We start from the raw sequence: 448,630 nt of genomic DNA, 5'->3' as shown, positions 1-448,630 counted from the left end.
GTTCAGTGTTTTGCTGAATCAGGGCTCAGAGAATAATGCTGTTAGTGAATTGATCCCATTTAGGAATTTGCCAAATGTTACACTGTTGCATATACCTTCATTGCATCTGCCTGGTGTTTTCAGTAAAGACTGTATGTGAAACCTACTTTTTATACAAAAACATTGTTTTAGTTTCTTGGGTTTTTTGTTTGTTTGTTTGCTTGTTTTTTTAAAGATGTGAATGAATCGTAAGTGTAGGAGCCAGTTATGTATCTCGTATTGTGGGTGTTCTGGGTCCTTTCACTCCATATGCCATTTTTTTATAAGGGCAGCAATAGCTGACTTGCTAATGGAGGATGGAGCTGAATTATATTAATTTTATATTTGACTCAGGGGATCAGCTCTGTGAATTCCATTGCACGAGGGAAGCTAGTGTTTGCCTTGATTTTGAATGTACCTTTTTCATGTCTTTTTTAAAATATTTTGTTTAATGATGTGGATTTGTTTTACTTTTTTATAGCATTTTAGTAATTGTTACCTAGTGTGTTGGTTCTCTTTTTTTTCAGGGTTGTTTATATACTACCCCAAAGGTCATGCCAAAAATGAATAGAAGTTTAAATGCCAAATGTTTATGAAACTGCTGTCTAAATACTGATTGATTGCACAGTTTAAATAAAAGTTTTCCTTAGTAAAAGGGTTTCAAAAAATCTTTTTTTCCAGTTTCTGAAACGAATGGTTCAAAACACAAGATAATGCTGTAATTCATCTAGTGCCATAAATATGCACACAGTTTTACAAAATACAGCATTTTCTGCTGAAAAGAGGTTGCATTTAAGAAGATTAAACAAGCCAGAACAACAGATCAAGTAAAGGAAGCTGCAGACAGGTTGTTAGCAACTAGAACCATGGTAGGATGTGTTCCTCACAGAAATGAGGTTTTTAAAAGACGTTCCAGGTTCATTGCATAAGAACTGCATTTAATAGAACCTTTTGCCCTCTGGTTTGAATTGTATTTATATCATCTGAAGACTTCTCAGTGTCCTATCAGTCGGGACCTACCAAATTCATGGCAGAAGTAGAGTGTGCAGCGGCTCCTTTTAATCTTGCATGTTCACCTGCACCCCCCTCGCCCTTTGCCTCCCCCCCACTGCTGATTCGCAGAGGACCCAGCCCTCCATCCTGATCAGCAAGGAAGCTAAAACTAGGGTTTTAAACATGTCACTGTTTTTGCCTCCCCTACCAGCAGAGCTGTCTGCAACCCCTCAGCCAAACAGTGGCAGGAGGCAAAAATGGCACCTTATTTAAAACCGCAGCTTTTACCTCCCCGCTGATCAGGAGCAAGTTGCAAGCAGGGCCCTTTCCCAATCAATGGGGCGGGGGCAGGTGTTGCAGAGGAACCTGCATGATTAAAGAAGCCACAGCACGCCCCACTTCCATCATAAATTTGGTTGGTCCCTACCTGTCAGTAGTAAGTCAGTCTCTCAGGCCTTTCACAGCGGACAATGCTTATAGCACAAAACCAAGAGAACTGGTACCCTTGCCTGGAGAGATGAAGGACTGAAACAATTTAGAATTTGAACTCTGATCCTCCCACAATTCAGATTTGTAGCAAGTTGGCTGGGAAATTAGGTGAATCTTGAACAACCTTGCTTGTCCTTGAACCCCTTACACAGACCGAAAAAATGCTTCCAGTTCCAGTATTTTCAATACAGCTGCACACCTCAAATTACTTTTAATACAAAATACGGATTTTTAATTAACTAGAATACAAGGGGAATCATCATTTAGCTTAAGTCCTCATTAAGGATGGGTATAAGACAAGACACTGTATTTAAAAATTGTGTGCAAAGCCTTTTTCTTTGCTTATAACAAAATTGTATAAATCAATCAGCCTGAGTTTTCATAGGTCTCTCTTTGGGCGGAATATAACTTTTGTTTTATTCCATGTCATTTTGGTCATAAAGGCAAACATGACTCATATATAGCATAGAGCATATTACTTAGGATATCTCAGAAGTTTCCCAAGTACATGTTTATTCGTGTCTGTCAATATGGGATCATTGTTTGCAAGAATACCACATCTTTCTTTTTACCATGCAAGTGCTTTGTTTTGGAATGAGTTTCTCTGAGAGTAATAAAGGCACGTTGCTCACAGTAAGGCTGTTGTCACAACAATTTGAAAGCATGCCAACAAGCAATACAGCCTACCTTGTGTAGGTCTTGCCTACACTAGGGGACTGCTCCTGTCAGAACTTCTGACCGAAAGCATTGGCCACAAGAAAGCTAGCAGTTTTAAGTATGGGCACCCTCATAATTTAACTGGCAGAACTTGAGTTCTGCCAGCTCAGCTATGTAGTGACCAGCCCTTAGAGTATTTTAGATGCTTGTTTTCTATTGAACTTGCATGTCAATTTATGACTAAACTGTTACAATATCATTGTAGTTGCTTATAAGACAAACTGCTACTTCCATAGTTGAATATACTTCAGATGAGAGTAAATCAAGTTTAATTAGCAAGCACATTGTTTTCTTTCAGGATTAGATGTTTTGGATTGCTGTCAAGGTGACAGTCAATAAATCCATTAGCAGGGAAAATACATCCTGAGTTGTTTTGTGGCCTATTTGTATCAAGGTAGGAATAGGATGGTGGTTGCAGTTCAGTTCCTATACTACAAGTAACACAACTGTAATAATTGACTCCCTTGTTTACAGGGCCAGTAAAAAAGAGAGAAACAGAAAGGCCATGGAAATTGAACTTGTACAATATTCCAGGAGCTGCAAATCTTTGTGTTGCTCATATTGTATTTGTTCTTGGCTGAATGGCAGTAGGTATGGGCTATTAGACTGGTGCATTTCGCAGACAGTAAATTCACTTGTGGGGAAGAAACCAAAACTTCATAGACATTTAAAATCCTTGAAAATGGAGTTTTACAGTGAGAACTGCAATGTCTTTAAAACTTAATGTTCTCTTTTGTATATCTAGTAGATTCACGAGTCGTATACTTGTTTGCTTTTACTTCTTATTTTAATTTACCTTTCAGGAGAAGGAGAAAAACAATTATTTTATGAAATGACAGAAAAATACAGGTTTCATTAAACTGTTAAGATGATACTAAGCTGTTATGATTGTTCACACACCTGGAAAATAACTTCTTATTGAATTCAGTAGCCAGAGGACTAGCCATTCAGTGAAAATTGGATTACCCTTTCCCCCACTCATGTATAGTACAGGACACTTCCCTTCAAAATATTTTCTAGTTCAGTGGCTTTCAACCTGTGGTCCACAGACCCCTGTGGGTGTTCCAACTATAAATAAGGGGGTCTGCAAAAGAATACTATGATCAATCAAAGTTATGTGAATACTAAAACTTACCATTCAAAGGGGTCTGTGCTTCCATTTGACATTTCCAAAAGGGTCTGCACCTCCATGCAAAAATTTTTAAGCGTCTGCAAATGAAAAAAAGGTTGAAAACCACTGTTCTAGTGCATTTTACAGTTTAATATTTTTGCTAGTACTATTAGGAGGATATTCCACAGATTTTATTGCCAGTTTCTACTATTCAACTTTTTTGTTTTGTTAATTTCAGGCCATCACTCCTAGTTCAAATCCTTTGCACTCTCCTAAATAATTACTCTCCTGCCCTGGTGCTTATGAAAATGATCTACAAGTCTTTGCAGTTTGGCTTTCCTCTCCACCTGCATCTGAGTTATCTTTCAACTGTATACTTAGTTTCTTTAATTTCTCCTCTTAAGTCTCCATTTGACCATTTCTACTATTCCCAAACCGCTTCCAATTTTCTGGTAGCTCAGCAACCAGTATGTATGAAGCTTCGTACTGCAGGCTTCCTTCACCTAGGATTAGTGGGCTGCTTCTCATTCTTTTCTCCATGTAGTTCAACTGGCCTATTGACTGCCTGGAGGTTTAGCTCTCAGAACTGCCTACACCAAACACTTCCTTTTCCTTTCTGCCCAACATAATGTGAACTCTGCTCTTAAGAAATATCATTTTTTCCCCAAGACGAGAAAGAGAATGCCTGGATTGTGTCACCAGTCTTCTCTAATTAGTGGAGAGGCGATTCATCTTCCTGCATTCCCAGTCTCCTTCTGCAAACCTCAGGCCTTCTTGACAAGGAAACAAGAATATCTCTAAGAATCTGCATGTCATTGAGATGTCCTATGGGGCCCACCCCAAGATTGAGACAAAAATGATGCAGTTCTGTGGCTGCCCTCGTGGCCTTGAGAAATGCTGCTATTTCCTGGCAGCTACATTAGCACTAAATTAGAGGTTACAGGGGAACTGCACTTCATACCCATTCCAGGTTTTGAGTTCATTCCTCAGGAAGAAAACCTGGCTTCCTGTACCTTGCTCTGAGTGGAACTCATATGTGACCTGAAGATCCTTTGTTTAAATGTTGTGTTGATGCATCTCTAAACTGTTTCCTTTGAGGATCCGGTAACAGAGTAGGTTTGCAAGGACACAGAAGCAGCTTTCTCAGAACAAAGTAGCATGTGTTTGGCAGAGATAACACATCGTTTAGGAAAATGGGCTAAAGTAACAGAGCACCATCTTGTCTGTCTTCAATTTAACCTTTCTTTCCTGCCCAGGTAAGCTTATTCCAGATTCTTCCTCCATCCTGAGAGAACCTTTCCTTTTGACCTCATCGCAAAGCAAGCAAACACACACAGGTAGGCACATCATTCATAAGAAATAACACAACTTCTTCCCATGTTGTCACATTACATTTTACAAAACCAATTAATGAATTTTCATGACAAAACACTAAATAAAGAGTAGAATGCCAGTCTGTACTTCGGTGAAGTGAGATAGACTAAAGCAATCAGTGTAGGAATGGTGTCAGAACAAGGTGTAGAACAAATGAACCCCTTCTAATTGTTCCTACCTTTGGTCCTGTATATAAGGTCATCTCCTAAGCTGTCCCCCCTTCTCTCTTCAGGCCATAGGCCAGATGTAGATCCTGATATCCGTCTTGAAAACTTGAAAGCCTGAAGTGATTGTGAAGGCCTTAGCACCTTTTAAGTGACCCTTAGATTCCCGCTTAGGGGAATGCTTATATAGCTGCCTGCATAACTACTTGTATAGCTGACCTAGAAAAATGACAAACAATATGAATGACCAAAGTAATGGGGTGCTAGCTGTTGCAGAAGGGATGATTTGCTGTGAGAAGGGTGAATAGCAGAATAGTTGTGACAAGAGTAATTCATGGTGTAATTGCTGTGGGAGAGTGATTGGTGGAGAATAGTTGCTGGGTATGAGTGATTAGTTGAAGCCTGTGATATCATTGTATAGGGAGACTGTCAATGATGTGGATGTATGAAAGGTTATTGAAGCATTGAATGAAAATCAATGAAAAGTTATTGAAGCAACTTGACCTGTGTGGTGTGTGAGAGGAAACCCAGCAATAAAGAGAGAGAACATCTCACTGGTGGTGGTGGAGACCCCCACGGGAGAAGCCCAGCAGTGACAAAGAGAGAAGACATCTTACTGTTGGTGGTGAAGACCCTCATGCAGAAGCCTATCAGTGAAGAAGATCATCAGGTAAGAACAGAAGACACTGTGTTGAGAACGTCCTCCCCACCCCAGTGCTTGGAGGACCCTGACCAGCTGAACCCATGCTACTGAGTGGAAGGCCTATGTAAGATTCCTCCCATGTTTCTTATGTGTTTAACACATGTTTTTGAAACCAGCTTCACCAGTCAGTCAAATCCATCCATGGCACCCTTTTAATAAATAATTAATTAATTTTGGTGTAACATAGGGGTGACCAAGATATGACCTGCAGTCTGGATCTGGCCTGTGAAGCCCTGTCATCCAGGCTATGGGCTACCCTCAGGTCCAGAAATGTGGCAGTGTGATGAGTTATGGCAGCACTGATTACCGCAACTTGTGGAGGCCAAATGAGTTGGACGCTGCCGTCAGACTGCTCTGGATATTCAGTAGCATTGTGGGGGCCAATCTTTGGAGGTGTTCCAGAAGGTAAGCTCCACACATTCCCCAAGTGCCACCCTGATCTCCTGCCCTTGCCCAATCTGTTGTTCTGCTTCCTGCCATATCTGTCCCTTTTGTTCCCTACTCCCTTCCTGATTTGCTTCATGCCACATAAAAAGAGGCTGCCCAAGCTCCCTCTCATATGGCTGCCTGCAACTGGACCAGTTCTGCTACTGCTGGGTGGCCACCCTGAGCCACAGATGCCAAAATTGGCAAGTCTAAATCTGTCTAAGCAATCCCTTGCAGCGATCATTTGGTTTACAGTCTTTTCTTCCCAAAGCCCAAAAAAGGGACCTGCCTCCTTAATCCCACCAGATCTGAGCAGCTGGAAGGAGGACCATTAATATTACCACACTTCAGGAAAAAAATTAGAAACCAAACCTTCCAGTCTTATGATCAGTCACATTTGTTTCTCTTCAGCAAAAAAGTGAGCAGTGGAAATACATAGCTTAAACAAGAATAAATAACTACATTACTTTGGGGCCCAAGCCATGGCTTTTGCAGAGCTCAATATTTGACTCTGTGAATTCAGCCTTTTATGTGGGGAATGCTGCCTACAACTGCTGCAAAAGGCCCTTGTGTCAGACTTGAGTATTCCAGGAGACACTGTACTGGTAAAGTTGTCCCAACAGCTAATGAAACATTTCCCAGTGGAACTCATGCTGTTTGGAGGTGCCGGTGAGCAAACATTCCCTGCAGATTCACAAGTCAGAGGTGAAAGTGAGTATGATATTTCCCTTGTGAGAGAGCTGCTTGTAACCATAGAAGCAAGATTTTTAGGCAATGTATCTTAGAACTATATTCTGTGCTTTCTAATAGTGGTGAATCACACACTCCTAGTTCATTGGTTAATGAATGGCTTATATAGCCACTTCTTTCTTCCTTTGAAATTCTCAGGTGATGAGGAGCATCTGAGGAACCTCATGCTGTTTAACTATGGATTGGGCTGTTTTTACCCTCAGGGATCATTTCATACCATAATTCTCTCTACCTAGGTAATAATAAGGCACTTATCACTGTAGGATCTGAGCACCAATTCTGATTAAATATTTACAAAGTGAACTCCGAGGCAAAATGTAGTAGTTCTTTTGTGTGTGCACAAGCACACTAACATTAATGAAACCACTGCAAATTATTCCACGATGGCCCATGCTGCAAACAAATAATAAAAGATTTGGTTTTTAGTATTTGGGAAGGAAAGGAACAATATATGTACACCAGAAATAAATCAAGGGTTCTCTAACAATATAAATGCTGCTGTAACATAGACCAAAGGGCCTACAGGTCATCCTTGAAGGCAGTTTTATGTATTTTATTACTGCTTAGCTATGTTTCTGCAGTTGATTTAAATGACTACATAACTGTATTCCAGAATCACAATTTTTTAACTTATTTTTAACGATAGTTTAAATTTGTTATGATTGGAAAATTTGGTAACAATCGGTGCAATGATATTGGTGTCTGCAAACAGCTTGAACCTCAGGGCTCTGGAAATTTGTGGTGCCCAGACCTATAAACTTTCCCATTTATCTCAATGGCGTATTTCTGCTGAATGTCAACATTGAAATGGCAATGATCAGTTCAGCAGGCACATCAAGCTGGTAAGCTTATTTGCCTTTCCCTTTTTTTAATCAAAGTGGCAGATGTTTGGTTGAGGATAATAGGAAAGGTCACCTAGTTGTTGTTCATAGAGTAAGGAATTCCAGTCTCTGCCAGTTTTTACAAACTACCCTATTCCCCAATACATGCAAAAGAAGAGGGTAGTGATAGAGAGTCAATCACAAACTTCATAGCACAGCAGGACTGCAGTATGCAGGAACGTGGAACACACAGCCAGGGTTGGTAAGCAGCAAACTTTACAAGAGGAAAGAAATTTTGTGTGTGGAAGAATGAAACCTTTGTCAAAAATCAAGTCTATGAATTAATATTGACATTTTGGTACCATGGAGAGCTCTATGTGTGATGGCACCTGGTTCTCCAAATCCATGGGGAATGGGGTCCAGAAAGGGAACCAGAACAGTTCTGAGCTCTGTCTTGTGTTTTGAGGTGATGGTTGAGAACTATTTGATACTTGAAGCAAGATTCAATGTCCCTGTTACCTATGGAAAAATATAGCATATCCTCCCCAAATTTATAAAGCTTACTCTTGAGTAAAGAGAGTTTCTAATGCTTACAAGTAAATCTATTCATTAGTTTGAGTTTAAAATTAGTTATAAACTGAATCCAATAAAACTTTAGCATTGTTTTCTTTGTCCTCAATGATTTTAATAATAAAACATCATAGAGTCTTCAAAATTTCCATACAATTTTAGTCAATCTTATGCATAGGCTATATTTGAAATAATTAATCTATAATTAAAGCTGTTAGCACTTATTTTTTTCTAATTGTTAGGAATATATGGACTACTATAACACAGTCCAATCACCAGTTGAAATTACCCTGTAAGTGTGGAGTTGTTTTGGTGTTAGAGGAAATTCAACCAATTATTACTTCCCCTGCAACTAATTTTGCATGCAGCTATTCAGTTGCTTATAATAAGTCAGAGGAATGAAGGGGACTGTAAACCTGTGCTATGAGTTCTTACTGTCAACTTTTGTGCCACAGTTGTTGCTTCTCTTTCAAGATGCTATGGCTGAATGCTAGTTGGAAATCAATACTTGAAAGGCTCCCCACAGCACTACTGCCTTGGCTGCACTGTACAGCTTGGGTGTTTTTAAAGTATAGACCACTGGTTCTCAACTTTTGTAGATTCAAGGCACCCACTGGAAAATGACAGCTCTTAACTTTCACTCATTTCTTGACTACAGAAAAACAGAGTAATTATTCTCTTGCAAGGAACTCAGAAAGACCACAACAGGTCAGAACATTTTGGACACTATGGATTCCTATTTGAAATCTCTGGGTTTATCTTGAGAATCATGTGTAGGTGTTTGCACACCTAATGGTGCTAATAAGGTGCAGCACCCTGTGGCACCCTTTAAAAGATATAATGGCACCCAAGTTGAGAATCACTGGTAAAAACACATGAGGCCTTAGGGACTGGATGCCCCTATTCACATAAGGCCAGTGGGGCTGTGTGAAGCTTCAGGTGGTGATTTGATTCAGAGGAGATTTGGCCTGATTTGGTGGCTGAATCTCTGAATCCAAATTGAATCAGGAGACCAATTAAAAGGTCCAAATCTATTCAAAGTTCTCTGAATCCACTTGGAAAAGATTTGGAGAGCTTCAGCGATTGGGGCAGTCCCCGGTGGCTGCAGCAGGGAGCTGGACCTGGACTCCATGCTGATAAGTAGGGGGCTGGGGGAGGGGATGATGTGGGGACCCCCATCAGGCCCCATCCCCTGCCTGCTCCCCTAGCCCCCCATAGCATTTCCCCCCCCATTCCCCCAGGCCCCCCCCCCATGGCTGCCTTGCCTGGCCCAGCTCTTTAAAAAAAAAGCCCCTATTCAACGGCTGCTGCCAGGCATAGGGGTGATCTCCATTGCACCCCACTGCCCCACACCACGTGGGGGCTCTGCCATGAGCCTCCTGACCCTGCCCCACACTCTACCAGCCCCCCCATGGCTACCCTGCCCAGCACCAGCTCCTGGCCCTTTAAAAAAAAAAAAAAAAGCCCTTCACACACCAGCTAATGCAGCGACTTTGGGGCTTCTGGGTGCTTGTGGCAGATCCCCCCACACAGTGCAGGACAGTAGGGGGAGGTGGGGATTGCCCCCCGACCTGGCAGGAGTTGTTTAGTCAGAGCGTTTTTGTTTTTTTTTTTAAAGGGCCGGGAGCTGGGGCAGGTGGGGCAGCCATAGATGGGGGCTGGGAGAGTGGGTGGGATCAGGGGGCTCATGACAGAGCCCCCCATGGAGTGTGGGAGCAGTGGGGATTGCCACCCTGCCTGGCAGCAGCTGGTGAGTGCAGGCTTTTTTTCCCCCCCAAAGAGCTGGGAGAGCAGGTGCGGCAGCCATTGAAAGTGGGCAGGGGATGGGGCCGATTCAGAGAGAGCCAATTTGGCAGTGGCTGAATCTCCGAATCAGATTCGACCGACTCAATTGGGGACAGTGATTTGAATCACCGAATCAAATCACTGTGGTCCAAATTGGCCAAATCTGAAGCAAACGCTAGTCACTTTCCACAGGCCTAGAGGCCAGTGTGAAGTAACACCATGCTGAAAGACAATAAGCCAGAAGTTAGGACTAGATTTTCCATGCTACTTTGGCTATTTTGGACTGGTCAGATAACACAAAGCCACTATAAACCAAGTTTAGCTTGCCAGCATACTTTAGCTGCTTTATGCCACTCAAGTGTACCAGTGAATTTGAACTTAAAAGTTAAAATTATAAAATATAGAGTAAAAATCAGGCCTCTGTGATGGCAATGGGAGCTTTTCCTTTGGCTTACTTTGAGCCAGGAGTTCACTTTTCAAGTTGATGCAGTGTATCTTCAAGGATAGAAATATCAGAAAATGCATCTTCTTTAGGTTCCTTGTTTATGTGTTACCTAGAGAATTTTAAATAATTTTTAAAAGAAGTTTCCAAGACACAAACGGAGTTGAAGTAGAAAGTACAGATCAGTAATTTAAAAGGTAAAGAACATTATAGGGATGTTGCAAGAAAGCTCTAGAATATAAAGTGTTGTAGGATTCTTGGTTTTAACAAAATGATTGACCTAAAAACACATCTTATTCCTAATCCATTAGCATTGGCTCTCATTCTATGATTTTCTTTTCCTTCATGCATGCTATATACACAGGTCTGTGAAGTACAGATATGAGAGAATCTCATTTCAGTCTGGAAGCTTAGAGCTTTTCCTTTTTCCCTCCCTTAAAGCTTGATTTTTAACTGTAATGAGCATTGTTGTGCAGACCACAAGGCTGCACATTAAGCCATTTGGAAAATGCAGGCAATGCAGAATCCAGCTGTCTCTTAATAAGAGGTTTCTCATATGGAAAGAGTATTATAGTGGGCCTCTGGGATCTGCAATGGCTACTGATTGATTTCTGAGGGATATTTAAGGATTGATTTTGGTCTCTACAGCCTGACATATTTAAGTTCTCTCTAGCTGAGAGACTTCCTCTCTCCTTGCCTGTTGTAACAGCAGCAGAGGTAATTTGAGGTGTTCGTGCTAACATTTCTCCTGGTACAGATTAGAGGAGGCAGCCAGCAGGGTGTTTGCAGTGAACGGTAACGTGTTTCCCTATTGGTCCATCAGAACCAGTTGTCATGACCTCAGGACACGCTGCAAGATTTTTTTTTCCCTGGGAAGGATCAAATCAAAGGGATAATTAGAACCTGAGCAGGGTGCTGGCTGGGTATAAAGATGCAGGAAATGTTAGGTGCTGTGTTACCCTTCTGCAGTTTTGAAGTCTGAAAGCAGTTTGTGGGTGATTCAGGTTATGTTTCCTTTCTTTTGACTTATTAAACTGAATGTTTTTTATAGTTTGAGTACAGTTCACAGCACAGGATAGTATTTTATATGTAAAAATAAATAATATAAGTTCAAACTGAATTTTTAAAAAAATTATATTGGATCTCTGTGGGGCAAAAATCACTGGGTTGGGGGAGGGGGGTAGAAAAGCTATGAAATTGTTGTCAAAAACATTTATGAAGTCTGAGACTTCAGATTATTCAGGAGATCATAGCAAGGTTGCCAAGGTTGCTGAAGACAGCTGAAGACAGCAGAAATGGTGAGATCTCTGCAACTGACCTCTGATTTCCTTAAATACAGCAGAGGAAAGGCAGGTTTCAGAGGCCAGGAGGATGCAGAGATTGCAGAGAAGTGTATGTTAATCTGTGCTAACAGAATCACTTTTTCCCTATCAAGGAAATTAAACATTATATTAGTGAATGTTTTAACAGGGAGCCAGAAGCTCCTATTATTGTAAGGGGGAGAGTGCAACAGGCCATGTCTGAGGTGTAGGGCAGGCACCTGAGCAAAGGCCAGCTGCTGGAAGGCAAGCAGCCCAGAGGCAACAGGGCTAGAAGCTGCCACTGGCATGACTATCCTGGACCTAGCTGCACTGCATAAGCAGCAAAAGGGCAGAATCCAAGTAGGCCGGGACTAGAGGCTGTGAACAGCTAGTTTTGGCTGCTGCAGGGGAAGGCAAGGTGGCCATCAAGCAAAGGGGTGGCTGTGTGTGGCTGGGAAGCCATGTGACTGGAAGGGGTGCTTTAGGCCCACCTCCTGAGGCAAAGCAGGCTGTTTGGCCCTGCACTCTGCATAGTATTGCCAAACCTCCAGGATTGCCCTGGAGTCTCCAGGAATTGGATACAAATCTCCAGGAGACTGCCAAGAGTCACCTGGGAGATAAATGATAGGGCATTCATTAAAATAAATATTACATTTTGAATTGGATTGGGTTTTTAAAGCCTAGTAGTAATGTGCGTGTCACAGGGCAACTCGGTGCTCTGCTCCTAGAGAGGAGAAACTGCCAGGGAGAGAGAGAGCGCCCTGGCATGACATAAGGAGCCCAGCTGAGGGTTGCCAGGGTAACAAGCACAGCTGCAGGTTGCCGGGGCAACTAAGGAGAGCCAGCTGCCTGTAGGAGGCAGGGCCGGGCCCTTATAAAGCCCAGGGCTGAGGCTAGGCAAACAGTTCCCTGCCAGCAGGGGCAGGGGCAGGGGCAGGGGCAGGGGCAGGGGCAGGGGCAGGGGCAGGGGCAGGGGCAGGGGCAGGGGCTCGGGCTCGGGCTCGGGCTCGGGCTCGGGCTCCTGCAGTTAGGATGCGGAGAGAAGCCTAACAGCAAGTACCGATGTGACATGGAGCAATGTTGTTATAGCCATAGGGCGTGTGTTGAGTTATAGCCAGGAGGCTTGAGTTTGTTTGGTTGTGAGACTACACCGGTGGTTTGGGCGAGGCTGTAGGGGTTGGAGGAGGCCTCATAGGAGGGCTCACGGTAAAGTGGGGCCCCCGGTGCCAGTGAGGGTGCACTAGGCCCTGAGAGTTGCAGGGCAAAGTCGCGGGGTCAGTTAAGCTCAGAGAGGAGCGGCTGAACCTCATAGGGACCCACAGGGGGTGGGACCCTAGCGCCAGTAAGGGCGCAACTTACGGGGTGCGTAGACCCCAGCCCCAGAGAAGGGTGTTTTGAGAAGCCCCAGTGCGGGCACAACGAGCCCCAGGAGGGGGGCACTACTAGGAAGCCCTAGCGTGGGTGTGGCGAGCCCCAGGGAGGGGAGCGCACTTTAGAGAAGCCCCAGCGTGGGCACGACGAACCCCAGGAAGGGGGTGGCATTATTAGAAGTCCCAGAAAAGGGGGACCATTGAGAAGCTCGAGACGGGTGCAGCGAGCCCGGTTGGAGGCTAGTACGGCAACAGCCCTCAGATAGGGGCAGGGTGCTGTGGTGGACCCTGATGAAAGGGGTTAGTAGCACAACGCCCCAGGAGAAAGGCAAGGTGCTGCGGTTGTCCCCGGCAAAAGGGGATAGCAGCGCGGTGAGCCTGGATAAGAGAGGGTAGCCGTGCGGTGGGCCTAAAGGACCGGAGGCTCGGTATAGAGTCCCAAAGCGGGCAAGGGTCCCTGAGCAGGACAACACTTTTAGAGAAGGCCCAGAGTGGGCTCGACGAGAGTCCCAGTGAGGGGCTATGTATTAGAGAGAGTCCAGAGTGGGCTAGACTACAGGGGAGGCCCAGGAGTGGGCTAGAGTACAGAGGAGGCCCGGGAGAGCGGGCGTGTATTTTGACGGACCAACATCCGGTACATCTGCGAGGCTTGGGGCGTGGTATTAGGGGTTGGTAGGAGCCACGCGTAGCCCATAAGGCTAGGGTGCCTGGGGAGCACCCATCATACCGGGAGACCCCCAGGGGGTCCGGGAACACACGGGGACAGAGGTCCCAGCCAACCGTGCCCAGGGAGTCGTAAGGCAGCCTCCCAACTTTATCTAGTCATCAAAGACGTGGTGGGCAAGAATTTGAGGGTGCCCTTGGGCCGACTTGGCACGGTGAGGGGGCCGTAAGGAGATCACGGCCCTCCTGTGGGACCCCGCCATGACAGTGCATTTGCCTTCTTGATGTAAAATCTACATTGCATAGTGTATTAATGGCATTATATCATGTGATGAAACCTCCCAGAATAGTTTCAAACAGAATTGGCAACCTTACTGCAGGAAGAGGAGCTCTGTGGCAGACAGGCTGCAGGAAACCCACAGGCACTTCTAGCTACCCTCTAGAATTGGAAGGAGACTTGCTGTGAGGAAATGACCCAGTGTGGGGTCTGAATTTTTGTTTGAAGCTGTTTGCAGGGGTACCTGAGGGGCATCCAGTGTACAGAGCCATAGGGGACCTAGGACCTAGAACAGAGAGAGGGGAAGAGCAGCCTGGCCAGGGGGCTGGAGCAGAGAAGGGTAGCAGCCATATCTAAGTGAGAACCAGAGGGCTGAAACAGTGAGAGACATGCCTCTCGCTCTCCATAGCAGCATCCTGCCCTTCTTTTCCCTGTACAACTCTGAACTCCCCTGTCTCCATTACAGCGCGAAAGGGCACAGATTCTATCAGGTATGCCACTGGGGACAGGGATCAGAGTGGCACTTGGGGAAGGTCATGGTTTAACTTGTGGCATGCTTGCCAAAACCTGCTAAACCACCACTGTGCTAAGAATAAAAAGATGGTCCCTGAATAAAAAGATGGTCATGCCTGAAGAAGGGTGTTTGTACCCAAAAGCTTGCAAAGAACTATTTTTCCAGCTCTCTAGTTGGTCTAATAAAAGATATCATGTTTACCCAAAGAACTGTGTCTGCTTAGTCCCTGACTTCTAACACGTGTGCTCTTCTATTCTTGTCTCGCACCCAGTCAGAACTCTACCAGCTCACCTTATCCCTGGTCTCAGTGTCTGGGTTATTTTGTGGGGATGGACTTGTCCTCAGTCACATTTTTCTTTCCTGGTATAGATTACAGTCCTCCCCTTGAGGACCTGATCCCCCATCACTGAAGTCTGCAAGAACTTTGCCATTTCCAGAAACCAGCCCTAACCAGCCTAATATTTCAGGCTTTTTTTCAGAAATGATGGCTACCATGTGAAATTTTACATGCTTCTTTTGAAAATACCACAAGTAAGGTCCCCCCATGCTATTGTATATAATGGGAAGTGTCAGGCAACCTTAAAGATAGCTGCCATTATGAGCTCCTCTTATAATGAATTCCTCAAGTTCTCAAGTACCTCCCTTGTCTAACTGGCCTAATCCATTTTCTCTGTTTAGCTGATTCTCCTTGTAGGCTTTGGTATCGCATGCTTTGAAAGCTGAGATGAGATTCTTGCCCTCACTATCCTGGTTTGCTTTTATCTCAGGGCTCCTGTTTTAATGATATTTTACCCTCCATTACTTTTCTTTTCAATAGCAATTGTCCTGTGTTCACTTTTTTGTCCATCTCAGGTTGTATTTTGTTTTCTTATCAGGGTCTCTCCATAGCTGTACCTAGTGCTATATAAAGATCTGGACAATACACAGTGGGTGCATCTACATCTGCAAATTATTCTGGGAACAGTTTACTCTTGAGTAAACTACTTGAAAATAAACTCTCCTGGACACATGTCTACACATGCAGGGCCATGGGAGCAGATTTGCTGCTCCTAGCAGGAGATTGCTCCCACTTCCTGCAGCCCTGCAACCAGCCCCTACAGCAGCCAGGGGGAACTCTAGGTTCCCCCTGGGTGCTAGCCCAGGGGCCAGGAGTCCGATGTCTCATGGCAGGGGCTGGAATATTGCTCCCTGCCCTGGAGAACTGCCTGCTTTCCCAGCGCCAGCTTCACAGTTGCGGGGCCAGTGCTGGGAGATCGTTATCTCCCAGTATTGAGTCCTGTGGATCTCCCAGCACCAGCCCTGCCAGCCCCACGGAGCTGGGTCTGGAAGATAAGGATCTGTCAGCCCCAGGCCCACTAAGAGAAAATCTCCCAGCCCCGCAATTGTGGAGTGGAGGCTGGGAGCTCCCTGCTGCCAGGGCCAGGGGGACATCGTCCCCACCCAGGTTCCTGCCCCAGCAGTAGGCAGCTCCCCGGGGCAGGGAGCAATCTCCCTCCCCCTGCCGCCCAACTGAACAGGAGCACATTTGCTCCCTCCCAGTCAGGTGTCTACATGTGCACTACTGCACAGTTGCTAATCACAATTATATTTGCTTGCATTTGCAGGTAGCAAATTTACTCATGATTAGAGCCAATCACTGTGCAATAAGCATCTGCATATGTAGTGCCTGCACAGTAAAGCGTCTCGTATAGATGCGCCCAGTAGGCACATCTACACATGTGCTTTTATGTGCATTAGCCTATTTTAATGCCCATTAAAGCATCACAGGAAAAACATGCTCTTTAGCTAATGCACATTAAAATAGGCTAATGCGCATTTTTCTAGTACCTCACAATGGAGTTATTAGATTTAATGCAATTACCTAAAGCACATTAATGAATATGTAGACATACCCAAGTGATGTTTCTAATTCCAAACTTAGGCCCCACTTCATAGCTAGTGTCTCCAGCTGTCTAGATGCCAGGACTCCTCTACACATGGGAGTGCAGGTTCTAGAGGCACCCAGCAGTTAGCAGAGCATGCAGATTTTAGTTTGAGATGCTAAAATCTCTAATTTCCTACTTAGTAGGCATAACACAGGTAAGTACAAGGCAATTTCATCTGGGTCTAGTGTTTAAAGGCAGATAAAGTATATGCTTGAAATAACTGTTTTCATGTTTGTTTTCCAAATGCTGGCCAGCCCAGGAAGTTTAGGTAAGAGAATAGGGCCAAAGACTCTGGGTGAATATAGGAATATTGGGTGGAGGCAGGGGGAGAGGGGAAGAGGATCAACAAAGAACATCCCTCTGTTGCTCTCCTTCCTATCTCTGCCTCTCGTCATTAAGAAAGCAATTCTGCACCCTGCTTAGTAATGCCACGTGGGACAGTCCCAGGTGCCACAAAGCTGAAGGCAGTGGCATAGCCAATGCTGCTTCAGCAACAGTTATTTTTACACTCTCTTCCCAAGGCAGCTCCTGGGGATGCTGTCCTGGTCTCCTTCCTCAGTTACACTACTGGTCCTTGATCACACAAAGCCTAGCTCCACAGTACAAACTACTCTGCTTTCTTTTCCCTAGACCTAGAAGCAGCTGGGATGGGGTGGGCTGACACTTTGAGAAAGCATTTTCCCCAACACAATGTTCTTCTTTTTCCAGGAGAGATGAGATGAGAAGAGCCACCTTTCTGTATTGCCACTTCTAATGCAGCATTTGAATTGGATTCATGTAACTAGGTCACTGAGATGTCTATTCAAGGAGGTCACAGACAGTTACGCTACAGACAACCCAAGAGTCTGCTTGCTTCATGCATTCATCTTCTGTCAGGCCGGCTAATGAAAAAAGTGCTAAATTGTCACAATTCAAGTTATGACTTTTAATGAAGATACACTCCTCCTCCATAGAAGTAGTGGGTAAACATAACTGTTATGGAGGGTGAGGAAGTTGCACAGAGTGACTATCCCCAGCAGACCTGTCTTACCTATTTGAGGTACAGGTGTAGAAATAATCTCTCTTTTCATTCTGAATGGGTTTTCATATATGTATACCAGGTATAGTGTTTGCAATTGAGGCATGTGTGGCAAATGGTATTCTCTATTATCTCTTCTGTTGCAAACAAGTAGTTGCTCAAATGCAAGGGAGCTGTGAGATAAATCTGGTCCAATAAATATGACGCCATTAAATCATCAACTAGGACAGAATCCAGGATTCACCGTTCTAAAGCTCAGGCCTCTACCACTTAAACTGAAGGGGTAAGTGAATTAGTTAGTAGGCATGGCAGGCATTTAATCTGCTGTGAGTGAAAACTGTTTCTCTGTAAGAGTCAGCACAAGATGATGTACTACTTAAGCACCATTCAAGACTTCAAATTAGGGTTTAACTGAGACTGAAATTATGTATGGTTCTTGTTCTAGCACCTTGCAGATGGGTGATTTTCACCCTGTATGTACCAGTCCCATCTAAGACACAGGGCATGCTTGTCTCCTGGGCTGAGTACAGACAGTCAAAAAGCCCAAGGCTGAATTGATTAATCTTTGCAGGTTAGTCTAAACTGCATAGATTAAATTGAAACAGAAGTGAACAGACATTTACCTTTCATTCAGGAAATGAAGCCACATGCCTGCAGTCGTGGGTGACTGGTGCCTTTTGAGTCAGGGAGGGCATGTGCACTGGGTGGGGTCCCCCAGTGGCCGATCACGCTGACAGGGGGTCCCCGGTGACTGATCTCACTCACCAAAAAGCAGCTGCACCACTTCTGGAAGTCCCGCGGCCACTTCTGGAAGTGGCACAGCTGCTTTTGCTCCCGGCCCCACTCCTGTCAGCGCTTGCAGGGGGGGCACTGGTGCTCCTGCCTGCCCCCCTGCCTGCTGGCTAAACAGGGAGTGTGGCCGGACAGGGGGTGCACTGGTGCTCTCAGGGGGTGCATGTGCACCCCCATGCACCCCCTACACATCACCACTGCCTGCAGTGGCTCAGGCCAGAAGCAGGGGGGCACTAGAGCAGGCTTTCTGGCTGTGTGTTCACTTCCTCTTCCTGATGCTGTAATTGTGGACTGCAAATCCCAGAGACAATTACAGCAGCAGGACTCTACAGGGTTGTTCATCACTTTCTCTTTTTGCTTCCAGGTGCTTCTGGATTTGTAGTCCAGAGTTGCAGCCAACAGTAAATTTGAGTAGGGGAACGGTGTTTAACGCCCCCTCCCTGGCCCCAGACCCCAGCTGGGTTTTCCTGGAGGGGGCAGTCCCTTCTCCCCTGGAGACTGGGCTGCATCCCCAGCCAGGCTTGCCCCCACCCTCTTATCAGCCAGCCCTCATTGCTCCAGCTAGACAGTGGAGGGGCAGGGCCAGCCCTCCTCTCTGGAGCAGACAGCAAAGCCTATCCAGGGCTGCAAAGCATGCTGGGGGACTGTGATTTAACTTGAACCAGGAAGGGGTCTGGGACAGAAGTTTCATAAACCAGTTTGACCAAAGTCCATTAACTCTAACACTATATTCAACCAGGTTTTATCTTAATGCAGTTTCAGACATTTTGAAACTGGTTTATGTGCACTGAGCTTCTGTTCTATTACAGGTTTTAACCAGTTTCTGATCACTTAAACCAGTTTGTGTAACTTCTGTCCCTAGCCCTGAGATGCTGAACAGCTTTGGCTAGTATCAATGAGGATCAAAAATTTTAAACTTGTTTATTTTGGCGCATCAGGTTTGTGTTTGCACACCCAGGGCTTTCATATGAATTAAGCCTGGTGTGCAATTCCACATAAATTCCAGCAGGGGGAGCCAAATACCAATCGACCCTGATGCTGTCTTTCCTAATGAATTACAGCAGGAGGCACATGTACATCAGTAAACCAGTAAGTAACACCCCAGTATTACTAATTCCCTCCCTCCACAGTCCCTGCCCCACACTGGGAGCCTTGCACTAAACCCCCCACTCTCCTGCCCCTGCCAAGCTACGGTCACCCCAAAACCCTGCCACTTGCACCCCTTAGGTTCCATCCGGTCTCCAGCAGGCAATCCTGTCATGATCCTGATGCCAAGCTGTATGCATCATCCCCTCCCACACTCCCCATGTTAGAAAGTAATGTAAAAGTATATATGATCTTTTTTAAAACCATACATATCATATCAGAAATATACATAGATTCATAGGTTGTTAGGGGCTGGAAGGGACCTTGCAGATCATTGGGTCCAGTCCCCCCACCCCCCAGCTCTAGACAGGAAGAGAACTAGGGGTTAGGTGACCCCAGCAAGGTGACTGTCCAGTCTCCTCTTGAAAACCTCCAGGGTAGGTGACTGGATCACCTCTGGAGGGAGTTTATTCCATAGTCTGGACATTCTGACTATGAGGGAGTTTTTTCTGGTATTAAGCCTGAAGCGGCCTTCCAGGAGTTTACAATACAATCCATTGGTCCTGGTCTTCCCTGGGGGTGCCCTAGTAAGCAGTTGTTCACTGAGCTCCTGATGCACTCCTTTGATATAGCAGTAAGCTGCCATCAAGTCACCTCTCAACCTTCTCTTCTTTAGGCTAGAGAGGCCCAGGTCCCTCAGGCTTTCCTCGTATGGCTTGCCTTGCAAGTCCCTGATCACATGGATGGCTCTTTTTTTCTGGACCCTCTCAAGTTTTTCCACATTTCTAGGGAGTGAGAGGAGCGGGTGCTGCCCCAGGTCCTCATTCTCCTCCACATCACTGTTGGCGATTGCAGCTGTTTGTGGTGGCAGTGAGGTGGGCAGGTGGGTGTGTGGTTGGCATTGTGTTGCCAAAACAGATGTGTACCACGAACACTTATTACAAAACTTAACGGTGTAGTAATAGTCCAGTGTGTGTGTGAGGGGTGGGAAGGCAAATTCGGCAGTTGTTAGTTTTCTACATTTTAGGACTACATTTCCCAGCATTCCCCAGCTGTCTGGGCTTGGAACAGTTTCCATAGGCACCCCTAACGGGCTGCTTCCTCCCCTGCCCCTGCCCCTACCCAGTGGCATTGTGAGGCTCTGAATGCCTGCAGCCTTGTGTGTTTTGTGCGGCATATGACTTTCTGAAATGTTAAGGTGTTTGTGAAATGTTGGTGAAATGTTGGGGTTGGAGTTGAATGTTGGGGTTGAATATGGACTGCATACCCCCTATATCCCCCCCAATCTTTCTTTGTCTAGATCAGGGGTGGGCAATTATTTCAGGCAGAGGGCTGCTTACTGAGTTTTGGCAAGGCATTGAGGGCCGCATGACAGGCAGCCAGGGGCAGATTAACATTTAACTTCCTAAATTTTTTAGGGGCCCCATGGGCCAGATAGAATGGCTTGGTGGGCCGCATCCGGCCCGTGGGCCACATTTTGCCCACCCCTGGTCTAGGTGCATGTTAGCATCTCAGTAAGCAAGCACCTTGATAAACAATAATGGTGCAATAAACGGAGACCATTTCTTTACTCCAGAAAGCGTTCTTTGCAGTTTCATGTAGAAGTCAGGCAAGAAGCGGATGGACTCCTGTAGGAGGATTTTGGTCTTCCCAACAACCTAGGCAAATGAACCCTATTTCCCCCCCCCCCCCCCCCCCCCGGACGCACCAAAACTGGACTCCTGCAGGCTGCTCATACCACTCACTTTGCATCTGACCCCCCCTCCCCCCCGCCAAGGAGAGGTTTAATTAACCCTTTGCAGGACATAGTGGCTAGGCAGTGTCATGTAATGAGCCCTGCCTCCCCCCCCTTGGACCAATGCCAGCCTGCAAACAATAAACCCTACCCATTCCACCCCAGTCCACCTCCCCCCATGCCCTGCTCATCCTCCACACCCTCATCCCCACACACACCCCTGCAGACAGACATAGGTGGTTTATGTTGTAAATAGTAAAAAATATAATATATTTTAATCAAGAACAACCACTGCTAGTTGTTGTCAGTGTCCATAATATGTGCTGCCAGGCAATCCCATACAAGGGCCACCCAACCAGCTTCTCCTTGTGGATACGGGCTCAGCCCATGCACTGCTGCTTGCCCACATCTCTGTCTGGCTACTGCCTCTCACGCCTTGTCAGCTCACGACTGGCTGAAAACCTCTCTGCAGGTCTCATGGATGTTGTGCAGCATGCAGGCTACCACTATAAAGTCCGTGATGTTTTCTGGCTTCAGCTCAAGCCTGCAGTTAAGAACCCTCCACCATGCTTTCAGTCAGCCAAAGGCATTCAACAGCCATCCTACATTTGCCCAGATCGTAGTTGAAAGCCAGCTCCTGCAGGTCCGTAACATGCCCTCTGTAGCAGGGCACTAAGGTGCCTGCTACTGAGAGCAGGGAAGACTCCTCAGGTGCTGGTTGCTGAGGCAACTAGTGGGATAATGACCTGCACCTGCCTAGCCAGCTGAAGAAAGCGGCAGGGCCTGGCTCCTATATAAAGCACAGGCAGGAGGCCAGAGGTGGTTCCCTACCAGCAGCTAAAGATGAAGGAACTCCCTGCCAGAAAAGAGAGAAGCCTGAATGCTAGAGCAGTGTTGGTCACTGCGGTAGGATAGAAAACCCGGTAGGCCTGAGCATAGTTATAGCTAGTGGCTTATGTTTAAATTGTTGCCAAGAGGCTGGTGTTTATGTTACTGTTTATGTTTGTTATTGATTACACCAGTGGTTTGGGTGAGGCTAGAGGGCATGGAGGAGGCCTCATAGGGGACTCATGGTAGTGTGAGGACCCCAGCCCCAGTGAGGGCACAGTGTTCGGGGTGTACAGACCCCAGCTCCAGAGAGGGGCGGCTGAGAAGGCCCCGGAGAGGGCCGCGTTACAGAGAAGGCCCCAGAGAGAGACAGGGCCACGAAGGGCCCGAGTGCCAGAGGGGGTGTAGACCCAGACAGAACATTGTCTTTTCCATCTGCGAGGCTTGGGGCATGGTATTGGGGTGGAAGGAGCCACGCACAGCCCACAAGGCTTGGATACACGGAACACCCGAAGCAGAAGTGTGGCCAAGTAGAAGAAAGGTAGCCTCCCTATTAAAACACATATACAATTAAAGTTGTGGCAGGCGAGAATAGGAGGGTACGAGTCAGAAGCTTGGCACAGTAAAGGAGGTGACAGGGGATAGCACGGCGACCCTGATGTTGCTCCTGCCACACCCTCCATAAGGCTTCATGAGCTAGGGCTTGAGGGGGTAAGCAGCGTCCACTGTTATAAGCGGGGGAATGGCAACACCACGAATCACTGTCTTGGGGCCTTTGGGCGCAACACTCCATGATGCCAGGCAGCGGAGTGTTTCTGAACATGTATGTGTCATGCATGCTGCCAGCCCACCCAAGTTCTCTCATCTGCCATTGCGGAAGTCAGTGATAGCTGACAGTGCACATTGCATGTACAGTGGTTCTGTACTGCACAGGAATATCTCTTTAAGTAGTTTGTGGTGCTTTCTGTTTTCTGCGTGTCAGAAGCTACTGGAACTCAGACATTATCATGTGCTGGCCTTCCAAGTTGAGGTACATTTAGGAAATAGTAATTTGGGATCCAGCTGTGTCCATGTGGTTTCTCCTTGTCGCAGGGCATCTCCATGCTCTGCTCCTAGAGAGGAGAAACTGCCAGGGAGAGAGCCCTGGCAGAGCCTAATGAGCACAGCTGCGGGTTGCCAGGGTAACAAGTGCAGCTGCGGGTTGCCGGAGCAACTAAGCGGAGCCAGCTGCCAGTAGGGGGCAGGGCCTGGTCCTTATAAAGCCCAGGGCTAAGGCCAGGCTGGCAGTTCTCTGCCAGCAGCCGGAGAGGCAGGAGCTCCCTCAGCCGAGATATGGGGAGAAGCCCGACTTGCAAGTACAGCTCATGATAGCCCTGAGAGGATTGGGCACTATGGTTTAGCCAGGGGGCTTTATGTTTGCATTACAGCCAGGAGGCTTGAGTTTGTTTAGCTCTGTTATTACAACCAGAGGCTTGGGTGAGGCTGTAGGGGTTGGAGGAGGCCTCATAGGGACCCCATAGGGGTGGGGTGCTCTAGCGCCAGGAAGGCGTAGCTTGCACGCCAGTGCAGGAGCAACTGGCAGCAAGAAGCGCAACCAGTGGGTTGTGGGCGCAACCAGTAGGTTGCAGACGGGGGACATAGACCCCGGACTGTGTGCAGGGTACATAGACCCCAGCCCCAGAGTGAGGGGCGATTTCATTGAGAAGCCCAGGGTGGGCACGGCGAGCCCCAAAGAGGGGGAGCGCCACATTGCATTATTGAGAAGCCCCGTGTGGGCACGGCGAGCCCCGAAGAGGGAGAGCACCATATTAGGGAGCCCAGGATGGGCGCAGCAGATGCCAGCAAGGGCATCACTTGCGGGGTGCATAGACCCCAGCCCTAGAGCGGGGCCATATTGGGGAGCCCTAGAGCGGGGCCATATCGAGGAGCCCGAGACAGGCATAGCGAGCCTGGCCGCAGGCTAGTGCGGCAACACCCCTCAGACTGAGGCAGGGCGCTGCGGTTGCCCCCGAGAAGACAGGGAGTAGCAGCGCGGTGAGCCGGGGCCAGAGAGGGTACCCGCGCAGGTGGCCTGAAGGACCGGCGGCCTGCTAGAGAGCCCCTGAGCGGGACCACACCGTCAGGGAAGGCCCAGAGTGGGCTGGTTGAGAGTCCCAGTGAGAGGCTGGGTACTAGAGAGAGCCCAGAGTGGGCTAGATCATAGAGGAGGCCTGGGAAGCGGGTGTGCAGACATACCAACGTCTATTACATCTGCGAGGCTTGGGGCATGGTATTAGGGGCTGGTAGGAGCCACGCATAGCCCATAAGGCCAGGGTGTCCGGGGAACACCCACCATATCGGGAGACCCCCAGGGGGTCTGGAAGAACCGTGGGGACAGAGGTCCCAAGTAGCCGTGCCCAGGGAAGACACGAGGCAGCCTCCCAATCATATTTTCCAGCAAGACGTGGCGGGCAAGAATTAGAGGGTGCCCTTGGGCCAGCCTGACACGGAGCGAGGGACCTCGAGGAGATGACGGCCCTCCTGAAGGATCCCGCCGTGACACTCCTCATTGTTACATAAAGAACAAGAGAGGCTACAAATCTGATTTTTGGCTCCTTTTAATTAGTGACAAGAACTTCTGGAGGAGGTGTGAAATGGGTATTTTTACTGTGCTTGTCTGTAGCTGTCACATTTATGACATGACACTCTTTGTTTTGATACTTTTTTTCCCATTGATTTGCTAGTTGCCACAGTGCTGGGTCCTAAATAAATGTATATATTGAATCATAGAAAAGTAGAACTGGAGGAGACATCAGGAGGTCATGTAATTTTGCTCAGGACAGAACTATCCCTGACTAAACCATCCCAGTCAAGGATGGAAATTCCAGATCCTCTTTGCGTAGTCTGGTCCATGAGAGAACTTTTGTAGACAGAGAAAATTCTCACTAATTCTCCCTTTACTAGGCTAAAAACTTCCAAAATAAAACAAAACACACTAATCCAGTGATTCCCAAACTCTGACAGACTTCATGCCACCAATTTTAAATGATACAAACTTAAGTACCACCAGCAAATTTTTGTTATAATAAGTAATTATAATAAATCTGTTAATGCATACTACTGACAAGTTGTCTGTGTATCACTGACGGTACGTGAATAACAGTAGGAGCCACTGAACTAATCTGTCTGTCTCACTTCCAAGAAGATCTTGCCTTATTCGGATTTCATTACTTGTCCAAAACAATGCAGAGTGTTTACAACTACATAGTTGGAAGTATTATCTTAAGTAATTAAAACTAAACTACATTTGTCAAAACAAATGACAGAATAAATTCTGTGGTGCGGTAGCCCCCCTAACTATTTTTTTAATCATGTTCCTTCATGCATTTGCTAATCTAGAAAACTGTGGAAATACTCTAGGGATTTGCTAGTGTTGAATGCAAATGAGTGAAGTTCTACTGTAAGCATAAGCAGGGTGTAAAATTGCAATTTTGTTTCAAGATGCTGGCCTCAATTACTGCTCAGATGAGAAACTGATATCAGAGGAAAATGCTTTAATTCCTTCAAGGACATAAGCATAGCCCTAAAATGTAGCTTTCTGCTGAAGGAAAGGTCAGGTTATATCTTCCCTTTGCTGTGGCTGGGAGGTTGTTTGTTTGTTATGGACCAGCATTGCTGAACTCCTGGTGATGTTTCGAAAATCTCCCATGAAGGTGATTAGAGGTACCAGTCTATCTCTGAACCAGTAGAGGCTAAGAAGGAACCATCATGGTAGCAGCTGCTCCACGCAGAGAGAGGCATCCAGGCCTGGAATCTGAGGCACTCTGGGCCAGAAACTGCAGCTGGGTGATACTTTTTCACAAAGTATTCTGTTCTTTACCAAATATACAAAATTGTAACTCTTTCTTTAATAAGAGTTCATTCTCTGGCCTGCTCCCAGAACAGTGGCACAATGTATTAGCAGCTAGCCCATACTCAGTGCAAAATGAATGATTATTTACCTTGCAGTAACAGGGGCTCCTTAACATATATTGCCCATATGTTTTCCACTCAAGGCACAGGCTGCCCATACACTCAGACTGGAAATTTTTTGTCAGTGGACTTGAGTGGCCTCAAATCTCGCTCTTCTTACCAGTGGTCATAAGGGTAGAACTAAGCCAGACAGTCCACTTTCCTGCTTCAAATAATTCTCTCATTTTCCCAGGGGAAGGGCTGTGATTACCTTCCCTTGAGGGTTTTTGGTTGAGCTTCTTTGCTAGCTGATTCATCCTGAAGCAATAGAGTAACTGTCCACATCTGGGTTCACGACAAGGAAGCTTACACAGTTAACTTCCTGGCCAGAATATGCATGGGTCAACTTTTATTTTTGTTTTAATCTGATTGGGCTTGCTTATCTTTTAGATGAGCACAGCAACCCAGAGACAACAAACATCTTCTCTCTGAGCCTACTGTAACTCTCTGTAGGCTTAAGGTGCTGAACCACAAACAAAGGTGGATGCAACTGGTGGGTGAGGGGGTAGAGAAAGTGGGGGCTGTGTTAGCTTGTATCCTAGCCTTTCAGTAATGTAGACATCTCTGTAGCTGAATTTTTGTTACATGAATTCAACAGCTTGATAAATGAAGAGCTGGAGACCACATACACACCAAATGTGAAGTCTAAAATGAAAGAAAAAACTACTCCAGTAGTAAATTTTCTTTCATACAAAGACCATTAAATATCACCTTGCCTGATTTGCTGAGATGCATGAGATTAAGTGCTTTCCACGGCAGTGTGCAATTTACAGAGGGTTTTGGGATCATTATATAGGATTAGTGGACAGGTAGCCATTCATTCTCTTCCACATCAGGCTATTCTTATCTAGCACAAAGCATGTGGCACCTCTATAGCACACAAAAAAAGAGGAGGTCGCTTGTATTGCTATGCTCCAAGCATCCCATCTGGTCTTCAGGGATGATACTAGGCATAGTTGATATAGGAACTAGAAAATGGAGAACTCTGTCTGCAATAGAGACTGAACTGGCTGAAGTTTAGCACAGCTACTCCTTTGGCGTCATGGTGGAAAACTGACTTTGGCATTACTCCAAGTCAAGTCCCAACAGTGTCATCTCCCTATTATTAATTACTTGTGAGTGCTCTGATACATAGGGCAGTTCAGAGCAGGGTTTGTCAGTCTCTGCAACACAAAAAAATGCTATAACACTTACCAAAAGCATGTTGTGAGTCAGGAATTCAAGAGCACATTCACAACCAATTATTGCAAAGAACATACTGGCCTTTGCAGAAGACCAGAGAGGACTCTTGAGAAAACTAAGTGAAGGAATTAAATGTATGTCACTCTATTAAATAATTGCAAACAAGAAAGATGGAAAGGATTAAAGGAGATAACAATCCAGAAGGATTAAGAAATTGCATTTCTTCAATTTCCCCACAGAGTGTCCCCCTTATTCTATCTCTTGTTCAGCAGGGGAACACTTCTTTGAGTAGGAAAATTGCTTATTTAGAACAGTTGGCCTCAAACACGAATATCAACTTTGATTAAACATTTGCTTTTTTATACCACTACTGCTATCATTTGACTGTAATGATAAACTACACATGACAAGCTAAAAATTGCATTTTACTTCAGACTATCCAAGAGGAGAGAGGAATAAAACATTTCTTGATGACAAGATATTATCAGGGTAGTTTTTACTAATCTGCACCTTTTACTAATCTGTCTATTCAGACTTGGGTGTCTAAAATTAGGATAATATTTTTATAGGAAGGGACCTGATTTTTCAGAGATCCTTCTTCTGCTTTAAAATTGTTACTCTCTGTTTAATGTTACAATGCATATTGGATATAAAATCTGCAATTTAACACTATCAGACACATTTTCAACTTTGAATTTGCATACCTTATTTTTTACTCCAAAGTGCTAGCAAGCTTGCTGAATTGTATTTTTTTTTTATCATGCAAAATCTTTAATCCAGGATATGCGAGCGCCCAGGAAAGGAAGAATTATTATTTTAAACTCGTAAGTGTGCATTAATCCCTGTCAACATTTTTGTTCCATATATCAATTATTTTCCATCATAAATACAACACTCTAGTGTCCAAACATAAACTTCTGAAACATTTTTTGATTAATACTCTTATCAATTTGCCTTGTTACAAGTTGTTTAGAAAAATGGATTTGATCACGTGGTAATAATTTTTGTTATATGTTTGATAAAGTGTGATCATTTTGGAGGCACTTCAGAAGTATTTGCTTTGATTTCAAGCCATAGATTACCTGGTTATTTAGCTGCAGGGCAAAAGTTAATGCTTTACAAGATGGAGAAATCTTTGTTTCCTTTTACTACATATTGGCAAGATAATTTCTTTTATACTTTCCCTTACAAATTAGAGTGGAGGTTTTTATTATTTTTGGTATGAAAGTTTAAATATATGAGAGTGATTTACTTGGCTTTTTAATTTTTATTATTTATATTAGGCAAATAATTGCTTATAGTGAAAGTTTTAAACAACTAAAATTGAATGAACAAAACTCACATGAGGCTTGGAAGCCCTGATTTATATATACAGATAGATCACTTGCCAAGCTTCTACCAGCTGGCAGGGGAAATGCTACATGCCTAACATATCAGGAGAGAACTTGGTTGAATTACATTCACAGAAAGCTGAAGGATATATATAGAACTGGAACAGACATAAAAGGGGGCATCATCAGATATTCTGAAATACTTATGCACTTGTTTAATTTTACTAACATGAATAATCCCATTCAATAGAACTACACACAGTTGGAAAAAAAAAAAAAGACATATATGCTTTCAGGATTTAAATCCTAATATGTCCTAACATTTATACAGCCTCTCTGACAAGAAGTTTTTTTATAGCCATTAGATTTAAATTATTGCTTTTCTTTTTCCCCCCTGATGGGGCAACTAAAACCAATTCCCATCCCTCCTTCAATATTTTCTCCCCCCATGTTTTTCTTTTCCTTTTTCCCTTCCTTTTTTCCTTTTTAAGTATTTGGCCCAGTCTTTTATGATTCCTTGAAGCATCCATAAATATTTTATTTTAATTAACTTTACTCATCTGTCTCCTCTCATGTTCAGCCACTTGTTCACAGATGGGACACTTTTAAGTTACCCAGTTCATAAATGCAATATTGAAAGCTTTTCCCAGACTTCTCTGTTCAATCACTTGGATGCTGTTTGCTGGGTGAATGGAAAGATCCATTCAAGAGAGCTACTTGGACTGGTAATTAAGGTGCAGTGAAGGTGCAACAAGTTTGTAAGTGTGAACTTTAATAAGTTAGTTTGGTTTGGTACATAGGCCTAAAGTAGGTTTAATTTTCCACAACTGCTAACACAGAAGTATACAATCTAGCTAATAAATGCATTGCATTAGCAATACGGTGGGAGAAAATTGTATTGCTATGCAGAACGTGGAATTAAATCTTGTAATGGGAAAAGATTGGTATGAGTATGTGAGAGAAGTAACGTTTTGTTATTCTACCGAAACATCAGCTCTTCACAACCAAATAAAGTTTTGTGCACTACATATTATTTTAAATAAGTATAATTTACATGAGAAAAAGATATGAAAATTATTGACTCATAGCTGACTAGCAGCGTTGTATATTCCAGACAGCCAATGAAATGTTGTTCATCCTACCTTCCTTCCTGGTTTACTCCCCTACATCTTTTCTGTTAGAATTAAGTCTTGGCAACCATGGTTTCATCCTTTTCCATTTTGTATCTCTTTCAACTCCATTAAACTTCTCCAGCATGTAAATATTTTCTCGTTGTTTTTACTGTTATTTAAAAATAATGGACCTGGATGGGGAGGGGAGGAGAGGGAGAGAGATGGGGAGGGAGATAAAATGTAAAGTAGAAATCTTCATAATACACCCAGTCTCTCCTGGATGTGTCTCAAATGATGCATTTCAGTGTAAAGGTATTATTACTATTATTATGACTTCTCATTAGCATGAGGCAGTAGGGCATAATTGGCTCATGGGTGGGCCTGTAGTGATAGCCTCTTTTAGTACCATGATTTCACTTTGACAGGAGTCAGGAGAGAAACCTACAAAAACAATCCAAAATAGGTTTTTCCATATACCACAACATTTCAGTTTTAAGACCTGGTAAATCAGGGCTGACTGTGACTAAGAATCAAGTGGCATACATCTCTTCAAAGGTTAGAAAGAGTAAAAATCTATCTGTTCCAATAGTATGAAACTCTTGTTCTTGCCTGAATGAGCTATGACATTTTGGATTTTTTAAATCAAACTAGACTATGAGTAAGTTTTGCAATGGGAAGAATTTGTTTGTTATTCAAAAGAAGAAACCTAACTTAGTTAATGGGGATTACTTTTTAGTTAATGCTGATTACTCAGCAGTTGGGAAATGTTGAAATAGCTCTGGAATGGGCAAAGAGCAGATGAGGTAGTCAAAAGTGTATGATGCATGCAACATGTCATGGAAAATCTGTTAGAAACTCTTTGAGATGCCAGGCTTAACACCATTGTCCCCAACGTGGGAACTGATTAATCTCAGAAACACCTACTGGTACTTCAACCAGCTTCAAAGGCTAGGTTGAGGGAGAAAGTCAGTCTAATGACATTTTCATAGTTCACACATTGAAAATGTAAGCAAAACTTGAAGCTGAATTTGGATGATCAGCAAAACAGACTACCAGTTTTTGCAACTAAAGCATTGATTACAATCAAAATTCCCAACCTGTGTTCCTGATACAGATTGTCTTCCCCTAGGAATCTTTGTAGACTCAGGGACATCAATCTCCATATGCATAATTATAGCCTACACTGCTATTACAAATCAATTTTGCACAAAAGCTTGTTCAGTCCTGGGAGAGTCAGCAAGACTTAGAGCTAACATAAAATGCAAATCTTCTTGTGGATGAGGCACATTACAACCTCCACATACTTAATTTCTACCTGGCTACAAATGATCACTTTAACAGGATTATTCAAGATGGGTTACCCAAATTTAAGCAGGAAATCCCAAGAGGATGCTGGCAATAGGCTGCTCGTCATGACGCACATATTTTGGGACTGCTAAAAAGGTCAAAATAGACCAAAAATATTAAATTATATATGAGGAATGATATTTAAAATCCAATCCTCCTTTTCTGCTTTATTTAAAATAACAGTTCAGAATGATTAAACTCCTCACATTGGGACCTTATGCAAATGCTATTGTCTTTTGATTAAAACAATTATTCCAGATACTGGAAAACTATAAAGTCTTCGTCTAGTGATGTGCTTGGGCAAAGAAACAGCACCTTGCTGTATAATAGAAGAACAGGTCAATGTGAAAAGACAATCATATCGTCATATAGTGCTTAGGGTTGGAAGGGATCTAAACAGATCATCAGGTCCAACCCACCGCCCTGGGCAGGAACGAGTGCTGGGGTCAAAACACCCCAGCCAAATATCCATCCAGCCTCCTCTTGAAGACCCCCAAGGTAGGAGAGAGCACCGCCTCCCTTGTTAGTCCATTCCAGAGCCTGGCAGCCCTAACTGTAAAGTAACATCTCCTGATGTTCAGCCTGAACCTTCTCTCTAACAATTTGTGGCCAATATTCCTAGTAACCCCTGGTGGTGCCTGGAGGAACAGAGCCTCCCACAATTCCCTCTGGTCCCCCCTGGTGAGTTTGTAAACAGCCACCAGATCCCCTCCCAGCCTTCTTTTGTGGAGGCTGAATAGATTCAGCCCTTTAGCCTCTCTTCGTAGGGCCTGCCCCACTGCCCCTTGACCACTGGAGTGGCCCTCCTCTGGCAATGCTAGCCACATCCCTCTTGAAGTGTGGCACCCAGAACTGGACACAGTACTCCAACTGTGGCCTGACCAATGCCGCATAGAGGGGAAGGATCACCTCCCTGGACCTGCTTGTGATGCATCTGTAGATGCATGACAAGTTGCAGCTAGCTTTACTGACTGCTTCCTCGCATTGGTGGCTCATGTCCATCCTGGAGTCAACAATGACTCCAAGATCCCTTTCTGCCACCGTGTTGACAAGAAGGGTGTTCCCCAGCCTATAGGTGTGTTGCTGGTTCCTTCTCTGTAGACGCAGCACCTTGCACTTGTCTGTGTTGAATTCCATCCTATTCTCATCCACCCACCTCTGTAACTTGTCTAGACCTAGCTGATTCTGTTCCTCCCCTCCAGTGTGCCCACCTCGCCCCACATCTTGGTGTCACCAGCGAATCTGGACAGCGTGCTTTCCACACCCACATCCAGATCGCTGATAAAGATGTTGAACAGCACAGGCCCCAGGACTGAGCCCTGTGGGACTCTACTTTCCACATCCCTCCAGGTCAAAAACGACCCGTCCACCACCACTCTCTGGCTGCGACTGTCTAGCCAATTTGCCACCCATCTGACTGTGTAGGCATCAATGCTGCAGTCACCAAGGTTTTTTAAGAGAATGTGATGGGAAACTGTGTTAAAGGCCTTCTTAAAGTCCAGGAAGGTGACATCCACCCCGACACCCTTGTCCAGGAGGTTTGTAACCTGATCATAAAAATAAACCAGGTTAGTCAGGCAGGACGTACCCTCAATGAACCCATGTTGGTTGCCCCTGAGCATTACCTCCCCTGCTGAGCCTTTGCAGATGTGCTCCTTGATAATTTTCTCAAAGGTCTTCCCAAGGACCAAGGTAAGACTGACTGGCCTATAGTTACCCAGGTCCTCCTTTTCCCCCCTCTTGTAACATTTATATCTGGCACCTTTATTCACAGTAAATAGGGAAAAATATCCTTACCTAAACTTACCTAGATCCTACATAACTGATGAAGCTTACACACTTACAACTACCCGCTTTGTTAAAAAGAGAAATAGACAAGTAAATATTGTAAATAAAGCCACTGCCTTTTGAACTTAGCTTTTTAATTCAAACTGAGGACCTCTGATCCTGCTGTGCCCATGAAAGTCACCATGCAGATTCAGTGCCAAACAAATAAAATCTTTTCCAGCTACAAAACCAAATCTATACATTTACCACAGTTTCATAGTTTCATAGTTGATAGGGTCGGAAGGGACCTGAGCAGATCATCAAGTCCGACCCCCTGCCCTGGGCAGGGAAGACTACTGGGGTCAAATGACCCTGGCTAGGTGATTGTGTAGCCTCCTTTAAAGACCCCCAGGATAGGAGCAAGCACCACTTCCCTTGGAAGTTGGTTCCAGATCCTAGCTGCCCTGACTGTGAAGTAACGCCTCCTGATGTCTAGTCTGAATCTACTCTCCGTCAACTTATGGCCATTATTCCTTGTTACTCCCGGTAGTGCTTGGGGGAACAGGGACTCTCCCATTGCCTGCTGGTCCCCCCCTGACTAGTTTGTAAATGGCCACCAGATCCCCTCTCAGCCTTCTCTTGTGGAGGCTGAACAGGTACAGGTCTCACAGTCATTTTTGATAGGCTATATATTGATCAAGCACACAAAAAGTGATAAAGCTTTATTTTATCACAGGATGTAATTGTATCCAGGTATTTAGATATGCTTATACATACACATAGTATACCAGTATAATTTATATATAATGAATTACAAGCAAACCTTTTCATAATATAAGGCTGAAATTTTAAATGATCAGGTTCTAAGGTTTTCTTACAGACCCAATAGCTCTCACACTTTATCTAAACCTCCTAGAGCTTCAGAACTGGTTTGGGAAATGTTGCAAGGCAGTTTTCTCTAGAAAGCTTAATAATTCATGTTAACAGCCATCCCAAAGGATAGACTTTTTTGCCTTATCCAAATAATACAGAATTGCATTACACTGGAAAATAATATATAATGCTAGAACACATTAGAGATTGAAGACTTATGCCTTAGAATATAGGAAATTAAGCTCAGTTCTATTTTCTGTTGTATCCACACTTGCCTTTCCAGATCAGACTATTAGTCTGTCAAGAAGAATGTAACCAGCCATCAGGCTGCAGGGCTCTGCCATTCTTCTGACTCCCACTTATAGTCAAATCACAGTGGGCACATCCACACATGCAGGCATGTGCGCTTGCAGCAGCTCAAATAGGATTGGCATAAATTTGAGGTGGGCATTTTTGCCTCAGTGCACATGCCCAGACATTCACTTTGGTGTGGGGCAAATCATGCCAAAATAACCCTGCCCAGCTCCTCCCGGATCTGCAGCCAGGGGGAGCTAGAGGCTGGGGCCAGCAGTATAAAAACCTGCCCTATGCTGGCACTCAGGAGCTTCGGAGCCCCAGCAACTTGATGTCTGTGGACACTACCCGTTGTGCCAGCTGGACTGCTGAAGCAGCTCTGACCTAGAGTGGCCCCTGCACCCTCTACCCACTGCAGCAGTCTGGTGGTGGGGGCTGCTGCCTGGCTGTGACTGCTGCCACCTGTGACAGCATGCACCCCTTGAACCTGAGGCCCCATGACTGCATGCCTGCCAGACCTGGATGGGGTGCCTCCGCTCTGTCATGTGGGCAGCTATCGCCCAGAAGATGTGCTCCTTGCGGTGGCCCACTCTAAACTGTCCAAGTGTGTCCTTTTGGCCCCAGATGGCCAACAGGTCAGCCACCTCATCTGCTCTTGAGTTGGGTCCCCAGTGCTGGCCCTGGGCTGGCTGCTCTGCCCAGGTCTCGCCACTTGTCTCACCAGCAGAAATCCTGGTGCTCCCTGTTTATGAATTGCAAATTCTCTGATAAGCAACCCAAATTCTCTCATTAAAATACCCAAAATAGTGTTCATTTGCTATTAAAATGAAATGCCACTATATATAGAGAGGACAATGTTTTACTGATATATTTACAAGTATAAAGCAATTTGCAGGAGGTGGTTGGGGGAGCTTGTGGGTGGGTGTAGGATTTGTGGGGATAAAGTTTAGGGAGGGTGCGGGGGTTTGGAGTTTGTGGCTGGGTATGTGGGTGAGGGGTTGGGGGGTGGCTTGGGGTGGGTGTTGTGGGTGGATTGTGGCGGGGACTGGGTGTGGGGGTCTGTATGGAGGGACTGGTCAGGAGGGGTGGGTCCCCTGCCCCCCCCCCCCCACAGGGTGCATCCCCGCCTGTACAGCACATGGACTGCTCTGCCCGCAGGGCCCACAGCCCCGCCCCCCCACAGGGCACATGGCCCCTGCACAGCACATATCCCCACCACAGGGCCCACAGCCCCCCTCTAGGTCCCACAGTCCCCCCTGCAGCAGCAGCGGTCATAGGGTGCTTAGGCCCCACTGTGGCCAGAGCCCCCAGTGGTGTGGCACAGCCCTGATCCCCTCAGAGCCGGCGTGGCTTGGTGCAGCACGGGGCCATGCAACTTCAGGCAGCACCGGGGCCACTTGGGCTGTCACCCAAGGGCTGGTGCTGCTCGTGGGGACCATGCGTCATGCCAGGCTGGTTCCTGCCTCCACGGGCCCCTTGTGCTGCTGGGCCCGGCCGGTTCCATGAAGGCAGGACTCAGCCCAGCACAACACACGGTCCCTGTGAGTGGCATCTGCCCCTGGGTGACAGCCTGAGCAGCCCTGGTGCTGCCTGAAGCCACACGGCCCCATGCTGTGCCAGGCTGGTTCTGCAACAGGCAGCATAAGCTGCTTTGAGGTGATCAGGGCTGTGCCCTGCCACACTGCTGGGGGGCTGTTGCCACAGCAGGCCCTAAGTGCCCTATGGCCACTGCTGCTGTGGGGTGGGCTGTGAGCCTTATGGGGGACCCACACCCCTCAACCACTCCCCCCACCCTCACCTATGCACAGCCCCCCCTCCCCCCTTGCAATCCTCTGCACCCCCCAGTCCTTACTTACCAGGGACAATGCCCGGGTCAGCCTTGTGCTGCTTGTGCCTGTCCCAGCACATGAACACAGTGTACTAGGGCAGCAGGGGGCACCATAGAGACAAGCTGGCCAGATGTCAGAGCGTGTCTGGAGGTGCAAGCCCGGGCTTGCCTCATGGCATGGTGGGGAACTGTGCCCTGCGCTGCTTTTCCCTGTGGTGTTTTTATTTGATACCTGGAAATCCAGGTATCAAATTTTGAGCCTGCGTTGCAGATATGCTGCATGGGGAACATTTTTTTCTTCTCAGCGTGCCTCTTGCGGCATCTCAAACTGGACTGAGACGCCACAAGAAGCACGTGTGCTCTTGTTTGGACGTGCCCAGTGTTGCCAGTTCCTGCACTATCTGGTGCTTTTCGTGCCTCGGCTTCAGATGTAAATGACTGCATCCACTTTCAGTTATAAAAAAAATACGTCTTTCTGGCTTCATGGTTGAGGAAAAAGAGCTTGAAAACATGACCCACTTGCACCTTAAAGTTTTGGTTACCAGAAAGTAAAAAGTAAGAGTGCTACATGTATTGGAAAAGGGGATGAATAGTGAGGTGGCCAGATGTTACAGATGACACAAAAGTATTCAAAGTGGTAAAGACCAAGGCAACTATGAGGAACTACAGAAGGATCTTCCTCTACTGAGAGAATGGGCAACTAATTGGCAGATTTAACTTCAATGAGAATAAGTGATGTCCATGGGCAAAAATAACCCAAACTGTATCTATACCACAACAGGCTCTTCATTAGCTGTTACCACACAGAAAAGAGATGTGGGAGTCATTGTGGTCAGTTTGTTAAAAACATCAACTCAGTTCTCAGCACCTGTCAAAAAGGCAAAATGTTTGGAAGTATTAAGAAGGGAACTGTAAACAAAACAAGTAATATTATACCCCTATATACATCCATAGTGTGTCCACACCTTGAATACCATGCCCAGTTTTAATTTTCTTCTTTACTTATAAATCTCATTGTTTTTAACTCAAAATTGACTTTGGCTGCTGGAATATTTGGTGTTTAGCAATACCGAAGTCTACTGGGTATTATTCATGTCAATCGAGGTCACAGAAGTCTTAAGACAATATTTAGACCATAGACTTACCAGGCTTGACAGCACTGCTGAACACTTATGTCCATATGGTGCCAAGGGCGAGCTAACTGACTCTACCTCATAGAGTTAACAGCCTGCCCTAGGTGCTGCAGAGACATGATACTGCTTCTGGTCTGGGAGCTAGTGCACAGAGTTGTGCAGCATATTTGAGGGTGGCACAGCTGGGCATGGTGATTTGTGATCTGAGAGTCTGTTGAAGGCCAGAAGGAAGGGCAGAAGATCCTGTGAAAAATCCCAAAGATTTTGCTTGGGAAGGAGACAGGAACTAGGATTTCTGTAGTGTAGTCCTCTCTTATGTCTGTGCTCATTTAGTTGGATGAAAAGACAAACTCCATGAAAGAGGTGTGAGTAGGTAAGGTATTACTTTTTAGAAGAACAGTAGGGGAATGCCTCTACATTTAAAGAAAGCCCCTGAGGTACTTTATTGGTCAATACAATGTGACTGACAGTGGGTAAAAAAAATCCCTTGCTTGATGGCAGTGCTGGCAGCCGGACTCCCATTTCCCAGTAGCTCCTGCTGCATGGTTGGGGCTGGTCTGCGCTGTGATAGTGCAAAGCTAGGGTTGCCATGGAGACTGGCCCCAGCCACACTGGCTGAGCAGAGGGCTACTCTGGAGCTGCTGGGATCTTGAGTGAGGGCAGCTTGGTCCAGGGCCAGGGCAGAGCTGCAATCTGCAGCCTGCATGCTCTGGGCAGGGGCATGCAGGCAGTAGATCGCAGCTCTGCCCTGGCTCCTTGCAGCAGTGATGGCCTGGTCTGGAGCAGGGGCACAGCCAAGATCTGCTGTCTGTGCGCCCCTGCGTGGAGTGTGGAGGCTGCAGATTGCAGCTCTGTCCTGGCCCGAGACCAAGCTGCCCCCGCCACAAAATTCCAGAGTCTCTGGAACAGCCCCCTACCCTGCCACTTGCCCTGCCAGTGTGGCTGGGGCCAGTCTCCATGGCAACACTGGCCTTGTGCTATCAGTCTAGCAGTGGCTGGAGTCTCCATGGAGACCAGCCCCAGCCATGTGGGCAGGGGCTGCTGAGAAATGGAGTATACTGCCAGCCAGATCTGGCCTGCGGGCCAGACTTTGCCTGCCCTGAGCTAGACTGTTCTCAGTGGTGACATGACAGAAGAAGGAGCAATGGTCTCAGTTGTGGCAAGGGAAGTTTAGGTTGGATAGTAGGAAAAGCTCTCTCATGAGGAGGGTAGTAAAGCACTAGAACAGGTTACCCAGAGAGGTGGTGGACTCTCCATCCTTGGAGGTTTTTAAGACCTGGCTAGACAAAGCCTTGGCTGGGATGATCTAGTTGGGGCTGGTCCTGCTTTGAGCAGGGGGTTGGACTAGATGGCCTCCTAAGGTCCCTTCCAACCCTAAATTTCTATGATCTGAAATAATTTTCAGCACTTTATTCTGTGCTTTTAATCCTCCTTTTATCATCTCTCATTCCTATATGAGTCCCTCATATCTCTAACCATCTTCATTGCCCATCTTTGACCTATTCAGGCTCTGTAACACACGAAATCAGTGCAGCATGCTAGATGAGGGCATGTATTATTTAAATATGTATTAGTTGTCGATCCTCACATTCCCATGCTAAAACTGGGTGAGAGAAGATATTAGAGTGTGTATCTGTGTCACAGTATAAAGTATCTTTCAAGAGAGTGCTAGCCTGTGGGAACGATGATTTGATTTGTGACATTTCTTAGGAAAGGCCTGGACAATACACAAAAGCCTCAAAGCAACAAATCAGTTCATCTTCAGACTTCAGATATGTCTGGGATCCCAGTGTGAGGCATCAATATGATATCTAGAACACTACTGAAATGCAGCCACTTCTGTAACAAAATAGGAAAAATCTGTGGCATATTTTTAAGCAGATTGCAAAGAGATAAAATAATAATGGATGTACTGTACCCGTCTATTGTTTTTTTCTCTTCTTAGTGACTGCTAAATGCTGTTAAAGCAGTGTGTGAAATCCACTGCATACAGGAATTACCCCGAGGGCCGACTGAGGCCAGGTCAGCCACCTGAGCGGTAACAGCCCTCATTCCCCTGCCAGCTGCAGAGCTGATCACTTGCATCCAAGAGACCAGCTGGGGTGAGGAACCAGATGTGCGGAGAGAGACAAGCAGCGCGCGCTCGTGCGCGCACAGCGGCGGGAGTAAAAGGGGCGCCACGCTCCAAGAACAGGGGCCCATACCCTATTCCCCTTTGTGGGCAAGTCATGGCAGACAAGGGCAGCGCGCGCCGGGAGAGCGGCTGTGCCGGGGGCCGGCTCGGGTGGCTTCTTGCGTGCGGGTAACATGCCTGTAAGGGGATGCGGCCAGCCCGTGCCCGGCCTCCATCCCCGCCGGCTCTTGCTCTCCTGGGCGCAGGGGCAGCATTTTTTGCCAAGTGCCCAGAAATAACAGGGCGGAGGGGAGACGGGCTGGGACTGCGGGCGGTCGGAGCCCGGCCCCGCGCCGCTCTTTTCTCTTCTCTTCTCTCCTCTCCTCTCCTCTCCTCCGGGCTCGCCGCAGTTGGCGGCGGGGGTAGGGACGCGGGTTCGATCCCCGCGCCCGCGCGCTTTGTTCGGGGAGGCGGAGCGGGCCGGGCCGGGCCGGGCCGGGCCGGCGGGGCTTTGTGCGGCGGTGGCGGCGGCGGCGGGCGGGGCTGGCCCGGTCCAGTCCTGCAGAGGGCGCTGCGCGCAGCCCAGGGCCCTGCTCGGCTGACAGCCCCGGCGGCGGCGGCGGCGGCGCGACTCCGGCACATGCCGGCGCTATGCAGGGGGCCCGCCCGTCGCGGCGCTCGCGGAGCCCCCGCGCAGCCCCCCGGCCGCTCTGGCCGCCGCCCGCCCCGCGCCGCCGCTGATTGCCGCCCGCCCCGCGCCGCCCCCGGCCCCGGCGCTGCCCCTGCCCCCGGCCGCCGCGGCGCCCCCGCGCTCCCAAACTTTGCAAAGTGCGGCAGCGGCCCCCCGGCTCGGCGCGCGGCGGCGGCGGCGGCTGCAGCAGGAGGCGGCGGCGGAGGCGGAGGCGCGGGGGGGCCGCGGGCCGGAGGCGGCGGCGGCAGCAAAGAGCCTCGATTCGCGCGGCGCGGGGAGCCATGCGCTGCGGGCTGTGATGTCCGCGGAACAGGAGAAGGACCCCGTCGCGCTCAAGAGGTCCCGAGGTGCGGCGGGGCGCGGCGGAGGCTGCTCGGGGGGGGCTCCGGGCCTAAGACGGGGTGCGGGGGCCGGGCCGCGAGGAGCCCGCCTGCCGCTCGGCTCCGGGGCGGCCGCGCCGTGGCCCGCTAGTACCCAGAAGCCTTTGAAAGTAGCGCCGGGCGGCTCGGAAAGCCATGTTAAGTTTGCCCGCTTAGGCCCCGGTCCTGCGGGCCCCGCGCGGGGCGGGGGCCTTCCCCTTCCCGGGCAAAAGTTGGGAGTCCAGGAGCTCCGCTGCCTCGTCCGGGGGCCGCACCCGCGTGCGGGCCGGGGCAGTGCGGGCTGTGGCACCGGACCTCGCCTGGCCAGGCACTGGGGGCTCTCCCCTCAACGCGGCCCCCGCAGTCGTTTTCTCCTGGAAGAGGGGGAGGAAAAGCTGCCTCCTCTTGGCCAGGCTGGGCTGGGGAGATTGCAGTTCAGCCCCCGGCCGCGGGTGTGTTAGGAAAAGGGGTGGACACGGGCGTGCTACTCTCTCTGCTGTTTGCTGGGCACAGCCACCGCTGCCTCTTTACCAGGGCCAAAGAAAGAAACTTCCTTGGGAAGGAAATGCTGGGTGTCAGCAGGACAGCTGTCTGGGCTGAAGCTTGTGACATAATTCATTCTCTCTCTTATTTTTTGTCTTCCCTTCACATTTGTCTCTGAGAGCTGGGGTCCAGGGAGCCAGGCGAGGCTTTTGATGTGTGTCTTCCAGTCAGATGTTTACAATTCACTTGAAAGTTTTGTCCAGTAACACCTGGAGAGCAACAGCCCCAGTACTTATCAGATTAGCCAGAGCAAACCTGTCCTGACACCACACGTGGAGCTGGGATTCATTAAACAGACTGACCTCCTGAGCTGTGATCCCACAGATTCTCAAGTAGGCACATAACTTGAGTAACCAATTGAACTGGGTGAGATGATTGCTCCAGGGCATATGTTTTCAGTACCAGGAGCCACAGTGGATTCTCACGAAACAGTGCACATATTAATATATTATATCCTCTTCCCCCCATTGTTTGTCCATAAAAATCAAGCTTTTGGGCACAGTATCCTTCTTTAGAGCTGAATAAATGTTCCCAAAAAGATTGTCTTACCATCTCTTCCAACTGTACAGTTGATCCAATAAAAAGATATAGCCAAAAAACCTGTACCAACATGGCTACAACATTCCACCCCATAAAAGTCATATGTATATAACAGGTCTTGTCAAACCAACCTGGTGGCCTTCTATGACCAGGTCACCAAGTCCTTGGATGCAGGTGTTGCAGTGGATATAGTCTTTCCGAACTTCAGGCAGGCCTTTGACACAGTCTCTCACCCCATTCTCAGTAACAAACTAGGAGACAGTGCTGTTGATGCCTACATGGTCAGATGGGTCACTAACTGGCTGGTGGGCCGCACCCAGAGGGTGGTGTTAGACGGGTCTTATTCGACCTGGAGGGATGTGGGCAGTGGGGTTCCCCAGGGCTCCGTCCTTAGGCCCGTACTATTCAACATCTTCATCAGTGACTTGGGTGAGGGGGTAGAAAGCACCCTGTTCAAGTTTGCAGATGACACCAAGATGTGGGGTGAAGTGGGTATGCTAGTAGGAAGGAAAAGGCTGCAAGCGGATCTAGACAGGCTACAGGGGTGGGCCGAAGAGAACAGGGTGGGGTTCAACACTGACAAGTGCAGGGTACTGCACCTGGGGAGGAAGAACCAGCGGCACACCTACAGGCTGGGGAACTCCCTTCTTGTCAGTGCAGAGGCAGAAAAGGATCTTGGAGTCATCATCGATGCCAAAATGAACATGGGCCGACAGTGTGGGGACGTGGTCAGGAAGGCCAACCACACCTTGTCATGCATCCACAGATGCATCTCAAGCACGTCCGAGGAGGTGATCCTCCCCCTCTATGCGACACTGGTCAGGCTGGAGCTGGAGTACTGCGTCCAGTTCTGGGCGCCGCACTTCAGGAGGGATGTGGCCAATATGGAGAGGGTCCAAAGGAGGGCCACCCGCATGACTGGGGTCAGCAGGGCAGGCCTTACGAGGAGAGGGGATCTAGTGGCAGTCTACAAACTAGTCAAGGGGGACCAGCAGGCATTGGGAGAGTCCCTGTTCCCCCGAGGAATCCCAGGACTTACAAGAAACAATGGACACAAGCTAGCGGAGGGTAATTTCAGGCTAGACATTAGGAAGCGCTATTTCACTGTCAGGGCAGCTAGGACCTGGAGCCAACTTCCAAAAGAAGTGGTGCTGGCTCCTACCCTGGGGGTCTTTAAAAGGAGGCTGGATGAACATCTGGCCGGGGTCAATTGACCCCAGTACTCTTTCCTGCCACGGCAGGGGGTTGGACTAGATGATCTCCTCAGGTCCCCTCCGACCTTACCAACTATGAAACTGTGTCATAGATATATGACTTTTATACACACACTCACACACATATATATGTGTGCGTGTGTTACTTTACATATATGTGTATGTGTGTGTGACTTCAGACAGCCAAAATACAGTTTGTACATGTGTGTATACAAACATGTATATATATATCTTACTCATTAAGAACTGTGGCCGCAATCCTGTAAAAACCTGTGGGTGTTTTAATTACCATACTATAAATAAAGGATCATGTGCAACATATTAAGTTAAGCATGTGCATAATGTTCTTTGCCAATTCAGGGTTTGTTTATTAACATGGAAAGTTTTAAGTTTCAACTGTATTGATGAAAATTGCAATGAGTATGTACATAGCAATATAGATCTATAACATGGTGAAATAGCTATATGTACACCTCACTCTTCCCAAACTCAAAGAAGCTGGATGTTTTGTTTAAAATTTTAACAGAAAAAATAGCTCAGATGCAACAAGCAGCATCTCAGCTAAGAAGCATTTTTGTCTAGAAAAGTAAGAATGTCTGAGAATCCAGGGTTATCACAGACTTTTTGCAACCTTAGCTGAGATGTCTAGTATGGTATATCTCAACATACCAGTGTTCAGCACACACTAATGAGAATTCTGTGTGGGGGATACAAGAAGCAACTTTCAGGAAAGTTTATTTTGGCTACATTATAATGATGCTCATTCACTCTTTTTTTGGAGGCATGCTAGGACTAACATTCATTTTACTTTTATGTATAAATTAAATCCATATAAAATCCAACAGAAAAATATATAAATTAAGAGACCTAGTTTACATTAATGCCCTCACACAGTGAAAGATGTCACAAAAGCTTAGTACTTCTTTTTTCAAACCTAAGACATGGTTCTGCAAACCCTAGAGTGAATTAACTTTACTAATCCAAGTACTTCCATTTTTGGTGTATGGTATTACTCACGTGGCTAAGGTTACTCCTACGCATAATTTTTATAGGATCCAGTCCTTGAGTGCAAGATGACACTTAATGAACGTGCAGAGCTTTGAGCAGTCCACAGTACAGCAAACATTTGCTCTGGGTCCTTGGTGATGGAGCTGGTCACACGCTTACCAATTCTTGCTACCAGCTGCTGAATTTCATTGATACGAGCCAAGCATACAGTACAGTTTCCTAAGAAAACTGGCATATGGATGGAAAGTGAATATGAATGGGAGAATTGTGTAATTGTGAATGGAAGGGAGGTATCCACAAGACAGTATCCATATTACTTTGATATAAGGGTTTGAGAGTATGAGAGAATGTCTGGTTGTTGGAGAGCATAGGGCTAAATTAGAGCATGAAAAGTATTTAGGAATGGAATTTAGGGGACGTTTGTAATGAGCCTCCTCATAAAGAAATGTATATTTTGATACTAAATATGTACAATTCATGGGGTGCTCTATTTCACAGAGCAGTAGGGGTAGCACACAACATTTTACATTACAAACCTGTAAGAAATTGGATTTCTCTCTAAATCCCAAAGAGTTACTCTGACAGCAAATGATTTGCTGTGCTGTACAAATGCTTGAGCATGAATTTATTCAAACCCTTACATGACAAGCATTTCCTGTGGCCGGGTCTTTAAAATCTAGGACCTGAATGTACCAGTCTGTTTCCAGTAATGATTAACTGTTGATTTGAGAAGGACACTTTTCTTGTACGTAGTGTAATGTTTTAGAAATTGTGTGTATGAAAAATGAGATGGGATTTTAACTATGACAGCCAGAACAAGGAGGAAGTTATTTAAAGCAGGCACAGAATAGGATTCCTGTGCCAGGTCTGGTAATTCCCTCAAAAACCTTTGATGAGTTAACTCAAGTGGAAACTGTCCTCCTCTTGAGGGAAATATAAAGGAAATCTTTACCTTTTGGCAGAATAGTGGTTCTGAGGTGAAGGAACCCATCAAAAGTATCTGAATATCTGTTTATATTTTAGTTATTACAAAATAGGTCTTTCTCCCCTGTCTTGGTGCAGACTGCTGTAGCTGTCCACTGAGAGTATCTCCCTACTGCCAGGGGAATCCTTGAATGACACTGATCTGTTATGGTACCTGTGCTGTGCCTACTTTGGTGACCTGTCATCCATATGCCCTGGTGATACACAATTAGGTTCAGGTCACACTAATTTATGCCAGGGATCTTAACTGGCCAGACTTTTAGACATTTAGGCATCTACAGATGCAGGTAAGTGCCTATTGGGATTTTTAACAGCATGTGAACAGAAGTTAATGGGAGTTAAATGCTTACTTACTAGGCACTTTTATTAATCCTGGCATTTTTTTTTAGGTGAATATCTGGTTGCCTATCTAAGTTGGGGTGCGCAAAATGCGGCCCCAGGGTGGATACAGCCCACTAGGCTTGCCAAAACTCAGTAAGCAGCCCTCTGCCCAAAATAATTGCCCACCACTGAAATAAGTGATAGTGTTGTACGCTGTAATCCAAATGTGAAGCAGAACATTTTCACCTTCTGGGAAGTTGAAGTTTGTCAAGTTTCTAAATATAGATTATTTTAAACAACTAATAGTAGACATCTTAGCCATTGCACACTTTCCTCTATTTACCAAAGAATTATTTTTTGTCGTCATGCATAATAAAAGATGTAGGCAGGTGGATATTACAGCATGGAGAAGAACGAGCTTTGGTTCAGACTGCTCATATTGATGGCTCTAACGTCAAAAACTGCTGGTGTCAAGTCCTACATCTGTGGCTTTCCATGCTTTGTGATTTTTGGTTTAAGATTATTACTCTTCATATTTTTAAAACAAAATCGATTTGAATGCCAGAAAAGGGAAAATGGCTGGCCTAATGGACCATTTACCATTAATATTTCCTCTATCTGTGCAGGCTTTAAAGGATTTAAAAATAAAGTGCCATGTTTTCTTATTTAGGATCCTGTATAGCTTCGGAACCTTTTCACAATCATACAAAAGGTATACGTGAAGGTTGAATGAATCATGCGGTTTTCTTTATAGTAGACAAAATAAATAGCTTAAGAAGGTTAAACATCCCTGAGTTTCAGGAAACTGTGTCAGAATTGCTTTGGCTGATTGTACCAGGAGGCCTTTGGAAAGCAATCCTCTCATGCAGACTCTCGCTGATCGTAATTAGTTTTATGAGGTGACCTTTTGCTTGATCAAGATTCACAATGATGGCAGCTAGAATTGGTAAACTGGGAGGCCTGCCTAAACTGTATGCTATGTTTTCATTCATAGATTTGATTCTTCTTGCTTTTTTGTTGAGAAATACTGTAATTACCTATTGCCTCACTGGGGGCCTGAGCTGATGAATGCCAAGTGTGGGAAAGTTATGTAGGGGTTGAATCTTATAAGTGTTTTTTTTTATGGTTTATTTGAAAGTCGTGTTATATGTAAAAGAAAAGAAAAGCTTCCTTAGTGGTGAAGCACCTAAGACCTGATCTCAAACCCAATTAAATGAATGGCAGTCTTTCTACTGACTGTAATGGGCTTTTAATTGAACCCCTGGTGCTAATGGAGATGGATAGCTGTACATGTGGTGTGCTGCTTTTTACCTCCAGGTGTGTTGTGTGTGTGGCCACCGTTGTTTAAGTCTAAAATTGGGGATATTTTGCTACTCATAAGCTTTTTCTTATCTATGTGACAAAGGCACATATTTGTGTAACATCTACATGGAAACAAATGCAGAATTACATTGATTGAAATTTTGTAGGTGGTGATAGTGGATTGGATGGGTTAGGAGGACCAGGAGTACAACTTGGAAGCCCAGATAAGAAAAAGCGCAAGTCAAATACTCAGGTAAGTTCACTCTGGTTCTCTTGATTTTTTTGACTAAATAATGCACTCAAACGTTGTTTATTAATATGACTGTCTCTTCCATCTAGGAATACCAACCTTTTATCACAAGCAGAATGGTAGCCAAGATCTTATAAGTAAGTGCATAAGGTGAAATCTTAGATCCCTGGATATCCTCAGAGGATACTAGTAACTCCCATTGAAGTTATGGGGGTTGCTTGAATCCAGTGAGGGAAGACTAGATCTCTGCTAAGCAGCACTGCTAGAGTAAACAGGCTCTATTTAGTCATGGATTTGGTGATGAGCAGAATTTTGTTCCCAGGTTTTTAGTCTTTGGTGTAAATCTGCAGAGAATGAGGAATGGCTGTGAGATGCTTTCGCCTGCTCCCCTTGCTGCATGTATATGCAGCACAGGGCAGGGGGAGGGGAAGCATATATATGTATAGGCTTGTGAACTAATAGAGACTTATAGTTTATGAACCCATTGGCTGGACCTTTAGTCCACTCTCAATGATTTTTCAATGCAGAGAGCCCTGAGGCAAATATGGGACACGTCTGTACTGCTTTCATGATTTGTCTGAGAGCAGACTCTTCAACTTGCTCCTGCTTCAGATGTGCCAAACTTAGAAATGAGGTGGAGGGGAGACATTTTCAGGGAAGCTTCGTTGCCTTGTTTCTGTGTTTGGCTTATGTGGAGCTGAAGTGGTGGTAGTGGGGGGGAAGCAGACATGCTTCTTAGCAGTGCTTTCAGGAGCACTTTGAAAGTGGAGTAGGTGTTATCATCTGAATAAGTAAATGTGTATGATTTTGACCTTCCTGTTAACTGGAAATGCGTATTTTCCATTTCCTGCAACAGGGCTTTTGTAGAAGGACATTGGATATAGGCAGTAGTGAGGAATACCTATATTGAGCAATATGTCCTTTATTCAGAAATGTTCACTTGTGTGTCCACTCAGTATTGTGGCTGAGGATATCTAATAGTAGTTATAACTTGGAAAATTATTTATAGAAGTACTATAAACACTTTTATATATGTATGCCCAATCCCACTGGTTTTTTTTTCTGGTCTGTGTAGTTTTTTTATTCAAGCAATCATGGGGAAAATGCCAGCTTAAGGCACTGTCAGTTAATTTCAAGTTTTCCGGTTTCTCTTTCTCTTTCTGCTCCTTCTAGTTAATGACTCCTTCCTTCTGCTGTGGAATAAAGATAACTATAGTGGGTGTGCAAATCCAGTTTCCCCTGTTTTGTTACCAACTACAAGGTTTGCAGAGTAGTGGAAATATGAAAATTATTTCTGCAGGTGTATGCCACTAAATATTTGGGGCCATATTCTTTTCTGTGCACCAATGACCTACATAGGGTGACCACCTAGAATTTTCTTCCCAAGATGGACAAGAGTGAGGATTAGTTACATAACCATTATGTAGTCATTTTTGCACCCTTTGGGTTTCACTAAACACTCCATTATGTGCGGGTTTAGATTGTAGTTTGTTGACCGCCAGGCCTAAGGTCGGGGAGGACAGGGTTAGAGAGCTTCTGGAGGGGCTGGACATGTTCAGATCAGCAGGTCCAGATGCTCTCCACCCCAGGGTGTTGAGGGAATTGGCAGGGGTTATTGCGGGGCCCCTGGCACGGCTTTACAAACACTCGTGGTGCTCTGGCCAGGTGCCAGATGACTGGAAGAAAGCCAGCGTGGTCCCCATCTTCAAAAAGGGAAGAGGGAGGACCCAGGCAACTATAGGCCCATTAGTCTTACTTCAATTCTGGGGAAACTCTTTGAGAAGATCATCAAGGAGCACATCTGTGATAGGCCAGCAGCAGGGATGATGCTCAAGGGCAACCAGCATGGTTTCATTAGGGGCAGGTCCTGTCAGACCAACCTGATTGCCTTCTACAATCAGGTCACAAAAGCATTGGACGCAGGTGTTGCGGTGGATGTAGTCTTTCTGGACTTCAGCAAGGCCTTTGACACTGTCTCCCACCCCATTCTCATAAAAAAACTAGGTGACTGTGGCATTGATGCCTACACAATCAGATGGATTGCAAATTGGCTGAAGGATCGTATTCAGAGGGTAGTGGTGGATGGGTCTTTTTCGACCTGGAGGGAAGTGGGCAGTGGAGTCACCAGGGCTTGGTCCTTGGGCCCGCACTGTTCAATTTCTTTATTAGTGACTTGGACGACAAGGTAAAAAGCACCCTGTTCAAATTTGCTGATGATACCAAGATTTGGGGTGAGGTGGGCAAGCTAGCAGGGAAGGACAGATTACAGCAGGACCTGGACAGGTTTCAGGAGTGGGCTAATGAAAATAGGATGGGTTTCAGTACTGACAAGTGCAGGGTGCTGCACTTGGGCAGTGGGAACCAGCAGCACACTTATAAGCTGGGAAACTCCCTTCTCTAGAGCATGCTGGCAGAAAGAGATCTTGGAGTCATTATTGACTCCAAGATGAACATGGGCTGACAATGCGAGGTCACGGTCAGTAGGGCTAACTGTACCTTGTCGTGCATCCACAGATGCATCTCAGGCAGGGCCAAGGAGGTGATCCTCCCCCTCTATGCGACACTGGTCAGACTGCAGCTGGAGAACTGTGTTCAGTTCTGGGCACCGCACTTCAGGAGGGATGTGGACAGCATTGAGAGGGTCCAGAGGCGAGCCACCCACATGATCCAGGGACAGCAGGGCAGACCCTATGAAGAGAGGCTATGGGACTTGAACCTGTTCAGCCTTTGCAAGAGAAGGCCAAGAGGGGACCTGGTGGCCGTCTATAAACTCACCGGGGGGACCAGCAGGGTTTGGGAGAGACCCTGTTCCCCTGAGCACCCCCTGGGTAACAAGGAATAACGGCCACAATTTGTTAGAGAGTAGGTTTAGACTAGACATCTGAAGGCACTACTTCACAGTCTGGGCGGCTAGGATCTGGAACTAACTTCCAAGGGAAGTGGTGCTGGCTCTTACCCTGGGGGTCTTTAAGAGGAGGCTTGAAGTCTACCTGGCTGGGGTCATTTGAGCCCGGTTTTCTCTCCTGCCCGGGGCAGGGGGTCGGGCTTGATGATCTACAAGGTCCCTTCCGACCCTACTTCTATGAATCTGTGAATCTATGACCGCCTATCTACACTGTCACCTAATCTCCAGTTTTAAAGCCCTACCACAGAGGTCTCTCTGGCCACAGGAGATAGAGCCCCTTGAGCAGACACCTTACTACCTGTACAACTTTAAGCAGGGATACAGGATAATTACTACTTTCTAAAATCTTCATATCCTCACATGAAAACAAATGGATTAGAGGAAAGATTTACCCTCGATGTTAATAGATCAAATCTGAGATATAACCGGAAACACCCTATATCTACTTTTAAATATATTTAAATAGAAGTTTTTGTGTTTTAACTCTAAAATCTTGCTTCACTTAAATGAAAAAGAAAAGAAAACCATATGGTGAGTATTTTTCGCAGTATGTTGTGGAGCTGTTTAGTTTTCATAGATTGCTTTAATAGCTTGATGACTTTTATGAAATAGATTTTAAGATTAATTCAGAAAAAGGTTATAGGAGAAGGTAGTCTTCTGATACAAAACTTAACTGGCTTCCATAAAGTTCTGAATGGGAAGACACAGCACGAGGGATCCCTTCATAAAAAATAAAGGGAATAAGTAGTTGTGATAGTTTTATATATCTGCCAAGAGATGAGTTCTTCCAGGGACTGCCATATTATAACAGTCATTACTATAAATGGTGCCCTTAGTGGTAGTCTTTGTGAGAGGGACTAAGGATTGAATGAGCCTGGGTAAACTGTTTTCTTTCTTCCTTGTGGATGAGACTTAAGGTACATCTTCATGAGGCTTAAGCTTTCGATGGCTGTATAGCACTTGGATTCTGAATAAGTAGAAAGCTTTGGTTTTCTCACAAGGGTTGCCAGTTTTACAGCTTTATCGCTGAAAGCCTATGATTTATTGCAGGGAAGCTTACAGAAATTATCATTTTAATGTCATATTCTAAATATTTTCAGGGGTCATCTTTTCCTCCTCCATCTGAATATGCTCCACCACCGAATCCAAGCTCTGACCACCTTGTAGCTGCCAATCCCTTTGATGACAACTATAATACTGTCTCTTATAAACCACTATCTTCAGGAAGTCCTTATTTTAGCAATCCTGGTTATCCTGGCTTTGGAGGCTATAACACTTTCAGAATGCCCCCTCACATGCTGCCCAGAATGTCCTCACCATATGGCGGTTCCTACTCACTCAGAAATCAACCACACCCACTCCCTCAGAACCCCGTGGGAATGGGTTTTAATCGACCTCACTCTTTCAACTTTGGTCCCCATGATAATACAGGTTTTGGAAATCAGCCAGCTTATAATAGTGGTCAGATGCCTCAAAATGTCAATATACCCAGCCAACATTTCAGACCTAATCCTGGTGAGAACTTTGGTCACATTCCTCCACAAAATTCTAATCAAATACCACACCCTGACCTGCCATCTAACTTTGGGCCTGGAAATAGTCAAAATTTCCCAAATTCCCAGTTAGATTCAAACCATTCTTTTGTTCCACCCCCCAGCACATATAATCAAACAAAAACATCAGCACAAAAACAAGACTTTAGTCAAGGTGCAAACAAAACCTCCAGCCAGAACACTACTACTCATCAGCATCACCACAGAACGGATGATATTGTAAATCAAGGTAACACTGATTTAAAAACAGTTAATCGAAACAATGTAGTAAATCAAGACAACAACCATCCTAATAACGGTGATAACACTAACAGTCATACTAATGGGACTCAGAACAAGTCCCGTCAGGCTAGACCTGCAGCTGAAGGATGCAACTCTGAAAAGAGCAGCAAAACACCTCTCCATCCCAGTCGTCATGGTCATTCATCCTCTGAGCCAGTCTATCCATGTGGAATTTGTACACATGAAGTTAATGATGACCAGGATGCCATCTTGTGTGAAGCTTCTTGTCAAAAATGGTTTCATCGGATCTGTACAGGGATGACTGAATCAGCGTATGGCCTTCTTACTGCAGAAGCATCAGCAGTATGGGGCTGTGATACCTGCATGGCTGAAAAGGATGTCCAGTTGATGCGCACTAGAGAAACTGCTGGGCCACCTACATTGAATACTGATGGGTGAAGACATGCTTTGATGTGGTGAGCTATAGAAGTATAGCTGTTAATTACGTACTTCATCTTCTGCAGACAATCAAGCTTTGTTTGATTGGTTCTTTATGTAGTCTAATTATTTCCACTCATTAAATTCCATCTCAGTTTCTGTACTCTTAGTTTAGGCTTGCGAGTGTTGAAACTTTGATCAGAAACACTACAAAACATTTGAATCTGCAAAACATGACTGATGTTTATTTGATCACAAGCAGGTTTTGCATATTAAAAATGTATTTACTGAATTATTGATGTCAGAACTTACGACTCCATGAATACAAGGTAGCAGTAAGTTCTGAGCCTTGACAGTACTATATATTTGAAGCATTAATTTTGTGACTGTCCACTACTGTTTAGCTGATGTCAGTGCCATGCCCCCTTTAAAGGAAGTGGCATGAAGGAAGAGGAGTATTTATGATTTTTAATGGTTTTACAGTGAATGCTAAAGATTTGAAATGTGCTTTAATATTTCTGAAAGGATGACATATCCTGTTTATTTTAATATTTGTGACATTTACACTTAATACAATGAAACCTCAGCAATCCTCTCATATTCATATTTCCAAAAAAAGAAATGTTTCCTGATTTCTCAGCATGTATTTAGTTGCAAAGGACTTCCATGAGTTCTTGTGTTACTATGAATTCACAATATTTACAAAATATATGATAGAACTGCATTTAAAATTAAAAAATAAATATTTTTGTTAAGCTACCATTCAAAAGTTAGGGATGTCATAATTAAGGTTGTTCATTCAACCTTAATTTGGTCGTCTTGTGCGTATGCACTACGATACAGCCTGTACTTGCATTATCATGTTCTACCTCCTTTTAAAGCAGCATTAAGAAGAGCACAGGAAAGAGTATCTTTCTTTCCTCTTTCAGTGTCCCACACTACAGCAACCCAAGGAAGCTGGGGTGAGCAGTTACAGAGGAAGTCCTGCCTATCTCCTGCAGCTATCTGCTGGAGCATGCTTGGTCTCCCTTTGGGGATAACTTATGCATAGCCCATTTGGACTTGGTGAGGGGGTGGAGCATGTTCAGCACAGACCGAATCTTACAAGAATTTAGTGTTCCTTTTTTTTTTGGTTGTGTAATTTGTCAAAAAATGGGTGATTTTTTTTCACAGGTAGAGGAAAAGTTACAACCCTGACCCTACAGTGGCCTCTCTGCTGAACTTCCTCTATGTTCCAAAGTTCTGGATCGTCTCAACAAAACGGTTTTGAGATTTTTTTTTTTTAAATGGGCAAAGAAGCAATGTAATTTTCCCTAGTCTCATTCTCAGAGAGCAGAACCATTGCATTTTCCATGTTGGAGATGGCCAGCATGGAAAATTTCAACCTGAACAAGGTTATAAACCCCTGTTTTCAGTTGCTTACAATAAGTGTTGAGAAACCCTAATTATATGCGGTGCTAAAATGATAGGCGGTACCTATCATTCTTACTCTGTGCTGTGAGGTATTATTGTTATTGAAACCAGACACTTGCCAAACATCACAAATGTTATTATCATTGTTTAGACAGTGCTCAGATACTATGGTAATGAGCTGTATAAGAACCTGTATAGCAGTGGTTCTCAGCCTTTTTTGTACCAGGACCCATTTGTAAACATCAATGGCCAGAGGTCCTAACCCAGTGCCCTTCACTCCTGACCCGCTGCCCCGAGGCCCCAGCCCCACAGTGTATAGGGCAGGCACTCTGCCAGCCTGCAAGGGAAAAGCCACAGTATCCCGCATTTTTTTTGTTTAAAGGAGAACCCGTTTTTAAAGTCTGTTCATGACCCTTTCATATATTCTTGTGACCCACAGGTTGAAAACGCTGCTATATAGCATAGAAATGTCAAAATACAGATTATGTTATCCTTCCTATTCATTAAAGTTAATTGTTTGCCAATTTAGTACGTGACCGTGAGGTTCTGATGTAATTGTGCTTCTAAATGTTACTTGGACATGTGTCCTTTATATGTATGTGTGGACCCCCTTTAATTTTACAGGTTACACATGAATAGTTGCTAGAGAAAAGGCTAGTTGAGGAGAGAGGTTAAGTATGAATGCCCATCATCCATGGGTTTGTTTGCTCCCCATCTTGTGTACAGCTTGTTTACATTCAGAAGAGAGCTTCTGCAGAATCTGGGGGAAAAGAGATCATGTCCAGAGACGATGGTACTTCTAAACCTTTTTAGAGTCTAGCAAGGAGATGTGAAAGAGGCTTTTGGGAAAATTTGGACCTCTGTTGGTAGCTAATTATTTTTATCTGCTACTAAGACTAAACTTTAGTTGTTTTTTTAAATTATTTTACTGGCTTGATCACGTAGAGGAGAAATCTGTGCTTAAAAATGTATTTGTGTAATTTCTCAGCAGCTTACCTCCTTCAGTTCTAATTTGGTATTTGAAGTGGAAATTTAAAACCCAAACCTTGTTTGTATACAGCTTTTGTCCCTGGGGTGAGGATGCTGTCATTGCACATGTGTTGTTGGTGATACCATATTTTCTTCTAGCTTTCTAAACAAATAGAAGATTTTAATATTTTATTCTCCGACATCCACTTAGGATTTTACATTCTGGTGTAAGAGTCAGATGTTTTATTTAAAATTAACACTATATGTTCTGGCAACCTTTCCCTACCTATCCCAATATTTCAGATTAGTTAAGGGCTTCTTATCTGGTAAGTTATTTCATCAAGACTGCAGTATTCATACACATGTGGTTTGGTGTTTTTTTGGCCATTTTTGTAAATAATCTGTTATATACCTTGTTTTTGTAAGAACTTAGCTTGTGTATTTGTGAAACTTAATTCTTACAGCTGGTTCCAGTTTTCTAACTGGTAAGCAGTTTTTGAGGGAGATTAAAACTGGTGAGTTTTAATGAAAATATTCAGTTTGGCAAATAAAAGGTGTTAGCAGATGTTATCTTCAAAGTAGCAAAATTAAAAAGCTAGGATAGCATTGAACCAATGTGGTTTTGATACACCTGAGGGATATTTACAAAGAGAAAAGGTACTCTTTCTCTCTCTGTCTTTCCGGAATAAATTAACTCAGGGCTGTTCATCATCTACATGGCTGGGCCACATTCCTTGCGAGCTGCAGCAGTGAGGACAACACACTACCTGGGCCACACACCAGTGTGAGCTGCACCATGCAGGTGCCCAAGGCCGCAAACTACCCTAGCACTGTGATGTGTGCCATGTCACTATGCCCCCTGGGGTATAGTGCAGAAGGGAAGCAGAAGGGGAAAAGGGGCACCTGGAGCCCCTGGCTGATGCCAGGGGCTGCAAATTAACCTCTCATGGACTGCATGTGACCCCCAGGATGCCAGTTAGACAGCTCTAAATTGCAGTTCAAGGATGTACGGGAAAAAGAACAGTTATGTTTATAGTAGGGTAGTAGGAATGTGTCAGCTGTTTAGAATTAGAACCATGCTAGCTATGGGAAAGGGGGAGTTATAATATAGCTGACTTTTTTTATACTTTTCATGAAACCATTTATATTGAGGTACCATGTTAACCTTTCAATATTGATATTTTAGATTGTACTGGTGCTGTATGCCAAAATAGTGTATGGATTTTGTAAATCTGCAAACCTGAAGATTTTTTTTGTGGAAAATGGAGGATGCTGATCAATCCCACATCCTTTTTAAATGGCTCATAATGCTGTTGGATAGAATGATTTTGCAGTAGCATGGCTGTATTGCCCGAACTATTGAACTTTATTACAGGTAAAATAAATACCTGGAAACATGTTTAAACAGCCTTTACTACTAATATGCTTGTTTTTGCCTAAGAACATTTTAAATGTGCAGATATTTAATGTACCCTATTGTTTTGTAATTAGTGATGGGATAGGAAAATGGGTGTCAGAAATCCCATCCTTTTCTCTTACTGATCTCTCTGTAATCTCAGACAAATTCAATGTATGATCTACATTGTATATTGTCCATCTCACTCTTCATCCATAACATAGGAGTAATACTTACTTCATATGGGTGCTGAGAAGTTTAGTTATATGATAATTGCAGATGAAAGGGAGTAGAGAAGTTGAAAGTAGTGTTATAACATCTTTAGTGTTTGCTGTGTTTAAAATGTGTAATTTTCAGGGTTGCTCAAAGAAGAGCATAATTTTAAATCTGTATAAAATTGTTGCTTATATAACAATACTGTAAAATGCACTTTGAGATGTACTTAACCCTGAGCATGAGAGTCATTCTAATATAGTCTATGGAATTACATGCTTACAGTTAACACTCAGAGTGTTTGCAGGATCAGGGCCTTTGTTTGAACTTGATCATTTTTTTAGAGATTCTTAAATTGACTGCATTTTTCCGTTTGAGATTTTAAAAAAATCAATGGTGTTCACATTTAGCACCTTTTTTTAACATTGCTCTTTTTTCCAACTTGATAGAAATTAATAACTTCTGCATAAAATATCTTCTCATTTTATATATAATTGCCTGCCAGTAAAAGTAGCTGTGTAACATTTTATAAAAAAGAAAGTCATGCTTCTTATCATGTTGTATGTGACTTAAATGACTGTTTCATATTAAAACTAGTCCTTCCTTATGTACTGCTTACATATACCTGTTTTGGGATATCAGTTCAGTACTTTTATACAATCTTGAATGTGTTCCACATTGGTGACATGTATTTTTGCAACAACTTTTTTTTTTGGTTATAAATTAGAGCATGTCTGAAGTAATACATGCATTAGTGCTGTGGTGTGTGGCAAAGTTAATGTATGTAATTCAAATTGGAAAAAAGTTTCCAGACTTTGTCCAACATGAACCCTATAGCAAGGGATTAAATTACTATGTAATACAAATTATTTCATATCATGATGTGTTTTAAGCTACTCTATGAAGTATGTGAAACATTATTGTTTATGGATTGGTAGCTGGCCTGGTATTCTTGCTAGAATGCGGTGTGGTAGATGGTAGCAATTCATGATAACTAATACAGTGAATACTTTTCAAAACACAGCATTTATGTACAGTGTGATCTTTGCATTTTTGCTATTAAGTGTGTCTTGTTCTGATTTTCTTAATGTATCATTGACAAATGGGTGCACATTTGGTTGTATATAACAGGTGTGACAATCCAATTATATCACTTAGTTTGTGGTTTAAAAAACCTTTTTTTTTTTACCTACTGGACATAGACTTAAAAAGGCAGGAGGCAGTTGATGCTGATGTATTTTAAACTTATTCTTATAATGGTTTAATTCCAAGGTTTTTTCAGGATTTGCTATATTAGAATAGCTTATTCTTTAAAATTAGAGAGAATTAAGTGTACTTAAAGCAAACTCTAAAACAAGGCAATATAACTATGATGTGCTATGTTCTGAACGTGAGTGTTCTCTAGTTTACATAAGATGTATTTCTTGTAGGGTGGTGTTTTTGCTGTATGAAAATCATAATAAAGGGTCCTACTCAGGCCATAAGTACTTTTAGGATTTGATCCTGTGAAATTCTGAGTGTCCCAACCCTTAACTCAATGAACTGGGAGTGCTCAGCCCATAGCATAGGAAGTATTAATATGGTTCTGTATTTTGGCTAATCTAGGTGTACAATCCTGTACAGCCATCTGCAGAAATGACACATCCCAAGAGTTTAAGAAATACCTCTTTCTTGCATTTCTGAGTTTCGCCTATATCGTGTATTTCAGTTACTGTCTGGTATTGAAAAATGCTTTAACTCTTGGGGCTGACTCCATAATTATTTCATCTTCTTCTTTTTGAAGACTGTTTCATGAATTTCTGTGTCAGTGATAACTGAGGGTGAATGTTGAGTGGAAAAAAAGATTGAGATGTGACTGAAGTTTCAGAGAAAGGAGGTTTATATTCTTTTGGATTTTTAGTCACGGATAAGATTATTTTGGTGCAGAGAAACGTAATTTAAGCAATACTCAATGTTCAGTATTATAATTTATGAAGAATTAAACAAAAATATTGATAGTGCCAAGGAATGTCTTTTATATTTTCAGGCATTTGCCTTCTCTAGTATATCTGGATATCCAACAAAAATCATGTTAAAATTTGAACTTCCATGTAATATGCAGAGGATAATTGTACTTTTCAGCTTTGTTATATTTGTTTTTTCTTTCATTAGGTAATAGTGAATTTTTTTAGCTTTAAAATGCAAAATATGGTGATTGTGGATTTTTAAAATTTTACTAGCAATCATTTCTCACAACTTGCATGTGTAGACTTGGGTATTCTATGTCTTTCATGCTTTCTGACTTGTCCTTTGTTTGCCTTTTCCCTTTCAGTGTTAAAGTTGCATTAAAAAATTAAGGCAAACTACAGATCTACTGCCTTGCATAGGATGCATAACATGAGCTTATAAATATTGTTGACACCTTGTTTTTAAAACCAGAAAAAATGTTATAATTGTCATGTTTGTCTAGTAGGAGGTGTATGCTGCTTATCAGAATGTAGATCCTGCTTTGATAGAAAATGTATATGGCAGGTTTTCTCAAATGCTGCATGTAACTTTGTTGCTTTTCCTGTTGTTCGGCTTCAGTTTCTTTCAAAATAAAGCTAATTTCCGAGGGGAAAAAATCCTGTTGATTTTGTGCAGAGAATTAATTGTTCAAACTAAACTTAATTTGTTAAATTGGTTAAGGCCCAACCCTGAGCCAGGGTGAAATCTCATTACCCTGACAGTGCACAAGGCAGTATCTTTTTGGGAAGTTTAACTAATGTGGCACCATGCTAGAGAGCACCATTACCTCTTAGTTCTTTCTCCTCTTCTAGAGGTTACTCTTTTAGAGGAGGTGTTTCAAAGATACAGCCTGCAGGTGAAATCTGGCTTGCAAAGCCCTGTCATCTGGCCCCTGGTGTTGCTTCTGGGTCCATAGTTAACTCACACTCAGCATGTAGTGCATGCTGGACTAGCCCTGTGTGCAGGGCTTTAGATATGCACCATATACGTTGCCTACTCTCACCAGCCTAAGACCTGTGCAGCATGCGGTGCCTGCTTTGCCTGGTTCGAGATCTATGCAGCACGTGGCGCCTGCATTGGCTGGTTCAGGACCTGTGCTGCATGCAGCCCTCACTCCATCTGATCCCAGGCAGGTGCTGCATGCAGCACAGGACCCATACTGGCCAGAATAGGTGCCACATAAACTGCATCCAGCATTGGGGGGGCCATGGGACCAGCAATGTGCCATTCATTTGGCCCATAGACCAGTCCTGTACCGCTCATCTTGCCTGTGGGATCAGATGAGTTTGACACCCCTTTTCTAGATAGACACTAGTTCAAAACAACATCTGAGCAGATGTTATAATGCTGTAAGGCAGAGGTTTTCAACCTTTTTTGGTTAGTGTACCCCCTGTGGCTGGTTGAGAAGCAGGGAGTCCCCTGTGGTGAAACCGGTAGCACTGGCAGTGAAACCAAAAGTGCTGCCAGTAAAATTAAGTGTCTCCACTTCTCTGTGCCACTGCTGCGTACCTTCTGGGGCCTTCCCAGGTACCCCCAGGGGTATGCATGTGCCTGGTTGACAACCCTTGCTGTAAACTTTTCAGACCTGTATCTCGCTTTTATGGACATCAGACACTATCTGTCTCTAAGTAGTTGTAGAGTTCTTTGAGCATGTGAAGTGGCAAGAATTATTATTTTTATAAAGCTCCTGCACTTTGCTTGGTAAATGTGTCAATATAAAACATGAAAATAACAAAAGTAAAACCAATGATTCACCAATAACAGTGCTCAAAACCCTAGTATCATCATCCCAAGAAGCATCCTGGATCATACTCAAGAAAGCATTATTTAGAATAAAAAGCATCTCTGAAGCTTCCATCTTTCTTTTTCAAATGGACACTGTGGCTGGGTTGGATATTTAGGAGCCAGACCAAGGAACATGCTATGAAATAGAAAGGGTACACACTTAAAACCAACACAAGGAAATCCTTTTCACCTAGATACCTTGCCATAGGAAGTTAAGTTCTGGTAAAAGGATGGATATTTTGTTGGTAACTAGAAGATCCAGAATTGTAATAGTAAATAATTAAAAAGGTGGTAGGGATATAAATCCAAATCCTTTCAGGTAGAGAAAAGAATAGGAAAAAGGAATAAACTTTTATCATTGGCATATTGCCCTTTAACTGTTTACTACAGAGTTTTTTGTGCTTTCCTGTGATTCTAATGCAGGGGGAGGGGAGGAGTGGGAAGGAATACTGGCCTGCACGAGCATTAGTCTTGTCCAATCTGGCAAATCTTGTGCATTTTAATTTGGTGTGAACCACTGAGCCACAGCTAGGTCACCTATGCAAATAAGCTAGAAGGGTAGAAAACTGAAAGGCCAGTATCTATGACATACTGGCAGTTTGTGACTTGTGGAGATCTGCCACATAGCCCAGTTGCTCTCTGATTAAGGGTCTATAAAGTGGCAGTCCTTGGTTAATTTACTAAAATTTAAATCAGGATAGTTTATTGAAGGTCTCCTATGAATTATTTTCTTTTTCTTTTTTTTATTTAAAACCTCCAGTTCCCAAGTAAATGGGTTGTTTTTGTTAAATGTTATACATTGGAGATACTTGGTGTAACTAAATTACACAGAAGAAATGCATGTAATCATAATTAAAGCCTGTCCTTCTCAAAATTATACATATATTCCTTATGCAAGGAATAAGTAATGAGTATTTTATCTCTGGTATTTCTCTTTTGATTGTATGGATGTATGCTTTTTTATTTAAACCAGACTGTATCTTGGCAATCTAAAAAGAATGGCAGTGTTCAAGATAGAATTAGGACACTTTTCTTATGAATGAGCCCACCAAGCTCAAGCCATAGCTCTCCAGTGCATAGATTTGAATCGATACATATTTTATTTTTGCATATTTCAATATAAATTTCAGCATAAACACTGCTAGGCAACAAAACAAAGCAAAACCTCTTCATTTTTCCACTGCTCCAGGATACATAGGTAAGACTCTTTAAAAAATATTTTAATTTACCTCTCTTATACCCAGCTTGTTATATATTTGAACACATAACAAGAATCATTTTATTTTTCCCATATTGCTCTGTGGTAGGGAAGTATTTCCATTCCTGGTGTGAAGCTAGGGAGCAGAGGGCATAGACAGAATAAACATCTTATTTTGTTCCTGTTCATGTCAATGGGAAAACACCCAGTCAGTGTTATACTGTAATGCTATTAAGTGATGTGCCAAAGGCCATATGACAGAAACTTTCATGTGCGTCTAAATAACCTTTTTTTTTTAAAGAGTGACATAGGAGTTTAAGTCTTGTTGACTTACAATGAAAACTTTTACCTTTGCAGCACACTGATTATTATTTTATCCCAGAACCATTAATTTAAATCTGATCTCCCAGATTTCAGTCCACTGTCTTTTTCCAGGCAAGAATCTGCTGATGTTGACAAGTTGGGGGGCAGAGGAGATGGTTCCCAGAAAGTTCCCATTAAGATGTTCTTGCTCTTCAAAATTATTAGAACCCTTGCTATACCCGATTATGTCGCTAAAATAAACAACCATATGTAGCTTTCATAAGGTGTTTGCTATTTGAACAGTGCTTTGAAAAGATAAATGAGCAAAAATGCTAGAAAATGAAATCTGGTTATCCCCCACAGACACTAACTTAACATCTAAAGTGAAAAAAGAAGAAATTCAAGCTTGTGTGTGCAGGGCTGCTCAGTTTCTCTAGGTCACATTAGAAAGATGCATCAAAGAAAGACTTTTTGGGTTCTTTTCTATTTTTGTAACTAGTTCCAGATAACTGTATACTCCTAAAACATAGCCAAGTGGTGGCAAATCCACAGAGCATGAGTTTCTCTAACGTGTTTGGTTTGACTTCCAAGGGACATTGGCCGGATTTAGTTTTTCCTTCTGATTACCTTCCTTCCATTGTTTTGGCAGTGACCGTGTTGCTGTTTTGTTTGTATGTTTGAAGAAGCTCTAGCAACAGTTCACAAATTATCTCCTGAATTTATGAAAGACAGAATGCAAAATAGACTACTGAAGCCCATATCTGGAATTGCAAGTATGACCTAATTACCTTTAGAGGACATCTGGAAGTTTCAGTGTATCACTAGATCTATTCTAACTGCTTGATAGTTTTAGTCTCCCCCTTCCTTCCCCCACTCCTCAGTATTTATAAAACTAACAACAGTCTGTCTGTTATGGAAACATACTTGGGATAAGAAGAGCTGCATTCCATCTGATGCCGCTTAAAGTGCAAGTGATGAAAAGCAAAACTCTGCCTGATCTTATTATCTTTGTAAGCAAGTTAACCCACATCTGCTGTAGGATTGTATTTGTCAATTCACCTTGACTATAGTAGTATAGAAAGTATAAAAATAAAAATATAAACGTATTTATAAAAACAAAATATTTTCCATAGACTTTGTAACTAATATTGTAGTCTCATGGTAAGGTCTGGGGTTTTGTTACTGTATAATAGACTGTTTCCATATGGCATACGAGCTGAATAAGGCATTGTTTTTCAAACTTCCTAAAATCACCAGACTTGTATACAATTTCTTCTGCTATGGAACATGTAGCCCTCACTCCGCAGGCCACGTGAGCTGATGTGGAGCTAGGCAAAGGGGTCTCCCAGCCACAGGAGCCTGCTTCTTGCTGATACCAGCATCAAGGCCCCATTAGATCTACTGCACAATCCAACAGTCATGCCTCCTGGGGGGAGGTGTGATTGTGTGGATCACACATTAGATCCAATTATGCTTTTACCTGGTGTAGGGGGGTCCTCAGTTGCAACAATGGGGATCCAAGGCAGTGGTTCCCACCCTTCTTTTTCCATGCCATGCTGCTGGGAGTAGAGTGCAGCAGTGGCCTGGGGGCGGGAACTCGCAGCACTAGGCATTGCTAATCTTTTCTGTGTGGTGCTGCTGGCATTGCCCCCATGACCCTCATTTGGGTCATGATCTGGGGTTGTGAACAGCTGATTTAAGGCCTCAGTCTTTTAACTGGTCCTGCATGGGAACATGGATCCACCTGCATGAAGTTTATTGTAGGATTTGTTTAATCTAGACTCTAATCCTCAAAACACTTTTTATTTCCCTCACAATTATATGCTTTGAAAAGACACAAATCTCACTCTGCTGCAAGAGAGGCTTGAACAGAAGAATTGGAAAAAACATTGGGATGTCTTTAGATCAGTATTCTTACGTAATGTGTCCCAAAGCAATTTCCAGTTGCTTTCCAAGGACTGGCATATGTAGCTTTTGTACACATTTAAAACAAATACGAAATAAAATACGTTACCCCTAGTCAGCCCCTTCATGTGGTGTAGGGGGACCAAAGGGCAGGGGGACAAGGTGGATATTTCAGGTCCCTTTGCATTTTTTGCATGTAGATTCCTGCACAGCTGATCCAGTTTGTCCTTGGACTCATCAGCTGAGAAAAGCCGAGTCAGGCACGGCTCCAGCTCCTAGGGCACTGCGGAGGAAAACGGGCCGAGCTGGGCCGGGGAATGGAGCTGCCCTGGGAGCCGGGCTCCACCACAACCTGGAGGGAAGCGCTGCGGTGCGGCCCGAGCCCTGCTCCTGGGTGCTGCCGAGCCGGTCCGGACGCGGCAGCGGGGGCTGCAGTGCTTTCAAACGTGGCGCCTGGGGCTGGCTCTCCACAATTCTGCGCTCTGCCTCCAATCCAGCTCGGGCCGCGGGAGCTCTCAGAGAGAGAAGCGCGTCATGTGTGACCCGCCCCGTGCGCGGTGACGGGGACTACCGGGCAGCGCCGGCACCACGAGCCCCTTCGTGCGCGCGCTCCCAAGTGCCCCCGCCAGGCCCTGGAGACTGCGCGTCCTAGCATGCACCGCGCCCCAGGGGGCGGGGCTACGTGGAGCGATATCCCAGCATGCAGCGGCCCCGACAGGGAGCTCCGGCTGGGGACAGCCCCGGAAGTGTTCGTGGGAGCGTAGTGGAAGTTGGGGCCTCTCCTAGCAACGTGGAGAGCGCCCTTAGCAACGCCCGCGCGCCATGCCGGTGTGGCTGCGGGACTACAGCTGGCGGCAGACGGACGCCGCCGTGTACGTGTCGCTGTCGCTGCGCGGGGTCCGCGTCGCTCCGGCCAACATCTTCTGCACCGACCAATACCTGAAGGTGGGGCGGCCTGAGCGGGCCCTACCCTCCCGTCCCCTCGGCGGCCTCAGCGAGGTCTCCCGTCCCAACGCTGCCGGCCGGAGCCCCAGTGGGCCGCGTGCGGGAGGAGGCTGGACCCTCCCCGAGCTTCCCCGGGCGGTGCCTCGCGGAGCCCGCAGGCCCCGAGGCGACCGCGAGCTCCAGGCGCGGCCTGCCCGCCCGCCCTGTAAGGGGGAGCAGTGATGACTTGACGGGGGTCATGGGTAGATCTAGGATTTTGAAAAGGGGAGGGGGCAGATGGTGCCGTGCAACATCATCACGTATAAAACAACACATTTTTTTCTCTAGGTAAAAAGAAACGAGAAGCTTTATTAACCTGCTAGGTGTCTAGAGCTGTGTTGTTTTGTTTGAGGGAAGCAAAAATGAATGCAACTTAATTGGAACCTGCACTAATTTGCTAGAAGATACATCGGGTTTAAAAAACACAATGAAGTAGGCAAAAGATATTAGTCTCATTGTCCATTATAGTGAAATGGCAATCTCTTCATTCATAAAACAGAATCTAGCTTTCCCAAACATTTTGACAGTGCCTCCAACTCTTTACTGTCAATCGTTTCCACACGAGTTGATGTTCACCTGGTTAATGTTAATGTTATCACACCTAAGTTGAGGATTTTAGCTGGAACTGAAGTCAAGACAGGGCTCTGAAACGGAAGAGATTTTCCCAGGAATGGCTAATAGACTACAGGAGAAAGGGCAGTTTGATTAACAGAACATCAAAACCCTTAAAAAGGAGAGGGTCATGGGCACCTGAGATGAGCAGGAATTGGGTACACCTGGGAATTTCAACCTTTTTTACTAAGTGTACCCCCAGGGTACGAGTGGCAGAGCAGCGGCAGCTCAGTGTCTGTGCGGCCCTGCTCCTGTGAGGCAGCAGCATGGGATCTCTGCTTGGCCCTGTGTTCTCTTTGAGACTTGCAAAGTACCCCCAGGTGTATGTGTACCCCTGATTGACAGCCCCTGGGGTACACTATAATGATCCATGAAGTCAATTGACTACCTCAGCACTTCCTAAAGAGGAATGCTGCTTTTCCTCTCAGGGGGAAGGTTTTACAGTTTAAGCAGAGCAACTGCACCCCACCCCACATCTGCACCTGGAAGGGGAGTAATCTCTGACCCACATCAGGTGATTGGAGCCAGGAAATGAAGAGAGCAAGATATTTATTTTTCTTTTTATTATTGGCCTTGATCATATACAGGTTTAACTCGGGATTCTGGGCAAAATTAGATTAGCCAGTAATTTGTAATCCATTGGCCAAATTCTGTTCTTATTTGCAGCTGTAGTACTGAGGGACAGAATCTGGTGCCTAACGCACTATGTCCTTGAAAATCCCCTTTTCTTTACTACAAAGGTAAACCGATTACAATGTTGTCACATAATAATGCAAAACTATATACATAGTTTTATCTTCTGTTAAACATGTTTTTTTAAATGTATCTGACAGTGTCCCTATGGGGTTTTTATGCTTAGATGTATAGGTTTTGTGCATTATTGGCTGCAGTTTTTTATGACTAAAGTATGACTGGAATAAATTGTGAAGCAGTGACTCAGCCTATGTTTGTATAATAGTATACCTATAGTGTCATAGTAATACTACTAGTTGCTGGTGTTGATACCATGAGTATTTGCTGGCATATACTGATTTGTATTGTCACTGCAGCAATAATTTATCCGTTGTTACTCAGCATTTCCCATTGCACAATAAAAATATAGCATGTTTTAAATGCTAATCTTTGATACTTATATAATGAGTTAGATTAAGCTACTACAAACAATCTCTTTCAGAGAAAATTACATTCTTGTTAGTAGATTATCTTTCATGAGCTGTTGTGGTTTTCTTGGTACTTATGAGGAAACATTTGCTAAACATCTAAAATATTCAGTAGGGAGTTAGTTGTTTAATGAGTGTTTTAAGAAACTTTTACATATATATTTTATAAAAAACAAATACATGTTTATATTTATTTTATAGGTAAATGTCCCTCCATTTTTATTTGAAGCCATTCTATATGCTCCCATTGATGATACCAGTAGTACAGCAAAGATTGAGAATGGATCAGTTTTCTTCACTTTATATAAAAAAGAAGCAGCCACCTGGGAATCCCTGGTTATGGAAAATAGTAAGTTCTCTGCTGTGAAATGTAGCTCACACTACTTGTGTAATAGTGTTTGGGGGATTGTGGCATGGCAGTGGCAGATGTGGGGGTTTGTACTGGCTGTGAGAGAGGGTCCTTGGGAGCCCATGAGGTGTGCAGACCGTGTGACATGTGACCAGTGTGGCATGCAGCCCCTAGTGTCACTGAAGCTGGACAGCCCTGAGTTATGTAATAAATAAATAAAAATAAAGTACATCAAATCTTTTCTCCTCAAGAATTTATGTAAAATGATTTTATAGTTGGCTGTATATTACTACTGTTGGAGCCAAATTGGTTATTTCCAGTGTTATGTAAATTCCCCAGAAACAAAAAAAAGATGACAGCAGAAGATATAGTTATCCAAGTAAGCAGAGGCCAGAGTGACTTGTTCTTTTGCAGTGTCTTTTGTTGCAGCAGTAATTTTTGCAATAACATTGAACAGTCACAAAAATAGAAGTAAATATCTATGCAAAAATGTGTTAGGTTGGACTTAAGGAGAAAGATCTGTGCCTGCCATGTTAAATACATGGGTAATACATCCAAAGAGTACGTTATAGTTTTACGTTTTGTTTTTTAAAAAACATCCATACACAGCCAGTCTTGTGTGCTCCTTTCATGAACCTCAACCCTGAATGAACACATTAACAACACACAGCAACAAAATTCATATAACTTTTATGAGAAACAGATTGACCCAGACAACTAATTCTTGCCCTGTAGCAACATGTCGAGAACAACCAGAAATCCATGCAATGTAGTTATAGTAAATATCTGGAATATTCTCTGCCATTGTGAGAAAACATTTTATTAAGTTAACTTAAAAAAAAAAAAAAAAGTGTGGCTCTTCATTGCCAGCTTAATGAAAATGCATATTATTATCATCACTTCAGGTTTATTTATGGCTGTATAAAGCTCAAATAAATGGGTATATTTGAACAGAAAAGAATAAGTAATGGACAGTCATTCTACACTGATCATTAGACATGCATGGATTTCAAAAATAAATGTTTGTTGAACAGCTCTGGTTTGTTTTGAATGTTAGAATTATTTCATATCCATATTCATATATGTCTGAAGCCCATAAGCCTCCTTTATGTCGTCTATGTGGTAAAATTTATGGGTAGCACCAGTGTAAAAATTAACATTTGATGTGTGCAATATGTGAAATAAAGAACCTAGGTTTTTTGGGGGTTTTAGATTAGAAACCTTACTTCACTATTTTTTGTTACTTTTGATTTGTTTCCTCTTTTGTATTTCTGATATTTTGGACAATTAAGTTCACTTTGTATTTTCTGTTTCACTTTGTCGGTCTTGTTCTGTATACTGTTCAGGTACCCAGCTCTGTAGAATATATTTAATAGGGCTAAGAAAAACTAAACACTTCTACTGATCATAAGTCTTGTACACCTTACCCCTAAAAACATAAATGTAATGCCTATGTAAAGCCAATGTTGCTTCTTTTAAAAGTAAGTTTGAGAGAAGACTGCCTCTTGGGAATCTGCTGACTTACATTTTACCAGCCTGACTCAGATCCATTGATGAGAAAAATCCTGTCTTCCTAAACACAGTAAATAACATATAAATCTTAGTCCTAAATTACTACAAATGGTTTTCTTCCAGCTGACAAGGAAAAAATGCAGAAAATAAGAGAGAATGCTGTCCTAAAAGCCCAAGAGAAGGCAAAAAAGGAGATGAAAGCAAAAGCTGTTAAAAAACAAGAACATAAAAAATATGCGTTGGAGGCCACAATGAAGGTAAATTTATTTGTGACCTTAGATAAATAAATATAAGAAAAATAATTGTCAACCAGCCTCATAGTTGTTTGGTTAAATATGCTGCTTAAAATATCAAAACCACTATAATGTATTACTGGATGTGGAGAGGAGGAATTTCTGACTATAGTCCCCTTATCAAAAAAAAGATCCAAGATCCTCACTAGTGAAGCAGCTATTAGAGCTGGTGGGAATTATGTGGCTGATATCACATCTGTTTCTTCTTCTCCAGCCAAATTACTGCCAGCCTATTTGCAGCTGGGTTGACTGTGGGAAGCCCTTAATACAAGTGCAGAGTCAGGTTTCATCTCTTTCTTTTGAGGTGTAGTGAGCTGCATCACTCCTTTCCTTGTACATTTGTTATACTGCCAGTCATGGGGAGATCCAGGATTTTGTAAAGGGGTGTGTGGGAGCAGTGACAGGCACTGCAGGGATCCCTGCACCTTTGTTTCCAACCTTCTGACTTGGCAGCTGGGGCAGGTAGACCCCCCCCCCCAAGGGAGAAGCAACTGGTGACTTTTTTTTGCTTGTTTTTGGCTTTTTTTTTTTTTAAAGTCCATTAATCAGGTAAGAACCTTCCCTTCCTTACCTCTTCCCCTCTGTGCACAGCAGCACATCTCTTTTCCTCCCTTGCCCACTGCTGCTGTTCTCTCTCGCTGCTGTGGGGGTGAGGGTAGGGGAGGGAAGCTTCAGCACTGCTCCTGCCCTACTCCAGCCAGGCTTAAATCAGAAACAGCAGATGCAGATGGATTCCCTTCCCCATGTGTACCTGGGAAACTGAACAAGGAGGAAGAACTTGCCTGACACTGCCTCCATCCCTGGCTGAATCAGGCTCCCCACCTCTGTTCCCAGGGCAGCCAGGGACAGCGATGAATGGGGAAGAGGAAAGGAGATGCTGCTGAGGTGAGTGGAAAAGAGGAATGAGTTTTACCTTATTTGGGGACTTAAAAACATAAAGAGCCCCTGGCAGCTGCTCATGTGGCATTGTCAATTGAAAGAAGATGCTTCTGTGCCACTGCACCCTCTCTGGATCTGCAGCTGCTGCTAGACATGGGTATTGTACCCAAGAAGAAGTTGAAGTACAGATGTGGTTGTCAGCATTCTCAATATAAATTGATCTTTTTGTTGAGGAGATTCAGAGAAGAGGTTGGCAGTTGGAAGGGAATTGGGACTGCAGTCATTTGACACAGCATGAAAAAGCTAAAGCTACTTCTTTGTATTGATTAAGCAACATGGACTCTTGAAACATTTTATTCACATTTGTGTTGGAATATCATGCTGGCAATTTTCAAATATCACTTGTTTCCACTGCTAGTTGTTTACGTCCATTCCTGAACACCTCCATGTACAGAAAATGCTTATTTTATAAGCAAGATTTTTATTCGCTCATTTTTCTTTTGTGTGCCATGCTTGCTGACTACTTGAGATAACTTGAGTCAAGTAACAGTTCAGTCAGGGATGATTCTGGCACGGACCAGGGGGTTGGACTAGATCGGTGATACCTAGACTTTTTGCCCTGCAGGCTTAATGGGCAGTGCCAAGTCCAGCCATGGGCTGGATCTGGCACAGTGTTGACAGACAGAACTCCTTCCAGTCACGGGTGGGTGCACAGCCCAATCCTGATCCATCTGCTGGTGGGGGCAGGGAGCAGGCTGGTTCCCAGTTGGATGAGTGGAGAGGAGAGTGGGGGGAATGGGGCAGAGCAGAGTGGCCCTGATCCAGATGTGTAAGATGGAGATTGGGTCTGGGTTGTTCCTCCCCTATCTGGAAGCCTGTGGGATGGAGTGGGGGAGTAGCCTGGCTTGATCCTGATGTCCAGCTAACAGACCCAGCTCTGAGCCCACTTTGCTGCAATGGCCCAGGTTGGGTTGGACTTGGCTGCACAGAGCTTCTCCCACTTCAGCTGCCAATTCTTCTGATCTGCAGGGATTCCTGTCATGATGATCTGCAGGGATGTCATGATGCTGGATTTGGCCTGTGGGCCAAAAGTTGAGTGCCCCGGGCTAGATGAATGTCTGAGGTCCCTTCCAATTCCACTATTCCATGTATTTTGTTGTTAAGATTACTCATGAAATATAAGAGAACTCTATGGTGTTCCTTCTTCAAATTAATTATTCAGAGCGATGCTACATCTGGGTACTGTTTAATTTGTACAGTAGCTTTTAAAAATACCCTAAGAATGATGTTTACATCTTTTAAAATTGTAGGAATGGTTTTGGTAATGTGATAGCCATGCTACCTGTGTAATAAGGTGTTTTGTTTTTTTTAAATTGTAAGGAATAATTGACCCCAAAATTGTATTTTTTTTTTTTTTTTTTTTAACACTTTGTAAACTGGAATATAGCCAGGATAATGGGGCAAAATCCTTACTTGCATGAATGGTGATACAGAATTCTTTGTAATCATAAGTGACCAGGGCCTAATAGCTCTAGAAGCACAGAATTCCTGAATATCTTGCTAGAGCCATGGTCTCTTATTGAAACAAAGATGGAATTGGTGCTACTGTCAAAGAACAACCAGGTCCCATGATGCTTCCTTCCCAAACATGTCTGCTCTCTCATATTAGCAACAGTGTTATGCTCGGAATATAGGCTTGGAAACTAATGATGTCACTTATCTCTCTTCCTCTAATTTTCTCCAAGTATGATGTATGTTCACTCCTCTGTAATTCAAACAGCTAGAAGAAGCAGAGAGAAAAAGAATTGAAGAGCTGAAAGAAGAAGAGAGAAAAAAGGTTACTGAGGAGCTGGAGATCTGGAAAAATCAGAGAAATGAGAAACAGAGAGAAGAGAGAGTGCATCAAGAAAGGAAACAAACAGAAAAGAAAAACCAAAAAATAAATAAAAGTATGGCTCTGAGGGAAGGAACTCACAAGGATACAAGTTTACCTGCAAAAGGTAATATTAGAGGAGTAATGTTTTTGTCTCTATTTCCAGGCTAAATGTAATTCCTAAATGTTTCTAGGCATTTTTAGTGTATTTTGTCTTTGTTCCATGCTGAACCAGTTATTCTTCTTTTTGACTACAGATGTTTTTGTTTCTTGTTTACTTTCACTTAATATGTTGAGCTTATATATAAGACATCTTAGCTGCCATTGAAATCTTTTGAGAACTGTATGTATGACGAAGGGTAAATTATAGTTCTCAGTTCTCCCCCTTTCTTTTCCTTTTTTGGAGCTTTCTTTCTCTGTCAGCATAATGTGGTAAGAGGTTTTTTACCAAGAGAAAGTGTTGGCATTATCCTCCATTATTCTCTTCAGAAAAGTGAACTAAAACAGATTTATGAATATTTAAAATTTGAATACATAACTTTTATGCTTCTAGTTTTTACACCTAGAGCTCAGTTCAGTTTTTCTGGACACCTTATATTCAAGCTATTACCACTTATGAAATATGTCATTTTTGTAGTCTTGGGTGTTACAATGAGTGGCACAAGCAGTATTAGTTGCTTACAGCCAATAAGTTAAGAGATATATATAAAAATGTTCTTTATAATGTTTTTAGAGAACTTCAGCATCAAACACAGTATGCAAAACAATAACATGCTTTTTCTGTAATATTGATTTGTTGTTTCTCTCATTAACAGAGAAACAATTTCATGCTGAAGCACCTCAAGACCATTAAACGATATGCAGTTTAATGTGTGCTTCAAAATGATTGGGTAACTCTACAGATACCTTTCAGTGTAATCATAATTTTCCAAAGTTTTAATCTTTTCCTGTATCTGATATCCACATTAAAGCTAAAATACATTAATAGGAAATGCAGTATGTATAAAGGTTTTGTACCTTCTGGATTTACTTGTCTGATGATATCATTAGCAAACATCTTTAATAAAATTGCATGATTAAACGTTTTTAGAACTACTTTCTCAAAAAAAAACAACAAAAAAACCCAGGCAAACAAACAAAAGCCTGTAGGTATACATCTAACTTGTACTTCAAAATGTGATTAGAGAACAAGAAAGAGAACTTATCTTTACTTTTCTATATACCATTTCTGTTCTTGCAGTTACAGGAAATATATTTTCAGAGAAGTTGAAAGAGGAGTCTTTCCCTGCTCCTCGAACTGCTGGTGGTATTAAAATCAACTTTACACCTCGGGTCTTTCCTACAGCTCTCAGAGAATCCCGAGTAGCAGAAGAGGAGGAGGTATGGATGTTTTTAATTTTTTAGGGGTTTTTTTTTGTTGTTTTTTGTGCTATTCTTTCATGATGAGTGACTGAAATCTGTGGAATTCAGTCCTCTATTGTCTTATTAAACTGAGTAAAACTACCAAAATACGAGTAACGATATGGTTGGTGATGGAAGTTAAAATGGGAGAAATCTAGTTGTTCTTACTTCTCATTTAGATACACCTTGGGGAATTATGTAATTATGCAGCTGCACAATTGTGTGCATAAAACAAATGACTGTGCATAACTGCATAATTTAATCAGGGCAGGTTCTGCATCCAGCTCTTGTGGAGGCACCAAGTGTGGTGGTGTGTGAGTGGACAGCTAGGAAGTGGGGAGAGGAGCTCCTGCCTGCAGGAGACCAGGCAGGGCAGGGCGGTAGATTTATTTTGGAGGGGGGGACCTGCCACATGCCACTGTTTTCCCCCAGAGGCTATACTTGGTGGCACAGAAATGGCCTGGCCAGCCTGCTGGCATGAACTTTCAACACAAACCAGGCTGGCTCTGTGCCAGCATGTGGGGCTCATGGCACTAGGTGGGAGCCATGTACCATTGGGCCAGGCTGGTCGGCTGTGCGCCTCCATGTGGGGCTTCCAGCATTCCAGTGGGAAGCTGCACGTGGAGGCATGGAGCCAACCTGGCCCAATGATGCACACCTCCGTGCCTCCACATGTGGCTTCCCACTGGAGTGCTGGAAGCCTCACTTGGAGGCAGCAAGTCCTCTCAGCCTGATGATGCACAGCTCTTGTCTGCAGTGCTGTGAGCCACATATGCTGGCATGGAGCCTGCCTGGTTTGGTTCGAAGGTGCAGGCCAGGCTAGTCCAGGTTGACTGTGTATTGCCATATGTAGCCCCCGGGACTCGGTGCATAATTTTGAATTTTTCTGCACATAATTCCCTGGGGTGTATTTAGAAACAAAATATACAGGAAGTCTTGCAGCTTTTCTTTTCTTGAATTACTAACCACGCATGTCTACCAAATATGGGATAACTAAGTCATACTTGAAGGAGTGAGTGAAAGGATTGAAAACAAAATAAAAACAAACATGAAAAAGTAATTCTTATAGAAACCATGCTTACATGTTGTGTACACGTGTTATCATAGTGGCTGTATAAGCAAGCAGAGGCTCGAAGAGCAATGAACGCTGACTTTTCTGAGCTTGATGACTTAAAAGAAGAGGAGAAAAACCCAGACTGGTTAAAGGATAAAGGAAAGTGAGTTAGAACTCATTTCAAGATGTATTTTAAATCAAATAGGAAACATAATTGCATGCTCTTCTATTTTAAAAGTTAAGTAATGATTCTGTTTGCTAGAGCAAGCTGAACCTTTCCAGTTTCCCCTCTAACTTTCCAAGTAAAATGTTTTCTGTTACTGCTTTTCTGCTTATTTTACAAGTAACCAATATATGACCTTATTCAAGATATGAATAAAATTACTTAAAGTAGATGGGTCTTTAATTCTGGAGACATAAAAAAAGGAGTATATGAACTTCAGAAGCTGAAACTAGGCAGATGCAAACTGGACATAAGAAACTAGATCAGGGGTTAGCAATTCCCAGCATTCATACCAGAGCGTGGCATGTAAAGGCATTTTGCTTGGCATGCGTGCCTCCAGGAAGATGGTGGGGAAGAGGCCAGAGCTGCACTGCTACAAGGATTGGGCTTCTCAGAGCTTCTCCACCACCCACCCTGGCACACCAACATCTTACAAGTAGAGATTGCTGATGTGTTTGGCATTCTGTCCAAAAACATTGCCAACCTCTGAACTGGATCCTATTCCAGGTATTACAGGGGTGTAGGTTGTAGCTGTGTTGGTCTAAGGACATAGACAGACAAGGTTCTTTGGGTGAATCTGATATCTTTTATTAGACCAACTTAAATAGTTGGAAAACAAGCAAGTTTTTGGGTTCAAAAACCCTTTGTCAGGCTAGGGAAGCTTCTGCAGTTGGTGTGTGCTCTTCCTGGATGGAATGAATAGTAAAGAAGCCAGAGGCTGGGCTGGTATGCATACAAGATAGGCAGTCAGTGAAAATGTAGATTGTATGCGTACCAGCCCAGCCTCTGGCTTCTTTACTATTCATTCCATCGAGGAAGAGCACGCACCAACTGCAGAAACTTCCTTAGCCTGATGAAGGGTTTTTGAACCTGAAAGGTTGCTTAATAATTGTTTTCCAACTATTTAAGTTGATCTAATAAAAGGTATTAGATTCACCCAAAGAACCTTGTCATTCCAGGTATTAGGCATTTCTGTGATTTTTATTCCTGTCTGACCAAGGCCCTGAAAAACTGTTAAAGCAGAAGATGCTGGATCCTCTTCCTTCTCTTTGCTGCTTTATGAAATCTTTAGGGCTAAGATGAAAGCCTTTTACAAAAGTAGATATTACTTAGGAGCTTGTATGGTATGCAACAGGATTGCAGTTGGAGACTCGGATGCTTAAGTGGAGTGGGATCTAACTCAGTATTTGTTTTTTTCACTGAGGGAAATACTAATGCTAGAATAATATAGAGGTCATGGATTTCTCATTGGTTGTGTTTTTTAAATTAAGATTGGAAAACTGTTCAAAAAAAGGTGTGGGCTTGGTCTAGGAGTTAGCAGGTGAAATCCTATGCTGTCTCATGCAGAAAGGTCAGATTAGGTTGATCATAATTCAAGAAAATTCTGGTTTTAAGAATCTCTCATTGCATGTCTATGTAAATGTGTGCTATTTCTCCACTTCCTTGGTGTGAGTTGTTTTATTTTTATTTACTTTTTTTCCAGGTTGGCTGTTAGTGTGCTGTATTACCAGCATGAAATTACTGTAGAGTAGACTTCATCTCAGTTGCTTACTGTATATGCAAAAATGTCATAAATAATCAGTTTTTAGTGGAAAACTTTAAAAACTTGTTTTAAAATGGTTAATGCAAAATGTTTATATTAGGTAGCCATTTGTTTATCATTGTTTTAAAATCTTTTTTTACTTTTTGTTATGTTTATAGTAAGATGTTTTCAACAGGAAACTATCTTGCAGCTGTAAATGCATATAACTTGGCAATTCGATTAAATAATAAGATTCCAGTACTGTATCTAAATCGTGCTGCTTGCCACCTTAAATTGAGAAACTTGCACAAGAGCATTGAAGATTCATCAAAGGTATAAATAATGTTAAACAATCATGGCTTTCTGTAGTTATCCATTTTCTTATACATGGATAAGTTTTGTTGGTTTTTTTTTTTATACCAGCATGTAGCCAAGAATTAAAAAAAAAAAAAAAAATGGAAATGTAAATAGTCATGGATATTATACTAAGCTGTTAAATTCATACCACCAACATGTTTGAAACCATGTTTTTGATCTTTCAATCTTAGTGATAGTTTAAAACTAAACTGAATTTTAAAAGAGAAATGATTGCCTGATTGTTTCAAAATTTTGCATAATGCAATATAATTGCATAAGAAAGAACTTGATAGGTAGTTAGATCAGTAACTATAATAAAAAAGGAACTTATTCAGGAGTATTTACACTTTTAAAAGATTTTGTTTGCAAAGAATTGTAAAAGAATTGAAGGAATGGATGTTGCAAAAATGCAATATCTTTAAAAAAAATGCTAGAAGTTCTCAATATTTTAGCAACCACGATTTGTGCAAAAATAGAACATTTTTATAATGCTGTTATCTAATAGGGTAGAAGCCACTTTTGTTAAGCCACTATTTTTTCCTTAATATTTAAAAAAAACCCCATGATATGTGAATATTTTGAAAAATTATGTTCCCAAATCAGTATCCTTTTGAATTATTTCCTATATCAGGCTGGAAACTTCTCGTTCTTAGTAACTGTGGTAATACAGCAGAAAAACTGGTCAGTATTTTGTTTGTAGTATGACTTGTACTACTGACTCTCATAATGTATTTGTTGGCTACAAAAAACATGAACACATTGTATGTCTGAGTTCTAGTCTAGATAAGGTTCAGAAACCATACTGTGGCACAATTTATCACTTGTAAAACTATACTTACATTTTTGTTCCTACAAAAGAATGGTGGTGTGCATATCTCAGTGTGATTCTATTTATAACACATACTCACAAAAATAAGCAATAACTTTTAAGTGTATGATTCTATCTAGATATGGGAAATAAGGCTATCAAAAAGTCTAATGATGTATATCTTAAATATGTTTTTTTATTTGTAAAGGCTCTAGACTTGCTGACGCCACCTGTTTCAGACAATGCTAGTGCTAGAGTTAAAGCATATGTGAGACGTGGAACAGCCTTTTGTCAATTGGAATTGTATGCTGAAGGTAAGAATTAAGGTCATACTGCTTCAAAAGCTTATGCATATATTTAAAATTATTCCTTTGATTTGCTTTCTTGAGGACAATGGGGCCACTCTTAAATCTCTTAAGAGATTTATCCTATAGCTCTCATATCTAATATTTAAAGAATGTTTTTGTTTTTATTCTGTTCATGAACAGTGAATAATATAACTGTTGTTTACTCAGAATAATATTTTATCTCTAAAATATTTCGAGAGAGGTAAAAATACATTATATGTAAATATTTGTCACAAAGACCTCAGCAGTATTCTCTCTAAAATATTGCTTTTATTTTGAAATTATAAGGTTAATTTTCCCTGTATTATCTATGTGAAAATATCTGTGCAAGTGCTCATCCATTGAGTTCTCTATTAATACCAGTCTTGTCTTACAAGATACAAAGCAACGTCAGAAATTAAAGACAATACAATTTTAAGTAAACTTTCAAAACCCGACGTTAAAATTATATTATTTTTCTTTAATTCTGATAATGGCTTATCCCTTTGCACCTCTTTGGTCTTTCTCTTAGCACTTCATGTCCAATTGTGACCGTCTAAACTGCTTCCCATTTGCAACTTTTTGTCATCATTTAAAAAAAAAAAAAAATCCCTTTCTTATTAAATTTTAAACTACTCTATTTATGGTTCTCAATTTTCTTTTAATGTTCTCAACTACATGTCACTTTTCAAGCTATGCCTTATATTTTCCCTTTCTGCAAAACTCTGTTCTTCCAGAAACCTTTCCTATGTTGCCTGGATCAATAATTCCTGAATTCTTACATATCTGTCCTACTTGAGTCCCTAATCTGTAATTAAATCTGTAGGGTACAGTATAGATACAAGACTCCATGTACATTGAAGCCTGAAGCTATATACTCTTTAGATAAGGAATGTGTGTAATTGAACAGCATGCTAATGATTTATTAAGTCTTAATAATAATCTAAACTCTTTATCTAGCTGTGTGTGACTTACAAACACACAAATAAATATTTATGTGTAGTTCAGGCTTGTCCAACATGCGGCCCGCCAAGCCGTTTTCTGTGGCCCGCGGTGCTGTGACGGGAAACGAAAGTAAACACTGTTTACTTTCGTTCCCACCCCTTGTCCCTCCCCCGGCCCCTCAGCAGCTTCCCAATGGCTGCTGAAGGGCTGGGGAGGGGACAAGGTTCCCACACGCACCATGTCAGCTTGACGTTGCCAATGCGGTGCGTGTTGGAAGAGGAGTAGCCATGTGCCACTCGGGACAGGATGAGCCCAGCCAGAGCAGCAGGGGCTCAGCTGCACTTTCCCCCTACCTGCGCTGGTCAGTCCCGAGCAGCACACAGCTCCATTGCCGCCTCTGCTGCCTGGTGCCGATTTGGACAGGTCTGCCCCATCCAGAGCAGCACATGGCTGAAGCCGGATTCCCACATGCTGCTAGAGCTGGGAGGAGCCTGGCTGGGTCTGCACCAGCCAGCAGAAGCAGCGGCAGAGCCATGTGCCGCTCAGGACCAACTGGTGCAGGCAGGGGAAAAATGCAGCTGAGTCCCTGCTGCTCCGGCTGGGCTTGTCCTGTCCCGAGCGGCACACGGCTCCGCTGCTGCTTCTGCTGGCCGGTGCAGACCTGGCTGGGCTCCTCCCATCCCCAGCAGCTCATGGGAAGCTGGCTTCAGCCACATGCTGCTCCAGATGGGATGGACCCAGGTGGGTCAGCACCAGCCAGGAAAAGCGGCATGCAGCTGAAGCTGGCTTCCCATATGCTACTGGGAATGGGAGGAGCCTGGCTGGGTCAGCACTGGCCAGCAGAAGCGGCAGCGGAGCTATACGCTGCTTGGGACGGGATAAGCCGGGCTGGAGTGGCAGGGACTCAGCTGCATTTTTCCCCTGCCTGTGCTCATCAGTCTTGAGTGGCACACAGCTCCGCCTCCGCTTCTGCTGGCTGGTGCTCACCCGGCCGGGCTCCTCCCATCCCCAGTAGCATGTGGGAAGCCAGCTTCAGCTGCATGTTGCTTTGGATGGGACAGACCCACCTGGGTCAGCACCAGCTAGCAGAAGTGGCGGCGGAGCTGTGTGCCACTTGGGACTGACCAGTGCAGGTAGGGGGAAAGTGCAGCTGAGCCCCTGCTCCTCTCGCTGGGCTTATCCTGAGGCTCATTTCATGTTTGTAAAATGCTTGGAGAACCCACATAAATGCACTGCATAGAAATGCAAAATATATTTTGACTTATTTGGTTGGCACCTTGGGCTGAGATTTTCAAGGCTGAGTCAAAAGGCCAACTTCCATTAAAATAAATGGGATTTAAAGGGCTCCAAAACTTTTATGACAACTTTGTAACATGCCTATCTACCCCTTTTTGCAAATCTCAGCCATAGTTTGGAAGCTCAGCCAAAGAACATAAGAGCATAAGAAGTGCCATGCTTGATCAGCCCCACCGTCCATCTAGCTCAGTATCCTGTCCTGAACAGTGGCAGAGGTGGACACTATAGAGGGAGAGTGTTGAACTGGTTATTTAGACACATTTCATTGTCACTTCCTGCAACTTCATTGGTGTCAAAGGTCACATGACATCACTTCCTGATGTGATACCACTTCCTGTGAGGTCTTTGAATATGGCTCGCTGGGTGATAAAAAGTTTGTGATCTGGCCTCACATTCAAAAAGGTTGGACACCCCTGGTATAGTTGAAGTTAAAGGTAACATTTTGTTTTGATCCATATTGCCTTCTGAAATTGAACCCTTTACCTTGATGTGCATATATTTAAGATATAGTTTCTTTCAACTAGCTGGTAAAAACTATTAATACTCTAAGCAACAAAATGTATAATGTGCTTGCTCTATTACTGTTAGGTCTCCAGGATTATGAAGCTGCTCTCAAAATTGATCCTGCAAATGAGCTTGTAGCACAAGATGCTGAGAAGATTCGGCATATAATTCAAGGAACTCAACAACAACAAGATTCTTAAGCAAACCGTCATACTGATTCCAGACTTTATTATTAACCAGGACTAAGGAAAAATGGTGATTCAAATTCTGCTTGAGCCAGTGAAGGCAGAAACTGCTTTGTTGCTATATTTATCCCAATGATAAGACTGGGTAAAAAACAGGTACACTTCATAAGAGTTGCTATAAATTTAGTAAATATAGCAATAAGAGAAATGATAACATGCATTTAATTTTTCTTACCCGTTTTCCAGTACTGTATTTGTTTCCCTTTATGAAATACTGTCTGACCTGAATAACAGAACATAGTTTTCTGTAGTTAATTTTACACATATAGCTAACTAAATTAGGTATCTGTTGGGAAATTTCTAGCATGGGTAAAACAACTTCTGTAGTTACTCTTGGTCAGCATTGTTACCCGTGTTTATAGGAATGTGCTAATGTAAATAGAGTCATTAGAAAACTTATATTTTTCACTGGAAAGTTTCTCATTTTATTTTTCATAGGACTGGAAATTTGTTTTCACATTGTATATAAAATTACAAAAAAATTAAAAACATGCTATTAAAAAATGTTTTCTGACTTGGGTGCTGTGAAGTTAAGCCACAAAATAAATTGCCTGAATCTTTACAGCTGTCAAGCATTTGCATCTCCTACTAACATTGTCAGCGTGCCTGTCCTGGGTACCTGTTTCTCTTGTAGCTCCCCCAATTCCCGCCTGCCACGACTTGATCTAAATGCAAATTTGGGGGGGGAGGAAGAGGTGTTAGACACCGGTACCGCGGTAAGGAACACGCTAGCCAGATCTTAGTCCAGAGTGCTTTATTATTATTAGCCTGTGATGCGCTCTTTCTCTCGGAACAGTCAACAAGGAGATCGCCATGTGGGTCCTTGCTGTCTGTCTGTCTCCACCGGTAAGGACTACTGGTTAATTGGATGATCAGCTGCTAATTGCCTTGTTAGCAGCTGATTAACGCTGACACCGGGATTCCCCGGCTGCGGCGCGTGCCGGCATGTGAAGCGTGGCTTAGTCGGTTTCCCTTTCTCTTTCTTTTACTTTCTCTCCTCTCTGTCTCCCTTCACCGTCCGGTGAGGGATCGGGGTTACTGTGTCTGCACGGCAGGATCGGGTGCTCCCTCGCCCTCTGTCTCTCTACTCTTCTCCCCACGCTTGGGGAATCCTACCATGCTGAGTCCCAGGAGCTGCGGGGGTTTCTGTGCTGCTGCTCCATTTATGACTCACCACAGAGGCCGTCTCTCCAGGTAGGACATGATCCGGGAGGGGGGGGCGTATCGATTTTTTTCCCCTCCCCAAATCCCTTCGTTGTTGGGGAGTGCGTCCCTGTCTCCTGGACTCTCTCAGAATTCCTCGCCGTAGGTCTCTCTCTCGTTCCTCTCAATGGGTAAGTGCCCGAAGGCAACCTCGGGAAGTTTCCTCCCCCTCTTTATTTCTCATTCCTGGGTCCTCATTGGCTGCTTGGGGGATTACATTTCCCATTTCCTGGATGTTCTCATCTCCGGCAGCTGCTACCCCATCTTAGTAACCGAGTCGCAGCTGCAACACTGTTACAAACATCAATAAGATTTTGTTTAGTGTTTTGCATCCCTGAAAATCAGGTCATCTGTTTGGGTGCATGAGTTCAGGCATCCCATTTAAAAATCTTTGCTCTGGGGTATTAATGTAGTCCTTATAAAAGCAATATATTTTTTTTTAATGTTAAATAACATGCATTAAATGTCTCTAACCCATTTAAAAAGCTTTGTCATTTGTTAATTGACTTGACCAAAAATATCTGATATGGTTTTAATTTTAATGGAAATAATGTTATTTTAAATGGAAAAATAGCAAGTTGCTGTTTAAATATATCTGTATAGCTTGTAATTTTATTATGGTGTTAAATTCTATGATGTTCTTTATGATGGACTATTTGAGGAAATCAGAGTCCTAGATCCTGGCCCAAATTATTCCCTAATATAAATGCAGCTTTATACATTACTAATTTGAGGGTAAGCAGAAATGTATTGATTTTATTGGCAAGCATTCAGACAAGTTACATTTTGTAAGTAAAAAATGGGGAACTGGCTAAGGAAAAAGGATTGGTGACAAAGGCTTTAAAGTTAACAGTTAAAAAGTTGGGTAGCTACTGGTTCACACATTTTTCCATCATCCCACAGTTAGTAGTCTTGCAGTAAAATATCTACCATGGTTCCATTGCATCAGGATTCCTATGTGGACATACCAGTTTTTTGAGGGTTCTTTTGTCTTTTTTGGCTTGGAGCTAGTCACTGTGACATTCTTTCATTGGACACTGTTCAGGGGAAACTGGATCTTACAAAAGGTTTTGAAAAAGTATACTGTGGTCAAGCTAGAAGTGTTTCATTGTGAGGCTCACAAACCTATAATGAGCAAAGCACTCACTATAATAACAAAAGAGAGGTCGTCAATGGTGAGCACATGTTGGTCGTTAACACCTTGGTAAAGTAGGAGGAGTTTGAGTTAAATGTTTATCTTTACTTGAAATAATTCAGGAAAACACTTCATTTACGTGGTGAAGTCCTGGCCCCACTGGAATAGAAGAGACTTCTGCCCCTGGTTATATATATTGTTTTAATGGAGCCAGAATTGTGTATGTGGATTTCCAGACCTAAGTAAATGTGTTTCTCACCTCCTGACAATTTTGCCTGGTGAAACCAATATCTGTCTATTAGCCAGTGGATTAGTAGAGCATATTTTTAGAAAGAAATCCAATTTGAAAGAAAATAACTTTAAAATGCTACATTATTGCAAAGGAGTTCTTGTGGAAACTGTTAAGATCTCTCTTTGGGTACTAGTCTAATTTTGGGTTTGTACATGAAGTTTCCATTGTGATCAAGAGGAGATACACATGCATATCTCAGGGGAGGAATTGGCTCCCCCTATGGGCAGATTCAGATTTGTGGTGATGGGGATGCAGCCACATTCCTTTGGGAGGTGTGGCCATGTGCAGTGAAAAAAGCTCACTATACATGTACCACACTGTTGTTGGTGTATGGCTGCAGCCCCTCCCTGTGACCCTGGATGCTGCTGGCATATCACCAGGGGTTCTTCTGGGAACTCTGTATATGTTGTGAACTCCATGAATTGACTGGATAGCTGGCAGGGTCTGACCAGTCTCCCTGCATTCAAGCAGCTCTGGAGCCTGCTGCTGTTTGCTCTTTTTTGTCCTCATACCTCACAACAAATTGAGCAGCAACGGAAAGGAGGAAAGGGGACAAGGAGCAGTGGCATAGCGCCTCTGGAGCTGCATCAAAGCAGAGGTTGCTGGCTGCTCCTCCCTTCCTTTCACATGCTGCATTCAAGGTGTGGGGGAGCAAACTGCTCCTGAGCTGCTTGAAAGCAGGGACTCTGGGCAGACCAACTAGGGAAATTATGGAACCTACAAAACGTGTGGAGCTCCACTGCTATTCGTGAATTTCAAGAGCTCACTGCACATGTGGTGCACAGGAAAAGGGGGTTGCTACTGTGCCACCATACCCACTCTGGATCCACCCCTCCTTCCACCCTCTAATATGAATTTGGCTGCTAACATGGCACGGACATGTTTGCTTAAAATCTGTGTGTAGATAAGAGTACTGATAATCTAGTGGCAACATATATACTTTTCTTGTTACTTTTCTTCCTTGGTGTCTATCCTGAAGCCTCAAGAGCAACCTTTAAGAAAATTTGTACTTTGATTATACACATAAGTACTCTTTTAAGCAATTTTCTATAATTTTAAGATCATTTCTGTATGAGGATGCAGAGATGCTATTTCTCACTTCTCTCTTGAAGGTGCCCGTGTTGCATGCTTGACTTTATTTTGAGTTGCTAATTTACCTACCACATACCAGATCACAAGCAATCTACCAAAGACCTTATTTCTTTGTTATACGTGGCTGTGAAAAAGTGGTAAATAACCTTTCTTGAGTGCTTAATACTCAGCTAAGTGGCAACAGTTTTGAATTTTTGCGCTTGATAAATTTAGTGTTGGGGAACCGATGCGAGAAGGCCCAACCTGTCCTTAAATCTACCTCTGGAGCTGCTGGCCATGGAGCAGATGGTTCTGTCTTAAAGGATGGTGAAGCAGGTGTTGGTAGGATAAATAGTACCTCCCAGCATTCCTTGTGTCTATCATCTCTAATGAAGTGCTGTGAGTATGTGCCAAAGTTTATCCCAGTATTTGCAGTATTGACTCATTTTCCTTAAAAGTAGTATTATCTCAGTTTGAATACCACTTCTTTGGGACCTAATGATACAGATACTGTCATTCACAAGATATTATCTGGCTGAAATATAAAATTTATTGTAAGTTGTTTTTTTTCCCACCACATCATTTATTCCAGGTAGTGAATACTTTTATTTCCAGAGCCTGTTTTAGATGTAGTCTTTTAAACAGATTTTATTTCTAATCTGAGGAATAAATCAATCAATTCTAAACCAAACCATAAATCAAACCCATCTCTGTTTAAATACAGAAATTCAGTGCTTGTCATTTGCATAGTTAAACAATACTGTACTCTTCAACCTAATTTGTAGTTAGCATGGGAACTATATTGTAACAGTAACTGCAGGTTTAACATTTGTCTACTATAAAATCTCAAAGGATAGTTTGAGTAAAAACTTTGAGGTTAGATGGCATCTTCTCTCAAATAGCTAGGAAGCAGAATGCATAACTTGCCTCTGGACGCCTTATGCAAATTGCTCATTTCTCCCTACTCCTATATAGTATTCTGATAGATCAAAGCATCTACCCCTGACCTATGAGAAATCATCTTTCTGTGCTTTCTCTAAAATGTCAATGGAAATCTGCTGTATGAAGGGGGAACAACTTTTAAGTTTCAGCTTCCTTAATCATTGAACACGTGCAGAATTAAGTTCAGAGTAAGTAGCATAATATACTAAGACTGAAGGTGAAGAACCAACTTATTAAAGGACAACCTGTTTACACCAAAAGGATGTTGAGCCATATTCTGTATTTATACCATTGTCCTACAGGGGGTGCAGATCAAGTTAAATTCAAGAGTTTTTTATTTAACATTTGTATATTTCACTTGAATGCAGAAAAAATACTCGGAAATAGTCACTTACATTGTCTCCATCTTATCTGATACTATTAATAAAATAATTGGGTATAATAAAAATAACAAGCCAAATCTAGAAGGCTAGTCTTTCAGCAAATAAAGGAAAAATTCAGGAACACAATTTTACAGAGTATGCTGCAGGTTTGGGTAGTCACAGACCCTACTTTTGTCAATGGCAGTGTTGATAAAATTGTGTTGTCGCAATCCACAAGTTAATAGTTGTTTTGAAAATGTTTGAACTTTTGCATGGTATTTACAGGGTACCATCTGTGAGGTAGGTGGTATGGCACCATATTCACTTGAAGTTGTTTTAAATAATAAAAGCTGAGGTTTTGTCAAAAAATTATTGGTAGTTAATGTCTTCGGGTCCAACATGCAGGAGAACACAGGATTGCCAGGATTTGCACAGGGAGGCAGTGAAGCAACCTTGGCTTTCTCCATTTCAGAACTTGATGATAGCTTCTCAGCAGAAGTCATTTTCTTTTCCTAATTAAGAGATAATTTTAATGAGTTTCATTTCTGTATAAACACAGAACCAAATATTTCTGATTTATTATTAAGACACTGTTAAACAATCACAGATAACGTTCGATATGTCACAATACACTTAAGAATATTATTTTACTTTGGGAAGAAAATGTGCTTCTACAACAGAAAATTAGAATTTGTTTACTTAGTGCACTGAATCTAGTTTCTGTAGTGTTATCACTATTTAATATTTTGAAATATTTAAATAATATATTTAAAAGGCCATGAATAAGTAAGGTTATTCAAGTGAGTATCATAGCAAAAAGAGGGTTATGCAGCATGTATCATCCCATGCTTATATTCTGACTCATTCTTTGACTTTGATAAATATGTAAGACCTTTTCCTAGTGTATTTGATTTTGCGGTAACTGCTATGCATAGATGTCTACCAAACTCTTGTTAGTATTAGCCTTCTTGGTGACCGCAGCGGTGTATTATGGGTTCAGTAAAGTAATGCAAAGTTTCACTTGCACTGGGGGAAAGAGGTTGCTACCAGTCTAAATATGAGTGTTAATTATGTATATGGGAAAAAGGGGCAGGGCAGAATTTTGCAAAGCTCTGACCTAAGTTTTAAACTTGCTAGTAAGTGTCTTGACTCCAGCAAAGTATTTTAAATTAATCTAGGAAACCTTACTTGCTGAACTAGTTTCTTATTCCATGAACTAGAAAGGGTAGAGGAGGGCTTGCTTCAAGTTTCTTTCTCTGGAGATTCTTTTCTGCTAACACAATAGGGAGAGAGAGTAACGTTTTTTTTCAAAAGAAATTTTAGAGTGAGTGGAGGACTGCAAGCACCTTTTAAAATCCTGGAATTTTAAAAAATGTCATACCTTTCTTATTTTGTTCGATATAATTTGACTGGCAAAGACTCCATTCTAGTGTTAAGAGTATGCTATACAATCAAGGAATCGCAGTTCATTAACAATAACTAGTAGTAGCTTAGGAGATGGTGGCTGCTGTCCAAGGCACCTGTTAGCTTTAATTGCAGCATTTAATAAACTTTTATTTATTTCTAGTATTCATGTATTTTCCCTTCTCAAATAAGAAAATTGAAGAGGATAGGTTTAGTTATTGAACTCTGGAATGACTCTTTTCCTTTGAGAGAGAAGTTTAAGATGGAAGCTAAATTTTTCTATGTTGTCCATAAGTCCATAATAAGCTGGCCAATAAGCTTTTTATTAGGCATCTAGGAGACATACTGTAGATTAGGGGTGTCAAACCTTTGGCCATGCTGTCTGGCCCTCATGGCTTGTAGAGGGACTGGGAATTCAGGGGCAAGGTCATGGCCAAACTTGGGTACGCAGCCCTGCTGGAGATGCAAGTGAGGAGTGTGATAACTCCCACAGCTAGCATGGTGTCTGGATACATCCTGCTACGAGTCCTGCAGCTCAGATCTGGGCCAGGGAGCAGGTGAGCTTGACACCTGCTGTAGATCCTTTTTTATGGGAAGAAATATATTTCTATACAAGAAAATTAGAAGGAGTGTGTTTAGCTACTGGACTAGATCCAGAGTTCCAGTTTTGGATCAAGTTCAGAGCATGACAACTGCTGGAGGTACTAGTCCTTAAATGAGGTGTTTAAAGCAAGATTACATCTGGCTGTCATTGGTGGAAGTTTAAAGACCAGGCCATATTTGGGCAGGGGTGGGAGGAGTGTGTGGGCGGGGAGAACTACCTTGCAGCATGGGGATCTCCGGGGTGGTACACATGGCAACAGCACGCACTACTCAAAACCAGACTGTAGCTGTCCAGAGTCGCGTTCCAGCTGCTGACCAGGTTTCCTGCCTCAGCTGCAGCCCTGGAAGCCCCCCAGAACCACAGGGAAGGCTGCTGGGACCAGCATAGTTGCTGGGCCTAGCCTTCCCTACCGCAGCTGGGGCAACCTGCTGTGTTGCCAGAGTGTGCATGGCACGGGCATTCCCTGGGGACAAGTAGCAGCGGCACAAGGTGCGTCACTGTTACTCGTTTCTGTGGAAGCAAATGTCTGTGCCTGTCTGGTTGCACCCGATGTGTTGCTAAAACATCCAGCTTCATTAAAACAGTCTAAGTCAGTGGAGAAGTCATTAGTGTATATGGTCAAAACTGTTGTCTGGAAGAATGACCATAAAGTTGAGAGCCAGGACATGAAATGCTGTCTCTACTTTTGGCTTGTGATGTAGCTCAAGTCAGCTTCTTTGGCTAACTTTTGACTCTTTCTTCATCTGCAAAAAAGGATGTTAATATTACTCAATTAGTTCACAGTGCTGTTGCAAATATTAGGCCTTTTCTACACTCCCAAGTAGCTCTTTTTCTGCAATCTATAAATGGACTGGTGCTCATCCCTAAGTATAGAGACAGAAAAAATGAAGTTAGCATATTGCTTTATTAGTGCAGCCAACAGCCTGCAGGGCCTATAGTGCTAGTGCTAATTGTTGTTGTTATTAATGTTGTTTTGTCTCTTTTTATTACTATGTTGGGGCTAATTCTTGGTATAGACAAAACCTTCATTTCTATGCAGTGCTTTGAATATGTCAAACACTATACAAACTATTCAATTATAGGCCTAAGAGGTGGTCACCTTTTATTTCACAACATTGTTCACCATCAGTTTTTATGAAAAGTTCATTGGGAAAACAACACTAAGATGATTGTTTAAAAAACTGATACTTATGACAACCGGATAACTCTAGAGGAGAAAGCATTGCTGAAATGTTTAAAGTCCAAACATTTCTTATAATATTTATATAAGCAAGTCCAAAGAGGGATATTTCTTCTCCCTAAGTATGTGTGTTTTAAGGACTCATTGATCTTTTCTATTTGTATAATCACTTGTTCTAGGGAGTCTAAATAAGTTGATATCAAGAAGAATTCTGATAGATGGTTTAGTAACTTTAAAAATTAGCTGTATGCTGTTTGTCATTTCCATTATTTGACCTAAAAAATAGACAACATATTTTTTTTAATGTTTTGTCTAATTGCTCAAGGGTGGCAGAGAGAATATCTGACTTTCCCCTGCAAGGTTTAATTTTTGGTGTTCTAGTCCCTAACATCAATATGTATATTTGAAAGGGGTGGGGAGAGTAACAAAGCCCCACTACTCTTCCAAAACAAAACTTCACTGCACACACTTCTGTCTGTGGGAAGAGGGTGAGAAAATAGGCATCATGTGATAGACATTAGTTTTATCACTTAAAATGCAACTGGAAGGTGCTCAAATACTCTCTATATGCAATTGGCAATAAGCCCATAATAAAAACTATGAAGACTTTTGTTCGTAGTTTTGATTAGTGCACACCTAGAGGTCACTAGGTTGGTAATGTGCTGGTTTCAGATTGTCACTTAGTAACCTTAAAAAAACACCAAACCAAAGCTTTTAAGGCAAAATAAAAAAGGATGGATTTAAGTGGGATCCTGTAACTTAAAAATTGAAACCACATTATTACCCGTTACTTATAAAATGATTAAAACTGAATTCACTTTCAATATCCCATTGACTTATCCCTATTCTTGTTCCTTTTAGCATTTATTTCAGATCAGCCAATAAACTACAATGAAAGTTGTAGTTTATGTGGCCACCTTCTGTCAAATTCTCAGAGCTGCACTGGATGTTTAAGAATACCTGTTCTTCAATAATGAGTCCATCTGAATCCCATTGCTGGTTGGTATGCAACTGCAGAATCTTTTAGCCATCTCTCAGGCTGTGTCCGCCCCACATGCCCTCTTGCCTATTGTGAAGGTATAAAGTGTGGAATAATCCCATTTTCCTCTTAGTTCTCTGGTAATGAGTTAGATCTTCTTTGTTAATTTGTTGTTTGTAGTTACTGGTTAGGGTAGCTGTCAGCTTTTGGTAAGTGTTTAGCTTGCTAGCTACCACAAACTTGTTTTGCACTGGTGCCAAGACCTGGGTCCAGTAGTGCAGTTAAAATCTCCAGGCTTTACAACCTGTCCTGTTTACAAGACTGCTATGCCTGCTAGTGAGGCACGTCCTAAGTATTTGTTTTGCTGAGGGGGGGATCCCATGTCTCCTCTCACCGTTTTATCATTAATTCCTTTTTGAAGCACTTGGGGATTGTGATGGCTATCAAAACTGTTCAATGCTGCTCTGATGAATCTGATCAGGTTATTCCTTTGTAGTAATTTCCTTCTTTGAAGCTGGTTTCCTCAAGTGTTCTGGTAACAAGAAAGAATCCATTTGCTGGGAGAGAAGATCTGCTGGCTCCCATAGACTCATGCTCTAAGGTGGGCACTGAGCCCTGTTGTCCAACCCACTTCTGGATAGTTAGTGCAGGAGTGGGTAATTATTTTGGCCAAAGGGCCACTTAGGGAGCTTTAGTGAGCTGTTGCGGGCTGGCCCATCCCCTCTCCCCACAACAGCTCTCTAAAACTCCCTAAGTGGCTCTGCCCCAAGCTCAGCTGGGCAGATGCAATGGGTCTATGGCTGTGAGTGGGCAGCGAGTGACATCTAGGAGTGGGATGGGTAGGCATGGCCAGGATGGGGATTGCTCAGCCATGGTCTGCTCCTTTGTGCCCCTGCGATGGGTGCTGCTGGTTCCATGGGCAGGGGTATGCGGGGGTGGACTGTGGCTCTGCCCCAGGCCCCAGCCCTGTTGCTGTCGCTGCCCAATGATCCCAGGTTCTCCATGAAAACTGGCCAGGACCCGCATATGCAGGGGTGTGTGGTTGGGGCCGAGGTCAGGCGCGGAGCAGCATCCAGGCACGGGATGGGCTGGGACTGGGATTGTGAGATGGTGCCAGTGTGGGGCTGGGGCTTGGGGCAGACCTGTGATCCACTCCTGGTATACCCGTGCCACAGCTGGGGCTGCCCCTTCCCCTCCCCTTCCCGCTGGCTCTGAGAGCCCCCCATGGGCTGAACTAAATCCCTTGGCGGTTGGATTCAGCCCGTGGATGTGTTTTGCCCACCCATGAGTTAGTGGCTACTGCTGCCAAAGTCGGAGGCCGCTCCAGCCAGTACTGGTCACTTATCCTGGTATTGTTACTCTCTGCCCCTGCCCGATAGCGGGACTGCTGTCCGTCCGGACACTGCCCGTGGCACCCGAGGTGAAGGACGTGAAGCCGTTTCTCCGTCTAGTCACTGGCACAAGCGCGCCGTCTGGCACACGGGGCTCGGCCTGGCCTGTACCTCAGGGTTTCTATTCGCTCTGCTCCTCAGCTGCTCTTTCTCCTCGGGACAGCCTCCGCTTTGCGGACCGTCCTCTTGCTACACTTGAAGAAAAGGCCCTTTCTGGAGCACCAGCCTTCCCCGCGCAGCCCTACCTTTGCCCTTGGCTGCTCCGTCTCGGCCCGCAGAGCGACTCGCCGTAGTATCGGGGCCGCCTGACCCCGGTCCCGGGCGGCGCCGCCCGGCGCTCGGGCCCCGCGCGCGGCGTTGCCATGGCGACGGCGGCGGCGGGAGCCGATAACGGCCCTTTGTTGCCGCCCCCCCGCTGCTCGCCGGGACCTGTAGTCTGCCGCGGGCGCGGGCGGCGGCGGGGCGCGGGCACCGGACTACGCGGGCCAGGGTGCTCCGGGCACGGGGCCGGAATGCGCAGGCGCCGCCGCCTGCTTGTTGTTTTGTGAAGGCGTCACAAGCCGCCCGCGCCGGCGGACAGCGCCGGGCCCTCCGCCCAGGTACTGCCGCTCGGCCCGGGGCGGGCGCGGGGGGTCTCCGGCGGCGGGGGCGGAGGCGGTGATGAGGGGGCGGGGGTCTGGGTTTGCCCCGCGCGCTCGCTGGCGGGCCCGTGTCGGCGGGCGCCGGGCGGCGCAGTGCTCGGCCGAGGCGGGGGGCGGCCTGGCGGGAGAGGGACCGCTTTCCCAGCGTGGCCGGCAGCGGGCGAGGGACGGGCGTCGTCGGTCACCTGCCTATTGCCTCAGCCGCTCTGGCCCCGCGCCGCTTGATCCGCCGCCGGCCCCGGGGGAGGGGAAGGATCAATACTCCCAGAGCACAAAGCCTGGCGCAGATGCTGCTGGGCGCTGGGTGACTGGCGGTAGCGAAGCAGCCCTGTGTATTCATGTGGTGCCTTGCGTTTGGATCCCCGGAGCATCGCAGCACAACAAAACCCCCCAAAACAGCAGAGCCGGGTGAAGTGGGAGGCATCTCTACAGAGAACCTGATCCGAGAAAGCAGGAAATAATTGACATTTGCAATTCAAAACCTAGGAATGTCAGCACCCCCATAACTATGATTGCATTTGGACTCTTTTTTTGCATAACAGGAGTAGGATTATTGTAAAAGAGAAACCTTATGTCCTAATGAAAATAACTGTACAGCAATATTATAAATAAATCCCTCCATAGTCATTGCTTAGTAGCTGATTTTTTCTCTGTTAATGTTCATTCAGGTGATTCTGCTCTAACAGATCTCGCTTTACGATGGAAGAACGTTGGCGTTTTGTTTAGCCTGGGATTTGTGCGCTCTTGGAGGTTGGTATTTCCCATGGCTCGGGGCCAGAATTTTGCTAAACTAGATGTGGAATTGTATACCTAATAATATAATATACTTGTGCCTAAAAATCAGTTCTATATACACATTATAATATAAAACTAATAAAATCTACATGCATTAGTAGCTAAAATCTTTATGGGAGTGTCCTTATTGTATACATTGGTAAGAGAGTAAACTCCTCTAAAAAGAAGTCTTCCATTAAGAAAATACATATTTCAGAAAATTAATTTTCTGATCTGCATAACTGAATATACCCAAGGTTAAGATTAGAAAAATGTTAAAAAAAATAAAATGTTCTCAGTTTACAGTTCCCTTTGCTTAGCTTAGATTTAAAAAAAAAATGTTTAATTTCCTGATTTTCAGGCATAAGTACAATGCTTGAACTGCAATTGTAGCGGGTATATATTGTGGGTAGATAAGAATTTGTTGTGAAGCAGCGGTAAGTGTTCTTTGGACATGTCTAGTTTTGTAGAAGGAAATCATGTAAGGTGCAACTTTTCCTTTACAAATTATGGTGTTAAAAATGTCATCTTCTAATTCTAAATTGCACTTCTCCAGGTCTCTTTCCTTCAGTACCAAAGTTATTTATTATGCCTTTTGGATTCCACTCTAACTCGCACATTTCTGAAAGAATTGCTAATTATATTTTACCTGTAGAATTTTCTATTGATGATGATGATGACGCTTGAACAAAACAAACCAAGTTTGAATCTAAAAACCCAGTTAGATTTGTGGGCCGATTTTTTTTTTAATTTTTTTTAGAAACAAACTTGCAAAATGAACTGTATCTAGAAACAACACAGACAAATGAATTAGAACCAACACTGAACACTGGACTATAGTGTTTAAGTTCCCCTTTCAGAGCAGAACTTGATCTGAAGCTCTCTAACAGGCGGGGGGAGTGGAATGATGAAATCAGAAGATTCTGTGGTGTGAGATCATAACCTTAGTCAGAGGCATTAGAAATATAGTAGGAGTGAAATCATCTTTTGGTCCAGTGAAGAACCATCAGTGACATCTTTTTTTTTTTTTTTTTTTTAAATGGCAGTTTAGGGCTGAGCCCTAATTTAGAACCCAAACATTCCAAATGCATGGTAGATTTTTTTTCAGGGGTGTAGGTTGTAGCCATGTTGGTCTAAGGACATAGGCAGACAAGGTTCTTTGGGTGAATCTGATATCTTTTATTAGACCAACCCAAATAGTTGGAAAATAGTTATTAGGCAAGCTTTCGGGTTCAAAAACCCTTCATCAGGCTATGGAGTTTCAGTACTTGGTGTGTGCTCTTCCTGGATGGAATGAAAAGTAAAGAAGCCAGCGGCTGGACTGGTATGCATACAAGACAGGTAGTCAGTGAAAATGTAGATTGAGGAGTCAATGGGTGAGAGACAGGCTGGGGGTGTGGGAACAGGAATGAAAGTGGAGAGATACCTGGGGAATCAGATGTCAGGCAGATGATAATGTGTCATAAATCCAATGTCTATATTTATTCCATGATTTTTAGTATCCAGGAGGTTGATGAAGTGGAGTTCATAGGCTCGTCCCTGGGAAGTGTTTTGTAAGTTTCCTTTGAGGATCAGGACTGAGAGATTGTAGAGACAGTGGTTTTCTTGTGAGAAATGTGCCCCCGCAGGTAATTGGGTATTTCTGTCTTTGATAGATTTCCAGTGTGCGTTCATTCTGGTGCTCAGTTGTTGTTTGGTCTCTCCTACGTATTGTCCATCAGGGTATTTGGTGCATTGGATGAGGTATATTACATTTCTGGAGGTGCAGCTGTAAGATCCTGGGATGCTAATGGCTCTGTTGTGGGGTGTAGTAATAGTGGGGGTGGTAGAGATGTGTTGGCAGGTTTTGCATTTCTTGTCATGGTATGGTCTGGATCCTTTTGGTGTGTTCTGGGCTTGAGGAAGTTTGCTTCTGGTGATGAAGTTAGCGAGGTTTGGTGCTTGTTTGAAGGCTAGGATGGGTGGCTCTGGGAAGATCTTTTTAAGAATAGGGTCTCATTCTAATGTGGGTTGCAATTGTTTGAGGATTTTCCGTACAGGTTCAAGGGAGGGGTGATATGTCATAACCAGCGGTGTGCGGTTTGTGGGGGGGTTTCTTCTGTACTGCAGTAGTTCTTCACATGGTATCCGGGTGGCTCTTTCAAACGTGCGATCTCTCTCTCTGGAGGAGTGTCCTTGTTGGGTGAAAACCTTTTTAAGATTGAGGTGGCAATCCCGGGTGTTCTCTTCAGTGCAAATTCGGTGGTATCTGAGGGCTTGGCTGTATATCACAGATTTTTTTCATGCCTTTGATTTCTTAGAAGGTTGGTTTTAAACTATTGATTGATTGAGTTTCTTTTCCTCTCTAAGGTTGGTTGCCCCAACTTCTGAGTTTTTTCTCTTATTTAGGATCACAGGAAGGTAGGGCTGCAACAGACCTCATGAGCTCATCTAGTCCATCCCCCTGCTCAAGGCAGGAGCGTTGCTGACTAAACCATCCCAGTTAAGTGTCTGTCTTATCTACTCTTGACAATTTCCAACTTCTCTAGGTAGCCTGTTCCAGTGCTTGATGACCCTCATAGAAAGTTCTTCGTAATCTCCAATCTAAATTTCCTCTGCTGCAGCTTGAGTCCGTTGCTTCTAGTCCTGTTTCCTATGGCAACAGAGAATAGTCTATCTCAATGCTTGGTTTTCTGTGTACAGTACCCTATTTAATTTTGTATTGGATTTCATACTATTAGAGGAGCTGCATGTAGAGTGAGGTCCAGAATTACCTTGAATATAACTGTTCTATAGAGTTCCCTCCTCAACTGTACAATATAGAGGCATCTGCTAATAACATTATAGCTTCTGGTGTTGTAGATGAATCAAACTATTTTTAATTGTGTTCTGTCAGTATAAAGAAAACAAGACCCTGGCAGTAGCTAAACCAATTTTTACCTGATGGTAAAAAAATAAGCCGTAAGCTGTAATTACTGTTCAGTAGCTAAAAACTAGAGATGTGGGTTTTTTGGAAAATTTTGAATTGGAAATTTTTCCAGTGCCTTATATAGAGTGTGATCTGATTTTAGCATGTTTATTTAACTTATATTTAGTAAACAAAACTAAAAAAGTACCTAATGTTGATTTTGTGTCCCAATATTTGAACCGAAAAATTTTATTAGGAAACAAAATTAAATACAGCACAACTAATGTGGTTTAAATGTTATATTCAAACGAATGCAAAGCCTTATGTAGAAAGAAATGATTTTTATTGGAATACTTGTAAAAATGTAAAGATAATATACAATAGCATGTACTTCCCTTACGTTGTTTGTTTAAATTTAAGAAAAAAACTAAGGCACTGAAAACTGTTGACACACTAGTTTTAGCATACCCGAAGAACTGTGTATGATGTGCCACGCTTTGGCTTTGATTTGATATGCACAACCAATTAGGTAAATTCATAACTTGAGTTTTGGTTTGGATTATTATGCGAGTGTATTTACCCTCCTGTTTACAAATCAATAAAGCATGTATGTACTCTCTCTCGTACTTCCTAGGGATAATCGCCTGAAAAACATGAATTGCAACTTTGAAACTGCCAAGCTTGCTTTATATTGTATTGACATCCATTCATTGTTACTAATGAATTTTATGAAACAGTGAATTTTGAGAAATGGAAGAGTAAAGCACTGGAAAATTTTCCACCCCACATCTCTGCTAAAAACCAATTAAATAAACTACCTTTCAAGATAATCAGCAACCTTCCAGCGTAAGCAGCAGAATGTTTAAAAACAGTGGTGCTTAAGCTTCTGTCCTCATGAGCTAGATGAGTGACATGGATTGGTCCACCAGCCAGATCCAGTGTTGGGTCAGCCTGTGAGTGTGCTGGTCTAACCCTGCAGTCCCAGATCTGATGATGTTACTAGCCCATCCCCACACTACCAACTCTAGCTGCAGAGCAACCTGTGTACTAGCATCTGGCCATGTGCTAGCCCAACTCTGCTTCCAGTTGCAGCCATGTGGTGGCCTAACCTCATATGCCAAGAACTGGCTGCACACCAGCTCAGCCCCATATGCTTGGATCCAATGGAAGAACGATTCCACTCACCAGTGCTATTTAGTACACAGAACCATGTCATCTAGCCCTCGGGGATCCCTACAGGAATAATAATTTGGTAAGCAGTAATTAATACTGCCGCTGCTTCCCCGCCATCAACTTTCTAGACCCATGGGAAGATACATTGGCAGGATGACACAGCCCTGGAGGTTGATCACCCCCATTTAAAAAGAATTAAAGCACCATAAGCTTTGTTATGGTCAAGAAAAAGCTAATGTGAATGGAAATTAAGGAGTCTTCGTAAATATATCTTAATGTTAACCTTGGTGTTCTGGCAGGTTACTGTTACAAAGAGGAATAAAGTTACAGCAGAGATCCTGTGATCCAAGGTATCAACACCATCAGAATTGAGACACTGAACTCAGTGAGAAAATGCCTGTTTATTTTAGTGGCTTTGGAGAAGGCTTTCTATTGTAAGAGACTTTTCTGCATTATTTGTCCTATATTAATGTCATAGAGGCCCAGCCATGGACCAAAATGGAACTGTGTTAAGACTGACCAAGCATAGAACAAAAAGAGAGTTGCTTCCCCAAAGAGTATATAATATGTTTATAAGGCAGTGTTTCTCAACCAAGTTTCACAGCACCCTAGGGTGCCTTGAAATCTTTTTAAGGTTGCCTCAGGGTGCCAGTGCCATGCAGTGTTAGCACTATTAGGTGTGCAGACATAACTCACACAATAAACCCAGAAATTTCTAATGGGAATCCATGGTATTAAAACTATTCTGCCTCGTTGTAGGTGTCCTGAGTTCTTTGCAACAGAAGACTTGCTCTATTATTTTTCTGTAATCAAAGAAACAAGTCAAAAGGAAGAGTTAGCATTTTCTGAGGGGTGCCTTGAGTCTAAAAAGGTGAAGAACCAGCGGCATAATGGAAGAGGAAACAGATGGATACAGATGGGGAAGTGCAAGAAAACAGTTTGAATGGTTATAAGCTGGGTACATCTGCATTTTTACGGCTGAAGAAAAAGATATTTAGTTATTGATGCACAAGATGGTGGAAGCCTAGAAAAGAGTTTTATCTATGTGGGTGGATGGGGAAAGTCATATTTTTAGGTCAGCGTGACTGACCTGCAGCACATGTGCTGCAGATGGCATGGGCAGCCTGTGTGTAGATTTGAGGAGAGGATAGGCTATACAGTGGCAGACACAGCAGAAAACAGAGTATCAGATCAGCAGGGATCCTGGTTTTCCTTGATTTAAAAAATTGCAAATTCTCTGATAAAACCCTCCAAATCCACAATTTAAAATGAAAGGCCCCTCACTCCCTCCCGCAGCCCCCCTGGCCTTGTTGGTGCCCCTTGCCCCCCGACCCACAGGTGCCATGGCTATGGGGCTGGGGACACAGGTCTGCTGCCCCCGGCAGGAGGTAGCAGCAGCTGCAGCAGTGTGTGTGTACTGCCAGGGGGGCAGGGGAGATATGTGCCCCCCAGATCTATGCATGGGGCAGGTGTGGGCTGCCTGCTGTGGGCTCAGCCTCCTGCCCTCCCCCAGGGCTCCACAGCCTAGCAGGTGTGACCTGGTGCTGTGGGGCAGAGCGGGGCCACACAGGGATCTCCTTAATGCTGCAAGCTCTGCACTTCCTCGGCGATGTGTCCCCTTGGCACAACCCCACGCTGCCCCCCCCCCCCCCCCCCCCCCCCCCCGTAGCTGTGTGGAGCTCACAGCAGCGAGTTGCCCTGTATCGCCCTGCTCTGCCATGCATCCGTGGGTCACACCCACCAAGGTGCAGGGTGCAGAGGCTTCGGGGGAGGGCAGCAGGGTGGGAGTCCAAGCCTGTAGTGGGCAGCCTGTGCCTGCCCCCGCTCACAGATCTGATGGGCATGGGTCCCCTCTGCCCCCGGGAGTGCATGCAGTGGCCGGGAGCTGGCCTTGCCCTCCCAGACCTGCCACCCACAGCCCTGTCCCGCTCCCTGCCAGGGCCCTGCAGCCATGTATTATGACCCTGGGCCCCAGGCCCCAGCCCCATGCACCACTTGGCTGGGCAGCAGCCCCAGCTCTGCCCAACTCCCTCCCTATGGGGGCCTCAATTCCCACCCCCTCCTCCCCCACTTACCTTTAGGAGCTGATATCCAAACTGCCTGGTGGCCATGTGCATGTGTATGTTCGCACATGTATGTGCCCTCCTCCCACTCCCTCCCAGCCCCTTGCAGAGAGCTCTTTGCAAAACTGCAAAACCTGCGGGTTTCTCTGGTAAAATGACAAATCTCCGCTTTTTCTCTAGTAAAGGGTTAAATCAGTGGTTTTCTCGTTTTTTTCATGTGAAATGGAAAACCCAGCTCCCTGCAGATCAGACAGGGAGAATAGGGCAGGAAACAAAGCAGAGCAGCAAATTGGCCGGGGGAAAGGGTTTGGAGTGGCACTTTGGGAGGACACAGGGCTAATCTGTGGCATACCTGTCAAAAAAGTTGCCCCCCAACTGTTTTAGAATAATTCTATGTACGTTTTTCTCTAAGACTTAAATAGCTTGGGTATGAAGAATTGATGACACCCAGGTTATTGTGCCACCACATGACAGGCAGGACGATGGTAGTATTCACAGTGTTTTAAGAAAGAAGGCAGCAGCAATGATATTGGGAGGGTAAAGTTTACTATCTGTGATTTCAGTGTCTGCAGTGGATTTCCTATCTGGATATGACCCCTCAATGCCACTGCAATGTAAAGGTTAAATAATGATAATAATAGATTTCATATTAACTGGCTATGATGAATAAAAGCCTGGACTAGACAGGTTTCTTACATGTCCATAGGTTTGAATTGCTAAAATATATAATGTAAAATGTTGTAGTCTGTTTCTAAGAAGGGTATTTTATCTTAAGTTACACTGACATTTTACTGTTGTTACAGGTAATACTAGAAATTGCTGTAAATTAACTAGAAGGGGGGAAATACACGTGCATTAACTGAAAAAGAGTGTGTCACAGTACTCTGTATCAGTAGGTGAGAGGAGAGCACTTTTAAAATAGAAAAATACTGGTTTGACACCACAAGAAGACTGATGGGGTTGAAGATGAGCTGGTATATGATGTGAAAGTTTTCATTTCATTTTTTGAAATTTACTAAATGTTTCCCTTTTAAGTCCTTTTGTATCAAAAAGGACCCACTTGTGGGTGTGATAGATGGCCATCTGTTTGCTTCGGCTCAAGACCTCTAGTTTTATACAGACTGTATTTACTTGAATCCAGGACAAGGTTTTTCTCCTTAATAAATGTGGTGGTGGGGAGCCTCATTTTAGGTTCTAGTACTCTGGCTTTGGCCCTTGGCTCTGGGCTGAGCTGAGTCACTGCTTGCCCAGGCCAGAGTAGCTTATTTGACAGGTGAGGAGGGAATATGGCTGGAGGGAGGATGAGGTAGACTGCAGGCTTTGTGGATGGGAACCTGCAGCCTGTCCCCCCCACCTCCTCCATGCCTTGCCCCTGTTTCTGCCCCTTCCATCTTTACCTTCTGTTCCAGCTCTGGTCTCTCTGATCCCAACCAGCTCTGCTGGGAGCTGCTGCCACTTTTCCCTAGCTGGGCTGGGGCCACTCTGCTTCTGACTGCTTTGGAGGAGCTGAGTTGCAGCAGAAGATAAGGGGGGGAGGTGGGCAGGGAGTGGGAGGAGGCAGGAGTCAGGGGAGGCAGGCTGTAGTGGGGGCAAAGAGCGGGTGATAGGCTACAGGGGGAGCAGAGGGTTGGGGAGGCAGGGGGGTAGACAGGCACAGGGGCAAGGGGTGGGGGGCAGGCACAAACAGAGGGACAGGGTACAAGCATGGGGGGTACGTGGGTGGGGACAAGAGGTGAGGGAGCAAGTGGTAGGGGGATGAATTTAAGACAGCCTTCTACTAATTAGATTATATACATGGCAAATTATAACAAACACATTTATAATTTTCCATGTATAGAATCTAGTTTTTGAGGTGGTGTCTTAAAAATTCGAAGTTGTCTTGGATTTGGGTAGGTATGGTAAATACTTTTATAATGTAGGTTTCTCTTTAAAACACTTATTTTGAGAATAATATTCATAAAGTTGCAGAAATTAACTGATCTATTACTAGGTTATTTTGTTTGGTTTGCTTAACATATGGCAAGAGACAATCCGAGCAGGATGCGGGGCCCAGCGCAAATCAACCTGTGCGGGCCCCCGCCCCTGGACGCAAGAAAGCTGGTGGCAGATTTGATGTTAGGGGACAGGGAGTCCAGAGGGGGGCGGGGGGTGGACATGAAGCTGGCGGCAGTGTGGAGTTGCTGTGCCACTCTACCCGGCTATGCGTGGGCCCCCCAAAGCGAGGGGCCCAGGGCGGTCGCCCTGATTTCCCCCCCCCCCCCCCCCCGGGACAGCCCTGCATATGGCTCTTTCTTTAGACTTATTGTGCTGTTATAGCATGCTGTTTGTTAGTCAATAATTAAGATCTTGAACAGTACTGGACCCAGGACAGACTCCTGGAAAACCCCACTTTGATATTGCCTCCCAACTAGACATTTGAGGACTACTCACTGAATACAGTGACCCAACCAATTATCTGTCCACCTTATAGTATTTTGCCTAGCTTGTTAGTGAAAATATTATGGGAGACAATGTCAAAAGTCTTGCTGAAGTCAAGGTATAGCAGGTTTATTCATCTCCCCTCATCCACAGAGCCTCTCACTTTATCATAAAAGGATAAGTTTGGTCAGGCATGACTTGCTGTAAGTGCATTCATGTTGACTGCTCTTGATCACCTTCCAGGTGCTTCACGATAGATTATTTGAGGACCTACTCCAGGTACGGAGGTCAGGCTGACTGATGTGTACTTCCCCAGATCCTCTTCCTTTCCCTTCTTAAAGATGGGCACTTTATTTGCCCTTTTCCAGTTGTATGGGACCTCACCTGACCTCCACAAGTTCTCAGAAAGGATAGCCAATGGCTCTGAAATTACCTCTGCCAGTTCTGTCAGTACCCTCGGGTCCATCCCATCTGGTCTTAACAACTTGAAAGCATCTTGCTTCTCTGCCCATCCCCAACCTGTTCTGCTATTACTCTAGCCCATTTGTCTCCCATCTCTGCTGCCATCTGCATTTGTCATCTGGTAGCTGCCTCTGTTTGTGAAAACAAAAAAGCATTAAATAGTTCAGATTTCTCTGCATTGAATGTTACTAGATTTTGTATTCTGTAAGGGACTTATGGGATCTCTGGTTCTCTTCTTACTTTTGACTTCCCTATAGAATCTATGTCCCTTGCCAGATGCGTCTTAAATTGTGCGTTGGCCTTCCTGATTTTCTTTCTTCATGCTTGTGGCATACTCTTTTGCTCTTCCCTAGTACTGTAACCAAGTTTCCGTTTTTTTATAGGATTCTTTTTTTTCCCGTTTGAACTCTTTGAAGAGACCACTGTGTAGCCAGGCTGATCTCCTCTTGTAATTCCCATTGTTCTGTCACATCAGGATAATTAGGTCCTGTACCTTTAAGAGAGTCTCTTTATATACAGCCCGCTCTCCTGGACTCCAAGGGATCCTGCCCATCAGGCCCACCTGAGTTTGGTAAAGTCTGCTTTTCTGAAGTCCAGTGTCCTTAAATTGGTGCTCTCCTTCCTTTTTCCCCTTAGTATCTTAAAATCTATCACTTCATGGTCATGGTCACCCTTATTACCTTCCATCTTCATATTCTTAACCAGTTCTTCCCTGTTTGTGAGCAGTAAATCAAAAAGAGCTTCCACCTTCCCTGGCCTCTCTGTCATCTGAATCAGAAAGTTATCCCCAGCACACTCAAGAAACTTGCTGGACTGCTTGTACACTGCTGTGTTTTCTCCCAGCAGATGTCCTGATAATTAAAGTGCCCCATGAGAACCAAGTCCTGTGATTTGGAAGCTTCTGTCACTTGTTTAAAGAAAACCTTGTCCACTATTCACTGGATTAACTATTCTTGCTAAGATTTCAGCAGGATTTTTGAGCATCTTCCCTAGATAAAACAGATGTGTAGCTAAGGAAACCAAATTTATTGCAGAAGGGAAAACACTGTCCATAGTTTTAATATTAAAAGACCATCATCCTGAATATTTATTTAATTTCTTAAGAATCATTTTTTAGGTATTGAATACTAAAGAGCAATATGAAGTACTAAAGAGCAAATTTTATTTGCTCTTTTTTATTTAAAATATAGAGCTGTGTAAAGTATTCTATAAATATTCTATAACTACAAAGCTTTGAGTTTAATTTGTATACATTTTTATTTGCTTTTAGAAAACAGCAAAGCTGTATTTCTTGCATGCTAATGAAGTTTACCGTTACTTGCAGATACTTTGAAAATGTCTGAAAATTCCAGTGACAGTGATTCATCTTGTGGCTGGACTGTCATCAATCATGAGGTACTGTTTCACAAATAATATTAAAGGATCACTGTTAACTGTTAAATCATTTTATGTTGCTGTATCTCTCCCTTTCCCTTTTGTTAGTAAATTTCTGATTTGGGTGGATCTTTCAGACAGCAACACAGAAGAGAATAACCTTTTTAAAAAAAGGAAAATGTAATTAAACTACAAAAAAATTGTAGTTGAACTTGGAGGCTGATTACAATATCTTGTGTAGTTTTTAACACTTTTTAAAAATGTTTAGACTTCATATAGGTTTCCTTTTAAGATATTGACAGCATTTGGTCTTTTTTTCCTCCATTCTATCTTTCCACAAAACAGACGCTGTATTTTTTTGTTCTGTTGTGGCCAGCATCGTCTCTTCCTCTTCACCCCCCCCCTCCCCCCATTTTGCCCTCCTTCCCCTCCTCCCAAAAATATTAATGCAGGTGACCAGATGCAGATGTTCTTTTAGGTTATACACTTTCACCATCATATATTTGAGCATACCTGCTGATCCATTCATATTCCTGGAGCTTCTCTTTCTCTGTTTCTATGTATAGTCATGGCAAGAGGTCAGAGATTATTGGTAAAAGCCTCAGATTTCCAAGGGCTTAACCAGCTTTTCCTCTTGCCAGTCAGGCTTCTACACCTTTGCCATTGATGGCATTCAAAGGCGAGTGCTAGTGTAGCAGGGATCTAAGCGTTTTGTCTGATTCTGATCAGAGTGTGTACAGATGTGGCAATAAAAACGCCACTGGCTTCAGGTACTTTTGCAATACCCCTCCCATTCTTGCCACTATTTTGGAAGAAACCTTTTGAAAAGTAAAAGGAAAGTAGTATAAAAGGGAATAAGAACTGTGCTACAAGGTCAGTGAGTCCTTCAGAGAATGGACTATGAGAAGACAGTTGCATAGTTCAGTGCAACAGCATAAACAGATGAAATGGAATCTGTCCCTGGAAAGATTTATCTTAGAAAGCCTGCTCCACTCTCTGTTGTACTAGATAGTAGTAGTATTTAATGGTGGAAGAAAATTTCAGTACTGTGGCAGGCATGTCCCCTTCCAGATAGCCATTCACTACATAGAACTAATGAATTTTAGACCTAGTCTGAAAAGGATATTTAACAGAATGATAAAGTGTACCCGAGCTCAGATTTATTCTAACCACAGTGTTGAAATAGACCAATAAAAATTAAAAAAGGTATCATTTTAAAATTAAATAAGATATGGATAGAGGGGAAATATATCACACTTTCTTCATATTCATTCATGGCTCAAAATTCTGTTTCTTCCCATCGAGAAACTAGAGACAATCTACCAGCTGTGGAGCTGCAGTACTTGTACTAGCTCTGTAAAAGCTAACAGGGGAGCCTTGTCTTGAATATAAACCTCAAGGAGGCACTTCCATTCTTTTTCATTTCACAAGTTTTTTTTCCCCTGTGTTCATTATTGTTTTCAGTACAAGGCTATTTTCCCCACTTAAGACCTTGCATACCTTTCCCCTGTTTTTCATGAGAGGGACTCTGGCTGATAGGCTTGACATGAGATCAGCATAAGCCTTTGGGTTCCTGTGCAGGCGAGTTTACTTTTCCCCACCTGTGGCACTGATTTGTGTTGAAAAGAAAAGCTATAGAAAGGTAAGAGGAGAAATCTGCTCTAGTTAAATTTGGCTATAGAAATCCCCCTCTAGCTTTGGGGTCCCTCGAGAACTGCAGGGAGACCAGTAGTGTTCCACCAAGGTTTGCCTAGAAATTGCCTTGGGTAATAGCAAAAAGGATGTAAGGTTGAAGAATGGAGTGGTGGGCCAAGGATCCCTAATCTTACATGGTGCAGGAACCCAAACTTTTCTCTTGAGAGGTGATAGATTCTCCTTGCTTCTGGAAGGATCAAAGGAAGATGTGGGTTGTTCCAGCAAGTGAAAAGTTTTATACATCCAATACCTTTGATTTCAACTTGGAGAGAAAATGTGGGGACAATTGCCAGATTTTTATTAGCACTGTGGGGTGATTCATGATTTTCTGTGGTATAAAGTGCTGAAAGAGCCTTCCTAAAAGCATAGTATATTTCTCAATAGAAACAACACTTTAGAGAAAAAACAGTAAATAATCTACAAATCTGTCTATTTTACCTAAATACTTACTTCACTCTGATGGTAAATCTCCAGTGAATTCTTCTGTATCTTTCTGTTTCTCTGAATCACTACTGCTTGTCTCTTGAAGATGATTCTTGTCCTGTGCGTGGCAGGTCAAACCAGTTCTGAAAGCCAGAGTCCCCAGAGCAGAAGTTCTGGCATTGTGTCTTGTGTCAGGTGCTAAACGGCTGTGTAGAAACATCTCTTCTTTCCTGTTTGTATGCCAGACTTAACTCACTATATTAATACTGTAAACATCAGTATCCAGGTCAATGTACTACATTCCTAAATTACTGTAGGGCAGTTACAAATCCTTCATAATCCCAAACCTAGGACTATTGCATAGGTCAGTTAAGACAAATGTTGATGGCTGCTGTGTGTTTGGGAATGAAGCGTGATATCAGGATTAGGACTGACAGTGCATAGATTTTGTGGGAGTCAAGATGGATCTTAGTAAGCAGCTATGCTGGGTTTTCAGTGAGGGCAAATATTGTTGGAACTCAGGCAAATACAATTACAGAGGTAAGATGGCCCCTACGGGGACAGGGAGGTGCTAACCTGAGGGGAGAGGATACCTTTTTAAGGGGAAGTGGGGAAGAGTGCCTGACTAACTTCAGTTCCAATCTAGGCATATAACCAGTAGATGCTCCCACTTACTGATGAAGGAAATGCTTCGTCTGCATTTGAGCTCAAGGTGCTGTAGGTTTACCCTGTCGAGGCAAAGTAGTACGGTATGGAAAAGTGTTTAGCTGGACTAAAGACAACATATGAAGAGAAACTTCATAAGCCATAGAAAATTTACACTGCATAGTGAAAGGTCTGTAGGTTTCAGGGCATTTCAGACTAGCAGATCTGTGACCCTCTGTTTTTGTCGCAACAGGAACTGGGAAGAGAGGGGGAAACATGAAGCTGGGATTAACTAAGCTAAATTAGTGGGAAAGATGAAGGATTGTTTCCAGTGAATTGTATTTTCATTACCGAGGTACTAATAGGAAAGGAATTATTAGCGATTATGAAATGCAGAGTTTCAAAGAAGACAGCCAAATAAAGGGATAGCCCCTTCCTATGGGCAAGAGTCCTGGAACTGTTCAAGGAGTGGCAGAAATTTCACCTCCCTCCCAGCCCTTCCCCCATCCACTCTGCAGATCAGTAGAGCAGGTGGAGCAGGGTAGGCACATGGTGGGGTGAGGATTAGAGTAAGAATTCTTGCCACTGTTGCAAGAGCCCTGGCAGGAGCTGGGGTTCTGACAGTAGCACTGCTGGGGGTGGCAGAGAGGAGAGCTGCCAGCTGATCACTGATAGTTTACCTCCTTCCCTGACAGGGGAGAGGTAGGCTGTCAATGACTGGGCTTCTCTGATGGTGTAGAGACTCAATGAACAGCTCTTTATTGTCCCCAAGCTGGAGAGCTTACCTTTTAAGGTGACTTTGTACTTCTCCAGGCAGGGGGCTGAAATACTTGTATGACCCTCTTCTTGCCATGTTTTCCAGTGCCGTAGATTTGCTTGAACATGGCTGAAATTGAGTCTGTCCATAGCCTGTATTACTTAATGTGACAGCGTAGTTGAACTATGCAGTGGGAATGTTGTTCACAGGTTCATTCCCTTTTATTTAAAGGAAAGTAGATTCCTTCTAGGAGCGCTTCTTTGTAAGAGGGCAGTTGCTATTGGCTTGTATCATCATATTGCTTGTTGACATAAGTGATAACAAAACATGTAAGTGGTATGTATTTTCATTCAGGTTTTAATAAATGATTTTTGTTTCTAGTTGTGGCATATTTTTAGAAACTATTGAGATGAAAACATGTAGTCAGTAGAGAGGATAAAAACCACAAAGTGGTTTCACTTAATTGTGAAACCATCTTAAAAATGCAAATAACCTAATAACTTTATAACTGAAGACTAATTCTGTATTGAAAAATATTTTAGTGTGAACTATTTGGGGTCTCTGATATTCCTGAAGTTTCTGGTTGACATAAGCACCCTCTTTAAAAACAAAATAAAACCTGTTTTCTTAGCTGGTGGAGTGGGGCAGAGGGGAAACTGATCTTTTGCTGTAATCTCACACCTGTTGCTGCAGAAATAGTGAACTCTGTTTACAGAAACAGTTGGAGTTGGTCTTGATCCAAGGTGAGTTAGTATTTTTCCCTTGGTCACTGTGGTTAATATTTTTCTAACAAACTTGCATGTATTTCCACTTGGGCTTTTTCAGGAATGTTGCTTGATGAATATTCACTATCCAAGCAAGATTGTTAGTCATTGCAATGTTGGCAACTGTATCACCAAGGTTCTGTACTCTGCAGATTCCTGGTTCCGTACATTTGCTGTCTTGTCTCAGTTTAGTTTTGATGCTGTCCCAGGCTTGTTAATTTAGGATAGGGTATAAAAGCTATACTGTGGTCTAGTACAATTACTTCTATATTATATATTTTCTGTTGTGCTGGTGTCAGGAATGTCTTTTGCTTTCTTTGTGAAAATCAACCAAATTAAGACAAGTTGTAATCTGTGTTAGGGAGGATAGGGTTGCACAAGTGCAGTAGTAACTTGTTGGAGGCTGGCAGCTAAATTATCTAAAGATTCCATCTGCCCTAGATGCTGCATCCACTTGTAGCTCTTACACATGAATTGGACTGTCCATAGGCTGAGCAGGATTTTCACTTTCTCCTTTGGACAGCTGTGGCACCAGGTAGGGGAAACTGCTGTCCTCTCAGTGCTGCTCCTCTTGGCACCCAGGCAGCAAGGAGGAGGAAGCAGCCTGAATTTAATTCAGAGTAGTGAGGAACTGCAATTATAAGAGAGGCAGGAATAAGATGGCACAAGAACATTGGAATAGCAATAATATAGAGCAGAAGGGTAAGGAATGTTGGAGGGGAATACAGGTAGTAATGGATGGAAGCAAGGACCTTAGCCACCCCGTACCCACCCCTCCCAGTGCCGCCACTGGCCTGCAGAGGCGCAGCATGGCACAGTGCTCCCGGCTTGAGCTGGCCTGGCCCTGTGCATGTGCGCAACTGCATGGACACATAACAAACTTAAAAATCAGTCAGTGCAACAGGTGCCGGTGGGGAGCAAGATGCAGCCATGGACTGGTTGGGGTTGGGGGGAGGATCTGCCTCATAGTGATTGAGAATGTGGAGGTCCTGTTGGGGGAGCGTGTGTCTGTGTGCATGTGTGAGCATCTCTGCATGTGCATCTGTGTGTGTGTGTGCGCGCGTGCATATCTGTCCATTGCAGGGAGAGTGTATTTGTGTCTGTAACAGGCTAGCCTTTCAGGGCCGGGTCTCAGTGCCAGCCACCCACCTGTTCAGGGCTAAACCTCTAACACACTCACCTGCCACACCTTGATGAAACTAATAGGAATGTTATTTCTGAGGTGGGAGGCTGCCCACTGTTCGACCTCTTGATAACAAGGGCCTAAATACATGCTCTGACTTCCCCTTACACGTGTCCCATGCCTCGCAGCTGTTTCTAGGTCACATACAGTATTTCCATATTAGCCCCTCTGATTATATCCATTTCCCCAAGTCAGTGGTTCAGCCTTTCACTAGGGCTACTCATCTTTACCACTCTCAACTGGGCCGCTTCACTCGCCTGGCCACTCACTGGGCTGCTGGGGTCTTTCACCCTGTGGGGCTCAGGTGGCTGCTGCCATGCCTGATTCCACTACATTGGGCTCAGGTGTCCCTCTCTGGGCTTGCCTGGCCCAGGTCTGATCCCTTTTTAGCAACCCACCCATAGGCAGGGGCTGGGTTTTTAAGGTACCCCTCCTCACCTTTTACCAGGGTAGTAACTGGCCTGGCATTTCTGGGGGACTGTTCCACTACAAACAGCCCCACCAGACCACCCTTCCCCGGCAAGGTGCAGTTTTAGGTCTTACCCAGGACCAGGAGACTCTAAACCATCCCCATAGCTCCTACCCTTATCTCCAAAGTGTTTCAGGAGCAGCTCAGCCTGATGTTGCCTCCTGGCTTGCTCAGCACAGACTGCTGCCTCTCTTTCTGAGGGCCTGGGTTAAAATGGAGGCTGCTCCGCCCCCTCAGCCAATCCCAGGGTCCTCCTAGGGTCATGTGCCAGCCTTGATGAGGCTAGCATCCACCTGCTGGCTACTCCACTGTCAACAAGAACCTTAAAGTGGCAGGCACTGTAGGTGCCTTGCCAGTGTCCAGGTGCAGAGAGTGAGTGAGTAGAGTGTGTACCCATGTGCATCTGTGTGTGCGCGCTTATGTTCATGGCAGGGAGAGTGTGTTTGTGTCTGTGTGTCCATGTGCAGAGCATGAGTGAGAGTAGAGTGGCCACCCGTCTGTGAATGCCTGTGTACCTGTGTGTGTGTGTGTGTGTGTGTGTTTGGTCATAGTGGGAGAGGCAGGTTGGGGAGCAGGAAGAAGAGTGGGCCATGTGCCCCACCCCCAGCCCAGCAGGGCCCTCCAGCCTCCCCTGCCAGCACTAGGAGGGGAAGCCACCACCCTCCCCCACCGTGTTGCCCAGCTCCCATGGGTGGAGGGGGCCTCCAATTTTGTGCTTGCCCAGGGACCCAGTACAATTTAATGCAACGCAGGAAGAACTGGGAAGATCATAGGGGTAAGAAGGTAAGAGGACGGGGAGAGGCTTGGGATAGAGGTAAGATGGGCCAAAGGCTGGTAACCACTGGGATACACTCCCTTAGACAATCTTGATTTGCACATGTATCCCAAAACTTAACGTTCCTTTGGTGGCACCAAATAACTCCACTAGCAGGAAGTCTACACAGTCTAGCCACGTAGTTCAGCCTTGTATGCCTGGAGTACAAGATGGTACTGTGGATTGCCAAACCATGCTAATGACCTCCATGAACGCGTGCCCCCAGAGGCTAGGGGGGCATGGTGACCTTCCACAGATGGCGGTGGTGGCGGCAGGGGCGTGGTGGCAATGAGCGGGGAGCTCCTGCAGATGGCCGCTACAGTGTCAGTGGCAAGGGGTGGGGGATGGCAAGTGACAACCGCCTGCAGGTGCTGCCGGCAGAGTTTCTCTCAGGGGGGCACTGTCAATCTCAGGAGGTTGGGCACCCCCTACGTGTTGCCAGTAATGACCCCGTGGAAAGGCATTATGTTTTCAACATAATGAATGTTTTGCTTTTTGTTCTTTTGGGATTTTTTTTAAGCAAAGATAATTAAACTAAAAAATGAACTGCTAAAAGAATACTAAGCTTTCAAAGTGAGGCATTCAAAAGATAGGGCATTCCAAAATACTGGTTATCCATACAACCTTAATATTGTTCCCTTGTGCATATGCAGTGTGATTCACTGTTTAATTACATGAATAAATGCTTTTTTCCCACAGAAAACCAGGTACCCCTCCTCTGCGTTCCATTGACAGGCACATGGGAGGTGGTGTTCATCCTTTGTTCCTGTAGCTGGTATCACAGTGCCTCTGACAAGAAGAGCTGTTGCAGGGAAATAAATGCCTGTTGAGCCTCTGTTGCCTGGGCTTGAACACACACAGAACAGACTCTTGTGAGAATTTAAATTCCAAAATAACAATTTTTAAACAGGTGCAACTGTGGATTTTTGAGAGAGATTTTAATTTATGAAATTTGGCCAATTTTTACATAAATACCAAAGAACACATTCTTAATATCTGGATGACCTCCTGCCAGATTTAAATTTCTGTTCCGAAGTACAAAGATTCAAGAGTGAAAAAGTTGTTTGCTTTTTTGTACAATCTATTTTGTTGTAACATCAGGTTAATATACTTTTTTCTTAAAAATAGCTGAACTATTTTAGTGCAACTCTTCTCTCCTTGCCTCCTGTCTCTCTCCAGCTCCAAAAAGAAAAACATTCTTATGCGGGCACCAAGCACAGAAAATTTCATATAGATGCTAAAATTTGGTAAACTTTTATAAACAGCTGAAAACAAAGTCTTGTCTTAGAAAGTTTTTAGGTTTAAATATAGTTGGTGGTTCTGATTCTACCTGTGAGCATCATTAAAATCAGCTCAACATGAGGTTAAGCTATAGAAAGTGATACGTTCACATGAAAAAGTATATAATGAAACCAACACTATTGCAGGGTGTAGACTGTTTGGAGCACCCAAGACCGACCCCGTGTGCTGCTTAGGAAACATCAAATCAAATGGAAGTAATTTTACATCATGTAAGCGGCACTCTGTACATGACATGCACTGAGCTATTTGTGCATGTGCATGCATGAGAGAGAGAGACTGGACCACCTGCTTGTCAGTATCTGATGGACAGAATTGAAATAAGGATCAATAAATTTATATTGAGAATGTTCTGTTTCAGATGGCATATTTCTGCATAAGAAACAGACCATTCCTTAAGAGGAACATACTGTTTTACACTTTTTTTTTATTGTGATCTAGATCCATTGTTAAGCATGTTGAGACTTTAACTAATAGATTATGCTTTGTAAATCTGTTGAATTATTAGTGTCACCTGTTGCTTTCCATCTGCAATAGTGTTGGTTTCATTATATACTTTTTCATGTGAACGTATCACTTTCTATAGCTTAACCTCATGTTGAGCTGATTTTAATGATGCTCACAGGTATGGAACCATATCTTTGACTGTTCAACATCATCTTTTTTAGGACAAGGGATTTCTAGATGCTTGAACTGGCAAAGGCAAGATATTTGATCTCTAAAATCTACACGTTCAGTCAAATAAAACATCATATACTATAATAGACTCCAAACAAGTTTTATAATTTAAGTGATAAGCCTAAGTATTAATTCAGTGGTGTGTGCATCATAGTTTGCCTTTTCAGTATTTCCCCTACCTTCTTAGTGTAACTATTTAATTTAGAGCTTTCCAGTTTTCAGTTTGGAGGAGTCATTTTTGTTGATTACTGTTGTTTATTGCATTTTCCCTGTTATTCTTTCATGGTTCCTTAGTATTAAAATAACTTTTTATATAAGCAAATCTATTTTTCTTCAGGGTTCTGACATAGAAACAGCGGTTTCTGAAAATGGTGGAACAACTAGTAACCATGAGTTCGCTTCAGAAGAATATATTACTTTGCAAGAAGAGGAGGAGCAACCGTTAGATTCAAGCAGTAAGATATTAAAACCAGAGCCGTTTTATAAAATATGCGGATATTCTGTTATAGCAACTAAACCAATAACATTACCAGTATTTGTTTCTCTGAAATGATATTTTAAAGTTTAAGTGCTTTTCAAAAATTGTTTTTGATCAAGGTGGGAATCTATATTACAATATTCTCTAGTATCAACAAAGATTAGGGGACAGTTAAGTCCTGACCAGAGGAGCCTATACTGTAAATATATAATATATTGATAATGTAAATATATAATATATTCATATATGGCTAAAGGCCATGCAGCAAGTTGGTGGCAGTGGGGAACAGGACCTGGACTTCTTGAATCCCAGTTTAGTGCTTTATCAGCTGAACCACACTGTCTCTTCCAGGTTATGGAACTGGTTTTCAAAAATATGAATGCTCATGTATAAACACCCAGTGTAACTAATTTCCTGAATTCATGTGTATAAGTCAGGATTTCTGCATGTACAGTGTGTTCAAACTGAACTTATATACACATACTTGCACACATGTATTAGGTGTATGAAAATGTGCATGCATACTATTTTTTCCTCATTTATAAAATTTCATGCTACTTGAGGTAAATTTTATGAAGTGATCTTAACAGTGAAATCATTGCAGAAAGATATTTCGGTGTTTTTAACAAGTGGTAAAATACATTATCAGGTATTGTATGATCATAGAATTTTTAATTTACTTTCTTGGAGTTCTAATATTATAAAAGACTTAATCTCTCTGTCTGTCCATAATGCTTTATTTGTGCTCCAGTTGACAGATGAAGAGCCAATCAGAGTGTGTAGAAGTGCTTGGACAGGGGGCAGTGTGCCACCATGATGGTGGGGACACAGGGGATGAAGCGGGGGGGCAGGGCAGGAAGGCCACTGGAGTTGGCCTCACCCCCCCGCCCCCACACACACTTTGCTCCTTGGAGGTGATGGCGGCGGTGGCACAGGGGCAAAGTGGGGTCAGGGGGGCGAGGCCTCCCCCCTTCCATCATCACCGCCTGCAGAGCAGTGGGGGGAGGGGAGGAGTGGGCCTAGGCCCAACGTGGGGAGAAGGGGAAGCAAGCCCTAGTGGTGGGAGAAGCTAGCCTGCCATGGGTGTGGGGGTGAGCAGAGGGTCTAGGGCGATGCAGCAGCGGTTGGGGGAGGGGAGGAGCAGATCTCCTCTCTTCCTCGGGCCTGGGCCCACTCCTCCCCCACCCCCTCTCCTCTGTGTCAACCCAGAACCCGCTCCTCTTGTTCCCTCCGCCACCGCCTGGTTGGCCCGGACCTGTGCGCCCCCTCTCACCCGCCCTGGGGCGGCCTGGTTTCTCCTTACCCTTGGGCCCAGTCCTCCACTGCATCAGGCCCGGGCCCGCTCATCCGCTCCCCCCGCTGCTGTGGCAGGGAGCGGGGGGAGTGGGCCTGGACCCCAAGCAGCAGGAGGGAAGGGGGGAGTGGGCCTGGAGGAGTGGTGGCAGCACTGGGCTCCATCCCTGCCTGCTTTTCCCCCCCCCTGTCATTCTTGACGGGCAGTTGGCTAGTCTAATATATAATTTCCGTTATTAAAAAAAGGGTTAAGCCCCCTATCATCTGGTAATTACTTTGAAAAGTACATTAATTATCCAGATTTACTAATGCCCACCATAATGTCTTGACAACCGATGATATGTTGTTTAATTAAATCTCACTGTATCTTTTGGACGTAGATTACAGCTAGAAGGAGTGTCTGAACAATAACTTCCTCAAACCATCTTATTATAGTGACAAAGTACTTGGTCTCTGATATGTGTTAGAACAGGGGTGGGCAAAATACAGCCCACAGGCTGCATTTGTCCTAGCAGGCATTTTCATCTGGCCTGTGGCACCCCGCAACAAATTGTGCCCCACTCAGCTCTTCACCGCCTCACCCCCCTGCAAGGTTGGGATTGAGGCACCCATTGTGTACACTCCCCAACATACCCTATTGCATCTCACTCCCAGCCTCTTGGGTGGAAGAGCCAGCAGGAGCTTCTGGATGGAGCTCCTGCTGCAGCCACCCCATGGTGGCCGGGCTAGGCATGGGGGTAAGTTGCAGCTGGGTAGAAGCGCAGCATCCACAGGGGTGGCAGAAGCATGGAGCTTGGCTTGGCTGGGCGTGGGTGGTGGGGTGTAGGGACCCCCCCCCCACATTCCCCCGATGGTGTGCAGCCCCCGCTGTCTGGCAGCAGTGGGGAGGTCAGGGTACTTGTTCCTGGTGCAGGTGCCCAGTGGGACACGGCTCCGGCCAGCGCTGCATGGGGGAGCGTAGCCTGCCCGACTGTTTCTCACTGGCGTGCCTGCAGCTCCCACACTTGCAGTGGGGGAAGCTGTGCGCTGGAGCCTGCTGCCTTCCCCGCCCCTTGCTGCGCAGATCCCTGCATTCTTCCGGGAGTGGAGGAAGCCCCACCCCTTGCTTCCGCGCAGAGTCCAAGGCAGGGCTTCCCTGCTGTGAGTGTGGGAGCTGCAGGTGCACGGCACGGAGCCCTGTGATACACATCCACACCCTGTCCCTGCAACCCCCATTGACATATACATATGCTTCAACATATGCTATGCACTCAACCCCCCCACACACTCCCACATCCCACCATACACACAGACAGACGCACCCATCCTCCCACCCCTAGCCACACCCCACCATATACACACAATATAAAAGTGTCACTTCATTTTTAAGTTATTATGCAATCCCTTCTATATACAGTACACAAGCACAAGTTATGACACATATTTTTTGTAATAAAATGAAAATATAGTAGGATTTTGATTTCTACTGTATGATTTGCTTTTTTCTGGTTCTAAGATGGCAACCCCCTCTCCCAAAAGGAGTATTGTGGGGGAAGGGAGCAGCAAGGGGAGGGACTTCCAGTGGCAAAGGTCAGGGTTTAGGGGGCAAGACTTCTGGTCCCAGTGTGGCGACCAGAGGGTGGGGCAGCTGTCAAGGGGCGAAGTGACCTATGCGGCTCCTGACAGCTCATCAAAACTTGTTAAGCAGCCCTCCACCCAAAATAATTGCTCACCCCTATGTTAGAGGAATATTAAATAATGAAGTTAAATATGCTTGCTGAAAGTGTTTTCAGATATGATTTGACTTTAGAAATTGTTTGTGTATGTACACATTGGTATTACATTGGCACTAAATAAAAGTGGAGCCATTGTGTTTAATCCTGCACTGATAACTTTTGTTTGTACTGTAGTAGAAGGCAACAAAGATGGTGCGTCATCGATGGTAGAAACTCCTCTGTCTGCCTTGGAGGAAACCAAAGCAGGTCCTGAGGTAAAGTTTATATTGTACATTTCAGAAACTCAATTTGACAATAGCAGACAATATTATTAAGGCACACAACATGTTTCAGTCTTTTGCTTGCAAAGCATTAAGAATTCTTAGCATTTAAAATGCTCTCTGTTTGGTATGTCTGTTTTGATCTTTTAGGCAAAGAAAGAAAGTGTGCCTGATGATGGTTCCTGTATTGGGGCTAATAGTGATGATTCTGACATTGTTACCCTTGAAACACCTAAAGCAGAAGAAGTTCCCACCCAAGAAGAAGCTGTGGTTGATGATGAGGAAGCTCAGAGTTCAGAAGATTTTAACATGGGTTCTTCCTCTAGCAGTCAGTACACATTCTGTCAGCCAGAAACGGGTAAGAGCAGCTACACTGTAAAGAAACTATGTACCAAGAGCAGTACAAAGCATGCTTTGTAATATTCTATGGTAACTAGATTATATCAGCTTTGCCTGCCCGTTATAAAATAAGTACATCTCTCAAATGACTGTAGATTTCATACTCTCATTGCCTTGGTTTTCATATTTTTCTCCTAGCCTAAGTAACTTTCAGAATTGCTAGATTGGCAGCATTATGTGATATGTGATTCTAAATACAGAATATGTCACTGTTTCAAAGGATTTATGTGTTTTTTTTCCATTTGTGCTATACATTTCTTAGAGGGAAATATGTAAGAATGTTTGACATTTTACCAGAGAGCTGCAATATATAGAATATTCTATCTCAGGAGTTAGTTACAATCCATACATTGATGTTTAGGGCATTAAAGACTACTATATTTACTTGAATCCAAGACAAGGTGTTTTTCTTCATTCAACATAGAGAGGTAAAAAGCCCCTTGAGTGCAAGGTGAGGATGTGGGACAGGTAGCTGCTGCAGCTCTGACTTTAGTCCCAACCTGGGTCATGATCAGAATTGGAGTCACAGAAACTGCCTGCCCCCTGAAACTTCTGTTCCTACTCCCCTCCGCTCCCCACCCTTCCAGCCACTTACCGTCTGACACGATTGGCTCTGTTCTAGCCCAGGGCACAGAACAAAGGGTACCCCAGGTATCTTCAGCCTGGTTGGGCCACAACCAGCTGCCTTCACTACTGCATGGCCAGGCCAGGGTTGGAGCTATTCTGTGCTGCAGACCTAGGCCAGAATGGGTTTGGAGTCCTATTGGACATTAAGTAGCAGGGGGTAGAACAGGGGCGGGCAATTATTTTGGGAGGAGGGCCGATTACTGAGTTTTGGCAAGCCATCGAGGGCCACATGACAGGCAACCCAGGGCAGATTAACATTAATTTTCTAAAATTTTTAGGGGCCCCGTGGGCCAGTTAGAATGGCTTGGCGGCCACATCTGGCCCGCGTGCTGCATTTTGTCCACCCCTGAGGTAGAAACTGTAGGGGAGGGAGACAGACAGAAGGGCAGAGGCTGCAGGATAGGACAGAAGCTGCAGGGACCACTTGTGGAGGCAGAGTCTGCAGGAGGGCAGAGGTGGCAGGGGGCATGCAAAGCGGGTGCAGGCAGGAAGGTGCACAGGCACTATGACAGTGGCAGGGGGACAGTTGCAGGGGCAAGGGGCAATGAGGTGCCAGGCTGGGCCCTCCCCCACCCCCAGCTGCTGCTTTCCTTGTTGTAACAGTGGTGGGGAGGGAGAGATCAATTTTAAGACAAACCCTCCAATAATTAGATTCTATACATGGAAAATTATATAAAAAGTATAGAGTTTCTATGTATAGAATCTAATTATTTGTGGGGGAGGAGAGGATAAACTTCAAAGTCATTTTGGATCTCGGTAAATATGGTAATAACAGTAACATGCTTATAAATGAACTAGCCAATTGACCGCTATGAATGATGGATTTAAAATAACAAAGGAGTGTTTACATGGCCCCCACTCACCCTTCAGGGCTGGCCATGTAAACACTCCCTGTGCTGCCTCCTTCTCCAGCCACTGGTGTGGGGTTTCCCTCCCCCCTCCTGCCTCCGCCTCCTCCCTTGAGCAAGGTGCTTCCCCCCCCTCCTCCCCACCCCACTCCCCCCTCCATTCCTGCTGCCTCCCTCTCCCTGCTGGCTGTTGGGTGTGTGTGCACCCACTGTCACCTCCTCCGTGCCTTGGGTCCGTGCAGCCAATTGTTGCCCGCCCTCTCGGCAACGCATGAACAGTTGACCAAAAGCATTATGGACAGGCAGACACACAGACAGACAGACAGACAGACAAAACCCTTTTTTATGTTAGAATTATTCTGCATACACTCATCCCCACTATATATAATAATGTAATATCATGTGGAAAAGCTGAAAGTGCCTTGTATATAAAAATATTTTGCAATGTGATATTGAAGAAGAATAATATGAAAAATCAGGAAAGTTGTTTTTACATTAGACTTACACATTACTGCTCTTTTCTCTACTTTTCTCTTTTCTCTATCTTCTTTCTACCTTCTAGCTTATCCTGCTTCATTGTGTTTTATTTTCTCTTAGTTTTCATTTCCATTCATAATAGGCTATATTTGCCCTGCTTCCAAAATATACTGTCTTTGTATTAAAATTTAAAGAGGAAGGCTTATCAACAGCATTATTCTAACTTGGGTGTAGAGAATATGTCTCTTAGGAGGCACTGCCTTATGCCTATGAATGTCCTCAGGCATTAGAAATTGTATATCATCAAAATCTGACCCACCCATTGACTATTAACAAAGGTTCTGTTAATTTCTTTCTTTAAATTTTTCAAGTGATTTCAGTTTAGTTTGACTTTTCCTTTATGACTGAGTTCTAAACTCTTCTTTCTGTTTTTATACACAAAAGCAAATTGGTTGGAGAAGCTGAGGAAGATTCCAGAGTGTTTAAGGGGATGGGGCGATGAACTGAAAAAACTTGTGTCTGGCAGTCTTCCTTTCCAAGGTGTTGTGACTAAATTTGATCAGCTTTTGTGTAAAGCTGACTGCTTGTGTCTAGCATGGATCAATGTTAAAGTACTAGTTAAAGTACTAGTACTGACTTATTCTTATAGTGGTGATGCTCCAAACAAGTGTTCAGAACCACTGTTTAGCGCACATTTGACTGACTTGCTTTTCACTAATTTGGACTATGTGCTTTAAATTGGAATGCATACCAGTTAACTCTTAAAATAATGTATTACTGTTTGTGCTTGACTAGGTAATTGAATGAGTGTTGCTGAATTCCAGATGTGTATGTATCTGGAGAAAGACTGACTTTAGTGTGTTAAGCTCATTTCAGACTGATCTTCAATATGGTGCATTATACTAATACCAATGATGCACTGTGGAAAATGTATAGAGCAAGTTTGCACTTATTTTGAAAGCTGTTTATAATTTCATTAGTTGGCATTTTCTTTTGATTAGTGAAAACACATGGCATCCAAATGTAGATTCTTATTTGCCTATCATTGGGTATCTAAATTCTCATGAGGTTTTAGACTTCCTAAATTCAGGGATAGCACAACAGGGCAAACCTTCTCTATGTAGACACCAGTTTTTCATTAGGCAAAAAAATACTTTATGCCACATTTATGCAGTGAAACTGTGTCTACTCTTGGTTTTCTGCCTAGGTAGAAATGTTGCAGAAAACCTTGCCCCTAACTCTGCTGTATCATCAATTTTCTAGTTTTGATACTTTTTTGGACCATGTCTTGTCTTGAATATCTACAGTGTTTCTCTGTGGATGCTAGTGTATAGCAACATATTTAACCCTGATAACTACTGTAAGAAGGTTTTCTGCCCTAAAAATGTAATGCTATTGAGAACTTCCCACTAAATTCTTTTGTAGAGATTATAAACATCTTGTTATTTGATTGTTTTACTTTCTCTCCCATCCTCTCTTTCTAGTGTACTAGAGAACTTGCCATGCTGGTTAGGAACACTTTGTTCCCCCAACTAGTTCATATTTCACATGTGTAAGCTTACCCTGCCAACTGAATTAACCTTGAAATATTAAACGGTTAGCAAAAATAATACTATTTTGTAAAATACTCCGTCTTTTATAAGGGTGAGCATATAGAATGTGCATGTCCTCCACATGCAAGCTCCACTTTCTGAATTCTAGTTCAAGGACTGTTTTTTTTTTTCTTACCTGAGACATTTATGACACTGGCTTTCATCTTTTTGGGTTGTAGGAGTGCATTCCTGCTTAAATGATCAGTTTTATAAAGCTTATCTTTAATTGCCAGATGATATTAATTGAATTCAAGGTTTATATCTGATAACCTGTTTAAATGTTTCAGTGTTATTGAAATGCCCCTTTATTAAATCAACTTTTAATAAAAGGAGAATTTTCCTTCTTGATCTGATATGTTAAATTTCCATGGCAGGCCAAAAGAGTTTATGTTAATATTCTATGTATTACTTAGTAATCCTCTATAAAATTGGCTTAATTAGCCCCACTGTATACTTTTGGTAAATGTGAATATTATTTTCAGTTGAGGCATTTTAAAATCTCATGCTTTGCTTTGATTAGCTTTGCTTTGCATTGCTTGGCTTTCCCATTTGGTCCAGTGACATTTTGCATGGTTTGCTTAACTGAATGGTTTTGTAGTTGTGAAATTACATAGTAAAGGATAATAGCTTTATTGTTAGATTTATTTAATTGAATAATTATTATCTTCTATATTTTATAGATACTGACAGGATGATTCTTGTATTTAGATCATATTTGAAAGAAGCATAATTGGAGGAGATCTGTTATGCAAGAATACATACACATCATATAGAATTGTAGCACATTTTTGCCACGTGCATAAGCATTTACTGTCTTACCAGGAGACTCTGGCAGTAAAATGCAGATATCCCAGTAGTTCTTTTTCTAGTTAAACGTTGTGACTTAAATCGTAGCTGATCCTAGCTTTCCCCAGAAGGCTTGATTTACAGAAATTGTTGTTTGATTCCAGAGTGCTAGGGAGGGCTAGATAGAAGGATTTATACGATACAAGTTCTGTATACCACAGATATATAGTGTTCTTTCATCTGCTGTCGCTACTCTATAACTACACAGACACAGTGGTAAAAACAGTCTTTTTGTTTTCTATGCAGTAGTGCTGAAAAGTGTTCTTCAGGGAGGTGGGGAAAGATTGTAGTAGGAAGCTATGGTAGCTGTTTAAGGAAAATAAAAACATTTCTTCTAAAAATTGATGTAATAGAAAACTATATTTTATTAATAATTACTTAGTAATCGTCATTTTTATTATTGTAGACAATGCAAACATTATCTAGAATTGTTTCTGTATTTCATTTGAATATAAAGTGTTGAGTGATACTGCTTAAAAGAATACAGTAAATCATTTCTAGAATATGTTGTTTTTAGGTTTTCATTCCAGCAGCTACTCTTTCATTAAGTAGTTCATTGTCTTTTTTTATTTATAGATGGATAGGGATATGTGTATATACACACACAGGCATATATATGAAACTTGACTGCTCAGGGTTTTTTTGTGTTTAACAGTAATCTGCAGTAAAAATGGAAGTAGTATTTCTCACTTGATAACTTTTATAATTATATCCCATTACTTTATTTTAGAAGATAGTTTTTCTTTCTTAAGCTAATTCTTTCTCATAATCAGACTTTAACTGCTTAGGAACTGTTTGACTGCAAATTGGAATAGAACTTGTTTTCATCCTTGTTTCCTGGATTTGCTTTCTGTTAATAGATTTTTAACCCAGGAAGTATAGTTTTTAGAACAGGGAATATGGCATTCTTAAATGAAAACATCTTTTTCTTCTACGTGACCATTTTTGTAGGATATAACATATAGTGTTCTCTAAATGCAAAATGGCAAAATATACTTCGTTGACTGGCTTTTTAATTAAATCTAGTATAGCCAGAAAACAAAATGGCAGACATGCTTCATAATTGATTTGTTTAAAAGTGTTATGTTCACTTTTCAGTCTTTCCCTCTCAGCCTGCTGATGATGAATCAAGTAGTGATGAAACCAGCAACCAGTCTAGTCCTGCACTGAGAAGGCGACGTGCAAAGAAGAGGTTAGCCTCTAGCTCTGAATCGGAGGTGGGGCTATCTAATGAGCAGGAAAATGTACCTCCCAAAGAAGAGAGACAGAAGCGCCAGTTCAGTAGCGGCCTTAATCGGTGCATTATACTAGCTTTGGTGATAGCAGTCAGCATGGGATTTGGACACTTTTATGGTAAGTATGTAGCAAATGGATTCATTTACATAATTTTCAGGGATGGTCTGTAAAATGCATATTTGAAATACTAGTGTATTGAGATTTTTCTTTTAATTCAAATTAATTCATCCTGGTATGTTAGTAGCTTCATTTTCTAGTATTCTTTTTGGTTTAATCAGAAGTACAGGTTGTAATAACAAGTAACTTTTATTCCTTAATGTTTTGTCCAGGGCTCTCTTAACTCATATAATAAAAAGCTCATAGGAATGTATCCCATTTATACAATCTTGTATATACCTATTTTACTGTTAGATAGGAGGATATGTTTTATTTCTTGTCTTGTCTTTTAGCTTGTTAACCCTCATAGACAGAAAATATATTGCTCTGTTCATAAATAATAATGTGCAATTACTTCAATAAATACCTATTACTAATAATAATTTTTTTCAGTTTGTTCACCTTTAAACAATTTTTTTTTGTTCTTGAGCTGTTCTTTCAGTTATACTTGTTGTTGCTGATAGGATAAAGGAAGACAATTCTGGCTTTAATATTTGTCTTCTGTTTAAAAGGCATTATGTAAAATATCTCTTGAAAGTGTACCATAATTCTCCATGCACTTTGTGGGCATACTGATAAAATTCAGCATAGCAGTGACTTCTCTTTAGTTTTTTGTAGCACTGTCCGAAGAGTCCACTACTACCGGAACAACTTAGTATATCATAACTGAATGATTGTCTCTTGAGAACTGTTCACTTAAAGATACTTGACTGGTGGGTGCATATCACACCCCAAAGCATTCATCAGAGACTTTTTTTGTCATAGGAATACCTGTACAGCAGGGGTGGGAAAAATACGAGGGCTGTGTGCAATTTTGACAACCATTTCGTTTCAGAGGTGTTTCGGGCTGTTTTGACACCCAAAACACCGAATCCGAATCAAAACGGAAGGCTCCAAAACAAAACTGAAAGCTCTGAAACATTTCGGAAATGTTTCTGAGAATTTCAGAGCCGGGCTTGCAGGGAAACAAAAACTAAGAGGAAGGAGGAAGAGGGAGGGAAGGACTGGTCTGCTATTGACATCTAGCTCCTGGTTTGATTCCCCAGCTCTCTAATCGCTTCCCCCAGTTCTCTGATCATTTCCTCAGCTCTTCCTGGGAGGTGCGGCCCCCGGATCTGTGTGCATGGGGCCGCACTGGGTGGGGCCAGTGGCAGCCACTCGGTGCAGCCTGAGTCGAGTGCTGGGAAGATTGCGGTGCTGCTGCTGGCTCCAGCCTGCCGGGAAGTACTCAGTGCTGGTGCTGGTCCCAGCCTGCAGCACCAGCATACTGTCATCTCGCATGCAGATCCGGCAGCCTGTGCCCCCCAGGTGGGCTGTGGGTCTGTGCCGGACTCTTTCTGGGGGGGCACGGGCTCCCAGAAATGCGTGCAGGATGACAGCCTACCGCCGCTGCTGACAAGTGATACTAGTTTTGCTTTGAACAGTTTGAGGTGCAGTGTCACAAAAAACCTGCACCTGTCTCCTTGAAACTTGGCAGGCTTCATGCCCTCAGGCAGGGCTACCATCCCTGCAATTTTCGTCTGAATCAGGCAAGAAGTGACAAAGTTAAAGGTATTTTAGTGATTCCCCATTATAACCTATGGCCAAAACACCAAAACAGCGTCGAAACTCCAAAAGAGATTTGGCCACATTGAAACGGGACAGTGATCCAAAACACCAAAATGAGTCACTGTTCCTCTGAAACGCTGAATCTGAAACCAACACAACACATAGCTCTACAAAATACAGCCCGCAGGCCAGATCTGGCCCATCAAACTATTTTACGTGGCCTGTGGTTGCTCCTCTGAAGGAAAACTGTATCCAGTCCATGGCTTCCGTAGCTTTCTTTGGCTCTCTCCCTTTTCCCTTCCTCATGACAGTCAGCTGCAGCAGCAGTAGCCCCTCCCTTCCCCTCCCCTCCCCAGCTAATCCATGCTGTCCTGCCCCCCAGCTCCTATTGTAAGCTCCAAGGCAGGGGGCGCTGAGCTCCTAGCCAGGCTTCTGCCCAGAGGGTCTATCTGCATGCTGCTCCAAGCCTGTGCCTGGAAGTCAAAGCTCAGGTAAGGTTCTCCCTCCTGCCGGCGGGGGGGAGCCAGAACCTGCGGGTTATCCGGGCTCTGCTGGGCTGGGGCATGGTAGGGGTGCAGGCACTTTGAGCCATGTGGGTGCAGGCACTGGCGCCACACTGTATTCCCACACAGCTTCAGGCGACTCCAGGTGCACCCACATGGCCCAAAGTGGTGCGCAGGAACACTGCTTGGCACAGGCTGGACCAGGTCCAGATAACTCCAAGCTCCCTTCTCCCTGCACCCCCTTCCCAGCCCCAAGTTGGCGTGCGGCTGTGCCAGTCCTACACTGTATTTCCACATGCCACCTTGGGCCATGTGGATACAGCTGGTGCAGCTCCTGCCCAACCTGGCTGCGTGCCAGGCACTTGGGACAGGGGGTGCAGGTACAAGTGGGCTGGGAGCAGCGGGTCATCCAGGCCCAGCCAGGCCAATGCTGCGCTCTGTTTCCCACCTTCTCCCTGCACTCCCTCCCCCACCCGAATCCCTGGTACATGGCCAGGTTGGGTAGGAGCTACACCAGCTGGACCCACGTGGTCTGAGCCACCACGTGGGAATACAGCATGGCACCGGCTTAGGGCTAGGGAGGGAGTGCAGGGAGAAGTGGGGGGACAGAGGTTAGGGTCCTCTAACCTTTGTTCTTTCTGTCCAGGGGTGGGGAATTTTGGGGGCCACTGGGCCCCTTAGGCCAAGGGAGTTTTGGTGAACTGTTGCAGGGGGGAGTGGGGCATTGCTGTCCCAGCCCACAACAGCTCACCCAAACTCTGTAAGTGGTCCTCTGGCCCAAATAATTGACCACCCCTGCTATGGAGTATTCCCTTGGCCCTGCCACCATTCCTGGCTAAGGGGATAATGGGGAGTGAGCACTTCCTGCTCCTTAGTTCTAGTCAGCTGCCTGGATGAAACTGTTCAGTCCACACTTTCTCCTGGGCACGTTATACCCACTTTTCTTCAATAACTTCCTTTTATTTAATTTATATTTCCTTACCTTTTTATTTACCTGGATTTTGTTTTTGTTGCTCTCCTCTCCATTTCTGTGGGGAAGTTAGTTATGTTCCTTACTAGTTTCCCCCACCTCCGTTTTTCTTCAGTGTCATGAGGCAGCTTCCAAATCTTATCTCATTCATGTTTCCTTTAGTTCCTGGATGCCTTTCTTTTTTCTTATTTGGGACTGTATGTGGATTTACCATGTCAGTTTCTTGATCACGGGTTCAAAAATTGACCCTCTTGCAGTGGATTGATGCAGGTATCAGATGGCCATTTGGCATGGGTTAGATGCACCACCAGCTACTCCTTCCAAGGCTAGATCCAGAAATAGAGGAAAGCCAAACTACACGTTCTCCTCCTTGAACAATTGATGATTTCTTCATCAAATCCTGGTCCTTCAGGCGCCAACATTGAAATTTCCCCAGGATCATCTGCCCAAAAGCCTCTGGCACTGCTTTTGGCAGAATCCTTACTCTAGAGGCTGTTCTCTGGTGCTGGGCTCTGGCAGGTGGTTCCAGCTTTCACCTTACTAGCCAAAGTATGAGACTTTATAACCAAGTGAAGAAAGGGAATATATGAGTAATTAGAGATCTTCAAGATGTAGTGTCTGCTTACCCATTTATATCCCACCCTCTTCTCCTCATTCTTGGAGCTGGATGCAGTTAGGGCACTGCAGCTGAGAGGAAACTGAGGAGCCTGAAGTGTGCACTGCCATTTGGCCTCTTGGTGAGGGGTTGTGGGGCCGGGGCACGTTCTGTGCGTACAGCTATGGCAAGAAAAGTTCCCGGTCAGCTCATGGTGAGACGCATTTACTAGTTGAGAATGTGTATGTGGACACTATGTCTTGAGGAACTCCAGTTACTGGAACTAACTTTTCTCAAAATTGCTAAGTCAAGGGACCAACAGTCTTCCTCCATATCTATTTGCCACAATGGGCATTGTAATGTTGTAGTATAAATATTAAGTAATATAAAGAGCAGTGCAGACCATATTATAATTATGCCTGGGTTAAAAAAAACAGTTCTAAAATGGGAATATGATCATTTTTAAATTGAGTTTTATTAGACTAGTACAAGTTTAAATGTGTATAGTATATACCTTTTAAATTGAATTTACCCTTGAATGTAATTTGTTGTTCTCAGGTAAACCTGAAGGTAAGAATCACTGACTGTCATGTGTAAAATGTTGTGCTTGCAATCAGATTGACTTTTAATATATATATTGTTTGTTTTTGAGGCTTAATAGTTGCTAGCATGATCAAGAGTGTTCAAATCAGTTATAGAATATATTTTTATGCAGTGCTTGCATGTGTTTGCATCCATTATTTGCATAGGAAAACAGATTGATCATGCATATTGTTCAGGTAAAAGCAGTGTGGACCAATGGTTCCATTTCTCCGATAGCATTTTACTGTGACAGCTTGTTCAGGTCACTTTTTTCTTTTGTTTCCTCATCTAGAAAATGGGACCTGAGAGATTTACCTTTCATTACAAAGTGCTTTAAAATATATGGATGAAAACCTCATATTATTAATTTATAAAGACCATATTTTCATAAGAGCTGTGATTTACTACTTTAGATAAAAGAAGGAAAAAAATGTTGTCTTTCTGTTAGATTGGAGGGGGAAAAAATCTAGTTAATATTTTTCTAAGTAAAAAAAACATTTTGTGGTTATGTGAGCTAAGATTTCTCTAATGTTCCTACCTCCACAGAGTAGCCAGGCAACTGTGAAAAATCTGCAAGTTTTCTTTTCCTTGGGAAATGAATTGTGGTTTTTTTTATTTTCTAGAACGTGGGCTTTGCACTCCATTCAGATAGTTTATAAGATGCTTCTAATGTCTAGTGAATTCTAGTTTGAGGGCTGCTGTGAAATGATCATTGCTTGCCGGTTATCTCTCTCTAAAGTAACTGGTTTTGTGCTCTAGTCATAGGGTTTCCTCTAAGGCAATGGTTCTCAACTTGTTTGCCATAGTGGGCCACATTTACAACTCTCAATGTGTTATGTGGGCCGCACATTTATGTGTATCCAGTTAAAAATGTTTTAAAAGGATGTCACATGGGCCGCAGCAGTGTGCTGATTGGGCTGCCGGGTCGTGGGTTGAGAACCATTGCCTTAAGGAGTCATGGGATCGGGGTCAGACTGCTCCCTGATCTGTGACAGCTTCTTTAAAGAAAAAGCTGTAGACAGGTTAGCTAGATGTTAATCAGACAGCTACCTCTTTATTAGGTTAAACATTTAGGACACTGTATGTAGGAAGCCTTGGGAGTTGTGGCTTGAGAAAGAAATAGGGCTGTATGAACTGCTTGTCTTTGTCTCCCTTCCTCATTGATAGTGTACAACTGTAAGACTGCAGGGAGCAACAAGCAACTTAGGAAAGCTAGAAAATAGAGAGAAAAGCCTCAACTTGGCCATGACTAAGGACTTTGCCTAAAGGATTCTGAGTTAGCTGAGGCCCAGAAATAGCATTCCTTTTCTTTTGGAGCTGAGTTTATTAGCAGAGCTTTAAAAGGTTTCTAAAGTAGGAGCTGTTAGTGTTTCCCAAAGTGTGGGGCATGCCTGTTACAGGGGAGGGGGTGGGGCATGTATAAACCATGGCCACAATTGGTGGCACCTCCTTCTTGAGTATCTGTTACCATTTTCCTTACTACTGATTACCAGTTGAAGGGCAGCAGCATGGAGCTGGGGCATGTGGTGGTGTGGGGCTCTGGCAGGGCACCAGTGTGGAGCTGGGGTTGTGCGATGGCATGGGGCTTTGGCTGGGGGGCAGCATGGGGCTGTGGCCGAACAGCAACATGGAGCCAGGGGCATGGAGTGGTGTGGTGGTCTGGTTGAGCAGCTGTGTGGAGCCATGGGCATGACAGCACAGGGCTCTCACTAGGTAGCAGCATGAAGCTGGGGACATGCTGCAGTGTGGGGCAGGGGCATGTGATGGCACAGGTCTGTGTCTGGGCAGCAGTGTGGGTCTGGAGGCATAGATTCATAAATACATAGATTGTAAGGGGCTGGAAGGGACCTCGCAAGATCATCAGGTCCAGCCCCCCCTGCACTAGGCAGGAAAGGCGACCGTCCAGTCTCCTCTTGAAGATTTCCAGGGTAGGCGATTGCATTGCCTCTGGAGGGAATTTATTCCACTGTATGGACACCCTGACTGTGAAGTTTTTCCTAGACTTAAGCCTAAAATGGTCTTCCAGGAATTTGTGGCCATTACTCCTGGTTTTCCCCAAGGGTGCCTCCGTGAACAGTTGTTCACTGAGCCCTTTATGTATTCCCCTGATGTAGCAATAAGCTGCTATCAAGTCCCCTCTCAGCCTTCTCTTTTTTAGGCTGAAGAGGCCCAAGTCCCTCAGCTTTTCCTTGTATGGCTTACCTTGCAAGTATCTGATCATATGGGTGGCCCTTCTCTGGACTCTCTCAAGCTTTTCTGCATCCTTATTGAAGTGCAGTGCCCAGAACTGGACACAGTACTCCAGCTGTGGTTTCACCACTGCTGAGTAAAGCAAAAGAATCACTTCCTTGGTTTTACTTGAGATGCATCGGTTGATGCATGCCAGAGTATTGTTTGCCCTGCTGGCTACAGCATCGTACTGACAGCTCACATACATACTGTGGTCTATTATTACCCCTAGGTACCTTTCAGTAGTGGTGCTAGTTCAAATTGGCACCACCAAGCCTGTAAGTACGTTGGGGATTGTTTGTCCCCAGATGGAGCATGTGGCAGAGTGCATTTGGGCAGCAGCACAGAGTTGAAGGGCTGTGCTGATTATCATGTCCGTCTGGGTCCAGGGACCCCAAATTCTGTGGCAGGCCTTACCCCCCAACTTTGGTAGTCCATAGGACTACTAGCAGGCCACATGAAATGGTTCTGTGGGTTGGATCCAGCCTGCAGGCCATATGTTTGACACCTGGTTTAGGGTACAAGAAAATGTTAAAGAGATCTGTCATAGAAATTAACACAGTGGTGCTTTTTTCCTCAGTTAAACTGTAATTATAAAATATGACAGCAGGATGAATTTTCATTTATTTACACGTTCCACTGGATAGAAGTACCCATGAATTATTATTTCTATTCAGAACAGTGGGTCCAATACAAGAGAACTAATATTGCTTTTTGGGGACAAGTATTACTAAAGAAAATATTTTTAGGAAATAGTAAATTTGTAGCTAGTAGAGAAAAGATGTTGATTGTAAAATGTTTGTCTGATATCTAAACAATATGAACACCGTTATTTAACACCAAACTAACTTTGGATTCTTTACCTTTGTGAATAAGAAATAAGGATTGCAAGATCAGATCCTATGTGAAAATACCATTTTTCTTTGTAGCCGCTATTGATTTCATGTAAGAATTGTGTGTTTGCATAGACAGTAAATTAGCATGCAGATGTCTAGATACTTCTTAACTATAATATTAAAGAATGGGAAACTGTATTTCTGAAAACTGCGGTCTGGAATTATGCCATTCCCCTTTATCATGGCTATTTTGCATTCTATTAAAAAAACAAGTTTAAATTTACATGTTTACTTTCCTGCATAACTTTTGTTTGGTTATACTTAAATATTGGTATTTTCCAGTTAATGCTAATCCATGTGATTTAGCATGCAAAAATATGTTTTTGCTTTTATCAAACCAGCACAAAATGCAGTTTCTGCTGGCTTTTATGACATTGCCAGCTGTTGCAAGCAACAGCATCCTTATATAATAATTAGAAGACTATAATGATTATAAAAATAGACTGAACAGAACATTAGTCAGTATGCCAAATAGAAATACACAACTTAAGAGTGTTTCTACATTTGCAGAGAGTGAGAATCATCTAGGTAAGTTCCTTTCATTTCTAAATGCTGAGTCAACAACAAAGTAAACAATTTTTGTTTCGCTAGGTACAATTCAGATCCAAAAACGTCAGCAGTTGGTGGAAAAGACGCATGAAGATGAGCTGAATGGAATGAAGGATGACCTGTATCAATGCCAACAACAGCAAGAAGTAAAAGGAGACCATAAAGTAGGGGTATGTGTGATTTTTAAATATGGTTCAATGGAGACTATACTCTCATTGTACATGTGTAGTGCACTGGATCACTGACCAAGAATTGATGGAGAAGATATTATTTGTCTTAGCTGCCTGAAACAAATAATTGTTTTCACCTTCTGAAGCTTGGCCAGTCTCAGGTTAGCAGATTTGATGAAAATTAAGGGTATAAATGGTATGTTGGGGTGCTCAAGCCACAGCCCATGCATCAGATCCAGCCCACAGAACCATGACATGCAGCTTGCAGGTATCCCCACTGGTCTGAAAATTTGACAGTGGGGGAGGAGTGCCAGCAATCGCCATCCCCCTGCTGCAAAATTTCTGGAGCCTTGGGGAGACCTTCCAGTGCGATAGTATGTTAGATCAGTATGTGGATGTGGCCCAGGGCTCAATCTGAGCACATAGGGGCCAGCTGGAGGTGGTGTGGAGCACAATTCTGCAGCACAGGGCCAAGTAGAGGCAGTACAGGTTTCCCTCGATTTATGCTGTACACGCGCTCCCAGAGAATGGTGCATAAATCGAATTTGCATAAAACAAACCCATGTTACATACAATCATAGAAGTCGGGTCAGAAGGGACCGTGTAGATCTTCAAGTCTGACCCCCTGCCTGGGCAGGAGAGAAACTGGGCTCAAGTGACCCCAGCCATGTAGGCATCAAGCCGCTTCTTAAAGACCCCCAGGGTAGGAGCCAGCACCACTTCCCTTGGAAGTCGTTTCCAGATCCTAGCCGCCCTAACTGTGAAGTAGTTCTTACGGATGTCTAATCTGAACCTACTCTCCAACAACTTGTGGCCGTTATTTCTTGTTATCCCGGGGGGCGCTGGGGGAAACAAGGTCTCCTCCAAACCCTTCTGGCCCCTAGTGAGTTTATAGACGGTCACAAGGTCCCCCCTTAGCCTTCTCTTGTGAATGTTACAATGTAACAAATAGGGATAGGTTCCCATGGCGGTGAGGGAGTGAGGCTGGGACTAGGGAAGGAGCGGGGGGAGGGGTGCTGCTCCCGGGGCTGTACAAGGCAGCAAAATAGAGGGAACACAGCCCCGGCTGCAGCAGCCTTGGGAGTGGCCAGCGCCAGCTGCCTGAAGCCGCTGGGCTGCACCATGCTTCACCTGTCCCCACTCATCTCTGCTCCTGGGCTGTGCCATGCCCTGGTGCAGGCAGCTGGTGTCAGCTGCTCCCAGGGCAGCCAGGGCTGGGGTGAGTGCTGCATCCTGCGCTGCCTGGGGCTCTGCTTGTCCACACTCACCCCAGTCCATGCGGGAGCAGCCAACACCAGCTGCCTGCACCACGGCACAGTGCAGCCCAGGAGCTGGAGTGAGCCCAGGTGTGGGGGGACAGACAGAGCATGGTGCAGCCCAGCAGCTGCAGGCTGCTGGCCGCTCCTGGGGCCGCTGCAGCCGGGGCTGGGGTGAGTGGGGCCACAGCCCTTTCCCCTCCCCCCCGGACTTACCTGCTTGGGCGGGGGGAGGGGGTTGGCATCTATGCTGATCGTATAAGAGCGAATTTACCTCACATATAACGAATTATGGGTCTAAGCATGCTCATCGCATAAGAGTGAATTTGCATATAAAGAACCTGCATAAATCGAGGGAAACCTGTACAGGGTCCAGATCTGAAGGCGTGGGGCCCCATAGAGGCAGCACAGAGCTGAGAAAGGTGGTGCGGACCTAAGGGAAGCAGCATGGAGCCCCAGGGTGGTGTTGTGGACAGTGAGAAGCTGAGAAGGGAGGTGTAGAGACCCATGGAGGTGGTGTGGGTGACAAGGAGCTCCAGGAAAGTGGCATGGGTGGCTCAGAGTCTCAGATCGGTGGCACACAACCAAGGGAAACAGTGTGGGTAGTATGGACCTCAGGGTAGTCTGGGCTGAGAGGCAGTGTGGAGCCCTGATCTGGTGGTGTGTACCCCAGGGAGGTGGCAATGGCCCCAGTCTGGTAGTACAGGGCCCAATATTTTGGTAAATGGCTGAGGAAGCTGGCATGGGGCCCCATCAAGTGGTGGGCTGAGTGGAGGAAGCATGAGGCCTGAACCAGGCAGGTGGGGTCTGATCCAGTCTGTGGAAAAGCCCCATGTCAATCATCCAATCTGCCGCATGGAGAGGTTGAGCACCTCTGGTATAAGTGATACATTTGGACTTCAGTAAGGCTTTTGACACTAACTTGAATCAGAGATGCATCTTCTGATTTTAGTTAGTTTATAAAGGTGCAAATCTACTTTGCCTTCTGTTTGACTTTAGACTAACACAGCTATCGACCTCTTGCTGTTTCCCATGACATCCTGTTTAATTAAACTAGGAAAATATGATCAAATAGAAACTATTTTAAGGTGGATGTGTAACTTACTAGAATATATATTTGTGTGTAAGGTTACTACAAGAATGAAGGTTATAAACTGTTCTTTTATGCTGTAGTTGAAGCTGAGTTTGTGCTTCAATTAAATGATTCTATAAAGGTGGATTTAGCTTGATAGTTTCTCAAGATATAGAAGTGTTAAGTCTAATTAAACCTGTTTGCTTTGTTTTTGGTTTTATTAGTCATTAAAAGAGGACCTTGCAACATGTCTGATATCTACTGAAGTAGAAAAGAAATCATTTGAATTTCAGAAAAGAAGTCTTGCTACAGAAAATCAGCACTTAAGGGAATCTCTTGAGAATGAAGAGAAAGCTTTGGCCTCACTGCAAGAAGAGTTAAGGAAGTTGAGACAACAAATTAGGAACTTAGAAGATAAAGGTACTAGCACAGACTCAATTGTTATGGAAAATCAGAAACTGAAGGAACATTTAGAAGAGGAAAAGCAAAAGAATAACAACTTTCTTAGGCAAAAAGAGATACTTTTTGCAGAAGCACAAATGCTAAGGAGAGAACTTGACAAAGAACGCCAAATAACAGAAGCTCTCAAAGAAGAACTAGAGCAATTAAGTTCCCGTCAGACACCCAGTGATATGGACACAGACAGTATGTTGAGAGAAACTCAAGAAATAGAAATTTTGCAGGGAAGACTAGCAGAACTGGAAAAGAAGCTAAATTTTGAACAACAACGTTCTGATTTGTGGGAGAAGCTGTATGTTGAAATGAAGGACCAAAATGTAAAACAGGAAGTTGATGAAAAGGGACAAAAGCAAAGTGGAAAAGGAACAAGTAAAACCAAGAAGAAGCCAAAAGAAACATTTTTTGGCTCTGTTAAAGAAACTTTTGATGCGATGAAAAATTCCACAAAGGAGTTTGTAAGACACCATAAAGAAAAGATTAAACAGGCTAAAGAAGCAGTGAAAGAAAACCTGAAAAAATTCTCTGATTCTGTGAAGTCTACATTCAGACACTTCAAGGATACTACCAAAAATATCTTTGATGAAAAGGAGAAGAAGCCTGGTGATAAAAGATATGAGGCAAACAAAAAAGCAAGAACTGTTTATCGGGAATATAAACCTCACGAGTGTTACAAGCATATGCACCACAGAGGGCCTAGCATGCAAAATGATTTCAAAGAAGGAAGAAAACAAAGACCAACTGAATTTACAACATTTGAGAAAGATACTAATTCACAAAAATGTCTCAATGACCCGCTGTGTAACAGAAAACCTCGCTCTGTCCTAAAGGGCTGCTCTGGTATTTTTGAGTGTGCTCATCAGGAATTCATTAGCCTCTTTAACAAGGTATTGGACCCTATTAGGGTGGATGAATTTAATCAGTTAATACAAAAGTATTTACAGCAAGAAGTAGACAATTTCCATCACTGGAGAGAACTAGAGAATTTCATTAATAAGTTTTTCCATAATGGGGTCTTTATACATGACCAGATGCTGTTCACTGACTTTGTTAATGATATTAAGGATTATCTTGAAGAAATGAAGGAGTACCAAAATGATGATGAAGAGGTGTTTGAAGATTTGGATAAATACATTTACAGATACTACTTCCACTACAATAATTCACCTCAGTTTGGACCCAGGTTAGTTTATGTAATATTGCTTGCATTGTAGCTAGAATTAAAGAATCTTTTTAAAGGCTATTTAAGAGATTGAAGAGATGAACAGCAGAGACTCCCTATGCCTGAAGAAGGGTGACTGCACCCAAAAGCTTGCTAAGAAGTTTTTTCCCACTACTCAGTTGGTCTAATAAAAGATATCACATCTACTCACAGAACCTTGCCTGCCATTAAAGAGATTAGTATTATTTTTCTATAATAGGTGGCCAAACCCTACAATTGATAGGAGGACTTCTCATGGGAACAGATCTTACTATTCCAACAAGAACTTATAGCACAGATTTAACAGCACATTACAGTTTTTAATGTGTGGTGATTCCTTTAGAAAGCAGTTTGCTTTAAGTAGTACTGCTTAATTTACATTGTCAAATGTAACAGCAATTTGCTTATTATGCTGAAAAGCTGTGTTGGATTTTTTTTTAATTTTTTTTTTTTACTTCTGACCTCCCTCTTGACACTATCTGTAAAACAAACAAAAAAAGGGGGGGGGGTAGTTAACTTCTAATCCTCTCTACTGTCAGCTGCTTCATGGCGAAGGACCTATTTATAGTAGAGATTCTTTAACACCTATTCTAATAGATAAATGCGTGTCTAATGGATAGGTAATAATAACCAAATGGATTACTGGCTTCTTCTATAGCAGGGGTGGACAAAATGGTGGATCCAGCCTGTGGTCGGACTCCATTTCCCAGCAGCTGCTGCCTGTATCTCTGTGGCCCAGGAACAGCTGGGCTCTGATAGCATGGGCCAGAGTTTCCGTGGAGACTAACCCCAGCAGTGCTGGCAGGGTGGGGAGCTGTTCTGGGGCCAGGGCTGGGATCTTGTGGCAGTGACACCGTGATCCAGATCCAAGGCAGAGCTGCGATCTGTTGTCTACATGCCTCTGCCTTTAAATTTAAACTTTAAACTGCCCCTGCAGTTTAAATTTTAACTGTGTTTAACGTAAAGTTTCAGGTTTATTTTCAGACCCACTGTTGCTAACTTTTTCCCTCCTCTGTTTGTTGTAGTGAATAGTCTGGCTATATTTATTTTGAGTTATATCGTATTATTTGTATGAGGTTTTATAATACTTTTTTAATTGCAGCTTGAACTGCTTAGGTGGTATTATATTGACATTAATAGGGTAGCTTATAATTCTGTTTTGGAATGTGCACAAAGCACATCTAGATGCATTTCTTTCTTATTCATAGATTAAATTGCATGTCATTAACCATTCTATCCTATTTGAAAGGACTAGACTGACTTTTAATATCTGACAACTTCATTTTCTGACATCTCATTTTTCTGCAGTCTGAAATAAAAGGGATCTATTTCAGGCTAGAAGAACTGTGTTTACTAATAATGTTTAAACAAATTAAATGCCTGTTAGACTTTTCCTAACTTACCTTTTGCTAGCGTTAGTGCTTACTCTTTTTTGATGTACATTGTTTTGTGCATGTATGCAACCCTGGGACAAGTCTATGTAATAGAACAATAAAATTATTTGGATAGAGCTCCCGTAACAAGAAAAGATTATCTGTAGCACCCTCTCTTCTTACATAAATGTCCTTATTGTAGAGAGAGAGAGACCGATTTGTCATTTGTTTGGTAGTAGCCAATTCCTATCTTCTTCAATAATAAAGGAAGTTCAATAGGGTTTTCTTCTCAAACTAATTTTAAATGTTCTTACCTTTGTAGATCTCTTACCAGCTGTCCCTTGCCACTGTAGATTTGTTTCCAGGTAGATTTAAACAAGTTAAAGATCTTCACAAAGCTACTTAAGGTGGATGGTGATTTATTTTTAACAATGAACTTGAAAATCTTGTTTATAGTTTTGTTTATAGCTATTGAACTTTCATTTTGCCCTAGTAACAACAGAATGTAGTTCTGCATATCTTGTTGTTCTTATGGAATTGGTTTCAACAGTAGTAACCAGATTTTATTTACTTGTTGCAGTCAACCTTCCAAAAGACCTTCATTCATACAAAGTGAAAATTCCAGACATGAAAAACAAGCGCAAAAGTACCATCAGCGTAATAAAAGAGAAGGTAAATGGCATAAACATGGTCGCACTAATGGAAGACACATGGCAAATCTTGAAATAGAATTGGGGCAGTTGCCTTTTGATCCAAAATACTAAGTAATTTATATGTGGTAAAAACATGAAGATTCAAGCAAATGATTTCTATCCTCACCGGAAATTTTTTTCAACCAAGTGGCAAGATGCAAGGTTTTTCTCTAAATAGTTTGGTATTTACATGGTTGTTCAAAAGCATCAGTTGAGCTTTCTAACATGCATATTCTATAGTGTTGCTTTGGTTGCAGGTGCACTATTACAGAAACTAGGCATGTAATGACTTGTGTATGAAAATAAGCTTAATTGCATTCCATTAGTATAGTTCCAATTTGAGTCATACATAGGCTAGATACAGATGTTCAAAAAGCCTAAGGCAGAATCATTCTAAATTATGTGGTTTTCTTTAAGTGGTGTAGTTTAGATTGTAGCAAACAGAACACACATTCACCCTTTGTTGGGGGGAATCAAATATTAGACCAGGTTCTGCCATTTTTAAATCAGTCAGTGAGTGGCAAACTTCTGTTCTGTTACAGGTACAGACCTGTTTCTGATCACTTATACCAGTAACAGTGTAATGTCTGTACCTGGCCATAATGTACAAGTCATTAACACTGATGTTTGGTGTACTAACTTCATCTCATCCTTCAGAATGTAGGTCTAGATTATGGTAATGCATCTCAGTGTTTTGTAATCTTATACTTGCTTCTTGTCTTTTTTTGGGGGTTCAAGAGCCTGTTGACTTGTGAAGAATTTGCTGTGCTGCATTCTAATCAGCTTGCTGACTTATGCACTTGAAATTTCTTGCCCATCTGCATATTGTGGAAGAAAAATAAAGAAACATTGTGGGTAAAAAAGTCTTTATTTACAAGCAATCTAGCATAGATGTACAGACCTATAAAAATTAAGCTTTGTTTTACTACTTTAAATTGCACAAGGCATACAGTAGTTGCTGGTATTACTGCTGTTGCAAATAGCCTAAGACATATGAAGTTTGTTCCCCAAAATCAGAACATCCTGAGAATTTTGCTACTGGAGTTCCATCCTCCACTTTACTGAACAGGTTGAGTTCTGTATAATCCTTAGCTACTCTTGTCAATTGCTTGTCAACAGACTTCCCAGTTTTGCTTATTTATTTCCAGAAGCCACCTTTTTCTCATTGAGTTGTTCATCAAGCTACAACCATGCAATATTGATTTCATTTGGTTCCAGTCCAGAAACTGATGTTCAAATGCACTTTATTTCATTTTTCTCTTGTACACATGTATGTGACTCCCAATTCGTCCTTCAGGCACATGGGTGTGAAATACAGCAGCAGTTTTCTCATACTCATTTAAAATTAGAAATGATGATATTTCCTGTAAATAAAAACAATCTTAGTTTCCAGGCAGTACAGCATTATTACACTAAAGTGCATCAGAACTATGTTCCTAAATTTCTGTGAATCAGCTATTTATCTACCTGTAGAAGTTCTGTTCTGTATTCAGGAATGATAAGTATCTACTCTGCTACATCCTAAGAAGCCCTGTCTTCTATGCTGTCTTAGTCACAAAACACTTGAGTAAATTAACCTTGCATGAGTGTGGAAGGGAAAGCCATTCTGACTGCAGGCTGCTCTGTTCATTGCTTTGTGTTCATGAAGTAACTTAAGATTTTATAGGTGATGGCTACATATCTCAAACTTGTCTGGACACTGTTCTTAAGATTGCTACCATAGAACAAAACTTTATGACATCTGCAGTTTTCTAGATACCGAAAGGTACCCTTTTCTAGGATCATCTGATTGCTGCATTTTGGGTGGGTGGGGATGGGGATTTCATCTGTTAAAGTCAAGTTTTAAAAAGATATGGATATTTATTTTCAAAGCTGTAATTACAGCTCTTCCTTTTTGTTTCTTAGTCTGATGCATAAACTGTATGTTAGTTTGAGCTAAATGACCTTATCTTGCAGTTAACATACTTGTTCAAGCACACTGAAGAAAATCAGGTGATTTGGTAATAATGTATCATTGTAAAATTCCTCCTTCAACCATCTGAGTGGATTAGAATAAAATACATCTGCTTCATCAAGGTATTTCTCATGTCCAGTTAGATCTGGTGGGCACTGAAGGAATCTCATTTTCAGAGGACAGTGAACATGGCTAGGACAGAAAAAACCCCCCATCAAAATAAATGGCTGAGAAGAGAGCGGTTTTAAGTGATCAAGGTAGAAATTTCTATTAATGGTACTGCATCTTAGCCTGAATAAATTCTACCAATTTCCTTATTTTCAGTAGGTACATTTTCTGTTTCTGTACTAACCCCATAGGCTAAGTACAGACAGTCAAAAAGCCGAAGGTTGAATTGATTTAATAGCTGCAGATTAGTCTAAAGTGCATAGATTGAACCAACAAGCAAGTGAATAGACAATCACTTTTGATTCCAGAAATGCAGCCATATGTCTGCAGTGGTGCCCGCCAGAAACTGGGGGGTGCTAGAGTACACCTACCTGCCCAACTGGAGCAGACAACTTAGGCTAAGTGCTAGCCTGTTTACCTACAGGGGATGGAAGGTGTGGGAGAGGTGCAAAGCATCCTGAGATGCTGGGGGCCTGACAGTTAACTTGAATCTAGAGGGGATCTGGGACAGAAGTTCAATAAACTAATTTAACCTACATTACTTAAGTCTGGTACTATATCCATCCAGGTTTACTGTAAACTGGTTTTGGACATTTTGAAAGCGGCTTAAGTGCCCTGAACTGGTGTTGTATTATAGATTTGAACTGGTTTCCGATCACTTATACTGGTTTGTGTGTAATTTCTGTCCCTAGCCATAATGTTTTTCTAGCCTTCTGTATTTTATATAAGATTACCAAAGATAAAATACAGGAGCAACTATTGGCAAGGCCAAACCATGAGAGCTTTATATAAGTAACCCATAAGGGAGAAGATTTTGGATCTTTCCAGCCAAAATACCCTCCTGTGTGAGATCAATCCTTTAATAGAAAAGGCATGTGTCAAAATTGGCTCCACTGTGTAAATTCTCCCACCCCCTTGTTTTAGATGTATCAGCATGTATTAAATAATTATGAAATAATTGCTTTAGTTATGTCATATTTAAAAATTCTGTCACTTAGCCTTCTGTTAGCAAAAGTCAATGATCTAATATTAGATCATTAAAGAAAATCCTGACTCCTAGCACCAGTTAACACTCAGAGGAGTGAAGATTGTTAACATAATGAAGCAATATGAATTGTTTTAATGAAAAAAAAAGCAGCCTTCATGGATATCTTAAGTTTTGGGAAAAAGCAGGAAAAAATCCTGGTTGAAGTGAGATTTAAATAGATTGTATTTGCTACTTTATTACCTGTAAAAAGGAGTAGAGTGGCATGGCATCATTACAAAGACAGAATCCCATGGCTGGTTTGAAGAATTATAACAGAGCTGTTGTACATGAATCATGACATCAAGAGGGCCACGCTGGTGAATTAAGCCAGTATACAGGGCTGGAAGTAAGTTTGATAAAACCAGGAAGGCCATTGCTGATTTTTTCCATGTTTTCATTTGTTTAAGAGAATATCCTAAAGTGAAATTAGTAATATGGTTACAATGATGGGCAAATGTTAACAATACTGTCTACAAACTTGTTTTATAATAGTAAAATTTGTGAAAAATGCTAGTTGCAGTTAAGCAAGATCTTGGCAGTTTGAATTACTGTCATAAAAGGATATACTGACTCTAGTTATTACTGTTTAGAATAGAAATTGAAGGGGCACCTTTCTTAAAGAGTCTAGTCTAAAATGCAATTACGAGAGACAACTTTAAGGTTCTTAATCATCATTTGCAATTTACAGTTGCACTCAAGGTAAAGTGAGAGCCAATACCTCAGTTCTCTAGGCCTGAACTTCTTTTTGTCAATAAGGTGGACAATCATATAAGAATAAGGTAATGAATAAATCTGTACAAATGGTATAGGAAGACTTTTATAATGTTAGGTTGTAAGTATCACAGGTAGGACCAGACCATGTGACACGATCCCCATTACTGACAGCATGATTACCTCACATCTCTAACACTCATGAAGGCCTGAAACCGGGCTACTGTACCTTCATATGAATTGCCTTCAGGAGCTGGGAGATGAAAGGGAAGTGACTGGCAACTTCAAGCAACATAGTGATATCTTAACTATAAGATCATAGAAAAGGAAGCCTCCCTTTATTGATTTTAAACAGCCATTTTAGTCTTTGTTCAGCAGCCAGCACAATAGCTTATTTGTGAAAATGTTATTTATACCTGCCGGATGCATGTTCCTTATAGCCATTACTACTGAAAAGAAAATGGAAGAGGGTGGTCCTACCTGTTTCTTTCTTTCCCTAAAGAGCTAGTAGTAGTGGGAGGTGATATCCTGATTATTTTTCTAAGCAGATGGTAGATGCAGGGAGTTTTTTGCTCCCATGACTGTAAGCAAATTTGTCAAAGGAGTTGTTTATATTTTGCAGCGCTGCAGTCTCTCTCTTCAGGTCATGCTGTTTCCACCTTATTGTTATAGGATCATGAAACTTTATATTGACTGTCCTCCCCGTTCCCACCCTTGCTAAATCACAAGCAATAAACAAATTGAATGGCCTACGTCAAGATTGTAAATCTAAGTAAAGTAAATAAAATAATAACCTTAAGTCAAGCCTGTACAGAAACTGCAAAATTGTCAGTTGCAAACAAAGCCCAGCTGGTTTAAACACAATTTGACCTGAAGTTGTAAGTCCTTTGTCCTATATGCAGGTGATCAAATAAGACTATCTTTTTTCTACATTTTATACACTGAAGTGGGTTATAAACAAAAAAGGCAAGATTGTTATATACTAGGGTCTTTTCTCCAAGTAGGAGTTAACCTGCACCCTATCCTTGTACTAACATGTTAAACTTAAATCAGGCAATACAATTAAGTCTATTCCCAATTAACTTATTTTGTTTTAGTTTAAATTTGGTTTAAACTGAAATAATGTTCACTTAGGTGCTTGAACTGATTTAAGTATATCCGTCTAAAAGCTACATCTTAACCTCTCAAAAATCTTTTCTTTATAAGAAATGATTTACCTCACATGGCTTTTGTGATGTCACTTTACCAGTTCTGTGGCCTAGAGAAAAACCTTGATTTTTTTTTTTAAATGTTTATATATTTAAAAATACCGTTTCAGGTCAATTTAATATATAAAAGCAGCAGAAGTGGTAAATGTAGTATTTTTTTTTACAGGAAACCTTTATGAGTGGTATGGGAGATGAAGTCATAAAAGCAAGATACCTTCACCCTTTTTTTTCCTTAACATACACAGTCTTCATTTGTTTCCCAACGTTTTTAATGGTTGGACAGGGTGGATGAGAGAGAGAGAGAAAGGATAAGTAAGAGCAAAAGCACAGCTACGTGTAAAAGGCTGTACTGCCAAAAACATGCACAAAAACGTGAAGGCAATGGGGGTAATGCTCAGTACTGAAGGCATTCCACCTGCACATACAGACTTGTTTTTGACCCTATGCATCTTTCTAATTAGCTGTAAATGAAAATTAGATTACTCCTAGTCGGGAAACCTCATCACGAACAGTTGGAAAAAATCTTTTACAGCAGACTTAGCATCACAAAACATGTAAAATCCAAATGCTTACCACAAAATACCATGCAAAATGGCAGTACTGGATATATAAACCTGAATTCTTTGTGGCTCAATGTGCTGTAATAAAAACAGGAATGGTACTACTGAAAGAAAATTAAACAAATCAGTTCTTTTGATAAATCTATGCTTTAGAACATGCAGGGATATATGAGAGAAGACGGTTAATGTGGATTAAAAACCTTTTGACAATCAATTTAGAATTAGAGGAAAAGTTAAATACCATATTACAGTAATTTTGCCCAATACATGTCATTTGTTCCCCACAGTTAAATTAGGGTGGGCATCCAATTCATTTACGTGAAGTAATAAATACTGTGTTTAGTTATCGTGACAGTAAGCAATTACTACCGATAGGTAAGTGTCCTGACAACATGATAATCTTGGTAATAATTACTGGGTGGTAATAAGTAATGTACCTATAAGGAAAGACTAAAATAAGCCACTGTCAGTTACACTGAGTGAGGAAAAAGTATTATAAATGAAACACTTGATATCTTACGAAGTGTGGAGTAACACTAGGAAGGTTTACACTTCTTTGACACATTGAAGTCCTATAGCTAGGAAGCCAGCCATAGCAGCTTTATTAGACGGCATATAGTTATCACAGGCTGCTGACAAATGCTAAATTAAAGGCATGCTGGGATCTGAGGCAAAATCCCAACAACCGTGCCCCCTGCTATGCCATATGTGCATGGTAGGTAGCATGACTGGGAATTGGGGATTAGATCCCTATTGTGCCACACTGCCAATGCAGGGGGAGCCTGGGATTGTGACTCTGGTCTCCTCCGGCACAGCCAAGTTGCAAGCTTGCCTTCCCTGGCTGGGAGCCATGGTCAGTTGGTTGGTGCTCCTACCTGTGGGACCACACTGGAGTCTTGAAGGGCTTCAGTGTGCTCCCAAGGCTGGGAGTGCTGGCCGTACATTCAATTTAAGGTGTGATGGGAACTAGCCACAGTTATTATATGTGGCTTATTTCCTGTTTTATTGTGCCATTAACTGAATGATCAGTGATCATGTGGCTGAGTTACTAGTTAAGAAGCGATTAATTAGTAGGGCTGTGAGAAGCTTCAGGTGCTGATCTGATCTGGAGGAGATTCAGCCTGATTTGGTGGCCAAATCTCCAAATCATGATCGAATCAGGAGACCAATTAAAAGGTCCGAATCAATTCAAAGCTCTCTGAATCGATTTGGAAAAGATTTGGAGAGCTGTGGCAATTCAGGCAGTTCTCGCTTGCTGCAGCAGAGAGCTGGACCTGGACTCCATGCTGGTAATTGCTGTCCTCCAAATCGGCCGAATCTGAATCTGAAGCGAATACTAGCCACTTCACACAGGCCTATTAATCAGATGTTACACTTAAGACCTGATTAGCTGTCACACTGTTTTGGAGCAATTTTTAGCTCTGCTTCCATGTCCAATCTCTTGGTATTTCACACCGTAGGACCGTGTAATTTTAAGATACCTGGTCAAGCCACATCTTCTTTAATACTTAATGTTTCACTAAAGTTTTTGCTATACAGCTGTGACATACCACTAAAGAGCTTTCTGCAAAGTATTTACATGGGAACATAAAACTGGAAGGAGCCTCTTGGGTCATTATTAGTTATAACCATCATGATTTTCACAGATTATTTAAAAATAACTACTGCAAAATTTATACATAAGGGAGCTTACCTGTATACCAGCACAGTCCAAACTGTTGCCACTAGAAAGATTTGATGCTTGCTTGGTGCCTGTAGACAGCCGTGAATGAAAAAAGGCAGATGTGCACCCAAGATAACTGGGAATCCCTGAGTGAAGTACCAGTGCCAGGGATGAGAACCATAAATTGCTCCCAAATTCTGTATCACGTTAAACTTCAAGAAGTTCAACTGAACAAATACCCACTGAGAGATTAAAAAAAGAGATTTATAGTTAGATTAAATCTAAGGACAGCAACAAGACTGATAAGAAGCACAGACAACAGATACTACTACATCTGATTTATCTTTTTAATTAAAAAAATTAAAGCAAGACTTTCAACTAACTACTGTTTTATAAATACCATTTCAAAAATTAAACATAGACGTTACAAGCTTTGTTGTTTGAAATAGTCATCTTCTTTCCTAGAATGCATAAGTGGCTTTGGAGACTTGAAATGTAAGTATGAAATATTTTAAAAATCTATACACAACCATATGTGGTTACTCCCTAGCCATAAATTATTCCCAAGATGTACCTGCAAATCTCTAGCAGTTAGTAAATTCCTTAAATGAGACTCTGATTGACCACAGACGTTGTTTTGAGAGTTCTTTGACTGGTTTTCAGAAGTGCTTGGTGTAGGTATAACTCTGCTCCTGAGGCCACTGGAAACTTTACCACTGACTAAAATGGGAGTAATATGAGGCTAACACTGAAAATCCCATTCTCACACCCCAACCTCTGCTTTTTAGGCCTGGCATTTTTACCAATATGAAAGCAGAAAACTTGCAAGATTTGATCAAGAGCTTTTTTCATCTTTGTTTTAAGTAATTGATGAAATGTCCAAAAGCAACTTTTAGAAAACGATGAAGTACCTAAAACTTCAGAAAAGAGAAGTTTTGCAAGCAAGTTAGGCTCTAAGTACTTCTAGCAAATATCAAGTATCTAGTAAAGATCAAGAACAAAGTACAGTATATTCTTGATACTATTTGAAATGTTCTTAGTGATTTTAAAATAAATGTAAAGATATTAATGACTAAAGGTATCCTCTAGATTGTAGGCTATAGGTATTAAAAATCATTAGAGATGATGCCAAAGACAGAATCAACAGATGTCATATCAATAAGACAGTGATGGTTCCATATTCCTATACTCTAGAGCCACCTATTGAGGTTCAGAAAAGCTGCATCTTGCAAACTGAGATAGGACTTGGTATGGCAACTTACCTCACCATAAAACACACGATCAATTAATAAAGAGGTTCCTAGAGTGACCACTCTGCAACAATCAAGAAAAAAAATGCTTGTATTATTGACTCCTTCAGAATATTTGTATTTTAACTTGGACTTTTCTCCAATTTGCTGCCACAATTCACTGGACATGTCTATACATGCAAATAACCTGAGAGCAGTTTACTCTAATTACTCTAAACTCTCCCAGGTATGCATCTACATGTGCAGGGATGCGGGAGCAGTTTTACTGTTCCTGGCAGCAAATCTGCTCCCACCCCCTACAACCCTGCTTCAGCCCCTGCAGCTTCTAGGGGGAGCTCTAGGCTCCCCCTGGGTGATAGCCCCAGGGGTGGCAGGGAGCCTGGGGCCAGGAGACAGCTCCTGTGAGCTGCCTGCTGCTGGGGCAGGCTTTGCCACTGGAGCCTGGATAGGGACAATGTTCCCCTACCCCAGCAGCATGGAACACCCAGCCCCTGCTCCGTGATCCTGGGGCTGGGAGAATCTTATCTCCCAGCCCGAGCTCCATAGTTGCAGGGCCCAGGCTGGGAGATCCTTATTTCCCAGTGCCAGCTCTGCAGGCACGGGGTCAGCGCTAGATCCTTCTTTCCCAGCGCCAGCTCTGAGTTTGCAGTGCTGGTTCTGGGAGATCTTTATCTCCCAGCCCCATTTCTACAGTTGGGGGGCCAGTGCTGAGAGATTCTTCTGTCTCAGCACCAGCTCCACAGTTGTGGGGCTGGCACTGAGAGAGAAGAATTTCTTAGGATCAACCTCGCGACTGTGAAGCTTGGGTTGGAAGCTCCCTGTTGCCAGGGCAGGAGGACATGGCCACCACCCTGGCAGCAGGCAGCTCCCAAGGGCAGGGAGCTATCTCCCGCTCCCTGCTGCCCAGCTGACTGGGAGCGTATGTGCTACTGGTCTGGCGTCTACACACACACTACTGTACAGTAAGTAATTGAGAGTTAATTTGCTCCTTGCATTTTTAGGTAGCAAATTTACTTGCGATTAGACCTAATTATTGTGCAGTAAGTGTCACAGTCTACACATGCAGACACTTAACTACACAGTAACTGGCTCTAATCTCAAGTGAAGTGTCTTGTGTAAACACGTCCACTCTGTACGAAAGACTGACCTCTACCTATTCATAAACATTTCTATTAATTCATTGGCAACTAAGGTCTCTAGAACAGCCACTAGCGGGTTGGAGGTCCTCAGATACTGCCCTCATGAGATCACCCAACATACCCTCCTATTCTTTTATACAGAAAGCAGGCCCTATTTCCATAGTGTTTTATTATTCCCTTTTCACAAATTATTCTAAGCAGGAGCTTTCTCTAGGTCTTGCATTCTTATACTCAAGAAAAATGTAAAGAGGGTAGATATACAAAGGGTCTACATCAGGGGTTCCCAACATTTGTGCACCCAAGGGCACATTCGATTTTAAAAGAAAAAGCAGCAGACACCAATATAACAGCATTTTTTGTTAGAATACTGATTTTTACTGATCGTGAAAATGCATGCCGTCACCTGAATAAAAACCCTGGGGGGTGCCATGGTGCCCACAGGCACCGCACTGAGAACCACTGGTCTACATTAATTTTAATATAACAGATATCATAGGTAAATTATACATAGCTAATGTAGTTCATTGATTTCAGAAAATACCTACCCTACTGGAACAAAGTTATATAGGACGAGGTCTCCTTTCTTCTGTTCTTGCCAAAAATGCCAGAACACCAAGGGTATCCATGGTATAACAGCAGTTGGACGAATAATAAATGCAAGTGCTACCAAAGTTAAATATTTGCAACTAGAAAAAGGGAAAATTAATGAAACCATGAAAAGCATTGTAGAGAGACTTCACTCATTCACTCATAATGACATCTTAATGTAGGGTATATTGGAAAGGCGTATAGCATTTTAATTACTGTTTCTAGGCATGGACATAGGCAAGCACAGCAGCATGCGTGCCAATAGACTTGAATTTTAGGTGCAAACAGTTACTGACCTAACTAAACAAACACGCTGTAAACTAAACTAAGATTTGGCACCAGATCTTTTTCCACCTTTTAAGCAATCAAACAGCATCTAACTTAGTCTAAATGTGATCCTATTCCATCTTACTTGGATCCCAAAATAGCCATTAATTTGTATGCCTTTATTATGTCTCTTTAACTTAACCTTACGATTAAAACACAAAAAGCTGAGAGGAGGAAGATCCACCCACCTTTTACATGATTTTTTTCATGGACTTGGGCCCAGTAGAATAGGATCATACTTAAACACACAGGTTCTGGAATAGGATCTGGCCCCAAGTCTGTAACAAGGAACCATATGTATTTTAAAGCAGTTCAGTAAAAAAAAAATTTAAAAAGAAAATTAGCAGTTTCTGTATGATTTTATATCCTTCCTAAGTTACCACAGACACAAATGTTTTTACACTGCCGTAAGGCTTAAATTGATGCTTCCTACAGAGTGAGGGTTTGAGCTCGGAACAAAGGAAGCACGATTTTATATTCCCACTATTCTGACCACCTCTAGGAGATAAGAGTAGCAGCAACAACACAGCTATCATTCCATCCAGAAGTCAGAACAGCTGCAGTTTCTTCACAAGCTCAGTGTTTTGGGCTGCTGTACGTAATGTTAGGTTTCTTTTGCCCCCTCCACACTCTGTTTCTGTCTAATGTAGACACCTCTGTGTAGCAAAAAGGGTACTGAGGCAGCTTCCAATTTATCCATTTATTTTCATACATCAGGCAGCCCTGCCTTAAGACATAACTGGACTTGGTGGCTCTGCAGGGGACCTGTGCTGAAGGGTAAATTTAAAACTCAGCTTGAAAGATAATGTAATGGTCAGCTTTTCATACTATGAGAATGCACTTTGAGGTAAGCTTTATAAATGCAGAAAGCTATGCATTTTTCTAACAAAAATAAAGATGAAGAATCAATGGGGAAGGCTGGAAAAAAAGTGTAATGATGTAAAGTGTCATTTTTAAAGTTGTATCCATCTTGATCATCCTAAACCAAAGGTTACCACTATTGTTAGTACAAAGTCTCTCACCTGCTTCCCGTCTTTGAGCCTTCCAATGGATAGTAGAAAAGAGCAAAGATGGTGAGAACAGTTTCCATTGTGTTTGTTAGAGTTCTGGTACAGCAATACCATGTAAACCAAGAGCACAACTGGCAAAAATACTAAAAACAATTATTAATAACTTATGTAGGAGAAAAAGAGATTAATACAGTATTTGTATAGCTTTAAATAAAATCACTAGCACTTAATTCCCAAACTTGCAAAATATTCAGCAACATAACTAAGCCCTTTGAAATATTTAAGCTCTGTTAAATGTTATATTATCTGTTAATAATATACTACGTCAGCATTCACAAGAAACATTTTTGAAGGTGGAGACTCACCACGCACTTTGCTGTTTCTGCATTTTCTGTGTATTTCACGAATGAGTAAAGCTTCACATCTGCTAAGGCTGAAAGAAGTGCTTGGACAAGTCTAGGGACCCAAATCTACATTAGTAAAAAGGAAAAAGTCTATTTTTGATTTTCATAAACAAGCCCCTATTAAATACCAAGGTTTAACCACAATATAGAAAAATAAATGCACTTGTGAATTGTCACTACACGGAGGAAATGTGGGTATGGACAGATATTCATTTTAGCCACTTTAAAAGGAAAGGAACTGTTCAGAAGTGCTCATCAGCTGTTACACTAACCCAGGGGTGGGCAAAATGTGGCCCGTGGGCCACATGTAGCTCATCAGCCCATTCTATCTGGCCTGCGGGGCCCCTAAAAAATTTAGAAAAGTAATATTTATCTGTCCCTTGCTGCCTGTCATGCAGCCTTTAATGGCTTGCCAGAACTCAGTACGTGGCCCTCTGCTTGAAATAATTGCCTGCCCCTGCACTAACCCTTACCTCTTCATAATCCCCGTGGCACAAATGAGGTAAATCACCTTGAATGAAGTAGGCTTAAAGTTGGAGTGGTTTTGCAACACTTTTGTCACTACAGAATCATATAGTGTAATAGTTGCATTATATAAGCTTATGTTGGTATCCTTTGATGTCAGTACAATTATTGCATCTGTCTGCACTCTAAAGATGCATGGCCTTTTCTTTATCTTTTTGTAAAGAACACTTTTATTTTAAATATTTCAGCCCTACAGAAATATGAGTTCAAAGTTTCTATTAAAACTAAGTAAAAAAACATGTTTGATATTAAACCTATTGTCTTAAGAAATTCTGGGAAGGATATTTAGAATTTTCAGAATTGCTCAGCAGTGAGATTGCTCATCTCCCATTAAAGTTGAATGGAATTTTAATAATTGTAATGAGTGGAAAGCAGAGTTAGATCAATACTGAAGACTTTTGAGAAATGCCACCGTCAAAATCTGCCAGTTGTTAACCAGTAGCTCCTGGTCTTACACAATTAAAAACTCATTTTGTTTGTAAGGACTTACTAAGCAAATAAGATTCTAACTCTGAACAATACATGCTTTGAAACCACAAGTGGCTGAGAGAAGCCAAGAATCATTACTTACAATTGTAATGGTCTGTCCTGCCTTTAGAGTTCTGAGTGGGCCCAAGAACCATGGTAGAGCCCTACTAATTTCATTGAGGCTTTACCCTGGGTACAGTGGTTTAATACATATAGATACAACTGCCAGATCTGGGTTTTTCTTTTCATATAGGCAGCAATCAAGAAATGTCTGACCTACAGCACACCATTTTGATGCATTAATTTTAAGTAACAGATGGGCTTTTTAGTTGCTTAATTACTTACCAGTAGTTGAACCTCATCCTTTGCCAACAGCTGTAAAATTTTATACATGCCTGCAAAGAGTAGCGGGTACGAGTAACCTCGTAAGCCTTTTTCCCACTCCCAAGTCAGGTGGCCATAATTAGTAATATTAAGGATATATACCATAAATGTGTGAAACAATGTTTTCACACTTGAGCTTTGCAAACTTTCACAATTTTAGGAAAAAAACAAGATTTTACTTCATGGCTACTTTTAGTGATTCTACCAATGATCAGATTAATTTAATGTTGCCAGAGAGACTTGCAGCCAAACAGCCTGCCCACGCGAAGTTGTATTTAATTATGATAAAATTAAATAAAGTGAACACATTTAATTCTAGAACAATGCCATTTATTCTAACTTCATATCAAAGGATATTTGAAAACCATATGATGTGCAACTTCAAGTGACTGCCAGTATTCATCTGGAACGAAGCTTGTCTGGACTAGAGCGCAGTTAAATACTCGCAGAGTTATGGTAAACAAGACCAAATAAATGTTTTCACCAATAAGATCTGAGAAAGCAAAACAGTAGTTTTAAGCAAACTTTTATAGATGCTTCAGTAATTATACTGTACACCAATTACTACTTGAACAGAGGAATCTCTTCCAACTGACTAGCTATTAACTATCTAGTTGCCTGATCTTGGAAGCAAAACTAGGAAAAACTCAGACTTAATCCTCTGTCAATTTCTGTCATTTTCTTGTTCTTTGCAATTTGTACTTTAATAAGATTTTTCTTGGCATCTAGTTGGTTCTGTGTTTAAATCTTAATTAAAAAGAATGTTGCCCCATAAGTGTTTGAAGTACAAAAGAAGTTAAAACAATTCAGCAAAAACTTTGCAAAGACGAGTACCTTGGGTTATTAGCAGGTAAAAAACAATGTGAATTGACTGCTTTGGACTTGAGCCATTCTTCCCCCCAAAACTAGACTTTCATTCATTTGGGCAAATGGAGGGAGGGAGAGGATTGGGGGGGAACTGGCCATCATATTCTTTGGAATTAGTTTTTTATTTTTCAAAAGTCTCTACCCTTCAAGCAAATGAAGATGAATGGATTCAAGAGTCCTTTCTAGCTCTTATTCAGTAGTTGAAGGTAATAGCTGCAATGGCGTCAGCCCATTTTGCAGTCTGAGAAAGTAGTTCTGAGAGATGTAAATACCCGTAACCGGTGGTGGTGAAAGCAGATGTTCAATTATGGTAATGTGAATTTAAATTATTTTTTCAGTTTATAAAAATAGTGAGAAAGGGAGGATGACACCTGAAGAATCAAATATGTTACTGTGCCCAGGATGTAGCATTCATGTTCTTCAGCTCCCACTTTTATGGGTACAGTGATCAGCATCTCTCCTCAGCAGTGAAATCAGTCTCACTTTCAGGGACTGATGCTGAATATGGTCTGCAAGTTCCCCCTTTTGGCAGGGGCTGCTGCTTGCCCTTTTCTCTGCCAGAGGCCAAGCAGAAGACAGTGCCACTGTCACACTTGCTTTCAAGCTTCTCTTTGCAAATGTGAGTGTTAGAAACATTTTAAGTGCTAGAATCTAGTGTCAGCACATGGACCCTGGCTTGGGCCCATGCCAATGCCACTTATGGCGCAGGCCCAGCAACAGGCTGTGCCCGTGGGGTACCCTGTGCCTTAAAAAGATGAAGTCTAGCAGAGTGTCTGTGGTCTTCTACTCACCACTAGTGGTGCCTAACCTGAAGTACTTGGTCCAATTTTTGGTCCCAGACTTCAAAAAGGATGTGTACAGATTGCAGGGAGTCCACCAGAGCAGCAAAAAATGATTAGGAACCTGGGAAGTCAGACTTGTGATAGGCTGAAAGACCTACTGCTGTTCAGTTGGGAGAAGAGAAGATGGAGGGGGGATTTGGGTACTCTTCAAATACCTGAAGGGCCATTATAGAGAGGATGCAGATGGGCTTTTCTGTGTAGGTGTCAGGCCAGGACTAGGAACAACAGACTTCAACTACAGCAGAGGACATTCAGATTGGATTAGGAGAAATGCCTGACTCCGAGGGTCATCAGCCCCGGCACGGGCTGCCCGGAGAGGCGGGGGCGTCTCCATCCCGGAAGCGTTCAGGAGCAGGTGGGGCAGACAGGCCGCTGGGGCGGGTTAGGCAGGGGCGCTGGCCTAGGGGACCCTGTGCGGTACCTTGCAGCCCCCTCGCCTACCATCGCCTGCAGGCGGCAGCTCTGGTCCGCCCGTGCTGCAGCTCAGCGCGTGGCCCTGCACTCGCAGCCCGGCGGACGGGGACAGCCCCGACCCCCGGCCGAGCGCCCGCCCCGGCCGCAGATGGCGCCAGGAGGCGGCTCACCTGCGCCTCGGGCGCCGCCGCCCGCCCCGGCGGAGCTGTACAGCACCGACTTCCTCTTGCGGAGCCGAACGGCGCCGCCGGCCCCGGTCCGGCCGCGGGCAAAGAGCCGGCCGCCTGCCTCCGCCTGCATCGTGCCCGCCTCCGCTGGGCGGCGCCGGCCGGGAGACGCGGTGCGGGGCCGGAGTGGCGGGCAGGTGCGCGGGCGAGAGGCGCGCGGCGGCTTCCGGACAAGGAAGCGACGTCCTTCCGGCTTGTCTGGGCGGTCTCGTCTCTATGGTTGCCTCGGCAGGGAGGGGCTGGGCCTGGCGCCGCGGGGTGACATGCGGGACCTGCCGCCCGCAGGAGGCTCCGGGCCCAGGCCCGGCTGCAGGGTTGTGCTCGTTTACCAGCAGTAGCTGCAAACCGGCCGCCGCTTTCCCGCTCCGCCACGTGCCCAAGCACAGGCTTCTTCCAGTCCAGGTCCAGGTCGAAGTTAAGTATTTGGTAAGGCGCAGACCTCTCCCCGCCTCCCCCAGCCGCTGCGGATGAAGCGCAAGCTGCGCGTTGTCCCTGGTGGAGTCGGGATCCCGCCGAGCGGATTAGCCGCTGGCAGAGGCATAACGCCCGAGCCGGGCTGTGACGGCCATTTTCGTTGTCGGCAGATCCGGGGCGCGCGGGCCAGGCGGCATTTCTGCGAAGAGGGGCCCAGCACCTTGCCCTGGCCGTGAATATGTTTGGTAGACTGACCTTGCCTCAGATAATCCTGGCGACGGTCCTTGGCGTTGGTGGAGGAATCTACATCTATAAACCAATCTTTGACCAGTTCAGAAGAGAACAGAAACAACTTCAGGAAAAACTGGAAGCACCACAAGACGTAGCAAAGGAAGACGAGTGAGACTTGTGCGGAGTGTTGACTTGAGCAGTGTATGTTTATGCCGTAATGTGATAAAAAGTGCAGTTTATCCTTCAAAATCAAACTTGTTTGTATTGGTAAAGAATAAATAATGGCAAAAATAGGCCTTGTAAATGAATATTTATTAAATTTATGTAAACATGCAAGGTGGATTTGGTTTAAATCAAATCAGTTTAAATCACTGATCAGGAAGCCTCGATTTAATCATTGCTTTCTACAGAAAGTGCATTCTTGTTGTTTGGTATCTTTTATTCATTTAACTTCTTGAAACTTCAGACCTCTAGAGAGGTAAGGGCTAGAGCGTGTGTACACAAACCTGCAGGGAGACAATAGGGCTGATAGGTGTGTAATCCATGGAGATGTTTTAGTTCAAAAGTGCACCGCCGCCGTTTTGTGTGTGCTGACATGCATTTCGCCACCTGTACGCTACATGTGACAGCACAGTGCGCGTCAGCTTGCATGTGGAGCAGACTTGATTAATCAAGTCTACTTCAACCCACCGGATCTCCAGTGTATTGCGGGGTGAAAAAGTATGTGTATATATATGCCCATGGATGTTATTTCTGGAGAGGACAAACTCTCCCTGTGTCTAAAGAACAGTGTTTATGCCCAAAAGCTTGCAAAGAACTTTCCCAACTGTTTAGTTGATCTAATAGATATCACATCTATCCAAAGAAACTTGTCTGCATATGATCTCTAGAGCAGTGGTCACCCGGTAGATCCCGGAGCCTCTTGAAGTCGGTCCTCGGCTGGGGGGGGGCTGAGCGCATACATGCGTGCCTGCACGCGCGCCATGCCTCCAGCCCAACTAGTCAGTTTGTGGGGGAGGGAAGGGGCAGAGGCCCAGGTGGCACATGCAGCAGGGCTTGGGGCACAAAGCCCAGCTCACAGCAGCAGCTGTCTCTGCTGCACACAGATCGGGGGGCACATGCCACCCCCTTCCCCAAACATGGGGCAGCACCAGCGGCTGCAGCAGCTCTGAGGTAAGGAATGAGGCAGGGGCAGGCCCTGCCCAGCCAGAGCAGGGAGGGGGGGTGGAGCTGCAAGTGGCTCATCCAGGGGCCACACAGTACAGGGGCATGTGACCCTGGATCTGCCGGCAGGCCTTGGTGGGCTGTAGCTGGGGCTGCACCAGCTCTTCCTAGCCAGGCTGAGGTGGCACTGGGAGTGAGATCACCGTGGGGGAGGGGAAGGGTGTAGTCCTCCATCTGCCGTTCCTGGTGCTGCCCACCCCAAGTGGGCCAGGCCCAGTGAGAACAGCCCAGTGCAGCCTGCCCCCCCCACCCCACCCCCAGGACTTGGGGGCTGGCAGGTGCAGGGGGTGGCCTGCAGCTGCTGGCTGGAAGGCTTTGCCGGGCCATTCGGTAGAGTGGTTTTCTTTAATCTTCATAAATCTATGGAGAAGCCTCAGAAACCTTATAAGACTGGACCCCGAATATAGTCCATGGCCTGTTGCGACCTATTTATAAAACTTCTAAAAAGGTTACATAAACATATTGTCTCAAATAGTATATAACTAGAAGTTATAATCCCTATTCCATGATGATATCTTTAAGCTTTAACATATCTTAAGTTAAAACTATATATTTTTTTTATCTTAAAAAATCAATATGATTAAAAACATCTTAATAATAAAAATTATTTTTTTATTTTAAAAAAATCATTTTTATCCACCCTGTCAACATGTAGAATTTTCTTAACTTTCTAGTATGCTGGCCCCAACTTATAAAGGCACCTATGTGTTTCTAAAAATGTTCATTTTTCTTTTATAGTTTTATCTGTTCTGCAGTTGGCAGAAATTGGATTCATTTCAGCCCTTCAATGGGAGTTTTGCCAAGTTGGAGGCATGGAAGTACATACACTTGTATCAGACACTAGATTAATCAACTTTTAAAGTCCAAGACCATATTAAAAGTGTTAGATCAAATCTAATCTTACAGAAGAATAAAATCAAGAGTGCCATGCTACCCTTAATACTGCATCCAGAGTTGAATTTGATTCGCCTTCCATGGCTTCTTATAGATTCTTAAATTACGGATATATTTATGTCGGTCAGTCTGCTTTTTATATCAGTTCTATGAGGAATTGAAAGCACAGTTGTACAACTTCCTTTGCTTTTAATAGCATTCACCATTTTACAATATATAATTAGAAAAATGGAAATCAGACAAAAAAAAAGAGGCTGTCAGTGCATTGCCTAAGCATTGCCTAATGGTGAACTGGAAAAGCCAGGAACTAGAGTTCTGCGGTCTCAAGTTTGACAGACTCAAATTGTGGCTTTGGGCAAGCTGGCTCTCCTCTCTGCATCTCAACTGAGCTGTTAAAAAAGTGGTGCAAGTGCTGTTCTCTGTGGACTATCATAGGTGAAGAAATGAAAAGCATTTTAGAGATAAAAATTTTCAGGTGTCGTTAATCTTTCTCCCTCTGCCAGTGCAGGTTTTGCTTTACTGTTTCTTTGTGCCATGTCTGATTCTAAATTAGGGCCTATTATGAGACTCATGCAGAATAATACTGTTTGAAGGGTAGATCATTCTTTGGAAAACATTTCAGCAAAGTTTTAGGAAATATAGTGTTAGCCTTAGTATATCTTGAAGAACTTTTATCTTGATGAACAAAATTATTAATAACTTTCTTTTCCTAGGGTTTTGTTTTAAGGACAGGAAGGAAATGGCAGCTGAAAGCACTAAATGGTTCAGTGGCAGCTGAGAGGCCGTGAGAGAACATTAAGGATTAGAATAGAAATGGCAGGTGAGGATGCCAGTTGTTAGGTAGCTGGGGAGAATCGCTGCTGACATGGTGAGAATTGCAGACAACTGAAGTGACTTGCGCCAGTTATAAGAGGCTGTTGAATAAGACTGTAGTTAGCATGCCTAAGCTAATTGTGAGGTCAACTGTTGGGAGATGGGTGAAGGTTCCTAGACATGTTATAATAATGTAAAACAATATATGTTGATAGGAAAAATTAATGAGTCAAAAAGACTGAATTAGTCCAACAAAAAGGGTTACTGATAAGACTCAAGGACTGTTGTAATAAGATAATGCCTGTAACCATGAGAAAAACAAAATGAGAAACTACTAAAATGTGTTGGAAATTAGAAAACAAGACCTAACTTTTAACAATAATAAGGGGGACATCCTTTTGTGGGTCTTTTCCCTGTTTCTAAGAGCAGAAAAAATATATGAAACACAAAATGGGGGACGCTAGCAGTCCCCTCTGTCCCAGAGAATCTATCCTTTTTTGGTAAGTCTAGACAAGTACCTTCCGGAGCCCCTGACAATGGACAATCAAGGACCCTGCTCAGCTGTGCATAATGACCTCCCGTCTTCAGTTTCCTTCTTCTGAAGGAATGTCTTCCCCGTTGTTTTTCTCTTACCCTGCTTTTCTCATGCTCTCTCTCTACCCCTCTGCTTTTGACCTGATCCTGGGAGTAACTGCACAGCACCAGCATTACTATTATTAGATGGTCCAGCCTGATAAGAATAGGTGAAGGAAGGTGTCCATAAAAATTGGGCTTGTAGAGGTATTCAAAACTGTCTTGAGAGAGGTTTTATTTGCATCATTGCAGAAGAGTCCATATTATATGTAAGAAGTAAGTATTATTTTTTAATTTTATTTCAATACAGGCAGAAGACCCATCTTATACAACAGGTATAACTGAGGTGAATTAAATACAATTAATCCAACATCAGTTACTATCCTGTATAAAAGTCCCCCTGCCCTCAAAACATTAATTAAGCACTTCTCTCAAGGATTTTTACAAAAGAAATTTAAGTATCATGATTCCCTATTTGACGAATGCAGTTAAGCGGGGCACAGAGTAGTGAAGTATTTTGGCCACCTTCACGCAACCAGTCAGTGACCGGTTGCCCAGAGCCGGGCGGCCTTCCAAAGGAGCTCCATGCGTTCTCCGTGCTGGTGCTGCCTGTGTTTAAGGGGTAGGACTACATGAGGAAACCTAAGAGGCGGGCTGCGCTTGGGGAAATGCTCTGTTGAACAACAGAAGAGTTAAAGGAAAGTTCCACCCCTCCGATTTTTTACAGGTGAATTACCGGGAGAGGGCAGCACTGATTCATGTTGGCTGCGGCCACAATGAACTGGGGCAACAAGTGATAGCTGCCCATCAAAGCCTGATGCACTTCTCTGTAGTCAGAACTAGGAGAATATGATCTCCTTTACACGAGCACACACGTGTGTGTATGTATATGTGCGCGTGTACAGAATAACCAGTGGGAAGAAAAGAGGAGAGAAGGGTTGCCGGTTGTTCCATGAAAGAGGCCCGTGTGTCTGCAGTGCTTAACACAGTAAATGCAAGCGCAAATCCTGGTCGGCGGAGATGGGCTCGCCGGGGCCCTGCACCCAGCCCTCATCGAGGTGCACGTTACTCTCGTGCTGCTGCGGTCCAGCTCCTTATGAAGTCGCTTTAGTGACTGCTCCTCCCTCGGCCGCAGTCCCCAGAGAAGTCAGCATTTCCTCTTCAGCTCGGCTCTCTACTCGTAAACTCTGAGACCCCAACGGGAGGCGGGTTTGGGAGGACCACTCGGAGCGGATTTCTTCCACCTCGCTTTCCCCGAGCAGCGGGTGTCCCGCAGCCGCCGGGGGCCGGGCGGTGTCGGGCTCCGGGAGCCAGCGCCAGCCGCCAGGAAGGCGGGAGAGCGGATCGCGGGGCTAGGGGCACGGCACGGCGCTGGGAGTGGCTGCTGCCGCAGCACCGGGCTGAGCTCCGCCTGGACGGGCCGGGGACCGGGGAAAAGCCGCGCCTGCCCTGCCCTGCCCTGCCCCGCCCCGGCCCCACGGGAAGTGATGTTGCGGGGGCGGAAAGCGGCGCGCACTTGCTGCCCAAAAAAGGGCCAGGGCCAGGGCCGGGGCTCGCTGCTGCTGGCGGCCGGGGAGAGCAGGAGTCGCCGTCTGGTGAAGGGCTGCTTGGGCTGCGGGGAGGAGGAGAGACAGCCTCGGAAGCAGCAAGCGTCGCTGTGCTCGCGCGGCCCCGCCTCAGCGTCCGGCCCGGCCGGCTCTGCCAGCGCGGGCCCGCCAGGGGCAGGTAGGGCTCGCTCTCGCGCCTTCGCGGGCTCCGCCACGCTTCGCTTCGCTTCGCCTCGCCTCGCCTCGCTTCCCGCGGCAGAGTCGTCCCGTGGCGCCGGGGCTGCGCACCCCCGGCCCGAGCGGTGCTGCTGGGTCCTGCGGTCTCTCGTGCCTCCCCTTTCGGGCCGAGTCCTGCTCTCCGGATCGGACTCTTCCCTCGCAGCGGCTCTCGAGCTTGCCTCTTCCCAGCGCGAAGGCCTTGGCTAGCCGCAGCGGTAAAGCAACCCTCCTTGCTCATAGAACAAAACGAAAGGCCTTTAAAGTGGGTCGGTTACTGATGAGAGAGCAGCAGACAGCGTATATCCACAAGACTCATCCTCTGTCTTAGACACGGGTAAGACAATTATGGAAGACGATCGTCCTCGACTGCAAGGGTCTGCCAAAGTTATCCACTGGTTATCTAGCTCCTAATAGCATGAAGTACCAGCATCATCATGCTAGTATGATGCAGGGGTCTGTCCACCCTGATTTGCAATGCAGCTCCTTAGTGTCCACAACTTTGATCTGCTAGATCTGAAGAATGGCCTAAAATAGCTTTCCCTTCTGCCTGCCTGCCTGTCTGTCTTAGAAATCTTATCTCAAATTTCTGCACTAATAGATTAGTAATACTCTTGATTTTATGTATGCTGTAAATTCGGAGGATGTGTCCCCTTTTTCAGAAACATTCAGCTTTAATTGCAGTTTTGAGCTGCACCACTGAGCATTTTGAGCATTCCAACTTGTGTGACTGCGCAGATGCACAGCCTTTCTTTTTGTCTATTACTGTTCAGCTATTATGGTGAAAGAAGACCTTGCTAAGTATTTGGTGTACACGGTTTAGCCAAATATTATTAGGGGAAGGGTAATTATGTATACATCTAGATTTTCAGGCTGTCAGATTGTACAAAACCGCAATGCCATGGGTTAATATTACAACAAGAATAGATCCTTAACTCTCTATCATCTTACATGGGTAGACTGAATTAGCAGAACTAGTCCATTTTTAAAATTTAACTTAATATCCTGTTTCTTGCATGCATTTTCATTTGTGATCATTCCTCACAATCACTTTTCAAAGCTCTTAAAGCACTCTACTGTTGTTTCAAGTCTGTGTTTCAGCTTGTTTGTGTGTAGTACAAAAACCAAATGGCAATATTAGGATAGAGTTCATAATGTGCAAAGGATGTCTTAAAAGTACCATGGGAAGGAACAGCAGGCTACTTCAGCAGTCCATGGTACCTTGCCAAAGATTCCAGTTTGTTTTCCTTCAGAGTCCATAAAGCAGTTCTGCATTGGTGGTCCTTGCTGTAGCTTATAATTTATCACTTTTACAGCTTATTAATGGATACCACATTGCAGAAGAGAATTATTAAGACCAGACCTCTAGCCTGGGAAAGCTTCTTTTTTAATTCTGTTCTGCTCTCCCTTAAGATCATCTTTGCCAGTCATGGAAGCATGTAGGCAAAAATGTGCTAGTTCATCCCTTAGATGCTCATTTTCTTTTCTTTCCAAGACTGTGGTTTAGTTAAAGTGGTTTTTAAATGAGATTATCCTTATAGAAGCAAATATTGTTGGTAGCAGTCAGTGATTTCTGTAGACTTTACTTTTGGAGACCAACTCTCTTGGTGCCAGGTGTTCAATGTCCTGGCCCAGTGACCATTAAGGACTTTGTCTCTCTCCATAGATTCCCATGCTCACATACACAGGTGGTTGGAAAGAGCAATATACGTTTCATAACCAACAAAATTCTAGAAAGTAAGTGCATGGAAAATTGCATTGGACATCGCACAGGAGTTTAAGTGCCACTGCTTGTTCCCTGTTACTTCAAAGGGAAATGGAGGCATCTATTAAGTAGGTGCCTCTAAAAAACAAACAAACAAACAACCCCATCCCCCCCAAAAGCTAAGATTGTTAAGTTTTTGACTTCAAAGAAATGTCAAAAGAAAATCATAGTTAAATATTTTGTGCTGTAATAAAGTCACTACTGGGTTCAGCTTTTTGTTTATGTAGCCTTGCAAAGATTGAAATTAGAGGTGTCCCAATACATTGGTCTGATATTGGATCTCCACTGATATAAAGAAAATCAAACATATTGGAAATCGGCCTGATGTGGCCAATAATTTGGCCGATAAATGCCCGTGTGAGCACACAGCTGCAGTGCTCCTCACTGTCTACATGGTCCACAGCCCAGCAGCTTGGAGAGCTGAGTGCAGACCATAAGTGTGGTGTGGTGGGAGGGGAGGAGGAGGGAGGAGGAAAGGGAACCATAGAACCAGAAAGTGATTGCAATTCACTGGTGTAAAGGAGACAACAACAGTGACTAAGCTTATAACCTTTAAAAGTATTTGTCTTCAGTTTTCAAACACGTTTAAAGCGGTTTTGTTGCCAGCAACAGGGTCTTCAAAACAAGGCATGAAACCAAGCTCTTGAGCGAATATGCAAATAGTTATGGGAACGCTTAATTTCAAGCATGTAAGTATTCTCTAGGAAAATTCAATGAGTAAAACACAAATTTTGACTAGGGGTGCAGCAACAGAGATTTTTGGGGCCAATACTGATAGCCGATTTTTAAGGAGGCATAATCGGCTGATACCGATCTGATACTAGTAACTCCCCCTTATCTGTTCAGGATTAGCTTGAGCTGTATTTTCTTAAGGTACTTCAGGTACATTTTACTTGCACTGTGAATAAAAGCTGGATGGTGGGGTAGGACTGAAACTTTTTTTTCTAACTCTTTTTTATGTAGAATAAAAAGCACGCCCAAAATATGAACACTTATTTGATTTATGGCAATGTACGTAGAACTAATATAATTCTTTCCTTTGTAGCTGTGGCTGCTTGGGTAGTAGGCACAACATAGTGTGTTTGTCAGGGTTTTGTATGGTACAGGGCCTTGACATTGCATTTATCAGCTGACCAGCAGCTCAGGGATCGCTTTCTGTAGTAAAACTAGAGCTAACTTATCAACTTCTTGAAGATAACTTTAGTGCTTGATGGTTGAATATTTTGTTTTCCTGAGCCCACTGCTTCAAAATATTGCTTGTAGCCAGTACTTCGGAGAACTGGACATAGATGGGAAAAGATGAAGCATTTTATACTGCCTTTGACAGCCAATTTGACTCAAGTACTAGCTTGCAGTTTTTGTTTGTTTGTTTGTTTGTTTGTTTTTATTTCTTGATTATTTAATTTTTTTAAATTTTTTTTGAAGGGGGGAAGCTGGCATGGGATAGGGTGAGAACATTACAGGAAGCTTCTTGTCTCTCTGCTATGCAGCAGCCAGGAGCCTTGGTAGAGTTGGAGGAAACATATCTAGGGTCCTGAGGTGAAAAGCAGTTTTATGACGGGGGGTGTTTAACTTGTCTGACCCTGGGTCTGGATGAGGGTCACTGTGCTGGTCTGTGGACCAGACTGGGACTGATCCCATGTGCAGTACACACACTACCAGGTCCAGTCCACGTGTCATGTGTAGTGTGCACCAGTCCCCAGGGCTGTACTTGCTGCAAATGGTACACAGGGATGGGCCAGCCATGTTTGCTACACATGTTGCAGTGCCCTGCCTGACTAGCCCTGTACACTGGCTCTGGCACAGCCAAGTCTGGACCAGCCCCAGATCCAACATGTAGAGCTGGCCTGGCAGAGTGTTGCATGTGTCTTGTATCCCATGCCAGTTCTCTATAGCATGTGCATGGCCAGTCCAGCCCCATGCAACGTGTGATGGCCCTTGGGGCTCACTGTGCACGTAGGCCCTAGAGCTGCCATGGGGCGCACTGCTCACAGCATGCGGGCTGGAGCCAATGCTGCATGTGGCACTGCGAGTCCAGGGTGCAGGCTGTATGTGGCACCCAAGACTGACCTCCTGTGCTGTATGCAGGGCCAGGGCTGGGGCCAGGGCTTGTGCATGTGGTCAGTCCACTGACTCGTGGCCACATCATACAGTTTGTCAGGCTGGATCTGGCTCTCTGGCTAAATGTTTGATACCCCTGTAATAGGAGAAGAAGAGCAGGCTCATGGGTAGTATCTTAGGGTTCAGTCTTGGAAATATATTTGTCTATATATTTACACACGCACCATCCCAGTTGGAGGCATCATCAAGCCAGCACTGGTGAAGACAAGTAGATACACGAATCAGCCACTAGGTGGAGTCAGAGATCCTAACAGGTTTGGTCCTTTAAGGCTGCTTGCAGTCTGGCGACAAAGTGAAAGTTACTGTTTTCTTTGTAAGTACTGGTCCACTATTCTTCAAGAACAAGCCTGAAGAACAAACCTTCAGTTGTGCCATTGTAGCTTTAGGGATCAACAAGCATTGAGATGACTTATTTTTTGTTAATTAAACAATACTTGAATTTGAGGCACAAACTTTTTTAGCAGTAGATGTAACATGTGGCTGCCATGGGCATTGCCTGCCCATCCCTCAAATAATGTTCAGTTAAAGCACTAGACTTCAAGATTAATAGGATAAAGCCACTGAGCTTTCCTAGTAGAAGGACCTTACTTGTGCTTTCCTTGCGGAGTACATTTAACCTTGTTAAGCAGAATCCGGGCCTTTTTTGAAGATTTAGGATATTCCTTTTCTCAGGGTCTTGCCAGCTTATGGTTTTATATGTGACTGAAAAAACTACAGGCAGCAATAGTATAATGCTTGGGCTTTCAGGATTTACAAGGTACCCAGTTACTCTGGTAAAGAGCATATAATATGACTGCCAAGACTACATGGAATCATTGGGCAGCATTTTAATTGATTGTTACTCAGTCTGGGGTCCACGTAGGTAATAGAAAGTCTGCTTTAGGGGAGGTTCTTAGGTTAGAAAGTGGCTAGATTTCCAGTGCTGAAAGCAGATTTGAATTAGTGCAACTTGTAAAGTAGATAGTGCTAGAAGGAAAGTAGATCCAGGTTCAAGTTAAGGATTTCTGCCACACACTTGCACCTAAAGTATGAGCAGTGAGGGAGGGCTATGAAAAACACTGCAAGGAACCACAGTTTCTACTGTATGAAAATACAGGATTTGTTACCAAGTGATAAATAGGGTTGCCATGAATTGTGTAGAACATTTAACATCTGAGTTTCAGAATGGCATTTACAAAAAATCATATTCAGTTGCAGACACTTCTGCTATGGTTGTAGTAGCATATAAATGGAGTGAGTGTTCCAGTTACCAGGAATGCATCTAGCCAACATTGTGTATGTGTGGATAAAATTGCTACTAAACAATTACAGTTTTATTAATTGTATGTGGAAATCAACTAAGCAGTTCTATGCATGTACTTTAAAAAAATGAGACCATCTTTCTGATGATGCACACAACGGTAAATGGCAAATGTCACCTGTGAAAGGGGCATTACAAACCATAAATATTTACGTTTCAATGTTCTTCATTGAGACACCATTTTTGTATAGTGGATTCAGTTGGCAACATTGGCCATTCTCTGGAAGGGTGGATGATAAACACTGTCTTGCCAGAAGTATTTGTGTTTTTTGGTATTACCATATTTTTCTCTCGTTACCACCTCTAAATAATACTTGCACCTTGTTTTTGGAAGGGCAGAATGAAGGGGAAAAAAGATTTTGCCAGAGTTATCACTGCATAGAACAGGACAGAACCTAATCTTCAGCTGACTCACCCTTCTTTTTCTAAAAGTTGAAACTATCTGCTGCTGAAGACTGGTCTCCATGGGTGAGTCTACAATTTTGAAAAGAGCTAAAAATATTCTGAAAGGCTGTGAAGTAGGAGAAGAGAGACCAGGAGTAGCTAAAAGACTGCAACATTGCCAGAAGAAAGGTTGGTTTCCTTAGTGGAACATCAAGACAGTTTTAAAGGAGAGATGACTGTTAGCCTGTGGAGTAAAGAACAATGAGCCAGTAAATCAACTAATTCCTTCATCTGGGAGCAGGAATTTAAGCAGGGTGTTTCTGTTCCAGGCAGAAAATCAGTTTCCTGGCTTAAGACATGCACCCTATTTTTTTAAATTTTTTTATTTTTATTTTTTTAGGAAAAGGTGCATGTTGTATATTAGTTAAGATGGCATTTCCTGCATCTATACCTACTTGTTAGCCAGCCCAGATTCACTATGAGCACTGCCATTTAGTCGCTTTCATAACTGTGTTAGTTATTTCATTCAGTCATCCTGTCTGGTCATTCACTCAAAAGCTATAATGAAAATGGGTTGCTGTGAGAGGGAAGAAAACAATCCTTTCTAGCAAGGATGTTAGGAGAAGGAAACATTTGGAGTAGAGGAGGCTACCCTCAGAGGTGAGGACTAGAAACAATCTAAAACTCCTCTTGCTTCCCAGCAATGAATGTGCCAAAGATTTAAAAGTCTTGTTAAAAATGCACTTGAGTGAATGTTTGTTTTTGTATATAGCATTTTGGGGGGGGGGGGGGGAGGGGAGATAACTAGGTTCATGCTTTTCTAGTTTTCTTATCTCCCTTTCCATCTGCCTGTAAAGCCTGATGTTTCAGATTAGCCATTAATAAGGAGCTAGAGTGCATTCCTTCTGTTAATGCACCGTGAAGGCAGCAGAGTTCATACTTAGATTTGTACTGCATTGTGAAAACTTCATACATTTGCTTAAAATTATCAGACGCAACAGGTTTTGCTGTGAATTTCTGTTTTACAGGGCACAGAATGTTAACTTATTATGAGAAGTGGATAGTTACTGTTTTATTGCTGACATGTAGTGCCATCCCATAGCAGATACCCTTTTGACACAATAATTAACATCTAAAAGGTTTTGTTTGTTTTTTCCCCTAAATTTGAATGTAGAACGCAAGATTGGACCTTTCTACATCACCCCCAAATAATTTAGGATTTATCTGCTTTGGTTTTGTTACAAAGCATTTGTTTTCTTACTTTAGGGAGGGTTCTAGTAGTTCATGCTGGAACTGGCACATAACATCACATGTGTCTCTCTCAACTCTACAATTGGGCCAATAAAAGATACCACCAAAAAATTGTTCCTGTTGCATAACATGGTGAGTCTTCTAGTGTTAAAGATGCTGTGTTTGGTTACACCATGCTTGTAGTTGCATTTTTCACTGGTGCCAGAATGGACAAGCAGGGGGATAGGTGGGGATCATACCATCACTTTTCCTTACGGGATTATTGCACCTTTTATAGTCTGATCTTCTTCACCCATCTACAACTTTTCCCATAGATTCCAGTGGGCGAAATTAAGCTTCAAGTTAGACAGTGAGACATGGTTCTTGGGGTGGGGGAAGGGAATGGGGGGTTGTGTTTTTGGTTTGGTTTGGTTTTTTTGCAGTGTACTTTTGTTATGAAGTTAAATAGGCAATGCATCTTAGTCCATTTCAGATTCACTGCACCAATGCTGAGGATGCAAGCTTGATATTTTTTGCTGCTTCTATAGCAGAAAATATAGGATCTTGAATTTAGAGAGAAACCTTTAAAAAGGTGTTAGGAGAAACTGCTTAGTGTAAGGGGCTAGAATGGAATTTTGTCTTCAAGAGATTAAGCAAGGTGGGTTTTTTTTAATTGATACTAGAGAGAAATTTAAGTTAGCCTTAGTAGTATTGCAGAAACTCTATTTTTACTACCAGTTGTGCTTTTACTGCAACCTGCTATTGAAAGATTTAAAAAAAAATGTGTCACTTCTCAGCTTGCAACATTTTTGCATTATACATTTAAAGCCTAATTCCACAAAGTTCTGAATATCCCCAATGTGTCAGGAAGTGCTTGGTACATAGCAGAATGAATCTGCTAAACTAGTATTTTCACCAGACCTTTAAAACAGGAGGCAGCAACTCTTTTCTTAATGGGAAAAGGGCACTTGCATATTTGGAGTACCCATTTTGATTATTTACTTCAGAAGCAACGCCTCAAAGGGCATCATACTTTTTGCGAGAAGATCAAGACAAAACAGATGGAGAGCTCAGCCAGCCAGGCTGAACGTGCTTAATTGAGAAATAATGGAAAGAGTGAAGACATGCAGTGTTTTTTATATTTAAATATAATTTATATCTAAATTCTGCTGTTAAAAAAAGGAGTTACAGGCAGTGGATCCTTTGCTAAACATCGTTACAAGAGAAGGCTAAGCAGCGATGGGGCAAAAATAATGCCTGTCTTGAATCCGAGGAAGGGCAGGTCTCTTCAGCTTGTATCGATTAATATAGAGTCTACTCTGAGGTGCAAGATGATAATACATTCTTATTTTCATTTTCTCCTGTTGGGTTAGACTGAAGGCTCATGAGTGTTTAATAAATGCTTCTTGATTCACCAAACACAAGTAGACATTGTCTGGATTAGGAAAAATAATAGAGATTAGGTTGGAATAGTTATCAAGTTGTAGCTAATTTACTGATCTCATAAGGTTTGGGCTTGTGAGTACCTAAGTCACTTGTGAAACTGGGATTTAGGAATCTAAACCATTTTGGTAGGCTTGGAAATTTTACACTCAATCTTTTTCCTAGAATAGCTATGGAGTGATGTAGTTTGAGTTACCCAGTCAAACTGTCTGGAAGCTGCAGCCGATGCAGAATGTGGTAGCCCTGCTTTTGATGGGAGTGGGTTGATAGGAACACACAACTCCAGACCCCCCAGCTTCTTCCATGGCTGCCAGTAGCTTTCTGGGTTCAGTTTAAGGTGCTAGTTTTGTTGTATAAAGCCCTAAATGGTCTGGGTACTTCGTAACTAGGGACTACCTTCTCCCTTGTGCCCCACTGCGATCCCCAAGGTCAGCCAAGAACAACCTCTTGCAAGTACCATTAGTATGTCAAGTCCATTTGGTGAAAGCACTCGGGAGGTAATTCTCCACAGTTGCTCCTTGGCTCTGAAACTCACGCCCTCTTGGGGCCCACCACGCCTGTGCCAGAACATCATTTTGGAAGTGCTGCAAGACCTTCCTATTTGGGCAGGCATTTAGCAAGCAAAGCAAGGCTGAGATGCTTAGTGGGTCTCTGTTGTTTTGATATTCTATTTGCCCTTTTAAGTTGTTCTGTTCTCTTACTGTAAAATGCCCTGAACCTTTACTGGGGAAAGGCAGCATATAAACCACATAAATGAATAGTCTGCCATCATAGGCTCAGAGTACATCTGGTACTAGAGTGCAGCCAGTTAAAATGGAGCTAGTGGTGTCACCCGGCTGCTGTGCTAGAAAGAAAAGTTTATGTAGCACATTCTGCTTTTCCTAGTCAAGGCAAAGCCACAGTGAAGAAAAACTGTAGCCTCTCCTGGAGAGGGAAGAGGAGAATTTTGCCCTGTTGGATAGCTGTATAAAAGGTGTTGTAGGCAGAGTGGTCTTCAAATGGAAGATTCAGCCCTCTTAGATCAGTCTTAAAAGTCAGTGTTTCTGCTGTTTTGTAGCCAGTGCTAAACACAGAGGTATGGTTGTTAAGCTGAAATTCAGAGAAAAATATCTAGATAACTTTAAAAAATTGCATTATTTTTTGATAATGTTGTTCAATATATTAAAATCCTAAGAAAACTGCAGTCCAGTACCACTGCACCCTGTAACCTGCAGCCTCTCTTTGAGATTTAAAAATACATTTAGCCACTAACTTTTTGCCATGCAGAGAAAGATCGCTGATCTGAAGATGAGTGAATTTGTAACTCCTCATACTGAAGGCCTGAAGCACCGATTCAGTCACTGGATTTTTTTTTTTTTTTCTTAAATACTCTTTCTTATCTCTAGACCGTATTAGTCCAACTAAATTTTATCCAAGAAGTGGCATCCATTTTAAAGAGTACTTACAAAAAATGAAACCCACCTTGGTCCCATCTATAGTATAATAGCTGTCTAATGATTTCATTCACCTATATGTTCAGCCTTTCTTTCTTCACAAATATAGTACTTGTAAGCAGTATAATGGTTTTAGGAAAATGTCAGTTTAAATAGCAGGGTTTAGACTTTTATGGTCACGTATATAAAATCACCAATCGTTTTTCATATCGACTATTACATGCTTTGTTTTCAACTCAAAAGTGGTCTTGATAAACACTTGTTTAGTTTCTATTGCCATTTAGTATAGATTTATTTATTTTTTAAAATGTATTCTTCATCATGTAGTTTGTTGCTTTCTGGGTTCAAGTTCCTTTCTAATTTTTTTTTCTCTGTTTAGAATATTAAGAAAGTAAAGTGGTGCTTTTTTACTGTGGCACCAGTAAATACAGTATTTGGCTTTTACTGATTCACCCTTCTGTACCATTGCCTGTTGCCTGTTTTTTTGCTTTAGATTATATACTGAGTTACTGGGTGTTGCCTAGGTATTGTTTATCTTTAGCAAGGTTCAAGATAGGATATTCAGGATCTTAACATGAGAATCTGATGCGATAAAGGCATTGCATCAGTCCAGGTTTTGCCTAAATTAAGAATTAGCACGTGGCAGATCTAGTTGGCACCTGAATTTTTGGCCTTTATTAGAATAAATTGTGGCTACATTTCCAAGCTTGCAAATGGATGTGGAAGCAGCGCAAGTTAGTATAACAGAAGTGTTTGGGGGGTGTTGGTTTTAGTTGTGTCAGTCTAAGGACACAGGCAGACAAGGTTCTTTGGGTAAATGTGATAACTTTTCTAGACCAACTAAATACCTGGAAAAATTGTTATTTGCAAGCTTTTGGGTAGGAGGGTGTTTGTACCAAAAGCTTGCAAAGAACAATTTTTCTAACTATTTAGTTGGTCTAATAAAAGATATAACATTACCCAAAGAACCTTGTCTGCCTGTAACAGAAGTGAAAATTAGAGAAAACCAGTAAGATTTAAGAGAATTTTCCAAGCCTCTTTTATGATGCTAACTACTGGTAACTGTTTGAAAATAAAAGCTAATCTCATCATTCTAGAAAGAAGCTTGTTCCTTTGTATCTGTGTGCCAAAGAAGCTTGAAAATGCATAGTTACTGCTTTATACAATACCACTGTACTTGACAGTATATTTCACTGAGTCGATTTATAATACCCGCTAAAAGAGGCTTATCCTGGTTGCATGGGAGCTGACAGAAACTGGACAGATCTCTAAGTTTTATTCTTATTCTGACATGTTACTCTTCAGGTTAGCAAGGATTTGATACAGTCACACCAAAAGATTTGGACTACTGACTTCACTGGGTCTCCCTCTAAGCAATAATTACTGTACTCACATAAGTAAAACTGAGGGATTGTTTACTATCACTTATTAAAAGCATCTTTCTCAACTTTAAAAGCAGCATTTAATTTTGGTGTTTATAAGAAATTATTTCAAATATTTACTATATTTTCATCATATCTTAAAAGATGTGATGTACTGATATTGTTGGTTGTACTATACAACACACAGATCAATGGTGTGTTAACAGAAGGAGAAAGTGAGTTTTGGACATGAGTACACAAGCAGCTAAGCCTTTATGATTGTTCTCTTATAAATATTCTAATGCAGGGGCAGGCAATTATTTTGGGCAGAGGGCCGCTTACTGAGTTTTGGCAAGCCATTGTGGGCCACGTGACAGGCAGCCCAGGGCAGATAAATATTAATTTTCTAAATTTTTAAGGGCCCTGCAGGCCAAATAGAATGGCCTGGTGGGCCACATGTGGACCTTGGGGTACATTTTGCCTACCCCTGTCTAATGTATAGGTTGCAGGAAATTAGCTAATTCAGTCAAAAATTTATCTTTACAAAGATCTACAGTTGGATTACATAAGCCTGTTGTTAATACATTAGCACAGTGGTTCTTAACCTTTTTAGACTCAAGGCACTTCTCATTTTTTTGTCTGCAGAAAAATATAACATCTTCTGTTGCAAAGAACTCAGAAAGACTACATCATGGCAGAACATCTCATTAACACTCTGCATTCGTATGTGAAATCTCTGGATTTATCTTGTGAATCATGTTTGCACACCTAACAATGCTAATGTTGTGTGGCACCTTATGGCACCCATGAAGGAATCTCAAGGCACCTCAGGGTACCCTGGCACCCTGGTTGAGAATCACTGTCTAGCACTTGTATCTTAAAATGTTGTACAGTTGTAAGTTAAACGCAACAAAAGTAGTGCCTTTGTGTTAGCAACCAGCCCACCTTAATTAAAATATCCAGAGCTGTGTTTAGTTTGAATAAAAGAATCTATACCTTCATTACTGTCATATTGATCTGACAGAGTGCCCTCAGCTCTGATTAAAGAACATGCATAAATTACTGTGTGCATGTGTGTTGAATATTGGGGATGCACATACATAAATTCTCCAAATATGTTAGATCATTGTATGCATTCCTGAGTCATAAAAGTAGTTGGGGGCTACAAGCCATTCACCCAAAGTCAGAATAATTAGACTGTGGGGAGGCTGCAGCAGGCACAGCTGGTAAACTTGGACTGGTGGGGCAGTGGAGTGTCCCACAGAAGTGGGGGGGGGCGGGGTTTGCAGTCGGCCAGGAGCGGGGTGGGGTTTGCAGCAGGCTGGGGAGGGCAGAAGGGGGGGGTTGCAGCTGGCCAGGCACTCTGGCTGGTAGTGGGGAGGCTGAACCCCCCCCCCCCCCAGGTCCCGTCTGGCTGCAACCCCCCCCCCTTTCCCTCCCATTCCTGTGAGAAACTTCACCGCCCCACCAATCTGAGTTCACCAGCCACGCCTGAGCTGCAGATCGTGGCTCTGCCCTGGCTTTGGACCATGCTGTCACCTCTGCAAGATCACAACCCAGCCCCAGAGCAGTTAGGTGGGCAGGGGCTGCTGGGAAATGGAGTCCAGTGCTGGCTAGATCTGGCCTGTGGGCCAGACTTTGCCCGCCGCTGGCCTAGCCTCTCTAATCCTTTCTCCATGCTGTTTGGACCACTGTGGGTGAAACCCTTCTGCATGGCTGCTCTTTCTAGAGTAAACAAAGGCAATGCCTACCTTGGTGGTGCTCAGTCTCTGAACCTATGGGTTGAGTCCAGCACATAGGACCATATCATCCAGCCTGGGGGCTCTTGTTGGGTCCATAAATGTGGCACTAGGGGAGCTATAGCAGCATTAATTGTTGTGGCTTCCAGTGCCATAGGTTGTTGACCCCTGTGTTAATGGTTTCTCAACTTCTAGAGTAGGATTATGCTTTGACAACCAATACGTGGAATAGGGTCTGGCCTACAAAGTTGTGATTTTTTTTTTTTTTTTTTTTTTTCTTTCATGCTTGAGCTAAAGGATTGGGTCATTCAGTGAGAGTGGTAGAATGCATGTAGGAGGCTAATGCAAATTGCCACTCGCCAAAAGGGAACAAATGTTCCTTCCCTTTGTCACATACAATGGTAGGTCATGTGAGCCAGCAGTTATGGCTAGCAGAATTCTGTTGACAATTTTGCAGATCAGTGTGGCCCAATATTTTCTTAAATCATACTAATGCTGTGTGATAACTCTTAAGTAGCCTACCGAATGGCTTTTCGAGAGGCAGTGATTTCTGTATATAAAGGCTCCGATACAGAGTAGTCTGTACTGTGTGAGAGAAGAAATAGAAGTAAATGGTTTATAGTCTGCACTTTTCAATTTTTATTTAAACCAAGGTTTTAGTGCTAGGAACAAGCCTTTTCAACTTTGTATCATGGATAAAAGCTTGTTTGTTCACATTTAAGAACATTTATTTATTAGGACCCTAATCCTTCAGTTAATCCCTTGCAGGTAAATTCCTGCAACCATACAGTGCCTTGTTGCACTGTGTAGAACAAGGGTTTGCCCACGCAGCCATCCTGGCAGGGTCTGTTAAGCATGGGAAGTGAGGTTTTTGCAGATAATTCTGCACTGTGTGGTAGAGGGTAATTGGTTAGTGTCCTCCTGCACAAATGTCCTGCATCATTAAGTTTTTTACTCTTTTGCCTTTTAAAGAAAGGAAAGCCATATCTTTGGCATCCCATTTACAAATATCTGTGAAAACATATTCATGGGTGGGGTGGGGGGGGTGCTCTGGCAGTTTTGGTATTTTTTTGTTTGTTTGTTATAAATAAAAGGCACTCTTATTCAAGTGAACATACTTGGTCCCTGATTTAAGCAAAGTTTTGATATATTTTTTTTTACCTGGTAAAGGATAATTTTAATTAAATCGATTGCTCAGTTTGTGAAAGGAGGAAAAGAAAATCACTTGATCAGTCAGCAAGACCACATGACAAACAGCTGAAAGTAATTAGTTGGGTTGTGGTGTTTGTGTGGTGCTGGTAGCTTTTGTAGATTACTGTACAAAAAGCAAAGCTTCTGAGTGTAATGATGACTTTAGAACCATTATTGTAAACTATTTGTTTTACCCTGCTGGTATCAATTCTAGATGAAAAACAGCCTTGCTACATGGGTATGGTGTTCAAGAGATCCAAATTGCATCAACTCTGGCTTGTAGCCTAAAGTAGATTTGTAAAACTCTGTGTCTGTTTGCTGCTGTTAAACCCAGGTATGTAAATCTTTCTTTTCATTTTTTTTAAACTGATCTATCTTCTTATGTCTTACAGTGTTATTTCTGAGGAAGTTAATTGTATCTGGACAAATAGATCTAATCATTTTGAAACTACTAACAATCCTAACTACTGCACCATCAGTCTAGAGATAGAAAGATGCTTAAAACTGTAAAATGTCATATTTGGCCTTATGTAGAATGTGCTACTGCTTACTTTTGCATGTAATTAAATTGTAGCTATTCAGTGCTAAGGAAAAATGTTTTTATTTTAGAATTAGGGTAGTTGTGTTTTGGTAGTGTCAAAATGATGTTGCCATGATGGTCTAGGAAATGAGACAAGTATTCTTGTCAGTGATATTTTTTATTGGACCAACTGCATGGTTGAGAGACATAGGCAAGCTTTCAGGTATCACAGTATACTTCCTCAGGTCTCTGGGAGAGAATTCTGTTTGGTTGCAAGTCCTGGAGGTAAAAACCAATCTGACTGGGTAAAACATAATAGGGGTTGTGGCACCTGACCTAATACTAGCAGAGGCTGCAGATAGTTCTATTATGAAATGATTTGAAAAACTTTTGAAGTTGGAAGTACTTTAGGGGTTTTTTAATATATTTACTCACAATGTATTTCTCAGATTACTGTGCTGTAACTAAATTACTGCTTTCACCCTGTATGAGCAGTCTAGAGTAACTCTTGGACTTCATCTTCAAACAGGAGCAGTGGGGCTAGAAACCTTACTGATTTATAAAATGCAACTCTGTAAATTTATGATCAGGATTATGTGATGTGGTTGCCTTATAATAGCAGGGAACTGAACAAAATAACCCAAGGGTCCCTTCTAGCCCCATGCTTCTAATCTGTAAACAGTGCAACTGAGTAGTATTTGGCTCATACCTAAGGTCATAATTATTTTAAAACCAGATTAGTAACCCTTATGGCTAAATGTATTGGCTAGATACTATGATGCAAATAGTGATTGTCTTGTAAATCTAGAACAGAACTGCCACAAGGTTTCTTTAATGGGTTTTGTAGTATGGGCTTCTGACCTTCTAAGTGTAAGGTTTAACTCTATAGTTATTCAAAGCATTATAGTAATATGTAAGTTTGTTGTTACTTATAAAGGATAAAATGGTTTAGAGCAAAAGGTCTGATTGTTTTGGCCTGGAATACGCTCCTTTGTCAGTACAGAGGCCCACTTATTGTTAGTGGGATTCTGAATGCATATAAGGGTCCACACTAGTGAGTCATGCCCAGGCTTTGCTTCTGCATCAGATGTTAAATAATCTCTTCAGAAAGAGAATAGCTCTCTTTCTCCCATTTCAGCTGGTAGAACGGCATATCATTTATGTTGAGACACCACATGACACTTTTCTCAGAAGAGCTGATTACATAAAGCCAATTCTGTGGTTGAACCGGAAAAATGGGTAATTTTTTTGACCCAAAACAGAACTTTTAAGTTTTCTGTCTAAATTAAATACATCCCCCCCTCCCAATTTTATATTGGATCAATCCAAAGCATTTTTGTTTCAAGCTGAAAGGAAATAGTTTTGAATTATTTAACCCTCTTAATTTTTAAAAATCTTGGTCAGTTGTGAAAGTAAAAGCTGAAATGTTTTGTTTCAAAAACTTTGAAAGAGAACGTTGACTTTTCCTAAATTAAATACTATTTTGACATTTTCATTTTTTTTCAGCTGAACCCTCTGGTATTTGCCAAATGTAGCAGCTGCTCCCTCCAAGTGTGTTTTTCACCTAATGTGCTATCTGCCTAAATTTTTTTGCTCAGTTTTATGGATAGGGTCTGTTTTTTGTGGTGGATTATTATTATTATTTTTTAATCTGTGTGTTCAACACGGCAATGCTTGCTCTTGGATGCAACAAATGTATTAGTGACAGAAGAAACCAATATGTTCAGCTGTACAACAAACAGTGCTTGATGTCCTTTTTTATTTTATTTTATTTTTTTAAAGAAAATGTAGGCTATAATTCCAAAGCTAAAATAATTTGTGTCAAAAGAACCTGCAGCTCAAATGATATTCCTGAAATGTTCTCTTCTGTTTATTTGGTTACTGTTCTTTACTCCATCTCCCTACAACCAAAGCATGTTTTGACACTTATCACCACTATGCTTTCTCCCAAGGTAGCCAACTGTAAAGCTGACATTCCTGCCAACCATAACCCTCCAGGAGGAATTGCCTACTGAGCACTACTTCCTTCCCTTTTGTGGGAAAGTCACAAGATATCTCCCAAACTCATGGTTGCTTAGCTTTGAAGCCATCACATTTTGTTGTTTCTTGATGAAAAGAAATTAAATAATGTTATTAAACACTGAGGCAGTATTTATTGTGAGCATAAGCAACTTTTTTTGATGTGCATGAAGTACTGGTTTTATACCTCTGCCTGCCTTAGTCAATTTTTTATATGTAGCAGGGTGAGACTCCAAATTCTTGAACATAGATATCCAAAGAGGTTTTTTCCTTTTAGAAATGAGTATCCTCTTCCTTTATAAACAACTGACTTGCATGAAAAAGCAGTAAGTATAATAACCTAGAGCAAAACTCCCTGTAAGTATCATTTTCCTGTGCTAAACCCATTGTAACCTTTTTTTCTGCTCTTCAGATAGAAATTATTCTAGATAATATTACTAATATTAAGCTTTGTTGTGGTTTAATAAGTCAGAAGTATTTCAGTTGTCCATATTTTTTAAATTTATGCAATATTTCCAAGTAATTTAAAGTGCATGTTAAGTATCTGGGATGTACTTGGTAGCTGTGTTGGTCTGAGACAAAAATAAATCGGAAATCTAGAAGAACTCTTGGTTCAGAAATGATACCTTTTATTAGACCAGGTAGGAAATCTCAAAAAAAAAAACAGCCAATCTTTTTCTCCAAGCTTTCAGGCTCAAATGCCTTTCATCAGGCTCTGGGAAAAATAAAGATGGTAAAAAGTCCCCATAGGTAGGAAATAAACTTCATTTTTGCATAGACGGAGCTGGAAATGGAAATCTGTCCCTCTGGGTCCCTGTAAGTGTCTTTATGAGTTATTGTGAGTTGTTCTTTGTTGTGTAGATCAGGTAGGATTCCTTCGCTGGAGGTCATATGGCAGGTAGGGAGGTTAAAAATCTTTCTTATTCTGCAGTGGAATTTTAGCTGATTTTGGATTTTAAATTTAGGATCTTCCATGTTTCAGGGATGTATTTGGTAGCTGTGTTGGTCTGAGAGAAAAAAAAATGCAAAAATCTAGAAGTCTTGGCTCAGAAATGCTTTTCTGAGATTTCCTAGTTGGTCTAATAAAAGTTATCATGCAGAAAAGATTTTTGCATTTCTGTGAAGTATCCTGCGTTTTAAAAACTATTTCCTTAACCCATTCTAATTTAGACTTGGGGCAGCGGGGGGTTGTTTGTTTGTTTGGTTGGTTTTTTTTTAAAGTATTAGTCTGATAGCTTATTTTGGAAATAATTTTTTATGATATTTGGTTGCTATGATTTAGCCAAGTTTTTCTTCATTAGTACTGGTGAATGTGGTCTTAACCTCGGTGCTCTTAATCCAGGTTGTAGCTGTACTGGTCTAGAGGAAAAAGCAATTGGGGCTTATAGCAGAGATGATATCCTATATGGCTACAACCTGGATACCTGACACATGGAAGATATTGAATTTTAGCCAATTAAAAAAAAATAAATCTTCATAATTTCCCAAGCAGGAAGCAATTTTAACCACCTGTAATCTGAGATTTGCCTTTGCTCAAGGTAATTTGCATCACCACAAAGCCCCACAAGAGAGCTGAGAATATGCCCATCAGCTAAGAACTGTCTGCCCAGAGGAGTGAGTATTCCATTTTTTTACTCCTCTGTGAAATCCTGTGAAATATGAACTTTCATTTCTACCCAGGAGGACTTTTACCATCTTTTCTCTGAAACCTGATGAAGCGTGTTTGTGCCCAAAAGCTTGCAATTAAAGAATTTTTTTGCAAAAATCTTGTTGGTCTAATGAAAGATATCACCTCTACTATGAGCCCCAGTTGCTTTTTACATCTCAAGTGACATTCCTGTGTGTCCACCTTGCTTTCAAGTAGCATGGCCCACCCCCTGGCTGGGTTTCTGGTTTATAACCCCCCTGATTTCCAGCTGTGATATTCAGCAGGCCTATTAAGCCAGGTATGTGGAAGACTTTCCACTGAGGGGCTATATGGGTGTTAGCCATTTGCTGTGACACTGAAGCTGCTTAGTGGCTGCGACTTAGGCTGTAATGTGAGCACCAAGGCTACTTGTTGCAGGCCAGGACCCTTTGTCAATCTGACTGGTTCCTTGCATTCCTATCAGTGGTCACCAGCTCTCCCTGGTCATCTTCCCTCAACTCAAACTCTCTCCCTTTTCAAAGCCAGGGTGCTGTAATGGTTTAGTAGCTTCTCTTGATCCTAAGTTTAGCCCTGGAAGGAGTAAAATGTTTTAGCCTGGATGGAGCCATGGAGAGGTTATTCCTCAACTGATAGCTTCCCTTGCTTTGGTACAGATGAGTATCTGTATTATTGTTTTGCCTTTTCTGCTTTTGTCCTCTAATAAGCCATTTGATTGAAATTCAGAGCAAGTAACATTTCACACATACATATAGACACATGTACATTATCCACATAATGAATATTTCTCAGTTTGTCACAGGGCTGATTGCTTTGATGCCTAGTTAAGTCAATAACTTGGGGAGCTAATGTATTTTCTGAGCAAAGTACAGGATATTTTTACTGGTTGCTAGAACTGTGTTTTGGCTTATCAGCCATGGCCCACAATGCCCAAGAGTGCTCCCAACAAAATCACTTTCTTTTAGTGTGGCAGATGTAAAATCTACAAGATGAGACAACTTGTGGTAACCTTTGTAAAAAATAAATACATAAATTCTAGGTGATCTAAGAAATGCGCTGTATGGGAACACCATGAAATTGGCATAGAATAAGCAGAATTGAAGAGACTCGGCAAAAGCAGATGTAGAAAATACTGTATAAAAGATCCTGACATCAATCATTGGACTAAACCACAAACATTTGCTGCCAAAAATGAAAACGCTTGTTGACATAATTCAGTGTCCTATAGAAGCAAATCTCCTAGCATGGAGTAACAGCTCCAATGCATCTCCAGAATTTTATTGGCTCTGCATCGGCTACTTTTCAGCAGCTACTGCATTGCAATGTTGGCTCATTTATGCTGGGGTCTATTGTTACCCCCAGATTCCTTTCATTTGTAGTGTTGGTCAGGTTAGCAATGCCCAGCCTGTAGGTGTGCTGGGGTTCTTCCTTCCCAGATGCAGCACTTTGCGTTTCTCTACGTGGAACCTCATCTGGGTCTGTTCTGCCCAACATGCCAGCCTGTCTAGGTCTGCTTATATCTGCAGCCTATCTGTGGGTGTGTCTGTGCAACCCCATATTTTGGTATTGTTCGTAAACTTGGCCAATGGGCTTTCCAACCCCTCATCCAGGTCATTGATGAAGATACTGAACAGCACTGAGCCAAGTACCGACCCCTGGGGTACGCCACTGCCCACATCTCACCAGGATGACGCTGATCCATTCATTTGGACTCTGTGTCCTACTCCGCAACCAGTTTCACACCCACTTGACGGTCCCACAGTTGAGCCCGATATCTTCCAGTTTTCTGATTAGTATCTCATGGGATACCAGGTCAAAGGCTTTCTGGAAGTCGAGATATAAGATGTCAACCGCTGTTCTCTTGTCCAAGTGACGAGTCACCTGATCATAGAAAGAAATGAGGTTGGTTAGACAAGACCTGCCTGCAACGAAGCCATGCTGGTTGTCATTCAGTATCATTCCTTCTGCAAGTTTGTCACACATAGCCTCTTTGATTAATGTTTCTAGGATTTTCCCTGGAATAGAAGTTAAGCTAATTGGCCTGTAGTTTCCCAGGTCTTTATGCTTCCCCTTCTTGAAAATGGACACAACATTGGCCCTCTTCTAATCTTTTGGGGTTTCTCCAGAGGCCCATGATTTTTTGAAAGATCTTTGCCAGGGGCTCTGCAATTATTTCGGCCAACTCTTGCAGCACTCTTGGGTGGAGTTCATCTGGTCCTGCTGGATTTTTTGTTTTGGTTTTTTTTTTATTTTTTATATACATCTAATTTTTTAATTACACCAGTTCTATGGCAATGGTGGGAACAGTGTCAATCCTGCCCTGCTTGTTCTCATAGATTCATAGATGCTAGGGTCAGAAGGGACCTCAACAGATCATTGAGTCTGACCCCCTGCCTAGGGAGAGCACCACCTCCTTTGGAAGCCCATTCTAAATTTTGGCCACCGTTACTGTGAAGAAGTTTTTCCTGATATCTAGCTTAAATCTGCTCTCTGTAAGTTTTTGACCATTGTTCCTTGTTACCTCAAGAGGCGTCCTTGTGAACAGAGCATCTCCAATCCCTTGCTGTGTCCCCCTAATGAATTTGTAGGCGGCCACAAGATCACCTGTCAGCCTTCTCTTGCGGAGGCTAAAGAGGTCCAGGTCCCTCAGTCTTTCCCCACAGGGCCTGTCCTGTAAGCTTCTAACCAAATGAATGGCCCTCCTCTGGGATCCTCTTGAGTCTATCAACATCCTTCTTGAAACAATCAACATCCTTCTTGATGCCCTACCTGGCATGTTGTTCCCCTTGGTCTTGTGAAAGACCGAGGCAAAGTAGTAATTTAGGAGTTCTGTTTTTTCCTGAGTGGTAGTGACCAGGTATCCTGAGGCATTGAGCAGCAGCCCCACGCTCCCATTAGTTTTCCTTTTATTCCCTATGTAGCTAAAGAAGGACTTCTTGTCTTTGATTCTTGTAGCTAGTTTTACTTCAGTTTCTGCCTTAGCTTGCCTAATCTGGTTTCTACAAGTGTGGACCATTGTCAAGTAGTCTTCCTTAGAGGCTGTCCCAAGTTTCCATTGTTTGTACGCCTCTTTCTTTTTCTGTAGGAGTGCTGCAACTTCCCTGCTTAGCCAAGAGGGTTTTTTTGACCCTTCTGTAACTTTTTTTTCTCCACAAGGGAATGGACCATTCTTCTCATGCTCCCTTTACCTGTGGTCCTTAGTTTCTCAGGGCATTCACTACTAGTGACCTCGGCTTATTAAAATTTGCATTTTTGAAGTGTAAGACTTACAGCTTGGTATCTGTTTGGTCAGCCTTGCGACGGACCGTGAACGTAATGATTTCATGGTCACTATCGCCTAGGCTGCCCTTTATGTTTAAGTTGGTCACCAGGACCAGGTCAAGAAGTGCCTCTAGTTGGTCTGTGCACCTCCTGAGTCAAAAAAACCCAAAAAACTCTTCGGTGCTGGTCAGGAAGGATCATGATCAGTCTGAGCTGCCTGAGCACTCCTCCCAGGAGATGTCTGGGTAATTGAAGTCACCCATGGCAACCATGTCCCATGCATGTCACCTCCATTAGTTCATGGGCAAATGCTAGATCAAGTTCCTCCCCTTGTTTAGGTGGCCTGTAGTATACACCTGCAGGCAGGTCTCTCTCACTGCCCCTGCCCTGACACTTGACCCAGAGGGTTTCAAACTGTTCTTCTTTGGGGCTGACATCAACCTGTAGGGAGGTGTACTTCTCCTTCACATAGAGGGCAACACCCCCACTTCTCTTTCCTACCTGATCTCTTTTGTGAAGGATGTAAGCCTTTATGGCTATGCTTCAGTCATGAGAGGAGTGCCACTAGGTCTCCATGATCCCTACTAGATCGTAGTGCCCAGTGGAAAGCAGGAGGATTAGTTCCTGCTTGTTCCCCATGCTTCTGGCATTGGTGTACAGGCACCTAAGTCCTTCTACTGAGGTCACTGGCCACCTGTTGCGTTGAAGGGGAGCTTTTTTGTTAGCTCCTGTAAGAGTGGCTTGCTTGGTTTCACTGTCAATAGAGCTTTCCTGTATATTGGCCCTCAGGTAGGCTCCAGTTAGCCTTTCCCCACCCCCCTGCAATCTTGGTTTAAAGCCCTATCTAAGAGATCGGCCATCCTGGACCGTGGCCTGCAACAGGGAGCACAGAGGAAAAAACTACCTGAGTCCCCGATCCTTTAAGCCCAGTTCCCAGAGCTTTGTAGTCACTCATGACCCTGTCTGGATTGCTCCTGGCAGTGTCATTTGTTCCCATGTGGATAAGGAGCATGAGGCAGTAATCTGTGAGCTGGACAAGCCTGGGAATGTTTAGCCTAACAGTGACTGTCAGAGACATTGGATAACTTAATTTTGTATTTGCATTTGTGGGCCTACAAATGTTGTATGGAGAAATTGTCAGACTGATTGATGACTAAACTGCCCTTTAGGCTTCTAAGGTGGTGCTAATTGCTACAGTCATCACCACCACCCCCTCTGCAAGATCTGCACTCTCTAGTGCAATACATATGATATATCCCTGATTTGTTTGGCAGTATGACCTTTTTGAGATGGTTCATCTGTGTTCCAGATTATCAGGCTTCCAAAAAAAGGATACAAGACAGTTGAGAGCTTTCCTACCCTCAGGGAGGAACTGTGCTTTTCATAGGAGCTTCAGCATATGTTGACTACTCGGTCATTAGAAGTGTTCAGTGTGATTTATAAGGGCTGTTCAAAACTTTTGTTGAACTTTTTAAAAATAAATGTTAGTTTTTAGTTAAAGATTTATTTTTCCTTAATATTTCTGATGAAAGCAGATATTTTAAATAGTTAATCAAAAATGCAATTGGTGAAAAATTAAAAACATTTTTTTTTTTTTAGCTGAAAACAATTTTTTCCTGATATCCCAGGGGCAATAATGCTCCATCATCCCACCCCAAGTATGGAGACCAATGTGCATCAGGGGGGAACAGTCCAACCAGGGAGCCTAGCCTGTTGAGAATGGGAACACAAGGTACTTGAACTTCAGTTCCTGTGAAGCACTGCAGTGATTATTTAGAACTGAAATGTGGTCGGCTTTGGTTGAAATGTTTGCTTATTAATGTTTTGACAAAAACAATTTAAATGTTTTCCCTAGAAACTTGGGTTTCTGCAGGGGGAAAAAATTCGAGTCAGTTTAGTGTCCGTTATGTGGTAACTATTTAAAATCATGCTGGTAGGGTTTTTTTTGTTTTTTTTAAGTGCTCTATCACATTTCCTTGATCTCATGAAATAGGAGTTCCCCATAACTACAGGAGTAAATTCCTCAAGGAAGATGGTTTTATGGATGTTTGTAAATTGAGTATTAGAAGTGCAGTAAATAATCGTGGTTTGTTCAATTTTTATAGGGTTGTTTTCTGAAATATTTTATGTTCAGATAGCAGATCATTAAAAGCAAGTGTTTCCTTTAACTGCCTGGTCAATGTCATTTCCTTCATATACAATCACACAAAATGAAGTTGAGGGTTCTTGGGGTTTTTCCTTCTCCAGTTTTCCTTCCATTCTGTCTTTTTCAATTCCATTTACCTGCTGACTTTTCACATCCAGGACCATATTCTCTGGAGCAAGGTTCTTTATCTTCCCTCTGCTGCTCTTTTTCCCCACTGATTGTTGTGTGGGGAGGAGAAGAGGGGACTCATTTTTCCCCTTATTCCTCTGACTTTTTAGAGTAGCAGATTGCCTGTCTTTTGTCAATTCCTCTGATCGATTGCTAAACAGGTAGATAAATGCCTATTTATTTTCTTCCTTTTGTAAACATAAATGGTCTTTAGAAGTGCCTGAAGGTTCTGTGAGACTTGTCTTTCTAAAATTAAAACTATTATTTTTTATGGCTACAAGCTATTCTTCTGAATCTACACTGGATCTGTGCAGAAACAGGAGATAGCTAATGAAAATTATTTATATCTTGCTGTTTCAAGGCGAAAACGTTCCACAGAGATTAATCTATCTAGACAGAGTTTGACAGGAAGATTTCTAAGGTCTATAGCAGATGGTCTGATTGCTTCTGGAAGGAGAGTGACAGACCTTAATTGAAAACATGACTTTTTCTATTGGAAGGCTTGTTTTGACACATTCCAGTTCCCAACAATACTTGTATGGTGTTATTGCCATTTTGATTCAAAACTGAAACAAATCCAGAAACTTTAAACATTGGAATTGATGGTGTCAAGCTAATTCTAACCAACAGGTATGCAAGACTCCATCCAGATGAATAACTCACTGTGGTTTTTTTTGCTGCTTCAACCAAAGCAGAAGATAAAGAGGAGGGAAATGTTTCCTACATTGTAGATATTAATTTCTCTAAATATGAGCTCCCTGAAAATCACAGCCCTTGTTTGCAGTGAAGCACAGGCGGAGTCCTTTCAATGCTGAGTGTGACAGAACAGTAACCCCGATTTCTCAGCAAGCTCTAGAACTGGAAACGGAGCTTACATTAACAAGGCTCAGGTCATTCCCATGGCTCCTGGCCTCCAATAAAGGGAACAGAAATTTCCACATTATCCCATATTTGGTCTGATCACTTCTTTCGCATTATGAGCTAGATGTGTCTGGTGGGGTACAAAGAGCCCTCTTCATTTTGCTTGTTCATTCACTAGCCACATGGAATTGTGGTGCTTGCACTCTCTCCTAATAAACCTTCCCAGCAACTCTTGGTCAGGATTCAAAAGGATATCAAAGGGGTGAAGGCGGTCATTCCCCCAGATGTACATCTCTCCAATTGCCCAGAAGTATTAACCATTCTTTTTTTACAAGAATCACACCAGTATCACTCTTGGGGGAATTTTGGGGTTCTTATGTTTTGTTGATACATTGTTGTGCATCAAAGAGAATCTGAGAGGTGGGAGCAGAGGAAAATGTACTGTCAGAGCAGAGAGGATCATTGAAGATAGCTGATATTGCTCCCCTAAGAAATGATGCTAGATAATATAATCACAACCCTCAACCTAAAGTTAACGTTTGAGCCTCTTCTGTTTGATGTGTATCTGTGTCTTCTGTTTCTACAAGTTCCTCTAGGATTCTACAAGCCTTTTCCTGCTGACTTTTATTCTCTTTACTTTTTTCTTCATTTGGTTTCTTTTGTAATGCAGGTTGCAAAACTAACTGTTGCCTCCTTTCTTGCCTTTCTATTTCTGATGGCTTTCCCTGGCATTCTTAAAAAGATATCAAGGATTTCTAGTTTCCTTTCTTACCCTGTTGTGTAAAGTGGAAGCTGTATACCACATCTACCAACTGTTGCTCAATGATTGCTTTCATGCCTTTTTTCTATGGAGATCATAGTTTTGATGATGTATGTAACTAATTTTTCATATTGCAACTCAGAGGGTTTTTTGATGTCTTATTTCCTGTTCTTTCTTTTGATCAGTCCAGTTGCAAAATCCCCCTGTTCTTTTGCTAGATTTTTAAGTTGGCAATGAATGGTCCGGGTTATGTGTGAGTTGGATATGCATAGTATCAGTGCTTACAAATTAAAACCCTACAGTGGGTTTTATAGGGGAAGACTCGCACACCTTGGATTCCATCAAGATCACGTGGGCTCTGCATTGGCTCAGGATTAACACTTAAAATATTCTTAGACCTTTATGGCGTGCTTTCACCTGAAGGTACCGTGTTCATTTTTGCCACCCCAATTTACAAACTACCAAAGAGAAAAAGGGGTTTTTGTAAATAGAGGCATTAAGAAGCTCCCTGTGAAGAGAAATTTGAATGTGTAAGTAGTATAGTTTAAATGGATGATACAAGACGTGATCAAGTAGAGATGTATAAAGGGACATTGTTCAGGTGCTCTGAGTTTTCACAAGGTCTTGTACTAGGGAGATTGCACAAAGAAGAAGAGCAGCACGTTTTAAAACCTGTTATTTTAGCAGTTTCTTTAGCTCAAATAAGAATTTGATAATAGATATAAAGGTTCATACTTTGGGAGATTATACTACCTGCCTGAGGCTGGGTAGGAAAATAATGTCAGGATCATAAATACTGTAGAATATTTAATCCTTCTGGGGATTTTGTTATCGCCCTTGTGCTAAGTACAGACATTTGGGGGCATTAGGGGGAGGTTAAATTGGATCAAAATGGCTGCCTGATATCAGGTCAGTCAGGATGGTGGGGCTAGCAGGGGGATTGGGAGGACTGCAGCCTGGAGGGGATCAGGGGTCTGCCATGGGTTGGGGAGAGGGGACGTGCAACCCATTAGGGGGTGGGGCTGGTGCTACCCATGGGTGGGGTGGGGAGGTTGGCAAGACTCATGAGTGGGGTGAGGTTCCCTGCCATTGGGGGTACAACCCCATTCCTCCTGCCCCTCCTCCACTGGGACTTGCTGAGCTCAGCAGTAAATGCTGAACAAAGCGGCTGCACCCAGAGTGGCTTGTAGGATGGGGGTTGATAGGGGTGGCTAGTCTGTGGGAGTGGCGGGGACAGGAGGGAACAAGGGGCTAGGGGTAAAAAAAACAGCCCAATGGGGTGGGGGGGAGGTAAAGAGCAGCCCTGGAGCTGGGTCTAGTGGCTGGGTTTTCCCAGCCCTGGGGCTCTACAGGGAAAGTATACAGAAATTTAATACACCAGTTTGACCTAAATTGAATAAGTTTGATACTGCATATATCCAGGCTTATCTTAAACCAGTCTAAAAATTGCAGAATCCGGTTTATGTGCATGGTATTTCATAGACGTTAGGGCTGGAATGGACCTTGAAGATCATCAAGTCCAGCCCTAGCAGGAAATTTCAATTTAGTCTGGCACAATTTACCTGTTGTGAACTCAAGATTCATTTTATTCCATTTGCCATTGCTACCTATCTTCGTGTACTTAATTACCTGGTAGAACTTCTTTTACCATTCTTCCCCACTCAGAATGATTTTTTTGTTGTTGTTATAGATTTTGGCCCCACCTTTCTATCTAAAAATAAAAGGGCTACATGTAAAGAATGTCCTGGATGCAAAATGAAGGACAAAACCAAGGAAACTTAGCTAAAATTTCCATTACAATATTTCTGAACAGTTATGGGTTTAGACTGATTGCTGGTCGCTGAGACCTGTCTAAGTGTAAGGTCAGCACTGGGACAAGCTAAGTTTAAATTAAATCAGGTTCAAAATGACCACCGAACCTCCCCAAATATCTGTACTTAGCCTTGCAGTATGGTTAGGGTCACCAGAATCTGGAATGGGCTTCCAAGGGAGGTGGTGCTATCCCCTGTCTTGGGGGTCTTCAACAAGAGACTGGACAAGCACCTGGCTGGGGTCACATGATCCCAGCACCTTTTTCTGCCGCTGGCGGGGGGTCAGACTCGATGATCCTTTGAGGTCACTAGCATCTATGAATCTATTTGGTACTGGTTGTTTCACCATAGGAGATCTGTTTTTCCTCTTTCCCACAAAACATTTTCAGTACAGAAAGCTTAATACCGCGTAATATTAATATTTTGCTTTGTCAGGTACATTTTACCCTTTCTTTTTCAATTTAAATGGTGTTAAGGAAGGAATCAATTAGATGGCTCCCCATCAAGAACATCTCATCTTATATACTAGTACTAGCCAGGGCAGGTGGTGGCTTAGTTCTTGTTTTGGTCTCGGGCTTGTGGCTGAAGCTGGAACTGAGCTGCTGCCTGCCTCTAGTTAGAATGGCTCATTTGGCAGGGAAGAGGGCATGGGGCAGGGCAAGATTGTGGGGTGTGTGTTGGGGGGAATCTGTAGCCTGCCTTCTTACCCCCTGCTTCTCTCATCCTGACTCCCTTCCCCCTTTCTTTCAGCTCCCACTTCAGTCCTAACCCCACGCAGCTGGGAGCTGCCACTGCTTCTCCCTGGCTGGGCTGGGCTAGAGGAACAGAGCTGCAGCAGAAGGTAGGGGAGAGGAGGGGGTCGGGGAGGCAGGCTTCAGGGAAAGCAGGGGGTGGGAGCAGCAGTCTGCTGGGGGAAGCAAGGGGCTGGGAGAGCAGGCACAGGCATGGGAGGCAAAGGGCGGGGGCAGGCAGTGTGGGGGCATGCATCGGAAAGATAGACACAGGCATGAGGGGATAGGGGGCAGGGAACAGTGTGTGGGGGGGTCTGGCTTTCCCTGCCACAGTGGGGGGGGGGGGGGCAAATTTTAAGATGACTTTCTACTAATTAGATTATATATACATGGGAAAATTATTAAAAATTATAATTTTCCTCTTATGGAATCTAATTTTTCAGGTGGTTATTTAAATTCAAGGTTGTCTTGGAGTCAAGTGAATACAGTAATTACATGAGAACACTGCAGTTGACACACCATCTTTCAGATCTATGGTAAAATTTTGGTTTTGACCATAAGGTTTTTGACCTTATGACCATAAAATATCACCAGACATCCTTTGCAGGAATACTGACCCCAGAATCATAGCTAAATTTCAGCTTCTTACCTAAATCTCTCCTGTAATTTCCATTTGGTTTAGTACCTTTAATTTCCTGTCCGAGTTGTGATGTATTGCTGTTTTGTATGTATTTCTGTTTTACTGTACACATCACTTTAAAGAGAAGAATAGTACCTACAGAGCACATTATTATAATCATCTTTATTCAGGGTACTATTTAAGTTGCACACAAACATGTGTGCTTGTTGTTTGCTAACCCAATCCTGCAATCATTTAAGCCTGTAAAGCAGTTTTAGAATGCTTTTTGCTGACAGCTACTATATAGATGCAAAACCATTATCACTGTATTTTGTAAAGTGTTGAGTGGAGAGTTGTGCCCAGTTCATGGCCGAGAACCTAGCTGTTGGCTCTCAGTTATCTAACATTGCATGAACCAGAGTTCTGGATGAGGTCCCCATGAGAGCAGTGTTTTCTAAAGTCTGAAGTGATGGGAAGTCACTCCCTACAGCACAATGTGTTATCAGTTCACTCTAATTTCTGAAATTCTGATATGACAGTATTAACTTGTTGTACCATGTAGCACTCAAGTTTTTGTTTTGCTTTTAATACAAACTGGCTTGCTCTTCCAGAACGTTATAAAACCTGCGCAACTGCATTTCTGTGCAATACATGCTTTTATTTTGCCAACTGAGAGCCCTGAAGAACTTACCCTTCACTTTACATTGGGTTTGTGCACATTATCCTTCCTTCCACGCCCAGGGCATTTTTTTTTCTTTAAGTGGAAATTCAGTCTTCAAAAAGAGTAAAGCTGATATTCATGTTTCTGAAAGTAGCTGTGAAGTACAAGATTCCATCTCTACTAGAGGTGATCAGAGATTTTTTTTTTTTCCCCCCCATTTCCAAACCAGCTATTCCCTCACCCACCAAACTGAAATTTTTCAATTTGTGGGAGAGGGGAAGAAGCAGAATGAAGGTGGGGGGGGGGTAGGGAGCAGATAATCATGGGGGGAAAAATGGTGCCTGGTAAAATTATGATTACCTTTATTGGACTGCTTCTCACTGCCCATTGTTTCTGTATCACATATACTAGTTTACAAGTTAAACAATGTTTAGGTTTGGATTTGAATCAAGTAGAATTCTTTACTCCTTACTTTTCATCATTAGCAATGCAAGTTCTTCAGATCAGATTTTCCTCCCATAGTTCTACCTGCGTAACTCCATTTTCTGCCCTGGGTAGTGATGTTATACAGTTGTGTATACTGAAGGCAGTTGTGTAGATGCAGGTTGAATTTAGTAGGGCTGTGAGAAGCTTTGGGTGGTAATTCAATTTGGAGGAGATTCAGCCTGATTTTGGTGGCTGAATCTCTGAATCTGAATCAAATTGGGGACCAGTTAAAAGGTCCAAATCTTTTCCTAAGATTTGGAGAGCTTTGAAAAGATTCAGAGAGCTTTGATTTGGCTAGTCCCCGGTGGCTGCGGCAGGAAGCTGCAGCCGGACTCGGACTCTGAGCTGATAAATGGGGGCGGAGGAGAGAGGGGATGGGGAAGTAGAGGGGACCATGGAGAGACCTGTGCCAGGCCCCAGCCCCCCCATGGCTGCCCTGCCCACCCCAGCTCCAGGCCCTTTGAAGAAAAGCCCCAGTGCTCACTGGGTGCTGCTGGGTGGGGGGGTGATCCCTGTTGCCCTCCACTGCCCCACGCTGCATGGGGGGGCTCTGCACAAGTCCTCCGAGGCCTCTCCCAGCCCCCACAGGGCTGTCTTGTCGGCTGTGGCTCTGGTCCTTTTAAGAAAAAAAAAAATGGTGAAAAACCCTGGGACTCACTGCTCCTGAAGTGGCCTCAGGGCTTTGCGGGGCTCATGCAGTGGGGATCACCCCCTGCTGGCAGGAACAGTGAGTGCTGGGTTTTTCTTGGGGGTTTTTTTTTTCTTCTTCTCCTTAAGGGACCGGAGCCGTGGCAGGCAGGGCAGTCATGAGGGGGCTGGAGCTGTGGGTGGGGGGGGCAGGGGGCTCGTGGAGAGCCCCCCATGCATTGGGGACAGCAGGGATTGCCCCCCTGCCTGGCAGCACCCAGTGAGTTGGGTTGCCTGTTTTTTTTCCAAGTGCCAGGAGCTGGGGCGGGCAGGGCAGCCATTGCTGGGCTGGTGGGGATGGGCCTGGCCTGGCTGATTCTGGAGATTCAGCAGCAGCCGAATCTCTGAATCGAATTTGGCAGAATCGATACGGGACAGTGATTCAAATTGCTGAATTGAATTGCTGTCCCCCGAATCAGCCAAATCCAAAGCAAATGTTAGCTGCTTTGCACGGGCCTAGAATTTAGCTTCTGAATCTTTCCACCTAGGATGGTGCACAGAAGAACCCAGAGCCCAAGCTTAAGTTTGTAGGGCTAAAAGTTAGAAGAAAAATCATTTCAGTTATAAATGAACAAAATCAATATTGATTTGGTAACGATAATAAACAGAACCATAGATTATGTTGGTTTTACATAAGCTAAGCCATGTATGGGATTTTTTTGGTTGCTGAAGCACTTCTACATAAGTAGATCAGCAGCAATCCATACTTTGGATGGTTTGGTCAGCAGTAGATTCCCATAATGTCCCAAAATGGTGATGCCTTTTGAGTATGCTGCAACTTGCTAACACCTGCTCCTTCGTCTATTAAGTGCCAACCTGACATGACCACAAGAAAAATACCCACCTTCTTTTCTATACTGCTCCTTCTGTAGCTTGCCTTTTGCCATTCAGATCAGATTGAGGACTGACCTAGCCCCAGTGAATCACCTTTTATAATATCAGGATTCAGTACTCACTGGATACAAAAGACAAGGTACTCAACAAAGCTAAACTGACAGATGTAGCTCTTTCTGGCCTGTAACCTGTAATGAAAATCATAAAACATTGGTGAAAACTTTCTCTGTAGCTCACAGTAACTAGTGGCTAGGTCACATGACCTTTTAAAATGATAGCTACTATGTGAATTAATTATAGGCCTATTCTTTGTCATTTGAAAGGTTTTAATTAGTTTGTCTCTAAACATCAGTCTGTGGGATATGTTACATCATACAAGTTCATTAATGACTTTGTGGTTGGCTGCCTTTGATAGTGGAACATGGGGAGCAAGTATTGATGCTTCTGCCTAAAATCCTGTTTTGCCATGGGGAAGTGGTAGCCTTAGCCAAGTGGTTCCAAATGCAGTATTTTTAGAGGGGGGACAAATGATTTTTTCTCTCTTGTGTGGGGGAAACATGAAGTATAAATATGAGGAGAGATTTCCTTTGTTGCTACTCTCTGTCTCCAGTTGTCTCAAAGTTTTAAGACGTACTTAGCTTCTGCTGTGCAGAAATTTGGGGGGTTTATAATTTTTCATGGACATTTATGATGTCAGTCAGAAAATTTGCTTTACAGATTTGAGCCAAGGAGTTGCTTTCATTATTACAAAATCTCCTTCTTTTCTTTAGAAATATATGGTAGAAGCTCTACCATGATTAAAACACCTTTGTGTTCAGCTGTATATACAGATGGAGAGAGACAGTTAAGCATTGCTAGAGAGTAGAAATTGCTGACATGTTGTTTCCTATCTGAGATAAGAAAATGTGAAGTTGCAAATCGTATTACAGCCATTGTGCTTTTAAAACTGAAGTTTAACACTTGTGATCATTTATATCATATGCTAAATTGAATGATATTGTCTCTATTGGGCAATTGCATATAAAAATGTAGCCTCTCTTTCATATGCACATATATGAGAGATCTGATCTAATTACTTTCATCTTCTCCTTTATGGGATACATACAGCTACCTTCCTGGAGAGCTCTGTGTTCAGGAAACAAATGGGTCATGTTATAAGCTATGTAATTGCTTCCCAGCCCTGCTATCGGCCAGCTCCTTCTTTACACATGCAGACATGAAGCACACCTTTTTATCTATAAACAGCCACTGACATGCATGCAAACAGGTGACACGTAGGCTGCTGCTGACTGTGTACTAAACAGGTGGAGCTAGTAAAAGTGCTCCCATTAGGAATAAATCTCTGAGTAGACCAGCATATTTCTTTAACATAGTGGAGGGAGGTAAGTATTATAAATTTTTGGTTTAACGTTGTGTTTAACAGAGAACAGTCTGCTTAGAGCATGCATGTGGGTGGTAGTTCAAGATGCATATCTGTGCCAGTGTATGTTTTAACTGACAGTTTAATCTGTTTTTCCATGAGCTTCACCTTTATCACTGTAAACTGATCTATTTTGCTTCCTACCCCTGCAAGCTGTTTGACAGAACAGGAGCTACATGTTTTACTGAAAGCCCAACACTGTTGTTTGTGTATGTAGGGCATTCTCTAAGCTGTACTGCGGAGGGGAAATTTTCATGTCAAGCCAATTTCCTGTAACATATTGAGGAACAAAGGTGCCACAGTCTTGAATGTTTTGTCACTCAATATGATCATGGTATTGTTTGTAACCAAATGTGCCCCTGGTCAAAACATGATCACATAAAACTTAGAGAAGATTATTATGAAGTATGTCAATAGACTCCTTTAATAGGATCCCGCCATTCATCAGGGAATGGGGAATTTTTCTTTTTGGCTAAGTAGTAGATACTAGGCATAACGATTGGAAGTGCTATAGACCTGGCTATCTAGATACAGAGACTATGTTGATTAGACAGTTCTTATGAATGATACAATTTGCTAGTGGTGCTTTTCAGATTTTCACATTCTCTGTCCAGCTTGCCACTGGATGGACTAAGTGAAGTACTGACTATAACCAGAACACAAGCGGTTTGTAAAAAGAGGTCTGGAATGCTTACTGTGGAGTGTAAACTGTTCCTCGGTGACTTTGTATTCTCAGCTGAAGAAATAGCTCTCATATCTGCTGCCCACAAAAATAATGCTGGACAAGGATCCTTCCATGCATATTTCAGACCTCTTGCCAGGTTCTAATTCCATCCCAACCTTCCCTCAGATTTCCTTTCCTCAAGGGGAAGGGCACATGAAAGTAAGAATGGACTAGATGGTGTGCTACTATGGAAAGACTACCACAAACTTAATTAAAAAGAATCATATGATTGGAAAAAAAGAAAAGGTTTTATATAATATGGTCATCAATTTGATGGTTTTTTGTTAATTAATGATGAAATTTCCGATATTACCAGCCACAGTTCTTCATCCCCTCTTGACAGTTTCTCAAAAGATGAATGCAGGCTGTGCTATTACTGATAATTGGCATATATATAGCACCTTTTGCCTCAAATACTAAAGAATTTTGCAACCAATGTCCATACAATATGAGTGAAAAGGGAGCATCTTGGAGCGAGGGCAGCAACTGACCCTGCACAACAGAAAATGTGTAAAGCTGGGTGACACATTTTTGGGTAAACTCAGATAGATTGATTGAAGTCCCACGTAGCAATAATATTTAGAGCAGACAAGAACTTTCCTTGAAGGTAAAAAGCAAGAATATCAGCTTGTCTTTCTTGGAAGGCTGAAGGATTGAACTGATCCATTCCAAGGTGGTGGAGAGTAGATGAAATCTTTGCCCCAATGAATTCCATAGTAGTTTTACAAGGGCTTTGGTAGGCACAGGATTTTACCCTCTTTGTATTTCAAACCTATGGCTTAGGCTGCTAAGCTAGCATCATCATCTGTTCCTACATCACTTTGGGCTGTGGTGGCTTAGGTAGATGAAATATGCCACCTCAGTGCCAGACAAACATACCAGGCCATGCATGTGATGCATTTCTTTTGAAAGAAAACTTAATTGTATTAAGGAAAATAAACTGGAGATAAAATCTGTGCAAGTATTAAAGGCTTTGTTTCTCTTTATTGTACTCCCTGAAGGGTTCTGCTATTAAATGTAAGTTTTGAGATCATGTAGTAGAAAGTAGGGTGCTTCTGGACTCCCAAATTGTAAGATGGAGGGTGGAGACTGCTTTTTAAATATTTGTACAGGGAGGAGGACAGGACTTGAATCTGCTTGCATCTCTTCAGGGTTAGGTTAGCAATTCCAGAGCTTTACAATGAACACTTCCTGGAGACATGTGAATGGTATGTTTATCATAAGAGGGTGTGTCTGGGGGCTTAGGCATTTCACCACACTCAAGAAACAACCATTTTTTTTTCTCAAATGTGATTTCATTTACTTTCTGTCAAGAGACTAGTCCCATTTCCAATAATTTGCAAATGATGTTAATTGCTACTTGTGTGCTGAATTAAAGCAAAAGCAAAATAAGTCTGTCTTATTTGAAAGATTATCCAAACAGATATTATCAGTATGGGCTTTTGTAAGATAAGCTATATAAGTATTTTAAATTTTTTGTCTATCTGTACCCTTAGTTTAATGGACAACTCTTATAGTAAGTCTTAGCAAGAAATAGGTAACAATAATTGTATTCTTTTCTAAGTTCTGTGCACACATGTTAGCTTTCTCACCCCACAAACAAGTTAGCAGTAAAGACTGCCTTTACGACGAGTGCCCTGTTTTATTACCAAAACCTCAGGTTCTGAAGATCTAAATCTAGCTATAACAATACAGATGAGATGGGACAAATACTTCTGAAGAGGGAGGGGTGACAGTCAAGTTAATAACTTCAAGGATACCTGTGTTCATAGTATATGGGCCCAAGACAGACATTTTTAGTAGCTAGGCTTTTTTTTAATTTCCAGTAACTTTACTGGTCTTTATGCAAAAAATAACTTATGATTAAAAAGAAGGAAGGGCTTGCACAGGACTGTAAGAGAACTTGGAAAAAGATGTGCAGGCAACATCACAAACTACATATTGGAGTAAGAAGCCTTGAGAAATCAGTCTTGAGATTTTACAAAGGCTTAGATTTTTCTGTTGGTATCCTTATCTCCTAATACGTATCAAAAGAAACTGCTAGATAGGTGGTCTGATTTTTCTCCTCTCTCTTCTTCCAAAAATGTTTTTGCCAGTATTTTGAGTACCAGGATGGATCATTTATTTTAATTGTTGGTTAAAGCCTTTTATTACAGTATATTACTGTCTGCACTAGTTCCATTCAGCATGGTATGCAGAAATGTTGGCTGCTTTCTGCTCTGAGGTTTTGATATAATTATTTAATTTAATCTTGTTAGAATGTGATTGTGGATAGTCAGTTTAGTTCACTATGACTTCTGTGGAGGGTATAGGCATTAGGGCTGTGCAAAGCGTCGGTCCCTGATTCGATTTGTTGGCTGAATCTCCAAATCCGAATCTAATCAGGAGACCCTTTAATCTCTCCGAATCGAATTGGAACCCTCTGAATCGATTCGGAAAGATTCAGTGATTTGGACGTAGACACAGCTTTAAATGTTTTTTCTGCATACCTCAAGGTACCAGCTGGCTTGTGAAAGCTGAGGTGCTGGGGCAGATTGAGCATCCCACAGGAGTGTGGGGGGGTCCCCAGCGCACTCGGCAGCAGATCCAGACGTGACCAGAAGCACTTGCAGTCCACTTCCGAGTGTGCGCCGGGGGGGCTCCTCTGTGCCCCCCCCCAGCTGGGTGACTGGTGCCTCCTGGGTCTGGGGGGGCACCCGGGGTCCCCCTACAGCCAATTGCCGAGCCAAGGGGGCACAGGGGTGTCCCCAAACACGCTCCCTGGCAGACCCAGAAATGGACCAGAAGTACTTTCGGTCCACTTCCGGGTTCACCGCCGAGCACGTGGGGGGCTCCCCCCTGCGCTCCTGTGGGCCACTCCATCCGCCCCACCATCGTGGCATTCGCAAGCTGTGCCTGGTACCTCAAGATATGTAGAAAAAACATTTAAAGCTGTGTCTATGGCTGAAATGCTGATTCTCCGAATCGGCATTAAATCTTCAGATTTGGATTTGGCCGAATTGAATTGGGGACAGTGATCTGAATCAAATCATTGTCCCTGATTTGGGCTGAAGCTGAATCAAACAGCCCTAATAGGCATGAATAATTTATATATGTCTCTTATTCATTATTAAACCTTGCCCCAGTAGGGTTCCCTCGTGAGTAAATACAAAATGCGACTAACCCATGGGGTAAACTTCCAAGGAAAAAATGGCAATTATGTGGCCAACTCCAGTTGAAAGTCAGTGGGTAAAAAGCACTGTTTGTGCCTCTGAAAATCCCTCTTATCTATATACTGTCTGGAAAGTCTTTATCACACCAGATTGGCTAATTCAATTTACCACAGTCACGTTCCATTTGAAAATATAATTTTGCAGTAAAAACAAAGCTTCAAAGGCAACTTATATCCCTACATCAGTGATGACTGCTGACACCCATACGTTGAAGTCTGGACTTTGTTCCAAATCTCGAGTTGTGCACTGTTGTTTAAGGAATGAATTACTGCTATATTAGTGATGGCAGAATTTTACTGCTGTGGATGTAACTCAGCTGCTGAAGACTGGATGAAGTGCTAAGCTTGATGTAATTTGAGCACACAATAGTATTTAAATTCTAATAATATTCACATTGTGTAGTTCACATTGTGCATTTAGGATAGAAAATAGAATTCCTTCCACAGTTTTTCTTTTCATATTTTGATAACTGCTTCTTTCTTGGTAATTGGTAGTCTTTGTGCTCATTTTCTATTGCCTTCCAAACTTGTTTCAGGCTTTTGTTTAGATCGTCTTTTCCTTTTAAAATGACATAAGGCAATTCTGTATTGTTTATTTTGGAGGAAAAGGAGGTCAGTAACTACTCAACAGGAAAGTACTAGAGAACACTGACATCTGTTATCATGGACACTGAATTTTGCTGCAGTTGATATGGTAGCTCTATACATGGTTTGTTCTGTTTACTTAGTTTTTACTTCTGGATTTTGAATCTTTGATACCTTTTTATTTAACTATGATGATGGAAGAAGTAATAGTGTAAGAAATATTCAGGCATCTGAACTGGTAAAATAATTCAGACTTTCACTAAGAAAAGAGAAAATTCTCTCAATATATTTTTTGTTATATTACAAACTCGGAAATTAGATTTTTCACAGAGAAAATATTTCTCAACTATTTTTAAGTGAAAAAGAGCCTGTTTTGGGAAGAAAAACAACTACATGTCCCTCTTCTCTACTTCCTCAGACTTAACTAGAGGCATAAGAGGAAGGGAGACCTGCATGAAACATGGAACAGACAGTGCAATGTTATTCTTGAGGCCAGTATCCAGAAACCTGATGGTTTACAAGAACTGCAAATCAGACCCTTTTTTAAACAATCTGCTGCACTAGACACCACCAAAATTGCAGTACATATAGTGTAAATCCCTAAATTGGAATGTCAGTGGCGGATCCCAGATAAAATCTGGTAATTGGCACAGCTTCCAGCATACTGCATAAGTGGGGCTGGATCAAGCCCGCATCAGCTAAAAAACCTTCTGCCTCCTGTAGGTCACTGCTTATCAGTTGGACTGCCCTGACTCCTGTCTCCTAATGGCAGAAAGATAAGGTAGTACTGTACAAGCTCAGAGTCCCACCCCATCTTAATTCTCCTAGGGGGGATGGTGCATGCATTCCACTGTTCCCAAGCCCACAAATAACACCCTGTTATTGGGTGAGCATTATTTTAATGCACTCAAAGCTTGTTTCTCTTTTGCTGAGTGCCTGTTTCCTTAGACACCAGCCATCCCAGCCCTGTGCTAATCTTTCACCTGCTGCTGTTCCTTTCCTATGCCTTTCCCTAAGTCCCAGCAGTCTGGAGTGCCTCTTCTTTGGCTTCCTTTCACTTCTCCATCATCAGTTTACTACAAAGCTTAACTGGTTATTTGCATCAGGAGTGTGGGAGTTCCATTGATCCTGTCACCGACAGTAAGCTTTGGTGTGGCCAAACTTGGGCCAAGTTGAACGCTTTGAAGACAGAGGCCCCTTCAAGGTCTTTCTTTCCCAACCAGATACTTCTGTGTAAAAGATGTTTGAAGGACTTCTCTTAAGCACTTTAATTTTTTTTGTTTGCTGCTATAAAAGAGTGTGAGAGCTGAAGGAAGGAAGGGGCATTCTGTGCCCTACACTCAGTGCCTTGTCCATTGCCCAGGCCCAGCTGTCTAGGAAAGAGGTTCTGTCTGGGACAACCAAGGTGATTGTCTTCAGTTTACTCATCCAGGCATGTCTCCAGGAAGAAGTTTTACTGAACGGCATCCACAGGCTCCTTAGATACTTTTGAGAGGCAGAAGATACTAGAAAGTATTCTTTGCTTGGGGTGCTCCCTCGCCCCGCAACCTGCAATCCTTTTCCTTTTTTTCATCCCAACCATTCAGTTGTTATACAGTTAGCAGCCTCCTTCAAAGGGTAGTAGCTTTCTGATGAGCATAGGCCCACCATGCCAGCATAACAAATAGACTTTTCAGTGATCATAGAATCAAAAAATTGGTGTTGGAAGGGACCTTAGGAGGTCATCTAGTCCAACCCCCTGCCCAAAGCAGGACCAGCCCCAACTAGATCATCTCAGCTAAGGCTTTGCCTAGCTGGGTCTTAAAAACCTCCAAGAATAGAGAATCCACAACCTCTCTGGTAACCTATTCCAGTGCTTTACTACCCTCCTCATGAGAGAGTTTTTCCTAATATCTAACCTAAACTTCCCTTGCTGCAACTTGAGACCATTGCTCCTTGTTCTGTTATCTACCACCACTGAGAACAGTCTAGCTCCAAAAGCACCTGCTTTTGAGGAATAGTATCAGAGGCAGGGCATGTGTAGTGATCCATTCCCTGTAATACTCTCAGAAGGTTACATCCTTAGCTACTGTGATTTAATAACCATGATGATCTTATCCTCCATGAGTTTGTCTAAACCTTTTTGAACTTTGGTTTTGTGTGGGAGTTCCAGGTCTAGTTTATTCTTTCAGGAATGTGATGACCAGGACTGCACATAGGGTTCAGGATGTAGGCATACTGTGGATTTACAGTAGAACAGCAAACAATTGTGTTAATGGGGACCAACCCTTGCAGTTGAGCAGTAAGTGTATGCTGTAACTTTTACTTCTGCATGCTTCTATAGCCAGAGAAATGCAGCAAGAACATTGCAGGTTTAAACCTCTTTCATTTAAGGTTAAATGTATGGCTACTTTGTTCATTTTTACCATTTTAGGCACGTGCAGAGGTAACAGTTCTGTAGAGGTGATTAAAAGGAAAGATACTGCACAACAGAAACAGTGTGTGGTTGTTCAGCATTCTGCTATATATGGTGGCATAATGATATATATAATTTTATTTCAATTCTTTTCCTAATGAAACCTAACTTTTATTTTTCTTTTCTTCAAACTAAGCATTTCTGTTCAATCTTTGCCATACAGATTATATTTCAACCCTTTTATAGTTGTCATCTTTGTTCATTGCTGGACCCTCCAGATTCTTTATATCCTTTGTAGAATGTAGTACCAAAAACTGGACACAGTCCTCTTCTGAGACCTAATCAACCTGCTGGTTTGCTTTTGGTAATGAAATAAATAATCTTTTTTGTTTTTTAAGGTAGTCTACTAAGTTCTCACTATGTCTGATGGGGACTACGATTACCTTATCAAATTTTTAGCTCTTGGTGACTCTGGAGTAGGAAAGACCAGCCTTCTCTACCAGTACACAGATGACAAATTTAATTCCAAGTTCATAACAACAGTGGGCATTGACTTTCGGGAAAAGAGAGTGGTAAGTGGAAGCAACTTTATATGCTAGTTTAAACATGGAACTTTTAAAATTCAAAATGAAGCTAGCAACTGCATGAAAAATACTCATTTAAAAAACCTGGATCTGCTGATTCTCAGCAGTATTCATTCCGTGTCCACTGTAATCAAGTGCATGTGACATGTATACAAGACTTTCCTTCTCTTAAAAAAATAAAATAAAATTGGAAATAAACAAAAAAGTCTATTCCTAAATGATCCTTTTATTACTCCTCTTATGAAGCAATGGGCTAACAAACCATAGTCAGTGAGATATGTTGACAGCAATAACATTTGGGTGAGAACCTATGAAAATTAACTTCCATTCATATCACTGCACTTTCCGCACAAGGAAGACTTGCAACACTAAACATAAATAAATATCTGCCTGGTGCTTTTAAAAACTGAACTGAATAATTAAATGAACATGGCTGCATTTATTGCATTCCATTAAAAATACAGGGTAGGATGATACTGAGTAAGTTCTGTCTCTTTTTTCACTTAAAGTACAACAGAATTATCTTCAAGTTTTTCCTAAGCAGTTGCCAGCTAACATGTGAAACTAAAATAAAAATAATAATTAAAATAAATGTATTCAACAGGACCTTTGAATGACATCTTTAGAATTCTTCTTCCTTTTACTTTACTTTTTTTTTTTCCAAACTGTTTTGTTTGAAATGGATGAAAAATCTTTTCTTTAAGACGATAAAAAAAACTCACATTATCTTAACCAATGTACTGCTGTTCCATGCTGCACATCTTCATTCAAAGTTAGCACAGGGCCCGTATTTGTAGTATGCACAGGCTTCAAAGACGTTTCAGCAGTCGCTTTATGTGGGTGTATACGGGTTACTTGCCCCACAACCAACATACCTAAGTAATAAGGGTTTTCCATGGTGCAGGGGGTCTTGTGCAAACTTTCTGATGATGGATGAGTCTTATGTCAGTGACTATCCTAAACCAATAACCAAAACAGACCACTTGAAATACATCAACTTGTCTTTTTTTACCATAAACATGATGAATTTGTCTTGATATACATATTTCACAAGTGTTGTTGAGCATCATCCCATTACAACATTCTGTGCCAGTGAAACTGTTTATAAACCCATTTTGTTATTAAGATAAGGGTCTAGTAATATCTCTAGCAAGAGCAGAAGACAACCCAGATTGAGAGATCTTCTAGACAATTACTGATATTATTTTCATTTGATCCTGTCCATACCTAGCAGATGTCTTTATTTATACTTCCATGCTAAATAAACTGTTCAGTTTTTATTATTAGTGTGCAGTTCCTGCTTTTATAAGCCATAAAATGAAAGAGTCTGTATTAGATGTCTTTTCAGCAAATTTGTGGTAGTTAAGCAGAAAAGTGGTCATCTGTATGAGCATAGTCTGTTCACTAATGCATTTCTGTTGTTGGTACAAATATATTGCTAGATTGCATTTTCTGATTGTGTTTTTAAATTGCTTTTTAATTTGAACAGGACACCAAAATAATAGTAAAAATAGAAAGCCTCAAGGCTTGCCTAATGAAAATCAATGGCTACTTTGTATCTCTGTTTAGAACATGTTTAATTTATTGGAAACATTTTATCCTCTCTCACTAGATAATCTTCAATTCAAATAAGGTGGAATTGAAATGTGGATATATACCCAGCCTCTTAAAATAAACTGTGAATGCTTTGTTGTTTTGACGTTTAGATTTACAGTGCATTAGGTCAGTGGGACCCAACCTTCTGACCCTGTGAGCTTGATGAGTGGTGCAGGGTCGGTCCATCATCTGCTGGATCTGGCATGGGGTTGGTTCATGGGCCCAATTCCATGCTGCCCTGATCTGGCTTCATGCCACCTGCTGTCCCAGTCTGGCCTTCTGCCACCTGCCTGCTGGATCTGGTCACATACCAACACGATATGACATGCAGGGCCATCATATACAGCCCATTGGGTTCCCCATAGGTCTGGAAATTTGGCAGCAGAGGAGTGGCAATTAACACTGCCACTGCTCCCCTGTCACCAAATTTCCAGACCCTTTGGGAAGGCCTGTGGGTCAGATGATACAGCTCTACAAGCTGGATTTGGCCTGCAGGCCAGGGGATGAGTACTCCTGCATTATATAATTGTCGGCATTAAAGCTGAATGTGGTATTATTTAAAATAGCACATGTGCGCTGTGTTATTGATCCTTGAATATTAACGCTTCTGTCTTGTAAACTTGTTTTCTATAGGTGTATAGAGCCAATGGCCCAGATGGCATTAGTGGCAGAGGACAGAGGATACATCTTCAGCTGTGGGACACTGCAGGGCAAGAAAGGTACAATCCTTACATAAAATGAAAGAGATTTTATTCCATAAAATGAACTGAACTTGCAGGCATAAATACCCCAGTTCTCTTGTATTTTGTGTCTAAACTCTGGAAACAAATTCTATGGGGGGGGGGGGTGGTTTCTGAACATTTAATTTTTGCCACGTTCTATATATTTTCTAGCACCCCTCACCTCTTGCATCTTCCATTTATCTATCTAAATTCATCATTTCTCTTGCTTCCCCCTACTCTCTCTTACTTTGTCTTCCTTCTGTCTCTCTCTGTCCTGAGGATACTGAAATCCCACAACTGCCATAAGTTCAGAACAATGGAGTCATCAAAAGCCTGCACTGCGAGTTTGGTTTTATTTACCTGGACTTTTCTTGAGGCTTTTATTAACTTCTGTAGGGAGCCTACTTTGGGCTAGTACTGGGCCCTGAACATTGCTATTGCTTATTTAAATAATAACTATTGAGGTTCTTGTGTATTATTCTATGCTTTTGAATTTATATCTATACTACTGTACAGATTTCCAAGACACAAGTTGGGGTTTTATTTGTGGGTCATATTCCTTAGTTCTTAGGTAGACAACTTCCATTGACTTCAAGAGTAAAGTAAAAATGCAGGATTCTTCCCTTTGTTTGCAAAGACCAAATTGATGGCTCCTAAAAGTCACTGCTATAATATTCTGCACTCAGGCAATCAAATTTGTGTCCTGAACACCTTGGGCAATGTCTCTTCAGGTTAGAATGCAAAGTTGGGAATGTTCTTCATGAGTCCAATTGTGTGTTAGTAGGCCTAAGTGTTTAGATTTGACTCTTTTAAAATGATGGATTTAAATGTACGGTCATGAATTTCAATGTTGCTTGAACTTCATTTTTCAATTGGATGCTTTATGGAAGTTGATGAAAATGCGCTAAATAATACAGGGCTTGATCCAAAGCTCATAGATACTGATGGAAAGTTGTATGTTAACTTTGAGGCGTGGACTAGGCTCATTGCTATGTCAGCAGTTCAGGATCAGGATTTTGTCCGTGAAGAGAAAACAAATGTGATCAGTACAGTTGAATTTTGGGTTTTCCCAGTTATTGTTTGTTATATGATGATCATATTCTCAAAATAACTGTTGTGACAGATGGACCTTACAGAAGGGAAACCAACAGTAGTTTTTCTTTCCATGTCTAGGTTTCGTAGCTTGACAACAGCTTTTTTCAGAGATGCCATGGGATTTCTTTTACTCTTCGATCTAACAAATGAGCAGAGCTTCCTCAATGTCAGGAACTGGTTAAGTATGTCACCTTTTTTTCTTTTTAGTCCTGTGTTTGTAGATTCAGAACTTCACTGAGAGAGTGCAAGACTAAGAATATTTGACTGAAAGCTTATTAGGAAAGAACAAAATGGGTGTTACAGCTTTTCTTGTAAGAAACCGTTAGTGAAGCTGACTTCCAATGCTTTTCTGCAGTTCAGCTTTCTTAACTTGAATTTCCTTTCACATAAGGTTCAGCATGATAATTCTGGTCCCCTGGTGTTAAGGGTGCAATGTGAAATCAGGTGATGTGCAGCAATTGAGTCTGAAATCGGCCAACTTGAAACACTATTCTGACTCACCTGAAGCTTTGATGGCTGGGCTGGATTGGGGTTTGTCAGATGGCATCAGGCTTGGGTTGGAGTTTGTCGGATTGGAAATAACTGACAATTTCTCAGCAGAGCAGGCATAAAGAAATTTGCCTTTCCCATTGTCAACAGCTCAGTGCCATATAATCCTTGGCACAGATGCATTGAGTTTGCACCTTGGCATTCTGGAGGTTATTCTCCAAACAAAACCATTAGCATCAGGGAAAGTAATAGGTGATATTGGTTATCATCCCACATAGGCTTTGGTGGAGATGCTTTGTTCAGTATAAAATAATGCACACAAAATCAGCTAAAATTAGCTCTTATTGCAAAGAGACATACGTACTGAATACAGAAGACACTAGGTAGATACTACTGTATGGTAACCTCCTGCCCTCCAAGTAACATTTATGTTTATTTCTCCAATGATTAATGAACCTCTAGAGCAGGGGTTAGCAACCTATGGCCCATGGGATGGATCTGGCCCATGGAGCCATTGGATCTGGCCTGTGGAGCCTCAGGGCTTTGGTATTCTGCAGCAGGGGCTCAATTGGCATTCTGGCAGCGGGGGTTTTGTCTGCGCTACATCACAGGCAGGTGGCTGGGTGATTTGCCTGCACTGTGCTACTGCCAGGGTTGCGGGGGGGAAGAAATGGCAGTGATGGTGTTTGGGTCCTAGCATCAACCTACCCTGTACCTAAGCTGGTTCATTCTGGAACCCCCCACTGGAAAACCTTGCTGACTGCTGCTCTAGAGGGTTAGGGAAAATCTTAGAGGTATAGGTCCCTGTTGTACGCCCAGGCTGAAACACTGGAGCCCTCCAGGCAAGGGGTGAAACAGTGGGCTCTTTTCCTCTTCCCTCATGCCCCCTGCCTTTCTGAGAGGAAAAAAATGGAGCAGACTGTCAGTGAGTGCTCTCTTGTATGCTGCACCTATGCTCTCCCAGAGCAGTCTGCCCTGCCCTTCAGCCCTTCCTCTGCTATTGAAGTGTTTCTGAATAGTAATTCTTTTCTGCAGGGTTATTTTTGGAACACTTCAGAGGGCGCATATGTCTGTCCACTTACCCTCTGAGGTGTTTCAAAGGCATTTGAAGCCCTTCAGAAGTTACATTTGTCCACATACTGACTCAATCAGGCTCCTATCCGTAGAATGAGGATGAGAGGTCTTCTTTGCTTCTTGGGGAGGGGTCTTAAAGGTATCTAGTATAGAAAAGTAGAGTAAGAAGTGAGAACTGATGAACTGGAAAGTAGAAAAAGCCTTACTATTGTACACCTATCTGTAGTGATTTAAAAAAAAAAAAAAGTTTGGAAAAGCAAACCACTACGAAATTGGATATTTTCCCCCTCCTATCTTTTAAGAATAATTTTCTTCAAGTTTTCGGTGTCACTTTAAAGGCACTCATGTTCCAAGTCAGTGGTAGGCAACCCCAGCATGGCACTCAAAAGCATTTTGTTTGGCATGCATGCCTCAGGGTGGATAGCAGGGAAGGGCCTGGGGCTGCGCTGCCATAACAGGGATTGGGCCCCTTATGGCTCCCTTGCTGTCTGCCTCTGGCATGTCAGCATCTTACAAGTTGAGGTTGCAGGTGTGTTTGGCACTCTGTCCAGAAACGTTGCTGCCTGCTGTTCTAAGGGATCTTTCTGTATAAAATAATAATATGAACATTGTTTTGCTGTTAGGCCAGTTACAAACGCACGCGTATTGTGAAAACCCTGATATTGTGCTATGTGGAAACAAGAGTGATCTGGAAGACCAAAGAACTGTGAAAGAAGAAGAGGCAAAGGAACTTGCAGAAAAATATGGGCAAGTAACTTCCTTCCAGTTACCAGTGCGGTTAAACAAAATGAAATGTGTTTCTTAATATGTCTGTTGTGTTGCATAATGTATTGAAAGGCTCTTGTGCAAATAACCATGTTAGAATACCATAAGGAACCATGTGGTCTAGTATCCTGTGTCTGACAGAGGGACATATTAGCTAACTGAGCATAGGGGAAGGCATCTTTGTGACCTTCTCTTCCCCTGCCTCTTACTAATTTTCTGGAAAATGCAATTAATTTTAGTAGCAGTGGAGACACATAATAAATCATGTTTATTACTATGATCCTGCCTCTAATGTGGCTAATTTACATCCAGATGTTGTATCTTGTCCAATGAAACCCAAGAGAATGTTGACCAAATTCGCAAAAATGTGATTTTTATATCGGGTCAAACTCTTGAAGAAAGGCAAGACTAAACCGTGGCACTATTATTATTATTATTATTATTATTTATTAATTTTATTTTTTAAAATCAAACTTAACCACAAAAATTGTCAGTGCCGACATTAGGATGGTTTAGATGGATGCTGTCCTACAGCACTTTCTTCTGGCCTTGAATGGTCCTTGAAGCACTCTGCCTCATTTTGCCTCCAAGCATACTCCATTCACAGGAAAGATGTGAAAACCAACATAATGTATTCAGACCTGCCAACTCACTCCAGAAGGGCTCTGTTTTAGATCCAGATTTCACAACCTTTCTTTTCTGGCCATGTGCTTCTACTGTTCACCTCTCCTACTCCATAAACTGTTCCCACAAGTTCAGAGCCTTCACAGCCTTCCTCCTGTCCTAATTGACTTCTTTCCCCACTGGCCTAAGTAGGAGGCTCTAAGCCCAAGTAGGCCATGTCCCCACTCCTGTTTACTCCCATAATCTTTCCCACAGTCTAAACACACATTTGGTTTTTAGAAAAAAGTGGAGCCTTGCTTATTCGTATTACAAGACACCTGGTCCTAGGCTGTTAAAGGAACATTGGCCCAGGTTATTTGTACCTTTCTTGCATACAATTGCTGTTCTCTGGGACTCCTATGGTTTGCCAATGACTCCTTCATGCATTTTATTTGCCTTCTCTGAACAGAGTAATGAGTTCTGGAAACTGTCTCCTTTGGCATTATGGGCCATCAACCCCTTACAAATGAGATGGGTTTCCATGCAATGTTAATTCTTTCCTTTTTTTCTTTTTCCATTTTGTATAATGTTACTTGCATAGTAGTAAACTCAAACTACCATATGATTGCTTGTAGTTTATAAGGAGGAATGGAAATATGGGTTCTGTCCACACAGCTCCAGGTGGCATTTGTTTTATATTTGAAATATTTCTGTATATTGCTTCATAAGTTACATTACCTCCATAAGAACAAATACTCACTTTTGTGGCCAAAATACCAACTTGGTTAAGGTAGAAAATGAAAACCCCAAAGTCTAATTTATAGATCATACACATTTGTAGATCATATTCTGCTGGTTGGGCTACTCTCAATAGTATAACTACTGGCAGCAGTCATCAGGGCACTAGCCCTAGATGACAACTATGAGGGATTGTCAGACTCTCCTCCTGCTTCCCCCTTTTCCCTCCCCATGTGACTCCCAGAATTTTTTGCCATGGCAGGTGCAATCCTATACTGCTCAGCCATAGGAGATCGACAGGCCAAGCCCTGCTCTGTAAAGCAGGGAGCAAGTGGAGTGGCACTCTTCTAGGGAGTCTTTGCCACAGCAGGTAGAGCCCTATGCTCAATACCATATCTGGGGCTAGGGGGAGCAAACAAGGCACCAGAGGCAGCTCCTAGTGAGCCCATTACACAAGGACAATTGTAGCCCGAGCTAATGTTGCTACAGCAGCTGCAGCAGTAGTCGCATTAAATGGGGGAAGAACCAGGACTGTGCTCTTCTTGCCCCTCTCACCCCTGTGCTCTCCTTCCCCTCCATTTTCTGTGTTCAGCATACTTCTGTCCTACCGTGGGCACTGAAGGAGTTCAAGCTTCCTATACTGTACCCAGACCTGAGTGTATGAGGAAAGATAACTTCAAATAGGCCTGTCCCTATTTCTTTGAACACAATAAGGGAAGAAAATGTTTTGGTGAATGAGTCACTGCTGCTACTAACAGAACTGGGTGGTAGTACTGACATTTTTCTCCCTGGAAATGCCTGTATCAACAGATATTGCATTTGGCATGTGAGTGTAGGGGAACCAGGCACAATGAGATTGATAATTTTACTATTTTAACACTTAACATTTTTGAAGAGCAGTAACTGAATCTCATAAATTAATAGAACATAAGCAAGAACTATTTGTGTGTGTGCATTTTTAATATGGACATTGACATGTTATAGATATCAGGTGGGGAGCAATACATGCGACTTGAAAAATCCCACTTGTAAATGCTTTGTATATGTGATGGTACCTAAATAAATAGTGATAGAGCTATAGCTGTACTAATACATGAGGCTCTTTTTCCCTATGATTTCAGGGTTGTCACCCCTCATATCTACATGAAAGTCTGGGATGATATAGGTGGAGATGGCCCTGTTTTGAGCAGGGAGTTGAACTAAATGACCTCTTGAGGTCCCTTTCAATCCTAATTTTCTATGATTCTGTGACTCTATGGAAGTCATTCAAAGCAGTTGTCAGGCAGCTTCCACCTTGTCCAATTTGTTAGTTTCAAGTGCTTCCAATTGTTCCTTCACACTGGGTGAGCACTGAGCAGAAGACATTTCGTATAATGGAAACTTCCAGGTAGCACGTACATTGCTTAGTAGGGAGTACGAAAGACATATTTTCTGGAAATCCTGAAAGCACTTCAATGCAAAGGATTTCCTCATTTACCTTATGCATCTATAAGAAAGCATAACATAATCACCATGATGCTGTAACTAATGTATCACTTTTCTTATGAACATAGGAAAGGAAAGAAACTTTTTTTTGGTTTACAGTCAGATAATTCTGTGGTTTACATTTCAACTATATCATGAATCACTGAGTCATTCTTAATCGCCCACAAAAGAATCCAGCATTTCCTTCCAACACTTTAATGTTTAACACACACTATAGCATCCAAATGCCTGCAGTTGTACATATTAAAAAGAAAAAAATACATATGTCTGTCCAGCTGTTCATGCCTAACAACAAGAATACTGCTCCAATTAATTTCTTTAAATTATGTGCATGGAGAAGAGGGGAAGAGAAAGAAGATGTTAGTTTGAGACTCAGTGCTTAATTTCAGTTTGAACTCTTTTTCTATGTCGTACTTAAGTGGCCCCCATTGCAGTGGTACCTCCCTCTCACTCTTCAGTGTATTTATCCTTATAAGACTGGGGTAGGAAAGTGCTAGGATCCCTGTTTTACAGATGGGTGCTGATTGGCTAAGGTGAAGATTTTGTAAGAGCAGGTAGGCACTTAATTCCCATTGATCTTAATGGAAGTTATACCTGAATACCTTTAAAAACCCAAGTTTGACATGTTCAGGCTTGCCCAGGAAGCTTCTGGCAGAGACACCTGAAAACAGATCTCCTGAGTCTTAAGTAAGTGGCCCCACTCCTGTGCTATTTTTCATTGTTTTTGAACAGCTGAATTGGGCTATGCAAAGCTGAATGTGACACAGGAGGTGGTGTAAACTAGGATAGGGTAAGATCTGTGCTGTCTTCAAATATTACCAAGCACTACTGGGACCAGCACAAGGTGGTTGATTTCCTGCAAGAAAGGGAGTTGAAAAAGAGAAGGATAGACACCAGAGGCAAACTGGGTAGAAGTTGAAGCTCTTTTTTGCTTTGTCAGTCCGCATGGTAGCAGGTAACATCAGGGGCTAGAACTGAAGCCATTTCTTGCATATGGGGCCTTTCAGGGAATGGAGCAGATCTTCCGGCTCCATCTTACTTTAAATTGTGAATGGCATGATTCAAATGTCCTGCCCAAGCAGGTAAAATCCTTTGCTTGATCCATGACTGTTCTGCCCCTCTCAAGGTAGTTCTTTTAGGCCAAGGACAGAAATTACACAGAAATTGGAAACTAGTTCAGATCTGTAAGACGACAAAAGTTCAGTGCACATAAACCACTTTCAAAATGGCCAAAACTGGTTTAAGATAAACCTGGATGGATGTAGTATCAAACTAACTGATTTAGGTCAAATTGGTTTATTGAACTTATGTCTTTGGCTGAAGCTGTCTGCTCCAGCTGAGCAGGGAGGTGCATGCCCTAGCACCCTGCCCCCTCCCTGACTTCTAACCTGAGCCACTGCAGGCATGTGGCTGCATTTCTGGAATCAAAAGTGAATTTCTGTTCACTTGCTTATTGGTTCAATCTATGCAGCTTGGATTAACCTGTGAATATTGAATCGGTGTAGCCTCAGGCATTTTGACTACCTGTACTTAGCCTTAATGAGCTAGCTGCATTAGACACAACTTGTTTCCTACCCACCTTTTAGTTTCTGTCTTTGCTTGAACAGGAAGAGAGTTCTAGGAAAAAAGGATGTGTTTTCATTGTTACCAAGCAGCGTGCTTGTGAATAGAGAGCCACTTAGCTCTTTTCAGATTCAGGCCTATAAAGACATCTTAGGGAATGCAAGCATTTGGTTCAGAAATTCAGTATCATCTCTATATGCTACGGCAACTAAATTGGTAAATAGTTGCATGCAGAGATGGAAAAGAACTGTTTGCATATTCAGTTCTCTAGAAAACAGTGGAGGGTGGTGGTGATTGTATTAGACAAAGCCATTAACTACTTGGATTTGGGTGAAGTGATACCTGAACTCTTCAATATTATTCTCAGCAGGGAAAATCTAGGGCTTTGCTAATATGTAGCCTGTTTATTGGAGTAAAATGCTGGATTTGTGGATGAGAATGTACTCAGAAGAATTTTGGAGCAAAAAGAGGAAAAATAAAAAGGGAAATTCTACCTTTTTAGTATATACATCCCCCTTAAATTTTTATCAAATGCATACCTGCTCTGTTTACCTCTTGTGTCAGAAGAATAATTGGAATAAATCAGGGTAATATCCACCTTTTCCCTGGAGCACAACTTTTTGCAAGTTTACTTAAATAACTAAAGTTTGTCACACGTATCAGATGTTCTGGGAGACGGAATATTGTCTGGACTGGTAGAGAGGAACAGGAGCAGTAGAGGAGGGGCGCAAGGAGAATGTTGCAGAAAAGTTAAAATTTCTTTTGCATTTGTTCTTTCTGCAGTGGACTTTGGAGAGATCCCCCACTCTTTTTCCTGAGTATAAGGATAAGCTGTTGGTGGAGACTGAATTAAATTGAAAAAGGGTTAAAATAAAGATTAGATACAGTAAAAGCTGTGTTAACTGGCATTTTACTAACCAGAATACTCTATTAAGCAGAATTTCCAATATCCCCAGATACCAATCCTCACTTTAGCAACCGGAATCGTTGCCGAGTCTATCTGGCACGCACATCAAGTATTTGTGTTGTTTACATTAGTTAGTGATTTTGCTGATGGAGGAGCTGCTAGAAGCCCTTCTAGCTGATGATATCTGCATAGGCAGAGGGAAAAATTTGGGGGGGGGGGGTGCTGTGCACATGTGTGCATGCATTCGCGTCCCCACCCCCCCCCCCCCCCCAGGCAGGAAAGTCTGTGGGAGAGGGGGCAGGGGGAGGGGAAAAAAGGATCTGCGTGGGGCAGGGCAGAATTTTTAGATAACCAGCACCCCCCCGCACCCCACTCATGCTGGATAACAAAGCTTTTACTGTATTTATTAGAAAGGGAACACTCAAACCAATTAAGTAATGGAAAATAAAAAAATTCCACAGTGGGAAAGTTATTCTATAATTAACCATTTAGGAGTTCCATCCTTTTGAAACCTTTGGCATCCACCCACTGGCAAAGTCAACATTGGACTAGAAGACCAACTCTAGGTCTAATCAGAAATGGCAATTCCTGTTTCTCCTGTGAGCTGTTTGGCTACAATTATCTATTTTAAATAAGAGCAAAATAACCAGCGAGTCCTTATACATTTTTAAGTTTAAAAAACTTATGCTCTAAAATAAATATTAAAACTGGGAAAGCAACTTGATTCGGCTCGGTAGCTAATGAAAAGTATGTAAGTGGGAGTTGCATTTGTAACTTCCAGCAGGTTTAACTCTGCTTTAAAAATATGGTTTTCTCTTCTGAAGCAGGTATTATTTAATATTTGCATTATAGCATAGTATAATATTATAGTGTGGTGTTCAGAAAAAGGCAAGCAAGACAACTGGATAGGCACCAGACATAATTAATGTCTTGTATATTGATGTGAGAGGATGACACTAAATAATAAAACCTCATGAGCACCACCATGTGGAGAATACTGAGCAAACAGCATTAGTTTAACATCTTAAGTGTTGTGATCTCCTGACTCCTTGTTTTAACAGTAGTAATAACAACAAATGTGTAGGAGCTCCGGTCATGGACCAGAACATCATTACTAGGCATTTTAGAAGCACAGGACAAAGAGACTCTTCAACAAGTAAGGTGTTTGTTGTGGGAGACTCCCTCCTGAGGGGGACGGAGGGGCCAATCTGCCACCCCGACCCCTTAGCCCGGCAAGTCTGCTGCTTCCCAGGGGCCCGCATCCGGGACATTGCGGAGAGGATCCCCAAGCTCCTCAAACCCACAGACCACTATCCCATGCTCCTTATTCATGTGGGCACCAATGACACAGCTCGGAGCACTCCCAGCCAGGTCATGAGGCGCTACAGGGATTTGGGAGTGGGGCTTAAGGGTCTGGGGGCACAGGTGGTGTTCTCGTCGATCCTCCCAGTCCCAGGCTATGGGCTGAGAAGGGACAGGAGGATCTGTGTGGTCAACCAAAGACTGCGGCGCTGGTGTCGTCAGGAAGGCTTTGGCTTTCATGACCACAGCCCGCTCTTTGGCGAGAGAGGCAGCGAGCTGCTGGGAAGAGATGGCCTCCACCTCTCTCCCCTAGGGAGGAGGCTCTTAGCCAGACTGGCTGACCTGCTCCACCGGGCTTTAAACTAAGCCCGCTGGGGGACGGGGGGACTACCGCCACTGCTGGCCCGCTGAGCAATCCTTGCAAAGCTAGCGGATCACGGCACTCAAGGGAGCCCGCCCCAGCCCTGGTAAAATCTGTGGGCAAGGAAGGAGCCCCCCAGGGGGCACTTGCCTGCCTGTACACAAATGCCAGGAGCTTGGGGAATAAGCAGGAGGAGCTCATCCTCCTGCTCAGTGCAAACAATTACGATGTCATAGGGATCACAGAGACCTGGTGGGACTCCACCCATGACTGGACCACGGGGATAGATGGCTATACTCTGTACAGGAGGGATCGTGTAGAGAAAAGGGGCGGGGGTGTAGCTCTCTATGTTAAGGAAAGCTACGCGTCCCTGCAAGCCGATATTGGCGACCAGGGTGGACGGCTGGAGACCCTCTGGGTTAAAATCCGTGGGGAACACAGCACAGGGGACACAATGGTGGGAGTCTGTTACAAACCTCCCACCCAAAGTCCTGAGCTAGACCAGGAGTTTGCCCAGGAACTGGCTGAGGCAGCTTGCTCCAGGACCATGGTTGTCATGGGTGACTTCAATTACCCAGACATCTCGTGGGAGGATCACTCAGCAAAATCTGAGCGGTCGCAGAGCTTCCTCTCATGCGTGGATGACCTCTACCTGACTCAAGAAGTCTATGGGCCAACGAGAGGCAAAGCGCTGCTCGACCTGGTGCTGGCTACTGGGGAGGACCTAGTCGGTGACCTAGTGATCGATGGGAAGCTGGGTGACAGTGACCACGAGCTGATCACCTTCACCATCCACCGAAAAGCTGGCAAGTAAGTCAGCAACACGCAAGTCCTTGACTTGAGGAAAGCCGACTTTGACAAGCTCAGGAGGCTTGTCCGTGAGGCCCTAAGGGACTGTGACCACAGGGAGAGGGGAGTTCAAGAAGAGTGGTTGCTCCTCAAGGGAGCGATCCTCAATGCACAAACTAAGTCTATTCCATCTTGGAGGAAAGGCAGCAAGAGGGCACAGCAGCCCCCCTGGCTCTCCAGGGACCTAGCAGACCTCCTGAGGCTAAAAAGAAAGGCCTACAAAGGATGGAGGATGGGAGTCACCTCCAAGGAGGATTATTCTGCACTGGTCCGGTCCTGTAGGGAGCAGACCAGGAAAGCCAAGGCTGCAACTGAACTCCAGCTAGCTTTGAGCATCAAGGACAATAAAAAGTCCTTTTTCAGATATGTGGGGAGCCGGAGGAAAAGCAGGGGCAACGTTGGACCCCTGCTGAACCAGATGGGGCAACTGACAACTGACACCCAGGAAAAAGCCAACCTATTAAATAGGTACTTTGCGTCGGTCTTTCATCAGCCCCATGGGACGCCCGTGCCCGCTACAGGGCCGGGAAGTCCGGGTGAGGGTGATCCCCTGCCCTCCATTAATGCTGACTTTGTGAAGGAACATCTTGAGAAGCTGGATACCTTCAAGTCAGCCGGCCCTGACAGTCTTCACCCCAGGGTACTCAAGGAGCTGGCGAGCATCATAGCCCAGCCTCTAGCGCGGATCTTTGAAAACTCTTGGCGCTCTGGTGTAGTGCCCGAAGACTGGAAGAAGGCCAATGTGGTGCCTATCTTCAAGAAAGGGAGGAAAGTGGATCCAGCTAACTATAGGCCCATCAGCCTGACTTCTATCCCAGGGAAGATCTTAGAAAAGTTTATTAAGGAGGCCATCCTTAATGGACTGGCCGACGCCAACATCTTAAGGGATAGCCAGCACGGGTTTGTTGCGGGTAGGTCTTGCTTGACCAATCTCATTTCCTTCTACGACCAGGTGACCTATCACCTGGACAAGGGAGATGAGATTGATGTCATGTATCTTGACTTCAAAAAAGCCTTCGATCTGGTGTCCCATGATCGTGTCTTGGAGAAACTGGCCAATTGTCGCCTTGGGTCCCCCACGATCCACTGGCTGGAAAATTGGCTCCGGGGTCGGACCCAGAGGGTAGTAATTGATGGAAGTCACTCATCGTGGTGTCCTGTGACCAGTGGGGTCCCCCAGGGCTCTGTCCTTGGACCCATACTGTTCAACATCTTAATTAATGATGTGGACACTGGAGTCAGAAGCGGACTGGCCAAGTTCGCAGATGACACCAAACTTTGGGGCAAAGCATCCACACCAGAAGACAGGCGGATGATCCAGGCTGACCTGGACAGGCTCAGCGAGTGGGCGGATGAGAATCTGATGGTGTTTAACACCGATAAATGCAAGGTTCTCCACCTTGGGGAAAAAAAACCCGCAGCATCCTTATAGGCTCGGCAGTGCTATGTTGGTCAGCACTATGGAAGAAAGAGACTTGGGGGTCATCACTGACCACAAGATGAACATGAGCCTGCAATGCGATGCTGCGGCTAGTAAAGCGACCAAAACACTGGCTTGCATCCATAGATGCTTCTCAAGCAAATCCCGGGACGTTATTCTCCCCCTGTACTCGGCCTTAGTGAGGCCGCAGCTGGAGTACTGCGTCCAGTTTTGGGCTCCACAATTCAAAAAGGATGTGGAGAAGCTTGAGAGAGTCCAGAGAAGAGCCAGGCGCATGATCAGAGATCAGGGAAGCAGACCCTACGATGACAGGCTGAGAGCCCTGGGGCTCTTTAGCCTGGAAAAGCGCAGGCTCAGTGGTGATCTGATGGCCACCTATAAGTTTATCAGGGGTGACCACCAGTATCTGGGGGAACGTTTGTTCACCAGAGTGCCCCAAGGGATGACGAGGACGAATGGTCACAAACTACTACAAGATCGTTTCAGGCTGGACATAAGGAGGAATTTCTTTACTGTCCGAGCCCCCAAGGTCTGGAACAGCCTGCCACCGGAGGTTGTTCAAGCGCCTTCATTGAACACCTTCAAGATGAAACTGGATGCTTATCTTGCTGGGATCCTATGACCCCAGCTGACGTCCTGCCCTTTGGGCGGGGGGCTGGACTCAGTGATCTTCCGAGGTCCCTTCCAGCCCTAATGCCTATGAAACTATGAAACAAAGGTGTGGCAGCACCTTTTGGGTGCCTGTCACTTTAAGGGCTGGAAGCAGGCAGCTGGCAGGTGCAGGCCAGCCTTGACGCGGCAGCCATTTTTGATCCTTGCTGTCAGGGCTGGAGCAGCAGTCTGCTGCTGGTAGCCAGAGCAACAACACTCATCTGAGCTGCTGCTCCCGGAACAGCTTGGAGGTGAGAGCAGGATCTGTGGGGGGAGCAGGAGGCTCCTGGTTCTGGGTACAGCTAGAAACTGCACCCTGCTGGGGAAGTGTGTCCTGGTAGGGACTCTCTGTGGTGAGGAAGTCCTCAAGAAATGCCAGGCCAGTTTACCTCCCTGGTGAAAGGTGGGTAGGGGTGCCTTAACCCCAGCCCCCACCATCTGATAGGTTGTTGTGAGAGCAAGGGGGGCCAGGGACACTTGTAAAGAAGCACCTGAGCCATATAGGGGTGTAAGACCTGGGAGCAGGGGCCAGGCATGCTTAGAGAGAAGCACCTGAGCATAAGCGGATGTAAGACCCCAGGCCCTAGTGAGAGGGCAGAGCTGAGGCCAGGCACGCCTAGAGAGAGGCACCTGAGCCTGAGGGAGTGCAAGACCCCAGGGCCCCAGTGTAGGGGCAGAGTGTTGGCCTAAGGAAGGGGCGAAGTGGCCCAGAGAGGGACTAGGGGCAGAGTCAGCCCAGAGTTTGGTGAATTGACTGGTCACCACTCAGATGAAAGTCACAGGAGAGACCCAAAAGGCTGAACCAGGGCCACTCAAGGAGTGAAGAAATAAGCCTGATGGCCTACATGATCACTCAAAGGGAGCAGGGTGTATGTGGCCCAGAACAGGGCAGTCTGAGAGAGGCCTGGTGACAGCGGGCAGAGTGTCAGAGGCTCCAGTGAGAGGGGGGCAGAGTGTGTGTGGCCCAGAACAGGGCAGTCTGCAAGAGGCCTAACATTGAAATGAGTTTGGCTCAGCCTCAAGACATACAGTTTGTTACAGCTCTAGCATCTGCGAGGCATGGGACATAAGGGAAGTTCGGAGTTAATGTAAGAGCCACCCTTGACATCAGAGCACTCGAAGGGCAGCCTTCCACCTAGTACCATCTCTTTACATATTTAAGATCAAGGCATGGCAGGAAAGTAAGGCAGGCAGTTTTCCCAAAGACAAGTGGGCAGGCCAGTGTTGTAACCGGGCCTGGGAGTTTGCCCCCTCTCACAAACGTTTTCTATTTTGGTTTATATTGTAAACTCTTCAACAAAGGGTTGAAATAATATAAAGTATAAACCAAGAGACAACTGAGGATGCAGAGTAATATGGGAGTACAAAAAAACAATGAGGCAGTGTTGGTTGGCATGTGCACCACTGTACCAGTAGCCTAAGCCTTGTCAAGGGTTTTGTAGGTATTGCAGAAAGAGGTTTTGAAGGCGAACAATGGGGCAGCCTGGCAAAAGTTTGCAGGGAGTGCTTTCCAGGTGTGAGGGGCACAGAAGACGGCACAAAGGTGCTGCCTTTTCACTTGTCATGCCAGGGCCTTTTTCATATCATTGGTTTGATTTCACTGACTTCAAAAGAGCAGCCTTTCTGTGCTGTCTATGCACATGGCTAGTGCCGTGTATTTCCTTGGTTTCTATGAAGATCACACTACATGAGAGAATGTTTTCGATTTTGTCTTTTACAGAATACCGTATTTTGAAACAAGTGCGGCTAATGGAGCTAATGTAAGCAAGGCAGTTGAAACTCTGCTTGATCTTATCATGAAGCGGATGGAACGGTGCGTGGACAAGTCATGGATACCGGAAGGGGTAGTGCGTTCAAATGGGCATAGCTCTACAGAGCAGCTACATGAGGAGAAAGAGAAAGGCAAATGTGGTTGTTGAGAAACTTGATTGCAACAGTAATTTAACCTATACAATATTTATGTTCAAGTATAGTACAGTTGCATCTTAACGGATTCATTTATGGACCCCTCTTACCATATAGGTGTATAGTAATAAAGCAACCTTAATTCTTGGTATTCGCTTTCTAATAACAAGAGCATTGCTTGGCAGAGTTATAATTTATCAGAAGTTTGCCAATGATGTATTTTTAAGAGTTTGGTGCCCCACTTAACATTCCCAACTTTCAGTACTGTCAAACTGTGACACTGGTAAGTCCATCAGCAGAGCTCTTTTAAGTCCTGTTTGAACAGAAATGTTCCATCATCATATCGTTAATTTTGATAAAATGGAGAATGTATGTGCTTTGCACACCAGTAGCTTCTTGTTGAAACAAACAATTGGTTTCTAGGGACAGGAATTAAAACAGCACTATTTATATGGAATAAAAAGCTGTCTGAGAAATGCCAAGGTGACACTTGTGCAATACTACTGATACTCACGCATTCTCGAATGTGATCTTCTAAATCCCAGTTGTACTATAGAAAATATTTGGTACAAACAGACTGCCTAACATAATTTGAATTCAAGAACATACTGAGGCATAGATATATGTAGATGGTGTGTGTATGTGTGCATGTATATATGATTGCATCCATTTTATATACAAACTCTCTTATGTTTTTAACAGGAATTTAGGGAAAGATAAATATCAGCAAAATTTCATCAGAGCTAGTGCTTTGCACTGAATTGGCTTATACCAAGCATACGTTTGGAACATTTCTTCTTCAAATTTGGATCGAAAATTTTATAGTGGCCCCATTCTGGAGAGATACAGCTGCCTGAGACCTCAGTGTTGTTCCAATCAGTGTATCTGTAAATTTATAAAGCAGGTTTTCTTCTGTTTGCCTCTGGATCCTGTACATCTTGGTTGTTGTATGTTTTGTTCATTTACTTTAGTCTCTCTTCAAAAAGATGAGAGATTCACATTTTGATCATGGAAATATCTACTTTGGTTTTGATAGATGATGCTGCATCTTGATTGGTTTTATCTTCATTACCATTTAAGGAATATTTAGTATTTTTACAATTATTTTCAGACAGATTGTGATATGCCTAACAAATTATCTTTTATCCTAGCAAGATCCATAGAACTCTAAAGTTTTGCTAAGTAAAGTCTTAAGTACCAAATTCATATTCTTTCTATAGACTTCACAAAACTCCAAAGCTACTTTTTCTTTAAGAAATTAAATGTTTATGTATTTAAATATTCTGGTTAGTTTGACTCCTGCAAGTTCAGATGGACATTGACAGGTTATTTACCAACATCAGTTGTGATACAATAATTCTTTAAATAAAAATGAATATATTAAAGGACCAAATGTATTGATAAGAAGGGTAGTTGAGAAGCAAAATATACCTTTTGATATAACCTCTGTTTATTGCAAAATGCAAAAGTGTTAGAAATCACCGCTCATTCTCAAAATTCTGAAAAGCAATGCGTTTGTTCTTCAACCAACAAAACGTGTAAATATATTTAGTTTATTACAATCACACATGGGATTTTTAAACATGTGCAATAAAACTTGAATGCTAAGGAGCTATGATAGATGTTAAAGCAAATTCTGTTATGTAAATATATTGTATTTTCTATTATACAAAACCGAGGATCTAAAATGCCTGTGGACCTGAATTACTGTAGTCTGATTCACAAGTGCCTTTTGAAATTGCCATCATCTGCATGGCCAGAGGAGTAAGAATTTTTTTCTGAAGACCACAATTCATCTCAGTGCACTAAGGTTTTTAATAAAGAAATGTAACCCTTGCTTTTCAGAGGGTCTCAATGGAATTTTGTCATGCATACTTTAATGGGATTTATGGGTTAAAAGCCCATCCACTGTCTGGAGGAAAAAAAAAAAAAAAGAGTAAGGAGTACTGCATTCAACTACTGAGTTAAATGACTACTGAAATGGCTTAAAATATTTCCCTTTGACTACATATGTGTTTAGATTTTATACAAAATACTGAAATGGTTATATTTTTTATCCTCTATATTGTATGTATCTATTTACAGTGTACAAAAATAAAGTCTATCTTTATGAAATAACTTGGATTTAATACTATAAATATATTGGTTTATGCCAGGTTTCAGTCTGTTTGGGTTTTTTCTAACAGCCCTTTTTGCTTTTGTTTTTTTTTCATAAGAGATTAACCAGCATCATTTGAATCTCCTAACACTCTGTTACAGTGAAGTTAGCCAAAAATCAAAATTTCCAGACTTTAACGTGTTGACTGTGTTCATGGGATCAGAGGTGCAGGAAAAAAAAAACCCTAAATAATATGTTCCAGTACTTCTGATCAATAGGAAATGGTTTGATGAACCTGAATTGAAATATTCTATTTAGATTTTTTTTTTTTTTTTTGACTGGACTGAAGCCATTAATTTTGTTTCAGTCCAGTAGTAATCTGTGCCTTTTCTCTTGAGGTAGCTGTAGTGCTGCCTCTTGAGACTTTTAATTTGAGCACCATGTGCTCCCATTCTCTTCTATGGGTTGGGCTACCTAGTGAAACTACAGATTCCACAATATGTTAAAGTCAGAGCACCCCTAGCAAGATCTTGGTATGTCATGGGAGATGTAACTGAGCTTAAAAGGACTTGACCATACAGAAAAATGGAGGCAGAGATACAGCAATAGCTCAAGCAGATAAATTCATGTCAGACTAATAGTTTGGTTTGACAAATGGAAATGTTTTGATTGTGGTTGACCTAATCTAAATCAAAATAGTTCTTGTTTCATTCACCTAATGAAAAAAAGCAATGGTAAAATCAAAATGTTCTCATAAAATATGAACTTTCTGTCAAATGTTGTTATGGGAAATTCCTAACCAACTCCATACCACCGATCAGAGTACAAAAAGGTTGCCTGAACACCTTTGAATGTATAATGAAGGTAATGTGTGTGGCGGGCCAGTAGACTATGCTGAGCCACCCACCACATTGCACCCAGCCTCCGATGCCTCCCCAGAGGTGCTAACTTCTAGCTGACCCCCTTCCTGGAGCACACCTGCAAGCCTGGTGTAGCACTGCCACCACCCGGACTCAGGTCTTTGGGCCCTGTGCTGCCTGGGATGCACAGACCCTGTAGACATAGGCGTAGCTTAACCCCAGCAGGATATATCTGGGTGCTTCTTATAGCCTGAAGCATAGAAAGTAAGCCTCCCTTAGTCAGCTGAGCTAAGGGAATAAAAAGGTATGCCCAATCCCTCTCCAGCATGTACCACAGAGCTTGTTATAGAGGATAGCTTCATTGGGTAGAGGGGGTAGGCTTGGGGAGAGGTACAAGTCAGAGAAGTATCAGAAGAATATCTCTGAGCAAACAGAAGCAGCGTGGTAGCCTTTTGACATGCTTCTAGAACACTGTTACTGGCTAAATTTCAGGTAAGTTACTTGCATGTTCATCTGGAGTCTGAAAGCGCTCCAGAGGCTGTGTGCTTACTCCATGTTTCCATATATGTCCCCTTCCCCTTCCTCATGAGGACCCTTTTATATCCTGTTGTGACCTCATCACTAAGTTCCCACCAGAAGCAGCCCCACTGGCTGCTGCCTGGTGCTTCCAAATTACATCACCTTCCAGGTGAGGGACCTAGTCACATGACCTGCAGTGGTGGGGAAACTGAGACAAGGGGAGCAGGTCCCCTCTCCCTCAGGACTGTCTCCAGCCCGGGTCACAGCTCATTGGTAAATGAAACAGATGGGGGAGAGGCTGCCTGCTTACAGCAGTGAGGCAGACTTGGGGGGCAATTCCTCCACACCGGGAACCTGGAGAAGAAGATTGTAGAAAAAGGAAAAACTTCTACCTAGGAAATGCCTGCACTGCTCCCTGCTGCATGTCGGCAACCTGGTTACTGGCCAGTTCCAAGAGGAATTGCTGCCAAGTAGAAAGCAGGCAGACATATGAGGTATGCTGGAGGTGGCGAGGGGGTAGGAAGAAAGTAGGGAGGCATCAATAAAGATTTTCTTGGCCGATACTGATATCCGATTATTAACCAGCCGTATTGGCCGACACTGATCCAATAGCTGATGTACAGGAATACAGCCCAGCAGCTTAGAGCAGCCTCCTGCCAGTAAGCCTGTGGTAAGGAAGATCGAGGCCCCCACAATGAAGGAGTGGGGCAGGGGCAGGTGCTACCCAGCCAGGGCAGTGAATGCAACCCTGAGGTCAGGAGTGGGGGGGGAGCTGTGCGTGGCTTGTCCAGAGGACATGGGAAGCAGGGGGCTCTCCACTGCTGCGCACACCCCCAGAGGAGGCATGTGCCTCCCCTGATTTGTGTGTGGGGTGAGGGCAGGCTGCTCACTACAGGCTCGGGGCCAGAGGCTGTGCCAGCCTCTTCCTGGTGGGGAGGCTGGGCTGGGGCTGTCCTCAGAGTGGGCAGGGGCAGGGCAGACTCAGCTGCATGGGGTGGACAGCAGCACCGGGAGAGGGGGCTATGGGGGATTTTGGGGTGGCCATAGCTCTGAGCAGGGGCAGCACTAGGGGGAGGCTTGGGGGGGCTATGGCCACCTGAAAATTCCCTGTAGCCCCTGCCTGTAGCCACCTCTCCCAGTGCCACTGCTGCTGCCTACCCCATGCAGCTGAGCCTATCTCACCCTTGCCCATTCCAAGTGCAGCCCTGTCCCAGCCATCCCTCCAGGAAGGGGCTGGTGCAGTCCTTGGCCCTGAGCCCATAGGCGCAGCCCACCTTTGCCCTTGCCCCATGCACAAATTGGGGGATGGGGGGGTCACACATACCCCCCATGCCTCCCCCAAGGGTGTGTGCTGTGGTGGGGAGCTCCCTCCCCACCACATCCCATGAACAAGGTATCTGTGGCTATCTCCTGCTCCTAGCTTCAGGGATGCATTCACTGCCCTGGCTGGGCAGTGCCTGCCCCTGCCCCCACTCCCTCCCTTACCATGGGGGCCTTGACCCACCCTGCTCATGCCCCTTCCTTCCTGGGTTTGTCCCTTCTGCCCCTCTCACCTCCAGACTTTCTGATGGGAGGCTGTTCTCCAAGCTGCCCAGCTGCATTCTTGGCTGTATGCATCCTGCAGCTGCACACATGCACACAACATTTATCAGTAATGTTATTGGAAAGCCAATTGCTGATAATATTAATTTTCCTGTTACCAGTGTCGACCAGATATGTGACCGATTATATTGGTGCAATTCTAGAAGAAAGCCTGTCTAAGCAATTGCAATCTATTGTGAAACTTTTCTGCCAAAATGCATTGTCCTGGCAATCCACCTTTTTTCCTTTTATGCACTAACATCTACATCCCACCCTGGGTTTCTGTTTGTGAATCCTGAGGTTTCTTTCCCCACAATAACATTTCCTTGCCTACCATTCATTTTAGGTCTAGAGATGCCTCTGAAATACTCAGTCTACTAGTGATTGCCCCTCTTCAGCATAGTGTTATACTGGTGCAGGAGGCCTCCTAAACTGGACCAGTCTGACCCATGCAGGTGGGTCAGAATTTAAAAGATGCTCAGACCTTGTACATTCTATTATCAGTGAAATGATCTAGCCAGAACTGTACTTACTTTCTCTGCTCTGTCATCCAGGCTTTGGATCTGACCTTGTGTATTACTCCTGGCCTCATTCTTGTCTTTTTAATAATGTTGAAGTACCTTATTCTTAACATGCATTTTATTTGGTACTTTCTCCCTAATGTTCAAGATATACCCTAGCATCTCAGGCTTCATTTTTTCTCAAATGCCTCTACAATAATGCTCATAGTATGGGGAACAAGCAGGAGGAAATTACCCTCCTGCTAGCTAACACCAACCCAGACATAGTGGGGCTCACCAAAACGTGGTGGGACCCAACACACAACTGGGCAGTGAATATCAAGGGCTATAGGCTGTAGAGATTCATAGATGTTAGGGCCGGAAGGGACCTCAATAGATCATCGAGTCCGACCCCCTGCATAGGTAGGAAAGATGACCCCAGCTAGATGGTTATCTAACCTCCTCTTGAAGACCCCCAGGGTAGGGGAGAGCACCACCTCCCTTGGGAGCCTGTTCCAGACCTTGGCCACTCGAACTGTGAAGAAGTTCTTCCTAATGTCCAATCTAAATCTGCTCTCTGCTAGCTTGTGGCCATTATTTCTTGTAACCCCCGGGGGCACCTTGGTGAATAAATACTCACCAATTCCCTTCTGTGCCCCCGTGATGAACTTATAGGCAGCCACAAGGTCGCCTCTCAATCTTCTCTTGCGGAGGCTGAAAAGGTCTCTAGTCTCTCCTCGTAGGCCTTAACCATACGAGTGGCCCTTCTCTGGACCCTCTCCAGGTTATCCGCATCCCTCTTGAAGTGTGGCGCCCAGAATTGCATGCAGTACTCCAACTGCAGTCTGACCAGCGCCCAATAGAGGGGAAGTATCACCTCCTTGGACCTATTCGTCATGCATCTGCTGATGCACGATAAAGTGCCATTGGCTTTTCTGATGGCTTCGTCACACTGCCGGCTCATGTTCATCTTGGAGTCCACTAGGACTCCAAGATCCCTTTCCACTTCCGTGCCACCCAGCAGGTCATTCCCTAGGCTGTAGGTGTGCTGGACATTTTTCCTCTCTAGGTGCAGCACTTTGCATTTCTCCTTGTTGAACTGCATTCTGTTGTTTTCTGCCTACTTGTCCAACCTGTCCAGGTCTGCTTGCAGCTGTTCCCTGCCCTCTGGTGTGTCCACTTCTCCCCATAGCTTTGTGTCATCTGCAAACTTGGACAGAGTACATTTCAATCCCTCGTCCAAGTCGCTGATGAAGACTTTAAAGAGTATTGGTCCAAGGAGGGATAGAACAGGGAGGAAAGGTTGGGGTGTGGCGCTCTACATAAAGGAGAAATACACATCCTCAATGAGTGGCACTGGGCCAGAGGAGGGGCATATTGAAGTGCTCTGGGTTAGAATACAAGAAGGTGGAGGGGAAAGGGACGTAACAGTGGGGGTCTACTACAGACCATCCAACCAAGGGGAAGAGCTAGACTGGGAATTCTTAAGTCAGCTCACGGAGGCAGTTAGGTCAAAGGACGTGGTCATCATGGGTGACCTAAACTTTCCAGACATCTGCTGGGAAGAGCAGTCAGTCAAGTCTGAACGCTCACGTAGGTTCCTAGCCGAGATACAGGACCTCCAGCTAACCCAGGAGGTGCACAGCCCCACCACGGGTGACGCCGTGTTGGATCTGGTCCTGGCCACGGGCGACAACCTGGGGAGGGGTCTGTGGGTGCTCGACTACCCGGGTGACAGCAATCTTTGCCTGCTGGAATTCACCATCCAGTGCAAGGTGGCAAACACCTGCAGCAAGGCAGGAGCCCTGGACTTCAGGAGGGAGGATTTCAATGAGGTAAGGAGAATAGTCGGGGAGATGCTGAGGTCCCAGAGGGGAGGGGAGTTGGGTGTCCAAGAAGAGTGGTTGTTCCTTAAGGAGATGAATCTCCAAGCCCAAAGGGAGGTAATCCCAACACGGATCAAAGGGGGCAAGAGGGCGCAAAAGCCCCCATGACTCACCAAACGCATCTGGGAACGTCTCCTAGCTAAAAAGCAGGCATACACCCAATGGAAGGGAGGGGCCATCACCAGGGAGGACTATACCTTGGTTGCTTGGGGCTGCAGGGGGGCAGTCAGGAAGACCAAGGCGGAGATAGAACTGGGACTAGCTACTCGGATCAAGGACAACAAGAAGTCCTTTTTTAAATACATAGGGGGCAAAAAGAAGGTACCAGGTAATGTGGGGCCTCTGCAGGACATGCTAGGAAATCTGGTCATTGCACCAGACAACAAAGCTAACCTATTTAACAATTTCTTTGCCTCTCTTTTTCTGATAAGAGACTGGGTCATCCCCCCCCACTGGGACCCCCATAGGCCCCAGGGGAGGTGCACCCAGACCTAGGGTCAGAGAGGACCTAGACAGGGAACTTCTGGAAGGACTGGATGTGTTTAAATCAGCAGGTCATGACGATCTCCACCCCAGAGTGCTGAGGGAATTAGCAGAGGTCATTGCGGGACCCCTGGCACGGCTTTATGAGCACTCATGGTGCTCTGGCAAGGTGCCAGAGGACTGGAAAAGGGCCAATGTGGTACCCATTTTCAAAAAAGGGAGGAAGGAGGAACCAGGAAACTATAAGCCAATTAGTCTTACCTCGGTCCTGGGTAAGTTTTTTGAGAGAATTATCCTGGTGCATGTCCGCCAGGGGCCAGCAGGGGAGATTATGCTTAGGGGCAACCAACATGGGTTCATCAGGGGCAGGTCCTGTCAGAGCAACCTGGTGGCCTTCTATGACCAGGTCACAAAATCCTTGGACACAGGTGTCACAGTGGACATAGTCTTTCTGGACTTTAGGAAGGCCTTCAACACTGTCTCTCCCCCCATTCTCATTAAAAAACTAGGAGACTGTGGTGTCGATACCTACACAGTCAGATGGGTCACTAATTGGCTGGAGGGCTGTACCCAGAGAGTGGTGGTGGACAGGTCATTTTCGACCTGGAGGGATGTGGGCAGTGCGGTCCCCCGGGGCTCGGTTGTTGGGCCCACACTGTTCAACATCTTCATCAGTGACTTGGACGAGGAAGTGAAAAGCACCTTGTTCAAATTCGCAGATGACGCTAAGATGTGGGGAGAAGTGGGCATGCTAGAAGGGAGGAATAGGCTGCAATCAGACCTGGACAGGCTACGGGGTGGGCAGATGAGAACAGGATGGGATTCAATACTGACAAGTGCAGGGTATTGCACCTGGGGAGGAAGAGCCAGCAGCAGACCTACAGGCTGGGGAACTCCCTTCTTGTCAGTGCAGAGGCAGAAAAGGATCTTGGAGTCATCATTGATGCCAAAATGAACATGGGCCGACAGTGTGGGGAAGCAGTCAGGAAGGTCAACAGTACCTTTTCATGTATCCGCAGATGCATCTCAAGCAGGTCCAAGGAGGTGATCCTCTCCCTCTATGCGACACTGGTCAGGCCGCAGTTGGAGTACTGTGTCCAGTTCTGGGTGCCACACTTCAGGAGGGATGTGGACAACATCGGGAGGATCCAGAGAAGGGCCACTCACATGATCTGGGATCAGCAGGGCAGGCCCTACAAGGAGAGGCTAAGGGCCCTGAACCTGTTCAGCGTCCACAAGAGAAGGCTGAGGGCAGATCTAGTGGCCATTTACAAACTAGTCAGGGGGGACCAACAGGCATTGGGGGAGTCCCTGTTCCCCCGAGCACTACCAGGAGTGACAAGAAATAATGGTGACAAGCTGGCAGAGGGTAGATTCAGGTTAGACATCAGGAGGCACTACTTCACAGTCAGGGTGGCTAGGATCTGGAACCAACTTCCAAGGGAAGTGGTGCTAGCTCCTACCCTGGGGGTCTCTAAAAGGAGGCTGGATGAACAGCTTGCCAGGGTCGTTCGACCCCAGTACTCTTTCCTGCCATGGCAGGGGGTCGGACTTGATGATCTGCTCAGGTCCCTTCTGACCCTACCAAGTATGAAACTATGAAATGAATGAATTGGGTGGGAATAATAGAAGTAGCACAAGGGAAAGTGCAGGGTGCAATAACGCCTGCAGTTATAAAACATTAATAACAGTATATGCTTAGCATAACCAGCACCAAGTAGAGCATTCTGTGAAATTTGCTTGTTGCTCCTGTTGCTCTTTGGTACTCTTTCTACTGGATGCAACTGGTATTCTACGTGACTTTGGTCCTGCACATCAGGCCTATGCTTTTTGGCCTTGTTTTGCAAGCTACTTGTGCATGCACTTAATCTTATTGTGAATTTACTTATGCTAGTTAGGTTAAGCAAGTGTGTAACTTCAGAATTAAGACCTTTATTGTTAACTTACTGAAGTTACTTATTCCATTGGTTGATGAGTACTTGGACTCTGTGTATTTGTTGAGAAGGGAAGATTAAAAGGACCCATTTGACTTCCATACTGATGTGGTTTGGATTGTTTTATTTTGTGTTGTAAGGGGTTTGTGACCAATGCTGGTCAAATGAACCAAATGTACCATCTGGTGCTAGGTAGTTGTCATTCAATTTTGTGTTTCTCAGTATCTCATTAGCTATAGTTTTAACAACCTGACAACTTCTGTACTAAACTTGCCAAACTCTGAATTCTCTTATATAGGAAACCTGGTTTTGCTCCAGGTTTAATTTTTGTTCACCCAGAAGCCCACATGACATTCAGGATCATTAGAGACCCTTTCTGAGCTGAGAGACCTGCTTACATTCATTGCCCTGAACCAAGCAGGAGTAAGTTGGCTTTGGGGTAGAGAAATCATATATGGGGACCACAGGAAAAGCTGAAATGTCTTACTGCAGCCTTGAGTTTTCTGTGTTTTGCCTTGGTGTCGTCTCTTTTCATGCACTCTGACATGCCTGTGTGCTAATATCGTGGCAGGGGGTGCAGGGGAGAACGAGGTAAGTAGAAGGCACCTAGCCTCTCGCTTAGTGGTGAAGGGAAAACCACTAACTCTTCTTAAAGGAAGGCAGGGTAGGGTGACACCTTATACAGACTAAGAAAATCAGACTTTTGCTAAATCTTTAGCAGGTATTTAACTTGAAAAATTCCTGTAATCCAGTTGACTTTAATAGAGTTCCTCTTGTACACAGAGGAGCCAAGTATGTGCTGAAGTACTTTGCTGGTATGGGTCAGAGTGCTCTTCCTGTGGTAATGGGGAGCTACTTGGGTGAAGTAATCCTTGCCTTGCTTAATAGCTTGTGGTAAAAACAGCAATCAAGTGAGCCCATTGCTATGCTGCAAAAGTCTTCTTTGAGAGAGGCTGCTCTCCATCTGGAAACTGCATTTTCTCTGTAAATAACTATTAAAGGAGTAGATGGAAACAATCCATTTAAATCAATCATTAATCCAGCAAACTCAAATCTATACTCCTTCAGAGCTCAGGAATGAGCTCTCCAAACTTGAAACACCCTGAACCAGACTTGAGCACAGGCTGGAAGAGGATTACCAGTAACTTCTTACAATAAAAACTTGGAGAGGAACAAATATCATGAAAAATGCTTTTCGTATCACTATGACTTGATATTTTATTTATGTTGCAGGTTTTGTCAGCTGAGTCTGTAATCCAAGCTGCTTAGATCATGGAGGGCAGCAAAGACTTCACAGCACATTCTTTTTGCGAGAAGTGAACTGTGCATTAATAAAAGATATGCCCCAAAGAAAATGAATCATCCAGGCAAGAAACCAAATAATTAAACTGAGAGGGAGCAGGAATTGTAATTTCAGTTGCCAGAGCACAGCAAACCAGATCCAAGCCACCTTGTTTACTGCTTTGTGGCTTTGCCTCTCCTAATCTAGCGGGTATTGTCACAGTTTCCATCCTGATTGCATGGTGTATGTGTGTGTTCCTACTGTTTCTCTTACGATCCCTGGGTGCCATCTTCTGTTAGTCACAGCACACTTCCTCTGGTATGGAAAGTGAGACTGACTAAGATGCTGTACCACTTTATCTTGCTATCTTTGACTCTGCAAAGCAGATGTTCATAGATTCATAGATGTTAGGGTCGGAAGGGACCTCAACAGATCATTGAGTCCAATCCCCTGCCTGGGCAGGAAAGAGTGCTGGGGCCAGATGATCCCAGCCAGATGCCAATCCAGCCTTCTCTTAAAGACCCCCAAGGTAGGGGAGAGCACACCTGGGGATGTATTCTTTGCCTCTGTTGTATGCTCTAGCCTGGGTTGGCTTATGCACAGACCTGGGGCATTCTGTGTGACAGTGAGACCTGTAAATCCCCTGAGCCAATATTAGTTTATGTAAATAATTGGTGGTACAGAAAACCTTGGGTTTCAGGACCTGAACTGCAGAATCCTATGTACTAAGAAAGGTGTAAGACATGGGGTCTGAATCTGGCATCCACCATAAAGACCAGTGAGGACCAGTGACTAGACTGCCCAGAACCAGTTAGTTTAGGAGCATATGGTGTCCTGCATTTAGGTCCACTTACAACAGATTGACTGCCCAGAAGGGCTGTTACAGTATATGTTTATATAAATGTCAACCAAGCTATCTGTTTTGAAGCAGAAATATCCCTCTGAAGCCAATACAATAAAATTCAACTAGAGGGCTTGCAGTTGGGAAATCCAAGGAACAGAGGTTTGCCTTCTCTGATTTACATATTCAGTTACTAGTAAGTTAAAAAATGTGACTCAGCAATAACGACTCTTAGTCCCTGACTGTTGTCAGTATTTATACTCCCTGGCTTGCCATTATACTGAATCTTGTGCATTTTCTGTGTCTCTCAACACCTTTCACATTTAAAAACAAATTTTGCAACATAGTAAGAAGCCAGTGTGACAGACTACAGGGTTTTTTGTGATATTTCTATTTTAAATGTGTTCATGTGGTGGTAATGTTGCATGCCTTGGTTTCCCTGACTAGTTTATGTATTGGGAAAGAAGGGTTAACAGGGTTCTTGCTAGGTGATAGACCTGAGTGCAGGATGACAAAGTGGACCTCTGACAACAGAGAAATGGAATAGTTCGGTTGATGCTTCAAGAAGGTGGGATTGGAGGTAATACCTAGGACACTTCCAGGGCAGAGAGGAAGATAAGCAATGCAATGGACAGAGCAGCCTGAAAATGGGTAGTTGGCCTGGGAACTGGAGGATCTGAAGAGAGGCTGAAGGAAGGGAACAATGGGTGCACTTTGGAGTACTTTGGAGCTGTGCAGAGTGGAGAGAGGACAGGTGAGCTAGCTTTGGAGTGCTTAGGACTGTGCAGGCTGGACTGAAGAGGCAGAGTCTTTTTGCTGTTGCCTTTGTCTCCACTAAATGCCTTTATAGAAGAAAAGCTGCTGCCAGCACTTCGCTGCATAGAGCTTGTGGTCTGCTTCTCTAGCCCTTTGAGCAGCTCTCTCTCAGGAGCTGAACTGGAAGGTAGCTCCCTGAGGAAGAGTCACAGACAACTAGGATGGGTCAGGGACTGAAGGAAAGTATTGGAAGAAGTCAGGTCTCCCCACCTACTCAAGAAGCCATGCCTAGGCTGGCTTCCAGGGGCAGCTGGAGGGACCGGACAAGGCTGGGGGCCCTGGAAAATCCTCCCATGCAGGACTCTGTGTCACCAAGTAAGAGGCTTCTGAACACAAGTTAGCCACCAAAGCCCCCACATTTCCTGTTTCTATTTAAGGGAAGATTTCTGTGTTTCAGTTAAATGATAGGTGACAAGAAAATGATGATGCTTAGATGGCTAATCTAGTTTGTGTAAATCTGAGCAGCTCTCAGCTTTCAACAGAAGAATTCCTTCTGGTGAAGGCAGGCAGGAGAGAATGGCTGTCCAGCTGTTGGGGCTCAGAGAACTAGGGTTAGAGCGGGCCAGACAGGGCATTCCAGGCCAGGATTAGGGCTGTGGCTTGTAAGTTTGGTAGGGCACTTGGGTTCGTGTTAGGCTTGTGGCTAGGGGTTGGCCTTGTAACTCATAAGCTTGTAGAGCTTGAGTTAGGGGTGGAGTTGGTATGGAGCCATGACCCAGAGTTAGGGTTGTGACTCATAGGGTTCTCTGTGTTCAGGGAAGGACTCTGGGAAATGTTTGGGGTAGAGATGCTAGGATTTGCCAAGTTAGGGAAAGTTAACACTTTCACTGTTAACTATGACTTTTCTCATTCAGGCTAGGGACAGAAGTTACACATAAACCATTTTAAGTGATCAGAAACTAGTTTAAACCTGTAACAAAACTTAAGTTCAGTGCACATAAACCAGTTTCAAAACGGCCAAAACTGATTGAAGAAAACGTTGTTAAATGTAGTATCAGCTTTAACTGATTTGGGCCAAACTGGTTTATGGAACTTTTGTTCCAGACATCTTCCTGGTTCAACTTAAATCAGAGTCCCCCAGCATACCAGCATGCTCTGCAACCCTGAGCTGGACTGTGCTCTCTGCTCAAGCAGAGCAGGGCTGGCCCCACCCCTCTGCTCTCTAGCTGGGGATGGGGGTAGGCACTAGCCAGCGTGGCCCCCAGAGGCTAAGGGAGCAGGGAAGGGGTTTATTTCCCCTCTCCCACTGGGGGACGGCAGCTGAGGTCTGCCTGGCTGGGGTGTAGTAGCCCATCAGGCATTCACTCCCCTCCCCACTCCAGTGGTAGGAGCGGGGGCATCAGGATCCCAGGCGGGGTCTGCTCGGCTTTCCCTCCTGCTCTCTGCTCACACAGTAGGGGGGCCTGGCCAGAGTTGGTCAGCATGTTCCTATCATCTGCCTAGGGTTGGGACTGGGGGATGAGCTGGGCCAAGCCCACAGGCAGTGCTGAGGGCAGATGTACAGGGCTATTCCCCCTCCCACTCCTACCCCTGCTGCGCCACTCTGAGGTTTAGCCCTGTTCTGAGCAGAAGCCGCTGGGCTAAAACTACCCCCCAACCCTCATCTCCTGGAGTGGAGCAGCAGGGGGAAGAGTGAGACGGGGATTAGATGCTGAAGGTGAGGGTAAGCTGTGCACTGGCTGGGCCTGGCAGGGCTGTTCTGCTCTCCTCACCTCCAGCTGTGGCTCCTGCCTCACCATGCAACGCAGCTTTGGGTGGGTGGAAGCTTTAGCCTGATGGCTTCTGCCAAGTACACAGAGCTCTGGCTTCAGCTCCGGCTGCTTTCTGCCCACCTGGTGCAATGAGCATTCCCTGCAGGGGGTGGGGAGGGGCAGGTGGAAAGCAGCCAGAGCTCCATGCGCTGGGCAGAAGCTGCAGGGATAAAGCTTCTACCTGCCCACTGAGAGCTGCATGGTGGCCGCAGCAGCAGCTGGGGGTGGGGGAGACAGAAGAGCCCTTTTGGCCCTGGCCAGCGCACAACCTGCAGTGCAGTTGCAGCCAGCAGGTGCTGCAAAGGACAGGGTCACAAGCAGGGGCTGTAAGCCCCCATGGCGGGTGGCTGCTGGGCTCCGGGCTTGCTGGACCTCCAAGTTGGCCTGGGCAGCCTCAGCCCAAGCCAAGGGCCTGGCTGCCATGGCCCAACCTTGGCCGGCCCCTGTGTGTCCGCCCTCAGCTGCGCCTGTGGGCTGGCTTGTCTCAGCCCTACAGCTCCAGCCCCAGGCAGATGGCAGGGCCATGCTGGCCAGGCCTCCCCGCCATGAACAGGGAGGAGTGGGGAAAGTTGGGCAGAGCCTGGCTAGAGTCCCAGTGCCTGAGAGGGGAGACTGAGGAGTTTATTCCCTCTTTTGGCAGCCAGAGACAAGTCTGGCAAGGGCTGCTTCCCTCCTCCCAGGGACAAGCCTGGCTGGGGTCCCTGCAGGCCACGGTGGGGGTTTAAACCCCACTGCAATCAAACTTAGCAGCGACTCCCCGACTCCCCCCACAAGCCCAGCTTTCCTCCAGGCGCTATGGAAGGGAAGGGAGGGCTTGCTCTAGCACTCCGCCCCCCACCCCTGTTTCTAGCCTGAGCCATGGCAGGCATGTACACGCGTTTCTGGAATCAAGTGAAAGTTGGTTCAATTGCAAAACAGTTCAATCTACCCAGGTTAGACTAACTTGCAAAGATCAAATCAATTCAGGCTCAAGTTTTTTTAATGTCTGCCTCTAGCCTTAGAAATTACTCTGGACTTTCACCAGATGGAGCCCTCTCGCTGGTACAGAAACAGCTTTTGAGAGCTGAAATTTTGCACCTAGTCAAAACGCTACTGTGAAGAGAAGAAAATCTTTGTGTCTTGGTTCCTAATGTTTCAAACATTAGCCTGTAGGTACAAAATCAGAAATGTTAGTGATTGGTGTGGGTGTCACTCTTTGCACTCTGTACGAACAGTGTGTAAACACTGCAAGGGGTGTGCTATCACACGAAAGTCTTTTGCTATCGTGGACTGAATTTCCAGATCTACTGGATGCAGTAGATCCGGAACATTTTTAAAGATGGCAGCAGACGGCAAGTGCCCTTGGCGCTCTTCGGCCCCAAGCTCTAGCGACGGTTGTTGCTAGCACGTACTTCTGATTCTACCCTCCTGTAACAGTCACGTTTGCCTGGATATGAAACTCTTCTGTTATGCATAGCTGCAACCAGGATTTTCTGTTTCAGCATGAGAGACTGCAGGATGCCAAATAACTCCCTCCTGAACCAGTAATAACCTAGGTGACAGAATATTTAATTTTGGTTGGTATAGGTGCAAGATGGGTTTGTTCCCCTCCATGCTGAAACGAGTCCCTGCTGCAGCACACGGCAAGGGGGGTGTACACAGGAAAGGTGCTTAAGGACCTGAGGGAGGTATTTTATTTCCCAGCATGAATCTGTGAGAATTCAGTACTGCATAGAGTGAGAGACCAGGTAAATATGTTAGGAAATGGAGCTCTTCCGTGTCCCAGAGCTCCCAGCCTGCTGCTGTTGTCAGAATGGGAGGAGGAAAGAGAGTGGAAAGAGCTGTCTGGGATTTTTCCAGGCCCCGTGGAAAGCGAGGCAGGTGTCTCGAAGCCCCTCCCCGAGGTGGGAAGGCTCCAGGTCACCCATCCTTCAGCACCAGCAGGGGAGCCCCAAACACAAGCTCCCTCCGCGGCCTCTCGCCGCTCCCACTCTGAAAGCAGTGGGGGGCGGAGCCTGGGAGGAGCCGCCCAGGGGCAGCAGGGGGCGCTGGCGAGAGACGCTCTGTGTGCGGGGACCCGAGCGCCGCTTCCGGCCGGGTCCGTCACTTCCGGCGGGCGACGAGGCTGGCGTGATGCGCGTGGAGCGCTGCTACTTCTGCTCGGGGCCGGTCTACCCGGGACACGGCGTCATGTTCGTGCGCAACGACTGCAAGGTGCCCCGCGTCGCCCGGCCGGGGAACGGGGGGCGGGGGCGCGGTCTTGTTGGGCGGCTGCTGCCGTTTCTGCGGCCCGTGGCGCACAGCGGGAGCCGCCGCGTGTCAGGCCGGAGCGGCTGCGCGGCGCACAAGGCAGGTCCGGGCGGCCCGTGCTCTTGTGCTCGTGGCCCCGAGGCCGCTGTCGTCTGCCAGCGCCAGAGCCGCCGCCCCGGCCGGGTTTTCTCGCCCTTCCTTCCCTCTGAGCCGCCGGCGGCGGCGGTCTGCCAGGCCTGGTGTGCGCCCGCGGATGTCTCCGCTGCCAAAGAGCAGACGATTTTCAAACGCCCGTTTTCTTCCGTCCCTCTCCCGCCCCGTCCCCCTGCACCTTAGTCAGAGCAGCTGACGATACTGCCCTGGACCTCTGGGGCATTGATCTCGTTGTGCGGGTACGTGAGTGTGTGGGGAGGCCCCATGTGGCCCTGTCAGGTGCATCTGACTCCCATTTGGGTCTTTGAAAAGCTCCTAAAAATTGACACTGGACTGGCATGATCACAGGGATGGAAGTTGACTGTAGCTGCGCTCGGGAGCATTTTGTGAGCTGCAGAGCCCGGGAGAGAGAGACATTTAGAGAGAAAATAATCCCAGGTTGTGAACATGAATTGCAAATGTTTTGCGGGGGTGGAGGTAGTGGGCAACAGTGTATGACTACAGTCAGAGACAGAGCGTTTAAGCCAAAAGTAAGGGTGCTACATCACCACCTGTCTGCATCAGGAGAGCAGGCTGGCTGGCTTGATTAAAAAAACAACAAACTAGTTTGGAAAACATGAAGTCAGCATATTTGTTGGTGTCCTGAAGGTGTGGGCTCTTGCTGATGTCCTTGAACCGGCAGCAGGACCCCCTTGACTCCAGCATTCTTTGGCCGAAGGTAAGGAAGGCCACCCTGGGGCTCCTGTACACGTGCAGGGAGCCTGGAAATCCAGCGTGTCAGACAGACTCAAATCAGCCAAGTCTGCCGCGCTCTGGCAGACTCTAGTGTCAGGTGTATAGGCGTCCCCCTGCTGAAAAATGAACTAAAGCACATCAAACCAAGTTAGTGTTAGTTCAGAGTGCCCTGCTGTCATTTTTTCAGTGTGGAGACCCAGATAGATGTGATGATCAGGTGCTTTTAATTAGTGCATTTTGCTAATTAATGCTTCGGGGAGCATGTGTAACGCCCCTGGAGTCTAACTGGTTCAGAGAGGCATGAGTTTTTGTAGGCATCCACCTACTTCATCTCTAAGATGCAGTAGGCATCTGCCTACTTTGTATCTAAGGTGCCACCCTGCCCTACCCCCTCTGTCTGATTTCAGACTAACACTGAAACACTAACACTAACACCTTTAGCATTCTTGTGATGTATTTAAATTCAAGTTTACAGTAGTAGGAGATACTGGAGAGAGTTCCTTTAATTCCCATTGATTAGGACACTGATTTTAAATGACTGAATCTTGGATTCAGCCCTAGAGGCAGAACAGTTGCAGTATAACAATATGTACTAGTATTTTTGATAATGCAACCCTTGTTATGTCTGTTTATACCCTGTGTCTATATACAGTAGAACTTGGAGATTTTTGTGCTGTTCAGATATAATTTTACCCTGTTGGAAAAGCACTACATCCAGATACAGAAAACTGTTTGCAGAACAGTTTTGGTTTTGTAAATATTGCTGCAGGGGATAGATAATTCACTTAATTCTGTCTATCCCAGTTTTCCAACCAGCTGCTTGTTTAGAATTGATTGTATATATTTGTGAACACTCCTGCCTTATTGAAACTGAGGATATTGTAAAAAAAACAAACAAAACAAAAACCTAAAATATCTTTTTGTAAAATAAAAACACAAATAATCTTTTGAAACTTTTCTGCAATATTAAATTCATTTCAGAAGATACTTACCTATAGTATATATTATTCTATTTTATATAATGATGATATACAGTATGACTATACTAATTCACATATCTAGATATTAACCTTATTTTCCATTATGTTTGGTACACTGGTGGGTAGCCTATTAATTATCGTGTAACAAAATTATTGCATAATCACTCACAGAAATATGTGTGTGTGTGAGTTGTGCAGGGAACAACCAGCCTATTATATTGATTTAGTATTTTTATGCAAACTTCCAGTGAAGCTATGTGCATTGTATTCATGACTCTGAAATTAGATTCCTTATTAAATAGTCTATTTATGACTCTACATATGCATAGCTTAGCCCATAAATATTCTTTTTTTCTGTTAAGTGGTAAGGGAAGCTTACACCATGTAATTGTCTCTTCACCATGGACTTCAACCAGTACAACTAAGTTGGTCAGAGATCATGCCACATACTTGAAATAGGTGTACCAGCAAAAGTCTGTAGTGCAGAGACAGCCTAGTGAACCATGCCCTAGTATTTGGTAGATTATACTGAGAAGTCAAAAATAAAATTTGTTTTTCAAAGTTATGAGGATGAGTAATTGTATATGCTTAATTGCTGCATTTAAAATGAAATGAAATTAGCAAAGCAGTTTTCCTTGACTTGTATAAGTCTGTGCAAAGTGGGATGTAAAATACAATTTTAGAATTAACCATTTTGATAAAGGCCAGTTTCTAAAATCATGAATCAGATTTTTGTTGTTTTCTCATCTCTAAACAAAAAGTAAGTATACAAACCTTTCCAGGCCACTTTTTACAGAAGAGGCTGGTCTGACAATCTCTGTGACTTGAATTTTGATTTTATTTTGTGATTTATAATGAACGCAGGTTGGTGCACATGGCTTAGGAGAGCTCTTACAAGGGGTTACTCTTCCCTGCTGTCTGTTTAGGTACCTTGTTAGGTTCATAGGAACTGTATTATTATGCTGTAGGAAGGGATATGTATACAAGAAATGAGTTGGTGGTTTTAACCCAGTTTATTTACTAACTGTCCACATCTGGGAAAACCTTAATCTTATGTTTCACATACTTGATGGGTAGCCTCATTAGCAGACTTACCAGGAAATCCAGACTGAATGAGCATGAAGACTGCATTAAGCTTTTAGGAAGTCTTTCATGTTTGGCTTTGGACTAAACAGCTTTGGCTATTTATTGGGGTGTAATTTCCAGGGAAGTTAGTTCTATGTGCTGTACTTCATAATTTTAGCCTGTTATTAATTTGGTTCTTCTCATAAGGGTAATATAATGGACATAGTAATATTTTAATTTGTCATGAATGGTACCACTCTAGTAATGTAATTAAGATATAACATCAGATTTATTTTGAATTATGTAGAAAGCAACAACCTTTGAGTTCAGATTGTTTTTGTTTTATCTACTTGTAGGTTTTTAGATTCTGCAAATCAAAATGCCACAAAAACTTTAAAAAGAAGCGAAATCCCAGGAAGGTCAGATGGACCAAAGCCTTTCGGAAAGCAGCTGGCAAAGAATTAACAGTGGTAAGTATGTGCTGTACTATTAAGTAATTCACACTACACTGTAAATTACAAAAGCTAGTCAGTGTTTTTAAATTCCGATTAGAGATTAAAGTAGCATGAAATGTCAGGCGTGTGCCGTGCTCCAGGTATTTTGATCAACCAGCTCACCATGTGTAAGTGCTTCCCTGACCCCAAAGGCAGGGAGAACCAAACCAGTACTTTGAAAACATAGTTTGGGCTTTCTGTTTCCCTCGCTAATAGGGCACAAATGAGGCAGGTTTTTCTTTGATGCTGTAAAGATAGCTGTCCTTCACCCTCACAAATTTTACTTCACAGTCATAAACTATTTAAGCTCTTTGTGCAGTATATGTGTTAAGATATGTCTTATTTCACTGACTGCATTACTACAATAATAAAAAAGCCAAGATTATGCACGTTATCTCGAATCACTGGTATCTTTGGCATGTGCATTAACTTCAATTTGGAGATGTTTGGCCCTCAGTTTATCTAGTGGATCCTTGAATTTGCACTGGGTCTTCTGTTTATAAATCCTCTAAATTACATGTTCAGCAGGAAAGCAAAAGGGGATCCACTTGACAGGTTTTTTTTTTCCCCTGGGTTTCTTCCTTTTCAGAGTGACTGTTTCCAAGCAGGGGAAAAACGCCTAAAGTCACTGGGCCTATGAAAAAGATATTTTTCCATTGCCCAGAAGGAACCTCAGAATAGACTCAGTAGGTAAAACTGCCCCACACGCTCACCTGCATTAGGGCTCTCTAATCAGACTAAAGCAAGGCAGTCCACCTGTCCACTTTTGTTTCTGAGAGGAGTGTTGGGGGTGTGCTGGACCAGAAAGCTGCACAGCATATGGCAGCTTCTGCCTACCTTAGGCTGACGAGAACCATAAAATGGAAGGAGCATGCAAGTAGCACAGCCCTTCCTGGACTGGCTTTGCAGCATGGGGCAGTTTCATCATGGTTTCATAGCCCTTTCTGGCAGCACCAACAGTGGTTCTCAGCCAGGGGTAATGCCTCATTCAAAAAAGTGGTGGTGGAGTGCCTTGACCCTGAAAAAGTTGAGAACTACTGACATAAAGAGTGAAAACTTAATAATTAAACTGCATCTGCATCTTGGGAATGTAAATGATGATTTAACTAGCTGGTTAAATCAGGTTCACAAATCACAGAGTTACCCATTACTGTATTCTTGGTTACTGCTGTAATTGGTAACTTTTGAGTGGTTGTTCATGGACGTAGATTAATCAAACGAACCAAGCATACCAGTTTGTTGTTAACGTTTAGTATCACAAACTAATTTTCCAGAAATGAAAGCAGTATTGACCGACTTTACTATAAATGTTGTGGATTTACTCTGTATCTATAAGATGCTTTGACCTTTCCATATGGGAAGAGGATTTATGAGGAAAGTCTTCCCACCGCATGGACCATTTCAAAACCTAAGCATGAAGTACACTAAAAAGAATTATACGCTTAAAGAATTAGGAGTGAGAAAAACAGATTAAATATATTATGTAGTTAGGGCAGTCCTGAGCTAGTTCAAGGATTGTATTTTTAATTGGCTTTTATTAACAGAAAAATAATACAAAAATTTTTTGGACACTGTTAATATTCTAATACTGTCTTTGGAAATTTCCTGGATATTATTGGGCCAGCTCCCAAGAGCATGATTTTACTGTGGCTGTCGGGCCTAGTCATTAATTAGCATTTTACATGTTTTTTTTCCTTTGGTTTCAGATTCAGCCAGAGTAACTTGCTCTTTGGCATTACCTTTAGAAAAAAAGATCTCACAGATGTGGGGTATTGTAAGCTTTTTAATAGATCCAAATGTGTCCTCCTTATAATGAGTATTATATCTTTTCATATATCAGAGACCATATGGAAACGCAGGAATTTTTTTCTAGTTAGTATAAATTTTTTCATAATATAGCTTATGGGAGATCCTCTCTGAGTAGACTTCTGTAATTATGCATATTATGTTCTAGAAATGGGCTCTGTTCTCTATTTTGAACAGTTAAACCAGTTATTCTCACCAATGGTGCCACCAAGTCTTTTGAAGGGTGCTGTGAGATGTGAGGAATTGAGCTTCATGTAAAGAGATAAGCAGATAAACTAAGCAGATAAGAGTAGGCTCAGGCTTGTCCCTGCCTGGATGATCCCCCATCCCCACTGCCAGGCTCCTCTGCAAGGAAATAAGCTCTGTAAACTAGTTTTTTGGCAATTGAGTGCCATTCAGTTCACAAAAGCTATGGAGGGGTACCTTGAGTCCCAAAAAGTTTGAGAGCAACTGAGTTAAACACACTGAATATAGTCAAGTTATTTACCCCTTTTTCTGAAATGTGACTTGTTATTAAAACAGCAAAGTAAGCCTTTGCTTGAACTTTCCAGATCATGGTATTTGCAAGGCCCCCCTGCATGATCACCATCGTTGTAGCTCCCAGTGTCTTGTGCTCAGATGTTCCAACATCTCATCCTGTTTGAAGCTAATACATCTGCTGGCATGAGTCAGCAATCTGGACCTTTATCCACCTGTTGTGCATCTCAGTTGCAGATATCCATTACATCTTAGAAAATTTAGTACCCTGTTAGATTTGTTGTGGCCATTTGTGTAGCAGAGTTGACACAGGTGACCTGAATTCCTGTTCAAAACCAGATGGAAGCTGACTTGAGTAGTACTTCCTGTGATCATTGAAGTGGCTGTATGCGGTACTTGCCTGATTTACAGGTTATTTGATTTTTTTTTGGTATAGAAAGAATGGTCTGAAGATCTTAGTTTAGTCTGCAGGTGGCCACCTGTAACACAAGTGCCACAAATGGCACAGGCAGCTTCTGTGTGGCATGCAGCAGATCAGGGAGGGGATGGGGCGGGAGGGCAGGAAGAAGTGAGCAGAGCAGGACATCAGGCAGGGAACACAGAGTAGGGAGCAGAAAGCAGAGGAAGACCATCATGGTGGCACACGGGTAGGGTGCAGGGTTAATTTGTGGCATAAATCCAAAAAAATTGGCTCTCACTTTAATCTATTTAAATCTATAGATTTAATCTATTTTCATCTTGTCTAAGGTCCCAATTACCATTTTATGCTTGATCATATTCTATTTTAGGAGCCAAAACTCTAGGTGTAAAGAAAACAAAGAAGCAAACTAAAGAGTTTTGGACAAAGTGAAAACTATCAAGTACAGGGAAAAGATACAGGTGATTGTTTGTATCTTTTAAAAACAGCAAGATGAGAGTAATACTTAGATCTTCAGGTTTCCTATTAACATGGAAAACAAACCCAAATGGAATGTGTGAAGAGCTGTACTTCTGTAGTTTTACATAACAAGCTGCAGTGCAATGTACTGCATTGAACATTGTCTACTAGGTATATAGCTGCTTTCAGTATTGACAGTGAGATGCTGTTATTTTTCAGTTCCAAGTTACCCTTTGTTTCAGGCAGCCAAAATACTTATAGCAAATGACTGCTGCTGTTAGCTGTCAAAATACTGAAATCCAGAACTGCTGAATGCTTACCAGCATTGCCCAATTTTGAGCTATATCCCCTAAGGAGCCCTCTTGCGGGGGCTGAGCACCTTTGGCAGGCACTTAGTGCATATGGGCAGAGTTTAACTCTTTTCTTCTAACACATGAGTGGGTGCTCTAGGGATTTCTTGCTGCTGTACAAAGATGTGGGTTTTTTTGTGCTATATTCCTTTTCTGATGGGAGGTTAACCAGCTAGTCTGAGATCTTAGGTCAGAACCTCTTTCACAGGTTGGAGATGACTGACATCATTAAATGGCTTATACCAGTATGCCACCAAGCAACCCCCTGGTTCTCTCCTCTTCCTTTCCCCCCCCCCCTTCCAAAATTTTACAAAATTATTTTCCCCACCAAAATACATTGACATAAACCTTTTGTGAATTCCTGTTGCGTAGACAGCTTTTTACATCAAAGCTGCAATTTTTTCCTCTTTAAATATTTCTAATGCAATTTTAGTTTTATACTCAGACAAAATAAAATGTTTTGTCCAGAAAGGTTTTGAGCACCTGTAGATTTTTGTAATAATGGAAAACCAAAGAAACTTTCAGTTTTGATTTTGACCAGTTTGATCAGTGAACTGACAGCTAAGTTGTTGATGTACTTCTTTTCTAATCAGTGCCATTCAAGGCTACTCTGAAAAGTGTTGTGCTCAGCCCTAAATTAATCTTGGCATTTCTTTCATTCTCCTGTTTCACAGATTGATTGATTACAAGGGTTATTTTTCAGTTACAAGGATGTTGTGAGCCTTAATTTTTGTGTAGCATACTTTCCTATCATTGGCTGAAAGGCATTATAGGTTGAGAATAGTATGTTTCTTTTACTGTCTAAGTAACAAGTTGTGGCACTGGCACAGAGAAACATTAATTTATTACTGTGATCTGTTTATAGGTACAACTAACTACACTCAAAAACACTTATCTCACCACATCAAAGAAAGAAAGGGAGTGGAGGGAGCTTGTTCTGGGAGTTTCCCAGCTGGTGCTGCAGGGTGGGGTAGGTGGATTGGAGCTTCCTCCTCTTCCCCTTCCCCCCCCCCCCCCCCCCCCCCCCCCCCTTTCCAATCCACCTGCCTCATCCTCCAGCACTGGCTGAAGAAATCCCAGACCAAATGCCCTCTGCTCTTACCTTCCTCCCCTTGTGAAAATAGTGCTGGGGCTGGGAGGCAGTGCAGACAAAAGTTACTGAGGGCGCTCTATTTTAGAGCATTTTCACCTGAACCTTACGCAGTGAGGGTTCAGATTTTTGCAGGATCAGGTCTCTTTGAAGGACTCTGCAGCCATACACTTCTATTTGGTCACAGCTGTAGAGCACTTTCAGGGGCCAAATCAGGCAAAACTTATGACTTCTGTGTGTGCCTATAGGCTTCCTTTGTTTCTCGTGTGTGTGTGTGTGTGTGTGTGTGTGTGTGTGTGTGTGTGTGTGTGTGTGTGTGTGTGTGGACTGTGCTAGTCTCCTAGATTGTTTAATACTGAACGAGAGAGCGAGCGCCAGGACACAATGGCTTGGCCTTTAGCACTGCATTCTTTTTTCCTGCTGCTGAGGTACTTAATCAAATGAAGATGTCAAGATACAGTGGAGTTTAAAGGATTGCTGTTATCTTTACTGGCTTAGCATTGCAGTTTCAGCACACAGAATAAAAACACTGTTTCTTCAGCCTCCATTTTTCAAAACTGATTCTTGGGAAGGTTTTCTTAGCAAAGATTGTGAATGATGGTTGCTTGTGTAAGAACACACACAAGTGGTGTTAGGGCATTTGTCTTCTCATACAGGAATGGAAAGTAAGAGGATAAAAGCCCAGGAAGTACTTTGGTAGTGGTTCTCTACATGTCTTTAGACAGTCCACTATGGGGGTAAGCATCCGTGCACTACCTTGGTGGATACAGTCTATTTGCATAGATACATTCAGATAGTCTGGAAGAATTCTCCTGGGTTTGTTTTTCTGGTAGAAGGAAAACCTGAACAGACTTGTCTTGGGCCATCAGCTCTAGGAGTTGGTGCCCCCAAATTACATGCCCAATAGGCATTAGGCTCAGGCAGCCTTTGGGCTTTTCTGTTCAGGGTATAAAGCAACTACTACTCAGTTGAGTTGGGAAGAAATGTCCCTCCAGGAGTCAATCCATCTACAATTGTCTATCTCCCCTCTCTCCATATTTCCGATCCTTCCACTATTCCCCACTGCCCAGCCAAAAGTGTCTTGTAGCCCTTTACCCCTGCACATACATTTGAATACCGAGCCCCTGAAGAGCCAAGAGTTGACAGTGCTGACACAGCAGTCAGGGAGCTGCTGCGCACACAGGTAAGCATGCTTTGCAAGCTGCCTCAATCTGCTTGGGGACTAGTGGCATCAGCGCACAGAGCAGCCCTGATTAGCTGACCCAGACTGCTCAGGGTCAGTTTATGTCTGCCTGAAGACAATATGGGGGATTGTGAAGGGGGCATACTCTGTTTTCTGCTCAACAGGAGCAGTAGAGTCCAGCCCAAATAGCACAGTCTTGTGGTGGTGGTTGGGAGGAAGGAGGTGGTGCAGGAGCAAAGCACCCTGAGAGCTGCAGGACTCTGCTGTGGCTTCTCTTGGAGGAGAACATGTTTGTTTCCCTCCTCTAGGAGAAACTCTTCATTCAGGTGCAGGGACTCTTAGTCCCAGCTGTGCATGTGGCCCTGGGTTTTTTTTATGCACTCCCAAGCCTTTGAGATCACAACAGCTGAGATCCTCAGGTCTTGGGTGTTGTTTCATGCTGTGCATGGTGCACCCCTGTGGCTGGGAACCCTGTCAGCTGTTGGGGTTTACAGCCACAGGGGAGACCCTGCTACACATGCAAATTAAAGCTTGATAACAACCAGCTATAAAGTTGTAGTACATAAAATACAAAGTACATATTTTTGAGGTCTTACTTTATAGCTGATTGGAACTCTTTACTTTTCACATGTGGCAGGTCATGAGCTAATTGTGCAGTACTTGCAATGTGTCGAGGAGGCCTGTGTATCATCCATCTAATGCTTCTAAATACAAGCTGTGTAAACTTATCTCCTTTAATTCAGGATAATTCATTTGAGTTTGAAAAACGTAGAAACGAACCAGTCAAATACCAGAGAGAGCTGTGGAGCAAGACTGGTAAGTCATTTTAGAAATACCAACTTTTTCTGTAAGGCAGGTACAAAAGAGTTCTTTCCATTAATAGTTTTCGGCAGGTTTCTTGAAACCTTGATCGCATGCTTATAATTAGTTTTTGGCAAGCAATAGGAACCTTCAGCCTCCAAATTAAAGGTTTTTTAAAATTGTGCCTCTGTACTACTAAATAACGCTTGGTTTTTGAATAAGTAGCAAATTTTTTTTCGCCAAGCAATTTCCACTCCCAGTATCAAGGGATATTTGATTTTCTGCTTTCAGAAAAGGAGTTATTACTGTTCTTTTAATTTAACTTGTTACATATATAAATATCTCAACATGATGCTTTAGTTGTCTTTGCATGTTTACAATAAAAAGTAGTAGGTTGATATGACAGCATGTTTGCTGTAGTTATAGCACTGTGAATCAATGTGAGTCTAAATCAGTCCTTTATAAATCTCAGTAAGCATAAGCAAACATTCTTGTTCATAAAATAGAAGGAATAGAAACAAATTTTGTTAAAAAAAATTGTTCAATGCCTCCAATTGCTAATATTCCTTTATATCAAGGATTTTCATGTCATGATTTTTTTTTACATGACCAAATTTTTGAGTGGGAGTGGTGGAACTATGGGTAAGGAGTTCCATTTAAACTTATTTTAAAAGGTAGTTGGAGAATAATAAGGAGAATCAAACTGGCTTTTAATTATGTCCATGTCCTGTAGAAGACACAATTCTTTTCCTTGTGCACAAACAGTATTAGATATTGTTTCCATTCTTGGGGCTGCATCTAACACATTACCATAAAAACTCTCTTTAAATAGAGTTTGGTTCAAATTATTTCAAGGTTTTAATAATGAATTATCAAACCATATGCAGGTAAAATATGTTTAGAAATGTTTTTGCTTTGTTGTAGTTGATGTAATGAAGAGAGTGGAAGAGATCAAACAAAAACGTCAAGCTAAATTTATCATGAACAGGTGAGTAGGATGAAGATTTGTTGCAGTAGTACTGAGAGATCCAGGCCATGTTATACTGAACAGGTGTTCAGTGAAAAAAATTCCCTTACTCGAAAGAAATGATGCTTAAAAAATGTAAATAGGTATTTGCTTCCTACACACAAATGTAGAACAAGGTCTTTTGTAACACGTTAGTTTGAAATGGAACAAACAAGTCTGCATAATGTTGACCATCCACACTGACCTACAGTAGAAGCTGTATTCTGAAACTTTGGCAGAGGGTAGAAACCTTGTCATTCTGTTGATTTTTCTCTCTCTCTCATTTATTGTTTCCCATAAAATCCTAAAAGATGAAATATAAAGTTTTGCTAAGATTCAAAACATGCCATGTATACAAATTATTATAAAAACATACTTTTCATTTAGCAGATAATCTAATAAACAACTAACTCATTTTTCCATAGGTTGAAAAAGAGCAAAGAGCTGCAGAAAGTGCAAGATATCAAGGAAGTCAAGCAAAACATCCACCTTCTCCGTGCTCCTCATGCAGGTAAGAACTGGTTTTATCCGTCTGCTGGCAGAGTGGTTTATGTATAATTCTGTGAGCAATATTCATTACTTAATGATCCTCGCAGAGACAGACAGAGGCAGGAGTGTTTATGGCCCCTTCATACTTAATCTTCATGTTCCTGACTGGGAAAACAGCTGCTGGGAGGTTCTGCATTCAAAAGTTCTGGATCCCATCACCATTTTATAGATATATTTTTATTGAAAGAAATTGCTTTAGGAATCTAGTGATTTCCCAATTCAGAAAGATATATAAACTAATCAAACTGCTTTCCCAGATCTATAGTTTTCTTAAACCTGTAGATCAGTTTAGCTTTTTGCATACAGAAAGCAGTCATTAAACCACAGCAGCCAACTTTCCTGCTTGCCATTTATCATTTACACCTCAATTATGTGCAGAAAAACTCAAAATTATGCAAAATAACTTCCTTTTAAACTAAATACAACCTTCTTTAGAAATATGTGCAGGTACTTTGTATGGTTAGGGTTAGGTGTGGAGTGTGTGTGTGTGTGTGTGTAGGGGGGATTTGTGAAGGTGGGGGTGTTGGGGTATGTGGGGTTTGTGGGGGATGTGAAGGAATGTAGGGGGTAGGGGAATGTAGGGGGTGGGTGTGGGGTTCTTGGGGAGTGTGTGATATGGGAGTATCGGGTTTGTGAAGCGTGTGGGCGGGTCTGGGGGGGTATGGAGGGGTTTGTCGGGGGGGATGGGAGGTGTAGGGGTTTTGTGGGGAGGTGTGGGTAGCAGCAGACAGCAGGCCGTTGGGGTGCTCATGGCCGTGGCAGGCAGAGCCTCTGGCGGTGCTTGCCTGTGGGTGAGTCCCAGGGCCTGCGTGTGCTGGCGTGGAGCTGGCCCAGCCTGCTGGTGCGTGCCTTTGAACCATACTGGGCTGGCTCCATGCCAGCACATGAGGCTTATGGCACTGCAGGCAGGAGCTGTGCACCATTGGGCTGAGTAGGCTCTGTGCCTTCATGTGCAGGTTTCTGTTGGAGTGCTAAAAGATCTACGTGGAGGCACGGAGTCAGCCAGCCTGGTCTGATGGCACATGGAATGGGAGCTGTGCACCTTTGGGCTGGACGAGCTCTGTGCCTCCATATGGGGCTTCCAGCACTCCAGCGGGAAGCTGCATATAGAAGTAAGCAAGAGCCTGCCTGGCCCAATGGTGCATGACTCCATGCCTCCATGTGCGGCTTCCTGCCCAGCCCAGTGGTGCATGGCGCTCAGTCCATGCGCCATCAGGCTGGGCTGGCCCTCCATGTGGGACTTCCAGTGCTCCAACAGGAAGCTGCACATGGAGGCACAGAATTGTGTGCCTTTGGGTTGGGCAGGCTCCTGCTTGCCTCCACATATGGCTTCCTGCTGGAGTGCTGGAAACCCCATGTGCAGGCATGGAGCTGGCCAGCCTGATAGTGTGTGACCCCACACCCACCCACACACCCCCATGCCTACCCCCAAACCTCATGTATCCCCCTGCCCCCAGCAGGCAGGAGCTCTCCTCCCCACTCACCCAGCTGTCCAGTAGCACAGCTCTGTGCTTCCATATCATGGGGTTTCCAGTTGGAGTGCCGGGAACCCCACAGAGGTGAAGGCACAGAGCCCTCTGTGGTTAAATTATAGAAAATTATGCAGTTATGTGCGGTCATACCTTTTATGTGCAATGTTGCATGGGTGCATAATTCCCCAGGATGTAATCATTATGTTTGTGCCCTGTGCTGCTCTTACACTAGTTCACTACCAGATGGGTACCTTGCATCATTTTGTTGTATGCCCACACCAAAAAAAAAATTGTGAGGCTGCAGAGAGCCCTAGGCTGTGTGTGTGTTTGGGGGGGGGGAACAAGTGGGTGGCAGGGAAGGCAGCAGAGGAAAAGTTGCTTGGCCAGCCCCTGCATCCCCCACTGTGTGTCCTCCACCATTGTTTTCTCCACGGTAGCAGTGGGGAGAGAAATTTAAGATGATTAGATTCCAATAATTAGATTCTATACATAGAAATTATAACAAATTTATACGTTTTCCATGTATAGAACGTGATTCAAATGTGATTCGATCCTATGACCCCAGCTGACTTCCTGCCCTTTGGGCAGGGGGCTGGACTCGATCTTCCGAGGTCCCTTCCAGCCCTAATATCTATGAAATCTATGAAATTATTGGGGTATTGTCTTAAATTCAGGGTAATCTTGGATTCAGGTACATAGGTTATTAAAGTTGTATGTCCCAATGTGAGGTAGTTAAACGAGTAGACAGTGAAACCAAACTATAGCTGAAAGTTGGACAGATAAGAAATTTGTACTCCCCATTTGTAAGTAAAGCTTTTTTTTTTTTCAAATAGACTTGCAAATATTTTTCTACTGCTCCTAGTTCCTTACTATAAACAGTTCTATGCCTTAAATGATGCTGGTAAATTGTATTATATAAGGCAGTTCTAGTGAGCTGCTATTTTTTAAAAAATGGTGTTTTAGGGTACATTTTCAAATGAGTTCCTTTTTGTCCACATAGCTGTGTGCAAATTGCGTAGCTAAGCAAGTGCCGAACCAAGATTATTTGGGATGCATATATAAAATGAAAATAACTCGTCAAATATTGCTTGATAAAAGCTGTTGATAAATTAATCTTATTGCATGTTCATGTGACAAATTAAAAAAAATAGCGTTACTTTAAATGTCCTTGTTTGAGATGGTTATATGTTACACTGTTCATTAGAGCACATTGACTGCTGCCTTGCAGCTCACTTGCAGCGTGTAGTTTAATACATGTGTATAAACAGGAACAGCGGTTTTGCCAGTGTTAATCTTTTTTTACTCTATTTCATCCACCCTTTTGAGGTCTTTTTTATTAGGGAAAGAATTCTTTTAGATCTGAAGGAGTAAGCAGCAGTCTCAGTTCTGTTTCTTTTAACAAAAGAGTGTGGCATAATAATATGTAATATTCCTTTTTCCCAAGGGCTTATTGTGTTGTTGCTTCAGTGCTCCCAGCCCTGCTAGCAAAAGAATGCCAGCAAAAGAATGCAGGATTAGTAATCAGTCTTGGATTTTTTTAATATTATGATGGTGCTGAGCATTGCCATTAGGCCTCAAACACAGTGTTTGTGAGAATTTAAAAATATTTTTCTGGACATGATCTAGGAACCAGTCTATTTATTAAAGATGATACTCTTCTTTCTGCTACTATGTGAAGTTCTGGTTTATATTACCAAGGTGTAACAGAGTCCATTGTGGTAGATGAATGGAGTGCTGAGTGCATTATACAAAAATTAGGTTAGTTTTAGTTATTGCATATAAATAGTAACTGCTCTGCTTTTTATTAAAACTATTCCTCAATAGGTGCAGGTGGTGATAAAGTTGTATAACAAGTATCTGGCCCTTGAGTCGTGTATTAGACCAGGGGTTTGCAGCCTACAGCCCAGGGAGGCTTTGCCCACATAGTAGCTGGGCTGTGAGGAGTTATATCCACGTTTTAAAATTTTCTTGTTTTTGTTTCTGAAGGCAAAGCAAAACAACTGGAGGACAAAATGGTACAGAAGCTACAAGAGGAGGTGGCTATGGAAGAGGATTCCTAAAGTTGTACATTTTCTATTCTTGCCTCTTTGGTGGTAGACTATCCATCCAACCCCTACTGCCACATTCAGAATTGGACATCTGCATTATTGAGTTGCTTTTTATATGCATTCACTGAAATGAAAGGTGATTTAAATGCATGCCCAATTCCCCTCTTTTTCTGTATTCTGTTACCTGAGAAACACCAGGTATTGTAAAAGTTTGAATACATATTTTTAATGTAAGGAACCTTTCTCTGCCTAATATTTGAAGAAGAATACCCTTTATTGAATAGTAGCTGTTTTGTCAGTGACTCAGTACCATTTGCGATTACAAATGTGAGGTAATGGACATGAAACAAGTTGTCCTATAGATTTTGACAACACTTGCAATTTTGTAATCATGCAAAACACATTGTCAATAAATAAATGAATACAACATTTCATTTGAGATAATGCCTGTCCTTTATCATCTGGGAGGGATGATTTAATTACCTGTTTACCTAATAATTCAAGGTATAATTAGTTTCATTGGCAATTTCCCTTATTGGCCCAGGGCTTTTCTAATTCATTATGCCATTCTGTCCACTGGTGAAGGGGGATTAATTTACCGTAATGTTTACAAGGTAGGGTAATTTTAAACGCTTTCTATATTTATTACAATGGACTAATTGCTTTTACTGTATTCCATACATGGAAATACAGAACTTAATATGTAACAACAATGTGTCACTGTTTGTGTTCCTTCTTTTTAACTCCAGTTACTTGTTCTTTGGGTGGGGGGGAAGAAGGGGGTCAGTGGCTGTTTAATCTTAGAACAGCTAATGCTGGTACAAATATTCAAAATAGTGGTGTCTTGTTTGGAGATTGTCATTACCTCTGTAACAAGTGGAACTTGAAACTGCACTACATAACCAGGCTGATTCAAAGGTACAATACCTTTCGTTTACCCATTTATGCTGCAATTTAGTGCCCAATTATTTTGCCAGAGAAGATCATATTAAAGTGTTAAACAGTCATGAAAGTGGGTAGATGTGTCTTCCTTCAGTTTATCATCAGTGTCGTATTCAGATAAAAGCTATGACTTGAAATGCTTGACCATTTATTTATAACATAGTGAGCAGGGGAAGCTTATTAGAACCACTTAAAGTAGTGGTTAATTTCTTGTTACTGCAAGCTGTGTTTGAAAATAGTAATTTAATGTTTTTATGTTATTCCTGATTTGAGCAAAATTCAGGTAGAAAATTACCATGTATTGGAATTGATGTATCAATATGCCGTGTGTGTTAAATTCCAAATTTTAAATTGTCTGGTAAAAGTTGTATTGCATGTAGAGGTGCACCGATACATTGGTCCGATTTCGGATCAGTACTGAGGTAAAGAAAACTGGCTGTATCGGATATCGGCCCGATGGAGCCGATAATTTGGCTAATAAATGTTCGTGCTGCGTGCAGCTGTAGCGCAGCACTCAGGCAGCGAGGAGTAGAGCCGGCAGCATGGAGAGCTGCCTCCAGCTGCTATGTCCAGTGTGGTGGGAGGGAAGGGGCATGGAGGAGTGGCAGTTCAACGCCCCCTGCAGTGAGGGAGGGGACAAGGGCAGGGGCAGGCTGCATCCACCTCAAATTTCACCACTGCTCTGCTCCCAGCACCACCAGCCGCTCAGCACAGCCCCGGCTCTTCTCAGCACGTGTGAAGGTGGGGTGTTGAGCTGGGGCTGCTTCGGGCAGCTGGTGGTGGCAGCGGTGCTGGGAGTGGAGCGGCGGTGAAATTTGGGGTGGATGCAGCGGTGCCTGCTCCAAGCCCAGCCCCTGCCAAGAAGATCCGAAGATCCCCATGCAGCCCCAGCTGCTGTGTGCCCCACCCAGTGCAAATCTGGGGGGCACACGCCCTCCATACCCTCCTGGGGTGGGGGAGCACCCCCCCCCACAGCTCTGCCCCTGCCCCCTCCCTGCCCGGGCAGTGCCTGCCCCTGTCCCCTCCGTCACTGCAGGGGGCATTGATCTGCACTCTCTCCCCCCTTTCATCTCCCCTCCCTTTCCACTACACTGGATTTACCAGCTGGAGGCAGCTGTATCAGAAATTGGATCGGTATTGGCCGATATGCCTCCTTAAATATCAGCTATTGGCATCGGCCCCCAAAATTTCTATCGGTTCATCCCTAATTGGATGTGTAAGTTGCAGAGAGAGAGGTAGTTAGCCATATTGGTCTGAAGTCTGTCAGAAGGCAGGGTAGATATGCACCTTTACAGACTAACTGAGATGTATATAGAGAACATGCTTTCATGATCCCAAATTTACTTCATCAGACAGTGTGAAAGGACATATGGAAAGCAGGGTAAAAGGAGAGAGAAATTTAGAATGCAAAAGATGAGAGCGGGAAAGAGATGGGGTGGGGGGGGGGCAGTGGTAAGAGAGACCAAGAAACGCACATTAAACCTATAGGAATAAAGGGGAAGCTAATCCCGGTAATGCGATAAGAATCCAGAGTCTCTGTTTAATACATACTTAACACAGTCCACTTTATGGATGATTTCTTGTTCAGCAGTTTCTTGTATTTCTAAAGTATTTTTCTTATGCAAAACAAACAGATGATCCTTACTGGGAACAACAAAACTATGGAGATAATTCTTTAAAATCTGTATATTTTAAAGATAAGAATAATTACAGTTGATATACAATTGTAAGATGTAGCTTGATGTCTCAGCTAAAGCATATGTTGACATAGTGTGCTGATAAAGGATTTCTAGTCATAAAGGCATGCACAGACTCTCATTGAATTATACCTTTCTGATGTAATATTCAGAGAACTGCTGGAAAAATTGAGTGATGCTAATCTGAGGGAAAAAAATCTGCTTTGCAAGGTTTTTATTCATGATAATCTTACAAATGGGCTGTAAAGAAAGTTAGACACTTACTGGGGTTAATATAGCAGAACTGAATAATTTTCTCTCTTGGAAACCTTACTTTTGCTTTTACTGCCTGTATGGGATGGTGTTTTCATGGCTGAATTAAGTCAAAGAATTATCTGGTCCTGGGCTGAAGATGATGAAATTGATTCCAGAAATGACAGATACAAAGATTGGCTGCAGTGATGACAAGAGCCTCAAGGACTGCAGTGAGGCCTTGTTACAAACTAGAAAAAGATTAAAGTGTGACCTTGCCTGATAGATGACTGGTATTTGTCTAACAGATCAATGTGATTGTTTTTGTGGTTTTTTGTTTTGTTTTGTTAAATTTGTTAGATAAATTACACTGGTTTTGTAGTGGCCACCTGCTTGTTTTGACTTTTTAATATTTGCCATAACAGTACATTTGTTCTTGGAAGAAGCTGTTTATTAAGAGAAGAAAGCACTTTATGGGTTAACTGTTTAGGCCCAGATCCACAAAAGGACTTGGAAAAGACTTACAGACACACAAGTTCAAAATTAAGACTTTTGTCCTTTTGGCTGCTGGGGATGGTTGTACTGCCTCCTTTTTTTTATTTAGCAGTTAAGTAGTTAGAACTTGCTCAGGATGTAGGAGACCTGGATTCAGTTCTCTCCTCTGCCAAGGGAATTCCAACCTACATCTTTCACCTGTAAGCAGAATGCTGTAACTATCATGCTGTTATGGTGTGGTGGCTGTCATTCTCTCTGGTTTAAGCCATTCTGCTTGGCTTGGATTACTTAGATTCATTGTGTCAGAGAACAAGTGAGAGGGAGCATGACTAGTGGTTAGGGCACTCGTTTGGCTTTTGTATCTTGGGCTGTTTATGTATCTTACATTAAATAGGCTCTGGATAACAGGGTGACCATATGGGAGATTGGGAAGTCTTGGACACTCGGCTTCACACCCCTCCCCCCCTCTCAAGTCAGCAGTGCTGCTGCAGGCAGAGGTGGAGGCAGGGTGGCATGGTGCACTGGGCAGGTGAGCAGCAATGGCGCCTGCCTGCTGTACTGCACCCTGCACTTCCGGGATGCTTATTTTAATTCTCACCAGCAGGCTGGGACCGGCCTCCAAAATCCAGGATTCTCATAGTTAAACCAGGATGTATGGTCACCCTATAGATAAAAAGTTTCCTTCAGTCATCTTCTGAAAGAAAGGACTCGAATAGAAAGATAGCTAGAAATCTCAAGTGGAGGCAGGTGCCTCCTGAGTGAGCTGAGTAAGGCACTGAAGTACTAAAGAGGAGTGGTACTTGAGGCACATCGTTGTCCTCAGCCCTCCTGTTAGCTAGTTTTAGGGGGCTCCCTGCTTAGCATGGATATTTGTTTAGGGATCCTGTTCCAAGGCAGGGCACCTATGTGCCTAACTCAGGATTAGAATTAGGTACCCATGTTCCTTTCTGGATTTGGTAATTTCTTAATACTGTAGTTACTGTATTTCTTAGTTTAGTTTTATGGAACACATCTTTCAATAGTAAATCAGTCCACACTGCTGAAATGTGCAAGTCCTATCTAATTCATGACAGGCAATAAAATAAATGGTAATCATTTTGGCTGCTGTGCTTCAGTAACTCTGTTCTTCATCCAGTTGGCCAAACAGATGTATAGGTTTAGCAGAATTATCTTTTTTAAGATGTTCTTCAGCTCAATTCCGGATTCCTTCCTCTGGATGGATGTAAAAAACATAAGAAAATGGAGTTGGCTCATATCTTCTAGTGATGAGTGACGAAGTTGCTAGGAGTCAGGGATGGGGAAACACTGACTAGAGCATGCCTGGGGACTGACATACAAAAAAGCTCTGTAGATAGGGACACTGGAAAAGTCACTCCTGCAAGAGCTGAGGGAATAGTTCTCCTTCAGTGTGACAGGAAGTTGAGGGTCTTAATAGGAAGATTCAGGTGCCTGTACACTAATGACAGAAGCATGGGGAACAAGCAGGAGGAGCTAGCCCTTCTACTCTCCAGTGGGCATTATGATCTAGTAGGGATTATGGAGACTTGTTGGGACTCCTATGCAGGGTATAGCTCTCTATGGCTATGCTCCAATCATGTGAGAAGGGACCAAATAGGGAAGAAAGGTAGAGGTGTAGCTCTCTATATGAAGGAGCAGTACTCCTTCTTGGAGGCTGACATTGGGTCCAAAGAAGAGCAGCTTGAAACCCTCTGGGTCAAGCTACGGCTGGTGGGAGGGGGGGAGGGAGGGGGCAGCAAGAGAGACTTAACCATAGGTGTAGACTACAGATCACCAAACTAGGGGGAGGAGCTCGATCTAGAGTTCCCTCGAACTGACTGAGGCTTGTGTGTGCTTGGGACATGGTTGTCATGGACGATTTCAATTATCCAGACGGCCAAGTCGGATCGGTTGCATTCCTTCCTGACCTGCATCGAAGAGCTCTTCCTGACTCCGGAGGTGCACAAGCCAACTAGAGGTAACACTCTTGTAGACTTGGTCCTGGCCAAAGGAAATGACCTGGTAACCAACTTAAATATAGAGGGTAGCCTGGGCAACAGTGACTGTGAAACCATCACGTTCATGGTCTGTTGAAAGGCAGACAAATTAGCAGGGTTGAAGTTTTGGATTTCAAAAATGCAAATTTTCAACAAGCTCAGGTGACTAGTAGGGGAAATGCTGCAGGATCAGGGACTAAAGGCAAAAGGAGTGCATGAAGAGTGGTCATTCTTTAAGGACATGATTCATGAAGCACAAAGAAAGTCTATTCCCATGCGGAGGAAAAGTAGAAGGGCTGGGAATCCCTCTTGGCAAAACAGAGAAATCACGGTCCTCTTACAGAAGAAAGAGGCTTACGAACAATGGAAGAGGGCCAATGTTGTGCCCATCTTCAAGAAGGAGAGAGGACCTGGGTAATTATAGGCCAATTAACCTAACTTCTATCACAGGAAAAATCCTGGAAAAATTCATTAAGGAGTCTATGCGCGATAGGCTTGCAGAAAGTAGGATTCTGAACGAAAGCCAGCATGGCTTTGTCACGGGCAGGTTTTGTCTTACTAACCTCATCTCGTTCTACGATCGGGTAACTCGCCACCTGGATAAGAGAGAGGAGGTTGACATTGTATACCTAGACCTCCAAAAGGCCTTTTATCTGCTATCCCAGGATATCCTCACGAGAAAATTGGAGGATTGTGGGCATAACTGCATGACAGGTGGGTAGGAAGCTGGCTGCGGGGTAGGACCCAGAGAGTTCTAATTAACAGATCTGTGTTGTTTTGGCGAAATGGCCAGTGCTTGGTCCAGTTCTTTTCAACAACTTTATCAATGATTTGGATGTGGGGGTGAAGAGCTCACTGGCCAAACTCCCAGACAACAAGTTATGGGAAAGCATGGTCACACTTGAAGATAAGCTGCAGATACAGGCGTACCTAGACAGGCTAGCAAGTTCTGTGGATTGGAACCAGATGAAGTTCAACACTGAGAAAAGTAAAGTGTCCCACCTGGGGACAAAATCCCCAACACACCTACACGCTTGGCGGCACCAAACTGATCAGCAACACAGATGAAAAGGAACTAGGGGAATAATAGACCACAATATGAATATGAGCCATCAGTGCGATGCTGTAGCCAGCAAGGCCAATAATACTCTGGCATGCATCAATTGATGCATCTCAAGCACAACCAAGGAGGTGTTTCTTCTGCTTTACTCAGCACTGGTGAGACTGCAGCTGGAATACTGCATCCTGTTCTGGGCACCACGTTTTAACAAGGACGTGGAAATGCTTGAGAGAGTCCAGAGAAGAGCCACCCACATGATCAGACACTTGCACAGAAAGCCCTACGAGGAAAGGCTGAGGGACCTGGGACTCTTCAGCCTAAAAAAGAGAAGGCTGAGAGGGGACTTGGTAGCAGCTTACTGCTACATCAGGAGAGTACATCAAGGGCTCAGCGAACAACTGTTCACCAGAGCACCCTTGGGGAAAACCAGGAGTAATGGCCACAAACTCCTGGAAAACCATTTCAGGCTCAACATTAGGAAAAACTTCACAGTCAGGGTGTCCAGACTGTGGAATAAGCTCCCCCCGGAGGTGGTGCAATCTACCCCGGAAATCTTCAAGAGGAGATTGAACAGTCACCTTGCTGGGGTCACCTGACCCAAGCTGTCTTTCCTGCTTGGTGCAGAGGAGCTGGACTGGATGTTCTTCCGAGGTCCCATGTAGCCTTACAATCTATGAGTCCTTATTCATAGGTCTACAAGAATACAACAGCAATTTGGTGGCCATCCAGTTCTTGTATGTAGCACATATGAAAACAGCAGGGTCTGTTCTAGACCTGTGATTCTATTTGAGTGCTATGCCTCTCTCTTAGAGGTGCTTGGTCTCAGGGCTCAATTAGGACCTTATTCAGCAAAACTACATTCCAGAACAGGTTTTTAACTGCCAAAAGTTTCCTGAAGGGACCCATGTTCAGAAAGCTGCACTTAAGAACATTGGCTTTGAACTCCAAAGGTATTTGAACATACAATTCAAATTATTCATTAAATAATGCTTTTGCTGGGTTTAGTAGGCAGAAACGTGTTCTGGAACAGCTCGCACAGCTTGGAGTTTGGCTCACTGAGAGACTACTGGATGAGGTATCATGGTTAATCTCAGGAGTTTCAGAGGATCTGTGATCATTCTACAGATTTTGATTTAATACTTCATTCAATTTGACAGTTGTTTGTTTCACAGTTTTAAATATATTTATCTGTATCCATCCTTTTTAAAATGATAACACTCCATTTCTGTTTGGAATACAAATACTGATTTGCTCAAAGTCCTGTATCAGTATAAATTATGGTTCTGGAAAGATTATTGCCTCCAAAGATTGTTTGATTACATTGCATTTCTATGCGTATCCAGCTACTTATTCTACAACTTTTAAAATTTTAAGTTTGAAATAAAATACCTGCTTTAATATTCAACTCCACTTAAGCAAGAACTTTCTATTAAAAAAATCCCTCTTCCTCAGTAAACACTGTATCATTGAAATAGATTTACAGCTTAAACAATGTCTAATGCTGGTGCAGCGAATGAAAGATAAATTGGTTTCAAAAGGTTTAATATATTAGGAATACTTCAATTATTCGGATAAAACTAGTTTCAGGACAGAGTGTTACATTATACCAATTTTACGAGGAAGGAAATTATTTAATGCTTTGCAAAAGTTCTTATGACTTCCAAGTAAAAGTCCAGGCACTTAAGTGGAGACAGAAGAGTGTGGTACTTTTGCGCACACTAATTTATGCACCCAGTACCCCAGTGTATACTTGTCCGTAACCGAGTGTATGTTGCAAGGTATTTGCAAATCCCTCTTGGCATCTGCTATAGGGGACAACATTTATGTGTGACCCTTGAATACTTTTTCTAACAGGACTAAAATCAGAGGAGGAGAGGAAGTGATCATAAAGCAGAGTTCTATGATTCTTTCTAATTTTGTCACTGACTAGGGCAAGTCTCTGTCTTTTCTGCCTCAAACTCTCTGGCTGTAAAATTTGTACTTTGTATGGCTCTTATTACTGTAGTATTTGATTAGCTTTAAGGAAGTGGTGTGCCTCCCTATGATGGGAATATTATGAGGAGTCTTCTACAAAGTCTTGAGAGAGACTCTCAGAAGCATGGAGGCCCCTAACGTGAAGACTTGATTAACTGATTAATTACGTGTCTAGTCACCTGGCCAGATAGTCATTCAATTAATTATGTAATAAAATGAGGAATAAGCCACAAAATATGTGTAATAACTTTGTGATGTACTAACATTAGGTTCTTTGATACTAAATATACTATTGTCAAACTTTTGCATATCACATAGTACAATATAGTACAGTGAATATATTTTTTGTCCATTTATTCTGAATTAAATGTGATACCTATGGGCATAGATTAATGCGAACTTGAATAATGTGTACTTATGTGCTGTTATGCATTAGCCTTAATTTAAGATTGTTAACGCTTTCTGTAACATCCTTCTGAATGAGTCCGTTTTGCTCAGTGGAGAAGATGCAAAAGTAAGCATTTTCAGATATTTTATTCCTGATTCTGCCAGTTCCCTACTATAAATTACCTTATACAAGTTGTCTCATTTCTGTAGCTTGGTTTTCCCATCTATGGGTTGAATTAAGGATATTCAAGGGCTGATACAGAAACTAATAATCTTTGTACAAGCATGCTGGACAGTATCTTTAAGACTGGAAGTAATGAACACTATATCCATTACAATCTACATGACTATTTTGGGGTAGGTTGAATACAACTAGTCCAACTATAATTGGTCCAAGACGAGTCTTAACTGCCCCATTCTAAAGATTATCGTAGAATTAAACAACAATTCAGCCAATGTCCAAGTGGCATATAGGGACAATCAATAAACCATAAGGTATATGGGGAAAAGTTCTCCCAGTGAAGGAACAGTATAGGGCTGATAGAAGCAGCCTGACATTTACTTTTTGCATTGTCTCTGCAAAGGGTTTGGGTACAGGAATGAGCGGCAGTGGAGACCAAAAGGCTTTTTTGGGGGTAAAACAGGCCCTTTGGTGGGAAAGGGCCACATTCAACAACATTCTGAGAAGAAAGGTGTTTTTTTTTTTTCTTTTTTTGTTCCCAATCATCAGGATGAAATATTTCGGACTAAAACAAATGGTGTCCTGAAGAGAAAGTTTTTAGCTTTCAGACTCTTGACAAAAGTCTGAGTACTTGAGTTGGGGAGCAGACGCATCCCATCCCTTCTCCACAACCCTCACCTCCCTAGTTTTGGTTGAGGAGAATCTGTTTCCCAATCAGCTACTGCTGAGAGTTAGAACAGCACCCAGAGATACTTAAATTAAGGAGGGGGCTGATTCAATGTCTCTCAGCGATCTGGAGTCTGACATAAAGTCATCTTATGCCTCTGCCATGCGTTTCTCTGGGCTGCCTCTTTTGTGCTGCGTCTCTCAGGAGATGAAGCTCAGAATCTGGCACATACTCCTTTTAGCCTTGAATTTGTGGAGGATATAGTCAAATAATTTGCACACCTGCCTGCAGTGCACGTGTGCTTTTTAAGGTCACTCATTCAAATTATTGACCCTGCTAATGTTGAGATCAAATGGGAACAGAATGAACACAAGATGCTCTGAGTGCAATCTTTTACAGGCCTGACACTGCTGCAGCCACTTGTTTAAATATTTAACAGGTAAATATCAATTATTTACACACAGCAGATTATGTAAAGTTTTCATATATAGTGGGTCTTGCTAGTCATTTAGTGGGTTCAGTTCCAGCTGCCGTAATGGTCATAGCAGAAGCAGACACGTTGCAGCCCGGTCAGATTCTCACAAATCTGTGAATTCTGCTAAATACCTGTCAGCAACAACCTCAGACAGGACGCAAGAAAGAGTAGTAAACGACAGTATTTTGAACTCCAATTTGTACATTTTTTGCATAGTTGATTGAATCTATCCACAAAGGGGAGAAAACAGGGAAAATTTAAGTACATTTAGGATGTATTTTTGAATTTTCAGTTGTCTACTTTGTGGTGCAAAAAGTGAAAATAGGAATTTTAATAACAAAGACAGGTAGTTAGCTGTGAAATTATATATGTTACAATTTATTTTAAAAACTGTCACATGTATAATATTTCTTTACAGAAAGAACCTAAATTTCAGATGAAGATTGTCTGTTGCCTTGACAACACTCTTCTGTCACATTTCCTTCACTTAACTGACAGTCTAATTAAAGTAGATTTCTGGGATCACCCAGTTATTTTCATATTTGCACTATGCAGTGTATTGGAGAGGTCTAATAGTTCTATTTGTAGTCCATGTGTAAGCTGCAGCTAATCCGCCCCCCAACATATTAAGTTTCTTAGTCATTTTTCACTGCACTGATAAAATAAGAAAAATATTTGGGAACCTTAACAGTGGTTATGTCTTACTAGACAAAAATGGTGAAAGTGTTGATGATGATGATGCAGAAATGCTCAATAAACTGTTCTGTATTTGGGTAAAAGCTTTACGATGTACTCTTACGAAATCAGTCTGTTTAAATACACTCTGTTAATAATTAAGGATGGTGTTAAACAGCAGTTAACTACAACCAGGCACATTTAAATTGGCAGATCTGTATCATTTGCACCCAAGAGTGTCTAGTGATGCAGGAGCTCCCTGCACCATTAGAATCGGTTTTTGCTAAGCCTTTGAATCACTGAGGAAATTCTGGAGAACCAGAAGAAAGGTGAGGGTTTGCTGATTTTTTTTAAAGGCAAATGGAATAATCCTGGTTCTTTGTGAGTTTGTAAACTTGCATTAAATCTGGATTAAATAAAAGTGGCTGGATTAAATAAAACAGGAGTGTTAAGAAATAATTAAAGGACTGTAATATACTCAATGTGGTTTATGGCAAGTAACTTGTCAAACTAGCTTGATGTTTTTGGGGACTTGTATAAGTTTGTTGTATAAAGATAATGAAGGCTAATACATTAGTCAGTCTCACCTCCATCCTTGGCAAAGTCTTTGAAAAAATTATCAAGGCTCACATATGCGAGAGCCCGGCAGGACAAATTATGCTGAGGGGAAACCAGCACGGGTTTGTGGCAGGCAGATCACGCCTGACCAATCTAGTCTCTTTTTATGACCAGGTTACGAAACGCCTGGACACAGGAGGAGGGGTGGATGTCGTATACTTAGACTTCAGGAAGGCCTTCGATACGGTATCCCACCCCATACTGGTGAACAAGTTAAGAGGCTGTGACTTGGATGACTGCACAGTCCGGTGGGTGGCGAATTGGCTAGAGGGTCGCACTCAGTCGTGGTGGATGGGTCGGCTTCGACCTGGAAGGGTGTGGGCTGTGGGGTCCCGCAGGGCTCGGTCCTTGGACCGATACTCTTTAATGTCTTCATCAGCGACTTGGACGAGGGAGTCAAATGTACTCTGTCCAAGTTTGCAGATGACACAAAGCTATGGGGAGAAGTGGACACGCTGGAGGGCAGGGAACAACTGCAAGCAGACCTGGACAGGTTGGACAAGTGGGCAGAAAACAACAGAATGCAGTTCAACAAGGAGAAATGCAAAGTGCTGCACCTAGAGAGGAAAAATGTCCAGCACACCTACAGCCTAGGGAATGACCTGCTGGGTGGCACGGAAGTGGAAAGGGATCTTGGAGTCCTAGTGGACTCCAAGATGAACATGAGTCGGTAGTGTGACGAAGCCATCAGAAAAGCCAATGGCACTTTATCGTGCATCAGCAGATGCATGACGAATAGGTCCAAGGAGGTGATACTCCCCCTCTATCGGGCGCTGGTCAGACCGCAGTTGGAGTACTACGTGCAATTCTGGGTGCCGCAATTCAAGAGGGATGCGGATAACCTGGGAAGGGTCCAGAGAAGGGCAACTCGTATGGTTCAGGGCCTGCAGACCAAGCCCTACGAGGAGAGACTAGAGAAACTGGACCTTTTCAGCCTCCGCAAGAGAAGGTTGAGAGGCGACCTTGTGGCTGCCTATAAGTTCATCACGGGGGCACAGAAGGGAATTGGTGAGTATTTATTCATCAAGGCACCCCCGGGGGTTACAAGAAATAATGGCCACAAGCTAGCAGAGATCAGATTTAGATTGGACATTAGGAAGAACATCTTCACAGTTCGAGTGGCCAAGGTCTGGAACGGGCTCCCAAGGGAGGTGGTGCTCTCCCCTACCCTGGGGGTCTTCAAGAGGAGGTTAGATAAGCATCTAGCTGGGGTCATCTAGACCCAGCACTCTTTCCTGCCTATGCAGGGGGTCGGACTCGATGATCTATTGAGGTCCCTTCCGGCCCGAACATCTATGAATCTATGAATTACATCTCAACATTAATTAAGTTGCCTTGCTACTACAAAACATTCTACAAACTATAGATTGATTTTGTCTATATGCAACTTTATATTTTACCAGTGTCTTGTTGTCAGGTCAGAGAGACAGAGGCATTGAAGGACAGACAGAACAGAGCAGCCCCATGTGGTATCTGAGTGGAAGCATAGCACCCTGCGGGGACCGTTCTCTCAGGTCTTTGTACCTCCCCTCCGAAGGCTGCTCCCTGCCCCCTCCCCTCCTTGTGCATGTCTAGAATAGAGCTGTTCTGCCCCTCTTCCCCTGAGCATCCAGACTGATGCTGTGACTTGCCCTGCCCGTTCCCTGCATATCTGAACTGGGATTGAGATCAGGACCAGGCTGCTGCTCGTCTCCCTGTTCCCCACTCTCCTCCCCCCCATGCATCTGGATTGGGGCATCCATCCATCCCAGGCAGACAAATCAGGTTTAGGCTGTGCAAACTCCCACAGTCGGATTGGGTCCATTGGCAGAGTCTGGCCTATTGAAGGACCTGGCACTCCCCTTCTGGCCCACGCAGTGAAAAGGTTGGGTACCACTGGTCTACTTTTTCAGGCATTATACTCAGTTGCCCTTCAATGTTGTTGGGCATGCAGTGATTCATTTCCTGTACCTGTCTTCTAGGGCTCTGTTTATACATGATAACAAGCCCAGATTTTCCTTTTACTTTCTCGTGCTGACTAACACAGTATGAAAAAGTAAGAATTTAGCTTTTCACGTAATGGAGATTTTGCCTGAGTTATTGAATAATTTCTTGTTAAGAAAGTCTGCACTTGTTTTGAAGGGTATATGAGAGATGGATTGCATTTTCCATCGATGGACAGAATACTAATTCTAGAAATTAGTTTATTCCTAAAGTTGTTGTCATTCTTAAAGATATTTTAATGTTCGAATATAGAATGAGACTTTTAAAATTATGCCCTACACATGTAAAATAAATTACTTGTGATTTACAGAGATTGGATACTCTTTTATTATTTTAACTACAATACTTAGAATTAATATTTATAATTAATAAGAAAAATTAGTTCACATCAGGTAAAAAAACTGACATGCTCAGAAATGTTTATCTTATTTCACAAGTAGATAGATGTTCATGTATATCATGACAAATATTAAAATCTAAAATCATAGCTATCTCCTAGTGATTTAATAGTAAAGCCTGAAACATGCATAAAAATCTGTCCTTTTGTAAAATAAATGACCCTAAAACACTTAAACGCAGCAATGTGAGTAGATGTGTCTAAGGCTAAAAAAGCAATATAGACAATTGATAGTAGATCCAGTGACTTATGTCCCAAGAGAAGTTGTTCCAACCCCGTATCTGTTCAATTTCTCAATTACTGCAGTAGTCTCAAAAAATTCAATCTTGACCACCAGTCTAAATTTGTTATGGATTGAACAGAAATGCAACTAGAATAAGTAGAAGGCAGAAATTAATCAGCTGTTCAAATCTTTGTCTACCCACTCTTTAAACAGATATCTGATTTCAGGTATGGTTTCCCCCACTCTTCATATAAGTAATAATTAATCTGAATTCATGATTAATTATGTTTCCAGTTGTATTTTGCACTACTTAATCATGGAGAACTGATGACTACTGGCTGCCAAATGAAGGAAAATGTTTATTTCAATGTTTTGAAATGTTTGTTTTGAATATATCTTGATTATAAACACAGTTTAAACAAACAGTATTACTTGAGGCAGAAGAATACGAAATAATCATTTAAAGTGGCAAGATGGGAAGTCAGTTTTGGGACATTTTGCCCTTTATAAACATTTTCAGACTTCTCTTTTTTTTACATTATGTATTGCTCATTTACATCATCCTGTCTTTTATTGAGCATCATTTACTTGAAATAGTACTGTGAGAACATTTTAACAAGTCAAGCAATAGCAGTTTTATTACACTTACATGTAGCACACATTTATGTGGTAGTGGAAGTGTGGATTAATGTGTAAATGAATGAGCTGGCCTGGCTCTTAAGCAGAGTGATTTATTTGTGTGCACTCATTTCCTCACAGGTAGACTAAATATATTTCTTCTATGTCTGTTATCCTGATAGCAAGACTGGGGGGATTTGGTCCTCAGCATCAAGAGGCAGTAAAGCCATGGTACAGAGGGAACAGCAAGGGTCACTCCATCCCCACAGTTCTTTGTCAGGGTAGTATTGGTAGAAGGAATAGTTCCCACTTCATAGGACTGTGGCTTCAGTCTGGCTGCAGCATTTGCACTCACTTCCCATTTTCAAGTTTTCTTTATACCTGTCATGTCTAGACCACAGTTTAAAAAAAATGAAAATGGAGACCCTGATGTCACCACCTGATTCCAGACATTGGGCCTTGAGTGGCTTTTGTGCCAGTGCTGTAATCTGCCCTATGTAGCTGAGTTAGCTGAAAGTCTGATTTCATGAAGCCCCCATCTAGAATAAACAGTTTCATTAGTCAACCTTGAGGTGCTTTAGGAGAACTGAATGAAAAAACAAACCCTTACACAAACATTTAATTTAACAAATGTAACAATTTTTTCCTTTTGGGGAAGTGCCTACAAAGAACAAATATCTACAGACTTGTTCACTAGTGAGTTAGCGTTCTAATTTCAGTCAATAGCTTAATAACACACCCATCTCAATATTATTTCAATCATTCAGTAATTGTTCATGCTGTGTGAATGGGCACAATGCTTCTTGATCGAAAGAACAACTTTTGATAAACTACTTCTGCCTAAAACAATCTTGTTTAGGCATAAATTACATTTTATTTTATGATTAAATGGGCCCTGACTGCAGGCTGAAAATTCATCCTCTGCTATAATTTGTTGAAAATTATTCACCCAGATCTGACCAACTATCTCCATCCTGATTTATGTTGAAACCTTTTTTGTTTGAGTTTTCTAGCCTGTCTGAATGCTTGCAAAAATAATAATAACAAAATAATAAGGTTAATAAGAGCTGTGAACATACAGAGAGAATTTGACTTTGAATTTGACGATAAGTCTGCAAATATTTTTCTTGTGTTATCTGCAGCTTTAGTGAGAAGCGGACTCTGCAGCTCATTGAATCCATCAGACAGCATGATTAGGCCCTTGCTTTCAAGAGAAGCAAGATGAACCTCAAAGTTTGAAACAAAATAAACTAAGAAAACTGCAAAGGGAATAAGCTCTGTCAAACTGCAGATACTCTTGCACTGCACTGAGCAGGCCAAGAATATCGCCTTGCATGTTCTTAGTCTACAAGAACCAGAATTGGAAATTAATGCTTCTATTATCCTAAGGTAGTGATTCTCACACAAGGTGCCATGGCACTCTGGGGTGGCTTGGGATCTTTTCAAGGGTGCTGGTGGGTGTATGCAATGTTAGCACTGTTAGGTGTGCAAACATGATTCCCAAGATAAACCCAGAGCTTTCAAATAGGAATCCATAGTGTTAAAATCATTCTGACTTGTTGTGGTCTCTTTCTGAGTACCTTGCATCAGAAAAATTGCTCAATTATTTTTCTGAAGTCTGAAGAAAGTTAAAACTAAGGTCTGGCATTTTCTGAAGGGTGTCGGAAGTCTATTAAAAGGTGTCTTCAGACTGAAAAGGTTGAGTAGCACTTTCCTAACTGTGTGAGTGGCTATGTAGTTGATCACAGCCCAAAGAAGTATTAATTGCTACAAACTTTTTATTAATCATTTACCTTTTTATAAATCAATTTGACATTGAAATACTGTACCATTTCCCTTCCTGCACATAACATTTAACAGCTGTGTGAAATAGGTAGTGGACTAGGAACCAATGGACCAGAATTGCCTTCCTGGCTCTGTGCAGCTTTGCTGAGTGACCTTGAACAAGGCATTAAACCCCTCTGAATGCCCTCTAAATTAGGGATAAGAATATTTCTGAGCATGTTTAAGGTGAATGGAAAGCCTCATATAAGCACAAAATATTATATATTTAGTTATGTTAGAGTGATGTTGTATAGCCAGGATGGTCCAGGAAATGGTGAGGAAGGGCTTTTTGTGGATGATATCAGACCTGAAGAAAGATGCATTGCATTTGAAAGCTTCTCTAAGTATCCTAACCATGCAGGTAATCCAGTAAAAAATATCACCCACCAAAATCCTTGCCTCCCATATATTTAGTAAGTGGGATTGGTCGAGCCTGTTTTGTACAGTTTTAAATCTCCTAAATGATTATGACTAAACAGTGTTCAGATCCTGTGTTTGTAAGGGAGGAAAAAGATATATCCTGGAAATGTATGAATTTCCCCATAAATAAGCAAGCACAATTTTTCTGGTTAAGCTTTCTGGTTGAGCCCTCATCTGGTGGGAACCTGTTCCTTGTCTAACTTATAGTTGGATTCTAAATCTAAAATTAAAACCGCTGGAAATGCTTTGAATTTCTGCTCCATTTTCCATATAGAGCCCTGAGGCTACCCTGTATCTTAATATACTCTACCCTTCAGATAGGGAAGGCAAGAGGGATCTTCCTTGGTGCCCACTGAGTTTAATGGGAATCTTTAATTGAGGGATGATTCCTTAGAATATATTGCTTCTTCCTGTAATGTCCCTCCCTCTACATTCTGCATGTGGCACATCCCTGAAGAAAGACTGTCTTGTGTTTAAAGGACCGTAACAGAGAGCAAGGGTCTCTATTACTTTAAGAAGTAATAGACCAGCATTATAGGGCTGGGCAAGTGATAGGACCAGTTGCCAGAAAGCGAGCAATTGAAGGACCGCAGTGTCAGGAGCCACAAAGCTATGGATCACCACTTGGGAGCAAGCTGCCTTCTAATACGCAGCAGGCAGAGCCCCAGCAAAGTAGTTAAACCGAGCCTGTAGAGTAGCTAGATAAGTGGGAACAAGCTTGTTCAAAATAATGAGGGGAAGCCCTTCAACCTACTTCTGAGGACCAGAGTCAGGTGATGCCCAAAGGAGATACCTCAGCTCTGGGGCTAGAGAACTTAGACTAGCCATGACTTCTGAAGCAGAGGAGCTCCTGCCAGCACAGGCTGCTAAAGAGGAAGCCACAGATCTAGAAAGGTACCCTGAACGTTGGGAAGAAGGTAGCTGATAGAGTAGGATTTTGCGGTAATGGGGTGTAAAGGCTTTGAGTTAGAGACTGTCTGGTTTGGGTTTTGTTTTCTTTGACCAGAGGGTTAAGAGTGACTAAAGGGAAAGTTGGAGCCATGGGGAGAAGGTGGTGCCTTAGGAGGCACTGTGTGCTTTGAGTCCTGCAAGGGTCATGGATAAACTGGGCTGAAGCCAGCAAGGGAACAGCCCTGCAAAGCCCAAGTGGGCTACACCCAGTATAGGGCCAGAAGGCCCAGTGAATGGGGTTACTGTAACTCCCAGAGGCCTGGGTGTGGCTGTGGAGGAGGCTGGAGGCCCTGACAGGTGCCCCTAACTCATGATTAGGGCCATGAGGCCATGATTTGTGCCTGTTGGATATGGAATGGTGCCAGTGAGGCTCAAAGCAGTTTAGCTAGGGTTTGGGTCTGGAGCTAAGCAATAGAGAGTGAGATTAGAAAAAACAATCAGAGGGGAGTACCCAAGGCTCACTCTGAGTCTCCAAGGGCAGCATCCCAAATATTACATAGGTCATCCAAAGTATGGCAAGTGAGGATAAGGCAGTAACTTTGGAAGACCAGAGTAGGCAGATAGGATGAATTTGGCAACCAAGGGGGCACCACAGCTACCCTTTGAGGCAGGTCCCCTCAGAAGGACCAACTGGGACTCCAGGGGCACAGTTTTAGTTCCAGGCTCCCCCATACAATCCCTGCATGTTTTCAGGCAGAGCACTTTAATCTCTTTGTATTTTAGTTTCCTAAATGTGAAATAGGTTGAAGACTGACTTCCTTTAGACTCTCCTGCCTCTTTGGTCCACTTTAATCATGAACATCCTAGGGCAGGGAAGACCTCATGCCATGTGTTTGTCTAGTGGCTAACTAGCACAACAGGGCCCCTGTCCTGGCTGGTCCTCTACAGTTATTGTAATACTGCTGCCAACAAACACTGGGAGAACAACAGAACAGGCCTTTCAGCAGACAAGGAAGTGGTCTGACTTCCTTGTCTTGAAGCCAAAGGAAAAGCTATAAGTGAATTGCAATAAAAGGGGGGGGGTATTAATTCTTTCAAATATTGAGATTTTCATAACAATGTACATTGAATTAGAAAATAGTATAAAATGGGAGATTTCATTAAGGTTTAAAAATTACTGTGAGCGTGAAATAATTTAGCTATACATTTCAGAAAAAATACACAGAAGGTAAAATAACACTTTTCAGAAAAATAGCGGAGCTTTTTAAGGGAAATACAGAGTACCACATGTAATGTGGCTTCTGGGTTTGCTCATGTTCATTACTATATGCCTTTGTGAAGAAGTGACTCAGTAATTCTTAGTACTCAGTCAAGAATGCCTGGAAGTAGAACTTCTAGCCATGAATATGTTCAGAGACCAAGGAATAGTTTTCTCAGTCTCAACAAAGGTGTAATTTTTTTTGAGGTTAAAGGAGGATTTTATTCTATTCTGCATACTGATTATCCAACAAGTGTTGATTTACATGTGGCCATTTAAAGTAAGACTCAAAGTAAGTTACTTCTAGTTCTTTTAATGAAGCTTTACAATCAGAGGTTTTTGTAGTTCTGTATGATCTCCTTTAAGCCAAGTTTTAGAAACTCTCAGAATATGTAATTTGGAAATTGTAATAGATCACCATAAATCTAATAAGCAGCCAAGCTTAGCAGTGAACTCTCTATAGTTATTAACATCAGTTAGATAGGGCAGAGGAACTGAACTATTCCAAATGTATTTATTGAGGCTATAGATGCATGTATCTTGTGATTCCAGGACTGTAGTTTCTGCTATCTTGGGACAAATTGTATTTCAGTATTTAAACTTCCCTTTATTTTTATTCTTAGCCTTTAAGGTTGTGAAGAACATAATTAAAATGAAAACAAGGGAATAGGGATAAAGATATGTCTTTCTGAGGTCTAGTATGCATTACAGAGTTTTGTCAGCATCACAATGTTGGCTGTGGTGTGTGGAATGATCACATCCCTTAGCTGAATATAAGTTGTAACTGTGTTGGTCTAAAGGCAAAAGCAGTCAGAACTTTTGTGGCAGAGGCAATATCTTTTATTAGACCAGCTAGATAGTTGGAAAAATACTTTTTTTTTTTATGTGCAAGCTTTCAGGCTCATGTGCCCTTCCTTAGGCAAAGGAGAATGCAAAGATTGTAACATTTCTCCCAGGTAGAAATGAAACTTCATATTGTACAGGAGAACTGGAGGACGGTATACATTCTCCTGAGTGGGAAAGTTAATTTTATACAGATTAGGCTGGAATAAAAGTTGGAGCACTCTGTTTACCTCAAAGGTATCTGATGGCAAGCAGAACGTTGAATTTTGCTTCTCATTGCTCACATTGCACAGGAGAACTGGTCAATGGAATGGTTCTCCTGGGTAGCCTATTCTATTGACCAGTTCTGCTGTGCAATATGAAACAACGTCAGGTTGATGGAATGGTTCTCCTGGGTAGGGAACTTCCCAGGGGGATTGGCAACTCCGTAGGACAGAGTTTGCACACAGCTTCAAATAACAACTGATAATGAGAACTGTTTTCCCTTCTTTTCCAGGAGGTTTTATTTCTGAAGCCTAATATTAACAACATTAAGTGCAGATTTTTTAGGTATTTAATTTCTGATTTTTTTTTGCAGAACCATCTATTTTGTGCTATCTGCTGCAAAACCCCAAATGGCCCTGTCGATTCTGCAGCCTCTGCCAGGCAGTTTTTACAACAGAATTGTCATTGTTCATATAGAGAGTTTTGGCATATCCAAAACTGACAAGGGAACAGTGTCAAACTAAATTTAACAGGCAAATAAACAACGCAGGGACTGTTGTGTTGTTTTCATTATCCATTTTCATAGGTGATTCTTAAATCATCACTTTCCTCATTGAAGCAACACTGTTTTGATTTTTATTAGAATGTTTCAGGGTATAGGTCCAGTTTTGTCACTATGTATTTCAGGCTTTTGATTTAGCATGAGTAACCTCATTTGATAGTGCTCTGTAAAGTATACTGTGCTTCTTGTTATGATTATCTAATGCATAATATTAAGACAAAAACATCAGAGTGAAAGAAGTTTTTCTTCTATTTATTTTCTTTTTTAGAAATTCAAACCGAATGCCTTCTTGAAGGGAAGGCAGAACTCTTGATTGAGAAAAAGTTTGCATGAACTGTGTATTAGAAACTTAATCTGAGTCATGTTAGCCTGAAGGGCACCACTGTTTTCCTGAAAGCTTGCCTTTGAGATTGGATTCCAAAAACAACAGAGCCCCAGGCCTTTGTGTCAAGGGTGCAGAAAATCATTAAACAGCACAGAAGTGGCTTGAAATATGTCTTAACTTGCAAGCATTATTATCAGCATTTGACACCATGCCAATCATTAAAATATACATCCTTTTTACTAGTCTCCTTCATCATTATTTGTGTCTGGAGGAATGGTAGAAGTTGTATACAACATCCAGAACCTGGAAAAATGGTGGTTGTGATTCAATTGACAGGCCAAAATGTCTTGTTTTGGCTGCCCTCAGCCTTGAGCTACCTTACGGAATGTTTCTGAGAGGAGAGACCTTCCTTTTAACAACCTTTTCCCTCAGGAGACATCTGCTTTTTTATATTCACTCTGCCTAAAGATATGTATTGGAAACAAGAAGTCACACTTTTGCTACATTAACTTCAGAATGTGTACTCAAACTCCAGTGATCCATGAAGATTTAGTGCCAGCCTTCTTTGTCAGGAAAGACAATGCATCATAGCCTTCCTGTTTGTCAGAAGTGGATTATGGGCTAAATCCTGCTCATTTTGTGGACAGCAGTATCCCAAATGACTTCATTGGAAGTACTCATATATGGTAAGAAGGATTCAGTTTCCTGTGCCTTTTTAAAACATGAAATAGAGGTAAATGTGGGAAACAATTTCAGCTTGGTATTACTTCAACTTATCTTGTGACCCAAATATTTCCCTAACCTAATTATTTAAAAATTCAGTAAAACAAGTATGTATGTCTACATTTGCCTCCATAAGTACGGAGACAGAAAGGGAGATAAATGTATACAACCTCTATTCAGCAAAGCACTTGGATACAAACTACCTTCAAGGGTGCAGAAAATCATTAAACAGCACATACTTTAGAGTTCTGCTGGTTTGAGACATTGGTGAAAAATTAAACTTTTTCTTTTCCCCTGAGAGTGATGTATAACTTTAATTACTGCATGCATTTTAAGAAGTGTTTACAGGATGCTGAACATCCTTGCAGAAAATTAAACCAATACTGGGGATAATGCCCAGGAGAATGGATCTATTCACTCAAAGAATGTAGATGCCAAGACTAAACAAAGGAGAAGAGAGAATTGGGGGACTTGTTACGGAAAAGTCAGCTCCAGTTCCAATTTCAGTGTTCAAAGAAAATATTAGAACTTCAGCTAGAAAAGCGAGCAACTCGTTTACATTTTGGTCTGATATTATGGCTTTAATATCATATTGATGATGCCCATAACATTACAGTTAAATGTTAATATGGTGATGTGGCAATTCAGGAATCTGTCTTGGTACAATTTATAGCTTCTGGATTCATTATGACATTGCTTTATCATGAGTGCAGCAGCCTTGTTTTAATTTCAGGATGTGCCAAAGACAAAGGAAGCTGACCTACAGTAGACAGCAATTGCCCATGATTCAGAAACAAGCTGGGAGCAGCAGAAGTGTCCTGGGCCATTCCAGGCGGGCCCTGGCCTAAACCCAATGGTTAAAATGTAAGAGGCTCAGTTGGGTCAAGTATTTCTACAGAGCCAGGCAGTGGTGTGTTTTGTCATCCTGTGTCTGCTCTGTGTAGAGTAACTGCACTTCTGAGTGGCAGAGCCTGTTGGTGAATATGCAGCAACACACAAAGATAGCAGGTCACAAACTTGCAGGTCAGGATGACTGTACAGAGCCCATGTACCATGTCTTAGTACAGCACTGCCTGGCACCAAGTTACTCTGTGGTGAAATATAAGCATTTTCCGGGGATTACAACTTTAAAATGAGACAAAATCCTAATTTTTAAATTGGTTTGGGAAACCAGGATGTTGTGATTAAGTCAGTCAGTCACTGTAAGATGTTTGGTGATAAAGACAGCATAAATGTAGTGATTGAGCACGGAATCTGTGCTAGTGTTTGCAGCCATAAGAAAGTGCATTATGACTTGTTTGCATCTCTGTGAATATTGTCAGTATCAGTAGCTAATTTATATGGGCATGTCTGTTCTTCAATAGTAGCAACAACAATTTTTTTTAACTTGCAGGGAATCTAACATTTCTCTCTACTGGGACAGAGAAGGGCAGATAGGGCACTGTGGAGGCCATTTCTCCCTGCAGAACTGTGCATAGTTGATACTGGTTTTGGGGAAAACTTAGAATCACATGATGCCTCCCTCTCAGAATGGCTCCCTGTTGTGGGAAGTTTTTTAAATGTAGATTAGGCAAACATTTGTCTGGGATAATTGGATAAGAGATGATACTGCTTTGAGCAGTGGGGTTCAACTAGATAATTCCTTAAGGTCCTTTCCAGCCCAGTCTTTGTGATTCTATGAATTTTGACTGCACTTTGTCTGCTTTGTCTGTTCCAACCAAGTTTGCCCTTCTCTTCACTCACAGGTTCTTCATCACAGCTTCACTCTTTGTCTGCCCTCTTGCCTCCTTTCTCCTCTCATCAACCCTTCTTTTGCACTGTCTCCCTCACTCCCTTTCTCTCCAAGATTCCTTTGCCCTTCACTCTTCTTTCCATTTAGCATATTCCTCCTAACTAAACCCACCCAAAATTGTGGACCTAACTTGCTATCGTGTTAATTCTGCTGGTGTGTTGCATCTCCCCCCCACTTGCCTATTTAGACTGTAAACTCTTTGGGGCTGTTTAACTGTTTATACAATGACTTGCACATTGCCTTCCCCCTCCTCCCCCCTTTTGGGGGAAGGATGGTATATAAACAGTGCTGTAATAAACTAGTAATGTAAAATATTAACACATAACCAATACTTCATTCACATAATTTTGTTTAAACGCCATATAGAATGTGATATGGTTAAGCCAGTACTTCTTATCCTTAAGTTTTTGTCCAAAACAGGTTTATTAATTGACTGAGTGCATTAAAATGACCTTCTAGACAGACCACATCTTTCCTGTAGAGCAAGGACATCATGCTTCGCTTACCAGGATCTCTACATCTATCATTTTATTCAATTGTCCCACTTACTAACAACCCAAGACTCCTTGCTTAGGCTTATGTAGTGAATCCTAGATGATAACATACTTGCTGTGGTTGCTTGTTCTGACTGACTTGGTATAATTCTCATATCGGGGAGCAGTTGATATTAGAAAAATGCTGAATCCTTGAAGCTTGATGAGAAACAAGTGAAGAAATAGGTAATGTGACTTCAGTGTGTCTGGTTATCTTTCACATCCTAACAAGAACTCAACAGTGATTTGGAAAGATGATTGCTAGCCAAATACAGAAGGAACAGGAACAGAATAGTGCCCACTTCATTTCTGCTAGATTAGCATTAAGAAACCACCATATGTGTAAAATACCAACGCTCTGGTCCTTTTGGGTAACATACACTCATGAGAGACATAACAGCATTTTTCTTGGGGATTATTCCCTTTTTAAATTGTCCTTTCATACTCTTCCAAACTTGTCTTCTCTGAAATACCAATATAAATGAAATATAGGGTGCAATCTATTATACCCAGCCTTTCTGGTTTAGTAAGCCATTTGGCATATGTTAGAGATCAATTCTGTTTAGCCCAATCTTTTAATTCTGGGATATTAACTGCAATACAGGTAGCAGCTGAAAGTACACAGGGTAAGTGGAAACCCTAGGTAAATCCTACATGCAGTGCATTTATTGCACTCGCGGTGCTCAGTGCCTGGATTTTGAATCTAGACTCGTTCTATTAGTTCATGCCACTGCAGAATAGCACCGGTAGGAAAATGGGAAGACAGAGAAGGACCTGCAACCGCATATTGCTGTGTAGAAGAAGCATTGGAGAAGTGAGCTTGTAATTTTGTCATTGCAACAAATGACACCTGTGCTTTACCGTGTAGCTTCAGATAGCTTGAATTTATTCCTCATCACTGTGTCTTGGGGATCTAGCAGCCATAACGCGTTTGGTTTTGCTTCTTACTAAAGCTGCGTCAGCATCTGCTCTTGCGGTGTCACATTCGGCTTGCGAACAACACCCTGCTTTTATCAGCGGTGAAAGCCTTTTCCCCCTTGGTGGAAGTGTCCCAGTAATGAGTACATTATTGCTAACTGCTCCACAGCTGGAAACAGGTTTCTGATTACTCTGAGCGCCGGAGGGGTGTTGTCCTGGACCTTGATTGTTGGGAAACCTGGCTAGTGGTCATATATCCCTCGCAAATAAACATCTTGGTAACTGTACAGGGCAGTACAAAACCCCACTGCCCTTTCACACCAGTCAACAACGACCTGGCTGCTTGCTGGTCTCCGCGCCGGAAGCACGCACGCGGGTGCTGGCGGGCTGAGGACTGCGGCCCCGCCGGGCGTCGCGCAGTACACGGGACCCGGCCACAGGCAGGTGTGACGTGGTCAGTGACCCTGGGGCTCTGCACAGACACAGCCGGCCGCCGGCGTAGTGCTGGGGCCGGCGAGGAAGGCAGGACCGTGCCCTGTGCGGCTCCCCTGGCTAAGGGCAAGGCTTTGCGGCGCTAGGGAGCGAGCCCGCGGGCCCAGGCATGTGTGGGGGCGCTGCAGGAGGGCTAACGCCGTGGCCCCGCGGGGGATGCTCTCCGCCGCCCCGGCTCGGAGGCAGCTGTCTCCAGCAGCGAGCACGCGGCCGGCAGCCGCCCCGCGGGGCTCTCCGGCCCGTCTCGTCTCCACGCGGGCGGACCTGGGGGTCGGCGCGCGGGAAGCGGCCCCGGGCGGGCGGGCGGCCGGGCCGCTCCGGGCACCAGCAGCGCCCGCGGGAAGGGAGCTGGGGGCGGCCCTGAGCGTTGCTGCGGAGTTTTCTCTGGTGTCTCCAAAATTCACGAGAGGAATTTCCATCCCTTTCATCAGACAGGGTCGGAGCCGCGACCGGGACAAGCGCCGCGTTCGGCTGGTTTGTGTGGAAACGCGCTGGCTGGTCCTGGAGTCCCGCTGGCCCGGGGGTAGCTTGCCCACACCTGGAGGCCGGAGGCTGGCTGCTTTGTGTGGAGTAAAGCCCCCCCCTCCAGGACTTCACTAAGGACAATAAGAAAGCTCTTCTGCTCCAAAGATGCGTGGGACTGGGGAAACCTCCCTTTTCTTGGTGCAGTTTTTGTGGCAGATGCAAAGGGATTTTTGAAATGCCAAAAACTTGCTTGTGTCTAATGCCAGTTTGGAGAAATGCCTGGTGTGAAATAGGGGTGTAGGCTGTAGCCGTGTTGGTCTAAGGACATAGGCAGGCAAGGTTCTTTGGGTGAATCTGATATCTTTTATTAGACCAACTTAAATAGTTGGAAAACAATTACTGAGCAAGCTTTCGGGTTCAAAAACCCTTCGTCAGGCTAAGGAAGTTTCAGCAGTTGGTGTGCGCTCTTCCTAGATGGAATGAAAAGTGAAGAAGCCAGGGGCTGGGCTGGTATGCATACAAGACAGGTAGTCAGTGAAAATGTAGATTGAGGAGTCTCAATGGGTGGGGATCAGGGCATTTGGTGCATTGGATGAGGTGTATTCCATTTCTGGAGGTGCAGCTATAAGATCCGGGAATGCTGATGGCTCTGTTGTGGGGTGTAGTAATAGTGGGGGTGGTGGAGATGTGTTGGCAGGTTTTGCATTTCTTGTCATGGCACGGTCTGGATCCTTTTGGTGTATTTTGGGCCTGAGGAATTTTGCTTCTGGTGGTAAGGTTAGCAAGGTTCGGTGCTTGTTTGAAGGCTAGGATGGGTGGCCAAGCCCTCAGATACCACTGAATTTGCACTGAAGAGAACACCCGGGATTGCCACCTCACCACTCTTAAAAAGGCTTTCACCCAACAAGGACACTCCTCCAGAGAGAGAGGTCGCATGTTTGAAAGAGCCACCCGGATACCACGTGAAGAACTGCTGCAGTACAGAAGAAACCCCCCCACAAATCGCACACCGCTGGTTATGACCTATCACCCCTCCCTTGAACCTGTATGGAAAATCCTCAAACAATTGCAACCCACATTAGAATGAGACCCTATTCTTAAAAAGATCTTCCCAGAGCCACCCATCCTAGTCTTCAAACAAGCACCGAACCTCGCTAACCTCATCACCGGAAGCAAACTTCCTCAAGCCCAGAACACACCAAAAGGATCCAGACCGTGCCATGACAAGAAATGCAAAACCTGCCAACACATCTCTACCACCCCCACGGTTACTACACCCCACAACAGAGCCATTAGCATTCCTGCATCTTATAGCTGCACCTCCAGAAATGTAATATATCTCATCCAATGCACCAAATGCCCTGATGGAAGATATGTAGGAGAGACCAAACAACAACTGCGCACCAGAATGAATGCACACCGGAAATCTACCAAAGACAGGAATACCCAATTACCTGTGGGGGCACATTTCTCACAAGAAAACCACTTGCTCGCTCTCTCTCTCTCTCTCTCTCTCTCTCCAATCTCAGTCCTGATCCTCAAAGGAAACTTACAAAACACTTCCCAGAGACGAGCCTATGAACTCCACTTCATCAACCTCCTGCATACTAAACATCATGGACTAAATATAGACATTGGATTTATGACACATTATAACCTGCCTGACATCTGACTTCCCAGGTATCTCTCCACTTTCATCCCACTTCTTTCTCTTCCCCCCCCCCAGCCTCTCTCTCACCCATTGACTCCTCAGTCTACATTTTCACTGACTACCTGTCTTGCATGCATACCAGCCCAGCCGCTGGCTTCTTTACTTTTCATTCCATCCAGGAAGAGCGCACACCAACTGCTGAAACTTCCTTAGCCCGACGAAGGGCTTTTGAACCTGAAAGCTTGCTTAATAATTGTTTTCCAAGTATTTAAGTTGGTCTAATAAAAGATATCAGATTCACCCAAAGAACCTTGTCTGGTGTGATATAGGCAGCTGAGGTTCTTTGGGTAAATGTGATATCTCTTATTAGACCAGCAAAATAGTTGGAAAGATTGTTCTTTGCAAGCTTTCGGATACAAACGCCCTTCTTCAGGCAGAGGGAGTCTGCTGGTGTTTGTGTGCTCTCTTGGGTTGGCTAGAAGCCAAAGGGCAAAATGCAGGTCTGTGACAATGCAGATGCCTGGCAGTGAAGATCGGAGGCAATGGGGTCTCTTTTGGAGTAGATTGTGTGAAGGAGACGATCTTCAGAAAAGCTTAGAAATCATCTCCCTCACATAACTGACTTTAAAAGAGATCCCATTGCCCCTGATCTTCACTGCCACACACTTTGCATTTTCACAGACCTGTATTTTTCATATTGGCTTAAAAGCTTGTAGTCCACAGAGGAGAGCACACAAACACCAGCAGACTCCCTATGCCTGAAGAAGGGTGTTTGTTCTTTGCAAGCTTTCAGGCACAATCTTTCCAACTAATAAAAGACATCACATTTATCCAAAGAACTCTTTGTCTGCCTACATCCTTAGATTAAAACAACTATACCCAACACCCACAAAACATGGTATGAAATAGGAGCTTTTTTAGAGGAGATGCCTAAAAGGTTAATAGGATGCAGACACTTAAGAACTGGGGCATGGAGTAAGCTACTTCCTGGTATTGCCACCTATTCCAGCTTTCTGTCTTCTCCAGCATCTGTTTTCATTATAAATGTTTTTTTCTCTACCCATTACAGTAATGAAGCAAGATCTTACAAATATGAATCAAATGTAAATGATACAGAGATCTGCTTGAGTCTAAAATAATAGCTGAGAGCTGTGAACTATGCTCCAGTAATCTCAGTGAGGAGTTGGCTCAGTTGTCCAGCAATGAAGCTTAAATGTCAACTTTTTAACTATTTAATTCCTCAGGTGGAAAAGGAGAGGAAAGAAGACAGGTCCACAAAATTTGCTGTCGGCGCTATTTCATTTTGGTGTCACCAGTGGAATGGTATTTGGGAGAAAAAAAAATAACGGCACTTTCTCCCCCATAATCAGGAGGGGCAAACTCCAAGGCGCCCAGCACAGCTCATGGGGATGTTTAAGAGGGGAACAGGTTCCTGGAGCTAAAATAATGGTGTAGAGCAGGGACAGGCAATTATTTCAGGCGGAGGGTCGCTTACCAAGTTTTGGTAAGCTGTCAAGGGCTGCATGGGTAGTCCTGCCCCCTGGTCACCATCTTGTGACCAGAAGTCCCACCCTCTAACCCCTGACCTTCGCCAACATAAGTCCCTTCCCTTGCCCCCAGAAGTACTCCTTTCAGCAAGGGGTTTTGCCATCTCTGAACCAGAAAAATACTAAATTATATTTTAAGAAGTGATCATCTACAACATTCATTAATTTTATTTAAAAAAATATTTTGTCCTGATTTACATGCATTTGTGTAGTGTATGCAGAGGTGACTGAACAATAGCTTAAAACGAAGTCTTATTCTTGTATATTGTGGGGGTGGGTATAGGTTTGTGGGGCTAAGGGTGTGTGGGTATGTGGGGTGAGGGTGGGTATGTGGGGAGGGTGGCTAGGGTTTGCGGTATGAGGGGAGGTGTAGGTGCATGTGTATGGAGGGGTGTTCATGTGGGACTCGCCCTATGAAAACACACACACACACACACACACACACACACACACACACACACACACACACACACACACACTCTGCCCCTGTGCCTGCAGACACGTGCACGCACACCCCCCCCTCTACCAGTGCGGTCCCATGCTCTGCGGTCCGGGGATGCAGCGGGGAGCCACAGCCACGTGGTGTTGGAGCAGAGCGGAGGCAGGAAAGCAGGGAACTGGCTGGGGGTGGTTGGGGCTGGGCTGCTCAAGCCTGCAAACCTGCTGAGGACTCTATCTGGGTCCTATTGCCCCTGGCTCCAGCCAGCTTTGACAGGGAGCCAGGGCAAATAAATATTAATTTACTAAATTTTTTAGGGGCTCTGCGGGCCGGCCCGCAGTCCGTATTTTGCCTGCCCCAATGTAGAATCTTAAAAGAGGCTTCTGATTTTTGACAGCTCACAGAAGAAGACCATATTTTGTGATCAGAGCTTTGAATAGTGTTATATTTTTCCCCAGTCTGATCCTTTGTTGTTTAGCTTTAGCTGTCAACAGATTAAAAACAAGTGAAGTAGAAACAGGCATAACTGCCCTGATTGTTCTCTGCTCTGCAGCTTCCTAGGCCATGCTAATGTATGTTGTAAATTCTATGATTTTCTTCCCTTTCATAGTAAACATAGATTGAGTTTCCATCGAGTTTCGTTTTCTGTTAACATACCAAATCAGCTCTCTGATTGTACTTGGTGACAGTCTTATCGGAATAATTTCTGCTGTGCCCCAAAATTGTTAGATAATTATCTGAATTGTTTGTAGAGGAGCACTGATGCATTGGTCCCATATCGGATCGGCACCGATATAAGGAAAATTGACTGTATCGGCAATCGGATGTTTTTGGATGATGTGGCCAATTAATGCCACCAATAAATGCCCCGGGCATGTGCACAGTTGTAGTGCAGCATGCAGGCAGCCAGGAGTGCAGCCTGGCAGCTTGAAGAGCAGCTGGGTCTGGCTGGTAAGTCTGTTGTGAGGGAAGGGGAATGGGGGGAGCAGATTAAGGTCCCCTGCGGTGAGGGAGGGAGTGGGGTAGGGGCAGGAGCTGCACAGCTGGGGCGGGGTGTAGGATGGAGCCATGAGCAGCTTGTCTGGGAGGCGCGGGGAGGAGGGTGGCTCCTTTTGCTACACGCACCCCAGGAGGGCATGTGCTCCCAGATCTGCATGGGGTGAGAGCAGGCTGCTGCTGCGGGCTGGGGCTGGAGGCGGCACCGAGCTCTTCCCAGTGTGGGGGCAGGGCCAGGTCTATGCTTGGGGTGGGTGGCGGCGGTGCTGGGAGTGGGGCTATGGCAAATTTTGGTGTGGCTGCAGTCCCCCCGTAGCTCCCTCCCAGCACCACTGCCACCTACCCTGAGCACAGCGCAACCCGGCCCAGCCCCCTGTTGGGAAGAGCCCAGCTTTACCCCTGACCCCAGCCCGCAGTGGCAGCCTGCATGCAGATCCGGGGTAACACATCACCTGTGCCCTCCTGGGGTGCACATAGTGGTAGAAGCTACCTCTCTCTGTACCCCCCCAGATGAGCTGCTTGTGGCTCTGTCCCATGCCCCACCCTGGCTGTGCAGCTCCTGCTCCTGCCCCACTCCCTCCCTCCGTTGTTGTGGGGGGCCTCAATCTGCCCCTTCCATCTCCTCTTGCTTCTTCGTTCACAACCGAAGAGAGGGAGAAGAAGAGTGGTCGTTCCTTAAGGAGATGATCTTCCAAGCCCAAAGGGAGGTAATCCCAACAAGGATCAAAGGGGGCAAGAGGGTGTAAAAGCTCCCATAGCTCACCAAAAGCATACAGGAACATCTAGCTAAAAGGGAGGTGTACACCCAATTAAAGGGAGGGGCCAGCACCAGGGAGGACTATACTTTGTTTGCTTGGGGCTGCAGGGGGACAGTCAGGAAGGCCAAGGTGGAGGTGGAACTGGGACTAGCTACCTGGATCAAGGACAACAAGAAGTCCTTTTTTAAATACATAGGGAGCAAAAATAAGGTACCAGGTAACGTGGGGCCTCTGCAAGACACGCAGGAAATCTGGTTGCCACACCAGATGACAAGGCTAACTTATTTAACGATTTCTTTGCCTCCATTTTCCTGAGCAGGGACCAGATCAGTCTGTCTGCTGGGACCCCCTCAGGCCCCGGGAGAGGCGCACCCAGGCCTAGGGTCAGTGAGGATCTAGTCAGGGAACTTCTGGAGGGACTGGACATATTTAAATCAGGTCATGAAGATCTCCACCCCAGAGGGTGGAGGAGAGGCTAAGGACTGGAAAAGGGCCAATGTGGTCCACATTTTCAAACAAGCGAGGAAGGAGGACCCAGGAAACTATAGGCCTGTTAGTCTTCCCTCGATCCTGGTAAGCTTTTTGAGAGAATTATCCTGGTGCATGTCCACGAGGGGCCAGCAGGGGAGGTTATGCTTAGGGGCAACCAACATGGGTTCATTAGAGGTAGGTCCTGTCAGACCAACCTGGTGGCCTTCTATGACCAGGTCACAAAATCCTTAGATGCAGGGGTAGCAGTGGACGTAACCTTTCTGGACTTTAGGAAGGCCTTTGACTCTGTCTCTCACCCCATTCTCATTAAAAAACTAGGGGACTGTGGTGTCGACACCTACACAGTCAAATGGATCGCCAACTGGCTGGAGGGCCGCACCCAGAGAGTGGTGGTGGATGGGTCATTTTTGACCTGGAGGGATGTGGCCAGTGGGGTCCCCCAGGGCTTGGTCCTCGGACCCGCACTGTTCAGCATCTTCATCAGTGACTTGGACGAGGGGGTAAAAAGCACCCTATTCACATTTGCTGACAACACAGATGTAGGGGGATGTGGGCACGGTAGAAGGGAGGAATAGGCTGCAATTGGACCTAGAGTTTACAGGGGTGGGCAGAGGAGAACAGGATGGGTTTCATCACTGAAAAGTGCAAGGTGCTGCACCTGGGAAGGAAGAGCCAGCAGCATACCTACAGGCTGGGGAACTCCCTTCTTGTCAGTGCAGAGGCAGAAAAGGATCTTGGAATCATTATTGATGCCAAAATGAACATGGGCCAACAGTGTGGGGATGTGGTCAGGAAGGCCAACCATACCTTGTCATGCATCCACAGATGCATCTCAAGCAGGTCCAAGGAGGTGATCCTCCCCCTCTATGCAGCACTGGTCAGGCCGCAGTTGGAGTACTGTGTCCAGTTCTGGGCACCGCACTTCAGGAGGGATGTGGACAGCATTGAGAGGGTTCAGAGGAGGCCACCCGCATGATCGGGGGTCAGCAAGGCAGGCCCTACGAGGAGAGGCTAAGGGACCTGAACCTGTTCAGCCTCCACAAGAGAAAGCTGAGGGGGGATCTAGTGGCCATTTACAAACTAGTCAGAGGGGACCAGCAGGCATTGGGGGAGTCCCTGTTCTCCCGAGCACTACCAGGAGTGACTAGAAATAACGGTCACAAGCTGGCAGAGGGTAGATTCAGACTAGACATCAGGAGGCGCTACTTCACAGTCAGGGTGGCTAGGGTCTGGAACCAACTTCCAAGAGAAGTGGTGTTAGCTCCTACCTTGGGGTCTTTAAGAGGAGGTTAGATGAACACCTTGCTGGGGTCGTTTGACCCCAGTACTTTTTCCTGCTATGGCAGGGGATCGGACTTGAGGATCTGCTCAGGTCCCTTCCGACCCTACCAACTATGAAACTGTGAAACTATGAAACAGACTTACCAGCCAGACAGTGCTCTCCAAGATGCTCGGCTGCATATTGGAATTGGATTGGTATTGGCCAATATGGCTCGCTAAAAATCGGCTGTCAGTATTGGCCCCAAAATTATCGGTGCACTCCTAATTATATTTCAGCGTGTCAAACTGCTATTGAAGTATTGGTTTGGGTTTTTTTGCTTGCTAAACAAACTTCAGTAACATTTAAGGTTTAGTATGTGGACACACAAACGCTTGGGCTAGGGAAAGACATTACATACAAGCTGGTTTAAGTGATCAGAAACTGGTTTAAACCTGTAACAGAACAGATGTTCAGTGCACATAAACCAATTTCAAAATGGCTGAAACTGGTTTAAGATAAACCTGGTTGAATGTAGTATCAGCCTTAACTGATTTGGGTCAAAGCGGTTTATGTATGTCTGACTCAGTTCCCTTCCTGGTTTAAGTTAAACCAGAGTCCCCCAACATCCCAGATACTTTGCATCCCTGGGCTGGACTGGGCTAGGCTATGCTCTCTGCTCCAAAGAACAGGCTGGCCTCGCCCCTCTCCTCCCTAATCAGAGCTCTGGGGGAGACTGCAGGTACAACAGTATCTGCCTGGCTTCCCTTGCTGCTTGCTCCTCAAGCAGGGTTTCCCCCCTCTCTTCCATCTCCCACAGCATGGACCCCAGCTCCATGGACCTTAGGCATGTGATATACTAGCTAATGCTGAGAAGTGTCTGTGTCTCCAATTTTACTGGGACAAGCAGACATAACAGTGTCTGCTTAGGGCTTTTTGGAGCCAATCAGCAGGGCAGCTGGTAATGTCCCTCTGTTCCTTCCTTGGAAAAAACTGTTTAAGAAGACCTTGAACTAATGAAAGAGGCTTTTGTTTTGCTGATGGGCTGATAACACTGTGGTTTTATCAGCCCCCTGCTGGTTTGCAGCACTGTCAGGCTTGCAAACAGGGAGAGGGAGATTGAAAAGCTCAGTATTATCAAAAGATGCATGCACTGCACAACCCCCCTTTGCCTCACAATGCTAGCTCGGGGCTGGAGTCTGGCAGCACCCTTGCCCCTTGAGCACTGAATGGGGTTGGGATGGTGCAGGCCAGGGTGGGAGTTTAAACCCCTTCCTAATAGAGCATCCTGCTGGGGCCTAGCCACACCCCCCTCAGCATTGTGGAATGGAAGGGAGGGCTGCTTAATGCCCCCTGGCTTCTAGCCTGAGCCACTGCAGGCATGTGCCTGTATTACCTCAGTCCAGAGGGGATGTCTGTATAGTTACAAACTGGTTCATCCTAGCCAGGTTAGACTAACTTGTAAAGATTGAATCATTTCAGGCTCAGGCTTTTTGAATGTCTGCCCCTAACCTTGGAGTCCTTTCAACAGTGGAACGTTTCAAATTTATTAGTGAACTTAGAGCTCCTTACTGATCCCCAGGGTCACTTGCATTATAGAAAGGGAGAAGTTTCAATGAAACATCCTAACACATTTCTGTTTCATAAAAAACAGATATGTGCCTCTGGCGCGTGTCAATTGGACTGATACTTATAAGTGCATGCAGCACAGTTGGCAGATGTCCATCAGGTTGGGTATTGGAATGAACACTACACATTGACTTGATAAAGCCCCCCCCCCCCCCCCCCCCCCGCCCCCATGCACGTGTGCGCGTGTGCACACACACACGGTACTGTTTAAAACCAATAAATATTTTCATGGGCATTCATGTCACACATTGGAGCTGGGAAATAATTTGTTGCTTGGTTAACAATAATAAAATCTGTGTAGGTGCTACTGTGCTTATGTTGCCCTGGCAAGGGGTCAGGCCAACTCTCAGGATCTTAATATTGCATTGCTAGGAGAGTGTGACACAATTGCACATAAACAAAACATACACACTACCAGCTCAGGCACATACACATCCAAACCAGCCTTGGCACATGCATACTTATCACCAATTCAAGCACATACACTATACACCCCAAACGTTAGACACAGATCACTAATTTGTATATCATGCACACAATGCCCCCCCCCACACACACACACACACACCTCAGATATACACACATTCAAAATAATTAGTCTAGGTTCATGCACACCTATCACCAGTTTAAACCCATACACGCTACACACACCAAATTTAGACAGAATCAGTTACCAGTTACCAACACCTGCACATCCAATACACATACGTGGATTATTAATTCATATACCACACACATACACACACTGATATGTATATATATGTGTATTCACTAATTCACACATGTACCACCCACCTACACATAAACACAGGTGAGTTCCTAAGTTGGGTGTTGTGATGTGTATGTATGTATGTGCTTGGTGTACTTGGGATACCTGGGGAAAGGTTAAGGTAAGAAAGTAGAAGTGTAGGGAGTTAAAGTTACCAGGACCGGGATTAAAACCGGTAGACTAGAGGGGCCTGGGCTGAAGAACTGAGGCTTGGGGGTAACTTTAAGTTAATTGGTCTTAATTGATTAAAAGACAATGCCCAAAGCCTGCAGAACAGGGAAGCATGTGGGCACAGAGTCTGGGACTGGAGCCAGAGCTACGGGGGAGCTGAAAAGGTAGATGGGGACAGGGAAAATGGGACTAAGGGAAAGTGTGGGTGTTAAAGAGGAGCTCTGGGTGTGGGGAGCCAGAGGATGGCTGTGGGGCAACTAGAGAAGGGGCAGCTAGAGAAGTTGCAGGGAGTGGCAGTAGGTGCTGGAAGCTGGAGAGAGCTGCAGGAGAGCTAATAGGAGCAGGGAAGCTGGAGGAGAGGAGGGGGGGAAGATTACAGAAAGTGTGGGGGAAGGCTGAAAACAGAGATGGACTGCAGAAAAGCAGCAGGCAGCAGAGTCAGCAGGAAAGCAAGGAGAGGCTGAGAGGTGGCAGAAAAGGGGAGATGGAATTGGGAGGAGATCGGGGAAACTAGCAGAGAGGGTGGGAACTGGAGCTGAGAGAGAGAGGGAATGAGGCTGGAATTTAAGATAAGGAAGGGATGGATTCAGTAAAACATGACCGAACTTGGGGTTGCAAATGACAGTGGTTTTATTGAAGAGGGGAGATGGTGACATAATGCCAAATTGGTTCCCATGCACGCATGCCTGGCAGCAGGGGTTAGAGAGGCTTGGTGCAGGGGCTGAAGTCCACTGAAGTCCAGGAGGAGAGAGACAGAGAGTCTAAATTGTAGGAGGTGGTGTGCAGGTAATATCTACCTATCCAGGCTGGAAAGGGGTCCTTGTCCAGTAGATGTTGTCCAGAGTGGGGTCGCTGGCATGGCCTCTGGGTGGATAGGTGGTGTGGCATGGTGCTGGTCCAGATGGAAATGGCATTCCCACTGGGTCTGTCTTCACTGCCCCTTTTTATAGGGGCAGACCTTGTGTGACCCTAGTGACAGGAGGCATGCCCATGCAAGGGTCAGCCCCTGATGTACTGAGCATGTGTGCTCCATGCAGGGATGTGCAGTTTCGGGTGTCTGTAATGGTGAGAGTTGCTGGTTTTGCAGGATCCTTTGTCTTTCAAATGCTGGTCTTTGTTCCTGGGTGAGGTCCGTGATTCCTGGGTGAATCAATGAAAGGTGATGGCCCAGTCGTTACAGGCCATTCAGTAGAGGCCTGCTACCATTGTATTTCAGTCATTCCCAATCACACTCATTCATCGGGGAACCAATTTACATGGGAGGGGTACATGACTCATACAGTTGCAACATGGGATGCCCAGGCAGAGGACAGAAGATGGAGGCTTGACACAAAAAAATGGAAACTTGACATGACTCTGGTTCACTAACAAACACAGGCCTAAACCATACAATATCCATATGAAACAATAAAAATTAATACAAAAATGATGATAATATAACATACAACAGTAAAAATCAATACACACCTAATAATAATACAGTATAAAATGGTGGATATCCAAAACCAAAAACTTGCTACCAAAATAAAAATGTTTAAAGCTTATCCTAAGTCTGAGCTCACTTATACTTATCTATAGGGAATAGAGAGGGAGAGAAAAAGTCAGAAATGGTTGGGGAAGGGGAGGGAATGCATTTTAAAATAAATACAAAAAAAGAGAGAAAACTGGGGGTTCTGCTACACTTCATGCTATAAACAGTTCAGATAAATGAAAAAGGAATATGAGTGGATGAAACCAGTTTGTCTTAGAAATTAATTGTGACTTGGAGCTAGACTGACTGGTGCATTTCCAGAACTGTAAAATTCAAATGTGTTATCAGAGCAGGGTATTGGGGATGGGTAGAGAGGATGCAGGAGCCCATCACTTTAGTCATTTGTTTGAATATAATCCAGAATAATTGTGATCAAAAGATGCTGCCATATGTTGGCTTCATAGCTATCTTTGCCAGATGAGATCAGTGTTCTTAGTCCAATAGCTGGAGGATAAGCATTCATACAGAATACTGAATATGGAGACTAAATTATTCTTTCAGCCAAAGAAGGAAGTCCCCTTGGGTCTGCATTGAGGCAATCAAGATATGGTGTTGGAGAGAGACTGACAGGTCCATGATTCAGCTGTTCAACAGAAACAGGATTTAGCACATTTCACTAACACTCAATCTCAAATTAAGATGCTGTATTACTTGGCTTTAAGACAAATTTATGACAGAAAATACATAGCAACTTTAAAATTAAACTTTGTGGCATGCTTGCCTTAAGGAAGAAAATTCTAGCAACTTATTTAGTTTGTTTGATATGAAAAAAATGTACTCTAGACTAAATTAATCTCTTGTCTTTGGAAGCTGTGAAGCTCAAAAAGCAGATCAGTGCAGCATAGTGTACCTGGTTTTACAGGCAAACCTGTAAATTAAGATTTGCAGTCATGCTGGGAAGAGATAAGTACGTTAACAAGTTGTTCTTTTCTGATCTTAAAAAGTGGCTCATGAATCTGAGTTCTTGGTACTGGTCAGTGGAGAATTTGCTCCGTGCTTGTTAAATTGGGGCATGCTGTTGTTGAGCTGCCTGATTATTATTTTCCAGACCCAGTGGTTAAGACGCTGGATTGTAAACCAGGAGACCTGGGTTGCATTTCCATTTGTCACTTGAGGCCTCCTCTACATGTTATGAGTAATTTCCCTGAGACCAGCTATACATGGAAAGTAGCTATTGCGCCATAAAAAACTCCAACCAGCTTTAAAGTTAGACCTCAAAAATGTGTACTAACTTTATAGCTGGTTGCTATCAAGCTTTAATTTGCATGTGGAGCAGGGTTTTCCCTATGGCTGGGAGCCCCAGCATGTGTGGCATGGCAAGAGGCACGATTGCATGGATCATGTGTTAGATCCCATTGTGCCTTTACCTGCATGTGTAGAGGAAGCTAGTTGAACTTTGGAAAAATCATTTATGTTTCCTCTCCCTGTCTGTCTGTCATATTTACTTGTTACTTAAGTTGCACAGGATAGACACTGTCTCTTTCTAGGTGATTGTACAGTGAGTTGTCTCTAGTGGGTTATGGAATAGAGAAAATCCCACACAATTTACTGATTTGTTTTGATGTACTGGCTGGGGAGTAGTTAGCTGATTGCACGATTTCACAATGATTATACACTTAATTCATACAACACAATTTTATTTTAAAATTCTTTGCTACGTATATAACACTGCTTAGCTTTAAGAAACACCACAAACGTTAAGAACACAATAATTACATATATCAGAAACAATGCTCTGAATGCACTTCCTTCCCAAACAATGCTATAAGAATTAGTGTTACAAAAACAACTACAATTACAACTAAAAATTAAATTTGAATCAATACTATTATTTTTCATATTATACTTACAATCCTAGAATTCTGAGAAGCCAAACACCAAAATATGGTTTCGTTCCTCAGTAGTACAATTTAATGGGTTGGCCTCAGTAGTACGGTTCAATGGGCTCGCCTCAGCAATACAATTCAATGAGCTAGCTTCAGCAGTGATAGGACTAAGTCCTCTTCCTTCAGTCCCTTTCAGGTGCTCCGCGGCTTCGGCGTGAACTAAAAGATTCGTGTTCACGGAGAGGGTGGTTCAGGTGATCAGTCTGATCCGGCCTACACTTGCGATTCTTCCTTCGTTGTTCTGCAAGTATAGTCACCTCCAAATTGGGACAGTAAGTTACAGTTTTTATTGAGTGAGCTGCTGTCTTGGGCCACTCCTACTCAAACCTGTCATTACCCCCAAATTTGGGCTCGGATCTTACTCAACAGATTCTTTTGCTTAGTAATTAGTTTCTTTTGTTAATCATTTAAATTACTTTTGGGGAACTTCCATATCACTGCAAGTGACCTTTTTTTACCAATCTGGTCAAAAGGCTCTAGGGTTTGATCTCTTGGAACTCAGGATATTTGCTTAAAAGATCATTGTTAGGTTCTCTTTGTAAAAGACTTCTGAAGATAAAATTCAAGAGTTAAAACTTTAAGCAAAGTCAGGACCTTTTGCACGTAGTCCAAAACAATGACTTAGATAAGGAGATAAATCTTATCTTCTTCCTGAAACTGGCTAATGGGCAACCATTATAAACATTCAAACTATTTCATTCAATATGACATGAGTGTCCAGAAGAATGAAGCCTTGCTCTTGCTTAGAACCTGTAGCTATTACTGTAATGCAAACAATAATAATTAAAAAGGATAGAGGGAGTTAAATATGTGTGCTTAGTTATGAAAGAAGAGTGTGAAAATGACAGTACATAGTTTGTTAATTTTTCTGTTTTTATCTAAAACAGCAAATGCTATTTAAAAACAATATTATTTCTAAGTTGTATTTTAATGGGGTGACTAGACTCCAAACTTGGGGGAAAAAGCTGCCTTTTTATAGCAGCAGCATGGGCTAGAACAAAAAATGCTAGATATGTTTTGTAATACATTTTCCCTGTTCTGTGTGATGTTGAGGCCTGCTATAGTAAAATGTTAACCAAACTACAGAGCAGTTTTATACTGTACCAGGTAAAGGTATAAGAATGTGTATATCATAATTGTGTGTGATTTCATCTGAGCTATGACCAAACAAAATGAGAAACCTGAGGGAGTTCCTAAAAAACTTGCATCTGTGTCTTGTCTTGGACGTTTCAGCCATAAAAATATATTGTGTAACATTATTATATTGAAGAATTGGTGCAGGAAATATGTGGTTTTGTACTGTTGTATTATATTTGGATCTAGATTGTCTCAAGCTTTATGGATGACTTCCCTGTCCCTTTGATTACAGAAAGTATCTCCAAATGTCCCTTATGTCTTTTGTGTTATCTTATAATTTTCAATGATCCTGGTTCCTTACTAAGCCAGTAGAGATAACTGGGATAAATATTTAAAGATAAGTTGAGAATTTTAATTTGTGGGTTATATAAATCAAACATTACAAACTGATCAGTCATTTCTTCAAGCTGGTTGCTCCTCCAGTGGGCTAGAAGGGAGGGCCCAGGCATTGCTCTTTGAGTTAAACCACTGAAGGCAAAAGGATGTTATTCTTTATTGCAACTTTTCAAATGCAAGTAGACATCTGTCTTCCAGGAAAACAACTGCCCTCTTGGGTTTTGTATCACTACGTGCTTGCTTATTAAAGCAACTGAAGCTTGACTTCCTCTTGCAATCTTTGTACTTACATATAGGGTTTGCACCTGCTGGGTCTCAGTGGCAGAATATGATGAATCCTTCAGCATGAGAGGATTCTTACTGAATACTGTGCAGACATGGGTTTAGGATATAGATTGTTCTCAGCTTCCAGGGCTCTGGGTTTTGTGAAACCTGATTCATACCCTCATTGATTTTTACCCAAAGCAACATCAGTTATTTTTCTTGGGTCCCCTAATCTCTGCTAATACCTTCTTTACCAGGAGTCACTTTGTACTCTTCCTTTCTGTAAGTTAGAAGCTCTCCATTTACTGAAGTTTTCTCCATTTACTGAACTTCTTGTCCCTGTCTCTTGAGGATGGCCCTGAAATTTTGAGGAAGAGTCGCAAACTGATACACGAAGGTCACAAGAGTAGCACTGAGGGAAAGTTAATTTTCTAATAGAGTAGAAGTAGTTGTGAAGGTCCTGTGAGAAATGGAAAGTGGTTGTTTGCTACCTGGGTGGTTGTCATTTTTTGCTGTTAAAGAAATTACTCCTGGACATCTTTACATTTATATGAAATGACAACATATGGTACATTGTTTGATCCTCAGGAAGTAAACAGTGGTAAAACCTGTGTTGAGCCAGCAGTGAATTCACTAGCGAAATTCATTCATCTGTGCTATGAACATGCACTTTACCCCTGTTTGTTTTACAGCTGCTTGTCTTTGTGAATAACAAGTCTTACAGAGGACGGTTGCTAACTCTTGCTATTATGTTGAGCTCTGTAGCCCTAGGTTCAGTAATATGTGTGTCCAAGTGTGGTTTCCAGCCTGCACTTACGTAGAGCAGTGGTGTTCCACCTTCTGTCCCCATGGGCCAGGTGAGTGGTGTGGGGCTGGCCCATGGGCTGGATCTAGCAAGGGGCTGGTGTGTGGGGTCATTCTGTGGGTGAGAACCAGCTATGTACTGGCCTGGCTCCGTGCTCCTGGATTCAACCGCAGAATGACCCTGCATGCTGGCTCAACTGTGTGCTGGTACAGTCTAGTGTGCAGGGCCAAGTCATCAGGTCCACAGGACTCCCCAGTGGTCCAGAAGTTTGGTAGCAGCTGAATGGCAGTTAGCACTGACACTGCTTCCCTGTTGCCAAATTTTTGGACAGGTAGAGAGACTCATGGGTCAGATGATGTAGCTCCATGGGCCAGATCTAGCCTGTGGGCTGGAGTTTGAGCACCATTGGAAATGAGATATAATAAAAGCAGACTGATCATTTTACAAAAATGGGTTTCTTGGGGGTGATGTGTAGGGGGTGCATGTGCACCTGCTGACTGTGGCAGTGCACCCCCTACAAAAAGGCGCTGCCAACACTGTCAGTGGTGCCTGCAGGCGGTCGCCACTTGCCATGCTGCCACCGACACCACCAACGGTGTCTGTGTGCAGTCTGCGATTCCAGCTGGCTGCTGCGGGTGGTTGCCGACCCTTGGTCAGCGCTCGCTACCCCCATCCCCCGCAGCTGATAGCACCGGCAGTGTCTACAGGAGCTCCCCCACTTACCGCAGCCATGCTACCGCCACCACCATGCTCCCACCTGTGGTGGCACGAGTTGTTTATGGGCTCGCTTTCACTGGGGGCTTGAAGAATCTATGTGGGTTGAGTTGTATGGTGTATATAAGTTTAAAGATATGTGGATCAAGGTTCCAGTCTTCTAGCTCATGACTGAAAATACAGCTCTATGCCTGCAATCACGGTGACTCTGTAAAGGACCATCTCTAAGTTTAGGGGAGATGAATTGGTGCACAGAATTTTAATTCGTCCCACTGGCCAGAGGTTCTGCTTTATATTCAGAATTGCTCATGGAAATTAAAACACCAAAATGTTGTTTACCAAAGGGACAGGCAAGCAAAACAGGCATGGTAGGAAGGTTGTTGACGGATGCTGTTGGGTAAACAGAATGAAATGATTAATCTCTTTTTGCTGACACGGCATAGACAATGTGGATGGAAGTTAAGGACAGTGAAAGTAATAAGGTGATATCTGGATGCTATTCAACCCTGTGGCATAGATGGAGACTAGACTGGGAAATCTTTTCTCCTGTAAATTCCTCTTGTCTTTATCCAAAATGTAGTTTATATCAGGCATCAGTAAAAATGGCAATTAGAATAACAAGCTTGGAAAAAATGCTAAATAAGTTCCCAGAGCTAAGAAAGGATTTTTTTAATGTTCCACAACCTGCCATTTAATTATACAGCTAGAAAATATAGAGGGGCTTGTTGTTCACAAGATCTGATATGTAGTGCACATTACCAGTGTGAATGAATGATAGGCTAACAAAAGAGAATACGGATCCTTTGCAAATTGGATAGAGTTGGAACTTGAAATGTTCAATAAAGAGAAACTGTTGTTATTAAATGTTTTGTTTCCACTCTTACCAGGGCTAAATTTCATATTGCTTGTACAGACAGCTTTTCCATTGACCTCATGGGGCAGTTCTGCCTACAGCAGGAGTGATCTGGTCTAGAGAGGGGGAAGAGATTTGAGTCAAGTATAATTTCTAGTGTGGCCTGAGAGAAAATGTCAATATAAAGTGAAGATAACTATTGATGAAGGTGATTGAATACTCTTTGGGAGTGTAGTCCTACAGGCCTATTCAGGCAAAAACTCCTGTTGAATTTAAGTGCCATCCTTTTTTTCAGGCAATTATGTTTGTCCTGGGATTACCGGTGAGCTCCCTGCCCCATTCGGGTTCTCTCCTGCCACGTCTTTGATGGGAGAAATGAACTTAGATAATTGCCACAAATGGAATAACTGTAGTCTCTAGTGTGCCTTGGCTCTGCAGGACAGCACCTTCTTATGCATTTTAGTAGCCTTTTGCTCTCTCAGGCTAGCAGCCACTTTCTATGCAGCCTATGCAGTTGATCAGTCTTTAAACTGGGCGACTGGGCATTGGCCAGACCTACCTGTTTACGTGCCTCTCTTCTCTCTCTTTCTACAGCGTTGCTGCTCCCCACTCATTGATCCAGTAGCGTCCCAATTGACTAGATGGGTAAGTATACAATCAGTCCTCTCTCCGCAGGCTTGTCGCCTGCTCCCATGGAGTTTGCTGTGACCCTGCACCACCACACAGGGAGAGTCCCATTTCAAATGCTGAGTCTCTCACTTTTCTCATGGCTCCCCTTCTGGGGGTTGTTATCTCATGGAGCTCCCCTTTTATACTCATAGGTATACCTACCATGGGTCAGATTCCTAATTCTTTGCAGGTGTTTTGACTCTCAAAGTAAAAATGCTGCTGGATTACATCATCAAGCAGTCGCCACCTCTTTACTCTCAGCGCAGGTCTCCCTCACCATTTTTTCAAGTAACAGGGATTTATTTAGTAGCACCCTGTTACAGTGTTAGTGGGGAATTTGCCAGGATAGGTCTGTTGACTTCAGTTGAGTTTTGCTGACTTTATTTCAGCTGAGGATCTGATCCAAGTATTCTGATAAAGCCTGTCTGTATGTGTATTTTAAAGGCTAAAACAGAGGTTTTCAACTTTTTTAAACAAGTGTACCCTTTCTGTGTCAAAGTTTCAGCTCATGTACCCCTTTATATTTTTTTCTTGGTTTTAATGGGCGGGGGGAGAGCAGATTGAGGACCCCATGGTGAAGGAGGGAGTGGGACTGGGGCAAGGGCAGGGGCAGGCACTGCACAGCTGAGGCAGAGTGCAGGATGGAGTCATGAGAGTGGTTCGTCCAGGAGCTGTGGGGTGGGAGGGCAGATCTTGCCACTGTGTGCACCCCAGTGGAGGTCTGGGGAGCACATGCCCCCACAGATCTGTGTGTGAAGCAGAGGCAGCTTTAGGCTGGACTCTGCACCCCGCTGCCCCAAGAGTCATGCAAAGCCATGTGCCTGCTGCGGCCAGGCAGGCAGGACACACACACAGACACGCGTGCGCGTGTGTGCGCGTGCGCGCACACACACACACACACACACACACACACACACACAGAGCAGGTAAGTGTGTTTGGGGGGGGAGGGGCGGGGTGGGGGAGAAGGAAGCGGCATTGGGGGGCCAGATCAAGAATGGGGGGGGTGGAGTGTGTCTCTGTGTCCATTCCCAGGAGCAGGGCCAGGGGAGTGAGGGCATCAGTGTCCATCTGCAGGCTGAACACGTAGTGCCTGGCCAGCCAGATGGGAAGTGGGGCTCACATGTGGTGGCTGCCACTGCCACCACCCTGCTCTGCTTTCCAGCAGCTGGTCGCATGTGTGACTCCATGGGCTGCTGACAGGCAACACGAGAGGTGCAAGGTGCATCAGCAGCCTGCAGAGCCGCACGTGTGACTGGGTGCAGGAAAGTGTGGCAGCGGAGTGGTGGTAGTGGTGGTGGTGGTGGTAGCCACCATGTGCGAGCTGCACACCCCCCCCCCCCCCCCCCCGGCTGGCCGGGCAGTGTGTGTGTGGCCTGTAGAGGGGCACCAGTGCCCTCACCCCCCCCCCCCCCCCGCTCTTGGGAGTGAGCACAGGGAGCGAGCTGAGGTGGGGGGTGGGGAGGCACTGCGGTGTGTCGTGTGGGGCTGCTGGTGCCCAGTGCTCCTGTCCCCTGGTAATAAGCAAAGTATGGGAAAGCACTGGGGGAGATGCCAACGCTGTACCCCAGGGCGCGATTATAAAACTTTAGTTCCTTGACATCAGATTTCAAAGGACTAGAGAATGGCCAATACAATTAGCATTCAGAAAAGGTAATGAGCCATGGAAAGCAAGTATCAATATGTTATCCAGACATCAGCTGTGGGGATAATATTAATAATAAATGAATAAGACTTAAAAAGTTAATTTTGATTTGAAGCAAAAACTGGTTTATAGACCTTTGTTGATTAAAAGGATGATATGATGTAGAACAGGATGGTCATTGTGATCACTTTACAGTAGGAAAAAGAGGATATACTTGCTAGAGAGAGTAAAATGAAAGTCACAACCAGGGTAATGTAAGGAGAGAGGGAGGGACATTTTTATGGTTAGGAGATTAGAGGCTATGGAAAATGTTTTTGCAGTCTCCCTTTGCTGACATACATGAAAGAGATTTTTCTTGAGGTATAGCTGTAAATACCTTGGGTCTGTCTGTATAGCAGAATTTAAAATACTGTGATAAATTTAGGAAGACATTTGCATCTCTGCCATTGTGATCTGACTGTGTTCAAAGCAAACACTTACTTCATCACACATTTCTTGTTTGCTGTTCTGTGACTTAAAATTAAGATAAATTACAGTAGAATTTCTTACTGCTTTGTGAATCTCATTAGAGCAGCAGGATCAATGTCAGTGCTGGGAGAAATAGAAAGCTTGACCTTGATGCCAAGAGATAGCTTCTTGTCTTCATTCAGGTTGTTTGTGACTGTAAAGGTCAGGCAGGTGAAATCTCCAGTGCAGTTCTTTACGTCTGACTTCACAAATCGATTCCTGGGTATTCTCTCTGGACTCGTGCTCTGTTCTGGCACAGATATCCAAGTGAAATTGGAAAAACGCATTATATTTTGAACCAATAGCTCGTCTAGACTATTCCCTTAAAAGAAGGAAAATTGGTTGCATTTCCACATTCCTTATGGTGTCTGTTACAAACTGAGTGCCTCCTTGTTTTTCAGGTTCTCTAAAGTTATTAAAATAAGTATCAAGTGGTTTCCATTGATTAGTGGAATAGCAGTCCTTTGATGGATCAAGTGTGTTGTACTAATATCGGCACAACTTGTTTAGCAATGCACTTGAAATAGATTATGTGCTGGAACCTCAAATGAGATAAATTCACATTGAAAAAAAATTGGAATGAGACTTATTCATGCTGTCCCCTTACCTATAGGCAGGGACTGGAGGGTTTGTTTTTTTTTTTTAATTCCTCAGCTAAGACGTACTATATTTTAAACAAATGGAAAATTTATACGGAGTCTTGTATTTCTTTTGTTTCATGTTGAAACTATGAAATAATCAGCAATCTGGATAAAAATTCCATTGCATTTCCTTTTGTAAATGTGTAGCTTTTGGTTATGAAAAAGCAGCCTGAGCTGTTGAAATGGCTTTCAGCATTTGCCACAATAACCACAGATATTGGCAGCAGATTTTTTACAGCAATTCTTGCTATCTAGAGTCTTGCAAGTCTATTTTAATCGGAATATATGATTAAGCAGTGAACCTTTTTGTCCTTGCTATCAATATCCTACTTCCATCTGTTATAATACTGAAAAGTAATGATCAGAAATATCTTACTTGACCCTGTGTACTCTGTCATAAAATGTTGATAGCACAGATAACTTTTGTTTTTCCAGGCTAAGTACAGACAGTCAAAAAGCTCAAGGCTGAATTGATTCAGTCTTTGCAGGTTAGTCTAAACTGCAGAGATTAAACTGAGAAACAACTGGATACACATTCACTTCTGATTCAGGAAATGCAGCCACGTGTCTGCAGTGGCTGAGGCCAGAAGCAGGGGGGTGCTAGAGCATGCCTCTCTGGCATATAGCCAGCATGTGCTGTGTGTTTACTTCTTTCTGCTGCCCCCAAGCTCTCTGGGATTTGCAGTCTAGGATTGCAGAAGCAGGACTCTGCAGGGTTTCTTATCAACTCCTCTTCCTGTTTCCAGGTGCCTCTAGGACTTGTAGTCCACAGTCACAGCCAGCAGTAACTTTCAGTAAGTTTAGCAGGGCAGAGCAGCTCTCTACTCGGGGAAGTGGGGTTTAAACCCCCTCCCTGACCCCAGACCCCAGCTGGGGTTTGCCTGTGTTGGGGCAGTCTCTGTCTTCCTGCCACCTTCCCTCCCTGTCAACCCTTCTCTGCTGGAGCAGAGCTAGAAAGCATAGTGGGCTGCTGGGGGACTCTGATTTAACTTGAACTAGGAAGGGGTCTGGGACAGAAGTTTCATAAACCTGTTTGACCTAAACCAGTTAAGCCTCTGATACTATATTCAACTAGGTTTATCTTAAACCAGCTTCAGCCATTTTGAAACACGCACTGAGCTTCTGTTCTGTTACAGGTTTAAACCAGTTTCTGATGACTTAAACTGATTTTTATGCAACTTCTGTCCCTAGCCCCATGGGGCTGTTCTTGTTCAGTGGTTTGAATGTACAAAAGCTCTTCTAACCAGTTCCAAAAATGATCAGCAAACGGAAAGTGCTAGGCTTATTGAATACTTGAAAGTATCCTCTACTGGAAGTTTGCAGTGATAAAGCTGATGCCTGACAGATTAATGTTATTCTTGGAGATTTCTATGGTTCTCATAATTGTAGAGTCTGAATGTATTACAAAAGTTAGTGGAATTGGCCCTCTCAGTATACTTCTTTTAAAAATGGGAAGCTGGTATGTGCAGTAAATGACTTACCCATGATGAGACATCAATTCAGTAGCAGAGCTGGAAATAAATGTCAAATCTCCTGAGTGTCACAACTCTGGGAATGAATATTGTATCTCCTCACCTAGCAAAGAATCCATTCTTAATATCCACGGTAATAAAATGTATTTAGAAAAGTCATTATGGGATTTGAACTAAATCTCTTTTTAAAAGTGACTAGAAACATCTCATTTTTTCATTTTTCAACACTAATCAACATCTTGGAAGAACAAAGCTGATTTTTTTTTTTTAATTTGAGATGTCCTGAGTCAATGCGTGCATGTTACTGTGTGTGTGTTACTCTGCAAGAATATCACCCATGTTCTCCAGTTTTTGCAAAAGATCCGTTCCAAAGAGTACATAAATACACAGGGGATGACTTGTTTGTGGAAACCTGTTGTCCTCTCAAGTTGTTTTCCAGTACTCAGCAGAAGTTTCTGTAGGGTGTCTGTACCCTCTGCACCCTCCGTGAGACTTGCAGTCTTGGGTCACAGGCATAAGTTATGCAGTGGCCAAGTCCAGCGTAGTGTATTGAGTGATATTTTTGTTTTCTGATACAGCTGTGTAGCTCGTATTTTTCTTATTTGTTTATCTTCTATTTCCCTGCTTTGGTCTCCTCTATTATTGTAGATATGCTTCCATTCACACCCTTTTTTATCCCCTCTTTCCACTCCACTAGTCTTCAGTTCTCCCCAGTTCTGTCCCATTTCTTCTGGTTTCCCATGTACTTGCCCTGTTAACTGTTTTCTGTTCTGTGCTGCCTGCAACTTATCTACTTCCTTTGCTCTGTTTGCCCAGCCTGGGGCCCACCCCTTTCCTGTCTCTATATATGTTGCTTCCATTCCTCCTCTGAAGAAAATAGCAGACACTAGTGTCAGTCTCTCTCAGGTGTGGGAGTGTGTGGGAGAGATGACTGGTGCTTGTCTCTTCTCCTTTGTTCATTCTCTCTATAGTGGTGCAATTCCTGCAGTGTGATTTTTGGGAGCAGGAGAAAGCAGGAGAAGCTAGATGAAAGGCAGCTTTGACAGTTTGCTCTGTAAGTCCATCTGTCTGATTGTAAACTCCGTGACTGGCAAGAGAAATTGTAGGGAAAAACCTTGTTTGTTACTTGAAGGCTTGCTAATACATATGACTTTCCTCTGAGACTTGGTAATGTGGCAGACTCAGATTTTGCACTGAAAGGGGTCTTGCTTCACAGGTACGGTTCAGTCTAGAGCCTTCACAAAGTTAAGTTCCTGCCCCGCTATGAAGATGTGAGGGTCTGTGAAGTATCTGAGCAAAAAGCTGTATTTGGCCACTGGGGTGCCCTTGGAAATAAAAGATGCAGAGGTGAGCAGCTCCATTTTAATTTGTCAGCCCACCACAAGCTAAGTGGGTTGTGAACCACCTGGATACAAATAATTTAGTTTTGGTTGCATATAAGTACTTTACGTTCCAGAAGGGCTTCAACATCCTGGTGCAATGGGGCATTTATTGCCAATTGAAGGATCTAATAAAGACTTGCAGACTTGGTTATGACACTTTATCTTTCACATGATGAAAAGTCCAGTTTCTTCCCTATTTTTTTTAACTAGAAATAGAACAAGCAGCAGATTTTAGGAGGTATTCTTGAAGAACTTGGGCTATAAACAGATGTTGCATTTGTCCTGGGAGAAAGTATTTTATAATGGGACAGAGTGCAGTCATTCCGATGTCCATTCTCATGGAATAAGAAGTGATAACAGGCTTGTTCTGGGATCTGGTGAACAGCATCTGAGTGGTTGTCCCAGGAATGCATCATTGAATCAGTGGTAGAAAGGCAGCAGTGCATTCTGCTGCTCAGTACATGATTTTACACCCCCACCCCTTTTATACGATTTCTCCTGTATGAGGTGTAGCCTTCTATACCTGTGGTCCGGTCATAGGTGAAGTCCCACCAGGTCTCCGTTATCTCTATGAGATCGTAGTCATTCTTGTTTAGCAGGAGGACCAGTTCCTCCTGTTTATCCTCTAAGCTCCTGGCATTGGTGTACAGGCACGTAAGTGTCCCATTGGGGGCCCTAGTCCTCCCTACACGTTGTTCTGGGGCTGGGGTAGGGGTGGGTTCCCTTGAGTGCCTTAGCCTGCTGGATTTGCAAAAGTTGCCCAGTGGGCTTCCTGTGGCAGTAGTGCCCCCATCCCTCAGCGGGCTTAGTTTAAAGCCTGGTCGAGCAGGTCAGCCATTCGGGCTAAGAAGAGCCTCCTCCCCAGTGCAGTGAGGTGGAGGCTGTCTCTTTCCAGTAGACACTGCCTCTTTCAGGCAGTGGTCTGAAGGTTGATCAGCTATGCAGAGTAAAGCAGCCTACTGCCCATGGAGCTTGAGGGGGAGGTGGGGTTGACAGTGGTATAAGGCTTGGCAGGGGCCTTGCTCTCATGGTAGCTAGGTGGTAGAGAGAAGCACTGGCAATGGTTCTCTTGGGGGAGTGGTGACTGAGGCTGCAACTGTGGCAGTGATGGTGTGAGCTGAGTTGGAAGCAACCCTTAGTTGGAGCTATGCTCTGTTGAAGTGCCTCTCCCTCCCCCCCCCCCCCCCCACACACACACATTGCTGTACCATAGTTAACACTTAGTTTGTTTCTCTCTCCGTTTGTTTTTATATGTTTAGTTTCAGATCTAGATATTAATAAAATAAGAGGTGTCAAGACACAGGTTTTTGGTTTGACTCTATTTCAAGAAGTATAAACCTTGTTTGTGCTCCTATTCTTGTATATATGTGTGTGTGTGTGTGTGTGTGTGTGTATATATTACAAAGAAGTGAGTCCTATTTATACACCATTCTCAGGACTGCACTATGTTGCAGCTGACACCTGTTGCCCTGTGGCTGATTTTGGTCCATGTTAGTACCCTGTATACTATGAAAGATTTTTTTTTAAATCCTATTCTCATTAAGAAACAAGGATATGTTAATGAGTACACATCACACTGGAAAATGAGTTTGGGTTTTTAGATTAACCAGAGATCTAACTCTTTGAGTGCCAGTGTGAATGTGCATGCAGCAATATTCTCTACATGTGAAAGTGGCCTAGTGCAAATATATAAAAGGTTGTTTCTTGTCATGTGCTGCTGTATAAGTCTATGGTCCACAGTGGTAAGCAACCCCTGCAGTCCATAAATCAGACTTTTGTTTTTTGGATGAGAGCACCTCTTTTTAATCAGAGTTACTAGACTATTTTGTGAGCTAGGTATGACCTTTTTAGGCCTTGTCATTGCCCCAGCTTGCTTTTACTTAATTTTACTAATTTAAACACCCTGTATCCACTCATCTTTTGATTTAGGTAAGTGTGTTCCTACCTGACTTGAGCTGAATTAGACTGAAACAAACTTGAATTAAAAGTGCCTTCCACTGACTTTCACTAAATAGGTTGAAAATCACGTCTGAGGTTAAAGTAGTATAACTGGGCTTGTGGACAACCCTTTAGTGCAACTCAGCAGTGTAGATATGCTGCCAGGTGCCCAGGGCAAAGTGGAAGTGGTGAATTTCTGTTCATGACAGAATGCATGGCTGCCAGCAGCAGCTGCTTTTTTCTGCCCCCTACAAAGTTGGCACTTGGCAGTTGCTCCTATTACTCCCTCCTTTACTCACCCTAGTTATGCCACTGCTTGGTGGTGCTATGCTAGCTAGCAGCATGTCTGGAAGGGGCCCGGGATCATAATCGGTGTTCCCTCTAAGGTGTAGTGGTCTATGAGTGCACTGCTTCAGTCCGTGAGCGCACCCCTTCAGTCTGTTCTGAACTGATCCTGCCTCTTCCTTTCAGCATGTGCTGCTTTGGTCTGCCCCACGGTATAACACATGGTCACCCAATTATTTAAAAACCTTGAAATATGCACTCTTCAAAATGCTATGAAACTGAATTATTTGGGAGAAAAGAGTTACTAAACTATCTATCTATCTATCTATCTATCTATCTATCTATCTATCTAGATCAATCAATTGATCAATAGACATATAAAAATCAACATTTTTATATTTCAAGGTTTATACACACGTGTACATGTGTGTGTGTGTGTGTATGTATGTATGTGTGTACATGTGTATATTAAAATGTACTTCATTTCTCATTCTTCAGTGTCTTGATTATAAATATCCATATAAGAGTCTAATATAAAAAAAAAATCATCAAACACTGAATACAATTATATATATATTAACCTGACTTTTTCCACTTTAAATTATATCTACACAGTCAGCTTTTACCGTGTGGAGCAGCCATGCTGCCCAGCTCAAGCAGTCGGCATGTGACTCCCGATCTTTGCATGGGGCAAGGGCAGGTGGGAGCTGCACTCTGCCCGCTCCATGCCTCTGTGCCTCGCTGCAGCCTTTGAAACCAGGAAGCGAGGAGACTCATGGCGTCGGGGCTTGGGGCAAAGCTCGCCTGAAGGGGTTGGGGAGTGGAGCAGTTCCCCAGAGCTGGCAGAACCTGCACGGTGCCCAGCTCTGCCCCAGCCCCCATCCTCACCCCTGCCTCGCCTCAGGGAGAAGCTGCTGCCTGCCCTGCACTGCTCTCCCTCCCTGCGAGGATGCCCGTGTGGTGAGGAGTGGAGCACAGCCGAGTGGTAACTTGCCATTGGTAAGTGTCCTGCGCTGGCCCCAGTGCCTCTACCATGCTCCGGGTTTCCAGGAAGCTGCAGCCCAGCTCCTCTCCCAGCAGGTGCCTGGCATTAAAAAGTTAATGCGCAGCAAGATTTTTTTATTGTGCATGGCTGTGCATGCACGCAGCTTAGAGTAATTAACCATAAAATGAATGTGAGCCACCAGTGTGATGCTACAGTTAGCAAAGCAAACAATACGCCGGCATATATCAACTGATACATCTCAAGCAAAACCAAGGAAGTTATTCTCCCACTCTACTTGGCATTGGTGAGGCTGCAGCTGGAGTACTGCATCCAGTTCTGGACACCACGCTTCAAGAAGGGTGTGGAGAAGCTTGAGAGAGTCCAGAGAAGAGTCACTCGTATGATTAGAGGCCTGAAGAGCAAGCCATATGAGGAAAGGCTGACAGATATGGGACTGTTCAGCCTAGAAAAGAGAAGACTTCAGAGGGATTTGGTGGCAGCTTACAAATATATCAGGGGAGAGCATCAGGGGCTAGGGGAACAACTATTCACCAAAGTACCCCGGGGAAAACCAGGAGTAATGGTCATAAACTCCTGGAAGAAGGTTTCAGACTGGATGTAAGGAAAAACTTCTTCATGGTTCATGTCACCAGACTCTGGAATAGACTCCCAGTGTTGGTGGTGCAGGCACCTACCCTGGAGATCTTCAAAAAGAGACTGGACACGCACCTTGCTGGGGTCACCTGACCCCAGTTGTGTTTCCTGCCCAGAGCAGGGGGGCTTGACCCAATAATCTCATGAGGTCCCTTCCAGCCGTAAACTTCTGTGAATCAGGTGATGTTGCCCTATTAGCCAATTTATATAAGTGGCAGCTTGCTTCAGGGAAGAAATATAGTAAGAATTTAAGAAGTGATAATGTTGGTACACCAGCTTATAAAGCCTTTTAATACCACTGTGGATCTACCCTTCATTCTGCTGGACTTAATCAGACAGAGCTGCTGCAGGTGTGGGCTTCATTGCAATATCTCCAGTTTATTACTAGCAAAGGCAAGCATTTTTTTGTAATTTCTGAACAAAGTTCTGCTGACTTTGTCAAGAGTTGCAAAAGATACCTTTTGCTGACCCCCATGGATTTTCTGAGAGGATTTGATTTCAAAGAGAAGATGCCAGAATAAGCCTATCTCCCCTGACTTCTTGATAGGCAGATATGTTATGAGTAATATTGATATATGAGAATAGGAAACTGGAAGCCATGAGTTCTGGCTGTGAATGATCTATTTCAGTGCTGCAGACAGTGTAGCAATCTGTCCCTTCTTTCTGCTTGCTTTTTTGGAGTTGTTGAGATTTTACTTTTATATTTGGCTGTTGGTCGCTGCCAACAACTTGCCCATTGCATCCTGGTGTGAAGGGAATGTCAAAGATTGAAGAAGTGATTCAAATCTGAACTTGCTTCTGGCCTGAGTCACTGCAGGTACATGGTTGCAAAAAGTAAATGTCTCTTCACTTGTTAGTCAGTTTAATCTCTGCAGTTTAGACTAATCTGCAAAGACTGAATTTATTCAGCCACAGACTTTTTGACTGTCTGTACTTAGCCAAAGAAAGTATCTGAATGATTGACTCCAGCTTTTATGTCAACCCTGCATCAAGGAAGCAGTGGGCAAGCACTAAGCATTCAACTTCCAAGGTTGAAAACAAACAGCAAAAGCTTCTGTCTTAAATGTAATTGTTTGGTCTGTGAGAGAGCAGAAATATAATTCCCCTGATAATGAATGCAGTGCAGGTATTAGGCTTCCTCTACACATTGTAGGTATTATGCACTTAACTGGTTAATTGTGAAACTTACCTTAAGACCAGCTACACGTGCAAAGTAGCTATCACACAATAAAAGTCATGCTTTACCTGCATATGTAGAGGGGGCCTGAGGGTTACTGGTTTGGCAGTTTAAATTATTAAGTTTCACTTGCATGTAGTAGTGTGTATTTTCAATAGTGTAGAAATAGCTTGCAAATCCTTTGCTGCTCTGTTGCTATTGCCTTTTCTTTTTATTGGCTTGCAATAGCTGTATGCAGCTCTGGACTTACTGCTGTATTCATTGGGGAAGATGATTACCAGAGTTATTTGAACTTGGCTCATGAGGTATTACCAGAGGGATCTCTCTCTCTCTCTCTAATACCTAAGTAACATGCATTCTTTGTTTTCTCTAGATTTGATTCTGTGCTTCTCTTCTGCTAGTGTCCTTATTTTCATTCCTTGATTTCCCAGTTATTGAAAATCTTTCTTGTCCTTAATTACCTCTGCCATAATGTTTTGGGCAGAGCCACCTGTCCGACAGTCCAACTAAATTCTCCACTTTTGCAACTTTTCTTCGATTGTTCAATTCCTAGATGGTAGCTGCTCCCTCGTCCCTCCTCCTCTGCCAGGGCCTCTCCGCTAATCAGTGGTGAGGAGCGGGACTGCACAAAGGGCAGCCCTCTGCCAATAAGTGGCAAGGGGTGGGGCCTCTGGGGCCTCTTGGCCAATCAGTTGCAAGGGATAGGGCTGCTGCAAAATGACCACGAAAGTAGTCCTGCATGCCACATGTGGGCCAAAAACCCCCTCTGTCTTGCCTTGATTTAGGGAGGACTGTAGATATAAGCAAGAGCAGTAGAGAGGATTCGGATGAGAGGTTACTGGTTGTATGAGATAGTATTTGTCATTAGTGTGGTTGCATATGGTGCTGTGCATAGGAGTTCAGGAAAGTCTTCCTGTACACCTGATACCTAGCTTATTTTTGGGCCTGTGTGATTCTGGGCAGAAAAATATTTTTAGTCTTTCTGATATCATTTTGAGTGATGCTGTTTTGATTTTTTTTTTTTTTTGTGTGTGTGTCTGGGATGATGCTGTCTTGTGAGGCTGAATTAGGAGGAAAAGAAATATTTAATGATACATTTGGTTTTGTTTTACGTGGCTGATGTTTACATTTAAAAAGCTATTTTCTTCTGTTTTGCCATGGTCCTAGAGTGATGAATATTTTGGTTAAGGAGAATCTATAAACTTGAGGTAAAGATTCATTACTGCTCTGCTTTGATGAATTTTAGTTTGTTTCCAGGAATTATGCTGTATTATCTGTATTCAATTGTCTAATTTATTTCTTTTTATGCAGGTCTAGGTAGTACTTTCTTAAAAGCATATCCTTTAATTTATCTTCAGTAATTGTTTTTGTCTTCAGTTTGCTTGTTTAAGAAATTATTCATTTACATTCCTTTATATGTTACCCAGTTAACTCTTCTAAATTATATATTTCTTTATGTCTGGGTTATATGGTTCTTGCTTTTGTTGTCAAGTAGGTGGTAAGCTAAGCAAGCTGTTTCCTTTTTCCCATTAAAAATTGTACTTCTTATTCAGTTTGCTTAATCATTTTGTATGTGCTCAATAGTATTCCCCTGTGGGGGAGAAGTAGAGATCAGCAAACTACTATAAAGCTTATTCAATTACTCAGTAGCATTTTGAGAAAAAGAAAATATATATGAGATAAGAGTTTGTTTGTTCAGTTGAGCAAAATGGAAATTAAAATGGCTGCTTATAAATTCTTTTAAACTAGCGATTTAATGGGAATGCTGACAGCTTTTCATTTTAATTAGGGTGCTGTTAGGATCTTCTTGGATAACCAAGAAGAGTTTGGAAGGAAAGTCATAGAACTGAAAGCTGACACATGCTACCAGGATGCACACTTTTAGGTGGTCCTGGAATAGTGGTCCCCAGCTTTTGAACCAGCGAATGTAGGTCAGCGTATTGAGTAATATGCAATTTTAGGCTATGCATCCATGTCACTGTGTTCCCTGTGGAGAAGGCAAATCCAAGGCAAACACCAGATGGCAGTTAGGTACTGAGACTGAGTATGAATCAATATGAATTGTAAAATGGGAAGAAAAAGATTCTATTGTTGTTCATAGGACAATTGAATCCTTTCAGTACAGTTTGACTGTTATGGCAAAGGTTTCTGAAATTATTTGGCTTAGAAGGTATTAGGATAGTACAATTCATATTTACCTCTTTGTTCATGTGACCTCATGCTGTGGACAGAATCTTTTTTTGGGGAATTAATATGTGGTGTGTGGACATATCAAATGAAATGTATTTCTTTTTTTCCCCTTCTAGGTGTTTCTAGTGTAGTGTAGTGAAGACAATAGAAAATAGCTTTCATGAGACTGCTACGAGAAAAATAAATGAAAACTATTTTATTGTTAAATCTTTACAGTCAGATTGGATGGTTTTAGGGTGACCATTTTGTGTAATCTTTTTGCTGTTTCTGAGACTCCTGACAGATGCTCAGGTAAGGGCGCAGTGGGATCAGATGAAGAATCCTAACAATTGTGTTTCCTGCCATGCCACACATGCATGGCAGGAGGCATGATTGTAGGATCCTGCATCAAATTCATTGCACCCTATAGCTGGTGCAGGGGGAGCCTGATCTGGGGCTCCCACTGCACCAGCAAATAGTAAGCTCTTCTCCCTCTGCTCCTTTGGCTGAGAGCTGCAGTCAGATGGATTGTGGCTTCCATGGTGTGCTTCTGTGACTGGGAACTGTGATTGTCTGACTAGGGCTCCCAGCCAAAGGAGCACATGGGACTCTTAAAAGGCTCCAGGGTGCTCCAGTTGGCTGGCCATTGACCACATGTTCAAATAAAGGCATTAATTTACCAGTCACAAAGTTATTACACGTATTTTGTGTAATAACTTTGTGGTTTATTCCTCATTTTATTATGACATTAATTGATTGAATGTGTGGCCAGGTCACTACTAAAGACATGGTTAATCTTTTAATCCCATTTTAAGTGTAACGTCTGTCAGGGGCCTGAGACTAATACAGATAAAAAGATTAGCTGAAAAAATAGTGTGAAAATTGGCTGGTTTCACTGTGCCTGAAAATAATTATTTTATTTCTTTTTGCTAATGAATAGGGACCTACCTAAATCACAGTTTTGTGGAATTCACAGAAACCACAAAAAACCCCAGCATTGTCTGCAATTCCTGTGGTTGCTGGGAAATCTGCCATTGGCTGTGATTTCCCAAGAAATCAGCCAAAAAAAAGTGGTAGTGACATATATTAAGTGAAAGCATCCTTTGCTAATTGGCAGTGAGGAGCAGGGCTGATGGGGCCCCTATACCAATCAGCCACCAGGAATGGGGCTGTGGCAAAATGTCCAGGAAATCAAGCTTTGCATGCTTCGACCAGGCCATGAAAAACCCTTTATTTCGTTGTGATTTAGGTAGATCCCCACTAATGAAAATTTCTCATGTTTTTCAAATCCTGAGTAAGGATTTTTTTTTTTGTTTTTGTTTTTTTGTATGTCTCTGTAAGAAACTCTCCTCTTTTTATAATGCAGTTTGTTTTGGGCAAATATAGCACCATCAAGTTCAAAGGCAGTGGGTGAAATCCTTGCACAGTAATTCAAGATTGCTAATGTTACATGAATGTAGTTGACACACCAAAGAAATTTCTTTGTAAGATATACCATCTTAAATTCAACGTGTAGAATAACTTTATTAGCTTATTAAGGTTGTCCACTGGGTCAGCCTGCCTTGTGCATTGTTTTGCAGCTAACCCACAAATAAATGGATCTGAAGCATTCATGTCATTTTTCAAGTTTTTTTTAAATTGATCCACCACACTCCATTACTATTAACATTTCATTTCTTTTTCTGAAATTATTTTTTATTACAGATCTCACAGTGTGGAATAGTACTGTCACATTCCAGTTTCGTGCCAAGTGAAACTGAATAAAAACAAAAACCTCTTAAAAAACTTATATTTAAGTTGAGCTCCCACTGAAATCATGAGAAGGTTTTACTTTATTAAAATGGGAGTTGGATTAAGCCCAAAATTCTTCAGACAAATGAAGGCACCCAAATAATGACTATGGACTTTTTTCCCTCACCAAAAAAGAACCAATTTACATTTTGCAGAGCTGGAAAGGGAAGATCTGTGCCATTGAACTATTCAGTGAAACACCAGTTTTCCACACTGAAATTGGCGTGTCTGTTACAAGTATGACTGCAGCAAAGGATCTAGCAGTTATCCTTTCCTTTAACTATCTACCTGTTTTAGGCTTTTAAACTTCTGACTATCTATGAGCTTGACCAGCTCAGTACTTTCCACATAATATCAATAGCAAAGTTTTTAGAAGACTTCTTAAAATTTTTGACTCCTCTTCTCCCTTTCTAGGCTGAAGTATTCTTGTGTGTATGTGTGGATTGCTTTATTTTGAGGAAAATCATTTGGGTTGATGGTGTATCATTCTTCCTATGGTGAAGAATGTCCTTGAGATAGACTTGGCCCCTGAGGGGTAATGGTTTTTTGACCTTTGTTGTTGTATTTCAACCTCACATGACATAGACCAGGGGTTGTCAACAGGGGTATGTATGCATACCCCTAGGAGTACTTGGTAAGGTGATGGGGGTATGCGCAGGTGGGGACGGAGCAGGGTCGGGGGGGCAGGGGGCGGGCTGCGGCAACCCTCTGTGGATGGACATGGGGCTGAGGGGCTAGGAAGTGGCGGCCGCTGCCAGCACCCACCACCCTGCACTGCCACCTCTCAGGAGAAGGGCTGGGGGGTGGGGGGAGGGATGAGGGAAGCAGTGCCCCTTTGTGGGCTGCACAGGTGTAGCCTGGCTGGCAGCTGTATGGGCTGCTGATGGGCAGCGTGGGATTGACCAGACGTGAGGCCCATCAGCAGCCCATGGAGCACATGCGACTGGCCGTGGTAAAGTGGGGTGCAGTGGTGGCGGCGCCAGGTCGTGGGTGGCCACAGTGTGCAAGCACCCCTCTCCTTCTATATGAGCACCCCTGCCCCCCTGTATGGCTGCTGCCACCAGAAGGGGTACACTATTTAAAAAAGGTTGAAAACCTCTGATGTAGACTGTTTTAAATCACCTTTTTTGTAAAAATTTTAATACACCCAGAACTGTGGTTTACAAATATGATAAATTTTGGTTGGTGGCTGTCATGACTAAAGCATATCCGTTGTCTTATCAAAGGATTGCACGCTGATTTTCAGTTTCGCAGTTGGATCCATGTTGGCGGACCCCTATATCCAATAGTGTAACTAAGGGTGGATGACAAGGACATAAGCCCCAGGTGCTCAGTTAAGGGGGGTGCTGGAATTGAGGTAGGGGGGACTCAAGGGTCTGATTACTTGGGTGAAGGTGGGAGTCCCCTAGTCAGCTTCACCCTCTCCCCATGGGAGATGCTGGTGCTGTGAGGGGAGATGCTGCTGCCAACAACTATGTTGGCCCTGCAGCCACCACCAGGTTAAAAGCTTTGTATCGTTGCTTGGGACATAAAGCTGCAGGGTCAAGGGCTGGTTTAACTTGTTTGCTGGCTGAAACACCTCCCTTCGCAACAATGACCTGCTTCTACTCTGCTTCAGCCTTATTCCAGCACCCCAGGGCTCAAACCCTATTAGGAATAAATCTGCTGCCCAGGGCAAAAACTCTACCAGTTACACCTCTGCCCGGTTCAGTAGATTTTGGTGGGGCTCAGCTTGCATTCACAGGTCCTCTCCAAGTATGTCCAATCAAGGTATCTCAGACTATAAACTCTGAGTGATTTACAAAGTCCTGTATAATTTCACCCAGACCTAAAACTCTCCTGTGTTTTCAGGTGCTGTACCTGCTCTGCTGTCCTCCTGCCATTTGTGATTTTTATGGTCACATTTTTTCTCTCTCTTTCTTTTTAAATTTCTTTCCCTTCCATAGTGCTGTGGAAAAACCCATACAAATAGGGAACATTAAGCATACAAGGCAGAGTGAAGCAGGCTATATAAAAATATTCTTAGATGTACAAAGCAGAAAAAGAGCAGTATAAACATCAGCATTCTTTTTCCCTACAGTCCTTCAGTTTTAGACTTCATATGTTATAAGAGCAGATTTAAAAAACCTGTTGGATAGAAATGTGTTGTGGAAGTTGGCTATGTCCAGATAACACAAAGACTTAAATGAATGACCTCTCAAAGTTCTGTATAACATGTTAATTGTGCTTTTTTGTCCAGTGTTCTGGATATTATATAGTATGATGCATAACTACATTTTGTAGCTGTCCCTGTAATGTCAGGGAACATTGCTCTAAACAAATTGCCTACATGATTGACCACTGAACTGTTAGGTTAAATTACATACCCAGAAAGGAGAATCCTAGCTGCTGTAATATAAAAGTCACACTCTCTCTCTCTCTTCCCCCTCCCTACCCCTTTTCAAGTGTGTGTACAGATGCATAAAATGATCAGCTCATTATCATGTTTTAGACCCCTGGCCTTAGATTTATGATCAAGAGCCTCAATATGCCTTGTGATATACTTGATGCCACTTTGTGCTAAAGAAATCATGTCAACAGACCCTATGCTTTTTATAATGAGCACCTTTTGTCTTCTGTCACACCAGAATAATAACTACATTACTATGAGTGCTTGGACTTTGGTGTGAATTTTGCAAAGTGCCTAAGAGAATCGGCTAACAGTGGAATGGAGAAGACTTAGGAAAAGTGAGTAGTGCCCTAGGGAGGCAAAGAACAGAGTACTGTCAACTCGAGTAATGCCCAGACTTTTTTTCTGGACAATACCATTTGTCATTGCATGCATAGGACACAGTGACACTTGAGTAAACAATTTTGGAGTTGGGTCCTATTCTTTGGCATGCTGTCTCGCTCTGTGTGCGGAGTGAACTTGGAAAAATTCCTTAACCTCCTTTTTATTTCTCGATTTCCTCATCTGTAAAATGGGAATGATCATACTTGCCTACGTTTTAAGCTTGGTAGAATTTTTTCATTTACTATCCGAAGATCCTTCCCTGAAAGTGGCTGTTCTAATAATTTAGAGTATTATACATTCCAATGCTTATGTAAGGAAAATCCAGATTTGTTTTATAAGGACGTCAATCTTGCATTCAGGAAGCTGTCCAAGTCTTCTGTTTTGATTCTGTTATGTTTTCAAGAAGTGTCTTATTCTTTTCTTATAGCTGTATAGCTTGGATACTTTGGATTGTTCTGGTGAAAGGTCCTCCAAAGTATTGTTAACATCTTTTTTCCACTTAAAACAGTGGTTCATTTTCAGGCTCTAAAATTAGTGCCATGGAAAAAATGGGCAAAGCTACCCAGGCATCCATGCATGTGGCTCCCATTCACTCTAGTAAGACTTGATATATTTAATCACAGAATTGGCGTTCTGCTTCTCATTTTACATCTGATGCTGTTGCACATAGAATCTGATCACCAGAATGACATACACAGAAAATATTTATTTGAAGTTCCATCAGGAAACTGAATAATGTTCTCATATTCCAGTTCAACACTATATTAATTTTTAGAATTTCATAATGGATAGAAGTCTGGCCCCCTACTACCTAGGCTTATGGGTGTAATTTGCATCTGGATCAGCATTTCCACATGTGTTTAAGCACAGTTATTTTTTGTTGCCGTAGTACTGTCCTCGACAGTACTATCTTACAGAGGTGAAAATTAATTTGCTGTAGTCTAATAGCATTGCACATGTAGACTGTGCAATGCTATTAGACTTTACACCGCAGCAAATTATTCTACAGTGCAGTTAAGTGCACATGTAGATGCATTTGTTGTGTTCCTAATTATAAACACAAACTTGTGGGAGCATATTCATATAATTCCATGGGCTGTGGTTGGGTTCCTGTGTTCATATTTTGAAAAGTAGAGGAGAAAGCGGTTCTTTTTAATATTAACTTACAAAGTCAAAGCTGGGGACCTGAGACCATTTGGCTCAGTTTATGCTGGGCTGCAAAACATGCAAGAAGACTGCTCTGAAGAAAGGCAGGAACATCTGTGGCTGCTTTCCCCATAAATTGGTTGCTAAATTCTTGATTCTTGTAACAGGATAGGAATCCCTGAAGGAGACTGCTCTTGCATCTGTTGGGAAATGAACTGTAATCACATGGGACAGACGCTATCTCTGGAATAATCTACTAAAGCCCCCGTAGCCTGTACAGTGACAGTAGAGCAGACAAGGGATCATGCTAGTTTTTCATTTACATAATGGATAATTTCCTGCTTAATGAATATCTTTAAATCAAAACATGTCATTTTACTTGGAATTTGTTTGGATGAAATTTCATTCAATTTTCTATTTTTATGTAGAAGATAGGAATGATGTACTCTTCAATAGCATCCCTGCCTTATGACTTTATATAACCTGGTGTTTGTTTGGTGTTAGAGCTATTTTTGTAGTGCCTAGTGACTCCAATTAAGAATCTTCCAAATGAAACTTCAACATAGAATGGGGTTGCTGCATTATAAGTGTATTTTGGTGGGTGATACAGATTGTTGGTGAATTAAGAATAAGTGGGACCTTGATATAATTAAATTTGCTTTCTGGTTTTCCATCCTATTTTTCCTACCTCTGTCATAATCTTTCTTGGCCTTATCTACAGGGGGCTAAGTTGGTTCTATCCATTCTTATTCTTCCGTGACTTCCTTTCTGGCTTCGTGCTGCTAGACAGTTGATACTCTTTCCCTTTACTTGGTTTCAAGATACCAGCTATGTATGACACTGTGGTCATATCTAGATATTAGGGCTGTGCAAAGCTTCGGTCCCTGATTCAATTCGGCTCGATTCAATGGTTGAATCTCTGAATCGAATTCGGAGACCCTTTAATCTCTCCGAATTGAATCACAGCCTCTGAATCGATTTGGAGAGATTCAGAAAGATTCAGCAATTTGGACACAGAAAGATTTGGAGAGATTCAGACATTTAGACACAGCTTGAAATGTTTTTTCTACATACCTCAAGATACCATGCAGCTCATGAATGCTGCAATGGTGGAGCAGATACAGTGTCCCACAGAAGCACAGGGGGCTCCCCAGTGTGTTTGGCAGCAGACCTAGAAGTGGACCACAAGCCAGGGAGCGGGCCAGGGCCCTTCCCGCCCCACCGGGCCCTCCCAGCTTGGTGACTGGTGCTTCTTGGGTCTGGGGGGGCACCCAGGGTCCCCCCATGGCCAATCACTGAGCTGGAGGGGAGGGGGGTATGGTACCTCAAGGTATGTAGAAAAAACATTTAAAGCTGTGTCTATGGCCGAATCATTGATTCTCCGACTCAGCATTGAATCTTTAGATTCAGATTCGGGCCGAATCCGAATCAAATACAGTCCTTTTCATGTGTACCTACTAGATATGATGCTGCTGGTGGCTCTCCTGCCTGTTCTTGATCATGGGAGAAGGGACCCTGATGCTGTCATCCAGTGGTCTGTGGTATGACTAGGAAAAACTCTATGGTTCCCAAAATGCTGCTTCCCTGGAAAGACACACTGAATAGTTTGCAGCTCCCCCATTGCACTAGGGTAGTGTTTCTATACGGAAGATAAACACAATCCACTAGGGTAGTGTTTCTATATGGAAGATAATTTTCCAAGCCTGAGGCCTGGTCTTTCAGCAGATGATGAAGTCTTAATGCTAACAAGAACTAGTTGTGCCCAGTTGGATTTGAGATTGCTGTTCTGTATATTTTTTTTTTTTTTTGTCTGGACCATAGGTCTTGAAAATGTGGCTATTTTCTTGCTGCTGAGTCTTCTTGGCTTGTCAGTTCAATTTAGCAGCTCCAGAAGAGATGAACTGTGGATTGCTAGGTATGTGGGGAAGCCAAAGATATCCAGTAGATTTGGAGACATAAAAATGACCAAGTCACTGTCTTGGAGGTAGAAAGAGATAACTGTTACATGGAGCACCTTAGCTTTGAATGGAGTTTTTCATGGTCAGCTGTATACTTTTCAGAAGTGTCCAAGAGCAGAGCTTTCATTAGGCTTGGCAACTTATGATGACAGTGCTTCCTCTTTTTCCCCTGAAGATGTGGCTAGTCCCTGGCCTGTAGCTTCCTGCTACTGTATTTTAGCATTCAGTTTATAAAATAATTTTTAGGGTGTGATAATTTTAGGCGATTTTACGACACCAAGTCAATAGAAGGAAATCACAATACAAGTAACTTTTTTTTTTCTTTTTTCCCTCATGTAAGGATATCTATTTTTCCTTTCAGGTTTTAAGTGTCCAGAAGAAAAGCAATACCTATCAGCAGCATGAATCTATTTGGACAGAATTTGGTTTTGATGTATCCCTGCAATTCTGTTCTGTTCTAAGCACTGTTTTTTAGTGGAGTTAAATTTATGCAACTGAGCAGAATCCATCTACTGTTCTTATAGTGACTCTTTCATGAATACTTCATTTTTATTTTGTTGCAAATGAAAACTAATCTATGTAATCTCTTCCTATGTCTCTTCCATTACGTTGAGAATTAGGCAAAGAGTGTTCTCTCATATGGAACCTAAGCTGGCTGTGTAAAGCTCTAGAAACCACTGGAACAATGCCAGAGGAGCTGGAGTTTCTTGCTGCATAATGGAAATGCCATGTGCTATACAGTTTACTTGGATCCCAAGAGGTTTTGATTGCAGGAAACAAGTTGAAAGATCAGTGCAGTGTTCATTCTTGTGAAAAAGATGCAAGCAAATACCAAAATATAAGATATTTTTGTATAATTCTTACACAATTAATGCTGCTGTTCTCCACATCTGGTGAAAAGGGCACAGTAACATGACATTAAAATGTAACCATGTTCAAGTATTTGGGACCACTTTTGGATACCAGCAGTTCACAGTATACCAGTGACCTCTCTAAAGCTGGATGGTCAAAATGTCAGTGGTATCTGGCTTCTGTAAATGTTGAAGTAGTCAAAAGGCTCAATACCAATATCTTTAGTCATGTCTTTTGTACCTTGCTTTCATAGATGCAGTATGATAGTTTCTTCATTAGGTTTGTTTTTGCAGCATTTTTCCTTGGGATATTAGCTCCATTTCGTTCTGACTTTCATTAGGATTGTTTTTGTATAGACATGTCTGATAGACTTCTATTTAAATTTTTCTCTTTAGATCATCACTTTCTATTTTGTTTGGGTTGAAACTTGAACTTCTTGTTTGAAGTGAGTACATTTGCAGAATATAGCTTCCCAGAAGGAAGACCCATTGTTTATATGTAGCAGGGTGCACGGCTTGTGAACTTGGTGGTTGGAGGGGGATTGCCTGCCTGGCTAGGAGCACTGGACCTGCTGACGGGGATGATTGGATGGCCCAGTGGAAGTTCAAAGCTCCCAGCCAAGGGAGCTGTAGGACAGAGGGAAGGGAGCTGAGGAAGTGAGGAGGCAGCAAAGAGACAGAATTACTCTCTCAGAATTTGGGAAAGGACTGCAGGGTGACAATTAACCCTTTACTGTTTATATATTTGTTTGGTTTGTGATTTATGTTGTTCCTGTGGGGACAAGTTCGATGCAAGGAAAATAAAACTATACTGTAAATGGTGACACCCTGCTATCCCATATATATATATATGTTTGTGCTACATATATAGGACTGATATTCATATATATCAGTTTGGCATAGTTCTTACTTAGAGACCAGTAAATCTAAACAAAGACAAAGATAATTCATTTTATGATAACTCAAAGTACAATTATTTTAATGGTTAAGCCACTTCCTCTTGTTATACTTTAAAGGCAATTTTACTATAACGAGTCAATAGAAGGAAATCGCAATACAATTAACCCTTTTTCTTTTTTCCCTTATGTAGGAGTATCTGTTTTTCTTTCAGGTTTTAAGTGTCCAAAAGAAAAGCAATACCTGTCAGCAGCATGAATCTGTTTGGACAGAATTTGATTTTGATGTATCCCTGCAATTCTGTTCTGTTCTAAGCACTGTTTTTTAGTGGAGTTAAATTTATGCAACTGAGCAGAATCTATTTACTGTTCTTATATTGACTTTTCCGTGAATACTTCATTTTTATAACGTTGCAAATGAAAACTAATCTATGTAATCTCTTCCTATGTCTCTTCCATTACACTGAGAATTAGGCAAAGAGTGTTCTCTCATATGGAACCTAAGCCACTTTATGTATTGCTACCACTGAATTATGATCATATCCCTTAAGTGTTTATACTTTCAAATGCTACTGGAAGAAAAACATGTAGCATATATGATTGAATATTATGTTCTCACTTTTTTAATGATTCACAGTGGAGTCTCCCATTAAAAGTAACAGTGTATAAACCAAATGGGAATTTCTTGTGTTAACAAAACGTTTTGTAAGTATATGTTCCTAGCAAAGTAAATATATATTTGACAGGTGTTGATTGAACTCTGTTGTCTACAGTGGATTTACATTATGAAATGAAGATTCCATAGCGAAACAGTGAATCACTTGAAACAGTGCATGTTGTTAAGCATCTTTTTTATATCAGTTATTTGAGACAAAGGAACTGAAGGGTTTTGGTACACATGCTGTAAACCACAAGACTGTAGATCAGTGTTAGTGTTAGCTTGAGTTTGGAGCAGTCACACATTCAGGCCAGCAGGGGCAGGGAGGACTGAAAAGTAAGAATTCCTGCTTCCCCCCACTCCCCTCCACCTCTTTTACTTGTGGTTGCCCATGCTGTCTGTCCCAGGAGAGCAGGCAGGGAAGGATTAACCTGCCTGCCTGAAGACTGCTGCTCTTCTCTGGGCTGAGCCTGGTGCAGAGAGCAGCAACAGGGGTGGCACCTGGGCAGGCACCTTCCCTGCTTGCTCCCCCAGGACAGACAGCATGAGCAACCACAAGTAAGTGGGAACTGCGGGGGGGAGGGGGGGGAGTAGTAAGCAGGGATTTGGGGTGTTGGGGAGGGTGGGGGCAGCAGTGCACCCAATCTGGGCCAGCAGTGTAGGGAGGTCGGGTGGGGTGTTTATACTAAAGTGAATCCTAGAGTGGGTACACCTTAGCATAATGAGCTTGGTAACACTGATCAGAGATGATTCTGCCCTGGAGTGGTGTAAGTGGAGCCACCTACTGAGTGATTAAAACTATTTTCAGGTGTTAATATGTGGACAATCCAGGAGCTAAAAAAGCTCCAGGAGCTGCCCAAAATTACCATGCAACAAGGCCCTAGTTATCACTTAAAAAAAAGCAATTATATTATCATTGGCATTGTTTGTGTCTCATAAAATATGACTCCTTTACTTTTACATATTGGAGATCTGTCTTAGTTTTCCATAGTTATTTTTATTGTGAGTCCATAGAGTAGCAAAATTAGAAATTGATCTTATGATGCTTTAATTCCTCCAAAAAATCCTGAGCTTCTGTGGAAAAGTAAAATTGCTGGAAGGCCTGCAGAGGGCAGTACATTTCTTTAGGTAAGAGGGAAGGACCACAGAAGCCCTGTGGATATATGCTTACCCAGTTTTGTGAATTCCTGCAAAATTATAATCACAAAATAAATTTTTTATGTAGTTAATTTTGTTATGTAGCACAATAGAGTTACTGGTTGTGCATTGTAATGGAAATGTGTAGTTGTTACATCTGTGGGGTGAAGGGACATAGAATAGAAGTACTGTACTACATTTTCAACATTAGAACTTTGAGTTTTTCCTGCACCAATAATGTGCTGAACATTTTTGTTTTGTTACTACTTGGGGAAATGCTAAGTGATTTTTCTCTGTGGAAGGGCAACTAATTTAGCTGAAGATTTGAATGAGGTATTTAGTTTATTCTATGACAATGTAGTGTAAATTACACAGTCATTTACTTTGGAGATCCTAAAAAGTGCTAATATCAGGAAGTTTGGTTGTGCATACTTTGGGCACACAGCTTGCTTCTATCTAGACCCAGGTCTAGATTTTCAGCTTAAAATTTCTGTCTGGCAGATACAGTAATACCAAGATTTCTTCCACAGAATGTAAATAACTTGTATCAATAAATGCTATTAACTGTAGTCCTTTAGTTGTGACACTGGCTTGCTCTTTCTCATCTATATCAGCTGTGAAACCATTCTAAAGACTTGTTATAGAAAGCAGTCCAAACTCAGCCACTCCATCTGGTATCTACACTAAGTTAGTTTGGGTTTAAAATAGAGGCTCCATGTTATGTGGCTTTCAAGTGCTGCCTGTGTCTTACTGTAAGTTGTCTCAAGTGCAGCAAAGTTCTCATTATAAATCAGTTGGTTTACCAGCATTACAGCCGAAAGTGCTGTAGACCTTACCGGTGTGTGGATTAATACAACTATTGATCAGTGCATATACAGGTCACACAGAAGCCCTGCTCACAGCATCAGCTGAAGTAGGCCTCACTGAATACAAAACTAGGCATACCATTTATGGATTGCATGGAAAAGTAGCCAGCAGATGGAGAATGAATTGATAAGACCAGTACAGAACACCAAAACAAAGATCAGAATGTCCTGGAAAATAGGAGTCCCTATCTGGTGCGAAGGATGCACTTATTGGTGAAAAGTAGGATGTAGATGTTACCTAAAGATGTTTTAGTAATAGGTGAGAACCAGGATGTGTATACTTGTAAACATGATTGGCATGAATGATGCGTGCTCTTGGAGGCTGGGGGGGCGCACAGTAACCACTCACAGGTGGCGTCAGTGGCGGGGGTATGGTGGCAGCGAACAGGGAGCTCCTGCAGGCATCAGCAGTGGTGTGGGTGGCAGGGGTGGGCTGAGTGGGGAGGTCTTGCAGGCGGCCACATCGATGAGGCCTGGTCACTGGTGAGTAAGGAGCACTGACCAGTGGTCGGCGACCACCCGTAGATGCTGCCATCCGCATTGGCGACGGCCAGTGGTGATCGGGGAATGCCCACAGATGCTGCCAGCAGTGTTGGTGGTGGCCAGAAGTGATTGGGGGCTGCCCACAGATGCTGCTGCCGGTGTCGGTGGCGAGGGAGGGTGGTGAGTGGTGAATGCCTGCAGGTGCTGCCCGGCAGCGTCGGTGGTGCTTTTCACAGGGGGTGTACCGCCAATCTTAGGGGCTATATATGCACCTGCTGTGCATCGCCAATGATGATTGGTGTATAAAAGGAGACTGGGAACCCTTGTACTGGGCTTAGGGATTTAGGTTCATGCCTGTACTGTGCCTACAGATGACCTGGCTAGCACCACGGACCAGCTGGTCATTGATGTTAGTGTCTATGCTTGTTTGTAGACAGTAAACCTGGCCAAGCTTTTTGTCACTAAGAACTGAAATCTGTGGTCTCTTCCTTGTAGAAGTGAGGTGGGGTTAGGGGCACAGCATCACTGATGGTGTCCTGACAGCGTGTGCACAAACCACTTAAGCTGAGAGAGCTGATAGCATCTAACCCCTGAACAACATGAATGGCGTTAAATAATGACACTGATGGAGTCTGCCTTGACAACACTAGTGACTCCCTGGAGACTTACAAGTGCTTCCTTTGTTTGGCAACTAGTGGTAAAGGGATTTAGTTTCTGGCTTTTTTTCTGGTTTGTTCTTGGAAGTTGAAACTGGTCTTTTAGGCTAGGGACAGATATTACACATAAACCGGCTTAAGTGATCAGAACCTGGTTTAAACCTGTAACAGAACAGATGTTCAGTGCACATAAGCCAGTTTGAGAATGGCTGAAACCAGTTTGAGATAAACCTGGTTGAATGTAGTATCAGACTTAACTGATTTGGGTCAAACCAGTTCATGCAATGTCTGTCCCAGACCTCTTGCTGGTTTAAGGTAAACCAGACACCCGCAGCATCCCAGCATGCTCTCTGGGCTGGGCAGGGCTCTGCTCCACAGCAGGGCTGGCCCCTCCCTTCTGCTCCCTGGCTGCAACGCCCTGCCTCACCACTCCCTGTTTAGCAGGAATTTCCCCCTCCCCTCTGGCTTGCTGAGGAGGTGTCTGTGTATTAGCTAACAGACCACATGCTGGATATGGTTGGTGCTGAATCAACAGGCAGAATCAACAAGTAGCTGGCAATGTCCTTCTGTTGTTTTCTTAATTGGGTAATAAACGCTGTTATCAATTCCCTACTGGACTAATCACAGAGTCCTGCTGGAGCCTGTTCACAGCTCGATGTTGTGGAAGGAAGGGAGGGCTGCTTTAGTATCCCCTGACTTCTAGCCTGAGCCATTGTAGGTATGTGCCTGCATTTCTGGGATGTCTGTCTGGTTACAAAACTGATTTAGCCTAGCCAGGTTAGACTAACCTGAAAAGATTGAATCAATTCAGGCTCAGGCTTTTTGAATGGCTGTCCCTATCTTTAATGTCTGTAGTGTGTCACGTGCTGCTTTAATGAAATTGGAGGTAGCTAACCATGTTAGTCTGAAGTCAGGCAAAAGGCAGGGCAGAGTGGCACCTTAGAGACTAACAAGATGCAACCATGCTCTGCCTTCACTTGAAATGAGGTTGTGTGGGCATTTAGAGAAACAGCCTACTCACCTTTCACATTATTTTTTTTTCAGTCTTGGTCCTTGAAATGTAAAATGGACTTGAGAGGTGAGTTTTCATTGAGAACTGTAAATGACTTGCTGATGCAGCATCTTGTGTTAAAGATAGTTTACAGAAAAGATTTATAGCTCCTAAAATGTGGCCCAGGACCAGCCACCTGTAAGACCTGCAGGTGATGCATGTCCTGGGTGCTGTGTGTGTGGCCAGTTCAACACAACATGTGGGTAAATGAGGCAGTACAGGGCTAGGTCAAGCCCTTTGTTTGACACTCCTGATTTAAAGGAACTACTGACAGATCTTTAATTTTAGCTGGGCAAATAGTACCTAGTCTAATGATCAACAAGGGCATGGTACATATATGCATGTGTCAGGGTAAACAAAAAAGTCTTATTTTGATTAATTTAGTGTATTAGTTCAAGTACTTTAGGCTAAAATTTACTTTAGTGGTACCTGTCTAATTAATGTGGGGAACAACCTCAGCATACAAAGCTAGGGCTCATGGAGCTGGCGTTATGCATGGAATGGGCAGGGTTTCCCAGGCTAACCTTAGCACCATTCAGTGGGTTAGATTTATAGCTGGTTTAGGAGTTCTCTTGCAAAGGTTAGGTTTGTGGCTAGGACTTGCAGGGCTATAATTGTTGGTGGAATTGATGTCTAACCCTGTTGTAGGGTCAAGGTACTGATTGTTAAGACTCTTCAGTTGTGAGTTTGGGTTGGATCTAGGGTCAGGGTTACAGATGCTATGACTTGCCATGCTACAGCTAATGTTTGGGCTGATATGGCACCCCTGGCTATTGTTAGGGTGGTAACTGGTAGGATTTCTTCAGACTAGGGTTTTCTTCCTGAAGCTGCTAGGGATGCAATTGTGAGGGCTTGGAGAGGGTGGTGGGGCAATAGATGAGGCCGGTCTCTGCTTAGAGCTGTGGCTTGCTGCTTCTGAGGCTAGCATTAGGGTTGGTGGTTGGATTAGGGTACAGCTGCTAGGGGTAGATCGATCACTTGTGATTAGTATTAGATTTGGTCCTTGGTAGGCACTTCAGGCTAGGTTTACAGTTGGGGCAGGTAGGGACCCTTGACTCAGGGTTATGGTTGTGGCTAGAGTAAGGCTTCCAGTTGTTTAGGATTACCTCATTCCACTCAGGCCAATCTAACTGGAAGCTAAATCTTGAAAACTGTTTTGAGGAGTGGATGGGAAGAACATGAGAAAAAGTATAAGAACCTCCTATCTAAATAGCCTGTTAGGACTCTTTGGTGATATTCAGAAAGTTTTTTGTACCTTAGCTCAAGTTCTTGAATGTTTTCATATTGTGGAAAAGTAACTGCATATTAAATATAAAAGGAAAAGGAAACTAATGGCTTATGACCAGTCCTTTTTCTACAGACATCAACAAGCAGTCTTCAGGGCAGTAGTTATCCATAGACAGTGTTCGGGAAGCTCTGCATTAGATCGTTTTATGTCGGAGATCATATAAGCTCAGAAATTAGACATGACAAATACGTATGAAAACCTGTCTGTTCATTCTCCTGCAAGGGTGCGATTGGTTTTTTGTGGACACTTTTTGGTGCGTTGTCTAAATTTTCCAAGTGATGCGGCTTTCCATTGCCCTTATGAGACTGCTTAATAGGTGCCCTGATCAGAATTTTTGCTGTGGTTCAGTTTTCCCTTCCTTAGTTTCCTACCACTATTCATAGTTATAACTTTTGATCCCCTCTAAATAATTCCTCCAATCCACCATTAAACTAATGGACTGAGGTAATAAGCTTTGGAACAAGAAAGCAAAACTGGTACTGGGAAGAATTTGGCTTAATGTGAAAAATGTGAGATTTTGCCAATGATAGAACAATTTTAACAGCTCTGTGAAATCCTGAATAGTTTTAGCCCTTGGGGACAAATGTAGTTGGAACTGCCTGGCAGATTTTCTCAAAAACTGCACTGGCAGAATAATGCTGAGACATGAGAAATACAGATCAACTCATCTTCTGATTTTCTTAGATGATTCCTTTTTGGAGTGCAGTACCTCTGAGAGTGAGAATAATCTGGTTGTTCAGAGTCCCATAAGGCTGTAATATGTTCAGAGTCCCATAAGGGTATAATATGTGCTTTTACTTCTGGGTGACAGTAAGTGCATTTCAGCCTGTTCATGTTGCATGGATATAATAAGACAATAGTATAGGCGAGGCCTGTCCAACTTTTAAGGGGTTGGAGGCTCCACACAAGTGAGGGCTGAACACCTGTGGGGCCTCATCAGAGGAGGCCCCTCCCCGCAACTGCAGCAGCATGCACCCACGTGGGTGCCTCACACTTGCACCATGCTCTCATGTGGTCCTGAAGTCATCTCCAGCTCCTTGAGCTGCTGTGCCACACTGCAGTGTCCTGCCCCTTGGGAGCTCAGGAAGGGCTGCGTAGTGGGTTACCAACTAGACAGCCGAAGTATAGACTGTCTAACAGGAAAATGGGACAGAGTAGTTGTGTAGGTCCTGAGGCAGTTGTAACTGTATCAACAGAACCTCTGTAGATGCTAGATTTAAATGTTTATCAATTGAAAGTCTTTTAATATTAAAACCTTAAACAACCTTGAATTATTTCTAGATTTCTGTAGCTTCTCCCCTGCCATTCCAAAAGAGTTGAACCTTTTATCTTGCAAAAATAAGTAATAGAGATATTTCTCCCTGAAAGTACTTTGTAACCTTTGGGGTGAGATGCTAACTGACTACACAAACTATAATGCAATAGGCAGGCAAGATAGCACCTTATAGACTAATTGGTTCAGAGAGGCCTAAGCTTTCATAGGCAACAGCAATAGTAGGTGTACATTGCAGTTGTAATAGGTGTAATTAGAAGCAAACATTTCTCTTCAAGAAGGTTTTTCTCTTGTGAATGCTCCTTTCCTAGTCTAAATTCCAGAGAGTTCCTAAGGCTCAGACACAAAACAAATTATACATATTAGTGTGCAGTTTTGCCAGCTTAACTACAACTATTCTGGCTCCGGAGTACTGTGGGGCTTGATAGCCAAAGCAAACACCACCAGTTAGGAAATTTCCGTTTTGATATGTGATAGATAGAAGTATAATCAAAGAAGATAATTCACGTTTTATTTTAGATTAATGAAGTAACATTCACTTAACTGTCCTGGGTTGAACCCAGCTCTTATGCAGTCCAGCAGGAGTGGCTCTAGTGTTCCCCTCACCCCAGAGACAGTGGGGACTTTGGCAGCAGCCAGCTGGGGAGGGGACAGGGAGGGACTGTACCTCTGAGCACAGAGGAGAAGAACGGGGCAGATTTCTACCTTTTTCAGGGACTTAAAAAGTCTCTGGCTGTTGCTTCTGCTACATAGAACAGGGGGTGCAGCCAGGCCACCACACCCTCTCTGGACCCACCCCTGTAGCAAACAGTGGTCAAATTTACATTTTAACACAGATCAAGTTTCTAATAGTCAGGTAGAGGCTGATCTGGACAGAAACCACATCTTTTTTAATAATAATTCCAACATTATACTTGTCTAACCATAATAATTAACTCTGACGTTCAGAGGCATATATGAAAACTTATTCACAGCAGGACCCAGTGTTCATGGCAGCTCCCTTTGCAATTTTTCTTTAGTAACAGTTTATAAATTCTTTTTTTTCAGCGGAGTCCCTTTAATTACGGTATGCAAATGCACACCGCTTTGTTTGTTCCAGCCAGAAATGGACGTTGTAATAAGGCAAAGTTTAAGCACTTGCAGCAAATAGTGATTAGCATGATGGCATCTGGCCAAGCTATCCTTATCTAATCCAGTATTTCACTGTGACCTACTGCAGCATTAGGTTCTTCTTCAGGAGTTTTTCTTTCTGACTTTCAGCAGAAAGACCCTTTGTTGGTCAGAATGACATCTTCTGTACTCTAGTCTTCTCTTCCTCTAATCTCTTTTTTCCTAGTTGACACATGTACGGGCTATGTTATAGGATTGGGGAGTGGAGAATTTTGATTAATCTCTTTCTACATTACATATGTTTGTGTTTGTTTTTTCTTTCTCCACAAAGCTATTTGATTATACCTTCTAAACTTTGTAATAGCTATAATCAGCTGTGACAAAGGAAAGTGAAAAGTATTCAAACATATTCATGGAAGTTTTCTCTATGGAGCTAAAGATTGAAGTGAATCTTTGGACTGAACATATGTTTAAACCAGTGGTTCTCAATGTTTTTAGACCCAAGGCAACCCTTGTGTCCAGGGACACAAGCACGGGGGTGGGGGTGGCAAACCAAGAGGAGAAACCCTGAAAACAGAAATTACTTACCTATCTCAGGGTGTCCAATGCTGACAGAACAACGCTGAGGAGAAAAGCCTGTGCGGTTCATCAGCCGTGCTCATATACAGCTGATGCTGGTGGGTGACGTCCTGCATGCAGGCTGGTCAGCTGAGTTAAAAGCCGGCACTTGCAGGGAGATGGGGAGAGGCAGCAGAGGCTGCGGCAGCTCTCCATCAGCAGGCAGTGCTGGCAAGTTGAAGGAGACCCCTATTGGGGAAGGAAGATTCGGGCAGCAGCAGCTGTCCAAAGCCTTCATGGGCTGCACCAGATTGTCCGGGGAAGCCCCCTCAGGGAACAAGTGGCAAGAGTGGTGGAGGAGAAGGCAGCTCCACACCCTGGGCTCCAGCTGCATAAGGCGGTAGGAGGGGAGTGGACTGGGAAAAGAGCAAAGGGAGCTCCCACCAGAGATAGAGAGGGAAGCAGCATTGAGAGATGCAGCCAGGCATTGGCTCCAGGGCAGGGAGAGGAGAAGGACTGTGTGCTTTGATCTCCCTCTTTCCTACCTGTTCTCCTTTTTATTTTTGTTGTGTCCTGTTTTCTTTTGTCTCCTCTGACTTGCGTATTATACCGTGTTGTTCTTTTCATTTAATTTTCTTCTTGGTCTTGCTTTGAGTGGTAACCTGGAGCTGTGAGGTCTCGAGGAGAAAATGAGCCACAAGGGCCACTCGCAGGAATTAGGCGTCAGCAGCGTTGAGCATAAGGGGAAGAGCTGGAGGAGAGGCGAATGTCCTACAGACCCAAAATCCGTTGGGCAGAAGAAAATAGGCCCAGGTACCTGAGAGTGATGAGGAAAGACCATCAAGACCAGAGGGCATGCCGCATTGACATCAGGTGGCCCGTCCAAGGCTGGCGTATGGACGAGGTATAGGAGAGGTGGAGCCTCGTGAATATCCGTCAGGAAGAATGACTGATCACGAGGGACCTCCAATGGGAGACCCCACCACTGAGGTTACATTCAAAGACATGACAGACGAGTTCTGGGCTACTCCCCAAGGAGACCAAGGTCCCTACCAGAGGTCACACGAAGCACCTCTGCATCCATTATCAGGTGCCCATGCCAAGGCAGCATGTGAACAGATTTTTGAAGTGAGGCAGGCACACCTTGGAAAATTATAACAATTAGTTTTCACTATTTTTTTTACTACAGATAACTAATACAGCAATTTTCTGTTGCAAAGTGCTCAGAAAGACTACAGCAGGTCAGAATGTATTTAACACTATGGATTCTTTTTTGGAATCTCTGGGTTTATCTTGTGAGTCATGCCTGCACACTTAACAGTGCTAATATTGTGTGGGACCCTACAGCACCCTTGAAGGGATCTCAAGGCTCCCCTGGGTGTGACAACACTGTGATTGAGAATAGCCGATTTAGATGTTTTTAAGTCCTGCGAATTCTTTATAGAAAACAGTTGCTGAGACTGTTATTTGTAACTAAAAGGGGTATGTTCTGAACAAAGGATAATGAATAGCTGAAATGCCACTGCAGAAGGAAGTAAAGAATACTATAAATAGTACATTTCTTGTATTAAATAAATTAATGTATATAAGCAATAAGAAACCCTCCTCCCCCGAGTTTCACTTGATCTTATCCCAGAAGAGGCTGAGAAGTATGACTGCTACTACTACTATCACCACCACTACCACCAGCACTACAGTAGTACTAAAATAGTATAAAATCTTCCTTTTATTGTGTGGTGATAATACAGCAGCTGTCTAGAGCTTAAGTTGTCTGATAAGGTTTCTATTTCCAACCAACTTTCCTGAGATCTTGGGTGAGTCATTTGGGTTAGCAGATGCATAGAGGTCATCTGTAAAATGGTACTAGATCTACCACATAAAAGTGCTGAGAGGATTAACGTGTTGAGAGGATTAATTTTTCTTGAGTGATTTGTGTCTTTGATAAAACTCCAGGTATGTGCAAAGTATCATAAAGCTTCAAGTGACTGGACTGAGATTAAGATTTTATGTGTACTTGTAATTAACCTACAAATTGCTTTCCCTAACCTGCAACTAAATAACTGACTATAAGAAGAGGTAACATAAAAGGCAGGGCAGAATGGCACCTTTATAGACTTGATGGCTGTCCAACTGGCACCTTACAGGTCTCATGCAGCCCATAAGGGGTTGAACTGTGGTCCTCCCCACTCCCTCCTCTCACTGCTGCTTTCTGCCCTCAGTACCGGGGTGGCTGAGGTTCATAGATCTGATAGATTTCATAGACATTAGGGCTGGAAGGGACCTTGCGAGATCATTGGGTCCAGCCCCCTGCCCAAGGGGCAGGAAGTCAACTGGGGTCAGATCACCCCAGCAAGATAAGCATCCAAGCATTTCTTAAAGGTATCCAGAGTACGTAGGTCACCACATCTGGGGGGAGTCTTTTCCAGACTCTGGAGACTCGGACGATAAATAAGTTTTTCCTTATGTCCAGTCTAAAATGGTCTTCCAGCAGTTTGCGACTGTTAAACCTCGTCTTCTCTTGGGGTGCCGTGGTGAACAGATGTTCTCCCAGTTCCTGTTGCACACCCCTTGTATACTTATAGGGTGCCCTCTAGTCATCTCTGAGCCTTTGCTTCTCCAGGCTAAAGAGTCCCATGCCTCTCAGACTCTTCTCTTATGGCCTGTTCTCTTGACCTTTAATTATGCGTATGGCTCTCCTCTGGACTCTCTCAAGCTTCTCCAGCCCAGAATTGGATGCAGTACTCTACCTGCAGCCTCACCAAGGCTGAGTAGAGTTGGAGGATGACTTCTTTGGTCTTGCTTGAGATGCATCAGTAGTTGCAAGCCAGAGTTTTATTTGCTTTTGCTGGCTGAAGCATCACATTGGTGGCTCATGTTCATCTTGTGGCCAATCATGACCCCCAAGTCTCTTTTGGCCATGGTGCTATTGAGTGTAACACTGCTGAGCCTATAAGCATGATGTGGGTTTTTTCTCCCGAGGTGGAGCACCTTGCATTTCTCCATGTTCAGTGTCATCAGGTTTTTATCTGCCCACCTAGTGACCCTGTCCAGGTCGGCATGAATTGCCAGCCTATCCCCTAGCGTGACCGCACTTCTCCATAATTTGGTGTCATCTGTGAACTTAGCCAGTCTGCTTCTGACATCAGAATCCAGATCATTTAAAATATATATTAAAGAGTACTGATCTGAGTCCTGGGGGATGCCACTGTCCACCATGCACCGTGTTGACTCAGTTTCATCGACTGTCACTCTCTGGGTCTGACCACCGAGCCAGTTCCCCAGCCATTGGGTAGTAAGGTTGTCATGGCTGCAGTTCCCCAATTTTATGATGAGGACACTGCTGGCCCACTGAGCAACCCTTGAAGCCAGCAGGCGAAGGCACTTAAGGGAGCTCAGCCCTGGAACAATCTGTGGGCAAGGCAAGGGCCCCCAAAAGGACACTTACATGCCTGTACACAAATGCCAGGAGCTTGGGGAATAAACAGGAGGAACTTGTCCTCCTGCTTAGCACAAATCGTTACGATGTCATTGGGATAACGGAGACCTGGTGGGACTCCAGCCATGACTGTGCCACAGGTATAGACAGCTATACCCTGTACAGGAGAGATCGAGTGGGCAAAAGGGGCGGGGGTGTAGCTCTCTCCATCAAGGAAAGCTACGTGTCCCTGCAAGCCAACATTGGCACCCAGGGTGGGCAACTGGAGACCCTCTGGGTTAAAATCTGCGGGGAACACGGCACGGGGGACACAATGGTGGGAGTCTACTACAGACCTCCGACCCAGGATCAAGAGTTTGACCAGTAGTTTGCCAGGGAATTGGCTGAGGCCACACGCTCCCGGTGCATGGTTGTCATGGGAGACTTCAACTACCCAGACATCTCAAGGGAAGAGTGCTCGGCCAAATCCGAGCAGTTACAAAGCTTTCTCTTGTGCGTGGATGACCTCTATCTGATGCAAGAAGTCTGCGGGATGACGAGAGGTAAAGTGCTGCTTGACCTGATACTGGCAATGGGGGATGACCTAATCAGTGACCTAACAATTGAAGGAAAGCTGGATGACAGTGACCACAAACTGATCACTTTCACCATCTGCCGTAAAGCTGGCAAGTCAATCAGCAATACAGAAGTCCTTGACTTCAGGAAAGCTGACTTTGACAAGCTCAGGAGGCTTGTCAGTGAGGCCCTAAGGGACCATGACCCAAAGGGGAGGGGAGTTCAGGATGATTGGTTGCGCCTCAAAGGAGCGATCCTGGATGCACAAGCTAAGTCTATCCCATCTCAGAGGAAAGGCAGCAAAAGAGCATAGCAGTCCCTTTGGCTCTCCAGGGAAATAGCGGACCTCCTGCGTCTAAAAAGAAAGACCTACAAAGGATGGAGGACTGGATCCACCTCCAAGGAGGAATATTCTGCACTGGTTTGGACCTGCAGAGAGCAAACCAGGAAAGCCAAGGCTGCGACTGAACTCCAGCTAGCTACAAGTATCAAGGACAATAAAAAGTCCTTTTTTAGATATGTGGGGAGCTGGAGGAAAAGCAAGGGCAACATTGAGCCCCTGCAAAACCAGATGGGACAACTGACAACCCAGGAAAAAGCCAACCTGCTAAATGGGTACTTTGTGTCGGTTTTTCACCAGTGCCATGGGATGCCCCTGCCCATTATGGGATAGGAAGGCCCGGGTGAGGGAGATTCCTTACCCTCCATCAATTTTGACCTCGTGAAGGAACATCTCGAGAGGCTGGATACCTTCAAGTCAGCCGGCCCTGACAGTTTATACCCCAGGGTACTCAAGGAGCTGGCAAGCATCATAGCTTAGCCCCTGGCATGGATCTTTGAGAACTCCTGGTGCTCTGGTAACATGCCCGAAGATGGGAAGAAGGCCAGTGTGGTGCCTATTTTCAAGAAAGGGAGGAAAGTGGATCTGGCAAACTACAGGCCCATCAGACTGACCTCTATCCTGGGGAAGGTCTTAGAAAAGATTATTAAGGAGGCTGTTCTTAACAGACTGGCTGATGGCAACAGCCTGAGGGATAGCCAGCATGGGTTTGTTGCAGGTAGGTCTTGCTTGACCAGTCATATTTCCTTTTACGACCAAGTGACCTATCACCTGGACAAGGGAGAGAAGATTGATGTCATATATCTAGACTTCGATCTTGACTAAAAAATTCTTCGATCTGGTATCCCATGATCACCTCTTAGCAAAACTGGCTAACTGTGGCCTCAGCCTCACCACGATCCACTGGCTGGGGAATTGGCTCCGTGGTCAGACCCAGAGGGTGGTGGTTGATGGAAGTCAATCGTTGTGGTGCACAGTGACTAGTGGGGTCCCTCAAGGCTCTGTCCTTGGACCAACACTGTTCATCATCTTCATTAATGATGTGGACATTGGAGTCAGAAGCAGATTGGCCAAATTCACTGACGACACCAAACTTTGGGGTAAAGTGTCCACACCTGAGGACAGGAGGGCGATCCAAGCTGACCTTGACAGGCTGAGGAAATGGGTGGATGAGAACCTGATGGTGTTTAACACTGAAAAATGCAAGGTTCTCCACCTTGGGAAGAAAAACCTGCAGTATGCTTATAGGCTTGTCAGAGCTACTCTGGCTAGCACTATGGATGAAAGGTATTTGGGGGTCATGATTAACCACAAGATGAAGATGAGCCTTCAAGGTGATGCTGCAGCTAGTAAAGCAAGCAAAACGCTGGCTTGCATTCATAGATGCTTCTCGAGCAAATCCCAGGACATCATTCTCTCATTGTACTCGGCTTTGGTGAGGCCGCAGCTGGAGTATTGCGTCCAGTTTTGGGCTTAACAATTCAAAAAGTATGTGGAGAAGCTTGAGAGAGTCCAGAGGAGAGCCCTGCACAGGATCAGAGGTCAGGAGAACAGACCTTATGATGAGAGGCACTTACCTTTCCTGGGCAGGATCTGGTGCCTGGCTTCTCTCCTTCTTCCTCCTCTTGCCTCCAGCAACTGTCTGCAAACTGCTTCCTCTGTTTGCAGTCCCTGTTCTCTGGTTCCCTAGTCATAGGCAGTGTGTGATGCAGTGGGGTGGGGGGCGGAGGAGATTTGGGGGCTTGCAGATGTGTGATGCAACAGTGAGACATCTATGTTGGCACATGATGTAGTTGGTGGTGGTGGGGGTCATGGGTGCACACTGCAGCAGGGGATGCCTATGTGGGCACACAATGCAGTAGTTAGGGTGCATCAGCCTGTAGTGCAGCAGTGGGGGGGAGGGTCTGAGGCACACCGTGCTTGGGGGAAGTCACAGGTGCATGGTAACGAAGGGGGATCACAGATATGTGGTGCAGCAGTGGTGGGGGGCATCCATGGGTGCGCTGCCTTCAGGGGCTTTGGTTTGCCCTAGTGTGGCCTGTGGCGTGTGGCCCCTGGTGGCTTGGAAGGTGGACAACATTGGGCTAAATACTTCAGGGAGGCATAAACTTTCAAAAGCAACAGTTTACTTCAGCAGATGTATTAAAGTAGCATGGCATCTGATGAAGTAAGCTGTTGCTTATGAAATCTTGCACCTTTTTCTATTGGTTGGTCTGTAAAGTGCCACTCTGCCCTGTCTTCTTCCTGGCTGCAGATTAACCTGGCTAATTACCTCTCTGTAAAGGGTAAGATGATTCTGATAGAGTGTTGAAAGAACTGGCTGATGTCATTGCATGACCAATGACAAAGCTATTCAGGAACTCATCGGGCTCAGGTGAGGTCCCAGAAGAATGGAAGATATTCTGGGCAGTGTGGTGCCTATCTTTAAGAAAGGAAGGAAGGAGGACCCAGGAGTTGGAACTGGATTTGGACCCAGCCCCTTTGTTCCGGGCAAGCACAACCCTCAGACTGACCAGAACACCTATCAGTTGATAATAGGTGAGTCTATCGATACAGAGTGATAACAAAACAACAATACAAACAATCAAGCAATTCTATATTTAGAATATAGAATTCTCCAATATAGAATTCTACCTACCAATCCTAGGGCTGTCAAAGTACATCAGGTCAGGATGCAGGCTCCACTCTGAGGCTCTCTCTCTTGGGTGTCAGCAGTGTGGAGGTGGGGTGCATGAGACAGACTGCTGGTATGCCCTCAGTCCATAGTGGCCTTGGGGGATGGGTGATCCTTCCTGGGGGACAGGGATGGGGACCCCTCTCAAGGAAGAGAAGGAGGGACAGGGACAAAGGGAGGGATGAGAAGGAACAGGGAGGGATGGATGAGGCAAAGGTAGGGACCCTTTGTTAATCTCAAGTCTCTGCTTTTGTATTCTCCTTCCCCCTTGATGACTCCTGATGACTTTTCATCTATAGCCATCTATGGTTGGTTGTCTTTCTGTGGTCACACGTCCATGTAGCCTTCTGGGCCTTTTCCTAATTTGGTATGTTCCCCCAAAACTGGGACCTAGTTCCCCCTGTTCTCTGAGGCCTTGTTGCTGGTGTCACTTATCTTGTGTTATGGGACAGTATGGTACATACTTCTTTGGCTCCCAAGCTGTGTGTCTTTGTTGTGTTAGACAACCTGTCTGCCTTGTAGGTTGTGATCTCATGTTATGGCGTGCCCCCTTCAATTCTCAGGCTGTGTCCATCCGTTGGCCTTGTTGTGCTAGACAGCCTGTCTGCTTCCAAGGCTATGAGAAGCTGTGTGTGTGTCTCCTAAGCTCTTTAGAAATCCATTTAACCCCTGCTGCCCATCTTGACCCCTTATAATGCATATATCCATACCTATCTATATCTATATATATCTACCTATATCTATAAGCCAATTCTCAAAAAACAGGTTTTTAAATACCATTTTCAAGCCAACACCAGGGAATTATAGGGTGATCAGTCTGACCACAATTCCTGGAAAAATATATCAATGAATCCTTCATTGATAGGCTAACAGAAGGCAATATTCTAAAAGACAGTCAATGTGGCTTTGTTGCAGCAGGTCATGCCTGACCAGCCTCATCTCCTTCTATGATTAGGTAATTCACCACCTGGATAAGGGAGATGAGGTCGATGTCATATACTTGCATTTAAAAAAGGACTTTGACTTGGTCTCCCACAATGTCTTCATGGTAAAATTGGCAAGTTGCGGCCTCAACAACTTAATGAACCGGTAGCTAGGAAACTGGCTCCGAGGTCAGGCCCAGAGAGTGTTAATAGATGGAACTGAGTTGATGGTGAAGAAAAGTAACCAGTGGTGTCCCTCAAGGCTCAATACTTGGACCAGTGCTTTTCAACCTTTTCATCAGTGATTTGGACACTTTTGTGTGGAAAGTGTACTGGCAAAGTTTGCAGACAACACCAAGTTATGGGGAAATGTGGTCACGCTGGATGACAGGCTGAGGATACAGGCTGACCTGGACAAGCTTGTAAAGTGGCTGGATCTAAACCTGATGATGTTTAACACTGTGAAATGTAAAGTGCTCCATCTGGGGAGAAATAACCCACAACATACTTACAGGCTTACATACTTACATTAGCTAGCACCACAACTGAAAGAGACCTGGGGGTCACGATCAACCATAAAATGAACATGAGCCACAGTGCAATGCTGTAGCTGGCAAGGCGAACAACACTCTGGCATGCATCAATTGATGTATCACAAGCAAGACTAAGGATGTCATTCTGATCTACTCAGCATTGGTGAGGCTGCAGCTGGAATACTGCATCTAATTCTGGGTGCCACAGTTCAAGAGGGATGTGGAAAAGCTGGAAAATGTCCAAAGGAGGACCACACAAATGATGAGAGGTCTGGAGAACAGACCATATGAAGAAAGGCTGAGGGGCATAGGACTATTCAGCCTGAAGAAGAGAAGACTCAGAGGGGACTTTGTGGCAGCTTTTAAGTATATAAGGAGTGAACATCAGGGGCTAGGAGAACACCTGTTCATCAAGGCACCCCAGGGGAAGACTAGAAATAATGGTCATAAACTGATAGAGTATCACTTCAGATTAGACATTAGAAAACACTTCTTTACAGTTCATATGTCTAGGGTCTGGAATAGTCTCCCCTCAGAGGTGGTACAGTCAACTTCCCTGGGGATCTTTAAAAGAAGACTGGACATGCACCTCGCTGGGGTCATCTGACCTCAGCAGTCTTTCCTGCCTTGAGCAGGGGGGCTGGACCTGATCATCTCTGAGGTCCCTTCCAGGCCCTAAGTTCTTTGAATCCATTATAACAGCATTTTTTTTTGATTAACTCATTTGGGGCTGGCTCTTGCTCCCACTAAAGTTTGTGGTAATGTTGTTGTTAGACTTGCAGCATTTTATCTGAAGAACAAAACAGCCTTCCTATATTCAAATAATTTGCAGCTCTAACAATGAAAGTGGCCTTTTTCAATGTAAATCAATATCCCAATGTCACAGCAAGTCTGCAGCCTGGCAGACAAAGAATAGCATCAAGAGATATCTGAATATCCCTAATTTTAATAGGTTATTTACTTTGTTACTTGTGTGACCTTTTTGAAAAAAAATTAACTAAACCTTTTAACTGCTTTGGAGCTAAATTAAATGCTAGTTGGATCAAAAATGCTTTACCTGCTGAGCTTAGATATATTAAAAATGTCTTGAATTTCCATTCTTTCAGTGGACTGCCAGATCACATGTGATCTGGTTCTTCTATCTCCCATCCCCAGTAATTGGAATAAGGAGAATGAATAAGCCAGTACCCTGTGTCTGGTACTGGTTCTAATGGGACTATCCATGTATGACCTGCCTTCTTTCAGAAATTCTTTCTTGGGACTGTTGTCAATTGCTTTAGGAAGGTGTTATTTAAACTGAAATACTCCACAAACAGGGGAACGCAGGCAGACTTATAATAGCCAACCATGGAACCTAACTGAGGAAATATCAGGTTTCACTGAATCCATCTTAAAACCTCTTGTCGCATAAAGACTGAGTTTTGTCCAAGATGCAGCATACTTTCTATGAAAACTTAAAAACATAGACCACCTTCTCAGCAGTGCCTTCCTAGCCATCATGCATGTTACCTGCTTATATATCCCCACGAATTGCACACTATTAGTTATGACATACCATCCTTCCCTAGAACCTATATGGAAAATCCTCAAACAATTGCAACCTGTACTAAAAAAAGATCCGATTCTTAAAGAGATCTTTCCAGAACCACCTATCCTAGCCTTCAAACAGGCACCAAACCTCATCACTAGAAGAAAACTTCCTATGGCCGAATGGGTCCAGACCATGCTGGGACAATAAATGTAAAACCTGCCAACACATCTCCACCACCCCCACAACAGAACCATCTACATTCCTGTATTTTACACCTCCACCTCCAAACATGTAATATATCTCATCGAGTGCACTAAATGCCCAGATGGAGAATATGTATGAGAAACCAAACAACTGCATACCAGAAAGAAGGCACACCAAAAATCTATCGAAGGCAAAAATACCCAACTACCTGTGGGTGCGCGCTTCTTATGAGACAACTACTCTCTCCAATCTCTCCATTCTAATCCCCAAAGGGAATTTACAAAACACCTTTTGTAGACGAGCCTACAAACTTCACTTCATAAATCTACTAGATACAAAAAATCATGGACTAAATAGAGACACTGGATTTATGGCACATTATAATCTGCCTACCATCTGATAACCCCTGGTAACCTGTCTGCATTTTTTTTATGAGGTATATTCTATCACCACTTCAAATTCCCTCTTTCCCTGCCACAAGTATCTGTCTCATAACTATTCTTTCACAGGGGCTTTGATCCTTACTGCTATGCATATGCATTTTCACAGACCTGCATTTTTGCATATTGGCTTCCATTCTACCCAGTGTGCGGGCTGGGAGTGATCTGGGCCCTTTTTCGCGCCGCGCGGGCTGTGGCCAGCAGCCCGGGCACACTGGGTCGGAGAAGGCAGGCGACACGCTAGAATTAGGCACGGACTCGTAATGGTTGATTCAAGATTGTTTACTTACACCGAAGATGGTCGCGGTGTAGGCTGGATAGTTTCCCAGGCAAAGCTCCGCTTAAATCCTCGTTTGAGGACTCAGACAGTATTCGGATCACTCCCACGGAGTAGTCGAGGCTCCGTGGATCCTTTTTGTGCGCAGGGAAGAGGGATACGTTGAGGATTGCGCTCGGCGACGGGGAGAGGCTAGAGGCTGATCAGACCCCTGTTGCCTTCTTTGAATATGCAGGGTCCAATAGGCTCCGCAGCGCTTGGAGATCTTCACAAGACGTGAAGTCTTCTCCTCCTGGTGTTCGTGGAGTCCTCCAACTTGGGCGGAAACCACTCAAGCCTCTTATATGGCTAGCAAGCCAATCGCTAGCCGCCACGTGTGAATAATTTAACGCAAGCCAATAATGGGGCTCGAATTAGAATACAAATGGCGGGAACTCCTTGCAACGTGCATTTCTTAGCTGCAAAGAAGAAATGCACACTGCAAAGAAAGCTTCAAACGGCAGGAAAATAATTCAGTGGTGCCAAAGCACACACAAAACAAAAATCACACCCTTGGGTTGTAACACCCAGGAGAGCACACAAAGCAATAACTAACTCTCCCTGTGCTTGAAGAAGGGTGTTTGTACCCAAAAGCTTGGAATGAATATTTTTCCAAATATTTAGTTGGTCTAATAAAAGGTATATCACATTTATCCAAAGAACCTTCTCCACTACTTCGGTCTGCATCTTGTTACTTCTGTTTACATGTGAAATAGCTGGAATAAAGACCACTTGGCATATTTATTCTGTTTTCTCATAAATTGGAACGTCATTAGTTATAGGTAATGCTATAGCATTTACACTACAGTTTAACACACAGTATCATTTGATATAAAGCATTTTTGCTGTTGTGTTTTGAAAGGGACTGAATAATTTCTGACTTGTATTTGTAGTTACCTACACTATGTAAAGCTAAGCTTCTAAAGGTGTGCAAGGAGCCAACATGGAAGCATGTGGTGCTCTGTATTTGCTAACCTGTTTACAAAGGTGCCTGTGGCCTAAGGAAGCAGGTAAAATGCTTAATTATGTGAATAAACATATGTTCCTGAACTGAACTGAACACTCTGGTGAAAAGTAGAAAGATTGGGTACAATGGAAATGGAGATAAAGCATGGCCAATTAGTGAAGTATAGAAAATTAAAATAACATGCATAAGATTATATCTATGCTAGGAGTTAGTTGTGTATCTGAGAGTTGCACAGAAAAGGAACTAGGTAGCCATAGAAGTTGGCTATAAAAATGTTTTGAAAGGTTTTCTGAAACGGCTTGTGTATCTGGGGAAGTCACTGTTTGGAATATCTAAGGGTAAATTTACAGCATACTAATTTATTCTGTACCAGTTCTGCATGTGGACATAATGCTCCATTTTAAAAGCAGAGTAAGTCTCCTTGCATTTAATATGCACTAAGTGTCCCCATGGGGAGTTAGAGTAGAGTAGCTACTGCACTTTGGGCACCTATACACGTGATGGACCTCAGGCTCAATTTAACTGAGTCTGCTGGAGTGTGCTAATTAGTGTGCTTCAGCAGACTCCATGTTGGATGTATTCAGCATCCCCACATTTCAAAATGGTGCTGGGGTTGCTTTAATTAAAACTCATCAAATGAGCTTTAGTTGAAGTGCCCCTGCTGCCATTTTGGAGATGGGATGCTGAATACACATGACGCTGTGGGTGCTTTAATTAGAATGGATCTCGGATCTGTTCCAATTATAAAGTGCCACCCTACACCCTGGAGCATGTGTATATGTGCCCAATTTGTGTTCACACCTTACTTAAGGGTGCAATAACTTCCCCTTGTAGGCAAGGAAAAGAGACACTGTGAAATAAGTAGTTGTAGTTAGCCATAAATCAGGCAGAAGGTATGGCAGGGAAGCACCAGCACTAACTGGTTCAGAGAAGCATAAGATTTTGTAAGTGACAGCCTACTTTGTCAGATGCTATGAAATAAGTTTATCTTTGTTAACAGATGTTTCTCATGCTGTAGGTTAGGCACAGTGTCCTTGCTGGCCTACCTCTTGTCCTTATTCTTATAGGATTATGAATAAGTGAGATATAAGACCTAAGGGAGCTGGAGAGCATAATGCTCAATGTACTTTAGTTTTGGTTAAATGTTGCTTTTTCACAGATCTAATCTGCATCCTTTCATGGCTGGTCTCTTACAGTTAGGTGACCACCAGAGTAGTCAGTAGTCAACAAAGATTCTCCCTGAATATGTAGTTTCCCTGGATCATTACTGAGTCTCTCATGTACATGAAATCACTACTTTAGATAAAATGATAGTAACTGTATTGAGTCAGAACTTTCAAGTGTCACCCATTAATTCTGTCCGACCTCTAGTTTTGCTTTTTCCTGGAGCACTTTGTCCTAGAGCTTCATGGGTGTTTCTTTAAGACAGGGGTGTCAAACATGTGGCCCATGTGCTATATCTGGCCTCTGGAGCTGTGTGATCCAGCTGGTGGGTCTCTGGAACAACCCTATGCGCCAGCCCTGGCCTCACATGTTGCACGTGGCTCATGGGCTGGACCCAGTGCTGTGCCCTGTGTGCAGCATGCGGGGGAGGGGGGGTTAGTCCAGGGCACATGCATGTGATGCCTCCCTGGACAAGCCCTGTACATTGGTTCTGGGTCTGGTCCAGATCAGGCCATGCCCAAGTTGTCGCACAAGGCTGGTCTGGTGGGATTCTGCATTCAGTGCTTGGCCCCTTTGCTGTGTGCTATACTTGTGTCTAGTCCAGCCTTGCATGCCATGGGCAGCACACACTGGCCCTGCAGCTTCTTGTGCATGTGGCATGTGGGTCTGGCACAGGATTTGCACTGCACATGGGCTGGATCTTGTGGTGCTTGCAGACCCTGTGTGCCACAGGCAGTGTGTGTCCTGTGCTGCCCCCACAGGCTGTGTGCACAGGAAGCTGTAGTGGCACACAGGCTGGACCCAACACTGTTGGTATTGTATAGGCAGTTGATCCTGATCTGGCCTGCAAAATGGCTCGGTGACCCTCATCCAGCCTGTGGGGCCAAATGCATTTGACACCCTTGCCATAAGGAAAAAAGCAAAGCCGTAAATCTTTTCTTGCTGCAGCAAAAGGGCCATTCTAAACTGCAGCAAATTAGCTCACTTCACTTACTGGACCATGCGTCCAGGTAAAGGAGGCAGCACGTGAATGGGAAAGCTGAGGAAAATTGCATTGCTGTTGCCTCTATTCTTTGTGTTCAGTAAACACTCTGCAGGGCTGTCACCCAGCACTTTAACCATCAGCAAATTTACATAGGATCTTTCTTTTTCCGCTCAAGTTTAAAATGTTATTTTATAACAGCAAATTAAGCCACAAAAACCATTTTGGAGTTTTGTGTCTGCTGCCTTAGTCATCTTGTATGTTTTCCCTGGCTGTACTGCATACTGATTTCCTGTGCTCATAGGATCACTGTACCAGCTCTGATTTTTTTTTTTCCATAGCTAAAAGAAAACCCAAGATAAAGCAGGCTAGAGTTAAAGCAAACATCCATACCATATTTAAGTAAAGTGGACCCTAAGCTCTCTGAGAGCTACACAAATTGGGTCTCTTAATAATGGGAGAAACCTTTTATTTTTTTTTTCTTCTGTGTGTCAGAGTAATTCCTTTTTTTTCATCTAACTCCAGAAAAGACAACCTTGCCATGAAAGTGTGATTTGCCTTCTGTGCAGGACCTAATATTGTATAAAACACTCAGAAATCAATATACGCACCGTTAACACCTCAGATTTTCTGTTGCTGTGTCTGACAATAGCTAATGAAGATCTGACAGTAGCTGATTAAGCTGTAAACCTGCTTTCAGCAAGAATCTGAGGCATTTTTTTATGCAGCATGGCTGTTTTCCAATCACTTAATTTGGAGCACAGGGCACTAAAGACTGTCATTGGTTTTTATATTATGGAAGGGGACTACTACAATTTAATGTGTAAAAATCCCAGTTTATTTATTATTAATGATCAAATATATGGTGTTATGAGAGAATTGCTAAAAGAAGAACTGTTTGTGACTTATTTTCTTCTTTCTGACATATAGAGGTATTTTCAAACACATAAATGCATATTTTTTTCTTCTTGTGCTGAACACTGGGGACTTTGTGATACAGTGAGTATGTGAAAGGTAAATTGTGGAGGGGGAAAGGATTTTTACTCTGATTTTTTTTTTTTTAATGGAATGTTATATGCTTTCCAACATATTTAATTTCTGTGAACAATCAAACAATTTTTGGATGCGGGAAACCTTTATGAATTTATTATTTAAAACTCTTGAGAGAGATTCTTGAGATTGCTGAAATGTCACTAGCAGAACTTGAGAAAATCCAGTTGACATTCTTGATATTTCTAAGGTAAAAAAAATCAGAAAAGAAACTTTGAAAATCAATCAAAAAATAAATAACCTTTCACTTTTTGGATATAGTAAAAGAGCAAAAAAGGTCACAAGCATAATTAAAAAACATCTTTTCCAGTCATCTTTACAGTGTAGTATGATGGCAAAGTTGTGATTCAGCTTTCAATCTTAACACTTCACCATTGAGTGTTTGGGTTTGAAATTCACTTATGTTTTGGAAAGTAGAATTTAAGGGTACCAGTAGCAGAATTATCTTCCACCTATTCTGGTAGTGGTGTGAGACTATAGGGCTAGGGACAGATATTACACATAAACCAGCTTAAGTGATCAGAAATGGGTTTAAACCTGTAACAGAACAGATGTCCAGTGCACATAAACCAGTTTGAAAATGGCTGAAGCTGGTTTTAGATAAACCTGGTTGAATGTAGTATCAGACTTAACTGATTTGGGTCAAACCAGTTTATGCAGTATCTATCCCAGACCCCTTGCTGGTTTAAGCTAAACCTGACTCTTCCAGCATCCTGGCATGCTCTCTGGGTTGGGTGGGGCTGTTTGCTCCACAGCTGAGCTGGCCCCTCCCCTCTGCACCCTGGCTGCAGCTCTGGCAGAGACTGCAGGCTGCTCTCTCCCTCCCCCTCACCACTCCCTGTTAAGCAGGAATTCCCCCCTCTCCTCTGCCTTGCTGAGGAGGTGTCTGTGTATTAGCTAGCAGACCACATACTGGCTACAGTCCATGCTGTTGCAGATGGGCAAAGGCAGAATCAACAGGTAGCTGGTAATGTTCCTCTGTTGTTTTCTTAATGGGGTGATAAACATGGAGTTAGGGGCGATAAAGGCTGTGTTATCAATTCCCTGCTGGGCTTGTTGTGGGAGGTCCTTCCTAATCCCTATTCAGAGAGTCCTGCTGGGGCCTGGCCATGCTCCCCTCAGCTCAGCACTATGGAAGGGAGGGTTGCTGTAGTGTCCCCCAGCTTCTAGCCTGAGCTACTGCAGGCATGTGCCTGCATGTTTGGGATATCTGTACAGTTACAAACTGATTTAGCCTAGTCAGGTTAGACTAACCTGAAAAGACTGAATCAATTCAGGTTCAGGCTTTTTGAATATTTATCCCTATCTTAGGAGGCTGAGAAGGGAAGGTCAGCTCAATGTTTGGTGTACTATACAGAGAAACAAAACCCTTTTGTCCTTAACCTTTTCTAGCTTTTGGCTCCTCTTTGTGGGGCATAGATCTTTGACTCAGAAGAGAAGTTTCCTGAGACCCACTTATGGCATTAACAGCAGCTCTGAATGAAACCTGTAATTCTCATTCTACAAAAAATTCCAACATTCCAAATGAATTGGAACAAAATGTTGTAAATCTCAAAATCTCTTGTGGAATGGGGATTCTGAAATTAATTCTGAGAAATTTAAAATGGCATTTTGTTTTGATATTTCCAAATGAAACTGATGAGTCATAATGAGATACCTGGGGATCTAGATGTCCTGAAAGACCCCAGTCTTGTTTTGAGATGGAGCTACCAGGTCTGGAGGGTTTCTGGCTGTGTTGTAGGCAGCATGGGGGCTCTCAGGTAGTTAAGTAGTAAGATTTATAAACTTAGCTTCTAATGTTTACATCTTTATGAAAAAAGATGTCAATAATGAATATAGGCATTCTGTATATATAAGAGCCCAGCTGGATGGGTAGGCTGGGGAAGTGGGATAACTAGGAGGAAAGAGTCTATCTCCTGTTGGAAGAGGCAACTGAATTAATATGTTCCAACAGGTTTAGATTTTGCTGAACTGGAGTTTTCTGATGGACAAAATTTTTGTTGGAAAAATTCTTATCAGTTTTACCAAAGAACAATGCCATTGTTTGAAAAATGTGCATATTTTATTACCTACTGTTTCTCTTCCATTAGCAGCTGTTGCACAGTGTACAGTAGTTTTCCCTGGCTGGAAGATCAGCTAAGTGGCTGTCATAAACAGCAGATGTCATAACGGTCTGTCACAAAGTACTAATATGTGGTGCACCTGACACCCTCCATGGAGACTATAAGATCCTTGCTAGGAAGGTGAAGTAATCAACAACACTGTCTTGGACACCTATAGAATCGTAAGTGGCCTCTCATTCCAGTTATTTTTGCTCTTGATTAGCTGTCTGACTAGATACTTGGTCCATTAACACAGAACTTAGTGTTCTCAGATTTTGAGAGAGGCCTGAATTAAGTGTTTAACTTTTCTCAGGATATTAAAAATGTGCATTGATGCATGGATGTTCAAAGCAATTCTAAAAACACTCTCTGATTCCTTAGGAATCTGTATCCTTGGTATTAAACAAATCCTGTAAAAGTTCCCAGTGGACACGATTTGGTATTAACTACATTCATTGTACGCACTGAGTTAATATCTTTCACTATCGTACCAATTACTGAAGAAAACGTTCAGTTGGTTTATTGATTACGGCAATTAAGAACGTAATCAAACACTCGCATCATAGATAATGTTACTCATTGTTGGGTCTGTTTTGCTGTGGCTGCCATAATTCATGGAACAAATACAACATACTGATGATGACTCAAGAAATACCTCCATATGTATAGATTATGTATTTTCAATAAGATATTTAACCATTAAAATATTTTCTACATCATCAGAATTTTCCACATATTTGTTAATATTGCGCAAACCATTTACTACTATCTTCTGGTTTTACACAAAGCATGCTAAAAACTCAGTAAACTTAAGGGCATATTAGTTCGGCTGTGGTATAGGATACATGTTTTTTGGGCAGGAGAAGGATCTCCCAGTTAATGCTTTCTTTTTGGTGTGCCTTTCCCCCAAGCACCAGTGTATGTTATGGTTCTTATGGCATTTTAGCATAATTAAATGATGCTGGGAGTCTGGTTCACAACTTAGCATATCTGCATTAATATAAATATATGGAAATTGATTATTAATACATAGATGCATACGTTTGATTAGAACAAAAGCTAGTCAGCATAAAATATACATAGCACAATGGCAATGAGATTCTGTTTATATTTAACAGATATTTGGGTTGAAGTTGTTTTCCTTTTGGTTAATGAGTCTTATCTCACTTGTGTGGCCAAATGAATCTAGTTTCCTATAAGAAGTTGCACTTTTACAGACCTAGTTATAACAGTTGTATTGCTTCCAATGCCTCTGCTTTCTTAAGCATAGAATTTTGATTACACCCTTGTCACCTCTGAAGTTTCAAAACTACTTACTACTAATACTTCCAATATCAGACATGTCAAATACAGTGGCTTCCTTCATGCACTTCAAAAAGACTAGCAAGTAGGCCTGTATTAGATAAAACAGGTCTTTGGTGATACTTGTTGCCAAAAGTCATGTAAGTGGAATTTTCAGTCTTCAAAATATTACCAAACTTCGACCTTTTAAGAGATGATCATGTTACCATGTTGATTGAGTATACTTTCCAACAAATGATTTCTTGCTATAACCAAATTTTATGCTTGTAGGGCTCTCATTTTTGGGTCTTTATGCATCAGACTCTTGGGATTTACTGGTAATATATTACCTGTAGCTTCTGCATATTTTTTCAATGCAAATTGTTTTCTGTGTAATGTTTTACTTTTGCATAATAGAATGTGCATCTGGAACATGATAGACTATAAGATGAAATGCTACTTGGCTAACTTATTGAAGGGTGTTATTTACTTGCCTTATACTGCTCTCTTAGTATTGTTAACTGAAGTTAAAGAATTGGTTGGACAGAAGTAGTAGTCCTTTCTGTTTGCTAAGTTTCTTTACTAATTGGGGGCTTCTTATCAATTTGTAAGAGGAATTGATTTTGGAGACCTTGCTTAGACACATTAGTTGACAGGACTAAATCATGCTACAAAATTATCCACATTAGAAATGAAACAGATCTATTAGATTTTTTTTCTTTGTCAACACAGAATTATTCCTTACAGTAAATGAATCATGGGAATTTGTGGGAAAGGATTCTTTTGTTCACTTCTGATTTTTCTTTTTGTGAAGTAAAAAGTGAGTACCTAAGAATGAATTTTCAGTCTGTACTGTAATTGTGGCCTCAGATGGACACTAGTTAAACGGGTTATGTAGTTGTTTGGAAACTGAAGTCTGAGGGCAAGTTTGAATATTTTTGGTGTAACAGTTTATCAGTGAGAGGCCTTCAGTCAAACTTGTCTTTCCACCATGTTGTCTTTAGCTTGATTTCAGGAAATGAACTGCATGTTACATAGTCTTGAAGGCAGATACCATCTGCTTTTTTTGTTGTAGTTCACACACAATGAAAATTTAAGAATTATGGAAACTAGAGTATAGCTGAATCCCAGAAATTTCTTGTTTGTGGGCATGATTATTTGTGCAAATGGGATGTAGACAAGCAGAACTGACCTTAGAGATAATGGATGAACTTGTACTTTGGTGCTCTCCTCCCCAAGTAGCAGTGCTGTTGCAGGCAGAGGGTGCTGGGCATAGTCTGGTAGGGAGGTAGAGTGGCATGGTGTGCCAGGCGGGCAGGCACCCACTGTTGCTGTGTAGGAGCAAGGTAAATGGATTGGAGCAGGCACCACAACACCTTTTCCACGCATGCCTGGCCCGGCTCCTCCTGAGCAGCAGCTGGAGGCAGAGGTGGGGTGGGGAGCAGGCCGGGCTGGGCATTGCTCCTCCTGCCTGGGTCAGGGATCGGCCAGGGCATGGTAGGGTAGGAGGAGAATGCTTCTGTGAGCATTGCGTGTGAGTGTGTGCAGTTGCCCATGTTGCCCACCCCTAAGGCTGTCTCTGTGGACAAGATTTCCTCATACCAGTGATTCCTGGTTCAGTCGTCCTCAGATTTTTATAACCTCTTAAGTGGTAAGGGTCCAGTCCACAATCATTCCAAGACCCGAGGAGCATTACGAATGCCAAGCTGTACTGTGTGTTCTTTGACTACAAGTGAGATGATGGACCCTATTCTTACAAGTTTAACAGAATATTAATTCTTTGTGTTAATTTTTATCTAGGCCTGATATTTAAAAACCTTTGTTTTCTATGTTTGAGATCCCTTCCTGCCATATCCTCATGAGAGCTAGACAAACTGAATATAATAGAAATTAAGGAAGGGCTTTCAAATGTTGGGAGGCAATTTTGTAGTAGAAGTTCCAAAGAAAGGAGTTGGGATTTGTGTTCCTAATTCCACTAAGGTACTTTCAAAAATCTTTTCTTTAAAACCTTTGATTGAGCCACATCTTATCTTGTACTAGGTATCGGATCTTGTTGGAAGAAAAAAAAGATCTTTCAATATTTAACTTTTTAATTGATTAAAAAAAAAGTAGTAGAGAAAAGAAAATTAAAAAATACTGGAGGAAGCAATCCACAGACAGCACCCAAGAATTATTGGAAGTAGTGGTCATCAATACTTCTGTAAATATCACATTCATTATATTTTGTGAAACATGCAACCAGTGTGTACTTATCCTCACAAGTCTTTTAATTAGGGCTATGAAGAGAAGGTTTGGGTAAGATTTGACCCTCACTGGGTAAGTGGAGTAAAATGGTGGGTGAGCTGGAAGCTCAACGAGCAGGTTGGAAGGTTGCTATGATTTCTTAACTGCTGCTGTTCCTGAAATAGCTATTTCTCCTATTAAGGCATTTGAGAGTAAATTCCCATTGCGGTTTATGGGAAATTTGCTGTTGACTTCAGTGAAATGAGGATTAGGCTCTTAGGACTGAATATTCATAAGTGTTCATCATTGGCTTAACTTCACCATTACTGAAGTCAGTATTAAAACTCTCAATAACTTCAGTGAATTTCAAGCTCTCAGCCAGTGCTGAAGACTTCTGAAGAGCTCACTCTTATGTAGTTGTGTAGACTGGGCAATTTCAAGTAAAGCTGAGACCCCAGTAATAATTCCTGCCCAGTTTTGCTTCTTTTAAACATTTCTCAGATGCGTTTCTTATTCTGTAGGCCAGCCTCTGGCAGCCTTTACAATCTGTGGTCCAAAATAACTCATATGGCCACAAGTTTTACCACAGCTTAAGTGCAAAATATAGTACTGATGCAACTTGAATGTTATTAGACTGAGCTGTAAGGTCAGGAAATCCCAGAAGTTAGTTGCTCCAACATCACTGTCTTGACCTCAGACCTGTGTTTGAGTTCCTGTGAAATCTCTGTATCTGTTCATTTTTGATTTCTCCAAGAAATAAGTGCTGTCAGTTCCATTTCTATATAGTTACATGTTCCAGTTTTGATTTAGCATTAATTTATTGGACCGAGTTAAAACTAGAGGGTAGATATGGGTAAGGTGCATATGGCAACTGCCTGCTTTTTGGTTGTCTGTCTGCTGTTTATCCTTCAAGTGTGCAGCTGGAGCAAACTTTTAACCAAAAGACTTAGCAGTTCATGACACCTCTTGCCTCCTATTTTGTGTACTGCAGAGAGAGCTCAGGATTAATAGAAGACTGATGGCCACGTGCAACTTGGAGCAAGATTCTGGCTTCCCCTTTACTTATCTGCCCTCTGGTCTGCACACTCTTGCTGCTACATGCAAATTCTACAACATCCAGCCCTGCTCTAGTCAGGAGGAAGAGACTTTTGAGAAGGGTGTAATTAAATGCTTTCTTTCTGGGTAAAGATATTAACTCTGTTTGCTTGTGCACATATTTGTCCATGGGCACTATAAAACACATGAATTTCACAGGGAAGATAAAAATGTGAAGTTATAATGTATTTTTAATATTTGGGCAGAAAAATAATCTCAGGTCCATTTTGAGATTTAAGAAAGAGTTTAGAGAATGATTTATCTTTGATTAGGGTTACTAATGTTCATGCCACTCAGCTTTTGAGCTTTTCTGTCCCATTTTAAATGATACTTTATTGTATAGATATATAGGTGTTGGGCAGTTGGTATTGGCAAAATAGTCTCAATTGTTTTTTAATTATTCAAGTTTGTTGGCTGGGTGGCTGGATCACTGTATTCATCCTAGGACAAGCTAGATAAAGACTTCCAACACCTGCTTCACATGCTTTCTCTCTTCAGTTCTTGCAGTATGCCCTGCCAATTTTATTCTCTGCACTCTTATTTTATTCAAGATATCAGGTCTTTTGTAAAGGTCTGCAAGTTCTTGATTATGTCTTCTCCTCTGTAGTCTGTTTTCTTGCACTATACCAAGTATTTTCCTTAACACTTTGTTTTCAAACAGTTGTAGCCTTTTTCCATTTTTCTTTTTTAGTGTCCAGGATTGTCTTTCATTACATTTATTAATAGCTAAAGATTCTTATAAGTTAACAAACAATTTCCACTGATGATTTCTCTGGATAATTATGCTACATCCATCATAGTGGTCTGAATGGCAAGTTATATAATATGCCCTAAAGTAAGTAATATAAATGGACAGCTAAAATGTAAAATGTCTCCTGAGACTGAGTTCTTCAGGAGTACTCTATGTGGGTACATAGAAAATCTGAATATGATCCATGCTTATTGAAGGCAATGAAAAGAACACTTTGACTCCAATGTACATTGGATTAGATCCACATTTGCCACCAAGGAGGCTACAGAACAAAATATATATTAATAATTTTGGGGCACCAGGTTTCCATAGAAGGCCTTATACAGAGATGCTGTATCAAAACATGAGTTTGCAAGAGACTGGTTGCTTAGACTGGTTTGCAAGAATAGAATACTTTTTATCTTCCTATCACAACAAAAGAAGATGATGACAGTAAAGCTCTATCTACATAGCACATAGGGCTATGCAGCAATGCTTTGTGAGAGAAAATACATCTTACTTTGAGGAAAACTGTTTTGCCCTGGAGGCAGAAAAATGACAGAAATGGAAGAAGAGAAAAAAAGACTGAGAAATTTGTGGTCCAACCAGCTGTGACATTTGTCAGAGAGTGTGTGGCTCTAGGATCAGCCTTCTTAGCCATCAACAGACTCATTTGCAACCCTTTACTTGACCCATAGGAGTGATCACCCTTGATGGTGAGGGATTGCTGCTGGTGCCACTGATCTGCATAGCAACCTAAAAAGAGACTGCAGTACTTACAGGTACACCTGAAATAGGTCTAACTTAGCTACCACTGGTTTCAGTGTGACCTAGCTGCCTAAGTATATACCTGGAGTTCTGGGTAGATTTCCAAAATCTGTGCTATAGTGGCTCTGCTGCTATTGGTTATTGAGCTACCTAGATTAAAACTTCTCTGGTATGTCGGCATGTACCTCTGATTCAGGTATGGATCTGGCCCAAATCAAGATAGCATGGTAAAGCAAGAACACTCTTTGGAAGGGTAATCCTTGGAGAATTTGAAAAATAACGGTGGTTAAAGGGAACTGGAATTTTAGTCTTTGGCCCCTTTCAAATTAGTTGTGTATGGAATCAGTTTGTAGTTTAAGGTGGAGGAAAAATACCTCCTTTAGGGCAGTCTATTGAGTACGAGACTCTCTAGTACAAGTATGGTGGCATTTTTCTACTATTCCAGTTTTCTGCTACTCTGTCCTCTATTGATATGAAACCTGACGCCTTTATGTCCGCTATTTTTCTTTTCAAGAGAAAAATAGAGGACATAAAGACATCAGGTTTCATATCAATAGAGGACAACCGGACTGTCCTTTATGATGACCACCCTAAGTACAAGTTGTCATAGCTCCACTGAAGTTTAATGGAACTATGACAATTTACATTAGGTGAAGTTCTGTTACCCAAATAAAGAGAGACATTCACCTTCCACACTAAGTATTAGGGGGTTTGTTTCCTGGGATATCCCTGACCATGTGGAAGCCCATTAATTGACAGCCTGTCTGTCTCCCCTGCCTGGGAAGGGGGTAGGTTGCCAGGTGGTAGTTGGAAGCTTTTGAAAAGCAGCAGCTGCCAAAGACAACCCCAGGAGAATGTACCCCTAATCCAGCCAATCAGCTGGTTGGTAGGAGGAGGGCATTCTCCCATGGTGGGAATTCTTTTGGTTCTCCTCTGCAGGTGAATAGCCCTGCCCCTTATGTTTCTGTGCGGCACTGGTCTAACTCAGCAGGGTGAGGTCAGTTAGGGGCTTCTTGTTACTGCAGTACGTCAGCCTGCTTCACCCTACTCTGCTGTGGGCTTGCAGAAAGCTTCCACATACCAGGTTCTTGGCCCTCCATCTTCTAAATCACTGAGTGGCCCCCACCACTCAGATGAGCAGTGAGGTGGCAAAGGGAAGCTGGAGAGGCTGGGAACCCACGTGGAGATGGTTTTTTCAAGCCTAGTTTCTGGCCTGTCTGACTCTTCAATTGCTGCCCCTGCTGTCTGTGGAGTGGGGCAAGGGGAAGCTGGCAGGGCCAAGAGCTTGCAAGCCCACCTCAATATCCCTACTCAGATGAATACTGGGGGAGGGGGAGAGGTGCGGGGAGCAAAAGCCTTTTGTGGTCTGGTGTCTGGAAGCTGAGCAGAGAAATGCCATGGCAAAGGTCCCTGCTTGCCTTACTCTGGAAAGTCTGGTGTGAGAATCAGGCAGGGAGCAGCTAGGGTTTTTGCTCCCCTCTCCTTTTCTCCCCTTGGGATGGGGAACAGAGATATTCCCCATGCCTTCTCCAGTGACCCTGTTCTGGTCCTCAGGAAGAGGTAAGATGGGGGAAGGTGTGCAGAAGATGGTCAGTCTCCTGGGAGAAACTCTCCTGGGAGTGATTTGATCCTGTTTTTTCCTCAGTTATATTTCTCCTGGAGTGGCCATTTTTGATCCAGAGAAAAAGCTTGAACAGCTGCATGCTTTTGTTTTCTACTGGGAGAAAGCTGATTCTCCCATTAGAAACAGAGGGCTCTTGGAGCCACTCTAACTAAAGCATGTTCCCCCTCTTTTCCCCCTCCGCCCTCCAGAGTGGCATATTTATAAATGCTCAGAATGTCTGTATGTGTCCTTGGTAAGAACAGGTTCTGCCAGCTACAGGTGAAAGTGGAAGTAGAATCTGCGCCCAGGAGGGAGCGGAACAGTGGGCAGGCTTGCCTCTGTGCTGCTCAGTTATTGTCTCCTAGGAAATACCTTGTTTTTGTCATTCTGCCTTTCAGAAACAAGGTGCCTATTATATTGTAGGGCTTGTTGTATATAGGAATATACAGTATAAGCATTTGTTCCTGATTTTGCTCTAAAATGTTCCTTTGAAAAACTTAGTGAAAAAGAGAAAATCTACAGGCTTTAGTAGTAAAATAGGAATCCTTTTGATAGCAGCAGATATTTTGGCTCATAAATATGATAAGTATATGATGAGATATCTGCTGCCTTCCAAATTAAGGAAAAAAGTGAAATGAACAGTGGCTGTCAACTGAGTATTTGCTACTTGTTTTTCTTCAAAAAATTTCTTGAGACAGATTAAGAAGCAAATCCAGTATCTTAATACTAACAGCTAATATAAAGCAAGGAAACAGAAGTAGGCAGCTGAAAATAAAGTTGCCAAACTTTATATCCCTTTTGTGTCAGGAGTCAATGAGACATGCAGCAAGACATCAAAACAGCAGAAAATAAATGTTCTTTTCAAGAAAAATAAAAATCCGAAGGGATATTCATTCTTTCAACTCAGAAGGTCAACGCATGCTGTAGTCAGTGGCTTCAGTGGGATTTCTTCATAATAGCTGCTCTGTTAGTTGTAGTGAGAGAAACAGAGTAGCACTAACCATAATTTTACAAAAGTGATTTTTCCAGTTATGTAAAGAAAATTGTTATGAGAAAGTACAGATCGGAATAATAGAACTTCACGTACTGTGACTTAAATCTGAAACTATTTTGTCCATCCATAGACTGTGCTGCTGACTGTCTAGTAAAGTCACTGTTCAGCTCATATTCAGCCTTTGCGCCTGATGGTCCAATAACTAAGAGGTTCTCTATCTCTTGCACACAGGTGTATAATACCATACGACCAAACAAGTCTGATGCCTTCCTTGGCTCATGGGAATTATGTAATGTGCTGATACATACCAACAATACCCATTTGCTGGTATTCAAACAGGAAAAGACAGATTCTTCTTTAGCTGATTCAAGAATATATTTATTTAAAAAAGGCTGAGCAAGCCTTCTGTGAGCTAGTATCTATGAATGACCTCCAGACATCCTGAAGATTATATTTGACCCAACAAATGCCATCTCTGAGGAAGTAGGGCAAGGGAGAAAGGTAGTCTTCAATTAATAAGATCCCAATTTAGACAGAGGTTCCAGCACCCTTCTCCTGGGGCGGATGTGAATGAAATCAGATACTCAATTATTAGGATCTTAGGTAGAGAGAGGGAAATGTTTTTATGACTCACGGTGGCACCCAGACTAGGAGGGTAAAAGATATAGCAAGGGAGACAGAATATCTTGGCAAGGGAAAAACCCTAGAAATATTTGACTTTGGATATGGCTTGTTTTCTATATTTAAGTTAAGAATGAAGGAAACCTCAGAAGCCTATAAGTTTCATGCATTAAGCCAATATATACTTTTGTGGTGTTCAGGGTCTTGTGCTGTTCACTTGAGGGTTGGTAGAGTGGGAAAGATTTTTCCCTTTGCCTTTTCATTTCTGGGTAAATTCAGGGAGACAGTCATTCAGGCTAAGTACAAACATTTAAAAAGCCCAAGGCAGAATCGGCTCAAGTTTCATGGTTTTCTGTAAGTGGATTGGTAGAGAAAAGGCATTCAGCCTTGGGGGCAAAGGGGGAGGGAGAAGCAAATCTTAGGTTGGGTTCTGACATTTTAAAATCAGTGTATGCATGCTGGACTTCTGTTCTCTTATAGGTATAGACCGGTTTCTGATTGCTTATATTGGTAAAAGTGTAATGTCTGTACCTGGCCTCAGTGTATGCATGTTCTTTTCCTCCAGAAGTTTCTCCAGAACTCTTTGCTGTGGAGCTTGAGTGTATGTTGATGGAAGTAAATGCTCAAGGATGTGAACTGGAATGGGGAACATTTTTTGCTAAAAAGTGGTACATTACTCAAGACTTGCCCACAATTCCTGATTCTGTTTTCAACGTTAGAATATCTGGATGTATGCTAAAATGATTAACTATTTTGCCATCCATATCCCCATTGAACTGAAATGAGTTCACACATCTCTTAAAGCTATTGTTTTATTCTTGCAGTAGTCTCAGACAGATGCTACTGCACTCAGTCACTTTGGAGTGAGTTATCTTCATGACCCTGCAAGGACTGCAGACTTGCTTTTTTATTATTTTTTAAAATAAAAGCTGAAATTCTGATGGGGCCATTAGAGAAGTGCTGGTATCATAAATCATCAAAAACCTCAATTTTACCTCTGCACACATTTGAAACTAACTTGTTTTCCTCCCTGCAACAAGGATTTATTTCAACTCTGAGTAAGACTAAAGAGAAACTTTCATGTTTCATATCAGAGTTGCTTTGACTAATCATTGATAGATTAACTTCTTGTTGCAGCCTGAAAAGGTGCACAAGGGACATTCTTATGTGCCTTTATTATTTTTCTTGTTTCTGAGATTTTTTTATTTAGCAATCTGCTTTTTGTTTTGCAGTTGAATAAATGACACCAAATTGGGCAGAATCTTGATAAGTGTGAATACTTAAGTCCTAAGGTTCCATACCTAAATATAGCTAAGACCTAAGCTGCTTTGAATGTGCAGAAAAATAGAAGTGCGGTGGATGGTCTAAACATTCCAAGATACAGAATGGCATTTAGATTCTTGCTCACTTCTATCATGCTCATGGGACTTCTATGGTATCTTACTACACTGCTTACCTGAAATTGTTATCCTCTCCTGTATTATATTGTAGACACACTGATGGAGAACCTTTTGGACAAGCAGTATAATCACAACAGGTTATTCAGAGATAATTGTTGTTGTTGTATTTTTGAACTGCAGCTGAGAGACATGCTATAAATGAATAGTTCGGAGGAGTGCTGGTGGCTTCTGTGTGGGTTTTCCTTCCAGCAGGGCCAGCAGACCTAATGACAGGGATGAACTGCTGCAGAATGGTTCATTTAATGTTCTCTCCTGAGCATCCCCACTCCTAAAATGTGGTGCACAAAGTCTGACAGATTTTTTTAATGATAAATTAGTGATTGATTTGACAAGAAAAGCTGAAAGTCAAATATCATTTTTCAAGCAGCAAGGACTTTTATACTCTATTTATTTTATGTTATTGAGACATTGTGCTGACAGTGTAAAAATGTAGCACGTTAACCAGTGTAACGGAAAAGGCTGTGGTAAGGATCTGGAGAAAACTTTATTTGTCATGGAAGTTGGTAGCCCATCTGTGAAGTGGGGATAATTATGCTTACCTTTAGAAAGTGCCTTGAACTCTTTGGATGAAATGTGCTATATCAAATACTGAGTACTATTGTTATTTCCATGAGTAAGGGCTGCCTCAAAGCAAAATGGGTTGCAGGACAAAACCTGAAAAATACCCATCCATATAACAGCCCTTCTCAAAAGACTTGGGAGGAGAAATAGTTTTCCATTTTGTCATGGCATGGGGCCAGTCCTGCAATTTCATCCTTTATACAAGTTGGAAGGATGCAAGCAAGTAAGGATTGCAAATTCAAGCCTGATGCTTCTAATATTAAAACATGAAGTCCTGGTGGGTAGGAGGACCTGGTCTGTACAAATTGCACAATGCAATGTGGATATGTCTCATTTAATGGGTCTGGTATATAGAAAAATATGAGTGTGTGATTTATACCTTAAGGGGATATTGATTCTATTGAAAACACATGGACTTTCTTTGTAAAATTTATCTTCAATACTGTACAAGCAAGCCATAAACCCTTCAACTTGTCAAATAAATTTGCTCATAGCCTGTTGTCCCTTAAATCATAAATACTTACAAGGAACTGAGTATTATTGCAATAAATAGTCATACAGAGTAATACATTTGGCTCCTGTATATGTTCCTCCAGACATTATATAGACATTTCAAGCAATTAATCTTGATTAATCTGTATAATCCTCCAGACATTATATAAACATTTCATGCAATTAATCTTGATTCTAGTGGAAAAAGAAGTTTTAGAATAAATTTTGCTTGAATAAACCATATCAAGAACAGTATCTGGTATGGGGATTATTCTTATGAGAAGAGCTAAAATGGATGCTAGCTATCTTAAGAAGGCAGCAGTTATTACATTTGTATAGTTTATTATTGCTATTATCAGCATTACTATGCATTTTTAAAATACCAAGTCATTATTGTAGTATGAGCCTCTCTCTTATTTTTTTTGTTTTTTGTGGCAACTAATTGAAGAAAATTATAATAAAGCAAGTCATTATAATAAAATGTGGAAATGCCAGCAGAACTTAATTACTGGTAGGGGGCAGAAGGAAGAAAACTGACTGTCAGATTAATAGCTCCCCTAAAGGTTTTATTGTTTAATTATAGATTAAAGAAAGCCTTTGCAGGGTTCTTTAAAATCAGTACAAAATACAGATTGCTCATCAACACTACAGTGCACTAGTGGTGTGAATATGAATATTCAAAAGAAAATGAAAGTAATAAATAGTCCTATTGTCTGAAGACAATTATTTCAAGTTATAGTAGTTTAATGTGTGGTACTGGCATATTACAGCTCATACACAAAGTAGTTTCCAAACTAGAAGAATTTACGAATGCATTGAACAAAAATATGAGAAGGATTTTTGTGGGTGATATCTTTTTATTGGAATAACTGCATGGATGGGATAGACTTAGACAAGCTTTTGAATATAATATCTTCCTTGACCATCATAGCTGCAACATTACTCCAATACTACTTGAACAAAATATGTTACTTGCAGTTACACAAATACATTGACTGAATTTTACCTAAAAATTCCTTCTCATGTACTTTTCATCTTGAGTTCTCACACTGCATTCTAATATAGGGAAGTTTTTAAATCCTAAAATGTCTCTGTCCCATGTCCATGAGAACATACTGTATTTATTTGAATACCACCCAACACCTTTTCCCTGAGAATTATCCTTCCAGAATTGGGGTGTGTGTTTTAAGAAAGGAAAGTGACAGGATGCTGGAATGGAAACAGGGGGCTGTACTAGGCACTGGGTGCAGGGAGCAGGGGTGGGGTCCTGTCATCAACATCACTTCCCCCTCTCCCTGCTGCAGGGCCAACAGCAACAGGTTTAACCCTCTCACAGCTGTTAGCCAGTCAGCAAGGGGAAGGGGAGTGATGCTAATGAATGGACACTGTTCTTGCTCTAGGCAACCAGAAATTTGAGCCCTGGAGAAGCTGGAGCTGTGGCAGGTTAGATTCTGGGGGGAAAAAAAATTCATTCTGCTTTCCCAAAACAAACAGTGCACATCTATTTTGGGGGTACATGGTATGCAAACATGGTAGTTCATTTCAGTGTGTGAGTGCCATACTACATCTGAATTACTGTGTGTCCTGATGCTTTTTGCTTTGTTTCACTGAAATTAGCTGTTGTGATAAAGACTTGTACTTTGAGTGCAAAGTGCCTTTTATAAGTCAGCAAACCCTGAGGTTCCATATGGACATGTGAAATCAGATGCAGTTTTTAATTAAACAAGCCTTTCAATTCATGTAATATATTTGAATAGCATGGAAGCAGATGTGTTAATATAAGTTTCATGTTTAGGCAGCAATGTTCATCAGCAGAGTTTGATGTTTGCTTTGGGGGGAGAGGGGAGCAGCAGCTAGCACTGGGGACTGAGGGAAGCATGCTCTGCCACCTATATTTGTCAGTTGAAAACAGGTGGACAATTTCACCTCTCCAGGTCTCTCTTTCCACACAGACAGACGCGTTTGTTGCACATGCATGCATACATGAATGCACATGCACACATTAATATTGATTTATGTTTTGTTTAGCTGCTCTTGTTTTGAACCACTTTAATAATTTTGTTCATTTAAGTTTTCCTGAAATAAATAACAATGGAGATTTAGAGGAAGACAAAATGACAGGTCCCAGCTAGCCTACATGATGGCATGCTTGGGTTGCTCTTGAGTTCTTCTTAGAGCAGCACTTTAAAGTTTTGCTCTAACTTAGCCCTGTGTTCTGATAGCTATAGTTTTTGTTTTTTATATATTTATTTACTGAAGCTGTTTGAGTTTCTGGTAGTGCCTGAGTGGAAAAAACAGGGCTGAGGGAAGGAGGTCTTTTATCTACCCAGCCTTAGTGGGATCTCATGTCCTGATCAAAGGGTTATTCTGAGGTGTCTGTGTGGATACCTTTAAGAGTGCTATGTATAAGATGTTACAGTGGCCCTGGGAATGCAGGTGGGAACAGCAGATCAGTAGGCTTAGAAGGCTCTTTGAATAAACAAGCTTTATCATTTTATAAGTTTAACTCCTTGGTCTTTTGAGAATAACACAGTGTCTATCTTTTTAAACATGTGACTTATTCCATCTGGCCTTGGAGCTCATGCCCTCCCCCTGATTCATTGGGAGGAACTTCTGAGTGTCAGCTGTCTGGGATTGCAGGTGAGCTAGGATGGGATTAGTTTTACCATTTACATAGAAGTAATGACTAGAAAATCCAAACTGGGATCTGAGTACCATCATTCTAAGTATTGTAGTAGCAAGTGAAATAAAGGGCCATGGAGAATGGCATGGAACACGTACAGACAACATATCTGGATGAATTCCACTGACAGCGTTTTTTTTTAAGTGCTTGTTTGTGTGTTCTACTTTCAGTAACTCCCAAGGGAAAGGAGGATATTGGGAGTCTGGTTAAATAAAGATAAATAAGGATATTGGGAATCTGGTTAAATACAGATAAGTACTTTAATCTCTGAATGAGATATCTGTACAATATTGCTTACTAAAGGTATGTATTCTACTCATGTGGCAACGTTACATGCATCAGGTAAGGGAACAGCTCTTAATGAGGATGTAGAAGCTGCTTATGCCCTGGAGAATGTGATGTATCCTGTCCATGTAAGCTGGGTATTCGTATGTAAACTTTTGACAACCTGACACTCACTTAGAAGTTATCTCAGAGGAAATTGCCTGGCCCTTGATCTTTTGACAGTTGAAATAAAAGCCTTAAAGGGCACTATGTTAAAGTCACAAGGTAGGGTGGATCTCAGATTGAGAGCAAAACCCTAATAAATTGCTGAGGAACTGATGTTTTCTGGGTAGTTACGTTGTCTGTCTTAAATTTGCTCTGGCCCTTAATGTGGAGATGAAAGGCCATGTCATCAGAATAGATCACTTTGAGCTCCAAAGTATTGGGATGAAGTTGAACCTGTTATTGCAGCTCTCAACCTTGAACTATAAAAGTTTTGAAATAAGCTCCCCCATATCCTTTTGTCAAAGCACCTGTTCTAGTTGATACCTAGAGAGTTTTGGAGAAAATAAACTCCCTGGCATACCTGTTGTGGGGTCCTTCAACCAGTTGAGGGATGTAAAACTTTGTGTGAAATCTATATCTATCTTAATTGCAGACAACATGGTGAAAATAACTTCCATGAACTGTAGTGTATGAAGTCACAAGGATGCTAAAAGCCACATGATCCAGTAGCTGGTTGTCCCTTCTTGGTGTTCACCAGAAACTGATAAAGCAAATTCAGAATAGTGTTGAATCTAGTCTGAAACAGACCATTTCTCTATTAGGTTGCTTATACACATGCTTAGAGGTGTGCAGGAGGGAGAGGGGGGTGTTTTAATTAGAGCAGTTCCTGGGCAGCTGCTTTAATTAAAAAGCCACAGAGTTACATATTTAAATTTTAAAATGGCCATGGGGCGCTTTATTTAAACTTGTTCAACAAAGCTTAGTTAAAGCGCTCCATGGCCACTTTTTAATGCATAGCGGCTTAATACACATGACGCTACAGTGTTGGAGTGTTCCAATTAGAATGCAGAGCAGATTCCTTGGCTCTTTTTTTTGGCTGGATATTTAAAAGAAATATTTGTTTTGGCTTGTCTAGAGCCACTATAACTATTAAAATGTTGGTATTTGGTACAGTGAATTAGAGCAAAGTAATTACATCCTATTAAAGTCTGGTATCTCCTCTCACAATGGTATAAGTGAAGCTAAAGTCTGTGTGAGCAGTGTTGCCTCTAATTTGGTGAAGTGAGTCTTTTGGGCAAAAGGGTGCACAGGTACCAAGCAATTTATTTTGGTTTGCTTGTATTGGAGTTGTGGCAGGTTATCCAGAGTCTCTGATATCAGTCATTCTAGGAGCTTTGATGAAGGATAAGTTATTCATTGGAGATGTAGAAGGAGATGTAACAGATGTATTTGGTGATGGAGTTGAAATGTGCATTAGTAGTAATTAATGCTGAAATATATCTTAGGTTGATTTGAAGCAGAAAATGGTCCACAATGCAAGGCTGTTGGAATATTTTTCCCTTGCGGGGAAGGCAGAGGGTAACAGAGTTTGAGCTATGTTTAGATCAGTATTAAAACTGTAGAGGTCAGACCCACAGACATTACTAGCAAAAGTTTTGGGGGCACATGAGATGCTTGCATAAGAAGTAGACTAAATAGAAGCCTTTTGAGAAGAACTAATCAATACTTCTCTAATTTTGGACAAAAAGCAACTCATGAACAATCAGTACACAAGAATCATCTGCTTATTCAGGAAGAATTGTAAAAAGAATTGTAAAGAGCAACTTTCAAGCATAAGTCTGTCATTTGTAAAACATAGTACATAGGACAATTTGCAAAAAAGAGTACATTTTTATAAAGTCCTGAATCGTGTACAGTGAACACAGTGTGTATGTAATACATTCCTGACTTTGGTGAGATTTAGACAGACTCTTACTTTATATGATGAAATAATTATGGTTTTCAGTTCTCTTGATCAAGTTGGGTCCCCAAAGTATAATGTTATGTTAATGAAGCTCTAATACAGGGCTGTTTTATAATTTTGAACAACATTGTTATTCCCAACTTGAGTGTTTATGGAAAACAGACCGTTTCTGTCACATTGCTTTTAACATCTTTTGTATATATTCTATGAATAACATTATAGAAACGACTATATGCATTACCACAATGTTTTTGTGTATTCTCTAATAATCTTCAAACTAATGTATTGCATCAGTATTTTTAAATGCTCTCATAGTTTTAAATGTCATGATGGGAAGAAGTATAGTCCAAAGGTTAAAATATAGGACTTGGTCAGGAGATTTGGGGCGCTGGCAGACACACATCTCCCCAGTCTAACTCATGGTGCTTAACAGAAAGTGCCATGAGTTAGACTGACTCTCCTGACCCAACAGACATTTGCTGTTGGATTGGGAGGCTGGAAGATTGAGCTCCACTTCAGAGGTGATCCTGTGAGAGAGGCTACGTGTTTTCAGCCTCTTCCCCCTAGTCCTGCCTGTCCCTCCCAGCTCTGGTGCTGTCTCAGGATGGGAGGGAGAGGAGGCAGTAGGGGAGGTTTGTTTTGGGGTTTGTTTAGCCTGCCCTAGAGTTGGAGGAGGAGGGGATTGGAGCTGGGAGAGGGGGACTGGGGCTAGGGGTAGGTGGGGGGCTCCAATCCACTTGCCCCACTCTCTTGCACAGGCTGGACAAACCCCAGAGGGAATTCCTACCCCTCTTTCCCTCCCCCTTCCTCCCCACACCTCATCCTGAAGACAGCGCCAGGAATGGAGCTGGGCTCTTTTAGCCCAGCCCTGCTCCCAGTGCACACTAACAGAAGTTAATGAAGGTGCTCTGCTTTGGAGCACCTTCATCTGATTCCTTGTGTAATGAAGGTTCAGTTGTCAGACAATTAGGCACTTTTCAAGTGCTCTGCAGCTGTGCACTTCTGTCAGTAGATGGCCGTAGAGCACTTTCACTGACCCATCATGTGACAAAACATCCCTTCTGTCAGGGCCCTTGGTTTTATGTTTCCAAGCCCTGTCGCTGAGGTCCATTGTTGGTCGTTTAGGAGCAGATTCTGTATTAGTCTTACTGAGAGTAGTACCACTGACTGCAAATGGGACTGTTTCCAAAGCAAGAAACAGTAGAATTTGGCCTTTAAGCTCCCTTTTACTTAACAAATTGAAAAAAAAAAAAAGGCGGGGGGACATCAGGGGGAGGGGGAAAACAGGATAAGACTTACCTGCTTCACTACAGCTTAATTAGAGTGGTTAGATTTGCAGAGTGTTATTCATGCAACATACTGCGTAACTCACAAGCCTCATCAGAGTAGTTTCAAGTGCCTTCAAGTGTCGGGACTGTTGTACCCATAATGGGTCGAGTGGTATAACTTATTTTGAGAGAGACACGCAAATCTTTGAAGCAAGCGTTTGAGGTGGACTGTATAATGTGTTTCACATCCTGAGACATATAAATATGTTCCTGAAGAATTTAACAAATATCTGCCATTGATCTCTACACACTTATTTTGTTCACAAACAATTGTCTGATCATGAAACTGATAAATACCATAGGTAGTTCTATTCGTAAATTCTATTTGACATGGAATAACTTCCTGAATCACTAATGCCTTATTTAAGAACCACACTGACTTTCTTACACAGTTCTGAAAATTTAATCTATCATCGTCTTCACGCTGCTCACTAGTTTTATTTAAACATACTACAAATACTGGGCTAGTCATTAAAGCAGGTATAAGCTTTTTACACACTATCATTGTAGGAAGTGCGCATTGTGTGGTAATTACGGATTTTGATTCTTCTATCTGCCCTAATGGTGGACAGCAGAATTCTAACTGTGGTAGTCCTGTTTCACTAAATACATGAGCTAACAAATGCTCTCTAATGGTAGAATTTATAAGGACTTCTGTACAGTTATGAGTTAAAAGAAAATCAGATAAGGCTTTTGTAGTAGCATGAGTTAGATTTAAATGATGTAAAGAAACTCACTTGTCGAGACACTAAATTTCCTAAATTATCTGTATGAGTTACAATCGCACATAATAATTTTGTATTTAGTATATCTTGCTGTGACTGGAATTCTTGCTCTAGAGAACCTCTGTTATGAGTTTTATAACGATTAATGGTTAAAGTAATTCTCCATGGTGGATCAATAGTAGCTGGGTAACATTCTGTAACTTGGTACACAGGTTGCATGGGTCCGATTGGTAACACCACAAATAGAGGTAATGTATGTAATTGAGTATAATTATTATGAATAGAGGCGTCTAATCTGTTGAAACATGTAATATTACAGTTGTCTCTTGGATCAAGCCAACTGCTGTCTGGTATTAAGAATAAATGTCTTTCTCATTTAGCAATATAAGCTGGGTTTAATGTGAAAACTTGAATTCCTGCTGATGCGTGAAGCCACTTGCTGTCAATAATAGAATGATTTTCTATTATCCAAGGTGAGCTTTGTTTGGAACTATTCCAATAGGTGTTAATGCCAGGATAACCACATTGAGAAACATTGGAGCCATCTTGGGCAGTATCGAAACATACGACAAATGGGTGTGATATAGTTTTTGAACGTTCCCATGTTTCCATGCCATATAACGGCTGGATATCACGTAAAAAACAACCTGTTCCATCAGAAAAATTTGCAACTTGCCAATTAACTGGGTAAGGTGAACACCAACAAGATACTAACTTATTGAGACTAAAATTAAACCATGGACAACCATTTTCATCAGTGTCATTATCTAAGTTGAGCAAATTTCGGGTCCAGTTACAATATTGAAATGACCACATACCAACTAAGTCATTTTTATGAGGGAAACGTGGTCTTTTTACAAAATAGCCTGGATAGGCATATAAATCCCACGGAAGCGCTAAACCTTTTCCGGTGATGTTTTGTAAATTGCAAGTATTATTAATCATTAATTTAGTCTAGTTTCCTTTATATGACAAATATACATTTTGCAATTTAGATGTATTACAGACTTTTACTTGACCTTTGTTGCAATTACAATAAACCCAGATTTCGCACTCATAGATTGTACTACAATTATCTACCCATCTTGATCCTCTATTAGAATGTGTTTGGTTAAGTAGTACTAAAGGCTCCTCATGGGAATGGATGCAAATGGTTGCGTTGAAATCACAGGTAGGTAATAAGTTTCCTTGGGTGACGCCAATCAAAATAAATCTGAAAAACATAAAAGGAAGACTCGCTTCTCATTACTTTTGACTACGACACCATGACATTGGAACTGTATAGTCTCGCCCATCATGAAATTTTATTTTCACCATACTTGGATTCAACAAGCCCTGAACCATAGCAGGTTTAGGTTCTGGATTGTTAAGACATTTAACTAGGGCACGGTTGCCTGTTTCCCATTCTGGCCATTTGATTGCTCTTAAGTTTTGTTTTGGCGTGCCCCCTTGGTTATTTATTGACTGCATTATTTGGGGTACCCAAATTTGCCAATTAGTAAATTTTCCTTGATTCAGTAATTTAATTTGAGCGTTAATTATTCCTTTTGTTCGTTCAATCACTCCAGCTGATTGAGGATGGTAGGGGATATGAAATTTCTATTGTACCTTTGGGCGTCGTTCTGTTACCCAAGTTTGCATTTTATTGGATGTGAATGCTGAACCATTGTCTGACTGGATTTCTTTAGGGTTTCCCCAATTTCCACATACTGTTTGGATAGCCACCCTTGTAGTGACTGTAGTTAACTTATTTTGGGGAACTATTGCAATTTTGTTCCTAAATCCACTATGGTAAGGGCATAACGATACCTTTTGCAACCTTCTAAAGGCCCAATATGATCTATTTGCCATACTTCATTAGCTTGAAAATGTTGTGGGTCATAAACTCATAACTGCTGCTGTTTATGACCAGGGACAAACTTGTATTTGCTGCACTTCTCACATTTCAATACTAATTTCTCTATCTGTTGTCTAGTAACTAAGATATTATTGTCTACTGCTATTTGGTTTAGTGCTTTGCTACTGACATGGCCAAGAGCAATATGCCACTGCATTATCTCTATTTCTTCTTTTGAATCATCTGGGTGTATCTAGCTCCCCAAGCACTAGCCTGTTGATTTGCTCATTGATGTCCTTCAGGTGTATCCTTCTGATGAGCAGATACACGTTTGATATGTATTGGACTTCTTAATTTGGCAACTATCGCCATGATGTCTTTCCAGATTTCTGAATGAGCTCTGTGCGGGCCGGGCGCGAACCCGGGCCCTTTGTTGCGCTGCACGCAGGCTGTGGCCGGCAGCCCGGGCACGCCGGGTCGGAGAGGGCGGGCGCCGAGCTAGAATTAGGCACAGACACCTAATGGTTGATTTTAAGATTGTTTACTTGCACCGAGATGGTCGCAGTGCAGGCTGAAAACTTGCTTGAGTTGCGGTTACAAACAGAAAGAACACGAACAATCACGTGGAGTTTGCTAGGCTGCACGCAGACAGAACTCCGGATGTCCAGGACAAACGCACCTCAAAACTCGTCGATACGTCTTATAAAAGGTTACCGCTCGAAGACGGGAAGAGGTGGGCGGTGGATCAGGCCGCCAAGCTCCTCTGAGTAACACACAGGGCTTCTATGACCCTGCCGCGCACCCAGAGTCCCCACGAGATGGATGTGGAGTCCTCTTCGGCTTGGGCGGAAACTGCTCAAGCCTCTTATACGGCTAGCAGGCCAATCGCTAGCCGCCACGTGGGAATCATTTAGCACTAGCCAATAGCAGGACACAAATTTGCATTCGAAGAGCGGGAACTCTTTGCACCGTGCATTTCTGTGTTGCAAAGAAAATGCACCCTGCAAAGACAACTGCAAAGTGGCAGGAACTCTCTCCTTTGCACGCGGGTTCTCTGTGCAGCAAAACTCCACCGTGCAATGAAGCTGTAAACCCACGGGGATAATTCTGGTGCCGAAGCACACACAAAATCAGACCTTTGGGTCATGACAAGCTCTATTTCCTTTTTCTAGCAAAGGTTGAGTATTCTGATCATTTAAATTTGTAGCCATAGTAAACACAAACATTGAATCAATTCCTAATTTAGCTGGATCATTGGGGTGCTTCCATTCAGCATGAGTTAAAGCTAGTTTTACACCTAATAATTCTCCTTTTTGTGCTGATCCATTTTCTGGCAAGTTCTCAAAACTGGCTTTTCACAATGTTCACAATGAATGGCTCCCTTGCACTGAGCTCCCTGCCTGAATCCGTCAGACCATAACCACAGATTGTCTTCTGTTTTTTCAAAATAAAACGATATAGGCTTAATTGCTTCCTTAATCTGAAATTCTGTTAAACTTCCTTTTTCCTTTCGAATTGATATCTGGTTTCGTGATAAAGTAAGACAACGTTCTAACAGCACCGTCTGTTTGACAGGAATTAATTCAATTGGAATGCTTGTATCAACAAGCCAAGTTAGAGCTTCTGTGCTAACTTCGCACACAACTGGGTTGTTCCATAATTCAACTGCTTCTAACGCATTAAGCAGTGTCTTAAATTATAATGTGACTAAATCTATGGACAACTCATTGGAAGTGTAGGTACCAGAGTTACGTGCTACTAGCTGTCCTCTTTGTTTTGCCATCCAGGCCCAATTTTCTAATTCATGAGAGAAATTAATTTCAATAGGTTCCTCTGGTACGGGATTATGAATCCGTACTGGAGCTTCTAGCAAGCTTTTTATATTTTGGACACACATTTCCAGCTTTCTTTGAGCTTCTGGAGTAGGTTTCCATGTTTTCCTAACACGAGCTCGCATAGGACTTAGATGACTAGCTGGTCCTGGTACAAAGGTTTTTAGTTGATTTTAATAGGCCTAAATATCCTCTAGCTCGTTTTAAGGTTTGAGGAAACTCGAAGTTCTGAATTTTCAAAACAAGTTGTTCATTGGGAGAAAAACTTTGGGGTGTTAGCTTTGTTCCCAATATTGTCCCTTCCTGCGAAGGTCCCTGAATTTTAGAGGGTTTTACCTTAAATTCTTTGTTTTCTAACAACTGGATTATTTCTAGTTTTCGCACTTGAGCCTGTTCCTTGGAAGGTGATAGTATCACAATATCGTCAATGTATACAAATACACCAGGGTAATTTCTGAGAATGTTTTGTATTGCTTGCTGAGCAAAGGCTGGGCTATTATGCCAACCCATGGGCAAAACTTTAAAATTATACTGTTGAGCTCCTACAGTGATTGCCGTTACCCCTTCTGGATCTTTCAAAGGAATTGAATAGAACATGTCAGCTAAATCTAATAGTACTATCCAAGAATGGTTTAGTAACTCTTTTCACAATTCTGTTAACATTTTTCTTTGATGAGATTGCCCTGCTGCGCTATAGAATACTGTATTCATGTTTATTTTCCTTAGGTCCACTACTACTCTGAGTTTTGCGTCCTTTTTCGGCACACAAAAAACAGGACTGTTTTGTTTACTGATACAAGGTTCTAAGACATTATTTTGTAAAAAATCTTCTTTCCAATTTTCTATGAAATTTTGCTTGTTAGGAGCTAAGTAAAACTATTTAGTATATACAATAGTTCCAGGTTTATTTAGAGTAATAGTAAATTCTTGATCTTCTAATATTGAACGTTCTATTGAACTCAACCAACTGGCAGGCATGCAATCAATACCTAAAATTCCTGATTTGCCTGGGTGATAATAGTATTTACACAACTTCTCCTCTCCTGCTATTAGGAAATTTCCTTGAAATTGAGGAAGTCTCATTGAGCCTGTCACTCCCATGCATGTAATGGTTTGACCTGTTGGTTGGATTTTTACAATTTGGCTCCCTGTGTCAATTAGCACTGGAATGTCCTTTTTATTTGTCACTTCTGTTCCCCATGGTTGATTATCTAATGGTGATCCTGGCTCTTCCAAGGCACTCACAAATCCTGATTCGGATTGATCACCAAAACCCGAGTCACAAGGGCCTGGGCATCCCTAACTCTCTGGCCTCCACCCCCACTTGTACGCTTCAGTCACAAGCTGGCTGGTTGTCTTTCCAGGTCCTATTAAATCTGATGCATGTTGCTGACACCACTCCCATACACTTTGTTTAAACCCTTCTCTATTTCCTGGTTGATTAATGGCATGAGGAGTCCATCTGGATCCTCCACCTCTTCCTCTGCTTATGCCACGGAATCCTCCATGGCCACGAAAATTCGTCTGCTGACTTTGGGTGACTTGATCTACTTCTACCTGATTTACTTGTCCTTGTTTGGGATGTTCTTCAAAAAAAATCATGGATTTTTTTGCATGCTTTGGTTAAGGTTGCGTCACCTGCTAGTCCTGATAATGCATGAATTAACAAGATCTGTTTAGGCACATGTCTTTTAATCAACTGGCAAGCCAATGGGAGTCGAGAAACACGTCCTATGTCTGGGGTCCAGTCACGTCTCTCTTGCACTTCATTTCTTACTGCTTCTGCTGATAAACCAATAATAGAACAACAACAGTTTTCTTTGGCATTCCACCACCCTTCTGACAAAGGTTCACCTTCTAGGGATAAACACATTGCAAGCCACATTCCTGGACCCAACGTTTGTCTATCCCATTGAGGGTTATCTGGAAGGTTTAACATACTGCCACTTCCACAAATTTTCCACAGAAGAGTTCGAAACTCTCATTTTGTAAAAGTGTCTCCCGAGCAGGCGTATGCTACTCTGCCTACCCAGGTAAGTGGGGGCTCGTCTGTTTTTTGTTTACAGTGGTTGGCTCTTTCTTCTATTTCTGAATCTTTAAAGGACCTCTCTTCTTCCATATAACTAGCTGGAGGAGGTTCTTCGGGTGCTTGCACACCGTTTTCATCTTTATACCTCGTACTGGCGCTGAGGCTGCTACTGGGTCTACATCTGGATTGTTCGTGGGAGGGGGTTCAGCTTTGATTTCTTGAGATTTTAACTGGGAGCACAATTGCTGATTCTTATGCTCCAATTGCATGATTGCCTGTTGGTCTTCCATTCAATCGCAGACCAATTTACAGTGCATCTGTAACAGTAGTGGAACTAATTTAGGAATGTTCAGTTCGCATATCTGGTTTTAACTTTTTGTTGTAATTGCTCCTGCTATCCCATTTTTCACTAACTGCCAGCACAAATTCTGTCTCAAAAGGGAATCACTTAAAAGATTAATTAACTGTGACTGATCCTCCTTTTGGCACAGACTCTTCAAAAGGTTTGCCTGCTTGGCATTATCATGGAGATAATCATAGAAGCACATCAGCCTGTTTTCTTCACCTTGTTCAGCCTGAGTTTCTTTGGCTTGTGCCAGGGTTTGGACTGCACTTGTGGCCCACAAATTGGGTTCCGAACCTTCTTCATCTTCCTCCAGTGTAATACCGCCATGCGCAAGAAACTGCTGCTTTGAATGAACCTCTGTTAGAGCAACAGCTCCATTCTTCCTGAGTCATTTGAACTCCTATTTGCAACAGCTGGTTATTCCCTGAACTGGTGGGATTGGTATCTACAAATTCACAGATTACTTGTACAGTTCCTCCAGGTACATGGTGACCAACAATGTGATCTCTGTGCCTGAGGATCTCTGTTCCTGATAACAAATTTTCCTTTTCTTCAGAATTTTATTGCCCTACCTTTTGTGTCGCTTGCAATGACCATGAGCATTGACTTGTTGATCCTCCCTGATGACTGGGTCGGGGAACATATGAGGCCTGTCCCAATGTTTTAGGGTAATGGGATCTTGGTCCTTGGGGTGGATCTGCACCTCTGGAAGCTGTCCCTGTGATCGGGCTGATATCAGAACACAAATGTATTCTGGGTGAAACTGCACAATCCAAACTCATCTGTGAGTTTGATAGGACCAATGAATTGGACCAATTTCAGGGTTATGATTATGGGATATCAAATAACAAATTGAGGCCAAATCTTTGGCTCCAAAAACTGTAGGTTGTGAGCTTGGCGGCCACTCTGGGAAATATTGATCAAAACACAATAGGAGAGGGCCACTATGATGGTAAATTGGTGAAACAAAAATGGTGGCTGCCCACCAGGCAATAGATTCTAATTCCTTATTGTTTTGCTCAAGTTTAATGAGAGAAGCCAGTTTGATAACACACAAAGACTCCTTCTTCCTCAATAAAACATAATAGCTGTTGCCAACCTAGATTTTGAAGGACTAATTGATATTCTTGTTTCTGATTATAACTGGGATACCAATACCAAACTATGCAATTCTCCTCTTCCCTTAAGAAGACAGGAGAGTTCGCTCTCTCTGGCACCGACACTAATAATTGAAATTTTTGATCTTCCCAGGTACCAGCAGTTATGCTCTTAATCTGGTATCCTAGCTCCTGTTCAGCCAAAAACTCTTGGAGCTCGTTCCACAAATCCCGTGTATAATAAGGGGAACGGGGAATGAAATTCATAGGGGAGCTGCCAGCAAGAAGGAGCAGCCTTCTTCTTTTACCACTACACACCTATCTTTCCAATATTCTAATGCGTGTCCCTTGATTACAGTATTATTATCTGTATGTGTACAATATCCAATTAATATCAGTTTTTTTCCTGTTCTGCCTGAAAGTACCAAGTGACCGTGCCAGTCTAAACAGACTCTCTCCTGGTAAAGGGTAGTCACAGAGATGTTGCCACAGGCTACAACTGTGTTTTTTCTGTCTATATGCCCAATAAAGGCAGGCCAAAATGCTGGTGTTTTTATATGGCCTCTGCCCTTGGCAGCATTCTTAGCTGGGCCTTCGCTAGGTTCCGCCGTTTTTCTTAATACTAAATACAATAATAATCACAATACATATTAATACAGCTAAAATAAAAAACTACAGGGTATATAATCACTTCAATTCACGTCCAGCGCGAAATGATTACTTCTTTAAATGCCCAACACTAAGAAAAGATTCCTTGGCTAAGCGACAAAGTCGCCCTACTGGAATAGCCTTACTTTCTCCAGTATCACAGTTAGACTGTAGGTCAAATTGAACAAAATGATCTCCGTTATTACCGGGTATATAAGCTATTGGTCGGAGATAATGATCTTGACAAAACCAACCTAAAGTTTCTATATGAGTATTATTCAAACACCACACTATATTAGGGGGAATATAACAGTTGTTATTAAATTGTGGTCGCCTAAATGAACTGACAGAAAATCCTGGCATGGGGGAACAGTTATAAGGTATTGGAGGGAAAAGGTATCCTCCCACCTAGTATACATATACCAAAGCTTGCCTCAAATCTATCGTGTCAAATCCTGCCGACTATGCCAAAAGGAACTGTCGTACCCGTAATGGGTCGAGTGGTATAACTTATTTTGAGATAGACACGCAAATCTTCGAAGCAAGCTTTTCTTTATTGAAGAGAAAAGGAATAAACAGAGTATACTCTCAAAATCCAATGCAGCATGTTCAAGCCTTGTTACTACTTATGCGCAATTTCTAAAGACACCCTTAAAGATGATGCCTGGATCAGATCAGCTAAGCCGTTGGTTGTGCACTACCCGCAAAGCTTCTAGATCATCCGTTCCCCCAGCAGTACGCTTCTATGAGAACCCGAAGATCTGCACTCCTTGCTCAAATTTTGGCCCAAATTTTTTTGCATCCAAGCGGAATTTAGAACCAAATTTGGATTAACCTTTACTGTGATTGGGTAAGCGCTAAATTTTTTTGTGGTTAGTGTGGCTTGCAGCTCACTTTATTTTGTACCGCATTGTGGTAAGATACCCTTTTCGCCTTTGCATCCTAGTCTATATTGTATTCTGTTGAGGTTAGGCTTCACCCAAGTTTGCAGATTGCAGCTTACTGACAAGATGCCTTGGTGCCGCTGAGCTGCTCTTCGTGGTTTGCCAGTACAGGTGCTTCATTGCTTTGACAATGTTGCGAAACCACGTTTCTCTGTTTCGGCGGCTCAGTAGCATCCGTGCAGTCAGAACATTTGGGTTTCTCTTTTGTCATTTTTGTGTCTTGTTTCTGTACTGTCAGCAGAACTGAAGATATGGATATCACAGTGCCCTTGTGGGAGGGCACAATAATATTTCCAGGTGCAGTTAGTGCAAATTTAACTTTCTAGTCAGTTCTAAATAATTTTAGATGCTCTACTTTTAAAAATGAAAGCTGGTTATGTTGTTGAGTCAAATGATGATATTGAAGTTTATGGGATTTTTTTGGGGTGCTTTGTCATGTCAGTTACTAGCATGTGGAGACATTTTCCCTGGCATACCAGGAGGTGTGGGAAGAAAGTGTTTAAAAAATGTTTTTTAAGTTGCTGCTCTGGGCTCCCCCAAGCAGCCACAGGCCCCAGTGCCACAGCAGGCACTGGGGGCAGAGTCAAGAGAACACAGGCAGGGACGCAGTCTGTATTCTGCTGACCCCAGCCGCTGCCCCTGGGCTGTGCCCTCCAGTCTGGCCTGGCCCTTGGAGGGAGTTGTGGGGAGGGGCTGGGCCTGGATAGGCGCTGTGCAGGGTTGCTGTGCTGGAGGCTCCCAGCAGGTGGGTGAGCCCTGGGCCTGAGCAGACAGATACCTTGTCCCACCCAGACGTGGGCAGCACCGGGGTGCCGAGCACTCGGGCTGGGTGGCCTGGGCAGGATCTGGGTGGTGTGGAGGGAGGCACTGTGGGCCTGCTGGCCCAGCTGTGCCTTTAGGAAGCCAGGGGCAGGGTGGGAAGCGGGCTCTGTGGGCTTGGGCTGGGATGTGTGGGGGTGTCCAGTGGCACCCAAGGTGGGGCCTGGCTTGGCCCACTTCAGCTCTGCTGGGATAGGCTGCAATTGCTCTGCCTGTGAGGGGTCTCTGCCTGGCCGGAGCTGGATACTGGGCTTGGGGGCTCCTGACTCTGGGCTTGGCCTCCCTGTGTGCCGGGCACAGCGTGAGCAGGGCAGAGCCACCCTTGGTACAACGGCCTGGCTATGGGACCTCCCCCGAACCCGGGAACAGCTGCCGTGGCTGCCCCAGTTGCCCGGGCCCCAGCCTTACCCACCCACAGCTCCCTTCAAGGGGCCAGGACCAGGGCAGGCACCTCCTGGATGGCTTGGCCCTGAGCAGCACCTGCGATGGCTGCTCCCAGAGCCTGGCAGGCTCTGCCCCAATTGCAATGTGCTTGAGTCAGCAGAGACCTGGGACAGCCCCTGATCTCCTCTGGTTGCCACCTTCCTAAGGGCCTGGCTGGGCCACCCTGTCCACGCCTGCTTCTGCCTTTCTCTTCCCTCTCTCGTGACAACATGCTTAACAAAAAAGAATGCACCAGAACAAAGGCAGTATATGAAGTTCTATTTCTCGTCATCAGGTTTAGAATTTTTAGGAAACCTGGTATTTACCATAAAAAAAGTGCAACTTTTATGATTATTAAGTATATTAATATGCAGTGTGTCCTGCCATGTGTACCCCCGCCCCAAGTTTTGTTTTTGTGGTGTGTTGGCACTCTGGCACCTTACAAAGTAAACATTGCAGTTTTTTTAGCACTCCATACAAAAATGGTACCTACCCTTGATATAGATTTACTTTGGATCTTTTAGTTAAGATGGGAGAGACCCTTACAGAAATAATGTGGCATTTTTAAAATTAATTGTTCCTTGATATGATGTAGTTTCTGTGAAAGGATTTTTTTCAAAATGACTTGCACTTCCTGCAATTATTACAATTATTTTCCATGGCTTTTTTTTTTTTTTTAAGGCTTAATGTTTCCAGTAACACTCATTTTCCTATCTTTGCAGAATGTACATTAGGGCAGTCTAGCCTATTCCATGGCAACACACTGAAAATAGAAGGATATCAAGAGCAGTTAGAGAGAAATTGGCTGAGTGTGTTTAAGTGAATTCCACAGGCTTGCAAGAAAAATATAGATTGTTGGAGGGAGGGAGGAAGGAAGAGAGGGAAGGGGAGGAGTAAATACAAGGTTTAAAAAATACTTGTGTTTTAGAAGCTGCAATTGCTACTCAGTCTTTGTAGCATGTATATATTGCCCTGAGGAGGAGGTAGAGAATACTAGTGGTAATGAATTATCTGTGAGATGTGATATTAATTGCTTGAATTGGGGCTGGTGTTTTAGATGGCACCCCCATTGCATGTTCCTTCTTGCTTCTCACGGATGTTTTCTGTGGCTGGTAGGAATGCAAGAAGATTTGAAAAAAAAATTGAAGACAAGATTGGCATATAACAACAAGTTTTTAGGCTTACCACCCTGGTAAGGCTCCTGCCTATATTGTTAGCAATGAACTATTATTCATAAAACTTCTATAAAGCTTATCTCAAAGTGATTTACCTGCTGGCCAATTGGAGGCATCAGGAGGTGGGGGCAGTACCAGGGCCTATTTTTCTCCATTTTTCCCCTGGAAAACCTCAGCTCCCTTCTGGCTCTACAAATTCTGTTGGAGTTAAGCTGCTGAGATTGAAGCTGCTTTGCTTTTCTGTAGACTCCCTCATTTAGCTTTTTTTTTTTTTTTTGCTTAGGAGTCCTAGTTCCTTGATCGAAGGTACCGGAATAGAATCTGGAGATTACAGAAGTGTGGCTGGGGACAAACGTGGGTCTTGCAGTTAATGCTGACTTTAACAAACCTGAGGGTACTCTGTAAGCAAGGAAAGAATTCAGCTCAGGCACTTCCATATGCTTTGTAGCAATGGAAATGCAAAGTAACAAAACTGGTTTTAGGCACTGAAATTACCAACAACCAGAGTGATGTCAAGTAAGAAATTGAAGTTTATATACTTAATTTTCAAAACACTTAACACTTAATTTTCAGAACAGAAGTATGTTTCAAAGTCAAAGATTGGGGTGGGGGGGAATTTAGAATTTGGTGATACCTCCGACTCTTAAACATTGTGAACACTGTCGCAGGGCACCTCGGTGCTCTGCTCCTGGAGAGGAGAAACTGCCAGGGAGAGAGCCCTGGCAGTGCCTAATGAGCACAGCTGCAAGTTGCCGGGGCAACTAATCAGAAGCAGCTGGCCAGAAGGGGGCAGGGCCTGGCCTTTGTAAAGCCCAGGGCTGAAGCCAGGCTAGCAGTTCTCTGCCAGCAGCCTGGGAGGCAGGAGCTCTGGGAGTGAGGATGTGGAAAGGAGCATGACTTGCAAGTACAGCTCACGATAGCCCTGAGAGGATGGGCACTAGGGTTTAGCCAGGGGGCTTTAGGTTTGTGTTACAGCCAGGAGGCTTGAGTTTGTTTGACTTTGTTGTTACACCCGGAGGCTTGGGTGAGGCTGTAGGGGTTGGAGGAGGCCTCAATCATAGGGACCCCATAGGGGTGGGGTGCTCTAGCGCCAGGAGGGCGCAGTGTCCTCATTGGGGACTCACAGGGGAGTGTGAGACCCCAGCGCTAGTGAGGGCACGCTTGGCCCTGAGGTTTACAGGGCGGAGTTGTGGGCTCAGTTGAGCTCAGAGAGGAGCGTTGACCTCAGTCATAGGGGCCCCAGAGAGTGTGGGGTGCCCTAGCGCCAGTGAGGGCACTGGCTAGCACCAAGGGGGCGCATTAAGTTCACAGCGCCGGTGAAGGCGCAGCTTGCACGCCAGTACGGGAGTGACTGGCGGCAAGGAGCGCAGCCAGTGGGTCGCGGGTGCAACTGGTAGGTTGCAGACGGGGGACGTAGACCCCGGATCGCGTGCGGGGGGACATAAACCCCAGCCCCAGGGAAAGGGGCGGTTTTATTGAGAAGCCCCGTGGGGGCACGGCGAGCCCCAAAGAGGGGGAGCGCCACTTTGTATTATTGAGAAGCCCCGTGTGGGCACGGCGAGCCCCAAAGAGGGGGAGCGCCATACTGAGGAGCCCTAGAGAGGGGCAATTACTGAGGAGCCCAAGACGGGCATCCGAGACGGGCGTAGCGAGCCTGGCCGCAGGCTAGTGCGGCAACACCCCTCAGACCGAGGCAGGGCGCTGCGGTTGCCCCGAGAAGACGGGGAGTAGCAGTGTGGTGCGCCGGGGTCCAAGAGGGTATCCATGCGGTTGGCCAGGGAAGGGCCGGGGCCCACTAGGGAGTCCCTGAGTGGGACTGCACCATCAGGAGAGTCCCAGTGAGAGGCTGGGTGCGAGAGAGAGAGCCCAGAGTGGGCTACACTTTAGAGGAGGCCCGGGAAGCGGGCATACAGACCTAACAATGTCTATTACATCTGCGAGGCTTGGGGCATGGTATTAGGGGCTGGTAGGAGCCACGCACAGCCCATAAGGCTGGGGTGCTTGAGTAGCACCCATCGTACAGGGAGACCCACGAGGGGTCCAGGAGCTTACGTGCCCGAGGAAACACAAGGCAGCCTCCCTATTACATTTTTCTTAAGAGCAAAGACGTGGCGGGCGAGAATGGAGGGTGCCCTCAGGCCGAAGTAGCGCGGTGAGAGGGCCTCAAGGAGATCACGGCCCTCCGAGAGGACCCCGCCGTGACAAACACTGTAAAACTGGTTTTTGAAATGGGATGCTGGTCAATTCACAATAGTTATGGAGGGGGCCTGGAGTCAGAGGAGAGAAGCCTCAAGTCTAACAAGGTTGAGAACCATTGCTTTCAATGCACCATTTATGCCTCCATCCCCTCCTGGAAAAACTGACCATCATAAGGTAGCCATGGGGGAACAAATTTATCCAAGTTTACAGGTAGCTTGCCAACCTCAAACAGCATCTCTTAAGCAATAGGCTACCTAACTTCCATTCTCACTGAGGCACTAGGCCAGGGGTAGGTGTCCCAACTGCCTGCAGTGGGTTTGTTCGGGATTGAGAGAGTGGTCGGGGTAAAAAGGTTGGAAAGGTTTGTTGATCTAACAAACACATAATTATGCAAAGCTTAACAACCCAACAAAAACAGTAAGTCTCCAAGTTGGCAACTTATTGGCAGTCTCCTTTTATGCTTTGTATACGACAAGCCTCTCGAAATCCAGCAAAGTCAGGTGTCCCCAGTTTACGGTGTCCAAAGGGGTACTGGGAAGAACCCTAATATTCAGTCTTTGAGATTGAACCCGCTGCCCTGCCAAATTCAAGTCTATGGTTTCTCTTTCACAATGATAGCTTCCTTTCATAGTTTCATAGTTGGTAGGGTTGGAAGGGACCAGAGCAGATCATCAAGTCCGACCCCCTGCCATGGGCAGGAAAAAACACTGGGGTCAAATGACTCCAGCAAGGTGTTCATCTAACCTCCTCTTAAAGACCCCCAGGGTAGGAGCCAGCACCACTTAGCTTGGAAGTTGGTTCCAGATCCTAGCCGCCCTGACAGTGAAGTAACGCCTCCTGATGTCTAGTCTGAATCTACCCTCTGCCAGCTTGTGACCATTATTTCTAGTCACTCCTGGTAGTATTCAGGGGAACAGGGACTCCCCAATACCTGCTGGTCCCCTCTGACTAGTTTGTAACAGGCCACTAGATTCCCCCCCCTCAGTCTTCTCTTGTGGACGCTGAACCGGTTCAGGTCCCTTAGCCTCTCCTCGTAGGGCCTGCCCTGCTGCCCCCTGATCATGTGGGTGGCCCTCCTCTGAACCCTCTCAATGCTGCCCACATCTCTTCTGAAGTGCGGTGCCCAGGACTGGACGCAGTACTCCAACTGCGGCCTGACCAGTGCTGCATAGAGGGGGAGGATCACCTCTTTGGACCTGCTTGAGATGCATCTGTGGATGCATGACAAGATGTGGTTGGCCTTCCTGACTGCGTCCCCACACTGTTGGCCCATGTTCATTTTGGCATCAATAATGATTCCAAGATCCTTTTCTGCCTCTGCACTGACAAGAAGGGAGTTCCCCAGCCTGTAGGTATGCTGCTGGTTCTTCCACCCCAGGTGCAGCACCTTGCACTTGTCAGTGTTGAAACTCATCCTGTTCTCATCTGCCCACCCCTGTAACCTGTCTAGGTCCAATTGCAGCCTATTCCTCCCTTCCAGCATGCCCAGATCCCCCCACATCTTAGTGTCATCAGCAAATTTGAATAGGGTGCTTTTTACCCCCTCGTCCAAGTCACTGATGAAGATGTTGAACAGCGTGGGTCCAAGGACCGAGTCCTGGGGGACCCCACTGCCCACATCCCTCCAGGTTGAAAATGACCCATCCACCACCACGCTCTAGGTGCGGCCCTCCAGCCAGTTAGCAATCCATTTGACTGTGTAGGTGTCGATGCCATGGTCCCCTAGTTTTTTAATGAGAATGGGATGAGGGACAGTGTCAAAAGCCTTCCTGAAGTCCAGAAAGACTATGTCCACCGTGACACCTGTGTCCAAGGATTTTGTGACCTGGTCATAGAAGGCAACCAGGTTGGTCTGACAGGACCTGCCTCGAACGGACCCATGTTGGTTGCCCCTAAGCATAACCTCCCCTACTGGCCCCTCGTGGACATGCGCCAGGATAATTCTCTCAAAAAGCTTACCCAGGATTGAGGTAAGACTAACTGGCCTATAGTTCCCTGGGTCCTCCTTCCTCCCTTTTTTGAAAATGGGAACCACATTGGCCCTTTTCCAGTCCTCTGGCACCACACCAGAGCACCACGAGTGCTCGTAAAGCTGTGCCAGGGGTCCTGCAATGACCTCTGCTAATTCCCTCAGCACTCTGGGGTGGAGCTCATCAGGACCAGCTGATTTAAATATGTCCAGTCCCTCCAGAAGTTCCCTGACTAGATCCTCACTGACCCTATGCCTTTGTGTGCCTCCCCCAGGGCCTGAGGGGGTCCCGGTGGACAGGCTGATCTGGTCCCTGCTCAGGAAAATGGAGGCAAAGAAATCATTAAATAGGTTAGCCTTAACACGCCGCTTTCCTTCATCCGCTTTCCAGATGCGCCAGCAAATTTATAGATTTTTTTTTTTTGAGCTAGCTGTTGGCTTGCAGCCAATTATAGTTCTATACTACAAACTTTTCTTATATGACTAACCAAGAGCAGTACAAGCCTTTGTGTTTTCCTTATATGATTAATTTTAGCTGCGCCATCACTAATAAAGGTGGCTTTAAGCTATGGCAAACTGTATTAACAAAATACAAGAAATGCTTAACCACAACAGCTTCCTTTTACACTCTTTCTTCTAGCTATAAGCATTCCGCAATACATAGACAAGCAGCAGAAAACTAGGTTTAACCTTCAGAAAGCCGGTTTAGCTGTCACAGGATGCCTCAGCAAACATTTTTTTCCAAGCAAACACTATATTGCTGTCAAGAGACATAACCAAGTCACTGCTACAGGTAGGCAATGTTTTTGGTCAGAGTGCTGAAAAAAAATGCAAAGTCTACCTTGTAAGGTGCCAGAGTGCCACCATGCCAGGAAGACAAAACTGGGGCAGGGGGTACATGGCAGGACGCACTGCATATTAATATAATTAATAATCATAAATGTTGTTTTTTATGGTAAATACCAGGTTTTCTAAAAATTCTAAACCTGGAGACAATAAATAAAACTTCATATACTGCCTTTGTTCTTGTGTATTTTCTTTTTGTTAAGTACAGGCAGTCCTCGACTTACTATGTTTTGAGTTACAATGTTTCGCACTTACAACGTTTATAGATTGACACCCTGTTTCAACTTTATGACGTCAGTTTCAACTTACAATACTTGATCTGATGCGATGCCATGCCAGCAAACAAGTTCGCTGCATCACTCATCTCCCTGGAGAACATCTGTCCAAACTTCCTTGGACACTTTCTTTAAGAAAGCAGAGAAGACTCCAGAAAAACCTGTAGCCAAGACTCCCTAGAAGACTCCAGCCAAGAACCCTTCAAAAGTCCAACCAAGAGCCTTTCAAAAAGTCTAGCAAAGTCACCTCAAAGAAGTCCTTCCAAATCAATATGATTGCTTTTTACACTATAAATACATTAATGTAGCTATATTACCCATCTATAATTGAGTACAAAATTCTGGGGTATTTTTGGTGAAAATAGGGAATCAGGCCTTGGTTCAGGAACCAATCCCCCATTACAACATTGTGTCTTATGAGAAAATTGGTTCCAACTTACGTTTCGACTTAGGACGCGGTTTTCAGGAACCAGTTGTGTCGTAAGTCTGAGGACTGCCTGTATGTTGTGATGAGAGAGGGGAGAGGGAAGAGAGATGGAGAGAAATGAGCACGGGGCGGGGGGGGCACTGTGGGCAGGCTGGCCCAGCGAGGCCCTTACGAAAATGGCAGCCAGATGAGAGCGGGGGATGGGTGTGGAGTGGGGATTTCTCTGGGAGCCTGCAGACACAGGCTGTAGCACGGGTGCCCAGTGGCACCCAAGAAGGGGCCCTTCCTGGCCTGGCCCTCTCAGGTCTGTGGGAATGGAGCGCAGCCACCCTGGCCGCAGGGGGACTCTACCTGGTTGGGGCAGGATGCTAGGCTTGGGGGCTCCTGGTTTGGCCTCTGTGCACGCTGGGCACAGTGCGATTGGGGCGGAGGTCCCCCCCGGGCCACAGCAGGAGCCCTCTGAGCTGCAAGAGCCCCCCAGGGTGTGGGAACAGCAGCCACAGGTAGTGCTTGGGGCCAAGCTGTCTGGAAGCCTGCAGTTCAGTGGCCCTGTGTAGTGCCTGCCCTGGCCCTGGCCCATTGAAGGGAGCTGGGTATGGGCAAGGCTGGGGTCTGGGCAGGCTGGGGCAGCTGTGGCGGTTGTTCTTGAGGTCCAGGGGTCCTGTGGCCAGGCTCTTGCACCGGGGGTGACTTTGCCCTTCTCAAGCTGTACCCAGCATGCAGGGAGGCTGAGCCTGGAGCTGGGAGCCCCTGAGCCTGGTGTCCTGCCCTGGCCAGGCAGTGTCCCCTCGCAGGCACGGCAGCTGTAGCCCATGCTTGCAGAGCTGCATGGGCTGGGCCAAACCCCACCTCGGGTGCTGCTGGGCTCCCCCACCCACCCTGGCTTGAGCCCTTGGTGGGAGGGGGTGCCCAGAATCTGTTGTGGCACTGGGGCCTGTGGCTGCTCGGGGCAGCCCAGAGCAGCAGCTTAAAAATTTTTTTTTTTTTAAACAATTCCCTTGCATGCCTCCTGGTGTGCTGGGGAAAATGTCTCCATGTGCTATTAATTGGCATGTGTGCGGGGACTTGCCAATCCCTGCACTAGGCCTTGTAATGGGCCCAGAAGCCAGCTGTCCACTCATCAATACAAATCCTATCATTACTGTACCGAATAACGTGGAACATAACATTTTTGGTTGAATTACCTGCAACTACCAATGCCATACACTCCATCACCAGCTTACAGTGGTCCTCTGCTGTCTACATTGGACAGATGGGATGATTTCTACATGTAAGAATGAATAAATACCCATCTGACACAAGCTCCAAGAAAAAACAAAGGCCTACGGCAGAACACCAACCTCCTGGGACTTTCCATGGCTGATCTCAGGCTAGCTGTTCTTAGGCAGCAAAGCTTTAAAAATCAACTTAATTTGGGAATTGCAGAACAAGAAATCATCCACAGACCAGACTGTGTTAAGTATGGTTCAAACAGAGACTACAGACTCTTATCCCATTATTTGGATTAGCTTTTGTGATCCCTTGGTTCCTATAGATTTATTGCTTGCTTGTTTACTTTTTCTGGCACCACACCCTTCTGCCCTTCCTTCCTGCCTTTTGTATTTAGATCACTCTCTCAATTTTATGTGCTGCTGTGTGCATGTCCATAGCATCTGATGAAATGATCTCGGGCTGATGAATGTTTATGCTATATGTTCTCTGATTTAGTTAGACTATAAGGTCCAAACTTCTTCATCCTTGAAATGACTCCACTTCAGGGTTTTATCTTCCCCTTAAGTTGTTGCCACAGGTGGAATGAAACCCTGACTACACTGAAGTCAGTAAGATTTTTCCATTGCCCTTAATGGAGCCAGTACCCCTTATGATTCTCAAGTAATTAAACAAATTTACAGAAGGGGGGAACCACTTTGTCTTGTGCTACATCTTTGCTAACAGTTCTGAGCATTATGGGCACCTATACATGAGTGCCGAGGCTGCTTTGACAGGCTAGAATTCCAGCACATTGGAGCAGACTTGATTAATCTAGTCTGCTGGAGTGTGGCAATTGCCACTCTCCAGCACCCTCTTGCGTTGTGTACATCAGTGTCCCCGCGCTTAAAAATGGTGGGGATGAGCTTTAGTTCAGGCCTTCCCACTGCCATTTTTAAGCGTGGGGACACTGATACAGGAGATGTGGCAGCACTTTAATTAGAGTGGCTTGCAAAGCCACTCTAAAGTGCCGCCCTCCACTCCTGGACCACATATAGAAGTGCTCCATTTTCCTATTTAGAGAGAACCTGTCCAATTTTAGGCTAGACAACAAGTATTTTTGTAAGTGGATGCATAATAGAGCCTACACATTATTAACCTGTAGGGCAAAGATTCCAAGAGCTTGCAAATCTCAGGCTCTTCAGCATAAATTGATTGACAGCTAGGACTGGAATGAACAATTGATTACGGTAGTTGTTTCAACAGTATTTCAACTTCCTTGGAATAATTGTTTAAATATACAAGGCCATGCAATGGCTACAGAGGCAGAAAGCTGGACTACTGCTTGTGTTTCTAATGCTTGTTAAGCAAAGTCCATCTCTTGAGTTTTGGTTTTGTCAGGTAAGAAAAGAAATAGATTAATGTAAAGTCAGTAGGCACCATCATTGCAATCTAGTCATAGTCTGGCCACCTGTGTGCACAGGCTATTCAGCTTTCTCCAAAAACTGGATTAAAGCTTTCCTTTTAGGCCCCTTCCACATGTTATATCTAGTGTGCAGTTACCTTAATTTAGACTGGCTACATGTGCAAATTAACTATCCTGCCTTAAAAAGGTCCTACCAGCTATAAAGTTATACCTTGAAAATGCCTACTAACTTTTGATAGCTGGTTTCTGTCCAGCTTTCATTTGCACATGTAGGCAGTGCACAATGCATTCCCAGGGCTGGGAGATCTTAGCCAATGTGGTTTCCTGTTGAGAGGTATGTGGTCACTCTGTGCACCCCACAGCTAGGAGACTGCAGCAGTGCCCTGCAGCTGCAGGCCACTGAGAGCCTGCAGCTGATGAAGCTCTTGGTTCCAGCTGCCTGTGGAGTGCAGCCAGGACCAAGAATCCCTGCAGCTGATGAGGCTCTTGGTCCTGGCTTCTCATGTGTCACAGCTGGGATTGAGAGTTCTGCACTGTTCCAGCTGTGCTACATGGGCATGGAACTCAGTCCCAACTGCACGTGACCCTGTGGCTGGGAGCCCCCTTCAGAAAGAGGGCTCCCAGCAATGGGAACCTGCCTCTTGCCAATGTAGAGGGAACCCAGGATCGGGCCCCCCCTACACTGTCAGTAAGATGTGGTTGGATCTAATGTGTGATCCTACAATCGCGCCTCTTGCTGTGCACGTGTAAAGGAGTTGTGATTATGTGGCTCGCACATTAGATCCAATCGGGCCTTAACCTGTACATGTGGGGGGAGGGGGCCTTAGAAAGATATCTCACCTCATTGTAAGATTCCAAGTGATGATGAGCTTCCCCCTTCCCCTGATAAGCTGTTCCAATATTTTTCTACTGTTACTAAGATATTTTCTTATTTCAAGGCTGAATTTGTTAGATTTTACCCTCTGAGTCTACTTAGAATTTTGTCTGCAGTACTGAAACTTCTCCACTATTAGTTTTTGTTCCTGTTTGTACCTGTTTCCGTACACAGTGAAAAAGTTCCCTCTCTACCTTCCTTGGAGTAACCTGAAAAGAAACTGCCTAAAGCCTCACAATGAAAGGTTTGTTTTGTAGCCTGTGGGGGATGTTTGTGGCCCTCCTTTAAACTCTTACTAGTATTTTCATTTCCACCAGATGCACCAGAACTGGGTGCAGAAATATGGTCATTTTCTTAAAAAAATTTAAAACTATTTAAAATCTTTTTTCATTTGTGTTTAAGCTACAATTATAATTTTTGTTGGCCAACTGAGAAGTGAAATCAAAGAGGATGATGTGGGGGCCGAGAGGGGACCGAGGGTCGGGAGTCCTCGGGAACGCTAGCTGGGGTTGCGGCTGCGATCCCGTGACGGGAAGATGGGTACTCTCTATCAGCGGAGCGGAATTAGGCACAGACGAGACACGTATCAATTGGAAAAACAGAGATGGCTTTACTTACACTGTAGAGTCGTATACAGCGCAGGCAAGAAGTGACCTCACATTTCTATTGTAATTGCAACAATTCTAGTCGCTAATCGAGGAGCTCTTGTAGACCGGGTAGCTCGGGTCTAACTCGGGCATGCAACATGGAGGATATGTCTCAAGGCTTTGCTGACGGGGAGTTGTTGGCAGGTGATCGAGCTGCCGGAGTTCTACTCCAGGGGGAATCGCGGAGTTCTCCAACTAGGGCAGAAACGCCTCTAACCTTCTATACGGCTAGCGAGCCAATTGCCAGCCGCCACGTGGGAATAATTTAACATCGGCCAATCGTGTTATGCAAATCTGCATTTCCTCAGTGGGCACTCTATCCCCGCCGGAACTCTTCACCATGCCGAGAATTCCCCTGCCTTACCGTGCCTTGTGCTGGAAAGTTCCACTGTGTCGAGGCACTGATCCAAATCAGCTCTGACATGCCCCCTTGCCGAAGACACGGCTGGGACTTGAAGCACGTGCACGCCGTCCAGATTATCGCTCCTTTCTAAAGGTAACTGGCTATGTACAAAAGTATATAACGACAGTAGTTTGTCCTCTACGGATCGAACCAAATAGTAACCAACACACATACACATCAATACATTGGTCACACAAAAGTTCAATCACGAGGAGTTCAATAGGTGTCATGGCAGAGTCGCACGTGAGACGACCTCTGCGTCTCCCTTTCTCTCTCTGGATCCGCTTCTGACACGTATCTCGAACCTCGGGTAAACCTGTAGAAAAAAGAATTCTTAGACACTGTTAATCAACCTATACAACACTATCCATATGGAGAGGTAATCAGATCTCTTCTCTCGGTTCCCCACTCTCCTTCAAGCACATGACATAGGTGCTCAAACTCAACTCAGCTCCGGGTGGCTCCTGCACGCCCCCAGATGCACCATCATGAATGATGATCCATACATGGACGCTGTGTGATCTTGTCCTAAAACGATGAGGACGCTCCAGAGTCGCCGTCTGGATCCTTCAGACACTGGAAACCCAGCTCATGGGCCAACTGCCATTGACCCTCGTCTCCCAGGATCTGCAGCTGTCGCTTGTGAGTCTGGAGTGGTGCAACAGGAAACCAAACATAATCCTCTCCTCTTTCGTCCTCTGCGGCGGTTACCACACTTGCTCTGGGTCACTCGAAGTCCCTGTGTCTGACTTCATGAGCGCTTGCAATCGCGGAATCTGTCGCAGAAGGTTGCAGGCCGGTTGGCCGGCTAATGGGTTGAGGAGGGCTCGAAGGATGGTGGACCAACACACATCGTTTCTCCCTCCATACACCTCAACACAAGCCTCTACGCTGTCAAAAGTCACTGGAACAGTTCCAGGGTTTCGTAGGTGGCGATGCGGCCACGGTCTCTGCTGCTGGGTCGGTGTCAGTCCCAGCGCATGCTCCCTGGGGTTCCAGGAACCATACGAGCTTCCTATCACCGCCAGTAGGATCTGCCTTGCATTGATCCTCGCTGGATGACCTTCGTGCCAGACGTGGGGCTTGTGATCCACTTGACTCGCGACAAGTGCTGGGAGCGGAACAGGCCAGTGAGTGTTATACGTCAGCCAATCGATATCGGTGGCATGTCTTCCACTCCATGAGGCTTGTCGAGTGAAGAAACTAGCCTCTTCTAGATCAAGCAGGTCGGATCCAAACTCCACAACCAGATGTCCTAACCATACAGCCAAGGTCTCATCGGGCTTGATCCTCAACTCTTTGCACAGTTCCTGTAGCTCAGTCCAGGTTCTAGTGTGATGGGTAGCGTGGATTGTCTCCCTCACTCGGCTGCTTGCTGCTGCAGAACACGTAGCCGCTGTCGAGGCTGCCGCTGCATTTGCGGAGAGGGGCGGATGTCCTCTGCTCACTGCCCCCTCCCCGTGGAAAGGAGGCGGGGCTGCTGGAAGTGATGTCGCGTCGGTGGGTGGGGTCGCCGAACGGGTTCTTGCTGATTCTCCCGAAGCTCCTCCCTTCTCTTCTGGTTCCAGGCAGCTCGCTCCTTCCTCGGCGCCATCTTGGAGTGGCGTCGACTCGGGGCTTCTCTCCTCTGCCGCTTCTCATGCCACTGGAACGGCCGCGAGCAGTCGGGCTTCCAGGTCTGCATTCTTCCGCAGCAAAGTTGTCACAGCGTGGAACAACACATCCAACACTCTCTCTTTTCTATCTCTCGGGGCTACACATGCATCCAGCGGGGGGCTGAACCAGTTAGCCGTCGTCGGCTCTTCACCCTCCCGTGCGAGCTGCACGCAGCAAGCGAACTCTTGGCTGAGAGCCGGGTTCACGTCACCCGTTTCCCATTTGGCGAGGGGTGCGGTGTTCCCTCTCTCCCGGGGCCTGAACAGGACTCTCTCGCTGCCCATCACCCACCCGAATGCCTCGGGGTACAGATGTGCCTCCCATACTTCTGATGCCTCTTTTCCTTTTTCCTTCAGTGAAAGGTAGCCATTGATAAACCTCCCACCCACTCTGCCCGCCTGGTGATACGCGATATGGGCGCCTAGTTCCTCGGAGCTGGCCACGTGGTGTTTCCCGCTACGCCAGGGGCAATTTCTCACTAGCTCCTGCTTCATTAGATCTTCCCCAAATCCTGACTCCGATCCTATCGATCCTAATCCTGATCCCGCTGGTCCTGTCGAGGGTCGGGAATCCTCGGGAATGCTAGCTGGGGTTGTGGCTGCGATCCCGTGATGGGCAGATGGGTACTCTCTATCAGCGGAGTGGGATTAGGCACAGACGAGACACGTATCAATTGGAAAAACAGAGATGACTTTACTTATACTATAGAGTCGTATACAGCGCAGGCAAGAACTGACCTCACACTTCTATCGTAGTTGCAACAATTCTAATCTCTAGTCGCTAATTGAGGAGCTCTTGTAGACCGGGTAGCTAGGGTCTAACTTGGGCATGCAACATGGAGGATACGTCGCAAGGCTTTGCCGACGGGGAGTCGTTGGCAGGTGATCGAGCTGCCAGAGTTCCACTCCAGGGGGAATCGTGGAGTTCTCCAACTAGGGCGGAAACACCCCTAACCTTTTATACGGCTAGCGAGCCAATTGCCAGCTACCACGTGGGAATAATTTAACATCGGCCAATCGTGTTATGCAAATCTGCATTTCCTCGGTGGGAACTCTATCCCCGCCGGAACTCTTCACCATGCCGAGAATTCCCCTGCCTTACCGTGCCTTGTGCTGGAAAGTTCCACTGTGTCGAGGCACTGATCCAAATCAGCTCTGACAGATGAAACCTGAATTTCCTGGAGCTTTTTCTAGATAGGCTTAATGTGCAATATTCCTATAAACATATCCATTATCCAAAAAAACTGCCTGGTAGTGAGAAGGGGCTACCTGTGGAGTGCTAAATGTGATTTTAAAGAAATTGGGAGTGAATTAAATGGAACTTCCAGCTCAGTAAAGGATTTGGAGAAAATATGATTCAATAAAAACCAAATGCAAATGAAAGAAAATTAAAAGCTTTCATACAAAACTTGTGGTCAATCTATGCTGTAGTTATACTGCCTCCAACCGTATTGTACTTGATGTAACCAAAATCAGGATTTGTCCCTGAGTTTTTTTAAAAGCAAACTTTTCTTGTTTAATATGTGTTTCTGCTTTTGTTAAAACCATATATTAAAAAAATTGAAGTATGTGCAATGGACAAATATAACTATTTTTATGTCTTTGTATCGAATATCAACTGTGGAATATACATAGGTATGGAAACAGGAGAACATGACATAAATATAATTGATCCTGGACTTTGATTGCTGGGATTTGAATGACTACTTTTTATTGGTTATTGCATTGCCAGAATTGCAAGTGATTTTTGTATATGCAAAGTTACTGTTATCATCTATTCTGTGGCAATTATTGTAATATCAGCAGTAAATATAATATCCTGTTGACCAATTGAGTTTGCTTGAGTGTATACATGTAAACACAACCAAAAATACATAGGAAATAAATTGGTAAATCCTCATACCTTTATAATGTCTAGCACAATCTACAGTGCACACATTTCCTGCCCTTCCCTCCATACGTCATGTGGAGTGGTTAGATATGGATGATTCTTTGATGCCTTGAATGTTGAATCGACTGAGCTGGAATTCTATTGCTTGTAAAAAATCTTTCCTGTTTAGCCATGTACTTTTCCATAACAAGCATAAGACATTACTTGACCCACTTTGACTATTTTTTTCTGTATTAATCTCAAGAAATGTAGTGATACACTACTGAATCAATGAGATCCAATTTTTAATCAGACTGTGGTAATGTTATTCAATCACTTTTCATTCATTATTTTTCTAAAATTGAAAAAAATATTTTATCCCAAAACAGGAATACCTTGATTATAAAATTCCCAGTGATTGATGCCCTTATCATCCATTGACTTGCTTGGTTCTGTAGTAATTTATTCCTGACTTCTTGGCCTGAGAACACCATGCTAATGAGAGAGAGATTAACTAAGGGATCAGCTCTATGTGCACCCCTATAACAGGGAGCCCTAGGCATTTTACTAGGGAAGGGTTCAAGGGTGAGCAAAAATACATTGGGCTGTTGAAAACCATGACTTTTGTGGCTTGGAGGTGCAAGGACTCAGACTGGTTGAGCTTGGCTTTGGAGCAGAGCAAGGGGTTCAAACCCCTCACAACCTGGCAGAGAAAGTCTCCAATTGGTGGAGGCTGCAAGGAAGGAAAGGAGCTAACCATTATATGAGCTTTTTTTCCAGGACAAATGGACCACTCTAGTCCTGAGTGTTGGGAGAGAGGAACTCTTCTTCAGGACATAGGTGGCAGGGATCCACAAGAAGAAGAGGAGCTACTAGTAAGGGCAGGGGAGCTTCTCTCCTGGTCGGTGTTCCCAGATGGTTTAAGTATTTTGGTTAATGCTTGTTTTGTTAAGAATCTGTTTATAGATACCAGAGGTCTGGGAGTGGCTATAAGGGGTGGTTTGGAGATCACACAGTGCAGTGCCATAGAGTACATTGTAGTTTTAACCCTGCTAAGGCTAGAGGCCGGAAGAGGGAGACATAGAAACTGCACATGGCTACCATCAACCATTTTTGTGAGCTGTAGGATACTTATGAGGTGATTGAAACTGCTGGACCTGCTGACCAGAAAACAAAGGCCCTGTATCTCCAGTTACTGTCTGGGGATGCCTAGAATGTTCCCTGCAATTTTGGAATTGATTGGATGCAGTGTTCATTAGTTACTGAACTAACACTGAACCGGGGAAAAATGCTAAATTGAGTGGAAAACCTTCAACTGCTCAGCCAACTTGTGAACTCTACTGATTTTTCCCACCTTATCACCCTGTACAATTCTAGTGGGTTAACACAATAATAGCATATATATTCATCTCTACTGATATGCTTTATTACTTCAGTCATAGGTCAAATTGAACATTTCATTGTTAACCGATAGAAAACTCCCTTTTGAATAATTTAATCAATAGGGTCTTCCTGGAGGGATGGGAAGACAATCTAAAAAATGTAATAGTTTCAAAATTTTTAGGACTTAAAAAAGTACAGGGCGAAGAAAGACTGTAATTATGGATTGTGTTAAACCTTGCTGAAGCTGGCAGGTATAACAGGTGCCTGTCATCAGAATAAGTATAAAAAGCAGTTGAGTTTCTTTATGCATCCAGAGAGCTAGAAAAATAGAAGCATCACTGAATATACAGACTTGACATGTGTAGAGGGTCGAACCAGAATGCCTCGGGGGTTTTGCTGGGAACTGATACAGCAAAGATGAGGGTATGGCATTGACTGGTGAAGCTATATGTCTCTGTGCATATGAAAGAGAAGCAGAAGAAAACCAAGGATATAGCTACAGAATTACTTGAAGATTTTTTCAGGGAGATGGTAAGAGAGAGATCCTTGGGGAGAGTTGTGAGTGGGAATGGACTTAGAATTGTAAGTAAAGAAACTGATTTTAATTGTTTGATTCTTGCTGCTTATGGTGAAAAGGTCTTTGTAGATTCTTTGCAAACACATAGGATTGCATCATAGAAATACCTGGCACCATCATTAGTTTTTCCTTCTAACCAAAGCAAGACCTGAAGATTGGTCAAAAGTTCATGTTAATGAAAGCAAAATTATAGGGTGTCTGTAAACATGTGGGGACAGTGCTCTAAATTGTGTCCCCTCCTCCCCGAGCATGTGTAAAGATGTCCATAGTGTCGCAGAGCACTGAGGTGCCCTGCTCCTAGAGAGGGGAAACTGCCAGGGAGAGAGCCCTGGCAGGGAATAATGAGCACAGCGGTGGGTTGTCTGGGGCAACCAGGAAGTCAGCTGACTGGAAGGGGCAGGGCCTGGCCCTCATAAGGCCCAGGGGATGAGGCCCGGGCAGTTCTCTGCCAGCAGCCAGAGAGGCAGGAGCTCCTTCAGCCAGGATGCGGGAAGAAGCCTGATCGCAAGTACAGCTCATGGCAGCTCTGGAGGCTTGAGCAATGAGGTTAAGTTGTAGCCAGGCGGCTTATGTTTCAGTTGTAGCCAAGAGGCTTGAGTTTGTGTTGATGTTACACCAGTGGTTTGGGTGAGGCTATTAGGGGTTGGAGGAGGCCTCGTAGGGACCCACAGTGGTGTGGGGGCCCCAGCGCCAGTGAGGGTGCAGAATACTCATAGGGGACCCACAGCAGCGTGGGGGCCCCAGCGCCAGTAAGGGCGCAGCTTACGGGGTGCTTAAACCCCAGCCCCAGAGAGGGGCATTTGAGAAGCCCCAGGGAGGGCGTGGTGAGCCCCAGAGATGGGGTGTTATTGAGAAGCCCTAGTACGGGCACATAGAGCCCCAGAAAAGGGGACAGCTTACTGGAGAGCCCCGAGAGAGGGCTGTTATACTGAGAAGCCCAGTGCGGGCGTGGCGAGCCCCAGAGATGGGGCATTATTGAGAAGCCCCAGTGCGGGCATGGGGAGCCCCAGGAGGGGGTACTACTGAGAAGCCCCAGTGCGGGCGCAATGAGCCCCAGAAAGGGGGCATTATTGAGAAGCCCCAGGGAGGGCGTGGCGAGCCCCAGAAAGCGGGCAGCACTTAGAGAGGGCAGCCGTACAGAGAAGGCCCCAGAGAGAGGGCAGCCGTACAGAGAAGGCCCAGACTGGGCACAGAGCCCCAGGAGGGGGTGGTGATACCAAGAAGGCCCGAGAAAAGGGCGGCAGTACAGAAGAGACCCGAGAAACGGGTGTGAGTGCAGATAGAGAGACAGACCAACGTCCATTCCAACTGCGAGGCTTGGGGCGTGGTATAAGGGGTGGTTGGAGCCACGCATAGCCCATACGGCTAGGGTGCCCCAAAGCACCCATTTGCAGGACAAGACCCACGAGGAGTCCAGGAAACCACAGGGTCCGAATCAACATAGAGACGTGACCAAGAGGGTGTAAGGCAGCCTCCCAACTGATTTAAACATCAAAGACGTGGCAGGCAAGAAACCGAGGGTGCCCTTGGGCCGGCTTGGCACAGAAGAGGGGGCCTTAAGGGGATCACGGCCCTCCTGTAGGGCCTTGCCGTGACACACAGTGTTTTAAGGAAGTCTGTCTTTGCAGCCCTTGATACATGTAACATGCTGAATTTTAAACAGGTAAATAGTTCTAATATCTCATCCATAAACCTGGTAGAAACTGTCCCTGTTATGCATTTGTGAAATTCTTTAAAAATTCCAAGTACAATGCTGTACAATCTGATATAAAATATATTTAACGGAAATATAGCTCAAAAGGAAAACTTGTCTTATGTATGAGATGTTTCATACGCCTATGTTTATGCAGCTTTTATTAAGCATATATTGCAATCAAACCATATGTAACCCACCAGCTTACTATATAACATGTCCTTTCCACGGGATGTCATCAGTTTCCTCCACTGCTTTCTACTGAAGAATATTTCAAGAACTAGATAGGTGGTGAACTTTACTAGTTCTTCCATATAACATTGTCATTCTTCATGATTCAATTGCTGGTTTTTTTTAATAGAAAACTATGTAGGGATAATTTCAAATAGATCAATACTTCCTTAAAAGGAATTAATGAAAAAAGCATAATTATTAAAATGGAGACTTAAAATGTCTTACTCATAATACAGGTTTAGAAAGGAAATTAAAGGTGGAGCAGGATGAATTAAGAGCAGACATGGGGGGCCTACATGGTTTGTACACTAGGCATAGGCAGAAGATTGGGATAAAGAATCTAAATATGGTTCAGCAATTTTTGGTTAATGTAACCTGTCTGGTATATCAGGAGAACTTGTTAGGGTTTCACTGCCACAAGACTGGAGTAGAGTATAAATGAGAGAAGAGATAGTGTCTGTAGTTTCTTTGGACACTTGTAATTTGGCTACATTGGGAGAGATAACGTGGATCAAATTGAAAGATAGGGCGAAGGAAGAATAATTGGAAACTGGTGTTTATAGGTACTGCTGCACATCTCCTAGACTCTTCAGTATATGAAAATGCACTATACGCTAGGAGATATTAATACAGATATAGGAGGTGAGGAAGATATTGTTATGGGGAATTTGCTGACTAATAAAAACTGGGACTTTGTAACTCAGGGTTGGGGAAGAGAAGCAAATCTGATGGTCATGGTATTAATATGAAACATCCATTGTGTTTGTATGTTGGCACCCACAGAGAAATACCATTTACAGAAGGATACTGTGTACTGTTGTGTTCTGAGGTTGTTTTTTAATGGACACTGGCTAATATTTCAAGATATAAAACCGTAGCAAAAAAGTGTTGTAGGTTAGGGTGGCCAACTTGCAGTCTGGGTGCCACAAATGGCATGGGCAGCCTTTGTGTGTGGCATGTGGCTAATCAGGAGGGCACAGGCAGTATAACAGCAGATAGGGCTTAGAACAGAGGGCAGAGCATGAGATCGATCTGGGAGCAGGAAGCAGAGCAGCAAATTGGGCAAGGTAAAGGGACTGGAGTGGCCCTAAGGGAGGGCATGGGGCTAATTTTTGTGGCATGCCTGCCAAAAAGTTTGCCCACCACTGTGCATAAGTCAACATGATATAACGTTAGGATTTTCTCAAAGCATTGTATGTTTTCTACTAGAGGTTACTGTCTGTGATGCAGAATGGTGAAAGGAACACAACACTGAAGAAACCTTGGTTGAAGACATGGCTATAGAGGTCACAGAACAAATGGTCATGATAAACGAAAACTCGATGCTGAAGAAATTACTAGAAGTCAAGTTCAATGTTTAGTTCTCAGAATTCAACAGAATTGTCTTACAGATGGGCATGGAGTTTGGGAGAAAGGGTTCAGAATTGCACAGAGCTAGCACATTTTCTAATATCTTGGCCATAGTCCCTTTTCTGTCAAGGCTACTCACTTTTTTGGATGTCCTGAGGCTGGATGCACATTCCTTGACAGAGCAGTAGATTTGCAAAGCTGTGATCCTTGTTTGGGGGGAGAGTAGGGGTCTGAAGAGTTACTGGCATGAACGATTGGTGCCTCTGAGGACTTGGGGGGGGCACAGTGACCCCCCACAGGCAGTGGAGGTGGGCCGAGTGGGGACTGTCCACAGGCGACAGCAGTGGTGTCAGCAGCGGGGTGGGGGGAGGTTACTGAGTGACCACTAGCAGGTGGCGGTGGTGGCAGTCAAATTCGGGGGGGGGCACCAGCACTCTGGGGGGGGGGCACGTGCCCCCCTGTGCACCCCCTATGCATCGCCTGTGGTTACTGGGGTGATTATGAAGGGGGTTTTTGTCTACAGAAGGCTGTTTAGGTCCTAGAATGAACCAGGATCTCAGTTTCCATTAGTGTTGTGATTCTCTACCATTTAGGCTACTGCTTACCATCATCTAACTCTAAAATAATGCTGTTTGGCTCACTTTTTCAGACAGTCTGTTTCCAGAATGCCCATTTCTGTTCATTAGACCAATCCCCCCTCTCCTTTTTTTTAAATAGAAGGCACCAAGGTAATATTTACTATTTTAATGATAAAAACAGAATCAGTTTGACACTGAACCTTTTCTCTTAGAGTGAGTACAGTCAAACATACTGATGAGAACTCATTGAAAGGAATAGTTATTGTACCTGTTTCATGTGGGCATTTAATCTTCTAATTATCTGCAAGTAATTCAGGTCAGGGACTCTGTGTTAATTTTGTTTTAAATTGGTTTCTCAGCAGGGGCTAAGAATGCTAATAAGTGCTGAACTGGAACAGCTTTGGGCATTTAATCTTTTCCATGACCATTATTTAGGATTTCCATTTGTGTCCATATTTTCTGGCTGTGAGCATGTTAATAAAGAGAGGAGGGAGGTGAAAAATATTTATTTTAAATTAGAATTTTTTGGATGTGAAATTTGGAGCAGTGAGTAGCTGAAAACTTCTGCCCTGAAGTACAGTTTGAATAAGTTGTGGAATAAGGCATATAGTAAGGTTATTGATTTTTTTTTTCTTTTCTTTTTTTCCTAGAGCAGTGCAAAATACTTCTTGTGAAAATGTAAACTCTTAAAACACATCTTTTACAAGTCGGCTGATGCTTGGGCATAGTTAACTTCCACAGGGTCTTGTATCTCCCTCCTTTTTGTGGTACAACTGTCTGCTGCAGCTTCTGCTTGGTGAGAACTCAGTGAAGCTTTCCATAGGGCAGTTTCAAGGGACTATAAGTTTGTTTCCTGAGAGAATGTTATGTAGATTGTCTCAGAGTTTTAAAAGTTTGTTGCAAGTCTTTCATATGTCAAAAACAAAGCGAATCTCCTTTAGTATATTATTTCCAGTTAGATCACATGGCTTTATCTATTATACCTGCACAGAATAGGCACATTTGACTTGAGTTACTTTACATGTTTTATTTTTTTAATATGGATTGAACTTTCTAATGCATAATCACAAAATCAAAAGGGAATCGCAGTCTCTTTACATATGTTCTTCAGATTTAACATCCTAATTATTCATTAATACTTTTTTTCTCTCTCAGGTTTATTTCTGAACCTTTACAATGCAACATCTTTCCAGTACTTCAGGTTGGACTCTTTTCTAACAATGTGGTTTCCATTCAGTTCCATAATTTCCATATGCATACTAGGACTTTCAATTTTTCCTGCATATTTCCAGTACTGCTTGCATTAGTGTATTCATATCTTAAATGACCAATTGATAGCCCTGCTACTTTTCCTCTTAAAACCAGAGGGTAAGATTCCTTCTGTTGCCTCCTCTTCCTTGCACTTTATCCAGGTTGCTTTGCTTTTTACTTACTTTTGGGCTTTTGTCTCCATCCCTTGTTAAACCTAGTTTGAAGCCCTCCTCACTTGGTTAGCAAGCTTTTATGGAAAGATGCTCCTTCCCCCACTTCATTGGATGAAGCCAGTGTCTGCCCAATGGGCCCACTTCCTGGAACATCACTTCACAAAATGAAAAATTATTTTTTTTGATGGAAAAAAAATCTCAGTGAAACATTTTTGACCAACTCTACTGAGCTGGAGTTAGTCAGACTAACTATAGTCATCTCTGTCATACTACATCAGACTTAACAAAAGCTGGCCATTGCTTCTGTCTGCAGCCATTTGGTGTCTTGAAAGCACAGTGCTTCCTGTTAAATCATATGCTTTGTGCTTGTATACAGCAGAAACATCTTGATTGACATATGTTCTTTTACTGTTTGTTTTTTTTACTGGGGGAAAATATCTGTGTTCTGTTGTTTGGTAAAAGAAAAGCTCTCAAAAAAACACTGGATGACATTTAGCTGCTAACTACCTGCTAGGGGCATGGGTGATTAGTGCCTCTTGAGTCAGTGGGGGCACATGCATCCCTTGACACCAGTCAGCGACTGGGGGCTAGGTCCCCTGGTGGCCGATCTCACTGACTGGGGGGGCGGGGTCCCCCAGTGGCCGATCTTACTCACCAAAAAGTGGCCGTGCTGCTTCCAGAAGTCCCACAGCCACTCCCCGGCCGGCGCTCACAGGGGGGGCACTGGTACTCTCGTCTGCCCCCCTGCCCACCACCTAAACAGGGAGCGTGGCCTAACAGGGGGTGCACTGGCACCCTCAGGGGGTGCACATGCACCCCCTAACTGTTGCCACTGGCTAGGGGTGTGTGAAATGGGCCCTATTTGATCTGGATTCAGATTCGTCCTGAATCGGGGACAGTGATTCAATTCGTTGATTCAGATCACTGTCCCTGATTCAATTCAGCTGAATCCTAATCTGAAGATTTGATGCTGATTTGGAGAATCAACGATTTGGCCATAGACACAGCTTTAAATATTTTTTCTACATACCTCGAGGTACCCGGCACAGCTTGTGAATGCTGGGGTGAATGAAGCATTCCACAAGAGTGCTCCCCCCGCAGCTTTTCTTTTACTGACCCCCCAGGAGGCACCAGTCACTGAGCTGGGGGCGGAGGGGAGGACAGTATTCCCCGCATGCTCCCTGGTGGACCTGCAAGTGGAACGGAAGTGCTTCTGGTCCACTTCCGGGGCTGCTGCTGAGCACTCTGGGAGTCCCACCTTCCGCTCCTGTGGGATGCTCCATCCGCCTCAGCATCGCAGCATTCACGAGCTGCCTGGTACCTTGAGGTATGTAGAGAAAACATCTAAAGCTGTCTATATCCGAATTGCCATACCTTTCCGAATCTCTCCGAATTGATTCAGAGGGTTCCAATTCAATATGGAGAGATTAAATGGTCTCCTGATTCGATTCTGATTCGGAGATTTGGCCACTGAATCAGGCCAATTCTCTGCCGAATCAAATCAGTGACTGAAGCTTTGCACAGCCCTACTACCTACACTCACTGAGGCATCAAGACTTCAAGTTGCAATTGTACTCGTGTTCCTTCATTTGCTCAGCAATGGATGCACAGGCTGACTTGATTTTTCCAGCTGTGTTATCGCTTTTCTTTCCCCCACAAATATCAATCAATGCCTCAAATTCAGTGGGGGCCCAGTTGGGGCCATGGCTTTGAGATGTATCTGGCTGTGCCTCCAAGCAGGACACACATTGCTGCTTCTTTTGTGTCTCTATTGAGTAGATTTTTTGTGGGTATGAAGTGATGTGCTGAGACAGTGGTTGCCATATGCCTGATGCTTTCTGACCAGGGATGAGAGCATGGGACCTCTCCATGCACAAGAGTTTGAAGTTATGCATACCTATACAGGTGTGGTCTGTGCCTTACTTGGACACTCATGCCAATCTGGTCAAGTGGTCTATTGTAACTCAACACAGTGCCATTGAAACCCATATTCTGACACAAATTGTTGCCCTGATTGTCCAAGTTGGTAGGTGACAATGGCTCGCTGCCAGTAACACTCAAAACTGCAATGTAGCTTTATTGAAAGGAATTGCTGCTGGTGCATCAACTACTGTCCTGACAGGAACTGATCCTGGATGCCTGGCATAGCTTTGGATGTGCTAATGGGACCTATTGTTAACTGAAGGGGCGGGGATGTGCACACCACAGGAGCCATCCCAGCCTGAATTTGGGGTTTGGTGCTAAAAGGGATCTGCTGAGTGCCCACAAATTTTAGTGCTGAGGGGGTGCTGTCTAAAAAGGGGGTGAAGCCTGAGACACAGGAAACCTGGAAGTAGGCTTTTGGTGTTGTGTAGTTGTGCCTAGGGGCCCCTCTTGCTAACTGGGGGGTGGGGATGTGTGCATCACAGGAGCCAGCCTAGCCTGAATTGGATTCAGCACTAAAAGGGGTCTGCTGGGCACCCACAAAGTTTTAGTGGAAATGGGGGGCCACATGAAAAGGGGGTGATTGATATTGTGGGCATCGGACACTCCACATTTTCCAAGGAGGGGCATTTCCAGTAACATGATCTGTGGAGGATAGGCTGTTGCCCTGAGGGGTCAGGCCAACGCTCAGGATCTCAGTATTGCACTGTTAGACAGGAGGGTATGGTATACAATTGCACATGCACACATAAAAATCCATTAAGCACACATACACTCACGAGGTGCATATACCCCTACTAGGCATACACACTCACACTAGCAGTTCAGATACAGATACGTTCAAAATAATTAGTCTAGGTTCATGCACACCTATCACCAGTTTTAAGCCCATACATGCTACACACACACACACACACACACACACACCAAATTTAGACAGAATCAGTTACCAACAGCTACACATCCAATACACATACATGGATTACTAATTCATATACCCCCCCACACACACACACACTGATATCTATATATGTGTATTCACTAATTCACACATACCACCCACCTACACATACACACAGGTGAGTTCCTAAGTTGGGTGTTGTGATGTGTATGTACATGCTTGGTGTACTTGGGATACCTGAGGAAAGGTTAAGGTAAGAAAGTAAAAGTGTAAGGATTTAAAGTTACCAGGACCGGGATTAGAACCAATAGGCTGCAGGGGCCTGGGCTGAAGAACTGAAGCTTGGGGGTAACTTTAGGTTAATTGATCTTAATTGATTAAAAGACAATGCCCAAAGTCTGCAGAACAGGAAAGCATGCTGGCACAGAGTCTGGGACTGGAGCCAGAGCTATGGGGGAGCTGAAAAGGTAGGTGCTGGAGAAGAAAAGTGGGACTAAGGGAAAGTGTGGGTGTTAAAGAGGGGCTCTGGGTGTGAGGGAGCCATAGGATGGCTCCGGAGCAGCTAGAGAAGTCTGGGAAGCTGCAGGGGGGGAGGCCTGAAACCAGAGAGACGGATAGCAGAAAATCACAGAAAAAGCAGCAGGAGAGACTGAAAGGCAGCAGGGGCAGCAGGAAAGCAGAGAAAGAAAGCAGAAAATCACAGGAAAAGTGGCAGTAGGAACTGAGAGGAGATCGGGAAACTAGTGGAGAGGGGTGGGGGCTAGAATTGAGACGGAGAGAGAGAGAGAGAGAATGAGGCTGGAATTTAAGATAAGGAAGGGACAGATTCAGTAAAACGTGACCCAACTCGGGGTTGCAAATGACAGTGGTTTTATTGAACAGGGGAGATGGTGACACAATGCCGAATTGGTTCCCTTGCACACCCCCCCCACCACCCACAATGGCAGCAGGGGTTAGAGAGGCTTGGTGCAGGAGCTGAAGTCCACTGAAATCCAGGAGGAGAGAGAGGGAGAGAGAGAGAAAGAGAGTCCAAATTGTAGGAGAAGGTGTGCAGGTAATATCTACCTATCCCAGGCTGGAAGTTGATTCTCAATGGTCAGTCGGGGTCTCTTTCAGCTTGGTATTGTCCAGAGGGGGTTGCTGGCAGGGCCTCTGGGGTGGATATGTGATGTGAAGCTGGTCTGGTCCGGATGGAAATGGTGTTCCCAGTGGGTCTGTCTTCACTGCCCCTTTTTATAGGGGCAAACCGCGTGTGACTCTAGTGACAGGAGGCATGCCCAGGCAAGGGTCAGCCCCTGATGTACTGAGCATGTGTGCTCCATGCAGGGATGTGCAGTTTTGGGTGTCTGTAATGGTGGGGTACAATGATAGAGTTGCTGGTTCTGCAGGGTCCTTTGTTTTTCAAATGCTGGTCTTATCTTTGTTCCTGGGTGAGGTCCATGGTTCCTGGGTGGATCAATGTGAGGTGATGGCCCAGTCATTACAGGCCATTCAGTAGAAGCCTGCTACCATTGTATATCAGTCATTCTCTTTCATCGGGGAACCAATTTACATGGGAGGGGTACAATGAATCATATTATTGCAACATGGGATGCCCAGGCAGAGGACACAAGATGGAGGCTTGACGTATAAAATGAAAACTTGACATGACTTTGGTTCACTTACAAACACAGGCCTAAATCATACAATATCCATATGAAACAATAAAAATCAATATGAAAATGATAATAATACAATATACAACAGTAAAAATTAATACAAACCTAATAATTATACAATATAAAACAATGGATATCCAAAACCAAAAACTTGCTAGCAAAATAAAAATGTTTAAAGCTTATCCTAAGTTTGAGCTCACTTATATTTATCTATAGGGAATAGAGAGGGAGAGAAGTCAGAAATGGTTGGGGAAGGGGAGGGAATGCATTTTAAAATAAAACAAAAGAAAAACTGGGGGTTTTGCTACAAGGTATTGAAAAGTAAAGAGCGTGAATGTTATAATGCTATTCAAAAGCCCTATCTAAACAAGACCTTTAGAGCAAGGAACTGTTGCTCTGTTCTCTGCATGACAGGATGGCTTTGTTGACTCCTAATGGAATGAGTGAAAAGAACCTGCTGATCTTGGAGGCCCTGGACATGTCAAACCAGAGAACTGAGTGACTTAGTAAGCAATTGCTGCTGATACTGAACAGAGTGTATGCTATGTCGACCCTTTTAATGGGACACCATCACATGTTCGGAGCTTCTAGACATGCCTTAGTGTGGAAACTTTATGGGATGCTGCGGTCGTTTGAAAAAGAGAAGTCAATGGCTTTTGAGAATGAGGGCTGTGTGGGTAAACCTACAGAGCAATGATTGCAAGGTCTGGGCACACACGAGCAGTTCTGACTGGTGGGACCACATCATAATGTTGACTTGGGTGGATTAGCAGTGGCTGGAGACATTCAGAGTGAGTAGGGAGATGTTCTTCCACATAGTCGCTATGCTGTCCTGACACAGCAACAGAAAACTGTCATGTGGCAACTCATCACACCAGAAAAGAGGGTGGCCATGGCCATCATGAAACTGGCCACCTCAACTAGCTTCTGTTTCATCAGGAACCAGTTTGGCATGGCTCCCTGCCTGGCAAGGGTGGTGGTATGTGAGGTATGCAAGCTGCTGCAGGACATTGTGGTGAAGAAGTTCACCTGCCTCAGTAACCCCAGGGAAATTGTTGAAGGATTCAAGGCCATGGGGTTCCCTAACTGTGTGGGTGAATTGGACAGCACACGCATTCTGGTCCTGTCTCCATCCCAGAAGAGCCAGTCATTCATCAACAGAAAGGGATTTTTCTCTCAGTGATCCTCCAAGCTATAGTTAAGATTGTACATTATAAATGTACTAACATTTATACCGGCTGGGAAGGCAACAATCATGATGCACATGTCTTTTGGAACTTGCCGCTGCCTGGCATGATGGAGAAAAGATGTATGCACTTGGACTCAATGATGTAGTGATCTGGAGAATTTCCATGCTCTCGCTTATCATAGAGGACGTGGCTTACCCCCTCCTGCCCTGGCTCATGAAGCCATATAGCAGACAAGTGACTGATTGGCAAAAGCAGATTTTTAACTATCACCTGAGCAAATGTATAGGTGTTTGCACCTGACTGGTCTCATATAGGCACTCTCTAGCAACCTTAGAGTGCACACCTGGTTCTGGCTGTGGGGTGTGTCCCTGGGACCTGTGTGTTGGGTTGCGTTCACCCCCAAGGGAGGCCCCAACACTTGCTTGCTACAACTTGATCTTCTTTTCTTCAGTGGTGGGGCTCCTCTTTGTGGATTCTCGCAGACCGGGTGCTGCCCTTAGCAGGCATTCTTGGGGCTCCACCTTCCCTACACTCCAGCCATATGCCAGTCCTCAGGACAGCTGGATGATGGGTTGCCAGCCTGTCCCTTTGATATTCTCACCTGCTCTCTTCTCTCCTTGCCCATCCCTCGATGTCCCTTTTCCCTGGATGACTGCGAGGCATGGGACCATCCTCATCACTACATCCACTCTCCCTCTGAGGCATCACAGTCTGCTAGGCTGCCTCAGCTCTCCCTCTTGACCCAGGGTCACTCAGAAATCCCTTCCCCAGTCTGATTTCTGTCCACCCTCCAAAATAACAAATAAAAGAAAAGATAAGAAAGGAATAGTCAGGGTACGGGGCCTCAGCCCACCCCACTCACAGATCCGGTGTCTGTGGTCCTCGTGATCTCTCTACGCTATCCTCCTAGGCCTGGCTGCCCCTGTCGAGCTGGGTGGATACTTCTTTTAATGGAGCTGGGACCTCTCCTGTGGGTCCCTGTCCGGCTCCCTCCCAAGCTGCCAACACTGCTGATGTGCAGCCCGGGGAGCAGCTTCTCCTTCTGGCTCCAGCATTGCTGCCTCCACTTCCATTTCCCTGCCTCCAGCTTTTAAATCAGCTGGGCAGCAGTTTTTGATGATGTCATCTGCCAACACCATTCCCAGCCGGCAATAAAAGCGGCTGATGAACTGCGCCGGTCGTCTTTCTCGGTGTGGCTCTGCCTCTCCTAAAAACAGTAAGTGTGCCCTCTTTTCAGGGCTTTTCATTTCTTTCTTTGAGTGGGTCAGCCCTGCCTTGGGTCCTGCCATGGGAGGGTGCTCCAGGGCTTCTGCTTGTGTCCCCCTGGGACAGTGTTTAATGTTCCTTTGGCCACCTGAAAGCACAATGGAGGTCACGAAACTACAGACTCGAGGTTGAGCCAGAAATATGCCACAGCCTGTGTTTGCAAGACAAAGGGTGAGATTTTTAGTGATTCCTGGGCTGTGGAATTGCAGGAAGTGAGGGAGGCAGTGGCAAAAAGCAAATGCGGGCAAGCAGGGCATGGTGGGCCATTAGTTTCATAGTTGGTAGGGTTGGAAGGGACCTGAGCAGATCATCAAGTCCGACCCCCTGCCATGGGCAGGAAAGAATGCTGGGGTTAAACGACCCCGGCTAGGTGTCTATCTAGCCTCCTTTTGAAGACCCCCAGGGTAGGAGTGAGCACCACTTCCCTTGGAAGTTGGTTCCAGATCCTAGCCTCCCTGACTGCGAAGTAGTGCTTGAATCTACTTTCAGTCAACTTATGGCTGTTATTCCTTGTTACTCCTGGTAGTGCTCTGGGGAACAGGGACTCTCCCATTGCCTGCTGGTCCCCCTTAGCCAGTTTATAGATGGCCACTAGATCCCCCCTCAACCTTCTTTTGTGGAAGCTGAGCAGGTTCAGGTCCCATAGCCTCCCTTCGTAAGGCCTGCCTTGCTTCCCCCTGATTATGCAAGTGGCCCTCCTCTGGACCCTCTGGATGCTATCCACATCCCTCCTGAAGTGCGGAGTCCAGAACTGGATGCAGTACTCCAACTGCAGCCTGACCAGTGTTGCATAGAGGGAGAGAATCACCTCCTTGGACCTGCTTGTGATGCATCTGTGGATGCATGACAAGGTGCAGTTAGCCTTCCTGACCGTGTCCTCACATTGGCGGTCTGTGTTCACCTTGGAATCAGTAATGACTCCAAGATCCTTTTCTGCCTCTGTGCTGATGAGAAGAGTTCCCCAGCCTGTAGGTATGCTGTTGGTTCTTCCTCCGCAGGTGCAATACTTTGCACTTGTCAGTATTGAAACCCATCCTGTTCTCATCCGCCCACCCCTGTAATCTCTCCAGATCTAGTTGCAGCCTGTCCCTCTCCTTCAGTGTGCCCACATCTCCCCGCATCTTAGTGTCATCCACAAATTTGAACAAGGTGCTTTTCATCCCCTCGTTCAAGTCACTGATGAAAATGTTGAACAGTGCAGGCCTGAGGACCTGCAAGCAAACAGTGGTCAGAGAGCTATTGTGAGGAATTGCCTGACTGCACACATTCTGGTTGCTGCTGATGGAGAGTGTGCTCTGTAGGACACGGTACAATGTTCTGTTTTTAGCATTTAAGGTTGAGTGATTCCAGAAATTAAACATTTTTGTTCAATCAACTCTGTCTGATCAGTACATTGTCTCTATTGGAAAGTGTGGGGGGGGGCGGTGGGGGGCAGAGACAGCTGAATTCTTTGCTTTGGGGTGGGGGGAGGAAGAGGTCATTTGGCTGTTTTGGAGACTGTGCCCTCTGGCCATCTGGGTGGACGGGGGTCTCTGCATCTCGGTGGAAGGCATCTAGGTGGGCGGGTGGGCAGTTGGGTAGCTTCCTGCAGTTTATTTTTAATATGAATGGTTTATATAATATGAACCGTTTATTTAAATATGAACTACAGCAGGCTGGGGGGTGAGAACCAGTGGTGAGGACTGTGACTAGAGTGCGGAAAGAATGTGGGGGGGGGGGATTGGGGCCGGTGCCCATGCTGGCGGGGGTGGTGTGGTCAGGAGATGTTGACTGTATGGGATAAAGGGGTATAGCCAGGCACTTGGAGTGGTACCGGAGCACCAACCCCTTCTCTTCCCTCCAACCTGTGCCAGGGACAAACTCACTGTGTGCTGATCATGAAGAGACCAAGGAGGGGGGCTCCTTCCATGGAGCAGAGGGGACCGGGGGATGCAGTCACACCTGCAGCGTCACCTATACAAGGCTGAATTCAGGCTTTTATGGGTTAAAGTGATTGCCCACATAGTGTTTTGTGTAGCTGTGGTTGAGGGCACCTATTATTAACTCGGGGCTGGGGACATGCGCACCACATGAGCCAGCCTAGCCCAAATTCAGGATTCAGAACTAAAATCCTGAGCACCCACAAAGTTTGAGTGCTGAGGGGGTGCTGTGTGAAAAGGGGGTGAAGCCTGCGACAAGTAGCAAACCGGGGAGTGGGATTTTTTCTGCTCTGAAGCTGTGCCTAAGGGTTATTAACTGGAGCGGTGGGGATGTGTACACTACAGGAGGCAGCCTAGTCTGAATTTGGGGTTTGGCGCTAAAAGGGGTCTGCTGAGAGACCACATTAGTTTTTTTTCTGCTGAGGGAGTTGCTTGGAAAAGGGGAGTGCTCGGAGACATGGAGAACCTGGAAGTGTGATTTTGGTCATGGTTTCTGGCAACTGTGATATTGGAACCTGATGTGACATGAGCAGAAGCCACCAATGCCTGAATTTGGGATTCAGTGGTTAAATTGTTCTGCTGGGAGACCACATTTTTTTTTTTTAATGCTGCCCTTCTGAGTGCAGCCTCGGGCTGCTGTTTGGCCATCCACCGCAAACGGGGGCTGGATCAGCTGGGACCCTCAAAAGCAAACACCCCCAAACTGGCTGCCATCCCAAGAACAGCCAGGGGCTGCTGTTTAGCCGTCTGCCACACAGGGGCTGCATTGACTGGGGCCCCCCTCCCCATGCAGACTTCCCTCCCCACCCCCAACTCGCTCCTGCCAGCTGTCCAGCTGAGTGCTATGTTCAAGGGTGAAATAAAGGAATATGAGCAAGTGGATTTTAACAGTAAATAAACTTTACTGGAATAAAAAGAATAAATAAAATAATAAAAATTAAAAACACTAAAAATATAAGAAATAATGATTAATTCCAAATAAGAGGAATGAAAAAAATTCTTAAAAATATGTATTAAGTTATGACAGTACTGACAGTATTGCAATTACATTCAAGTAAAAGATGTCAATTAATAAAACTAAACAACTCTAGCTGATCTGCACATATCACCAGTGCCCCCTGCTGTAATTTAGTACTAAGAGGTCAGCAGGGTTGAATTGTTAAGTGATGTCCCCTACTGTATTTTCCTTGGAAAAGCATGTGGAGCAATTTGGAGATTTTTGACCTGTCGCCCTTAACAGAGTAATGGAAAAAATTGACACCCATTGTGTCACTTTGAGGGAGACCGATTGAGACAATGTGGAAAAAATCCCCGGTGACGTGTACAAGGGCCCCAATAGTCCACTCCAGAAACATTCTTTTACCATTTGTGCTCTCCATAAGCTGTCAATAGCTGTAGGGCTTGGATCATTTTTATGCCAGCTACCTGGAAGCTACTGGTTGTATAGTGAATTGTTGTTGGAAAGGACTGACATTTTATAGAGTTGAGAGCAGTAGTCACACATATCATGCTGTACATATAGCCCAGGACAAGGCACTGTTTGCAGGGTGTTGGTTTGATGAACATTGGCCAATAGGATGGAGAATGTGAGGATTGTTTTTTTTTTATTAAAAAGATGTGAAACCTATGTGAGTTTTTGCAGGCTAAACTGAGGTGATAGTTAAAATAAAGCCTGATTGAGCTGGGGATTTTTTTTACTACTCATAGAAATAGATATTCAAAATCATAATTCTTTATTTTGCTATAATATAGGTTACTTTTGAAGTGCTTTGTATATTTCACTGCAAGATATTTTTGTAAAATTGTTAGAGGTTGATGGTTACTAATTTTGTGAACTCAAATTATTTTCCTTGAGTTTCCTTTTGTCCTGTTTCACTAGTTAGATATTTTATTTAAAATAAAAATGGGGATGGAGCAGTGTTGTCAGTTGACACATTTCTTTGTCCATTGTATATTTCTCTGCAATATGGTAATTTCTTTCTATGTCATGGTAATATATTGGTTTCTGACTTCAAAGTGGGCTTTAATTTATTACATGCCTAGATTATTGTCATGTCTAATAAACTAATGCCTTGGGGTAAATTCACTCATGGTTTAACTTCATTGACTTCATCAGAGTTAGCAGTGAGTAATGTCCTTTCCTGTTGTGAGTTTGCTTTAAATACTGTATTTATCATTATCAACAGCTTTCAATTCTGTAGCAATAAAAATAGTAATCAGATTCATATAACTTGAAGGTATCTGCCTAGTTTGAATTTCCTTAATATCATTGGCTAGTTTTCCAGGCTTTTCTTGTTCCAAGAATATCTTGAGTGTGAAAATAATGAGCAGAAAACTTCTGCTGGATGTATTTTTACTAGTTCATTGACCTACCAAAATGATTCTGCACCATTTTCCTTTATTTTGAGGTGAATGGCAAATGTGGGCATATATTTTTATCTACATCTTGATATTTAGTTCACTGCTGCAGCAGTTACTATGTGGGAAGGCTATGATGATAATACAGACAGTTATGCAAAGCCTTACATAGCACATCTGAGACAAATTCATGACACATGCACCTTTTGGACCATTGTCTTTGATAATAAAACTCACCAAGGCTAAGTAGTTTGACATAATATTGTAGCAACTCTGGCAATCCCTGTTTCTGAAATGTGAAGCGTTTTTGAAGGGCTCAGAAAAAGAGCCCTTCAAAAACCTGTTCTGCTGCGGTGCCAGCAGAACAGGTCATATTTATATCTTCATGCAAAAGCAAAATATTTAAGCTTTTCAGTGGAAGGCTGTATGTGAGAAACAGTTCTCTTTCTAGCTATTTTTTGCTTCCTGTAGCAGCTTCCCCTCAGAGTGCTATAGCTCCTTACAGTGGAACTGTTGGCATTAAATAAAGGAGAAAGCTCAGCTTAATGTTGCATCAAGAAAATATTAATAGTGGCAGTGGCTAGTGCCTAACAAACTGTCACCACTATTACTACACCCCACAACAGAGCCGTCAGCTTTCCTGGATCTTACAGCTACATCTCCAGAAATGTAATATCTCTCATCCAATGCACCAAATGCCCTGATGGAAAATACAGAGGAGAAACCAAACAACAACTGCGCACCAGAATGAACGCACGCTGGAAATCTATCAAAGACAGGAATACCCAATTACCTGTGGGGGCACATTTCTCACAAGAAAACCACTCTCTCTCCAATCTCAGTTCTGATCTTCAAAGGAAACTTACACAACACTTCCCAGAGATAAGCCTATGAACTCCACTTCATCAACCTCCTGGATACTAATAAATCCAATGTCTTTATTTACTCCATGATTTTGACACATTATAACCTGCCTGACAGCTGACTCCCCAGGTACCTCTCCACTATTCATCCCCCTTCTTTCCCTTCCACGCAGCCTATCTCTCAACCATTGACTCCTCAATCTACATTTTCACTGACTACCTGTCTTGTATGCATACCAGCCCAGCCGCTGGCTTCTTTGCTCTTCCTGGGTGGAATGAAAAGTACACACCAACTTCAGAAACTTCCTCAGCCTGACAAAGGGTTTTTGAACCCGAAAGCTTGCTTAAAAATTATTCTCCAACTCTTTAGTTGGTCTAATAAAAGATATCAGATTCACCCAAAGAACCTTGTCTGCCTATATTTTGTTTTAAGCATTTTGATGAGATTTTCATACTTCTCTGCTTCCTTTCAGACAGCTATAGAAAGGCTTTTTTGGCCTCCCATTGAGGGGAGACAGTTCTGTGGTAGCTGCTTTGCTGCCCCTGACCTCCATTTCCTGACATTGAAAATCTGTGGGGAACATAATTGGCTGGGGTACCTCATTTAACTCCAGAAAACTGTGGACAACTGAACAGGAGGACAGCTGTCAAATAAGCGAAGTGTCCTGACTATCACAATGTAATCAATTAAAAAACTGACTTCCAAAGTCAGCGGTTTGTTCCAGTAACCACATTGGATGCTTTGTAGTTCCTGTTCTACCCTGAACAAATTGAAAAAAAAGTTGAGATAATAAAGTGTCTGCCTTCTGGGCCCATATTTAAACTTCCAAAAAAGAAAAAAATCACCATGTAAGATGATAGTGGGAAAACTTCAGTTAGATTGTGACTGACCTAGGAAATGTCTCTTAATGCTTGAAGTGTTAGTGCCCCAGAAACATGCCCAAGCATGATGCTGTCATATTCTGCAGAATAACTCCAGACTCCAGTGCTTCTGGAAATGTCGTCGTCACAATGCTCTGTCCTCCAGGTTTCTGGCTAAAGCTAGTAAAAAAATTAGATTAAACTTTCTTCTTGAAAAATTTACTATAGCAAAAGCTAAATATTTTCTGGAAATATACCATATTTTCAGGTCCAAGATAGAATGTCTAAGGATGGAGAGAGAGAGATGAAGAAAGGAAAACCCACCCTAGATTAGTTACCAGCCTGGTGAGAAGGGCAGGTGTGGAATAGCCAGTTTCAAGTCCCTTTTCTGAGTCTGAGCACAGCCTTGAAACTAAACTTATCACATACACCTGGTGCCCTAACTACCAGGGTCTGGGCTTTTTTGAGCAGGTCTCTCTCCTGCTTATTGTGGAGAATTTCAAAATTTAATGTTTTAATTCTGCATTGGATCAAATAAAAACATATTTTTCTTATTAATGCCAGAAATAAACAAGTGCTGCATTAGAAAGGAATTCTCCCATGGGTAGTAAAATAATGTTTCTTCTTGGATGGTGTTGATTCCTTAATTGGAATTCTGACATTCGTGAACACCGATCAAATGCAAGGCATTTCCAAAGTACTGCAAAGCACACACAGTATATAGTTTTCATTTATCTCTGTTTTATTTCCCTTTGGCATCAGTGTTCTTGAGAAAAGGAAGCCTGTAGGTCACAATGTATGCGCACATATTTCTAGAAAACCAGAGTAAATAGTTTTGAGACAACAGCAGAAGCATAAAAGAGGTTTTACTGGTATATATGTGGTAGCAATCAAATATGCAATGGCTTACAATTCTCATAAATCTGCCAAGGACAAAGATGCCAAGAAAGGGTCACCATGTGTTTGAAGTGGTAAAAACCTTGCAACAGTTTACAACTGTAATTGAAGAGTTCTGTTTTGATTGCCTAAAAATAAAAGGAGGCTTCAGGTGGCTGGACAAAAAATATCACTTTTATCTCAATCCTTGAATTATACAGTTTCCAGGATATGGTTGGCTTGTACAAGGAAAATGGGTGACATTTTAGTTTCTTGCATTTCTGAACTTTTTCCTTGAATGAATGAATGAATTCTTATTTTTTCCTAACAAACCTAGAATCTTTCCTGGACTATCAAGAGTTGTGTACCCCAGAAAGTATTATTTCTCCTATACTGTTTGTAAAAGTCTATTACATAAATGCCAAATGAATGCTGAGTTTTTGTAGGGAAAGTTGCTACTTATTTAAAAACTTAGGATTTATCTATGGTGGATTTACTAATGTGTTTTCCCATATCTGTGACTTCAGCCAACTGGAGTAGACACCATTCTCTCAGTAGATTTGTGACAGTACTTACAGCAACTCCCTGGATGGATGGGGTATCATATAAGAGATGTAGTTAATGGTCTAAGACTCTATTACAATGTTCAGGTTCCTGTGATCTTGCTGTGTACAACTTTTTGTCTACTAGGTGGTTACAATGCTTTACATGGAGAGGGGGAGACAAAAAAAATCTCCCATTTCCTATAGATTATTTTATAAACTCTGCCTTTTACTAAGATCTGAAAAATGGGGAAGAAAAAGACTAAAGATATCTTAAATTCTGCTTTCCTGAAGATGACTGTAATGCAAGCCTGTTTTAAAAGAGCTAATTCAGATCGAGAAGAAAACGTGGCATACAAATGTTTGTGGATAGTAACAAGTAGGCAATCCAGTAAGCTAGGTAGTATTTCATTAATCACTGGTAGATGTGAGGGCTAGGTTATTTCGGGATGGCTTTCTCTCGCATTTAACTCCTCCCACCCTTAGAAAAAGATACAGAAGGATACTAATAGTGATAACAGGCTAAGCCAAACGCAGCCTACGAAGCAGTGGCTTGAATGTTATTCGTTGGTGGTGGGTTCTGCCCATGCTGCACCACATTTAGAACCTGGGGGCTTTTGCATGGAGGTGTGGGTGGAAACTCTGCCTATGGTATGCTGCAGTTAGACAGTAGGGAGAAGGGGTGGAGGCAGTTGGGTTGTAGTGCCAGCCTTCCTCTGACTCAAGGTGTGTCATTTCAGCTCACAGCCATGAAACATTGCCTACTCTTGGGCCAAGCTGTCATTACTGGCTTGTTTTTTTTAGTTTTGTCAGTCTGCATATGTCAACAAGATAAATTATCTGATTCCAATGGAAAGACCATATAAAGCAGCAGTCTCCAACCTTTTTAAGTAGGAGATCACCTTTGGCATTTAAAAGCAACCCAAGATCTATCGTATGCCTCTGCCACCCCCTCTTCCCGCTGCCCAACAGGTAAGTCTGTGGGGAGGAAAGGGGAGGGCAGATCAAGGCAGAGGGAGAAAAAATTATTTGGGGGCATGCCTCCTCAGCAGGTAAGTCCCACTCAACTTACCCCTGCTCCTGCCTCTGTGGCACTGTCCCTCACCATGGGAGCCTCAATCTAGCCCCCACCTCTTCCTTCCCCCATGGACTGACCTGCTGACCTGGGGCATGTGCGTGCATGCACATGGGCACTCAGTCCCCCACCCCAGCCTCACATCAATTCCAGGAGGCTCCAAGAACTACTGGTGGATCGAGAACCACTGGTTGGTGGCCACTGATATAAAGATTGACTAGGACCCCAAAATGTCCTCCATTTTGTCATTTAATATAATGTTAACATCGTGTAACATTTCATCAAGTGCATTTTATATGCGTAGGGTAAAATTACATGGAAAAGCAAAAATCTGCATTAAAGCAGTGACACTGCCATAAGGAATAATTATTTATTAGCTAGTAATTAGCACTAATAAGTTGGCTATTTTGACATGTTCATCAGGAAAATATTAAAATGCTTTCCAGTATAATTGTTCTGTATAATACTCGAAATTCTTTATATATAACAAAATCAGTACCACCTCTGTATTACATATCGATTTTGCTTGCTGTACCATGGACTCCCCAGCAATTAATAGGTTTAACAATACAGATAATGTTATGAGAGTTTCAAGTCAGACAGAAGAATAAACATGAAATTAAGGAAAGGAAGGTTTAAAACCTAACTCTTTGGGCTTGTTTTCATATTTCTTGCATGCTACAGACTGCCATTTAGGTGGGGGCACCAAGAATATAGGACGTAAGCCCTTGATGTAGCTTTTTCTTTTACTTTTTTTTAAAACCAAACCAAAACAAATTCCTTAGGGATGAATTACTTCTTTTTTTTCATAAAAGTACAGCAGTATTTAAATATACAAAATGTATAGAAAAATGCAGATTCTGGAAATTCTTTGTATGTCTCTCATGTATTGTCTTTGTCTAGGATGAATGGAAAACACTACTGGAAATAAAATCCACTTATTTCTTCTCCTCCCATTCTCCCCCAAATAACCCCTCAACCAGCTGCTAAATCTTACAATTTTCCTCTCTCATCTTCTGTGATGTAGTTGTGTGTTATCATATCAATCCATAGAGCCTTAAAATAAATAGCAGTGTATTTGTAATGGAATCAGTACCATAAGACTTTAACCCTTGGTTTTATTCCCATCTCTGCTACTCTCCTGCTATTTGACCTTATACAAGGCATTTTACCTCTCTGCCTCTGTTTCCCCTCCCACCCTTTGCCTTGGCAATTTAGATTTAGGGTTTTTGTGATAGGATTATCTCTTTCTAATTGCATGGTGCCCTAGCATGTGTGTCCCGGTGTCAGCTAGAGCCTCTGGCTGTAGCTGTAATAATGTAGCATACTAGGACCACCACCCCATGCCACCGCTGTTTCCTGGGGGCGGGGAGGGGCGGTGCAAAGCTTACATGTGGCGGCCACCACCGCCAACCACTGGCCTGCACTGCCACCGCTCTGTGTCCAGCTGTGTGCCCCTTGCTCCACGTCTGACCCTGCACCCCTCCAGCATAGGGCAGTGGGTAGCTGCCACCACCCACCACCCCGTGCTGCTGCCCTCCGTGTCTAGCCATGCCCCTGCCCCTCCCCCCCCCTGCATCCGGCTGTCTGTCTATGTGTTTGTCTGTGCGGAGCAGCACTCTGACTGGTTGTTTCAGTAAGAATTGTGATTGGCTGCCGAGACAACCAGAGTGCTCCAAGAGTGTTACGGACAGATAGACAGACAGACAGACACACAGACAGATGGACTAAGCCCTTTACATATATATAAGTAAGCTAACCTATTTGAAATAGATTTTATTTTTAATCATGTTCATGTGTGTTCATGCCATTGGATGAAGTCTGTTTGTCAACTGTTAAGCTTGTCTTACCAGTCATATATTACAGTGTGGTATATGGCCTATAGTGACACAACCAGTAAGACTGCTTTCTGAATGATGTTTACTTATAGCACCATGAGAAATTCAGCACTTTGTTGGAATTTTTTTTAAAGTTGGTCTAATAAAAGATATCAGACTCACCCAAAGAACCTTGTCTTTCTATTCAGTGTTGTATGGAGCACTGCAAGTGTGAATGACTGTCACCAAGCTTATCCATTAATAAGACTTGCATATATTCAAGAATTAAATTGTATGTAGAAACCTCTCTCAAAATTGCAGGCATGTGACACATGGGTCTTAATTTCCACAATCCAGTAGTGACACAAATGACATGTAAATAAAAATTGCATGTTACTGCTGTAGAATATTAGTAAAAGCAAGTAGCATTGGAAGTTTCAATGAAGGACTGGATATTTGTGGAAGTAAGAATATCAAGTGACATAGTATAAATTATAAAGACTTTAAAATCTCATTCGTCAGGATATTTGATCTTCAGCAACCTTACTACATCAGGAACAGGGAGGAAAACATCCCTGGTATATTGTACATGTTGACTTGTAAGAGATTTTATGTTGCTTTCTGAAGCTGATGCATCTTCTACGACAGGGTATTTTCCTGGGCCAATCAGTTTCTCTGAGGCAATGAGTACTTGAGGAGTACTTCCAGAATGGACAAAGTTATAGGACAGACATAAATACATGAAGCTTCACATTATTGAGTACTATTTGGAAATCCCCATCTAGGTAACAAATGACTTGTATCAGATTTAAGCACTCAAATACCATAATAAAGCATAACAAAGACAATCCATTTTCTAAGAGGATGGTATGAAAGCGCTGGATTTCAGACTGTTGAATCAAGGTAATATTGAACTTTGTGGCTGGTATGCAACACAGAATGGAAATCAAGTGAAAGGATGGGAGGTAGCAATAATGAACACGGTAGAAATCTTATGCCACTGGACAAGCAGGCATTTTGCAGTGGGCTCAGAGGTTGAATCATCCTATTCTGTGTCAGGGTGAATTTGGAGTTCCAGGGTTCTCGGAGAAAGTTGCAGCAGCTCCAGAGTCCGTTGCAATAATTATGCAAGATTTCACAGGCAAGTTGTGCAGCTTCCACATCCCTTGTACTGTGGTCTGATCAACTTAATGCATTTTTTTTAGAGACCTAACTATGTATAATCAGTGTATCAAGTAATGTACGGTTACCTTTAAATGCATCAAATAATGAAAAGCTTCCTATAGTCTTTTTAAAAGAAATATAGACATTAAAAAGAGATGACCCACAGTCCTAACTACCATATATTTTTTTTTTAAGTTGAGGCTGCCAGAGCCCATCATTATCCATATACATCTGTGTAGGCAATATGGCATGGAAGTTAGCATGCTTTTCATTAGCGTTTGGAACCTGTATGATACCCCAAGAGGCCTCTATTAGGCCATTGGCTATTTTGTATTATTTGAAAAACAACTTTGATTGAGCAATGTATTAAACTGATGAGGAACCTAATGAAGCCAATGGGAGTCTCTGGGGACTTGAGGTGGAACCAGGCCTATAACATGGAGACATTACATGAAAGAATACACTAGCTCATGATAAAATCACAGGCACCAACAATGTTGGATTTTCTGTTTTCTATTATTTGTTGTTGCTGCATTTTTAATCAATGCTCTAACTGAATAATTTGCAGTCAAAGCTTTAAAGGCCAAATGGGGAATCCAGGACTTCTCTACCCCAGAGACAGTCTGGTACTGTCACAACCCAAAGTTATGTTTTTTGTTTGTGTGTGCTTCGGCACTGCTAAATTATTTTCCTGCCGATTGTAGCTTTCTTTGCACGATAGAGTTCTCTGCTGCGGGAGAGAACTCTGGTGCAATGGGGGATTTCCCGCCAAATTACAGCTTCTTTGCAGGGTGCATTTCTTTGCTGCATACTAGTGATGCACGTTGCAAAGGAGTTCCCGCCATTTGTATTTGGATTCGCGCCACATTTTTGGCCAGTTCCAAATGTAGGCACACATGGCGGCTAGCTATTGGCTTGCTAGCCGTACAAAAGGCTTGGGTAGCTTCTGCCCAAGTCAGAGGGAGGGAGAGAGAGAACTCTGTGTGAAGATCTCCAAGCGCTGCGGACCATCGCGGACCCAACGCGCCTCCCCTAAGCAGGCAATAGAGGCTTAATAACCGAACCTACGAAGCTTTCGCTTCTAGCCTCTCCCTGTCGCCGATCGCAATCCGAGACGTATCCCTTTCCTGTAAACCCAATCTTCGAACCCACGGAGCCTTAACAACTCCGGGGAACCAAGAAACCGAACCGGACCCGCGGAGCCTAAACAACTCCGTGGGAGCAATCGAATTTGTCGTGGTCCTCTAGCAAGGATCTAAGTGGAGCTGTGCCTGGAAACCTGTCCAGCCTACACCACTACCATCTTTGGGTGTAAGTAAACAACCTTTTCAATCAACCACTACGTGTTTGTGACTGATTCTAGCTCGCTGCCGGTTCTCTCCGACCCCGCATGCCCGGGCTGCTGGCCACAGCCCACGTGCGCAAAAGATGGGCCGCGGATCGCCCCTCCCGACTCGCGTGTGGCGGCGGGATCGGGGCCCGGCCCGCACAGGTACATTACAGCAGCATTTCTCAACCGGTGGGTCATGGCCCAAAAGTGGGTCACAAGAATATATGACTGGGTCGTGAATGAACATAAAAATGGATCAACAAACTTTAAAAATGGATTCTTTTTTAAAGGAGAAAAATATGAGAAAGGTAGCTTTAAGTAGCTGCTTGGGACTCCTGAGACCTTCCCCACACACCCACCCCCAGCCCCAAACACTGGGGGTCTGGGGCCTGGAGGTAGGGGGCACTGGGTTGGGACTGGCCATCGATGTTTACTAATAGGTCCCAGTACAAAGAAGTTTGAGAACCACTGCATTACAGTAAGAGAATGTGTGACTCTTCAGCAACTCAAGTGTCTGGGCAGAGGCTGCTTGACAGGCTGTAGAAAGGGGCATGAATACTGGCAGCAGCTTCAAAATTCCTGCCTCATTCAAAACACTGGCTCATATCTGATCTGCTTGAAAGTGTTGCTAACATAGCTATTGACTCAGGAGTCTGATGCCTACCCTGCTTTGACCAACATGGCCATAGCTGCACATGCTTTAGTGTAGATACAGCCAAACCAGTTAAAAAATTCATTTACCCACATAGGTTTCTCTGTTTGGGGAATTTTACTGGCAAAAGAGCACTTTCCTTTTTCTTTTTCTCTCTTTTTGGATATAAACTGTATCTCTAGTAAAGGAGCGAGCTAGTCTAGCTCTACAATTATATATGTACTGACAAGGCTTTTTAAATGTAGGTCAGGTGGAAGTGATGATAAACTCAACAAAGGAACCGAGTACTCTCTTGACAGTAAAGGAGCCATATAACAGAGATGTATGACAGATTTATGATAAAAACAGAAGAGGATAAAGATTTTGAAAAATCTTCCTTGTAACAGTATGAGTGTTGTGCTTTGCTACGTGAGTTTTGTGAGGAACATTTTTCTATGATGTGGCAAAGTAAGATCAGCAGCATTTTAATCTGTGCTTTAAGTTTACTGCCAAGTAACATGAGGGAATGTTAAATCAAACTGCATGTGGAATTACAAGTGACAGTGTGAGGGAGATTATTAAAGGAGCTTGATACAGCAATAGAAAAATCATTGGGCAGTTATAGAGCAGTAGAGAAGGAACAAATTACCAAATGTAATCATTAAAGGGTGAATTTGTTAGTAAAAGAACAGTGGCTAAGACAAAAACAAAAATTCAGGCTAAGGATGTCAAGAAACAGACAGCAAGTTATGAAGGAGAATAAGGCTTAGAAAGATTGACTTAAGGGGGAAGTGACCTGTGATTTATCTAGAAATGCATCAGTGACTTCAGCTAAAAATAAGTCACAAGGCTAAAAAGGCTTTAAAAATAAACCCCAAGTAGCAAAGCACACATGAACTTGTTGAAGGAGAGACAGAGAACCAGAAACAAAGGTGCTCAACCTCTGGCCCATGGAGCAGTGGCATCTGGCACATCTTGCTCTCTGTGAGTCAGGAAATTTTGGCAGCAGGGGAGCAATGGGAATGAATACTGCCACCTTTCCACACTGCCAAATTCCCAAGGTCTGTGCAGGGCTCAGAGCTGAGCCACACCCGCTCCCCTCACACAGCCAGATCAGGCAGGCCACAGCCCTTTTTCCCCATGTGGCTGGATCAACATTGGGCCATGCTCCCTTTTCCCTGCATGGCCAGATGGGGCTAGGCAATACCCATATCCCCCCCATGGAGTTGTGACGGGGGCAAACCAAGCCCCCTTTCCCTGAATGTCTGGATTGGGGGCTGGCTGTCCCCCCACACCCATGCCCGGTTGGGTGGGGCCCCACTGTGCCTGCTATAGGTGTTGAATTGCAACTGCTGGCCAGATCTGGCCCATGAATAGATGGTTCTGCCCATCCAGCCTGCTGGGGAAAAAAGGCTGAGCCCCTGGGTCTAGAAAACGGCAGGGTATCATGAAACATTAACGTTTTTGTCAGAATCACTTTGGGAAATCTAGAAAAGAATTAAGATAAGTGACTGCCCCTGTCTGGGTACCTGTAGTACTTAGAGCATGTACCATTCAGTCTTTTGCTCTCAATTTTAGCTTCAGAATTTTATAAAGTTTTTGAAAGTCTGTCTGAAAGTGTTCAGCCAACTACATTTAACGTGGCATTTGGAGTAAGAGGCAAAACTTTTGTAGAGCCCCATTGGAAGTTATGCTCAGCTGATTAGAAGAAATCCTGTGGGTATTGGTCATATTCCAGTAAATATTTTAGAATGATTTAAGAAGGGCAGCAGGGGTTAACTGATTTCTAAAGAGCTTGGGTTTCACAGTCACATGAGATCACAGACTTGCAGCCAGGTTGTCTAACACAAGGCCAATGGATGGACACAGCCTGAGAATTAAGGGAGCATATACCATACTGTCCCATAACACGAAATAGTGACACCAACAAAAAGGCCCCAGAGGAGGGGAGCCTGAGTCCCGGTTTTGGGGGAACAGACCAAATCATTGGCAATGCATAGGGGGTGCACGCAGGTGCATGTGCACCTCCTGAGCTTGGCAGTACACCCCTGCAAAAAGCACTGCTGATGCTGCTGGTGGTGCCTGTGGGTGGTGACGGCTCACCACCTCCACCCATCACCGTTGACAGTGCCGGCCATGTCTGTGGGTGGTTGCCAACCACTGGTTGGCGCTCATCCCCACCTCCTTCCCTGCTGCCTACATTGCTGCAGCTGCCTGTGGGAGCTCTTCACTCCTCACTGCCACGCCCCCCACCGACACCGCTGCTGCCGCCTACACACGGCATTCATGGACCAAATCATTATGTGTGCATGTGATAAGCTACATAGACTATGACAACCACAGAGAAACAACTAAGCAGAGATAACCACAGATAAAGTGTCATTTAGAGTCATCAGGAGGGAAGGAGAATACAAAAGCAGAAAGTTGAGAGTAACAAAGGGTCTCTCCCTGTTTCTTTTCATCCCCTCTCCTCCTCCTTGAGAGGGGTCCCCATTCCCAGCCCCTGAGAAGGGTCTCCCAAGGCCACAACACCAGCCCATCTCGTCCACCCCACTGGGGGTGGGGTGGGCCTTGGCATCCCACCTCCAGACTACTGGCATGCTGACATCTGATACCTAAAAAAAGAGCCTCAAAGTGGAGACTGCATCCTGGCCAGATGTATTTTGACTCTGATGACAGCCCTAGGATTTGGTAGATATATAGAATTGCTTGATTGTTTGTATTGCTTCTTTTCTGTTATTACTGTGTATCAATAAATTTGCCTGTTATTGAATGGAAAGGCTGTGGTCAGTCTGAGGGTGGGAACAAGGCCTCTGGGTCTAAATCTAGAATGAACACTTATAATGGTACAAAACAGCAAAGCATTTCTGGCAGCAACCAGCAATTATGTATGGTGAGGATGAATGTTAAGTTATGCACCTAATCAGACTTTGTCATGCACAACAGTTATATAGGATTTTACTGGTAACATGAATTGAGAACAGCTACTTGGAGTAAAAAGAAATTGCTTAGAAAATGTCCAGGTTGGATAAGCAAGCACAAGGGCTTTTGGGACAGTGAAGTCTTTGATTCCCTATGTGTCCTTTAAGGCTTCAACTTCAAATTACCATCACCATCTGAGAGTAAATGGTGGAATCTCTTGGCAAGCTGACAAAGGTATATTTTATTTGCGGTAGATGCATATAGTCTTGTTAGGTGTTTATTTATTTATTTGTTTGTTTATTTATGCAATTTATATGCCACCCTTCCCAAAAAGGCACAGGGCAGTTTACAGTAGGGGAACAGAACATCTTAAAAGGACAACCAAAATATCACAATAAAACAGAGATCCACTACGCAACATTTCAGCCTAGCTGTGTTTGCTAAATGCCTGCTTAAATAGGAGGTCTTGTGGTGCATATGAAAGATATCCAGGCTTAGGCTCTGCCAAGCCTCAAGAGGGAGGGCATTCTAGAGTGGAGGAGGAACTGCTGAGAGGAACCTCCCACATACTTTCACCAAACACGTGCATACGGATGGTACTTGCAGGTGGTTGCTCTCAGCTGACTTTAAAGATTGCAAATGGGAAAAGATGCTTTTTTAGGGCACCTGTATACATATGATAGACCTTTGCTCTGACATGCTAATTAGCACACATTGGAGCAGACTCGATTAATTGAGTCTGCTGTGAGTCTACTAGGGCATGCTAATTAGTGTGCTCCAGTAGCTTCCATGTCACATTGTTGCAGGGCACTAAGGTGCCTGCTCCTTCAAGGGCAGAAACTGCCTAGAGAGAGGGCCCTGGCAGTCAGGGAGGAACCCCACAGGTGAAGGTTACTGTGGCAGCAGGCCTAAGGAGGGAATTAGCTTGCACCTGTAGCTGGTCAGCTGACCAGAAGAGGCAGGGCCCTGGGCCCATATAAACCCCAGGGCTGGAGCTAGAGAGTCAGTTCCCTGCCAGGAACCAAAGGGGAAAGAGCTTCCAGGGAGGAATTGCCCAGAGATGTTGTAGCTGTATGGTATGCTGTACTTGGGGCTAATGGGGATCCAGGAGCTCACCAGATACCCTTGCCTACTAGGCACTTAGTACCAGGGAAGAAATTTGACTCTTTTAAAGGGGCAGAGCACACCCTGAACTTTTTGTGTTATGTTATAGCCCAGGGGCTCATATTTTGGTTGCTGTCTTATAACACTGGTAGATCAGGTTGAGGCTACTGGGGAAGGAGGAGGCCTCATTGAGGACCCACTACAGTGTGGGGGCCCCAGTGCCAGTGTGGGTGCTGTATTTTGGGGGGTGACTAGGCCCCAGCACCAGTGTGGGCACTGAGAGAGAGACAGGGCTGTGGAGAGCCCAGTGAAGATCGAAGGCCGAGCTAAATTGGGGCCAGGGGCGGGGGGGTCCACCACGATCTGTTGGCTGGGAAATTGGCTCTGTGGCTGGACCCAGAGGGTGGTAATTGTTGGAAGTCAATTGTCATGGTGCCCTGTGACCAGTGGGGTCCCCCAAGGCTCTGTCCTTGAACCCATATTGTTCAACATCTTCATTAATGATGTGGATATTGGAGTCAGAAGTGGACTGGCCAAATTTGTCAATGACACCAAACTGGGGCAAAGCATCCACACCTGAAGACAGGAGGGCGATCCAGGCTGACCTGGACAGGATCAGGAAATGGGCGGATGAGAACCTGATGATGTTTAACACTGAAACATGCAAGGTTCTCCACCTTGGGAGGAAAAACCTGCAGCATGCTTATAGGCTCGGCAGTGCTACGCTGGCTAGCACTACGGAAGAAAGAGACTTTGGGGTCATCATTGACCACAAGATGAACCTGAGCCTTCAATGCCATGTTGCAGCTAGTAAAGCGAGCAAAGCACTGGCTTGCATCCATAGATGCTTCTCAAGAAAATCCCGGCTGTCGTTCTCCCATTGTACTCGACCTTGGTGAGGTCACAGCTGTAGTATTGTGTCCAGGTTTGGGCCCCACAATTGAAAAAGGATGTGGAGAAGCTTGAGAGAATCCAGAGAAAAGCCACGCGCATGATCAGAGGTCAGGAAAACAGACCTTATGACGTCAGGCTGACCGCTATGGGACTCTCTAGCTTGGAAAAGCGCAGGCTCAGGGGTGATCTGATGGCCACCTATAAGTTTATCAGGGGTGACCACCAGTATCTGGGGGAACTTTTGGTCACTAGAGCGCCCCAAGGGATGACAAGGTCGAACGGTTATAAACTACTGCAAGACCATTTCAGGCTGGACATAAGGAAGAATTTCTTTACTGTCCGAGCTCCCAAGGTCTGGAATAGCCTGCCATCGGAGGTGGTTCAAGCACCTACATTGAACACCTTCAAGAGAAAATTGGATGCTTATCTTGCTGGGATCCTATGACCCCAGCTGACTTTCTGCCCCTAGGGCAGGGGGCTGGACTCGATGATCTTTTGAGGTCCCTTCCAGCCGTAGTGTCAATAAAAATCTATGAAATCCCATGACACATGTATATTCAGTGTCCCTGCATTTTGAAATGGTGATGGGGCACCTTAACTAAAGCTCACTTAATGACCGCTGCCATTTTGAAGGGTGGGATGCTGAATATACATGATACTGCAGGCACTTTAATTAAAGTGGCTTTCAGAGTTTCTCTAATTGAAATGTCTCCACCCCTTCCCCCGAGCATGTGTGTAGATGCCCTTAAGTATGTTGGGTCCCAGTCACTTAGGGCCTCATATGTCAAAACCAGCACCTTGAACTACACTGAGAAAGCTACTGGGCACCAGCGGAGATGCTGGAGAACTGGAGTTAAATGCTCCTGGTGACCCACCCCATCAGAAGGCGCACTTTTCCCATTGGCTGCAGCCTCTGGATGGTTTTCAAGGGCATGCATAGAGCACGTTGCAGTAGTCAAGCCTTGAGGTTATGAAGGTATGAATTATGACAGCCAGATCTGTATCTGAAAAAAGGGTTTCAACTGTGTCACCAGATGGAGTTGGTGAAAGGCATTTCTGCACTCTAAGTTTAGTAGAGGACCCAGGAGCAAGCACCCTAAAGCTATGACCCTTAGTGACAAGAGTAGGATGAAGTCTATCGATGATATCCCGATCTCCACCCCTCCCACCACCACAAGTTGCTGGCTGCCACCCTCACCTCTGTCTTCTCTGGATTGGTTTTAATTGCTTCACCTACATCCAGTCTCCAGCTACAGTGAGGAAGCTGGGACTGGCCTGAAACTCTGGGGACAGGCTCAGAATAGGAGACTTAGAGCTGGGTGTAATCAGCATATGGATGGCACCTTTCTCTACCTCTTGGCACATTCTTGCTTAGAGGCCTTATAGATGCATTGAACGGGAGGGATAACAAGATGAAGCTTGGGGAACCACCCAGAAAAGTTCCTGAGGGAATTACCCATCACCACCACCTGGGTGGAAAGAACAGAACCAATTTAGAGCAGTCCCATGAACGCTTATCCCCAACAATATCCTCCCAGCCAAGGCTTTGTCTAGACAGGTCTCACAAACCTCCAAAGAAGGGTGTCCACAACCTCTCTGGGTAACCTATTTCAGTGCTTTACTACCCTCCTTGTGAGTTTTTTTTTTCTATTATCTAACCTAAACTTCCCTTGTTGCAACTTGTGACCCTTGATCCTTGTTCTGTCATTTGTCATCATTGAGAACAGTCTAGCTCCATCCTATTTGGAACTATCCTTCAGGTAGTTGAAGGCTGCTATTAAATTCCCCCCCAATCTTCTCTTTTCCAGACTAAATAGGCCCAGTTCCCTCAGCCTCTCCTCAGAAGCCACGTGTCCCAGCTGCTAACCATTTCCGTTGCCCTCTGCGGGACACTGAAATTTGTCTACATATTTCTATAGTGGGGGGGCCCCAAAACTGGACCTAGTACTCTAGATGTGGTCTCACAAGTGCCAAATAGAAGGGATTAATCACTTCCCTCAATCTGCTGGCAACACTCTGACTAATGCAGACCAGTATGCAGTTAGCCTTCTTCACAACAAGGGCACACTGTTGGCTCATATTCAGCTTATTGTCCACTGTAACCCTCAGGTCCTTTTCTGTGGAGCTGCTGTTTAGCCAAAAGTCTGCATTCTGCATTGGTGCATGGGATTGTTCTGTCCAAGGTGCAGGACTTTGTACTTGTCCTTATTGAACCTCATGAGATTTCTTTTGGTCCAGTCTTCCAATTTGTCAAGGTATCTCTGAATCCTAGCCCTACCCTCCAGTGTATCTACTGCTCCCCTCAGCTTGGTGTCATCTGCAGCCTTGCTGAGGATGCACTCCATCCCATTTTCCAGATCGTTGATGAAGATATTGAACAAAACCAGCCACAGGACTGACCCTTGGGGCACTCCATTTGATACCAGCTGCCAACTAGACATCAAGCCATTGATTGCTAGTCTTTGAGCTTTATGATTCAATCAGTTTTCTATCCAACTTGCAGTCCATTCATTTCATCCATACTTCCTTAGTGTGCTGGTGAGAATATTGTGGAAGACCATATCAAAAGGCTTGTTAACATGAAGGTATACCACATCCGCTGGTCTCCCTGCATCCACAGAGCCAATCATCTTGTCATAGAAAGCAATTGGGTTTGTCAGTCATGACTTGCCCTTAGCAAATCCATGCTGACTGTTCCTAATTACCTTTTCTTCCTTAAAGTGCTTAGAAATGGATTCCGTAAGGATGTGCTTCATGATTTTTCCACGGATATGTGAGGTTGACTGGTCTGTTCTTCCCTGCATCCTCCTTCCATTAAAGATGGGCACTATATTTACCTTTTTCAATCATCCTGGACATCTCCTGAATGCCATGACTTTTCAAAGATAATGGCCAACTGGTCTGCAGTCATGTCAGCCAGCTCCCTAAGCACCTTGGGTGCATCATGTCTGGTCCCAGGGACTTGTACACATATGTCCAGCTTTTCTAAATAGTCCCTAACCCATTCTTTTGCCACTGTTTGGCTGTTTACTTAATCCCCAAACTGTACTGTCAGATGGAGTAGTCTGGGAGCTGACTTCATCTGTGAAGACTGACGTGAAAGAGGCATTATGTACTGCAGCCTTTTTCTTATCATTTATCACTAGTTTGTTTCCCCCATTCAGTAAGAGACCCATGCTTTCCCTGATCTTCCTCTTGTTGCTGACATATTTGTTAAAAACCTTCTCATTACCCTTCATATCCCTTGCTAGCTGCAACTTGAATTGTGCTTTGGCCTTCCTGATTTCATCTCTGCATGTCTGAGCAGTCCTCTTATACTTTTCCCTTGTCTTTTGTCAAAGTTTCCACTTGTAAGCTTCTTTTTTTGTGTTTTAACTCACTGAAGAGTTCCCATACTTGCTAGTTTTCCTGTGGCCTCAGTAAAGTTTCTATAAAATATTTCTCCTGGACTCCTTTCCTTCCTAAGACTGGACTGCCAGAGGATCCTGCCCATCAGTTCTCTAAGCAAGTCAAATTCTGCTTTTCTGAAGTCCAGGACCCTTACTCTACTGCTCTCTTTCCTTAAGATCCTGAACTCAATCATCTTGTAGTCACTGCTGCCCAAGTTGCCATCTACTACTACATTCCCCACTAATTCTTTCCTGTTTGTGAGCAGCAGGTCAAGAAGAGCACAGCTCCTAATCAGCCTCTTCAACACTTTCACCAGGAAGTTGTCCCCAACACTGTCCAAAAAGTTCTTGGATTGCCTGTGCACTGCTGTATTGCCCTCCCAGCAGATGCCAGGGTGATTGAAATCCTCCATGAGAACTAGTAATCTCTGGTGGAAGGCACCAAATTCAAACACACTCCTTTCACAGGATTTAAGCAAGATTGCATAAAAATCTCAAGAGCAACAGGAACACCTACTTCATAAAGAATGTATATTATAATAGACAGTTATTTGTGCTTTTGTTTGAGGATTTCCAAATCACTGTACAAATACATAATGATCAGAACCCCACTGTAAGATCCATAAGCAGTATTCCACCTATGCTGCAGCTATTTAATGCTCAAAGAAGCTGAGTTACTTGCCCATGCAACAAATCAGTGCTAAGATTGAAAATAAAATCCAGGAGTCCTGGTGCCCAGTCTCCTGTTTCAGCATCTGAATAACAGTGCCATTGCATGTCAAACTGTGCACTACTTTATTAAAACATTGAAAATGAAGGATAGAAACCTCTGCTTCTACACTTGATTTGGTAAGTTTGTATGAATATAAATGCAGACGCATAAATAGAACATGGGATTCACTCTGTTGCCTAGCAGTACAAATGAGTACTTGATGTGAATGACAAATGTTCATCATGAGTAACATTTGCTTGTATAGAAGAAATTAATTATTTATGGTCTCGATATGTTGTGTTGATAAAAATTAGTACAGAATATACTTTTGGCTCCCAAAACGAATGGTCTACTATAGGATAGTTACTGGCCAAATTCTGTGAAGAACTTCAGCTCTCTTTACCAGAGAAGATTTCTGAAATCATTCTGAACTTGCTTAATTTAACATCCTCTCTGCCTTTCTGATTTTTAGGATGCCTTTTCTTTGTGGATCCACAATTTAATATTGTGAAAAAGGTCATAGCTTGCATCAAACTTACATTTAAATAGTTGTATTATTCATTTCTAGGTAGTTTGTTAAAATTTAACTGTTTGCTCCTTGAGCTAAGAAATCACAGTCCCTATGAACTCGAAATCAGACAACACCCAGGTAAGTTATTCTCACAGAAATGTTTTTTGTTGTATAATTATAAAATTAAGAAGTGGACTTTCAGATGTGGTGAGAGTGTATATTGTTGGAATTTATGAGGAATTGTTGTTTGCTACTTAAGAGGCCCTTGGGCCCCCTCTACACATTATGGGTATTGGAACAAATAACTGGTAATTGTGAAGTTACCTTGAAACCAGCTATTCTTGCAAAATAGCTATCACATTGTGAGCAGGTGAATGGTTCTAATGGGGTTTCCCCTCGGGACTCGCCTGCCACGACTTAGATGGGAAGAAAAGAAGAGAGTGTCAGTGATCTTATTGGGTTAGGAAACACTCCTGTAACTTTGAACAGTGTGGCTTTATTTCTTATGAGAAGTTAGATGGTAGTCATAATCCCGCTAATTGCCCTATTAGTAGCGAGAATTCAAGTAATTTGATAAGACCTCAATGTCTTAAGGCTTTACAAGTACTTTGTAGCCATTATCACTTCACAGTAAAGAGCTCTCTTAATCAGAAGTGTTCTCTGTGTCCTGAGAGCCTGTCTCTTTAAGAGAGGTCTCGGCAGCTCCGCCGCCTCTCTCCTCTCCGCTTTTAGAGCCAGAGATGCTCTAAAGCGATCGTGGGCTTAGGAAAGCTCCCCAAGCCCCCATATCTTCTGAGAGGGCCCCTCTTCACCTGGGATTCCCTTGCTGGGCTGTCCCCTGAAGATCTGGATTTTCCCGCACTCCCCGGAGACGCTGCAATTAACAGGTCTGTATCCGGCCTTAATGTGTACCGCTGTATCATTCCGAGTATTGTCGTCTTGGTGTCCTTTCCACTCGCAAGCAGTCTGTCTGTCTTCTCAGTCTTCAGAGGCGGTCTTTCCCTTGTTACCTCTCTTGTGCCTGACGGCAAACTGTGTACCCCCTGTTGCCACTTTTATCTTGATTGTGGTGCACTAATTACCCTGTCTTGCTCCTGGTGTGCAAGTCCCTTCACCTGGCAGGGTGCATTATCAGGTCACTTTCGCCTGAAACTGCCTTAGTAACAGGGCTCCCACCTGAGACCCTGTTACACACATGATAAAAAGTAGGGCTGTGCAAAGCTTCGGTCCCTGATTTGATTCGGCTCAATTTGGTGGCCAAATCTCCAAATCCAAATCGAATCTGAGGACTCTTTAATTTCTCTGAATCAATTCGGACACAGACACAGCTTTAAAAGTTTTTTTTTCTATATACCTTGAGGTAGCAGGCACAGCTCGTGATTGCTGCAGTGCTGGGGCACATGGAGTGTCCCACAGGAGCGTGGTGGGCTCCCCAGCACACTTGGCAGCAGACCTGGAAGTGGACCAGAAGCATTTCTGGTCCACTTCCTGATCCATTGGGGAGCACGTGGGGGGCCCTCTGTGTCTCCCCGGCTTGGCAACTGGTGCCTCCTGCAGGTGACTGCTGAGTCGGGAGGGCATGGGGGGGCCCCCCGGTGTGCTCCCTGGGAGACCCGGAAGTGGACCGGATGGCTCCATGTGCCCCAGCACTGCAGCAATCATGAGCCATGCCTGCTACCTCAAGGTATGTAGAAAAATAAACTTCTAAAGCTGTGCCCGTGTCTAAATCTCTGATTTGCTGAATCAGCATCGAATCTTCAGATTCGGATTTGGCCGAATCAAATCAGGGACAACTCAACAGATGGAATCATTGTCCCCAATTCAGGCTGAAAATGAATCAAATAGGGCCTGTTTCGCACAGCTCTAATAAAAAGCTCCGTCCAGATATAAGATTAGACTTAAAAAATGAGTACTAATTTTATAGCTGGTTCTATAAACCCCTGTTACGTGTCAGGTAACAGGGATCCCAGCCATAGGGGTGCACTGTGCCTAACATGAAACCCCTGGGAATTGTGACTGCCATGATCCCCAAGACTCAGGGGTGTATGAAACCCCTGGGTCCAAATAGTGCTTTTGGTCCCAGCTGCGCAGGAGGTGCAGCCAGGACCTGGCTGACCAAGAGACCCTACAAGTGACAGTCTTGGTCCCAGCTGTACTTCAGTTGGGCAACACTTGGTCCCATCTGGGTACAAGGCGCAGATGCAGACCCATCAGTTACAGGGACCCTGAGTCCTGGGTGCACATGGCCTCTGTGGCTGGGAGCCTGCTTATTGCCAGTGCAGGGGGAGCCCAGGATCAAGCTTCGCCTATACCAGCAGTAAGATGGGATTGGATCTAATGTGTAGTCCCGTGATTGTGCATGATCAAGTTGTGCCTTTACCTGTAGGTGGGGGGCTCAGTAAAACAATGAAAATTAGCAATGTTTCAAAAAAATATTTTTAAATGTTTCCTCTGCACAGGGTAGTAATTATTCTAAAAAAAATAGTATATGGAAAACTGAACTGACTTTTGAAGAGAGCTAAATTTGGGGCTGACTCAGTAAACACTTCTGAGAGTATGCTTAGGAGTGCCAGTCACTCAAGCAGAAGTGTTTTTAGGGCCAGAAACTCGGAGACCCACTTCCGTCACTTGAAGTGCAAACCAAGTCACCTTTATATATGAAGAGGGTTCTGGTGTCCAGGGCCGTACCTAGGGGGTGTGAATTGGGGCAACCACTCTGGGCTCCATGTTTTGGAGGCCCTGTGGATAGTGCCATACAGGCCCTGCTGCCCTTGTCACTGGGGTCACTTCCTGCCCCCTGCTTTACTGCCAGCTTCTGCAGGCGGTCGCCACCCCCACACCCTGGCTCCACACAGGCTGATATGTCCTGGGCCCCGCATACCCCTAGAGACAGCTCTGCTGGTGTCTCAAAAATAAGACAGATCTTTTGTTGAAGGAGATCTAATGTTGAAGGATCCCCAGTTAAATAATGGGAAAGTTAGCTAATCCTCAGTTAGCTTTTAGTTGGTTTTCCCCATTCTAAACGTATTGGCTGTACCCCATATCAAAGAATAAGAAAGTATATTTGTTAGAGTATAGAAAGGGAGAGACCAAAGTTTATTGACAGCAAACTATATTTGCAGTGTATAATTACATTTTAGCTTCATTACAGAAGACATCTGGTGTTTGCCATCACATTTAAGGTTGGAAAACAGTTTCTATGACAACACCTGTCTTCACAAAGTGTAATTTTCTGGAGCATTCCCCTTTTGGGTTGAAAATTTCCACAATTGTTTTCTGTCCAAGGTTTAATTGTCCCTTTAATTTTGAATAAATCTGTGTAAAAATACATTATCTTGTATTAGAAAAATTAAACCAAACCAAGCTTTCTGGACTTGGAAAACTAAAACCAAACCAAACCAAACTTTCCAAAGTTACTTGGAAAAACAGGAAGAGGTTGAGAATTGGTAATGTACCTTGGTTTGAAAAAAATACTAGTCTTAATTATATTATAACAGGTTGAAAATTACAAAGACAGTGTACAGTAATTTTCTTTCATTAGTGTGTCAATGAACATGTAGCTTCCTACTGTATGCTACATGTGCAAACTTTTAAGAATGGCTTGTCAATTTTAAACTCCTACATTTTAAAAACAACTGAGCTTAGACATTGGAGCTTAGCTTTTTTTTAAATCTCATTGGTACTTAGAACTTAAGCTCTGCAAGAAGTAAAATGATCCAGTATTTTGGAATAATATTCATGCAACATTTAGCAAGCTGAAACTTTTTTCTTTAGTTCCCTGGAATGAATCAAACTTAAAGTAATTGGGAGGCTTGAAGCCTATAGCTTTGAATTGATCTAACCTGCGCTGAAGTAGATCCAGAGCTTGCTGATGTAAACATTTTTAACTTTAAAACTAGTAAATTGATTTTCTTTAAACTTGGATTTGCATTGAGTCTTAAAGAAATCTACAAATCAAGTCTAATTTGAAGAAAACTGGTACAGTAGTTTTAAAGTTATTTGCTTTTAAATTAATCAGGTGCATCAAACTGCAATATCTTTAACTAATGATGTCCTTGTTCTCTGCCCATCCTTGTAACTTTGCTGTTCCCTTCCCTCTACACAGCTTTCCAGCCATCATGATGCACCCTCAGTTGTACTTTTAGAATGCTCTGTATAGTCCTCTTTGCTCAGTTCTAGCAAGTTAAATCAATTATAAGATGATTTAAAGCCTTTTGAAAGGAGTTAAGCTGCAGACGCATCCAAAACCTTGTTTGGGGGTTCTGATTAGGGCCCAGAAGATGTTTCTGGTAATGAATCTTTTTTAAACGCTGATTTTTGAGGATACATGTAGTGCATACATGGGTATAGAGATGCATGCAAGTGACTCCATGTGGGTAAATCTCCTTATTCACTTTATGTGCTTTCAGTAGAAGCATGGGCCTATACTACTTAGCTTTGGCTGTTATATGATAGGTGTATGGTGCTACAAATGCATGGTTTACTAATGTTTGACCCCAATTGCCCTTTTTTCTAACAGATTAGAACCTGAGCACATTCTTTGTTCCATTAAAATGCAGATGAATTGCACAGTTAAGATCTCAAAGTAAGAGTTGCAGTAGAAAGGTTGCATATATAAACTCTACCTCCTTGTATGTATACTTCTTGATAATCTTTAATAATCTGATGATGTAAACCTTAACTGCACTTTTTTCTAGTCTATCCTAAATATGCATGTTTCATCTTGTACAGTCTTATACTCATTTGGTCTTGCATATAGTGTATGAAAATCATTTACATTGAGTAGAAATTCAATCAAATCTAGAATAAGTGAAGTATAATAACAGAAGCTAAATTCAAGAAGGTAAAAACTTAAACCTCTTAACCTTAAAACTTGATGAACTTATTCTTTTGCATTTCCTATTTAATTTAACATGCATATAAACATAAATATTGTCATCAGTCACATCTCAGTTCTCCCTATTTAAAGTTAAAGGCTGCTTAAGGTCAGAAGTGTTTAAGATGCTGTGCTAACACATATTCATAGATGCTAGGGTCAGAAGGGACCTCAACAGATCATCGAGTCCGACGCCCTGCCCTGGGCAGGAAAGAGTGTTGGGATCAGATGACCTCAGCCAGATGCCTATCCATCGTTTGGATAGGCACCTGGTATTTCATATTTAAGACAAAGTGATGAAAAAGAAGCCAAGAAGAGGAGGACCCACTGATCTTCTGTATTCACAGTTTTTGGGGGTGCATGCAGAGTGCAGTAAGATCATGCTCGGGCACCAAATAGGTGGAGTGGGATCTAGCCCTTAGAGGCATTCTTCATCTTGAATTGCTCTTCCTTTCCCTCTGTTTTGCTTTCCCCTTCCCCATGCCTTCCCCTGGCCTACCTCATTTTGAGAAACACTGGACTGAACAGCTCTTTCAGGCTGATGCAGTGAGAAATTGTTACTGTAGTTTAAGGGTGCATAATGTCAAATGACACAATACATTCTTGACCCACAGCTTTTGAGGTTTATATAGGCTCAATAGCTTTATAAAATTGTTAAAATAATGATAGACTAAGGTGGAGTGGAAAACATTTTCCATCATATTTGCAATACGGTGCTGGAGACTGTTGTTCATCGAGGGATTTTCTTGCTGAATTAGATCAGGGCATATGCATAAGTTTTAGAGACAACTGGCTCAAATCTTATTCATACAAATACCTTATCGACTTCCCATTGCTTAAAATGTTTTTGGTTCAGTGAATGGTGTATTTGGATCTATTTATAGCAAAAAGGGTATAGTTACCAATTAAAAAAAATACCTTTTTTAAGCTTATATTTTTAACAATATGAGGAAACTCTTCTTTGTCTTTAAGTTTCTACTTCATGCACATAACCAAGCTCCTTTAAACTAGTAGTTCAGTAGATGGTAGCAATGAAAGGCACACTTGCAATCTAACTTTCCACTTTTCTATCCCCTCATCCATCAAGTAAAAATATTTTGGAGTTTTTTTGGTCATATTTTTATGAAATGCTAATGTATAATGTGAGAGAGACCAGAAAGAAATGAAAGAAAATGTTAAGGGATAAAAAGCATGGGTGCATAAAATAACATTTAGAATAGCTGAATTGGTACACTAATTTTTCTGCAGCTTATGCTCAGCCATGGTCCTTTGGAAGATAATATTGCTAAACATCCATTGAACGTGCTTATTTCTCAAGCCTGGATGCTTATTATTTTTCCATTATAGTGAAGTTGCTGAACAGTTCTGTATGAGGCAATATAGCTTTTAAAGTCTGATGCTGCAAGTTATGTGACGACAGTAAAGTATCTTAGCTGTTAGTGTTTGAATAATATGTAACAGCAGGTCAATGATGTAGAATGCACAGATAAAAGTGGAAGTTTGAAGCGGCATATTTAACAAGAAAGAAAAAGAGAGAAGACATGATCAGTGCTTCTTTACTAAGGGTATAATTGATAGCAACCAGTAAATCCTGGAGCATAAAAATCTATGCCCTTACTTGTTGGAGAGAGAGTACATCAAATAAAAGAACTCACCTTTTCTATTAAAATTAATTTTATTGGATTGTAACCACTTAATAGGATTCTGATTTGGATCACTGTGGCATTAACCTGTTCTCATTATTTTCTACAGAAGAGAAATATCTATTGAGCATTTCTGGCCTTTCCACATCACTGTTTGTTGGAGCATATACATGAGCATGGAGACCGCTCCAACACATTGGACTCCTAGCACATTGGAGCAGACTCAATTAATTGAGTCTGCTGGAGTGGAGCGTGGCAGCTACCACACTCCAGCAGCCTCCTGCACCTCGTGTATCAGCATCTGTATGCCTAAAAATGGCAGTGGGGGCACTTGAACTAAAACCTGTTGAACGAGCTTTAGTTCAAGCTGTGACAGCTGAAAATTGTGTCTAAGGTGCTTGCTGAATGCTGTGAAGATTAGACCAAGTGTTTCTTATCATTTGTTCATGTATTATAAGCTGTTTATTGCCCCTAAGAGCCTAATTAAAGCTAAAGAGTAATGAGGCCTTGTATGTAGTGAGGCCTAGTAAATTTAGCAAAGCCTTGTAGAAGTAGTAAGTTAAGCCTTGTGGCATAGTTAAAATTAACTTTATCAGAAGAATGCAAAGGCTTGTACTGCTATTGGTCAGTCCTAAGGAAAGTTTGCAGTGGGAGAATCCATATGGCTGTAAGTTATCAGCATAGCTCAGAAGTTATAAATTAGCTAGCACATCCGGAAATCATTTAGAAGGGAGATGCAGCTCTGTGAAAGAAGCTACTGATTTAGAGTTAGCTGCTGACCTGGTTTTGGTGGGTCCATGGATCTCAAGGAGCCTGAGGACTGAAATACCAGGGTTCTTCCCCCTACCTCTCAGACAGCGCTGATCAGGGACGCCTGACTTCACTGAGCTTTGCAGAAGAGAAACTTGTCGTACATCAGGCATCAGAGGGGACTGCCGATAAGTTGCCAATGTGAATTATTATTGTCTGTTATTGTAGTCTTATTTACACGTAGTTGTGTGTTTAAGTCAATAAACTTTTCTTACGTTTCTACCCCCGACCACTTTCTCAATCCCAAACCCTCTGCTGGCGGCTGGGACACAAGCGACCTGCCACCATTTTAAAGCACGGGGATGCTGATACATGAGACATGGTGGTGTTTTAATTAGAGTGGCTCTCAGAGATGCTGTAAGAAAAGCACCGCCCCCCCAAGCATATGTAAAAGAACTTTATGATTTTAACACCTGTATCTAGAAATGTTTGTCCTAAGCCTATGTTCTTTTTATTCCTGACTTATTAAAAAAAACCCCTTCTTATTATCTTTACCACTGTTGGTATTGACATTTCATTGATTCCTTTAGCTTCTTTTATCAGTCATCTGCATTTTTAAACATAAACTTACACCTATTGCTGTTAACTACCCCTTTATTCAATTCTCTCTTTATTATTTTTTGTTTTATAGTTGCTTTTATAAATTATAAAACAGTTTAGTGTGTAAACAAACAGAGGAGGATGGGGTGATCATTAGTGCCCACCATAGATTTGTTATGAACAAATTGTGCTAAACTGATTTAATTTTTCTTTAACAGAATAACTAGTTTGGTAGATGAAGGGAATGCAGTGGATATATTATAGTATACTTCAACTTTAGTAAGACTTTTAGTACAGTCCCACAAAATTATTCTCATAGAATAGTAGAACCGGAAGGGACCTGTAAGATCATCAAGCCCAGTCCCCAGCCAGAGGGCAGAAGATAGTTGTGCTCAAATGAGCTCACTGAGATGCTTGTCCAGCCTCCTTTTGAAAACTTCCAGGGATGGCAACTGTACCACCTCTGCTAGGAGTGTATTCCAGATATCCTTACAGGAACTAAGTTTTTCCTTATGCCCAGCCTAAATTTTTCCTCAACTAGTTTGTGCCCATTGGACCTTGTCCTCCTAAGGGGTGCCTTTCTGGAGAGTTGCTCCCCTAGATCTTGGTGTTCACCCCTGGCATACTTGTAGATGGTTATCAAGTCACCTCTCGGTCTTCTCTTACTCAGATTGAACAAACCCTGTTCCTGGAGTCTCTCCTCATATGGTCTATCCTCCAGGCCCCTGATCATATGGGTGGCCCTTCTCTGTACCCTTTTGAGCTTATCCACATCCCTCTTGAAGTGTGGTGCCCAGAACTGGACACAGTACTCCAGCTGTGGCCTCACCAATGCTGAATAGACATGGAGGAGCACTTCTCTGGATCTAGTGGCAATGCATTGGTTGATGCACACCAGAGTTCTATTTGCCCAGCTGGTAACTTAATCACACTGATGGCTCAAATTCATCTTCTAGTCGATTTGTCACCCACAGGTCCCTTTCAGATGCAGTGTCAACCAGGGGACCACCACTCATTGCATAGTTATGATGAGGGTTCTTCCTGCCCAGATGAAGGACCCAGCACTTGTCCCTACTGAACCTCATTTGATTGCATTGAGCCCATAGGACCAGTCTGGATACTTACCTTGTCCTTAGATGTGCCTGCCTTTGCCCACAGCTTGGTGTCATCCACAAACTTAATTATTGTGCTTTCCACTCCCTCATCCAAGTCACTGATAAAGATGTTAAAGTGCATGGGCCCAAGCACTGATCCCTGGGGAACACTACTCGAGACAGCCCTCCAGGATGAGGCCATCCCAACGATTTACAACTTGCTGGGATCAGTCTCTGAGCCAGTTGCCAACTCATCTCATTGTAGACGGGTCTAGGCCTGTACCCTCCAACTTAATTGAGAGAACCTTATGGAATATCAAAGGCCTTGCTAAAGTCTAGGTAGATGATGTCAACTACATGTCCCATAACCAGCTGATTAGTTATCTGGTCATAGAAGGACACCAGGTTTGTTAGGCATGGCCTCCCCTCAACAAAGCCACGCCGGTTGTTTCTTAATACCCTGCCAGTTATGACCTTGCGGCTGATGGCATCCTTAACAATTTTTACGAAGATTTTTCCCACGACCGAAGTCAGACTGATTGATCTATAGTTGTCAGGGTCATCCCTCTTCCCGTTCTTAAAGATGGATACCATGTTGGCCGTCTTCCAGTCCTTCAGGACCACTCCTGAGTTCCATGACTTTTTTAACTTTGCCAGAGGCACCACACTGAGGCTGGCCAGTTCTTTCAGGACTCTCAGATGCAGGTTGTTTGGCCCAGCAGACTTGTAAATGTCCAGATGTTCTAAGAGTACTTTCACCTGTTTGGAACTGATTTTTATATGGACTGCTGTCTTCCCCAGATTCTCTGGGCCTCTGGAAAGGTGATGAGCTCCCATCTGATTTGAAGAATACTGATGTAAAATAAGTACTTAGAAGCTCTGCCTTTTCGTGGGGATCAACTGTGGGCTGCCCCTTCATATTCAGTCAGGGTCCAACAGTGGAGCTTGATTTTTTTTTTTTTCTTGCTCCCTATGTAGAAAATAGAAGGACTTCTTGTTGTCTTTTAATTCAGTTGCCAGCTTGAACTCTACGCATGCCCTGGTTTTCCTTGCCTTATACCTTGTCTCATACCCTTGCCATCTGAGCGTACTCCTCTCTGGATGCTGCATCGTTTTTCCGTTTCATGTATGCTTTTTTCTTTTGAGAAGTTCTCTAATGTCCCTGTTGAGCCAAGTGGGTCTCTTGGTTCTTTGCTCTTTTTGACCACGTGGGGATGGTCTCTTTTTGAGCAGTGAGAATTGCCTTCTTAAGGAAGCACCACCATTCTCAAATCATTCAGTCACTTGTTGCAGAGGGCCTTTCTAACTAGACTCCTGAGTTTACCAATGTCTGCCCTTCTGAAGTCTAGGGCTTCTGTTCTGCAGGCAGAATACTCAGCCTTTTGGTGGATGGTGAATCTGATCAGTACTGTTGCCCAGAGTACTTCCAATCTTCAGGTTGCCTACCATGTCTTCCCCTTTTGACAACATCTGGTCCAGAGTGACTTTACCCCTAGTTGGTCCTTCCACAGCCTGTGTCAAGAACAGGTCATCTATAGCTGCTAAGAAAGTTGGTTGACCTGCTGGAGGTGGCTGAATGGTCTTCCTAACAGATGTCAGGGTAGTTGAAGTCATCCTTGACTCTCAAATAAAGTAGAGAATGTTGGGCTATATAAAATTACTGGCAGGTGGGTATGTAACTTGATGAATAACCACAAGCAGATATTCATTATAAACAAATCAGCATAAGAATGTCATTAGGCTTCAGGTGGACATCCACAGAGGTATGTTCTAGGTCAGGGCTGTCCAACTATCGAATTCACTATCCAGTGAAGGGTGGGTAAAATAACTAGTGGGGCTAAGGTGTTGGACTTCAGAAGGGCCAACTTTAGCAAGCTTAGAAGGCTAGTTAGTGAGGGGATGCAACTCAAGAACATAGAGCATATGGGGGTCCAGGAGGGTTGGAGGTATCTCAAGGGAGTGATCCTTGGGGCTCAAAAGGAGTCTATCCCATTACGTAGGAAGGGAGTTAAGGGGGCAAAAAAGCCCCCTTGGCTGAACAGGGAACTTCAGGAGAGTCTGGGGACAAAGAGAGAGATGTATAGGCAATGGAAGCAGGGAGCAGCCACCAAGGAGGAATATATCTTCCTGGTGTGCTATTGCAGGGAATCAGTTAGACAGGCCAAGGTGGGGCTTGAGCTCAGGCTGGCTTCAACAATCAAGGACAATAAAAAGTCTTTCTTCAGGTATATAGTGGGCAATAGGAAAGCTCAGAGCAACATAAGGCCCCTGCAGGACAAATCAGGACAGTTGGTGGTTGACGCGGGGGAAAAAAGCAGAGCTCTTCAATGAGTTCTTCGCTTCAGTATTTCTGTGTACTGATCAAGTCAGTTCCCCCACCTCAATCATTGACGGATGTCCACATGGCACCAGTCTGCCAATGGTTAGTTCTGAAATAGTTAAGGAGCTCCTGGAGGAGCTGGATGGGTACAAGTCAGCAGGCCTGGATGACCTCTATCCACAGCTGCTGAAAGAATTGGCCAGTGTCATAGCTGAGCTGCTGGCACAGCTGTTCGAGCACTCATGGTCCTCTGGCCAGGTCCCTGAGGACTGGAGAAGGGCCAATGTGGTGCCCATTTTCAAGAAAGGGAGAAGGGATGAGCCGGGTAACTTTAGACCAGTCAGTCTTACCTCTATTGCTGGGGAAAATGCTAGAGAAAATAATCAAAGAACACACTTGTGCAGGCCCAGCAGGGGAAACGATGCTGAAAGGAAACCAGCATGGGTTTGTTACAGGTAGATCCTGCCTGACAAACCTTGTAGCCTTCTATGACCAGGTCACGCACTGCCTGGATGCGGGAGCCGAGGCTGATGTCATCTTCCTGGAATTTAGGAAGGCCTTTGACACAGTTTCGCACCCTATCCTCATTGGGAAGCTAGCAGACTGTGGAGTGGATGCCTACATGGTCAGGTGGGTTGCCAACTGGCTTAGGGACCGTGCCCAGAGAGTGGTGGTGGATGGTTCCTTCTTGGCCTGGAGGGAGGTGGGCAGTGGGGTCCTGAAGGGTTCGGTCCTCGGACTGATATTATTCAATATCTTCATCAGCGATTTGGATGAGGGCATGGAGAGCACCCTCTCCAAGTTCGCTGATGATACCAAGTTATGGGGCAAAGTTAGTACACTGGAGGGCAGGGAGCAGATTCAGGCTGACCTGGACAGGTTGGATCAATGGGCAGAGAGAAATAGGATGCAATTTAATAAAGATAAATGTAAGGTACTCCACCTGGGAAGGAGGAACCCCCAGCACACCTATAGATTAGGGAGTGTCCTTCTCAGCAGCTTGGAGGCAGAGAGGGATCTTGGAGTCATAATTGAGTCCAAGATGAACATGAGCCAGCAGTGTAACGAGGCCATCAACAAGGCCAATCGTACCTTGTCGTGCATTAGCAGGTGCATGACTAATAGAACAAAGGAGGTGATGCTTCCCCTCTATGCGGCACTGGTCAGGCTGCAGTTGGAGTACTGTGTCCAGTTTTGGGCGCCGCACTTCAAGAGGGACACAGGGAATCTCGAGAGGGTCCAGAGGAGGCCCACTCACATGATTAGTGACCTTCATGATAGACCCTATTGGGGGAGGTTGAGAAAGCTGAATCTCTTCAGCCTTCACAAGAGACGGCTTAGGGGAGATCTTGTGGCCACCTAATAAATTTATAGGGGAGGTCAACGGGGAATAGGGGAAGCACTGTTTACTAAGGTGCCCCAGGGAGTGACTAGGAATAATGGGTGTAAACTAGTTGAGAGTGGATTTAGGTTAGATATTAGGAAGACATTTTTCACAGTAAGGGTGGCCAGGATCTGGAATGGGCTTCCAAGAGAGGTGGTGCTATCACCTAACTTGGAGGTCTTCAAGAGGAGGCTAGATAGTTACCTGGCCAGGGTCATCTGACCACAGTCCTCTTTCCTGCCAGGGGCGGGGGGTCGGACACGATGATCCATTCCGACCCTACAATCTATGAATCTATGAAACTAGTGGCCTGTGGGCTGAAAGTGGCCCATGTGATTAACATGTGGCCCACAGACCCTGCTGGCCACCTCATCCACTGTTGTTCAGCAGGGGGTGGGGGATTGTGGGCTCCAATTATTTGTATGTAATATCAGAAGTAAGAGAAGGACTAAGGAAAGTATAGATCCATTGTTGAATGCAGAGGTCAATCTAGGAATGGATGATATAGAAAAGGCTGTAGTATGTAATGCCTTTCTTACTTAAGTCTTCATGCATAAGATCAGCTAGTGGAAGTAGTGGAATAACAGGGTAAGGATTACTTAGAGAGAAGCTGGATGTTTTCAAGTCAGCAAGGACAGGCTTCATCATAAAGTACCAAAGGAATTAGCTGAGGTAATTTCAGAGCAATTGGCTATCGTCTTTGAGAAGCTATGCAGTTCAGGTGAGATCCCAAATAACTACAAAATGGTAAATAGAGGACCTGTCTTGAAGAAAAAGGATCTGGGGAATTACAGGCTGGTCAGTCTGACTCTAGAAAGATCATGGTGCAAGTCATCAAGGAATGTTTCTATATACCTGGAGGAAAACAAAGGTATCAGGAACAGCCAGAATGGATTCATCATCCATTGATGATGAATGCCTCTCATAGATTCATAGATTCATAGATGTTAGGGTCGGAAGGGACCTCAATAGATCATCAAGTCCGACCCCCTGCATAAGCAGGAAAGAGTGTTGGGTCTAAATGACCCCAGCTAGATACTCGTCTAACCTCCTCTTGAAGACCCCCAGGGTAGGGGAGAGCACCACCTCCCTTGGGAGCCCGTTCCAGACCTTGGCCACTCGAACTGTGAAGAAGTTCTTCCTAATGTCCAGTCTAAATCTGCTCTCTGCTAGCTTGTGGCCATTGTTTCTTGTAACCCCCGGGGGCGCCTTGGTGAATAAATCCTCACCAATTCCCTTCTGTGCCCCCGTGATGAACTTATAGGCAGCCACTAGGTCGCCTCTCAACCTTCTCTTGCGGAGGCTGAAAAGGTCCAGTTTCACTAGTCTCTCCTCGTAGGGCTTGGTCTGCAGGCCCTTGACCATACGAGTTGCCCTTCGCTGTACCCTCTCCAGGTTATCCGCATCCTTCTTGAAGTGCGGCGCCCAGAATTGCATGCAGTACTCCAACTGCGGTCTGACCAGCGCCCGATAGAGGGGAAGTATCACCTCCCTGGACCTATTTGTCATGCATCTGCTGATGCACGATAAAGTGCCATTGGCTTTTCTGATGGCTTCGTCACACTGCCGGCTCATGTTCAACTTGGAGTCCACTAGGACTCCAAGATCCCTTTCCACCTCCGTGCCACCCAGCAGGTCATTCCCTAGGCTGTAGGTGTGCTGGACATTTTTCCTCCCTAGGTGCAGCACTTTGCATTTCTCCTTGTTGAACTGCATCCTGTTGTTTTCTGCCCACTTGTCCAGCCTATCCAGGTCTGCCTGCAGCTGTTCCCTGCCCTCCGGCGTGTCCACTTCTCCCCATAGCTTTGTGTCATCTGCAAACTTGGACAGAGTACATTTCACTCCCACGTCCAAGTCGCTGATGAAGACATTAAAGAGTATCGGTCCAAGGATGAGTGAGGTCTCCTGACATTCTCATTGGTAAGCTACAGAAAGACAGCCAATAGGGCCAATCTTTTTGGCAGGCATGCCACAAATTAAGCCCCATGCCCTCTTGCAGTGCTACTCCAATGTGCTTCCTCTGTCTGATATGCTTTTTGCTCTCTTTGCTTTCTTCCACTGTGGTGGCTGTCCCCTCCCTGATCTGTCACGGGTCTCACACACAGGCTGCCCATGCCACCTGGAGTACATGTGCCTTAGGTTAGCCATCCTTATTCTAGAAGAAAGCACTGTAAGGTGGCTACGTAATTGGTTGGAACAGCAGGTGGAGGGTACTGGGGGAGGCAAGGCTGGAGGACAGGAAGGTATATGGGCAGTGGGGTTAGGACATGGACATTAGGTACGGGGGGGAGAACAATTAAGATGGGGTTGAAAATGATATTTCTTTGCCCCATCATTTTTTTAAAAGTAATAAGGACAAGCAAACAAACAAGCAGATATGTCCTGACACAACCTGACTGCAGAGGAGGGAGGGGTGAGGGAGAAGGGAGGGGTGAGGAGAGAGGAGTGAAAGAGGGTTAAAAAAACAAACAAACAAACAAACAAACAAAAAAACATACAGCACCACCTAAAGGCTGAAACACAGCGGCCCCTCATGGCGAAAGGGATTAATTACAATTCTTTGGAGTCTCTGGTTTTTTTGCACAAATAAAAATCCACATTTGGAGTGGCGTAACACAAAAGCAATGCAAGTTAACACATCTCTGAGTAGTGTTAGTCTAGGGTGCTAAATGGACTTTAAAGCAGCAGGAAATCCTGGGTTGTGCAAACACAAATGCAGTTGCGTCAATGTAAATGGGAAATTTTGTTTCGTCTACGCATGCCCACTGTGTTCAAAGAGTATTCATCAGTATCTCAATGTCTAGCTGGGAGAAGATACAGAGTGGGGTTCTCCAGGGGCCTGTCCTAAGTCTGATACTGTTCAATATTTCATTAATGATCTGGAAAATGGGGTTGAGTGCACACTGAGAGGACTTGTGGAAGATACTAAGTTTCGTAGAGTTGCAGATACTCTGGAAGCTAGGCGTAGAATTCAGAATGACCTTGATAAACTGGAGAAATGGTCTGAATTTATTCAAATTAAATTCATCAAGGAAAAATGCAAAGTTCTGTACTTAGGATGGAATAATTGCAGTCACAAATACAGGTTGATTAGTAACTGGCTAGACTGAAGTACTGCAGAAAAGCACCTGGAGTTTACAGTGGGCTGTAAAGTAGGGGCAAAAATTATTAGAGGTCTGGGAAACCTGATTTATGAGGAAAGGCTAAAAGAACTGGAATATTTATCCTGGAGAAGAGAAGATGTGGGCAGGAAGGGGGCTTTGATAACAGTATTGCATTACCTGAAGGATGGTTATAAAAGGATTGGGGTAGACTGTGTCTGACCACCAGGGACATGGCAAGAAGCAATGATCTTTACTTGCAGCAATGGAGGTTTAGATTGGGTATTAGAAAGAACTTCCTTACTATGAGGGTGGTTGAACATTGGAACAGGCTACACAGAGAGGTTGTGAAACTTCCATCCTTAGACATTTTTAAGAGCAGGTTAGGCACGTCCTTGGCTGAGATTAGTTTAGTCAGGGATGATCGTACCTTGAGCAGCTGGGGTGGACTGCATGGCCTCTAGAGGTTCCTTCTAGCACTACTTTTCTATGATTCATAGAATCATAGAAAATCATAAACAATTAGGGTTGGAAGGGACCTCAGGAGGTCATCTAGTCCAACCCCCTGCTCAAAGCAGGACCATCCCCAGCTAGATAATCCCAACCAAAGCTTTGTCTAGCTGAGTTTTACAAACCTCCAAGGGTGGAGATTCCACCACATCTCTGGGTAACTTGTTCCAGTGTTTTACTACCCTAATAAGGAAATTCTTCCTAATATCTAATCTAAACTTCCCTTGCTGCCACTTGAGACCATTGCTCCTTGTTCTATCATCTGCCACCACTAAGCACAGTCTAGCTCATTCCTCTTTTGAACCTCCTCTTCAGGTAGTTGAAGGCTGCTATTAAATCTCTACCCCCTCAGCCTTCTCTTCTCTAAACTAAATAAAACCAGTTCTCTCAGCCTGTCCTCGTAAGTCATGTGCCCTGTTCCATGCAAGATAGAGAGGTTCCTGATCAAGTTTGCAGACGACACAAAACTAGATGGGTCTGCAGACACTTTAAATAAGAGTAGAATTCAAAAGGATTTTGACAGTTTAGAGAAGTGGACACTTGTCAACAGAATGTAATTCAACAAGGATAGATTTATGGTATTGCACTTATAGATGGGAAATCAAATATATATAAAATGGGAGATGATTGACTGGGCAGTAGTGTTGAGAAGAATTTGGGTATTCTACTGGATCAGATAGGACAGTAGAAGAGGTTACTAAAGGAAGTTGTGGCATTTACTTCATTGGAAATTTTCAAGAAGAGGTTAGATATCATTTGTTTAGAATTATATAGGAACAGCCCATGTATTTGTGCAGAGGGTTGCATGAGATGACTCTGGGTATCCTTTAATCTTATGATTCTATTTCATTTTAACCAAAGTGATTCTTTTTTTGACAAGTCTATTTTTTTTATGCTTGCTGGATCATGGGTTTTGGGGTCCTGGTAGGGTTTTTGTTAGTACTTTAATACTTTAAATGTAATATTCTTAGTCATAGTATTACAATATTTTTTTCCTATAAACCACTCTTGCAAAGTTTTAATGACACTGATTCTGGGTAAATTTTTCATTTTGTTTTCCTCTAGAGAATAAACCTTCAGTAAGATGTAAGCCTCCAAGCACGTTGTGGCTATTTCTAGAAATAAATATGCAAAGGATCCTGTTTTATTCAAGGTATGAATAAAAATTTCAGAATCTTAACGTTTATTATTAAAAATAATGAATTGATTAAACATGAAAATATGTTTTTTATGCAGAAGGGAGAATATAGGCTTTGTAGTTTTTTAGCTGCAACTTCCTGGCTGACTGTAGTCTAATGCAAATAGGAAAAGGTGAAGCAATAACGAGTTGTTTCAAAATGTAACAGTGGGCATGTCTACATGTGCACCTGACTGCACAGTCCTGGTGGCACATGGTTTGTGCCTGCTGACGCTACATTGCTGTAGTGATGAGTTATGTTGCTGTAGCTGAGCATCTTGTGTAGACATGCCCAGTGTGTCTTATCTTAGAAATTGCCAAAATTGTAAGAGAATTAAATGTATCATTTAACATGGAGTCCTTTTCAAGTTTATTGAACAGGGTTTCTCAGTTTTTCAACTTTCCCCCTAGAGTATGGGAAACCTTTATGGATTCTAAAACTTTACTTGCTGTTGGATGTGATTTTGTGGTTAAGTTTAGAAAAAATGTGAGGTCAGTATTATCATATTTGGCATTTAGACTGAGGTACTGAAGTGTACCTGGGACATCAACTTCATCCTATTAGGATGGGATTTTAGATTTTTATTTGAATTTTTTTATTTGAACATCTGTATATAACACTTTACTCATTAACTTTGTGGAGTTTGAGTTTTACCAGAACAAATACTTGAAGAAAGTAGAATTTTAGCTTGAATGTTTTACTACTTGTTGAAAGTTAGCTTTCATTAAATATTACCGGTATTCTGCAAAATTTTGATTTACATTTCATACTGAGTATAATTTATAATTCACACCGTCTATGATGAATTGTGTGACTGCAACTGAAAATGGTAAAAACTTCCTACAGATTTCAAATGACCCTGTTTCCTCTGCCAGCTGGAGTTTCTCATAGTGCTTTTACAGAACCTTTTACTCATCCCACAAGGCACCATGACACTTAATAGGACAGAGCTGCATGTATTAAAAGCTATGAAATGTGAATCAGATCAAAATGCCAGCACAGCCTTATAACAGCTCTTGGAGATTATTTTTTCAGTCCTGGAAAAGTGTTTGTGCCCCAAGTGAGAACATGAAATGGTAAAATTCAGTGGAAAGTGTTTTAAAAGATAGGATGTGAGAGCCCAAAATGGGTGGCTTTTTACTTAACTTGCTGAATGTGATCTGCACCCTGTGTATTTTTTACGTTGCAACTGATCTTTACCAAGCAAATCAGCTGTTATTGGTATTAGTTCTGCACAGGCATTGGATTTGTAACCATAAATAAGTAAACTGGTTTATTTTTTTGCCTCATGTACCATCAATAAGCTATTTGGAATTTTTGGATGTCAACTAGGAAGTATTCTGTGCTCAGACACAAAACACAACACAATATTTTGGGCAAATTCATGAGGCTCATGTTTTCATATGTGGCTTTTAATTTTACCAGCTTTTGTTTTGGATGTCCAGCATTAGATATTTATTTCATAAGTTCAGGGATGTTGAAGACTTACCCCCCCCACCAGTGATTGTAACTTAAGATAAGAAACCCTTGGTTTCCAAAGAAAAGCCCCATAAAATTGACAAAACTAAAATTAGAGGCTGCTTTTGAAAGAATATAGCCCTAACCTCTGGGGTCTCAGTGTTGCCACTGATAACAGGGCCCCTTACATACCTCACCTGTAGGTTGGGGCTGAATTGCTCAGCTTAAGGTTGCTTAGGTAGCAGATACTTCAGCAATCTGGAGTATTTTTTTTAGCTGCTCTCAAATTGCTTTTACCCACCATAAAAATTCATGAGACAAGAAAGAAAAGCTCTGATATTTTCATCATGGACCTTTTTGCACATTGTTCTGTCAGGGTATAAAATCTGGGTTCCTCATTTTCCACAAAACAGGCCATAAGGTCTGCTTCCATCCACATCAGATACTGTGGCATCTATGCACAGGCTCGGAGCTGCCAGAGCAATTCTGCACTGCAGTGTGTGTGGCTGCTGGATTTAAATGGTTTGATGTTGTGCCATTTCTTGCAGATAAAGTCTTTTTATTTTTTTGGTTGCCTTTACTTGACCAACAGAAATTTATAAACATCTCTTGGTTCCTTTCCATCTTGCTTTTTCTAGTATGCACATGTGAAAGGGATGGAATAATACCAGTTCAGATTCAGCCCAGAAATTTTTGCCTTCTGGTAATTTGTATGAAGAGCATTTTATTGCATATAACAAAATCCTTTGGCCTGTCTAGAAAGATGCATACAAAGTTCTAGACTGGTTGTAGCACTGTATTGGGAAATTATAATGCTGTTTCCTGTGCTATACCTGTTTGTAGATAATTGTGACTTTTCGTTGATAGTTTAACCCCTGCTCCCTACCCCCCCCCCACCCAATGTGTGTGTGTGGAATTGTACCAGAAAAGAATTTGAGAAGGGTAACTCTCTCATGTACCACCAGCATTCAGTTCACAAGATTTTTTAAAAAGACTAATGGTATAACATTTTTAGAATCTTCAATCTCATATTTGCTTATGGAAAAAAATTGAATTTTGGTGGTTATAATAATCTAAATGTGGGTTTTTGTGTGATGGCATGAAAGATAGGACTGTGCAAAGCTTCAGTTACTGATTTGATTTGGAGGAGATTTGGCCTGATTCAGCAGCTGAATCTCCAAATCCGAATCGAATCAGAAAACCCTTTAATTTCTCCAAATCAATTCAGAGAGATTAACGATTTGGCCATAGACACAGATTTATATGTTTTGTTTTGTTTTTCTGTGTACCTCAAGGTACCTGGCATGGCTTGTGAATGCTGAGATGGTGGGCAGATGGAGCGTCCCATGGGAGTGTGGGGGGGGGGTCCTCTGTGCACTTGGTGGTGAACTTGGAAGTGGACCAGAAGTAGTTCTGGTTCACTTCCAGGTCCATCGCAGAGCGTGCAGGGGACCCCCAGCTCAGTAACTGGTGCTCCCTGGGTCTGGGGGGGCACCCAGGGTCCCCCTGTAGCCAATTGCTAAGCCAAGAAGGTGTGGGGAGTTCCTCGGGTACTTGGTAGCGGACCCCCCATGCTCCTGTGGGACACTCCATCTGACCCACCATTGCAGCATTCACAAGCCGTGCCTAGTACCTCGAGGTACATAGAAAAAACATTTAAAGCTGCGTCTATGGCCAAATTGTTGATTCTCTGAATCAGAATCAAATCTTCAGATTCAGATTTGGCCAAATCAAATTGGGATAGTGATCCGAATCAGTGAATCTCATCACTGTCCCCTGAATTGGGCTGAATCTGAATCTAAATCTGAATTGGATACATCCTGCTTCGCACACCCCTAATAAAAGACTTTAGTTAAAAAATAATGTTTTTTCATTTCTAAAGTGAATTCCATGTGTGAAAGAACAAAAAAACTGCAAAACACCTAACTTGTGTCCAGTTTTTGTTGCTATCACATCCCATCACCATTTTACTTACTAAGGCCCTTATTACACATTATTTTTAGGCAGCTCCTGGAGCTCTTAACCCCTGAGTTGCCCATATGGTAACACCTGAAACTAGTTTTAAGCACACTTTAGGCAACTTAGTTATGCCACTCCAAGGCAGGTTTATCTCTGATCCATATTACCCAGCATTAGTGTGACCACTCCCCACAGATGAGCCCCCCAAGTTGCAGTCCTCCAGCATTTCAGCATTCAGTGTCCTCTTCTCCACCCTCCTGTTCTGAGTACTACCCACAGGCAAACTTTCCACCCTCTAAACTGTACTACCCAGAGGGCATTGCTGGCACCATGCCAACTCTCCTTCCTGCCCCCAAGGATGGGACCTTCCCACCCCCAGGGGTGAAACCCCAAGCAAACAGCCTGCATAGCACATCTACATCAGATATGTCCCAGGGCACAGTTGGGTCTGGGAGTGGGGTCTACATTGGGGGACCATATATCTCAGTTTGGCTGAGACAGTCCCAGATTTCATAGGCTGTCCTGTGTGTTTAGTGAAAATTTAAACAGAAGTCCTAGATTGCCACCACCCCATCTGCACTCCTTAGCTTGGCTCCTCTTGAGCAGTGGCAGGAGTTGGGTTGGGTTAGGTTAGGTTGGGCACTGCTCTTCCTGCCTGGGGTGGGGATTGGCCAGTGTGGGGTAGGGGGAAAAGCACAGCTGTTAATGCAGGCTGCTCACACTTGTGTTCACCTGTTTGCAGCCTGGCAGAGTGAAAACCAGGGAATGGCCCCTGCAGTGGAGATTTTGCAGGGGAGATGGCAGTGGGAGATAGCCCCTAGAGGGGAGTGGAGGTCCCTCTCCCCCTTCTGCTCACCTGGCTGCTGGGGACTTGTGTTTGGGGGGCTTAACTCTGGTCTCTGCCCTGGGACTGTGGCCCTGGCTGGCTCTGTCCTGTCTAGGCCTGGTTGCTGGGGGCTGGAGCCTGGAGCTCAGCTCTGCTCTCCCCAGTCCTACCAGGTGTGTGCATGTTGGGTGTGGGGGGAAAGACAAGCTGGAGAGGGAGAGGAGGGGGGGATGGCTGAGAGAGGAGTGAGCAGAGAATTGCAGAGGGAGTGAGGTCTGGGGAGCAGGAAAGTGGGCAGGGTCGGAGAGGGGAAGGGTTGGGAGGAGAGAGGTGGTGAGGGAGGGAGGAGGGAGTGGGGGTGTGACCCAAAGGAGAGAAACCTGATTGGGAATGGGGAAGGGGGATATGGAGTGGGTCTGATGGAGGCAAGAGGAGGCTGCCCAAGTTCAGCCTGTCATTTACATGATGGTCAAGCTTTGGCACAAGGCACAGTGCTTATACAGCAGCCTGGATCTGGAGCAGCTACACACACATGCAGACAGACATGCACATGTGCACATATGCACAAATTCACATGTGCGCACTGCACTCATGCTTCCCATAGAATATGTCAACTTTCTTCCTGCTTGGCAGCAGCCTCCAGTTCCCTCCAGCTGGCAGGGAGGTGTAGCAGCATGGGGATAGGTGGGGGGCAGTGTCCCAAATTTCCTTAAAATATTATGGTCACCCTAGGTCTAGGGGAAGTGTGTGTGGGGAGTGGGAGGGAACAAGGTACAGGGCTGGATTATGTCCCCATGAGCTGGGGCTTCCTTCCCACTCTCACCTCCCAGACACTGTAGGTTATTTGACCAGCACCCTCCACTACCCAGTCCAAGTCCCACTCCCAATTTATTAAAGCATGAAACCTTCATTAATTTACTTCCTCTTTATTGCTTTTAAAATTCTTTTTCTTTTATCCCTCAGTGGCTGACTTCCTTCATTTCACCACCCATTTCCCACCTCCATTTCCTTTCTACTTCCCATTTCATTACCCACCCCATTCACTTTCTACCTCCCAGCTTGCTCCCCCTTTGCCCCAACCCATCTTTCATACCCCTTCCACCTAGGGCAGCGGTAAAGGTTGTCTTGGCTAAGCTGCTCTGTAGTGGCAACTCACAGCTGTAACTCCTAGTCAGGCCCCTGCTCACTAGCCCTTTAGTGGCAAGTCACAGCTGTGCTGGGAGGTGGTGGGGGGCACAGTCAGAGAAGGTTTTTACCTTTAAGGGGCACAGACAGAAATGCAGGTCCTGGATCTAACTCATGGCAATTCATAGAAAGCACCATGAGTTAGACCGAGCCACCCGACCCAACAGATATAAACTATTGGATTGGAAGGGCAGAGGATCTGCTCCAATGTGGAGCCAATCCAGGGAGAGAGGATGTATTTGTGCAGCCTCCCCCACTAGCTCTGCTCCCTCCTCTTGCAGCTCCACTGCTGTCTCTGGATGGGAGGAGGGAGAAGGCAGAGGAGGGAGGTCTGTTATGGAGTGTTCTCAGCCTCCATGGAGTAGGTGGGTAGGTAGCTTGTAGCCCGCCCCCAAGGAGGGGAGCTCCAATTCACCTGCCCCCCCCTCCACTCCAGTGGGGCTGAGAACTGCAGAATGGACCTCCCTCCCCTGCCTTCTCCCCCTCCCATCTGCAGAGAGCAGCTGGGGCCAAGCTGTGCTGCAGTTGGAGCAGACAAAAATTAATGAAGGCACTCTACTTCGTGGCATCTTTATTTGAACTGTCATACAGTGAGGGGTAATTCATGGGTGACTGATGCTTCTTGAGTCAGCAGCCCGGGGGGGCATCCCCCGGTGGCCAATCGCACTGACCGGGGACGGGGTTGTCCCCTGTGGCCAATCTCACTCACCAAAAGTGACCATGCCACTTCCAGAAGTCCTGCAGCCACTTCTGGAAGTGGTGCGGCTGCTTTTGCTGGCGGCCCTGCTCCCCAGTCGGCACTCGTTGGGGGGCACTGATGTTCCTGCCTGCACCCCTGCCTGCTGGCTAAACAGGGAGCACGGCCTGACGGGCTGCACTGGCACTGTCACCACTGGGTTAATTTGTTACATGATCAGAGTACTCTGCAGCCATGCTTTTCTGTCTGGAAACAGTTTTAGGGCGCTTTCAAGGGGAGGGGGGGGCGCTCATAGAACAAATGGTACTTCTATCTGCACCCAATGCGGTCACTGTTCCAAACTAGAGCTAGCACTGACACTGATCAACTTTTGAGCAGCTCAAAGTGCAAAGTATAACAAGACCCTTAGATTGTTTGAAAAAAATATATACTACTGTGATCTAGATAAATTTAGACTTAAAATGATAAGCAATCTTCTGTTTTTAGAGTGTTTTTTCCCGGCTTCATTGCTGGAAAAATGCAGGAGTAGCATAGTTTATAAAAGATAGCAAGATTAATGTATTAAAGCTGACCCTTTTACATGTAGTATTAAGCTAATCTGTGTACAGTATATCTGTTTTATAAGATTATACAAGATGCAATAACCTTGGGGGACTGAGAGCTCTTCCTTATATAATCCAGTGTTTTGTTACTGCTTATTATTTTTACTATTATTATTAATGTCCTCCAGCACTCTATCAGTCCTGACATTGTTGAGAGTAGAGGGTGCACTATCGCCACCACTCAACTAACTCCTTTATAACTATTAGTATGTATGTATATATAACATAAACATAAGAGTTGTGTGTGTGGTGTTTATATGTGGTTACATATACTAAATAAATACATGTATATGAAGTCTACTACCTGTACTTGTAGCAGAAAGCCCCCTTTGTACATTTCCCTTCTGGACATTGATATAACAGAAGCCCCTTCTTGCCTGCTCCCTATTTTATGTATTCTTTTCCTTCTCAGTATTGGCAGAGACCTAGCACACTCATTGCGTGGGTGTAGCAAGGCTCAGAGCAAGCCAGAAACTTGAAGTGGCTTTCTGTAGAAGAAACCTAGAAACCACACCTACATATCAATTAAAGTTAGTGTCACTGAAGAAAACAAAAGAACTAAAATATCCACGGCAAAGACTGTAAATATATCGTGTGCTAACCTAACTCACTTACTGTCCCCAGTAACCTTTGATCCTCACTATCTTGCATTGCATTTTTATATATTTCTCACAGTGCATTTTTTATTTCATCTGTTTCATCTTTACCATGGCATTCTGTATTTTATATGTTATACTTTTAAACCCTTAAGGAATGTACTCCCTGTAGAATGAAGTTATACCCTGGACCACTGTTAAAAATTGCATTGAAATTGTAATGGTAAAGTGATAAAATCTGCTATATTGGGCGGTCCCTTGAGTGAATGCGAGTGTATGGTGATCAGGTAATCACTACCACCCATAACTCAATTTTGCCCAGCTACTCAGATCAAAAAGGCTAACATTATCCATCTCATAGACAACTGGTAGGGGGTGCATATACTCCCCTCCCCCCCCAACAGGGCTGGTGCCTCCCCGATGGCTGACACTGATACTGTCAGTAGGGCTGGTGCCCCCCTGACAGGAGGCAGTTTCTGTGGGTGTGCCTCAGATTCAGGAGGCACCAGTCACACATGATCCATCTCCATCTTAAAGCTGGTTAGATTTAATACTGTTATGCTGGGCATATGCCAATCTCAATTGCAGCAAATATTGATTTGCTGAAATGTCCATGACTTAAGGGTGTTCCAAAGATCATATAATTTGCAGCCAGTCAATTATGAATAATGGCTCAAGGTTATTGTGGCAGAGCTTGTTAGGAAAACAGACATAGCTTTTCCTGCATTTTTTAAGCAGTTACGAATGTTTCTTCCTCCAAACAATTTCACTCATAAATAGGATTTTAATAACCCGTGGGCCTCTGTGGAAAGGAATGACAGCAGTAAGCATATTTGTAAGGAGAAGTATATATCTTAGTATAGTGATGCAGGCAAACATCCTTTGTGCAGCCCAGAAGGAGTAATACACAATATTCTGATTCTTTCATTGTCAAAAGAATAACTCCTTATGTAACAATTGAGAGTGGGAAACAATAAAATCACCTCTGTTTACTCAGACATGGCTCCTGTATTGATTATGATAAATTGCAGTAGCAAACACCAGAATATTAAATTGATTGAAGGGGATTATCATGGATTGTCTTCAGATGTATACAGAACTCCTTTTTGTGTTGGTCGATGTATAGAAAAATATTCAGAGGTAAGAGATGGAAGCCTGGCTACACTGAAGTCAATGACAAAGCTTGTATTAACTTTGGTTGCTTGTAGATGCAACAGGGATTTAATTTTCCCTAAATTGAAATGGTGGTTACCTGCGATTTCAATTTAGGGAGCACTAAATCTCTGTCGCAGGTACATGGGTGAGGGGGTCCGATCCCTTTTTTCCCTCCCAGCCTACCTGCCTCTTCTGCAGCAGGGGAGGTGAGCTGCTGGAAGGCTGAGTGGTCCCTGAGCCACACGGGACCCGGTGTTTCTTTCCTCAGTGGCAGCTCACCCCAGGTGGCACCCACCTAGTGGCACCCAGCCCGGGGAGTCCCGGGGGGTGCCACCACTGTGGAGGGAAGCACTGGGCCCTGCAAAGCTCAGGAGCTGTGTGACCTGGCAGCAGCTTGTGCAGGCAGGCTTGATGGAGGTGGGGAAAAAAAAAGTGACGAGGAGCCTGACCTTTCTTTTTCTTCTTCTTTTGGAGCCTGCCTGCCTGTCTGAGCTGGGTGCCATTGGGAGGGTGCCACCTGGGGAGCGCCGCCACCGCAGAGGGAAGGACTGGGGTCTGTCCACAGCTCAGAGACTGCTTGGCCTGCTGGCAGCTTGCCCCCCATCATGGGAGAGGCAGTTAGGCTCCAGCGCCTCATGAACCATCCCCGCCACCTTCCTGCTGCCTGAGACCACTGGGGAACAGATTGTCTTGCATCTGGGGCAGAGCGGCAAGGTAACAGGAGGGCAGCAGGATGTGGTGGCAGTGGGAGAAGGTGGTGGGGATAGTGCATGGGGCATTGGAAGCCTGCCAAGCCCAAACTTCCCCGAGCACATTGGCTTCCAGTGCCCTGTGCACCATTGTACTTTGTTAGGTAGCAAACTAAAACACCTCAGAGGGGTTTTACCTTGCTACGTTACAAAGTCATTAAAAGCAGAATACACTACGTAATGTTAAAATAGCAACACCATTGAAGTGGAATATGCCACCAAGTGTGTAAATTGAAGTGGTGCAAAAAAGCATTTAAGCTGCTTTAAAGGTCAATTTTGTTGCATGTACAAAGGCCCTTTAAGGCTAGGGACAGAAATTACACACAAACTCATTTAAGTGATCAGAAACTGGTTTAAACCTGTAACAGAACAGAACCTCAGTGCATATAAGCCAGTTTCAAAATGGCTGAAGCAGGTTTAAGATAAACCTGGTTGAATGCAGTATCTGACTTAACTGATTTGGGTCAAACCAGTTTATGAAACTTCTGTTCTAGATCCCTTCTTGTTTCAAGTTAATCACAGTCTCCCAGCAGCCCAGCATTTTGCAGCCCTGGGCTGGGCTGGGCTGGGCCGGGCTGGGCCAGAGAGCAAGGCTAGCCACATCCCTGATAAGCAGCCCTGCAGAGTCCTGTTGCTGCAACTTTGGATGGCAAATCCCAGAGACCTCAGGGGCAGCAGGAAGAGGAAGCAAATGCACAGCCCAGGCTGGCAGTCAGGGAGCTGTGCTCTGGTGCACCCTGGCTTTTAGCCTGAGGCATTGCAGGCATGTGACTGCATTTCCTGAATGAAAGGTAAATGTTTGTTCACTTCTGTTTCAGTTTAATTTGTTCATCTTGGATTAACCTGAAAAGACTGAATCAATTTAGCTTTGGGTTTTTTGACTTTCTGTACCTAGCCTAAATGGAACTAGGATTTCACCCAAGATGTGTGTCTGCTGAGTATAGATTCAGAGGGATGGAAATGCAAATTTCACTTTGATTTTTGGATATTGTTCATATAGTCTCTACTGTTTTGTTATAAAGTTTAAGTACTTGTACAGGCATGTTGCACCTTTCTTTTACAGCTGGCCTTTTATTTTGTGGGGAAGAGACCTTTTTTGAATGATTGAGCTTCTTGCATAAATGTTGGACATTAAATATCCCACAGATCATTGGGAAATAAGACAGTTTGAGCATTATAACTAGATTTCATTAGGTTATAGTACAGTAATTTGCCTTAAAAATGTGCAAGGCTGAAGGATAACTTAGTGACATTTTTTGAGTATGCTCAATGTGTTAGGAATAAGCACACTGAATAGTAAATGTGGCATTCAAGGTGTTATTGACATACTGACTTTACACTTTATTGTGAATATCTCATTATGTTACTGTAAAGAATATTCAGGAATTCTAACAAACACCTTTAATACTTGGAAGATGCTGAATTTCAGCCGATTTTGGATTTTAAACTTTGTTGCAGAACAACAAGGAAGTTTTTTTTACCTCCCTGCCTCCCATCTGACACCTCCAGGGAAGGAATTCTACCTGATCAACACATCAAAGAGCTACTGAACACAGCTCACAAAGACACTCATGGACCTAGAGGGACTGACTTCCATCTCCAGCTCCCTCTGTGCAAAAATGAAGTTTATTTCCTACAAATGGGGACTTTTTACCATCTTGTACCATCTACACTTTCCCCAGAGCCTGACAAAGGGATTTTGATCCCAAAAGCTTGCAGAAAAGAACAATTTTCTTGCCATTTTCCAGTTGGTCTAATAAAAGGTATCATTTTGGAACCAAGAGTTCTAGTTTTTTGTATGTCTTTAATACTTGACATTTTCCTTCTAAAAGTCTTTAGCAGTGAAAAAACTAATAGACAATTAGAAATATTAAAATGCAGTGATGACTAAATAATTTCCCAGTCTCCAGGGTGTTTCTTCACAATAACTCATCATTCTTTCATAACCTGAATTCTCAGTTTTTATTTAATTAATTTTAGAAATAAATCCTTATAAACTCTTTTAGTAATTTCACAACAGTAAAAACCTCTCTTAGGCTCATTTAACATACAGTCACTTGGCCGAAGCGCTATATAAAAATATTTCTCAAAGTCATTTTCTAAATATATGTACTTGTAGTAATGGAGTTCACTACTTAAATTTATTAGGCATTTGAAACACACACACACACACACACACACACACACACACACACAGTCTCCTCCACTGAGAGCTCATTTCTGTACCATTAGCTGAACTTAAGTAGTCAATGAAAATATGAGTTAGTTTATTTTATAGTCTCCAAGAAATTTGAGACATGCCATGCATATAGGTAGAAAAATTTTGAAGGATAAGAATGGACTTCTACCCTGATGCCAAAAACCTATTAAGTGGAGTCATTTATAATGCTAAGTGAAGTGCTGAAAGGATGTCACTATTTCAAGTCTCAAAAACATGTGTAGAACATGTAGAAAAAGGGATAGAGTAGGGCTGTGCAAAGCTTCAGTTGCTGATTTGATTCGTAGGAGATTCAGTCTGATTCAGTGGCCGAATCTCTGAATCTGAATCAAATCAGGAGACGAATAAAAAGGTCTGAATTGATCCAAAACCTCTGAATCGATTCAGAGGGGATTTGGGCAGTCCCCGCTTGCTGCCACAGGGAGCTGGACCTGGACTTTATGTCGGTAAGTAGAGGGTGAGGGAGGGAGGAAGGGACCATGGGGGGACCCCTGCCAGGCCCCATCCCCTGCTTTCTCCCCCAGCCCCCTGAGCAGCCCCATATACTCCTTGTGCTCAACCTATTCTGGTCATATGGTCCTCTGACCAGCCAAAAGTGTCCCCACAATGAGCAGCCTGCTCTCCTCTGCTGCCACCTATCTTCCAGCTCTGTAGTCTCCACTTTACTTCTCTGGGCTCTGTTGCCTGTTGTGGATTTGCTTGCTCCTAAGTAGTTATCTGTTGCTTTAGGGCTGCTGGATTTGTGCTTCTTCAGCGGCTTACTTACTGGCAGCTGGCCCTGTTTCAGCTGCCCACTGATTACAGCCCCACAGATACTGCCCTTTTCTCTCTTTTAAAGTAACAGGGTCTCTTGCTTCCTGCTGCAGAGACCCATCTATTAACTTAATGATTTCAGGAAAATTTGGTCACAAATAAGGATTTTTCTTTCCAAATAAGTGTCTTGGCAAAATCAGCCTGGGATTTGAAAATGCAGTTGTGTTCTTTTTGGCTCATGCTTTATTACCATTACTAAAGCTTATGCAGGCCAAATTATGCTCCATCAAGCTCTTTGACTCTAGTGTCTAGATGCAATGGCTTCATTTCTGCCATGCAAACTCATTCCCTTGAATCGGCCCCTGCAGCTGTAACTAAGTGCTGCTGGGAATAGAAGTTAATGAATAATTTTGTTGATATGCAAGCATGGAGAGAATCCAGAACATGCTTTTAGTTGTTTTAGCTCTGTAGAGTAACAAAGGGTCAAAAGCACTTATCAGTTAATTTCATCATAGAAACCAGTAGAGAGGCATCTGTGTGTGAATTGTTTGTTGCTTCCAGAATGTTGCTTTGAATCTACATAGTTCTTGGGGAATCTGTCAGTTTAGAGTACTGGTCAGCTAGCTGTCCTTCTGATGATAAATTATTTTCTCCCAGAAAAGGAATTTCTTGGATACGCCACATCTGAAACACAAGACCTTTCAATCCTCTACATGGGACCAGCTTACAATGGAAGTTTGTTTGGGAGAAAATGCTAACATGAAATAGTTTGGTCTGGGAGCTGGCTGTAGCTACAAATAGTGGTAGACAGAAAATTGTTAGCAAAGCT

At 43.5% G+C, this 448,630-nt stretch overlaps 8 protein-coding genes and 1 long non-coding RNA gene across 25 annotated transcripts; 7 read left to right on the top strand and 2 right to left on the bottom strand.

The window, feature by feature from the left end:
• Positions 1–39,410: 39,410 nt before the first annotated feature.
• On the top strand, positions 39,411–57,766 carry PYGO1 (pygopus family PHD finger 1). Of its 2 annotated transcripts, XM_014605913.3 has the most exons (4): positions 39,411–39,880; positions 45,972–46,057; positions 50,060–51,210; positions 52,346–57,766. In XM_014605913.3, exons 1-3 carry the CDS (start codon positions 39,832–39,834, stop codon positions 51,191–51,193), a joined length of 1,269 nt encoding a protein of 422 aa, XP_014461399.1. In that variant the 5' UTR covers positions 39,411–39,831; the 3' UTR covers positions 51,194–51,210; positions 52,346–57,766. The 2 variants fall into 2 exon arrangements, with proteins under 2 accessions (XP_014461399.1, XP_006276928.1); XM_006276866.4 differs by having other exon boundaries at positions 50,060–57,766.
• A 4,855-nt stretch (positions 57,767–62,621) lies between these two features.
• Positions 62,622–79,245, top strand: DNAAF4 (dynein axonemal assembly factor 4). Its single transcript, XM_006276867.4, has 9 exons — positions 62,622–63,285; positions 65,298–65,445; positions 67,081–67,214; positions 69,910–70,129; positions 71,243–71,382; positions 72,511–72,620; positions 74,382–74,535; positions 75,576–75,681; positions 78,523–79,245. Exons 1-9 carry the CDS (start codon positions 63,163–63,165, stop codon positions 78,636–78,638), a joined length of 1,251 nt encoding a protein of 416 aa, XP_006276929.1. The 5' UTR covers positions 62,622–63,162; the 3' UTR covers positions 78,639–79,245.
• A 4,393-nt stretch (positions 79,246–83,638) lies between these two features.
• PIERCE2 (piercer of microtubule wall 2) lies at positions 83,639–89,601 on the bottom strand. Of its 2 annotated transcripts, XM_059714693.1 has the most exons (3): positions 89,492–89,601; positions 88,250–88,387; positions 83,639–84,200 (listed from the first exon to the last, which is right to left on the bottom strand). In XM_059714693.1, exon 3 carries the CDS (start codon positions 84,189–84,191, stop codon positions 83,838–83,840), a length of 354 nt encoding a protein of 117 aa, XP_059570676.1. In that variant the 5' UTR covers positions 84,192–84,200; positions 88,250–88,387; positions 89,492–89,601; the 3' UTR covers positions 83,639–83,837. The 2 variants fall into 2 exon arrangements, with proteins under 2 accessions (XP_059570676.1, XP_006276931.1); XM_006276869.3 differs by lacking the exon at positions 88,250–88,387 and having other exon boundaries at positions 89,492–89,598.
• A 163-nt stretch (positions 89,602–89,764) lies between these two features.
• Positions 89,765–134,647, top strand: CCPG1 (cell cycle progression 1). 5 transcript variants are annotated; one of them, XM_059714689.1, is made up of 12 exons: positions 89,765–89,845; positions 90,556–90,637; positions 93,050–93,142; positions 95,021–95,071; positions 100,989–101,059; positions 110,103–110,220; positions 113,426–113,505; positions 113,662–113,869; positions 119,399–119,653; positions 127,607–127,734; positions 130,287–131,701; positions 133,673–134,647. In XM_059714689.1, the coding sequence occupies exons 5-12, from the start codon at positions 101,000–101,002 to the stop codon at positions 133,854–133,856; spliced, it is 2,448 nt and encodes an 815-aa protein (XP_059570672.1). In that variant the 5' UTR covers positions 89,765–89,845; positions 90,556–90,637; positions 93,050–93,142; positions 95,021–95,071; positions 100,989–100,999; the 3' UTR covers positions 133,857–134,647. The 5 variants fall into 5 exon arrangements, with proteins under 5 accessions (XP_059570672.1, XP_019333011.1, XP_019333009.1 ...); XM_019477466.2 differs by lacking the exons at positions 93,050–93,142; positions 95,021–95,071 and having other exon boundaries at positions 133,673–133,764; positions 134,523–134,647; XM_019477464.2 differs by lacking the exon at positions 93,050–93,142.
• Positions 134,634–149,683, bottom strand: PIGB (phosphatidylinositol glycan anchor biosynthesis class B). 3 transcript variants are annotated; one of them, XM_059714690.1, is made up of 12 exons: positions 149,464–149,683; positions 147,530–147,663; positions 147,132–147,251; positions 145,755–145,859; positions 145,402–145,532; positions 144,010–144,150; positions 142,338–142,389; positions 141,106–141,317; positions 139,426–139,490; positions 137,135–137,348; positions 135,750–135,930; positions 134,634–135,148 (listed from the first exon to the last, which is right to left on the bottom strand). In XM_059714690.1, the coding sequence occupies exons 1-12, from the start codon at positions 149,591–149,593 to the stop codon at positions 135,029–135,031; spliced, it is 1,605 nt and encodes a 534-aa protein (XP_059570673.1). In that variant the 5' UTR covers positions 149,594–149,683; the 3' UTR covers positions 134,634–135,028. The 3 variants fall into 3 exon arrangements, with proteins under 3 accessions (XP_059570673.1, XP_059570675.1, XP_059570674.1); XM_059714692.1 differs by lacking the exon at positions 149,464–149,683 and having other exon boundaries at positions 147,132–147,245; positions 147,528–147,663; XM_059714691.1 differs by lacking the exon at positions 135,750–135,930 and having other exon boundaries at positions 135,012–135,148.
• An 83-nt stretch (positions 149,684–149,766) lies between these two features.
• Positions 149,767–150,458, top strand: PIGBOS1 (PIGB opposite strand 1). Its single transcript, XM_059714694.1, has 2 exons — positions 149,767–149,946; positions 150,105–150,458. Exon 2 carries the CDS (start codon positions 150,173–150,175, stop codon positions 150,335–150,337), a length of 165 nt encoding a protein of 54 aa, XP_059570677.1. The 5' UTR covers positions 149,767–149,946; positions 150,105–150,172; the 3' UTR covers positions 150,338–150,458.
• A 4,628-nt stretch (positions 150,459–155,086) lies between these two features.
• On the top strand, positions 155,087–215,230 carry RAB27A (RAB27A, member RAS oncogene family). 8 transcript variants are annotated; one of them, XM_019477779.2, is made up of 7 exons: positions 155,088–155,769; positions 183,341–183,431; positions 195,342–195,515; positions 197,757–197,842; positions 199,019–199,122; positions 201,127–201,250; positions 212,889–215,230. In XM_019477779.2, the coding sequence occupies exons 3-7, from the start codon at positions 195,363–195,365 to the stop codon at positions 213,085–213,087; spliced, it is 666 nt and encodes a 221-aa protein (XP_019333324.1). In that variant the 5' UTR covers positions 155,088–155,769; positions 183,341–183,431; positions 195,342–195,362; the 3' UTR covers positions 213,088–215,230. The 8 variants fall into 8 exon arrangements, with proteins under 8 accessions (XP_059570671.1, XP_019333324.1, XP_014461618.1 ...); XM_019477782.2 differs by lacking the exon at positions 183,341–183,431 and having other exon boundaries at positions 155,089–155,769; positions 212,889–212,981; positions 213,776–215,230; XM_019477778.2 differs by lacking the exon at positions 155,088–155,769 and adding an exon at positions 178,444–178,576.
• Positions 215,231–229,702: 14,472 nt separating this feature from the next.
• Positions 229,703–245,373, top strand: RSL24D1 (ribosomal L24 domain containing 1). The gene is made up of 6 exons (XM_006276875.3): positions 229,703–229,817; positions 233,143–233,256; positions 239,807–239,879; positions 240,789–240,852; positions 241,296–241,381; positions 244,878–245,373. Exons 1-6 carry the CDS (start codon positions 229,737–229,739, stop codon positions 244,949–244,951), a joined length of 492 nt encoding a protein of 163 aa, XP_006276937.1. The 5' UTR covers positions 229,703–229,736; the 3' UTR covers positions 244,952–245,373.
• Positions 245,374–255,946: 10,573 nt separating this feature from the next.
• LOC109280601 (uncharacterized) lies at positions 255,947–446,608 on the top strand. Of its 2 annotated transcripts, none has more exons than XR_002086975.2 (4): positions 255,947–256,046; positions 288,637–288,687; positions 435,491–435,578; positions 446,289–446,608. It is a non-coding gene; the product is annotated as an uncharacterized LOC109280601 (long non-coding RNA). The 2 variants fall into 2 exon arrangements; XR_002086974.2 differs by lacking the exon at positions 446,289–446,608 and adding an exon at positions 442,743–443,922.
• The last annotated feature ends 2,022 nt before the right edge of the window (positions 446,609–448,630 follow it).

This window comes from Alligator mississippiensis, chromosome 11, assembly GCF_030867095.1.
Source record: "Alligator mississippiensis isolate rAllMis1 chromosome 11, rAllMis1, whole genome shotgun sequence".
Lineage (NCBI taxonomy): Eukaryota > Metazoa > Chordata > Crocodylia > Alligatoridae > Alligator > Alligator mississippiensis.
The sequence above is the reverse complement of the archived record's forward strand: the minus strand, read 5'-3'. Positions and strand labels throughout refer to the sequence as shown.

Bases quoted from the DNA above. Each gene is read 5' to 3' on its own strand.
- PYGO1 (XM_014605913.3), top strand. From the start codon at position 39,832: ATGTCCGCGGAACAGGAGAAGGACCCCGTCGCGCTCAAGAGGTCCCGA. The intron at 39,881-45,971 runs GTGCGGCGGGGC...GAAATTTTGTAG, and splicing joins CGCGCTCAAGAGGTCCCGAG to GTGGTGATAGTGGATTGGAT. The intron at 46,058-50,059 runs GTAAGTTCACTC...AAATATTTTCAG, and splicing joins AGCGCAAGTCAAATACTCAG to GGGTCATCTTTTCCTCCTCC.
- DNAAF4 (XM_006276867.4), top strand. From the start codon at position 63,163: ATGCCGGTGTGGCTGCGGGACTACAGCTGGCGGCAGACGGACGCCGCC. The intron at 67,215-69,909 runs GTAAATTTATTT...TAATTCAAACAG, and splicing joins CGTTGGAGGCCACAATGAAG to CTAGAAGAAGCAGAGAGAAA. The intron at 74,536-75,575 runs GTATAAATAATG...TTATTTGTAAAG, and splicing joins GCATTGAAGATTCATCAAAG to GCTCTAGACTTGCTGACGCC.
- PIERCE2 (XM_059714693.1), bottom strand. From the start codon at position 84,191: ATGACTTCTGCTGAGAAGCTATCATCAAGTTCTGAAATGGAGAAAGCC.
- CCPG1 (XM_006276871.4), top strand. From the start codon at position 101,000: ATGTCTGAAAATTCCAGTGACAGTGATTCATCTTGTGGCTGGACTGTC. The intron at 119,654-127,606 runs GTAAGTATGTAG...TTGTTTCGCTAG, and splicing joins GGGATTTGGACACTTTTATG to GTACAATTCAGATCCAAAAA. The intron at 127,735-130,286 runs GTATGTGTGATT...TGGTTTTATTAG, and splicing joins AAGGAGACCATAAAGTAGGG to TCATTAAAAGAGGACCTTGC.
- PIGB (XM_059714690.1), bottom strand. From the start codon at position 149,593: ATGCAGGCGGAGGCAGGCGGCCGGCTCTTTGCCCGCGGCCGGACCGGG. The intron at 147,664-149,463 runs GTGAGCCGCCTC...TTGCTTTCTCAG, and splicing joins CGGCGGCGCCCGAGGCGCAG to ATCTTATTGGTGAAAACATT. The intron at 144,151-145,401 runs GTGAGAGACTTT...CCCTTTTTCTAG, and splicing joins GGCTCAAAGACGGGAAGCAG to TTGCAAATATTTAACTTTGG.
- PIGBOS1 (XM_059714694.1), top strand. From the start codon at position 150,173: ATGTTTGGTAGACTGACCTTGCCTCAGATAATCCTGGCGACGGTCCTT.
- RAB27A (XM_059714688.1), top strand. From the start codon at position 195,363: ATGTCTGATGGGGACTACGATTACCTTATCAAATTTTTAGCTCTTGGT. The intron at 197,843-199,018 runs GTACAATCCTTA...TTCCATGTCTAG, and splicing joins GACACTGCAGGGCAAGAAAG to GTTTCGTAGCTTGACAACAG. The intron at 199,123-201,126 runs GTATGTCACCTT...TTTTGCTGTTAG, and splicing joins CAATGTCAGGAACTGGTTAA to GCCAGTTACAAACGCACGCG.
- RSL24D1 (XM_006276875.3), top strand. From the start codon at position 229,737: ATGCGCGTGGAGCGCTGCTACTTCTGCTCGGGGCCGGTCTACCCGGGA. The intron at 229,818-233,142 runs GTGCCCCGCGTC...ATCTACTTGTAG, and splicing joins TCGTGCGCAACGACTGCAAG to GTTTTTAGATTCTGCAAATC. The intron at 239,880-240,788 runs GTAAGTCATTTT...GCTTTGTTGTAG, and splicing joins AGAGCTGTGGAGCAAGACTG to TTGATGTAATGAAGAGAGTG.